The following is a 531,121-nucleotide window of genomic DNA, read 5'->3' on the forward strand; positions in this document are numbered from 1 at the left end:
AACTTGATTTAATAAAGCTATTCAGAGATGCTGATGCTGAAAGGAACATTTTCAGTTCTTGCACCTCATCTACAGAACAGATCTATCGTGAAGAAAATGGAAAAAATTAAAAGTCTTAACAGTATATTCACTTATTTACGTGTCATTCTACATTTTGACTCACTAAACTAACCTATCACAGCTCCAGCAGGATCCCACCAGCACTCACAGTTTCAGGCATCCTTTTCTGAGGAAATTGAGAACATTTCCATATAAATACGGAGAATCCCATGGAATTGTTTGAAGACAAATCTGACTCCTAACCTTCAAATCAAGAAGAGAAGTTCATTTTAGATCAAGGCTAGAGTTTACTATTTCAGTAACAGCACTCTAGACTTTTTAAAGAATGAGGCAGAAAAGAAAGAAGACTAATCCTACTGAATGAAATCAGCATTGGTGGATTTTCTGGTCATATAGGGTTCTTCCTTCCTTACTGAAGTGTAGCTTGTATCCTGACCCCAAAATCTCTGAGAAAAGCATACACAACTCAGCAGGAGCAAGACAGCAATGGTCCCTCATTTTTATTCTAATGTTTCCATTTTTCTAATTGAGTCTTTTGTTATTGTGTTTTGAGAGGGGTGAGAAAAGTGGATTTATTAGACCTTTTTTTTGCCTTCAGACATTTAATAAACAGGTTTTTCAGCTGTATGTTTTTGGCTTCAGCCTATGTAGCCTGTTCAACAGCTTTTCACATATTCAAATAGTTTTAGTTTATGTCTTTTTCTTATGATGATTCTTGGCAACGCCAGTTGATGATTCTGGGACTCTTGGTAGGTGCAGCAGAGAAAATGACAGTCAGTCTCTGTGCCACAAGGATTTCTGGGTAAGTACCATACAGAACACAATCCAGTAGGTAAAACATACCTCACCCACATGAGAATAGGAAGTGAGAATTTAACACATTTTCTTTACAAGAATCTTTTCTTGATGGCTCATACCTCATCCCTCCCCTCTCCTCCCCTCCCTCCTCTCTGTGAAGTACAAGTGTCTTCTCTACAAGTAACCTCAAATATTCACAGCTAGAGATGTAGGAACAGTTTTTCTCAGGCTAGAAGCTTGTATTCTTTAATTTTGGCACATAGTTTTTTTTGTTACATGAATATCAGTATGGGTACTTATTGGAGAGTGGGACTAGAAAAGAATTAGTTTCCATAAAAAACCTTTAATGGGAAAGCTCCGGTCAAGAATTTTCTGAACTACAGTTTTAACCAATTTCTTTCTTCTGGACCAGAAGTCAGGGGATGACTTTGAAAGCTAGAAATGACAGGCTGGCAGGGGACAGAGAATATGTTAATGTATGTTACGCTTCCTGGTTCCTGCCAGCTATAAACTCCTCAGCCAAAACTTTCTGTTGGGAAGCCTTTCTGTTGGCATACACACGGAAAGAGCAAGATGAAATGCTGCTTCTGGAGGGGAATAAGGTATAAAAAGCTTCAGAAAGTGACCTTTGCTCTGAGGTTGCGTTGTCCCTCCGTGGCAAGGGCTGCCAGCGTGTCATAGGGTTGCCCTGCTTGCAATGCTGAAATTCTTAGGAAGGGTAGAGAAAGAAAATTTTGCCTGTTTCTTCTCCTCTCCTCACATCTTCTGCAAAACTTGTCCCTCACCCTGGTGGTACTGCTGTGGTGTCAGCCTACTGGGCAGTCACTGCAGTGGCAACTTCTAAGAAAGCCCTTCTTTTTCTAAGATCATTCAGGTTGAAGCATTGCCGGAACCATTTCAAATATATAATTGGTTGTATATGAAGCTACCAGACCCTTCCTTGCTGGGCCTCTTTTGAAACATGAAGTAGCAGCATTATATAAAGATGCTTTGCTCCATCTAATTGATACAAAAGCAGATACAAATTCCCAAACTGCTGTCCAACGTGAAGAAATCTGAAAACCCTGTGCAAAGCCCCAGCAACTGCACAGAATTGAGCCACAAACAAGGAGACACCCGACTGCCAGCAACCCTGCTGTGCCCCTCTCAACTGAGAGAAGGACACCACAGGTAGCAGTGTTGACCATTGTCTTGCTGAAGGAAACTCCTGTGAGTTTAGGGAACACTTAGAGGTAATAAGGGAAGAGGTGGAAAAGAAGACAAGTTTCTCCTTGCCACAGTGAGGAAGACACAACACTACATAATGGAGGAATGACCCTTCCCCAGAATACAGGGAAAGGGAAAGAAGTATCTGCAGAGTAACCCTCCACTAGATTTGGTTCATCTAGTATATTTAAACAATAAACAGTTTTGCAAATTATTCTAGCTAGTTTGACTAAGGTCTATGGTCCTGGACGTTGATCACCTGAGCACTATCAAAAGTAAGATTTATGGTACCTATAGTCGAAAGGAAGGTGGTTTACAGAGTTTAAAATGAGAAGGGGATATTAGATCACCTGATTTGAATCTCCAGTATTTCACAAACCATTTCACAGACGTATTACCCAGCTCCCCTTTTATTCTGCTATCTTGTGCTTGGCTAAACACATTTTCCAGCAATTAAGTTAGGCTTGAATCCAAGAAGCAGAAAGCTGGAGAATCCACCACTGCTTTATTAGCTTAATCCAGTGGTTAATCAGCTTCACTGTTAAAAATTTATGCCTAATGTCCCATTTGAATCTGCATGACTTTAGTTTTCAGAAACTTTTCTTTTTTCTATAGCTTTCTCTATATAATTAAATTTAATTTGTCTCTTACTATTATTTTATCTTCAAAAAGGTACTTATAATGATGTCATGTCTCAGATCTTCTTTTTGAGTGAACTCACGTCTCACTCTAAAGCCATCCCTGTGCTTTCCTTATTTCTCTTTTGTGAAGTTTTTTTTTTGCATATATTCAATTTTCTATACATTTTTTTAAAAACAGAAAAGATAGAATTGTAAGTAGCATTTCAAAATCAAATTTCACCAGTGTTCTATAGGAAAATTAACTTGTCTTCCTAAATGTGAGTATGAGAAGTGACACTTTGACCTGAACATCACAGTGGCAGTTTTTGGTGAGATGCTTGCACATTGAGACCTTTAAATCATTTGCAGAACTACATTCTTGTAGTAAAAGTTCACCACTCTGTAAGCTTGGCCCGAATTTCATGTTCTATGCTTTGCATTGTGGTAAACTATATTTTTTGAGGGTGCTAGGGACAAAGCCACAGCCTCCCTTCAATTTACCATACCATGTATCTTCATGTGGTCTGCAGATTTCATCAGCTCTTTATATCTGCTTCTACATCATTAATTCTAATGTTTAAAAATATCAGGATTTTAATACAATTCTACATAAAATCCCACTACAGACATTCATATTCAGTTATGACTCTATGTGGACAATTCATTGCTGGCATCTGTTTAAAAAATCACTTCCCAGACTATTTTCTTACAGTTCCTGTACTGTTCATATACATACTGATCTTTATCAGAATGAACTGGTATACTGCCAGATTTCTTACCAAAGTCTAAATAAATTACATTTTGTACTTTTCTCAAACAAACATGTATGTCCTGGTTTCAGCTGGGATAGAGTTAATTTTCTTCCTAGTAGCTGGTACAGTGTTGTGCCTTGGATGTACTGTGAGAATAATGTTGATAACACACTGATATTTTAGTTGTTACTAAGTAGTGCTTACCCTACCTAATTCAATGACTTATCAGTTTCCTGTGCTCTGCCAGTGATGAGATGCACAAAAAGCTGGGAGGGAGCAAAGGCAGGACAGGTGATACAAATTAGCCAAAGGGATATTCCGTACCATGGAAAAACATGCTTAGTATATATGAGTATATAGACTGGGGCCTGGGGGGGGCGGGGCTTGCTTGGGGGGGGGGGGGGGGCGGGCTTGCTTGGGGGGGGGGGCGGGCTTGCTGGGGGGCTGCTGGTCGCTGTTCGGGGGCTAGCTGGGCATCGGTCAGCAGGTGATGAGCAACTGTGTTGTGCATCACTTGATTGTCTTGGGGTTTAACTTTACGTCTCTGTGTCTCCCTTTTCATTACTTCCCCTCCCGCCAATTATAACTATAACTGTTCTTATCTCAACCCATGGGTATACCAATTTTTTTTACCTAGATTTTTTCTGATTGTCCTCCCTATCCCACCGTGGGGGCCAGGAGGAGGGAGGCAAGTGCGGGTCTGTGGAGTGAGCAGCTGCATGTACTTCGCTGTTGGCTGTGGTTAAACTGCAACAATATACTATCCTAAAGATACAATTTAAAACCCCCCCAACAACCAAAAAACCCCAAAACAAAACCAAACCAAATCAGCCTCACTTTAAAACCCTTATTTTCTGTTTTAAAAGATCTTCACTGGCACATATCCTATGTTTGATATCAAATTCTTTAATAGCTGTAATTCATGTCTAGTCTTCTATACTAAAGATTTATATACTTGTGACTTACAGCAGGATAACTATATATATATATACCACTTTGAGTCACCATCCCTGTCTTTGGAACATTGCTGCAGCATTAACAGTCTTCCTATCTCTTGGAACAGCTGTGGTGCTCCAAGATCTATTAAAACTAAATTGCAACAGAAGTCTACCCAGGTCTCTGGGTACAAATTGTATAGGCCTGTAGACTTAAGCAAATTTCTCTTTTGCTGATGTTTATTAGCCTCCTTAGTTGCTATGGAACTGGAAAATCTTCTTCATTTCCCCTCATGATGGAAAAAAAGCATGATACATTTTCCAATGAATTAACAGAAATATTTATTAAATTTCTATTTTTATTTTCCTTAATAACAACTTTATCATGTTTATTTAGTAGCGTGCCTAAGCAGAATTTTTCTAATAATCTTCAGCTTCTAATCTTTTCTATGTGATGCTAACATTCTCTAGCAATTTTTCTACATTTCATGATTGTATATGGTCCTTACCTATTCTTCATTACGTACAATTTTTCATTCACAAATCCTGCCTTGGCATCATTACTGTGCCAAGACTGGCTCTAAGCCAAAGTTGTCCCTTCTGATAGATTGGAACTGTCTTTTTTGACCATCTAATAATTTTTTCTTTTAAACCTACTACTTGCATTCTTCTTTTTTTTTTTTCCCATAGTTTTGCTCACAATTTTTTTCTGTTTTAAAAAATAACTCTTATACACATGCTCTGCATGTTTATGTGTAGTACGCATTTTTATAATTGCTGAATTGCTGTTTAGGGTAACTTTTTTCCACAGTGACTGCAATTAGTCTTGGTTACAGGTCCACCAATCTTCCACTCTGTGATTAATTCTCCTTTACCATAATCTCGCACTAAACAGTGCAGCATCTCTTGTGTAAGAAAATTACCATCTCAAATTTTTAGAAAGTTTAACAATGTCTTTGCACTGGCAGTCTGAGCCCTCCTGCCTTGCCGTTCTATGTTATATATATATACATCCTCTATAATAGGATGACGTATTTGTTATAGAATAAGCTGCTAAAGGATCAAAAGTTTTGCTGATCTGCCTAACTAGGACATGCTTGAAAGACCATTACTTTAAGTACAATCACTTTATTATCTAGGAGTAAAGAAGCAGATAAGACTAACAAGGCTAGACAGGGGTTAAAGAGCAACTCTCATGGATTACATTAATATATTAAGTAGTGCTGGCTGTCTTGCCTGTCAGCAAGCTACCAAGAAATTAAGGATATTATATACAGGCTCACATCTGATGCCGGTGGAAATAGGCCAAACACAGCTGCAATTGGTCACATCGTTGTGAACATCTGACACACCCTTGTATCAAGAGATCTAGGTCATGGGCAAACTGGGAAGCCTAAACACAGTAAAATAAATTATTAGCCTTCAGGGATATCACTGCAGTCAGTAGTGGTGACTGATTTTTGTGTTAATGTTTCTTCTTTTTTTCTACAAGCAAAATGGATCTTCCAGACGCTGTCTGAATAAGTAAAGGCATTGTGACTTCCTTGACAGTAAGGCTTAAGTAATAGAAGAGACTGTCAACAAACATATGGCTTCAGGTCCAAATTCTGCTTTGAGTGGTATTTGCATAGCTATGTAGAAATTGGCAGGGTTCACTTTGTTCTTAAGGATTTTGGTGTGGCTTGCTCAGTCTTTAAATCAGAGCTGAATTTGGCAATTAGCAGTCCTTCATACTAGATAATAAACAAACATATATATGCATAGATTCACTTTATTAATGCTATTTTAAAAACAATCTAACCAACTGTGCCTATTTAAAATATATGAGAGGGTAGGCGGTAACATCTAGATTCTCTGCATCTAAAAATCTTTTGTAATACAGCCGGTTTCAGAGGAGCAAAACTTCCAGCTTCTGTTTATTATCTAATGCACCACATTTGCATTTTTCATCACCACTAATGAAGTCCAAAATCTGCATCTGTACTCCTCAAACTGCAGACTGTCAATTAGCTTTATCCTCAAAGCACTGGCCTGAAGCTACAGGCCCTCCTCATTTCATGGTAAAAAAGCAGAGGAACATCTTGGTGGAGTGGCAGTGCCAAAGAGAAGAGGAACAGATTTACAGTTTTCAGACTTCTACATGTTTCTAAATGTGACGTACAATTCTTTACTGAGAAAAAGCAGCTGAGCAAGAATTACCTGGTCCTTATTCAACTTTCACACATTACTTGGAATAAAATTGTCTTCAGTAAAACCCTTGCGTGAAGAATACTTTATAATAAGAAAATAATACCACAGGAACCACTTTATTTTATAGCATCATACAACAGCTGCAATCTAAGGAGGAACATTTGAAGTAGTGAGAATGTTTTTATACAAACTATCCTGTTGAAGAGAGGATAAGTCATAATTATCCTTATGTTAATATATGGGGAGCTAAACAAAATTCCTCAGTGGTTTGAGATGTTCAAATTGCATTTTAAGCTCCCTGCTCCATTTTCAATATTGAAAATGCCCAACTCTATATAGGATGGACAAAATAGCCTAGACATGTGAGAGTGGAGGGCAGAAAAGTCCAAGCTGCACAGTTTTCTTTTCCCTTCCAAATACAATCCAACGGATGATCAGGAGAGTCTGACTGTGTGGCACATATAATTATTGCTATAAGACTGCTTGCAAAACAGTACAAGGAAAGATGCTGAACACTAACAATTCATTAAGCCTACAAGATGCTCTCTGTTCAGAACACGATACAAACTTCATCATTACATATACAAAGTCCTTAGGAAGGACTTGTCCTTACTTCTCTCAACATTTAAAATGACAAGACCCCTCAGCACTTTTCTTGTGTTTTCCATCTAGTTATCCATGAATGTCTCTACCTTGTAAGGTAGACTTGCAGACTCAACAACTCATTTTCTGCCCTAGGACAGTACCTATGGTCCTTGGGAACTGAGGAATCCTACTTCTCTGCATTTCACTTACTCCGTACCATTCATAAAGTTTATTACCTACTGTCAACTTATAAAAAAAATCACACAACACTCCACCACCACAGTCCAAACAGCTTGACTTTCCTGTGCTAAACAGAGTTACTAAAAATCTGCAGCAGTAGCAGTGGAACTGTTCAAAGGGGAACATGTGCTCTGCTTCTTTAAGGAGGTGGTCTCCTCTGAGTGCTATGACTTGAAGTAACACAGTAGCTCCTTCACAAACCTCCATGAATATCTGGTTCTTCTTGGAAACGTTCTGGATCATTTCCCATGTACAAAGCAGTACCATCTTCACTCATTTTCCTGTACCAGAATATGCGACCAGTAGCATTATTCAGCATAGCCATTAAGTCTGCAGTGACCAAATTAACTTCTGGCCATCATATGCCAATAGCCATTTCTAAAATAATAACCAGGATTTGGACAGGGTCTGAGTGTCTACTGAATAGTACGAGCCATCGATCCCAACCGGGAGAAGTTCAGCCTGTGAATCACAGTATTTATCCTTCTGGCTGCAATGGATAAGAATTATGCAGAAACAGATGTGCCTCAGCCAAATGGGTTGGCAGGCTACAGGCACTTCTGGGTTCACAAAGAAGCTTCTAAAAAATGTACATGGAGCTCCTTTGCCTAGAAATGGCTTTTGATGCTGAAGTACAACAAAGTCTGTGATATGCCTCCATAATATTTGCATCAGGTGTATGTAGCTGCAATGCCAACATGGTAAAAAGACTATAAATCAATACGAATGCTTGAAATGAGGTTGTGTGATGTGACCAATGAACTCAACGTTTGAGAAAAATGTTTCATGTGAAGTAGCAGTCCCAGGATATCCAGTAACTAACCAAGAAGCTGGCCCTAGATCTCTGAAAGAGAAAAGGATAAAGGCAATTGGAATTAAGAGATACAAGCAAATGACTAAGCAGTGCTCTGATGGCCCATTAATGACTCCCTTTTGAGCTCTCTGAGGGCTGGTCTAGGTTCCTGTATCTGGAACCAACTTGATCCAGTTGGTCTAGGCCCTGACTCCTCCAGAATTAAACTGTTTAAACACGCAGCTTTAATAGAATGGCTTTGGAAACAGATGGGTCCTCAAGGACTTTCTAACAGGCTGTTGATCATGATGTTTGTGAGCAGGCATTCAGGTCCAAATTAGACATGTTCTTGGTTGTCAAGATGAAAGGCAGAGAATAGCTGTACACACACAGTACAAACACAGCATACTTGTCTAGAAAATGTTATTCCTGTTCCTAAAGATCGAAGTCTTGTAACATCAGTCTGAGAAAGGACAGAAGAAATGGCTTCATAGGCACAGATTTGTTATTTGCTGAGGATCAAGACATGCCTTAGTCCTGCAGAGCACCAATTCCTTCTTGTCTCTCCTGCAAAAATGAGTCCCTTTCGATCTCCAATAGTCTGAATCTGATCATACTGAAGTCCCTATAATATAAACTCCCTTTGTACCTGTATTTGCCAAGCATTTCAAAGAAAACAGGAATTAGTTATTAGGCAGAATACAACAACAGAGTTAAAAAGCCATGAATTTGCTTTTTCCCTGACTTTCTGTAAAGAAGATGAGCGGACTAGCAAATCATGGGAATGAAGAGCCTACAAATCTTATTTACTGACAGTTCTTAACATGCAATTTCATACCTCAGGGCGTTTTGACTTTCCTGTGTCAGGAACATCCTATGAGTCTGTCCTTACTTTTATCCAAGAATGGGTGCTCTCTCAATCACTGTATTACAAAGACAAAGGGATTGTGATTCCCTTGTTTTTTAAAGAATGGTGGCTTAAACAGAACAAATCAAAACAAAACCCTCCAACTTCATATTGAAAAAAAAACCACAAAAGCCTCTGTGACTGTGTGGAAGAATTGGTAAAGTTGCTATTTCACAGCTTCAGCAAAGTGATAGCAAAGTGTGTAAAAATAGCTCCAGTTCAAAAAAAAAATTCCTGTTAATGGGTTAGAGCCATCCTCATGCACAAAGGAGACTCTCAAGTGTGAAATACACCTTTCAGAAAAATTAGACACCTTTAATAACACCTATATGTGAGAAAGTGTGGCACTAAGACAAAAATAAAATATAAATATTGCTGTCCAGATAACTATGCCAGAAGTAAATCTTCAAACTCTTGCATAAAATGACATGTAAAACCTATTCGTGATAACTATACAGAAATACTTCACTGCTTGATTAAAGTGAGAAAAGACTACTCAGAACACAGCCTGTGTGAGTAACCCTACAGTAGGAGGGACCCCAAGGCATGACTCCCTTAGAACATGAAAGAAAGGTCAAAAAATGTGAGCATTACCACTTGTTTTAAGAAAGGAAGGAAAAGATGCTGCCATTCAGATACAGTTATGCATTGCTTGTATTTGGCAGTCACAGATGTTAGCAATGGGCAGAGCAGCTAATCTGACAATATTTCCCTGCCAACAGATTGCTTCCCTTACCTAGAGCTTTGCTTCCATCTAGTTTTAACTTTCTTAATAAGTGAGGTTCTTGTTATTTCTACTGAAAGAGTACATTTCATAGTCCGAAGCTGAGCTCATTACATTTTTTTTTTAATTTTTGTAAATTTATCCCATTACTTATGTTTACCGCTTCATTAAGCTGAGTGACTATGCTTACTTTTGCTACAGTAAGGAATTTTCTTCTCCATTATTCACGCTTTCTTAGCTATAAGGATAGAGATGTTATTTTAAAGTAGGCCTGAATCAAATTATTGAGACTGAGAGTGAATCAATCTGTGAAACAGTAATAACTAGAATTAGCAGGTACTCACCTTTGCCAAGATGATAACTGTTTCATGCCACAAAGGTGTATATCATGACTCACACGGAATAGGAGACATCTCAGGACACATTCAAGGATGCTGGCTCTACATAGGGGGAGAATATTCAGAATGACACTGGTCCTGCTGAGGTGCTAAAAGGAATGATCTCCCATCCATTCACTGTGAATGGAAATCACATAGACTAACAAAATGGGCTCCAGATACAGTCTACTTCAGCAACTGGAAAGGGCATCAAAGACACACTGTTCTGAGATTTAGAAGTGTTCTAGTAATTAAAGCTGTTGAGAGCACAGGGGTTAATAAATGTCCAATGCGAGGTTCAAGGCATATTCTAACTCCTGTCCTGCACACTTTCATGCAGCTTTATTTTTTTATTGTTTTTATTGCATTCCAGTTGTTATTTTTATTTATATGTCTAATTAAATGTAAATAGATGAAAAGGGAGACTTACTTTCAACAGACTTATTTATCTGTTGTCATGGGACAAAGGTAACCATGCAAAATGAGAAGGGTCTGGGACAAGAAACCCATTACTGATAGCCATTTTATGTCATGCATATACTAAAACCAGAATATATATCCATATGCAAACCAAACTTCTGCTTATTTAAGAGGCTTTAATTTCCATGATTTGCAAAAATAAATTTGTCTGTAATTCATAAAGCCCAATAAATTTCTGACTTCCTAGTATTGTTGGGAAACAGAAATACTTGGATATTATAAAAAGGGGTGTTTATAAGATTTTATAAAATTGTCATCAAACTTCTGTGCACTTATCTGAAAAGCAAGTTTTAATAAACTGACTACAGTAGCTTAAAGTTATTTGCTTTGCTATTCATGGTAAGACTTCAGCACTCACTGTCACCTGGAAATCTGTATCGGTGAGCATACTGATCGTTTTGCACTTCACCTTGCTTTGAGAGATCTGATTTGAGGCTGCTGAACGTTTGAACCTTTCCATGACTGTATCACTCTGCAACTTGTCTGGAACCCCAAGAGCAGGTAGGAGGAATAAAATGGGGAGATTGCTACGCAGTAAGAGGTAGAATAAAGTAGAAAGATCTCTCTTGAGTATATACTTGCATTTTGATTCCTGCATCAAATCTTGTTTCTAACGAGACGTGCTTTAAAAATTAGTTCTCAAGTTCCTCCAGCAGCCTTCATTCCCTTGCATCTTTCAAGTACCTTTCACATCTGTGTTAAAAACTCATGCTCTCCTTGAGTTGACCTTTTCATTTTATAACAGAGCAGTAAGTTTACAAGATAATTTGCATTTAGATTATGCTTTCTTTGCAGGGATACCACAGCACTAGATGTATGAATTCCATAGTCCCACTTCCCACAGAATTTCTTAGTATGGCCTGCGCTCTTCAAAAACATGATAAAGGCAAATGTGCTTCTGTGTAACAGACAGACAGACAGATATTGAGTGAACAGAATTCGTATCATCACTCATAGGAAAATGCTGAAATAGCTTTCACGGTCTGAAAATATTACCACAGCTATAATCATTAGCAATGTCTTAGTCTGTACGTAGGACAGATCAGCCTCTCCAATGATGATTACCTCCCTGAATCTTATCCTGCATCTGTTTTTTAAATACATGTTGTTTCCCAGGTCAGTTAAGAATTGGTTATTAAGAACTTCACAGAAATCTAGAACATTAAAATTAACTACTTCACAAACACAAATGAAAGAGAACAGAAAATTACAGAATCTATTTAAAAAACAAGCTGTCAGCTTAAGGACAAATGAATTTATTAGATTTCAGTAATCATATTTGGCATCTCCTCTTAATTGTACCTGGCAAGGCAAAACATGGTGCAGCTGCTCCTGGATGCATGGCAATGATGTATAGACTAGTGACAAAATTTTCCAAACATGACCTTCCATCCCCAAGAGCTGGATTGCCAGAAGTGCAGCCCAAGGAAACTAATACTTTGCTTGATTTCTTTTCCATCACAATGTCTCTTTTCTGAGCAAACCAGGCAGAAAAAAAAAAATGGTAGCTTTTTTAAGAGGGGCTTTATTTGTTAGTTGTAACCAATTTAATTCCTATTTATGTTTCTACGCCTTCAAGCAAGCAGATGATAAGGTTCTGAGCTAAAAATACTTGGATAATACTTCACATTGCAGTCCAGTGAGGGGCTCATTAAATATCAAATAGATTTGCTAATTAATTAACACCCTCAATATCTTTGTAAGTTATTGTTAGTTTTCTGGATTTTTTTGTTGTTTCCTTAGATGAGGAAAACAAGAACTAAGGTGTTGAAGTCTGCTTCCAGGCACACTCTCTAATGAGACCTCCATGTGTTACCAGGGTGTCTGAGGCTGAATTCAACTGATTCAAAAAGAGAGGGAATTTCCAGCAGAACATTTGCTTGGAAACCTTCACTCCAGAAATAATTTTCACATTTAGCCTTGAACTGTTTCAATCTACTAATCTGACTGGCCTGTGCCAAACCCAGCTGTCTTGGTGCGGCTTCAGAGTAATGATGGAGGAGGGCACAAGCAACAGTTCTTCCTGGGACATAAAGTGCATCAGCTTCCCATTTCTTATTTGCATTTTAATTATTTATGGTGTGGATATCTGCAGGGAGTTTGACTGGAGAAAAATGCTGTTGGTTTTGCTTTGTTATTATTTTGGATTTTATTATAATTAATGTCAGGAGCACTTTGAATTTTAAGTAAGCATTCTTTCAAGATGCATTTTAAGCACAAAAACTATAAAACCCTACCAAAACCACAAACTAAAATTATTTCAATGGAACTACAATGTGAAAAAAACAGAAACATCTGCTGAAAACCTGTGCCTCAAGGAGCTCACATCTGAAGAGGTAAGAGGTAGAACAACAAGGCTACACGTAATTTTTATATGTTTCACTACTGGCACAGATGCAAGGCTGAGTCCAAAAGAGAGGGTCTTGTAAATCATCCCAGCATGGCTGTAGCAAAGATGAAAAGACATCGAGGCAGGTGTGGGGAAAGTAAGTCTCCACTGATGAAATAGTCTGGAACTCCAGTTTAAACAGTAGAACTGGGTGTCATCTCACCTGTGTTAAAAGTGACTGCTGGGTCAAATGCAATGAGGACAGTTACCCGGTTCTCTGGGATCTGCCTAGGACTATCTCATGTCATTAGGTATTTTGACAAATGCTGGAGAACTGTATTACGATGTGATCAAGGGTGAAAACAAATGGCTACAACTGTAAACAGCATAATCATTTACCCTAATGACAGGAAAAGGGAGCTGTGGCAATTGCCAGAGAACAAACGGGAGTCAGGGCTGTTGTTTAATATGGGATGAACCAATGTGTGCAACAAGAATGGCAAGAACCCACCAGGAGTAAGGAGGCAAGAAAAATGGAGGTGGGCAAACAGCAGGTGATCAGGGGGATGGAGGTCAGTGGGACTTCTCTGCAGGAGCGAGGAAAACCCAGTGCCTGCGTGTCATGGTTTAATTCTGGCCAGCAACCAGGTACCACGCAGCTGCCTGCTCACTCCCCCTCACTCAGAGGGATGGGAAGGAGGACCAGAAAGGAATGTAAAACTCCTGAGTTGAGATAAGAACAATTTAATAGGTAAAGCAAAAACCACACACGCAAGCAAAGCAACACAAGGAATTCATTCACCACTACCCATGGGCAGGCAGGTGTTCTGCCATACCCAGGATAGCTCCATCAGGTGTAACGATTACTTGGGAAGACAAACACCATCACTCTGAATGTCCTCCCCTCCTTCCCCCAGCCTATATACTCAGCATGACATCATATGGTATGGAATACCGCTCTGGCTAGTTTGGGTCACCTGTCCTGGCTGTGTCCCCCTGCCTCTGGCTGGCAGGGCCCAAGGAACCCAAAAGTCCTTGATTTAGTATAAACATCACCTAGCAACAACTAAAACCATCAGTGTTTTATCAACCTCACATCATAGTCAAAACACAGCACTGTACTAGCTACTAAGAAGAAAAACATTAACTCTATCCCAGCTGAAACCAGGACAGTGTGGCACAGGAGAAGGAAGTATGAGGAAAACTGAAGGTAGGTAGGACAGTTGCATTACAAAGCAACTTTTTTCTTGGAATAAAATGTAAGAATTTTGCAGAAAAAAAAAAAAAAAAAAAAGGACTGGATTGAGGAGTAAAAAATTGCCAAGATTACATATACAGCATTCATTTACTTTTTCATAGTAGATGTTTACTTAGGAATAATGCATTTGAGGTGACACAAATACGGTGAAGATGGTCTTAGCTGCTCAGATGAACCTTGTAATAGGGAAAAAGTGTCCAAAGAGCCACGAAGAAGTGAGCTGTGGGCAGAATCGATACTCCAGCGAAGGAAAGGAAGGACAACGAGCAGCAAACCGAGAGCTACAGGGCAACAGCAGGCCGGCCACAATAAAAAGGCAAAGTGGGAGAGGAAACCAAACTGCACCCCCAGGTCCCGGTTCCGCAGCTGCAAGGGGCTGGCGAGCAAGGTCACCAGCGCAGCCCAGGGCCAGCGCCCGGTCGGGTTCGACCCGGACAGCCATCAGGGGACAGCAGCAGGCCGGGGCCCGAGCAGGCCGGCAGCGCCAAGCCACGCCGGCTGCCGCGACACGGGCACGGGGCGGTCCCTGCACATGGGAAGCCGCGACGGCTTCACGCGGGCGGCGCTGTCGCAGCCTCACGGCACCGTCCCGCAGCCCCCGCCCCGCCGCTGCCGCCATGTCGGGCGCCGCGCGCGGCCCCTTCCCCTCAGCACCGCCGCGCACGTGACCCCGCCCGCCCGGCGCGCCCCGGCCACGCGCAGCCCGCGCGCTCGCCTCCCCCCGCGACGCGGCGCCGGCACATGCGCGGTGCGCGCGGCGCGGCGGGGCTGGGGGCTGAGGCGCCGGCGGGCGCGGCGGGCTCGGTTACCGGCGCCCTGCGGGCCAGCCCCGCCGCCGCTCCCTCCTCCGCCTCCTCCTCGCCGCCGCCGCCGCAGCAGCAGCAGCTGGCGCTGCTCGTGATGCAGCCGTGCGGCGGCGAGGAGGCGGCGGCCGGGGCCGCGGGGGGGGTGCTGCCGCTCCCGAGCGCCGACCCGCCGCTGCCGCCCTCCGGTAGTGGCGGCCTCATGTTGTTTTACGAGCTGGGGGGGGCCGGCGACGGCGAGGTGGAGGCGGGGGAGGAGGGCGAGGCGGCGGGCGGCGAGAGCACGGCCAGCCCGGAGGAGCTGGAGGAGGAGGAGGCGCCGGCGGCGGCGGCGGCGGGCGGCGGCTGCAAGAGCTGCACCTACCAGGGCTGCAGCGAGACCACCACGCAGGTGGTGAAGCAGCGCAAGCCCTGGATGTGCAAGCGCCACCGCAACAAGATCTACAAGGACAAGTACAAGCGCAAGAAGAGCGACCAGGCCCTGGGGGGCGGCGGGGCGGCCGCCGCGGGGGGCGGCCCGCGGGCCGAGGTGAGGCACCGGCGGGCGGGCGGGGGGACGGGGGCAGCCCGGGCGCCGTGTGTCACCCGGGGGAGGGGGCGTGCCGTGGGAAACCGGCGTCTGCCAGACGGAGTGGGACCTTGCTGTCCAGAGGGAAGGGCAGAAATCCAGGGCAGCCCTGGAGGTCACTCTTCCTCTGGTGTCAAAGCAAACCCCGTTTCTTTTTTCTTCTCTGATATAAATTGTAGCAACTTAACAGCAATACCAGAGCGCTGCAGGTAAAATGTTCTTGCTGATAGGTACCGTGCCGTGCAGCCTGTGCTTATTTCGCAGAAGGAAAGATGAAAGTACAGATCCAAGAGCGATGTCAGTCTGCTTGCCCAGCTGGTACTGAAATGCAGGGTTTTAAAATCACAACAGCTGTTGGGTATCAGATTATATTGTGTATAAAAATCCGTTGCAGGTTCTTCAAATACTTGATTATTTTATATATATATATATATATATATAAAATGGCAGTTAAATATTTAAACCACTGATAGTTCATACTTACTTTCATAAACTTCTGTGTATTTTTTAGATGGGAAAATACAGTCAGCAGGAGAACTGCTGCCGATGTTCAAGTTTTTAGGTGTTTTTTTTCCTACAGTTTGTGACTCAGCCACAGTAACACAGTTTCTGATTGATGGTTGCTTGTACTGAGTTAGATTTAAGATCTTGTATTTGGATGAGCTAGAGAGAGGGGAGTGGGTTTACTTTTGAAGGTGCTGGCTAGTTTGTGCTTGAAAGGAGTATAAAACAGCGGTTGTCAAAAGAAAAAACTCTTTACCTGGCACTGCTGCTAAAAGCAACACATTTTTGTTGGCACAGCTGTCTCTGGAGTTGTGTGACTGCGAACTGATCTAACTGCAAACTAACCATCAAAACCCTTTGCATTTTTCAGTTTTTCTTCATATAAATTTAATAGTAACAGTACGGGGTGTCACACCAAAGAACTTTTTTTTTTTTCTGTCTAGCTGCAAAAGCTGCCATGAAGCAGGTGCATAAGAAAAAGGCAAGTGTATGTGATGATACTAGGGAATATTCTCCCAGCTTTCTTCTCTTTCAGCTCAAAGGACTTGCTGAGATAGGTGTGAGTCTTCTGATGTATTCTGTAACTTAAATGAAGTTTGTTCCGTGTGCTACTTTGGATTTTTGTTGAATCCTTGTAAACTCTCAGAATCAATTACATTCTGATAGCTTCTTCAGGTCTGCAGCCTGGTTCGAATGATCCCCCTCTTGGTTTTGAACCTGATTGCTGCCAACTTAATTTGCTAGTTACATTAGAAGATACAGTGATCAACTAATTCTTCCTGTTCAGTTTGTGACACTTACTTGGTAGGCTTACTCTTAAGTAATTTCATTCTCAGAGTGAAAATGCATAGCATGCTTGTTTCCAAGTAAAAAGTTACCTACTTTCATCATCCTTGTTGCCATTCTATATATCTTCTCTAGTTCTAGTAGCTATGCTTCTTAGGTGAGAGAGCGGAAACTGCTCACAGTATTCAAGATGTAGGTGAATTCTAGATTTATATACCAGGTTGGTTTTCCCTCTTCTCTCTTCCTTTCCTAATAATCTATCATGCTCAGTTCATGATGAATACTTGCACTAGTTCAGAAAAGGGGACAGTGTAGGAGGAGGGTAAAATTGCTGCATTTGATGTAGTGAGGGGTTAAGACTTTTTGATCTGTAACATGAAACAGTGATTATTGCATGTTGAAAGAGAGTAGGTTATTTTCTCCCGGTTTCTGCAAGTGCAGGTTGCTCTGAATCTTATGGAATTAAGGCCTGAACTTGCAGAAGAAGGCAGGATATTTAGTGCTAAATTTAGTGTGCTTTTTTACAGTGGTGCCTATCAAGGCCCCACAAGATACTGTTGTCTTGTGAGGTCAGAGTCAGATTTGAAATAGAAGCTTCATTTTTTACTTCTGTTTACAGGATTGAAGTAAAAGATACTGGGATAACTTTATTGGTGGTGGTGGTTTTGTTGCTTGACACTTACCATCAGGTAAATGGAAGTGTTACCAAGTTGTGAATTTAATACACAGCAATCAACATTGCTTGAAATTTTCCAAACCACGAATCTTTTCTCTACAGTAAATTATAGAGCCAGGTTGTTTAGAAGACAGTCTAATTCGTATGACTGGTGATTGTACGAGGAACAGAATAAACTTACAAAGAAAAAAATGTAGATTTTACTGTCTCTTGTCTGTGGATTTGGTGACTTCATAATAGTATTCTGAAGTATGTGGGGTTTTATTTGGCTATTAAAAGTATTATTGTCATTCCTACCCAACTGCTTACGTTAAGTATCATTCACTTCCACAAGATGGAGATTGAGCTGTTGTGAATTACTTCATTTTTAAAAGATGCAATCAAATAAATTCAAGCCATCAACTAGCTGTAGTAACCTGGTTATTTTTGCAATTTGGAAGGCTAACTCAGCTGCGTTGCTTCACTGTGACTGGTGAAATTGTGAAAATAACATGGAAAGAAGATGCCAGTTCTTGAATAGATACATTTCTATTCTTGTGCTGTTCCTTTCCTCTGCGGATTAATGAGGCAAATGTTTTTTACTCTTGTGACTTTCTGTTGTGAAAAATAAATGTATGATTGTATCAGGGTTTATAGTCTTCTCTATTTATTTTCTTTCATGTGCAGGATAGTGTTGAAGGTTCAGTTTCTGTTACAAAACAGAGAACAGGATCCATTGGAGATCGTCCAGCAAGACCTACTCTTCTAGAACAAGTATTGAATAAAAAGAGGCTGGTAAGTTTTGTTTCTTGCAGGTTTTGAACTCACATAATTAAAGGCAGTGTAACAATGTTTAACTGTCACCCTTGTGAAAGGTGAAAATCAGTTTAATGATCATACACTTACTACGTGTATTTTCAAATTTAAAATATGCTGCAGAGCAGATGTGTGTGTCTGCCTCTGTGAAGAATACTAAGATGACTAAATTTAATGATCAGTGCCACATTAACTAGAGTATTTTGATAGTACTAAATAGATGCGGTTATGTCGTTAGGGTAGATAATGCTTGTAGTATAACTTGAGATGTTTTTAACTTGTTAAACCAACTTTTCTGTAAAGCGTTAAATAGATCAACACATGGACTTTAGGTCTGATGAAAGCTTGTAATTACTGTAGTGTGTTTTAAAAGTTGTAGATGTATCATATCACACTTAAAATTGCATATACGTTGATAAAACAAGCTATGTAAGCAAGCAGTATGACTTGTAATGTTTGTAGGCTGCATGAATGGCATGTGTTGTAAGGGGTTTTTTTAAACACTTGTTGCTCCTTTATTTAAAGAATTAAGCCCAGGGAAGGGAAATAATTCAGTACTTTTCCTTTGGCTTCTTCATTACGACTTTGTATGTTACTGGTTTTGACAGTCTCCTTTCTCCAGAAGCTAATGGGACTGTTTGCCTGTTCTCTGTTATCTATGCAAAACAATTTAATAATCCTCATTAAAGTGCTGTAGTGCTTGTTCAGAAATTTGAAAAGTCTTTAGAGAAACATTAGTCTTAAGTATACGGCTATATAGATTTATTTTCTTGAATTCTTTCACAATCGTATAGCACTTACTTAATGATTATGACCAGAACTCAGAGGAGTATCTGTAGCTCTTCAGTTTTTACAAGAAGAAGATAATGAACTATGGAGTTTATTTTTCACGTTATCTGTTGTTTTTCATGTCTCGCTTACAGAATTGTTGTACCCTTTCCTGTCTGTTTCTATTTAAGTGGCTTTTAATTTAACTTGAAAGGTATTTTATTAATGAAACATCATTTTTTCTAGAAATAGAGTAGCAAGAAGCTCTTTAAATAGATGTTGAGAACTTTTGCACAGAGTTATGTTAAAGCTCTTCAAGAACTGAAGTTTCCTTGCAGTGTTCTGGTGAAGTGAGTTTCAGATTCTCTTTGATCTCATTCTTGCTTCTTTCTCGGCTCTGTCCCGATTTCTGTCATTCAGCATTATTTCTTCTAGAATGTCTTCTTTCTTTTGTGCCTATCTACACAGCACAAGGCCTGAGGGTTTTATGGTGACCCAGAAAGATCTGTCATGGCCTGTTGCATCCAAGTCTGTTCCATACCTCTTGTTCCTGCACGTGAAAGTTACTGCATGTCACTGGTAGCTGCCTGCAGGTTTATCACTTAGAAGTGCCAAGTCCTTTGTGCTCACTCATATGTTTCTTGCACGTGATTAATCTCTGTGAGGAGAGGTTTTGGTGGTGATCCATCTGGATGTGGAGCTTGCACTGGATAAAGATATAGAAACAGAGGCAAGGGGCTGAGAAGCAGCAAGTTGTGGATAGAGAATCTGAAGCACCTTAATGTCATAAACCAGCAGCAGATAAAGAAGTACTTACTGCAGAACTACCTTGTGCAGTGAAGTGACTCGATAAAGCTAATGTACAGTAAGGAAAAGGTGGCTGCCCATCTGTTCGGTGAGCTTGTTTGTTATTAGTAGCTGCTTTCAGTGGCCGATTCACTAATCTTACCTGTTCAGTGCTGCTGTAGGTGTGAGTTATGCGGAATGGTTGTTTTCAATTAAAACATCTGCAGAATTGCCCCTAAAAGCATAAAGTTCTAGACCCTGCCCTGGTAGTTGCTGGTCCTTTTGAATGTAAATCGGGGTTACAGAGTTGCAGTACTTCTTTGGTTGCATCAGTGAAGTAACCATGCATAATGAGCAAGCAGCCTAGGGAATTAATTCAGCTGAAAAATAACCTTTTCCAGCATTAGTTTCTGGAATGATCCATTCCCAACCTGATTTGCCATTTGACCTTTACAAACACTTGTGCTGCCACCCTCCAGGAATGAGAGTGAACAACTGGAGTTGGATCACAGACTGCAACTGTTTAGGCCAGATGCCAGTAGTTTTAGACATTTTGCCTTTTGACTGAAGGTATAGGTTTGGGTTTTAACGCATTCCTTGTGGCTGGGCTGCTGTTTTGAAATATTGGGAAATTACTGAACATTCAATGAACATAGAATCCCAGAGTGTCTCAAGTTAGTAAGGGACACTGAGTCCAACTCCCTGCTCCTCACAGAACAGACTAAAACTACACCATGTGACTAAGAGCATTGTCCAGATGTTTGAGTCTGACAGGCACATGAGTTTTGCTGTAGAATTACAGTATTTTATTTATTACAGTGTTTGAGCTGTCTTTGATGGGAAATGTAGAAAGTGGACCAAAACTGAAGCACAATTGAAAAGAGTTTGTTTTCAGTATGTCAGTAGATCACATCTGTTTGCTCTCTTGATGATTTTTGCAATATTATCTGTTCTTTACATTCTGAATCTGCTTTCAGGATGTGTATGAATGTTGCTTCTGGGTAACCTGCTGGTGTCCTGAAACAGTTTCTAGATATTTTTTGTGAGCATGTTTTGTAATTCTTCAGCATTTAATTGAACTCTTATTTATATGGGTGCACTGGTTTGAGCTAGTATACAGTTAATTTTCTTCACAGTAGCTTGTATGGGGCTATGTTTTGAGTTTGTGATGGAAAACAGTGTCGATAACACAGTGATTGATGTTTTAGTTATTGCTGAGCAGTGCTTGGTCCCACTGAGGGGGGACTGAGCAAGAGGCTGTGTGATGCTTAGTTGCCTATGGAAGTTAGACCACAACAATGGGTAATGGACAAATTGATTTAATGGAAAAATATTATAGTCACTATCATAGCTATTTAATATATGGGAGCTCTTTAAAGTTTGCTTTCTCTTTCTTGCAGTCCCTGCTCAGAAGTCCAGAAGTAGTGCAGTTTCTACAGAAACAACAGCAACTGTTAAGTCAGCAGGCTTTGGAACAAAGGCAGCAACAGTTTCAAGGAGCACCTGGGTAATCAGATCAGTGACCTGCAGATGAGTCTGGTGCTGAAGGACAAACAGAATGTGTATTTTATATAAATACAAAGAATCGCAGTGTTTAAAGAAAAACTAAAGTTGCTGCTGTTGTGTATTTTACCTGTTTCTTGTTTGCACTTTTGAGGCTTTGAGCTGCTTGGGTGTCTGCAAACTTGTGAGGAAATCTGGAGGAGTCTATTTTTTGATTCTTTTTAAAACTTCATTTTAATGTTTGATTTTTTTTAAGTAGAAATTTGTTTATTAGTAATGTTTAGCTGTACACCCTTCTCCTACCAAAGTCTTCCATGAAATTAACATTTTTTCTATGTAAGGATTTACTGTTTAACAAAGTCGCTCTTTGATGACAATCATTGAAGGAAGTCAGTTACTTTCTATGGAAGTTGTGAAATAAAGTCCTGAATTTGAGCCAGTCTGGTGGCATGACCTAACAGCGATTGCTCAGGGATATGAGAAACTTATGTCCAGTAGAATATTGCACTAAAGGCAAAGACAATATGCCATCAAGAAGTTGATCCAGTGGCTCAGAAAAGTGCAAATCAGGTGATCCTCCTGCTATGTATTAATTATCTACATGTTTGAAATACTCATTGTCTGCATTGTAAAGCACGTAAAATAATTTCCCTTTAAAAGTTCCAAAAGAGATAAATGGTAAAAAGCTTTAGAGAAGAATTAGGTGGCACATACACGACAGAGTTGGGACTTGTTTTGTGGAGTTATTTGTAAGGACCAACCTCTGATATGTGAAATATAACTTAATTACAGATAAGAGTATCACTCATTTTAAGTGACTACATTAAATGTTAAAAGTTTTTAACTTTTAATAGCAAATGCATCCAAAACCTAAAATGTAATTGTGCATTATTTTCCTTTATGTAGATTTTGCCCTCTAAAAAAAGAGCATAGTTCAAATTCTTCCATCAAGACAACTGATATATAATCAACAAGTGTTAGACTGCAGGTTTTCAGGCAATTCAGATGGACTTGCAATTGATTGTGTTAAGAATCTAAACACTGTGTTATGTAAGTGTTGAATCCCACATCTTGTTTTTAAAACAAAGTTGTGTATTAAACCACATTTCTGAACAGAGGTTATCTGAATGGTGTGGGGTACTTATTGAAGTATTACTTGGATGTTGCAGCAATTTGATCCACTATATCTCTCTTCAGGAGTATTTGTTAGTCTTACGAATTTTTACAAGCTGTGCTTTGTGTATGTATAGAATTTGTTCAGTAGGGATTTATTGAATTTTGCATTGTCAAAGTTGCTTTTTAAAAAAATCAAAATTTTGTATCAACAGTTCTGGACCAATAAGTGTTTGAGTAAAATCTTTTTTTTTTCTTTAAAAAAACAAAACCAAAGCCTGTTCTTTTCTGTTAGATTTGTATGTTGTTAGGTTGGGTTTTTTTCTATACTCAAATAGCTAGCTGTGACTAGGTGGCATTAAAACTTTTGTGTTCCAAGGCTCTTCTTACAGAAAGTTACTTTAGCTTTAACTAACATCATATTACTTTTTTCAGTGTGTCAGAGACTATATGTGAAAATGTAATGAGCTGATATTGTAGAATAAAGTATTTGCTTTTGGTTTAAATGGTCAGCTTATGAAAGTATTTAGGTGAACAGTTATGATTAAATGTATTTTAAAAACCCAACAAACCCTCAAAGTAGAAAAGGGACACAGGGAGTGCTTGTTAGGACAGCGCTGAATGAGTTTGTTACCTCAAAAGAAATGAAACTTGCTGAAGATGAGCTGCACTGTGCTGAACATCACTGTGCACATCTGTCCTGTATTGTTGCAGCACAATCAAACTAGTAGGCTGCAACAAGGCTTTAGCATTGGTCAGATTCTACTGTCTGCTGTATCTCCTTCCTCCAGAGAGGAAGTCAGACCACCCTGCTCCTCCTCCATCTGATCCCCACACTCCTCAGGGCTATTTAACCACTTAGCAGAATGAGCTACAGCTGCACATCATCCATGTCAATCAACCCACTGCCTCCGAGGCAAGGCCACAGCTGCATGTTATCAGTGCTGATCAACCCACTGCCTTCAGTCCTCTACAGTTCCCCCTTTTCATTTTTAACCAAAAAGAACCATGTCTATCATCTATTGTAGGGCCCTTGGCAGGGTATGTGGGAAGGCTGTTCAGGTTGAGTTGAGGCACAAAGCTACATCTGATTTCAGCCTCTGCATCAGGGTCACGCAGATGTTGTGACTCTCCTCCCAAGGGGTCTGTGGAACAGCCAATATCTGATGTCCTCTTGTCAATTCTAGGGTCTAAAAGAGGCTTAAGCCACCACAGCCCTGCATCTGTGGAGACAAGCATACCCTCATCCACAGGTAATTAAATCCCATGGGCCTTGTTTTATTGTGGTCCATGACTGTTGTGGAGTGCCATGATCCGGAACTTGCAATAAAGCTTGGAGAGCCAATTCTTTTCCCTGCTGCAGGACTAAAGGATGTAAGCGAGCTTGTAACTGAGCAGAGTTAACTGGAGCCTCCCCCATCAATTGTGGAATCCCTGCCACAAAATGTGGATCATCCTGGGGGTATTCTAAATTCATCAGTGATTGCTTGTTTGCCAAGCACCTCCAATTTGACTCAAACATTAATATTTGCATAAGGGTCAATATAATTTGTGCAATTGAACAGCAATCATGAGCAGTAAGCTCTGCTGTGAAAATGCTACATAACAATTGAGCGTAAGGTGAGCCTATTCCATACTGTATACAGGTTGATCTTAGCTTTATCACTCCTCAGTTGAAAGGTTCCCACTTGGGGGGAGCTTTACCATCCTTTCAAAGCACTGGGCAGGCTAACACCCTGCCCCCATGGTGGTTACAGCATGGATATCCCCTTCTGCAAGTGCTTGCTCCCACATTTTTTCCAGAATTTGGCAGGATCTGGTCCCAATGTTGTAATTTGGACTGGTTGTTGAACATGACCCAAGGTCTCCTCTGATAAACCTATCACAGATGGCTTGGGATCACAGACAGGCAATGGGACGATGACCGGATCTCACTGCTGCCCCAAAGGGAACAGACTCTGCCCACTTGACCCGGCACTGCTCTGCTTCTCCTGCCAGCCCCGACTGTGTGAATCAGGTGATGGCAGAGAATCCAGTGGTGCTGAAAGTACCTTATTGGGCATCATCTCTGCAACCAGGGATGTGGCTATTTCAGCCGCAGCCTTTGCCTCCTTGTCTGCTTCTGATCATTCTAGTAAATAGAAGACCAATCTCCATGTTGTCAATGATGTTGTAGCAATTTTGTTCCCTCTCGTGGCAGCCCCAAAAAGTAACAATCTAGCACTTTGCCATATCTGAATGCTGGAGACATTTTTTACTGTAACAGGCAAGTTATTCCTTTTACACCACCCTAGCAGAGTTCTTATTGCCATCTCATCATACTTTATGCCTTTATTTTCAAATATTTCTATTAGCATTGTTAATATAGGCTTTATTTTTCTGTCCACATCTGATTGATCATAGATTTGCTAGAACAATCTCCATGCTGTTAACGAAGCTGTGGCAATTTTGTCTCCCCTCAAAGCAGCCTCAAAAAGTACCTTTCCAACACTTTGCTGTGTCTGAATGCTGAAAACCTTTTTCACTGTAACTGGCAAATCATACATTTTACACTACACTAGCAGAATTCTTATTGCCATTTTGTCATATTCTACACCTCTATTTTCAAATATTTCCAAAAGCATTGAAAATACAGAATTTGTCTCCCTGTCCACATTTAGTTGTTCTAGCAGGTCTAAGACTAATCTCCATGTTGTTAGCAATGTTGTTGCAGTTTCATTGCCCCTTGAGGCAGCCTCAAAAAGAAATTTTCCAGCATTTTGCCATGTCTGAACACTAGAGACATTTTTCAGCATAAACAGCACATCATTTTTTTTGTACCAGCCTAGCAAAGTTCTTATTGCCTTATTATACTTTACACTTCTTTATCTATAAGCATTGTTAAAGTGGAATTTTCTTCTTCTGTACCCATATCAATTAGTCCCCATCTACATTGGGTACCAAAAGTTGCAATTTCAGTCAAGACAGACAACAAATATTGCAATATACCCATACCAATTCGTTGCAACAGCTCACCTCATGGTGTCTGTTATGGGTTGCAGGTTCTTCAGCTTGTCTCAGTTATGTTGGGCACCAGCTGTAGTCAGAGTCCAACTCAGTCAGCCTCACACTGGGCACCAATTGTTGCAGCACAAGCAAACTATCAGGCTGCAACAAGGCTTTACCTTCAGTCAGATTCCCCTGGCCCTGCTGTTTCTCCTTGCTCCAGAGGCCAGACCACCCTCCCCCTCCTCCACCCAACCCCCTCTCCCACAGTCCTTAGGACTATTTAACTGCTTAGCAGAACGAGCTACATCTGCACATCATCCATGTCAATCGCTGAGGCAATGCCACAGCTGCATGTTACCAGTGCTGATCAACCCACTGCCTTCAGTCCTCTACACTGTATTTCTGGTGGTCTGTGCTAGTGGTACCTGACAGGCTGGTGCAGATATCTGGAGATGAGCTGGGTAACAGGCCTGGCCTGTTAGGGCCGAGTGTCAGATGGGATTCCTAAGTCACCAGCAGTGTCCATGCTCCAAAACCATTATGTCTTCTACTCCCTTGCTTCTCTTACTGCAGAACAAAATCTGAATTTTGGGAACGTTAAAACCTGGCTTCTGTAACAGTACATTCTCACTGTATCTCTCTCTTTCCTTGAGCAGCTCCAGACCTGTGCAGCTGCAAGTCTCTTTTCCCACTAATGTCAGTCTGGTCAACAGCTAGGGCTTCTGGATCAGGGCTGTCTCCTTCAAAAGCAAGCTGAACCAGCCTCTTCAGTCTTCAACTCTACCACAGGACAGTGAGGGATGCGTGTTTTATAACATGCAGATTTTATGCTGTATTAATTTTCAATCCATTTTATAGTGTCTAGCATCCCATTCTGCTGGAAGTGTTGCTTCATCCCATTATTCACTTAGTGAAATTGCATATTCCTCTTGCCTAAGACTGACTTGTATGAATAAAGGCTTTCTAAATGCTCTGGTTCACAAAGTCACTGGTGATCAGGCTGGGACCTACAGCTTTCCAGGGCCAGTCTCTTTCAAAGTGAAAAATGGGAGACAACAAGGGAAAGAGCTCTTAAATCAGAAATATCTTTATTAACAGTAAAACACAAGACATGAATAATCCCTTTTACAATAGAATAATTCCAGCCAAAGAAAATGGAGTGTGTTAAAAAGTGTATTGTTCAAACATCAGACTAAATATGTTAGATTTAGAATGCCTCAAGTCAAATGCAGCAGGAGGAATGCTTGTGAAAATGTCCACTTCATTAGCAGTTGAGTTATCTTTCTTGATACGACAGGGCATGGGACAGAGTACTCTGGGGCTGATCAGAGGACTCTGCGCTGCCCTGATCTCTCAGGCTCCTGAAACTAAGCATGTAGGAGTTTTTTTCATTCTCAAGAGGCAAAGAGTCCAGGGAGTGTTCTCTATACAGCGATCTACGCTGGTTTACCGAGTATCACTACCTGTGAATAATACTTCCTTTTGGATAGTGCTGACATTTTGCTTTGATTCTGGTGGAGGAGAGAGGTCAGAATTGTTCACAGACAGAAGCAACACTCTTAAATCTATGTAGATTCATGGTGCTTTTCTGCACCAGACCAATAGCTCATACGTAACGCCACACTTTGCTTGAATCCACCATTTTGGCCCCTTGACTGCATAGAAGTATGCAACCTTATGGCTTCATTGATCCACACAAAAAGGCTTGTTTCTTCACCTTCTTGTCTCACTTCTCAGCCCCATTTATATTGCAAAGGCAATATTGAAATGAGGGTTTAAATTGCTGACACTGACTTATCTGCAGAAAGTATGCTGCGGTACATTTAATGAGTATTATAAATAAAAACTCCAATTGCTTGAGTAAGTGAAGAAAATTTGTCTGAATGTGCATTATCTCTGCTCATTATTATGTTTGTTCCCTTGCTCTCGTTTGCAAAGCATCTCATGGACATAACTGTGAATAAGATTTAACACACACTTTAGCATCAAAAAACCACTTTGAAACATGATGTGCTCACTACTGTGAAAGTGCAAGGGGTCAGACTTTACCAGGTTTTTTTCTAGCTTTTCTTTGCTGATGAGGTCTGTATTTAAAATTATTAACTGGTTGGTCTATTTCTTCCTATGCTATTCATATGCAATATTATTTGAATACTAACACAGAATATAAGATAGCAGCATCCATGGATAATAAAAACACTATGACTGAAGATCTAAAAATTGTTCACAATTAGCTGCAAATGCTCACATTGGCTATAATGGAAGAGTAGCTGACTCCGGAGGGTGTAGTGGTTATGCCTACCTTCCATAAGACATGGCCTGCAAATGAGATTCATCATTTGTACAGGCACCAAGTTTGCAAGCATGGCCCAGGTGCAAGTGGAGGTGTCCCCTTGACAGGACTCCCATATGCCCTACCTCCCTGGCAGGGAAGTATGGCATCAGTATGGCAATATAATGTAAGGCACGCCTGGGCAAGCTGTTTGGAAAGCCCAGGGGTGAAGAGGTGACAGGATTCTGGCTGCTCCTGATCATTCTGGAGCTCCCTATAAATAGATGATCGGTACAAACCAAAGGCTGTGTTTTGTGCTGGTGCACAACATGCAGAAGTGTCTGTCTGCACTGGAGACACAAAGCGGTTCCTCTCTACTGAACAAAGACCAAATGCCCACTCAGGCTTTCGGTACCTTGCAGAAAGGTAGTCCCAGAGCTGTCATTAGGAAGAAGTCCTGTTTCAGTGACTACAATGAATCCTGCAGGTTGAGAAGCTTTTTATTCACAGATCTAAAGTCTCATATAATCTCTCTCCCCACTGCAAGATGGGACCAGCTCTGCCAGGCTCTTTCTTGACAGTGACCTGACCATAGTCGCTCTCAGGGAAGCACACTTGTCCATTCTTAGTTCCTGTTATAAATGTGATTTATAACACAGGGGGTCCCTGTGAAGGCTCCTGCTGATTCCATCTTCCTTTAGGCACTGCAATTTCCCACCTATGCATGAAGTGGGCTGCTTTATTGCAGTTCCCAGGTAGACGCTCTGTATAATCCATGTCTTTCAGTCGTGCAGTTTCTGTTCAGAGTGCAGTTCTCTCTGAGGAGCACACACTGGATGTGCTCAGTGTCCTTGAACAGTTGCCCCAAAGCTGAACTCCTTCTTAGTCCTGCTGCGAGGCACAAGGCGATCCCAACTGCAACCAGAGCCTAATCCCTGCACCATGTGGGCCACCAGTTTGCCCCAACATATCTAATGGCTTAATCAGGAGGCTGGCACACTCAGCCAGGCTGTGTGTGGGAAGCACCAGACTGAGGACTGTGGTACTCCAAGCAGCTCCTAAAACGGGTCTTGATTAGTTTAGATATAAATGTAAAAAGCTCTAGTGAACACAATGGCTGCCCAAGCGTGTACTGCCTTGATACCTCCAGTGATGACCACTGAGCATATCTGGTCATACGCTCCCTTCTCCCCAGTTATTTCATCCTCTCAGCATCTCTGGCTACTGAAACCAACCATGAACTGTAAGTCCTCTATAAAAATCTTCTCAACTTCAGTGGGGTTTGCACTCACCCAGTAGGGCTTGGGTTCAGATGTTCAAGTAACAACCAGCTCGCTGGGCTTCTCCAGAGCAAGCAGCTCTCACCTCTGGCTTGGAGAGCACATGGGACATGTTACATTCAACACATTCCTGATGATATAAATATAAATTCTGGGCAGTACTTCTCAACTTTGAAAAATGGTATTTAATTACTCTACCCTAGACTCATTATAATCTTTCTTTATTGTGTTTGGTTTTGGTTTTACTAAGTTAGGTTATGAAGAGCTGGGGGGAGAGGTGAGTAGTACAGAGGATGTCATGTTTCTTTCCTGTGCTGAGCACTATGTAGTGCTCAGGTATTCCTGAAAGCTATAGCTGCACCAGAGATGTCTCTAATGAGCCAATAAAATTGGCCTTATACTTGAGATCTCTCCAAAGTTACTAAACTTGATCAAGCTTCTTTATAAATCGTTTCCAGCCAGCCAAGAAGCAGTCAGTCCCTGCCTGAGCTGCCTCTGTAAATACAGCTGTTTGTGTAACTCTCAGTCACTGGTGAGACTTTCTAATTCATAAAGCTTACAGCTGAGTATTTTAAGCCAAGAAAAGCAGATCAAGTAGTCACAGTCACAAATGCCTGATTTTCTCCGTTTTAAAAGTTGTGTCGTGGAGATGATGTTTACAGTGAGAAATGTTTGCAGTGTTGATTTTATGCTGAGGGAACGTTAATACCTTGTAACTCTGTCCTGCATTGAATGCATGCAGAAATAGTTGAGGATAAATGTGCTTCAGCCTGGAACTGTCTCTATTAACAGAGAGCTCCTGCCTGTGGCAACCAGTTGTCTGAATCCCAGCACAGACCCACAGAATAATGTATATTGGAAGGGATGTCCATAGGGCATCAATTCTGATGCCCTGCTCAAGGCAGGGACCAGTCACAGAAGGCTGCTCAGGGCGGTGAAAGTCTTGACACGGTACCTGCTGGAGACACAGAAAGAATTTCTTCGACTCCAGCTGTTACCTGAGCCCACAGTTCCCCCTTTGTGTTGCTGATACGTTATCCTTCAGCCTGACCACAGCACACCATGAAATTCTCACAAGGTGTAAAGACGCTTGTGGTGTAGCCTCTGATGGGGAGGCAAAGCCCGCGCTGTGCTTCTGAATGCTACAGCCACTTCTATACCGCACCTGATCAGCTGTTACAGTGCGAGGTCAGGGGACCAAGCTGTCAGAGCAGCAGTGCCACTGAACGGCTCTGTGCAGTCAGGGTGCTAGATTTGCCTCCATCACCTCTGGATGCAAATGGCACATTAATACTGGCGCTGCTGAAGAACTGGCAGCAATTAAGCAGTCCTCTTGATCACTTAGTAGGAAAACAAGGGTCTTACGTACCATGATGAATGTGCTTTATGCCCCTGCCTGACCAAACTCCCACTGCTGCCTACTGATGCATGGTACGTCTCTGCAGAAACTTTCAAGAGGGTTTGAACTGTTCATGGCTCAAAAATAATTGAAAAAAATCTGCCTTCAGCTAGGTAGTCTCCCTCTAAGTAATTTTAAATGTCTCAGGAAGACTATCTCCAATGCTTGAGTATTAATGAGTACATTTAAAGGCTTTAAATTGACTACAGGTTGGTAGGCTCATGAAGACCTTTCAGCAGAAAACAGCTCCTCCCAAAAGGGAGAGATAGTAGAGTAAGATACAGTGTTACATTGCTGTAATTTACGAGAAACCTGGATTTTTAGCCAAATTTAATCCACATGTACTAGAGAAGCCTGCAAGAGAGACTTTGTTCAAAAAGAAAGGGAAATAAATGGTTTGTTAGCCTTACTTTTTATCACTGCATCTGGGCAGGGGTCATCTTCCAATTTACTTGTTTGCCTCATTCGTTGTTACCACTTCTCCCTTGGGATGTGAGCTCTCCCTTCTCTTGGGCTTTGCACAGCACTTCATACAGTGCACTAAGTTCCTGGAGGCCACCAAAATTGGAAGTAAGTTCACACTGTGATACCGACCTTCCCAAAGGCTAACTCTGAGCTGGCGCTTGGCTTTGATTGCCCAGAATCAGGCACTTTGATCCAAATTCCAGCAAATATTTAAATTTGCTGAAATTCATCTCATCCTAATACAGACATTTTAAACAGGTCAGAAGAACCATGCTCCAGAAATGCCTCTTCACTTACTAGTATGGGAATATTAAGGTGACTACCTTTAATGAGATGCGTGGACTGCACTGAAGCTAAATCCTATTTGTATGAGAATTACTGTAAAAGTAGACATACAGGAAAGGAAAAACTGCTCTTTTTTACCAACTTCCATTTAAACAACACAGACACTCACTGACCAAGCATCATTACTAGGCTGAGAAAACCACCACATCTTCCCTGGGGCCCACCTCATCTAATTTTGGATATGTCTGATGCAGCAGTCCACATTTGAGCTGGTGACCCTGAGTTCCCCTTATACTCAATGGGAAGACATAAGCATGCTCAGAGCGCAGCATATTTCACTTGAAATACCTGCCTTATGATGAAACGAACGATGCCCCAGAAGAACCTGCTTCTCTTCACTGGCCATCCAATTTTCCTCTACAGCATTGGTGGGAAACTGGGTTCTGGAGCTGCCCAAGAGCAGATGCACCTCAGAACACCTCCGCTTTGCTCTCTGTGAGGAAGATGACAGTGCTGGGAATGTCTAAAAGTAATCCCTACGCTTCTCTATATATTAGGAGGAAAGAGGTTTCAGCCTAAAAGACAAGGAAGAATATAGGATAAAGTACAGAGCTAGACCCTGGACAGGAGAAGTGATTTTCTCCGTCCTTAGCTGCTGAGAAAGCAAAGGGATGAGTGTCATGAAAAAGCACAGAGAAATTACTGAAGAAAGGATGCAATAAACATGAAGTATATGCTCAGTACAGTGACACTGATGACAGAGGGAGCTGAGGGAAACATCTTTTTCCAAACTGATCTCTCTCAAGTCTGCTGAACAGTAAATGGCACGCCTGGAATTTCTGTGTAACATCATTATTGGATTTCATTGCTGCAGGAGACTGTAAAGCTTTTCCTGTCCTACAGGGACACTGCTGACGTCAGATGGTGACAGAATAGGGTTCTTCACATTTTCAGATTTCCTATACAACTTGCTATTACTGCTCAAACTGGATAGTTTATCCTTCTGTGCCCTACAAATTCTGCAGGCAGCTGAAGACGCATGAATGAAGTAAGCCTGCTAGTTTACTGATTCTTCTGCTCTGTTCATAATTACCACCCTGTAACAGGTATTACCTAGCATCTAAAACACACGAAAGTCTTGAAGTGAATGTAATTTCCTTTGCATATGTGATGTAGCTCAAGATCTCAGGCATCCTCTTCTAATTATGCAGTAAAATGTGTAGCACCAGATACTGTGTGAGAAGAAAAGAGACATTCTGTAAAATTGGTTTGGTTTTTTTTTCTTGTCAGGGTATTTCTGGTGTGTTCTAAGGAGGAATGAGATTGGAGAAGTTACAACTCTCTCTGACCCTTAAAGCAAAACAATTTTCAGTGGACTGTTATGCCTGGAAAGAAATAGTCCTCTACCCTTTCCGCAAGGTAATGGGGATCATCGAAGCGTGATAAGAGTTTCACCTGCCTCCTCAGGAAAGGTTTCCAAGTGAACAGCATTTTGTAAGGCTGGCTCTGTGGATGAGAGTGTGGACAATAGGTTTCCCTGCTTACAGAAGGACCACAGACAAGGAGCTTGTAAAGTATGTTCTGCACGCAGATTCACTCTTTGATTGTTTGTGGCTTACATTGCCTTGCCATCCTCTACAGGCGAGGCAAAAACACTGCAAATGATGAAGCCTGTGTCTAAGGTGAGAAACCGTGCATGGGGATGTCCAAAGTGACTGGCAGGGAAGCCCCCTCTGTCAAACCTGAGCTTTGCAGTGGGATCCTAAGCGCTGCCCCAGCACAGCGGGTGGACGTGGCTGACTCCTACCTCCTTCTCATGGCATCCTGTGAGCATTGGGGCTTCCTGCTCCCAGTACAGAGACTATCCCAACACAAATGATGAAGTCACTATTTGGTTCTTCAATGCACACTTCATTTCCCTTTTCTGGATCACAGTTAAGTCCCTTTTAGACGTACCCTTGATATTAGCACAGTAGTCTAACTACAGACAGTTCTAACTTTAAAACAAACTACATCAATACTGTATATTGGATAGGATTCAGTTTACATGCCGGATACATATGCAAGTATGTATGTATTTTGCAAAAAAGCACTGGAAGTTAATTAGTTTTTAAACTTACAGGTATATATTTCAAATTCTATTTTTTCCCTTTTTCTCAGGAGCTTGTTGCTTTTCAGTGTAGCAGTACCGTACACTACTGTGTTAACAGTATCAGACTATTTGGATGTGTCCAGAATGCTCTGATAAGGCTCCAGTGCTGAACGTATCCCAAGGGGATCTCTCCTCCTACTAAATCCTACGGGAGACAGGGGTGCCTCAGCTCCTCAGAGGACCTGTTGGCCCATCGTGCTTTGCAGTAGGGAGACAGACTGGAATTGCAGTTTAGTCCTTCAGTTCACTGGATAAAAGTCATCTCTATGCATAAGTCCTGTGCACCACCTAAGGTCCTCTTTTAGACCTGAAATTAGGATGTAAAACGGATATAAATGGTGTAGAGATCTGACTTTGGTTGCCTGCAGAGGGGTGAATTTCACCTACTAGGAACAGCTACAGCCAGGTTTCTGAATCTGCATGAAAGTGCTAAGAATTCACACCGTTTACTGGCTCGGCTGGGGAATGAAGATGCTCACAGGACATGTTTGACACTTTTGCAGGAATTTGGCTTATTTTGTACTAGAGAACAGATATGCTATACCTGAATTTCTAAACTTATTGTACTGGCATCAGAGTAACTAGAAACCACAAAATGTAGCATGAAAAAAAAAAAAAAAAAAAAAAGGCGAGTAGACTATGTATAGATATATTTACATCTACATACATCTACATATAGAAGCTTCTGTTCACTGGAAATCCTATAAGCCACTGCCTGCAATAGCATCCATCCTAAGGGAATTCTAGAGATGATTCTTAAGAGACCGAGGAGATGGGGTTATGAGGTGAGCCCATCTGTGTCAGCACCTTATCCAGCCATTGCAATGGTCCATGCAGGTGGATCTCAATCCAGCAGGGTGTGCTTGTAACATCTTGGCGATGATACTCTGCTCCCCAGCCCTATAAAAGCATCAAAGGACCAAAAAGTGAGTGTTTATTTAAAAAAACAACATTAAATCACAACTGCAGTGCTGTCAGTCTAACACAACTACAGGTAACCCATCACACAGGTTCCCAAGATGTAATGCTTTGTCCTAAGGATAAGTTTTCTCTAGAAGCTTTGTTCCTTTTTAAAGTCATTGTTACCATAGCTATCAGGGACTCTGTACTATTAAATTAAAAGTGCTCAGTCACACTTCCAGGTGCCGAGACCAACTGACATGGAAAGGCCTGTTTCCAAGCTTGGCTGCCTGCAAACAGCCCGTGAGGAATGGTCCCTGCTGTTCGCACCCCAGAGACGTGCCCAGGAAACTCTGCCAGACTGCTGTCTGGCACAGACAAAAAGCAGGCCAGGCCCTGTCATAACACTTTAACAGGAACTGGGAACGATCCTGGGCTCTGCTTCGTTTATTGGTAGCAATGCATCCTACGAGTCTGAGACTCTAGCAGTTACAGGTATTTATCTGAACCCCTGCAAACTCCCAGCAAGGTTCCTATGTGCCATACCCAACTTATGTATACACATTTTCTGTAGGTTTTCTATCCTTGAACATGTCCTCTTTTCCCATGGGAGCTCCTGGCTGTCTGCTTTGGGAAGTCCTGCAGTAACTTCTTCAGCTCTTTTGGAGAGATAAGGGATATGGAGCACCTGACAGAAGATGGGGATGTGGTGCTGGCAGGGAGAAAAGCGAACCAGCAGTTCCCGTGCCTCGAGCGGGCACAGTATCTGCTCGTTAAGCAGGCAGCCTGGTTCCACAGCTTTGCAAGGCATCCAAGTCACAGTGCAGTCTCACAGCTCACCGGCTGTCTCACTGCCAGAACGGAACATGGAGTTCTGCAGGGCAACGTGCAAAACGCCATCCCGCTGCAGGATGAGGCTCTTCACTTGTGGGCCACTGCTCAGAGAAGCTGAGCCTTACCTATCGTTATGCTAGTCAGGCAGGTTGACAGTCTTGTCATGAAAAAAGGACACAGAGGCATATTAAGACTGATGCCTGCCTAAAGGTACCTAAACTGTAGAGTGCTGACCAACGCAGACAACCGAGGCTGCTAGAACCCACTCCTCCAGACTATCAGCTGCAAAACTAGGATTAACACCAAAACTAGGTGCCATAATAAGTGGTCTGGATAAAATCCATTTCTGCTTAATGAAGAAAAGGGGGAAGAAAGCACAAGAGCCCCACGGAAGCCCAAAGAGTGCTCTCAAACAGGCAGCATTCTTCTGACCTGCAGAGCACTTTTCAGGCTAGAAAGGGCCTGTGTTCGCAGTCACCTCGGATTAATGTTCTGGAAATACTTGCACAAAATGCCACCCTTCAAATCAGCACTGTCAAACTTCTGAGTTTGTGGAGTCTTAAGGACTCAGCTGCAGTGAAGGAACACGGCCAGAAGGGCAGGTGCTGGTGCACCTCTGCTGACTGGCGGAACAGAAAATCCGGAGGACCAGAAACTCCAGGTTTGCAAGCGCAGCCTGGCGGGTTTGGAGGTTCGGAGGAGCCGGGCAGCCGGCGGTGGGCTGCCATCTCCCTCTGCTGGCAGCCGCCACGCTGCCGCCGCCTCACGCTGCCGGCTGGAGCTCGCCGCAGGGGCGATGCCGCTGCTGCGGAGGGAGACAACGGCCACCCTGCTTCGGTTATCAGCAGCAGTGCTCTGTGGGTGGAAACTGTTTTACTCACATAAAACTGTCTCACAAACAGTTTTATGTGAGTAAAACTGATACTCACATTTGCCTGAGGGCTGAGCTCCTCCCAGCTGCTCCGAGGGCACAGGAAGGGTATCAGAGGGGACAGGACCTTCATCACCCATGGGACCGTGTCCTGCCTCCAAAAGATGATACAGCCCTGGCAAGTTTGTCATGTCTTGGTCCCCACCCCATCCCTTTCTCCCAGCTGGTAGCTCAAGCATTGGTGGGGTAGGAGGCAGTCTTGAGCGCTTGGGTTCTGTCTGCCCTGTGGGCTGTAGGTGACCAGCAGCATCTGGACACAAATCAGGGGAGAAGCCACAAGACTGTCTGTCCTGCACCTGGGAACTCTTGGTGCGTGGCTGTGACAACATGCTCCTCTGTGCAGCACACACCCAATACCCAGGGCATTCCTGTCCCCAGACCGAACACATCAGGGCTCACACCTTTGGAGAGAAATAATTTGAGAAGACTGATTACAGGAAAGAGTTTTTACAGGCCAGGAAGGAAGGAAGAACCTAGATGAGATTTGCATAGCCATTTTCCAAAGGTCATGGGAAAGGGTTCAAAATAACTCCTTGCGCTGGTCTTCTGGTACCTGAGGCACTACAGTGGCTGCTATTGTTTCAACAAAGCAAGGTGATAATACGGCAGCAGCATTATTTAGTGCATTAACACCACCATTTCTGCTGCCACGCTGGGCATGAAGGCAGATAACACATCAAAGAGGCTGCCCCTGAGTTGCTGAGATAATGAAAATTTTGCATAACTGGCTACACTGCCTTTACAAACAACATGCCCATTCATGTCTTCCATTAAAGAAAAAGCTGTTTGTTGGGTTTCTTGCTTTCTTTTTTCCCCCTAATGCTTGTGTGTGAACAAGATGTCAATCCCTTCCCCAGACCAAAGCAACAGCATGGTCGTGGGCAGGGAGATTTTGCCTTGGACTCTTGGGAGAGGTTGCAGGGTACTTTTAATGTTCTCAGAGAGTTAAGGAGACAAGTCCCCAAGGATGGCTGGGAAGAGTCAGACCAGAAAGCTATGTGGGACTCAACACATCTGTTTTGCAGAACATAGGGTTACTGGGCTCGAGCCTCAAGCAGTTTTGCAGTATCTTTGACGTGAATTCAATCAGCTTGATTCAGCCATTTGTATAGAACCAAATCTGCAAGACAAAGAGACATACTCAGCCACTTCTTATGGTACCTAGCAGGACCAACTGGCTTTTAATGGTGCAACTTCTCTAGTTTGCAGGCTGAACGCTGCTGCCAGCTCTCCCCAGCAGCACTATAGGAAGTCGTAGCCCATCTGTAAACAGCCTTGAAATACTCACCATTCTCTGGTGTTTAGGTGCTATGATGGCACCTAAGTAAATCCTAAGTACTAAAAGGAGTCAAGAGATCTCATTCTGGTGAGGTGGCCATTCAGAAGATTTAAGAAACTCCCACAAAGACCAATACACCACACACAGAGCAGTCAGACTGCAAAGTTCAGATATGGAAGACATGGGAACAGTAATGGCTTTGGTGGCCTCCTGTCTCTTCCAGATAAGAGGGGGAAGGTCACATGCGCTTTTGGGTTTTGTATTCTGCTTCCAAGAAGCCCTTCTCGTCGTGTGGCTGGCCAGAGTGGATGTCATTAGAAATTAAGACAATGTCTTGCCAGGGATCAGGCAGGTGACAAACAACAACAATTCCCAGCAAGTTCAGTGGGGGCTGAGGGAGGACTCAGTGTTCCTTGACTGAGACTATACATACCAGACTATACTGTAAATTAGAATAGAGATACAAGGACATTATTTTCAGATCTATGGCTCTACCAAGCTCTATTGCAAACCAGTAACGATAGGAGAGATCACGACTGCCTAAGATATGTGCTACAACATTTACATGTTGCTAAGCCCCTCCAAGTTGACCTTTTTATGCAATCAATAGGGGAACACCGCCACACAATCTCTGCTTATTTTCCACAAAAAGCCTACAGAATGCCTAATTTTTGGAATCTAAGACACTTCCAGGTTGACCACAAAAGCTACCGATTTTAAGCACCTAGAAGTTTAAGGCAATACTGGAAAAAAGGCAGTCTGAATTGCTATTTGCAAACTGGGTGTCTAAATCCCCACTTGGGAAGGATTTGATGGGGTCCAGTTTTGCACCAAAGCTAGCAAGTGATGTGATTTGCCTTTTCAGAAATGCAAGAGAAAACAATGAAAACTTACTTTAACAAAGCTCATTCGAATAGTACACATCTTGGTCAGCTCATACACCACTTCAAAACCGTGATTGACTGACTGAGCAAGCAGCTGGGCAAAGAGCTGGTTGTTGAAGATCTTGAGGCTACAGCCACTGGGGATCTTGCAAACAGTGGCTGGGTGGAAACCATGCTGGTAGTTACAGTTGCGGCTTTGCACAAAAATACTGCTGTCACTGACACATTCGGCGTAAACTTCTCCACCAACATAGTAAAGATGAACACCTTGAAAAAGGAAAAATAACGTGTATTATTTCTCCATTGTTCACAACACACTTTATACCAGTAATTCTTTAACTATTTTACTGGTGCAGGCATACAAGCCCATGATCATTCCAGGCACTCAGTGCTTATATGCTGACTTTCAAAAGACAGTAAACTGTGTGCCTATCCATCTATCTGTGCAACAGACCCACCAACGTCAACAGATAATCTTCTTAACTGGTCTAGGAGAAAAAAGTCTTGGCACATGATGTTTTTCTTTGTCAGTGAAGGCTGGTATACTTCTTTAACCCAGCAGCATAGTACTTTATGACAAGACACAAATATCACAGAATCACAGAACGGTCAGTGTTGGAAGGGACCTCTGGAGATCATCCGGTCCAACCCCCTGCTGAAGCAGGTTCTCCTAGAGCAGCTTGCACAGAGTCATGTCCAGGCGGGTTTTGAATGGCTCCAGAGGAGACTCCAGAGCCTCTCTGGGCAGCCTGCTCCAGTGTTTTGTCACCCTCAAGGTAAAGAAGTTCTTCCTCATATTCAGATGGAACTTCTTGTGTTGCAGTTTGTGCCCATTGCCCCTTGCCCTGTCACTTGGCCCTACTGAAAAGAGCCTGGCCCCATCCTCCTGACACTTGCCCAAAGATATTTGTAGACACTGATAAGGTCCCCTCTCAGTCTTCTCTTCCTCAGGCTACACAGGCCCAGCTCTCTCAGCCCTTCCTCATCAGGGAGATGCTCCAGCCCCCTAGTCACTCGTAGCCCTCCACTGGGCCCCCTCCAGCAGTTAGTTCCCTGTCTCTCTTGAACTGGGGAGCCCAGAACTGGACACAGCACTCCAGGTGCAGCCTCACCAGGGCAGAGTAGAGGTGCAGGATCATCTTCCTCCACCTGCTGGCCACGCTCCCCCTAATGCACCCCAGGATCCCATTGGCCTTCTTGGCCACCAGGGCACACTTAAATAATTATGCACAGATAAATATCAAACATCTGTCAACCATATACAAAACATGGATAAAACTGTCAGAGAACTGACAAATCTGTTATGTATTACACATCTAAACATATTTTCTTTTTTGAGCACATGCACACTGACCAAGATCCACTTCATTGCACGCTATTTTTTTACTACAGGATCCTAACTCATACAGTTCAAACACAGCATGGTGTATACTTAAAATAGCTTTTCTGTATTTTGCTTTATCCACCACATCAGGATCATGAATTTGCATTTACATGATGTGATTTACTCATCAGATCCTGTTCCAAGTGACCTTGGAACCTAAAAGACTGAATTCCTTCAGGACTTTTCCGTGCTCAAGTGACTTACCAATGCTAACTCCCAAATTTTTACCGTGCCTTGGGGAAATGAAGATGGATGAGCTTCTGTCCATTCAAAGACTCTGGTCCCCCCAGGATGTCTGCTTGCATGAAAACATACCTAAATTTATGGGAGAATTTACCCTAGCCCAATTCAGCAACCTTAAAGGTAGGAATCTTGTCTAAGCTAATTGTGTAGATGTCTTCTCTAGTTGACAGACGATGAAAGGCACTGTGACCAGATGATTCACTCCATCCGCTACAGAGTGCAGGCTCACAGCCAGCTTAAACTGATGGAAGTCTGTGCAGGTGCTGAAAAGGCACTCTCATTCCCTGCTCCTGCTGCTTCTTCCCACACCTGCTTTCATGCCAGAAGCAGTGGCTGGGGATTGGGCAGCCATCCAGATTGAGGAACTGAACAAGCTAATAAACTTAAAAACAAACAAAACAAAACAAAAGAAGATTTATTTGCAGTGAGATCTTCATCAGTGCAAGCATGGCAATGGGGACCCAGACTGCTTAAATGTGAGCATGAAACCACACCTCGAAGGGGGCCAAGTCATCCTGTGAAGATGCCTAGACATTCACCCTTCCCATGGCTAGATTAGATGAGATGAACCCCTCCCATGGCCGAGAAAGGTGGAAGAACTCAGTCCTTTGTTCTCATAAAAACCACCACTAAATAAAAATAAAATCCTCCTCTCTATTCCCAGGTATGGCATTCAAGCCCTTACATACAAATGCACATGTTCACAGAGTCTCAGAGGACTGCCTGCAAAGCTAGTGATAACTATGCTTTAATGTTTCAGTTGTAATTAGTTTTAGTCCCGTTGTCTTTCATACAAAAAAGCCTGGTTACATATTCCCAGTCTGTTCATCATTCTGTGGTCATGACAGCAAGGGGCAGCAGCATATCCTTAAGCCAAAAGCAGCCTCTAAACAGAAGTGGGAGAGGCTCAGGCAAAAGCAGGTTGAGTGGGAATGGAATCTGGGAAAAATACGCTCTCCCATAGACTTCCAGGGTGACTCAGACAGGAACCTTGAAGTTTGTCTTCAAGCCATCGCTTGACTTTTACTTCTACGCACCCACGAGATGAGGTGTGAGTGGCAGGGGTGCGGCTCAGAGCACACACTAGCACTGCACCGGGAACATGGGTGAGATGACAGCTCCATTAGAGCAGTCGTCAGCTCCAGTCCAACTGCACCAAGCTTTACAGGGTGTTGCACGTTGTGACAGCTATTACTTGACCCATGTCTGCCTTCCCTTCTGTGGAAGACAGATAAAAGGGAAGGACTGAAAATGCAAAGGTCGTAGCTGACCTTGACGGAATCCATATAACTTTCCAAAATAAACAGATAGAGTAAGAACACAGGGTAGGGAGAGAAGCATAAGGACATAAATGTTCACCACGTTTCAAATCTTCAGGTGTGATTTACGGTGACCACACTTCTGGGTGCTAAGGTGAAAAATTTTAAAGGCTGGATTTTTAGAGTACATTGAGTAACCCAACTTCTGAACAAAAAGAATGCTTTCAAAGGCATTGCCCAAACTGTGTACTATCTATAATAATGAAAACACCAAAGTCACTTCTGAAAGCAGAGGCTACAATTTGCTTTTTCCTTGTGGACTTTTTAAAAGCAATAAATACAGCAGTAATGAAATGTCAGTGTGCATTTCCATTCTTCTGGTATTCATCCACCAGAGACGAGCACCCTCAAGCAAGCCGAGCAGATGAATACATATTTGTAGAAGACCAAATCAAGGGTCCATATGTTTTAGTGGGATTTCATTGCTCTCTGCAGAAACTGGAAACTCAGCAGCCTCCAAGTATCAACATCTTTTTGACACTCTGATCAGAATTCCCCTTTTTGCCCTTGAAGTCTTGACTGCTGAAACAGGTCCAAATGCTAGTAGATGTTGCATTGTGTTCTGGATTGTTTTTAGCTTTGATGTGGTATTTCCAGGAAACCGTTTCACGCTGATACACTAGATGACAATTCAATCACATATCCTTATCCTACTGAGTTAATCTTGTTTACTCACTCTTTTTTCTCCCCTGTTAACATGTGACAATTGTATCCATTTCAGTAGCTTTCATCTGTCCAGCATGCCTTTGAACTACATGCTTTTGGAACTGCTCTGTGCTCTTCTGCAGGCCTGTACTGGTGCCGCTTCTACTCCACTTGAACATGTTCTGTTAAGATTTGCATGAACAGGGAACACCAGTAAAATTAAGGATCTCTGATACACTGAGCTCCTCTCTGGGCAACCCGCTCCCTTCCCTTGGGCAGATTCTAGTGTAAGACTTTAAAGGACTTTTAATCAATGACAGATCTTCAGGTTTGAAAGGATGAGGTCCATTAGCATTTACCTCATTTTCTTTCTGGTCTGCCTCTTCCTCTTTTTGGGCAGAAAGTCACAAGATGCAACATCCTCAAATGACAGCTTTGACTGGAATCTTTTGTCATTCTTCTTTTAGGGCTGGGCTCAGCTTTGATCTACAGCCCTCTGACAGCTTATGCTGATAAAGAAGCTTTGCTTTACTTTCTGAGTAGGTTAGAACTAGATGTACAACTCATTTCCACCCCTCACAACAAACTACTTTGACAGACACTTGTAGTATCACACTGGCTTCACACAGTGCATCTGCAACACAAGTGCTTTCCCTTCTGGAGAAAAGTGCAAGAGCTAAGTACAGCATCTGCTGCACTAGCCTTCAGGTTTACTGTTTGCAAAAACTATGTCACACTTGTCTCAGAGCTTCCTCATACTCCGTCCTTCAACACTAGACTATCAAGAGCCAATTAAAATACTGCTCTAGGCCTGGGAAATGAGGTGAGGTTGACAAGATAATAGGAGTGAAACAATTAGAGTTAATTAGCCCTGTGGGAAATCCATTCCCAGGCAGCTACTGGTGAGAGGCTGGGTTGGCAAGATAATGAGTCTAGACTGGATATACCAGAACAGGCAAAGCTTCACCTGCACAGGGAAGTGGCCGGTACAGGACTCCTGACTCACCGCCACAAACAACAGTAAGTTCTGGGAGAATATCAGGCCCTACACAGCCCCGGAGAGCTGGGACGGAGTGTGTGCAGCCACGTATGTCCAGGTGGGGTGTACAAGCGAGTACTGCTGGAGGGAGAATCCAAGATTTAGTTTTACTGGCAAGAAGCTGACCAGGAGGGAATCAGACTGGTAAGGGGGGGAAAGCTACAAAGGCAGCTCTGGTAGAGTTCTTCAGCTAAGTAACTCAACTACTAAGTGTTTCATCCATCTCCCTTTGTTATTTGGTGGGAGGAGAACCAGCCCTGAGGCACCAGCAATTATCCTTTTAGTGGCATTTCAATGGCAATTTTCCCAGTTGCCAGAAGCTCTAATAAATAAAATGAAAATACATACTGCTAAATTAGAACACACAACTATAAACAACATTTTTCTCTTCGCTGGCCAAGTAAATAGCTTTTGTAAGGAGCTACTCTGGTGATTGTTATTCAGTCAGAAAAGAATTGGCTGCTTTTCTTCTATTTCAGAAGTAATCTCAGAGCTCTGGTTTTAAGACAAGCATACCTGACAAATCAGCGAGGTTTGTTAATGCAATGCATGGTTCTTTCAAGCTCTGAATACTCCTGAGGAGAAGAGGGTTCCTCTTACCTTTTCCTATGTGTCTCCTGGTGTTTTCTATAGTAGAGTTGCGGTTTACATTTGAGAGCAGTCCCAGGCAGAACCTGTTTTTGTTATTTGAGGGATCTGTAAATCCATCTATAAGGATACTTCGAGAGGAAGCCTGGAAAGTCTCCCCTACCCGGTTGTTGAGTTCATAGTAGGCAACTGAGCACCAGTGTTGGGGTTCCTCATAGCAAACAGGCCGAAAGTCTGTAGGAAATAAAATTAATCAGCTGCTCAGGTCTCACTAATATTTTTTAAACAATCATTCTCTGTTTTCTTTTCTCCCTCCCTCCCTCTCCCACCCACCCCCCCCAGCTCTTCATCTAAACAGTCACTTATGTCACGCTTTATCTCAAAGGCAACTTCTGTTTCTTCTTAATTTTATGACTGAAGACCCAAACATGCAAAGGGCTGGTACACCAGCTTAACTCTAAGCCTATGAGGAGTCCCACTTGCTCTTAAAAGTGATAACTCCACTGCATTAAATTAAGCATATGCTGACATTCCTTGCTGATCCGGGGCTCAATCTCTACACTGAAAATAGTAAGGGATACATCTGCTCTGCACACCAGCAGGAGCTAGGGATGACAGATGAGCTCAAAGCAAGTCAAAACTGAGCCAAGCCTTCAGCCTAATACCAAACTCTGAAGTAATCAATCATTCCCCCCAGTTTTTTGCATGCTTTGGGGCTTTCCACTTCCACGTGAGACCACAAGCAGAAATGTCAGCAGGGTCATTTCTTTTGGATCTACCCCTGCCCAGGTTTTCTAACTCAGAGACAGCCTCAAAAATGTAACAGAATCTCTGAGCCTCATTCGTCCACAGGAATTAAAGGGAAACCTTATCCTGCCTGCCCACCACAGGCATGTGAGCCCCCCTGCCCCCAGAGCACCTCTGTGAACTTCCAATGAATATTCACTGGGGCAGTGATCAGGGATGGTAAACTATGCTAAAGAGATCAAATTATTTTGACAATTTATTTAAAAGTACTGGTGTCTGATAGCTACTTACTATCTGGCCATTTTGTGTACCCATCTGCAATTAGCACTATCACCCTCATCTTCCTTCTGCTCCAGTTCTGTGATAGATACATGTTCCTCACCATTTCAGAAGGCTGGCATTATTTTTTTAATGTGTATGTGTGTGCACAGTGTTCAGTCCTCATGCCATAAAGAACGTATGTTTAGGACTACAATATGCCGGACTAAAAGAACAACAGTGATTTTTCCTTTGCTAAGAACGAAGCCAAAGGAAAACTCAGTAGAGGAACTCCATTTCACCTCTGCAGCCATGGGCTTTGAATGGTGGAGGCATCATCTGCCAGCATTAGTCTGGAGGTAGCAGAGACCATGCTGGTGAGGAAGTGGCTTTGAGAGGACTAAGGAGGATCCATACCCTTCTACCCTGACCACCCAGGCCCTCTCCCACTGAAGCATTCTTATATGAGAAGAAAAGAGTCTGGCCTTCTGTAAAAATGTCTTTGCACTGCACTAGAATATGAACTTTTCTTCCCTACCCAGCCAGTAATGTAGCATTAATACAAAGGTGGCAGTAAGAAAGGACCCAAACACAAGGCTTTAAAGTACTTGAAACCCAGAACAGATGGTGATAAAAGAAATCAGTTCTGATATTGGTAGTGCTCGTGTGTTGTATAGCCTTACCATCCCTGATTTGATATCTTTGTCTTTACAACATAGATAATAGTGTTTGCCTTCAGTAACAGCTTTCTAACTGTAATAGTCCATGGATGCAAATAAGGTCTAAACTCTGTAACTTTGCACGTAACTCACTGAATTCTTAAATCAACCTATTCTGCTAGCTAATGGATGGGTCTAGTACACAGCCTTACTGCAAAAATGTCTGAAACCTAACTTTAAAGATCACTGAACCCCCACGTTCAAATAAATTTTTTTTTGCTTAACAGTTTTTCTTTGAAGAATAGTACAAATAGTTATTTACTTTCAGCTTCTCCATCGGCAGATTTACCTCCATTGGGCAAAGACAGCACTAATTGACTTTCAGCTATTGCATCCATTGATCGCCCATTGTGGGTTCCTGGAGGTTCTCTTGCATGGTAAGGCGGGGGTGGAGTTTCCACTATGAGAAAGGAAAGAAAGAAAAGGCAGAAAATACACCTAAGTCAATACATTGGTAAACTCTTCTGGTTTTCCTGGTGCAAACTTAATCTCCTTCAGCTTTGTTTAGTTAGGAAGGGCTAGAAAGCAAGCACAAATCTGAACCTGCCCTTCCTTCAGTCTCCAGATTAAGAGCATTACATGGCCAGGGAGGATGGTAAGGAAGGGCTGTCATGCAGCTGGACATGCTGCACTTGAAAGAGGGAGGGACGGTCACAACAGTGCCTCAGACCCAGACCAGTGCCTAGTCAGGCTCCCTGTTAACACCCATTGTAACCCTAAGAAAGTAGCACAGTTTGATCATTCAGCACCAGACTTCTCTCACAAATTTAAAACTTGAAGAGGATGATTTAAGAGTAGAAGCTAATTTTAACTGATCCTCTGGGAGAAAGTTCTTTTTCTTCACAGGCTGTTGAAAAAAAGCCTATGGGGAGCCTTTAGACTGTAAAGTCAGACTTGGCAACACTCCCTCCAGATTTGTCCTTTTTACCTCTGTCCTACAAGGGAAGGCTGGCCCTCTTCTGGTTTGTTCAGTCTCCCATCAAAGGGCAATGGATGTGAAGAAAAAATAAGGAGAAAAAGTATCAATTCACAACCTGCCCAGCTCCTGTTTGTTTCATTTATGGCACAGTAAGCTAGAAAATAGTGGAGATTCTCAAGAAAGACAGGAGGCTTTAGAAAGCCAAAGCAAAAGGGGATTTATTTTCATATTGGAAAATGTCAACATTCACTGCATAAGCACTAAAAGCATGTAGTTTTATTCATTTGAACAGAAACTCAGTGGGCTTACGTGTAAACGACAGCCATATACAAGCTTACGGGACTAAGGGTCTCTTTAAGAAGACCATGGTTTAACTTGGTTCCAGGCTGAAATTCCCACTTGTGTTTGGGGTCTGTTGGCTGGCCCTCAAAACAGAGCAACCTCATCCACAGTGGGTAAATGTGGACTGTCTCATAAGACAACCATTGATTCTTCCAAGTAACTACTGCACAAAAATGTTATTCTGCTTAAGCATTGTTCAGGATTTAGGAATTTCATACACTGTATGATATTTCTAACATATACATGACACAACTCTCCCACAGAAAATGCAATTAGCTAGAACAGTAAAACAAAACTGAGAAAGAGTGGGAGAGAATACAACTCACAGAAAGGAGTATAATGTGGTTATCCAGGTATTTTCGATGTGTACACCTAAGCTAGTCACCATAAACTCTCCTTATACTCACTAAAGAAAAATAGGCACCTGTGGACACAGTGCGTCTCAGCTACTTTAGACATATAACTTAAGATGCAATGAATCTTGTTCTAGGAGTGTCTGTTTTCCTCCACTGATTACAGACAGAGATGTAGAAATTTGCATTGTTGACATCTATATTTGGTCACACCAATCCCACTCAAGGTTCTTGATGTAACTCCACTTTGCTTTAGATAGTCTTCCATCCCTGATTATTACACAGGCAAATTATGTTTATCAGCATGCCATGTGCTGCGATATACCGAAGCTCAGGTTGAGCCACTTCCAATTTTAAGTAGCTTTGCGAGGTCCCAAGTTCAGTTAAATGCACGAGTCAGAATCATTACATAGTTGGAATGGGCCTGATTTACCTGTCAGGACCAGCTCCACTGAATCTAGCTTGGTTACACAGAGGTGAAAGAAAAAGATGGGGGAAGACAAACAAGTCCTACTACTTGCTGAAATGTTTCTATGTTGCTAAATACGATTTAATCTGAAGTATAGATCTAGAGAAGAAATAAATGAAGGGCCATTCAATGAATGGAGAGGGAACAAAAACATTACACTGTGTTGAAACTGACCAGCTTAAAAGGAGGTTCAAATACTACAAATACCTTGTGTAAATAAACATCTTTCTTGCACTTAAAATCAAAATAGACATATCATTAAGGACATGAATTTAAATGCTTCGTAGTCGAGACATTAAAACATAAAAGCTACAAAATTCCAACCTGAATTCATCTTTGCAAAAAAGCTGAGATCATTGAAACTATTTAAGAGTTACAATAAAGTGCAGAAGTGAACTTGAACCATGTTTTGATATTAAAGCTAGCTCTCAGCTGTGTTGCTTGACATCTTTTTGGTATATTTAAGAGCAAAAGCATTAGTTAAATTGTCAGGTAATTAAAGCAGTACTTTGTAAGGAGTTCACAATGCAAACAATCTAAGTGACATAACCCTGATGCGGATCTGATAAAACATGTTCCAAAGACATATAAATTTGCCTGGTGGCTTCAACCAGGCCAGATTGTTAAACACCTTAATTTCCTGAAGTTTATATAATCAGTAGGATCACCATTCACTAAAAAAATACTTCTGTGTACCAATTTCTCCATTTTATCCTGTCTCTCTTGATGGAGTTTCTAAATGTCCCTACTCTGACCATTGCTATTAGAGGTGCCTAACTTAGGTGTTGCAAGTGCTCTTTTCTGTGGCTTGTATCAGAACCTTGGATGGGCAGCTTCAGGTAGAAGGTGGCCTGGCACACCTGCTCCTCTCCTCAACTTTCCCCTTGGATTTTCATCCAGTAATCATGATTCCTTTAGGAGTGGCACTTCAAGGCACTTCTAGGAGTGGGATGACTACAACTTTTAGTCCCTTGAGCATCCATCAGAAGAACTGGGAGACAATACTATGAGACAGTTGCAAGAAATCACGTTCCAAATCAATTCTGTCCAACAGCTCAATCTGTAGCTACAGCCTGTGGGGAGCACACAAAATTGGCACCTGGCCCCAAGCCCTGGAAAGAACCTTGACTGCCTCAGTCAGGATATCTGAAAGTTCATTCTTACCCGTGAGCTGATAGGGACTTCCTGGTCCAGAAGAACTTCCTGGTGAATTGGGGTAGCTGATGCTGTTAGGTGACTGGGAGAACATGTGGCTGGGTGATGATGGGAAAGGGGTGCATGGAGGATGCTGGAAAGAATCAGGATAGGTGGCATTGTGCGGCATCAGCGGCTCACTGTGCAGAGAAGTGTTTCGAAACTTGGCAAGGAGGCTGAGGTGAGGGTTAAATTCACTGTGTCTTGGAACGAGTACAGGAGGTAGGACTGAAGATAAAAACAAGAACAGAAAAAAATGGTTAAAACTGCACTCTTGAAAGTGTATCTCTTTATAAGTTAAAAAGAGGTATATTCCATTCTCCCCAAGTATTGCTGTCTATATATAAGTCATGGAAGGGCAACAAACGTCCATGAACAAGAAGCAAGAGCTGATTCTTGAGCCTTTTCTCTCCAGATTTACAGCCAGTTGCAGCAATTCCATATGCAAAAGATGGACTCATTCCTGACTTGAGCAAGGTACCATAAAATCCACAGGTACGGCATGCGCACATGGCCCTCACAGAAATGCAAGTGGCACATTTCTCCCTCTCAAAAGTACCTTTTCCTTCCTTCCTGAAAGACTGAACATCAGGAGTTTGCTACATACTGTCACCAGGATTTGCCAAAACCACAGCCAAGTTTATTAAAAATTAATAGTGCTCTGCAATACACTGCATATTTTACTACCAGTGTTTTACTGATGGACAAAAGGAAGCACAGACCTGAAGCCAGACACCGGATTTAAAAGGTTTTCAGGTACCTGAAAATGCTGCCAGCCAGACAGTGGGATCTTTAAAAGGAAATGTAAATGGCAATTCACATATTGCAGTAATATTAATTTAGCCCTTGCAATATAGTTAGAAAAGATCTAGCATGAGGAGGCAAATGTCAATGGTTGGTAGTTAAGACATGAAAAATGCGGGTTAGAAAACTGAAATCCAAACTCATCCATGTAAAAATTGGTCTAATAGAAGATGTCTCCTGTCTTCATGACCTCTCTTCACTTGCATCTCATACTGTCAGTGCTGTTAACAGCATTCCTGCATTGAGAAACAAACCTAAAGTTGACCCAAATTATTTTGGAATTTGACGTATCAGGAGGGAGAGCAGAACTGGAGTCAAAACACTTTAGGAAACCCGATTAGTGAGTTACTTATGAAGATGCAGCCCTAGGCTAGAACACAGAGAGGCTTGCTGGATAGTTCTGCATTTGGGAGTTCAACTTCAGTCTTTAACTGGGTACCCCGTAGTCCCTGGGGAGAGAACAGAGCCTACAGTGGGCAATCCATGTACCCCAAGATTTCCTGATCAGTTATTAGCTCACATAGTGCCTAATGATCTTGGTTAAGGCCTTAAACACAGGTAGGGAGAATGAATCCCCATTTACTGTCGTGCAGATCTAAAAGCCACCAGAGAAGATAAGGAAGCAATTTGAGTTATTGTGACAAAGATGGATTGTCCCAACACTAGGAACAATTCAGCAGGCTTGTATTGATCGACTTAGTGTCCAGAGTTTCTCTGGCCTAAAACCCAGCAGCATGTCATCTTTCAGTCTATCCTTACTAGCTTACGGAAACAAATAGCAATTTGTGCTCTTGGTTATAAATGCTGACAGGAATGCATAGTTTAAACGTGTTTTAGCATATTGTTTGGGCCCAAAAGCTCTGTCTAGGTAAGGTCAATTCTTTTTAGGTAGGTTAGCTAACACCTTCTAATTACGGTGAACTCTCATTTATCCAGCATAATGATAAGAGTGGAATAATTGCTATAAAGCAAATAATGTACAGATAACGCAAAGCACATGCATGAGTAGAGGCTGTAGGAACACCCTCCTTGGAGCGCACCCTCAGCGCACGTTGATGGCTCAGAAAGCTGGGGCAGTTTAAGCAGGAGGAGGAGGACCAGTACCTGGTACCAACAGCAGCTTTACAGCTTCTTGCTTGATGTAGCACTATGCTGGCAGCTGGAGCAGGCTTAAACCACACTCCCGCTCACCCACTGGCATATACCATCTGGGAATTTGCTGGTCACCATGAACTAGAGAACTAAGCCCTAAAAACCTACAAAAGATTGGACTGATGACAGGGGGGTCACTGCAGAAGTTATCTTCCTACCTGCCTGGAAACACAGGCACTGGGATACCTGTTAAGAGACTATACGTAGACCCTTCTCTGGCCAAATGCATTTCTAATTAGCTTGTGGCTGGCACAAGAATGCTGCTCTAGAAGCTGCTTTCTTTCTTTCTGCCTTTGATATGCTCCTACCTGTGGGATGAAGCCAGCCTCTCAAGTCCTTTGGGAGAGAAAAGTTGTTCTGCATCTTTACCACTTCCTTAGCTTTTTGGATTTTCTAGACTGTCCAGGTAGGACTCATACAGGCAATACAGGTATTCACATCTGAGATGCCTTGCCCAGTCCCACATCCCCCCCCCCCCCCCCCCCCCCCCCCGGATCTCTTCATAGCCACAGGAGAGAAACAGACTTTTACTGCTCTCTCTATATATGTTAATCAGCTCTATACCAGGACAAGATCAGCACCACCACTGCAGATGTGGTTTTGGTGAGGTGGCTCCCTCCCATCCCATGCTCCCGTGAGCAATTCCAGGCTGTGAGCTGCTGTTGCTTCTGGAGTTTTCCTCTGCTGCTCCAAGAAACTGGTATGATGCTTGCCAGGTCTGCCGCTGCTCAGCCAACTCTGACCCGCAGCCTTAGAAAGTGGGGAACCGGTGATCCTTTCTCACCCAGCAGAGGTGCTGAGCCAAGGACAGCAGTGCTACAGCTATGCCGTGCAGTGCTGGGAGGCTGGCACCTCGCTGCAGGTACTGCCACTAAAGAAGCGACTTTCTTCAGCCTTGTGAGAACTGAACACAACTCCTTCTCTAAATGAAGGCCAAGAATCTGGATGTGTGAACAGCATTTGCCAGAAAAAGCCTTTGACTCGCCCTGAGTGAGTCAGCAAAAGGAATTTTCAAGCCTTGAACTCCTTCCCAGCTCTGACCAGGGTACTCTTAATTTCTGCTCTGCTGTACAGTTTTTGCCACCTCATTCAATCACATGACTGTGGCTGCCTAGAGGGCTAAAGCCTCTGTGGTGGTGAAAAACTCAGAGATTGTCTTGTTTGTGGCTCAAAACTCCCCAGAGGGCCTTGTTCTCCTTGTTCTTTTGGTTACAGATGTCACTCTCCAGGGCTCAACCACTCTGAAGGAAGTGTGACCAGAGGCACAAAACTGAGTGACTGATTGCATTGGGACCTGTCTGTCCTCCTAATTTACCTGCATTGCTCCACTCAGTGAGGTCCTTTTATTCTACCTGTTATTCTCCACCGAGAGCCAGGGGTGGATCCTTCCTTCTATGTATGCCCAAGTGTTGACGATCTTTGTACAACTGAAGACAAATACAGTCATGTCCTGAGTCCTGCCACTGCTTCTCATGCACTAGGTTTTCTCCTGTTCCCTTTGGCTGCAACAGCTCTTGCTGGAAACCTGGTTGTGCCCAGAGCCTGTGACTAGCCTGTGCTAGCCAGGTGCTAGCAAGAAACCTATCTGCCTCCACAGTTTAATTCTAGGTACAACACCCACATAGTGATTTGTCACACATCAGCCCACCTTTGCAAAGTTTACTACCTTTGAAGAGCTACCCTCCAGTGAGATCCATTTGTTCCCTATGCTCATGACCATTCATAAACACCAAATACATGGCCAACAGTGAGATCATCAGGTGGTCTTCCAGCTGGGAGGCTACCACATCTTAGTTCCACTTGGGCTTAACAACAGCGATAAGCTAGTCTAAGTCAAAAGTTCATACAGGCTCCTGCTGTCTACAGCAATGGTGCATGCTAGAATTTGCTATATCTACACAAGTGTTCTCATAAAATAGGGCACATGTTTAGGCAGCTTCTATATTTTTCTGAAAAGCAGCTTTTCCTGACAACAAACCAGACTTCTGACCAGCTCTTCAAGGCAAAACAGCGAAGGGAGAAGCAGAGTTTAACCCCCATACCTATCTCCTTTAAGCTAGGTGGTCTAGCTCCTCTTCTGCAGTGGGATGTTGCACAAACAGAGGAAATACTTGCTGCTTTTTTTCTAAATGGCACCTGTTGCTCAGCAGACCTGAGAAGAGATCTGCTGAGGACACTGGTAGCAGCAAGAAAAGCTACACATAATCTGTGAAGTATTGGTCAGCATAGACTAGGATGTGGTTGGGCAGCCTGAGGACACAGCAGAAGCAATGAAACCTCTTGAATCTCAGACCAGAGTTTAAAGCTGCTCTCTAGTAACAGAGGTATAGGGATCTGCTAGGCCATTAAAAAAGGGGTGAGGCCCTCCCACCTTTGACGCAACTCATTCACTCTGAATAAAAGTTAAGGATCTGGTCACAGAGTAAGTTGACTTAGCAAGAGACTGCAGTGATGGGAAGTGAGCCCCAAAAGGATGGACACTTGTATGAAAAGAATACTGGCTTGTGGGTTATAAAAAAATGTATTGCTGACTAATTTCATGGGTGGACTCTTTAGCTCCAGAGGTTGAGACTCAGAGAATCTCACAAAAGCCTAAGATCACCAACAGCCAAGACGGAGAAGGTTTCCTGTAGTTAAGAGAGAACTGTTTAAACAGATTGGCACCTAGATCAATTGCTCCCAGCCTTTTCTGTGGTGATCTCACTGCTACCACTTTCTCCTGGTGCTCTTTTCTTCTCTTGCCTCACCACCACCTCCTTGCAGCTTTCTAACTGCCTCTGGCCTGGGGCTGCATTACTGGCACTCGCAGGGGTGTAACTTACCTCTCCTGCTGCTGCCACAGCACACCTGAGTAGGTCATACTCCTTGCTGCACCTCATCTTTACCAGGGAGGTGACTCACTTGTGAGCTTCAGCTTCTAAGCTGTGCCGGTAAAAAGAGCAGTGAGCACAACAGCCCAAGAACAACTCACAGGTCCTGTGGAGAACTGGCACGGCACAGCTTGCATCCTGGCAGCTGCGCCCTCTTTCACCTACAAAACACGGTGGTCACATCCAAAGTGCCCAAAAGTCCCTCCTGGAGGCTAACCCCTGCACCCTGAGGACTGCTAGCCCATGTCAGCCTGCACGGGTCACAGCTGTGCCTGGCAGCACGCTGCCAATTCCACCGTACTCAGACCTGCACCCTGGCCCTGCCTCACTGACCAGTGGAGACGCAGCCGCTCTGCTGTACAGACAAGCGACAGAGGCATGTTCACAGCTGAAACCTTCTGAGTTTCAGGGTCAGAACGACAGGCTTTGGCAGCCGTTTAGCAGCTGCTGGATTATCCCAGTGCTAGCATTTGTCAGCTGGCACTGAACAGATCAGAGGACTGGGGCTGAAAACAGCACTGCGCAGTGCTGTCAGCGACAGCGCGGAGGAGACTCCATTAAATACACTGGAGTTACATGAGAAGAAACGAGAAGACACTAAAGACTGCAGCCTTCAAAGAGAAAGATACACAAAATGGGATATTTTATGAGCATCTTTTCTTGGTTTCTTGAAGAGTTTATTTTAGCAAGGCAGGAGATCAGCTCTTTCCACTGAAAACTGCTGACAACAAACACCACTCACCGCAGCTGTAAAATTTTAGTTGTGACAATGTTTACAGCAGTTCAAATACAACTTCAAAATGACCGCTTCACTGCAGTGGAAGGACTATCAGGAAAGCAGCCCCTGTTGTTTAACAAATGTTAACAAACGTCTTTCCCTTATTTCATCTGTGTGAAAAGAAACATCCCACAGTTCACTTATCTGATCCTAATGTCACCTCAGAGTAAAGTTCATGCCAGACAAAGAGTAATCACAGAATAATAAGTATACACTTACCAACCATATCCATTAGTAAATTAAATTACTGTGATTTTTGGCAGCAAGGGAGAGCTAGGTTAGACATTAGAAATCATTTTGAACTGTAAGGATAGCAAAGCAATAGATTCACTTGCCTGGGGAGGTTGTGGAGCCTCTATCACATGGGATTTTTAGAGCTCATTAGAAAAAGATCTGTCAGGAGTGTACCTGGCAATTTGTTTTGATTTGGGAGTAGGGGCAGAGGAGAACAGGATGACTGTTCAAGATCTCTGCCAGCCCTGCTTTCTAAGATCTCTATAGAAGTCAATACTGAACACTATAATTTTTTTAACAGCTGTTTCATTGACACGAAGCCCAATTAAATGACCCTTCAATGAGGTCGTAAGTTTTCAGTGCTGACGAGGTCCAGCCTAAAGAGGATCATCAGTGGGAAAAATCAAAGTTTTATGGGAACTTGGGGGTTTTATATCACATAACCTATCTATTTAGGTAAGTAAATCCCACTGAAGGCAGGCCACCAGGCATTTTAGAAAGAATCAACTGACCTGGTTTCATACCCACAGCAAAATAAGCCATCTTGCTGCAACTCTAATCTTTGAAAAGAGAGCTTTTTTCCCTGTGGATTAACGAGTCAATTGCTGGTTTTCAGACAATGAGACATAAATCTAGCCAGGGTGGTAAGTCAAGGATGGTGCCTAGTCTTCAAGCAAATGTGCAGCACTTTGTGGGGCGTGGGGAGGGGAGGTTCGGAGGGCAGCCAGCACCCAGGTCCCCGGAAGGGAAGGTCGCTTTCAGCACCCTGGACAGGATCCGGGCACCCTCGGGGGTCCGATGGGACCCAGACCCTGCGCAGACCCCATGGGGTGAAGTGCTCCTCACTCCCTTTCTCACTTCTTGCTGCTGGAGCTGTGATGCCACTGGGCAGGGAAAGACCCCGGAGTCCTTCCGTCAAATGCAGCCTGTCTTTTCAACATTTCAGAGCACAACTTGGTAGGATTCACCAAGACTAGACCTGACAGTGCGAGAGCTAATAACAGAGAGATGCGAATCAATTGTAGATTATATAATTACCTGGGGTTTCCACCCGCCGGTAATGGTAGGGGTTAATGCATACTTCTTTCTGTTTTGAACCAAATGGGAACTCACAACATTCCAGTGGTTTCAACTCATGGTGAGACTGTAAATCAGGCCAGCGCCACACTCTGCAGTATATGACGTGGGGAAGCCCCTTGCGGTGCGACACCTGCAATCGCCCATCCAAGGAGCGTGGGATCGTGACACATTTACTCGGCTGACCTGGGCAGCTCAGAGCCCTTTCCAGTTCTTCCATGGCACCTTTTTTCTTCTTTAACTTCTTCACCAAGGAATCAACAGCTTTTTCTGCCCACTTTTCCTCTTCATCTCCTTGTTTCCAGCCCAGCAGCCTTTTCACTGCAGGGCTGGTGAAGGAGAACAAGGAACTGATAGGGGTGCTGGAGTGCATAAGAAGCAGAGATTACACACAAGTGTCAACGGAAGCACGAATTGCTCTCCTGCCTTGCAAGGCTTGCACCGAGTTGCCACAATATTGAGATGGATGCTTCCTTCAAGGATAGGTTCTTCCACACATACGCTCTTGTAGTCTTAGGCACTGGTTACAAGTAGGCCAGCAGGGTGGGTGGGTCTCAGAACTTTCCAAACATCAAGAAACTGTTGATGAAGCCTGGAATAACAACACAATACATAGTTAGGCTTCACACACTACTTTCATTGTTCCCTCAATAAAATCTTTTGAAAGAGAAATTATTCAAAATGTGTATTTAATTTTCAATGGTTTTCTGTTTGTTTTTTGCTGTTTATTTTGGGTTCCAGCCTCTCCTCCCCACTACCCTCCACACTCATTTTACTCGGAAAGCATTAAGTGTCCAGACACTTCAATTTGTGTTTTGAGTTTAATGCACTAGGCAAATTGTTGCAGGGTTGGGGTTATATTTACTACATAAGAAAATGTACCTTTTTTTTTTTTTTATGCTGGTAGCTGTTGGTACAGCTCAAGCATCTTCTAAAAAATTATATCTGCAATATCAAATTTTATGGAAGTAATGAGCAGAATATTTTTTTCTGATTTCAACTCTCTTTGCCCTTCCAATCCCATTCTACTGTCAAGAGTTGTACAATATTAACTGCAAAATTTATTTAAAATTCAGCTACTCCCAGATTTCATTTAGTGCCTTTGAAAGATCTATCACTCTTCTCTAAGCTTATTTACATTTTCTCACATGCAAGAGAAAAACCTTGTTTGCCTAGCCAGTCTGTTTTGCTCTCTCCGACAATTCACAGTTTTTTGGATGAAAACCACAGACTTTTGGACACGGTTTGTGCTGGATGGATCCTGAGTTAATTCTGCTAGGAGTTGCTACATCTGACAAAGTGCAACAGAAAGAGCTTAGTTCTTGAGGGTTTTTCTTTATTTTTTCTTTATTTTATTTATTTTTATTTTTTTTCATGCAGCTGGAGCCAGTCTAATTTTAGCTGAAAATGACATACTTCCACTGACTGGAACTCTGAAAAAAAAATCCTTGTATGTCAAGCTATTTACTGCTTTAAATATACTTCATGGACCCCCCCCTGTGCATACCAAGTCCTAAGGTCTGAACTACACAGAGGGCACTTAAAGCAGGAGGCAAGGGCAGCTTCCAAATGGATGCCTCCAGAGAAGCAGCCCCATGACTGCCCTACTCCACCCTTGAGGGAGGACTTGGGTCCTTCTTGACCCCACCAGTAAAGGCCTGGGCATAGCTGTCAGCACTGCTCATATGCAGCCACTGAGGAGACAGAGAGATGCTGCCTGTTGTTGGGAGCAGCAGAGCTTACAAACCATACTATTCTGCAGTTTGCTAAAAGACACAGCTTTTGTAAGAGTTCAAAGGGCACCTGGGGACACTGAGTGCAGGCACAGGTCCAACATACTGAGACAGGATGCCAATCCCAAAGACTTGTTCCTTGGCATAGTCTGATACCCTCAGCACCACACACCTCTGGAGCATGCTGCAGGGTAAACACACGTGGCCCAGGGTATCAGAGTCCCTTAGACAACACGCAGTGTTTGCTGAGGATCAATTAATGCCTAGAGCTGTTTTCCTCCTAGCCCTTCTGTTTTGTTCTCTTGCCCATTCTGCTGCACCACTGTGTTACCCTTTAAGATGCCCAGCACCCTGAGAAATGCAGATACATGTAAACGTAAGGAGCTTTTTCTCTTCCTCCATGAGAGCAACAATGATGAGGGCAGGGGCTCAAATTCCCGAAAGCCTTCCACAGAGCTAGGGAGATGGAAGCACTTGGCCCCACAGCCCAAAAGCAACTCTTTGGCATGTCACAAGCCCCAGCAGCATCTGCTATTCCCCCAAGAGATTCATATTCCAAGCACCAGTGAACAGGGGCAAGAAAATATGAGCAGAGGGACTACAAAACTCGGAAGGAAGAGCAGGCATACCTTGCTTCAGGCACCCAACACAGCATCGAACTCTGGCTTATGCAATTTCTACATTATCAATCTATGTGCATGTCCAGTTGTCCTCAGCTGTCGAGGGAGGCTCTTGACAGAACAGGCAGAAATTCCCTCACTCGTGACATTTTCAGCAATCAATGATCGATTCCACAGAACCACCCAAACTTGTCCCACCACACAAAAAGAAACTTCAGATTCCATTTTTTTTACCCCACTCTGTATTATTAAAAATCCAATAACCTGGGGCATTTAACTGGATAATTACTAATGCCTCTTAGTCAAAACTGCAGTCTATTCCAAATGCTTAGAGGGTACATGTGAGAATGACATAAGTTCAGAAGGATTTATCACAGGAAAAAACCCTCGAGCTGCTTGTAAAACATAATGGGGATAAAATTTAGACAGGCAGTCTTCAACCTTTGTGGGAGCAGGCTCAGCCTACAGAGCCCAGCGCCAGCCCCATCTAGGAATCCCGTGCAGTAGAGGTGTCTGTCCCTCGCTGCTCTGGTGAGAACCTGTGGAGGATCCACCACGGCACCGCTGTCATGGATTGGAGCACCAAAACCCATCCTCACACGAGAAAATGAAACAATGCCAGCATCTCTGTGGATCAGCCCTGAAAGCAGCAAGAGGAAGCAAGGAGAGCCTGGGATGAAAGCTTACAGGACCAGTAGTGGTGTAAAAGTCTCTGCTCCAGGCTGAGAGGGAAAATGGCTCACGCTTCTTATCTGAGGGGGTCTCCTGGGCATTAGCGTGTGTAAACAACTGCTCCTGATAAGTTAATGCAACTTTACAATCATCAGATATGAAAACATACATGTTCACGTAAAAGTATTGTCCCAAGATTTTCTTTTCCATTTTGACCAAGGTTTTAAATAAACACATTAATCTCGTTCAGTCAAATTAAATAACTCAACAGTGACATCAGTATGAGTCTGAGCACTATTGTTGCTAGTGGGAGAGTCGCCAAGACTATGTGTATAAAAGCAAGAGCAGTGCTTTGCAGACCATGTGATGTAGTCTCAGATAAGTACATTGCACAACTTCCTACCACGCTCCCCCCAGTTTCTTCTACAATCTTTTTTTCCCAAAATTCAACTGACATACCAAATATAAATGGCATTAAATAAACTAAACAGTTTTCAAATAGTATTATTATCAGAACATCCTAGTTTAATGTTATTAAATTACACAATACTGCATACTATTCAGCAGACCAAGCCTTGTGTTGCTAGGCTTAGATACTCCATTATGAAATACCTAGGCAGCCCTCTGCTCCAGGGCTGTAATGACAGAGATGACAATTCACTATTTAATTTTAACAGTCTTTGAGGACAGCAGTTGCTTAAGCTGTATGCCTTTTGTAACATGCAACTTGCCTACCCAACTGGAAACTTCCAACATTGAAACATTTCAAAACGATGTTTGATGTATTTTCTGTGCTGATGATCCATCATCTTTCTCGACGCTCATCACTTTAGAGTGGCAGGGTGGGAAGGAAAGTGTTACAGTTTTGATCCATATTCCCACCACACGTATCAAGCCCTGGGCTGTACCATGATGGAAGTTCTGGTCTGGTCACCTCTGTCTTCCTCAGCGACAGTGTGATGTGCTGTCATGAGTGTGAGTCAGGCATCATTCGGGGTACATCCCTAATACCATTCCCTCCTCTGGGACGACAAGGAAGACTTTGGCTATCTGTCAGGTAAGTGACTGGTCAACATCAAACACGGTCAATCTTCCATGCTCTGAATCTTTATTCCATCGCCCAATTTAGCCTAAGGTCTGAAGCCTGCTGTAGGGAAGATGCAGAAGACATATGGCACGTGAGCATGGAACCACCCTTTCATTCCTGTGGTCTGCAGGAGAAGATGGGACTGGAAATGCTTCAGCCCAGTTCACTAGCCACATGCTCTTAAACAAAGGGTGCCTACCTTAGCTTGGCTACGCTAGTGCTGGGGAACATTTCTGGGCATGGGAACTTGATCATCTATAGCATAAATTATTACCACAGTATCTGGAATGGCTTTGGTTTGTGCCAGTAGCACTCTCCCAAAAAACTCCTGAGCGTAGTTCAAGAGTTAGCAGGGACCCAGGGTCACTCCTAATGAGAAGTCTGCATACAGCCACCCTGTTTTGGAGGGTGAGACTGCCATTGCATGGAAGTAAGCCTCTCCATCCCAGTTGGCCTCAAGGCCAAGAACAGTGCTAGGCACCTCTGGTTGTACCAGCCCTTGCTACATTTCACTCTAAGCTTTAAGCAGAAGTCAAAAAGGAAAACTGCATGGATGCTCATGAAAACAGATTAAAACACAACCGTGTAAAAGCACAGTGTCCAGCCTCCCTCAAAAGTGTATCTGTGCACATGTGGGTAAGCACAGGCGTGCAGGGATGTACATATGCATCTGGTCTCAGAATAAAGCTCCAAGATGCTGCCTCCACTCGGAGCACCTGCCTCAGGTGTGGCCACCAGCCTCCAAAAGGACCGATACCAACATCCCCGGTGCCACTGCCACAGCCAAGCAGAGCCACAGAGGGAGACTTCTCAGAGGGTCGTCTAGACATAAGCTGTGCAGTTCTTGGAGATGCACACGGCTGGAAAATGGAGTAGTGAAACAATTATAGCTGGAAGTCTGTCGCTTGGTGACTAAATCACAACAGGATTGGAAGGAAGAAAATTATTTTGGTCAAACAACGTAAAGAGGAATGCTATGAGCATGCACTTGGTTAGTTATTTTTACCTAGACTGATGTGGTTACTTCTGCCTACTGTGAAAGAGAGAAGAATGTAAATTTTCTCAGTGTAATCAAGTCTTGATTTGGTTTCAAACATGCCCAGCTGGCATGTTGATTTGGTTTCAAACATGCCCAGCTGGCAGCAGCCAGCGTGCACCCAGGGCTGGCAAAGAACCTCCCAGGTCCCATCATCACTGCCACTTGCTATGGGGATCTTCTACACCTTTAGCAGGAAAAAGGGTTTTAAAATAAACAAACAAAAGTGTGTTTACAAATACACGGGCATCAAAGGAGCAAGGCACCAAGGTTTTGCAGGCACAGCAGATCAGAGGTGGGCAGGAGACGTTTCACACATGCTCACTGTGGAAGAGCAGCCTAGAAGTGCATGCACACCTCAGCTGCACAGCTATCACTGCTGCCGCTCCAGTAACCAGCTCACGGCTGGGCAACGGTGGCCATATGTTACTCCTGATGCATGTAAACCACCTGAAAAGACTCATGTTCCACTTGTGGCACCCATGACATCATCTGGGATCCCCTGGGGCTCCTTGTTGTGCTTGGGACCTGCCAGACAAGGGTGCTGTTACAAACCTATCTGAAACCACTGTCTTTCGAACCCAACAAAATACAGTGAATGAATTATTCATTACAATGTTACCGAGTTCTTCCACAACCACAGAACCTGACACCCAGGGTTTTAATTAAATGCAATGTAAAGAAGGTTGGTGTTGTGTTGTTTTTTTTTTTAATTAAGAAACTAAATTTCTTCCTGGTTTGACCCCGGACTGCTCCAGTTGAAAACTGCTGCAATGATAGGAGGTAAAGGGCTTGAGACTCAAATTTATCCATGTTTCACACAGCCCTGGCAACATCTCATTGTTTATTCCTATAAGCTTAAATGAATAATGCAAACTTCTGACACTCATTTTCTTGGGTTTTTCTTTTCAAGTTTGTTCTGAAAGCCCTTCTACATTGAACTTTATGTGAAGCCATCAATATCAAAGATGAAATCTCACAGCACTTCATGCCTCTCTAGCCACACATCCACACTGTGAACTGAACTCGCTGCATCCTGGATAAAATAAGGATAAAATGTGATGCCAGTGGCTAAAAATCTATGACATCCAAATAATTTCTCTGAGCTTGTGGAATCATTCAAATACTACCTCATCTACTCACCATTGTTCAGCTTCTCTTGACAGGAATAACACATTCTCATTTGATATAAAGAAGATACAAAGAAGATTCAAATATATAAGTTGCACACCTTAACACAGCCACATAAATTTCCATAGGCCAAACACTTGCAGATGTGTTTAAGAAGTGTAAATTCCATCACAAAAATAAATTAAGTACCCAGCTTGCTTTTGGTATGCCCACGATGCTTGACTGGGAAGGGATGTACCAATTGCTGTGGTGGGACAGCTCTGGGTGAGCACATCCACAGATGCTTCAACAAAGCTTCGTTAGTGTGACTTAAGGTGGGGAGAATAGAAGGGCATGGAGGTGGTAACAGTACGGCAATGTGCAAAAGGCTGTTGCAAGCAGGATAGGGGCAATCTGTCCTTCACATCCACTTGAAGAAAAAGGGAGAATGTATGGATTGCACAGCCACATGTTGAGATAGTTACTGCTGCTGGAGGTCTGTGAGTTCAGATTACACAGCTTTCTTGCTTCAGGAAGAACTGTGCTGGCCTTACGGAGGAAGAAAGGACAGGAAAACCCTTTGTGATGAGCCCTTCTGACCCTACGTCCCCTACTGTGACCAAGCAAAAGAGCCCCTCTCTTCAGGTGTGCCACCAGGCTAACATGGCTGCACTGGCTTTGGCCTCTGGGCTACCTGCATCCTGCTGCTCAGGGTAAATCCAGACCAGAAGGCTGGACACTCGTCGATTTTTACCTTTGAAAATCTCTCACAATATTTGAAGGCACCCCACAAAATTACCATGACCAAAGTCTGTGCAAAAATATGAAACCAGACCAATTTATCACCATGATCTCTCTTTGACTGCACTTCCTTCCTCCATATTAATTTTTAAAGGAAACCAGTGACTGTGATGTTTACACAGAGTGGACCGCACTGCGTTCCCCAGCTGGGCCACACCGAAGTTTCGAGATGCAGTCCCACAGGGACACATCCTCTTCTCTGCCCCACGCCCTGCTCCCCGTGGGCAGAAGGAAGACCCAGTCCCTGCCGTATCCCTTCCTGTGGCTGCCTCTCTCAGGCTCAGACTGGGAGCTTTGAGGAAAACCCCCTCTCTCTGCTGCCTTCCTCCCGCAGAGCCAGAGGCTAAGGAGCACACATGCTATGGGGGAGCTCTGAGGAAATATTTGTGGGAGATAGCAGGAGGCAGTGGGACATGATGGGGAGGTGCATCAACCTGCCCTGGGGAGCCAAAATGTCTTCTCATGGCTCTGGTTATCCCCATTTTATAGACAGTCAGTCCTGCATTCCTCACATACCCACCATTCCCAGAGAAACTGTAGCAAAGCCATCGGTGTTTCTAAAAATGGAATGGTTGGAAATACGCAAAAAATAGAATTCCTGCTTTTAAAATAAACGCTGACTCGTCTCTAATACAAAGCATGCAGCCAAGTGCCTCCAGAACAAACACTTCACAAAGGAAGAAGGGGACTAGAAAAGAATTTCAGCTTCGTTGCTGACCCAAAGTTTGTATCTACACTAATCAGATCCTGTAATCCTCATTTATCATTCACTGGCATTCTTGGAGCCGTTCCCAAATACCCATCTTAGGAACAGGATTTGCTTAGAGGTAGACATTAAGAATGTTGTGAATAAGGATACAACTAAAGAACAGTTACTTCACCAAGGATGTGGTGCTCAAGTCTGATGGGAACCTATCCTGAAAGTTTAGCGTTTTAAGTTGTAGGAAAGGAATGCACTTCTGGAGCTCTGGTTGCACATTGCCAGTGCACACAGGGGGAAAAGGATAAAGCAAATGTTCTTCTTGTGTTGTGCAGTAGTGCATCCCATCTACCCAAGAGGAGACCTGAGGACCAGCTGGGTGAGGTTCAGCACAGTGCATAATACCTTCATTCCCTGGGGGAATACACAGAACTGACAGGGAGGCTGGCTCCCACTAGCAGTTCTGCCAGGTCTGATCCTCACAACAGAAACAGGTGCCTGGTTCTCCCCCTGCAAGGACTACATCTCACACCTTTGCGATCTGCTGCCTAGTTGTGCTGGGTATCTGATGCCACAAGGTCAGAGATAACCTGTGACACCAGGAGTTATCTGGGGAATTTGTTGCCTCTAAACATCCCATGTTGCCAGGGCATCCCCAGCCATGCCGCTAGCGGTAGCCTGGCACAGAGGCTCCCTGCCTGACACCCAAGGTCCCTGACAGAGAGAGCGTGAGACATCTGGGAGCTCTGCCTGAAGGGGTTATTCACTTGGTTGCAGTTACAGACACCTTTTGCAGAAGATGTAGCATCACCCAGTTCAGCAAGTGAAATACGGATCGTATAGATCATCAATGAAATACTCAAAAGGAAGAAATTCTGTAAGTGCTTCCTCTCTGACTGACAGCAGGCCTGGAGAGGGAGCAGCAGTACTGCTGGCCACCTCTTCTTCCTCCCAGGTGAGAACGTCTGGCCAAGCGCATACAGGGGGGATACATTTCACACACAAAAGGCTTTCCATATACATCATGTTAGCAGCTTTCCATGGAATCACATTAGCATTTCATTGTGTTCAAACCATATCACATTCAAATCTGTTTTTCCTAAAAGGCTTTCATTGTGCATCACTGTGGGAAATTGCTAATGCAATAAGATTGACATATAGGTTCTCCTGCATGAACATCCGCAGTAATCTGTGCTAATTGAGCCCTCAGTGGCTTGTGAAACCCTGAAGGGGGGAGGATGGGTGGAGCATCCACAGGGTCTACATCTCAGAGAACTGCAAAAAATCAGACTGGAGGACAGGTAAGCACTATTATTAAGTGTGTTTTATCCATGTAAAGATCTGATTCAGTGGCAGGGATTGCCTTGGACAAGAGGCCAATGCTTCCAAGCAATAGCACTGAGGCATTTTCCATGAAAAATATCTGGATATGCTTGGACTCTCATTAAAAGTTATTTCACAACAACAGGACTAAGAACAAAAGGAGCAAGAACTTGTGTATCTAGTTCCCTCCTGTGGGGGGAAAGGAGGAGACATCTGGCCATCCCCAGTGACTTCAGCTGAAGATGTGGGTGCTTGGCTTCTCTATAAACCAAATCACTTACTTATGAAATTAAACAGGCTTCATATGCCTACATTTGAGCCTGTGAGTATAAAAAGAGGGCTGGATTCCCTTTAGCATGTAAGATGACATGCCATGCTAACAACTAGCTTCAGAAAACACTGAGCAAAAGGCAGAAATAGGGTCCTGAGACTTTAAAAGAAACATCTCCCTCTCCTGCAATCCCACTCCAGGACTCTGAGAATGCCCCATGTCTCCAGGGCTGTTTCTCCCTTTCCTCTCTCCTCCTAGCATTCAGCTCTGCCCCACGCAGCCCCTCCAGCCCAAGAGTCCCAAGCAGGTCACCACCAAGAAGCCTCAGTCCCAGCACCAGTCCTGCAGGGCATGTGGCAGGGCAGGTGGGAGCCGTGGGCTGCTGCCTTGCACAGGAATGAATGTCAGTTTTTTCTCTACTCCAGATGTCCCTCTGGAGGCCTCATGCCCTGCGTGAAGTAATTCAAGATCTGTTGATGAGAGATAAATTAGCTACCTCATATGTGCTGCAGGGTAAGAAACTGCACGTTGGCAGCCGGGCCGGTGTAATTTGACAGAGACAAGTAGGTTTGAATAGGCCAGGCCAGCAAGCAACCATAAGGGAATCTTGAAAAGCCACATGAACTGTTTGTGCCTCCGGTCAGTTCCGTGCCTGTTGGGGAACATGTGGGATTGCACCCTGCCACAGGTCTCTGGGTAAATGGTTTTCCCTCAGGTGCCTTGATTTCTGCATCTGTCATACAGGTACCCAGACAAGGACAGCTTTATTAATCACTGTGATCTCTCCTGATAAGGAACACTGCACAGGAATGTTTAAAAGACCAAAAAAAAAAAAATAAAATAAAAGGACTTTTTGTTAAGGAAGGGCATGGCAAGAAAGCACACCCCAAAAAAGAATAAGTATTGTTGAAATGTATTGACCTCAGCAGCAGGGTTATTTGTGCTATAAAGGATTTTTCATTACCAGAGCTTTGCTATTAGCAGACACCACTTTCTGGAAAGGGTACCATCACCGCCAGCTCCCTGCCTGCTGCTCTTCACAGCATGGCTGCACGACCGAGTACACCACCAGACCGAACAAACACAAAATAACTGTTATCAAGAAATGGCCAATCTGGCTCCTATTGTAGCCAGGTAATGAGGGTAAAAGAAAGCCTGAAGCAGAACAAACTGTAATGACCCAAGGGTCTGTTAATTTTCTTTCCTCCTCATTTCTCTCTTTCAGTGGATGGCGAGTCTGAGGCCAATAGTTCTGGGGAACTCTGGAAGTGGGGAATGTTTTCAAAGCCTAAACAAAGACCAGGTGTATAGAGAGACTCCAGAACTGGAGTCTGCATGGAGACGTTTCAGAAAGAAAAGCAAAAGACGCAGGATTTTGGCAGGGGTCATGCTGACTGGGAACAGAACGTAGGTGGGAGAAAAGAGCTTGTTGGGAAACGGAAGGTTGCAGTATCAAGCTGGAAGGTTGCCACAATGTGGACTAATGCTTTGGCAGCTGCAAACAAAAAGGAAGGAGGAATGTAAGAAGTAACATGAAGAAAAAGTGTCAGGAGATATCTTGGAGTACCAAGACCTGTGAGGAAACAGAAGAGGCAAAGATGATGCTAAGTCTGGCAGAGGGGAGGATGGTGATGCTACTGACAAAGAAAAAGAGTAGGAAGGAAACAAGTTCTAGAGAGAAGGATGTGGGAAAGATAAGGCATTTCTCCTCCCAGTCAGAAATCCACGTTGATCTTAATGCTGTCTCAGAAAAACAGAGATCAATTACCAGATTTTTGTCTTCTGCTCTGTGTTTTTATGTAGGGGTGACAGCATAAACTGGGAAATCGACTCCACTCCACGTCCACCTCCATCGTGTCCTTGCTGTGCCCTTGTCCAGAGGGGCTGAAGCTCAAAGCAAACTGCTCAACCTTACATCTAAGATGTTGCAACAGCTCTTGCAGAAACCAGCAAGTGGTCCTGAAGACCAATCTGTCTAAAAATCACAGGTATCTGTGCAAAACTTGAGCAGATAATGTTTCACCTGCTTCGATTTAATACATGCATACATGTATTAGTCAGGATCTCAGCCTGGGCTCTGATCCCGCAGTCTATTAGATACACTCATCTGCAAAAGCACAGCGAGGTTTTCAGTTGCTATAATAAAAACACAGGGCCCTAGACTCTTTTAATTCACCTCTTCATCTGTAAAATTCCCACAGTATTAACCATTCAAACATTACAGACAAAGTATAAGATGGGAAATAATTTGGGATATTTTTAAAAATTAATTTTATTATACTGTATTCAGAGTCTAATGCTTCCTTACAACAAATATTCTCTAAGATAGGAATAGGACAGCAATGATTCTCTCAAATTGTCATTGTTATAACCCTTTTTGTTGTTGACGTACAATAGCACTAATGATTCTTTATACCTGCCTGCAGCAGGAAACCAGGAGATCTACCAGAACAACCTTTCCTATGTATGTTTTTGCTGTGCTGTTCAGTTCAAAAATTTATGATTTTTTTTTCTTTCTTCCCCCATCCCTGTAATTTGTATTTGTAAGGGGTATATTGCACAGCAAATGGAACCTCCGTACACTTTCCCTATATTTTTGGAGCAGACAAATTACCCAGAGCGTAAGTATTTTTTCCCTTCTGGCTCCCCTTATTCTGTTAAATTTCTTTGAAATGGGGTGCTAGTACTGCTGATGCTGGAATTACTGTTAGCCAGTATCAGCACTGGTGATAAACTCTAGCTAGTGTTTTGGTTAGAGGTCACTTGTAATTAGCAGTCATTGTCCTTCGAATTTAACAATGGAAAAATAAAACTTTATAGAGACAGATTAGCCTGGCCATCAAAATTACAGCACTTTAGCATTCAGGGAAGAGGATTACATGACACACTATCTCCCGCGTTGATAGCAGCAGATAGCTAAGGATTCAAATGCGAAATGCAGAAAGTCTGTAAAAGAATAAAAGGAGAGAAAGGAGGATTAACTGTCCAGATGTTATATGATACATTATACCAACACTTCCACACTCCTGTTTTAGTGAGTTAGGCCTCGTCTTGTACCCACCGGAGACAATATGGGGCACTGCTACCTGTGAAAGCTGTGAAAGCAGCTTCCAAACCTGAGGTGCTACTGAGTTCCTCTACACAGGTCCCCACCTTCTGCAGATATTTGGCACGTGTGTGCATGCCTCAGCCTCAGGCAAGTGTGTTAATAAAATATTAATACTCAACTTCTTCACAAAGTTGTGCGGTTGACAGCTCTGCGTGCATTCGTTTCAGTTGCTGTGCGTAAATAAAAGCTTCTATGTCCAACTCGTATCTATTTACAAATCCTGATTATCATAAGGATTCATGATTAAATACACTTGACCATTATTCCAGTCATTTTTGCAGAATTACTGTTTATCAGCTTACGTGCGAGTTAACGAAGTGAAGAAGAAAATGTTTTTAATACCATCACAAAGGACAGACAAGAATGGGAAGTAATGCCAAACTCAGTAAATACAACACAAGATATCCTTCTTGATACAACTCACTTCAAATGTATTTTTGGGCATGTTTATTTTAGCTACTATGTCAAATTAACTCCATATTAAAATAAAAAAAAAAAGAAAAAAAACCAAAAGAAAAAACAATCCAACCACAAACATCCCCAGCCTCTGCTTTAAAATCTAACAGGAAGCAAACATGAACCAGCCAGACACTGGTACTTATCAAATCTGAAAGAAGGGAGTTGTCTGGCTGGATTAAAACAGATGAGGTTTGTTTGAGTGATGACATTTGTCCTACCATTGCTGAGGGGAAGAATTTTGCAGTGCTTTCTTCAGCTTATACTCCTGAAGACGAGAAGGTTACTCCCACCGCACAAATACATGCGGGTATAAAGATGTACATTTCCACACACGGGAGATACAAGTCCTGAAACTTGTGACATCTGCAGTGTCCTTCCCAAACCACGGCAAACTTCAATACGTTCCCGAGCCGTGCACATCATTTCCCACTTCAGCCAAGGGAGAGCTCACTCACTTAAAAGTTGACCATTCTGGGCTCAAAAATTTTTTCAACCAATTTATAAAACGCAAGTAATTAACAGCACGCGCGTGCGTCCACATGCATGTGTCATTTATTTTTACTCCCACCAATGCCTCTTTTAAAGCAAACCTGCCTTTGAATGAAATAAATCAAATAAATTTACCCGTAAAATCAAAGCAGGAAAACACAAAGTTACAGCACAATATCCAAATTGTTACAAATGAGCCGAACTTTGAATTCCCTCCACTTAGAGCTGCCCAGGCATGGAGATAAAATTACAATAATTCATAATTTGCCATATCGAGGGCTATTGGTTTTGGAAATGTTGGCTGCTTGCTAACATGTAACGTTTTAACTTCGGAGCCAAAAAAAGGAGAGCCCCCGTTTGTAGCTGGAATACAAACCTAAATCCCAGCAATTCTGCTCCGTTTGGCTTGGGAGCGTGTCCAGGAGCGGGATTTCTTGAACAGAAAATAACCTCTGAAAGGAAAAGCATTTCCAAACGTGTCATGTGGGGGTTTGGGTTTGTTTTTGTATTTTTTTGCGGTGTTTTCTTTTTTTTTTTTTTTCTCTCCTACTCGAACGAGGAAAGAAATCCTAACAGCGGGAAGACTTGTCAGCGTTTCGCCATCCATAAAATTGTTTTTCCCCCCCCGCTCCTCCTTTCGCTTGCAGTCCTGGCGTCGGCTTGTCTCATCTCGCTGCTGCCCCAGCCCCAGCCCCAGCCCCCCCGCACACCGCCCCGGCGCAGCGGGGCCGCCGGCCGCGGGGACACCGGCCCAGGGCGCCGCCGCGGCTGCCCCGCCGGGCGCACGGGGGGATGCTGCGGCCCGCCGCTGCCCCGGGACACGGCACGGCACGGCACGGCACGGCACGGCACGGCGAAGGATGCGGAGCAGCGCCGGCGGGAAGTTTGGGGCGACGGGACTGTCCCCGTCCCCACGGTCCCCGCCGCCGTCGTATCCCGTACCCCCCCGCCTCGCCCTTCCCGGGACGCGGCCGGGAGCCCCGGCTCTTACCTGCCACCGGGCGCGGGCTGGGGTCTCGGCGCGCCGCGGGCGGGAGCGGGGCTGCAGCTGCGCGGCGGCGGCGGGGCCAGGGCGCAGCGGCAGCGGCAGCAGCAGCCCCGGCCGGCGTCAGTCAGGCGGGAGCCGCCAGGCTGTATTAGTGCGCCGGGCTGGACCGCGGCCAGCAGCGCCGCCGCCGCTGGCCCGCCCCTGCCCCCCCGCCCGCCCCGCGCTCGCACACACGCACACACGCAGGCGGGCAGGGCGCTCACCTCCGGCGCCCCCCGCCCTGCAGCCCCGCCAGCGCGGGGGCGCGGCACCCCCTCCGCAGCGGGCACCCCTCCGCAGCGGGCACCCCTCCGCAGCGGGCACCCCTCCGCAGCGGGCACCCCCCTCCGCAGCGGGCACCCCGCGGCACGGACACGCACCCACACACAGAACCCACCCGCGCACCCCGCCGCCTCACAGCCACCTCGCCCCCCGCCCCGCTCGCCCCCCGCCCGGCGCCCCGCGGGAGGGCCGCCGCCTCGGGCGCCGCCATTTCCCCGCCCCGCGGCTCCCGGTAGAGGGGGCGCCTCGATCGCGCCCTGCCCTGCCCGGCGCGGCCCAGGGCCCGAGGAGAGGCTGGAGGGAGAAGCCGGGCCTGGGGCTGCGGGGGGTCGTCGAGGCTTTTGTATGTGGCCGCCGGGGCCGCCCCGGGGCAGAGGCTCTGCCCGGTGCCACCGCAGCCCGCCCTTCGCCTGTGGCCCCTCACACAAGTGATGGCCACAGTGGCCAAGCGGGGTGTGGGGCCACTTCACCTCCGTCCTGCACCACCCGGGGCGATGCTGACCAGGCTTTTGGGCACAGGGGACAAACTCCGGCTATGGGCAGAGGCTGGGAAGATATCTCTCTGGGGCGGCTGGACAACGGCAGAGAGATGTGGGGTACGGCTGCGCCTTCCTACACCGCGCTGTGCTGCGGCCACCTGCTCTCCCCGGGCGTTACGCTCGGCTTCTCTGCCTGGACCCCACACCAGAGCTGTCACCTGCCTGGGGTGTCTGACAGAAACCCCCTTCGTCTGGTATTTGGGCCATGGCAGCCAGCTGGGCTCCCACTGGCTGCAGAGTCCGCATCTTGAATTTGCTGTCCTTAAGATCTTCCTGGCAATTTCATGAGCTGGGCTCGTAGGACCTCCACTTAGCTTTTAACTGCAATGCAAAACCAAAAAACAAACCAAAACAAATCATTTGTAAACAGGATTAGCAATACTTGCACAGGGTTTTTGAATGGTCCCCTCAGTTCATGGGACTGGTCAGAGAACAGCAAACTGCAGCTGTAACCGGTGAGCAGATGCATTTACGGCTCTAGGTATTACCTATTAAACCCTCATATTACCTATGAGTAACTATTTCTAGCTACGGAGCATATTGCATTAGCTGTAATAAGGAGGGGCTGAAAGAGAAATATCAGGGAAGTCAAGTGGCTTCAAGGGCACAAGAAATAAAAGGTTGGGTGAAACTGGGGCTCTAGACAGCGCTAGGAATAGGTTCTGGCTGAACTTGACCCTGGTTGCATTGAGGGGCTCCAGTTAAATCCCACTGAGCCTTTTGAGGTCAATCAATAAATATGATTAAAGATACCATCCTGCTGACATTTTCACCAAAATTTTTTACATTGTAAAACATGACAGAAAAGCTAACATTGTTTGAGTATACATCAAAAAGCCACAATGGAATTATAGCTACATGGCGCAAATGTATCGGGGCATATGCGTGTGCCAGGGTTGTGGTGGAATAGGGATATACAATGTAATGCCTCAGGTACCTCTGTTCCTCACTTTGGCCCAAAATGTCTTAAAAATATCAGCGGCTTCCCCACTTTACTGTGTCCCTTACCATATAGGAAACTTCTCAACAGACAAGTGGCAGAAGACATGCTGTTATTTATAAATCACTGTAAACACTAATAAAATGCTAATCATACATTCTAACTCAGCATGACTTGAGATTTTATATTCATAATGCTGTTTAGTTTTAACTTACGCACTTAGGATTTTCACTGCAAATGCTATACATGTGGATAGTTAGCGTGGCTAGGCTGTGGCATGGTGTGTAACTTACCGAAGCATGGCTCTTGATTATGAATTTGAGGGATCTTATACCACGTTCTGCTGTGTCCCACTGCAACTCTTTCAGGTGTTGAAACCTCCATTTTCTCGTGCCTCTGCTCACAGTTGCTGCAGCCAACAAAGACGTGGCAGGACAAGGTGGGTGTATAGTCTCACTTTTTCGGTGCACATGTGCTATCTCCAGCCCATCTTCGTTAGCAGGGTGAATTAAAATGTCAGTTCTGCTACCGGAGATACCCTAGCTAGTGGGGGATAGCAACAGAGCCACTGCATAGATTTAATAGGCAGTTCCCAAATCTTTACTTTGATAGTAGCTGCAAGTTAAATAGGCATAGACTCTTTGTGACGTGACTGAATTGCATTCATATTTGTGTGGTGCCAATTTTAACTGCACCGTTTTGAAAAAAGCCTAGCTAAAAGAGATCACATGGCTCTATATATTACTAGAGTTTGTTATACTGCAGACTGTACAGCTGGGAAGAGTTTTTTTGCATACAGTTGTATTTCAGATCATGAGGCACATGCGTGTAGCTGTTTTATTACAATGGTTGACTATCTGCTGATGTTACCTGTGACCTGCTAAACCTATTGAACTATGTATCTTCTCAGGAGTAGGGCTCTCCTTTCCCCTCTCACTAGACACGCTTTCAGACCCACCCCTGAGTCCAAATCCTTGTCCGAGTGGCTTCCAAAGCCTGTGTCCTCCTTGAAAGGCTCCACTGCCCCCTCCTCCTGCTGGAGTGACTCATCACCTGTCACTCCTCTGCACCGCCTGGGCTCTGCTGATTCCATTTCTCATTTGCCGTTATCCCACTCGAGTGCCTCATTTCCCATCCTCCCCCTTATAAGTGCAGACACCCTCCCTTAGCCTGCACATGGTGTAACTTTCCTGCTCAAATCCCATCCTGTAAAACACCAACCAACCTTCTGTACTTAGAAACCAAACCCTGATCTGAGAGTATTCCTTTTTTTTGGCCTGTATTTTGTCTTTTTATGCTGGATAGCTCTGTAAAGAAAATCATCAGTAAAAGGATATGTAGAAAATAGTAAAGACTGGACGTAGCTGTAAAAGGGAAGGAAGGGTTCTAATTTCTTTTAGCGCTGAAACTGTGTGAAACACATAGAATAACATGAATTTTCCACTTGGAGGGAACTGCAAGTTCCTAAGAGCTGTAAATATATCGACTGTATGTACTGCTCCAGGGCTCCAGTGAAATACTGGCACTGTCCACCACTGAACAAGAAATAGCTGTTACAAGAGCAGGGTCGTATGCTGCGTGATGGAGATACCTCGAACGGCTCCAAGTGTGCTGGCACTGGCACTGGAAGACTTCTAGCCACAGTATCATGGATTTGCTGTGTGAGTTACATTTTCCTCATGGGCTTTCTCTAGGCAAAGACGCAGCAGGCACTCGCCTCTGGCAGCAGATTCTTGGGAACAGCAACACAGCTGTGGTTCTGCTGCCCGCTTTGCCTGTGCCAGAGCCCTGGAAAGCAAGGGCTGTTCCTGTGTGGCAGGGTGGAGTCAGACGTGCAGGGCAGCATTGTGGAGAAGGAGAAGCTGACTGTTGAAGCAGCAGCAATCACCATCTGTCGCAGATGGAGTGACACACTTCACTCAGAGAAGTAGCAAGATGTTTATTGGTATATAACAGAGCTTTAACAAAGTTTGATAGCAAATGCAACAGTGGTGTAACAAGATTCGATGGCAAGGTACACTTAATTCTTTATTGCACCAAGGACAGGGTCAGACAAAACTGTCAGGGAGACCCTCCCATTGAGTCATTGAGGTTCAGAAAGGACCCCCTTGTGCTCTAAACTCCTTCTCAGAGGGGAGTTTAGGCGTGGCTAGATCCAGACTTAGTCTTGGACTTGGTCAATGGTTTATTTCTAAAGGATTATATGTGCACAATCAATACTTTATACCAGTTAGCTAAGATTTCAGTTTAGCATGCTATTAATCACTTACCAAGAATCTGTTGCAGCAAGGAATCTCTCAGCCTCAAGGTGTATCCTTGAGAGGCATCCCTACTCAAGGGGAGATCCCGGAGTGCAGCCCGCTGCCGTGCAGGAGCACTCGACTGGCTCTGGGCTGTCCACTATTTACGGAGTAAGATAATCGACTCGGTCATATGGGAGTATCGACTACAGAAGTTAGGTTCTTCCACGCTTGGCTTGAGTGGGACCTTGACCAGCACCTTTAAGTGGGCACATTGTTCACAGCAGTCCCTGGCTGTTGTGTCTTTATCTGTCTCCCCTGAATCCACCTTGAGTCAGATACGGCCATCACGACCCAGATACACCCATCACGACCACCACAGGTGGTTATCACTTGAGCATTGTCACGGAAACAAAAGTTTGGGGGGTGGGGAGCAGGAAGCACACCACCACACCATCTCACTCTCTCAGTGGGTGCATGAACAAGGAGTCCAAACCCTACCGGGATGCCTAGTTCCATGCCTTTTGCTCCCCTTCTCAGGGTAGGACTGGGTGTAGGACCGGGCCAGTCCCAACCCCTCACCCTTGGGTGTGGCTACACCTGACATTGCTTGTGCTGCCTAGAAGCTTGGAGCTTGCTCAGTTTACCCTGCTGCTTATTCACAGGTGGTCTGGGTATCTCCTAACTAAGGTCAGAACAGTTTGGACACATCTGTCTCAGATTTAACAATAAACACTTGAACCATCAGGGAGCCTTCTGTCACACATCTTTTCCAGCACAAGCAGGATAAAACATTTGCTCCATACAAACATGTTTCATGCTACTCACATCAATTTCCTGCGTGTTTGTGACTTAAGATGCTAATTGTCAGAAGAAAAACAGGTGGAAAAAGCAGCTGCAATCTTGTGCAATATGCTGGTAAACGCAGCATTGCAGAGGCTGTGCTGGGCAGCTGGGCTCTCTGTTCTGTCACAGCAAAGGCATTAGAATTGCTCATCTCACTACTCTTCGCTTCAGACTCTAAAAGTGAAGCTATAAATTCAGAAAGGCAGAAGAAGGAGGTAGGCAGGCAGGTTTGGAGATGCATGCCTAAAAGGAGAGAAGGAAAACAGGGAATCAGCAGTAGCATGGACATGTTAACAAGGAGCACCTGAGAAGACCGTAAAGCAATAGTTCAGAAATTATAGGAGACACAGAGGTGAACAGGATGAGTAGCTTCGTGTACTGCCACCTGAATGTGGATTCAATCCCTTTTCAGTCAGACAATGAGTAAGAGCTAAAATTTATCATTTAGCTTCATGGCACTTTTCATCCAGAGTTGAAAGAGGTGTTAAGAAGTGAATGAGCACACTGTGATATGGACAAATGAACTTAAAACATTCTTGGTAACTTTCAATTACCAACCAAAAAGGACTTAGGAAAACATTTGAACTGGCCAGGTTACTACAGTTTTTAGAATTGGAAATTATGATTTTCTACTCGTCACTGTAATTGAGCTAAAGATTTTTGTTATTGTGTGTATGTAAGTACCTGCTGAAGCAGCTGCACAAGAATGAAGTCATATTATTTGTGATTAAAGATTTTGCATGCAAATTCTGCTCTGAGCTACAAGAACATAAATTTTCAGTAATTCCAGTGAAATTTGTCATCATCTTATTATACTCAAACTCCCTTGGTTTTTTCCTTTTCTTTGATCCACATACAAAGACTTGCCTTTAATCCACTGAAGTTTTTAATGCACTGAGATCCAGCTACCTGTCTCATTGTTTGCTCTGAGTTTGCTCTCTGCTACAGATGCTCAGAACAATATGGCTGTTGGGATGTCTTTTTATTTCAAGAGATGTGGATTGATCCAAGACTAGCTGAGATTAGTTTGAAGTACAAGATCTTCCAGCTGACAGTCTATTGCTTCCTCCTCAAAACTGTGGAAGCAGAAGGACAACCTACTTTTGGTTGGAGGAAGAAGGACAGAGACAACCTACTTTTGCATTTCTTGTTCCTTTTGTGTAACAATGTTGATGACTTAGTAAACCTTCAAAGGTAAAGTCTAGAAGGATTCTGTTTCCATTCTTTTTAGGCAGCACTGGCTGAAATGTGTAATAAATCACTTGCCTGCTCTTTGCTTGCCCTGGCTGAAATATTTATGTGCCTCAGTCTCAGCTGGCATTAGTTCAAGAACCGCTGTAATCCCCTGCCTTCACTTCACCTTCTGAACTTCACACCTAATGTTGGGAAGAATCAGATGAACTGTCAGCCATTTTATACAACCCCACTCTTTATTTTACCAACCTGAAAAGTTTTCTTGTTGTTGGGGATTTGCTTGGATGAAGAGAAACAGTATGAAAAGATTCATAAACAGTAAGAATGAACCACTGTCCTCTGACTTCACACATACCCACAGGTCTCAGGATTTCCCTGAACTTTGGCATCAAAGCCAACAGCTATGGTTGAGCTAGAGCAAATCTTCTGGAAAAATAGATTTTGAAATCTTTAGTGATGGAAAATCCATTACAAGCCTTGCTAAGTTGTTCCATGTTCAGGCTTATCCTTGCTGTAAGAAAAATGGCTTTGTCCGCTCTGAATTTTTCTAGCAATTTGATCTTGTATCTTTATACACAAGGCTAAAAGCTCACAGTCTGTACTTATGCTACCTCTTCCTTCATACACTTGAGAATGGCCCTTAAGTATCAGGTGATTAAATCATCTTAAGAGTCACTGGGGTCTCCTTTGAGCACTTTCTAAATTCTCAATGCCTTTTTGAATTGTGGACATCAAGAGCCCAAGGTTCTCCAGCTCGACCAGACATCAGGGGACATACACAGAGCTCAGCCAACTTTGTTAGCCTTGTTTATTATGACTTAAGTTCAACTATAAAGATCACAGTAGCATTTTAATAAAATTTTGGCTCTTGCTGAGATGATGCCCAAGATCTCTTTAGATTCCAGGTTAGACTTCCCATCTCATACTTTGGACTGAAAACGTTTCTTCACTCCTGCATGTCACCTTACTGTGAGCGTGCAGGAACATGCGAGTTTTTCGCATCAGGCTTACAAGCAAGTACTGCAATAGCTTCCTTATGGGTGTGGGGGGAACTCCCCCTGAAGAGCAGATTAGGCAAAAATATGTCAGAACAGCTTTGTTCTTGCAAATAGGGGGAAATGGAGTGACATTGAGGTCCTCACCTGTCCTGTTGACAATCTAACTACATAATTTCCTTGATTTTTTCTCCTCTTTTCAACAATGCCATAATTTGTGAGATTGGCAAAGTTCTCAGTAACACCTCCATCGTTTGTTCTGTGTCATTGTAAAATCATAGTTAAATACTGTACGGTCAAGACATGATCTCTTTGAGCCCTCATTAAAAGCCCATCAAGTTGATAAAATTTTCCCCATTTGTGGTGACATTTTCAGACCTAGGATCTAGTTAGTTTTTAATCAATTTAGAATAATACAAATTCAATACAGCTTACATTAATTTCCTAATTAAAATGTCAGGTAGCGTGAAGCTGAATACCTCTGAAAAGTCTGTAATATCAAACCCATTTCCTTTACCAGCTAAACTTTTAATTCGATTTTAATTTCACCGGATACTTTTGTTCACTGGTGATACTTACATTGTCCTCCTTTAATTCTTTAGCAACTATGACCTGTGTAAACTGTTCCACTGTTTTACCTGCAATTTGTTTAGAGCTCTGAAAGACCTCTAATTACTCCACCTGTTCCATATATGTCTAAAAATGCTGGCGTAATATTAGCTGTCTTCCACCTTAATGTTCCTAGCCTTCCAGAATCTGTTGAAGCAGTGTGCATCAGTCAGAGAGCTCCTCAGTGCTCATATTTACAGTTCTTGAGAGCAAAGTGTCAGGACCTGATGATTTCAAAATCAGTTTTTAACAAAAAAGTTAGGATTTGCTTTTTAACATCATCTTCAGTTATCGTTAAAATAGAAAATATGTTATTACCTTGCCGTACAAGTAATGTATAAATTAACTTGTTATTCCAGATACTTTTTGAAGTCTTTATTATTCACAGTTCTATCATTTTCACCTGGTACTGATACAAATAATTGTTTGAATTACTTTAATTCCTGGGATGCTTAACTCCGTTGTTACTGTTAATTCTGCTAGCCATGGATTTCTGCTCCTTTTGTTTCCATTATTACTTTTTTTCTAAAATGACTATTTCTTTTCCCCCCCCCTGTGTTTTATAGACTGTATTTGCATTCAGATCCCTTCTGAGTCTGTCTGTTCTCTGTTAACCAGAATAGCCCCCGTTCTCAGTTAGGTGTGGTTTCCAAAGCATCTCCTAGAATGTTTTAAGCAGTTCCTGATTATTATTGCCTTTTCTATTTTTTTTTTTTTTTTGCTTTTTCTTGCTTTTCAGCTGATTAAGCTTTTAACTAAAAGCTATTAGAGAGCTTTGTGAGACCAGATTGTTTGGGGTTTTTTTAAATGACCAAGAACATGTCTATCTGTCTGAACTATCTCCTGGTCACACACAAATGCGATCAAGTCATGATACCTTGCACTGAAGCAATCTCTTTAATTTACTGACAGGTTTCTTTACCAGTCGAAACTGAGACTGACACATATTACTTTCATGTTAGATGCTGAAATTTTTCTGAATAAAGTATTTAGGGAACCCATCCTTTGTGAGCAGAACTTTTCACAAGAAATTATTGACCTGACAGGATACCTTTCCTCCTTTTCTGAAAGTACCTTTAAAAGTGGGTCTGTAGAGAGATTTTTTTCGCTTGGCCATTATATATATATATATGTATGAGGAAGATCAGCATGTTTTTGAAATATTAAGAGTGTAGTCATCTTAACATGCTAATTTCAGTTCTTGTGGGACTTCTTCCATTTGAAAGTGATCCTAAACAGTTCCACCCACAGAAGTTTGGGACAAAATAGAAACAAAATACTTTTGTCTTTATAATGTTAAGGGATGGGCATATGGAAGTGTTAAGTTAGTCACCTGTGAACAGCTTAATTGTTCTTACCATGTTTTATCTTCATAAACCAGCCACAGTGCAGCAGTAATCCCTAAAAAGCCCTTGTATGTTGTTTTTATTTAGATGGCATGGTTATTTGTATCCTCATGTACTAAGTGGTTTCTTCATATAATTGCTGTAGAAAGGGAAATTAATGGTCACAACAGGCCAGTAACTCCCTGCCCTGCACCCCTGCCCCCCGCCCCCCCCCCCCCCCCCCGCTTTTTATTTTTCATGGACTTACAAGGTCATTAACAAATGTCTCCAAGAAAGCCCATCTTGGCATGTTTTTTGAAACTCTCTTCACTAAATCGTGTCCTCAGCCTTCCTTCTCCAGATGAAAACATGAAAAGATGTTCACAATTAATGTTGATGGCAAACATCTCCTTAATAATGTTTTATGTTAAAACACTCCCATGATTTAAACAAAGACAGTATATATGCCTTCCAGGGGAGGGGGGAAAGACATCTTCATAAAGTAGACTATTTAAAACTCAAAATATAATGAGGGGGAAAAAAACCCTCAATGATGTCTGATAGACAAGAACATTGTGCTGATAAGCACAGCTTATTTGTTCAGTGTTGGCATTAAAGAAGGATGCAGTGAGTAGAAGGGAAAATGCCATTTGTATTAGAAAACTCAATGTATTTTAATTAAAAACTTGATTTATATGGATCAGATTTATCTGTATTTTCACTATCTGGCAGAAGTAAAAAGAATCTCATAAATGTACAGTTGCTTCAAGCAATAGGGGTCAAGCAATGCATGATTTTACCATGTGTTTGCTTTAAAACAAGTTGGGTACTGACTGAATATTTTGCCTAGGGGTTCCAAGAAGAAAACCATTGCACTCCAATCCAGTCCTTGCAAATACATTAATAGCAGTTGTTTTGGAGATCGTGAAGTTATTACTACTTCATGGGACTAGTAGCAATGGTCTGTTTGGACGTCTGTGCCTTTCAAAGGGAGACGCATTCGATAATTTATGCCCTGATTTAAAGGTGACTGCAGTTCTTGGGAACTACTACCATTTTCAATAAGTTATAGATCAGGCAGTTATTGAGTAAGGACTGCAAGACTAAGCATGTGATAAATTCACTCCCCTGGGAACCACCTGGCACCAAATACTAGGCCCCACATTTAATCAAGTTATCAGAGAAGCTGAGTTACATGAAAATCTGTTTTACTGGTTATCTGTTCAGTGACTATTTGTTAGACATCCAAAATGTACAAACCTTAAAGAATATTTTTATACCTACAAACATTTTTTTAACCCACTCAATGTCTAAAATGAAATACTTTGGGATAGCGCCTTAGTCTTACAGCTTTTAGCCTTACCATAAAGGAAGAACTAGGAGAAGAAGAAGCTGTTTTGCTATGGAGGAAAATAGACCAACATTTCAAGATGTGCCACTAAAATATACCTCTAGGCATATCACTGTATGAGCTTCAGATGAGAAAATATTTATTCCTTAAGTCTTAAAGTACCTACTTATTTTCTAGAATCTCACCACATTTGCATTATAGGGATGTACAGTGGTACACATACTGTTGCCTTTTTATGATGTCTCTTCACCTTGCTCCGCTTTCCAGTCCATATTCCAGAAAAACTTCCTCATTTCTTCCACGGGGACATTTGCCCAACTATAACATGGACTTTTTTTTGTTGTTTTGTGGCTTCTGAAGTTTTGCTTCCCTCCACCACAAGACTTAAAGGCACCATATTCTGCAAACTAACACATTTAGATTCAGTGAAACCCTATGTTACTGCACACTAATGTAATAATGAGAAATGTAATTAAAGTCACTACTATAATAACATCTTATCGGAATGCACAATGAAGATAAACTTGCTTATTCCAGAGACAGAGGGCTTATTGCATAGGAAGCAGTTTGTTCTGATGGACTCTTTGATCTATAACTGCTATCTTTGTTAACTGGAGAGGTGGGGAAAGGCTTGGTATATATTGCCACATTTTCCTTCATCTGCCAAGAGAAGAATAATTAAAAATAAGGGGGGCTTCACGATCAAAGAAATGGAAAAAGTTACGCTGCCTAGTGAACAGGCTGGGGAAAAAGTTTTTAAAAAGATCTTCATTAGTAAATATTTAGAAGGCACAGATGCTGAATAAACACCTCATTTAGCTACAGACTTCAACAGAACAATTACTGTATGAAAAAATCAAAAGAGTCAGAAGAAAAATAAAACTGGGTTGGTGACAAGTATGTAAACTTTGTATAGAAATACCACAACTATGCACAAGGTATCAGGTTTTCTTCAGAAAGGGCAAGAAATTACTCTGACTCATCTCTCCATATTTTGTACACAAATGAGACTGGATGGCAACTGAAAGCCTCAGACGTTTCAGAAGTCAGTCCCTGGGAACTGGTTGAGATAGTTTCAGCATACTGGCCCTTGGCACTGCATATCTCAAATTGGGACATTCAACTAGCTCTGGTCTTCCAAAAAAGGCACTAACAAGCACAGGGAAATAAAGAACAAAGGGAGTGATTTCTTTTTTTCTGCTTAAGGCTTGTGAAACCTAGAGCACCGCATTAATAGTTTATTCCAAATACTTAAAAACTCAGTGCATGGGTCCATGTTTGCAGAGCCCAAGTGGAAATGACTCAGCATGCCAAAAAGAAAAAGAGCAGGCTGTCCTGTTGTAATCCACATAATTAAAATATTCTGCCTAAATGCATTACATCTCCCCACACACATCAAAGGCTTGTGTTTCCTCAAACTCTCCATTTACATTTAGGGAAGCCAGAGTTCTTAAGCTGTTGTGAGAGAGAAAATGTGATGTGGTCTGGGCATCTCTGCCTTGGTGGGGATAACAAATCACAACACTCTATAAAATACCAGGTCCCAGGCAAAGATGCCTTATATATAATGTACACTGCAGCAGTGCCACTGCTTTATGTTGCCACAACAACCCTTTGCTGTGCTAAGGACTGTATGCCTGATTCAGTGTGTATGCTAGCCGGTATTGAAATGCCTGCACTAGTGCATCTAGGTCCTTCAATGATCTAGAAAACCGACAGCCCAGCTGTGTGAGAAAACAAGGTTGCAGGTGTTAAGGAATAGTCACAGGAATTTATGTCCTAGTCAGCAGATTTTAAAGGCTTCCTGGGGGGTGATTTTTGGTTTACTTGGTTTCTGAAGGTTGTGTGAGGAAGTCCTGGGAAATGGAGAGCTGCCTGGAAGGATGGCATCTCTGAGTGAATGGGGCAAGGGCCTGCTGTGACACTACTGGTATTTAGATAGGGCTATCTTCTTCTGCAGGGTTAGATAAAAACAGTTAAGACTTTCTTCACCTGAATGCGTGAGGTATTTACTGTCTTGCCTAGCAGCCTACAGATGGTGAAGAATGCAGGTTGAGAGCTTGCAGTTTAGGGAAATAAAGACTCAGAGATCCTGATTTGGGAAGACCAGCAGCAGCAGATGCGGGGTTTTGGCCCAGTAATAAGAGTGATTGTGATTGCAGAGATCTTCTGAAAAAAAATGAGGATCCAGGAGTAATTCTTGTCTGGGCTGCTTGCACTACACTTAACAGGTAGTGGGGTATGTGTAGCCTCATGGGGCTTTGCTGGGAAGAGAGATGGGTAGGGAAGATGAGGGGCAGGCACTTAGTGCTTGTACTTCTTGTATGAAGACCAGGAGGCCAACTGATGTGAGCAAGGAGAATGATCAAAAGCCTTAGAAGAAAAGGTGGAAAACAAAAACTTCTATAGCCTGGTTAGCTGGGCCTAGATTGATGTGGCACAGGTCAAGGATGCTGAGAACATGAAAAGAGTGAGGATAGGGTCCAGGATGTGGTGGTGGTACCCCTCCCTCTCCAGATGTCAGGTCCGATCTTTGCCTTGGTTTAGGGGGCTGTGTTCCAGCTACCTATGTGACAGTGTCAGGAGTCTGCTAGTGGGGGCAGCCACTCCATGAGATGGAGGCTGTCGTGTGGCCTGTATTCCCCTTGGCTGAAGCAGCTTCTCCCTTTGGGTTTCTTTAATGTTATCTGGCACTTCCAGAGGGCTGGTGCCATTTACTAGGGTATTGTACCGCGTATCTCGTGAAAACAAAACTTATGACCGACTACTATAAACAACTACCACACAGTGGTTCTTTAGGGGACGAAGAAATGAGACCATGGACTGAACACATTTTTGAAAAATTTCCTTGCTCAACTTCTTTTCTTTTCCTGTGATACGCCTAATTTTCTCTAGCAGAAGTAACTGATCATTCTGTTGCTTTTAGTCTTATGCTAATGGTTTCCCAATTAATTAGGCCTTAATGAAGAGCTGGGGAATGATCTTATTTCTACAACATGGCTGTATAATCCCCTTCTGGTAAAGTTTTGATGGCAATTGTAACAGTTCTCCATGCCTGCCTTAGCCCCTCAGTCGAAAGCTCTTGGGCATAAGAGTAGGTGGTTGCTCACAGCGGTGTGATTCTCACAGTGTGAAGTAGGTGGCTGGGCTCTTTGTAATGGACTAGACTAGGTGCTCCCACAGTGGGGTCAGTGAAGTGTGTGTGCAGCTCCATGATGGTCTTCAGCTGATGAAGGTAGGGCTGCTATCAGTAGGGACCATCCCACTTTCCCTGGCTGTGCCTTCTTGTCCCTCTCTCATACAGGCATTTATAATTGGGTCTCCATGGGGAGAGCTTGATGGGTAAAAAGTCCAGCTGAAAATGAAGCATGTCAAATGTGTTAGCATTCAGCTGGACAACATGCTGATGTAGGTGTGGTTGTGCACTAGTGACATGAAGGAAAGATGAGGATGACAGAATCACGGAATGGTCAGGGTTGGAAGGGACCTCTGGAGATCATCTAGTCCAACCCCCTGCTAGAGCAGGTTCATCTACTGCAGGTTGCATAGAATCGTGTCCAGGCAGGTTTTGAATGTCTCCAGGGAAGGAGATTCCACAACCTCTCTGGGCAGCCTCTTCTAGTGCTCTGTCACCCTCAAGGTAAAGTTTTTCCTCATATTCAGACAGAACTTCTTGTTTTAAGAAAATCAAGAGCACACCTTACAGCAGCAGGGGAACATTATGTAGGCTTAGTGACATGGCTGTCTCTCAACGGTATGGGGGCTCTATATGCCTCTGCATGGCACTTAGGGGTTTTGTTTTCATGTGTGTGGGAGCAAAGCCATTTGGAGTCAGCTGCTAGAAAACATGACACGTTTGAAATGTCTACTTCAAAAGGCACTTGGCTCAGGACTTCACAGGGGTCTTGCACCCCTTTGTAGGACAGTAAGCACCAGACCACCTTCTGAGGAAGGTATGAAGTAGGGACTATGTTACCACAGCAGCATAGTGGTTACAGCAAAATGGAGCAGGGAGGTTCTGGGTCCTCCTTGGCTTAAAGGAGTTTAATCTGTGGTACCTCCTTTCTGAAATAGCCACTGAGCTATGGGAAGGTCTAGCATGAGGTCATTGAACTCTTGTTGAAACTGGGCCGCTGTTCAGCAAAGAGTGCAAGACTCTTGAGGGCACAGACTAAGTGGAGAGGTACACAGCCTCCTTTTTTAGAGAAATGTGTCTGAGAATGGGAAGTCTTGATTCTTGTCCATGTACTGGGAACTGCTTCACAACACTTGCCTGACAAGCCATTGACTCTGCAGCATTGGAAACAAGACCGAGGACTCCTTTCCCAAGGGGATATTTAAACTTTTCATTGGAAAAGATTTAAACTTTTCATTGGACATATTTTGTCAGCAATGATTTTATTACTCAGTGGCTATTAATCATGTGCCTTACTGTGGCACTCATATTTCAAGTCATTAGCCTTTTTATTTTCTGGCAAAAATGTAGTAGATCTGTGAGAGTGACTGTTCCCTGCTGTTGAGAAAGCCATGGCATCATAAAACTTGAGAAGCCTTGCACTAATGTAATCAATCTACTAAATGACATCTATATTTGAAATACTGTGTGCACGTATAATGCCTCACAGTAGAAAACAAAATACTGCTAGCACTACCATGTTGTGGCTCTGTTCTGGCATTTGGCGAGTTTCTTGTGTGAAACTTCTGTGCTGCAAACGCTTCTTCTACCTGAAGGTCTGTTCCCTCTGACTTAGTGTTGCTTATCAAACACAAACGGTGTGTTGCCACATAACATCTTGATATCAGGTTTGCATCTTAGCAAAATGGCAAATAAATCTTTTTTATTTAATTACGTTATCTCTCAGATATGAAAGATAATGTTTGCCACTGACTTTACATCCAGTGAATGTTTCCTGTAAGTTTTTTTGCTTTGTTAAGCAAAGCCCTAGGAAATGTGAGCCAATTTATTTTGAAGCTCTTTAGCGTCTTACTGTCTACAAAGGCAACAGCCATCTTAGGTGCATTGCTCACTTTGATCTGTTCTCCTTTCTGCAAACGAAGAATTAATCTATACAGGACACAGTCCTATCTAGAAGTACTGTATGGGATCCAACTGTGAGTGAATAAAAATGCAGATTAAATTAGGGGCAAAATGTTGACAAGTCTGCAAGACAAACATGGAAAGAATGAACCTTTTGCAGACCTATGAATGTGAGTTTCCTTAGAAACTTTTAGGGTCCTTGTAAATTATTATCTAGGCACAGCTGAGAATAGCAGTCTACGTGCTTGCTGACTTTTCCTAGTTCTTAAGTATCTGACTGAGTGCAGCAGTAGCTTTATGAATGACCATTCTGCAAATATTTTCCCCAAACTTCTGGCTTGATGCATGAGTAAAAGCTCTTGCACATTGCTCAAACTTGTGCAACTATATTATACATTAGGTTTGCACTTAGTAGCAAAGATAGCGTTCTCCCCAAAGTAATCACTTTGCATAATAAAACTGCTTTAAAGTAGGGAATGTCAATGCTTGGTGTTGACTGCACACCTACAGAGCTATATGCATAATGCTTACATTAATAGAGAATATTTTAGGAGGAAAGGAGCTAAAAAGCCAGGCTACAGGGTAACTGGGGTCCTAGGTAATCAACAAAATGACTTCATACCCCCTGTGAATGTTTGCTGCTCACAGCAAGGAGCTTCTGTACTAACCTATTAAAATCTTTTGCCCTACCGCTGGAAAATTTAGTAGGGGTTTTTTGAGGGTAAATAAATTATCATGCCCATCTACCAGATTAGGGCTAGACTGATGTACTGTATAATCTTGAGTAAATCAGAAGTAGCCAGGAACAGAAAGAATGCTTCATTATTTTACAACCCAGAGAAATCAGTACATGTAAAATTAGATTCCCTTAAACATGCAGGTCTGTTCAAGCCACTCCTGAAATTCCTTCATGATGGGGGAGGGTGCATGCAGCAAGAATAACCTTCCCTTGCTAGTTTCTCCAAAACTGTTTCAGTATTGGAGACAGAGCATGCACGGTTTCAGGGAATGGGGTGGGCCTTGCACTGAATTTTCCTTCCTTCCTAGTCTTCTCAGTGTAAGATGCGACCACATTCTCTCTCCTTTGAGTGACTGTTCAGGTGTAATTAATTTCTAGGGTATCTGAGCAGTGACACTGTGTTCGGGATTTTACCATGATCCTTTTCTATTGTCTGGAGGAGGCAACATCTGGAATATGAAATTAGCTCTTCCCTGGTTAGCGTGAGGCTTAGGAAGGCACTGGCAAGTATGTGAAAGACAAACATCACACATGCAGACAAAATGGTGAATAATATCCCTACTCTGCAGTATTTCTGTAGGGTGTGGCAAATCACAGCATTCCTTATTCCTTGTTTACCACTTAAAGATGAATGGCTCTAGGAAGTTGTCTAGCTGTACTTATTCATTTTGGCAAATGGTCTTTCCCAGTAATTGATTTGATAAGTGAACTGAAAAGGTCCAGATATTTTTTGCAATGGGATCATTTGCACTATACGCAGATATGGGTGTGGGTATAATAATTTCAGAAGTATCATGGAAGTTGAGGCAATGCATGTAAACATGAATAGTGCGCAAAGAAGTTGCTTAAATGTAATACATTCTTATGCAGTCAATCATTCTTTATTTCTAGCTTTCCTGCAAATACTGGAATGAAATTGCTTGCTGTCCCCTTTTTGAGAATAATTGGTCCTTTTTGTAGTGCCATTGTAGTGCTCCTGCAGAAAACTGGTTATTTTTCTTCTTTTCCTGTTCTTATGAAGCATTTTATTGAGAAAATAAATTGTCAAGGATACTAAAATTAGGCATAACATCAGAAAACATTTTTGTGAGACCAGAATTTTATTGTTCAACTGAAAAAAAGTAAAGATTTTTCTAACCTCATCTGTGCTTAGGCTCTCATTATCACAGAACCTTCTATCAGGCAGAACCTAGCCAGACTTGTAAAACTACCAAAGGAAGAGCTGACACAGTTGATTACCATTTCCAAAACTCATGACTTGGCTTAAAGACTGGAAGATGGCCATGGATATGGTTTTGGGGTTTTTTTGGTTTTTGTCAACAAGATACAAAAGTTATCAGCAGTTCTGTTGTTGAGACCTTAAATGGCATCAGACCTAGTCAGCCAAAAAGAGTTAGAAATTCCTTGTGGTTTTGACCTAGTTCCTAGTTTGACAGCAGATGATTGAGAGTATGCAGCAGGGTAGTTTATGACAGCCTGTGCAACTGAGGTTGTAATGTGGCTACAGGATGAAGCCTGTCCTTGACATAATTAGCTAAACCTTTCTCTACTCTACAAACATAGGAAGATAAAGATTTGTCCCACATGTGGAAGGCTGCTTTCCAGAGACCATGCAAAGTGAATTTGCCAAAACTGTTTGCAGAACTCTATGATTCTTCATCATCCTGTGGTTCAAACAGCTCTTCTGATCTCCAGTCCAAAAGCTGACACTCAATATTTCCCTTTGTTTTGTAACGGGATCTTTGTACAGCTTCAGAATAACCCTAAATGAAACATTAAAACATGGCAAAAACCATGGGAATTCCAGAGTTAATGTCACCTTATTCTTAAAGAATATTGTATAGAACATGCCAGTGACAAAGGCTTGGATTCAGTCTAGATACTGAAGTTCACTCTACTAAAACAACAAATTGCTTAAAGTTCAAAGGAGGAAAGTGATCTTGGCAGCAGAATACCAAGACCCAAGGAAGGCAGAGCCTGACTGATGCAAAGGCATGCACCTGAGAGGGAGTTAAGGTCATGTCGGTAAGAAGGGTCACCTGTGGCTAAGCCACTTGGGGAGGACGTTTATCTGGTCTGCAGCTGTTCCTTGAATACTAAGTGTACATGTAGAAAGAGACTGTGAGTATGAGTAAGTTATTTATATAATTTGCTGCTTGCATGAGAGTGCTGGGAAGTGTGGTAAAGTAAATGTAGACAAAGGATAACAGCCTGTTAAGAGTGCTTACGACAATACTGTTCACTGATGGCAGGCTGTGTCCTTACAAAAGGTATGAGAATTAGGAGGCCTTGATGCAATACCTGGGAGCTGCAGGAAGTCCAAAGGGGAGTGCTCCCTGCTAGTGGGGCTTTCCTCAAGAGAACCTGGAAGCATTTCCCCTGGGCCTGGTGAACTGTTGTAATAAATCTTACTTTGCAGTTGGCCAACACGGCCAGGTGACCCACACCCTGTGCTGCTGCAGCCTGCTTGCTGCTGTTTGCCTCAAGTAAGTCAGATTATTTCCAGTAACTGCAGTCATGAAAGAGCTACTGCTGACCTGGCTGCTGGCCTGAAATGGGCTCGACAGTTTATCGTCTGTCTTTTAAAATGTGTGTTCTACATTTGTCAGGTATGAAGTGCTATTACCAGTGCATTCCATATCCAGCAAGAGTTAATCTCCTGTGGAAAGGGAGACATGGAGAACATTGCTTTAGGAAAAAAAGATCTACCCCTTACACTAACATGCACATACTAAGGCTCTGTGTGTGTATGCGTGTAGTATAAGAATCGGGCAGATAGACCGATTCACTGTTACCTGCCAAAGTGTACTGGTAGTTGGAAGACTGTGCCCAACAACAAGGACTGGAGAAGTTTGGGTTTTTTTCTACACCAGGAAAATATATAACTATGCAGTTAGAGCAGCTAAACAGACTGATGAACAATATAAAGAAAAATGGATTTAAAGATATCCAGAAAAAGGGAGGCTAGTTAGGTCTTTCTTTTCTGATGGATCTATTAAATGAAATAATATTCTAGCACATGCCTCTCGGCTATGATCTCACAACTATTACTTAAGCTTGGTCATATAAAAATACCATCTCTTTTCCCAGTAAGAAACAAAGGTTTGTCTGTAGCTTCTCCCCTGAGCCTAGATGACCCCTTGGGCTAGTGTGCTCAAGACTCCCTTATGTGCTGTTGGCTAACGCAATAGGCACGACATAGTAGCATCCAATTCTTAACCTCTGAATCCCTATCCCAAAGAGGTAGATAACTTACGGTTCAGCTGGCAGGGTGCAGCCTTCAGCAATGCTGCAACACTACTTTAATTTGTGCCCCTTGAGCTCTAACAGACATGCCACTGCATCCCTAAGAAACATACACGGATCGTAAATAAGGTTAGATGTTATTTTAAGTAATAAACACTGAGATACAGAAACTTCATTGCAGCCTTTTGTCCTTGCCTGTCTCTTCATTTCGACTATTTTTAGTTTGCAGTCAGCATTATGACTGTGAACTCAAGGAACACTTGGACAATAGGTGCGTAAATAATTATGTATAGGTCTCCAGAGCCTTAAAACATTAGCAGCGGACTCAAGTTAAATACTGGCTGGGACTATTCAATGGCTTGGGAGATTTGCTGTGCTTATACATATGAAAACAATTTCATTTCCCATGGTGAAAAACTAGCTTGCACTCCTCTTTGGTGTTGGTGGTGGAAGGCTTTGCACAGAAGCTTTGAGAGTTGTAAATTGATGCACTGAACACTATTCTGCAGAATGAACTAGAGCTGTCTTCTGTGTTTGGCTGCTTATACTTCACAGGAGTGATCTCTGAGTACTTTACATAGATCGAAACTGATTAAAGCTGTGTCGTTACTCATTTAAGAGTTACCCTGCTTTGTGATAATGCTGCAGTGTCACTGAAATCAGTTCAGGATATTAACTGCTAGAGTCATCACAGAAAACATACTGCACATCAGTAGGACAGGCCTGAAAGTAAAAAGAGAGAATTTTTAACTGTTTTTTTCCAATCCATATTTAAAATGTGAGTAAAAAAATGGCTTGTAAAGATAAAAGCTAAGTGTGTATCAGGGGATTTTGCTTTGTTATTGCTTTGGGTTGTGATAAAAATGGTAACAATGAAGAAAATTTGTGTAACCTACTGAACCTTTTCCAGTTACTTGGGTTTTTGCATGTGTTTTTCAAAGAAAACTCTTTGATATTAAGTAGCCTATTGAAAAAGTATCTTACGAAGTGTTAGTAAAGTGGTGCAGAAAAGTAATTTTATATGCAGAAATATCTTTTTTTTTTTTTTTTAAATGGAAATCTATATTTATGAAAGCACTAACTACACAGGCATTGATGGTGCTAAGGATGTTGCAGAATTACCGTGTAGATTTTCTCTATTTGTTTTTATTTCCTTTGCAAAGTCTGTGAGATTACTTTGTTTTGATGTGTCTTTGGAGGGCTCGGTCATGGAGGACAGTGAGTAATCTAGAAGACTTACACATCTCCATGGGTCACCTCTGCAATAGTAAAGGTTGAGATTCCACTGAAATACAAATGAGGAGACCTTCTGTAGCTTTGCAAGTGTATAAAGAGAAGAGTCAAGACAAGTTAGGCAGAGCTTTGGTTTGAATGACAGGCTTTGTGATCGGGGAACTTGCCTACATACGCTCAGAGGAAGCTGGTTCTCTACACATGCTCTGCAATTAGTAGGACTGAATCAAATGTGACTCAATCAGCCTTTCTTCTGGTAGGAATGCCCAGGAAATGTTCCATCCAAGCTTTCCATTCTGTCTTGTGGCACTCCATAAAATCAAGCAGGGGCTCTGGAATACATCCAAGAGATGGAGCCAGACTTTCTTGCTGGAGCTCTGTAATTAAAGGCCTCATTTTGGGAGACAAACAAGACCTCAGGTCTTGTCTAGGCTTAAAAAAGGAAGAATTTAAATTCACATTTCCTACCTTACAGAATTGTCTTAGCCTCCAGATGACAAGTCATTCTTTAAGCTTGTGGTGAGTGCACAGCTGTCAAAAGGGGAAGTCCTTTTGCTGCTGCACCCTGTGCCTGCTGAACCACGCAGTGAGTCATTTCACATCATTGAAATGGCAGGAAACTATCTCAGAAGAAAGGAAAAAACCCAAACAAGTGGAAGATGGCATCCTGTCATTCTGGTGAGCTGAACTGGCCTGAGGGAGACCCCAAGCAGCTCCAGAACAGGTGTAGAGGGAGCAGGAACACTCCTTATGGCTTCATGCAATTAAACTGGCACAGCTGCTTCTGAAATGGTACCTAGGAGAATCTTCCACTGATTCTGGGATTGCCGTGCAACAGTTGAGATATGCTGGGCCTGAAGGAACACAGAGGAAAGTAGTGCTCTCAAGAAACCTATCACTGGATATGCTAAGTACAGTAAATAACAGACAGTAAATATCCAGAAGAGAAGGGCTGGAACCCAGGTCTTCCTCACCCTCAGGTAAGTGCCATGATAAATAAGGCAGTTGTCTTTCACTATTGGGCTTTATGCACATCAGTGCACAGTGGAACAGCTTAATAGAAAGCAGTTAGAGAACACCCCATGGCACATACGGGTTTGATCTCCCTCCAGTGTGGGAATCTGCTCTTGGTCCCCCATTCTGGGGAGATTTGAATTGGTAGGCTAGTAAGCACGCTCGTGTTCTGCTAAGGGGAAGCTTAGATCTGTTTTCTGGAAGGCTTCTACTCCTGGTTCTGGGTTGTGCAATGAGCAGACAGAGATCTCCCCGCATGCTGAACAGGCTGACATTAGGCAACTCTGACTAAAGCCAGCAGGTTGGCCTGGGACGTGTAGAATTTCATGCAGGTAAAAGGTGCCTCGTTCAGGATTCTGAAGTCCAATAGCCTTAAACGTAAGCACTTGGGAACCTGATGCTTAACTTCTGAAGTCACATACTGGGTCTGGTCCAAAACCTCTGTCACCTGATGTGATCTTCATGGGAAAATCAAGATACGTGATTCCAAACTTCCCATTAGTTTGGATAGCTATACAGAAAAATAATGGTAATAAATTAAATAAACCTGGAAATAAACTAAACTGAGTAACTAAAAAGTATCTACAAATTTATGTATTTAACAAGAACAGCTAACTCTTCCTTATAAGGTAAAATCTTGGGGAAGATCAGGATGTGAATGACTGTTAGGATATATATTTCATACAAAGACAGGACATCTCTGATCTCTAACAGCTAAAGACTTCTGTTAGTTGTGTTCTTGACTTTTAAAGGATCTGATTTCTGGCAATTCTAAATGAGTTATGTTTCCCATCACTGCCTCTGACATTTCTATAAAACCAACTATAAAAAAACCCAGAGGCTGCTGTTTATGTAATTAATACTATAATTTGGGGTCTTTGCCATGTGGTCATCTCTTATTAAAGTAATTCATAGCCATAGCATAGCTGCTTTTTATCCTTCACATTCACTTAATAGTTTTCAGGGCATTCTTGTCATTGTGCTTCCTTTTCTCTGCATTGAGTAAAAGTTTGGATTAAATAAATGCTGACCTACATACTGATATAGGGCTCAAGACACAAGTGGATTTAAGACCTCTGACCCAAAACTGAAATCTGTTGGTGTTCAAAACCTTCCGTCTTCTGTGACCTGACATGAAGATATGTAAAAGCCACAGCTTTGAAGTTTCTCAGGTGTACTAAATTCCACTAGGGACATGTTCTTATGCACTTTAGCCCTGACAGTGAAAAGCCACTCTTTGCTAATCTTTTATTTCCTCCTTGTTGGGGTCCACAAAGAAGGTGCATGTTTGCTTCAAGTGTGTGATGTTTACATGCACCTGCCCCACACACATTTAGAGGGATGCTGGTAACTCTCTGTGAGCAAAATCCTTAAACCAAGCATGTGTCTAACCTGTTACAGCATGTGCCTGGTGGAGTCCTGGTCTCCTGTGACAGCCTGTGTGTCTTGTATTTCATAACCTGAAAATACTAGGAGTTGAATATGCCACCCAGAAGATTTCTGATCACTACATGAGTGACAGAAAGCAAAGATAAGCATCTTTCTCAGCTACAGTAAGCCTCCTTTGCTGCCTCTGCTTCAAAGAAAGCTTGAAGCAGTGGGTTCAGCAAGTGCAGGTATCTGTTCCAGATCCAAGATCACTCCACACAAAGAAAAACAGTTCCCTGAAAAGCAACCAATAATGCTTCAACCCCAGAACACGCTATGGTAGACTTGGAACTCAATTTTTTTAACTCTGAACTGCTGAAAGATAGGGATAGTGCCATGTCTGCATCACTGAACTGTCCAAATGTCCCTTTAAGTGATTTGCAGAAGTTTGGGAATTCACTGAAAAAGGAGTCCTGGGTTCCAGCCCAGCCTCTGAATATCACTATATCCTCAGTCCCAATTTGTTTTAGATAATTTCTGTCCTAACCTTATTCTTGTGGAGGACTCGGTTTAGCAAGCCCCTTCAGCTTCCCTTTCCTCCATTAGCAATATTCCCTCTTCTCCATCCTTAACTGAACTGTCTCCTTCCCTTGTCCCAGTGTCTGCTGACTCCATTGCTGTTCCACCCCCATTCCTCATGCAGTCTCAGTACTTCCCATCTTCCATTTCACTCTCTGGCTTTCAATCTCAGCTCCAGATCAGTTGTCTTTTCAGTTTCTCCCTTCCCCTTCTGTCCCAGTTTACTCCCTTTTTTTTTTTTTTCATCCCAGTTCAGCTTTTATCCCCACTGCAACGGAACACGTCAGGCTACACCTATACAAGTAAACTACACTATGCCAGGTGACCCGCTGCTGTCTTCCTGCTGTCAAAATATTTTTGGGCACAGTGTGGCAGTCAGTGCAGGTCAAGGACTATCTCCAACAGACAGTTTAGATGTAGTAAGCCTGGCCTGAAAGGCAGCTGAGAAGGGAGATGTAGGCATACAGATGTGACCAGTGCCATGTCTATCAACCTCAGAGCCAGACAGCAGGCTCTGGACTATGAAGACATGTAGTGACCTTTACCCGTGGCTCAAATCCACTGAAAACATGAGAATCCCTGCCAACAAGTTCTAGGATTCAACCCCACAAAGCTCGAAGATGGTAAATGTAGCCTTACTTCTGCATCTCTGAGGTAGAAGATATCAAGTATTTTGTTGGACTGACATATGTACAGCTGCTAAAGGAGACTGCTCAATAAGGAGAGATTAGTGGACAGTTCATCTGCAAAGTTTTGAAAAAACTTTATAGAAAATGCACAGATTAATTAAAACAAAATCATATATTTACCACCACCACCCCTTGCAAGCTCTAGCATCCAATTCAAAAGCAGAAGTTTTTTAAAGATGTCACCGAATGTTCACTTATCATGCAGAAAATAATGCATGACCTAAGCCTCATCATTTGAAAAAGATGAACTATTTTGGTTAAAATTTCAAATAAGCTCAATTTTAAGGTAAGACATGAGGAAAAGTTTAGGAATCTGCTTTTGAAAACTGGTTGGCAACTTTACTTATAGGCAGAGCTATCATTGTCGGTTTAATCAGGGAAATTCACTTTACAAAAACTGAGAAGCTGGTATTTTATGCTAGCAATGGTAATGAGAAGTCATGTGACTGATTCTGCAGAAGTGATAGAGATGTATGTGGACTAGGCAAGAGAATAAAGCCTGCAAAATAAAACTGAAGATACTTTTTGAGAAACTTTTTGAGAATTTATTTCAACACTTCAATTGATAGAAAACTGAGGTAACCCTAACAGGAGAAAAACGCGACTCAATATTGCAGAAGGAATAAGAAAAATTACAGTGAAATCATATGCGAAAGTACAACCATGTACCATTCATTCTTTATATCTGTTCAAATTTGTACATGTTTCCAAAAGAAAGATTGGCTTAGTTTGTTGGCAACCCACAACTGTTTTGAAAGTGCTGTTGAAACTTGTGTACTGTAACAGAGTATGCCATTACTAAGAAAGACTGAAGACTCCTCTCTCTCTCCCTGGTGTCATTTGAAGCATGACAATGTCAGATTGGCATTGCTAATGCACAGGCCCCCAATATACATTGGGTCTCATTTTTATATGCTCTGAATTAGCTTTCCATACCTTTTTCACTACAGATCGGTAATTTCCAGCCTTGAGCATGCAGTATTAATTAGCATGTATGAAGCAAACGTATTTATAAACCACATTTTAAAATGAAATGTTCTTTCTTTTGGACCTTCTACAGTCTGGAGATGATTTGCAGTTTGATCTCAGACAACTATTTCAGCTTCAGACAAAAACATTTGGAATGTCAAGAGACTACTGAAAGTTCTTAGAACACCCTTATGAACATTACTGTTGTAACTCAGCAAAACCCATTACTGTTTCCCATAACACTAAATCTAAACATGCATTAGCGTGAACCACGATGGATAATTCCAAGCTGCAATATGGCCACATATTCCAGACACAGCATACACAAATGGTTGTGATCATTCACAACACAATATTGCACAATGCAGAACAGAGTGCCTCCTTTTAATATGTCTAAGGAAATTCCAAAGGTATGATGAGACAAAAGCAGATAAATTTATTTGAGTGTATTTGTAAGACGTGTTAAAGCTACTATTTAATGAAATAAAAACCTGATCACCAGGTAAGAAAACCTTTTTGGAAATGCTTTCTCTTTTCAAAGCATTGTACAAATACCCTGCTGACAATCTTATAAAACATACATACTGCAAAAATGAAACATACAACAGGAGCAATGAAGAATTACCTCAGCTTTCATCACTTCACTTGATAGAAACTGTTCTCGTGTTCCATTGAGTACAATAATATATTTGGAAAATGTAAATAACCTAATTACATTTTCTTGTTTCAATCTGCCAGGCACCAGTCATATATCGCAGTCGTATAAAAAGAAGATCCCTGCCCATCTGCAGCCAGCTCCAAAAAGGAACTAACTTAGAACCTGTGATTAATGAAGAAGAAAATCAGAAGGACATTGTTAGAAAAAATGAGCATTGGCGAGACACACATTTAAGCAGTCATGAACCTCTGCATTCTCAGCACATTCAGCCCCACAACCTAGAGCTTAACATTAATAAAAATCTATATGGTGAAAGTTACTGCTTTATAGTAATTACATTATAGCATAGGTGTGCAAACAGCACAGTACTTCCACGTATGTCACAAGATGCAGATGAAGATGATGTCTTCTCTGTGACAAGGTTCTGATCAGGTAAATTGGAACCTGAACACCAATACTTAAGCAAATGATTTCTTAAGACTTTGGAGAAGACCACCGCATTCATCTTACAGCACCGATATGGATGTGCCAATCTTCAGACAAGGTAAGGAACTCACACTATGAAACCAAGTCCCCTTCCACCTCTGCTAACATTTGTGTTAGGTACAATGTACGTGTGGAACTGCTTTGAAAAAAACCCCACATTTATTTTCTAGTAAAGCTGGCTTACGATGTTCTCTACTTGCACCCTTCATCACCATTGCAGTTCACTATACTTTCTCTTGTCCAGGGATTGTTTTGAGGAGAAGAGATTCAGATTTAAAAAAAAGAAAAAAACATGAAAGGGAAAAAAAGAAGGAGCTGCATTTGATGCGAGAGGAAGGAAATGAGCAGAAGCAAGCAGTACCACTTAAGCTGGCTTTACCATGAAGAAATATGTAAGGAGCTATACTTCCCAGTAACCCAGTAACAGAGACCTCCCTACAGGTCTGAAGGAACATCACATCTGAAGATGAGAGGCTGTCTTAGAGGAGGCCTTAATAGGTGGGCTGAGAATTTTTGAAGGCGAGACACAGTGAAATGGAGTTGAATCAATAAACAACGGTCAGACTTATTTCACAGTATTTTACAATTGCAAGATTTTTATTAACACGTTACAGCAAGAGGGCATGCCAAAGTAGTGCTTTGCCCTATAACTACCTACTTTTGTTTCCAGTGGGGGTGCAGAGTTTCCCTCGCTTGCTAACCCTTCACTTACTCTTCCTGTACTATGCCATGGCAGAAGGCTGGCAAGGATATGAAATTCAAAATTTGTATGGAAAGAAGGCTGTGTGTTATCAAAATTGGGTAAAATATCCAAGGGTCTTCCCATATTTTATTCTGGATTGACACATAAGGAATCTTGCAAGAATATAAACAATTTCCCCACCTTCAATTTCGGTCCAGTTGACAGCAACTTCTGCTATAGGTATTCTCAAGTGCTGAGCTATATAAAGAAGTTCCACATCAAAGGCCCTGAAGAAGAACAGGAAAGAGCAAATACAGTCACACTTACTTCCAGAAGAAAGATGGTGGCACTGTCAATTAAATCCCTGGCCTGATTTAAGGAGGTCGGTGTTCAGTTACGAAGTTGATACCAATGGTCTACAGGTCAGATGCACATGAAAGGGAAATCAATTTCCCTGACTGACTGGCTTAGGACATAGCCAATAAACAGACGACAATACTTCACTGCGCCTGTTTTTGAAGGTATAGGTCATGCTGTGTTCTGACCACTGCTCACTTTTCATTCTGCCACAATCATGATTTAAATATTTTTATAAACCAAGCAGTCAAACATGCAGTGTCAGTCTACATCTCTAGTAGTTTCACCAAAGGGGACAACTCCCTGCTGTGGCTTTACACTGATCTCATGGTTTCTCCTTGTACTTTCCAAGTCAAGAATAAAGGCAGCAGCACAAAAGTGAGAAATAATTTATGTTACTGTGCATAACAGAACCTGAACAGCAGTCGTACTTTACCCAGTGACCATTTAATGTACAATACAAAAACCCTCTTAAGAGACCTGTCTTTTTTGCTGGCACAATTGTTTGGAGGTTGTGCAGCGAAATGAATCGGGTAAGTGATCCTGCTCTACGTCAGCTGCTCCTCCCTGCCCAGTTTGTCTAAAATACATTTTAATACTCTCGGTTGTCCGCACAGAGAATTGTTTGCGTGTTTCATTCTTGCAAATGCATGCTCAGGTGGTCCTTCTGGATCTGAGATATTGAGGCTTCTGATACTAGAAAAGTGTTTTGGCAACTACAGCTTGTAATGCTCATGTAAAAATTGGTATATGAAACTACCAGTAGCTGCTATTGACAAGGGTGAATGTAAATCACAGTTATGAAGATTCTGGTGATTTTGGTTAGATTTCTTAGATTTATTGATTGTTGGGTCTTCCCTCCCACCTTTGTAGTCTTCAAATGCCAGTAGGGGTGTTCTTGTTCCTTAAACGAGTTCTAGTAATTGGAATTTAAATTAAAGAGCCCTCCCCTCACCCCCCAGTAAAAAGCTTTTTTTAAAATACTAGCCTGTATTGGAGAAAAATGTCAATGGCCATCCACATCTGATTTCTACTAGACTCAATACATATTCAAACACAGATTACTTTTCTTTTCCCCAGGGAACTAAACCTTGACGGTTAAGGAACCAGAAACGTTTTAGCCAAGCTGTTGGTAAGGTTTCCAGTGTGAAGTCACTGGAACAGATGTTCCAAACCTGCTTACATAGGTCTTGAAAATGCAGCTGCAAGGCAGTCAAGTACAATTCAACACTAGTCTGCATTTTCTCTCAATAACTTCCTAAGTTTAAAATCTCCTTAAATTCTCATTGCTAAGTCCAAGACAATTTTCTTTTGAAAATTTTTTAAAAAAATATAATCTTTTGCCACTGCAGAAAATGTATGCAATAAAAAAATAACATTATTCGTTCACCCTTCAAGGGTTGCTTGAATTCAAGTCATTGGTAATCCCATTTAACACTACGGAAAGGGTAGAAAGGGACAGACAGGTGAGCAAGAGCAGGCAAAAAGACACTTTAACAGGTAGCTTGGCAATTTTAGATGTTATTTCCTTCTGGTTCAGGCCACCCACTCCTTTTAAGCAGCGCAGTGCAGTTCTGCAAAACTATTAATGCATGGAACAACAGAAGGCACTTTGAAATGCGCGCTTAGGTATGACATACATGTAGGTTCCCACTGAAGTACAAACAACAGCACACTGGCTCGCTGGCAAAATCGTTACCAAACATGCATCAACCTGAACTCACACTGTACGTGTATGTTACGGGAGAGCTACTGATATCACCCTGGACAGCATTAAAACATGCAAGGGCAGCATAAACAGAGGTTATCTGCAGAGACTACAGTTATTGTGTATAGAGAATTTAGAACCGCTTTGTAAATTTGATTTTGATTAGGACAAAGGCCTTTTAATTGTCACAAAAAAAAGTTACAGGAATAAATGGGTTTCTTTTACCTCAGTGAACTGAATCTGCTCCAAGCAGCCTTGCCATTTCCAGTTTTCTTTAAATGAGAGTTGAATATTATTTTATTAATTATGCCATGGTGTCTTCTCTTGAAGTTGTATTATTAAATTTTTTGCTGACATTTTACATTTGTATGCCAAAACCCCCATGTATTCACCTTTGAATGTTTATGAGTCATGTGTATTAAGATTAAATCTAATTTTGTAATACTTATTCCTTAACTGGCTAAAAATCTTAAGAGACAGATTGATGAATTATACTATATAAACTGCTCTAAAACTATTACTACATAAAGTATTAGCTTAGTGAACTATCATTTGCAACAATTCCTATGGACAACCGATTATTGGAATGTCAGTATATGCATCACGCAGTATAATAATGTTAAATAGTTTGGTGAACTACAGTGCTCTAAGGATTAAAAACACAGGAATTAATCGGGTTGAACACTGTTACATGTGGTTGCCTTTTGGATAACAGTGAAAGAATCCTGAAATTAAAAAAACACTATTTGAAGCTGAAAGGAGAGTGACTTCCTTAGTATACCACTGGGATAGCTTTTTTCTTCCCCAGTTCCCCACCACCTTTCAGTACACCTCGCAGGCATACTAGAGTAGTTAACTGGGGAATACAGACCGCAGTGTGTTCAATACACTGACAGTATTACACTCATTCTGCAGAACACCAGATCCAGATGGTACAGAAGAACCGTACAGAAGTTTCCATAGTCAGGATTTAAACGTGGGTATGTTAGGTGCAGGCTGCCCTAGAGGAGATCAAAGCAACACTGGTGGATGAATTGGTAAGTGCAATACACGTGTTTTGACATGAAGCCATTTGTGACTAGTTAACATGTGACAGAACTGTTCTTAGAAATAGCTGGGTATTATTCACACTGTGTACTTCACCGGATCCTGCTGCAGAGAGTGAAAGTAGATGCTTTCGGGTGGTGAGAAGCAGCTCAGAATACCTATAGTTTGGCTCCAGCCTGAATGAATTCAGGCTCCAATCTAAGTACCCACAGTTAGACACCCAAAAATACATCAGCAACTTCCCCACCTATTTCTAATAGTGGCTCCATTACATATTATATAACACAAACAATGTTATATGAAAGAAAGAAAGAAAAGAACATCGCCATGTGATTGTGTTTACGCTAAAGAGTACTTTTGGTTAAGTTACAATTTAAGATGATGCTGGCTAAAATTCAGTTGAACACCTAGTTGGTAGGTATTTAATTGAATTCAACTGTTTTAAACTGAACTCTTAAAATGCTTCAGCTTGTGAAATACATATCCCGCACAATTATTCTGTATTTTCAAATTGCACTGGGACTCTTTGAGTTTTATTCTCATCCAGTATCATGTTTCAAATCTCAAAATCAGGCCTTCTGTTTTAACTGGAATTTATGACTTTTCTACCCAAGATACATTGTTCCAGCAAACTCTTAATGGGCAGAGAAAACTTTCAATGGTCAAAGAGGTCTAAGAATGATGCCAAGAGGGTTGGACTGCCACTGCTGCTCTAGCTGTACTGTGGCTTTTGAAAGTCCACACACATCTGCCAGGAGTGGGACTTTTCACAAACTAAACCAGACATAGTTATAACAGCAAAATATTTTTGCGTTGATTAGACTTTCATAAACAATTCTACTTGTCATGCACATAACCAGGAAAAACCAATTCATTCCACTGCTTGTGTTGGTCTACAATGCAAAATGAAGTGGAAGAAAATCCCTATAGTAATATGAACGCTTATTTTTCTGTTATTTTTATATAGAGACTCAGATCTACAGTTCAGTGGCAAACTGGAGAAACAACCTTTTTTTTTTATATTAAGCCTTTGAATTTTAAATGTGAAATAGCATGGCTTCTTCAGTGCACAAGGCAATTTTTATAGACAACAGTAACAGCAACAATTTGATCTAATCAGTGATCTGCTGAGTTGCATAGTATCATAAATTGCCACTTTACAAAAGTATGTCAATCAAACCAGGACTACAACTATGTTCTGAATTTTCTCTCATTTTATCACTATTCCAGGTAGGACAGTAACAGCTGCTATGTCTAGTTCTCCTAGGTAAGGAGACTAAGACATTTTCTGGTTGAAGGAAAATTTATGGGGTTTTTTGTAGTCAGAAGAGATCAATGGCCAAATTTAGGATAGGAAAATTCTGCCAGGGAAAGCATTTAATTTTCCAGTTTTCCTCCTATGCATTAAAATTTAACACAAACAGTTACATTTCTCAGGTCAAGACTGTAGATGCAGAACTAGAGCTTCTTTTGGAGCCTGAAAGTGAGTAATTCCAACTGTCTCTATTATGTTTTTAAAATATCCCTTTTAATTTTCTTTCAAGTTTTAATTTAAAAAATGTGCTCCATCCATTTCAGAAAAATAGATTAGTGGTGTAATCAGATTCAGAACCTAAAATGCAAAGCATATGCTCCCTGTTCAAAAGGTTGCTCTCATTTCAAACTAATGTCAAAACTTCAGTATTTAGAAAGTAAATTTCAAGAATGTTTGGTTTGTATTCATATATACGCAGCCAGCTCTCCAAAGGACAGTTAAATAAAAAAGACAATGAGAACACTCACAAAAAAAACCAACCTAGTTTAGGAAGTAAGCATTATTTCTTAATATTAAAAATGTATAAACAGTTTCCAGTATCCATTAATTTTCAAAATGCTTTCTAAACTTTAGGGGTAGTTTAACAAAATATTCTAGGAAATATCTTGGTCTCTCTTTAAAGTGTTACACGATCCTTATCACCACAATGATAAAACACTGTTTTACTTGTATATTCAGTTTGCTTTTAAGATTTCTTAAATATAAGCATGTATAAATCAAACTCAGCACAGCAAGAAGAAAAACTGTTGTCTATTTTCTGGTATTTTTAACATTGAAGAGGTGATACTCAATTCAATGTCCACTGGAATAGAAGAAAGCAGCAAAAAGCGAAGGAGGTCTAAGCGATCAGTTTTTAGTTCTTAATGCAGCTGACGCTGGGTTACTTCCTTACGATTAAACTAATACTGGAACTGTAAAAAACGCACATAAGATTGTATAAAGGAAGATCTTGATGCTCTCCCCTTCTTCTTCCCATGAAAGGTGAATATGGAAACACAAGACTCCCTTTTATTGGTAGTGGTGGTGAAACACTGAAAACACCATATGCATTAATTTTTGGTGTCTCTGACGGCTATTTAAGTACAGAAACTTAAAAATCTTTGAGCCTGTCCAGCCTAGCAGCAGGAGAGCTATGTTGTTTACATTGACATATTGATTACCAGAGTGTAAGCTGTTCAGCTTCCAAGAAAGAGACTCTGTTCCTAGTGCTCCTTTACTGAGGTATGTTATCAGCCTGCTGAGAGACACAGAAATAAAATCTGTATTATTTCTTGAGTGTATACGGCTCTACCTTTTAGAGCAGTATTGATAACATCCAGCACTTCAGGGCAGTCTCCTGCTGCACAGTGCTAACTCAGCACTGGTGTTCTCTTGAATGCAAAGGAACTACTGGATTCCTTTATCCAAAGCGAAGAACTCTCTGGTCTGTTTTGTCTACAGAAACAACTGGCGTTGCCTACACAGCCCAGAAACCCATCTGCCTTTGATGCAAAATTGCTTCAATAGTTTTTATTCTAACTCACCACTTTCAGGATTTACTGCATAGTTTATTCTTTTTACGCAGCTGCGGCACCAGCAACCTAACACATTGTTTTTCCTACAAATTACTATACTATGAGTCAAATTTACCCTGCTGAACTTCAGTCATCTACAGCAGAGATAACACCTTCTGTACAAATCGCCTGGAGTCCCTTTATAGTCAAGGGCAGGAAACAGGCATTTGTTGGCTGCACTTCATCTGGCGTTTTTTAGAGGCTTATATTAGGATGAAGTTAATTATACTCTAAAATCGTCCCTTCTATTGGTCTAAGAAGGGATGCTAGGTGACAAGTAGACGCACTCTATAGAAGCAATGGAGCAAATCCTGTCCATCGTGCATGTGTACTTATATTCTAACCAAGCAGTAAGCTTAATATTTCAGGGCAGGAATTATTAGATAGCCCATTTTGTAGTAGTTTTATATTAGTATCATGAGGAAAGAGCTTGTGTATTAATGTTTAGTCTAAATATTTATTATGCCTTCACCTAAGAATTCACTTAACACAGAAATACCTCAAAAAATCTGAGTCTGACAGAACTTGCGCAGACAGGACAGATGAGGCTCCTGCAAAAACCAAATCACGTTCATTCTCTTCAACAGCTCACCACATGCTCCCAGTTCAGCAGCTGGGGAGCCCTAGAAGGTTCAATGGCTAGGGTGCTGGCTCTCAGACAGCTTTTATCCTAATAAATCCTGCTTGTTTGTTGAATATTCTCCAGCATTCTCCTCCATTATTACCTGAATATCTGAGCACTGACCATACTGAACTGAACGGAATTCTTCTTTCAATACCTAACAGACCTGCACTTCTTCAATGGGATCTTAAGATTCAGAAAATAACAAATAATTTCTTCAGATGTCAAATACCCCCAGTGTAGTGATGCAGAGGTGGTAATAAACCCAGATTTCACAGCCTTTTGTCCAATACCAAGATAGTGGTTTCTCTGCAACCCCTTGCTTATGGTGTCCATATGAATGAGTTCTGTTACCCGATTAGGGACTCCCCATTGTTCCAAGTCAACAGAAATATGATACTGACTACTATTTCCTCCTCTTATTTCTTCATAGTAATGATTTGTACAGAACATCCATGACCAATGTCTTATCAGTTTTTATTTTCCTTTTTACACACATTTACATTATGCAATGGAAAGACATCAGGGGCCAGTTCTGTTTAAAATAAGACGTTTCCATTAGTGGGCTATTTCAGATTCTTAAATTATTACATACAATGGAAGCCAATGTAAGGTTCTATGATGTTTGATATCCCTATATAATTTCCAACTGCAGCTGTCTGTACAAGGCAGATATTTCACTTATAACTACTGTTTCCGTTAATACACCCGCCTTCCCTGCACACTTATACCTCCCCATCTCCCAATTTATTTCCAGATCTTGTAAATATTCACTGGGAAGGGGACAGTACTTTGTTTTGTGCACTGACATGTTATCTTCCAGTTACATATGCTGAATAGCTAGCTGTGAAGTTGATAAGTAACTTTTGAGTCCTTACTGTAGTTTTTTCTTCAGCAGTGACAATAATCTGAGTTTCTCTCCTCTATGGGGGCTTCAGTTCCTACAAAACTTGCCAAAGCTTTCAGTCTTGAAGTCTCTACTCTTCTGTCAAATTTGTTTAAATTAGCCAATAAGTATGAAAATAAAGGCAGGAAAGCACAGAGACTGCTGAAGGACAGATGAGGATAAAAATAGGCCATATATTGCCTGTTTTGGCAGAAAATTAAACCAAACTAAAAAACCCATATTGTTGTGTTAGGCACATCTGTGACTTGGAAGTATCTGAAGAGCTGTTTATTGGAAGAATTTGAAATGAATTTTCTTGGCAAACAAAACAGATGTTCTTCATCACTAACCAGTACATTTCAGATAAATAAGAAAACATTCAGGGGATTAGTTTGTGAATTAATGTAAGTAAAAGAGCAAGAATAGAATTTATATTTTTATATATGCAATTTTATAGCAGCACATACAAACACAATGAATTAACACACCAAGACATGAAGATCTGGTGTGTTCCACACCAGCAATATAATTACTATAAAATAAGTTAGCAATATCCCTTTTTTGCTGCCTCTCTTCCTGGGTAATGGGGTACAGCACAATTATTTTTACTTCTTTGTTGCTAGAGAATCTGAGTGGCAGAAGAAAGCTTGTTAAGACTTTTTTCATAAAAAAATGAACACTTGATATGTCTAACCAGTAAGTACAATTATAACCAAAATCTTCAGTTTAAACCAGAATAAGATTGAACACTGCATTTTTACAGATTAAAGTGATTATCCTCATTAATTTCTTCCAGTATTTCTTAATGAAGTAATTTATAAAGTGAAGTTAAATAAGGTAATTTTGAGGTGCGTACTTCTGGGCCTCACATATGTGTTTAACCATGTATTTAGAAAACCCTTGTATATGAAATTTACAGAATTTTATAGATCAAGTTTGGTTTTGGAGGTAGCAGCACAAATCATACTTCTGGCTCAGCCACAGGTTTTTTTAGGGCAATAAGTAAACCACTCAGCTAGGAAAGTGATTTTCCAAATGCTGACTGCTCATAATTCCAGATTCAGTTCAACAGAAGCTCTATGTTCCTCACCAGTTCTGTGTGCCCAAACACTACTTTTGCCACCCCATTTTGGAGGAGCAAATACAGCTCAACTATCACTGCCAAAGCTCAACCTAAAACTAGATGTATTGGAATTGACTAGGACTGTAGCGTTACACACATTTTTGTACAGGAACATTGTTCAGTAATTCCGTCCCCTGTCAGCAAGCAGTAGCCCATGAGAGATTTTCTTGGATGAAGACAATAGTTAGAAAATATTTTATTATACTTGATTAAGTCATCCTTTTTAGCAGTACTTGTAGTGTAAGAAATTTAAAAAGATCACGGTATGTGTGTGGAAAAAGTGTTTCAGTTCCGTAACTGTAGTCATGACTGTATTACTCTCATAAGGGAACTGTTCTAGCTAAATTACAACAAAAGACAGCTCTAAAGTAATTCAAAAACTATGCATTATTTTCTACTGTCTTAAATTAATGACATATATCAGTAGTCCTCATGAAATATTCTAGCAAGAAAATAAGCAAAGAGTATGCACTTCTTTCCACTTTTAGCCATCAGCAAATACAAACATCTTATCAGATAAGGATTTTAGGTAAAATGTTTTGGCTAAGCAGCACTGAATTGTAATGCATAATTTTTTTTCAATAGGATTAATAACTCTTAACTGTCCTTATCATAATATGAGCTTCTCTTGATTTCTTACTCTGCCTGCATGGCTCGTATCTGTAAAAGGAGAGAGGACCCTCAGAATCAGTTTGCGGATTACAACACAATCAAAAATTGTTTGTTTGGAATTTTTTTTAGAGCAGTAAAGAAAAGAGTTATTGGGATTTTTTTTTTCTCCCCTCTCCTAATCAGTTACCAGTTGCTCTGACAAGGCAAAACCAAAATGTCCCACTTGGTATTACATGGCTCGTTATATACCACACGCCAAAGGAAAATGGACTTGGAAGGAGACCACTGTTGCCACCCAAAATCTCAGCAATATAGTCTTAAAATCCTTCTTGCAGTTTACATTGAATGCTATTTTAAAATCAAAACCTAGTAAGACCATCTGTTCCCCTTCTCCCTGTCACCATGAGAAGAAAGAATAAAATTAAATACCCCACTATTTCCTAAAGCATTAATAAAATAGAATTCCTACCAATTACCAGGATATTTTAGCATAACAAGAAATCTAAATTGCCATGCAAGTAGTACTGTAATTGGTTAAACTGAGCAGCTAGGATTTTTACAGACATCATGTGCTTCATAGTAGCTGCAATACTGAAATTACTTTGTCAAAACCATGTTCAATTAGGAAATAAACAACAACAAAAAATGAAAGAAATTACCAGCGTTCTATATGAAGAGCTGAGAAAGTCTCCGAGGCAGCTTTTCTGGTCAAAAGTTTAAATCCACACTGCGTGTCCCTGATCTCTTTGACACAGAGAAACCATACAAGGAAATGGAACCCATACATAAGAAGAGTTCGAAAGTAAGAGCGCTGTGGACGAAAGGCAAGAAGTTAGATGGTTTTATTTAAGTGATGAGCAAAGTGCTGAAAAAAGCTGGCTTACAGGACAATAAATCCTGCTCCATGACAGCTTTTCTAAGTTTGTAACCTGTTTTTGTTTTGCACTGGAATGAGACCAGAACTTTTCAGTTTTTACACTGAAACAAAATTTCAGCTGAAGAAGAAAGACTTGCCCGTCAGGCACCGGTCTAAGATATGAGAAGTCCAAGTTCTTCCAGATTTCCTTAATTCAGAGCAGCTTTTCATTCCTGATGATACCTTATTAAGTGGAGCAGGAACCTGCACCTGGACTTCAATTAATGAGTGACAGCCGTAGTATCTCTGCATGATTCTCAGGGAATTCTCCCAGGAAGAGTGAACAAAGAAGAAGTGTTGCATTCTACATGCTCTACTCCACCGGGCATTTACAAGATATTTTTTTCCCCTCTGTCTAGTCCTCATTTTCCTAAAACTTGGTTGAACAGGTCCCACAAATTCAATAGCTCCCAGGACAAACAATGGAGAATAAGCCAGCAGGACTGTATAAAGACTGCTACTTCTAAGAATGCACACTAAAAATTAAACCAGTTCCAGCTCTACTCTAACACGATAATAAAAAAAATGAAAATGTTTTATATTACAAAAAAAAAACCCAAATGGCAGCATCTCTTGTCTGCCACCCACTTGTTTCATTCAAGACTGAGTTTGCACACACCATGTTAAGGCACTTAAGGGAATGCAATTAGAGAATGCGCTTTTTTTTTGCAGTAAATGCTGGACCAAAAGAAAAATCAGGACTAAAGTAACATCTGCTGTGCAAGATAATGTTACATTTTGTATTTCCAGCAATGTAACATAGTCTCCTCTTTTGTTCTTTTGCTTTCACAAATATATTTCATTCTCCTGGTAAATGTTCTCCCAGCCTACTCTTTGGTTACACTTATGTTCCTGACATAATAATCATACAGATAAGTTTGTCCATGGAATCCAGAGGCTGGACTCTGGGCTTGCAGAGGTCCCCTCTAGTCTAGTATTCAAGATAGCTCCTAAACAACTAGACCTCTGATCCACATCGCTTCTGAACTCACTGCTGGTCTTAAGCTCAATTTGAGTGATTGTATCCACAATTACAAGCCAAATACCACACAAAATGTTTAGGAGCCAACAATTTAACTGCTAAGCATCTCTGGGTGATAATAGATGCCTTTAAAGCTAATAATTTCAAACTCACTTGAAAAATGAGAAGATGCTCAACTTTATTATGTGTATAGGCTTTGACTTAAGGAAATTCAAATTCATAGCTTGTCCCTCAGCAAAGTGCTCTAGCCCTAGATTAATGGTGGACCTAGTTGTGGGTTCTTTGGCTCTTTTGATGAAGGTGAACCACTGTATGACCAAGAATACAAGGCTACTAGCCCCAAAAGGGAAGTTCTAAGAGGCTGCATGATTGCCAGCCAGTGAAACTGCACTTACTTCCCGAAGAGGAGTTCATGGGTTACACTCATCACTCCCAAGACTAATGAATCTGTAGTATGAGATGCATAAATGAAGTACATTAACAATTCTGGAGGCAGAACAGAATTACTTATGTTGTGAGACTGCATTTAAGGGTGAAATTCTCGTCTTAATAAATCCCACAAGGCTGTTTATCACAGATCCATTCTACTGTTTTAGATGCCACTAAGCCCAGAAAGAAATCCCAACTTCTAAAAGACTGTTCTGAACAATTTTTTATATATACTGCACTATACAAGAGTCTCTTTCCAATGTGGTAAAGGCACTCTTCAGTTTCTAGCTTTGGGACACCTGTAACTTCTTGGTAAAGGAATCACCAGCTGGTTTGGTAGTACTGCTCTATTGGAAATATGGGAAGAAACAGGACACATCCTAAAAAGTGTAGTGTGCATTTAAAGATAAAGTCCTGTTCCAATTCCTCTCCCTCATGTAGCAAGACCTTCAAAGGTGACAAGAAATATGAATACACTGAAGAAAGCTTATCTATATTCAGTACCTGACCACACTACGAAGCACTTCGGCACAGATTTGTCAGCTACATGGTCACCCTGCAGTAGCAACATTTCCAGGCTACACTGGCTGCACAGCTAACAAGTAACTGCAAATGTGATATTCTGTGCCACAAGCATGCAAGTACCATGTCAAAGATGTATCCTAACTTCTGATAATGATGAAGGGTTTGGATTTGTTTTCTTTTTTTATTATTACTTTTCTGAGGATGCTAACATAAGTGCAGCAGTATTTACAAAAACTTTTTCCAGTGAACTATTCCAATACTACCTGATAAACTGGAAGAAAAAAAAATTAAAGATCTACCAGGGGCTGAACATTACCAGTGGAACTTCTTTTGAACTTTTGTAACTATTTGAGTAGTTGTGTGTATGTTTTAGAATCATTTAAAGTATTAAACATCAGTATAAACAAAGCTTACTCTTGAGAACATTCAACATGATGAGCACATCCAATGATGCTGAAAAAATTAGTTCAGCAATGTGTCTGTTGCAATACAAGTTCCACGCCTGTGCTTTGTCAACTACTGTCTGCCAAGACATCAGAAAACCAGATGCAAGATAAGACTGTGTGCCTATGCATCACTGTTTATTCCACAAGAGCCACACACAGAACAGTACTGTGTTCAAGACTCAAGTGTTACCAGTAATACAGAAAAATCACAGTACTTTCCCAACAAATGGAGATACTCTTCGAACAGTTTGCTGCTAATTATTGCTAACTCATTTTAAACAGGTTTCAAGAGCTGCAGGTCAAGCTTTTGCACTGGAATGGAATCAATAAAAGTGAACTCATCAATTGCCTTCCACTCCAGGCCCAGTACTGGATACTAGCTACCAGTTCTGTCAGGGATTAGAAGCTCTGCTTGTAAGATGTTCTCAACTAGGAAAATTAAATCCATAAACTGGAACACTAACTGAAAGCAGTTCAGAGTGCCTGAAATCTGGATCACATCCTTTGTACATGATGGAGCACATGCTACACTTATGACAAGCTTTTCCTATTTTTTAGCTTCCATTCTTTTACAAATATTGATTATTTAATTGTAAAATCTGTAGAGCAGAATCAAATAATGGAAGTATTTGTACACAGCAGGAAATGGAGACAAACCTTTGCTATTGAGTCCTTCTCCAGATGAGCTCTAGAACCACAGGAAATAGCCATCTGGTTCTGCACAGGAATACAATTTAAAGAGTTGTTACTTAAACTAACATTTTCTGAATGAGTGGAATCTTGTGTTGAGAACTGTGTAATAGAAGACTTCAAAGAAGCATATTTTTCTGTTTCCTGTAGCTACACTTTTTCTACTGCTAGATTCTGAGGCCAAAATCAGTCTTTTCTACAATTAAGAGTTCACCTAAAGTTTATTACATTTTGCATGCAAACTGTAGCAATTTATTCAAGTCTGGTTTAGTTTACATTGTTCCTCTGAGGTACACACACAGTAAATGTATTAACCAGCACAGATAAGCATTCAGCATTCCCAGACATTTATTGTTATAAAATATGTTTTCCCTAAATACTGCATTGTGGAAGGGTTGACAGAATAAAGTACTCGTTGCACTCATGTACGTTCAAACAAATAAAATGCCATGGCATCAGCCAAAAATATGACCTCAAATTAAATCAAAAAATGTGATCAAAACAAAAGGTTTAAAATTATTCTCATGCTACTACTTCTCACCTGAAATCTCTCAAATCTACTATATTTCAGAGTGTGTGACTGATGCCAGAGAAGCAGCAGCTGCTGCCACCGCGGTAGCAGACAGCATCAGGGAAACACCACTGCCTGGCTGTTCCTGTGCTTGTGGTCCTGCGCTCTTCACACAGGTGCATCCCTTGCAGCTCCCGCTGAAAGGCTGCACATCACTTCTGGCACTTTGGGAAACTAACTACAAATACCTCACTCATCTGCATTTAAGCAGAAAATAAACTTCAGTTCTTTCAAGTCAACCATCCAAAAGAGAATGACTATGCAGGGAGGAGCTCACTCTTATTCCACAGGTTTTTTGAATTTTTATTTACAATAAAAGTTCTTCCAAATATTGTCATTAAAAGTAACAACTCTGAGAAGAGAGAACATCTACAAAACAGGGTGAAATTAAGATGCATCCTTAAAGGTATATAGGATGACATCAGATAAAAAGAAAATACAAAACATTTAAGAAAGAAAAAAATTGATTTTTTAACTGAGAAGGCAATGCATAGTATTTATACAGAGTAGAACAACTTCAAAGGAAGAATGATAAATAAAACATTACATAGTACTGCACTGAAATAGGCACAATGAATGCAAAGGAAGTAAGAACTCTGTGGAAGCTACCTTCTGACAGCCCATTCTTGCAGCTTCTAAGCATACACCTAGGTCTTCAACCAGATCTCAAAAAACTCAAGCTGAAGAGAATGATAAAAATCAATCTGTATGCATGTGTATTAAACTAAAACCATGATAATTTATACTCACAGGCCAAGGCTGAAGATTTTCTAGACCTTCTTCTACTTTTTCAATATCTGCAAATTTTGTAGCTCCATCTGCATCAGCCATAAGAATTTTTTTCCCCCGAGAAATAAAGACACCCTGCAATCAAAACAGTCAATAAAAATCATTGCCTTTGAAATCTGTATTTGTCTTAAGCTAGCTGCAAAACTCCAAAAACCTAACGTACTAACTAGAACAGTGGAATCTCAAAAGATTCAGCACAAAGGGTGAGTCTTAATATTCTGCTACTACCATCAATTTATCAATTTATATTGTAATAACATCTAGAAACTTCACACACTGAGTAGCATCCCACAGTGACAGACAATGCATGAACATGAAAGGTTAACAGTCCCTCTCCAGAGAAGCTTGCAAATGAAAAGCTTTACAAACCAAAATCCAGAGAGACAGTAAGTTGCTAGTCAGCTATACAGGGGAGCACAAAGAAGCAGTGACTAGCAGCTGCCACTGCACTGGACAGCGTTTCTTTGTCATCTGAGCCATGGAAAGGAGGATGCAGTGCTATTTTTTCCTAAACTGTTTCAAAAGAATTCAAGAGATAATCTTAGTTTTGAGAAACAAGTCTTAAATCACAGTATTACTACAAAACATCTGTGACGCACAGGTCTCACAGCTTGTTTTGCCATATCATTGATCAGACAATTTTTGAAGGGGTCTAGACAGGAAAGCGGTTAGCAGTGGGTCTGCCAAAAGGACTGTCGCAACCAAGCACGTCTGACTTTGGAAAAACCTGTCAAGGAAGTAGTAGTATATACGTCCTCTCTGCACTCTGCAGTACAAAAATATATCAGAGAATTGTTCTCCTTCTCCTGGAATAACTTCAACATTATATCTCTTACAAACGCTCCATACATTCTAATGTAATGTTCTCTCAATTTGCTAGTTACTCATGTTTTATAAAAAAAAATGAAATTGACATACTAAAGACAGAGCTTAAAATACAGATAAAGACAGTCACTGATAACCTGTAAATGGCATCATCCCTTTTTATAAAAGTAAGGTGTTATTCATCTTAGGAAAAAGTGTTCCTTCTAAATGTGTAACAGCTATTTTATTTTTAGAACATGATTTTATGATAATATCTATGTGAAAATTAATACATGAAAGCATAAATTGCGCTGGTTCTACTATCAAGTGTGGGTGATAGCAGTGGGCTTCAGTGAACACAAACTTTGCTGAATAACTGTTTGTTCATTAGCCATTTTTAAAACCACAACTACGACCCGGCAAGCAATGTTTGCAGATTTACCTGTATTTTCTCTACAAAAGCTCTACTTTAATCTGTAAGGGTTTGGTTTGGGGTTTTTTTTTTTGTTGGTTGGTTTTCTTTTTTAAACACAAGCCTATTTCTAAGTGGAACTAACAGGAACATGAAATTCAAGTCTAACTTCTTTTTCCTTTCAAATTCTCACATTAAAAATTTCTTTGTTATTGATCTTCCCGGCAACAAAATGCTGTTTCCAAGATCTAAAATAAGCTTATTTTGAAAAGAGATTTTCTCTTAATTTATAGAACCTGTACTCAGTTTTCTGATAATCATTTTGTTAATGTATCAAATTCAAAACGCCAATCAGCCCAGCTCTATCTTCTGCATATTTGGGCACAATATGGTAGTTCAGACAGAGAAGGAGATGAAAGTATCAATTACCATCCTGACTGCTCCTCCTTTCCCTCGATTTTTTACCAAAGAAAGCACTCGTACTTTGTCGCTTCCATATTTCTCGCAGTACTTCATTGCAACCTGATAGACACACAAAAACCCAGCATAAAACAAAACCAGAAATCAAGGTAGAAGTTTACATTTGCTCACCCTTTAAATAAATAAATAAATTAACAGCACAGAGCTATAAGCACTTCAGATGACACATTGCCAGTGTTTGCTGGAGTCTGTTTGGGAAAATAAAAACCAGTTCATAGTCAACACAAGAAGACTGAAGAAGCTAGTCATGTTCAATAAGAACAGAATATTACCCCAAGCAATTCTAAACAACATTCACCCAAGTCTAAAAACCTCAATACTAATGTAATTTACACAGACTTTTTATACCAACATCAACAGTTAATCAAAGAAAAATAATTTTCTGCTACTGCTACCTATTTCTCACTTGTTGTACTGCTATCTGTGGTTTTAAACAAAAATTTCACAGTGACCTAAAATCCCATTCACACTGCAGGGATGCGCACGTTTTGTTCCACGTTGTGGGGAAGAGAAAGCATGAGTTTTCTCCTCTAATTTTTTCTAAAGGCTGTCTCAAGTCCTTGTAAGTCCAGAGGCCCATGGCCATAGCGTGCTCAGTTAGAAGTATTGCTAAAAAGAATGCAAAGCATTATATACGAGCAATCCCTAATGGACAAGCCTAAAGAAAGTAAATGAAAGAGCAGCCTACATTTTAGTAGCCATGTCAAACACCTTCCAAAGAGTAGTAAAAAAATTCTCAAGTTGGCAAGCCTTTCTTTCCAGTGACATACATTGAAGTCAAAGCAGAAGAATGCAGAACTATTTTGAAAATATTACTATTGGCATGGGGATTTTTAAATGAACAATGCCATGAAGGGTACGGGAAAGAGCTACATGTCAACTGTGCTGTCAATCACAGTATAAATCAGCTATTTTAAAAGGCTTTTTAGCTCCTTCAGGTTCATATTCACATCACTATGCACATGTAGAATACTTCATAAGAAATTCCTTGAAGATAAGATTAGAATTTTTAAAATTTCAGCTGCAGGAAAATGGCTGTCACAGCCACCAATCAAGAATACCAGTATTTGCAGAAGCATTGCATGTGTATGCATGTGTGGGAAAATCACTTGGGGAGGAAAACTGGGACCTAACAGAAGTGCAGTATTACAGAAAGCTTTTTTATGATAAAATATTGTTACTGCTTTCAGGATGGTTGACATACATGAAATCTACTCTACCATGGCTCTTTAAGCAACACAACCCTGCCATCTTAGCACATGCTGATAGGAGTAACGGAGGATGGAGCGGAGTGGAGACACTGTGGCCAGGCTCTGTTGTACTCCCTGCAGGAATGGGACCTTGGCAGTACCACACAGGTAAGATGAGATGTCCGCTCCTGAGCCAGCAATTGTGGCAAAATTGCTTTCCTTAGATGAGATGATCTCATCATAATACTAACACACACCTCCACCCCAAAGTTACCTGCCTCCAAGGTACTACCACACCTCACTGGGCACGCGATACCAATCGGTAACAAAAATGTGTATGACTAGAATCACTCAAGCTCCACCTAGATGTAAAGAAAATCAACTGGCCTTGGACTGAAGTAAGTCCAAAAGGGGAAGAATTGTTGTCTACACTCCCCAATTACTAAACTCTGATTTAGTGTTTAACTATACGTTAAACATTTCTGTGCACAAAGTTTACGTCAAGTTGGACTACCCTCTTAAGTTTTCAAAACTGATGAACGAAAGGACTTCTAACCACGGACGTCAACCTCGGGGACAAACAACAGGTTGAAAGAAGAACAGTTACCTAAATTATGCAGAAAGAAGCCTTCAAGTGAGAAAGTTCTGGCCAAACTGATAAGGTGAAAGTAGGACAAAGGTTAATTGTGGTAGTGGGAGATCACGACCTCCAACTCAAATATTCCCCCAAAAAAGCAAAGCCCTGCTCAGAGAGCATGCATAGTTAGTGAAAAACTTCAGCAGCGCTATGTGAGGATGCATATTAGCATGCATTAGAAGTGAGAAACTTTTAACCAATCCTGTTACGATAATGAATATGCAATGTGCTACAAAGTATAAAAGTAAGCAAAGGAGGAAAAAAGTTAGGGAAGCCTCTGTTGTAACTTCTGGGATCAGTTACTGGGCTTCTCCCCCATAGGGACGCCTGTTGGGTAAGAACCTTATTCTACGAGTAACTCATGCTAGCTGTTACTATGTTATTTTAAACTTGCTTGCAGTCAGTATATTATCACGGGCAATCTTTGAACTTTATTGTCACAAACTTGCATTTTGTATAATAAAAATCTTCAGCTGAAGTGCATTTTATATTAATCTCTGGAGATTTGCATAGTTGTTATAAGGGATTTGACTCAGTGACACTGTCAGTGGGGGTCCCTGAATAGGTGAGTCGAATCACCCTCCAATACAGCGACACCCACAACGCATATGGGACAATTACAGAAAGTATTCAGAAACATGAATTTTAATTGTCAACTACTTCCAAAACATAAATGCAAAACATTGTTATATTCCACAAATGCAGTACAAAACCCATACCTCTGATTACTTGGCAAAATGCTTCTTTTCCTTACCTTTGTAGTTTGATCTTTACTACCATCATTAACAACTATTACTTCATAAGTGAACGACGGATCTTGTTTCTTGAAAACAAAACCAGAAATAATGCATTTCATTCAGTTTCTTAAGCAGGTAGTAAGTCTTTCAAACATCAGCATTCTTTCCTCTCTAGCAGTTTTTAACTCATTCATGGTTGCCAACAGACACCAATATGGTGCAGTACATTTGTTAAGATGGCATAATTAAAGAATTTTACATATTTGATGTGTGTTCCATTACATCGGCTTGTCATAGTTCTCCTCAGCTATCATCTAGAACTGAAAAATCAATTTAGTTGTAAAAGATGAAACCTCAAAACAACATCACTGTTAAGAAAATACAAACAAAACAAAACCCACAAACCTTCACAATGGGCTTCTTACCCAGAAAACAAACCCTAATGAAGAACAGATGCTTAAGAAACTTGTCGGAGCAAACCAGGATTTAGTTTAGAAATCTAAATGTATGGTTAATCCTTAATCTCTGTCTTGGAGAGGGTATCATGCACACAATGATTTTTCATCACATAGTAGTATATTAAATTTTTACTTAAGTTAAAAATACTTTCCAGGCATTCAATCTAAAAACAACTGATAAGAGACAGAAGTGTTACTTCTAAGTGATTAAGTTATACTGTTTTAACATACACCAAAATAACAAAGTTAATAGATCACTGATTTACTATACATAATACGTAGAAAAAGAAGGAATTTTGAACACAAAATGAAAATACCTGTCTTTTTTCTAGATAATCCAAAGCTTCATCCATCATAAGAGGTACTACAGAAAAGGTGGAGGAGGTCAGGTTAGTAGATTATAAAAGGCACAACATCTGTACAAGCAAGCTGAAAACAACCACAAAGCAAAGCTGAGCAAATTGCTTCTTTCATACACCACCTTCAGTAAACAAGCTCAGTACCTGCAGCTCTAAGTCCTGTCCTTTCTGAATGCAAAAAGAACACTGAAGAAAATCACACATGTAAGATTTCTTCTTCTGAAGAAGCAACTTTCCATTTTGAAATACATAATCCTCTACACAGTATCAAAGGGGAAAAAAAAAAAATCCTCCTCCATGACTGACCCTACAAACCAGCACTGACTCTATCTATTTAAGCAAGCTGACATAAAAGGCAACAAGGGAAATCCCTAACACTAGTCCGTAACATGCCTTCTCTTACTAAAACTGCTAGCCGTGATGCTTCAGCCAACAAACTGGCACTACTTTTGCAGCTGATTTATCTGCAGGCTAGAAAGACATTCAACCTGAGGGTGTCTTTGTAGTATACGTTCATTCCTGACCCCATTTCACGTGATTATTTTATCTCCAAAGAGACACATAAACCAATATTACATGAAGCATATCAATGCCTTGTTTACTGGAAAGAGGTGTATGAGTAGCAAGACGGAGGAATGCACTGGACTTCAGCAAGGGCCAGGCCTACCTTGTGTCCAGATACGCTTTATTTGTCAACATCTCTTTTAATGGAATCCCAAACAGCTCAGAACTTTCAGTCACCAAGAAAAAGGAATGACAATGCGTGCTACCATGCCAACCCCAAGAACAACTTTAGAGCTCGATCACTCCTTTTGTACCTGGAAGACCTCACTTTTTAGTATCAGGTGCTCATATATATGGCCAAGCCAAACAGAAACAGATCATTATTTTTTCTACTTGTCTGAAGCTGCTGCTGCTGCTTACAGAGTAGGAAGCGCTGAAATAAATTTTAAAATTATTTTTCTACTTCTTGCCTTATGGCCTTTACAGGGGCAATGAGCAGCCATTCTGCTGGACTTCATGAAAATGAAGTGCCCCATGCTATTTTTAGCAGCAGAAATCAAGTTACACAATGTCTTAATTTTGAAATTCAATGTACTTGGACTGTTTTCTGGAAACTGTGTCCAAAATCAGATATATAATCTGGCCTGCCAGAATCTACTGCTAACATAAACTGACCTCTGCATTACTAGAGTAACAACAGAGAGATTTTCTTCTTTTTCTCGAAACAAGAAAAATCTTACACCGGTCTTCCTCATTGTATGAAGGCACAACAACAGAGAGTTCCTTTGTAGCAGGATCATCTATACTTGGTACAGATTCTTTCCTGCCTTCAGCATTTAGAAAGAATTTCTCCTCTTCATATCGGTGAAAGGCTGGTATTTTTCTGGCAGTTACATGAGCAATCATACAAATCTGTGATGAAAAAGAAATGAGAAAAATTGTTGAGCATCTATTAAAGGTTTGCCTAGCTGTTGAACGTGCTACAAGGGGCAACCAACTGTATTTCACAGTGAGGTGGGTCTGCAGTGCAGTACTTCATCCACTAACCAAATCACACAGGCGCAAAGCCTTCTCGTGCCGTTTGATTACTCCACGCCAGCTACTCCGACCACTGTTGGCATCGTTGGCTTGTTGCTGTTTTCAACTGCAAAGCACGCAGATGCCTCCAAAGCTGTGGTCCAGACCCCAGTGCCCCGTCCCCAGATGATGCCTGCCACACAAGCTGGTGCTGCCCCTGATCCGGCACAGGGCCGCCGGCTGCCACGGCACCACTGGCGGCCGGGCAGCTCCCTGTGCTTGCACGGCTGAGGCTCTGATCTTCCTTACGCACAGCTGGAATAAACGCGCAGAACTTGGGGTTTGGAGCACTTCTACCGGGGAGCACCACACGGGCGGCACTGCCGAGGGACACCGGGGTTTCCCGCCCCAGGTGCCAACCGCTCAGAGGTACACTGCCAGCCGCTCAGAGGTACACGGGGCTCCCGAGCGCTCGCCGGCAAAGCGCCTCACCAGGGCGTTTCCAAGATGCACCGTAAGGGTGAAATGCTCCATTTTTATCTCGTTTACAGGGCGCTTCACCTCACGCTGGGCGCGAACACATCCCCCCGTCAGCCCGCGCCGAGGCCCGGCCCGGCCCCACCAGCCGCTGCGCGGACGGAGCCCGGCGCGGCCCGGGCCAGCCCAGCCGCCCGGCGGCGCCAGGGCCCGCTGCAGGCCGCCCACCCCCCGGCAGGCCCGGGCGGGCAGCGCCCCGGCCCCGCATCGCAGGGGCGGCGGCCCCACGTTCCGCCCCCGCCCTGGAAGCCCCTGGGCCCGCCGTGACCGCGGCGCGGCTCTCACCAGGCCAAAGAGGAGGACGGGCAGTGCCGCCAGCGCGGCGGCGGCTGCGGGCAGGGGCAGCGCCATGGCCCCGCGGCCGGCAGAGGGCAGCGGCCCGGGGCGGCGGGCGGCGCCCTATCGCGCAGCGACAGCGACGCGGAAGCGAGAGCCCCGCCGCCCGCCACCGAGAGGGGCGGTGCCGCGCGGCGAGTGGCGGTGGAAGCCGCCGGCGCCCCCCAGCGGCAGGGTCCCGCCTGCGCCGCCGCCCTATCGCCACCGCTGCAGCGGCCGCTGCCGCCAGCCAAGGCTTCCGGCCGGCCGGGTCACGAGGGGCAGCACATCCGGGCGGGCCGCGGCGCCGCCATGGCGACGGCTTTCAAGTAAGTGACGGGCCTGGCCGCCATTGCCTCCCGCTTGCGCAGCGCTGGGGCGTCCCGCCTGTCTCCGTCCCCTGTGGCGGGCGGGCTCCCGCTGTCCGCTCCTTAGGGCTGAGGCAGCGCTGCCCCGGTGCCGCGGGGGGCCGGTGGGGCCTTTACCCCGTTACCGCCGCGGCCCTGCGCCGCCCCCGGCAGCGTGCGCCTGGCGGGGAGCGGGCCGCGGCGCGTTCTCCTCAGCCGTGCCCGTTTCCTTTGCGGTGCCGTTTCCTGCTCGGCACGGCAGAGCCGCAGCCGGCCCGTTTGCAGTAGGCGCTGACGGCGGTAGCCCCCACCCCCACCCCACCCCCCACGTTACCGGCCGCGGCAGCGCCCTGGCGGCTTTGCGTCGCGGGTGGGTGCTGGGGAGCTCCGTGGAGCTCCCCGCTGGGCATGCCCGCAGGGTGCCGCACGGCCCCGGCGCTGGGGCGGCCGCTCCGCTCTGGGGGTCCCGCTGCGGGAAGGCGTGTGGGGGCGCGGCCGGGGCGCGGAGGCGGCTGGAGGGAGCCCTGCGATGTGCGCGGAGGGGCAGAGTGAGCCCGGTTCGTTCAGCCGTTAAAAGCATGGTAAAGCAGAGAGAGCAGTAGGGCCTTGAGCTGCTTAATAGGGTGGGGTGTGGAGAAGGTAGATACAGGTTGAAACGTGATTCTGAATAGATACCTGTTTGAATTGATGGGGTGGAGGTCGTCGTGAAGGGTGGTTAACCAGGGAGGCTGTGGTATCGCCACCCTTGGGGACAGTCAGCGTGCTTGGGCAAGACCCTGGGTGATACAGCTGCTCTGTGGACCTGGTTTGGGTGAGGGGTTGGACCCAACACTCTCCAGAGGCCCTGCCAGCCTGGGCTGCCCCGTGGTTCCTGGGGCATTGGGAGTGGATGAGGGCAGCCTGTTGTATTGAAGAGAAGAGGTACAGGCAGAACATGTTTAGTAAAGCATTACAAGGAGCTTAAACCAGCATTCAATGGCTTCCCATTTGTAGCTGGTCCTTTTAGAATTGTAGAATGGTTTGGGTTGGAAGGGACCTTCAAAGATCATCATGTTCCAAGCCCCCTGCCATGACCAGGGACACCTTCCACTAGACCAGGCTGCTCAAAGGCCCATCCAGCCTGGCCTTGAGCACTGCCAGGGATGGGGCATCTACAGCTTCTCTGGGCAGCCTGTGCCAGTGTCCTTGCTTCCAGATTTATGGCTGAAATGTGTGGAACAAGGTTTAGCAAATGCTGTTAGATGAATTGGAAGTGAACAGGCCATGTGGTGTTAAAAACCAGTAGGACGATATATGGGGAACCAATGGAGGCTAATTCATGCTTCATCACAACATGAGTTGTGATGCCTCTATATGTTAGTTTGCATTTGAAGAAACTTGCCTTCTCCAGTTACCCTTCCCCCCTGCACCTGCCTCCCCCTCCCATGTTTATTTTAACAAAACTGAGAAGGCTTTGTTCAAACATTAACAACTCTGTTACAAGGTTTTTCTTACTTTCACATTCTCTGTTTAAAATACTAATACACAAATGCTGTTAATATTATATAATTAATAATTAACATTAATCTCAACTGAAGCACTGCATGAAATATATTTCTTAATTTTATATTTTCTTAAAAGATTCTAAGAAAAACTAATATTTCACAACTGTGAAAGGGTTTTAGACCATTTTATACATCTGAATGCAGTCCCTGAATGAAGAGATATTTCAGGCACTGTAATAAAATTACCCTTTATGCATTTCTTCAAAAACATTTTACACTTTTGTCTCAATAAACACGCCTTTGGAATTGACACCAATAGTCAGTATCATTGAGGTGAAGGTAATAGTTTTTCTGTAGGTGTATGTGCAGGTAGGTTCCTTGTAAGGACGAAGTGTTTTGGAAGTGAATGCCGGAAAACGTCTTAGATCAGCGTAGTTTCCTCATCTTTCTGTAATTGTGTTGCTAAGCAGCTTTGCCAGTCATCTTGATTCTCAAATTATTTGTTCTTGTAGGTCAGTGCTTGCTTATCTTTTCTGCTCTCTTACCTACTTGGGAGCTTGCATGTGAACTTCTCTTTCTGTCTGTTTTAGAATGGTGGAACCATTGGAATATTACAGAAGATTTTTGGTGAGTAAAGCATGATATGCACATGTAAATTACTTGTAATCAGTTTTTTCTTGCTTGCTTCTGCTTTTCTAATTCATCTGTATGGAAACCTGAAACTATAAGGGAAAAAGAAAAACTCACTGAGCCGGGGGAAAAATGGTCATTTGCTTCAGAACATGTTTTTTCCATCTGTCAGTGGCATTGATGCTGTAGCAGGTTGTGTCCCTGTTCAACTCGATGGGTAAATGCTTCTGTTGGCCTTGAAAGGGATGGGAGTTAAATTTGACCAAGATGGTGATGCAGCTTTGTGTTTATTACAAAATTATGTCAGACCAGCCTTTCAGATGCTACTAAAAATAAATAATAGAGAATATTGCTGCTAAACACGCTCACCATAACTGTGAAGGAAAACCACTGATTTTTTTTGTATATTAAATTGGTCTATCCATTACTGAGATAGTATTGACTCAGAAATGGGGTTTGTATGTTTGCATTCAGTTTTGGTTCTCATAATTGGACGAAAAGTCTTTGCTTTTGAGAAGGTTGAAATTGTGATTAGTAATTCAGATCTAGTGTGATGGTGAATTGGTGCAATTTCTAACTTAAGGTTCAGATGTTGTTCAGTTTCTGACTGATGGTATTTGACTGTTGGGGTGTTTTTTGGGGGCTGGATTTTGTATTGGTGTTTGGGTTGTTGGGTTTTTTTACCCTTTAGTTCACTCTACTGTTAATTTTAAGAGCTCCACTAGGTGGGGATGGGGGTCGGGAATTGCCTAAAAAATATAGACAGTGCAGGCAGGTAGAAACTCTCATTCCAAGGTAACAGTGAATATTCATTCTTGGATGATATTCTGAATCTAGCCTGTAGTTCTTACTCTTGAGACAGTCAATATATTGTTATATTTAATTTCTAAATAAATTATAATAAACAGGTTTTTTTGCAGGCATACAACTGCAAGCTAACTTATCAGTTGATGAAAAAAATGTCTAGAATATAACTGTTTTCTCTAGCATTTTTGTAGCTGCGTATTTCTGCTTAAAAGGAGAATACTATTTCATGTGAAGTCCTATAGCATAAATATTGGTGTATTATTTAGTAAAATAAGTTTTCTGATTTGAAATTTGTAATTTTTCTTTAGAAAGAGAACTGTCGACCTGATGGAAGGGAGTTAGGCGAATTCCGGGCAACTACTGTCAACATAGGCAAGTGCTTATTTGGAATAATAATAATGGGGGAGGTATTACTCATCTCAGATTTTAATAATGACCTTAATGACTTGTTAATCAGTTTTCTTGGTTCTTGTGTTTTGAAACAAGAAAGAGGAAGGATTTTTATTTATAGTTTTAACAGGCATAAAAGAGAACTCATGGTACAGTAATATATTTGAGCACTGTTATCCAGTCGTGCCCTTGGGCTGGTGTGTGCAGTGTAATTATTTGAATCTGCTCCTGGGCTGGTGATGCACAGCACAGTTTGGGTGGCTGTGGAAGCTTGTCTCTTTCTAAGATCAGCAGTGTATGTTGTAGGTGCTGAAGGCAGTGTCTAGGCATATACTACCCAGTACAAAATTCATGCCCTAGCATCTTGAAATAGGCAGTGACTCCTGGCTTCTGCTTTGTTCTAAGCTTGATGGGCAACTGTCTCAAGCAGAGGCAAGATACCCTTTCTGCAGGGAGCATCAGCACTTTACCTGCCTTTCTTACACCTCATAATTTCTAAAAGTAAAACGCAGGTTAGCATACCAGCATGGAATAGTTGCAGATTATTGCTCAGACTTGACACTGCAGGTCTCTTCCATTGTAAAACACGGTCTTCATTTAGGTCTTGCTGTAAGTTAGGCAGAAGGTGGGCTTACAGTAACCATCTATGATTTCTGGTGTAAAAAAGTACACTGGAGATCAGTTACTGCATCCAGTCTTGTTCAGCATCTTCATTAATGATCTGGATGATGGGACAAAGTGTGCCCACAGCAAGTTTGCAGATGACGCCAAACTGGGATCAGTGGCTGATGTGCCAGGGGGTCAATGCTGCCATCCAGAGGGACCTCCGCAGGCTGGAGAAATGGGCCAACAGGAACCTCATCAAGTTCAACAAAGAGAAATAAAAAGTCCTGCACCAGGGCAGGAACAACCCCAGGCACCAATATGTGCCGGGGGCCACCCAGCTGGAAAGCAGCTTGGCAGAAAAGGGCCAGGGAATTGTGGTGGACGTAGGATTGAACATGAGCCAGCAATGTGCTCTCCTTCGCGAAGGTGGTCAATGTTATCCTGGGCTGCATATTGTCAGCAGGTTGAGGGAGGTGATCCTTCTCCTTTATTCAACACTGGTGAGGCCACACCTGGAGTGCTCTGTCCAGCTGTGGGCTTCCCAGTACAAGAGAGACATGGACATGCTGGAGAGAGTCCAGCGAAGGGCCATAAAGATGATGAAGGGACCAAAACATCTCTCATGTGAAGAGAGGCTGAGAAAGCTGGGACTGTTTAGCCTTGAAAAGAGAAGGCTGAGGGGGTTCTTGCCAATTGTATATGAATACTTCAAGGGAGGGTACAAAGAAGACAGAGCCAGGTTCTATTTGGTCGAGGCCATTGACAGGACATGAGACAGTAAGCAGAAACTTAAACATGGGAGGCTCCCTCTGAACATCAGGAAACACTTCTTTACTGTGGGTGTGACTGAGCACTGGCACGGGTTACCCAGAGAGGTTGTCGAGTCTCCATCCTATTGTCTGAACATGGTCCTGGGCGGTTGGCTCTAGGTGGCCCTGCTTGAGCTGGGGATTGGACCAATGACCTCCAGCAGTCCCTTCCAGCCTCAACCGTTCTGTGTGATTGTTCAATACAGAGATTCTGTTCCCACCCTGGATTCATCAAGACTTTGCTTAGCCTGTGTTTAGTATAAAATGGTAGAAAGTAAACACTTTATGAAGGTGGATGTTAATTAAGGCCCTTTGAGTGAAAAAGTAGATTTTATTGAACAGCACTTTCTTTCTTCAGGTTCAATTACAACTGCGGATGGTTCTGCTCTGGTGAAGTTAGGAAATACTACGGTGGTTTGTGGAGTTAAAGCGGTATGGTTGGTTTTCATTTAATTTAGCTGTTAGTTGAACTTGTGCATTCATGTTTAGAATGAATCTCCTGCAATTACAATAATATGTAAGTCAGACACAATTACAGTCTTTCACCTGACTTACTTTCAGATGACAAAGTTAATATATTAATTGTCTAATCCTACCTGTATAATATTAGAACATGTATTTTTGTGATGTGTTTTGTGTATGGGGAAAAATAGTTACAAAAATAAAGCCTATTATTTCTAGATAAAAGCTATATAGTTGAAGAGTTAAAGAGTTACTGAATATTGATCAGTAACTGCATTGGTAATTAGTTGGCTGGACTATTAAGTGCTGTGTTGGCCTGACGTGAACTGAGACAAATCACTCCACATCCCTGTGTTGGGTTTTCCCATAGGAGAAATACAGACCAGGACTGATGAAAAATGGCTCTTATAAATCTTGTTGGAAGGATAATGGGCAAGAATATGACCATTTGTATATAGAAAAGCTGGAAAACCTTTTTGTACAAAATTCAGCTCTTCATTTTTGTCTTTTTTTTTTTTTTTTTTTTTTTTTTTTTTCCCCTCCAGGAACTTGCTGCACCTGCAGTAGATTCTGCTAATAAGGGATATATTGGTAAGTTTTCCAGTGTGGATCTTACTCAGATCTTGTGTTGCTTCAGTTAAAAAGCTGTAATGATGGGACAGATTTGAGTGTGTTGTGAAGACTTCTGAAAGGAATGAATTTAGGTATAATTGTATTACTTTTCTTAAAATCAGTTTCCAAATGGACATATAGGCAGTGGTACTTCAGAAATTTCAGAATTCCCCCAGCTCTGCTTGGGAGTTTCCCATGTAAAGCTATCTTCTTATTGCTGATTTCAGGCCAGGCTGAAAACAAACCTGCAGCAGGGGGAAGTTGTTCATCTGCAGGGGGAAGGTAATTAATCTGTAAAAGATTGTGGCATGCACGGTTGTGCAAAGGCACGTTAACATTTGTCTTGAAGTTGCAGTATGCAAAAAATCTAACTCTTAAAAACACTGAAATAAACAATGTTTATTTCTTGGAGCACTGCAGAAGTCTCAGGGGTACATCCTCACTCCTGTTTGGAGCTTCTTTTGAAATAAAACAGTTCCGTGGAACTGAGGGCTTAGACTAAATCCCCTTTTTATAAGGCATCTCCAAAGTATGTTGGGCTTTGTGAACTTGGTTATGCCTGGGTTTTTCTCACAAATGTTTATGCATGTTTTTGCTTCAAGTCTAAAGCATCAGGTTTTAATGGTTGATGAAAAGCAGATAGCATACCAGTGAAGTTAGGCAGTGGGATGAAAATGATTTTGTTTCTTGATCTTAAGAATGCATAATGCTTAAAGAAGAGTTTGTGTGAGGTCATGACATTCATAGCAGGGTTACAAATAGAAAATGGTAGTTAGGAGTGTGTGCTGCTCCATGGAATATGTAGTTTCCGAGTACAGAGTACTAAGAGTTCTTTAATACAAACTCACACATAATTTTATTTTTGAGGGGAGTAGGAAAGATTGATAGAAAAATTCTTGGTCTTGCCTTTCATTTGAAGTACATAAAATGGTATTAAGAGTGTGTATTGTCTTATTTCTATTCTTGATGTTCCATTGCCTGCTTTCATTAGCTTATGACTAACGATTCTTGCTACCTAGTTCCAAATGTAGAATTGCCATCCCTCTGTTCAACGAAGTTTCGCTCTGGACCACCTGGTGAAGAGGCTCAAGCAGCAAGCCAGTTCATTGCAGATGTGATCGAAAAGTAAGAACCATCTTAGTGCATTTAAAACACGAACAGCTCTGCAAGATGGTTTTGTGGTTCCTGATTTACTCTCTCATTTTATTTTAGTTCACAGATAATAGCGAAAGAAGATCTATGTATTGCAAACGGCAAGGTAAGTTGTATCTCAAAATGAAGAGGGACATGCTAACAAGATCACGGTGTTGAGACGTTAAAGAAGGTATTTGGGGTTATAGGTTGTTCTGTTGGTTTTGCTTTTTAGTCTTCATAGTTTGGTTTACATCTGAAGTGTAAAAGTCGTATGATAGAAATAAGTGTCTTTGTTCCTGTGGCCTGCGTTTTCTTAGGTATTGCACCGTTCACTTAGCTGCTGTAATATCTCACATGTGCAAACCTTTTTTGATAGCTTGCTTGGGTGTTATACTGTGATATCATATGTCTGGACTACGATGGAAACATTTTGGATGCCAGTGCCTTTGCTTTATTAGCAGCATTAAAAAATGGTAAGTCTTCTCTAGAGCAAGAGACATACTCTGATTAATGTTGCTTGAAGAAATACCTATTCATGATGGTTCAAAACTAATGTAACTGGTTCACAGTTCCTTAAGACTGCTTGTTTCCTGTCATTTAAATGCTAAATTACTGAACTGCAGATACAAAGTGGAAATGATGGTACGGATGGCATAGATGTGTAACACCTGGGGGAGCAGGATCTTTTTGTATGCCTGTTACTGCTCTCTTACAAGACCAATAGCTATTCTGCCACGTGTTCTTCTGTGTCAGAGATCTGAATCTTTCAGGAGTGGCCATAAACAACTTTAATGTCTAGATCGGGGTCTTGCCTTGCTAATGTATGTTCTGTAGGCAGAAGCAGTCATTAGGGCTTTGCTTACACAAATATTCTGTCACAACAGAATATTCCTGGCTTAATGTGTTATAGTTTGAAAACACTGTTTTCATGCGTGCAACACATGGATTGATTATGGATGCACATGAGGCAGTATAAAGGGAAGCTTATAGCAAGGCCTCCTTTTCTAACTGTGGCTTGCTTGCCTTTGAATTCCTTTATCTACTTTGCTCATGATTTCCCCATCTCCAACACTGTATGGGCTGTCAAAGCAAGAGTTATCTGAAAATCACATGGTACTGTTTCTACAAATACACAAAATTAATGAGATTAGACTATATTATTGGTTTTTATATGTCCAGTAGGCTTTTGGCAGGAAAAAAAACCTTTTTGTTAAATATGATTATAAAGTATTGCATTTTCTGGTTACAAAATGGCACACAATTACTTCTGTTAGGAAGAATGTTGTCTTTAGGAGAAAAACTAAATAGTTCCTTGAATGGATAGCTCTAAGCTAAATACTTTCCTCAGATTGAAGAGGTTTTTTTGTGTAGAACACCAGTAATGTAACCAAAATTGTATTGATTGATTTTCAGTGGCTTAAAAGAACAGCTTAAATATTTCAGTAGTCTTGGGCATCTCTAGGCCTACTAAAATCAGCGATGTTTAATATGATACCATTGTCATTGTTTTCACCTCTTCAGTACAGTTGCCATCAGTTACAATCAATGAAGAAACTGGTTTATCAGAAGTTAATTTAAAACAGAAGAATCCTTTGGTCATCAGAAAGCATCCGGTTGCCACGTCATTCGCTATATTCGATGAGTAAGTTTGTAACTGTTTTGTACTTCAGAAAACCACTGTGTATGTAAAAAGTGAAAGAGTGCATGAAGAGCATGCGGTGTAAGGCAGCACTGTTTCACTTCATTGTAAATCTATAGCCTCTTGTTGAAGTGACCTGTAGTTCTGCAATGTGAATGAGTATGCAGAACAAAACGAAGTCTGCAGCTTCTTCCTGTGCCTTAAAGCAGAACTGGTTCCCAACCTAAGATACACTTGAAAGCACGGGAAAGTACTGGCTTATGTTTTTGCAGTATCTTTGAGATAAAAGCGTGTTACCAATGCAATTAATGTTTCAGCAGCCTACGTAAATTGCATATAAAAGATGGTAGTTTTTGAACAGCTTATACTAAGGGTTTAGTCAACAGAGGAAGTAAGAAGTAATGGTCCAGGTAGAACAACAGACCCTCTGGATGACTGGAAACACGATCACCCAAGATAAAGTATGACCAGCACTCTTAAGTCATTGTTCATGTAGGTAAAGAATCTGATAATAAGAATTCAAAATGATCACATCTGGTACCTTGACTTCTCACCTGAAATTGTGTACTGGCTCTTTGTTAGTCCAAGTATGTTAAGTATGTGTTTTGCTGCTGTTCGTAAGAAATGCAGTTATTTATGGTGGTATCCATTTGAAAAGTAGAAAATGAGAAGATGATGTGCACATTGCTATTAAGCTAAGATTTGAGTATATTTAGAGATGTCAGGGGTTTGTGGCACATTAATCTGTATTTGCAGACATCATTAGTGGGTCCTTTCATTCAAACATGAGATGGGGGGGGGGGGCACTGAACTCAAATGCTAAGTGATTACCAAAATGAATCAAAGCAGAAAGTTACCAGTACTTTAGAGTGCTTCTGTTAATTGCTTAAATACAAGTTCTTGTGATGTAGACTGAAAGTGAGAGCTTGGATATCATATAGGCAGACAGTTGTTAGTAGGATACTATTTGCACGCAAGTCGCATACTTACCTGTAGACAAAAAAGGTTGCATTTGGAAGAAGGCTTTCAGTGACAGTCTGATGAGCTTTGCTCCCTTCACTGAAACCAACTGTTGCATCAAAAAAGTTACTGAAGTCTCCCTTTAGCTCCTAAAACTAAATATTGAGGGATGGTGTGCCTGGGTGTTATGTGGTTTGGGTTTTGTGTTTTGTTTTGGTTTTTTTAATTCTGGTTTATTAGTTTTTCTACATCTGTTGACACAGCCCTCTAAATAATACACTTTACATGCTCAGGCTTCCAGAGACACTTTTTTTTCTGCTTAAAAAGCCTGCTTGAATAAATACAACTTCTGGGTTGCTGGGTAGTGTGGCCATGGGCGATGAACGCTGGTGTGGAGCGCTGCACAGCTCCTTGGCTGGCTCCTGTGGGCTCAGCCTCCACAGAAATAAGTCTGATCCATCCACCATGCTGTGTGCCTGGCCCCTGTGTCATGCAAAGGGTGACACCCCACAGTGCATGTGGGTAGAATATAGCAGTATTTTTGAGTAGTGTAGCTAAGGGGTTAAGTTTTCATTACGCTATTTGTTATTAAATGGCAATCTGAAACTACTGGTGAAGCTTTAAATTACCCAGAAAACCTTTAAACATGCCTTGCATATGAGTTCAAATTGAAATACTCTTGCCCTTCCATCTGTTTGTGTAACTGGCTCTATAGCCTTGCTGCTGCCTCCCCTCTGCCACAACTTGTCATACACATCACTTAGCATAGGTGTACTCCAGCTAAATAGTCTTGAGTGCATCAATACTACTAAATACTAGTTTACCAGCATAAACTGAGGCTTCAGGAAAACTTCAGCTAATGTCTTTCCTGTCAACCAACTGTTTGTACTAGGAGTGTTATTGATTATTTTTTAAAGAAACTTCAGGGTGAATGCTGTTTGGCTTTTTTTAAGTTGGAGGGTTTTTTGTTGTACAAAGTTGGCTTATAGTTCAGATCCCTTTTCTTCCCTTTCCATTGGCTTGCTCTATTTTTAACTTATTAAATGGTTCAGAACCAACAATATTCAATCTCTTTTAATGATGTGCACCATGTGATGTACGACAGATTATTTTGGCTGCCTTAAGGAACCTAGTAAATCCACCTTTGAACAATTCTGAGCGGTGTTAAGGGTTCTCTGAAAAGAAACTGAGAACTACTTTGGTGATTTTACCATTGGAAATGAGTTTTGCCTTAAGGTCGGGTAGAGATTAGCATGGTCTACACCTAAAAAACAATGCCATTATCTTTGCATAACTATGAAATAAATGACCGCATACTGCAAATAGCAGTTTAATGGCATTTTCCTGCAATATGTGGCTGTCACAAATCCACAGGACTTAGGCATAGAGCTGTAATTTTAACAGATGTATGCGCTTGAATATGTGGAATTTCCTCACATTTTTTGTTTTTTCTTTTTTAAAATCAGTGCCTTTTGATAAGAAAACAGATAAGCCTGGGCACTAAATCCACCTACAAGTATTTTGTAAGACTACAGTAAAAGTTAATATGTATTTTGCAATAATGTTAGTGGAACAATGTATACCAACACCTCTGTACATGTTTTTCTTTTACAAGCACATTACTCATTGTCGATCCAACCGCTGAAGAAGAAGACTTAGCAAGCGGAACAGTAACTGTTGTAACTGATGAAGAAGGCAGGCTATGTTCTGTCCATAAACCAGGTAGTTCCATGTTTATTACACAAGAACCTATGCAGATGATAACATCTAGGTCAGGAAAAGATTATGTACCACCTTTTCTTAGTAAAATGTGGATGCTTTACGATAAGACTGTCTGCTTGAGTATTAGATGACTTGCGCTTGAAATTAGCTTTTAAAAAGGTGGTGCGCCTGAAGTACAAAAAGAAGTCACAGCTTTACTTACATACAGTACATGACAGCGAATCTCCTGTGACACCTCTAGTTTGTTTTGGTTTTCCTTGCCTGAAACTAGAGCACATGCATGTTCCCCAGGTGAAAGTTGTTGGTCCTAAGAATTACTGCATTACTTTCCTTTGGAAAACAGATTTAGAGATACATAACTGAAGTGTACATAGAAAATTAAATTGGTCTGTTTAATTTTTAGGTGGAAGTCCTCTTACAGGAGACAAGCTTCAGGACTGCATCACTAGAGCAATTACAAGACACAAAGAAGTAAAGAAGCTGATAGACAAAGTAATAAAAAGTATAAAGCCCAAGTGAACAAAAGGAGAGATCTTTTCAAAAATGGATTTGTAAAAACTGTATTTGTTACTGTGTTCACAAACCTTTTATACTAAATAAACAAATACCAATACTACATTTACAAAGTTCAAAGTTCATTTTTTCTAAAATGTTTTTCACCCTTATACTATGTACAATGCTGTTGAGTGGTAAAAAATACAAGATAAAACATTCTGTTAAAAAACTACGTGACTTAAGCCAGACCCTCGCTGCTTTATAGATGAAATCTAAGTTCTGTAGGGTTGGCTTCCAAAACCAGTTCAGTGTAACATCAAAAGTTCATTTTCCCCACCAGTAATATAAAACACTGATTTGATTTTAAACTCTCCTTTTTAATTTGGAAAAAAAAAAAAGTCCCCTCTGAATCAAATTTTTATTGGGGGGGGAGCAAGTCTCAGGATTTTGGAGGGGCTGGTGTGCCTCTCTTACTTTTTGAGTGGCTGCCTGAATGCTGTTGATGATGCAGGTGAGCTGCTTGTGCTGCTGCTGCTGCCATAGCCATTTGATGCTGCAAGAATCGCAACTGCTGCCATGAAGGAGAAGGGGGAGAAAAAGCTTGTTAGTGTTGACTACAAAGCTATGTTTCATGTCAGGAAGAATGAGAGAAAGGTGGGGGAAAAAAAATAAAAGGAAAAAAATGAGGAAGCACCAGGTTGACAAAAGGAATACACAATGTACTGGGGACAATGAGTACAGTCAAGCAGCACCAGTGGCACAGAAGCCTGCTGAGGGCATATCTAACATTTTACACAGGTAGTTGGGACAGCGTTGTTTCTTTGCCCTTTCTCTCCATTGCAGTAACTGCAGTAACTCAGCAACTTCAGTGAATGTTTGGGTTACGTGGTACATATTGAATATAATACCTTCTCAGTGTATGCGCTGCATGTATTTTCTGTCTGTATCACAAAAAGGAGACTGCTAAAAAAAAAATGAAGTTGAAAAAAGCATCTGAATGATGGAATGCTAAAGGAATGCTTTGCCAGAACTGTTGCTTCCATGTACTGACTTGTAGCAGTGCTACATTTGAACTTACAGGTGCTCACATACATTAACACTATTTTGAAATCTATTGGCACCTGGCAGAGCTTATTTAGATACGTGCCACAAGCACTCCTTGAATGTTAGCAAATCAGGGAGGTGGATGGCTTAAATTAAAAATAAATTCAGTGCTCCAAGCTAAGAGAACCACAGTTGTAAAATCTTTCATGATACAGTTTGCCAAATTCATATTTCTTTTTTCATTTTTTAAGACCATAAAATCAGTTTAAAAAAAAAGTCAAAGGGGCAGTTTTTGGTTTTGGAGCTGAGAATTGTATTTTTAAATATTTTTTTTTTTTGTAAACAGTCAGAGTGAAGTTGCTGGATTACTTGTATCTGTTGCTGCTGCTGCTGCAAGGCTTGTTGTTGTTGCTGTTGTAAGGCAGAAGAGAGCTGCAGTCTCTGCTGAGGAAGGCTTTGCCCAGGTCTGTTCACGGCAGAGCCAAGCTGAGACAACACTAAGAAAGGAGAAGGGGAAAGCAAGCAGGTCAGAGAGGTCAGGTGGAGTTTGTCAGGGAAGGAAGACATAGGAACAGAGTGTAACAGAAAAGGGGGATCAAGAGAATTAGTTTCAGAGTCAAATTGGAAACAGTGCAGAATAAAGTACACACAATATACATACTCTGTTAGAAGGCAATTAGATTATGAAGTGCTTGTGAAGACACAAAGAGGTTTCTCGTACTGGACGTTAAATACACAGTTAAAGGAACATTCTTCAATGAAGTCTGGCATGGAAGTTCCCTGTATTTTCTTTTTGTCTCCAGTGTGACTTATTTTTGTGTGGTATCAATTTACTACACTTAACTGCCAAAGCAGAAAAGTGCATGCTTTGAAAGTCCAGTATTTCTTGTGTAATTCACGTGATGATAATAAATAGTAAATTGCTTTAACACAAGAGAGATTTAAGACCAAACTTCATTTCGGTGTGAGTTTATCAACATACACAGTTAAGTACAAAAGGAGGCTCAGCAAGCACATACCTGTGGCTTGAGGTTGCATAAAATTCCCTACTCCAGTCAGGTTAATTACAGCAGCTTGTTGGGCAGATAATGCCTGATCTTGATTGGATGGACCTTGGTCAGACCCCTAGCAAAAATGAAAAGCTTGATCCTTATTACCAAACTTTGGTATCAATAAAAAAGTAAATAAAGCCAGTGTGAAGGAAAACTTCTGAAGTGCCATTTAAAAACATTTAATTCTACATCTTCTGGTGCATGTAGATACAGGCTATAACGTAGTCAGTATTAGAAGTAGAACAAACAGATGTTGAATGCCCCAAAACAGCTGTTTTTGGCAGAAATGGTATCATGCCCTAGACCAAGCAGAAGTCCCATGTGGTTGTCAACCTCTCTGCAGTCAGCAGAGACTACAGTTTATGGTTGTAATCTTCAAACAATTTCCTGTCCCACTCCCAACCCTGAAGTCTTTAGGCGATACCTGAAACAATCCACGTGCAAAGGCCATAATCGAAATGTGAGAAGTCTAAAACTTACATTCACATCTTCATATTGTGTTAATTTCATAAAAAATAAAACTCTGCTTTTAGAATTTTATTTTCAGAACAGAGTAGCTCTCACAGTGATCACTCAAATGGAACTGGTGGAGTCTTATCTACTGCCTCCTGAAGTCAAAGGGTACTGAACTTAAAATTGTGCATTGATTCATAAGGTGGGGAAATAAAGTATTACATATGTAATTCAAGCAAACTGCATGGCTTACCGATCAGGGGAAAAATAAAAAGCACTTGAGCTGGTGCACTTCCAAGAGTCGCAATGCTTCTTTAGAATAACCACATGAAACAATGCCACTAAGATCTAGGTAAACTCGACCAAAAGATTGCACATTAAGACAACATCATCATCTCGATGAAGATGACTAAGAAAGACTTACAGAACCACCATTTGGGAAAAAACCCCAAGTATGAGACGAGAACGTATATATTCTGTTGGCAGCACAGAACATTGTTGGTCTTTTTCCACAAAGCATTTTGATTGCAGCACCGCGAACACATACGTTCTTGTCCTTCATGAAAACTAAGGAATCTAGTATTCATAATAGCTCATTTAGCTAGTGACCCTAGTCTTACTCTATAATGTGTGGTAAGAGAGAAGTTCCTTAGGGCAAGTAAGCCAATGCAGAGAGACTGATTTCCTCCAGAAGAACTTTCTGCCAAAAAAAAGGACTAACCTTTTTGTAAATGCCCTTGACGTTCAATGTCTAGAAAATAAAATATGAACTTGCATGATTATTTTTTTTTAGTAATTCAAGGAGTAACTGACATTTGGATTCTGTGAACAAATCTGAGTTTCCCATTAAACTGTCCCACATTCCAGAACAAGGCCTAAGACACAGGAGACTATACACCATAAAAACACTTGAAAGAGGCACCTTATTTATGAACAGTCAACAGTAGCACAAGCAAAATTTTGATAAACTGAATATCCAGTAGAGACTATTTGGTAAACGGAAGTCTTGCACGTCTGGGAAGACAAAAGACAAAGAACACAAAAGCAGAGCAGCTAGTTTTCCCAAACTGTGGCATTAGTGCTGGTACAGATTTTTAGGCACCAGTAGAACCAACCACTCAAAATTTCATGTGTTGAGAACAAGCAGATTGGTATCTATCAAGACTTCTTCAGTGACTGAAGCCTTTAACACTACTAACAAGCAGCAGTGTCTTAAAATTACAGCTTTAAAGCCAATTGTTACTTTGTCTGGTGCAAAGAGAACAATTCTGTTGAACTACCGCAATGAGAACCACAAAACAGCTCACAGCACTGTGAGTAAGTTTTAGCCACTCTGTAGTAACCCTGACTTTTTTGGCGTTTCACCTGATGTGTCTGCTAGTTACGATAAAGAGGACAACACTAAGCTGATTTTACACTACTCCTACAGCGGGCTGGCTCTCTTCATGTCACAGTTAGACAACGCTTAGCCAGTTGTCTTGCTACAGGTCCTCTATACAGGATGTAAATAAGGGAGCATAACCCAGCTCCAGTCATGGCAACAAAGCCGCTGCAGTCTTTGCAGTTTGAGAAGGTTTCGGAGGAGGACTTTCCTCCCCCGCTGCTTCAGATCTGTTGGGTAAAGGCTCATTTACTTGCAGAGATGGGGTAAAGAGAAACTGTTTCATCCATGCACCCCAGACTGAGGGCTGTTAGCACACACCTGTTCTCCCTGCTGCTGAGGACTACTGGTTGTAGGCTGCTGGGATTGTTGCTGCGGAGAAAACTGTGACAGCTGCTGCTGTGGGTTAAAAATAAGTGAACCACCTGGAAGCTGTAGAAGATTAAAACCAAAAGGCATAGTTCATTCAAACTGCTAGGCTTCCCCACTGTCCTAGGATGAACATGACAATGATGTACTCCGTGGAGGTTTGGTTTAGGCTTTTAAAATCTTTTTAAATGGATCTGTTTACAATTGCTATTTGTGAAAAAGCCTTATCCTCAGAAAACAAACCTGCATTAAATTACAGCAAGTTATTTCCACAGGAACACATATTTTTATATTTCTAATTAAAATTATAGAGACTGTACTGATACTGGAAATTTAAAGGCCTGTCTTCAAAAGCACTGTGTATTATTTTCACTTTCAGAATATTCCACTGAATTTTAATAGATGCTTCCAAATCAACAAGCTGCAAGCTCTGATGCAGAAAATGTGTAAGTGTCTTGATTTCTCTCCCCTACCCCAGCTTTAACTGCATTGATTTCAGCCAAATTATTCTTGGCTTATACAACTGGCAAGGTAGGTTGAAAGGATGGACTTCAATGTGGATTCACAGAAATACAACCATTTAATTTTATAGTAGAGCTCTACTCTGGCATAACTGCCTCCTGTGCCTGTCCTTTTCCATGTTTCTGGAGTGTGTACAGCAGTGGGAAGAGGAAGTAGCAAAGCTGCAGATGATCTTTTACTGGTGTTAACTTTTTGAAGCCAGGTGCAAGATTTGTGGAACACTGAAGCTGGAATTCTGCACCTGTAATTTACAGCCAACTTCAAGATCCAGGATCACGACCTAGTTCCACAAACACTCCCTGTTCTGCTTCTAAATGAAACACTGACATAATAAGCAATTTTTGCTCATGTTTGTATATATCTTAGTGGAAAGAAAACATTTACAGACCTTCTAAACTCCCTGCATTACACAAAATTCTACCTCCACTACTGGAAGCTCTTTAAAGCTATTACTGCACCCACCTGTACATGTTGAGCTCACCTTTTAGGCATTACATGTGTAACCTCTGAGTGATCCTACTGTACTGTTTTGTATTTTTAAAGTAATCATAACTTCAGTTTAAAGAATGATTTGCAATAAAAGCCTAGGCAAATCCTGAAAACAGAAGACTGTATTTTAGGATTCATCTTTTGAATTCAAATGTCAGCATTTTCAGATTGTTACTGAGAACTAGCTGCTTTGTTGTGAGCTAGGAATATCATTTCTACCTGGTATCTTTATGGATATAGCTTCTTCTCTTATTCTAAGCATTTTAAATAAACAATTAAAATTTGCAGTAAATGGTTCATCTTATCAACTGGCTTCAAAGATCTGTGGGGGCAATGCAGTAAGCAGCACTAACATGTCTCTAAAGAAATAAAAATTATCATTATTATTGTGTCCAAGTATATCAATTACCTGTAGAAGATTTAAGGGCCGAAGATTTGATGCATTTTTCAAACCAAAGGGGCTGCCTGTTAAAGAAAACATCTTTTTATTAGTAGGAAGTCTTTACTTAATTATATTTGTGTACTGCAATTAATACACCTTTCCACTGGGATTATTTCTAAACATTTGGAAGTCAGAAAACTGGCAAGTGTAAATTTTAAACTTAATACAATGCTGTATTTTCCATAATGTTGGTAAGTTCATAGTTACCCAGATTCAAAGCTAAAGAGAGTTAACTAAATAGAAATAAATCTGTACCACTACTAAACGCTGTACGCTGTAAACTATAACCTGTTAGTGCATTTACACAAAGGTTAATGTGGAGAATATCATGGCAGTTATTCTTCAGTGATTCGTCTTCTGGCTTTAAAAAAATTTACTGTTTGTACAGTAAATCTAGAAATGTCCAAGGGCTCAATGAAGTAACAGGCTCTCAGCTTCTCAATCGTTAACAGAAAACAACCCCATCCAAAATCTTAGCAACTGCCCACCCACTCAAGGGCTTCTGGCAAGACACATCTGCTTTCTTTGGCATTATTCCACATGGCACTCCTCAGAGCTGTGCTAAAAAACAGATGTACGTGTAGTAGTGAGCTATGAGGTGGGTATAGAGCAGATACAAACACTCCAGTAAAACAGCGGCTATTTCAGCTCACTACTCCCATCTGTTATGTGGGTGACAGCACAGCGTGTAAAAATCTGTGACACCGAACTGGTAAAGGTTGATAGTGCTTGAAAGGACAGAATTAGAATTAAAAGTGATCCTAGTGAATTGAAGACAGGGTCCGAAATTCAGTAACATTGAATTAAAAAAAAAAAAAGACAAATGGACAAGTACAAAAATTGTGAGTAACTAGTTTTGTGTCTATACAGCAAGAAAGGACACGAGAAGTTACAGTAAGGCACAAACATATCCAAATTGTTCGTATCACAAACTACAGAACGCACAAAAGAACCTCTTCACGCAGTTTACATTTATAAAACTCACTGTCACAAGATGCCGTAGATTCCAAAAATATAAATGGGTTCAAAAACCAGTTAGGATAAATCCACAGACTAGAAGTCTAACACAGGATATTAAGCACCAAGATCCATGTGGATAGTCTTCAGCTGAGAAAGTCTCAAAGCTGTAGATTGCCAGAAGAGGTACAGTTGTATACAAGGGATGTTTCACTTCACACTTTTGCCTCATCTTAAACTCTCTCCTAGGTATCCTCTAATGGCAACTGTCAGAGACAGAATATAAATTGGATGGATTTTTGGCCTAAACCAGTAAAGCCATTCTTACGTTAACGTAATGCTGTTGCAAAAAATACAGATAAAAAATAGGCAGACCTCATTTGAGGAAATGTTAACAGGAATGTTGTGAAAGAGATGAGATGCATTTATTCTGCTGTGCTCCACAGTGGTAAATCAGCCAAGCTCAGGCTTGTGTCCAGTTTTGGTTATCACATTTTAAGAAGGATGTAAGCAAATTGGACAGTCTAGAAGAGAGTGACAGGATTATGAAAGGTTTGAAAAATACGACCTATCAGAAAGAGAAGACAAATGTGGGACATGACAGCATGTTTGATACTTAGAAGGTAAAGAGAAAGGGTGAACGACTATTTTTCATGTCTGCAAGGAACAGGAGAAAAAAATAATTTCATTTGCAATTAAGGAGATGCATTATAATTGGAAAGAAACATTTTGTATGGATAACTAACTACTCTAAACAGCTACTGAGGAAGATGGGAATCTTCTTTAGTGAACATATTTAAAGACAGCATAGATAAACATTGGTTCAGTATGGTTTAGACAGATTTGACTGTTTCAGTGTAAGGGATGGAAATCTTGAAGTCTCTTCTATCATTCTGATGCCATAATCATACATTAGGGTTTATTTTTTCTGAACATACAAAGAAAAAACCCTAAGAATTTAAATCCTGCTTTAATTAATATTGATGTATACAGATTTATATACTCATACTTGAAGGCAAAAAGGAACTAATTGATTGTCTTAAAGTAGTACTGCTGACAATAAAACACCCCACACAATTAAAAAGTGAATCTTATTTCCAAGTGCAGTCATGCCTTTTTTCTGGCAGTCATCATTATCAAAGTTGCACTTGAATTTGGAGTTTCTCTCAAACTTCCTACTGAGCATATCAAACAATCTAGGTTTAGAGTATGTTTCCCCAGTCTAGTGCCTCAAAAATACATTTCAAATTATCTCAAACATAGCCTACACTCTGAATGCAAAAACACATACGTTGTTGCTGAGCTCCAGCCATCAAATACACAATTTATTCACGCAGTGGCCACTTTTGTCCATTGTTCTCACAGTACGTTTTTACACTGTCCCTATCTGAAGGGTGGCTTTTCAACTCATTCACACTAACCTGCTTGAGAGGCAGACTGCATTGCAGCAGGCAGCGCACTTGGTACCAGACCTCCTGATGGTAAAATGCCACTCAAATTTATACCTGCAGGGGCTATGGCACCAGTGTTGCATCCCAACATAGGGTTTGAACCACTCATCAGTGTCTGTGCTCCACTGTAGAAGAGGAAAGACAACACATCAAACCCAAGTGGTACAAGTAAATCTGAGTAACTAAATTAGGGATAAAGCATCAAGGCAACTTAGAAATTGTTATACCTAGGGCATAACAAATATGTAAATCTGCATTCTCAGCATATACAGGGTTTTTTCTTTGGTATTATCTATGGAAAACACAAGTGGTTCTTTTATTCTAGAAATACTGAAAGATCAACAGTTTTCAAAATGGTTGTACTATCATAACAAAGTTAAGGAACAGGTTTGTGTTTTCCTTTTGCACTATATAAAAGAAGATCTCCCTAATTAATCAACAGTGATCAACTGCTGAACACCTCGGATGAGCAACTCAAGTGTCTAATACTTGCATTGAAGCAAACTACACGTCTTACACTGACCATCTGACACAGGATTTCATTTAGTCTAAAAAGCAGTTCATGTTATAGCATACAAACTATTCTTAACAGAAGCATTGATTTTATTTTTTAAATCAAAAAATGAGTTTTAATGATCAAAGATGTTTAACCTCCATGTTTGATTAAATAGTTAGAAAACAGATTTGTTGTTTTCTTGTATTTTAGGTACAACCTTTCATTCATAGGCACCTTAATATAAAATCTTTCCATTTTTGAGCTGTCTGCATGATATGCCACCTCCTCTCTGAATAAAAAAAAACAGCTTTCACACTTACAGAACAAAACCTCAGAAACCACTTAAATTGAGGTTAAGGCTTATGGAAACTATATGCATCCAAAAAGCTAAAAGCAATGAAGGTCTGTCTTAACAGACTTTTTTTAATATTCTGATAGTAGGTGTCTTATATTTGAGAGATACAAAGAGTTTCTAGAGGCTCTTCACTTTGTAATTACAAAGTGAATGATCTTTTTGTGCTGCAGATCCTGAAAAGTACCTATCCTAATGGATGCTGGACATTCCTGTACCACTCCCACCCCACTACCCCAACCACCAACCCACCCAGGACAAATTAAGAAACCATCATAAGAAAAAAACTTACCACACAGAGCCCACTACATTGATGAAGTTAAGTCCTGCAGGGTTTGCCATGACCTGGGTGGAGGTTGTTCCTGTAGTAATGGATGTTACCATGGTGGAAAGAGGAATGGTCATTACAGGCAGTGCCTGGCTCAGAGACATTTGCTGCTGAGCAAACGGGGTTAACAAAGTGGGCTGAGGGGTGAAGCCTGAATCTTGGGGAGTAGGGGTGGCAGAAGGGGTAATAGGAGTTGAGCTCTGAGCATCAGAAGGGTGTGGGGTCGATGAAGGGGTGTTGGTTGGAGTAGGAGTAGATGGTTTAGGAGTTCCAGACCCTGCTCATTGAGAAAAATAAAAAGTGCTAGTTTGTTACAAAAGGCCAGTCCTTTTTTGTATAATAAGGTTAATGGAATCTTATTTAGCACTGAAAATTTGTTCCAGTTTTTAGACTGCAAGTGTTAATTTCTACATGACGCGAGTGTTGCAGCACGCACTCATTGTTAAGGATGCAGTATAATCACACAGAAAACCCATTCTCCATGCTTAATTCCTTAAGTCATACGCCAATTTGTATCCTCCACTAAGTCCTTCCATAATTTATCATACGTTAAGTCATAACTCCACTTGGAAATACTTAAAATAAAACCATTTCTTAGTGACCATTTATCCTAATCAATGTTTTTGTCCTAAAATGTTAAATGTACAGTCTATATGCACTACCTGCACAACAGCATCATGTTAAAAACATAATCATGGAAAACAACAGATTCAACAAAGAACATACACTATTTCAATAATCACGGGGTTGATCTAAATTTCATCAGATATCAAAATTTGGCAAATGTGAGTTTAGCTAAAATATTTTTTTTTTAATATTTAAGAACCAGAGGATAATACTGCATCTTTAAAAGTTACTGTGTAATTCCTTCTATTTAGATGTAGCATGTATAGCTATATTTGTTGTGGATGCAGTAAGCACAGTTTATCAATAAAAAACAAAACCCCAAAAAGCTTGAGGTGGATTTTTGTTTTTTAGCTTTCATGTCCTGCAGAAAGAAAGGGAATACATGTGAATGTCCAGCTGTTGTGACCAGAGCCTTAAAATAACAACTGTGTGCATCAGATTTACACAATTCATAGCACTAACATAAAACCAGAGAAAATGTTAGAAGAAAACTTCTCTAAGTTTTCTTTTTTTCTTTGTGCAAAACAAGAAGGCAGAAAAAGTTACACCTTTTGAGCTATCCAGATTTTAAATTATTTAATGCAAAAAGCATATTATAATACTGTGCAGGATACTGGAATGTGCAGTATACAATTATTCATAAAAAACCTGAAAAGCTTCAGCTATCATTTCTCTTTGTACAAATCTGTTCACAAAATGTCTCAAGACGCATACATATTTTAAAAAATGTTTATGATCTATAGCTATGATTACAATGATCCTGTCAGTGTTAATGAAAATACTTGAACTAGGATGTCACTTCTTATTGAAATTTGCATTTTAACACCTGACAATATGGTGCTATTGTCACCACCATCACCACCACACTTGCAATCAGCAATGATTTGTAAAACAGTGTAGGAGTGTTTTTAAAAAATCATCTTATCGTTTATTGTATCACCACCTTGGAACTGATCAGATTATATACATACATAGAGATACAACTGCACCAGCTCCTATAACATTTAAAAAACCAGATGCTTAAATTATGTAAAGGCAAACTGATCTAACATACTGTTTTTACACTAGAGGAAAAAAAAAAATCTACACTTTGGAATTTTATCTCATCACATCATCTACCAGCCTTTCATAAATGAGATCATACTAATTGCATAAAATGTATTAAAACGTATACACAGAGGGTGCATACATATATACAGAAAAAACGAACACAGTTACAATAAACATAAAATACATACAGTGAACAAGAGACCTGCCTACAGCTGCACAACTTATACAATTTAGGGTACACTGTACACTTAAGTTTCATCATTCCACAGGTTAAGAAGTTTATCTCAGGAAGCATTTATGCAAAAGCCTAAGATTTAATGGAGAATTTAGGTCGTGACTCACTTTGTGAAGAGCTCGCAGGAGACATGGCAGCTGGAGAGAGCATGCTAACTTGATTAAGATCCATAGATTGTTTCCGAGAAAGACCAGGAGGCTTAGAAGGAGGAGGAGGAGTTGGGGATTTTAGATGGCCACTTGACTGTTGTGGACTAAAAATACTACCTGAAAAAGCATAATTAAAATATATTACTCTCCTGTGAGTACATGTTAACCTGAATATTTGTTTGGATACTGTTTTGTGAACAATATAATAAAAAAAAAATAAAAATGTTCTTTTCACAGATAAGATACTGTTTTGCCTTTTTTTTTTTTTATTAAATCTTTACTAAAGGGATATCATGTCATTTTACAACAGGCAGAACACATAAAAAGGAGACACCAGAGTCGAACAATTACCTGAAGAGCTACTTCCTGAACTTGAAGGTAATTTGATGGGAGGAGGTCGGTGTTTTACACCTTTCCCCAATACTGAAGACTGAACAGAGCCTGATATACTTTCTGGCTGCTAGGAGGAAAGAGAAATTAACACTACCAGAGCAATAATGCGAGCTTTCACATATTTGACAGAAAATTCAATTAATTTGCATTAGACTTCTCAAACCATGACAACATTCCCCTCAAACATTTCAGATTATTTTTAAAACGTAATTCATAACCAACTCTATTCAGATAAAACGCTTACCATCAAGAAGCAGCTCAATAGTGCTGGTAAAACATAATTTAAGGAGTTTCACTTTTCAGTTCGGACTTCCTTCTTAGTAATTTTCAGAAATGCAAGTGATAGATGCACTTTAAATAAGAGGACAATTTGGTCCTACTTGAACAATCACATCATTTTGTTCATTTACCACCTGTATATATTTGCCATTTCCATTGGATTTAGAAAACAGGATCAGATTTCCTGATTCTGGGAGTAGGAATTTAAAAACATGCAAGAAAACCCTGAATATGCAGAAATCAATACACACTTTCCTATTGACTTCAGTGAGATCAGAACTTCATTAATCTTTTTACAGGAAAGGTGCTTCGGTTTTGCTTGTTCTTTATAACCTACTCATCAGGTTTTTTGAACATAAATTAACCTTAGCTAATCAATTCCATACTTCTGAGTCACTCACAGCAGACTCTACATGCATAATTCCAATACTTGACAGGGTCAAAAGACTCAACGGTGAAACACTTTTACTGTTACAGAATCATTTAGGTTGGAAAAGACCTTTGAGAGCCTGAATTCCAACCATTAACCCAAGACTGCCAAGTCCATCACTAAACCATGTCCCTAAGCACTGCATCTCTGTGTTTATTTTTAAACACCTTCAGGGATGGTGAGTCCACCACCTCCCCAGACAGCCTGTTCCAATGCTTGACAGTCCTTTTCAATGAAGAAATTTTTCCTAATATCCAATCTAAACTTCCCATGGCACAACTCGAGGCCATTTTCTCTTTTCCTGTTGCAGATATCTGGGAGAAGAGACTGACCCCCACCTGCCCACACCCTCCTTCCAGGCAGCTGTAGAGAACAATAAGGTCCCCGCCCTGAGCCTTCTTTTCTCCAGGTTAAACAGCCCCAGTTCCCTCAGCCGCTCCTCACCAGACTTGTGCTCCAGCCCCTTCACCAGCTCCGTTGCCCTTCCCTGGACACGCTCCAGCACCTCAGTGTCTGTCTTGCAGTGAGGGGCCCAAAACTGACACCAGCATTCGAGGTGCAGCCTCACCAGTGCTGAGTACAGGGGGATGATCACCACCCTTTTCCTTCTGGCCACACTGTTCCTGACACAAGCCAGGATGCTACTGGCCTTCTTGGCCACGGGGGCACACTGCTGGCTCATGTCCAGCCGGCTGTCAGCCAGCACACCCAGGTCCTTTTCCTTTGGGCAGCTTTCCAGCCACTCTTCACCAAGCAACACAGACTATGCAGGTAATCCCACAAATGAAAGTTGTATCTAAACACACACAGGGTCCACAAACTGTTAAATCTAGAAAATGAGGCTGTCTGTATAGTGAATGGAATATTTCAGTGCTGGAGTCTAAATTAGATGTGCATGTGCTCACAAATCCGAGCATTCAGTATTGTGCAGAATGAACCTTTTTAGAAAGCTTAGCTTCCATTGATTCTTGGTAATAAGAGACACTCCCTCTACATGTTTCTAATTGCTTTCTTATAAAAAAGAATCTTTTGAGGAAAATTCAGAGGATTTTCTCTTGTACCATTAAAATCTGCTTTCTCCAATCTCAAAATAAATATTTAATGATCTAACCCCCATTCAAAAGGGGGGTTAGATCATTAAATACGGTAACCCGAGTAACCTTGGTCCAGCTTTTGCTGGGGTCTTGGACAGCCAGACAAGATGACTTACAGAAGTACCCTCCCATCCTAAGTTATTCTATGATTTTAATATACATACACACATAGATATATTTACACATACGTGCATGCATATGTCTGTATGCATATACACACACATACCGAAACATCCATATTCCTTTCTGCCTCTTCATGCTCTTCTGGCTGATACCAGGAACTAACTACCTCTTGCAGAGCAACACTGTTGCCGTTTAAAAGCAGGTATTTAGGGAAAGATGTAGTAAAGGAAATAGCCCTATCATAGAAAAATCATTTACTAGTTGGAGCCTAAAATCAGCTCACTGCTAGAGTACTCAATCTGACCAAGGAAGGCAGAAGCAAATAGAACACAAGGCTATGCCAACAGGCATGATAATTTGGGAATGCAGGAATTTCTGCTGGATGTGTGCATGCAAACATATGGATTTTAAAGATTTTGGTGTTGGGTTGGGCTTTTTTTGAAAATTTTGCTCATCAAAGTAAAGAGAAAAAAGCTTTAATAATTTCTAAAGGTAAAGGAAAAAAGTTCAGTACTACCTCTGCTTTCTATGTTTACTGACCTATTAAATAAAACTCAACATAGCTACATTTACTATACTGCTCTGCAAAAGGTTCATCGGGCAAAAGGGAAAAATGCTACAACAAAACCTTGGAGCTAACTATATCATGCACTGAAAAAAAAAGACATGGCTAAAGGACACAGTATTTTAACAGTGAAAACAAAAATGCTTTTTTCTAATTTTCCCAATATATTCACAGTAAATGATTATGACAATCAAGCATTTACAAATTCATTCAGAATGAAATTTTTAGGTTATTTTAAACATGAACAGCAAAAATTGTTCTATTAATTCAATAATCAAGTGCAAATAAAAGAAATCTATGGCTCGATAAACTCACTTCCACTTCCTTCCCTGGTGAAAGATGACTAAGATTGACTGATCCACCTGAATTATGAAACATTTTCACAGGACATTTAGCTTCATTTTGTACTAACTCCTGATACTGGTTCACCACTCTGAAACAAACAATGAGGACAGAAGATGATCAACAACTTGGAACTTTTAAAGTAGATACCTATATGTAAACACACAATTGTATATGCTACATATATATAAAATAGGTATTACACGACTAAGTGTACATTATGTAAAGTGTACATTATATAAAATTTATATAATTTTATTATCTATAATAGAGATGCTAATATATAGAATATACCTATATATCTACATATCATTCTACTTTATGTTCCTGGGCTCTTTTCTTAGATTTACTCCGTTTTAACTTTTCTTCCAATCACTGTCTTTTTTTTTTTCTAATGCAAAATACAGTTTAAGAAACATTCTGTTAGAGGATTATGCAAAACAGTAGACAGAACAAGTTCCCTTCCCAAAAGCAATTGCAGTTCTTTGGGATAACAGTGAATGGGGATCCCATTCCTTTCACAGGCATCCAGATTATTTTATAGTGCCCTGTCTTCCGCTTATGCTCCCTGTGGGACAGTCAACCCCCCTTCAAATTGAGATCTATGTCAGATATGGACTCCGAGAACAAGAGATGAACCAAGAAGTCCACACTGAATGTACATCCAAGAACCAGTTATCATAGCAAAAGTGATCCCTTCTTTGAGCACCAGGACAGCCAGGTCTTATTCTATGAGGCCAATGAGCAGTGATGTATCTAGGAATTTAAAGCATCATAATGTCAGGCAAACAATTTTAAAATACTGTTCTACCAAATCACAGACTACATCTCTACTGATCTGAGAGAACTAAGTTGAGGGAATACAATTTCACAAACCTGAGTTAAATATACAAAGTGACCCTGCAGACTCAAAAATCAAGCTGAAGACCTGTTGTCACTTACACTCTGGCAGACTAAACCTCAAAGAAAAACTGCTGGAATATTCCCATTAGCTTACACCTAAATGCGATGAACTACTCTTTATTTTGGCATAGCACTGTTTCAATATGCTGTTACATGACTAATGCAGATATAAGCAAGAGCCCTGAGATACAGGGCGGAGGAAGAGGTGCAAATATACTTTCTTCAGCAATGAGATTTTAGACTGCCCTAAAATTAGAGTGGAATCTGAGTAATAAAATGCCACGTACTCAAAAAGGTGGTCCTGCCCTCCTTCCTCCTCTACCATTTTTTCTTGTCCTAGTCCCTGAAAACCAACTGCTTATTCTGACAGAAAGATCTGTGCAACCCAGTGACAAACGTGATCAGGATATCAATCCCAGTTAGAACTAGACCCCTGTATTGCTGTGGGTTTTTTTTAGTTTTCAGCCAAGCAACCCCCCAAAATTCAGCTTATACAAACAGCACAAGTCTCTATCATGACAAAGGAGGCAGGAGAGAATACAAGCTAAGAGTTCCCTGACCAAGATTATCTATTAAAGAACATTATTATTGATTTTTAACCAAACCAAGCACTCTCTTTCCTGCCAGGCACGGAAGAAGAATGGTGGTGGGTTAAGAGCTATAGCATTCCCATCACCTCAAGGTGTCCTATGAAGGTGCAAAACCACAAGTGACTTTGACAGATCGCTTTTTAAAGGTTCTGTGCTCACTTGCACAAAGAAACACAGGTATCTAATGTGATGCACACTAACAAATATTTGAAGAAGTACTTATTTTGCTGCCTCAGTTTCCCCAGAATTGCTACTCCTATCATTCTACAACTACAATATACTGGAAAACTGTTTTGCTACTTGCTTCTCTTAGAAAGCTGAATCAAGTAATGCACAACACACCAAAAATAAGTTGTATACATCTTAAGTCCTAAATTACACTTAAAGTTCAAATGGACATTTTCCATAATTGCTAATTTACCATAAAAAATATCAAGATGAAATCACTTCTAAATGCTCTCAGAATTTTATTGTTACCTATGCAATCAAGAATAACTGTACAAATAACTGTAACAATATGCTTGAAATCCAGGTAGTGGGACAAGCTGTATTCACATATTTGCTGTCCTCTGTTCTTCCTTGCTTGTTAAATATAGAAACCGCAGACTGTATCCTCATTTTTGTTATGATTAATGCCTCTTATTTTCTTCCTCTGTTCTGCTTCTGTTTCCATAACCATAACATTAACAGTCATACTAGCTAGAAGGAACAAAATTCATTATCTGGCATCAAGTCAAATGGTTGTACATATTATACTAATTTACCTTTCAGCATCTGTCTTCGAACCAATAAGGAACCTGAAATGTAAAATGTGTAATAGGTTTTCAGTCATGAACTGGACTAAAAGGACATGTTTTTCTAATTACAAAACTTCAAATGAATGTCAGTGCTGCTCTTTCTTCATACCTGCTGAAAATACGAGATAGCCTATCCACTTAATGGACTGGGTATTATTAGCCTATCCTCTTAATGGACTGGGTATTACATAGTACTTGAAACACAAACTTGGCTTCATAACTATACATACAATATACCTACATCATCTAATATGGTCTCCTTTGACAGTAAGTTACCTACAAAGCAAAAGGCAGAATATGGATTTTGTATTTTATACTTTCAAAAAAATTGAAGTAACTGCTACAGAATTGCTACTTTACAAAGTACAAGGGATAAGTTATGTATAAATCAACATACCGATATGCTCACATTGAAATAAACCTAAGAGTCCTGTGGTTATGTCACAAACAGCCCTACCTTTAATATTTTAATAAAAATTTAGTTTTCACTGTTTGATTTCACCTACGCAAATTCTTACTCCTCATGATTTTACAAAATTCCTAAATAAGCATTTCTCTTCTGCATAATACTTATGGCTTGCAAACTTACTACAGTGGGTTGGGGTTTTTTCTATGTAAACACTACAGACCTTTTCTGTTTCTTTAGCTCAAAAAAAGGTCGTTATTTTACAGCAGAACAACAAAAATGTCTTCTGCACCTTTCACTTCATATGACAAATTTTTCTAATGAGGAGGTATCCAAATTTTGGTGAACCTCAACTGGTAATGTCTGAAACATAATGGACTAGAGCAATGATTTCCAAAAAACCCCAGGTATCTAACATGTATAAACCCTTTTCATTCTCAGCCTTAGACAACTGTAAGCTAGCACTGCTGTTCTAGGAAGATCAGATCAGTATGAAGCATGTGTGCTGGTTTTGGCTGGGACAGAGTAAATTTTCTCCATAGTAGCTGGTAGGGGGCTATGTTTTGGATTTAAGCCGGAAACAGTGTTGGTAACACAGGGATGTTTTCCTTACTGCCAAGCAGTGCTTATAGAGTCAAGGTCTTTTCTGCCTCTCACCCCACCCCATCAGCGAGTGGACTGGGGGTGCACAAGAAGCTGGGAGGGGACACAGCCAGGACAGCTGGCCTCAGCTGACCACAGGGATATTCCATACCATATGGCATCATGCTCAGCATATAAAGCTGGGGGAAGAAGGAAGGGTAGGACATTCAGAGTTACAATGTTTGTCTTCCCAAGTAACATGCATGATGGAGCCCTGCTTTCCTGGAGATGGCTGAACACCTGCCAGCCTGCCCACGGGGAGTGGTGAATGAATTCCTTGTTTTGCTTTGCTTGTGTGTGTGGCTTCTGCTTATACTTACTAAACTGTCAACTCATTTGTTTTTAATAACCCATTTATCTCAACCCATGAGTTTTCTCACTTTTATCCTTCTGATTCTCTTCCGCATTCTGACATGGGAGTGAGTAAGCACCTGTGTGGGGCTTAAATGGCAGCTGGGATTAAACCACAACAGTATGGAAACAAACAGTAAATAGCTCAGTCTAGGGATAAAACACCCCGAGTATTAAGAAGATTTTAATAGAAAAGAGGGATTACATACTAGACAAAAATAACTTTTATTAACAGAACTAAAAGGTTTGCTCAGGCTCACTGCTCCTTGCCTTAATGAAATGTACAGGGTCTACTGTGCTGCACAGGTTCCTCCACACAAAGTACACGGCGCACACAACAAAAAGAGCCAAGAATACAGAATCTTTGTAGAACCACAGCCAACAACAGCAGATGCAAACCAATTCAAAGTGAGGAAGATTCTTAGGAGCGCATGTTTTTCTTCATCATTTATTTAACCTAAATTTCTATACCTAAGGGTAAACATAATATAATCGAGTGTTATGTTTTCACTGCATCAGGCAAATTTTGACAATTAAAATTATGAGTAATACTGAAAAAGAGCGCTAAAAATATCTCGCAGTGTCTCCACAATGAGTGGGTTGGAGGTTTTTTGGGTTTGTGGGTTTTTTTGCTTTATAATATAACTTTCATGTAAAAGAAAGTGCAGATTTAACATAAAAGTACATGTATGATATGATGGTTGCCTGAACACATTGTTTTGTGGTTTTTTAAAATTTTTAGGTCCATTAACTTAATTTTTTTTAAAAAAACCTTAAATCAGATTTCTAGCTCTGGAGTATTATTATGACTGAAAATGATAAGTAATGTTTGTTTTCCTTTGCCTATCAGATCACAGCATAGTTTAAAAAAATCATGTCACTTACTGTGATGGAGTTAATAGGTTGTCATTTTCCTCATCACCTTTGAGTGTCTGAATTTTACCATAGTATAAGGGATTGCCAAGAGACTGAAAAATGGTCAGTTTTGTTTTTTGAAGCTGATTACCAACTTCACATTCAAACACATAATCATCTTTTATTTCCTAAGAAGACAGAAGAAATTAAACAAGTCTTAAACAAGTGATAACAGAAACAGCTAGTAAAATATGACAGTTTACACAACGCAGTAAGAAACACTCCTATAAGAAAGGTCAGTAACACTTTGTAAGAAGGGGTGCATTATCTAAAATGAAGGTGATATGAGAAGTTATCTAAAGGGATGAGAGGATATAAAAATTTTATCATGTCTTAAAACCAGAAAAATATTGCGAACCTAAACAATGTTAGATATGGAAAGGCAGACTGGGTAAACATATGTGGAAACAGTTTTTATGAATTATGACAATGCTAACAAACGTTCCGAGTAAAATGTTGGAAATTAAGATTAAATTCTATGAGAAAGTATTACTTCTTGGCAATATGAAACAAAGACATCATAATAATTGCATTGCTGTTAAATAAAGATTGTATCTTGCCTCCAAAATTAAAAAGAATTGATGAATTTATTTACTGCTAATTATATTAAAAGACTACTTATCAAATCACATATTTTGTGCCAGAAATCTTAAGATTCAACTTAAACATTGCAGAAAGAGCTTTTCATAAGAGGTATTAAATATTTCTTAATCCCTTTTCAAATTTAGCATTTTGATTTTAACAGCTCTTCTCCTTCAGTCTTTGAGCATCTGAGTAAAGAAAGCAATTTTCTGGAGTGGAGTACTACTCCCTCTAAATTTTTATGCTTTCTTCACTAAACAGCAACACCACATGTTGCTTGGGAGATTAAAGTTGCTTTTCCTTGTATTTCTGGAAAACCTGAGGAAACTACAGAACTCATCACATGCACGCTGCACTGTATGAAGTCACAAGTATCTGTGGTAATCTCTCTGTGTCTATATAACACATGGAAGATTAATTAAATTGCGGAGGGAAAATCATATTCCCACATCACTTCGATTTTGTTGAAATAAGAGGCATTTAAACTAAACAGAGAAGCTTGGCCAAAGTTCTCAACTACTTACATGGGCTGGCCAGACAGTTGGTTGTGAATCATCAGGCTTGATAGACTTCTCTACTTTGGCATATTTTTCCACCTTAAAGAAAATGAAGATAGAAGAAAGAACAACAGTCATATTGGGCCAGAATCAAAGTCACTCTAGCAGAGCTTCTTGTTTTTAGGAGTGGCTAATATGATAGCCTTTAAAAGTGAGTGCAAGAAACAAATAAGGATAGTTTGATACATTGTACAGCATCCTCTGCATTACGCATTCAGAAAAGGCAAACTGGAGAACCTTCAGAACTTTACATTTATTCTGTTACATTGTATTTGCTATGTTAAACAATGAAAATGTGAAATATGGCTTAAGAGTACAGACTGAAATCCTTGTCTGCAACGTGGAGAAATTTCACAAAACCAGTAACTCCTAAAGACTTAACTACATCAGATAGAACAGTATTGAAGGGCCAAGAGAGAGGAGGTTTGTACAAGCTTACAGCATCACTTCACGTGTAATGTGCACTCCTGCCAGCCCTATAAAGTCCAAAGCTACAATCTTGTCTGGTCTACTGGGTTCCTTCTGTATGCTAGTAGTATGTGTCTTGGCAGTGCCAGAAACCAAGAATGTAAATGTCCCTGAGAGAAGAATGCACAGAATGGTCATAAGAATTCGTAACTAGAATTCTCTGTATTAAAAAAATAATAAAGCTATTGGAAATGTTATTTCCCATCATCTCATAATACCTCAAAAAAGAGCAACCAAGCTGAGAACTGATTTTTAAATAATTTCCTCACCTCATTTCTTTTTCTATTTTTTTGTATTATCTGACAACTTCAAACAGACATGTGCTTATTGAACCCACAGTTGAATACTGAAGGTCTGTTTGCACTGTTTATCTCATCCAAACTAACATGTTACAATTGCAATGTATTCCGATGTGGTTTATTTTAAAGGTCATTCTTTGATACTGGATACTCTTCAGTCACTTCTTCATACAACCCAACATTCAATACAATTGCTAATAAATATTAATGGTAATAATTGGACCTACATCCACTTCAGAAGGTGCAGTCAAGTAGCAAGGGTTCTGTTTCCACATGTCTACGCACTGGAAGATGAAAAAACAGTATTAATATATTAATTTTTTTAAATAAATAGAAGTATTCCCATCTATGTCTCAGAAGACTTACATTTCCAGCTTTAGAAATTTTGAGGTCATACTGCTGGGCTCCTTTCCTCTCCTTTCTTTTCTGTAAGTAGTCAAGTAGTCTAAGCTGAGGTGGAGTTGAATAGTGAGCTACGTCCTGCTGTCTGTTCAGAGATGACCTTGAGTACCTTTTGAAGCACCTATGGTAAAACAACAGAAAAGCTTGTAAAACCATCAAAATGAAATTTCCCACTACCTGTCCACAAACACAAAAATATGCAGGGAAATGCTACTTATATTGAGATTAAGAGACAGGGTTTGCAATATTAATTTAAAATTGCTATTCTGGATTACACAGTACAACTAGAAGTCTTGATTTTGTATTTTTTTAAAAATACTAGTACTCTGTCCATGCATTTCATCACTAAGAACGGGGTTAGTTTTGAAATGCATAACTGTCAAAATGACTAACTGAAAAATTGCCAAGCTTAAAATATTTGTATATTATGATAGATTTCAGTTCTGTCAAAAGATCTGTGTATTGCTTATGTAACTATAAATTTATAAATACAGTAGAAACACATTCCTTGTCTCATGCCAAAACCATTGGTACATTAATGCTGTTCTGGACATTCATTTAATACTTTTGTCTGTTTTTCTAGTAGGATGTTTGTTGACCACCCAGCTCTAATTTTAAGGACAGCTTGATCAATCTCACTATTTATACTTTTTTTTTTTTAGACATTACCACTGGTTGTACATTAGCATAGTATTTCAATGTAAACCTAGTTTTATATACTTCAGTAATTCTGAAAGACTATTAGTACAGAGTGAATGCTACTCTTAGTAGAACAAAAACGAAGCATTTCAAGCTTTTGTTGAAAAAAGTGAATAATCATGCACAAAAGTGAATTTAATGTATTGCATTCCACATCACTTAAGTTTCCTAAGACTCTAATATGCCTACGCTTCTGTTTAGCCTGAACATCAAGCATATAAATAATTCCCTTGATTTCCTCATTCAGGGATAAACTTAAGACACAGCTTTTAACAAATCAGAGACCAATATATAATATATCCATTTATATATTCTACATTACTGAGCTATCACCTGACTCAGCTTACATCTGAATTACGCAAAAAAAGTACAAAATCAAAACCACAATATAACATATTATGTTAAGAAAGTAATATATATGCACATTCTTTTGTTATACAAAACCAAGCACATTACAGCATCTACTGTTAATTGAGATGGTACAATATTGCGTACTTAAACCCTACCGTTTCATGGGGCGAGTATTCATCTTCTGCTTGTTGTATAGGAGTCTGTTTGTAGTACAGGTCACTGCTATTGAAGGATCAAGACACAAAGGCTCTGCTGTAGCCAAAATAAGTTGGCTCTCAAGTAGGAGTTTGTCCTCCTGTAATACACGCAGCTATTAATGAACGTGAAAATATGAAGACTTTTACACTAATTAAGTGGACTATACCTATGCATATGTGCACATCATCTTAAAGAAAACTGAAAAAACTGTGCGGATAGTCAACAACAGAAAATATTCAACAGTTAAGTATGACTAACCATTGTTATGAGTTACAGAGCATTGGGTGGGATTTCCAAAAGGAAAAGAAATCTTTCTGAAAAGAAGGGGGCATGTTCTGTTGGGGGTTTTTTTGTGTGTTTTCTTTCTTTCTTTGTTTTAAACACCATACTAGTGGCAATGAAAACCATTTTGTCAGTGATTTATATTGATGGACTGGGAATCACTGCCATAAAGATGATCTGGGACATTAGATTACAATTTGAAATGGATTTGAGCATGACTGTGGCTCTGAAATACAGATGAACACACTGAGTACACCACACTATTCAGCATTTAATTATAACTGTACAGCCATAGTTACTTAGGATTCTCTTTACTGTAACAGTATCAACAACAAAATAACACTAGAGCAGCAATTGTGTCATTAGACTTGAACTATCATTCTGGGACTGTATTTTGATAATGAATGAAGTAAGGTAAATTAGTTTGAGTAACTACAGTACTGCCATTCTGCATTACCAAAAGTTAAGGTCTGATTCTATAAAACTTTTAGCAAATCCTATTGTCTTCTATGGCATCCTGTGGGAAGATGGTATTAATTTGACAGGTCTCTGGAGTGTGTACAATGCACCAATATGCACATCACTGACAGTTTGAATTAAAAATAAATTAATCATTTTACCAGATTTTATTAAACAAATAATGTAAATGGGTTTTATTTTATTGTGTATTTACTACCTCACGGTAAAGTTTTAAAATAACTGCTAACTCACCTGTGTCCATTTGTGGTTGTCACTCGTTATAGAATGCACATCACAAATTAAAGTCTGAGGAAGAAGACACAATGGTAATTTAGCTTTCAACCAAATAATAAAATTTCTTAACACATGTTCAGGAGTAGTTCATATCCAGTCTAGGAACTACTGTAACACTGAGGAATGACTTGAAACCCTTCTTACCTGCATTGTAGGACGCAAAAGAATGTGCTTGCTTTGGTATGTTGGAGACTTCATGTTACCAGACTGCCTATAGTCACGTATTTCTGCTATGACACATCCACAATGAAAAATATTAACCTAGTTGAAACAAAAAAACCAATTTGTAAACAAATATTTACCAAGCTGCCTCCATCCCTGCCTCCAAAGACATTTGTTATGTATCATATAAAATTCACTGATACTATGAATAAATGACTGATTTTGTCAAACCAGTGGTCTTTACTACATACCTAGACTTGCCTAAAATACAAGATTCAAATGTAGCGGGTTTTAATAAGTCAGCAATGTAGTTTTAAGAAATTCCTAGGCCAAATATTTCATAATGAGAAAGGAACAAAGGACACCTTGCTAGAGCACAGAGTTGAAGATTTTTGGCAGCCTTAACCATAGCAATCTGTCTTCTATCCCTTTCTTCCCAATATATTTTTTTTCCTATATATCGACAGAATATTTATTTGGGGCATTAAATACTACAGTTCCAGATGCACAAGTGTTTTACATCTTGTGGTTGGAATCACTCATGTGAAGTATTAAAAAAAAAAAAATCAAGGTCTATCTGGGTACAAAATATAAATTCTTTTTGAAAACAAAACTTCCAAACCTGAGATTTTTCTAAAAGGTCAACCAAAATAGGTGGTAGTTCCTCTGCATCCAAATATTCAAGCAGCTCTCCTTCCTCATAAGGCAGCCGAATGGTCTCAGAATCTGCATTTAAACAAAACATATCGCTTTTCTTTTGCCCTTCACGTTCAAACTTTTAACAATGTGAAATCAAAAACAAGCTTGCCATAGGAAAAAAACAGGGCCAGTGGAAACCTACTCAAATCAGCAATTTTTTTTCACAGTATTGATTTTTATATCCATTTCTGTTCCCAGAGCTTGAGATTTTGCTCTTACTGTCCCAAAAGGCAACATGCTTTAATAGCTCAATGGGACCAAATGTTTGCTTCCAGCTGATATACTGTATGCTCTTATAGCACATCACCGTACCAGTGGCATAAAGACAAAACCAAACTGAAACACAGATGCCTTTAGTCAGACCTAGATTTAGGAAGCAGTGAAAGAAACAATTTGACAGAACCTGAAACAAGACACAAGCAGATAAGCAACTTGGGAAGCCAAGGGGAAATAAGAGAATGGAAGGCTATTAAAAAGACCTTCTATCTACTCATTTATGCTGCACCAGTAGAGACTGTTTCCAAGCACCTCACAGCTTTATGTAAATTTTTTGTTCAAATATAGTTTTGGGTTTTTCACAAGGAATTGTTAGAAGTGAAACAGTTAAATATAAGCAACATTTTAACATAGAGCGTTCTGAGTATTTTTTAGAAATAAAGAGCAAAAATATTACCTGAACCATTTTTTCCCCTGAGCATAAGCGAATAACCCTCATTTCCCGGATAGAGGTTCACTACCAGACATGACAATGTCTCCTGCATAACCAGCTTCTCAAGTAAATTCACATTTCGCTTCAGCTTCTGCTTTAAAAGTAAACATTGCTCATGAACATAATACTATCAATTAATTAGTAAAAATAAAAACAATTTCTAGAAATCAGTATTATTTAGATTAATGTTGAAGTAGGTATCTGAACAAGCCCAGTTCAATTTAATTGGACTGCATTTCAGCAGATACATACATTATGTATTATTATCCATACTTAGATACAGATTTTTTTTAAAAAACCCCACTCATTTAAATTAAAACAAACCTTGAATTATAAGTCCACAGACACCAGAGTTAATAAGAATGACCCTATGCTACAGCATTAGAAATGAAACTACTGCACTGTAGATTTACATGAACATAATTTATACTATCATTTATACATTGTTTGATAACAACAATAAAAATATTTAGTTCTCTCAAATATTCCTAACAGAAGCAGATATTTCTTTCCAGAATTAAAATATTGAATTACAGCATTTGGAAGGTTTCAGCAAATACAGACAAGGCAATGTAATTAAGAAATCTGATCCAGCAGCTGCACAGACTATTCCCTTAATTGTAAGGATGATCTTCTCCATATATAACAGATTTTTATTACTAATTAGTATGTTTCAAAGACCCCCATATACATCCCACAAATTTAAACATTTTAAAAAAACCCTTAGACCTTAAAACAATGAATTCTAGAGCTCACATAATTTTACAACTTCTGGTTGGAGGCTAGATTTTATAGCTGAATACCAGGTCTGGGTGGAGCCATTCACTGGAAGTTAACCCTAGTGCTCTACTAAACCTGTCCAACTACTCATTTCATATACCTGCAACTAAGTAGTAGTCAGCTATAGCTTTTTGAACAAATGTATCTTTCCATAGATACAAAGACAACAGAACACAGAATCATTACTTACAGGTGAACAAAGTAAGAGAAAAGGACCAAAACCAAAGCCCTAAAATCCCACAGCAATATAATCCAACAGATCATTTTAACAGATACACAGAGAAAAAGGAGAAAATATTCCATCTCCTGCTATCTAGTTTTAGAACCATTGCCTAAAGTTAACTCTTCCTCACACATCATGAATGATGGTGACTACATTTTACTGGCTTTTACAGTTTAGAAATCATGGAAAACAGCACAAAGAAAAGGACAAAGTAGCACATAAATCCTGAAGAACTAATGGGGAAAGAACTGGAGGAGCAGGGGAGAATGGGGGAAAACATGACATGGCAACAACAGAGGTTGAAACTGCTCAGGAAAGCCAGTTCCCCATACAAGACTTGAGATGCAGTCTATTATGAAAAACCTTCTTCAGTTAAAATTCCCATTAACCTCCCTCAACATCTACCCCAAAACCCGAGACTGCATGTGCACTGCTTCAATTTTCAGACACATCGCTGAGTAAGGGATATAGCTATTGGGCTTTCACTTCAACACAGTATGATGCAGCCTGAGGTACAGTAAATGCCATCTGACAGCAAAGCCAACACTCAACTACTACTGAGATACTGTCATCTTTTGATGTAAATATTTTTGTATTTTTTCCCAGTGTTGTATAGATTAGTACTTTCATATTTAAATATGCAATGCATTTAGGACAAAGAAATACGAGAATTCTCTAAGAGTTAATTTAGAAAAAGGATTATCAGGTTATGTAAGAGAGGTTAAGAAGAAATTCATTATACATACTAAAATTATATTTTAAAATAAGAGAAAATAAAAAAGAAAACAATTCTGTTCCTCTATCATTGGGACAGAATCAGCATTGCTTCTAGAAGTTGGTACTAATAATACTGTTAACATTTCTAATTCAACTTTACTATTTTCATGAGCTGAAGAAAAAGGATCATTCAATTAAAGGCATTATTCCATCCAAAGTACAGGCACTGAATAATTTATATTAACTATTAACCACTCATAGAATTTCTAAATAAACAATCTTTTTTCCCCAGAAATTTGTCTATGCATGCAAGAAATAGCCATGAGATTTATTTTGTGAAAGGCCTCTGCTCCTTAAACACCTCAGTGAAATATATAACGGTAATTCAATTTTAAATGTAATTAAATTGAGTTAATCACATCACTCTCCAGTTTAAATTTATTTGGTGAATGACAAATTATTTTTTTAATTTTTAGTTTATGTTCAGTAAAAACTTTGGCCAGTTGGCAAAAGCTTTTTCCCACCTCAGCTCACTTCACATTTTTTGAGGTTAGGATGTTGAGGGGGGAAGACAGGTAAAGGAAAGAGGAAGGGACAGAGATTATTTTTGACACTGCATTGATATGACCTGAACTTCTTAAGACCCGTTCTAAGCACATTTTAAAATATAAAGCCTCTCCAAGACACTGAAGCAAAATTAGCATTTTAAGTACAAACATTTCAATAAGCAAAGTTACATTTCACTAAGCATGAATATTCTTTATGACTACAAAAATCAACTTTCTCCTTTGAGCTGGCTATTAGAGATACTGGCTCAGAGCTGATTTAAGTATTAGCTCAGATCTCGTCTGGAAAGATTTTAAAGATCAAGGAGCAGCCTGAAGTATATCACATTTCTTAACTGTTCACAGTAAACTGCAGGACTTCAGATACCAAGCCAGTTATACTGCCCTGTTACCTCAGATAAAACTCTTAACCCTCCCTGACTTCATCCACAGAAAAGCAGTACACCTCCCTCCTGAACACACACTGCAATGACCGTGTGATGGCTGAGAAGTGGCACGGAGAATGCAGAGCTGATGCCTTTTGCTTCCAGTGACTTCTGATGACTACGACTGAATAAAGAATAGTGAGCACTCTTTCCTAACAAGACTGAAGTAATGATTTTATGCTGGTTTTGACTCCTCCATCCTTGGCTATGAGCAAAATGTTAATTTTAATACCTACTCCTCCAATGATGTACTAGTGTTACACAAAATTGTATTTTATCTTCATCACGACTGCTTTTCTTGTCCCTCACTGCAGCATCTTAAATTGATTTTCCTCCTTATGTTTATGACTGAAAAGTTGATAAAAAACCTTCAAATAAACAGATCACCTCTATAAAAAAAAAGCACTTGTAGCTATTTACTGTATCACTGTAAAACAGAAGTCTAAACCAACCCCTCAGGTTCTTTTCCCTTGGCTTTGGGCATGTTTCATTAATCCCAGCACCACTTCACGAATGCATAGAAGATACACCTTAGAAGGTACAATTTTGTCTCAACTTCAACAGAACTACTGTTTGAAACATAACTTCATGAGCAACGTTAAGCATTGTTCTTTCAGGAAACAGAAAAAGTAAACCAGAATTTTGTATATATTCACGGAAAAATAACCCCCAACTCAACGAAACAACTTCAGGAAGCATCATTTTTGGTTACAAAAATACAAGGAATAAACTGAAGCCTAAAGACACTTGTGACCTAGCTGAACTGAAATCAGATCCTGAGAAGACTGCAACTCAAAGTATACTTTCACTAGGATGTAACTGGCTGTGTCAATCTTTAGGCCACCATTCCAATAGAGACTAGCATTAATGCAGCTCAAAGACAAGGGCCATGCAGCTGCTGTAGTGGAGGCAAGAAAACATTTCAGTTTCATAAGTAACACCTAAGGTAAGTTTTTGCAGATCAAGCTTCAGAAATACAGTAGTCTGAAGGAAGTCTGCTTGTTTCGCCCTTATGAGGGCTTTGCTTTAAAGTGCATTCTTATAGTCAGTTGTTTCCTCCCCTTACACATGCAAGTCATTTTCTCCAAGAACAGAATGACACATGCAATACGTTTTAAACAATTTCCCAAATATATCCAACCCTGCATATCATTCATGACCATTAAAGATTAATCAAGTACTAAAAAACCCCACCAAAGCAAACAAAAAAAACCTCACTGTTATCTGGCACCATTCGGTTTATTCATGTATCATAATTATTAATTCTCCACAGCTGCCAGTGTACCTCTCATCCGCTACTTTGCTGTAAAAGTGCTCCTCTGTGCTTTATTAATGTTGCACTAGTCCAACATGAAACTCAAGTGACTTTTGTTAAGTGTTCTGAAACTTTGATGACTCTGAGATGTTTTCACGCTTGCACACTGACGCTAGCTGCATTCTGCACCTGTCAGAATTCACCAACTAAGAAGAGGCAACTGATCGGTGTTTTTGGTTTTTGTTTGTTTTGTAGTGGAGCTCCTCAGATTTACCTGTCTAGCATAGATCCTTCCAGCCCACACACCAGGTCTATTTCCACATTTGTGTTTAACACTGCATCCAAAATTATTGTTTTGATTTTTATTTCTTTCAACAGGAATGCTGCACACTAGAGCCCAAATGAAACAAAGTGCACTAGATAATCACCTCAACACAGTTCTTCCTGTAGTGTGCATATGCAAAAATACAAGAGACTGAGAATTAATAAAGGTGGGAAGGCTAGATTAAGAGAGGATGAATAATTAATTAGTACTTCATGAATTACTGTGGAAAATCTGGTCTCCCCTGTGAGAACACCAAGAAAAATGATATGAGTGACCAAGTAAACTGCAGGGTAGAAAACAGACAGGAACATACAGTATTACAAGAGCTAAGATGAAGGGTGAAAGTTATGAGTCAAAAATAATATTCAGTGTCAATTTCCAAATTGCTTCTGAATGGATAACAATTACAAACTGTACTATCAAAGCAGTGCAATACTGGAATAGAAACTTTGACAGTTCTATACACTAAAACCTTTAAGCTACATTCAAGCCATTGGCCAAATTCTAGTCAGAATATTATTTCCTTCTTTGGTATTTTTGTGCAAATTAAGAGACAAATAAACAGTCCTACATTCATGGATGAAGTTTCAGAATACTATTATTGTTAACCTTTACACCTCAGTCTTTGAGCTTCTCTTATTTCCAATAATTACAATCCATAACATAAGACCAAAAGATCTACTAACTATCCACATCTTAGTTCAGTGATTAAGGGCTCTTAATCACTCATGATAAGCTCATAATAAGCTTCCAATCCTTCAATAAAGAATAATTTAAACTTTTACTCAAATTTAGATAGCAATAACTCCCTTAATCTACTGTGGTATTGCAACTGTCATTACTAGTTTTATTATAGTTGGGTAAGTTTGCCGAGTGCCTTCTAGTTTAGCAACAATTATCACATTAAAATCCTGTGGTTTTCTAGATTCCAGTCTAGCAAGCCCAGTCTTCTCCCTGCTGCTCAAATATTTTGTTAGCCATGCACTATTGATGTTACACATTTTCAAGCCTGTAATTTACCTAATACCTGTCCTGGTTTCAGCTGGGATAGAGTAAATTTTCTTCTTAGTAGCTGGTACAGTGCTGCGTTTTGCATTTAGTACCAGAATAATGTTGATAACACACTGATGTTTTAGTTGTTGCTAAGTAGTGCTTAAGCTAAATCAACGACCTTTCAGTTTCTCATGCTCTGCCAGGGAGCAGGTGCACAAGTCAGGAGGGAGCAGAGAGAGGACAGCTGACCCAAACTGCCCAAAGGGATATTCCATGCCATAGAACATCATGCTCAGTATATAAACCAGGGAAGGATGGCTGCAGGGTGGGCCCCGATCACTGCTGAAGGATCAGTCTGGCTGGGCATCAGTCAGTGGGGTGGCGAGCAATTATATTGTGCATCACTTGGTTTTCTAGGGTTTTATTCCTCTCTCTTGTTTTTGTCTCCCTTTTCATTACAATTACTGTTACTATATTTTCCTTTTTTTCAATGATTAAACTGTTCTTACCTCAACCCACAGGTCTTACTTTTTTTTTTTTCCAATTCTCCCCATTCCACCGGGAGAGGGAGAAATGAGCAAGTGGCTGCATGATACTTAGTTGCTAGCTGGGGTTAAACCACAACATACCTTACATTTGCGATTTGAATCAGCATCATATGCTAAACAAAACCAACTACAGCAGAATCACAAAAAATAATTACAGGTGCTCAGTAACTACTCTCTCATTCTCATTTGTCTTCTCATTGGTTTTTACTTCCTTGGGAAGCAGCAATACAGCAGATTCCACAGCTTCCTCTTCTCATTCCATTTGATATTCACAGTTTAGCACAGTAGCTCGTGCCTTTTACAACTTAATTTGTGGCCAAGTCTGTCTGAGCTTCTTTGCTAACATTATGAAAAAATGTCAGAAAACGGCTTAGTAGTTCATTAGTTATCCAAGAAAGAAGTCTAAATTTACAATAAAGTACAAATTATAAAAAGTTCTCCACATTTTTTCACATGGCAGTCACACTAAGCAATTGATTCTGAAACAGTAGTACTGACAGCAATGCATGTGGCATGAACACTGGCCCTGAGGTTGACCACAACTGAGTTCAGTGACATAGGCTTAAGTCAAAATGGACATGTCACTCAAGCCAGTCTGGGCTTCACTATTCATATTCTATCACTCGCTATTTTAATAGTAACGATAATCCTGTTAGATACACCTCTCATTCTGTTGAAATTCTCCTTTTCATGCATAGAAAAGCATCTCAAGAGCACAATCTTTAAAACCCTCTGCCAGCATTCTACTTCATTACCTTTAAAAACAGATTTACAGTTACCAGGTAGTCATTGGCCCTCCCATCACCCTGTTTTTATTTCAAGCTGAACTAAATGATGCCATTAAATAACACAATTTAGTTCACAAATGTTATAATAATTACTCCTGTAGTCTTAGCCTTAGGTAACTATTACAGTAACTAGAGTTTATTTTTTTTCCCCCCCACAAAGGAACTAAGTGAAATTGAGAAAAGTATTTTTCATTGCTGTCTAAACAGGCAAGTTCAGAAAGCTTCTTGGCAATTTCCACTTACCTTTATCTCAGGCTCTTTTTCACATTCTTCTATATATAAATCATAGAGTTTTTGAAATACAGATTTTCTGAAATGAAAAAAGCTTAAAATGTAACCAAAATTAAACCAATGAAATGCTATTTAAAAACTACATACTGAAACTCTTACTACCTTCCACCGGATAAATACTTTCTTTTGGGAGGTCTCTGACGGGCACTTTCAATGATATACTAGAAGAGAAAAGTAAACCAAAAAATAACATATATTACAAAGAAATTTAATGCTAGCTACCATGCAACTTTTGATCATTACCAGTGTTCTATGTATACAGAAAATTATTTAAAAAAAGCTTTTCAAAAGTTTACTTAACATGATCTGGTGTATGTTACAGTCATCAACAAGAAGACAGCTCAATTTAGCTGTGAAATACTGCATTTCATGGCTATGATATGAATTTCACACAAAATCTTGATTTTACATTCTTATTTTGTAATTACAGTAGTAGATAACACTACTGTAGTAGCATTATCTAAGTAGTACTACTTAGTTAATGCTGCTGAAGTTAACATGGTAACATACAATCAAATTCGTGTGTACTGGTACAACAACATTTACAAATCAAGTACTCAATAAAACCAGCTTCAGGAAGTTTAATTTTCCCTCTTGGCTCTTGCATTTACACTTGTATTTATAATACACAGTTCTATACAGAAGAAAACTCATGTACATTTAAAGCTACAATTAAAAAAGAAGAAAGATACCATCCTACCTTGAACGTAGCTTATATTCTAACAAGTTTTTTTCAACTCTCTCATGTCTTTTTATTAACAGCTTTTTCAGAATTTCAATGGAGAGGTTCTCCCTCAGAAACACATATTCCCCATAATAGGGTTCAAGGTGACCATTGTTATCAGATGTCAGCATGAAAGAACATGAACAGGAAGGACATTGCCTCTTCGTTCTAACTGGGCTACTCTTAAAAAAAACCCAGGATTTTGCCATATATTTCTGCCAGCTGTCTCTGTACAGCTCTGCTTATTTCACAGCACACAGATTTGCTGGTTTGAAAGGAAAACCAAAGTCCTGCATACTCTATCATCATTGCACCTGATGATGTTCTCAGTACAACAGATAAAAGACAAATACATGACACAGCAATTTTGGTGAGAATTTTGCAAAGTCAGTGCTACATGTATGGGTGATTATTTATATACACGTATATGCATTTACACAACATGCCTCTCCACTGCTTTTCAGAAGAAATAAAAACAGTTATTTTCTTAACTCTGTGAGACGAATATACTATGTGCAAATAAATAACTTAGTTACTCCTTACCTCTGCACGATCCAATGCCAGTTCCAAAGCTTGTTGCTGCAAGAATTACAAAGGTTTTCTTTCAGAAAGTCTATTAACTGTGTAACATTCTCATACATAAAAACCACCACAACTATTACTACTGATATGAATTTATAGTTAGAAGATGGGCTCAAACATTCTTCAGCACATACTAAACTTAATTCATTTAATTGCATCAACAGTAATTAATCCCACTACTGTGTCTACACTTGCAAGGTTTTGCCTAAATTAGGAAGTCTTAGAACAACAAAAGGCAATTAGAAAAGTAGGAATAGAAATCACATGTAATAAAATTAATAATAAATAGTAACCAAAACAATTAGAGATAACAAGTAGAAAATCTGTTCTCATTTCTTAAGCTGGCTACTAATTCAACAGAAAGACTAGCCAAAGTATCCCTGAACGGTTGTCCAGGAAGAAAACATTTGGTTTTCAGACACTGGTGCCTAAGTATCAGTACACTTATTTTTCTACAAAATGGAACTGAACATCTTGTGCTCAGTATGTAACTTCTGTGCACAACCTGAGAAGGTTTTCTTACTGTTTCTACACCTAACACCTTATGCAGCTAAGAAACAAATACAGCCTCCACTCCGGATTTCCTGCGATGCAGGTAAAAAAGTATGCCAAAACCTAGGACAACATACCAAAATCTGCAAAAGCTCATCTATATCCCATAGCACAGTATACTCAGTAACATTTACTTTAACGGATTTTGCTCCTTTGGAATGTCCTTCACTTCAAGAAGACATTTTCATTATTTCAAGAAGAACAACTAACTTCATAGATAACAATGAGTTCTTAGACTAAAACTTGACATGTATTTCAAATCAGAATAAACAAACACCAGTGTCAAAAAAAGACCATGTCTCCCTTGGCCCCTAACGTTCCTTCTCTGGCACTTTAGCTCTGACACCTACTTTATACAGGAATAATGTGCAGCTGCTAAATGAACCAGACAATGAAACTGATTTGGAGCAGGGAGGAGAGACAGGACAATACTAAGAACCAAAGCTCGTAGGAGAATGCTTAGGGCTTGATTCAGCTCCAGGTAAGTCAGGAGATGCAATGCATTTACTTCAGTGGCAGATGGATAAATTCCTTAAGACTGTATTGGTGACAAGCTCTTAACAACAGTAAGAAAAAATTACTTAAAAAACCAATGTACACATAACCCACACAGCTAGACCTTTTAAATGGGCTATGCTATTCAAAAGACACAGAGGAGTGTTATGGAGAATCCTCCACCCTTCTGAAAAGCTTAGAAACATTTGTAATAGGTACTTCTTCCCACTTATATGTTTGTGTGGTTTCCTCAGTTTAACCCGTCCCTATCAGCTGTCTGTGAAAGTAAATACCTTTATTCAAACCTTGAGGAACAGAAGGCATGTGAGCCATGTCCAATACGTGGCAGTACCATTTATTTCATACATTAGAATAGAATTCAGGGATGAAAAACATATTACAGTAACAACAAAGAAATACACACCAAAAACCTCAGGCCTTTTACCATTCAACTACAGTGTCTCCAATACAAAACTTCTTACTTGTTCTCAGGGGGTGGTGGGGGGAAGGAAAGCACTTAATTATGTGCTGTTGCTCATTAGAACCTGCCACCACAGAACATTTACATTTTCAGGTGCCTAGGATTTTATAAGAAAATGTCAAATACTCATGGTTTCTATATAAGTCTAGTGGATAACTGCATGATTTCAGACATTCAATTCACTGAATGCTTGACATGAGGTAAAAGTCCATGACTGTATTATCACCTGTGAATAGAAGAATACTATGTGGAGGCTGGATCTATACATACTCAACTATCTAACACCAGTCCTGACTGAAAACATGCCATTAGTTTTATACGATAATTCCTATGATGCACCAGACAGTGACTAAATGTTTATAAATACTCACAAGCTATGAAGGAAGACATTGCTGAAAAAAGAAGTATCAGAACTGAGGAGCGACAAGCAAAGTAGTTTTTTTTTAAGCAAATGTGAAACATGAATAGCATTCTCCTCATCAGCCAGCCAACTAGCAGACTGGAGCAAAAGGATCTGAAAATGTATTGTCTGAATCAGAACTTACCATTGTAGTTGAAGCCAGGTGATGAAATGGCAAAAGTAGTACTTAAGTTCGGTGCAGCAGGCAAACAATCATATTTTATGGTCACACTTGGGGTACTGAAAAAAATCAGAGAGGAAAAGCGTCACTAAAACTAAATAAGCATTTTATGTAAATACAACATTTTCAGTGGTTAATTTTACTTGAATCTCATTTGCATACTAACCTTTTCTCCCAAAACAGAAACAAAAAAGTTCCATTCAGTTTAAGTGCAGAGGTTCCTATTCTAATGACTACTACTACCATTTTGGACAATCATTTTACATTAGTTATATTAAACAGTAAACTAACAATAAGCATATAAATAACATTATATAGCCAAGTGCTTCTCTCTATTGCAGCAGTCTACCTTGACACCCTAAATATCATGTCCACAGATGCGAAGAAGGCTAAAACATTTAACGGCAAGCAACCAGAATATTTAACATACCCCATTAGGTTTCTCATTTTGCTTTTCTTAAGGTATTATTGCATAGACAACACCTCCACCAGCGGTGCCTTCTAGCACTATTTTGAGATGTTAGTGTAATACTGACTCACAGCAGTCTGTCAATTATGAACTGAATGAAGTTTGTACAGCACTACCACGTTCCTTAGATGTCCTTGCCTTCAGATACTATGTCCCCACGCCATTTCATTCTTAAATTCAGCTACAGTTTTATGAAGAAAAAAACAGCTAAAAAAACCAGTCTTTAAGTCCTGTTGGTCATACCATTCCCAATGAAAAGATGTGAAAATTCAATTTTTTACTTTTACATTTGAATATTACAGTGCCTCACTACGCTTGAAACGTTCAGTTCAGAAATTCCACCGCACATAATTTTCATTTGTAGAAATATTTCTGTTGCAGCTATATTCCACAGCAGCCTTGGCTTTGGCAAACACCTTCGTAGATTTCAGATTACATAGGCCTGCTACCTCACACCCCTAAACCTTACTCAACTATTTCAGCGTGAAATCAATTTCAGTGAGGGGAAAAAAACCCAACAAAACAAAACAACCAACCAACCCGCAGAGAATGGCTCGGAGCTCCCTGCAAGGTGGGCGAAAAGGAGCCTGCACGGACTGCCGGGGGGTGTCCATGCGTGCCGTCCCGCAGCCCAGCTGCTCCCCGAGCAGCCTCTCCGCCCAGCTCCCGCTAGAGCCAGCTCCCAGGAACAAGAGACCGGGAGCCCCCGTGTGCCTGCCAGCGAGGCGGCAGGTGCAAGTCCCGCAGCCCGCTCCGCCCGGGCCCTGCCGTAACCGTCCCGCCGAGCCCCGCCAGGCAGGCGGCCGGGGCAACCGCACCTCCGCGCCCGTCGGGGCTGCCGCCGCCCCCGCGGACACGGGCCTACCTGCGAGGGCGGAGAGCGACTGCACGGAGCCACCGGCCGCAGCAGCCGGCCGGAACGGGCCGGGCCGAGCCGAGCCGCGAGGCCGCGCTGCGGCCGGGCCAAAGAGCGCAGGCCAGGCCCCCGGTTCCCGCGGCCCGCCCCGGCGCAGGGGACCGCCGCCATCCGACCCACAGCCCCCTCCCCGGCGCGGGCGGGGGAGACCCGTGACGCCGAACGCCGTTACCTTGCCGGCCTCCCGCGGGGACCTGCCCCCGCACAGCGGCCCCCGCCGCCCGCTCATCCGCCCCCGCCTCAGCCCACCGCAGCGCCCCCGGCCGCTTCCGCCCCGCCGCTTCCGAGTCGCTCCCGGAAGGGGCGGGGCAGTAGCCATGGCGACAAGGTGGGTTAGGTTGAGGGCGGGAAGCGACTCGCGGCGTCGCCATGGAGACGGGAGAGGCGGGCTCCTAAGCCTCGCCCCTGCGCGGAGGCGCTGAGGGCGGCTGAGGCGGGCGGTCTCTGGGGAGGGAGGTGATCAGAGGCCGACAAGGCCCTAGGGTTTGGAGGTAGTAAGGCGCCTGGATACCTCTGCAGGCCAGAGGTTTAATGCCCTTGTGAGGATCTGAATAGGTTTCCTTGTGTGTCTGGGATGCCGTAAGGGTATATGAAGAATTTTGATGTGTAACTCCCAGGCAGCAGCACGTTTTGGAAACTGGTTTCTCTGAGGGCAGAGAGGAAAGGTTGGGTGGTGGGTCGAGTGACAGCAATTCAAAGATAGAGAAGGATTATTTGGGAAAGGTGTGGTGGTCACATGGCTGGGGAGCTTTGCTTAGTACAAACTCAGCACCTGAATGTAAATTTTAATCATAATGCCCTGTATTTTCATACATACCCGTTTGAGGCACACAGGAATTATTCTAAAGAATGATACTGGGACTATTTAAGCCTCTCTTATCTGTAACAGATTATTGTTGAGTGTTTTAGCAGCTGCTTCTGGGTAATTTACTAGGGCTGCTAGGTAATTCATCAGATCATTATGCAAACAACCATCAGTTTGAAGTGATAAAAGCTAATTTCAAAATTGCATTAAAAGCCTGCTGTTTGTAAAGTGAAAAAATGACTGCCTGTTTTTTGGGGTTTGTTTGGTTTTCTGCAATGTTCAAATTTCTGTAAAATCAGACAAAATAGATAAGGCACAACTGCACAGCAGATTTAGAATATGTGTGTTCATGTACATATCAGAAAGTTATTTGAATTACATAGTAAGCAACAAAGGGATTGGAGGCAGACTGAGAAGAAATTTACTGTCACCTCTACCTCCAGAGAAGTTAAATGATGCCTGCGTTGCTTTTGGCAGATGTCTAACAATGATCAGATCTGTCTGCAAGCAAAGTTAAATAATATGTTGTTACAGATTAACAAACATCAGAGTTATGTGACAAAATGTGATAAAGGATTGAAACATCATCATGTTAGGAGAGGTTTGATTTAGGATTTGTATTCCTAGAAGAATAAGAATTGAGAAAAAAATATTTAAATTCATCATTCCTCAGCGTGGACAGGAAAGTCAAAGAATGTGATTAAAATTAACTATTCCAGGGTTCACATGAGATACCTACAGTGCCTTGTTAGGCGGCTTCTATGGGCATCCTGTGGGGTTGGTTCCTGGTTGGGCTGTACTCCCTGTATCCGTTAACAGGCACATCTACACTATACATGGCACATACTGTCCCTGGGCACAGCACTTACCCGACTTGTTACCTGTTGTTCCCAGACCTTTCTAGCACTTCTGGCTGAGTCACAATTTAGTTGTTTGTAGCAATGAGAAAATGTGGCTACTCCGTGATTCAGCAACCAGTCCTATATGAAAGACCACACCTAACACTGCCCTTCAATGCCTTTGTTAACCTTGCAACACGTCCTGACAAGGGGTGACTTGAAAACTCAAGGAAATTTAGACGTGGGGAGCTCCAGGAAGAGTGGAGTGCTTTCTGTAGGATGGCCCAGGTACTCTTGTTGACGCCGTTTTGACTTCAGCACTGGATTCTTCTTAGCTCTTCTGTGTCTCATGCTCAGAGCATAGCCAGAATGTTGGAAGTCAAAATTGCTGATGATGCCTACAGTCTCTCAGACGTTCTCAGTACATGCAACAAAAACCTCTGATAGGATCAGTGTTCTTCAGCTGTGGGGATAAACAGGATGGGCACTTAATTTCAGCATGTGAAAAGCTACTTTAATGGTTTGTTAGGGGCCACATTGTTCCTGGACACCAGAGAAAAGATGACCAGGACTCCATCCTGGTCCAGGAGCAGGTGACAGTTTTTCCTGGACTTGTCCTGGCACCAAATAGATGCCTGGTGCAGCAGTTCTGCAGCTGCATTTGATCCAACTTTGAAGCTGGCCCACCTTTGAGCAGGCAGTTGGACTACCTTTCAGCCTAATTCTTTGTATAGTTCTGTGCTATGTGCCATCTGCTTCACATTACCCAGTAAGTACAGAAGTTATCAGAAAGCAATTGTCATTATGAAAGACATTTTCGTCACTTTTTTCTGTGAACTGAATTACACTGGGAGTGTGAGAGTGCTAAATTGTTATCTAGGCTTTGTTTTGAAAGGATTAATTATATTTTTTTTTTATTTCTGCTTAAGTCTCTAATTTTCTGTATTTTAATATGATTAGTCAGAATTGAACATGGCAAAATACAGGCATGGATTAAATCTCATTTCATCTCAGTTTAATCTGGTGCCTAGAGCAACGCTGTGGAGCATTGGCAATCTGGGGAAAGTTCTTGTGTTTCTAAACTCCCTTACATTTCACTTGGGATAGGCAGGCAACCTCTTTCTGCCCAGCAACATCATTATCCTCTTTGAGGGACCTACACACTGACATGTTCTTGTTGCCATGGTCTAGCCTGGTGACCATGATGCCAACCCTTAGCTGACTGCACATTCTGTCACTGCTCTGTGCCCATCGGAGCAGGCCTTTGGCTGGCTCGTGCAGTGTTGCATTTGAGAGCAGCTCTGTGCCAATGTGCCAAATACCACAAAGTCCCACAGGGAGACACGGTGACCTGCGTAGCTGCAGGAGAGCTACACATTTCATAAGACGTCCTATCCAAAGGCTTAGTTAATATAGCCAGTATCACATTTTCCCATCTGTTCATCTAAAAATATTATTATTATGTGAAAGAGATTCCTGCTTTGCTCTCAACTATCCACTGTCTTGTTATAAAAAACGAAAGACAGAGCCTTGAGCTATATTCTTAGCCTGTACCACCAGGGCTTACACTTTGAGTGCCATCACGCTGGACTGAGGAGATCTAACCTCTCAAGGGTTGTGTGATGCACAGTCATCACCTGCCTGAGGACTCCCCAGAATACCTTGTATCCAAGGCAGAAAAGCCTTCTCAGACCTAGGCAGTAACCTATGTTATGCTCGGCCTTCTGGAGGGCCTGCAACCTTCCTCCAGAGCTGCCTCCAAGTTATGTCTGGTTTGGAGAATCTGGCCACAGTCCACCTATTTGTGTGGGGGTTCCAGCGTGCCTAACACAACACGGTGGTGGGTGAGAAGCATCTTATTGCTATTACTTCAGTGTGAGCCTGAGTTTACAAAGGCATCTCAGTGCTGGATTTGGAAATGGGCTTTCTTCTCAAAAGAAGAACTAGATGTCTTAGAATCACAGATGGTTTTGCGTATTCTCTAAACATATTGTTTCTTTATGCCCTCTTTGTCCCCTTATCAGAAACAAATTAATTTTGTATTCCTTACTGTATGCGGATGGAATAAATGATGAACATACAGCCAAATTTTACGCAATGATAAAAAGTATTGTAATTATGGCATCTTGAATGCTTGCCATTGTCTGTCCTAAGTCTGTTATGGTCATTCTACCTTCTTCTGCTTTACTTGGCATATATTAGTCATATGTATGTTACTGAAAATTAGTCTTTTCACTGCAGATTGTCACTGGAGCTGACTGGCAAAAAATCACATATATGACAATAATACATCTAAGTTAGTACTAAGGGACATGGTTTAGTGGTGGACTCAGCAGTGCTAGGTTAATGGTTGGTCTCAATGATCTTAAAGGTCTTTTCCAATGTAAACAATTATATGATTCTATGATTCAGCTCTTCATACCCCATGCTTCTACAGGCTAATTTGCTTTATTACATGAAGGGCTCTGCGGTCAGTTAGATGGATCTGCGCTTGACTTTAGGTGAATCTAGAACGATAACCCAGGTTTGTTGGTAACTGCATTTGAGTTCTTACATTTAGACAGACTTCCCTTTAAGGTCCATCCCTTCCTAGTCCCTTTCAATTGTAGTGTGGGGTGGCTCTTCTGCCTCGAGTCTGCAAAGTTGGTTTTGTTCTGTACTACTGGCAGAACAACACTTGAGAATACTTCTTAATTCTCTCAGCATTGTTTCTTCACTGAATTAAGCTTTGAAATTAGTTGATCCTACACTCACAGCCCCACAGAAGGAATAGGGAAGAGCTCTGCTGCTGGAGGGATCTATAAGAGGATAAACTATGATACAAGTATTTGCAATACCTCTTTTTTTCCCTTCTGAGACTGAGAGAAAATTAATCCATTAGCTCGTAAAGGTACTTTCCTGCACATGCAGCCACAGGTACCTTCTTGGGATAAGAGCCAAAGCTCTCTCAGTTTCTTACGTTTCTTAGCTACCTGTTGTCCTGACTAGACAAAACCCTGAGCAACCTGGTCTGCCTGCACAACTGATCTTGCTATGAACAGGAGGTTGGATTCTTCAGGTCCTGCATTATCTGATGAGCCAATGGCTTTTACATAAGAGCAGTCACTGTGAAACCTGCTATGCCTTTTGATGTCCTGGTTTATAAACTGAATACATTACAAAGAACAGTGAGCTCAGTTGCCTATAATAAGATCGGTCAAAGATTGTGAATCTGTGATATCTATTATTATATTTTTAAAAAATGTGGGTGTTTTTTCCCCCAGATTTCTTAGACAGGACCCAACTTTTGCTACACATAAGTTTCACTTTGCTGATTGTATCTAGTGATAAAAATACAAGCCAGAAAGGACAGTGCAAGAATTTTCAGATCCAAGTGTTGTGACGGGATGTGGGTTTTCTAGCTTTATAAATTTCTGTGTAGGTGAGAAGTCAGTCTCATTGTTAATCTATCTAAATTGGATCTAACTCTTTAACAATAACAAACCTTCATTCGTAATGTCTAGCTGTCTATAAACAGATTTACATGATTAGTGTGCTTGATGCAGTCATGGGAACAGAGTTACCAGAGTTCTGTAGCCATGGTGATACACTTGTGCCAATACAAAATTGCAAAGCTGTTTTTCATTTTCCTGTGCTGTTTCAAAATTAAGTGGCATGCAGGCATATGAATCTGAGTCAGATTTATATGCTTAGGCAGAGACAGTGATTCAAGTATGTCCCTCTTGTTTGAGTACAGATGAAAAAAAAATGACAGCATGCTATGAGTAGAAAGCTCTTTGTTCAAGTCAGACAGACTGTGGGCATGTGAATAAAACTTAGGGCAAAGAGCCATGAACTCCTGAATTCTAGCTCAGTTATGTCATTGACTTTCTGGGTGGGCAGCTGTAAATCCCTGTGGCTAACATTTCCTACCTTGGGTATGCACATCTGTATTTGGGACTGAAATGATTTGCACACATGCTGAAGATGCACAGCCTCTACTTATTTTTAAGGTCAGATACACCTTTTCAAGTACAACCATCCATTCTTTTGTAGGCAGATATTTCTAATTTGACTGTTTAAATAGAATTTTACAGTTGGTGAATAGACATGAACAATATTCTTATTCATGTTCAATTTGTTGCCTGAACATTTGTTTTTCCTTCATGAAAGCACACACAGAAAGTTACAGAGAAACCCATTCATTTATTTTCAGGCAGTAGAGGTCAAGAAAACATGAAATACTGTGGAGTAAATGTTTTGAAGTGACGTGGGGTAGGTTTCAGTACATAATTAAGACACATGAAGTAACTAAGTGAGCTAGGAGCATAGGTCTTTGTTATACTCAGTAAAGCCTAGAAATCAATTCAGCTCTCTCTAAAGTAGGTATCTTGGGTAAGCTTCAGTTGCTTGAAGATAAGTATCTAGTTCCTTTTGTGATACCCCTGGGGTTTCTTAGACACTTTTCAAGACTGACAAATATGACACAGCACTTGAGGGAGATCTGTATTCTTCAGCTGGAGAGGTTACCTAATGGAGTCTAAAATGGTACTACACCCCTGTCTTTAGCCAGCCCGTGGCCAGTCAGCTGAGTCACTCTCTTGGACTTCTTGGCTGCATTGATGAGCTCCTCTGACTATGGGAACATTAACACATGTAGACACCTAAAATTATGTGTCTCCATCTCAAACAGTCTTTCTGAAAGAGCTGTCGTGCCTCAATTCTGGGATGCTCACCCAGAGACACCTTAAAAACAGCCTTGATTTTCAGAATGTTCTGACTTACACTCAGTGATTTAGGCATCTTTGTTGGGTTTCTGGTTTGACAGCTAAAGAAATTGATTTATCATTGCAAATTATTTATGGTTTCTATCAGAAAAATACAACAGTTGGAGCTACTCAGTTCCAACCTTATTTTGAATTTTCTCTTCTGAATGCAGTTGCATTGAGGCTACCTAAAGCTGGACCGCCTTGTCGACATTGCAGTACATTATGAAGCATTAGGAGGATGAACAGGGCATTCACATAGTAGATGTATGGGACACCTGGAGACAACCTCTGTTTCGCAGACCATTTCAACTTCTTCAACATCTCCATCTTGCTCTACCCTGAACTTAGTTCCACCTCTAACACTTTACTTCCTAGTCTTACATAAAAGGCTGCCTCACTCCTACCAGCATCTCACAGACACAAAGGAGGAGCAGGATGGGCAACCTGGCCTGGAATACTCAGTTTCCATCTCTTCTTCATTGCTTCCCCCTTGCTTGAACTTGACAGCTCCTACTGGGGCCAGCACAAACTGGTCAATAGGAGATGAAGTGGGTGAAGACTTGCTAGGATTTCTGTACACAGAAATGTGGAGATACGAGACTGAATTTAGGAACCAACATTGTCCTCAGGATAGCAAATAAAGCAAGAAGATTTAGTAGCAGACCAATGGTAACTCTAAAATGTCATGGGCCACAGAGAGCAACCCAGAGGCTGAGGTTACTAGGAGTGATTTTTGGATGCATTTTTTCTGTTTCCTTGAAAAGGGAGGGAGAAGAAAGTGAGAACTGGGGAGATGGACAACAGTCAGAGTAGGTCAGCTCCCTGATGATCTGCCGGCAGGCATTCAGGGGGAGCTAGGGTCAGAGGAGTCTATGCAGTCCAGGTTATACTTTATATAGAAAGGCCATTCTGGCTTGTCTTTTTTCTGCCCTGTGCTTACATACAAACTGTTATGAGAATGCCAAAACATGCTTTTAATAAATAATGTTGCAGGATTCTGGCATGATGTTAGATCAATATGTCACTTATGTTTGGAGTTGGGATAGCTGTAATTCTCTTTCCACAAACCAGGGAACCTGTGGTTAGAGGAGTTTGATGCTGAGGGCACTTTGAGGAGAACTTAGGGCAATATAGATAGAGCTGGAAATGTAAGTGTGAGTCTATGATGCCAAGCTTATGTAATGCACTGTAGTATATGTTAGCATATAAAGAGAGTATCACCTTTAAACAATCTCTTACATTCTGAGTATTTCAAGGGAGAGAATTTGTCTAGTGCCAGTTGGTACAACATGAGAGATCGTAGTAGTCAATTTGCTTTACTAAACAGTGAGGTTACCATGGCAAACCATGCTGGAACAATAAAATGGTGCCCTCTAATTAAGGCAATGATGTCTGAATGCAAGAATCTCAACAAAATTTAGGACAGCCTCAGGAATCACGAGAAATTTTTGTCAAATTTCTCTCTCTTCTTCATTTCTTCATTTGGCAAAATATATATGTACTTCTGTTATGAACAAAGTTGATACAAATATTGAGTTAATTAATCTAGAATAATGATGATAAAAAAAGGATGTTTTCTTCTCCTTCAAAGATTAAAAAATACATCTTCTACTGAGCTGCTTCTGTAATAAATAAGCAAAGAAATGTACCATTTCTACATAATTAATTTTTGGATGACCTGCTTTGGCCGAGTTTTCCAGACTTCACAAACAACAGATTTGTTGGCCTCACTTCACAGTACTCATGGTCTGGAAAACATATCTGCATATTTGCATTTTTAACATACACAGACGATGTGACAGTGCAGCACATTTGTGACTCTTTGGAAGAGATAACTTTGTTTCATTTTTGAATTATTTTTTATTCCAATAATGATGCCCTTGTTATTTCTGTCTGTCCAGTTTGAGCTGATTCCCTTTTGCTTAGTTCATGGTTAATCAGAACAACAATATTTACATTAATGTAGTTACATAATATAAGAGAATCAGCTATATGGGTGCTTTCATTAGCACTTCTGTATTGGAGACTGTAGGATATGTAGGGAGGAGATCAGCAGAGTAACTATGGCTACACTGTTATTAAGACTGTCCGTATATCATTTGCCCTGTGTCAGGAATCTGAAAGACAGCCCTCATTCCCATCACTTTGTGTCCTTCTTTGGCCTTCTGGATGAAGACAGCTAAACTCAATGTTGTGTCTTGCACATTTTCTGCAGTCTTCATATGGAAGCCTCCCATATTTTGTTGGAAAATCATTGCAGCAATCTTTTCAGAGCTCTGGATTTAATTTTCACTGTGGGACCAAAATAACAGGAAACCTAAGATCCTTAATTTTTGAAGCCTGGAGTGCATCATGGAAGTGTTAAGTTTTCACTGAATGTAATAGGGGTTCATAAGTCTTTGCATCAATCAGGTATTCTTAGATTATAAAAACATTGCAATGTACTTTTCCTAACCCGACTTATTTGTTTTTCTGAATCCACTGTTAGATATCTCTTGGGCAAAAGGTATGTTAGCCAAAAAAAGATAAGTGAACCAAACTATGCAGATAGCTAAGAGACTAATAATGGGGTTTACTTAATACAGAGCTCCCAATGGGAATGAGCATTGATCTGCTGAGTGTCATAAACACCTCATCAATCAGATGAATGTTGGCATCAGACAAACAGTACTGCTGTTGGCCTGTAATTAATTTTCATGTGTTTTAAAAAAATGGCTAGTCATTGGCTGATTGTATGGTTCTGCTGGAATTTCTACATTTTCCAGCTTTAAATGAAATTATTTATGAAACCACGTTAACGTGTTATCCTGCCTGCAACAACTGTTTCATTCAACCCACTAGAGGTCAGGGCTGTACTGCTAAGGTAGATGGTTAAAAATCAGCTGGGAAGAAATCTTAAGATGTTGCCAGAAGTGAAAATTTTGTCAGAGGCTTTTCAATTGTAGAGATTTAAAAGATGATTTTTATATATGTTATTCAGTTACTAATAAATAATCCATTGTATTTTATACTGGTGAAGTAGGCCTATTTGGCAGACCCATGGTTATGATAAAATCATATAGCTTGATTTAGCAATGATAAAAAAAATTAACCAAATATTTAAAAATCCATATAACCCTAAATTTCTATGTAATTGCTATTGAAGCTTTATTTCTAGCTTTGCAATTATATTTTATACACTGGTTGTTTAAGTGTCTACTTAAAGAAGATCAGAGACAGGTATATGTTTTGCATTAGTTTTGTAGAACAAGGGTTAATTCTAGTCATGTAACCTTCTTAGCTGCATTTTGAAGGAATAGGTTGCTATATTAATTGTTTGTAATCCAAAGGATAGGCAAGGTCTTTGACAGAATATTTCATAGCTTGACACCCAGTTGGGAACTTTTGCTCTTCACTTGCTGGTTATAAGAACTTATTTTGTCTTGTTATGAATGAATAAAATGATCGGTACTTTGTTAACATTATTTTATTCTGCTCTTTAATTGTGTCCTTTTTGTTGAATGCATGCATGATAAAGGAAAAGAGAGCCACAAAGCTCATGGCAAACCTATACAAAAGGGGTACTTACACTGACTTAATCCGTATATATCAAAGCCAAGTGAAGGCAGACAGGGGAGCTTGGTCTTGCTTCTGATGTATGAAAGGAGACATTCTTTTTCCCATCTTGACTATGAGCCTGAGATCGCTAACTCCACCTTGTGACAAAAAAAGGAAACCGGAACAGATGAGAGTTTAGTGTTCGTCCTGACACTAGTAGTGACACTCAGACCTTTAGCATTGTTTGCTATGAGATAAGCGTCTAAAATACCTAAAACATTTCTCCCAAGTGACCAGACTTCAGACACACAGGATTCATTTGTCAGATTGATGTCTGCTTGTTGGACGGATGTGTGCCTGCAAGTGGGGGTGAACGGCAGCAGCACCAGCCCCTTGCTGTGCAGGAGGGATGCACGCCGGCATTTGGAGTAGGTGTGCTCTATGGTATGTGTGCTTGGGGTGCGCAGGAATGGGCTGGTAATGCAGAGTGGAGCTGTGCTCCTGGCTTTGTTGGGCCATGCAGTGGGATTGTGGTCCTAGCTTTCCTGCCATTCCACCAGTACAGTAGCCATTTTTTGCCCAACCAGTAGTCAACAAATCCTAGATCAGGGTGACATGTAACATGGGACATGTGGGGCTCTGGAGCAGTGAAGCCACAAAAACAGACTGAAGAGACCATGGCAGAGCCAGAAGATTGAGTGTGAGAGGTTTGACAGGTCTGCTAGTATTTTTTTTTAACATTTTTTCATAGAGTGAAATCTCACTCCTTCCCTAATTTTTTAAAAAAGTAAAAAATCTAAAATGTCACATATGCAGTTGTGTATTTATCCAGAAGAACTAAGATTCTTTCCATGATATTTGGCTCAATTATTCTTTTAGAAATATCACACTTGTAGAACTTGATTAAATTTGGACAACGGAAGTTGTTATTTTTCTGAGCATCTCTGATACGAGTATTCGCAGGAGAATGCAATGTAATGGGTTTACACATTTGTCAGTACTCTCTAGCAAAGGAAATCCTTTCGAGTATGTGCTGGGATTTGTCAGCTTTCCATTTTAAACCTGTCTTGGTAAACTGAAGTTGGGAAAAGCATGTGAACTCTTCTAAATTCTTCACAATGCTTGAAGATGGTACAGAACAAACTTATCTATCCCTATCAGCATGACAGGTGATATACATATTGTGACAAGAAAAGGCAGAGACCCTTTTCTGTAACATGTTTGAGAGGAACACTTTAAAATGACCTGTAAATTTCTCATAGCTTGAATTTCACTTTCTTAAATGTATAGTTTAGTGTGCTGTATGTGGAGCTTGTTCACTACCAGTTCCCACAAAGGTGAAACAGCCTCATGATGCAGCATTGTTTCTGGAAGACAGTTTTGCCGTTCCAGTAGACAGGGAAGACAAATAAATCAGTGAGGTGATTTGTAAGAGAGTCACTGAAAAATTGATTATTTTTTATTGTAGACTTTAATCAACTTCTGCTATAACACATTGGCAGTCCAGGGTCATCTCTTTCGGGTTTTTTTTTGCCAGGCCTGGCTGGCCTGCCCTGTATCTCGGTATGACCAAACTGCCATTCTGAAACCACAGTTGTTTTAAGCCTTTTGACTCTCACATTTCACTTTTCCCATGATACTGTCTTTCAGGACATCCAATTTAAGAAGAGCTACCTGTTCAGTGCATCTTTGTCCTACTACTTATGCCAAAATAAATGGCAAAGTAAATGAATACCAAGCATTGCTGCTACATAGTCATGTGTAGATCACGTAGCTGATAGCCTTAGCAATCTCATACACCTTCCTGCATGTCGGAAGCTTCCTGAAACTAATTTTGTTACCCCGTATCTGGCAAGAGTTGGGGTAGTGAGGCTCTAGAGAGGCAGTCCTTTTCTCCATTGGGATGGGCTGACAGATTGTGATGGTCTTAGGCTGGATATCCAGGGCCAGTTCTCCAATGGAGAGTTTCAGAAGTGGCCCTCTGTACGGGGAAGTTCTTCAACCCACTTGTAGCACAATGCAGTCTTGTCGGTTGGTGGTAGTATTTCAGGCCTTAGACCTCCTCTTTCTTGAGAGGTAGTGTGTAGCAGATTTGACCCTCCATGTTGCTATTTGCCTTGGCAGGAAGGTCTGGGCCTCAACAGCGGTTTTCCTTGGTGCGTTGCCGAGTCCCAGAACCAGGTGTGGGATACGTGTATTGTGGAGTCTCTGCTGACTACACAGTTTTGTTGGCCCCAACCAAGAAAGCAAGCCTGAGAAAGCACGAAGGCTGTGTGATATGCATATAAGTAACAAAACCTCAAAGCAATAGGAGCTTTGGAACATGATCATCCAGAGGCAGCTTGTTAAGACACTGTGCTCAGTAACTGCTCGTGTGAGAACATCTGTGGGTCTGGAGGGTGTGTGTGGCCTATATGACATGCTAGACAGGTGTGTAGGTAACTTCAAAGCTCTGAGAGGTACATTTTGTGCCCAGGTCTCTGCTACCTACCTGGCATTTGGCAAAAGGCCACTGTTTTGGAAGGTGTTGAGTTTACTAGCCTGGATACATGCCATGCTATGCCAACTTGCCAGGGGGCCAGAGCAAGTGCTTTGACATGTTCATTTTACTAGTAGAAACATACTGTAATATCCAAATTAGGCAGAGATAAGTACCTATGGATGTTTCATGAATGCCAACGTGCCGACTGCGAAATCATATATGCTACATTGTTGAAACTGTTGAAAACAGCAATGTTGTTAACCATAACTTTTCCCACCTTTCTCTGCAGCAGAATCACTACCCAGCAATTCATTTGAAGGTACAGCCATTGTAACAAAACTGAGGAGACATCAGTCCTCTCTCTCAAAAGATGATTAGAGGTTAGATCCAAATTTTATTGTCCTTTCTCTGGAGTTTTTCCTCACTTTCTTCTATGTTCTTTTCTCATGTCTAGGTTGAGGAACATTTTCTAGTCCATGAAAACTGGTCCAATTTGAATGGAGCTATGAAAAATAGCTCCAACTTTCTCCACCTCCCTCACACTGTGTTGTGCTACAAATGCACATTTTTCTGAACATCCTAAAGCTGTGGGGAGGGAATTCCCCAGGAAAACAAGAACTGTATCTTTAATCACCCAAGCAAGGAGTGGACTTAAATGCCCATCATCTGCATCTTTGGTAACTGCACTAACCATTGTGTAACCACTAATGATGAAAAGAGGGACAGGTCATTCTCCTTTACAGAGAGACTGACCCACTGCACATGCTCTGAACATACCTCATGAAGGTAACAGGCCTGGGACTGGAAGAACACTGAATCTGGTTTATGCATGAAACAGGTGTTGAGCTTCTCAGAGCTGACAGGTGTACATTTCTTCTGAGAATTCCCAGGTGCAGCACTCTAGGCAACAGGTGAACTCTGGTATCAGAAACTTGGCCAGCTGTACAGTTCTGTCCCTCCAGATTGAACAGATACCAATGGTGACTCTGATGGGCTGGACTTTGTATTAACACACCTGAAATGGCAGTTGGGACTCATCTACAGTGAGACTCAGGCACTTATGGGAAATCTGGATTAAGTTTTTTAATACTAATTTCAACGTAGTAAAATTAATAATTGATCAATTACATAGCTGAAAACAAGGCCCTCCATTTTTTCTCAAGCCCAGAAAGAAAGCTATTATGTTATACTTCTCTTTGCATGCCTCAAAATTTAAAATTTTTCAATATGCCTCTGAAGTCAATTTAAAATGCTATTCAACATAGATAGTATTATTTTTATGCAGCAGTAGTTCTGAAAAGAAGTCAGATTAAACATTGCTAAACTGACACAGCATGGAAAAAATCACCTGGTGAGAAGGCCAAGTATCCTTATGATGTAACTTTGTCTTATATATCAGGTTATAATTTTGTTTGAGAATATATGCTTCTTTCCAGCTATTGGCAGCCTCTACTTTGCAGCTTTATGAGCCTCAAGAGTGTCTGTTAAGAAGAACATTGACTCAAAGCCATTTTCTTTTTGTTGCTTTCCAGATAGAATAGTCAATGCATCTTCTTTTTATGTAGAGAATCCAGGAAGCTTTCCTATGGGAATTTGCTTCCTTTTCATTTTGGCTTTTTATTTTCTTTTTTTCATGCATTATTATTGTTGTACAGTATGCTGTAAATGATACATAAATCCAAAACTTTGAACTGATATTGAAAACAAGAGTATTTGGCCCTTTCTTACATGAACAAAGCCGATTTGTTCCATATGGTAATGAAAAATGGGTTTGTAATTTCTGTTTATGTGTTAAAAAAAATGTTTTATCAATACTAACACCTACTCCTCATCATTCTAAGGACTTTTTCCTATGAAGTCCATTTCAGTCCTGAAAGAGTGTGCAGCCCAGTAGGCTAACTGAAGAGACTGGCCAGCCCAAGGCCTGTGACCTTAAAATAAGCATAGTGCAACTTGCACTAAACTGGGCCCTCCACAGTGTGAGGGCTCTTTTGTTTTGTCTTTGTTTTGTTTTGCTAGAAATGTTAACTACTATGTCCAGGACAAACTGCTGCCTGGGGAATAGCACACTTTTTGACTTTGCAGATCATACAAGTTTGTATATTCTCAACTCAATGGTGCTTTAAATTATTGTCTAACTCTTGATATGTCAAGGGCTGTTTTTGGTGCTTCTGGTCTTTTCCATTAATTCTATTAGATTTAGTATTGGAAATGGGAAGTGTGTCATGGCTTCTGCTGTGTGTAAGGGCAAGGAATGGATATTTCTTACTTAGGGCATGTCATTCTATAGCTGTGGAAAAGTGGACTTGATATTTGAGGACATCCCATCTGTTCCTATATTTCTGTGCACTTGTTCTTGGAGTTCCAGATAGGATATGTTACTTCTATTTTAAATTCTTATACATATTTGCATGTATAATTCAAATGTTTGTATTTTCAAGAACCCAAGATAGGAATAATGTCCAGGATATAGACACCTAAGGTTCTGTGTCTCAGCAGAAATTTCTACATCCACACAAGATGCCTTAGATGCTGATACAGCAATGAGAGATGAATACCAGGAACAGGGTGGGATTCAGTTGCCTGAATTCAGCCCAACAATCTTAGAAGACTATTCAGCTGTCTCTTTTCAGATAAACTGGATCACTCTATAAGCTTAATTGATTATATAGGTTGGAAGAAGATTTAGTTTCCTAAGCATTGTGAATTTAATGTCCTTTTCAGTGGTAGTGGTACATTCCTGGACTTTGCTGCTCCACTTTTTCCTGCAAGTCCTGTGACATAGCCGTGCGGGTGTTTTTGATTGTCCATGCTGCTGGAAATTTCTCTTAAGACCACTGAATCCCACCCTAGATCTGGTAAGGGAACATCAAAATGTCATCTTTGAAAACTGAAAATGATTCCAGCCTTTCATTGTCCCGCTAATCACCTCTCTGTTAATCAATCTCAGATTTTTTTTGTCATGACCAAAGTGTTGGGCACTTGTCTTGCACATATGTTTTAAACTTTATGTCCTGTAATCAATACTGTTTTAACTTCACAATACTACTCAGACAGTTAAACATATTGATAAACTTTTTAATTAGAAATTTGAATCAGATTGTGTAACTGTATGTTCTTTACAAAAAGCCCTACGAATAGTGTAACGTAATTTTCCAAGTATAACTCTGTGTTGTATTTCAGTTATGTGAAGTGATTCTTAACTGCAATTTTGGGATTGCAATTGACTTCTGAATTAGTGTCATTTGTGTAGTTGTTTGCTTTAAATAAGAGTTCTACCACCAATGCAATTTATCTAATGATGTGGGTTAATAAATAATGGATGTCCTTTCTCTTGACTTCATAACCTCATCTTTTAAGCCGCTCCAGCATTCTTCCGATGTAGACGGCAACTATCCAGCTCTGCAGATGCTATGAACAGGCTCAATTATAAAACCTCACTTTTCTCCTCAGCAAAGAATATTCTGAATTGCTAGACAAGAAATCAGTTTCTGAAGCTGGTCCAGCTGTAAGCTGGAGAAACCTCTGGCATTGCCTTTTGCTATTTCTGCGTGAAACTAATGTCTTCTACAATAACTGAGTTTTATACAATTTCAGACAGCTCTTTCAAATGCAACGTTTACCACATATCATATAAAAAATGACACATTTCATGACAATAAATGAGTGAGAATGCATTGTAAGGAGTAAGAAGAAATGCTTTGGTTTGAGTTTATCCAGGTATTAAGGTTGCCTTCCTGGACTTCAGAGACTTATAAAGAGTGGTCAGAGTATGTGGGGGCCTAGGTTTGGGTTTCTTTATAAAGAAGAGACACCTTTAGATTCAGGTTTTATATTAATGTTTTGATGAAGATTTAGTTCAGTACTAATTGACCCATATCAGGTAGCGCTCAAACAATGTCTCAGTGCTGTATCATTCACAGTCCAAGATGTTGTAGGAAGAATCTTGATAGTGCAAACAAGAAGACTGAGGAGACAGTGCTCTCATAGCTAAGTCACAAGAAATAAAGGTTTATTCACCAGCTGTGGGACTTTACATCCAGTCCTGCAGTGCTTTCCTGTCTTACTGTGGTGGGTCAACCTTGCCTGGCTGCAAGGTGCCCACCAAGCCACTCTGTCACTCCCTCTCCATCAACAGGACAGGGAGAGAAAGTAAAATAGAAAGCTCATAGGTTGAGCTAAGGACAGGAAGATCACATCAATTACCATCATGGGCAAACCAGACTGGACTTGGTGAAATTAATTTAATTTATTTCCAATTAAACAGAGTATGATAATGATAAATAACAACAAGTCTAAAACCACCTTCCCCCTACCCCTCCTTTCTCCCTGGGCTCAACTTCACTGCCAACTTCTCTACCTTCTCACCCCAAGCAGCACGGGAGGACAGGGAATGGAGATTGTCATCAGTTCATTACACTTTGTCTCTGCTGCTCCTTCCTTCCCATGCTCTTCCCCTATTCCAGTGTGGGGTCTCTACCCATGGGACACAGTCCTTCGTGACCTTCTTTGATGTGAGCCCTTCCCATGGGTTGCAGTTCTTCAAGAACTGCTCCAGCATGGGTCCTTTCCACAGGGTGCAGTCCCTCAAGAATAGACTGCTCCAGCGTGGGTCCTCCATGGTGTCACAGGTCCCACCAGAAAACCTGCTTCAGCATAGGCTCCTCTTCACAGGCTGCAGCTTCTACCAGGAGTTTGCAGTGGTGTGGGCTCTCCGTGAGCTGCAGCTTCCTTCAGGGCACATCCATCTGCTCTGGTGTGGGGTCCTCGACAGGCTTCTGGTTGGATATCTGTTCCACTGTTGTCCTTCATAGGCTTCAGGAGAACAACCTGCATCACCATGGTCTTCATCACAGGCTACCGGGGGATCTCTGCTACAGTGCCTGGAGCATCTCCTGCCCCTCCCTCTTCACTGACCCAGGTGTCTGCAGAGTTGTTTCTCTCACATTTTCCAGCTCCTCTCTCCCAGCTGCTGCTGTGCAGCATTTTTTACCCTTTCTTAAATATGTTATCACAGAGGCACTGCCAACACCCCTGATGGGCTCAGCTTTGGCTGGGGCTGCTTCTGTCTTGGAGCTGGCTAGAAGTGACTGTCTGATGTGGGAGCAGCTTCTAGTGTCTTTTTCAAAGAAGCTGCCCCCGCAGCCCCCTGGTACCAAAACCTTGCCACATTAACCAAATACACTTACTTTGGACACAAATGAGGTTTATTTGCAAGAACCTGCAGGACCTACAACTTGTTACTGAAATAGGAAGGTTTCTCTTAGAAAATATTTGTAAGAAGAAAGTTAGTTTTATTAGTTATATGTATGACTGCAGCCCTGGGGAATCCTGTGTATCTCTCGTGGCTGTGGTACATCACTGGAAAAGTAAATTTCTGGTAGCCAATAAGTCATCAACAAATGGCTGTGCAGTCTGAGATCTTATGGTTACATTTGTAGAAGTGCTAAGGACTCGCAGCTGCATGGAAGTCAATGGGACCTGTTCTCTGAATTATCACGTGACACTCAATACACTCACGAGACAGGTACTATTTCAGTTACCATAAATAACCATGAAAAATTACCCAGAAACATACAGGTTTGTCTTCTGAGCAGTGTTGAATAGCCTACAAAGAATAATGCATGGGAGTGAACACAGAGTAAACAAAACGTTACACAGTTGGTCACTGACACATTAGTGGCGTGTGTGTGGAGTGAGTGACAAAGGATTTGATAGAAAATGAATGGTTGCATGATCTGGTAATCAGGAATTGTGTTGTAACTGAGGTCGTCTTCACGGCCGCACTAATTGTGTTTTTATCTCAGTGTTGCTCCTGCAACATGGCAGTTCTGGCTGCTGCCAGCCTGCTCTCCAGATGTCAGCAAACCAGCATCACACATGCACCAGATTTCTCTTGTGTAACCAATGCACTTTTTTGCACAGATGTTTTCCACAGAAGTTTTTTGAAAAGTTTGTATACTTTTTGTATTGTTTGATGAATATTGCATGTTTTGTTTTCAGATTTCCTCACACTTTCAGTAATTTGGTACTCTATTAATTTTATCAGTATTAATTTTTACAGTCAGGAAGAATTGCCTGTGTGACTGAGAAAAAGTATTTTAACTAACCCTTCTTTGGGGTTTCTCAGGCTAATTTTTCCTTCTGCCCCTTTTTGATCATTGTCACATGCTGTTCCTCACACAGATTGTCCACCTAGTCTTGACATAGCTAGCCCTGTATAACAAAAGTATTGCATAGAGAGGAGCTTTTTTTATTAGCTTGAGGTATTCTATTTTTACAGCTGAGTGGTACTGAAATGACTGTTCTGAAATACAAGGTAAAAGAAATGTGATTATCGCAACTGATTGATGACACATAAAACACATAATTAAATTGAATTGACCAGTAAGCTTTGCCTCTTCATTTCACTGCTTCGGAGTTGTTCTAATTATCCAAAGAAAAAGCTGTTGAAAATATACCCAGCGAGAGAGAATTGTTTCATATTTCCAGTTGTTATTTTTTAAAAAAACAACTACTCTTTCCAATCCGTCCCACTTCAAGAAAAAGAGCAGCCCTTATAAAAGTGAAGCAAGTTAGCCAAGCACTTAAATGGAAAGCTCAAAATTGCATGAAAGAATGGTAGAGGTTTCAGTAAAAAACCAGATTATGTCGCTCTTTTGTTATATGTCGTGATTTGATGCTGATAGATTTTCCTTTCCTGCCTCTGCCTGCTACCCGCTGCCCTCCCCCCCCCCCAAAAAAAAAAAAAAAAAAAAAAAAAGCACAGTGCAAATAGTGTGTGGCTTGCATAGTAGATATAGTGGATATACTTTGGACAGATAAATGATAAAACCACAGAGCTTGGAATGTAGTCTAGCTAGGGTTTCCAGCTGGAATTATCTTGAAAACCCAGCAAGAGGTGGACTAAATGGTTTAGGTTTCTTTTTTCACCACTACTTTTTTCCTTTGTTCCTTTTTGTATTAGAATGAAACAGAGCAACGTGTAAGATTTGTGCTATTTTCTTTGGTTGCTTTTTTTTTCTCTGGTTTTTTTTTCCTTTCTAGTCCTCTGTAAATTTTAGAACCTCTTCATTGGAAAAAATGATTAAATGGTAAAAAAAAGAAAAGGAAGAAAGACAAAATATGTCCATATGTGGCAGAAAACTTTGAACTTTACTAACTCATTTTTATTCAGTGGTAAAAAGAGGAAAGGACATTTCCAGTCATTAATCTTTATGCTTTCTGAGTACATTTTGGTAGAGAAGGTGAGTAAAAAAATGACTTTGCACGATTTCTCATCATAGAAAAAGAGCAAAAATGGGCATTTCTGATTAGTCAAATGGATGAAAGATGGTCTGCGTAACTGTTAGAAATGGTGGTCTAGATACAAACTGGGGAATGAAGAAAACATTATTAAAAGAAGATCCCGCTATACTTCGATTTTCCTGCTCTTTTCCTTACATCAGGTGCTAGTGGCCACTGCTGGAATCAAATGAACCTGTTTTTGAAGCTGGAAGGGCATTTCTTTCATTCTTAGTTTCGCACAGTGTCATCACTTTTAGAGTATTAATAACATTTAATAATAACATTTGAACTAACATTGTGCTTTTCTTTACAAATCCATGCAGACTGCCTTATGAATGAAGCATTGTTCTTCATTTTAGATTTCCAGTTTGAGAGCAGGATGTTTCAGAGCCCATTATTTCACATATCTCCCCTGGAAAGATACATAGCAGTCCACACTGTCAATAAACTCTCTGTCTCTGACTCACATTCATGCGTGTCTTACATGCTTCCTGCTGAGTCACTGTATGGCTTTCTCACTGACTTTTCATGTTTTAGTGTTTTCATGTTTGAGTGGGAAATTATTTTGGGTGCAGGCTATACTTTTCTGTATTTCCATGTATTACATATGCTGAAGAAATTTGATGTGAAAAACTGGGAAAAACAGCCATGGGATGATCACAAGAAAGTCTTTTTTGAATGAAACGAATCTTTTATTTAAAAATTAAGGTAAAACTGTAAACTAGTCTTCCTGCCATTGATGAGGCACATGTTGTAGCAGCTGGACCAGGGAAGTCAATCTGCAGGTTGTCGTTTGAACAGAGGAGATCCCCATGCTCGCCACATTAGGTCTGTACTTGAAACTCTCCTGTATCACCAAGACTACCTGCAACAAATCTGCCAACTGAAAACCTGGATGACAAACTAGGTGTTGAGATGAAGAACTTTATATAACAAATATGGATTGTACTAAAAAAAAATATGTTCCTTTTCATGGTTTTTCTCTGCTTCTACCTTCTTCACAGTTGCATGTCTAAAATGGGCTGCTGGCATAACTCAGCCAAATTAAATGGAGAAATGAAATCAGGCCATATAAACTTACACGGACATATATTTTTATGTTCATGCAGATGATTCAGCATACATTTGCACTGCTAGAATAATGGTACAAAGGCTAATAATTAATAAAGTTAAATAGGTTTAAAACAGGCCTAATTTTTTATTGGTGGAAGCATGCTTGGCCTCTTGTTGGAAGGGAATTGTTACAGACTTACAGAATGATGCATCATTCCCCCTTCCTTTTAGTTCCAGGCTTTCCACTTCAGTGCCTGAGTTCCTCTTCTCTCTTCTTTTTTTCATTCTGAGGGATTTTTTAGCAAATGATAGGGCTTTGTATTTTTAGCAAACCGTCTGAAAATTTGGGCTTGTATTAATATGTGGCAGCTTATTACTGAGAATCCTTTGTCCTGCAGCCTACCTGCAGGCATTTCTCTGCAGTTTCTGCAGATTATCTAGGTAGCTGCTAAACAGTCTGCATCTATCAGGTCCTAGCACTCTAAGGACCTTAAATTAATGTTACTGCTTTGGCTTTGAGGCAGAAGCAAACAGGAAGGTGAAGAAGTTGTCTGCATGGAGGTGGTGTATCAGTGCTTAGTTCTGTCATTAATTAAGCTGACCCCAGCAACTTGGATGGGCTGTTTATGCAGTAGCCGCACATGACTGTAGGTTCAACGATTCAAAGCAGCAAAACATAATGGCAGAGGTTGCAGAATGAGTCACTGTGTCACAGATATTTTTTTTTTTTTAATTCTTTTGATGAGCCACAGAAACAAGACATTCTTTGTCGCTCTATAGGTTGTGTAGTAGTGAAGAATCTGTATGAGTCCTGGATTTTCTGCTGCCTTGCTTATAGGAAATTACAGTCCCTGACTGAGGCTGAGACTGGTGTGGCCACAAGATACTGGGGGTAATTATTTTTATATATCACTGTCAGACATCTTTTTCCTAGTTTATATTCAAGGCAGCTTGTTTCCATCCATTTGTTATTTTCTCCAGGAACTGAGGCACATGGATAATGGATGAACCTTTATAACTTAAGCAAGAGACTTATCATTTAATATTATTTTCATTTTTTGACCTGTTGGAATTTCAGAGACTATCTGATCATACTCAGATTCCTGTGTGAAGGGAAGAGCAAGCACTGAGCCTCCTGGGCCTGCCTGTGGGAACTGTTCAGTTAGCGCTTCTGCTCAGTATGCATTTCTGGGACTGAGTGGTTTTAGAGGAGGAATCTGATAGCACCGGTAGGACTGATAGGCAGAACAGTGGAGTTGATGCTTTCTGAACATTAGTACCATGGATTACTCAATGTTGCATGTGGAATTACAGTCCAATATAGTAAAAAAAAAAAGTCTCACAGAAGAAACCACTCTTCCCAACAGTAAAACTTGGTTCTTCTTTTATTTAATTGCTTATATAAATTAATTAGGTATTCATGTTTATCTTCTCTTTATGTTTAGAGGAAAACCCTTAAAGAGACAGAACTGCTCACCTTTGATATAAATAGTGGGATAATTTGATTTTCATCTGACTTCATATATAATTATGGAAAGATGTTACCACACTAGGCTGCTATGCTCTTAGGAGGAATGATGACGATAAGAAATGATGTGACTTTCCTCCGTGGCTTGCCATTGTTCATAACTTAGGTGTCCATATCAGGGTGGTATTACCCTCTGGAGATTCCTTTCTCTCACCAGTGACTGCTTAGGGGGGCCTTGCTGTTCGGTTCAGGTTTCCAAATTTTCAGGTAGCTGAAAGACAATGAGATAAATCTCTGCTCGATGGTATGAAACAATCAATCCTAAAAGGGTTCAAGTGATTTATCTCATCTTGGAGTGTTCATCAAAGACAGAGCAGATAGACCATGACATGGAAGTATCTGTTTTGTAACCATGACAGTGTTTCTGTATAGTGGTCTAAAGTTATGTGATCTGTATGCGATATGTCTATCTTCTGGTTCTGATGGTCATATTTATTACAAAATCAACATTCAATAAGAAGAACTAGAGTAAGCAGGAGAGACTGAAATCCATGGTGGCTTACATAAGTTGAGAACATGGCCAAATACTGTAATGAATCAGCGATTTCAGTATTCAAAAAGGTATTGCACAGCTTCTGCAGCTTTGTTCACTTACATGAATGCAAATGTTTATATTTCTGGCAGATAAGTATTAATATTTCTGGTAGGATTGTTTTAACCTCACTTTTTGCCTGCTCTTTGAACAGGAATGAACTTTAGATAGAAAGCTGAAGAAACGTGGAGATGCTTAGTTTCCTGTGTCCCCTGCATTAGTCAGACTGTATGTACAACAGATTTGCACATGTGCAGCTGGCTCTTCTCTAGGATTTCTGGACATACAACAGTCAGTAGTAGGTCATTCTTGGAGCAGTAGGATGGCAGGGTATTGCTGTGTAACAGTGAAAGCAAAGACAGAAGTAGCCTGAATATTCACAAACAGTCTGTTTCTGCTTTGAGTTATAGCTCCAGAGGTTCCAACATTAGCTATGTTGCTTTAATCCAGTCTGGGGAACAATGCAGCTGTTTCTCATGACTGATTCCTAGTAATTCTTTTATAGTCTTTGATTTTTTTGTGCCACGGTGATTCAGTTCTGGAAGAAGCTTAGCAATATTCATTGGCACCCTCATCCCTTTTCTGTGTTTACTAGAATGAAGTCATTGACATATGGGAACGTTTATATGACTCTGTCAGACAAGCTAGACTGAAAGCAACAGACAGATGTCCAATGAGTTAAATGTGCAGATCTTTAATGTAAATGTAATTGTAAATGATGAAGCAATTAGATTAATGAACAGATGAAAAATTACTGGAATCTGATCTCATTCCTTCTGGGAGAGTTTTTGTGAATCACATTATTATCAAAAAGACAGTGTGTTTCAGTTTTAGTAGAATTCCTGGTAATTAGCACATTGTTCATTATTATCATGCTATGCATGAAAGTATTTTTCTGTGCCTAACTGGAACTTTTAGGCTGGTACTTTCTGAAGATTTATCATTGACTTTCACTTTTATTTGGATATAACACTAGATAGATGTAGATCCCAGTAACAGGGGTTTTGATTCATACTCTCAGTAAATTTAAGATACCAACAGCTGACCTAAAGGTGTCTGACCAAAGTAACAAAAATAAAATTCTACCTTTCTTTTGTGCATTTATTTCCATCACTGGGAACTGCATGCAGATACACAAGGCTTGATTTTGAACACTGAAGACTGTAGGGTTTTGTCACTGGCTGGGGCACAGCTGAGTTGATCAGATTTAATATGAAATGCATTTAATTACAGCTGAAGAGATTAATTTCTGTCTAGCAGACAGCCTAGTCTGAGCTACTTTTTAAAATTCCTCTACAGCCAATGGAGTGAAGTAGACTGAGGTCATGGTCAGAGAGCCACTTCGAGTTAGCATGCCTCCGGGCTGCTGCTGCAGGAGGTGTCCTCTCATGCTCCATTCATCCCATTGCTCCTTCTGTGTCTTTTAGCAGCTGCTGGAATGTGCAGGGTCAGGGTGCAGCATACTACCTGTCTCCATGGAGGGATGCAGGAGCATGGGGAATGTGGGAACATCCATTCCGGGGGCAGTTCAGGTTGCTGTTGCATGAAAGTACCATTTAACCACAATTGACAAAGCATGGAATGGAGTTTACTGCCTTTAGCAGCAGCCCAGAAAACTAATTTACTTAGTTACCTAGAGAAATAGAGTTAAGTACGATGAATCCTGGTCTTAGTGTACTAAAGACTCACAGTTAACAAAAAGTGAAAGTTTTGAAGTATCTACATGACAGGCTGTATGACAGTGTGGTGTGATAAGTCTCTGCTGCACTTCATCCTTTACAACCACTTTATAAAATATAGAACAAGAAAAGATTAAATAAGTTACAGATGAGCATGCACTTGTAATTATTGATATACTTGCTTATTTTCACTGAAGCATAGAATTGTTGAGGTTGCTCAGGACCATGTCCAGTTGCATTTTGAATATCTTTAAGGATGGGGGCTTCACAACCACCCTGGGCAAACTGTGCCAGTGCTTGGTCAACCTCACAGTAAAAAAAAAGTGTTTCCTGATCAGACGACACCTCCTGTGTTTCAGTTTGTGCCCATTGTCTCCTGTCATGTCACTGGGCACCACTGAAGAGCCTGGCTCCGTCCTCTTTAAACCCTCCCTTCAGGTGTTTATACACATGGATAAGATCCCCCTGAGCTTTTTTTTCTGAAGCCTGAATTGTCCCAGCCCTCTCAGCTTCTCTTCACGTGAGAGATGTTTTGGTCCCTTCATCATCTTTATGGCCCTTCGCTGGACTGTCTCCAGCATGTCCATGTCTCTCTTGTACTGGGAAGCCCACAGCTGGACAAAGCACTCCAGGTGTGGCCTCACCAGTGTTGAATAAAAGAGAAGGATCACCTCCCTCAACCTGCTGGCAATACTTTGCCTAATGCAACCCAGGAAAACATTGACTTTCTTTGCAGCAAGGGCAAGTTGCTGGCTCATGTTCAACTTGGTGTCCACCAGGACACCTGGGTCATTTTCTGCCAAGCTGCTTTCTAGCTGGGTGGCCCCCAGCATATATTGGTGCCTGGTGTTTTTCCTCCCCAGGTGTAGGACTTTGCATTTCATATTGTTGAACAAAAAAATTGATTAAAATATTTTCAACATTTATCGGAAAAAAAAATTTATATTGTTGTAACCACAGTGATACCCCTTCCTGAGACACAGAGATTTCTTTAACCAATTATGTAACCCATTATGTTTTCTCCTACTGCTCTTGTTTAGTTTGTCTGGGGTCTTTGGTAGTTTTCTGAGGAGAAGGCAATATAACATTGAGCTGAGGAGTGTAGTTAACAGTATTTTGTGGTATACACTGATAGGTAGCTCAGTTCCACACAGCTGCTCACTCACTCCTTCCCAGTGGGATGGGGGAGAGAATCGGAAGAGTAGAAGTGAGAAAACTCGTGGATTGAGATAAAGACAGTTTAATAGGTAAAGCAAAAGCCACACACACAAACAAAGCAAAACAAGGAATTCATTCACCACTTCCCATGGGCAGGCAGGTGCTCAGCCATCCCCAGGACAGCCGGGCTCCGTCACACGTAACGGTTAATCGGGAAGACAAACACCACCACTCTGAACATCCCACTCCCCTGCCGCTTTTTCCCCCTGTTTATATACTCAGCACAACGTCATATGGTATGGAATATCCCTTTGGCCAGTTCAGGTCTCCTGTCCCAGCTGTGTCCCCTCCCAACTTCTTGTGCACCCCCAGCCCACTCGCTGGTGGGGTGGTATGAGGAGCAGAAAATGCCTTGATGCTGTGTAAGCGCTGCTTGGTTTTCTGCACAAATCCAAAATGTAACCCCATACCAGGTACATGATGAAAATTAACCCTATTCAGCCAAAGCTGGTACAAGTATACTCAGTAGTTTGAAACAATGCACATCACTTCCTCATATTATTCATAGTTCTAACCAGAGCAGAACTTTTATTTCCATCAATAGATTTATGAGTACACCGTATGCTCTAGGAGGATTCTCTACTACAAAGCTGAGATGTCACTGTAAAAATCTGGGTTCAGAATATTGTCTTTAACCGTTGTGAGTTTGCAGGAAAACCACCTTACTTCCCATTGCTTGTCAGTCTGTTCTGCTTTGAGCCTAAATTAATGAGGAAAGGAGAAAAAAGCAAGATGGCTAATGAGGCTGCCTTCCTTTTCCTTTCACCGTGTCTCATGTGAGGACAGCTGAACCTGCTATATATCAACTGATGAGGCAGTAAAATTGCAGTGTCATGATTTAAACTGTCACTATCACTAGTTTTCATCTGCCTTACATACCACAGTCTTTAATGGAGCAGTTCCGAGGGTGATTTGTAAGTGGTTTAAACACTTTTTTTCCCTCTGCTGGAGACAAGGTGGACTTCTGGGGTGGAAGTTTCATCAGCAATCCTGTTTTGTGATGTCTCCACTCAGGAACCAGAGCATTTCTATCCTAATTTAGCTCTTCAGAGCAGGGATTTTGACTCATAGTTCATTTTAGTGTGTCATCTACCATGAGAAGCCCTTCATGTTGCCTGGAACTTCTAATCACTATGATAATACAAATCATAACAAGCTAGTGAACATCTGCACGCAGTTATGAAAAGGCAATATGTAACTGGGTAGTCGGTAAGAGATTTCATTAGCCTATTTTCAGAATAAGCAGAAGTGCTGGGTTTGGGAGTATCCCTGCTCTGTGAAGCTGACTCACATCTGAGTACTTTCACCATCAAAATTTGAGCTGGGTTTATGCCCTAATGGTGGGATGTCTTCCAAATGCTCAGCTTCCAGCTGTGGACAGAGTGGAATGATGTGGCTTTGGATACAGCCCATTGTAGACAATGTCACCTTGTTTTGGTCATCCCCAGAAGACCCATTGAGGGGGTGTGATGTTTCGCATTTTGGGAAAAGTGGTGTTAAAGCAGCAGACAATACAGCTGCATATTTGTATATCATGCAGTGGGAGCTAGATACCAGGTATAAGGATTGATATGAATAAAAGCTTTAATTTATATGTTTCTTTTTGCAGTTTGTTTTCATCACATGAGCAAAGGCTTATATATGCTGTGATCAGTTTTTTTCTGACAGTCTACCAGTATGTGTGTCTGTTTGAAGGATTTATGTTTATTCTCTCAAGAAGAAAATGTTAGTTTTATATAAATTTAAGGGACATTTGCAGCAAGTAATTTTTCTCCAGTTCTGACTAATTCCAGCTTAAATAAGTTGTAACTAAGAAAGGATTTTGGTTAATAAATACAATATTTTGACCTTAATATGACAGATGAGTGTGAAGTATACTACAAAATATTTATCAGTGGGGAATAGTGAGGTTTGATGACTTCCTAGACCTTTCCAATTTAATGTGAGTCATCCTGATTATGGTGTGGGTTTTTTTGCATGTTTTCTTTTGCATTCTATGGCCTTGAAAATAATCCCAGCATATGTCTGCATTCTTACAATATTCATGTGTCTAAGTAAACTGTAGGGGGGAAAAAAGGGAAACATAATCTGCCCCCATCATTTTAATTGTTCTTTTTTACAGCTTAAAACTTTGCTTACTTGCAGTGGCAAGACATCAATCTGACTGCATGACTAGTTCAGACATCAGAGAAGAGGGTGAGGTGGGGAAGGAAGGTGGGAGTGAACTACTTACATGAGAATTGGTCATTGTTAGTTAGATGTCAGAATCAATCCAGATTCCAGTTCTTATGAACTGAAACCCACATTTTCCAGTAAAACATGAAGCTGTGACTAAGAAGTTTGATTCCTAATTATGAAGTTACTGGCTGTCTCCTTTCGTATTACATAAGCTACTTTGGAGCCGAGCCAGACAACAGCAGTGAATCCAAAAGCAGTTAACCTTCTACTAAGGCATCTGGACTACCACTTTGCTTAAGACATTTAGAACACCACTAAGATAATCTACTATAAAAGCTTAGAAAATATGCAGACAGAATCTGTAATAGTAAAACTTCATATTTTTTATTTAAAATAAAACTGATGTTTTACTGACTCACATAAGTATATTTTTAACAACAATTTATTGTGTGAGTAAATGAAATAAGGAGAAATGCAGAACCTGTTTAGGTGCTGAAATTTAAGTAAGTCTTCAAATGGGTAGCCATGTTTCAGCTTCCTTGAAAATGAAGGCATGTATGCAAGTCCCTGTGTATGAGTTTAAGTATCTTGTCTTGAGGTCAAAGAAAGTCAGAAGGAGAAGCTTTGTTGTCCTGTCCCACACTTCAGGCATAGTCATTAATATGAACAGGAGCTGTAATTTATGCACTTTCCTTTTCTGGTTTGCTTTCATTGTGTGAGCAGAAGATTATATATATATATATATGGTGATCTGCTTTGTCTGACAGTCTCCAAGTATGTGCTTCTGTTTGAAAGATTTAAGTTTATTCTGCTACACAGAAGAAAATACTACTTTCATATAAATTTAAGGGACAATTACAGCAAGTAATTTATTTCCTTTATCCCTGATGTATTTGTGTACTTTTATGTAAAGTTTTAGCTTTATTATAAGGGAACTACTTCCCTATTTTTTTTGCATAACCATGTTTGTTGTGTGTGTTCATGTAATGGAAAGAGCCTTTATTGCAGTATTCACCCCATATCACTATAACAGCTATTTCCAGCTCAGCATACTCTATCTTGTTTACACATAAAATTCCTTCTGGGTAATTTTTTACTAATTTATCTCTTCTGGACCCAGGGAAGCTATAATACATAAATTCTGTCAATGGACAGTTTTCCAACAGAAAATCTCCAAATCCAAATTTAGGCAAGCTTCCTGCTATTTCAGATGTCCAGGAGCTGTACAATCTCCACTAAGTCTAACCTGAAAAGTCTAGTCTGTAGCTTTTTAAATTATACTTAGTTCAGTATTAAGGCAAGAATTCATGGAGAAAGTTCTCAGTTTCCACAAGCACAAAGAATTCCTAAAGGGAAAAGCAGGGTAAAAAAGACAAGCAATAAAAGTAAAATAAAAATGCTAAAGATATTTGCAAACCTGATGTCTATCTTCAGTTATTGGCTTAGAATTATAGTAAGTAGTGCCAGGGACAAATATAAAACAAGTTCAGTGCTTGCATATGAATCTTTAAAGGCCATGTGTTAAGTTAATGTGCTGCTGATAACTTATCACATTTTCTGTCTAGACATCCAAGGTAATGTGAATGGGAACATTGTTATGTGATTTTTCCCTCTAGTTCCCCTCCCCCCCCCCCCCCCCCAACAATGCTCTTTTTCTGCTTCTGTGCTGCTAAGAATAATAATGGAAACTTGCCTTCAGAAGAGACAGACACCCCCCCTCTCCTCTCTCCTTACTTTTCATGGTGTACCAGGGAGTATGGAGCTTTGGTAACAGATATGCTGTATTTCAATTTGAAAGCAGTCCTTTCTTCCTGGCTTAGAACACATGATGCGCTGTATACATTTAGACTGATTCTTGAATGGCTTAGAATATTTAGGTGTTGTTTTGCATCTACTATAGTCCACCTGAATTATAGATGGGTTACCAGAAAAGACAGACAATTTTCCTGGTCTTACACTGTTTTTTTATACTATTGTGGGACTATTCACTAAGGTGAGGTTCCATACCGGGAGGAAGGGTCTTGAATTTGTGATGATTTAGCTATTCTGGCAAGAGGATTTCCTTTAACTTTGTGTAAATACTCCTTCAGAATCTCTTCTATTAGTAAGGTTCCGCTGCTGAAAGATTAAAAAGTTGCAAGACTAGGAATTCTCTAAAAAACGCTGGGGAAACCAATCTTATATAGGTTCTAGCCATGTGACAACCCCTGTAACATCCTTTGTTTTTCAGTAAATTTATAAAGTAGCTGGCTAAATGCCATTTACATGTCCATGTAATTTTTAAGATATTTTTTTCATTATCAATTTATCTCATGGAATTTATTCCATCTTTTTTGTCATTAAATTTAGGATGCAATTTCCTAACAACGACCAGTGGACAGATACCTGTGCTAATCTGTCAGGTCTCTCAGAAGCTTTCCACAGTATTCATGAGGAGGTATCTTGCCTGAAGGAGAAGTAATATCCAGGGTAGTATACTACAGTAATTCCTTGAGGGATATATCTTCTGAGCAGCAAAAGAGGCCTGCAGCTCCAACATTTGATCTTGAACTTGTAGTGTTATCTTTTATCTTTCAACATTTTCAGGCCTGTCAGGGAGCAGTGGTTGTGGGGCTGATCTGCAAGGGAAAGAGAGCCTGGAGTGAAGGGCAGAGACCCTAGACAACAGCCCTGTCCCATGGTACCCAAACAAGAGGAGCAGAGTAGGTCTGGGGGGTAACCAAGGCAGTCAATGGCCCTGGTTGCTAGACAGGGTTGTACTGATGGACTGGATCTGAAGCCAAGCTGGGAAGGCAAGTCAACAGATGAGCATAGCACAAGTCTGGGCACAAGCTTCCCTATGATGCAGCTCAGACTAACCATGGGCCAGGATTGAATCCAAAAGCAGCTCCTGAGCTGGTGATGTGGGCAGGAGGCAACGAGGCTTCTTCTGCCTCTTTTTTCCACAGCTCTTTCCCAGCAGCTGCACCCAAGCTTATAGCCATGCCGTGCCAGAGCTGGTCTTGAGCTCCCACAGCCAAAGCTGGAGGAGGGAAGAAGCTGCAGAACCTGTTGGTGCACCTGACAGGTTGAAGCTGAGGGAAAACAAGTCAGGAATGAATGGGAGGCCAAGACCACTGGAAGAATCACAGTAATTATTTTTATATGTCTGAAGATATATAGCTTCGGTTGGTCAATTTAGTTTGTGGTTTAGACATAGCCATGGTTCTTCTGTCATGTTAAGATAGGTCACCCTATCAACTATAACAGGTAAAAGTACAGAGAAGAATAAAGATGAAAGATATGAAACTGCATCCATGCAAAGATAGAAGACTAGAACTCGCAGTGTTGAAAAATATAACTAGGAGGATTTGATAGCAATCCATAGTCTGACTGTAAAAGAGACGAATAAAGTATGATTATTAACAACTTGCTACAGTTAATTTCATTAATGATTTTTTTTTTAAAAGAGATAGTTGCTGATAAACTGAAGATAAGCTAAACAGAACGAAGTACCTTTTACATAATGAACAGCTAAATCATGAAACCTTTGTGGCAGCAGAAGCCTAAGTCAAAGTAGCAAAAAATACTTCAACTACTTTGTGGAGGATAAATCCACAGATGACAAGTAAACTTCATAATCTAGATGTGACTTTTGGTTCAGGGACTCCCATTGTCTGTCAGGAGCTGGAAAGATATGCCAGGGGAAAAAATCTCTGTGCATCAGACATATTTGTTACATAGTGTAATAATGTTAAGGTACTTGAATGTTAAGGTAGTTAATCATGCCTTCAAAATATTTTGTATTCACTACAGTAATGTAAAGTAGCTGGGCATGAGTCTTTTTGCTTTTAGGATATTTGAAATGATGCAGTTCACTATTGCATGTCTTCTCAGTTACACAGGTGCCAACATCAAACTTACCCTTCAGACAAACTCTGGCTTCCTATGGCACTTTTCATCAGTTTCAAGAGCTCATCAAAATACTCAGTGACTCAGGCCAGGGATATCTAAAAGCTGCCCTAAATCTCTAGGTTGATGATTTTCTTCCCTGCACAAAGCAATACTTACTAAAGACTTTCCTGGCAAAGTCTGAGGATTTGGAAATAAGTCATTGGGGAACTAAGGATCATTATAAATCTCAACATATTTTTTTTCTTTCAGACTGGCTTTTTCTGAGAAGAATACATGTGACTATGTACTTCAAAGAATAACGTAACGTAGTGTGAAAATAAACAACCCCTCAGAAAACTCAAACATCAAACCAAATAACATCTGAATTGTAACAGGACAAAGCTGCCTTGTTTCGGGCTCTTTTTTCTAGTCCTGGAGAGCTGGTGAGGAAAGTACACCACAGTGCATAGTCTTATGCTCTCCTTTCTGTCCAAATGAAAGTAGCTCAGATTATACTGTAATAATTACATAGGAGAGTAAATATAAACCAGGACAGATGTCAGAGTTTACACCAAAACAAATCATATTACACCATGTTCAGTCAGTGAAAGCGACAGCTTTTTTTCCTTCCTCCCTTCCTCCCTTCCTCCCTTCCCCTCTAAGCAAAACTAAACAGAGAGATTTGGAACTCCACTGTAGACCCAAAATGCAAATGCAATACTTCTTTATGCCATTTTACTTTTATTTCTGGCAACTCATGAGCTGTTTTTACATTCTTACAATGTTGTTCATGAGTATATATCTCCAGATTTTGTATTGTGAAATAAATACAGAATCCATTTTACTTTTCCAGTCCTGGTTGTAGAAAGAATGGTCTTCATATTACCTGGCCAGATAGTCGAGTAAAACGACTTAACGTGATGCCAAATGACTCTACTCTGAGGATGTAAGTATACACTTCACTGCTGGAACATGAAAAGAAAAACATTGATCTGCATCATATCAGCTTCCTCTGAGGAGACATTTTCCTTAGATTTGGCTCCTTCTGAACACCTGATATCTCTTGGAGGGAGAACTGGAGCCTGCAGAAGCTCATGAGCTAGCCACAGAATTCTTAAGTTCCTTCTACCCTCATCATTTCTAGCCATGCTACATAAACCTGAATTAACGCAGCCTGGCTAACAGTTGCAAGCTGTCTGCACTTGCGATAGGAAAAAAATACATACATTCAGTATGCAGTCAATGCACTTGGCCCAATAAGCATGAACCATGTGATGTTATTTTACAGTAACTTTCACAGAGGGTAATCACATTTTTTAGAACAGTGAATTGTCAGCTGGAGCTCCTTTAACACCTTATCTCTTACTGCCTCATGGACACTGCTATGGAAAGGGTTTGTGCTGGAGTGCTACGGCAGTATCTCTGTACCTTCACTTCTTCATTGCTATCTCTCAAAGTCCTGTGATCCTTACAGTGGATTACAGTGCTACATATGTTCTATGATGGAGATCTCACCTCAAAACAGTGAACCAAACTGTAAATTCATTAAAAGTACTGGAAACAGATGTGAGTCTACTACAGGTGTAAGATGTCTTTTGCCCCTGTCTGAACCTTCCCCAGCTCTCCTGCTGCTGTGTTGGCAGCTGACACAATCTCCTAACAGCTGTGTGCCATCATAGTGTGTTTCCTGCTCCTCCTACACTAGAAAAAAGGAATAGGTCTGTGGGGTGGATGGAAAATGTTTACTTGTCTCTAGCTTCAGCCTGTGCTCACAGCCATAATGTTAGACCCAGTCTGGGGAAACAAATAGGAACTGAATTCCTATGTGTGGCCTGATGTGGGGATGTGAGATGTGGGCATTGACATCACATCACATCACTGCTGGATGGGACTAACGAAATAATGCAGATGATTTGAAACATATTGTTTACTCTTCAGCTTTGATTTTCTCATCTTTAAGTAATCAATAAAAAATTTAAGGTTGTGTGTCAACGAAATGTAATTTTAAAATGTTGGTTTTACCTGGAGGATTCTACTGTTTATTTCTTTGTATGTATTTCATGTAGAAAACATTTCTAATAAAAAATTGTCATTAATAAGATAAAGAAAACAGTATGTATTTTATTATATTTTGAACTTTTGTTTTATATTGAAAAAAGCTGAGATACAGTTAATTAAAATAAACAACACCCTGCTCTAAATATCTGCAGTGTAACCTCAGGCTGAGATTCAGTCATTTCAAATTTTGCTTAAAAAGCATATATATTTTGCTAAGGCATTACATAGTCCCAAGACATAAATGATCAACAGCAAGGAATGAACTGAAACGCTCATGCTCTGACAATATGAAAGAAGAAGAGTAGATGCCTGGCTCGGGCAGAAGAAGCCTGATGTAAATGTCTGTTACCTCACTGCACACTTTGTGCCGGACTCTGCCATTAGTAACATTTGATTAGTAACTCTGATTAGTAACATTTGATTGATCTGATCTAGTGCAGGTAATTGACAGCTAAGACAGTTTTGGTCTCTTTACTATAGTGGAGTAGCGGAAAGCACCTGGGGTTGATCTGTGAATTTAGCCCTATTTATGCAAACAACTCTGAAAAATGATAAGGCTGTCTTGTTACAGAATTTTAACTTTACTCATCATAGATGCTGTGCTTTACATGTACCTCACCACGTTTAAGCTGGGCATTGATGCTTAGCCATTTTGACTGGAAGTGAGTACATGTGGTGCTGGCTGCTTTGCTCTTTGTGTGCATATAGCTGAGTGTAAAGAACTGGTGTGCCTTTGCTGGTCCACAGAGCCACTGGGACATCAACAGATATGTATAGACTTACTGAATGAAAAAAAAAGTGTATGTGTGGCATATTATGTGCACATTAGTTATGGTAAAGTAAGGGATAAAAATTACTCTGATGAGTTTGAGGTACGTTTGTTGGAGGAACCGAGAACAAGATATGGAAGTGAACTCAAGCTAGAGGGGATCAACTACTTTCAGATATGCCTTCTGCACTCACTGTTTATTTTGCAAACACTTTAGCTAGCCTTCCAAAAAAAAAAAATAAGATGGCATTTCACCTTCCTCCCTTTATGATATGACTCTGAGGGATTTAGCTGGGGTGTCTAGCCGCATGTCAGAGGCCTTAACGTACACTGCCTGGGCTCCAGATGCCTTTCCTTAGGCCCATGGGTCATCCACAACTGTAAAAGTAACTGGAAATGACACTAGATACCGGTGTTCAGACAACTGAATCAGCTTGGCTTGCTTTTTCCCTGCATCTCATGAATCTATCTGATTTGATAACCTTGACTTTGACAACATCATCTGTCCCCTGAGTCCTGGTCTCTGAGTCATGCATCTTCAGCAGCTGGTGGAGGCTGCATGGTGCCTGTCCAGGGCAGGTGCATGGGCTCCTTTTGCAAGATAAACGTGGGAGGATGAGCAGTGTAGACAGGGACACACCCACCCAGATGAGAAGCTGGGACATCTGGGCCTGAGAACTGGGATGTGTACCTGCCTGTGGGGACTGGGCATGGTCTGGCTTATGTCTAGACATGATCTAACAAAAAGTGCTAGGTTTTTGGCTGGGGGAAGCTTGAAATCTACGCACGTGGAGCAGGAAGGATGCTGAAACAATAGCCTTCATCCAGCTGCTTCAGGGTAAATTAATAATGGAAAATTCCCCAGTATGGTGGTTTTCACAGCTCTGCTGGTGGTCTGGCAGTGTTACCACTGCTGGGGGTAGGTGGCTTTGAGCTGGATCTGTAGACATGAAATGGGTTCTTATTATTTGTCATATAATTGCTGAATTTGGTAAGAAAACTGTATTTCTGACAATTCTATAAAAAAATTGTGCTTTATACACCCAGCAAAAGAGTGTGTTCATGCATATATAAGAACTTTTCTCTTTACAAACATATTTTTCAAAATGAAAATAAACTATTCCTCCTCATACTCCTTAACCCACCAATTCCAGGTTATATTCAAGTTTCAGACGACGCAACTGAATTTATTTGTGAACAAAGGTTGTGGCCGAAAAAGAGATAAGTGTCTTTTGTTTCAGTTCATCAAACCACTGCAATAAACCTTGTCATTAAAAAATGAGATGAAGCCTTATGATGTAACAATACATACTTCATACTAGAGAGAGTTCAATTTTCCTTTTGGGAAGCCTAAGAGGAATTTGAGCTAAAAAGAACTACTAAGATAAGGTAGTTTAGAATGGAATGGAGTGGCATGGAATGGCATAGGATGGAATGGAATAGAATAGAATAGAATTTAATAATGGCTGTTCCTCAGTAATGAATATTTATCACTCCTTTCCTTTAACTGCCTAAGGTCCTATGTTTAGGATCTAGCTCCCATTACATTAATCATCATGCAAGCACAAAAGAAGGATAATCGCTGGCACCTGTGTTTTAATTAAACACACACAAAAAATAAAAAGATAATTAAACAATTATCATTTCCAAATCAGATGTACTTGGCTTGGCACCTTGTAGTAGACTGGCACCAATTTCTAAGGTTGCCATGTGTTCAGGAAACACAGAAGCAACAAAAGAAATGCTTTTCAGATCCTGGGACTCCTGCAGAGAGGGAATTGCTCTCTTCATTCAGTTATACTGATACAAATCACAGGGCTGTTGCAGAATGCATTTATAGATGTAACTTTGCTAAGATGTAACTATTCTTCAGTAAACCAGGGGAAAAGTTCCAGTGTGCCTTGCTTTACTGTGGTACCAGAGAAGTTTGCCATGTATATCCTTAAATTTTAGGAATTCTTAGTTGTTTCATTCAAGTGTTGTACTCAATGAAGTCTATGGTGACTCTTAAGTGAGCAGCATTGGTAACGAGGTCTGGGTGTGCTGTGGGAAAATTACTGGAAGGTAAATCTACTGGAAATCAGTCATCCAAAAGTACATGCTCTTTAATTAAACATTCAAGCAGAAAACCTCTTGTTAATACTAAGAATTTCAAAACCTCTGTATCAACAAAGATACTTGATGGCTTCCAAGAGAAAGATGGTGCCATGAGAGATTTTTCCACCAGTATGAAGTAGACAACCTGTTATTTAAAATCTAAAGGAAGTGGGGGAACCTAATCCAAAAGTGTTGTTGCTGATCCTCAGAAGAGTTTTCCATACTTACTACCTCCCAGCTGAGTGTCTTCATTGCTAGCATCTGATCACACTCCCCTTCATCTGCTATCCTTCTGGCCTGATGACTTGTATGCCTGACCACACAGCAACCTGATGTGGCTGGAACAGATCACCTTTCCTGAGTGACCTGCAATCCTCAAGTCCAGGACTGTCTTGTGAAAGGTGTGGCTTTGAGCCTTTTCTGACTGAAGGAAGCCAGTTCATTGCAAGCTCTCTTCCTAGTATGTTACTCTGCAGAAGGTGGGAGATGTGGCCACCAAGTCCTTAGTCCTTCAGGTAGATAGGTAGGCTGGATCCAAAATGGATCTAGGTATCAGTTTCTATGAATACAGAACAGGGAAGCAGGATCCTTCTCCAGAGGTCTTCAGGTAATTTTGCTTCTGTTCCCTGATGTTCCAGCATAACTGGGTGCCAATTTTTCCCACTCCCTATACCCGGCACTGGTGAGGCCACATCTCAAATACTGTGTTCAGTTTTGGGCCACTCACTTCAAGAGGGACGTTGAGGTGCTGGAGCGTGTCCAGGGAAGGGCAACAAAGTTGATGAAGGGTCTGGAGCACAAGTGTGATGAGGAGTGACTGAGGGAACTGGGGCTGTTTGGTCTGGAGAAAAGGAGACTCAGGGGGGCCTTGTTGCTCTCTCCAACTACCCGAAAGGAGGTTGCAGGCAGTTGGGGGTTGGTCTCTTCTCCCAGGTAACAAGTGACAGGACAAGAGGAAATGGCCTTAAGTTGTGCCAGGGAATATTTAGATTTCTTCACGGAAAGGGTGGTCAAGCATTGGAACAGGCTGCCCAAAGAGGTGGTGAAATTACCATCCCTGGAGGTATTTAAAAAACACATAGATGCAGTGCTTAGGGACATAGTTTAGTGATGAACTTGGCAGTCCTGGGTTAATGGCGGGAATTCAGGATCTCAAAGGTCTTTTCCAACCTAAATGATTCTATGATTCTAATTTTGGGAGCCCTGACACATTTCCCAGAGGAGACCACTGAACATCAAGTGAACTGAGTATGTAAAATTGGCAATGAAGATGTGTATTGTGAATTACATCCGAGATTAACAGAGGCCTTTGAAAGAAACTCATCTCAAAAAGTTGTCTTCAAGAGGCCAGAATTAGATTCACACAATTCTTCCAGTTTCATCTGGGCTGAGAAACTCCTCATGTTTCAGCTTCAGTTACCTCCTTGCACTTGCAGTGGCCCATTGAACCCATTTTACAGCCTGGTACCTAATGCAGAGACATTGATTTAAACTAATTATTGGGTAATCTACCTTTCCTTTAACTGTTTCCTTTTATTTTGCTTGGTTATCACTTTGCACAGGCTGTTATCAGATCATTGCACATTTTGCAAGACAGGATTTGATTGGTAGAAATATCAAAGGAAACATTTCCTTTAATAATTTTTGATCACAAAACCGTTGTCTTTGTTGTGGTGTCTAAACTTCTTTAGTTATGCTCTCAGAAGATCGCTTGCTGTCTCACTCCTTCCCTGTGATGTTTATCAGGTACTGTCTTGGTTTAACCCCGGTTGGTGACTAAGCCCCATGCAGCTGCTCGCTCGCTCCCCCCACAGTGGGATGGGGGAGAGAATCGGAAGGATAAAAGTGAGCAAGACTCGTGGATTGAGATAAAGACAGTTCAATAGGTAAAGCAAAAGCCGTGCACGCAAGCAAAGCAAAACAAGGGATTCATTCACCACTTCCCATGGGCAGGCAGGTGCTCAGCCATCCCCAGGACAGCCGGGCTCCGTCTCACGTGTAATGGTTACTCGGGAAAACAAACACCATCACTCTGAATGTTCCCGTCCCCCTCCCCGCACCCCTCCTTCCCCCAGCTTATATACTCAGCATGATGTTCTATGGCATGGGATATTCCTTTGGCCAGTTTGGGTCACTTGTCCTGGCTGTGTCCCCTCCCAGTTTCTTGTGCCCCTCCAGCCCTCTTGCTGGCAAGGCCCGAGAAAATGAAAAGTCCTTGACTTAGTACAAACATTATCCAGCAAGAACCAAAACCATCCATGTGCTATCAACATTGTTCTCACACCAAATCCAAAGCACAGCACTGCACCGGCTGCTAAGAGGAAATTAATTCTATCCCAGCTGAAACCAGGACAGATACAAACTGTCTTGGTAATGTCAGCTATTTAACTGAAGACAACCAAGGTGTGATAATGAGTGATAGACCTGTGTTGCTATTTTTATCAATGAATTGTGATTATAGTTCAGTTTGTGAATTAAGTGATAGTGAACCTTTTCATCTTTCCAGTCCATTCTGGTCTGTTGAATATAACGAAGCTGAATAGTCAGTTTTCCCTTTACAATACTCCAGGGGTATCTGTTACAGTTTCACAAGTATATTTTATCACAGTCAAGGGCTCAGCAGTGTGACAGGTAAAGTGCCATTTGCTCCATCTCTTTTGATTACCATTGCTTTCCAGACTAGATGGTGTTTTGTATCCATGCAGGTTGCAGGGAAACCCACATAAATGCTACTAAATTTGAGTGGGATTTGGTTTGATCATGGTGAAGGTGATTTTTTTTTTCTTTTTCTTTTGTCCACTGTGAAAAGGTGTTGTATTCTTTCATGAGGAGGGCTGCAGTGTGTGCCAGTTGTTTTTAATATCACACAAAATGATTTGCTTTCCTAGGAGACAGGCAGTTATCAGAAGTCTCACACGCTGTCTTCAGCAGTTCTCATTGCAGCACTCATTTTACATATGTACAGGGAAAACGCAGCTTCTATCAGGGGAATATTTAATTACACTTTCCTTCCTTCCCTAAACCTCTGCCAGTCCCAAGAGTGCATTTTCTCTTTGAGGCAGACTGTGGTGTGAAATCCCTGGTCACCTCACCCAGGCAGTAAGCAGAGAAGCTGCAAGCCACCTCAGCTGTCAGCCTTTAATTAGCATTTGTTTAACCTACACTTTGGTTATACACATGTTTATGGAATGGGCCACAGTTTGTCCAGGAAAGCAGCCCTTTGCCCTTCCCAGCTGGGGCTGAGGAGCAGGGACACCGTGGCAGGGCCAACGCAGGGCAAGGCCCCTCTGCGGAGGGATGGCGGGCCGTGGCAAACTTTCTGCAGCAAAACGAGGGAAAAGGCTTCTTTTTGCTGTGGTTCACAAGTACTCACGGTCTTTGGAAAGGTTGGACACTAAAAGTATTAGAAAATCCAAGCTGAGGTGTCGGTTGAGTCTTGGAAATCACCGAGATATTTTCTTTCTGGACTTTTGAGGGGAGAAAAGTGCTTTTGGCAGACTGCAAAATTTTTCTTTATGAAATCTCACCTGTTCTCATAGCATCTAATCCAAGAACCACAGAAAGAAATTGGAAAATGTTACTATGGTTTTGTCAGGCTTCAGGCTGAGCCTTTTACCCTGAGCTGGGAGTATCTAAACACAACATTTGTAAGTGGGTTCAGTACTGACAGCACATGTAGGAGGAGTTGCAGCAAGGAAACCTAACCTCAGGTCTGGGTCCAAAACCCCTGTGCTACAGAACTTTGGGGTAGACAGGGTAAAGCGAAGGACCACCTTTGGGGCAGAGAGAGATGGTAGCACTTCCCTGCTCCAAAGAGGTGCTCTGAGAGCGAACAGATGCATGTGTCTGTCTGTGAGCAGGAGGCCTGTGAGCATCATAATTAACACTCTGGAGGGATGAGGCAGAGGGAGAAGGACAATATGACCCCATGGCCACAGGACATCAGCTGCAGCCCTGATGGATTAACCCTGTGATGCGCAGGCTTCAAAACCAGATTTCTTTCTTACATTTTTCCAAATTAAATTAAATTTAATTTATGAAGTTAACAAATAAACTTAACATTAAGTTAAACATTAATTTAACATTGAGCTAATTTAATTTCAGTCAATTTAAGTAAATTCATATTTTCTACCCAGATAATATTTCTAATTTCACTAGTTGCTTCTTCTAAAGGTTTAGGCTAGAGGCAGCTTTGCAAGACTATCCATACTGTAGTAAATATAGTAATCTGTTTGCTTTTTCAATAGGTAAGAATTAATTATAAACTTCTAAAATTCCCCTTATTCCTGATCGACGTGCACCTAAATGCACTCTTGCCTGTACAGGTTTTGGGGTTTTTTTGTTTGGTTGGTTTAATTTTTAAATGCTATAATAGTAATGAACAGCAATTTCTGCCCTTAATAAATGTACTCTAAAATTCCTGGTGTGAAAAAAACCATCTAACAAACCCAGCCCAAACACCAAAGTGTTTTACCCAGTATCTTATGCATTTGTTTGCCAAGACTGAATGTGTTTCTCTCCCTTGACTGCATTCCTTTGCAACAGACAAGTCAGCACAAGGTGGTGCTAAATAACACACCATTAATCTTTTTCCTGTACACGGCCCTGAAAGGAGCTTTTGGAAAAGACAGTGAAAAAATCTTTTTTAAACTGCCTATGAATTTATTTTTTCTGAAAAATGTCTTCATTTATTTATTTTTGTCTGTCATGAATGGGAGAGTTTCCCCAGTAAACCTGCCCGCTATGGCTGTCAAAGATATCTCTTATGAGAAGTGTGGGCCCCAGCCTTTGGATTAATGCAATAACTTCATGTTAGGCTTTCCTTACAGGAAAGTGTAGCCATTATCTACTTATTTGTGAGTGGATGGTGCTGTTTTTCACCTCTGTTCCACAGCTTTTTAGGGTTTCTGTTTCTGAGAAGATCTGTACAGCACGTGCGCTGTGGGCTTAAATTACAGGGTTCTGTCATTTATTTGGACAAATTGCTAAGGAGAGGTTGAAAATGCAAAATGAGTGGAGAAGACTAATCATAGATGGTGGGAATTGAATGCCTGACCAGGTTTAGGACTAGCAGCTCCTTGTGCCTCTTCACCCAAGACCTGCTCTGTTCTTCATGCTGCTGCTCTGCCCTGAGCGGGGAGAGATGCAGTGTTTGATCAGCTGCGGTTCTCTTTGCTTTGCCTGCCAGCAGGAGTGCTAATTCGTTTTCTTGGCATCAGATTACCTCTCCTGTGAAAATGCTCCTGAAATGCAAACTGGAAGGGATGGGCATCTTTAAAAAAACTATTTTCTTTTTAGGGGAAGGCAAAACTGGTCTCTCCGAAAAAAACAAACCATGTTTTTGCTAGTAAACACAAAGCAGATCAGCTGGAATCAACTAACCAGAGTACCATACTTGCTGACTCTGTCTTCTGAGGAATCTCACTCCACAGATATTTGGCAGCACTTTGACATTGTATATGCACCTCAGAGGCTTTCTTTGGCATCTGCTGCCCTGTGAAGCCATGTTTTATGGATAGAAAAGGTCTCTAGGAAAGCCTGAAGCATTATTTCCTTTTGCAAAGCAATGGAAGGTTGAAATGTGTCCTGTTCCTTTCTCATCATATAAATCCCAGCCTCAGAGAGAGCTTCCTGACAGAGCACTGGAGCAGGCTCCCCAGAGAAGCTCTGGAGCCTCCCCACCTGGACGTGACTGTGAAAGCTGCTCTAGGAGAACCTGCTTTAGCAAGGGGTTGGACTGGATGATCTCCAGAGGTCCCTTCCAACCCCAACCATTCCATGACTCAGTGATTCCTAGGGGATCTGGGGGGAGCAGTTGTTATTCTGCATAGCCAGCTGAGCTGTCTGTTCACTCTTCCTATGTGCATGATTTGATGGGCTCTTCTAGTTATTACAGTACTGATATATAGCACCAAGTTCAATGTGATGTGAAAATTTGTCTTTTGTGATCTGTCTGATTACATATGGCATATCATATTGACTTGACATTGCACTAAGACTGGACATTTCTTTATTGAGAAAGCATTTCTTTATTAAGAGGGTGGTCAAACACTAGAACAGGCTTCCTGTAAAGGTGGTTGATGCCCAAGCCTGTCAGTTTAAGAGACATTTGGACAATGCTCTTAATACCATACTTTAGCTTTTCATCAGCTCTAAAGTGGTCAGGCAGTTGGGCTAGATGATCATTGTAGGTCCCTTGCAACTGAACCATTCCATTTCATTCCGTTCCATTCCTATAATGAACAGCCAACTTTTTCTCATAATTCATTTTGGCAGGAGCTGAACTAATGAGTGAGAGGGGATTGGGTCTATTCTCTTTTACATAGACACATCTTAGTTAATATATACATTAATATATACTAATAAGCTAATATTGACAGCATTGCAGGGTTTGAAATCCAAGCTGAGTATCTCTAGTTCTTATAACCTAATTTTCCATCAGTGACACCAGATCTCTAAAACACGTTCATAATTGTAGTAACCCAGTCTCTGTTGGAAGCACAGCGCAAAACGAGAGTAGTTCTTTCTGTACTCTATTGACACTCAGTTTCACTAAGAAACATTTATTTGATTAAGAGTTAATGCTTTATCTATTGACTCTTTACCAGGCTTACTAATGCTGTTGCCATAAGTTAACATGCTAAATCATGTTTTGGAACTAACTATTTGTAGACTTTTTCATCAGGAGATGAGTCTGGATAACTCATCAAGATCTGAAACATCCAAATTTGTGGTGAAGTTCTTACTTTAGAAGATAGTAGTATGAGCTGTTGGAACAAAATTTGGCAGGCATCAAGAGATTAGACATGTTTATATAGTGGGAACATTGAATTAGTTTTGGATAAGTACCTGGACTTCAGAATACAGTTCAACAACAGTCTGTCTGGAGTGAGCAAGACATTCCTTCTCTGAATAGGTTATCCCACAAGTTTTTGCTGGATAGATGGATCAGTAGTCTGTTCTGATATGGCAACCCCTTTCGTTTGATGTTTTAAGCATCAAGTGCAGAACAGACCTGGAAGCACAAAGTGGCATTTCCAAGAGTGAGCTCTGATATTCCCCATCCGTGTTTTCAATTTCAGCAGTACTCTGAACAGCAGCACACACAGCCAAGAGTGACTTTCACTACCAAAGGAAGTGATTAGATAATAAAGTGGCTTATGTTTTTAACGTGAAAGCATGAATTCATATACCAGTAATCTTCCTTTTTCTTGTAGTCCATCCAGTTTTTCAGATGTGGGTCTGTGGATTCTGCAGCTTCGCAGATCCTGGGGTCGTGAGTTTTTTTCTTTGCCCTCCATACCCGAGCTCAGTTTATCTGTTACCCATTTTGACCACTGGCAATGAATTGCTTCCTTGTTTACCCAAGTCTCAGGTAGGCAAGAAGACCTACTTTGAGTGCATTCAGCCCAAAATAATTAACATGTAGACAGTAGATACATTTCTATTCAGGAAGGCAAGAGGGAACATGTGAGGGAGCAGCACAGTTCCTTGGATAGGGGGAGTGTTTCTAGAAGCTTTTTCATAAGGCATCTTTGCAGGCTTCCTGAATTGTCACTGAAAGCAATTTAAAAAACACCAAAAAACCAACAAAATCTCACAGCATCAACAGCTTTTAAAGATAAGCATCCTCCAGCTATCAGGAGAGGCTCAACAGAGAAAAAGCAGGCAGTGAGATAGAAATCAAAGTATTTTCTGATCTCATTGCTCCTGTCAATACCATTGCACTGCTACTTGCTGTGCCAGTGGAAGAGAGAAATTGTATTGCTGAATACCACAGCAGAGTGGAAAGCTTCAAAAGTGCTTTGTATAGATTGAGAATGAGTTTACTTTGCTCTGTAACCTGATTTTTCAAAATAAGTAGTAAGAGATTTCGCTTGATGTTGTAACTATTTTGGTTCATTATAGCCCAGTTGCTAGTCTCTTTCCTCTGTTTTATGTCTCATAATTATAGGTCTGCTTATAAAGGTGTGAGGTTTTGGCATCTACATTGCACTAAGTGATTGGAGTGCTGAAAGAAGAGACATTTTCCTCATTTTGTAATGACACTGCCTTCGATGAATGCTATAAATCATTTGGTCATTATGCTCATTTTCCTTTGGCTTTTTGATGCTATCCCTCCTGCAGTCTGGAACACTGCTGTGAAGCACAGTTTGTTTCTGAGAAAGTCTTGTTGGCATTTGCAGCTTGAGCTCCTCTGGAGGATACAGACTATGCCTGTACAGAGAGGCCTAGTGCTTCCCTTGCTGGAAAACTGTACTCTCTGGAGTTGTAGTAGCTTAAGTTGCTGCTTCCAGACTCTCATTCAAATATAAAATACAAGAGAAATAAGAAATAAAAACTTAGCATTTTCATTGTTTGCTTAATGAAAGCATTCTCTTGCCTATTGTTTGGTCATTCTGATTTTTCAAAAAGAGGAAGAGAAAAATATGTATTTTGGAAACCAGAGATTTCCATGATGTAGATACATTATTTTCCATCCAACAGTGTGAAGCTGAACAATTAAAAAAACCCAGCTCCTTAAGGTAGTATTAATCTTCAAGCTGTGATACAGTCAGCACACTGTCACTAAATATTAAACATAAATCCAGGCCACAATGTTTGAGTCATATTCCAACTTGAACAGCTTCCATTATTAAAGGGGCTTACAAGCTGAGTCTTGGGTTCAGTCTGGGGTAGAGAGATGGTCATTTGCATGTAAACCTAGTTTTCCACAACTGCTGGCTTGTAAATGGGCTTTGCTTTGGCCCCATTTCCTTAACATGGACCTTGGTTTGTGATTGTATATTCTGGCAGACTACTGCTCTGCAGTGTGCTTTGGTGTCCATCAGATGCCGGGAAGCTCTTCTGAGCAGCTGCACAGCTCAGTTCTGTCCATGCTGAGCAGGGCTGCAGACACTGCTCCACTGAGTGCTTCTCTCTGAGATCTCAGGGGAGAAATGGGCTGAGTTCTTGCAGACTGAGTTTATAACAAGTGGTGCAGCTCTGTGTTGAGGACCCCTCCCTGGATTCTCCATGGTCAGCTGACAGACAGAGAAACCCTTACAAGGATCTCTGTCTGTACAATGTCTTCAGGAACCACAGGGAATGGTGTGATGCAGTGACAAGTAACGGTATGTAATTTATGTGCAAGGGATCTCTGGAAAATACCTGAGAACACCAGAGATACTATATGAAACTCTTTATTTATCTGTGAGCTAAGAAGAATTGCTCATTCAGTTCAGTATCAGGTCCTAGCAGAGCCAGCATCTGAGAATGATATATGCAAGGTCAGACAGATAGTTAAGGGCAAAACCTGCATTTTAGAAGGTTCTGCCTCCTCACGGCTGTTTCATTAGTTTGTGAGCTAAGGTAAGAATAATATATATCTTTAAAATTTACCTTTTCAAAAAGAGCCTTTGATGTTCTTTTTATCTGTATGAATACCTAATTCTACTTTTATTGCTGGCCAATGCTTGAATACATCTCATAGCAATGACCCACACAGCTTAATGATATGTCATGTAAAAGGCACCCCTGTAAAATGTATTGCTTTTCAGTTTCACTACTTGTGCCTTTCCCTTTTGTATAGAAAAGTTCCTTGCATGAGACTTCTTTCAGAATTTGCCTCTTAGACCCCATTTTCACACAAAGGTCCTGGTTATCATTCTACAACTATGCAATTTGGGAGCACTAACCTTACAGAATAAATGACATGTGTTCTGCAAAAACATACAAGATGGATTTCTGTTACAACACAGTGAGAAAACACAGGGACTTGCAATAGGTCCCTTAAGTGCACAGTTGATCTGGAAAGATTTTTGGGTTTGTTTCCATTGTGTTTGCTCTTATATTTGCTTACCTGAACAATTTAGGTTAAGACATGTTTCTATTTTCAGTAGAGACAAAGCTGTTACAAGCTTTGAGCCTGTCAGAATTTTTGAAAATAGTTGGGAAGCTGACATCTCTTTACAGTAACTGCTGGGTGTTGCTCATGTGCTCAGGTGCTCCATGTTATTGGTCCCACCTCTGTCCTCTGGAGGGGTGGGGGAGAGAGGGAGAGTTAACACAACCAGGACAGCTTTCAGGAACTGTCACTAAAGTACCTACTCAATTCAATGGAAGGATAATTTCTATTTCTCATCAGATTAGTGGATTTTCTCTAGTTTTTCATACCAAATGTTTGTCTCATTCTTTGAGGAAGATTTCATTCTTCAAATTTCTCGGGAGTCCCTCAAAGCTACCCTTCTTCTGTCTGGTAGGAGCCATCCTCACAGGAGCTTCAGTAGTCAGCTGGCAAAGAGGCAGTTGCCTGAAGGACATGATAGTGCTAGAAATCTGCAAAACAAGAAAACAAAAAAGGCACACCAATACTGTCAGAACTCAAACGGTTGAACAAGTGTGAAATCAGCTCAATAAGTTTAAGCTAAAGCCCTGGCAGGGTTTTTGCTGACAGATTTGAAGGGCAGACTGGAAATACGGTGCATTTCCATCTTATACTTCACTAATGCAAACCATTATGATTTCATATGAAACCATAATGGAAATCATATGATTTAAAATCATTCTAATACTTACATTTTGTTTTCGTGAAGTATACTATCTATTATTTCTTCTATCACTATTATACTATATAGGAGTAATAACGCTTGCTCTGATACTATGCAAATACAGACAGGTTCTTGTATGTAGTGGGCTATTTATTTCTTCCATCCTCCAACAACCTTCTCTTTGCATGCCTCAGGAGCCCTGCCTCTGCAATTTTCCTTTAGTATACTTCCATCATTTCTAATGAGTATATAGACCCATTACAATACCCTCCCAAATTCTTTCCCTTCATGATACGCTCTTCACTGCTGAATGCCACTGCCGCATCTCAGCTATTCAGCAAGCTACAATGCCAGTGAAGAGGGAGGAGTTGCAAGCAAAAGGATGTTTTTCTGCTGTAATCTGTGTGTAAGCCTGCAACACATGTCACTCAGACAGAGCCAAAGAACATCCTCTCTGTGTGTTACACAAAAAAGCATTTTTTAGTGTCCCATGACAAACTCAAGACTGCAATATAAAAAAGCCAAGAGTCATACAAACGGCTTGAATGGGTCATAGGGACACAGAAGTCAAAGGCATTTCCCATGCAGAAGCAGGTAAGCAAGTAAAATGACAGAATTTATAGGCAATTGAATTTAAGGTGTGAATGAATGAGTTGTCCAAGAACATGCTTTATGTCAATACCAAAAATGTTAAGAGAAACTAAATGGCTCTATTTGTAAATCCTCATTTCTTTCTTTGTTTAAAATAATAATAATAATAATAATAATACTCCTGGTAGCAGTGCAAGGATTCTTTAAATAGTTTAAATTGACTGTATGAAATGAAATACAGTTAGTGATATATTCTTCTGGCTGCCTCCTATAGACAACCTTGGCTAAATTTTGTAAGGATGAAGGCAGAGGATACTGGCATGAGGCCATAGAGCCTTAGTTAATATAGCAAAGCAGAAATGCAAGTTTTATAATAAGTTCTGGAGATCTTGGAAAAAAAGGGAAGAAGCTGAAAGAAAAGCGGCAGTAGCCACTATAATAACTTGATAAGCCAGATGTGAAATAAATGTGTGGATTGGCCTGACTAACAGCGGGAAGGGGAGCTACGTGTGTCCTGTCACATGCACAATTGTGATTATGCCTGTGTAAATGAAGGTATTTTCAGGAAGAGTTAATGAGCTGAAACTGATTGTGTGAGGAGTCCTGGCACAGCTCAACTGATCAGCCATGAAGAGGCCAGGGAAAGACCTCCTATATTTTCCCTAGTTTCACACCTTTTCTTGGTAATTCAAAACCATTTGATAATAGAGGGCCCTCATAATTATTGTCTTTCCCTGGTATTTTCTGGAAAGTCCCTCACTCCTTAGACTTTAGCTCTTGTCAAAACCACTCTTTTCTTCCACCACAAGTTCTGTCACCTTTGTCCCCTGGAATTACTTAAAACCAGGCTGCCTCTGAAAACATCTGGCTGTATCTTAGCATGCTGTTTATCAAACTTGCATACTATTAGGCAAATACGGAATTATGACTAAGCCAAATTGAAAAAAAAAAACAAAAAACAACAAACCAAAGAGAAAAATCGATCTGCACATAGTGGGGAAGAAAAAAAAGTGAAAAAGCATTTCACTGGAAAGTCATTGTGTTTCCTTGAAAGGTCATGAACAAGGTTGGTTCTATATGCATGCCTTTGTTCTCAATATAGGTTGGATCTAATGAAAGAGAGGAAGAGTGTACAATATAGTCTCTCTTTCACCTCTGCTAGTCTGATGATCTCAGTTCTTCAGGTTCTCTTCAGATTCAGTGATTCCTGATTTGTACAGACTCTTTGTACAGAACAGACGTAGGCTCTAGGGTTCTCTGGTTTATCAGTTTCCAAGAACTTGGCTTTAGCAACCTTTTTTTAAAAGTTCAAAGAGCAATGTTTTGCAACTATCTCTGGGATACATTATATCCTAAAGGAAATAATAATTTCAAGGTCCTTGGAGGTTTGGTGCTCAGTTCTGTTTTACTCTGGATGAACTCTGGTGTAGGCAGGTGAAAAAGGTATTTGGTCCTACTCTGATTTAAAGAAGTGATTTCCAAGGGATCAAAATTTCTTTTCATGATCTGTTGCAGACTACTTAAAAAATAAAAAAAAAATCTGCCCGTGATTATGGGCACATTTACTTGTATTAGAAATGCTGCTGTCACTGAAATTGTTCTGCTGTGAATATAGTATGGGCTTATAAGTATTAACATATTTTTAGAACAATACAGGACCTATCCTGCTCCTTGATTATGACAGCTGGTTCTGACTTTTGTGATGTGTTCATTGTTTTCAATGAACAGTATGTAGAGGAATGAAGCTGGGTTAATTATCATTGATTAATATACAGCTGTGGGCTGGCTTCAGGGGCGGTGGGTTGGCTGATGTGGATAAGGTGCAGCTGTGGCTGGTTCCGTTAAGGGGTTGGGCAGCCAAGGAAGGGAGAGCAGCTGAGGAAGAAGAAGGGGGAGGAAGAAGCAAGAGAAGAGAGAGTGGGCCCAGGATGAGGAGAAGGCAGCAGAGGGACTAGCTTGAAGAGCGTGCTGGTATGATATGGTAAAAGGCCTTGTTGCAGCCAGATGGTTTGGAGAGTGCTGCGACAATAGTACATTGTATTAACTAGGTACATCATGTTTTCAGGTTGCTGAGGACCTGCCAAACAGTGTGAGATACATACTGGTCAGACTTTCTATTCTTTTTATCATGAATAGTCATTTTTCCCTAGTTGCTTTGAACTTTCCTGGAGAGTAGATGAAGATACAGCCATAGATGGATTTTTGGATGCTTTTGAGGTAAATTTATTGCACTTCTAATTACCTTTTCCTTTTAACATTGCAGATTTTATTAAATGAAGGCATGCTGAATGCACAGATTATGAAATATTTAGTAGCTAAAGGTCTATCCAGTGTTCATCTCAAGTTGTGGTTTTCTTTTGCTGTAATATATTCACATACAACCATTATGTTAAAGAATATTCCTGCTGTCCATAAAAACATGTCAGACTTGTAAGGCAAGTGTGGTCTCTGTACATTCCCTTCACTGAAAGCAAACCTAGAGCTAGATTCAACTGTTCTCTAGCACCCTTCCAGCTAGAGCATGAACAGCACACATCGTTGCTGGAGACTTTAAGCAGAGAGATACGTGGTTGATGCCCACACTCATCTGTTGGAAGATCTTGCAGCTCTTACTGGGAGAATGTAAGCAGGTTTCTTATCAGGGCAAGGAGTACTCCAGGGAGAACAGGAAGAGAAGTATCTGTTTGTCTCCTATTACAGGATTAGGCATGGCTAGAGAACTTGGGAGTAACACTTCCAAATGTTTAATTTTGATGTATTATAGTTAGTGGACTGTGCATGTCCCATTCTTTTTCTGCTTATGGGAGAAGACAGGTTTGAATAAGTGCTCTGCAATAATCTGGGAAATAGGGCCCAAGTGAAGAGGGGAAAGGTTTATCTAGAAAAGAGAGTTAATTTTCTTCTGAGGACACTTGTTATTCCAACTAGTGTGTCATCAGACTGCTAGCTTTAATATTGCCCTAGTAATATCAAGAATGAAAATTCATCATGTCATCATTTACTGATCACACCCAAAAGCCTGTTAACGTAGGCCTCCTCACCTTTATTGAGACAATATTTCTATCTTTATAGTTTCCTTGAATCCTAGAAGGTTGAAAGTGCAAATATGGACAAATATCCAAAATAATTACATGAGGCATATGCAATAAGAAATCAACCACTGAACTTGAGAACTAAATACCAGGTAATTAATCAATGAAAAAATAAGTCAGGACTGGGACAATATATACTCTAATAAGAAATCAATACTATTTTCTGTTTTCAAAGCATTCATAAAAAGCAATTAACTGCTGTATATATTACCCATAGAAATCCTCAGTAATTAGAATTGCTGCAAAGATTAGCTGTCAGAGGATTATGGCTCCATATATACTTAGATGTTGTTTTTAGATTCATCTGTTTGAGGATTAAGTAAATGACTCTTTAATTATTTTATTACTATTTTATAAACTAGAAAATCCTTAATGGTTCAACAGCGTGGGGTTTCATATGTTGCTCAGCACTGTGATCTGTGGATAACCAGTTGGAGGCAAACTCTAGGCTATTTTAAGGCACATTATTGCACATTAGCTCTTCCACTTTTATTTAAATTTTAAGAATAATAAATGAGCTAACTGAATAAATTAAAATGCTACAGCAGGTTCTGCAAGGTGTTTGTTGGAAAACATTTATATGTATGTGTGGGAGATCAGCATCATTCTCAGATAAGCACATCATAGTCTTGTGAGATGTAGAGCTCAAATATTTGGGGAAAAAAGCTATGAGATGAATAGCAGCCTTTGTATGAGGTGTCAGGCAGCTGCATTGTGTAGGTCTGTTTTTGCTGCTGCTCTAAGCAAGTGATTTTGAACATGACATTACAAAGGGAAGGATGGGATGATTCATGATACTTCGGTTAATTTAGCTTCTGATTTTATAACAATTTTATAATCACAGACACTGATATTTTAACTCCTAATAAGTGAGCAAAGTGTGCATGTCCTCTCTTGCCTGCTTACATAAGCTTTTAACAGCTTTTGCGTTCGCATTTATATTCTTTACAAGGTTTAGGGTCCTGACAAGTTGTTCCCTTTTCAGTCAAGGACTCGGATACAATGATACTATTGATGTTGCTTTATTAAAATCTCAAGACAACATATATTTTATTTTAAATCTGAAGTGTTCCTTATACAACTCTGTATTTTTCTGTGCTTCGTTGTATTCAAGTAGTCTGAGATTGTTTTTTTTTAATGAGACGCAACCTAACTTTTCCCTAAAAGAATTCTGTCTGCTGTCTTGTTTGATACAGTGGCTTTAATTTACAACCAGATAAAAAAATGGGATGTATTTTTAAAGGTGATTTATTAGATGTATTGGTTTCCACTTTGCATTTTTTTTTATGGTGAGAATATGTATGCTTTTGTTGCATTTCTTTCACAGACCAGTCATGTCACACTCATACCTTACACACCACTTCAGATACTCACCTGAGCAACGCTGCTCTCAAGCAATGGTTTCCAGTCCATAAAATGTGGGCAATGAGCCAACATTACTCATTGTACCTTTATTTCTATAGATTTTTATTTCTTTAACATGATGTGAGTTCCAAGTGGCATGTGTTCTCCGAAAGTAGCAGAGACTCTTAGTCATACTTTTATGTACTTGTCCCGTAGCTTACATATAATTTAGTATCTACTCAGGAAGATTGTTCATATTTTCCAGGGAACCTTTTTAATTACTCGGATATGGTTTAAATAAAGAGTATAACTTATCTGTGGGAGGGGGGTTAGAACCAGATAATCTTTAAAGTCCCTTCCAACCCAAACCATACTATGATTCCATGCTCTTAAAGGGTATTCTAACTGCACAAAAAGATCACTGGTTTTTATGGTTACCTACTAGTACCTTCACGATTTATCAAGCATGGAAAAAATCTATCAATAACAATATAAAAATTCAAATATCCAAACATTTATCGCTTCAGTGGAAAACTGTCATTTATATATCTTTTAATCGCTTATGGCCTATACTGTATGATAGGTGTCATATTTATTTCCTACAGTCATCATGGAGGAATGCAAACCCTGTGGGTTTTTTTTTTCTTGGCCATGATTTCTGAAGCAATCAGCTTATTTAACTCTTCTTTTAGTGCTTGCTTTTCCTCTTGTCATTATCTGGGGCTACTGGGTTATCCTATCTTGTATTCTGTTGGGAGCTTCTGTATCTTGAAGAGGTGTCAAGCTCTTGCTTAAATATGTTGGCTCCATCCCTAGTACTGCCTCTAGACAACAACAAAAACAAAACATATTTTTAGTAGTTCAGTAATAGTGTTACACATTGTATATATTCTAATTTGCTATTTGATCCTTCATATAACTTCCATCTTGCCTTGTTAAGGAATATGAATACTTTAAGTCCAGAGTTTTACTTCTATGCCTTCTGCTGCTTTTGCCCTGCCTTTCTCTGCTCATTTTCCTATTTTGCTTGCTTCATTGACTGATATATATATATATTTATGCCCAGGTTAAAATAGTGGTTATATTGGCTCTTACTCATCAGCTGTGGGGTTTTTTGGCACTGAGGAAGTCTTTCCACAATTTTCTTTGCCCATGTTAATCTCATCATGATGGCATTGGCAAATTCTTGCAAGCAGTGTAATCTGTTCTGATTCTTCCTTCTCTTTTTGCAGTGGCTGGTTTGTGCTATTTACCACAACATGTAAAACTGTTGCTTTCTCTGGGCTCTGATTTTGAGCTCTGTGTACTTTTCTCTCTCAAGTCTCTTTCCTTTTGGTAGGCTGGATTATTTGTCATGTACCCAGTAGTCCAACATAAAACACCTTCTATAAGCATTGGGGATGATTGGGTGTCTCCCTTAGCTGTCGTCTCTAATTTGCTGCCTAGTTTGCAGGTGGATGGTTTCCTTTCCCAATTATTGTATGCATAGCTGGCAAGTGTCCAGGCTGGGCAATGAGATATTTGTGCAGAATTAATTTCTATTGACATAACTTATTTTTTCAGTTTCACCTCCAGAGTCTTGGGTCCTTTCCAGATCTCATGGAGCCTGGCAGAGAGGTTGGCTGCACTCCGGTCTGCCTTCGACTGTCTTTTTGACCCTGTGACACAGGAATATCCAAGTGCCACGTCAGTGTGGGTCAGCTGGTTTTAGCAAGAGCCCCTTACAGGTACAGTTTCGCCAGACACAGCAGGGAACCAGCAAACATGACATGTCTCTGGTGGTTGTACCGTTTATGGAGTCTTTCCATTCTCTGATGTAGGGATTTTTGATTATTTCAGGTATTTGCTTGCAGTAGGGTTTGGGAGGTCTTTCTGCAGCTGGCTCTGATGCAGCTTGACTCTTGCTCCCTTCTGACCTCCCTCTGACTTTTTCAGCTATGCTGAATGAGTCAGAATCTGCAGGTGGAGATGCAGGCACAGGCTTTTCTTGCATTGCTGCCAGAGAACATTTGCAAAAGAGAACAAACATACCATCTTCTAGGAGTTTCCTTCTTGTTCTCTTCTTCGTTATTTTATTTATGTTCAAATGCAACAGCATAAAAGACTGCTGTATGTCAGAACTTGCCTGGTTGCTTGCCAGTGTTAAGGCAACAGATTATCATAACTGTAGAGAAATAAGCCTCTTTCTTAGAAAGCTGCATAAATCAGTCCCGTGTTGTCTGTTGCACACATCCTAGTGAGTTCAGGAGATCAGTGCTCTAAAACAGATGTACCCAGAAATGAAATTGTGATTGTATGCTGTTGGCTGTAAAGTGTGACTAGAAAGTCCTCAAAGCTTTCCTTCAGCTGATGGAAACGAACTATTACCAAAGCAGAGAGGAAAAAAAAAATGTTTCTTTAGACCATGTGCTCACCATCAAGAGGGGAAGGGGACAGACACTCCAAAGAAAGCCTTATGGGTTTTGTAATCATCTTCCTGACCCTCCTACTAGAGGGACTTACAAGCTGCTGGGAGGGGTGGCTATAAAACCAACAAGGAACTAATGGCACTCCAAAACAAAAAGATTACCCTAACTTTTTCTGGGGAGGGCTTTCTGCTGTTTTGGAGTGCCCTGTATAGCCACTATTAGGACTTGAAAGTGGGTCAGAGCCAGTGAAATCAGATTTTTGAATGGTAGGGACTGAGCATTCAGTGATTATTTCCTTCTGCACCTGCTACAGCTTCTGGTGTGATGATGAGGTGGACAGAAAGCAACAGCATTGTCCTGAGGAGCCACACACAACCTAAACCTGTTCAGCTGATCTGTTTGAGCCCTGAGGCTCCTCCCTCCCTCTTGCATTCATAGCTCATGAGGTGGGTACATCTGAACTTCAGCATTGTTTCTCCCTGCTCCTCTTTCCCCATCCCACCTTGTAGGACAGAGGGCCAGAGCCAGGAGTGTTGTTGAAGTAGTGTGAGAGCTTTCTATACGCGGATTAGGAGGAATGGCTTAGGAAAAATTTTTATTAGTTAAGGATTGAAGGTAAGAGGTTTTCAAGATGTGGCCATGGGAAAAATAAAGGCAATCCAAGACAATGTGAATTTGGGGATGGTAAGAAAAGGTAGTAGGATATATTCTGCTTAACTTGGATTACAAATTTTTGCTTACACTTTAGCACTAAACAAAGCAGTCGCCCTAAAATAAGAACCTACATTGAGTATTTATTAATGTAGAGAGGTAAGTCATGTTGAGAACCTCCAGAAGGATATCTCATTCAACCTGATGTCTCCCTGAAAGCCTGCAAAAACTTCTATCTCTATGTATCCTAAAGACTCTGCAGGCCTTTACTTTTTTGGCTCCTACGGGGTAGGTGAGCATCAGGTGTCTGCAGTGATACTGGTGGGAAGAGCATTGCACGTTGAGGAGGCAGTGATCCGTCTAGCAGTGGATCTGTGTAGGTGCAGGGCTGTGCTGTGCTGCACACACATTGTCTGCAGGCCTGTGCTGCGCGTCTCCCTTGACACGAGCAAAACTCAGTTGGCTGATGGTGATGGAGGAGCCTGCCAAGCAGCTCCCTCTCAGTACTGAGAGGGCATTGCCTTTACCTAGAAGTGCAGCAAGTTCTCCTGGAGACATCTTCTGTCTGAGAGATAAATGATGAGCACAGTTATATTCTTGTAAGAAAACCCTGTAACAGCTAGAATGACACAAATGGGGCAAGTTCTCTACAGGCAGGGTCTGCGCGGCATGCTTATGTGCAGATCAGAGCCTGTTCGATCCTGCATAACTCGGGGTTCCCAGCATCTAAAGGAACATGAGTTTATCTGTACTAATTCTTTATATTTGCAGAGTCTGAGTGCCTTTCTTATCAGGGTAATAGTGGACCAGCACCTCCTGGTGCAAACCAGTGTCCCTTAGGAATAAATAAATAATAATTAAAAAAAAAAAAAGGCACTTAAAAAAATGGGCTATGTCTGAGGAAGAAAGGTAAATCCAATTCTGTAATAAGCTTCAGGCAGACCCAGGGGACTCTTCAGGCATGTTCAATTACAGAGTCAAGGATCAAGTTAAAAATACTTTTCTTTTGCAACAGCAAAGTACCTCTCTGTTCTTCATTAGAGAAAAGAATAGGCACAGAGCATAGTGCAATAACTTCAGGATAATAATGCTTTGATAATAAGTAGTAGAGGTGGTGATAACCCTTTGTAAAACCCCTAAGGTGACAAAGCAGTGAAAATAAATGTGCTACTTTTTTTTTTTTTTTTTCTTCCTTACAGAGAATAAGCATTCTGTTTGTAGTCTGGGGTCCAAGGAAACCTGTCCAGGAGACATTTGTTAATGCACCAAGAACACTGAACTGTTTCAGTTTTTTTCAAGATTGACTCTTATTAAATGATAAGCATATTTTCATCTTCCCTTATGGTAATCAGGAATGTTTATTCAATGGACTCACTTCTACTATAATGTCCAGACAACATGGATCATCTCCTTCTCAGGAAAAAACAGTCTGGGGATTGTTTGCCTGGCTCTTTTCCTTGCCGCCTTAGCTGCATGACAACATACCTTTAAGTCACAGTTTCTTTCCCAATAGCATCCTTTGCTTACAAAAAGCACTCAGCAGTGTGCTGTTAATCCTGACTTCCAGAACATTTATACTGAAATTACAAAATTACCAGGAGGGTTAGGGGAGGAATTTCAGCAGCTTGTTTCCACAGCTGTGATTCAAAACCTCACAGACATTCATAGCAAATGAAGCTGCAGCAGACCAACTCTCTTTTCGTATCCTGTCTGCTTTCTATCACCTCATCAGTCTTAATTGTTTTTGCAGTCAGAGATCAGCTGTATTCCTCTCCCATTTGTACACCATGGAGGGAAAGACTTGGTGAATTTTCCTGACAGTATGAGATTTCATCTTATGTGAGGCAATGAAGTTGTGTAACTCCTTTGAAAGTCTCATTTAGTTTTATTCTGCTAATTTTATTTCTCCTAGTTCCTCTTTGTCACACTTATTCCTTTGTGGGCAGCTTCTGAGTATTTTTCTTTATAAATCTGATCACATGGAATAGATGTTTCTTTCTTTTATTCCAAGTAACTGGAACTGGAATATTGCTGCTCTATACTGCTGTGTTATGCTGTATTTAAACAAACCTGGGAAATGGACCTGAAAGAGGTGCTTTTATTTGTAAACAGTACTCAGGGATATGTTTATCTTAAGCACGAGATTAATCCCATTGAAGTTGTGAATGTGCTTAAGTGCTTTATTAGATCAAGGTCCTTGTAGCAATAGTACAATTCCTTTGATACAAGGGCAAAAGAGTGCTAGTGAAAATTGTGCTGAATTCTTAGTATCTACTATTCCCTAAAGGATGGGAATAAATTTCTCATTTCTGGCAAAATATTTCCAAGGCAATGCTAGGTAAATTATTAATATTTTTGGAAGCTGGGTGTCAGGTTTAAAGTATGGGTGATAAGTGGGAGTGAAACCTTCAATAGTTCTTCCAGATTTGTCGATCTGTGAGTAATCTCTGCTTTCATGGAGTAAGAAAGGATTTCCTTAGAAGCTACAGTTGCTCAGAGAATGTTTTCCTTTGACCTTATAATTAGCCCTGTGGAAATAGCATATTGTGTCTGTTAACTTGGAAAGTTTTATGACGGGGAGCACTCAGCAGAGGATGTCTTTTTACTGCTGCTTGTTTAGTGTTAGTATGCATAAAACAAAAAATAGAGAATGCATTTACCATGTAAGATGAAGTAAAGGCAGCAGTTGTGAGAAAATGTATTTTAATATTTAGGAATGTCTACAACGTAAGAGAGGATTGATGATGAGGTATCTCTTACCTATCCTGAAGCATGTGAACCCACTTTCTCTTACCACTGCTCTGCATTTTGTCCCATAGCATCTCACAAGAGGGCTGGCAATCATGAATAGGGATTTCTGGGAATGTTGTTTATGCCGCCTTCTTTTCAGGTATGAAATGTAGAAAGCAAGTGATATCTCAGCAGGTTGTGGGAAAACGGCAGGGGGCTGGAGGTGTATGGGGCAGGGTTATCCTCCTGATTAAGACCAGCAGATATTCCAAGGTCAAATTGTGCAACCACAGGGAGCTGCACCAAGGTTTCACAGTGCCAGGGAACAGCCAGGAAAGACCTGTCAGAGCAGAATGTTTTTCTGATCCTGGACTCTGTTCTCCCTGGACTGTGGGATGAGGAGGGGGAAAAGGCGAAGTACTGAAGCTGCCTGGTTGTTGCAGTGATAAGGCAAATGGCTGGGTGCCGCTGGCTGCCAGTGTGAAACAATGTTCAGGAACACCGGTAAGGAACCGAACCTTCAGCTTATGGCTATGTTGAGTCACAGCTGCGTGAGTAAATCGAGCCTTTCTGAGTGTTTCGAGAATATATGGACAACTAGTAATTGTGTTATATAAAGTGTCACCTATTTTTCACACATAACGGATTTGTACCACTTCAGAACAAAATACACTATAAATCAGTTTTCAATAAACTGACTATGGAAACACACTTGAATAAGATCTACTACACTTTTGAGTCAAAAAATTAAGATTTTAAAAGGAAAAAGGACACAGAAAAGGAAAACAAACTAGGGGGAAAAATTAAATTCAATGTTTATTCAAAACTTCTTTGTTAAAGTGGGTTCCAATTTTCAAGATTTTCATTATTTTCAGATACTGAATGTTATAGAAAGTTGTTTTGGTCATTGGTTTGATCATTTCTTCTGAGAAAAAAATTGCGTTCCTTCTCCAACTTAGAAAACCTTCTGTGTGTTTTGGTTTTTTGTTTTTGTGGGTGTGTTTTTTCCCCTCCATTCTTTTATTTAATATTAACACTTATTCTTTCAGCCTTACTTGAAACAGATGCTTCAGAGGACACAGGAAACAATTATCTTGAGGTTTGCTATTTTCCTAAGAACAAGCCACAGGGAGAATTATGTTGTTCTGTCAGTGCCAGAAGAGAAGCAAAAATTCTTGTATTTGAGGAAAGGATTTAGCATTGTTTGTTAGGGACATGAAATGCCAAGTGTTGCTGTGGCTTCAGCACATTTGTTTTTGGTCAAAATGATTTGAGAAATGCTAATTAAAGATATTTTAATCTCTCCCCTGGACTGAAGGGCAATTGTTTGAGTTTCTATTGATAGACATCACTGTCATATTTTAGAGTGTAACAACTACCCAGAACTAGATCCATGTGCAAGACTTTCACTTCCAGGGTATGAATGGAAGACTGGACAGGTTAATCAAAATGAGTTGTTGCAGTTTTTACTTGTTCTTTGATGCTACAGATGAGCTGGCTGAAATAAACAATATGGACCTGTGCTAACACTAATGGGTTTGGTCTATATGAAATGGATGAAAGCAAAGGCAGATCTGTAAATGAAGTGCCTGGTTTCAAAAAAGCAAAGCCCAGGAATGCTAGGCTGAGCTCCTGAAGAGGCTTTTATCCTGATATGAGTTATAAGAACAACAAAAGTGTTTGGTAGGTCATCTTGTTAACTGTCAACAGAATTTTCAGTTTAGGAGGGGTGTTATTTATTTGCACAAGGCAAGGGCTCCTCAGGCAATTACTTATCTTTGATATCTGCATTTCATATATAAAATTATGGCTTCATTGGGGAGACAATTTTATATGACCTTTGTTGAGTTGAAATTATTTAATTGGCAGGGGTTGTCTCCTGGCAATATTTCTGAGGATGACATGGATTCTTGCTTATCGTGGGTTTTGATAGCTTTCTATTGTCACGTGGTGGTCAGGACCAGTGTAAGACAAACAAGTGGTTTTTTCCTTTGGGAAGGATTACTATTCCTTTACAGTGTTAGTATTGATCCACTTCCTAATTTTTGTATTGTGGTGGTTGTGAGTGGAATGTAAACTCCTTTTCCCACATCTTCCCCAAGAAAGAAAATAAGAATGATGGAAAAAAAAAATGTTGGGTGTGTTGCTTGGTGTTTTCATGGTTTTGATTGTCTTGAATTGTGTTAAATTTTGCTTGGCTTGAACTGTGTTAAAATTTTTTGTGCCTACACAGGGGTGTGCCTGGCTGTAAATTGTGAGAAATTGTGAGTAGGATCTTTTGGCTCACAGACTGGTGCTTCATGAAAAGCTTATTCAAAGTTGTGATATGGAGTAGGTCAAATCTTTCCATACAAAGAATGAACTACCCATTACTGTGAGTAGTACATTTTAAAAAGATCTTAGATACCTTAAAAGTGGGTCTTGTGCTGTAGCTGTCTAAAGACCAGCATGTAACAAATGTCACAACCTTTAAAACTTCTCATGGGAGTGAGATCTTAGATTTTTGATGTATAGCCTTCATAATGAAGTGAATAAGTGCTAATTACTTGTCTTGATGATGAGATTATTCTTATTCCTGTGAGGGTTTCCTTTTCTCACAAGTATTAATTCTTTCTGTTGCTGCAGCTGAGCAGGTTGGGCGAGTGTCTTGTCTACGTGAGTGATTTCTTTGTCACCCCTGCTGACCTTTTCCTCAGTTTGCATCCCAGAAAACTCTGGGTCCCTTGCACTGTACTGTGGTCATGCTGACAGCACCGTTTCATGACCAAGGAGTACAGACCAAGAAGGAGCTAGGACCCAAATATGTTTAAGCAATCCCACACATTTTGGAGTAGAGAATGAGAGAGATAAGTGATAATCCGTGAGCTCTAGTGTTGGGTCAAGCATCTCTAATCCCCATAAGGTATAGAAAGGGGTGCACTCACCACGACATCATATTGCAAATCTCATAGTGCACTGAAGAGAACAGATCATGGCTATTCCAGAGAGATCAAAGTGTGTGGTGCTTCTTCCAACACCTACTGAACTCTGAGGCCAAATCATACCTACTTGCCTTGACATGTTCATTTTTATGCTGTAAGAAATTCATGTTGTCCTGTTGACCAACACTACCACCACCCACAGGACTAGGTGGATGAAGACAGTATCTATCCTACCATCTTACTGTACATCCTTATTTCTACTACTACTTTATTTTTTTTTTTACAACAGCTGTTGAAAAATTTAGATCTTGATTGCTTGGGAAAACAAGCTCTCTTGTTATCCATCTCCTGACTCTTTCACTACTGATCTTCTGGTCATGGAAGTCTGGAACTTCTTAATTATTTTCCCTCCTAAATACATTGACTGAGTCTGCTTGTTGAGATGTACAGGCTAGTATTAGGTAGAACAGCTTAGAAATAAAGTATATGGGAGACCTCTGACGTGCAGGGTCAAGAAGCTCCCATATCTGTATGTGGCTGGCAAAGGCTGTTGCCAGCTCTGCTGGAAGCTGTGATAACACAGACGTAACTGGGCTGGAGACATGCAAATTGTCACTGTAAGCAAAGACAAAGCCTGAAAATAAACCAACTTGTTTTTTCAGTATTGTCCAAGGCTCCAATACTTTTGTTTTGCTCTTCACTTTACTAAGACTGAATACTGTCAGATAATAGTTTCCTTCCCAGTTTGCAGGGTGGATGCAAGGACGTACCAAAAAGCTTGGACAAAATGTATGTACCATGTTACTGCTGAATACCAGCTGACGCTGCGAATATTTAAACTTCCTAATCGCCTTGTTCATCACAGGTCTGTTCATCAGGTCCCTGTGGCATTGGAATCAGAGTCCATGCCTAGCTGCTCTTCAGCTTGGCTTCTAAGATGAGCTCAGTGCTGCCTCAGATCTTTCCCTGCTGAGGCCCAATGACAAACCTGACCCATTAGAGATGGTCTATGCATGCCTAACTTTGAGCAAGGTGTCATGCTCATGGCATTGCCTAACATGTCTCACCTGCTCATGCCTGGCATGGTCATGTCTCTGTGCTCATCCCAGTGCCTGAGCATTGCCAGATCAGAGGCTTACAGAAAGCAGAGGCTCACCTGGTCTCATCTTCATGCACTTCAGACCTGTGTTTTCCACCTCCCATAACTGTATTCAGACCAGCGAGCTCTGGAGTCGTCTTGGTGAGCAGAGGTAAATACCAGTGCATGGATTTGTGGGTGAGTTGCTACCATGTCCCAACATGGGAACACTGTTGCAATAAAATTGTGATTCCTTGGAGCAGGAGGGGAATGAGGATGACACAGGGAAGGACTGCAGTATGGTGGCTGGAGAATGGAATTAGGAAGTAATTCAAATTCAAGTTTTGGTCTTCTAAGTTCTCTTATGCTTCATGCAAAATGCATTTTAGAGGGAGGGAGGAAGGGAGTACAGCTCAGGGGTCTTTTCTTCCTTCCCTGCTCAGTAAAGTGGCAGATGACAAAATCTTGCTCCATCTCATGAACAGGTAGGCTTTATAATAAGGTTTTATTTCTATCACTTTACAAGAAAGAAAAAGTAAAAGTCTTTTCTCTATAAAATTTCCAAGCTCATCTGTCAGTGTATCTCCCAAATGAGACTCAGAAGGATGTTGCGTATTAGATCTCTGGAATTGTTTACCCACTTTGTACATAAAAATAATGAATTTCTTTGGAAGGGCTGACAAATGTGAACCTTATGGATAATTAGACAAAATTGAGTTGCAGATGAATTTAGCTTTTAACCACTGTGTGGCAGAGGAAATAACCTAAATACTTGGACTGGATTGAGTTACTGGCTTCTTATGGGAAATAGTTTTTCCTGGGTTCACTAACAGTATTTGACTTGCCAACATTCATCAGCAATAGAATTTCTCATGGCAAACATGAACTCAGTCCTTGTGCTAAAGATGTGACTTTGGGTGCTCTACACCATGCAATAGAGGATTGCACAGAGATGCTGAAGCTCACAGTGCTGGGGCTCGCTCCCAGTCTAGAAGCAGGTCAACTGGGTCAGCACAATGTTGCAGCTAAGATGACAAGTGTTGGTGAAAGCCCTCATCAGCCTGTGTACAAAACTATTAGTGCTGCTGTACTGCTCTGGGATCTGGGATATCATCTCCATTATGTCCTATTAGTGTTTCACAGACATTTTGACTCTTCCAGTGCCAGTTTCAGCATCACTCTTATGCAATGTGTCTCTACAGAGACAAGAGACACTCCAAAGAGAGTACCGACACCACAGGTCTGTCTAAGGTTTTGGGCAGCAAGGGAACAGAGGTGACTCTTCACTGCTACCCACCTGGGTAGTACCATAAGCTGATCCATTAAAGGGAAAAGGACATCTATGTTAAGATATAATGACAAATAAATTCTTACAAACCATTCCTATGTTAGGATGTAGTCTCTGATACAGCGAGTAATTTAATTTTGCAATGTTCCATTTCTCTGTGCCTAATGTGCAAAACTTGTCAGTCTTTGCTCAGAAACTCCATGCTAGAAAATACCATCCACATCTGTTTACTCACTAGTCTCCTTGTGTTCTGACTGCAGAGTTAGCATCCAGCAGGCATTTCTTCATGACCAGACACAGAGACTCCAAAAATCAATTAATTATCTCCATTTAAAGATTAAGCTAGATGTTGGATTCTGATCTCTGTTCTGCTAATGTGAACTTGGAATAACTCGCTGGATTTCAGATACAGACCCAGACTTGCACTTTCAGTGACAGAAAATTTCTTGGGCTGGAGTTCTGGCTGAGACAAACAGGTATACCTTCCTTGGATGTAAGGAGATATGGAGTCTGCACTAGACTAAGGGATGGCCTCATGAAATCATTGACTTACTGACATTATACTGCTTTTACACTAGTGTCCCCCCAAAAAGTGCTGTGTTTTGAATGTCACAGCTCTGGAATGGATCTCCATTGTGGTTACAGCCACTGAGCATCTTTTAATTCATTGTCTGAAATGTGGCTGGCTGAGTGGCTAAGGAAACATGAAGCTCCAGATGGGATGCCAAGATCCACTTGAGAAACTAAAGGAACCTGTTCTGAGATCTGTACTACTTCAAGCGATGTCGGGTATCCTTGGGCTACAGGCGCTGTGCTGCCATCCCAGACTTCAATGAAAGAGAGTGTGGGATGATTCCCCCCCCCCCCCCCCCCCCCCCCCCCCCCCCGGCAACATCTCCTGTTCTCATGAACAAGCAGTACAATGTTTCCCAGTGTACAACATTGTATATCAAGAAAAAAAAAGTCTCCGCTTCACATTGCTGAAGGTATTGCTGTTATCTTTACAGATGCAAAAGGGAAAGTACTGTGCGCGCTTCTCCATCTGTAAGATATACTAGCCCAAGAAAAGAGCTGTTCATTTGGAGGGCTTTTTTCTGACTCTAGGCAAGTCAATTAGAGCTTGATTTTTTTCAAACAGTAAATTGATGCTTCTTGTCGTTGCTAAGATCAACAGGTACAAGTAGTTCAGCGATCCCTGTTATCCATCAAGTACTCTCCATCACTGTGATATGTAAAGAAGAGCTTTCCTGGCTAATGGTGGTAATAAGAGGTGACTCATTTGCATCCATTCACACCTGCTGCCAAAGGCTGTGCAATAGGATTAACAGAGAAGAACAAACTTGGAGTAGCAGACTTGTGAAAGTGAAACCCATCCTAAATTTTTCTATATATGAGATTTTCAATAACAACTTTCAAAACATTTATAAATTGTCTCTGTATCATTCTGGACTTTGCTGTATGTTTGAGAAGCGAAGGTCAGCAAAAGAAATGGCATCCTCAATCTGAGTGGATTAAAGTTTATCCTCAAATCATTAGCAATGCAGTCATTGACCATTTGACTCATTCATCAAGTTTTTTTAGAATCCAGAACCAGTGCTCCGCTGAGGCACACAGGATGTCTGTGGCAATCCTAGAGCTACCAGCCTTCATTTTGACGGCTTACTCTGGTCATATCAGGCATGATTCTGGTTAACTTAATGGAGTTCACTGATATTAAACTCATGAGACCAAACTGTCTTCAAAAGTGGCTATATCTGGTGAGGAACTGGCTGATGGGTTGGGGTCAAAGAGTTGTAGTAAATGGGGTTACATCAGGCTCGCAGCCAGTCACCAGTGGGGTTCCCTAGGGCTCGGTTTTAGGGCCAGTGCTCTTTATTGTTTATATAAATTATCTGGATGCAGGAGTTGAATGTACATTAAGTTTGCTAATGATGCTAAACTAGGAGAAGCTGTGAACTTCTGTGTGGGTAGGGGGTCCTTACAGAGAGATCTGGATAGACTAGAGAGCTGGGCAATTAACAGCTGTATTAAATTTAGCAAGAGTGAGCCCTGGATTCTCCACCTGGGACAGGGTAATCCTGGTTATATGTACAGATTGTGGAATGGGAGGTTGGAGAGCAGCCCTGTGGAAAGAGATGTGGGGGGATGGGTTGATGGCAAGTTGAATATGAGTCCACAGTGTGCCCTGGCAGCAAAAAGGGCCAACCATGTCCCAGGGTGCCTCAAGCACTGCATAGCTGGCTGGTTGAGGGAGGTGACCGTCCCATTCCACACTGCACTTAGGTGGCTCCACCTTGAGTATTGTGTGCAGCTTTGGGTGCTCCAATATAAGAAGAACATAAAACTATTAAAGTATGTCCCAGAGGAGGGCAACCAAGATGGTGAAAGGCCTCAAGGGCAAGACTTATGAGTGGCTGAGGTCACTTGGATTCTTCAGCTTGGAGAAGAGAAGGCTGAGGGGTGATGTCATTGCAGCCTACAACTGCCTCAAGGGGGGCAGTGGAGGGGAAGTACTAATCTCATCTCTGTAGTGACCAGTGATAGGACACAAGGAAATGGGATGAAGCTGCATCAGGGGAAGTTCAGACTGGACTTTAGGGAAAGGTTCTTGACTGAGTGGGTGGTCGGTCACAGGGAAGTGGTCATGGCACCAAGCCTGCCAGAGTTCAAGGAGTGTCTGGATGATGCTCCTAGCCATATAGTTTAGTTTTAGAGTTTTAGGTAGTCCTGTGAGGACCAGGGATTTGGACTGAATGATTCTCACGGGTCCCTTCCAACTCAAAATATTCTATGTTTCTATGATTCTATAACTATGATTATTGGCACAAAAGAGAGGCAGTGGACTGTGATGGAGGGGTAGGAATAAGAGGTGAAAGCTCCTTAAGGCAGTGGTACAATTGTGTAAAATACACAGGGAATCATATCTCCAGTGAGACAGCACATATTTGAAAGGGGTGCTCTGTAGCTCTGAGAGAGAAACATCAGAGGTTAGCACAAAACTCTCCTGGGTTTGGCAGATGACATGCGGCAGAGCACAGACCATCAGAGCTGGCTCAGCATGAGCCATGATGCTGTAAAAATGCCTCCAGAGGCAGCTGCTCAGTGTCTTTGTCTTGTCTTGGGTGAGCGCTGGTAGGTAGTCAAAAACCAAGAGTGTTGATTTGGACCTCTGATATGTTTTGAGCTTTGCCTTAAAGTCTTTCTATACAGCTGCTTTTAGAGGCACTTTTAAATCATGAGAAGAAACTTTTTACCAAGGCTGGATGCAGATGCTCCTTTGGGCAAAGCTGATCTGCAACATGATTGCTCCTGCTGCATGTGGCACTTCACACCAGAATAGAAGAGCTGCCTGCTCCTTCCTCTGTAAATCCTCATCTGGTCACTTTTTCTTTGCACATCCAGAGAGTAATTTTTTTCATGTGATTTCTTTTTATCCACTTTTCTTTCAGACTGTGGCAACCCCCATGCTTATTTAACTACTTTCATCCAGCACTTTTTTACTTTGTGTATGTTCCTCTTGCATACCAGCAAGGAGAGATAGCCTAGTAATCACTGATCATTACTTCCAATTTTCTTCCAGCATCCTAGTTATTAATATTCTCCCCATTCACAACAGCAACGGCTAAAACCCTGCAAATGTACCTTGGATGCTTTTTTTTTGTCTTGTATCAGAAGAAGAACAATCCCAGTTCTCAAACTGTTGAGATTTTTAGTGACCTTCTTGCTCAAATCACTTCAATTTCGTAGCATGTATCAACACAGATATCATAAGTGATGTGGTTAATCATTTTCCTTAGATCTTATTAATTTCAGTAATTTCTCTTGTTTTTCTTGATACAAGAATCCATTTTATTTAGTCATTTTTCAGTGGAAGACTTTGTGGCTAGAAATCAGATTTTTTGATTATTTTTTTTCCAGGGAGGTATTTTTCCCTTTGGTATAAAATTTGAACAGCTCACTATAAATGTAGATTTTACAGTGATGCATTCAGCAGTGGTTTCTGTGGGACATCAGAGAAATTGTGTAACACTGGAAAAGCAAGTTCCTACCTCCCTAAATTAAAAAAAAGGGAAAATCAAGAAAAGAAATAAATTTTGCAATACATTTACTATTCAATACCTGCTTAAGTGGGTATCAACTTGATGGGGAGATATGTGCTGTTTGGGTTTTCATCTGCTTTACTGAAACTGTGACATTTTGCAGGCTTATATGATTTATTTCTTGAAATTCTATTGTTTTGGAATAAGCATTTTAGGAATCCCCTCAGTTAGAAAAAATGTGGTGAAAGAAATGAAATTATTTTGGAAAATGATCTGTTCAGGAGCAAAGGGAGGAGCAGCTCAATGCAAGGCAAAGCTTCTTGCTTTTATGAAAAAACACATTTGTTTTTCAGATACAGTACAAACCCATTAATTTTTTTTAACAACTGCATGTGAAACATGCATTTTTGTGACATTTATAGAACATATTAAATTGTTCTCTAGGGCCATACTCATGATCACCGGAGTAAATTCACTCATAACTGACCCGCATAAATAAAAAAACAAAAAGAGGTGTTTCTGAGCAGTCCAGCAGCACTCTGCAGCTACATACTGCTGAAGTCAGGGGTTCAATTGGCAGGATTCAGTTGTAGGGACTGATATTTCCATCTCATCATCACCACATTAATTTGTTTCACTGTGAGTGCATGGAAGCCAAGCTAGCTAATGAGGATCAGGGGATTAAAAGGAAAACTGAGATTAGGAATGGAGAAATAATTTTGAAATGGTTTAGACTGATTAATACTGGTTCCCTACAACTCAGTCTCAACTGATTATTTAAATAAACCTTAAGGATTTATTACCTCCTTTTCAAGTTATACTGGTTTCTGTTCAGCTGTCCTGAGAGGACAAAGACAGCAAAACAATTTCTCCCCTGTCTCAAAAAGGCAGCATACCAGTAATTTTTTCTTCCTTATTTTTCTATGCAAAATACATCCCATATATGCTAGATGTTTAATAAGTTAATGGGAAACTCTTAAATCTTGCTTTGGTTTCAGATCATAGAATAATTTGGGTTTAAAGGGATCTTTAAAGCTCGTACAGTGCAACCCCCCTGCAATGAGCAGGGACCTCTCCAACTAGATGAGGTTGCTCAGAACCCCATCCAACCTGACCTTGGATGTTTCCAGAAATGCATTTACCACCTCTCTGGGCAGCCTGTTGCAGTGTTTCACCACCCTCTCTTCTCCAAGCTAAGCAACTCCAGCTCTTTCAGCATTTCCTTATAGCAGAGGTGCTCCATCCCTCTCATCACTTTAGTGACCCTCCTTTGGACCCGTTCCAACAGGTCCATGTCTTTCCTGTACCTAGGGCTCCATAGACGGATGCAGTACTCCAGATGAGGTCTCACCAGAGGGAAGTAGAGGTGCAGAATCACCTCCCTCAGCCTGCTGGCCATGCTTTTTTTGATACAGCCCAGGATACGGGTGGCCTTTTGGGCTGCAAGTGCACATTACCAGCTCATGTCCAGTTTTCATCCACCAATACCCCCAAGTCCTTCTCAGCAGGGCTGCTCTCAATCACTTCATGCCCCAGCCTGTACTGATATTGAGGGTTGTCCTGACACAGGTGCAGGGCCTTGCACTTGGACTTGTTGAACCTCATGAGGTTCACATGGACACACTTCTCAAGGTTGTCTGGTCCCACTGGATGGTGTCTAATCCCTCAGGTGTGTCAACCACACCACTCAGGTTGCTGTTTCAACTGCACTCAGCAGATCTGTGGAGGGTAATTGATCTTACTGTCTGTCATTGATGAAGACATTAAACAGTATTGGTCCCAGTATAGGCCCCTGAGGCACACCAGTCTCCAGCTGGACACTGGGCTGTTGGCCACTACCCTCTGGATGCAACCATCCAACCAATTACTCATCCACTGAGCAATCCACCCATCAGATCTCTATCTCTCCTATTTACAGAGAAGGATGTTGTGGGGGACTGTGTCAAAGACCTTACTGAAGTTCAGATAGATGACATCAGTAACTATTCCCTTTCCCACTGAGGTAGTGGGTAGTCAAAATAGAAGGCCACTGGGTTGGTTAGGCAGGACTTGTCCTTGGTGAAGCCATGATGGCTGTCTTGAATCACCTCCCTGTCCTCCATATGCCTCATTATAGCTTCTAGGAGGATCTGTTCCATGATCTTGCCAGGCACAGAGGTGAAATCTGTCAGGTCAGTAGTTCCCAGGGTCCTCCTTTCCAGTCTTTTTACAAATGGGTGCAATTTTCCCCTCTTTTCCAGTTACTGAACACTTCATCTGACTGCCTTGACTTTTCAAATATCATGCAGGGTGGCTTGGCAACTGCATCAGCCAATTCCCTCAGGACTCTGGAATGCACCTTGTCAGGTCCTATAGATTTATGCATGTTCAGGTTCCTCAGGTAGTCCTGAACCTGATCTTCTCTAAGGCTGAGAGGGACTTGGCATCTCCAGTGCCTGTCTAGTCATCCCTCCACTCAAGACATGTGGAAGACAGATTGCTTGACTGAGGCAAAATAGCTGTTGAGTAATAGCCTTCTGCTTGTCCATCATTACCAGTTTGATAGTCATGTTCATCAGCAGGTTACACTTTCTTTGACTTTCCTTTTCTGGCTGACATAGAAGCCTTTCTTATTATTCTTTGCATCTTTTGCCAAGTTCTGTTCCAGCTGCACCTTGGCCTTCCTGACCCCATCCCTACACAACTGGGCAGCATCCCTATAGTCTTCCCAAGATACCTGTCCCTGATTCCACTGCCTGTTCGTTTCCTTCTTGCCCCTTAGTTTGACTAGCAGGTCTTGACTCATCCATGCCAGTTTCTTGCCTTCTGTTTGTGATTTCTTACATCTGGGGGACTGAGAGCTCTTCTGCTCTATGGAAAGCATCCTTAAATATCTGCCAGTTCTATTCTGCTCCCTTGCTACTTAGGGCAGTTTCCCAGGGGGCTCCTATTGACTAACTCTTTGAACAACTGAAAGTTTGCTTTCCTAAAATTCAGGGTCCTGGCTTTACTCTTCGCCTGACCCATATCTTTCAGGACTGTGAACTTTACCAGTGCATGATCACTGCGGCCCTGGCTGCCTCCAGTCTTGATGTCACCCATTAGCTTGCTTGCTTGGTGACCAACAAGTTCAGTATCACATCCCCACTGGTAGGGCTGTCTACTACCTGGCTGAAGAAGTTATTGCCAATGTACTCCAGAGTCTCCTGGATTGCCTACAGCTTGCCATGCTACTTCTTCAGCAGATGTCAGGGTGGCTGAAGGCTCCCAACAGGACAAGAGCCTGCAAGTGCAATGACTCCTCTAGCTGGAGTAAGATGGCTTCATCAATAAGCTGCCCTTGATCAAACAACCTGTTGCAGATACCAACCACAAAGTTCCCTTTGTTCTCAGTCTCTGATTCCTATCCATAAGCTTTCAGCTTGCTCACGGCTGTTCTTCAGAGACAGCTTTTCACTCTTTATTAATTTCTTGATGTAGAGGGCAACGCCTGTGCCCCTCCTTCCTAGTCTGCCCCCTCCAAACAGCCTGTAGCAATGGGTAGTTGCACTCCAGTCATGGGATTTGTCCTACAAGTTTCAGTAATGGCAACAAGGTCAGAGCTTTCTAACAGTATGGTGGCTTCCATCTCCTCCTGTTTGTTGCCCATACTGTGTGCACTGGTGTAAAGGCACATCAGCTGGGCTGTTGGATGTGTCACTCTCCTAGACGAACACACCTTCATTCCAATAAGGTACTTCACTGGTGTTCCCCTGTTGGCTCCTCTCTGTAAGACTTCATGTGTGCTGCAGTGTGCCCAGCACGTCTCAGAGCAACAGTCTGAAGGCCCTTGCTAGCACGGCATCCCTCTAACCTTGATAAGTCATCCCACAGCTTGTCACAGGCAAGCCTGGTATTGTCCCCTTACCCCTTCAAGCCTGGTTTAAAACTGTCAGTCAGTCCCACTAGTTTGTGAGCAAAGACTCTTTTCCCACTTTGAGAAAGGTGAATCTCATCTGATGCCAGCAAACCTGGAGCTATGTAGGCTATCTTGTTATTGAAAAACCCTAAATTGTGGCAGTGACACCAGCCATGGAGCCATGTATTAATAGACTGGGCCTGTCTGTTTCTTCCAGTGTTGCTGTCCACAAATGGAAGGACAGAGGAAAAAATAATCTATTCTCTGGATTCCTTTACTGACCATCCCAAGGCCCTGAAGTCTCTTTTGATTGCCTTTGGACTGTGTTGCATCTTCATCACCACCTGCATGGAAGAGCGGAGATGGGTGATAGTCCGAGGGCTGTACCAGGCTAGGAATTTTGCTGGTGATGTCCTTAACTCAGACTCCAATGAGGCAGCAGATTTCCCTAAGGGGAGGGTCTGTCTGGCATGTTTTGGACCCTCTGTTCCCCTCAAAGGGAGTCTCCTACCAGTATAACCCATCTTTTCTTCCTTGCGGAGGTGATTGTGATACAGGGGATAGACCTTTCTGACCATCAAATCTTCCAAAAATTAACCCCTTCCTACTATAGGAAGACCAGTGTTTTTAGCTTATATGCAAAATCTAGGGTATAGCTGGGAATGGCAGTGAATCATGGCACTGACCACCATGCATACTCCTGCTAGGACAAATGCTGTGAAGAAAGGGCCTCAGTTCAAAGTCCTGGCTGGATGCAAAGGACCATCACAAGGCCTCAGCACATGTTGTACATACCTAGCACCTCGGACAGTTTGAACTCTTTCTGACCTGTCTCCACACCGGAGCTGTGGGAGGACTGATGAGGCTTGGTGACTTAAGCGTCCCCTTGAACCTGTGCTTTGCTATTTTTGCAGGTCTCAGAAGCAGCGTGCATTTAAGATCCCATCATGCTGTCTACAGTTACTTGTGCTTCAATCAAATTTTTTTGTAAATCAGTGATCTATTGCTTGGCACAACAGAGTTCCTAGTTACTTTAAAGGGCTGATGTTACTTTTTCATATCCAGACTGAAATGGTTGGAGCTGCGACTGTACTTCAGCCCAGAATGGATCAAGCATAAGGGAAAGTGATGGTTTTATTTAAAACTGTGTTTTTTTAGGTTAATTTGTGACTGAAACGCATTGACTAATAAATAATATTTAAGACTGTAGAGCTTGCAAAGCATGTTGATACCACACTCTTTTTTCTCATGATATTACCCGCCCCCCTCCCATGTTATAAAGATACCAGTCTGATTTCTTCACTTTTAAAGCATTAGCAGGTGTTAATATTTTGGATCACCAGATACAAAGTTAGTATTTAAAACTTTGTGTCTCATGGGTAAGAGTAACACAGCAGGTGTCGATACCTATGTCCCAGCTGAGGTACAACAGAGGGACCCATAGTCATCGGTATAAGGAGGGAAGCTGACAAACAACTGTTGCTCAGGGGAAAATATATAGTCATCCATCAACATGGTAAAAGCTTATAATCTTCACTAAAAAAGGCACAAGATTTATAAACCATAGCTCCCAGATGAAACTTAGCTACATACGGAAAAATTCAGTGAGCTCAAGGTAGAGAAAGTCTGCAAGCAGACAGTCCAGTGGGAGTATGTATCAATGAACAGACATTTGCAATGACTGGTGAGGTGGAAGAAAAACCCTTTCATCAACCAGGCTGAGGAGAAGTATCTCAGAGATATATCCAGAGGATTTTTTTTTATTTATTTTTAAAAATACTTTGGAAACATCTACTTAAAAGCCAGGCCAATTAAATATTACAGAACTCAGAATTCACTGGAAAATCAAATCGAAGCAGTGATGCAGGGTGTTTGCCAAGTGAAAAATGGAAATCGGTGAGGAAAGGTCTGATGAGGAGCAGAGGCTCTGAAGGGAACCAGAGAGATGTGTCTGGAACCGTTGCACAATGACATGTGACATCAAGGCTGAAACTGCAGCAGGGTGTGCCAACTGTTGCTGGGTGCTGGGAATGAGATATAATGAGACGGCTCATGTCTGGCATGCTCTAACACTGCTGGAGATGTGGTTTGCACATGAACTGTTAAGAGGGGTGACCAAGCTGTTGGAGCTGCAGTCATAACAGCTCAGTGGCTTGGTTCCTTTCTGGGGCTGAATGCAGACACTTGCAAAGCAACAGGATGGGCTGTGAATGAGTGCCCCACTGCTGAGGAAATGAACATTGGAAAGAGATTAAGAAAGATACAGGAGGAAGTTTGTCTCTGACATCTGCAATCTCACTACATTGTGACCGTACTCCTGGAAAATTAACATGAGTTGGTGTCAGCTGATACCTATGTGACCACCAAAAAAGAGCAAAAAGGAGGTAGGAAGATTGAGTTCTATATCTTGATAAGGAAGGATGATTTTGTAGTTGGACTCTATAATCTGTGTCTTGGGAAAGATGGCTTTGATTTGTTGGTCTGCTAGATTTTCTGCGTCAGCTTGGGTAAGAAACGGCAGCCACATTATATATGTAATTCTTTGTCCTGGGTTTCCCCAGGCCCTGTACCATGAGCCTAAGATTTAATGTGTGTTGTGCTTCATTCAGTTCATGGTACCTAAACCAGTACAGGATCTGTGTTGCAGCCTGCCAAATTGTGTTTTCATAACCTGAAATGGAGATTTATGTGTTGAGAGTCTTGGGGATGGAGATCTGGGAAGTCCATAGGATATGTTTCACAGTGCAAAATCTGAGGATGTTGAAGAATAGGAACAAGATCTGCTGTCACATTGTCCATATGGCCTTTTAGAAGGGTCCCTGGAGTGAACCAGGTCCACAGCCATAATCAGACTTTGCCTGAGAGAGAACTAGCTGGAGCACACCAAGACAGAGCCATGGAGCAAGCTAAAAACACAGCAGAGTGGACAGCCGGTGTTGAGTGGCTGATATGGCTCCCCAGCCTCTTCTCATTTAACAGTACAGGTATCTCACTGCCTCCCATTGCCTTCCCCAACTGAGCAGTTACTAACTCCCATGGATGTTGTGTGAGGAATACCCAGCAGAGACAGTGAGGCCATTGGAAACTATAGTAAGTGATGCTGGGTTCCCATTTAAATGGTTTTGAAAACTGCAGCATGAAACGCCACCAAAAACAGTTACACAACAAAAATCTGGAGTGACATAAAAGTTCAGAACAAAGAGGAAATGGGTTAACTAGTGGATGAGGTACAAAGACTCTGAGAAGAAGCAGAATGAGGGAGAACTGGGGAAATAATGGGGTTTAAAAATGCTATATGGTATTTGGACTATCTGTACAGGTATATTTGTTTTTTACTGTTTTAGTGCTGGCAAGGATGAACAAACAGATTTAGAAGTATGTCTGCTACATTTGAATTTAATATCTAAAATTATAGCTTATATTTTCATTATCTGACTGAGAATCTGGAGGTTGTCCTGGGCTTGATGAAGTGTACCTTCTTTGCAAGGAGATTTTTCAAATTTCAGAAATGGTTTTTGCATGAATTCCATAAATCCCCAAATGCGGTTTGCCATTGTCGAAATCCTGCAGGGAAAATCACTGGTATACAGTGGAACAGCTGGTTGCTGCCTTCTCTGGGACTGCAAGCTGTCTGTGCAGGAGTGCAGCAGTCTGCCAAGGGAAAGCAAGCAAGACATACCTGAAAGGTCTTGTTGAAATGGGACTGTTTCCATCAAATTGTGATAAACCAGCAAAGTCCACTACAAAAATGTTCTCTTGGAAACCTCCCAAGGGGAAACACCCATTAGTGACACCATATCAAAAGCATCCAGACCCCACTGAATCATCAGCAATAAGATGAGTTTGCTGAAGCATAGAAAATGTAAAGTTGTTGCTGGGTAATGTTTACACTAAGTCCATGACTTTTCAGTTTCTTGGGCCCTGCAAGCCAGAGGGCTGGAGTGGCATAGGAAATTTGGAGGCGACACAGCCAGGACAGGTGACCTGAATAAGCCAAAGAGATATTCCATTTATTATTTATATTTAAAATTATTTATGACACACTGTCCCTGAAAAATGCTTTGCAAAGAGGAAGCATGTACTTGTAAAAGGCACCAGCTCTCGTAAGATGCTTCTCTTTGCCAAAACATAGCGATGGGTGCATTTATTCATGTATCCCCTCATTTACCTGAAGAATATGGCTATTTTTCTGCTAATTAAATCACTCAGGGCTTTTGTGGGAACTTGCTGATGTAAGTTGTGAGGTCAAGATAATATGAGCATTAGTAGTGGCCAAACTTTAGAACATTTCTTTGACAAAGTGGAGTTATGCTGTGCTGACTTTTGGACATCTAACAAACTAGAGAAATGCCAGTGTTTCCTTGAGAAAGAAATACTTCTTGTTGTACTCTTGGTGACAGGCATAACAAAATGGCTTATAAAAAAGAGGTGACTGCATGTGACAGAGAGCAATGAATATAGGTGATATACACATAAGTAAAAGGAAATGCAAGACAGGTACCATTTTAAAAAAAAGTCAGGATTAAAAGTTAGTTAATGAAATGCATCGGAGAGGAAGATATTATGGCTGGTGTAGGTATCTTAGATCATAGAATCATAGAATGATAGAACCATTTAGGTTGGAGACGGCCTTAAAGATCATGAAGTCCAACTGTTAGCCTAGTGTCGTGGTTTAACCCCAGCTGGCAACCAAGCCCCACACAGCCACTTGCTCACTTCCCCTCACCCAGAGGGATGGGGAGGAGAGTCAGAAAGGAATGTAAAACTCAAGGGTTGAGAAAAGAACAATTTAATAGGTAAAGCAAAAGCCACACACACAAACAAAGCAAAACAAGGAATTCATTCACCCCTTCCCATGGGCAGGCAGGTGCTCAGCCATCCCCAGGACAGCCGGGCTCCGTCACACGTAACGGTTACTCAGGAAGACAAACACCATAATGCCAGATGTCCCCACCTTCCTTCCTTCTTCCCCCAATTTATATACTCAGCATGCTGTCATATGGTATGGAATACCTCTTTGGCTAGCTTGGGTCACCTGTCTTGGCTGTGTCCCTTCCCAGTCTCTTGTGCCCCCCCCAGCATTCTGGCTGACAAGGCACAAGAAACCAATGTCCTTGACTTTGTATAAACATTACCCAGCAACAACTAAAAACATCAGTGCAGTTATCAACATTGTTCTCACATCACATCCAAAACACAGCACTTTACTAGCTACTAAGAAGAAAATTAACTTCATCCCAGCTGAAACCATACCTAGCATTGCCAAGTCCACCACTAAACCATGACCTTGAAATGCCAAATGTACATGATTTTTACATACCTCCAGGGATGGTGACTCAGCCACTTCCCTAGACAGCCGGTTCTAGTGCTTGACAGCCCTTTCAGTGAAGAAATTTTTCCTAATATCCAATCTAAACCTCCCCTGGTACAACTTGAGGGTGTTTCCTCTTGTCCTATTGCTTGTTACCTGGGAGAAGAGATAGATCTCCACCTGCTTATAACCTCCTTTCAGGTAGTTGTAGAGAGCCATAAATGCTCCCCTGAGCCTCCTTTTCTCCAGGCTGAACAGCCCCAGTTCCCTCAGCTGCTCCTCATCAGACTTGTGCTCTAGACTCTTCACCAGCTTCATTGTTCTTCTTTGTCACATTTTCTAACTTCCAGTCAACTTGGATTTCCCCGGTTAGCCAGGACTGCTGATAAATGATTGAAAGTGGTTTGATGAGCACTTCTGCCATCTTCCTCAGCACATTTGGGTGGCTCCCATCTGGCTCCATAGACTTGTGTGTGTCTAAGTGGTGTAGCAGGTCACTAACAATTTCCCCTTGGACTGTGAGGCTTCATTCTGCTCCCTGTCCCTGTCTTCCAGCTCAGGGTGCTGGGTACAGGGAGAGCAACTGGTTTTACTATTAAAGACAGGAGCAAAGAGGCATTAAGGACCTCAGCCTTTTCCTCATCCGTTGTCACTATGTTAACCCCTGCACCCAGTAAAGGAAGGAGATTCTCCTTAGCCCTCTTTTTGTTGCTAATGTATTTATAGAAATATTTTTTATTGCCTTTTATGGGAATAGCCAGGTTAAGTTCTAGTTGGGCTTTGGCCTTTCTGATTTTCTCCCTGCATAACCTCATGACATCCTTGCAGCCCTGCTGACTGGCCTGCCCCTTTTTCCAAAGATCATAAGCTCTTTTTTCCTGAGTTCCAGCCAAAGCTCTCTGTTCAGTCAAGCTGGTCTTTCTCGCCAACTCGTCTTTCAGCACGTGGGGCTGGCCTGCTTCTGTGAGGTTAAGATTTCCCTCTTGAAGAATGCCCAGCCTTCCTGGACTCCTTTGCCCTTCAGGACCACCTCCCAAGGGACTCTGTCAACCAGGCTCCTAAACAGGCTGTTTTGGATCTGGCTGAGCCCCCCTGCAGCCCTCATAGCGCTGTGCTTGTACTGGTGACTAGAAAGGTGGTGATGACACACCAGTGTTTTGACTGCTGCTGAGCAGTGCTCACACAGCATGAAGGCTGCCTGTCCAACCTTCCCCCTTCCTCTCACCAGCAGGCTGGGGGTGGGCAAGATCTTGGGAAGAGACATAGCCAGGACAGCTGACCCCAAGGGATCAGCGGGATATTCCACACCATATGATGTCTTCTCAGTTATAAAATCTAAGAGAAAGGAGGAGGAAGAGGGGCCTTTCATTATTTACAGTGTTTGTCTTCCGGAGTAATCTCTATACATACTGAAGCCTTGCTTCCTGGGAAGTGGTTGAACATTGCCTGCTGATGGGAAGTAGAAAATAACATCTTTTGTTTTCCTTTGCTTCTGCACACATGATTTTTGCTATTGCTTCATTAAACTGTATTTATCTTGACCCACACTTTGGTGTTTTTTTAAATTTTATTTTCTCCCCTTTTGTGCTGCTGAGTAACAGAGCAACTTGGTGGGCACCTGGCATCCAGTCAAGGTCAACTCTCTACGTAGGAGCCAAAGTCAACCCTCCAGAATTTCAAGGTAGCAGTTCTGGTGCACCCCCTCCTTACTTCTCTGAGAATCAAAAACTCTATAATTTCATGATTGCTATGCCCAAGATGGCTTCCAACCATCATATCACCCACAAGCCCTTCTCTGTCTCAACATCAGGTCCAGCAAGGCACCGTGGCTCTCTCACCAGCTGTGTCAGGAAGCTGTCTTCAACACACTCCAGGAACCTCCTAGACTGTTCACTCTCTGCTGTATTGTATTTCTGTCCTGTTTTCAGCTGGGGTAGAGCTAATTTTCTTCTTAGTAGCTGGTACAGTGCTGTGTTTTGGATTTAGTGTGAGAATAATGTTGATAACACACTGATGTTTTAGTTGTTGCTAAGTAGGGCTTACTGTAAATCAAAGACTTTTCAGTTTCCCATGCTCTGCCAGCGAGCAGGTGCACAAAAAGCTGGGAGGGAGCAGAGCCAGGACAGATGACTCAAACTAGCCAAAGGGATATTCCATACCATAGAACATCATGCTTAGTATATAAACTGGGGGTAGTTTGCCAGGAGGTGCCAATCACTGCACAGGGACTGACTGGGCATCGGTCAGCAGGCGGTGAGCAATTGTGTTGTGCACAATTTTTTTGTTTTGGTTTACCCCTGACCTCCCCTTGGCTTTTATTTCTCTCTCTCTCTGTCTTTTTTCATTTATATTATTATTGTTGTTGTTATTATTGTTATATTTTATTTTATTTCAATTTAACTGTTCTTATCTCAAATTATGAGTTTTACGTTTTGGTTTTTTTTTTTTTTTTACAGTTCTCCTCCCCATCTCACCAGTGGGGAGGGGAGTGAGCAAGTGGCTGTGTGGTACTTAGTTGCTGATTGGGGTTAAACAACAATTTTTGGTAGACATCTGGTAAGTTGAAGTCCCCTGCAAGAACAAGGGCTAGCAATCGTGAGACTTCTCCCAGCATGTAGTCTGCCTCTTCACTTTGCTTGGGTGGTCCATAACAGACTCCTACTACAATTTCTGCCTTGCTGGCTTTTCCCCTGATTCTTGCCCATAAACACTCAAGCCTATTATCGCCATCATCAAGCTCAAAACAGCCAAAATGCTCCCTAACAGGCAGGGGTACCCCACTGCCTCTCCTTCCTTGCCTATCCCTTCTGAAGAGTTTATAGCCATCCATTGCAGCACTCCAGGTGTATGAGTGATCCTACCATGCTTCTGTGATGGCAACTGTATCATCGTTTTCCCACTGCACAATGGCTTCCAGCTCCTTCTGTTTGTTGCCCATATTACGTGTATTGGTGTAGATGCACTTCAGTTGGGCTATCGATCCTATCACCTTTTTGGAGCAAGAAGCCCTTATTCCTGTTTGACCATTCTCAGGTGCTTCTGTGGTTTCTAACACATCGATAACCCTTGCATCTTTGCAGTTGCATGGCTCTCCATCCCCTACCTCCACTGAGATGACAGACCACAGGACCTCCCTAGCACACCATCCGTCAAACACTGGTATGCCACACCCAGGCTTATCTCAAGTAAGCCTAGTTTTATCCCTTTCTTCCTTCAAACCTAGTTTAAAGCTCTTTTAGTGAGATCCTTTTTCCCTGCTCCCTGCCAGGATGACTTCCCTCTCTTCTGGATTCTCTTGAGGACATAAACTCCCAACTCTGGTCTTCCAGCTTGCATTTAAGTACTTAAAGTTACCTAAAGTAGTTAGTTAAGACCACTCCCACAGCTTCCATCCTTGTTTTACTTCAGGATAATCCAGGGGTTATGGAAAGTTAGCATTTGAAAGAAACACTTTAAATTTGTAAATCTGCATAAAGACAGAAAAGATTCCTGTAATCAGAGGTAAGTAAATGATTTCAAAGCTCTCAAAGTGTATCAACTACACCATTGCAAAAGCATTGCAAAAATGAAGGGTAAATAGGGATACTGCACTTTTCTGATAATCACAGTCCTTATTGAAACTGGAAAAAAAAGCTTTAGAAGCTTAAACTGAGTCTGGCAAAGCGCAGGGGAGAGATATGAAGCTACGAACTATTAAGGTCATGCTATTATAATCTCAGAATACAACTACTGCTGGCAGTTGTGCTGCTAAGAGCATGCCAGTATGAGTCCTGACTCCTCTATGATGAATGATTTGGAGACCTCTGGCAGCCATGAGTCATTGTGCTAGGAACTGTACAAACAGGACTGACCCGGCACGTGGTGGGTGAGTGGGTCCTGGAGGGAGGGAGGGAGCAAAGCACTCAGTCCTGCATGCAAGCAGGCAGTGCAGGTGGTGCTGAGGGAGGAGGAACCACCTTAATCCTGCCTGGTATGAGCCCTCACGGGTATTACTGAAAGACAGCTGTTACCCCAAAGCACTGAGTGTCTGGATCTGTCTCTAAATTTATCTTTTCATCATACCCTAGTGAACTTCACATGCAAACCTCAGATCCTCAAGAATTCTGTTGGCTAAAGTGTGCATGGTCATACTTTTGAGGTTGTTATAATGGAAGAAGTATTTATCTCATTCTCCGTTTTTTTACAGAAGATGACTCGCCTATCAGACAAGACATAATGCAAAGGGTATGGGGGTGCTATAGTATGTATTACTACGACATTTTCCAGTTTTCTGTGTAATACTCTACTTTTTTATTCTGAGAGTGGCCAGACGTTATTTTCTCCATGGTTTTAAGAAAAAAAACATTAGCTATAATTAAATCACCAAGTATAAGGTCATTTGGCTTCATACATGGTATGAAGATAGCTGTATATTGTAACTTCTTTGCTAGGTATTTATGAATATCTCTTCTTAATGATGTATTATGTAGGAGCTGCATTAGTGTTTCCCTTCAATTTGGTGAATCTCTTAGCACTTAGTGAGCATCTCTACATCGTCTCTGCTTTCCTTCTTCATCTCCACCTGAACCGAAGCATAGCCTCTTCTTGGGGTTTTTCCCCTCTTCTTTTTCTATCTGTCCCTCCTTCAGATTCTACCAGGATTTGACCATTATGTCCATTGCCTCTTTATCCCATTGCTTAGGCCAGCATCACCAGAAAAGCTGATTATTGCCAAATCTGATTTCTAATATTGCTAGGGGATGTTCCACACTGACATGCATGCACACACACTTGCTTTCTCTGTCAGAGGTACATTCTCCATCTCTGGATGCAGTGGTGGAGGTGGGCTTCCACAGCTTGAGGACAGTGGTAGGGCAAGCCCAATTTTTCAGATGTTCTTAGGAAATGAAGTCAAACAATCCTGCTAGCTGACATTGATCCCAGTCCAGAAGAAATGAAATTATATGGTGAAATAAGGTAATGAGAACTTCTTACTGTTCATTGGTTGTAGCCTTTACCTAGTTTCTGCTCCACATGTTTTTGTTTAGCAGCAGTGTGTCACTGGAAGCATGGAGAAAACTACATGCAGAGAAACATGACCTTGCTTTTGAAAGAACCAGCACATGATTAGATTAAACTCAGAAAATGTAACAAATTAAATAAAGCAACCTTTAAGCTGCTTAGACACAGCCTGTGCCTACCTCTGTCTTCATCTGTGTCTTTGCTGCTTCTTGTCCTATAGTGAGAAGCATCATGAAGAGAATCATTACTGGTCACAAACAATTTGGTTTTACTCACTGAAGCAGGAACAGCTTGTGAATTATTTTCAGCTTCTGCTTGCCAAATTCTCAGGTGTCCTGATCTGGTGTTCAATGTTTCTTCCTAGCATTTCACTTTCTTCTGGGGTACCCCAGCATAAATGATTGGATTATTTTTAGCTCAAGGAAGTTTTGACTGACCGGTACCAATCCTCCAAATTCTCAGTGAGTTCTTGTGGTGTAGTGATGGAAGCCACCTTATTTCTTTCCTATTAAAGTTAGACTTTCTAGTCTTTTTCTTGCAATACCACCTATTTAAGGCATCCTTTATTGTGTATCCTGTTCCTTGAACCCCTTCCAGGCATGCTCAGTGTTTCCCTGAGTCTTCAGAGTTGGTGAAGATATCCTTGGAGTTACACGGGCTCCATAGTAGCCATTTGAAACTCATGGGGCCTTCTGGCTTGCTGTGTCTTGTACTTCTGGCATGCCTTAAAATTTTATTAACAAGCATGACTAGTTTCAAAGAAAAGCTGTCATTAGGACCTGAGACTACATGCAAGAATGAGGTAACAACATGTCCTGCTTTTTGCTCATGTTTGCTGGAGAGAACTGTTGTGATCATTGGTTTCATTGTGGTTCCTCACAAAAAACAAGAAGTGACATGCACTCAGGGCACCACCAAGATTCATCTTCCCATGGGTTCAATAATGCACAGGCTCGGGTGTGTCACAGCAGACACAGTTCAGCTTGGGGGTGACGGATGAGGTAAACCTGCCGGGTCTACTTATCTTCATTTTGGGGTTTCAAAACTGTGGCCTCAAAGTCTCAGAACATGGCCTTCATCTCTGTAAGTTTATGCCAAAGTGGTTTACTGATACCTTGTTTTGTCGCAATGATGGAAAGAGTAGTCCATGATAAATCGTAAGGGCTGACAGTGAGTTTGAATTTTGAAACTACTTTCCTTTTGGAAACAGGGAAACAGGACATGTTCAGCAATGACAATCTCATCTATCCCAGACAGCATCCCCAGCCTTTCTGAGTGCCTGTCTTGTTTGCTTTCTATATGCAGGCGAAAGAAATTTTGGAGACACCTAACTCCCTATCCCTCTCACTTCTTTCTTCTCTTTTGCTTAATAATAAAAAAGAATAAAATTGCTACAATCCAAGACGTTAATTACTAAGAACATGGAAAATATGAACAAATTACATTTTTTTTTTGGAAAAATTAGATATCAGGGAAGAGAAGGTTAAAATGATGATTTTTTGCAAGTGTAAGTGTAGTAATATAAATGCCATGGTCAAAATCCAGGAGAAAACCAAACCAAACCAAACCAAAACACTAGTTAAATATTTGCCACTTCTGTAACAAAGGACTAAACAGAAGCATTTGTGAGGAGCAAATCAGCAGCTTGTAGAGTCTGGTTTGCATTAGCGAGCACCAAGTCACTCCAGTCTGCCATGTTGTCTTTGCATGTTGCACAACTGTTTATTTATTTTCTCTGGAACAAAATGCAGTTCTGAGGAAGGGAATCAGACCTCCTTCCATGCCAATGCCCCTAGTTCACCCAGATGTGTCTAAATGAATTTTGATACCATCATATAGGATATATACGAGTGTTATATCAATTAAGAAAAAAAAATTCAGTGACTTCAGGACTTGGCAGTGTCTGCTCTGATCTGCCCAGCACAGTGTTGACCCAAAAGAGGCTTCTCTTGCATAGAAGTTCTATCTTAGGGAGAATTTCACTACGAAGGCAGTTGTGGACAGGTGTGGACCTGATGACCTCTGGCAGGTGAGGCAGTACTGAGTGGCAGACAACTCAAGAAGACCTGTAAGCTCATCCTGAGCCAGCACATCTCCCTAGGTAAACTGCAACCTCACAACAAATGGCAGCATGACATTGTCACCTGGAGTCTATATTGGTGTTCTTGGTGTAGGCACGTTCCCTGTGTCTCTTGCAAGATTATATTTTAGATGAGCCAGATAACTTGCAAGAAGAGGTGTCCCAGAAAAATCTGTCAGGTATATAGTAAACAGGAAAAAATGATACAAACTTCTTTTTACAATAGCATTTGAAATGTAAGTATTTTAAAAAACATTTTAAAAATTGATTGCAATGGGTAGAAGGCATACAACTGTGCTAAGAAGCTTATCAGAAATACGGAAGAGAAACAACTGTCCTCACTTGGTCTTCTGTAATGTGTGTTGTGCTTTGCATATGATACATCTGCGGATAGCTCAAAGGTCCTCAGTGTTGCAAAACTTTTAAGCTCAGGAATCTTCTCATGGATTCTAGATATGCTGGGTCAAGTGGTAACTTCGTATCTTGCCCTGAATTTCATACAGATACAGGCTCTTACTCCCATGCCAAGACACTGACAGGTCTGCATCAGTTTATACAAAGTAAGTTATGCTGTCCAAAACGCTGAACTTCCAAAGGACATGGAAGCAGGAGCTTTCTGGTTCCACAGTTTTGGAATTACTATAATTTTGAGTGATTCTTTTTTTTTTTTTTTACAACCAAAGGAAATTATAAAAGTTGGTTTAAGGAAGAAACAAAAATGCAGAAGACTGCGTTTATTTTTTTCCTTAAAAATAAAAGCATTGTTTATTTAACCTTGAATTCTTCCCTGACTTCTTCCTGTGCATTTTGTAGGTCTGCCCTCAGAACACATGAATAATCTCAGTAATTTGATTCCTTCTTACCACACTATGGATATTCACCATCTCCACCCATTTGGTAACTTATCTTTTTTCTTTAAGAACATCTGCTCCCTTGGGTAACAGAGGAAGCACTGGTTTTGCTCTAAGCTGAAGTGATGAACAGTGTCAAATCCTTGGTTTTAATAATTGCAGCCTATTTTTCCTTCCATGTTCATCCCCCAGGTAATATGTAAATACAAATAGGAACATGAAACTTAAGAACTGGGTTGCTCTGAAATTTGAGCCAATGAAACCAGATTTATTTTGTTGTATCTTTTTCTTCTCCAAGAGAATTTTGCAACTTAGGGGGATTAGAATTTTGTGATTTTAGGGATTTAGCATGGATTTAGCATGTTTAGAGAGGAAACCAGCAGCCTGGTGCAGACGGAGGTGCATTGGAGGGCATCAGACATTAGTGGATAAACCTGCAAGTGATAAGCAGAGGGTTAAGGTACACTTTCTGCCCTGAAGAGCTTACAATCTATGTACAAGACATGAGAAAACATTGGTCTGAAGGAAAGTACACAGAAATGAGCCAGGATGGACAGAAGGCATAAGAGTTTATATGGACAGACCTGCTGTTCCCTCCTTGCTGTGCCCTTTACAGGTGTGGGTCTCACCCCACCCCTCCCACCTTACCCCGGGTCAGTGCCACCACAGCTTTGGAGTAAAAGATTTGTGCATATTGCAGTGGGTATCTCTGCATTGATGCTCAAGTTCTGTGCTGATGGAAATGATCTAATATGTTTCCTTTACTGTTTTACTCACACAGTCTTGCAGGGAAGACTGGGATGGAGCAGGGCACTGCAGATGTTCGGAACATCTCCTGCCAGTGCATGGGAGAGCTCATCAGCAGCATCAAGCTTGAACATCCTCCCTGGCCCAGGAGGACTTTCTGGCAGTGGGCCCTCTCCAGGATGCCCCAGGATGGGGATGGGAGTTGGGTGTCTCTCAGAGCACATCCTGCACAAGGCTGCCAGCAGCAGCAGCCTTGGGGGGGGAAATGTCACTCAGCATCTTGGAGAAGTGCCCTTGACTCACGAAGGAGCTTTCATCTTGGGGGCATAACATTATCATCAAAGCCTATGGTGCAAGGGCTACATCCCAGCTGTGCCAAAGTTCACCTTCCCTCCTTTTCTTTGTAGTGCAGGCTTTTAGGGCTTTATGAGACTATTTTCAAGGCATAGCTCAGTTCAGAAATTGCCCTGGTGTTTCCCTGCTCCTCAGTCCCTTTGCTAGCCTGTGTGTATCTCTTGTCCTCAGCCCTCCAGATTCTTCCCCTGACTCTCTCTTCTCCTGCCCTCACTCATGAAAAAAGAAAACATGTATTCCTCAAATGTAGCTAGAGGTTACCCAGCCAAAGTGAATCAATAAGTTCACATGTAACTTTTGTCTTCCTCTGCTCCACTTACATGTTTTTTCTTTTTTGACTAGATCATGGCAATTTTCTGTAAGAGTCAGTAGGCTCCCACAGGGAAGCAGATGTAGCTATTGGGCACTTCGTAGTCAACAAATGACGGCAAAAAGCAGGATGTGGTGACTTTGGGGGCATTATAGTTATTTGCACAGCATGGAGCCTAATAAGACAGGACCTAATAAGTCCTGTCATGCCAAAATGTTTTGTGCTGAGACAACCCCAAAGTCTCTGCCAGGGTGGCATTTCTGGACTACAAACCAGATAATCTGTCTGCTGACACCATAAAAGTGTTCTTTTTTCTCTCAGAAGCATCTAGGACATTTTTGATGCTAATGTGATACAAAGCTTAAGTTAGATGTCACACTATGCTATCATAACATGCTAGAGCTATGCTATTTTCTGTATTGCTTTAGCAGCTTAGGTGAAGGAAACTCAGTTTATAAAGAAATTGCTAGGCTGATCTCTATGTGTTTCTTCCCACTAGCAGTTCTTGGACAAAAAGCTGTAATTCCTATGTTTTTATCTATTGAGTGGCAGACCCAGATGCAATAGAGAGCTCTGGGGAGTGATTGTTGTCCTACCTCAGAAAGGAAGAGTACACTAGTGAGAAGAAAAGTCATAATTACTTAGTGCTTGGTCTAGTTTAAGAACACAATGGGGAGTTAATGAACTTTCTATACTGATTAAAACCCATCATAGCTTTCTTGAGGTAGTATTAAGTGCAATGAATTACAGAGGTAATTCACACACCATTTTAAAGTAGTTAATGAAAATTCCATAACGCAAATTATTGTTCATGTTTTAATGCAATGAAAATTGTAAAAGGTCATGCAGCATTCAAATTAATACATTTTCCTTGGGAATAAAACTATAAGATTTACCACCTGTTCCACATCCAGTTAGACTTTCTCTGTTTACAGTCCTCTGGGTCTGGGTTCTCCAGTCCTCTGTGGACCATCAGGCTGTGCTCTTTATTTTCTTTTCTTTTCCTTTCCTGCCTCCCTTGACATATTCCCTGGACACAGTTTCTGTGCGTCTTACCCTTGTGAGTCTTTGCAGACCCCTGGACCAACACTGAAATCTCAGCGGTCTCTCTGTGCCCACTTCTCCATGTGGTCCTCTGTGGATTCAGTGTAACTTTCTAAGACAGGTGACAAATTCATACTACAGACAGGCTTTGCACAGGGCTTAAAAATACACACAAAAAAATGTTATGGAAACACCACTGTTAAAGAGATAAATACCTTCAAAATGAAGCATGTAACCTGCTTGCCTTCCATTCCCTGGTTTCCTCTGTCTTCTGAATTTTTTGTCAGGCAGCCAGAGCAAACACTCCTTCTCTAGAAAGTCCCAGTTTGTTTCCGGAGAAGTGACCCCTCTTCAGAGTCACCCCACCTCAGCTTACCTTTCCTGGTCTTGCTAGGTTTCATGGTTACACTGGGTGTCATACAGAAGTCTGTTCATCGTTTTCCCTCCTCTGCCACCTTATGCCTTTTACAACCAACATTAAACTTGTTACATGATGTTGGGGACGATTTGGGGATCCTACATGGTGTCTAGTGTATGTGTGCTCTGTACCTCTTTGACCAGATGTCCCACTTGCTTGCCATTGCAGGGGATTCAAAGGATCTGTCCAGGCCTGTCATCCTTGACCAACACCTTTCTTTTCTGCTTTCTAGGGCAGTTTTCAGTTTACAAAACATGCCAGCAGCATTTCCAGCCAGTCATCATTAGCACACAGATTGTTTGGTCAAAATAAATGCCAGTTTTCCTGGGGCAGAGACCTCCTGAGAAAGGCATGGTATCACGTCCAGAAGCCTGTGCTGTGCTCGTTCCCTTTCCAAACACCCTGTCAGCCTCAGCTCAGCTCCTTTTCTCTCCTAGAATGTCAAATTTAATCCTGTTGCAAAGATGGATTGATTTCTGACCTTTCTCCCTGAGCATCCAGAAGACCTTTCTGCCCTCAAGCCGAGCTAGTTTGCCAGAGTTTGACATTCCAGAAACCCTCCCTTCTGCCGGTGTGCCAAGGAGGCAGAGCTGAGCAGCTCTTTTGATCTTGGTTACTGTGTCTTGCTTTGCTTTCAGCCTCACTCTCTTCCCCTTCTTCAAGACGGCTGCAGCACCTTACAGGGCCCTGTGAGGGATCAGTCAGGTCCCTGCAGAGCAGGGCTCACAGGCTGCCTCCCACTCCTCCTGACAGCATGTCGGAGGCCTCCCTGCACGATAGGCCTGGTCTGAAACGTCCACAGAACAGAAACATTGAAGCCCAGTTACCGTGATTATTTGTTAAAATATATCAAATGAATCATTTCATGTATTTTGTGAGGAAGTCCTGGAAGGTCGCCAGTAACATACATACATCGTATATAAAGCATCACATTATTAAAAGCAGCAAAACAAGATTAACATCAGAGGCCTGTGGGGCTACACTGACTTTAATACTTTATATATTCAAAGGACTGGTGTACAGTTATTCCTACTGTGACACATGATATTGTGCTGAATTTCAACAGAAATTGAAATGACTCTTAACATCACAGCTGTGCTAGGAAGGGAGAGGACCTGATGGGTGGGAGAAAACAATGTGTTTAAAAGGGTAAGGAGTTGACAGACTAATTCCTGCTGCAGACTAAGTGGAAGACTGCCTGTCCTTGTCACCTGACAATTCTGGCCACCGCTTTCTTTTCTGATTTGTAACTAGAGGTTCATTTCACAGAGTGAAATCTTGGTCCCACTGCAGCTGAAGACAAAACGCTCATTGTCTTCCATGGAATACTTTTTCCCTTCATTGACTTACACAGACATTGCAGGCCATGTCCGGCTTCTGCTTTTTCAGCAATGAATGTTTCAGTAGTCTTTGTAAATCATTAAGTACCTTCCAAATTCACACTCTATTACCTGCAAATCCAGCTGTCATAGGCCATCTGAAAACATAGGAGACAAAATCATTAGTGGTTTTAAAAAATCTGACAAAATCTGGCATGCTCTCCTTTTGGCATATTCCATATAGAGAGCAGGAATGCACACAGCTTTCCCTCATGACCACAAGTTACTTAAAAGCACCCTCATCTATTGCTTTATGTAGCCCCATGTGGATAAGCACTTTTTTGTTTATTCTAGTAGTCAGCATAAAATTTGCAGAAATTAATTATCTTTTTTTTCCCTCTGGCAATAAGCAACAGCAATTTCAGCACTAATTTTTTTTATTTATTTATGAAGCCTCAGTTTAGTTTTGGAAATATTTATCCTACAAGTCATATAGTAATTAGTCATTCCATTCCACAATCTTTGCAGAGATGTTGTCTGCAGAAAATGAGCAAAGCTCATCTGGTGAGCATCCACATAAGGTTGTGAGGCACACTGCTGACCCAGATGAAAAGCCTCTCAGACTGAATGGCCTCTTCTACTGTTTGCACCCTGGCGTGAGCTGTGCAACATCAGCCATCTCCAATGGGCTTATATATCTGCAGATAAATAAGAGACAAGAGAAAGCACATCAGGTGACGCAGCTCACAGGTTTTAAAAATGAACTTTTTTTTTTAAGACTGAGGATAAGAAGTGGAAAGAAGGTGAAAGAGGGAAAGGAGTCATTTGTTTTCAGCACCGGAAGACACAGACTGATAGTTTCTTAACTATATTTGTTCAGCCAATTTATTTGGGTATCTTCTAATGTATAGCACAAAAACATTGGACAGATATAGCAGGAAATGGACTTTGTTAAAGAGAAATAAAACATGAAGTTATTTTGGCTCTGCAATTACACAGGCCAGAAATGAAAAATAAGATAAGATTGTTGAATGGAAACTTTATATATGTTTCTGATTACCTTGCATTGCCAGCTCTTCAGATTATCCTGCTTCCCATGCCAATTTGCACTGAATTTGCAGGAGGAAGTTGTGAGGTACTGTCTCATCTCTAGGCTGGGAGGTTTCATACATTTTCATTAGGCACGCTGCATTCTGACAGGAGCATTGTCTCTTGGAGAAACTCACCTCCCTTTCTGAACCTAGTGCCCCTGATGTACAGCTCACACAATTTTTAGATACAGTTATAAATCGACACTATATTGCTTATCATTTAATTATAAAGTAAAAAAGCTGTTAATTTTATTCTCTTCCCTTCACCCATTCTTGTATGTCTTTTTGCTTCTGACACACATTTCCCTATTAGCTGATTCTCCCTGTGACCATCTTCCCCCTTGCCCATGCAGAGTTTTCCTTGGGTCTCCTCACTTGGCTGTGTTGCTATTCCTTCCTCTACCATGCTGTCCAGAGACTCACCTGTTTTACTTCTAGGTATTGCTGTCGTGCTGGTGGATTTCTTCCTTTTCTAAGCTGCCATGCCTAACTAGGACCCCATTTTGTGGGAGAAGGTCACATGCCTCTCTGTAGAGATAAATGAAAAAATCACCAAGAAGTCATGAGTTTGGAAATACTGCCAGAGGGGTTGTTTTTCTTTGTGGAGCTCCATGACGAGGAGGTGCAGCTTGTTGCTATATGGACTGGGGCAATTTTTTGTGTTTTGTCTTGTTTGCGCAGAGTGGTCCTGGCCTGTGACTGTAGCTCCATAGCTACCACAACAGAATGCTTAAATTGTTATTTCATAATAACATGCCTTAGGTTTGATTAGGGTTTTAGTAGAAAGATCTGAGACAGTAACTCAGGAAATCAGAGCCAGTCATAGCTTGCAAGTGACGTCTGAAGTATCTTTCTTAAAGCAAATGTTTTAGTTTGTATGTTGTCAGTGGAGCAAAGTTATGATCTTTGAAACTGCCAGAGGCAGAACCTCCTGCACTTGATAGCTGTGCTTAAACCCACACAAGATTTCTCTGGAACACTTCAACAGCACCTGCCACTTCATCGATTAAAGCATTTAAGGTCATACTTGGAGAACAGCTACATCATGCCCATATAATTAGATTTGCAAGCCAGGGAGCTAAGTCAGAGAGTTTGATCTCAGCTGGGTTTTCAAATGTGTTTCATACTGTGTTGGGTACAAGCAACACTGGAAGATTCTCCACATAGGTTAAGGGTCCCCAGTTTATAAGCAGCTTCTGTTCAACAGTTCTAAATTAATTCTAATCTCTTCTTATTTAATGTGCCTACTATATTTGTTTTCCTGCTTACGAACATATTAATAAATATTAATTAATGTATGTTCAGCTTGGACCCTTTGGCTAGCAGTGACTTCTTCCAGATATTAACTTAATTCTAATCATATTCTTCTCTCTCTCTGTCCTCTCTGGATCTCAGTTCAGAGTTTCACAGTTGGAACGTCTTGTATGTCTGTACATGGATAAAGCAATACTTACGTACTTTATAGTGAAGCTATGAGTTCTAGTAACCAAGGCTTTTCTGAAAGCCTGCAACTTGAACAGGGAAATGTCAGCTTGATTTACATTTTCTATTGAATCAATGTAATCCAAGATAAGGTAAAATCAATTTAGCAAGACTTTCAATACCTGCAGAGCTTAAAATATTTTAACATACAGTTTCTGATTGACTGATGTCAATGGATATTTCAAGTCTGTTTATAATATATAAAAATTATATACATCCCAAATAATGCCTAAAACTGTATGACTTAAATTCAGCTGGTCTTATATATAATGTAATCGAATAAAAAAGCCTGAAAGCTTAAAGGGAGCTATAAAAGCATGGGACTTACTCAGCCTTACAAACGAAAAGTAATAGAGACCAATGTAGAGAGATATACGTAATCCCTTTAAGGTTTATATATCCAGGGAAGTTATCTGCAAAGCCACTGACTAAGTTTCAAGGTATCTGAGTTTAATTTGCTGTATGAAAAATACAGTTTCTTGCACTTTCATAGCAGTTTCCTGTGGAAACTACGTTGTCTTAGGTAGATACACTATTACTGTTAAAGGCAGGTTTCACTGGTTTAGGTGATGGGAAGATTCTCCCTTTGCTCTCACTGTTTTTCCAGTAAAATAGCTATTAATATGCCAATTGAAGTAAAACAGCTCCCTTCTAATATCTGGCTGTGTCATATACAAACTAGGAAAAGGAAAGGAAAACAAAAGGAAAAAGAAAAATCAGCTGTTTTTTTCAGAGAAATCAGCTGAAATTTATTATTAGAAAAATGTAGTTAATAAGGTGCGGCTGAATTATTTATATGAAATCAAAGTTTTGCTTGTATTACATAGACGAGTGTGAAAATCTTTATTGGGTGAGAAAGAATTGCTCCACATCTAAGCTTTTCTGAAAACAGAGTAAATCTGAGAACTGATGTGAAGGTGAAGCGTTTCTTGGAACAACATCCATGAAAGACATGAGCAAGGTGGGAATCCTAACTGTGTGAAATTTTCAGTGACAGAAAAGCCAGACTGATGGGGAGAGCAACAACCTGACTGACAGAGGCCAGAGGGCTTCCTATGAAATTTAAAAGTCCAAGGAGGCTTTGGTCAGTTTGGATCTTATCTGAATCTAATACATGAACTATGAGAGCTCAAGTAGCTGATGTGACAGCAGAACCACCAATGAATTGATTCTGCACCTTATTTCATCAGAATGGGTTATCCAAAGGTTTGAGGTGAAATACTGAATCCAGAGAACTGCAGACTTGTGAAAGTTTGAGGATCCTGACATTTGACTGGCCTCTGTGTCTCCAGAGTCTTGCGGAAACCTTTATTTCAATACTTTGTAGGGCTTGAGCTGCCTGATTTGTACCAATTACATATCAGAGGCCAACCTACTGCAAAAAACGTTGACAGTTTTTTACTGCCAAAATTTGGAAGGAGCAAACATAAGTGCATCTGGGCAGTGCTTGTGGCTGGGTCTCAGGCAGTGACCCATGAAGATTCTTTGTATAGATTTCCAGACCTGGACTATTTGGGCTCAGAACCCTAGTCTTTGAACCCTTGAGATTTGTGATGCATGGTCATAAAGGAACATTATAACAGAAGAGCATTTAATCAGATTTCACGCTTTAGGAGAAGGAAGGAGCTTTGCTGAGGGAAAACTCAGATGCTTTTATCCCATGTATTCTTCTGTTTTATCTTTTCTTCCCTTTCTCTTACTGTTTATTTCCTTTTTTCTGTGTTGGAGTGCAGCTTTTTCCTTAACAGTCAGAATTACACATTACATAAGGATGGTAAATGAGCATCGGGAGGAGTTGCTACTGTGAGATAGCTGTTTTAGTCAGCTATAAAACCACTGTGAAACTGCTTGATATACCAGCAAAGTACGGGTAATGTACTTACAAATGGATAAGTGTTTGCTGACTTCATTTCTGAGGCAGAGGCTAAGGGACAAAGAAAATGCAGAATCGGAGAGCAAAGAATAGCCACACATGTGTGCAGAAACACTGAGAGAAATTTGGTAAGAGGATTTCAGGGTCCACAGGTCAGATGAAAGATGTTTGCAAATGTGAGCAAAAATCTATTTTTGATCCCTGCAGTGCAGAGGAAAGGGGGCTTTTCTTTGCTTTAATTTATTGCAAATAAACATCTCTGCAATAAAGACCCTTGACTCAATTTTCAGTTTTTCTTAGCAAAAAGAATTTGGAAGACCTTGAACCTTGGCTGACCACTTGCAGGAGCTAACATGATTTTAGCGTGTATGTAAACTTCTAATATTGACTTTGTCTGCTGTTAGAAAAGGTGGTGACTGAAGGGATATGGAAGCAAAAGAAAACTGATAAATGTTGGAAGCTGGGTTCACCTGAGTTCTTTATGGTATGTTTGCATTACAAAGCTCAGGGCTGTGATGATGGCCATCTCTGAAGGTGGTGGCTTATGCCATTGTAGCTGGGTGAGTAGATCCAGCTGGTACCAGCAGTGCCGTCACAAGTCAGATATTGAAGGCAAACCTTTAGTGCAGTGTTAAATACAAGACTCAGTACCTACTCAGGCAGTGAGAACTGAGTAAACTTTCTGCTGCCAGAGGGTGGACAGGCAGGTTCTGTTTATCTGTGCTCATGCCCAGATCTCTTGCTTTCTGCTGCCAGAATGGCACAACAACCTGGCCCTTGGGAAGAGATGACACATTGTTGGATTCTTTCTGCTCCAAGTATTTTAAGTGTCTTAGTGTTACATACAATATAACAACTGCAGCTGCAATTATTTGTGGCTGCCTGTTGCATGGATAGCCCTAAAATTATTTTACCCACTCATTTGAATCCAGAAAGTGGAATTTAGCAGTAAACTGTACTAGCAAATGAATTGAGTCTGAAAGGGAAATGAAGGGGTCTCTGCTGTCAAACTTGTCTTTGTGAAAGGAAAAATTATCAAAGAATAGTTACCACACAATAAATTAGATTAAATGATACTGAAGGTAATATTTTGAGGTTAGAATAGTGTAATTGTTTTAAGATGAATGCTGGAGCTGTAATGGTGAAATGCAAATGTTGTGCTTTGGCAGCTGTGTATTTCTGTTCGACTTGCCTAGACTTTTTTTCCATGAACCAGTCATTGTAGATTCATTGTGGGTTTTCTTTCTTGTGAAAAAGGTTCTGAATTCAAATAAAAGATATCGGATAACTTGTTCCAAGACATATCACAGCATCACAGTGCTGAAGAGATCCAGAGAAGAAGCATTAGGAATAGCTTTTAGTAACAAATTAAATCCTTGCCTCTGTGACACTGGTGGAAAACCCCTGTTGAATCCTGTGAAGACAGGCTGTCTCTTTAACAACTAAAATATTATTCCCCTCAAATACCCCCCTCAAAAACATGTTCCTAAAATATTCAATGGCATTTTCTCCTTCTGTACATTGGCATATCTTCTGCATATCTCTTACATTCACTCTACAGTAATAGCACGAGGTTGAACAGAGGCTTTTGGGAGGCCCAAAAGACAAAGGGGAGTTTTGATCACATTGTAACTGGAGTCAGGAGTCTTTCCATCAAATGCCCGCAGTGAGATAAAACTGCCTCCACACTGACAGAAAAATTTCCTTAAACAATAACTGTTAATTACATATGTGACTAATCATCTGTCTTCCTTCACCAGGACTTTTACTGAGGTTTCACAAAATCAGAGTGAAGAAATCTTGTTTCAGTGTTTACTTCAGTGAAGAGGTTCATGTTACTGTATTAAGAAAGCAGTTTTTGGTATTCTGGGTCTCTTAGAGCTTCTTAGAAATTATGCAATTCTTGGAAGTAATTTAATTTTCACCTCAGGTATATTTTTAATGATATTATTATGGAAACTGAAATTAATTTAAGTTTTCATCACTTTTACCCAATGACGTTAAAAGTGTGATGTTTCAAAAGGAATACAGACAGATTTTGGCTCTGAAACTTAGAAAATGTAGCTTACAACATCCCTCAGGTATTATTTCATCTAGCATTTGGCAGATAATAAATCTTTTTAACTGAATTTTTTTTTCCCTGATATTACTAAGAGATCTGAAGAAAAGGGCACTTCCAAACACATTGATTTAACTGCTGGAGAGTGTCTTTACTGCCTGTCATTACTGCCAGGAAGAAGATGCTAATTGTGTTCATTTGGAGTCATGGCAGGAGAACAGAACAAGATAAAATTTAAATTCCGTGTCACACATGTTAGTTGCAAATGTCTTAATCATTTAGGAAGCAGATACTTCTCTTTTTTCACATGCTCTCTTGTCCACCAACTTCTGAATTTATTAGGTGAATGGATTTAAAAATTATTTTGCCTATTACTATGAAAAAAGCACAGAATATGCAATAGTTTAGTTTATTCAAATCAGTAATTAGGTCATCATTCTGTTTTGTTTCAGTGGAAAGGTAACCAAAGCCATAAGTACTTAACCAAAAGCCCAGCATGATTCCCCAAAGAAGCAGCTGCATGCCTAAATTTTAAACATAATGTTTATTAATTTGTAGGCCTAAAAATGTAATTTAAAAGTAAGTTCTTGTCTAGCCGTATAAAGTTTAACTTTTATATCTGAAAGATGTATCTAAAAATACCTTGACATTTTCATGGCAGCAGGAGGTGCACAACAGCTATACTTCTTGTGAAACAGGCTGCTTTTTCAGTATCTCAGACTGGATGTGTGATTCTTGGCCTTACTTGTAAAGCATTATGACCCCAAATCTCTCAGATTTCCACAGAATAATAGATGGAATGAGATGGATTCTTTCCTATTGCAATTGATAAAAATAACTGAGATACTCTTGCTGCATAACATCCATGTGGTTTGCTCTTAGAAGTCCCCATGTGTTAGAGCCCCAAACGTGATTCTGTCAAAGGTGCTTTTCCGCTGCAGCTCACCAGACACAGAAGAGGACTATGGAGTCTGCAGCTCTGAGATGGATGTGGATCTGAAGCAGTAAATTGCGCTGCACAGCTTCTATAACTCCAGTGTTAGACAATTTTGATGGGGCTTCTTTCAATTCATGGCCACATGGTGCAAGGCTCCGCTAGTTACAGGGCAGCGCAACAGAGCCTGTACTGGCAGCCTGCTTACGTGCACTGCCTGCTTGTCTGACTGCAGAAACACGGACCTACCCTGCCAGCTTGTGCCTGCTGCAGCTGAGAGATGTTGTAGGGTCTTTAGGAAGAGCTGGCAGAGGGACTGAGTCCTATGCTGAGTCCACGAGGCTTGACACAAGTCTGATAGCATACGGTGCCTGGCCTGCAAACGCCACCATCAAGCCTATCCTTCTGGTCTTCTTTAAAGCTACAGAAGTTATCATCCAACTTCAGAGTCACACATGAACATGGAATATTTTTGGTCCAGTTCATCATAAAGTTAGGGACCATTTGCAAAAGAAATAGACAGAACCATACTTCAGACTCCTCTGTAAAGCAATGCTTGTTCAGAGTCATTATTTTGCTTCAAAACCATTTCTACTTACTCTGAATAGGGGGAAGACATAAAAGCAGTTTTAATAATGTGATAAAATTTTAAAACAAATATGGTCTTTGAACATTGAGTTCACTTTAATGATTTTTTTTTCTTAAACATAATCATATACATGAAAATATCTTTTCTGTTACTTTCTTAATATTCTTTCTAAAATCCTGGTCAGCAAAAAGTAGCAACACTAGAATTTTCCCACTGTCTTTAACTTTTTGGAAAACAGTTCTAAGATTTAGTTAAAAACAAAACTGGAAGATTTTTAAAAATGGAGAGCAATCTTGAATAGAAAAATTTAAAAGCCTCATTTTGCAATTGTTAAAAGATATACTGAAGAAAAGCTAGTTCTTTAAAGGGAAAACAAACACACACAAAGTTTTCAAGTTGCTGAATCTGGATCTTTTTCTGAAAAAATCATGTTTAAAAGTGTTTGCCTTATTTCTGAAACCTCAGCTGATACATTTCTAGAGCAGCAATACCAAACGCCTTGGCTCTTGTTTTTCCTCTTTCAGGAGAACAATGCACAGCAGCACTTTTAACCCTCAGTCTCTAATACAGTGTCATAAACTGTGAGTTGTAGCCTGGTTTGATTTTTACTAGCTAAATAAAAATCAGTATAATCCACTGAAGAAATTGGACATATGTAGAAAAAGTCTATATTGCCCTGCACAGCTGTTTCTAAATCCTCAGTAAACTGCATCATCCAGGTTTTTCACAGTTAGAAAACAATGCATTGTGGAAAACATAGGGCGTAAGATTATAAGGGATCCCTTGTTCACTGCTCCACATGCTTGGCTGCCACAGGCTACTATATAACTGAAACTATAAAGATATCAAATTTAATCTTTAAATCTGTTGGTTTTGAGTGTATTTGGTTTCCTAATACATCATTTTTAACTTTTCAGTAGCAATTACTTTGTTCATTGTAGGTGTTACTTAAGTAATATAAAGTCACGTACTAATGTACAAGAATGAAAGTATATACAACACATTTGTATCCAGTTCATGCAGATTAAATGTCAATGGAAGGTAATTTTGTAGAAAGTATCATTTCAGGGAAAAGGATACAATTTGTTTTTCTAGCTACAAATATTTTACCAAGGAGATAAAGGAAAAATTTGGCACTTGTGCTAGTAAAGTTGTTTCTACTAACCACTACTCACTTTCTGAGCATTTGCTGGATAGGTTGCTTTTATGAGATGGTGGTAAATCCATTGGAGTAGACAAAAGAAAAAATCCACTATTAGGGTCTATAAGACAATATGCAAGTGGTTTCTGCTTCATTTAGTTTATCTAAGAAAAATTTGGACGAACGATTTTTGGCTCCAAATAAAAGACCTTACTACTTCTAGGAGGTAAATCAAGTGGGGGACTGTTTCGTAGTTCACTGACAAAGCAACTTTCTCAGAAATAAAACCAGTGACTGATTCTGAGATAAATATATTTTTTTTCAAAATTGATTTTGAGCACGATCATCACCTCACTGGGTATGGTAAACACCATGAGGTCAAAGAGAAATTTGCTCAGCAGGGACTGTGCAGGACAGAGTTCTAAAAAAATGTAAAAAGGAGTCATAAAAAGAGATTTCCCAAAGTTTATTATTGAAATTAATTAGACTATCTCACTTAAGTTTAATATGCAAATCATTCACATTGCTTGTTGTCCCAATTGTTTTCCACTTTGTGGTTCTGCTTCACCTCTTGTACCACTTCTACAAGCCTGTAATGCTAAGGTTTATAAATGCACCCTGTACCGTTGGATAAGGGGTAGAAGAAGGTACATTCCTCCCTGTTCTCTTTTCAGACCTGCTGTCAATCAGTTGGATCCGATTTTGAACCTGCCAATATCAGGCTGGGTCTACCCAACCTCCTGCAGCAACAGACTGCAGAACGGATTGCCTTCTGGGCTAAGAAGTATCTCCCGGTGCCTATTTCAAACTCATCTCTTACCAGTTTCAGTGAGTGCACCCCAGCTGTAGAAATGTGGGGTTTGGTGAATGACAACCTCGCATTTGCCCAGCCCACTGCCTGCAGTTCTGCAGCTTTTTATTAGTGTCCCGAAGAGCGTATCAATAAACTTGCTAAGTGGAAAAAAAAAAAAAAAAAAAGACAGTCTATCCCAAACGTGAAACATTAGGTGCAGGATCAGATGACCCCCAGAGGTGGCACAAAGGAGCCCAGGAGTGCACAGGTGGAGTCAGCAGGAAGAGTGAGGCCAGTGCCACCAGCAGTTAGATGGGTTCAGGCATGTCTGGAAAGGTAACTTTTAATGTCAGCTTGCACACTTTTTTTTTTTTTTTTTTTTTTTTTTTTCCCCCCAGCAAATCAGTTGCAAGCATGGGTCTTCTGCATTCAGATCAAGCAAACAGAAAACCCTTATGACATGGTTGCACAGAAGTGTGCTAGATGGTGCTAAACAACAGAGCAGGACTCTTTTCACTACTTCTGACAGTGAAGTCCCTAACTTCATTTAGAGTCAGTGGATGGAAAGTGGCACATCTCTGGCTCAGCTTACTGACTTAGGTTGGAATAAGTAAAGCTGGCCACTAGTGCATGTTTCCCTCTGCTGACTGTAAGAGGCATCCCAGCTCCACAGAGCCATCAGCACTGCAGTGTTGAGACCCATCCCTTGGGTTTACCACATATAACACTGAAGGTACCTCAGTTTACTAGCTGCTGAATGAACTCCAAGGGTTGGTCAACACGTAGCTAGCCCCCAGAAGAATGGCCAAAGAAGATGCTTCATGCTGAGTCAGGAAGGACTAAGGGTGTTGGGGTGGGATCTGTGAACTACTTCTCATAACATTACATAACTCTTCCTCATTAATACTGACTGCTCTCTGCTTGATGTTGCTAAGATTCCATTGCCTTGTGCATAGCTCCAGGTAAGGTGATTTTCAGCTTCCTGCTAATATTAAAAAGCTTAAAATGGCATAGATTTTTTTTTTTTTTTTTTTTTTTTTTTTTTTTGGCTACTTGGGTAACCTGACAATTTAAGGGAAGTGAGAAAGCAGGATGGGAATATGGAGACTGTCATTCCATGCAATTTTTTTTTCTAGCAGTGAAGTGGAGGTTCCTGCCCTTTCCTGCCCACTCTTACCTTTGAGTCGCAGTTTTCTGTTCCCTCCGCTGCACTGGTACAGCAGAGCAGGCTGGGGCTAAGAACAGGCTAGCTCCAGGTTTGGCAAAAGCATGGTCTGTCCCTCCCATGCAGGCCGCACAAAGGTCTCTCCTGACAGGATGGCTGTGAGGGTGTGGAACTGCTCCCTGCTCTCCCTTCCCATATGGCCTGCTTTTGCCTTGTCTGTCTGGAAGCACTGTGGCCTCAGTTGTGCCTTTTCCCGGGACTCAACACCCATAGCAGGTGGGCAGCTACCAGCAAACAGTTGGTCTGCCCCACACTTGTACATGGGCATTCGCGTGATCTGGTGCCTTTTCTAAATACGCTTCCCAAAATCTGTCCACAAAGGACGTCATATTCCTGTCCTCTTTCCTCCTACAACTGTAATGTAGGAATTAATTTTGTCTCTTGGGTCCAAGGTTAGATGATATTGTTCAAAAAAGCATCTATAAGGGAAAAAATTAAAATTATTTTCTTAATAACAGGGTTCTGCTGATTAAGAGAACCAGGCCTTGAAATCTAATACTCCAGTGGGAAAAAACAAAGCTAGCAAAAGTTACAGCAGGGCATGAATCGACTGATTATATAAAAAGTACTCCCCAAAACTTTTTGTACCTCTTAACGAGTCCAGACTGAAATGAGAGTTTCTGAAGCAAATTTATATGCCTTTCTTATTTCTTGATATTTATGTCCAGTTATTGCTATAAGTTAGTCAATGCACATGAAAACACTGGAAAAAAGCCATTCTTGACAGGGTTTCCACTTTCAGAAACACCCTCTGTTTTCTTCCTGGGGTTTAATTTTATTACATAACTAAAAAATGAAGAGAAATTATTATTAATTGAAACCTTTCCCAGAATGGATGCTGCATTCGTTCTATCTCCAAAGATGCTTATATTGAAATTGTTTCAATTTATAAAGCCTTTTGATCCTTTAGAAAGCTTTTCAGTCCTCTATAATGCCTCTTAACCTTCAGATCCAGCTGGGTAACAACTCCCTCACAGCAAGAAGCAAGTAGTGCTTTAAACCTGTTACCACATGACCAGCTTTGCCAGCCTGTTGCTTTTGGATGAATATCTCAACTTAAATGATCCACTGTGTCAAAAAATTGTGCCTGTGCAGAAAATCTTAAAATTCTGACACAACCGCAGCTCAGCTGTGGAAAAAACAGCATCAGTTTTACTCAGCCTCTGGGACTCAAGGATTTGTGTTCATTCCTTGTCTCTGATGGGAAGACTTTCAGGATACCATTCTTCAGACCAGATATAGATATCTACAATACAGATATTTTCATCTAAACTGCTTGTATAGTCAACGGAGAAAAAAGGAGTTTTTTAACAATGAATCATCTCACCCTGAAGTGAGAACCTGCGTGCAGTCAGACAAGTCACATGCTCAAAGTGCTTATTTTCTCTACATTGACTACAAAGGGAGTCAAGGCTGAGCCCCCCAGGGGCTGGGGTACGAATGTTTACACTGCAGCTGTCTAGAGGACAATAAGATGGAGCATTTATTTGGTGTGTCCCATATTACTGCGATGGAAAGCAGGCCACTAATGAACTGAAGAGGCTGAAGAATCATTCTGAACATTCAGTTCCTACACCTGGCCATATGCTTTCTCTGAATTAAGTCCTGTTTGAAATGCAGCATTTTTATTTATTTATTCTTTAAATCTTGACTTAAAAGTGTCATTAAGAGATGTTGGTAAATCATTGCAGTATGTCATTTGACTGCTCCAAAGAGAAACCAGACAGGCTAATTCTTCCTAGAAAGATAATTTTGTCATAACTCTGTGAAGTCCTCCATTATCAAGCTTCTCTTCCCTGTGCAAATAATTACGGCCTGTGAAAAAGAAGTACTGCTGTGTGCCTCTGAGTTACCTGGATTGAAGTAATTTATTGTGTCTTTCAGTCTCAGACAAGTTCTTAAGCCCTGTAATGTAGTGGTTTCTGAATGAATAAGGCTTTGCTGTTCCCACTGGAACTGCAAACTCAGAAGTGGAAATGGATGAGGGATTGAAGTTCTGGGAAGAGGGTCACAGGGGATAAAAGTCCATGACCCACTGCTGTAATCATTTGCAGAGCTCTACTCTGAACCTCTTCCAGCTGAGCAGCCTTTGGCTTGAACCCAGCATCCAGCAGCCCTGTGCCAGCTATGTGACCAAGGACAGTTTTCTTTTCTCCAGCTTCCAGGTCATTGCTGGAGCTCTCAGGTTGGTTATCTACCATGGCCCCCAAGTCATTCTCAGACATGTTTCTTCCAAGGATAGAGTGCTCTGTCATAGATTTGTATCTTCAAGTCTGGTGATATTTGAAAAGCATGTTTTTCTTTATTTTTCTTGAAGTTGGTAACATCAGCTCTTTATTATGAATTGCACTTAATCTTAGTGTTATTTGCAGTCTCTAGCAGTAAGGGCTTATGTTTATAGTTCATTAGTAGGAAAATCATGTGGCATCAAAGACATGCTTGCAGGACCTCACCTGGACAATGTCTGTATAATATGTATTTTCCAAATACCTGCTGACAGCTACATTTTGAAACCTGTCAGTTAGGTACAGGACCAATAATAAATCTAGTTTCTTCTCAGAATTCTCTTTTCTGTACCTTGAAGACTTTAGCATTAACATTTCCTTAAGACATGGAAACCCCTTAAAAATTCCCCACGGTTATTGCCATATTAAAGCTCTTTCTGTATAGACTTATACAGAGAAAGCAATTCTATCTACAGTGGTGTTACTGGAAGATAGCACAAGTGAGATCTAAAGTCAGAACTGCAGTTAGAACTTGTAGGCTTAAAGAACGATGAGCTATGCATAGTGCCAAATAATGAGTTATGTACTGTGCTGAATGCTTTTAGATCTGGAAAAAAGTAAATTAAAATGTCTTTTTAACATTTTTGTTTAAGAAAAAAACAGAACAGAATCTGAAAATGTATTTATAATCCTTACACATTTGACTGGTCAATTAAGTGCATTTTTCAGGGAATTAATAGTTTTACTACTGATTAATGAATGTTATAATTTTTACATTACTTGGCTGTGCTTTGTTTTTCTCAGGAAAGGAAACACAGCTGAATTGCTGCCATGTGAAAATCACATGGGAAATAGGTGAATTGCAACATGTTTTGCTAAAGAATTGCTTTAATCAGTAAGCATTAATGTTTAAATTCATCCGTTCCCCTTGAAAACAGATGTTTAAATGCTTTCATGACTGACTCATCCTTTTGACCTTTAACAGCAGACAAACCATGTATTGTTGTAGATCTTCTAAATAACATCTTAATAAGGTTAAGTTATCAGTGCCTCTGTGAAAACCAAAGGAGAATGGGTTTGTTCTATATCCTTGTTCAAATAGCTTTCTTTCTGTGCCTTGGTTATTTGCCTACTTGTTGCCTTTGAGAAAACTTCATTTAATGCTGCTTCTTAGTAGCTCTGAGAAGCGCTTAAACTGTAGGACTGTTGATAAACATTTCTCATTGGAAAGTGAAGGTTTTATTTTTAAAATATTTTTTTGTTTTCACACAAACCACTTCAAACTTCAAAAATTTGAAAGAAAAAAGAAATATTTTGATCCTCTTGTAGTGCTAGTGCAGTGTTTCATCACACTTGGTGTTGGCTGTAACCTCTTTGCATTTCTATGCCTAGTATTAGACCTGCAAACTTTATTACCAGTCATGCACCATTGCCTATGACAGAACTGATTAACTGTGATAGATTGTGGTGGATGATGGGAAATGTAGTTTAGGAAAGACACGGTCTAGACATGAGGGTGGGATCATGAATTGTCCTGTTAAGTACTTTTGTGAGGCATTCTGGCTAAATTTCAGAAATATTTTGGAACCTGTGTTTCAGTTCTGTAACTTTTCTGAAGTCTGATTATCTTCCATAACAAAAAATCTCAGTTTGTACTTAGTGTTTTGACAGAACTTGAATATATATACTTCATCATTAAGTAAAACTCACCATAGACTTGGTGACTTGTGTCAAAGTTTTGATGGAATCAGGCCTTGATCATTACTTGTAAATACTATTCCAATGATAAGACACAATAAGACAGCTTACAAACTACTTCCTAAGTTGCTTATGTGTAAGTATAGTATTATAATGACAGAAAAAGAAGATATGAAAATTTGGAAAATGCACAGTAAAGTTGGTGGAGTCTTGGGATCAGTACTCTTTAATACCTTCGTCAAGGACCATAGGATTGAGTGTACCCTCAGCAAACTTACAGATGGCACCAACCTGAGTGATGTGGTTGACACACCTGAGGGACAGGATGTCATCCAGTGGGACCTTGATGAGCTCAAGAAGTGGGACCATGTGAACCTCATGAGGTTCAACACAGCCAAGTCCAAGGTCCTGCACCTAGTTGGGGCAACCCCCAGTATCAATACAGGCTGGGGGATGAAGCCATTGAGAACAGCCCTGCTGAGAAGGACTTTGGGTAGTGGGGGATGAAAAGCTGGACATGAGCTTGCAATGTGCTTCTGGGCTCATAGCCTAGAAGGCCAATCATATCATGGGCTGCATCAAAAGAAGTATGACAAGCAGGCCAAGGGAAATAATTCTGCTCCTCTATTCTACTCTGGTGAGACCCCACCTGGAGTACTGCATCCAGCTCTCGAGTCCTCAGTACAGGAAAGGCATGGACCTGTTGGAGTGGGTCCAGAGGAGGCCCACCAAAATGACCAGAGAGGGATAGAACACCTCTCCTTTGGGGAAATACTGAAAGAGTGGGGGCTGCTTAGCTTGGAGAAGAGAAGGCTCTGGGAAGATCTCATTGCAGCCTTTCAGTACTTAAATGGGGCTTATAAGAAAGATGGGGACAAACCTTTTAGCAGGGCCTGTGTGAGAAACTGCATTGATGAGACTCACCATCGCCACAGCAGATGTATTGTCTCGACAGTGCTATGGCAGGGACCTCATGCCATCACCACTGTGAATGACTACTGCCACAGAAGAGATTTAAGGCAGGAAGATAACACCACTGCCACTGCAGAGACTTATCTATACATTGTTAAAGGAGGAAACCGACTGATGCCATGGAGCAATGGGGAAGGCTGACCCTGCAAAACTTGACCAAACCCCTGTGCATGTACCCAGACTTGGAGTCAGGGGAGTCAAGGTGCCTGGAGGCCCCTTGATGTTGGACATGTACACCATTGCCGGGTGGAGGGTGTGGTTGAGCAGAATGGCTTGTAACAACCTTATAAAAAATGGAGCCAACTGGCATCGGGCGGAACATTTCCCCACTGGACTTGAAAATGAATCGGACTGTTGGGATGCCGCAGCCCTGGGGTGGTAGCTATTGCTTTGAACTCTTTCCTTTACTTTCCTTCTTTCTTTCCTTCTTTTCTCTCTCTTTATCTCTCACTCTCTCTCTCCCTTTGCATTCGCAGATTTATTGTTGGGCAAATAAAGTTCCTTGGCTCTTGTCTCCATTTTGAGTCTTAATTCTGTTCCTGAGAATACAAATAGAAGCATGCTTTGGTCTAGACTGGCATGCGACAGCCTGTTGCAATAGGACAATGGGTAATGGTTTTAAACTCAATAAATTTAGATATAAGGAAGAAACGTTTTACAAGAAGGTTGGTGAAACACTGGAATAGGTTGTCCAGAGAGGTGGTAGATGCCTGATCTCTGGAAACATTAAAAGTCAGATTGGATGGGGCTCTGAGCAATCTGATCTAGTTGGAGACGTCCCTGCTCATTGCAACGGGGTTGCGCTGTATGACCTTTAAAGGTCCCTTCTAACCCAAACTATTCTATGGTTCTATGATTTTATGATTTTATGATTCTATGATTCTATGATTGGCATCACTGAAATCAGGCAGAGTTTTGGGTTTGGTTTTAGTTTTAGTAGGGTCAGAATTTAATTCTTTAAATTACTTAATAGAACTCAGCATATGCAAAGAGAGTGGCAGAATCTGACTATTGGAAACTGGCACTTTTACAATAACTTCCTTTTTAAAAGCACATAAATTGAAGCAGTGTGGCACAGGGCTCCTTTGGGAAGTATATGCTTATTTTTCTGCAGCAGCTGGTGATACATTCTGCTTTTTGTGAGCAGGGATTCTGTGCAGAGGTACCACTTCATATCAGGTAAGGGCTGTAGTTGTCTAACTTAGAAGCTAAACTCCTTGCTTAGTCAGGAACAGATATGAAGAGAGATAGTAGGAATACTTTACCACACTTTAGATATCTGGTTTTGGTACCTTGAGTGTGTAGTTGATCTGAATGCAGATGCTTATTTCCTTCCATTGCCAATGAAGAGTCTAGAATACTGAGTGTAGCTCAGCTAACATACATTTATACTGTGGTTATCTAAAATTAGATGACCTGAGTCCTGCTCATCCAAGTGTTAATCAATCCTGTCTTTTCATTTAATATGCAGGGACCCTAAAGTATCTATAATGTTAAGTACCTTACCTAAGTGCCTAAATTTGCCTACAGCTCCTTTTCTGCAGGAACTAGCAATAGAAAATACTTATAACTCAGTGGAAGATGGTTATAGAAATAATGTAACCTGAAAGACATTTTCGGCTAATACTAAATGGGTCCTGAGAAGCTAAAGAAAGGAGGAAACTAAACCAGGGTGACTCAGTTTTGCCACTGACCATACAGCACAAGACCCCACCTCAGTGTGGCTTATTGGGAAGAAATGCGAGAAGAGGGCAAGATAAAAAGGAACTCTTATTCACAAGCTACAGACAAATTCTTGCAGAAAGAGTAGCATGGGTCCGGGGATGGTTAGGACTCTCCAGGCTGTGGTCAAAACTCAGAACGACCATGCATTCAGGTCTTCTTTGAACTAATGCAAGGGGCTGTGATACAGATCTTTGTCTGTAACATCTTTGGGGAAGAGATTGCATTTATTTTTTTTTATTATAGCTTTTGTCCAGTGTTAGGCATAGAGTGGCCCCTAAACCCTGGTAAGTGAAAACGCAAAAGCCACAATAAAACTTTTTTTCCTAAATATATTGCACAGAAATGAACTTGAACTGATTATTTAAATAAAGAAAGCTAGTCAGGCTGGTTTAATTGTGAATTGTAACTAGTTCATGTTGTATTTCCATTACTGTGCTATATCCGTATAATTTTTTATATAAAATTGATGTTTACTATCATATTGTACTGCTATATGGCTTTCCATTTTATATGAGTAAGTTTTATTGGGTTCTTTCTACTGCACAAGCTATTTCCCACAATGTTTTGTAATTCATATAAATGTTTACTTTAGTAAAGATTCTGAGGAATCAGATTCACTCACAGTGTGCAAAGAAAGTTGCCTGAAAACTGTTGTTCTGCTCCCAGGAAATGGTCCCTGTGTCAGGTCTATGGTGGTTCTGTGATGGCAGATGATGCTTGCAGCAAGTTATGGTGATTCTGCCTTGCTAACTTTAGGATATCATTCCCCTCAGTGCAAAAAGCATTTTAAAGCTCCCAAGAGCTTTCTTAAAACTTCTCACAACGTAACTTAAGTTTAACCCTGAAGGTACAGCAGATTTCTAAAATTTTGTACTTCCAGCTTTTTTGGGGCATCTGTTTTCATTTTTTCTTCCACAAAACACAACAGCAGCCACATCCAGACACTTGATCTTGATCTTTGGAATCACAACTGGTAATTACGTATGCTCTTGTGCTGAGAAAAACAGCTCCAGCTTAATTTCAACATTTTGAGGAGACTGGGAGATGAAGTAATGACAGGGAAAGAACTAGAGATCTGCCAAACTACTTGAAATTGCTGACATTTTCAAAATTGCCTCAGGCAAAGTTTCACTTCAGATGACCTAGTGGGAAGCACTTTGGAAGTGCTCTAGTAATCAGAAGGAACCATGTGGCATTTTCAGCAAGAAAAAATTCTCAACTTTAAAATCAATTGATGCAGTCTGATCAAAGTTTCTTGAGGGGCTGCTGCTAGATTGAAAACCATTGGAACTATCCTTGTATTTGTAACAAAATCTTATGTTATGCTAACCAGAAACTAGTTCTTAATATCTAATACTTCTCAGCTTGCTATTCTCCATTCAGAAACTGCACAGTGAATGGACCTATCTGGAGACGATCAATTTCCCTGCACCTTCCAGCAAGCTCTTTTACAAATTCTCTTGAAGTACAGAAGTATTTTAAGTTCCCATTGCTGGTTAGAGTATGGAACTGAGGAGACCGTTCACATGTAAGCAAGCAAAATCTCCCTATTTATCAGTTTTAATAAAATATTTATGCTAATAGTCTTTCATAAACAATGTTTGTTTCATAACGCCTAACTCAAGTGATGGATCCACACAGCAAAGTGCAGAACCCTATGGGAAATATTCTCACGGTTCATGGTTGCATTGGGCACATCATGGAAATACCTGGGTGAAGAGTGCATTCTTGGCAAGATTAATTGGGCATGACATGGTGCTGTGCTGCTGTGCTACTGTGCTGCATTGCTTGTGGTGATATTTAACCTCAAAAACTTGTTGAACTACAGTGCTGTACTGGAAATATTTGCTGTCCTTGGAAGAATTGCATAGGGCTCAGACCTCCCAGAAAAACAACAACGTTTTACATTTTTTTCACTATGGACTTGTTGCTGTTATCTCCTTTTTTATGAGTTTTGGCAAAATCGGAATCATAGTGTAAGAAACAGCTTATCATAATGCATTAAACAAAAAAAATCATACTGCATTAAATTCTTACATTGTACCAGAATCTTTCAGAGGTTATACAACGCATATTAATATTGAGAAAATAAGAACAAAGCAATAACATAACACTATCTGTGTATTTGTTTGTTGTAAGCACAAGTATTCACACATCCTCCAGGTTTGCTTCTTGTCGGAAAAGGGAGAAAGAATGAATAGAGAGGTTCATCCAGTCTTCCCCATGCTTTTAAAAAAGGATTGTATGCACTACCTTTTAACTATTATTTTAGTTAGTCCAATAAAAAGTTATTAGTTATGTTTACATTGTTGTGTTCTTTGTCTTACTGACTAAGAGATAAAATGTCAACACGCCGTTTACTTGCTAATGTAAAATCAGCCAACTGGCATAGTGCCAACAGCATTGGTCATCTCTTTTCGTGATGGTGGGATAGATGTCTGTGAATGTTAATAAGGGGTTTCTTGTTTAAGGCTAGCTCTAGTACTACTGACCTCAAAACCTAAACTGAATCTGGTATATATGAAGTTCAAAATCAAATAGACATGAAAAGAATGACTGGATTTTTCATTTCTAATTAGTTCAGATATCATTTCCTGTAAATTTTATAAACCTTTGTAGAGATTGCTGGGAAAGGGTGAAGTCAAGAACGTGATATTCAGATGTTTTGATGGTCAGTGCTTATCTTAAATCCAGACCACTCAAACTAGTTGCTGAAGTCCGATACAGTGGCATCTAAAATGAGAGTTTTGGACTTAAGTTGTACTGATTTTCTGTGATGCTACAAGTTCCTCTCTGAGTCCCAGTTTGTATTCAGGACATGCAGCCCATAACTTTAAAAAACTTTAAACCATCTGGCTGAACAAGGAGGTGTCTTCTGTTTGAGGTGGTGTTTCTGGGAGCCATGAAATAGATTGAATTCCTGTCTCAGGTTAGGTGCTTCGAATACAGCTGATGGGTGTTATAATTGTAAAGAGTGTTGAGACAGATCAACCCAGATACATGTGCTCATTTGTAAAGCATTACAGAGAGTCATGTCAGCAAGATGATGGTTAAAAAAAAATATAAAAAGAGCCATACAAGTAGTAATGAGAGCAATGTGTAAGCTGTTTGAACAAACTGCTTGGTGAGGAATAAATGAGAAAATGTAGAACCAGTCTGTACAGGAAGAGGTTGGATGGCAGAAGTTATTGTCTAAAGCTGTGGTAAGCTAAAGCATAAGGCAGAGCACAAGAATGAGGGCACATGCCTGGACCCTTCTGCACTTAGACTATAAGGCAGAAAGGAAGGGTGGGCCACATGACTTACATTTTCTTCTTGACAGTCTTGCTACTTGACGTTAATTATCTTGGTATATTTTCTTCTTCTTCAGCTCCTGAAATAATTCAGTTATTTCCTTTCTAACATGGGCAAGCATTAAAGAAAGCCAAATGACACAGCAGTTTCTGACCGCTGGAGGCTAGAATGCAGACAACTTTGCAGACATCCTAATAAGAATAGGAAACTAGGAGTGTTTCCTTTGCGATTTAAAAACAGCTTAAACATAATTGCTCCTGAGGACAAGTTAGCTGGGGGAATTGCTATGTCTATAAGGAACTCTGCTTCATTAGTCTTAAATTTGCCATGACTAAAAATGACCAAGGGCTGGATTGGGAATGCGCTGGTTTGCTCAGTCCATGTTGAAGGATGTATGTCCCTTTATTAAGAGCAGTTTCTGATTTCCACCTTCTGGCACTCTGAGCAAGGAAGAAGTACTTACATCTCTGAAGGATGACACATATCTACGAAGAAAGGGCAGAATGTGAGGAAATTTGCACTTTTGAAATATCAGTTACATTCAAAGCTTGTAAATTTGCCGTTTGAAGTGACAGCTGCTCTGGATCCAAGACTTAAAAACTATCAGAATACTATTTGTCTGGTAACTACAATGAATTTTATTAGGATAATAGAGATATTCCTGCAATGACTCCTCTACTGCAAATGGAATTTCCTTACTGTGGCCAGGACATGCCACAGCTGAGCCAGGACTAAACACTGCTATTGCCCAACAGTACATCAAAAATATCCCAAGACAACCCAACAAAAATGGGAATGAAATGCAGTCTAGGCATTGTAGAGAGAGCCAAAAGGACTTGTTTGTCTGGATTGCAGTGCTGGTAGAGTAAGACTCTGAGCTGGGCAAACTTCCTTGTAGAAGAAAGCACTGAATTACAGGACAGACCTTGACACTGTGATTGCAGAATCTTAAAGTCCTTAGACCATGGCATAAGAAAAGCAGATGAGTTGCATTAACCATTATGTCCGTGGCTTCAAAGCTGGGATCAGCTTGTGCTTCTTTCTAGAAGAAAAGATCTCAATGTCAGAGCAATGTGACTGCTGTTGTGTACATGCATGGCTATCAATATATATGTACAAATATATATCTATATATAGCATTGCTTTTGGAATACACTAGCACATAAATATACAGTTAATAAATCTTAGAAATAGGAATTGGTAAGATCTGGCTGCTTTACTAAATAAGAGGCCAAAATATGTCATATGGTCTAGTGGCTAACATAGAATTAACAGTTACAGGATGAAGGAGTCACATGCCTTTTGCACAGTAATTCAAGCATGCATATTTCAGCTGTATTCAAGGTCTCTAATAAGGTACTTTCTCTTGAAGAAGGATTATGTGCAATATTTAAGGTCCATGAAAGCATATTCTTATTCCTCTATAATTCAAACTGTGGTCATAGGGGAAAATATAACCTTCTTGTATGATAGATAATATAAAATGTTTGCTCAGCTTTTACTGTGCTTTTTTTGCTATCCTGTATGTTGCACTCTGAGTCAGGCAGATCTACTTGAAAGCAGGAGGTTGCACTTTCCACAAGATGATGTTTTGTTTTTTTTTTTTAAACCTAGCTTTAGAGACTGTAAACATTCAATATCTTTGCTTTACTCACTAAAAGAAAGGTGGGGCAACATCATCCCCAGGATCTTGCTGTCTTGGCAGTTTTATCTTGTCTGGAACCAAGTTTGTAAATCACTTCTGTTAGAAATAGCAATAGAGCTGGGAAAATATTTCAGGTGAACAACATATTTCCTTTTGAAATAGGTGTGGGTCGTGTTACAAAAATTTACAACTGGCCTGTGCTGACTGAGGAGAGAGACTAGAACACTAAGTATAGAATTAAAAGGGTAAGGATTTATTCATGCACATGAAGTGTCCCAGACAAATTGCAGCACCCGAAAGGTGGCTTTACATAGGGTTCTTACACCCTTCAAACGGTCAGGTCCAACACAATTTGACTGATCACTAACACACATGCTACTGATTACTAATCGTAGTGAAACTTCACAAAGCAACTTTTTTTCTGCAGCGTTATCATCTGTCAGCATTCTTGCTTCTTGTCTATTGATTCAGATGTCTCTGGATTTGGTCTTTCTGTAGTTACTCTCTATGTTGCCAGACAATGCTGGGAGGGTTTCAAAGATGTATTAGGATGCTAGTGTTAACTTGGTTGCCCAGGGGTATCTTTTATCCTTCATGGACAATTGTAGGATTCTGAGAAGCAAAGTACTTATTTCCAGGGTTGTACTGTCCTTCTGGTCCTTGCAATGAGGTGGTGTCCTTCAGTTTGTTTTACTTAACATGAACAATACCAAAATCACCAGTAAAATTCCCCTACTTCATTACATTGCAGTGTGTAATGTATATTAGCAAAGTTAATACCAGTTCATACTATAAAGACTGACTGATACAATAGTTACGGAAGGAAATTTTCATAACAGTCAACTGGGACCATCATGACGAATTTAGAAGATTCCTTCAGTTAAAAGATAAAAGGTGTTATGGCATAATTCAGTTATCTTAGCAATGCCTGGGGCCATTTAAGATGCCTTAAGGGATCCTGCCTGACCATCAATAGCCATTCCAGAAAGTCAGGTGAGTCTCCTTAGGTCCTCTTTCAGCACCCTGGACAGCCAGGCAAGTTTCTGTTGCCAGTAGGCACCAGTGGTTAGAGAAATGAATCAAGGCCTCAGTCAAGACAGCTAAATGGAGTCTGGAGTCAGTTCAGGTGGCCAAATGTTGCTGCGTTCCAGGCTCCATTGACTGTGTTGTCAAGCTGCTCTGTTTATTTAGTTATCTAACACCAGATATATGCAAATCTGGATTTGAACCCCCACCCTAAATCTAGCAAAGTTTTATGTTGAAAGAAAACAACTCTCTCCTCCCTATGTAGTTATTTGCTTATGCCTATTTATAGGAGCTTATTAAACATCTATTGGCATTATGTAGGTTTATGTATAATTGTTATGTTCCTGTGCCTTAAATGCCAGGAGATAGGTCCAGGTAGATGTAACCCAAGTGTGAAAGCTTCACTCAGAATCATATACCATGACGAGCCTATGATGTAATAAGATGTCCTTCCAGATGGAAAGCTCACCGTTCAATAGCAGATACCTATATGTCTACACATACATATTTCAGTTCCCTTCAGATTTTGCTATATTGTAGAAATCACTTTATATCTCCCCCTGCGACATGATATCTAAGTATTTGGTTCAGATTTGTTTCTGAAGACCCAGCTTTTCCCTCACCTTTAGCTTTCTCAAAAGGAAAAGGAGTCAGAAGACCTGTTCATTGTTGCTTCTTGATGATTGCGGCATGAAAATGAAGTCTTTAAAAATATTTGGTTCAGACTGGGAAAAGTAAGTGATCCATAGGATATATCATAGATCTCCTTGTCATATGAGACTCATGCAGCAGAAAATACTCTTCTGCCTCCTGTGGTCCTCTACAAGACAAGTCTAAAGGTAAAATTTGGGTTTCAGCAGGCAGAACAGTATGAGGAACAGAGCTGTTCCAGGATATCCTCTTTGTCCAAATGGTGGCTCCACTCACAGCTCAGCAACCTGTACAAAAGTTCCCCTCCAAATTTATGAGGTACCAAAATTGCTGGCTTGTATACACATCTTCCTTGTGGCTTCACTCTGAAGCATTGCAGAACTGGAAGAACTCAGTTACAGGCTTAAAGATCTGGAGTTTTAACTTCAGTAATTCTGTATTAGAGAAAGGATGGCATGCAAAATTATGAAGACTTATATTTTTAAAACATTATCAGATACCACCCACATACTGTTCACATCTCAGAAGTCTCAACATTGTGTTCAGTAACACAAAGATTTCATCATCCCTTTTATTTTTCGACTAGTCTTCTGAATGACCCTGTGAGTAAACTTGTGTAAACTGTTTACTTTTGCTCCAATCCAGCTGTGAAATTTCTGCTAGACTATTCCTTCTCTTCCACCAACTTTCTCCCCTTTTCACACTGCCAGTTCTTTCTTTCTGAACAACAACAGGTTTTGTTTTATTTAAAGATATGAGGTCTACCTGAGAAGGCAGTACATTTTTTAATGAAAACACTTTCCCTCCATGTAACAAGGTCAAAACACACACACACACACAGACACACACAGACACACACAGACACACAGACACACACACACACACACACCCCACCCCCCCCCACCCCCACCCCCCCACCCCCCACTTTTTAAAAAAAAATAAAAAATTGGTGATTGTCAAATGCTGGAAGAGATTACCCAGTGAGGCAGAGAAATGTGAGTCTGTGAATTTATTCTAAACCTGAGCAAACTTTAATGGTTCTGGACAATCTGCTCTAGATGACCCTGCTTTGAGCAGGGGAGTTGGACTAAATGATTTCCAGAGGTGCTTTCCAGCCTCAGCAATGCTGTAAGTCTGTGATTCTGTGTATTACATGGCAAGACTGAACTTTTGGTACCTCAAAGGGCCAAAAAATAGATGAGCCAGGACTTCTTCTTTAGGAAATGAAAGTAAATGTTACAGGCTAAGAGAAATACAGTATTTCCCACTGGAACACAGGTGTTGAAAGTTATGTGCTGTTCAAGGAAGACTGAGGCACAAGTAAAGGTAAGTCAGTTAAATGGTTTACAGATTATAAAGACATAAGTGATAAAACAGATTAAAAATTAATCTTTTCTTATCAAAATCAGTCGGAGAAAGTAGAACTTAGTAGTAGTGAACAGGACAATAGATTTAAGTACATTTATAATTCATACCTTGAACTTCAATGAAAAATATAGATAAACAAAAGGAACAGGCTAATGACATTACATGTTGAGCTCTAGGACTGAAATACAAAGGAAACTCTGAATTTCTTCAAGAAATATGTGCAAAAACTATCTGGAATTTATATTCAAATTAATGGAAAAAAGTTGTGAGAAAGATATCCTAACTTAATTGGATGATTAACCACACAGAATTATATCAATGGCAGAAATAAAGTATACTAAGAGTGGAAATTCAAACTGATCAGAAGAAAAGTTTGTTCTGAATGTCAAAATGCATGAGTACAAAGTGTGAAATTATGAAAGGGGAGGACGAGATAACCTTTGCAGTTGTGAGAAAGTAACTGGTGGCTCCTGACAGTTTGATATGTGGTTATTCCTGTCTGGGTAAAGTATAAATGGCAAGGCAGAAGTATGATCCTCGTTGTGGTGTAGGGTATGAAAGTGATACATGCTCAAGAAAGAGGAATTCAAATTGGATGAACTAGGAAGAAGTTGCAAGAGAATGTTGTGGAGGTGGGACCTACAGCTAGACATCTAATCATTGTCTGTCCAAATTAAGAGAGAAGCAGGCTGCCTGGCATGCCGTGGAGGACAGGCAGCTGCAGAGGGCTATCTATTTGCACTTACTGCTGCCTTGGCACTTGGGGTTGGCGGGCGCTAGGTCTGCTGACAGCACTGCGGTGATACACAGTGCCCTGTGTCATCTGGAGGCTTCCCTGCCTGCAGTGGCAGTCGCAAGCTGACTCTACTTGCAGACAGCAAATTCCTAACTCTGTAAAGCCATTTGGGCTTTAAAACAGAAAAATGGGCCATGTCCCTTAGCAATGTGTCTTCACTGTATGAACCTAATCATTTTACAAATTATTTTCTTTTAAGCATGTTGAATCCAAGTGCTCAAGATTTCTGAGGAACATGTAATACAAACAAACAAATTCATTTGTTGTTGAAAATTTCCTTGCAGATTATAATTTGTTTAAAAATATTAACAGATGTCTTTTGAGATAGTATTCTGGTAATGACAAACAGGAACAGTATAGGGAGTGTCTTTATTTGTTTGTACAGCAGTCTCTATATCCAGGATGAGCTAAATTGAAAATAAATTAAATGGACTCATTTTATGGGAATAAGAACCAGAGCTTTAATTTACTCTGCTTAAATAGATTCATTTTTTTACATAAGATTATAATACTATACAACTATATCACATTTATCACTTGATTAAGCACACTAAGCAAAACCACAAAGACAACAGGAGTGCATCAGTGCTGGACAGCTAGGAGCCAAATGTAAAGACTGAAGAACTGTGATTTCCTTCAAATGTTTCTGTCTCTGCCTGTGTGTCTTTTTACCCCTACACAAATCAAGAAATCACCCAAGTCTTCGTTCTGGTTCCACTGCTTCTGAGCTCTGGAACAGGGGTTTCACCTGGAGGCTTTGAATTTGTTCTCAGCACTTATTCCAATGACCAGGAGTTGCATGTAAATTCTGCTTTCAAAAGGTTGGATTACATGAGAACACACTTGACAAAAGAAAGACAGCGGAACAAAGCAGTACATAGGCAGGGACTATTCCACTGAAATCTCCACTTGTAAGGCCTCACCTCACTTGGATAGATATCATTTGAATATCCAACTAGAGAAAAATCCTATCTCCAATCCATAGGTATTAGCCATTAGGCCTTCCTTAGCAAAAATGCTATTTTCAATAAACCTGAGGAGGTTAAATTGATAAGGAATTTTGTTTGAGTAATATGAAATACTATATATATGAAATCACATGTATATATATATATATGAAATAATAAAATATGAATTTTATTTGAGGCTTTCGGTGAGCATGTAGGGGTTTTTTTTCTTATTGGACCATTCAAAAATATACACAACAACATGTATTAATATATATGTGAAGCATGACTTTACTATGAATGAGGGATTTGTAATAGAAAAATTTATATGGTTGTTCTGATTCACTTTGGTTAGCTGAGTGCCCCTAATTTCCTACTGAATGTGTTTTCAGCTGGCTTCACCTTTTTGGTTTTTGTATATGCTACCTCAGAAATAAATCTAAAAATACTCCTCTAGACGTTTCTGCCATACAATGTGTCTGGAAGGACAGATTCACCTATTTGCGTCTCTGAATCAGACTTTCCTGAATCATACTTTCCTGCAGAAAAGCCAGAAGAAACTGCAGAATACAATTAAATATCCAAAAATGAGAAATGCAGAGACACTGGGTTTCACTTGAAATATCTCTTGCAGTCCTGTAAGACTGTGTTACAGCCTCTGGAAAGAGAAAACAAGAAGGGAGTGTAACAGATTTACCATCCAAAGGCCACATGATCTCTCTTGTACCTGCTGCTTTGGGCATCTCTTTACATTATTAACTAATAGTTAGTTGAGCCCAACAGGGATGTTTAAATTGTCATGCTGCTGTATCCACTAACCCAGCTGCTACCTTTAGTGCACCTTGACTTTCATTCCCAAGTGGGAAAATAATATATAGCTACTCACACAAGTGAATTAAAAACCAGTGGGAATAGATGCAGTATGATGTGGATTTACTGGGAAAGCAGGAGAGGCAGGAGTGTTTTGTTTCTCACCATCCCTGTGAGCTGATGTGGCATAAGAATCTGAATCACATGGTGGCAGCTGTGCAGTCTGTGTCTCTCCTGCCCCATCCCTGTTCAGCTCTGCATCTCCCTTTGTATGCATCATACCCTGGGCACAGCATTAAGTTTTCATGCGGTGCCATCTCCTTTCCATGCAGAAGAATACCCAGGGAAGTATTTCATACTCCAGCACTACAGCAAAAGAAATTACTGTCTGAGATAATGTATTTTTTAAAAAATATCTGAGAATGCAGTGTTCAAGACTAACTAATTCAGTGACATGTAGCAGAGTGGGAGAGTTAGAATGGGAGCTCCATAGGAAATGCTAATATTTCAAAATGTAGGTTTGAATTCTAAGAAAATTCTCAAACAATTTGAATTTGCCTGAAAAATGAATTTGTAATAGACTGCTTCCAGTTATTAGAAAAATTGGTGATGCAAAAAATATTTTTTTAAATGAAAGTTTCAGGCTTTCTGTTACAGCAATGTTAAAACATTTATTATAACAAGTTCTAATTTTTTCATTACTGTTGTGTTTGAAACTGACCAGCAGAAAATTTTGTTTTATATGAAACCAACATTTTCTGAGAAAAACCCGTTCTAGTGAAAACTGTTTCAGAACTAATGACAGTTGCGATACCCATAGGCTTAAATCTTACACATGCAGCTCTGGGAGTAAGATTCATAATGTTGAGTAAGACATCACAATCCCAGCAGCTGAAAATAGCATTAGGCCCACCTTCTTTAAGAAAAGAAATTAAAAAAAAATCAGTAGAGGGAAAATAGGATACCTTCTGTGTATATATAGGCTTACATTACTTTGCTGACTCTTCACCACAGCAGGCATCTATCTATTTCTTTCCAAGTAGTTTTCCTTCAAGTGCAATACAATTGACCTAATTCCCCAGTAGGATCTAGTTGCAGTTTATTGCTGGAATGACATGACATTCTTGTAAATGTTTGTGCATCATCCAGTTAAACTGATTTTAATGTAGAAATAAAGCTGTGTAATTCTGTATGTTTCTGTCTCCCCCCCCCCCCCCCCCCCCTTTTTTTTGGCTCAAAATACTCTTGCTAATTTGGCACAAATCAATGAGTAATTGTAGTAAAGCCATATCTTTATCACTGTAGGTAAAGATGTTTGTCTGAGATGTGCTGTTTATTTAGAGTGAATAAAACACATTCAGGAGTCTTAAAAATTATTTTTTTAAAATGGAAAAAATAGTACAGCAGCTATTTATGCAATTATGTAGAAAAGCCAAAGAAACCTGCAGCAGTCAATATATATCAACAGCAGTATTGGGGTCACCATCAGCAAAGAGGCCTAGCAACTTGATCTTTAGTGTCTTTGAAGGTTTTTAGATTTATTGGAAGCCAAAAATCAAAACTGAACTATAGAAATGTAGTTCAGGTTCATAAAATAGAAAACAAGTCTTTCTATCTTTGGTCAAACTAAATTTCGGAGTAGTCTAAAGTACTTTTGAAAAACTGTATAGCTTTTCAGGACCTTTTCCAGCCTGTCTTCAAGCTGTCTTTACCTGTCACCAGCCTACTTAGTCTCCAGGTAGTTCAAGGTTCTGTTAAATCTAATCTCTTCGAATTGTCCTATTTGTCACAAAATGTCAAAATGTATATAGTACCTTTCTTGTTGCCAGATACACTGTTGATCACAAATACGGTAATAATACTTAACACCAGCTTTTGTGCTGGAGACTGTTCTAGATAACAGAACACGGAGTCAAATCTGTCCGCCCAGTCGTCTGTGCCTCTCATCCATATTACAGGCAGAGGATGTGAACAAAGAACTAACCAAAATCTTTACGCTCAAACCTGCTATGACAGTAAGAGTATTTAACAGCTGTTTCTAAGAACATTCCTGTGTAGGAAAAATCATGGTAATATAGAGTTATGTATCAAATAATTTGTTAATAATACAAGTCAGTTCTATGACAGCAGGCAATGAAAAGATTAATGATACCACATCCATGTTTACAAATCTCTTTTACTGCTTATTTTGGCACTGGAAGGTTTTGAAGTAATTCATGTGCATGCAAAGCTATTAATTTATACACAGTACTGCTTAGATTCTCCAGTTGTAACTCATAGCTAATGTACTTTTTGGTAAATAAGCATGACATTTAAACTTTTGTGTTCTGGAATGTTTAAAATCTGTTCTTGTTTTTGCTGACCTTGCCTATTTGACCTCTACGCTGTTAAATAGTCTCTGATTCCATTGCAAGATTGGCCAGTTCATATCATCTGAGTGACTACATGGCTGTTGGGTACTACAGGGAAAGCAGGTTGTTGTATAAAAGAAATTGTAAATTGGTGTGTCATTTTTTTCTTTTGCTAAACAATGTTTGCGGTGCTGGTGACTGTTTGTCCAGAGATAGAATGAGCTGATCAAAGCTCTGCAGTTGCTGTCCTCAACACTGCAGTCCCTGCAGCTCTCCTGGCCACCATGGCAGGAAGAGGAAACTACCTTTCTTATATACTGGAAAGAAGCGAACTTCTCAGATACTGACATGTAATAGAAGTATAGAATATGAAAAGACCTCTCCCAAATATTTTTTACTCATGGTTTGTTTGCTATGCTTCCTTATACATCCCATCTATATCTATATCTATATCTATATCTAGATCTAGATCTATATCTAGATCTAGATCTATATCTATATCTAGATCTAGATCTAGATCTAGATCTAGATCTATATCTCTATCTAGATCTAGATCTAGATCTCGATGTAGATATAGATATAGATATGTCATCTCTAGCAGTCTTTTCCTTCCCCTATATGGTTTCTTCATTCTGTTTCTCATTGATAGCTTTTGTTTCCATTTGAAATTGCCATCCTCAAATAGAATCTTGCTATCACTGCAGCATTCTGGCACTCCAGGGAAAGTACCAGAAACATGTCTTCAATAAAGGAAGAGCAAACAAATGAGTACCTACTACAACTAATGCACATCTGGAAGTAAAATCTAAATTTTGAGAAACTTAGGAGAAGCCCTGGAACTAGATCACATGAAGAACTGAAAGCCATTCACCTCTGGAAACAAAGCTTTCACAACTGATTTATCTGGGGAAAAGTCTTGAGGGATTCTTGCTTAAGACCATTTCCAGAGTCTGGAAGATGCCCAAGATCTGATTTCAGAAGTATACGCACAGAAACTCTTCTATATTTCAAAATGTACAGATGGACTCCCATCTACCAAAAATGGTGTCAGGCCGTAGACTTTCTGTCTCTTGCTAGCTTGACTTTCTAGGACACTTTAGGTTTGGTTTCAAAAGAAAAAGTGGATGGATGTGTGCATGTGTGTGATGTGTATGTATGTATATACAAAAATACAAACACCCAGACATATGCAGACATGCATAAATATGTATGCTGCCAGGAAGCAAAATACAGCTTTAATTAAATGGAAATTCTTTCATTTCCTGAAGGCCAGTCTCTGTCCAAATAGTCTGGAACATATATGAACTACTCTTCCATTTTCTATCTGGGAGACAGACAACATCCAGCATTGTTCCTGTATACTATTTCCTATTAATATATCATCTGGAATATAGCTGCAATATGGAGTGGATAAAGCAGAGACAAGTAAACTAAGATTAACCTTATTGAAACAGTGTGTTTTTCAAGACTTGAACAAAAGCCTTGAATGCATAGGTGCTGCCTAAAGTAGAACTGCACCTGATATTGCTTTGGAGCTTTACAGTAAATCTACACAGTGAGTAAACACATTGCACTAAATCATGTGTGTCTCGGGTTAGGACTGAACTGTAGAAAGCTTCCCAAGGGACCCCAAGGTAGTGCTACCAGGTAGCCAGCCTTACTCAGTTTCTTCTTTCTACCTACTTCTGTTGAAGTTTTTCCATGGCTCTGTGTCTGTGTGTGTGTAGGTAAGTTTACCTCTTCCTTAGTCTGCTGCCACTAAGAACACAAGTGAAGTGGATGTGGGCAAACTTTTACCTGCATAAACAGATCTATAAGCCCAGTATCTTATTCCTCCACTTAGATGCTATCAAGAGCAGACTTTGAGGAGAGAATTGCTGAGGAGCTGGTTGCATAGTCCATGAGAATATTGGTCAGTGTTAGGTCAGATGCTCTCTGATAGATCATATCAGACACCCTGATAGTAAAAGAGTGGGGGTTTTTCCAGGGTGTTGAATACTCAGGTACCTGCTGCCAGTGTTGCTATTCTTCAGAATCATAGACTGCATCCTTTGAGTTTTCATCCTCAATGTATTTTTGCAGCTTCAGAAGTTTGGCTGATCCTGTTGTACTACTCCAGTTAAAACAAACTACTTCCTGGGAAGAGAACTGACAACAGTCTTATGGTCAGAAAAGCACATTTGGAATGTTTTTCACTTCTTTTTAAAGAGACAGTATAAGGAGTTCTTATTATTTCATTGGCATCAGTACATACTAGAAACTCACAGACCCATCTTAATTTATTCCAGACCATAGAAAAATGTTTCTATCTAAAGTAACATACTCTCCATAGGAAAAATGAGTCAAATCCTTTCAACTTCTATGTGGAGTATTTTTAACATGAGGTAATTCAGGATAGTATTATGCTTAGGAAAATCCACTGTGCTGTTGCCCTGAACTTTCTGCCATAGGACTCAACAACTAAATTCAGTGGGTCTGTAAATCTTTAAAGAACCCACAGGTTCAAATAAAAAAAAAAAGAAAAAAAAAAACCCCAACAAATCCCCAACCCTAACAGAGGCTGGTTTTCTGAATGGAGACATTAGAGCAGTACAACATGAAAAACTAGAACATAGTTGTTGACTTACAGTCATTGTCTTAATGTAGAAGTGGAAACCAGTAACAAGCGTTGTCCCTCAAAGGTCCATATTGGGACCAGTACTATTTCATAATTTCAGTAATGCTATAGACAGTGGGACTGAGTGCACCCTCAGCAAGGTTGTAAATGACACCAAGCTGACTGGTACAGTTAGAATCATAGAATCATTTAGGCTGGAAAAGACCTTTAAGATCATAAAGTTCAATTGTTAACTCAGGACTGCCAAGTCCACCCCTAAACCATGTCCCTAATCACAACATCTATGTGGTTTTTAACCACATCCCTGGGCAGCCTGTTCCAATACTTGACCACCCATTCAATGAAATTTTTTTCCTAATATCCAATCTAAACCTCCTCTGTCGTAACTTGAGGCCATTTCCTCTTCTCCTGTCACTTGTTACTTGGGAGAAGAGACTGACCCCACCTGCCTAGAACCTCAGTTCAGGTAGTTGAAGAGAGCCATAAGATCTCCCCTCAGCCTCCTTTTCTCCAGACTAAAAAACCCACGGTTCTTCAGCCACTCCTCATAAGATTTGTTCTCTCAGATAGGTGTCATGTTTGCTAACTTTCAGTCTTCTGGGACCTCCCCAGTTAGCTATGATCATTGACCCATCATGGAGAGTGGCTTGGAGAGCTCTTCCCCTAGCTCCATCAGCATACTCAGGTGAATCTCACCTGGCCCCATGGACTTGTGTGTGTCCAGGTGGATCAACAGGTCACTAATTGTTTTGTCCTAGACTGTGGAGACTTCATTCTGTTCCTTGTTCTTGTCTCCCAGCTCAGTGGGCTGAGTACCTTGCGGGTAACTGATCTTACTATTAAAGTCTGAGGCAGTGAAGGCATTAAGTACCTCAGACTTTTCCTCACCCTTTGTGTCGATGCCTACAAGAAACTAAGTTTTACTCTCCAGATCTAGTTTGTCTGAGGGTTAGAGGCCAAAATATTTTCCTGACTTGTGCCCTTCTTTGTATTGCACAGGGAGGAGCCCAGGGTGATGCTGGGACTGGCTGAGGTGCTTCCACTGCATGGATCCAGGTCAGCTGATCCAGGCCTTGGAGCTATCGTGCACAAAGGCATTCTGGCTTACACTGAAACAGATATTAATGATGTTAAGCATGCCACACCTGTGGCCTGGCAGCATGTTCAGAGCTGGCTATCATTAATACATTGTTTGCAACAGATAATAAATCACTTCTAGTTATTAACATTGGAAGATATAATTAAAGGCTTAAACCTAGCCCTATGTATGCCTCAGGATTTACAGAGTAAACGTGACAAATTCATCCCTTATTCCACTTCCATCAGGAAAGTTACACTTGCAGGAAAGATCTAGGTTTACATGGGGACACAATCTGTTGAGACAGGCAAGATGGGGGTCTGTCCCATTTCCTTCAAAGGGAGAAAAGTATCTTGTCCCAACACCCTACTGAGAAAGACAAAATATGTGCTACTTAAAAAGCACCCTGCTGCTGTCTCGATTCTCCACTGGCACAAGCAGGAATGGTGACAAGGCACAAGGTTATTAGAACAAAGAAAATAGTTAATTTCTTGATTTTAAAATATTACAAATAGAGTTATAGCAAGAGAAAAGTGAAATAACACAAACCAGTTTCAGGAAATACTAAGCTGTTGCTTGAGGCTTATCTTAACTGTGAACAGAGGGAAAATCAGAAATGCTAACACCTCCCTTTTGAGATGCTGTCTCAAACAGTTTAACTCCTCCCTTCTAGGGCTCCCCTAGAAGTGTCCCCTTACCAGACACGTCTTTTGTTGTAGTTACTTTTGCTTTTTTAAAAAAAGGTTTTGGTTTTTTTTTAATGTTAAAAAATATGACTCATGTGTCCAATAGCAGCATTGCTTCTCATTTGATGGAAAAACTTCCGTAGTAATACACACTCTCTTCTGCTCCCTGAAATAGCACAATCCAAAAGCAGCAGTGGTGATGCCTCTGCCTCCCATGAGCTTCTCTAAGCTCATGGTCACAGATATTCCTTAGTAAATACACTTCTGTGAGCTTCAGTGGTCTCTCTATTCAACACAACATTTTCAACATGTCAACGTTTTATGTATTGTATATTATAAAGTGTGTTTGCTGTGCAATCTTGTCAAACACACAGCTCCCAAGTTGCTTCTGGCTCCTCACAGATGCCACACTAGCAATGCAGGTGACTGGTTTGGCATTTGGAATGCCCTCACTGAATAGATTCTCTGCTCTCCCTCTTTTCTCAGTTTTAGGTGCTGCAGTTATTGTGGATAGGAAATGATAAATACTGGTAACAGCTCTTTTCTTAAGTGGAAAGAGTGGTCAGAAGGAACAGCAAAGGCAAAACCAATGCCTACATAGCCACTCAGTCTTATTCCTTCCCAGATTTCTCCTAAAAAAAACCTTGGAACTTTATTATCATTTCTCTACTTGCCAAATTTTGTGACAAGAGGCAGGCTTTCTCTAGCCAGGAATCTGTCACAAATAGAAGATAATAATTTTAATGAACTCTTCTCTGCTTCAAAATTTACATTATAATCTCTCTATTGAACTAATAGAGCACAAAGGTAATAATATAGGGTTTTATTTAATAATTAATTAGTCCTCTAAGAAATTAGAATTTTATTTGAAAAGCAGCTAACAGAGAAGTCAACAATGCCTTGAAACACTTACAAAACAGAATGTGCTGTCCACCATCTGACTTTGATTAAATTACCCAGAGAACCGTCATATCAAAGAAAACCCTCACGTCCCAAATATTTGGAATCACCGATGATAGTAGCCATTATATTCTTAAATTAAAAGCTTCTGTCTCTTTGAGAATACATTAATCTCAGATTGTCTGACAAAGAAAAACAAATAAATACACCATTTAATAAAATTACGCATTTGAAACAAGAAGGCAATGTTAGATCATCTAGTTTCCTCTTATGTGTGAAATAGGTCAAAAAAACCAACTATATTAATTTTTCTTCTACATCCCTAACACGTTTGGCTAGCACTTATCTTCCAAAAACACATTTAATCTTCATTTGAAGACACAAGAGGCTTCTATGACTTTCTTTGGTAAACTGTTCAGATGATTGGTTGTCATCATCACTACAAATCTGTGTCGGATTTGAAGTTGTCTGGCCTCAGCATCCAGCCATGGGTTATTGCTGTGCCTTTATTTCCTTTGTAAAAGAAGTCTTCAGCACCCCATCATTTTTCTGATGAAGAATAATGGAAACAAAAATAAATCTTTCTTCTTATTGAACTGTGAGTGGGCAGGTCACCTAATAAATGTCATCTACAGGTTAGTCACCTAATCTAAACTAGTCATCATCCTGCAGGTGAACACATGTAGTCCATGGGAAGGGGGAAGTGATTCAGCCACAGGTCTTCCACTCCTGCCCTGAGGACAAGAGGAATCACTGCTAAAGGTAATCCTCTGTTTCCATGGACCTTCTGAGAGCCTAGCTGAGATGCCAGCACAATCTTTTAGATGGCTAAAGCTAGGTCAAATGAACACTGCTCTTTATCTACACCTTTTCCCTGGTCCTAGTTCAGAGAGAGGGATTTACTGGGAAAGGAAAAAAGGGAGAGGGAGGGTTAATGCAGCTGTATAGGTGTCCGTCAGATCACTGCTTGGTACAGAGCATGTTTCGTGTAATGTGGGAGAAAGTCTGTGCTTCCCTCCACTTTACCCCTATCCTACCACCATCCCTAGTGTCACCTCTTTTGGGACTTCATCTAAGAACTACAAAAAATATTTAACTGTAAGAAAAGTATAGATCTATTTAATGAGCTTCTCTAAATTAAAAGGCATTTTTTTTGTTAAATAATATAACAGTTAGCAGCCACAGCCATTTGCCTCAAATTACCAGTGCTCAACTCTCTAACACATGAAAATTAATCCCTGTATTTTTGGGTATGTGAACTGAATTTGTTCCTTTTTCAGTAGCTGAAGTTTTGTAGTTAGTGCAGCAATACTGTATTGCTACGTTTGAATTTTTTTTTCCTATGTCTGATTTGGGAGATCTATAAAGAAAGAAAAAGTTTTCAGAGTATGTTTACTTCCTTGGTCTTTAGAACATTATTTCTTACCAATCCCAAGACTACAACACTGATTTTTCACACATTTCCATGGTTAAAACTCACCACCTTTGGTAGCTTTCTTGATAATCAGGCAATCAACAAACAGTTTAAGAGCTGAAAGCCAGCTTGCAGACTGCACTTTGACATGTAGGCAGGTATTTGAAAAGCTTATGGGAACAGACCTTACTGGGACTCAGGTGGAGCAGCCATGACAAAAGAGCATAAGGTTTCTAACCTGGGCTAACTTGTGATTGCCTGTTTCAAATAATGATGTTTTAAGCAGCAGTGATACTCTGTACCACATATCCCAAAAAAGTATTTCCAGGCATTCCTCTCTTCTGAGCTGAATAAAAATAGATACCCCACTGAGGAAATGAGGAATATTTTTTCTGTGATTAACTAATAAGCCATAAAGAACCCACACTTTGTTTCTCAGGTCTCAGGCACATTATGTGATAATTTTTCATGTGCTCAGCAAAACAAAGACATCTGTCCCTGACGGGATGCATACTCATGCAAAGTAATTGTTCAGCAATTAATGAAAAATATAAACATGGGAAGAACAGAGAAAGATGCTTGTGACATCAAAAACATACTTCCATGTCCTCTTTTTTTTTTCATTGAAAAGGGAAAAGCAATGTCACTTCTTTCTACAGCAGTAGAATGTAAATATTGAGCTGAGTATTTTTTTGCAGCATCAAATGAACCCTTTACAGGCTTCATATCAAGCTGATTGCTTTAGAGCTGTTCCCGGATCTTTCATGTACCATGAATCCAGGACTAAGAACTCAGAATATGTGCTGAATTAATTGATGTGTAATAAAAATGTGTGTTAAGGGCCATGTTTATGTGATAAATTTGACTAAGCGCACAAATCACATTAAAGCCACGGAGAGGGATTCTGTTCTGGATCCTAAAAGGTCCTGGGGAATGAAGAACAAATGAAGGAGATTGTTGGAGGAGGGAGCGGGATATTGGATAAATATTTTAGTCAAGAGGGAGTTCAGAAAGCAGTGTGGCGATGTGATGGCAGGAATCAGATCTAGAGAGAAAAGCAAAAAATGAAAAGGAACAAGAAATACTAATCAGAAAGAACACTGGATTAACTGCACCCAGATGATTGCTCCTTGGCTGGATTATTTACTCTGCCTTTTTCTAACTTTTCGTTCTGTTTTCACTACTCATCTACATTTTACACCTTTCCCCCAGGGATCTGTGATGCTTCTGGCAATTTCTGGATTCCTTGGGTGATACAAGAGAACTGTAGAGAAGGAAAAAGTCTTTTATGGCCTTGTACAGTTTTGCAGTGTCTGTGGAAGAGCATTTATACTGAAACATCTTCAGTGTTTACCTCTCCTTGCTGTACCTAAATGCTTAACCTTCAGATGTAATTTGCTTAAATCATTGATTCTAGTCATTGTTCAGCAGTGCAGTAGCTTCACAGTTTCCATAGCTTTGTTCAGTGCTTTTCCTTATGTGATATAGCTTTCAAGGAACCTCATGTTACTACCACCCTGATTTGAACTCAGAGAATATTTAAATATTTGATGAAATCAGAGGTTCACATTAGTCTAAGCATGCTATTTTGCTTTATTTCATGTTTACTGTGCATACAGAACCTTGTTTCTTTTTCTACTTTCACAATTAAATTATACTTTCTATGTTTTTTCTATTGTTGTTATTGGTTCCCATTGGTAAAGGACTTCAATCTTCTTTTTATTTGGTAGTTATGTAGACCTTTACATTCATGTCTGGTTGAGCTTTTAATTAATTCTTTCATGAGTTTGCTCATGCACATATATCTTCAATTACTGTCTGAAAAACTGACACACAGGGTCAGCAAGTAACACTAAAATTCCAGACCAAAGCCTCCCTTGCAACTTGATATATCAGAGCTGCTTCACAGCAGATCTTTTTCTCATTTCTTTAAACTGTAAATTTATTAATTATTCAAAAAGAAGGGTATTTTCTTCTCTCTCACAAGATATACTTACAATCTCAAGGATTAAGATCATATGGTTTGATAAGAAACTACTGTTTTCCTACCAGCCAACCTCAGAAGTCAGATGACTTTGCAGATTTGCATGGTGATTGTTCACCCACCAAAGCTAAGACTGAGTGTTCCTGGAGAGACTTTGAAACTTCTTTATTTTATTGGATCAATTATATAAAGGTTTTAAGAGAAATGGAATTAATCCAGAATTTACCTGACTATTTCCTTAGGTCTTAATCAAACAAAAGACTTTTGATTCTTTTACTGTGTTGAGAGTTAAAGCGCTAAGAAATAGGCTTCTATCCTGTCTTGTCCTATCTTGTCCTTGCCCTCACTCTCACCTTCAATGTCTAAGCTGTGTTAATGATACATGGTGTGACAAAGTATGTGATGCTAGCAAATGTATTGTATTTATATTACTTTTATGGCTGTGAAACACTTATAGTGCTTCTGGCACATCTAAATAGCAGATGCATCAGTGATATAGTTCACTGTACTTGGACATAATTTTAGGCAAAATGTTATTAAGTGTAGGGATGAGGGATTCTTTATGACTCATATGATTTAGGGGCTAATATCTGTCAAAAATATGAAAATACTATTTAACCTAAATTTCAAAAACTACATAAAGATTTATACCTTCAATATTCCTCACTTTTTCCATCAATGAATACTTTGTCTGACTCAAAAAAGTCAAACAAAATTGACAGGAAGAACACTGCAGGCAAGGAAAAGTCTGTGCAGCATGGAAACGTGAAAAATGCCGTTATAAGTGGAAAAGCCTGATGCAAATATTCATGCTTATTTCCAGTCATCCATGGCTTTAGTCTGTTTCCAGCTTCTACATGAAGAGTAAAATGAAATGCATACAATATGCTTCGAGGTATAAGACCCAAGAAAAACGCATACAGTACGCTGTAGGTGTGCACACATTATGCCCTAAGACCTGAGAAAAGCTTACAGTTTGAGTATTTAAATGAACACACCAAATATTTAATGGGATTTTATGTTAGGTGCTTTTTGCTGCCTTTATCCCTAGCCTGGGCAAGAGCCAACCCCAGTTTGGTCTCTTGGAGGTGAGGAATTGTATGCCATGGTCAACTCAAGCACTGAAGTAGGCAGAGCCCAGCTAAGCCTATCTTGAATTTGGGCAATTTGGGATTGATTCTAGGAATCAGGAGTACTAGTGATCTTTAATTATCTCAAGTGTGACTTCTAGGTAAAGCTGTTTAATAAATAAATAATACTTTTTCACAGTTTATCCTCTTGGACTTCATTCCTTTCGGACTCATACCAGCAACTTAACCAGTGTCTTCCCCAACACAGTCAATGCTGCTTGCTCTCTCTACCAGCGAGGTAACAAGTTTCAGTTCTTAGAATTGCACTGCTTTGTAGAGACAAATTTGCATAGGGTTTGGGAATGAGACAAAGATATATCACACACAAGGCAGTGTTAACTGCTAGCCTGTGAGTTTAGTGTCTTGACAATTTCTTAGTTTCTTTTTATGTTTGCTTGGTTTTGTTTAGCTTTTGATTTTTGGTGTGGGTTTTTTTGTGTGTGTGTGTTTTTTGGTGTTTTTTTTTTTTCTTTTTTTCCCTTCTGTGTAAAACTTCAAAAACTGTTATGTTTGTCTAGGAACATTTCTTTAAGCTCATAAAGTCTGGTGAGTTGGGAAAACACTTTCCAGGCAAATCCATTAGGAGCATCTAGGCATTATATAGTACAAATTAGAAGCGCTTTTCAGCAACAGTTCAATTGCAGGTGTTACTAACTGTAATTTTTAGTAACAGACCTAACTTTTTGGGCTAGGAAGTACAAGTGATTTTGGAGGACACTATATTTTGAAGTTGGGATACTTCTGGGAATCCTGGAAGTTAAGAAACATGATTGAAATTCACACTTACAAAAACTGCAAAGCTGTACGTGTGTCCACACTAACTAACCCTGTGCCCTTCTCAGTTAGTATTGTCAGATGTCCCAATAAAGTTGTAGGTCCCAGTTTTAGTTCTCTGTCCTGGTCAACATGCTGAGTTTTACTGCCCATGTCCCAGCAGCACAGCTACAAACTGGCTGCAAACCAGTCTTTACAATTGCTGTCCTCAGTGGGCAAAGTTAGTCACTACAGAGTAAAGGAGGGCATGAGCTGCATAAATCTAGGTATGAAGAGTGCCCTTCCTCATGTAATGAGAGGTGACTTTCATCCCTGATATTGATACCATGTTTGAAAAAATCTTTAGTTGTGGAAAATTACAAGGGACTGAGGGCAGGATTTGGTTCACCCTGAATTAGATACGAATAGCTTGAATCAGTTGACATAACATTCAATCTCTAAAACCAGATGTGGTCAAGTATAATTTTCTTTGGACAGAGACAACACTGAGATGTGATACCAGCACCCTATATTAATGTTAACACATGATGCTAATGCATAATTTGCAGATATACAAATCCTTCCCAAAAGAATAAAAAATTTAAAAGTTCAGCTGGGATGAAGCAAGAGCACAAATAACCACAACTGACATTTGTGGTTGTATCAGTTACTGGGCTACTGGAGCTGCTGGAATTTAGTCATGAGACAAATATGAGAGTCTACAAAAAACAGGCCAAATCATAGAGTCATAGAACGATACACCCATAGAATCATAGAACAGTCTGGGTTGGAAGCGATGTTAAAGATCATCTAGTTCCACCCGCCTGCCATAGGCAGGGACACCTTCCACTAGACCAGGGTGATCAAAGCCACATCCAGCCGGGCCTTGAACACTTCCAGGGAGGGGTCATCCATAACTTCTCTGGGAAACCTGTGCCAGTATCTCATCACCCTTATAGTGAAGGTTGTCTTTCTTATATATATTTTATATCTACCCTCTTTTAGTTTAAAGTCATCTCCCCTTGTCCTATCACTACACGTCTTTGTAAAAAGTCCCTCTCCAGTTCTTGTAGGCCCCTTTTAGGTACTGAAAGGCTGCTATAAGATCTCCCTGGAGCCAGGCTGAACAACCCTAGCCTTCAGCCTGTCTTCACAGGAGATGTACTCCAGCACTCTGATCATTTTTGTGGCCTTCCTCTGGACTCAGGAGAGTGGAAGCCACCCAATTCTGCAAGGTGACTAGTCAAAAGAATACTGCCTTCTAGGACTACACTGTGCAGGGCAGACTCCAGAACAAGAGTAGAGTTAATTGAATTTTGTAAATTAAAGTTTTCTTACTGTCTGTCCCCTTCCTCTGATGAGAGTATTTTCTTCTGTGAAAAGGAAAAAGTCCTTTATCAGTCTTTCTGTAAAAGTGGAAAACATTACTATTGTTCAGTTCCAGCTTCAGTTGGTTTATTGCTATCAAGTTGCATTCAAAATTTCCTTTACCAGGATGTTTCATCTGAATGTGGAAAGGCAGCAACTGACTTTGAATTTATTCAGAAGAGATGAAGTACTACAGAACAAATCAAACCCCAATACACCTTTCTCTTTATTTAGGCCACCCTGGGAAAGTATTATGTATCTCTGTTATTGTACCATATGTAAGTGTCAGATTTTGTGCTATAACCTCATTTAAATTAAACCACTTAATAGACATTCCTCCAATAGCTGTCACTAAAACATTTAGATGTTTGATTTCTTTTTCACATTAGCAGTTCATTATATGGTGCCTGGTATTTAGGGAAACGTTTCTTTTCTTCTGTATTAATGCCATACAGGCTTCCAAATTAGCACACTTTGACTTTGAAAGCAAAATTAATAGCTTCGATCAATGACATTTTTTTTCAAACGACCACCCAGACTTCTTCGGCAACATCTGTGTTGCTAGCAATTAGATTTGCAGATGTCAAAGTAAAGTTTATTGTTGAAAATATTTTCTAAAATCTCAGACTCATTAATGACTTCATTTTTTTATTGCTTGCATGGATATTGAAAACCAGAGGAGTTAGGCCCTTGTCTTGAAATATGTCCCCCTTCTTTTTGACTTGTCTGTTGGTGTACACAAGAAGTGCAAAGCAGTCCTGCCAGCAGCACTCCTCCATGCTGAGGGAATCAGTAAGTGGAAGAAACCTGGAACTGAATAAAGAGATTAGTCCTCTGTTTGCAAATCCTTTTCCTAGCCGTTCTGACTGTGTACCAGAGCCTGCTTATACCAGTGGGATTAATTCTCTTCCTGTTTCATATGTGTCATGAGGATAGAAGAGAACAGAAGATGCCAGATACTATCCCATAGTTTCTTCCCTGGACCTTATTCATGAGTTGTGAGTACAGCTCACCAAGTTCGAGTCCCTGTTTATATAGGTAACAACCTCTGATGTAAGGTTTTGCAAGGTCAGGCCCCGCTGGGTCTTTTGGCTAAACTCAAATGATCTGCTAGTAAACTCTGGGGCATTTGTAGAAGTTATAAGAATTTATTAAACATATATCTATTTTTAAAACACTTAAGCAGAAATGGAAAACACCTTTAGGTCATCTAGTCCCCATCTTTGCCAAAGGGGAATTGTTCCCTCAAGTATAATTTCTAGGATTTGGAATAGATTTCCAGGGTTTCCTCCTGGTATCCTCTTTCAAAAGGTAACCCAGGACTGTAGCCATATATCTCAGGTTGTAAACTAAAGCTGGATGTTTCCAAGCTATTCAGACTGCTGATCATTCTGGAAATTTTGTTCCATTTTGGACTATTTCTGTGGTAGTTGGAAGAGATATGTGTCCTTTATTGTATTTTGAAAATGATCATGTGTCTTAAATAAAAAATGGAAGCCCTCTACTTTAGCAGTATTTGTTAATGTTATGAAATGAATGCTGTCCTGCATTCTGTCACCTTTCAGTTACCTTTGTGATCTGGGCTGGAAAAAGCACATCTGAAGCAGAACAGATGGGTCGAAGAAGTGTTGGTCTTCACTATAAATACCTTTCACTTGCTCACCTTCTCTCTTTTCTGTCAACCCTAAAAAACCTGAAGTAAGATGCAGAGAATCCAGTAGAAATCTAATTGAAAAAAATATTTTTAATTTTTAAAAATCTAATTTATATTTCTTTAGATTTCTTGTCAATTAAACCAGAGTTAAATGTGTTGTTGACTTGCATTGGACTTTTTAAATGGAAAGCGTCAATGGTAGAGTAAAATGTCAATTCAATGTGGTATAAAATATTTCATGTTAAGACATCTCTTTGACCTCTTTGGTTGCTTACAGTAACTCATCTAAAGCAAGTGTTAATGCAAGAAGTGTTCACCCCTGAAGGAATGAAGCTGTAGTTATGAATTTATAGCAAGGATGAAATAAATTCATTAAAACACTGTCATAACCTTTGGATGTGGTGGTGTTATATGATTATTTACAGAAATGTATTGCCTTAAGAAACGGCTGCAGGGAAAACTATACTCTCTCCATGCTAAGAGTGATGTGCAGTTGACAAAAGTCTTAGCTCTGCCCCAGCAAACTTTCTGCTGATGTTAATCATGTTGAACTAATCAATAAAATTGGAATAAAGGCTGCAAGAATGGTCCAGGATGTCAATAACAACAACAACAAAAGTGTTATGAAAAACTGAGTTTACCCAAGTAATTGGGAACATAGGCTTCTCTACTTGCAAAATGGGCAACTTACATTTCTTCTGCTCCTCCCATCTTCTCTTGGGAATATTTTTCTTTCAAACTCAGCTTGCTTTCTTCTTTTCCTCAGATGTTTTGGGTTTTGGGTTTTTTTGGGGTTTTTTTGGTTGTTTTTTTTTTTTTTACATTTGGAAGCTTGGCTGCCTCCACTAATTTATAGAAGATTTATTTAGACATAAAGGAATGCTTAAACTTCTTTGGGAGTATCTATACGTTATTCTGGAGACAACGCTTTCTTTGTACTTTCATTCTTACTATATATTAATATTTTCATCCTTTTTATGTTACCAATTTAAAAATAATATCCTACCTATTAAAGATGAGCTTTTACTTGTTTATTCTGTAGTATGATTTAACAACAGCTATCCTTATTATCCACTTACTCAGTCCGTGTATCACTAATTTGTCTGTAAACATACCCATGGGCTGTATCAAAGGCCATGCTAAAGTCAGGATATACAACATTCACTGCTGTCCTCTTTTCCAAATGGAGCTAGTCATTGAATCATAGAAGGCAATTAGGTTAGTCAGATGTGATTTGCTGCCTGTTCCCAGTCACCTTCTTGTTCTTTATGTGCCTGAAAAAATGGCTTTGAGGAGGATTTGCCCCATAATCTTCCCAGGATCCTGAGTCTGAGAAAGTTCAGATTCTCCTACCTTTCTTGAAGACAAGTGTGATATTTTCCTCTCAGAAAACTCCCCTGGTCACCACGACCTCTCAGAAATATCAGTGAGGCCTTGTCGCCAGCTGCTGCAGCATCCTCAAGTGCCTCCTGTCTGGTCCCACAGACTTCTATGTGTCTGAGTGATGTAAGCACTTCTTAACAGTGTCTTCCTCTCCTGTGAGTACTGCTGCACTCCCATAGGTTCTCTTAGTAGGCTTGGGGAACTGGGATGCCAGAGGGCAAGTCTTACCAGTGAAAATAAGCTTTTTCAATGCCCTCTGTCACTAGGTCCTGTGTTCCAATGACCAGGTTTTCCTTAACCTTCCTTCCACTGCCAGTGTACCTACAGAAACCCTTCTTTGTCCTTCACATACCTCTCTAGTTTGAACTCCTGAGTTTTGACAGTTCTAGTTTGAACAGCTGAGTTTTGACTTCCCTCAGTCCATCCTTTAACACCTGGGAAATGCTTCTATATTTCTCTTGGGTATGACCACCTTCTGTGTATAAGCTCCATTAAGAGTTGCCCATTCATCCAGGTTGGACTTCTGCCACACTTACTCAAGTTACTTCACTTATCGGTAGCTGTCCTCTCCTTCTTGCAGGGAGACAAATATCAACTGGTCTGGCCCATCTTTAATTACATTAGTTTTTTAACTTTGTGTGTTATGCAAACACAGCATTGAGAAGAGGAAAACATTGTTTAAATGACAACTTTGGAGATGTTCAAGGCATCTAAAGACAAAAGCAAAATGGACTTCAGATAACTGAATTAGCAATTATTTTTTTAAAAAAAAACATTTCCCCTTTGAAGCAGAAGATGTAAAGCAAACGATACTCTATGGTTATTGCATTGTCTTTTCTCTAGAAATGATTGAATCACAAAGTTCAGTGTAGCAGGCTGTGAATCCAGTTTCAGCTGTTCTAAAAGTAGAGGTAATTTGCAAATATTAGATTGATGTTTGTACTTGCTGATCTTAAGATGATTGGCATTGATCACTGCATTATAATTCACATTCTGTATGTGATCCCTTTTAAGTGCACAAAATGTAGCCATCACATGTCTGTTTCAGATGATTCTTCAAACCAACAATCCTCAGCTCAGATTGAGGAGTAATAGAAATGAGAGATTCAGAAGACTCAGGATTCAGTCTGTCATATCTATTTCCTTGGCAGTACAAATTTGCCTGCTGGAGTTCTTGCTAGTGTCTGCTTCAATTCCACATGTACAACAAGTTAAATATAACCAATGGTAAGAAATAAAAAGACTTTTTTCTAAATATTATCTGATGACGCTTCATCTGGAACTGTTAAAACCTACAGTCATGAAGAGAAAGAAAATGGAACAGAGATAAATCTAATGAAATAAATATGCACAGAGGGGAAAAAAGAGAAAATAGTCCAACCAAACAGCCCTAAGTGTTGGACTCTTTTCATGACACATATCTGAAACTCACATGATTTGGATGAGTCTGATGTTTCATTATACTGGGTAGCAGTTGATGGAGCCAGATGGTCCCTCAAAGAAAGATAACCACAAAATTAATCCTGCCAAGCTGCTGATGTATTAAACACTCGCTCTGTAAGTAGTATTACAAACAGAGAGGCCCTTGCTCTCACCAGTTACAAAATGGATAATGTTCAAAAGCAAGCTTTGAGAATTTTTTTATTTGTGCTTTTTACAGTGGCAGTGAGGCCCTGGTTCCACAGACTCTCCTCTTAGCAGCAAAACTGGTTTAAGCAGTTCCTGTCCACCTCCCCTGCCTCCATGTGAATTCTTGTCCCTGTATCATTTCCTCATTTGTGCCACCAGAGATGTTTATGGTCTCATGTGGCAAACATGATTTGCTAATTGATCATGCATATATTGGTCAGCTCATTCTGAGCAAAAATATCTTAGAAAAAAAAAAGCGAGGCTGTTTTTACCTCTTAGTTTTTTAATCAGTTCCTTAGTTTGGTTCATCTCACAGTCCCACAAACAGCTGTACCTTACAGCTGAAGGAGATGGCATGGGAGCAAGCAGGAATGCCTCTGGGCGAGGGTGGAGAGAACTGTTTACATCAGAGTAGTTGCCAAGGGAAACATCCGCTGAACGACAGTGTAAACCGTGTGATTTCCATTAAGGCTGAATCCGGCAGGTTGCCATATACGAAGTAAGAAGTAGTCTTTACAGAGGAAAGTTTATAAGGTAAAAAGTCAAGGCAGAGAAAAGGCTCAAGTGTCCCACTTCACCGATGAGGGTTGAGAGATGAATCCCAAATGCTGGTAGCTACTGTAGTGCTAAACATCACAGCCCTTGATTTTGCAGCTTGAGCAAGATTTCTGGGTTAGACCCACTCTCCTGCAGCATGGGGCTTGCTCAACACAGTAAGAAAGAAACTTCCTGAAGCTAACTAAAAAAAAACAAAACAAAAAACCCCAAAAAATTCTCATTCATGGTAAGCGTGAAGTCAAAGAATAGGAAATTTCTCTACACATAGAGTGTGGCAGATAGAACTCAACTAAGAGCAAACTCCCTTTGAAAGCAGGAGGATACATATACTGCTTGCAGCCATAGGAAGAAAGGCACAGAGACTGACTGATTTTCCTTTTATACTTTGTTTATCTTACTGGAAAAGGTTCACATTCCAACACTGATGTTTGTGGGAAGAAGGGAGAAAGAATAAGTGAGGTGTGCTTGCTGGGCTTGGGGCAGAGAGCAGAGCTCAGCCTCTGGGAAGTACGGTTTTGGAAACTTGTATTTCCGATAACTGGTTTGACAGCATTAGTGCAAATGTCCCAGCATGAGGTTTTCTTTGAGCTGCACAGGGTAAGACAGAAGCGTGGTTTAGGTGAGGATACAAATGATGTTGAAGTCACATGTATTCCATATTTGATTGTGCTTGTTCCTGAGGAGTCCCTTATTAAATCACTTGGAAACACTTGCTATAGATCTTCACAAAGTACGGATTCCAGCTCAGAGAAAGTCCTGAGAAAGTTCTTCAAACTGAAGTGAGAGAAACAAGTTACTGATAAATTATTATTATTATTTATACCTCAAATGATGGGCAGTTACTGCTAATATTTTTCACAATTTATCGTGGGTAGGCTACTTTTAATACGTCAGGAATCAAGTAACTCTTTTGCCATGAAAAACACATTCTCACATATTGAAAAGTGTACATTTCTGGAAATGTTGCTTACATCTTTTTCTGCATAGTCTCTTCCTGTACCCAAGTTCAGAGTTTATTGTTAAAAAACATTAACTGATCCACAATTCCTTAGTAATGAAACTTTTCTAATTTATTTTTGAGAATGAAAGACTGTAACAATCTCACTTGAGATTTTGCTGAATGTTGTTAAGAGATATATTCAATGAATTTTAGTCATATGTTCTTGGAAGGATTAACCATACATTCTTATTCTTTTGGTTACTTACTTTATTTAACAAGATATCCAGGAAATTCCACGAGATGTTCTGCTCTTTGTTACCCAAACGCTAGGCAGAAATGTCAGAGTAGATAACACTCCTGATAATAAAACACCCAGACGTGTTTATAATAACCATAAAAGCAGCTTACATAGATACTACCCAGCTTTATGCTTTTCTAGTCTTTTTTTTTTTTTGACGCTCTATCTTGGAAAATACATATAGCAGTTGTTACTGGCAGTCATGCTTTGTAGGAAACATCTCCTAGAAGTATTTGTCACTATAATGCAAAGGGTACTTGTAAAAATTCTGGGTTTCCTTTTCACTTCAGCAACCATTTTTTCCCAACTCTAGACCTTCTTGCAAACAGTACTGGATGAGAGCAATTAGAATATGGGTGGAAGGGAGAATCTCCCCTTTGTCAAAATGAGAAGTTATTTGTTCAAAATATACAGGAGTATCTCCAGAAGCTTATCTTCAATAGTGAACAGCTGTGGCCTAAAGGTACTAATTTGGTTTTCTGCAAGAAAATTAACTTAATAAGAAATTTACATTTTAGAAGAGATTTTGCAGTGGAAAAGGAGAAAGACTGCAATGCAGTTTTGTTTAGCAGCAAGAATGAAGAAATATGTCATCAGAGCCTTAAGTTTTATTTTATAAAGTAAATGTTTTTCTTAATTCTTTTCTATTATTTTTATTTTAAATCTACTCAAATGTTGCAAAATATTTTCTTATAGAAAACATCAAACTTTAGTAGCAAAAGTTTACCTTCTTTAAAAGCAATCTAAATCATTCTCAGTTCAAGAAAAATATTGGTGGCCAGAAACATTCTGTGGGACATACACATTCCTCCAGGAAGTTTTATTTTTCCTTTTAGGGGTGTGAACTTCAATGATTTATGATAAATGATTGAGATAACAAAGCATTAGGTGCCTGGCCAGCAGTATCACAATAACTCCTTTGTACACGTGATACAGTATCAGTGAGATGGTCATGTGTGACAAAGCAAAATTTCTAAATTAAAAAAAAATCAAATCTTTTATACAGTGTATATCAATAGCTTATTATTTGTAACACACAATGTACCTTGCAGATCTTGAAAAATGTTCTGATAGAAGTAAAGAGCTTTCTGAAGTCAAAAGTGATAGAACCTACTTGAGAGATTATTTATTTACATTTTCTTCAGTTTTGAATGATTCTGTAGAAGAAGGTTATACCTACTTTATTTTTTCCTTTATAAATATTTCTATAGAAATTGAAGAGTTCTAGAAATTAGTAGTTAAAATGAGGAAAATAAAAGATATTCTGAGGAAATGTATTATACAGAAAGAATAGTCAAAATTGTTTTATCCTGATAATTCCCAGGAGAAAAAAAAAAAAAAAAAAGCCACTAAAAATATAGTGCATCTGCACTGAAAATCTGCATTTTCCTCTGTGGTAACCTCCTGGGTTAAATAAAGGTATAAAGTATGCCAAGGAATTAGAAAGAAATACAAGACAGAAATGGTTTCTACTATTAAACATTTCATTGTTTTATTCCTGGAGAGGAAATACGGATCAAGTATGGACAAACAAAAGGGAAAGTTGAGATTTTGAAAGTCTGGTTGTTTTCCAGTTTCTCTGTCTCAAAGCATTCATTTGCATGGATTTTAGAGTAACTAACTGAAAGTTTTCTTTTCATGGAAGATTTATTCACACTTCCTCATGATTTACTGCATCCTGTATCTTCAGTGGTTTTTTTAGCTAAAATTACTTGATAGTCAACAATATGTATTACCACTTCATACTTCACGATTGTCTCTGTCTTCATTTTGAACTCATCTGTTACCTAAGACAAAAAAAATTGTAAAAGATCCTTGAAAGCTTCAGGAAGACAATCGTATTAAGGATTAGAGTCTTTCAAGTCCCATCCAAAAGGACTTCTCCCTCTGTTATGGGCAGAGGCTTCTCTGAGGTACCAGAGATTGTGGAATGAACTCTTTCAGGAAGGAAAGACCATTTGAACCTTCCCAAGGCCTGCTTGGACCTGAACTTCTGTAAGATAAACATATAAAGGTATATGTAGCTACAGAAGGAACAGAAATAACCCTCAGACCAACTGTAAGAATAAAAAGTAAGACACAGAAGCTTCCGACAAACAAACATCCAAAATGCTGATATCAAATATGCCATGAAAGATGTTTTGGGGGTTGGGTGTTGAGAGAACATATGGCCAGCATGAGTCACAGTATTCATGGCACAAATGGCAGGAACTTGGGGTGATCAGTGTGATGGGAAAGTTCACAAAAACAGCAGAGTTGAGCTGCTTGTTGCCTGAGAAGTTCTACTTGTCAGAGCTAGAGCCTCTTTCTGCTCTCATGATTCACACATTGTGAACCTGAAAAAGTAAAAAAGGATTCCTCCATACCCTCTAGCTTCTTATGCTCAATATGGTCATATTCTGACTTTACAGATAAGCCATTTTGACTGTTCTCCTCAGCCTAAGTACTGGATATATTCCTCACTGAAAATTGTGTATTTGCTCCTGACAAGCAGAGTGGATGTTAACACTGAGGGGTGTCCAGAAGGATAAATGTAGCAAATGTTTTTACTAACTTTGCTATTGCTACAACAATTTTCACACCTGCAATACTGGAAAATGATATAAGACAATTTGATTTGTGCTTTCAGAAAACAACAGGAATTATTTTAGGTTCTCTAAAGGTTCTGTAAGTTTGCTGGCTGAACCAGAAAAATGGAGGGGGAATCAAATTTATGTTCGGGTCAATGGAAAATGTAACAGCCCACCCCAACATGCAGAAAAAGCATATAAAGAATCCCCCCTTTTTTTCTGACAAAAGAAAAAACAAATGTTTGGGTTAAAAAAATATATTTTGTTTAACCAATGCCAGCTGCCTTAATATGGTCTGATTTGGATTTTCTTCTGCAAAAATGTTGGCAATTCTTATCACAAGGATGGTGTTGTCAATAAAAGCTGAGACGTTTAGAATTTTCCTTTAGTTCTTGTTTTTGACTGACTGTCCTAGCTGAATTTGATCCAGTTTGGCAGATAATTTCTGGTCCCACAAAATATCATCTTGGAAAATAAGCTCTCTCTGGGTCTAGCTGTAAGTAAAATAAAACTTTTTTTGCATCCTTATTTCAAAACAAATGGTTCTTCTAGTTGAAGATGTCCCTGCTTGTTGCAGGGGGCTGGACTTGATGACTGCTAAAGGTCCCTTGCAACCCAAATTATTCCATGATACTATGATTCTTTGAGTTACATAGGATGGCAAAATGTGCAAGCTGCAGTAAGATGTTATAAAGGAGCAGTAAACAGAGGAGTAGCTGTTGCTCTGAAGTAAAGCATGGCAGAGCTGAGGCCCAGAGTCCTGTATTGATGTAATAGCTGTTGACCTGGAGACTCAACTACAGGAGAGTGTAGGGTATCTTTCCAACATGTGGTCAACGCCACCTCCTAACTTCTGTAATTTGACCATAATCTTCTGCACAGGCGGTGTTAATTAATATTTACACCATGTGTTTTTTTGTACTTTCTAGAGACATTTGTTCAGACAAACGTGTTGCTGTTAGGACAGATAAGGGTGCTAAATGTTTCCTCCTCTTTCTCTGCTGTTTGGTAGCTTAACAGAGGTGGAGTAGAGCCAAACTCAATGAGCTGTGCAAAAGAAATACAGGAGCAGAGAGAGTTTGCTGGGCAACATGCTCCACAGCTGTCTACACTGCTGACGTCATGGGATGAAGCTGAACTAGCCAGTTTCCCTTCTGTGTTTCATCTTTCACTCTTATTTCTTCTTTTTTTCTGATGCAAATACTATGAATATGCATGAAGCTCTGGCTTCACAGCCATTAACAGGATGCTCTTATGATCATTGTTAATGTCTTCTGACTAGCCTACATCTTGGTTTGCTCACCAGCTGAGTGATGGAGCTCTCTTAACCAATTAACATCCCATACTAATATCAAGCTGGGACATAGGAAGATCTGGAGTCACTACATGAAGCAGCACTGACTTGTAGCTGCATTTTTTTGTTTGTTGCTTTCTTTTTGATGCCTGCGTATGGGATACGGTATTACTTTCAGTGCTGGCTAATGTCTTGGAGAAACTTCTCCTGTGAACACTCTCTTTTCTGAGAAACTTCTCCAGGGAATACTATCTCTTCTGATGAAAACATAGTAATTTAAGATGTTAGTGAGTCTTTTCCTTACCTAGTTTTCTTGAAAGTGACCTTACCACTATAAAAAAAAATATGTAAAATCATGGAATAGAAGAACTATGCTATACTTTAGCATCTGCTCTGGAAGCGACATCATCCTGCCATCACTAGTTATAAGCTGTTTATTCAAAGGCAAAGATTTGCTTGAGCTGCTAACAGGTTGTTTCCAATATCAGGTCCCATTGGGTGTGCACTATTTGATTTAATGTTAAATTGTTTAGACTCTTATTACAGGACTGGTGTCCTTTTGACTACAGACACCGTATTTATGCAGATTTTATAAGAAAAGCAAAATGAAACCTAGGTGATATGCACTTGAAATAACAACATTGAATCTTGGCAGTAACAGATGGCACATATATCATATTAAGTAGCCTGTCAAATTCAGCAAGTTCCCTGCTGCTATAGAAAACTGGACAAAAAATAAAAATAAACCCCCCCCAAACCCTAACCCTCCTGATTAAGAAGTTTATATTTGTCCTTTTTTATTATAATAGTAAGTATGCATATATATACGTACACATATATGTGTACACACATACGCGTGTGTATGTATACCTTAAGAAATCAACACAAAAATTCTGACTCAGACACTGCAAAATGATTTTCAGATGTAATCCCTTAGACTTGCATTCCCTGAAAACCCTTGTAGCCAGAAAGTCCATATTTATCTTTTCTTCCTTAAGAGTCTATTTGCAGAAGCTTTGCAATGCCAGTGGAGAGTCTATGACGTGCAAAAATAAATCATTCTTTTTAGCGTCTTTTACAGAGGGCTGAAGACTTGGTGTCTCAGAGGAAGACAGGAAAGCTATGGAAGAAACTGATGGGGAAATGAGTAGCACAGTGACAGGCAGGCATAGTTGCTTTATTAGCTATAATAAATATTAATATCCACCCTGAGCTGGTTGCTACCAGCTATTCCTTTGAATTGCTAGTGTTGAAAAACTCAGACACATGAATGCACTCTTCAGTCTCCTCAGGGAAGAGAGGCTGACCTCCTTCATATGGTCACTTTCTGCCCAAAGTCTATCAGCAGCTCATGAGAACTTCCTTGTTTATCTCTGAATTCTGTGGTAGTACTTTATCATAGAACCATAGAAACATAGAATGGTTTGGGTTGGAAAGGACCATTAAAGGTCATCTAGTCCAACCCCCCTGCAATAAGCAGGGGCATCTTCAACTAGATCAGGTTGCTCAGAGCCCCCCCCCAACCTAACCTTGGATGCTTCCAGGGATAGGGCATCTACCACCTCCTCAGGCAACCTATTCCAGTGTTTCACCAAATTTCTTGTAAAAAATTTCTCATTTATAGTCTAGATCTCACCTCTTTTAGTTTAAAACCATTGCCCCTTGTTCTATTACAACAAGGCCTACTAAAAAGTTTGTACCTATCTTTCTTATAAACCCCCTTTAAGTATTGAAAGGCTGCAATAAGGTGTCCCTGGAGCCTTCTCTTCTCCAGGCTGAGCAACCCCAAGTCTCCCATCCTTTCCTCATAGGATCTCTCTTATCATTTTGGTGGCCCTCCTCTGGACCCACTCCAACAGGTCCATGTCTTTCCTGTGGTGAGGACTCAAGAGCTGGACACACTACTCCAGGTGGGTTCTCATCAGAGTGAAGTAGAGGGGCATTATATGAGTGGCTTGCTTAGACTGTCTTCTTCAGAAGCATTCTGATCCTCCCTCCCCCATCCCCCCAGCTCTGGCAATCCACCAAAACATGTGTCATGTTGAATCACATTTCTGCTGGTAGTTTTTCATCCATGTACCATAAAACTGAGGTTAGGTGGAACCATATGAACCTGGGTTTATTCACATGAGCAAACAGCATGAAGCTATTCTTGATCTTAACTCCCAAGAAGTGGAATGTTGATACAGATTATTTTGATGTCTTCCTATAGAAAAATATAAATATTAGCATCTCAAGAAATAGTCTGTATATCTCAGGTTTTATTTTTTAGTAAATCCAAGGTTCTATATGCTCCTTTCATTTGTTCTGTATTTGAATAACGATCCTCAAACTACAAATACTATTGTTTCTGACACAACAAACAGAAAATATTACAGAATTACAGAATCATAGAATGGCTGAGGTTGGAAGGAACCTCTGGAGGTCATCTGGTCCAAGCTCCCTGGTCAAGAGGTTTTTTGAATATCTCTTCAGGGGAGTACTCCACATCCTGTCTGGGCAACCTGTGCCAATGCTTACCCTCACAGTGTTTCAGTTTCTACCCAGTGCCTCATGCTCTGTCACTGGGCACCACCAAATAGAGCCTGGCTCCATCTTTACACCCTCCCTTCAGGTATTTATAGATGTCAACGAGATCCCCCCTCAGCCTTCTCTTCAGAAGCCTGAACAGTCCCAGCTCTCAGCCTTTCCTCACTGGAGAGATGCTCTAGTCACTGCATTGTCTTCATGGCCCTTCATTGGACTCTCTACAGTATATCCATGCTTCTTGGGTACTGGGGAGGCCACAACTGGACACAGTACTCCAAGTATGGTCTCACCAGTGCTGAGCAGAGGGGAAGCGTCACCTCCCTTGACCTGTTGGCAACACTGTCAAACGCAGCTGAGTATAACATTGGCCTTCTTTGCAACAGGGGCACATTGCTGTCTTGTGTTCAACTTGAGGTCCACCAGAACCCCCAGTTCCAGTTTTGTCAAGATGCTTTCCAGCTGGGGAGCCCACAGCATATATTGATGCCTGGGGCTGTTCCTCCCCAGGTGCAAGGCTTTGTACTCCCTGTTGAACTTCATGAGGTTCCTGTTGGCCCATTTCTCCAGCCTGTCAAAGTCCCTCTGAATGGCAACATGACCTTCTGGCACACCAGCTACTGATCCCAGATTGGTGTCATCTGCAAACTTGCTGAGGCTACACTTTGCCCCATCATCCAGATCATTAATGAAGATGCTGAACAGGACTGGGCCCAGTATTGACCCCTGGGGTACACCACTAGTGACTGGCCTCCAGCTAGACTTCTTGTCACTGATCACCATCCTCTGGGCCCAGCCATTTAGCCAGTTTTCAATCCACCTCACTATCTGCTTATTCAGTGCATACATCAAGAGCTTGTCTGTGAGAATCTTAAAGGAGACAGTGTCAAAGGCCTTACTGAAGTCCAGCTAGACAATGTCTGCTGATCTCCCCTTGTCTACTGGACCAGTCATTTCATCATAGAAGTTTATCATGTTAGTCAAGCATGACTTCCCTTCGGTAAAGCCACACTGAGTACTCCTGAAGATTTTCTTGTCCTTCATGTGCCTGGAAATAAATTCCAGGATTAGCTGCTCCATCACCTTCCCAGGGATCAAGGTGAAAGTGACAAGTTTGTAGTTCCCTGGGTCCTCCTTTTTGCCTCTCTTGAAGATAGCGGTGAACATTTGTTTTCCTCCAGTCTGCTGGCATCTCTCCCAGTTGCCATGGTTGGTCAAAGATTATAAAGAGTGGCCTTACAATGACATTGGCCAAATTCCTCAGCACTTAACACCTGATGGGTGCATCCTGTCAAAGATCATGGACTTACATATGTCCAGTCTACTTAAGTATTCCTTGACCTGATCCTCTTCCACCAGGGGTACATCTTCCTTACTCTAACCTTTCCCTCTGTGTCTGGGACCTGGGATTCCTGAAGGATGGTCTTGCTAGTAAAGACTGAGGCAATGAAGTCATTGACTACCTCATCTGTTTCTATGCCCTGTGTCTCCTGGTCCCCCATCTCATTGACCAATAGGGTCACATTTTCCCTAGTCTTCCTTTTGTCTCCTGTGCCCTTCTAGTTGACATTGACATCCCTGGCCAGATTAAATTCTCTTTGGGCTTTAGCTTTCCTAACTTGGCTTTTGGATGCTTGGACATTATTTCTGGTTTCCTCCCAGGTTACCCATACTTTCTTCCACTCTCTTTATGCTTCCTTTTTTGTCTACGTGTTGCCAGGAGCCCTTTGCTCATCCACTCTGTCCTCCTGGAATTTTTGCCTGACTTCATATGCATTGAGATGGAATTATCTCTCAAGGAGATGATCTTTGAATGTTAACCAGATTTCTGCCCCCTCCCAACAACTCCCCCACCTCCCACTCCCCCTTCCCTGCAGGGTCTTATTCTACAAGACTTTCCTAAGGAGATCTTGGAATAAGCCAAAGTCTGCTCTCCCGAAGCTAAGTGCTGTAGGATTGTTTATTACTTACCTTCCCGCCCTCAGAATCTTGAACTCCACATCTCATGATTGCTGCAGCTGTGACTGCCTTTGATCTTCACATTCCTAAATAAGGCCCTTGTGTTGGTGAGCATAAGGTCCAGAAGAGCATGTGTCCTTGTTGGCTCCTCCACTTGGAGGAGGAATTTAACATTAATGCACTCCAGGAACTTCCTGGGTTGTTTATATTCTTCTATTTTCTGTCCAGCAGAAACTGGGGTGGTTAAAGTCCCCCATGAAGACCAGGGCCTGTGAATGTGACGCTGGTTCTACCTGTATGTGGAGGGCCTCATCTGCTTTTCCACGGGTATTCATTCAGAGAACTGACATAAAGGTTAGACATACAGTTGGTCAGAGAGGTTTTGCTGGCACCAATTTTCTATTGGAAACCACAGTTTTTATCAGGTCATAAGTATTTGACCAAATTGATCTGAATGCTTTTCTTGGAAAAATGAACAAGCAAACTGTAACTGTCTGCTTTCATATGCTGCAACAATTTTGATTTTTTTAAAGGCATATTTTTTTAAGAAATAATTATGTATATGAAATGTGTTGACTTGATACAAATGAAATGTTTTTCTGAGTTCAGAACAGTTTTCCCTCTAGAAAATTCTTTTGTAAAAAAATGAGAAATATGTGTGGTTATATTAAATTTTGAAATCTTGTCACCCATAGGGAGTTTCCACCCTTTGCACAGTTCTGTTCACAAATATATGTAGGAATGTATTTTAGTATTAAGCATGAGAAAATGTAAACAAGAATATCCTCAACATAATAATGCTAAGAAAAATGACACCAGTGGTGTTGATTGAAATTAGGCATACTTATAAAATATACTAGCAAAAACTACAGCTCATGATTTCCACTAATAAGTGCGAGTGTGGGTGGATGGATGTATGTTTTCTTCTTAGGAGAGAATAATATGGAAGGAACTGATTGAAATCTGATTAAGTTGAATAATCTGCATAGTGGACAACAAAACGTTTAATAGGACAGATGGCCAAATCTGATTTCTCAGAAGATGGTTTCTTCCATTCTCAGCCTTGCAGATTTCTACTGAAGCAAACGACTGCTGTGTCCTTCCTTCTACTCTTTAGCTGGAATGTTGCACTGAAAAAAAACCTGACAAAAAGTCCCCATAGGCTGACTATTCAAATGGTTACCGGATATTGCTTTAATAAGAAGGTGATTTCCCAGCAAAAGCATTGACCTCATTACAGAATTAACCATGAATTATGTTACAGAATAAGCAATCAGTATTTGGCTAAAGTTCTAGGATTCACACTAAATGTTGTCTATCTTGAATATAATTACAAAATATGAATATTTTGGTAGCCTTGGCTTTCAAAAGAATTTTTGAGTTATAGACTGAGTCATAATTTCAGGGAAGTAATTTCAATTTTTTGTGGTGATATTGGTCCCACTGAATAATATGTTTTTTAGAATAAGTGAAAAAATGGCTAAGTAGTCTATGCCATTTGAATAAAAATAAAATAATAGAAAACCCCATAAATAAATCTTAAATATTGACATAAATATTGCAAATGTTTGTTCTGATAGCTAATGCCATGAAGTTAGAAACTATTTCCACAAACAGTACAACAGATTTCCTATCTTTCATAAAATCAGGAAAAAACAAAAGAAGTGTGCCACATAAGCATTTGCAAAAGTGACAAGTAAAAGGAAGCTCCAGGTGTTTAGTATATCTGTTATTAGTTTAAATGACTGCAAAACAATCCCAAATAGCTGTGGGAGTGCAGTTTAACAGTTTCCTACCATGACACTTTTATTGTGCCTTATTCTTTGCTTATGCAGACACTGCCAGGTATTTCTGTTATCCCAGGAGTGCATGATGGTTATAGTGTTTAAGCAGACTCACAGGGAGAGAATTTGGGTTTGAAAGTCACTATAATTAAATACCCTCTCCCTCAGTATTTTCCTATAGATTGGGTTCCGTTCATATTCAACAGAAGGGGGACTAGGATCAGCAGATGTTATAAGGTCAAATTCAAAGCATGTGTAGAAATTAATTAGTAAGTGAATTAGATAACTGTAGATTTTTAAGCAGTGACGAGACACAAGCCTGAGAAAAAGCCACCTTTTCTACTCAAAACTAGGAAGCAACACTGAAATCTGTGTGTATTTGTGCTGTTTGCCAAAGCACACACTTTCAGAGGCGCTGATAATTAGGTCTAGTAAGGACTGTAAAAGGATGTGTAGCCCACCTCCTAGTCCCAAGAATATAACATCTAAGTCATTCCTCATTGATATTTATCTAACCACTTCTTATGCTAGAATGTCTGTGACCAGCAAATCAAATGTGGTGCTTTGACAACTGCCCCATCACAGAGTTTTTCCCATTATCTAACTTGAATCTTCCTTCCTAAAATTTCAGTTATCTTCTTTTCCTATGTCCTGTAGGCCAGGAAAACAGCCTTCCATTTTGCAGCAACTTTCTATGTACTTGAACTGTTACAAGAATTCTTTTCATCCTCTCTCCTTTAAACTAAACAGGCCCATTTTGTTTGATCTTTTCTTGTCGGTCTTGTTTCCTAGACCATAAGCATCCTCTTGCTCTGCACTCAGAGATACCTTCCCATCTTACTATGCAAATTTTCCATGAACATGGTGGACTCAATTTCAAAATCTGTTTACCTCAGATTTAAAAAGTGGGAAGAAATGAACCAGATACTTGGAGCACTGACAAAACGTGAGTTCAAACTTGAAGTTGCACTAAAGGAATTCTGCTCCCAAATTCATTTTAATCATACAGACTTGTTTGATAAGTCAGTGTTTTCCATAAATCTTGAATCAATGTTTTATTCCTCATCACTAGTTATTTTCAGATTTATCCCTGAAATCTGTATCTTGGAGATGAGTCATGTGTGACATTGTTTCAATATTTAATTCTTAAAATGGCACACATTTAATGAAGATGAACATCTCATGGTTTATTCAAACATTATGAGGCTAAGAACTTAGAAAAATGTTATTTGCAGAAAATGGTCACATATGTTGGATAATGCCCCAAAACGGTTCAGTTTATTATTCAATTTATTATTAGGAAAACCATTAATTTAAACAGAGTAAGGTGACCTCTTTGACTCAAGATGATTTAAGATAAGTACAGACGAATTATTTTGATTTTGTTGATGCCCACTTTTGTCTATTGGTAAATTAAATTTAAAGAAAAAGCTTTGCTGGTTTCATGTCAAGTACTTGTAAGCCAGTACTGTGTAGCCTACAGAAAGGATAAAGCTTCTATTGCATTCTTAGAGATATGCAACCCTAACAGAAGAACATCTGCTTTTCAAATGTAGTGGTTTTCAATGAACAATGATGAGGATGCATGGGGAAATACTTGCTTTTATTTGGCATATATGTTTGAAATCAGCCTGTACAAGAATATTTTTAAATTTTACTGGGGAGAAAACAATATAATACTTTGATTAGTCAGCTCTGGGATATTTTTGTGAAATCTATGTGTTTATTTTATGAACAAGGCAGCCTTTTTCTACTTTGAATGCTGTCTCTATTTCTAGTTTTTTTGAGCAGAGATTTCAGCATTTCAGAGGGATTTGTTAGGAAACCAGGGTTCTTACAGAAAAAGTGAAAAGGAAAGGTTTCAAAGTGGAATTTTAAGCTAGTATTTAGCAGACTATGTATTTAAACAGTTATACAGTTAATTAGAAAATCACTTAGTTGCTTTAAATCCTGTGTATACCTCCTATTTATGTGTTGCCTATATATAGTTACTTCATATTTACGTGTTGCTTATATATAGTTATGTCAAAACTTGAAAATGAGTGCAGGGAAAAGAGTTGCTCTTGAGATGTTGACTTGGTATATTACCTACTCAATTCTTACTTTTGCAAATCTGACTCAAACAGAGTAGCATTTACTTACTGGAGTAATCCTATTAAAGATCTAATCTGAAAAGTTTACACACACACTTAGCTTTACAGCCTCTGAATATTCCCATTGAAATTAGTGGAAATACTGCCAGGCCTTTGGGTTATTCAGCAAAGTATTTCAGTATATGTTCAAGTCCCTTTACCTTTCAAGGGACATAAGACCAGGTTTATAATTTAGGAAAAGATTATGAGATCAGTTTCTCATGCTCCAGGTATGCAGTTCAGCCAACATCTTTGGCTTTTTTTACCTCCTCTACTCAGCTGCAAGCATATTATATAGCAGTCTCTTCAAGCAGAAGAATGGTTTTCTTTACGTGAGTTAAGTATTAAAGGTATAAGCAGTGATATACTAAAATATAATGCCACAGATAGTGTAAATTAACATGTAGGTCCTGATTTAGACACCATTTAGACAGGTATTTAAAGGCAGCTGTGTTCACTTAAATGTTTACATATGCATGACCCTTGTGGCAACACCTGTATGTTCATAGCAAGGGGTTGTTCTCTGGCCCTAAGGCAACCTCCACTGCACACAGAAAGCTAAACTAAGCTGTCTTGCTTCAACCACTTTCCCAAAACCAGGGCTGCTGTATCCAAATTACCCACAGGGAACAGTCCATGGGCTTGTCTGCTTCTGAACAGTGCCCAGGAGCTCCTGGAAAATTGCTAACTGGGCAAAGCCAAAAGCCTTCCAGGGACTGTGCTGAGAAGTCAACGTGAGGGATGACTGCATGCTGGTGTTCAGGCCTATGTCCTGGACCTCGTTAGCTTTCTGGAACAGCCATGTCTATTAGGGGCAGTGATGTGGAGAACAGATGTCTACAACTAAAATTTAAATAGCACATTGAATGTGAATAGACTATCTGAATGCAAAAAAAAGGCTCTGGCTGTTCACATTTCATGTTAATACTAACCATCCAACCACACACAATAAGGGAAAACAAAAGCAATTTTAAACAGACTGTTTTTCTCCTTAGAACATAAAAAACATTTACACTGTATCTACAGAATGAGATTCGTTGCACCTAACTTCAGCCATCTGAAAAAATAAGTATCTCATTTAAACCAATTGTCTAGGTCACCTCTGCAGATTGTGAAGGAAGAAGATCATTCTAAGGAAGTGATACATTGCACCCTGAGCTACGTGGCTCCAACAGAAGGCATGAATTGCGTGTTTCTCTGGAATTCCACTTTTAGTTATGTTCAAGGAAAACTGTAAAATGAAAGAGCTTAGACAAGAAGCCTAACATTTAGACGTCAAAGCGATGTGAGATAAATCTCATCCTGGATGTCCAGTCAGCTCAGGATGACTTTTGACGACCCAAAAGATTACCAAATAATGATAGTAAACATCAAATGAACAGACAATTGCTGACACAGCAGTGACCATTATATGAGTTAATAAAATACAGCAATATTTGTCGTTCAGCTGACAGTCTACCTACCTGCAATTCTAAATTTGAGTTGTGTTTACCAACACAGTAAAATTGCCCTGTCATCTATACATCCAGTAGTTTACTGCCCATAAGGTATCATGTCCTGAATGTGTTTCCCAAATAATTTATAAAACTCCTTGAGATACATGCCTCATTAATATATTACCCTGAATTATTAGTTACAAATATATTTCCCAAAAATTGTATTTTTTTTGGTCCTGAATTAAAAAAAAATCTTTGATTCTTCCCATGGGGTTGCAAATAGTTTTATAAAAGCATTTCTCCCTCTGGATCATTTGCTAAAAGCTTGTTTAAAATACAGTTTTCACTGATTTCTTTTAATTACTTTTGACATTCAAATTCTGGTTAAATCATAACCATATTGTTCTGTCTTAGATTGGAAGAAGGAAGCTTTAGGAGGGGGTCTCTCACTGAAGTCTTTTAAATGGGAGATTTTGTGTAGTTAGTGATTAATATGAGGCACCTTCAGCTGTATCATTACTTTTTTTCCGAACAGTCCACTGACTTTGCTGGAAGAACCTTCATTGAATCATATCATTGGATTTAGATAAATATTTTTGTCCTCTGGCAAAAAAATCTGGAAGTGGTGAATTGCCAGCAATCATTTGTGAAAATTTTCCAGCAACTGCTGTGTGAAATAGTGGTACGGCTTTATGGCAGTGTTAAATTTTTATTGGTTTTAGTTTAGAACTTCTTTTGTGGTGAGAAATTTCTTCAATTAAAATTGACTAGCCTATGCTGTCACAGCACTCTCCAAACTAGCCAGCTACAGCAAGGTCTTTTACCATCTCATACCAACATACTCTTCATACCAGTCCCTCTGCTACTTTCTCCTAGGCTCTCCTCATCCAGAACACTCTCACTCTCACCCCTCTCTCTCTCTCTCTCTCTCTCTCCCTCCCTCCCTCTCTCTCTCTCTCTCTCTCTCTCTCTTCTCTCTGCTTCTTCCTCTCTCCCTTCCTCGGCTGCTCTCCCTTCCTTGGCTGCCCAACCCCTTAACAGAACCAGCGACAGCTGCACCTTATCTACATCGGCCAACCCACCGCCCCTGAAGCCAGCCCACAGCTATGTATTATCAATGTTAATTAACCCAGTTTCATTCCTCTACACTACGTGAGTTATCTTTTGGATACTATGAGGTGTCAATAGTATCCAAAAGCATTATACAGCTCAGACGCAAGACTTGATAGTTATTCACCTCTAATTTCAGTGTGTTCCTTTGTCCTGACAGCAAAAAAATTAGCAGGACTAGTATACGAGCTCATTTTCTTACACAGAATTATCCTTCTAAAAGCTTCAAAATACATACAATACATGGTAGACCAAAGTTCTCTACAAATCCTTTTTTTATTTTCTTTCACTTACACTTGCAAGAAGTGGCCACTGTTGGGCCAAATGAAAAACAACTGGAGGAAAAAGAATAAAGGTGAGAGAACCTGATAGATACCAAAAGAAGCAGAAATTCTAGATATGCTAATCTTTGAATTTTGAAGAGTTATCTTTGTTGTCAGGCGTACATGAGTATTTTTTACATGGAGATTTACAAAAAACCCACAACAAATATGCCTTTTATGACAGCTTGTTTTAATGGAAAATTATTTTCAGCAAAATGAATCAGAGTTGTGATACAGATCAGTCACTTTCGCTTTGAATGTCAACACTTTTGCTAGTATTAAAACGACCTCCACTGTGCATGGTTTAATTTACTTGGGGAGCCAACTAAATATATATAGATGATACTGAGGAATTTTAATGTTGAATGAGAGTAATATGAAAAGGCTTAATGTGTTTTGATTAATCCAATTTAAATTCACACCTCTAACCACTTTAGATTAACTGTCCTGAGTTTCCTGTTAAGTACAGGAAAGCAGCTTTACCATATTCCTTTCTGCTGGTGAGTAGGAAAGGCCTGAAAAAAAGCTTTTGTAGCACAGAATACAACCGAAACACAGTACAGTACTACAGGTCAACTAGTTATTTTACCTCTATCTATTACACCACTTTTAAATGCCTTAGAAGAGATATTTTGCAAAAGTATGTTTAGGTTGCCTGCTGAACTTTGGCTTCCAAATGACTGCTGACTTTCAGGCATTAAACACTATTGGTGCCCTTGAAAATTTTGCATCAGTCCCCCAGAATTCTTTAATTCACTCTAGAGCAATGTCACTCCCTCCCGCCCTCCAAAGCAAGAGGAAAATTGTGTGAAAAATACCCTAACGGCTCATAGTAAACACTCAGAAATCCAGAACAGTGAGTTAGTGAGTCACCCTGGCCTTCTGCTCTTCAGGAATGCCAGTGCTCATGAAACCTACAGTAAACCCCTGTTGAAGGCTGTTCATGTATGTTCTGAAGGCAGCATGCTGGTGGGCCAGAAAGACAGTGTAACTACTCGTTGAGCGTTCATGTGTTATACTGAGCCATTACCCCTCTTATATGTAACCAAGCCAACCATCCTGGATGCCAAAAAGTGTAAAGCTTGGGATGCTGTGGGGTAGTATTAAACTCAATTCAGCAGAGCAAGCACTTAAAGAAGCAAAAGAAACAAATCACGCCTTCAGCTGTGTAGGAACCCCGGAGACCTTGCCAAACCTGTGAGAAACAGACCACCTCCAGAGATTTTCTCACTGGTTGTATGATAGGGTAATTGGAGGATTTCACAACTAACTTCAGGTATCTGTATGGCTCTTCACTTCATGCTTTATGTGACAGAAGTGTAGTATTTCTGTTTTAATTCCAAAATGGTCTGGACCATAGGGTGTAATATAACCAGTGACAAGTGTCTTATTATTTTCCAGTAAAGTTAATGGTATTTCTGTTCTATCAGGATTAGAAAAGCTAATAATACATATTTAATAAATAAATTCAATAAATTAATGCAAACTATAATTTTACATATTTACAGGCACAGTAAAATACATATGATGATGAAATTAGCACCTTCTATCAGGAATCCTTTTATCCAGTCATCTATGACACTAAGTTCTGAACTGACATCAATCAAACTAAATACCCAGCCCCCAAAGCTGGGAACCACTCTTGGACGTTCTCCACACAGTTCTGACTTGAACATATGGGTTTACCCTTTTCTTTCATCTCAGTCAGCTGTTGTAATATCTGGTGACTTTAAATTCCACCTTCACATTTTGTCTATGCTGAAATTCAGTCATTTTTATGAAGTTTAGCATATTTAAAAGGAAAGGCCAGTTAAAAGACACTGTTGTTTAGCCAAATCATTACACAGATATGCAATCTCTTACCTTCCCCACAAAACTCTCCCCCTCTCCCCAACATATTTTTTTCCTGTTTTCTCAAATATAAACAAGGAAATCACTACTTTTTTCCTTTAGAAGGATCAAAAAACTAAGTGATCGATAAACCTGTATTCAGAGTGATCACTTCAGCACTTAAGTTTGGCTGGAAGAAGATCCTGGACCATGACCCCCAGTACACAGATGCAGAACATAGGAATGTAAGGCAACATGGTAGCACTGGAATTTTTCAGATATGCCTGTCTTCTTGACATTTTTTAGTGGGTAACTCAATCTGCTTACTGCAAATCCCTTCTGATGCCTCTAACTACCCCCCTGCATTCAAATAAAAACAGTAGAAATCTAACCTATTTCTAGGATCTGATTCCAAAATCAAGTGTGATTTCCAACACTAATCACTTTGATATTGTTAAGAACTTAATGTTAACAAAATGACACTAAATAAGGTTGTTCACTAGGTAGTGTGTTTTATATAGAGTCACACATAATGTGGATTATTGCACAAAGTACAGACTATTTAGAACCAAGTGCTGAGTTGGACAGATTTGATCTATTATGACAAATTCTCAGATCCTGCCTTTCGTTATCAAATAATCAGGATTCATCCCTCAGTCAATGTAGTGTCATATCTACTATCACCTTAATATATAGAAACCTAACCTAGTCTGTAAAAATCTGCACCCCTGGAATGCTGCTATGTTAATGTGTATGACGTTGTTCTTTGCTAGTGTGGGAGCCAGCCTGCATTTCTGGAAGCAGAGTACTCATTAAAAAAACTTATGCAGAAATAAGCTATCTAGAATATAAACTATTCTAAAAAACCTGCCACTTGAAAGTCTGACACTAAAACTTGTGTAGGACTCAGCTGGATAATTTCCACTAACTCAAAAGCAATCATCCATGCCAAACCCTATGCATCATTTTGAATTATTTTTAGGATTATGTGTTCAGGTATCATGAAAAAACCATACAACTCTTTGAAACACAATTCCTGTAATTACTATTTCAGAACTATTACAGCTCTTCATATTAATCCTTGTGTTTCTGAAGTGTCTATCTAAGTTCTGATTTCTAAATTGCAATAGTTATTGCGGATTGCAAATGGCTCCAATTAGACCATGTGCAGAATTTGATGCTTCACATTAAAAGAACCTTATACGTTCAATTCTTAAATAGTATCTGGAGTCAGACAGATCCACAGGATAGAGGTATTGTATTGAAGCAGTTGGTTTGCACAAACCCCGAGTTGTCAGGGAGCAGCAGGAGCAGTGCTTCTCTGCAAGCAGGTGAGCCCAGAGCGAATGAGACAGGCAGGACAGACCCATGGTATCCAAACAAGAAGAACACAGCAGGTCCGGTGTTGGTAACCAGGGCAGCCAATGGCCCCAACTGCCAGAGAAGTCTGTAGTGATGCGGCAGATCTGAAGATCTTCCAGGCTATGGGTGAGAGATGGAGGGCAAAACAGGACAGAGCCTGGTAAAATGCTAGTCCTTAGTGGGAGCACCTCAGTCCTCAGCTGGGCTGCATGCTGATATGATTTTAAGTAGTAGAACCCCAAACTTAATGGTACCCAAGATGGCTGTTTGCAAAAGCAGATGGATGCTTGTTTCAGCTGACTCCAGAAACAGCTGTTTCAGTATGAAAAAGGTGAGTGTGGGGGTGTGGAGAAGGCCAAATAACAGGGAGCAGAGCTGGGGCACCATGCAGAGAATATCTTCCAGCAAAGGCTTTAGGCTATGCAGACGCAACCCGAGAAATCTAGCGGTAAAACAGAACAGATGGGAATGCATTCATATGTATGCAGTGTGATTTTCAGGCTTTGTCTTTTGCATTGAAATACATGTTGAGAGCTGTAAAGTGAAGGCTAGCAATATATTCACTTATAGATTTTAATACGTATTATTTCAAGTTTATCCTTTTTATAAAAAATATTCCTTACTGGGATTTATGTTATTATAGAGATTTTTGTGTGAATAAAGTGCTTGATTCAAGAAATACTGGGATTCTCCTTTTAGGTAAGTCTGCTGCTTATCAGGGTTTTAGGCAAAGGAGCTCTGTGCCTGAATTCTGAGAAACGTTTCTTCAAGAGCAAGAGGAGTGAGAAATCTGAATTAGGTTGAAGACCAGAATAGCACTGAACACAATAAATTTATACAGACTATGACCTCTAGATCCTTTTTTCCTTTACACATCTATCTGAAGTTTATAAAACGTTTCAGTTTGTTTGAACAACCATGAAGGTCAACTCCAAAGCTCTTGTTTTTATTTTCATGTGCTCTGGAGTTGTTTTTTGTCATTAAAGTTGTATTCCTCATCCTGATCCCTTCCATTTACTGACTGTTTCAGCCCTGTAATGTGCCAGAAGTTTGAAAATTACCATAAGAAATGAAGCGTAATTTACAGTAATCACTAGCATTAAGTACAGCTGTTACAAAAAGTTTTAAGATCCCTAACATCGATAATCAACAGAAAGCTCAAAAAGGCAATTCTACTAATCTGTGTAAAAGTAAGCTGTCCTCCTTAGTGTGACTTTTTTGACTCCATGCAATTATTTGTTACTTAGTCTGATTAGCAATTGAAGCTGTCTAAGATGAAAGTGGAAAATATGTGCTGCGGAAAAGACATACTGCTCCTATTCCTGAAGTAACTGGTATCAGGAAGGGTCTAACACCAGCTTCTTTCTGGAATTGTCACATTTTTCTCTCTCTCAAACAACACTTTGAAGGGTAAATGGCATTTTCTGCTTTGAAAAAAATACAGTAACTCCCATCATTTGGAGGATCAGTGCTAATTAGCTAGATTAAAAACTTAGGAACCAAGTCACTTTTTGAGAGAACACAAAGCCTCCACTGACACTGAAAGCAGAGCACTTAATGTCTTTATGTTGAAGTTATGTATTAAGAAGTAGGAGACAAAGATAAATCTCATTAGAAAGTTAGAATCCCATCAGTGGTACATACTTGTGTCTGGGATTCCCAGTGCATATATTCCTATAGTATATATTGAGAAATGTAACTGACCTTGAAAGACTTGTAGCTTTTTATTGGTATGTCACTACATCATCTAACTGTTCTCAAATCCTCATTTTATCACAGCTGGGAAGGACTACTTGTAAAAAGATGATAATCACTGCAGACTTTTCACAGAACTCACAATAGATCCCCTCCCAATGGTTCGTTCTACACCAAAGCAAATAAAAAAATGAGTGGAGACTTGATGGTCTGGAGATCTGCATTCTCTGGGAAGCTTAGTGGCATAAGGGGAATTTTTTCCCATACAGAATTTACTGTTCCAAAATATGTAAAGGAATAAAATGTTACTAGTACCATACTATGTTATTTTTTTTCTAAAATGAGAACAGCGTGGGTGGGTGATAAACTCAGGGGAGTGAAAATGTCCATTACTAACAGCTGACTATGTTATCTTTTCAGTGAGCAAATAATCTGCATTGGGAGACACTTGTGAAACAGTCTTTTCTTGTTTACTGTTCTTTGACTTGACTATATTTTTATTTAGTTATTTATGTTCCGTCAAATTCTCATTTATTATATCAGATTGCAAAGTGTAATAAGAAAAACAGAAGGTAAATAAGAGGTGCTAATAATAATTCAAAGGACTAGTGATTTTTCTTTAGACATTTCTGTTTGCAAGGCACTGAATCAGATCCTCATCAAGGAATAGATTTTATTAACATGGATAACATAAAAAGATCGGTGTTTCTTCCTATTAACTTCGATCTTTTTGATATATATATTCTGTGTCAGACTAAGCTGGACTTATATGTGGGTACTTAGCTCTGTTTTCTCTTTTGAAAAAAAACTTCTCTTGAGCCCTTTGGTGTTCTGAGGATAACTTTTGGTCATGGGTAATTCCAAAACGCAATAAATGGATGTGGGGGAATCAGCTGACCAGATTGTAGTTTGTTTAGTTTCCCTTCTACATTGGGGAAGAAATAAAGTAGATTACACTAGATCAGTCAAACCTGAGTTCAGTACCTCATTCAGAGTGCTGAAACTCCTTGGCAAAGCTAAGTAACATCTGCAAAGACTTGGGCGGATGTTATGTAGAGCTATGATACGCTCAACACACACTGCAAACTGTTTAAAATTATAATTTTTTAACACTTTCATGTGGACATAGTGCATCTATAAAGAATAAATTTGTATTCTTTATGAAAATTTGCTGGGCTATATACTTGCACATATACACTATATATACATTTGTTTGTATGCCTATTTGTGTGTGCTTAATTTTATTTTCAAAATACCATCTTAGATCTCAACCCCAATCTTACCACACTCAGTAGAAATTATACCAAATGAATAATAGAGACATAGCAAAATAATTACCACCCCCCCCCCCAATCAGGTTTTACTTTTAATACCATGCGATTTTAAAGCTGTTTGTTAAAAAGATTTAGTAGAAACAAAACATATGTGTTGTTAGTGTTGTTAGTTTAGCTTACCATTACAGATTTTCCTTAGAGATATACGTAAAAAACCCAAAGAAACAAAACAGAAAGCTCACCACAGAAATCTTTGATTTACAAAGCTATTTTCCATGGAATATAAAAGTGGATTTCCCTTATCTCCCACAAAACCGTTAATTTAAGCCAACTCTTTCTTATCTGTCTTTTTAAATTTTCTATATTAGATACCAAGTCCTAAACAGTTTTTTTTTATTGAGTGTGTACTTATAACCATCACTTCTAGTATTGCCCTAAAGGGTGCAGTCTTTTGCTGTACAAAAAGATTTTCCTGCCCTAGGAAGCTGCTAACAGCTCTGATCTATAAAGCAATTACGCATGCGCTGTGGTTTTAAATGTTCGATTTCCCTTACTGAGCTTTCAATAGACTTAAGAGTGATGTGCACATTAGCAGATCTAACCCTATGTACTTGATGACACAGGTGCTGGTGAGATGTGGAAGCAACAGTTTTGGGAGGGAAATGGGACATCATAAATCATTTTGTGTACTTCCAAGAAAAAATTCGAACCTGATACTGCTCATCCCTAGAAATTTTTTATATTTCAACATTAGTATTTATAGACAACTAAGGAAAAAAAGAAAACTATCAAAATGAAATAGGAACTTTTCAAAAGCTTTCTGACATTTTACTTCTGAAGTTTTGCTTGAAACAAATAATTTTCTAAGTGGATACGTTTTATTGGAGGCCAGCATGGTGTTGCATGATATCTGTTTGAATTAGTATGTTTTATTAGATTTAAAATTTATGTGTCTTATCTTTTTAGACTCCTCTTTGACAAGCTTTGTGGACAGAAATGTCTTCATAATATGCTGCAGTCGGTTTTTTCAGTCTGTTGTTCAGGTGGGCTGATCACAGTAAGTTATGAAAGATATATTATGAATAGAAATCTTGCCTTGGGGTGGAAGGGTTAGGATCCACCAATATATTTTCCTAAGATTTGTGTCTGGTACAAATAAATGCTAAATTGGTCAAAAAGTAGAGGATAAAAGAAGATAAAAAAGAAAGAATAATAAGAAAAAAGAAAAAAAAATTAGAATTGAGTCAGTACTACTCCTGAAATCTTTGACATTTTATGTCTTTCTCCCCTCACACATCATATGGGTGGAAAATAATTTAGTTTTCTAATCAATCTGGTTGAGTAGTTTTACTCATGAAAATTTTGCACAAAACCTGAGAGTGCTGACTAGCAAACTAAATTGTGAGATTAACGAAGTCGTTTAATTTTTTTATACATATTGCAGCAGAAGCATTCCTTAATGTTGGTTTCAAGTGTGAGTTTATATGCTACCTCAAGAAGGCCCATCACATGCATAGTATGAAGAGAAAGTGAATGAATAGTAATGATGGTGAAATTATTACAGGAATGGAAGGCATGCACTGGGACTCTGAAAGAAATTCATACTGATGTTTACATTTGCAAAGAATGTTCTCCAGGAAAATATTTTTTTAACAAAAATATCCTTATGTAAAGGGATAAAATTTATCAAACTATGTGATGTGTTATCATAATGTTCTTTTCAGCTGGCACTGAATACAACTAAACATGCACAGGTAAACTCCTGACTGTTAGTATGTACTTGACCCAAATCATACAAGCATGAACAACTCCATGAGCTGGTAAAACAGATAATTAAATCATTCATTTATTTTCAAAACCCAAGTATAATGAGCCCAAACTATAACTGGTTGGGACTTATACAATCTCATTTTTTCTTAATAAAAATCACTGAGAACCAATACATGTTGTATGAATATACCAGCTTTGGTGAGACTGTCAACAGAAAAGCTCTTCAGCTGTCCATTGGATTTTCTGCTTAATGTGTTACTCACTGAGAGTGGAATTTTGGGGAGCAAAAAATATCTTCGTGGACAGAAAAAAAAAAGTCTCAATTTGGGCTTGATTAATGTATCTATATGTGACAGAATATATAAAGGCCTGCTTTATGAGGGAAACAGGAGTCATACAGACTCCTTTTTCTCTTTTTCTTGGCCTGTCCTCATCTAACAACTTTTGAGCCCACGGTCAGAGAAGTAGAGCTATCAGAGCTATTAAGTTCTGCCAGGAGAGCCTTTACTAGTTACCCCAATGGCAGAAGTGAGCTCTGTGTGTCCTACACACCTAGGAATGAACAGTCATCTCCAAAACATGGCTTCCTAGGAAACTAGGCCTCACTGTCCCCAGGGCTCTTGGAGGTACTAGCTGTTTGTAAACACATTAACATTTAGCTTGTATGATAGGAATCTACAGGGTAAACTGTTTTGCCCATGGATGTTTCTTTATTGCTTTGGTTTTGTGGTGGGTTTTTTTTTTAAGAAACACATGCACATCACCACAGAAACCTCCGCAGAAGTGTGCTCTAAGGGACCAAACCCTTCCATTAGATGAAGTCAGCCAAAGGAAGCTAGGAGGCCAATAAGTAAGTCTCTTTGCCTGTCTTTGGAGAATAAATATGCTGAGGCCTGGGAACTCTCCAAACACCTGCACCTCTCTGTACAGTGTTAAGAGTGAGAGCATCATCTACAGAAATGGATCCTGAATGTGCACAGATATTGTCTCTAGAACACAAACTGGCCTGGCAAGTGCTCAGCCTAAGCTTTACCCTCCATCTCCATAGGTCTAAATTGCACACTGATGTGAACTAGCAACAACTGAAAGGATCTGGATGTGTCCAGCTTGGCCCCCTTTTGAATCTCAGAACTGTCAGAAGCTGTGGGAATCAGCCATGAGGCTGGTGGACATGAAAGCATGGAAGTTGGGAGTCATCTGGCTCTTCTCTGGTCATGCACTATTAGCCAAAAGCAGCCAACAAAAGAGGGAGGGATGAATTTGGTCAGCTGCTATTTCAGTGCGGAGAAAAGTGCCATATGAAGAAAGGTGTGTGTTCATCCTATGTTCAAAAAATTTAGCTGGCAACAAAAGAAATCGTGCTCTGCTACACCTCCCATGGTACAACCAAGTGGTGACTCACAAATCCCATTACGCAGGTCCACAGGAGATGGAAAACATCCCACACACCATGCATTCCTCTTATACAGACTAAATGAAAACTTATCATAATTACTATCCTGGCCCACTACCAGAGTAAAACAACAACAGAAAAAAATATTTCAATTTGCTTGAAATGTTTTACTCAGTGTTTTCTTTGTAGGTTCCATTAAAATAATTTCAATTAATACTAGGCCTGCATTTGATTTGAATGTTTGTTTAATGGCTGTTTTCAAAATCTATTGGAATGTTTCATATGAAATGTTAATGTGACAAAAATGTAGGTCCATCTCTTATCAATCAGCGTATAGAGTCATCTTATTTCATCCCATTGTCTCCCTCCCTTAGTCCAGAAGATATTTACCTGATCACACACAATGGTCTGCATTCAATGGAAAGGAGTGAGAGGGACTTTTCTCCCTTCTGCCCCATAGCTTTTGGTCTTGGGTACCCTCAAGAAAATGAGTTTTGTTTGTCTGAAAGAATAAGTTTGGGGTTTTTTTGATCCAAGTTTCTCCCTCCTTGGTGCCTTTTGTGACTTGCAAGCTGCAGGCTATGAAGAGGGTTAACGGCTACTATGACCTTTTTGTGAAGTTAGGGCTTGTGTCTAACTCCTTAACTGTAACATTGATTGAAGGGCAGATGTTTAAGGGCTGACATCCACTCATAAGTCCTGGTGGCTTGATGAGCAACTGTGTGTCAGATGGGCTCTGGTAACTCATCTCTTTCATCTGTTACAATTGTGAGGCAAAGTGAGAAAAAAATCACTTTTCATTGAAGTTTTTCAACTCCTGTCTGCCAAGAGGCTACCAGGTAGAGGATAATTGCTCATGTGAAGTTGTGGTAACTTCCTTGACCATCCCACCTTCAGTTTCCTTTGTGTAGTAAGCACAATGTCCTATACTACTTCCTAACAGCCAGCTCAAATTTCTCACCATTTTAAATTCTCAGTTTTAGGATAAAAGCTCCTGGGTCAGTGCTGAAGATACATTTAGGCTGCAATATATGTAAAAATTAGTTGCTGTTGTGGATATATTCCTTGGTTTAAGAGTTTATGCTATCATTTACCTCTCATAATCCAGGAAAATGGCCTGGAAAAAGCTGCAAACTCTATTTCTGACTAATTTATTGAGTCTCCTTCACAATCTTGAGTGTTTGATTACTGTCCCAGTCTATCCAATCCAATGCTAAACTTTTCCTTTGTAAAGGTACTTCTAGTTATTAATCCTACATTCTGGTAGCTAAGGACTTAAAATACTTAATGCCTGCTGAGTACTTCTGCATATGGAGAGGAGAAAGGGAAGAGAAGGGTGAGTCTTCTAGGTTCAAAATAAGTACAAGCTTAAATTTGTAAACCTTGTGCTAAGCAAGGCAGTGATCATATTTTCTGTTTCCTGACATAGAAATGCTCCTGTTTTCCTGATAAAGTCCCCAGTGTGCATAGCTTCTGTCCTGATAGTGCAGATTACTGATGACTGTTGACTTCCACAAAAACTCAAAACTCAGTCCTTAAATAAAAGACTTCCCATAGAGCAATAATTAACACAAATCTTAATTCTGCATCTGTTACTGGCTAAATTTAAGACATGATTAATTGAATATTTTTCAGCTCAGGTAAACAGCATGTCCTGAAGGTGAGAAAATTTGTATAATTTTGGTCTGAAGGAAAAAAATCTCTATATGTCAGGTAGCCTCATGCAAAGCACTCTGCCACATCCTTCCCTTGCTGATCAATCTATCACCACACCAAACACTGTCTCTGATCATACCTGTACAAATATGGTAAAGGGGAGAACAATTCTTTCATCATTTCTGTGGAATTACAGGGCAAAGCTGATGCCTGAAGTAGTATTTTTTAACCTTTAAAGAGCCAGTGCAGCTCAAAGGTTGCTTATGCTGTGCACTATTTGAAAGAGGTGCCATGTAGCAAATGATCTGAATTCCATGCTATCCTTATATCTCAAATATGTGTACGATTTAGCTCTGTCAGAATTGCTGTCCTAGTAGTGGAAGTTAGAGATGACCATGGCATGAATGGCAGAAATTGTAAGATTTACTTCTTAAAAAAAACAAAACAGTTTAACCTTTGCGTTGTTTAAAAAGGGGAGGAAAAAACCCAGATAAGGCCTTAGTCATATTTTCCTTTCAAAATAGCACCTGTGAGTACAGTATAACTGTAAAGACCTGCTCCCAAGCTTCTCTCCAAAATGAACAACCAGTTTTGCCTATCTTTTTTTGTGATTTTTCTTAGCAAATAGCACCTTTTTACTCTTCCAAACTGAGTAACAGCCAGGCAAGTTTTATGTTTAATTTATCCCGTTCCTAACATCCTTGTGTCTACAGAAGAGGGCCAGATCAGATACTGTACAGCAGTGGTTTCCACTTGGTTCTTTTTGTTAGCAGAGCTTACATCTTTTTCCAGTGAAGCTGTAAATGGTAGCATATCAAATTTCTCCTTCTTCAGAATTGTCTTGCTAGCTTTGCATTTCCAGAAAAAAAATCTATGAACTTGTGGTGGATTATGGACCACAGACTGAAATCCACTTGTTTAGAAATATGGCCTTAGCTGCTTGCAAGCCACTGAATGACCCACAGGCAGAGGTCTCACTGGAACTAGGGGCTGTCTCTTCAGTCCCTTTCACAAGTTGCTGATGACCAGAGTTTCTTTTCTCGAAACGATTCATAAAGCTGCTTCCTGTTATCCTTTACACTCCACCTGGAAGAAAAAAATCCCTATGAATTGGATATGAAGCTTTGTTTTTGTCTGCACATTTATTTTCTTAGGTCTTAAACTAATTTTGTTAGATATGTGTAGACAGGAGGGAGTCTGGGATTATGCTGCAATGACTGAAGAGTGTTTTCTACTTGGTGTTTAGCTTGGCCAAAGTCCGGCTGAACGCTGCCAGTCCCACGAGTCCTTTCTTACAATCACTCATCCCTAAATATTCCTACTGCTGTTGTAAGATAATTCCAGATTTTCAGCTGCAGACCTGGCATACTGATCGCTTGGCTCACACTAACTGTAAGTGGCCGGATTTTCCTCTCTGAGGAAGAGTTTAACAGAGGATGGCATTTGGTCTGGCAAAAAACACAGAGCTGTAGTTCTGGAATGTGTAATCTTAATGGTAGTAATAGATGCCTGCGTATTTCAGTTAGTTGGTCAGCCAGTCAGAGAGTGCTTTTGGACTTAGCACAGGAAGTAATCTCAGACAAAACACATCTCAAACATTTGCTGGGTTTTTCGCATTCCCTACTGGAAATAGGTTTAGCTATAATGGAAGGTGAGAAAAGAAGCATCCATGAGCAGGTACATTGCTAATCTCAAGATGCACTGAAGGCATGAATGTGGAGGTCAAAAGTCTGGAGGTTTCGTATACCAAATTTTGGTACAGTTCATCATAAAGAGCCACCCACAGCAAAGTTCAGATTTAGTAAGACTAAACTTTACACTTATCTGTGGTCAAACTTGGAATTTGGGTGACTGATTACGGCTCTAATTTAAAAATCCTCTGCTACATAACTGTAAAGAGTTTAAAATGCACACTGTAGGGAAAGGGAAAAAAAATCTCAGAAAATAATCTACCCCCCAAATCTCTCAGATTTTTAGATTAAAACTACTTCAAACTGATTGTTGCTTTCTGAGTATTATAGAACTAAGTAGATCAACTGATTAAGCTGCATTAACAGTAATGCTTTACAACTTCTCAGCCCCTTTTTACTGTCATTCCATGGTTTTGACTTCATAGTATTGGTTTGAAGACATTATTATAAAATAAGGAGGGGGTATAAGTGATGGGAAATGTGCTTAACATTTATCAATTCTTCTGTTATATGGTGAAGCAGTTTCAGGAAACTTTTCACATCTTTTAATACAAAATACCCCTTCTTACTTCCTAGGTGAAGAATGAGTCATCTTCATACACACTTTAAAGGTGGGGAGAGCAAAAAAATGGCTTAAAGATTTTTTACTACTTACAAAACAAATAAACCCCAAGAGATTCCTGTAGGTTTCAGTTAATTGTGCTGGCCTTTTTCCTTTTTTTGTTTTTCTCTTCACTGTTCTAATTCCCATGACTACAATAGAATTCATTGCAGGTGCTATTTGCATCCTTAATTAAACCTAGATATACACAGAGTACGTAAGGTCCTATATTTTGCATACCCTTAAGTATGTAGGTGTTCTGGTAGCTAAACTTCACTAGAAAACATCAAATTTGTAAAAGCATAACAAAGGAAGGTTAATTTTAGTTGAAACCAATAGTCCATCTTGCTTTGTACTCTGTATGTTCTGGTAGCAAGCAGTGGATGCTCAAAAAAAAAAAAAAAAAAAAGGAGATTAGTGGAAGTACAGGGGGAGCCTTTCTGGTATCTTCATAGCCCCAGAATCTGAACAGAATACAATGGAATGGAATGGAGTAGAATAGAACAGAAAATATTTCAGTTGGGACCTGAAATGATCACCTAGTCCAACAGACCACTTCAGGGCTGACCAAAAGTTAAAGCATATTATTAAGGGCATTGTCCAAACAACTCTTAAACACTGACAGGCCTGGGGCATCAACCACCTCTCCAGGAAGCCTGTTCCAGTGTTTGACCACACTGTTGATAAAGAAATGCTTCCTGATGCCCAGTCTAAACCTCTCCTGGCACAGCTTTGAACTGTTCCCATGCACCCTATCACTGGATACCCGGGAGAAGAGCTCAGCACCTCCCTCTCCACTTCCCCTCCTTAGGAAGCTGTAGGGAGCAATGAGGTCGCCCCTCAGCCTCCTTCTCTCCAAGCAAGACAAGCCCAGAATCCTCAGCCGCTCCTCACAGGACATGGCTTCCAGCCCTTTCACCAGCTTTGTTGCCCTCCTCCGGACACGTTCGAGTGCCTTAACGTTCTTCTTAAATTGTGGTGCCCAGAACTGCACACAGCACTCAAGGTGAGGCTGCACCAGTGCTGAATCCAGCGGGATCATCACCTCTTTTGACCGGCTGGTCACACTGCATCTGATGCACCCCAGGGTGCGGTTTGCCCTCCTGGTGGCCAGGGCACACAGCTGACTCACGCTGAGCCTGCTGCCCACCAGCACCCCCAGATCCCTTTCCGCAGGGCTGTCCCGGCCACTCCTCTCCCATTTTGTACTTGTGCCCGGCATTACTCAGTCCCAGGTATGGAATCCAGCATTTCAACTTCCTAAATTTCATTCCATTAACCATTGCTGCAATCTATCTAGATCCCTCTGCAAGGCATTTTTTTTAGGACCTTCTTGACTAAGAAATATGTGCAGAGTTTTCATTGCCCCTATTATCAGAACTAGCAATTACATGAATCTGTAGAAGCAAACATAATCCATTAGGGCTATGGCACCATTATCATCACAGGTGGAGAACACATTTCATGTCACAAGGAGGTCACAGAGCCATGCCATCTTCACGCTCAAACTTATACCGAGTTTCCCCACATTAAAGACAAAATTAGGCTCTACATTAAAGTTGGCACCTGATTACTAAAACACAGGGTACTGGCTGCTACTGATGCCACTGAATAGATACCGCTGTATATACATTTATGTGTTCTGTTAAGGAAACACATATATACAAAGTGTTCTGTTAAGGAAAGGTTGCTGGCGTTAAACAAAGTTATGCACAAAGTTTGAGTCAAGCTGACCCACCCTCTCAAGTCGTTAAATGACTCACCCTTTGAAGTACCTACCATCTCAAGTCGTCAAAACTGATGACTGGAAGGACTTCTAATCAAGGGAGCCTTGGGAACCAAAGAACAGAATGATAAGAGCACTGTTATGTAAATTATGCAGAAAGAAGTCTCCCAGTGAAAGAGTTCTGGCCCCAAGAGAAGATAAATTGATAAAGTGTTGCAGCCCTCCTAAAATCAGTTGGAAGTAGGACAAAGGTAATGGTGGTAATGGGAGATCGGGACCTCCAACTCAAACAGCCCCTCTGCCCCCCCAAAAGAGGGAAAGGCATAGCTAGTGAAAATCATCAGTAGTGCTACCCGAGGATAGCAAGCGTACTAGTTTGCATTACAGGTGAGTGTACCGTAGTGACCCAGGGTATAGTCACAAACTGGGATATTGAGAAGAGGCATGAGATAAAGTTATTGTACCTTTTGCATTACTTTTAATATTTACTGATTAGCTAAAAATTTTAGTATAGATGTTCAATACAAATCAAACTCAGTAACTACACAACCTCATATCAAAGATGTGTGATCAATGTCTGACATTTGTAGTAAACATTACAGATTTCAAACACAGACTTGATGTCTCCATTTAAAGAACTGTTTCTTCAAACCCATTTGTTTTAAATCATCCCACAATGTAATTTATGATTAATAGCAGAGATTTTTATTTTTTTTTTAATACTAGATTTTATAGGCAATATTGCTTTTATTCTCTGGAGCCTGTGCACAGATTTGTTAAGTACATTATGCAATCCATCATTTGCCAGCTTTCTGTCAAAGGCAGACAATTTGTTAATCTTCAGTTATTTTTTAAATACAATAAATTTCTGCTGATGTGCCAAACTGTAAAAATGTCTAGGTTTTGTTTATCTGAGAATGAAATTTTTAACAACCTATTTGATTTATACACTCGGTGAAATACAGTGTACACTTTAATTGTAATTTTTGCATTATTCTATTTCCAGTACAAAATATTCATTTTCTTCCTAAAATGAGTTCTAACCACACCCTTCCCATCTGAGTAACTGGCAGAACCACAAACTACATGTGAAATGGTGTAAGGGAGAAGGAGTCTCTATATCAGCCCATGAAAATCACCACTGACCAGAAGATGGCTAAAGGAGCTTTGGTGTCTCTTGGTAAAAGTCTGCAGTTAAATTAAATCTGATTGTCGTTTCTAGTGAGGCTTTTAATTATATAAAATATGGGATGAACATACATGTATTTGATCTTTGTGTCACTGAACTGAATGAAAAAGCACCCTCAGGGTCCAGTGTTACAACCTTCACTAATATTTATAAAATATGATCATCAACCACTATTGGAAACCTAGAGTCTGAATACAGTTCAAGCTGGAATCCAAGTTACTCTATCACAAAAGTAATATTTTTGGTATAGTTTTGCAAAACTTAAGGTTCCATTGCAAATGAAAACAGATTTTTTTGTTTTAACTTATTTGTTACCATCAGCTATAAACATTTACTGATGATTAGTAGGAAGTTGTGGAGCAGAAACCTAGATGGGTAGTGAGTGACTGGCATGTGCATCTGAATTCAGACTGGACAGAGTTGAAAATAATCCGTTTTTACAGAAATGCTTCTCCATAGGGACAGGTAGCCTTGAATTATCCCCATATAAATTGAAGCTGATGAACAACTAGTGGCTCTGTATGTCACAGAAGGCACATGTACACTTTCAAGATTTCTTGCTCCCTTTTCCTTCATCATTACATAGGCTGCACTGCAGAGATGTTAGTTTACACTTAGGATTCCCTCTGCAATGAATCAGGTAGTTTCTTTACAAAGCTGCTCATGTACAAACTAAGCATTCATCTCCAGGGAAAGCTAAGACTATCCAGTTCAGATGTGAACTGTTTTACTCAGGGATAATGGGGTGCTGGTGTTATGGCTACAGATAGGAGGGGGGTAAGCAGCAAAGGAAAATTCAGCAATAAAGCTCAGAATTTCACCTCAGCTTTAACAGATGTGTTTAATAATGACCTTTGTCTAGATTTATAGAAATAAGACATGCTGCAAAAACACTTACTGAGGGTCTAACTTTGCTTTTGTTATTTTCTCCTAGTCCTGATATCTTTTTTAACTCCACCCATTGTCTTGTTAAAAACTGCTTTTTTTTTGTTAGGAAAAATTGATTTTATTCATAGAGTGCATTATGGGTGGTTCATCTATGGTTAATATAGGATAACTAGTATTTCATTTGTGTGCTTAGAAACCGTGTAATTATGGAAAGTTAAAATACAAACACAGACAATTATGTCACACAAATATATTTTAACTGCTGGAAAGTATTTTAACAGGACACAGATCCTACATGCTGTTAAAATGAACCCAGCAGCCTTAGAATCAGTAGAAAAGGACATAATTAACAAACACATTTCTGGCAACAATAATTCCCTATGATCTTATGAATGCTTTATGTGTCACAAGCTTTATGTGTCATAAGGAGGAAAAAAATGTTTTCAGACAATGATCATTATTCAACTACTTCTCTCAGCTCTAGTCAGATCATGTGTAGAGATGTCACATATTTACTAAAAGCTTACAAATTGTTGCTAGAAACCTTTATGTGCAAAAGCTTTTGAAACCGTTTAAGAACATATTGCTCCTGAAATGGGTGAACCAGTAGCCAAGGCATGCTTAGCACAGCTGAGGAGGAGCTTCTTACCTTTGTCTTTAACCCACCTTTGTCCAGTGTGTTTCAGACTAGTGAGTTACTGGTGCTAATTATAGAGCAGGCAGAAAGTTGTTAATGCTTGATGCCGAAAGCTGATACAGAGGAGGGAATATTGGTTGTATGCAGGCTACTTCAGTTATCTGATCCATAAAATTAATTTCATTGCATGCTTTTGAAGTATTTCCCCTCTGTAAAGAGAAATTAAACCTCCTTAAATTCCTAGTTCTAAACATTCCTGAAGTATGAAAACTACTGCTTTTACTATAAATGAAAGTTTTTCAGTGGGTATATGGCTCTTTGTACACCAAAATTGTGAGTAATTGTAATAGGTGACTCCCTCTTCAGGGGGACAGAGACACCCACCTGTCTACCTGAACAATTATCTAAAGAGGTTTGCTGTGTGCTCAGGACCAGGGTCCAGGAAATTGTGGAGAGACTGTGGAAACTTGTCTGACCCTCTGACTACTACCCCCCACTGTTATTCCATGTGGGCACAAATGATACTGATAACACAAATTTGGAGGGTATAAAAAGCGACTACAGAGCTCTGAAGGCAGTAGTCAAGGGCACAGGGGACAAAGAAGAGCTCTCTTTAATCCTGCCAGTGAGGAAGAAGGGAATGAGGAGAAAAGCATTAATAGGACAAGTCAATAGTTGGCTAAGGAACTGGTGTTGTTGACAGGGTTTTAGGTTCATGACCCAAAGCATGGCACAAGGCACTAGGCACAAACTGAAGCAGGAGGTTACCTCTGAACACAAGAAAACACTTTTATTGTGAGGGTGCCCAAGCACTGGCACAAGTTTCCCAGAGGCATTGTGAAATCTTCCTCCTTGGGGATACTCAGACGTCATCTAGACATGATCTTGGGCAGCCGGCTCTAGGCGGCCCTGCTTGAGTAGGGTGGGTGGACTGGATCACCTACCTCCAGAGGTCCCTGCCAACCTCAACCACTCTGTACTTTGGTGAAATTAAGCCTCAACTAGATTTTTCTCTCACACAGCTCTCTAGAGTAACCAAATACCAGGCTGAAATCCATATAGATTTCCAGGATAGAAATCCAGTGCTGTAAAAGATATTGTGTCATTCAGTCAGAGATGAAAGTTTGATAAAGAAACTACTGGATTAAAGTTTTCGGTCTTTCTTATGTAAAACATCGGATTCTGTCATTATCACAACCTGGAAAATGATGGTTTCACACATGAAGTGTATTGCTCTAAGTGTAACAACATTCATTCTAGAACAACTGTCATGACCCAACATTATGAATAGATTAATAAATACCGATTTAATGCATTTTTATTAGGCAATAAAATAAACACAGTAACTTTCTTTCTGATGTTAGCCTAGATTAAGGAAAATAATTAAAATCTCTAAATCTTGCTTTAGAGGTCTTTGCCAAATCTTGACTTTTTCATTCTGTTGACCTGAAAACAAGTTACATAATACAGAGAACACAGTACTTAAAGCACTGCTGATTAAAAGACTCTTTGAATTCATCTGTATATACATAAAATTACACTGGAATTTTTCCACAAGCATGCTTAAACATCAGGTTTTGGGGGTATACTCCTACTTAAAACAATAGCTTTGATAATTACAACAATGTAATAGTAGTTTAGGTTTTTTTCAACAGCTGGAGACACGTCCATACTCTGTCTGGTCAGATTCATCTAAGACTATTTTATAAAAGCCAAATATTTTTAATGGAAAGAATGTGAATGCATATGCATCCTGCAGTCGAGCGCATATCCTTGTAGTTGCAAGGATTTTCTCTCTTCAGTGTCAAGATGACTTATCAAAAAGGTCAAGCTATATGATTCTTGAAATGCAATTAAATGATCAAAACCATATAGTGGTTATGTTTGCAGTGTGCATTTAATAAAACTGTTTTCAGTTATTATCAAATTCAGTTTACTGTCTTTGCCTTTATTTTCATGATTTCAATGCTAAACCACTGTCCAAATATCCAGCTATCCAGCTAAAGATTAGGGGCTGCATTTTTACCATTCAGTGATGTAGAAATCATAGAATTATAGCATCATGGTTTGGGATGGAAGGGACTTTTAAAGGTCATATAGTGCAACAACCCCTGCAATGAGCAGGGACATCTCCAACTAGATCCAGTTGGTCAGAGCCCCAACCAACCTGACTTTGAATGTTTCCAGGGATGGGGCATCTACCACCTCTGTGGGCCACCTGTTCCAGTGTTTCATCACTCTCATTGTGAAAAAAATTCTTCCTTATATCTAGTCTGATTCTACCCTCTTTTAATTTAAAACCATGACCCCTTCTCCTATTGCAACAGGCCCTAACAAATCAAGGGAGTTCCTTAAATAGTACTTTAAAATGAGATCTGTGGATTTAATATAGGACTCCTGCACCATTCTTTGTGAGCTTCTAGGTTTGCTGCATGGATTCCATGAGATGAAACTTCATCTGTAAATGAGGGGACCGTCATGGCAGGAAACTTCAGTCATGTCTTGTTTTGTGTATGTCACAATCCAAGCTCATTTTGGAAGCAGGTGAAGCTCTCTCTTAAAAGAGAACAAAGTGACCACTGTGAACATAAATGCAAGTAATGTAAACTAGAAGGTCTAGGAAAGCATGTTAGAAAGGACATGTGGCCTGGCAGAGCCTGATAGCAGAAAATAAACAACTGTGATTTTAGTTGCTCTGCCTTGGACTAGGACTTTTCTGCCTAGGAAAAAGACCTAAAGAGATCTAAAGGGCCAAGGGTGGGGGAAGAATGTGGTAAAATTGACAAAAAAAATAAATGAGGAAGAATTATGTGCTGCCTTGGTGAACAGACACCAACAAAAAGTGTCCATCACCAGGTTTCAAGAAAAAGAAACACATTTCCTTATGGTAGGCAATGAAAATGTGGGACCAACAAATTTGTGGAAGAAATACTTATCATGGATATTGAATGCCTTCTGATGTGGGTAGCAATTCTGTTTCATAAAACTTCTAGACTGTTGATTACTAGGAGTTTGTAGATTTGGATTTGTATCTGCTTACTTTGCTACTGTTAGTTTTTCCCTCAGCACTGTCTCCTGTAGGAGACCAGATGCTAGGCTACATGGATCTCCAGTATGCCTGTTCAGATGTTCCACCTGATGACTAACTGGCCTGCTGTTTTTAGGTTTAATACTGAGAGCATGGGACTACCAGACAAATATCCTGCTTCTGACCCTGAGTGATGCTTTTTGGCTAGTCCTTGTGCTCCAGCCTCTGCTCAGGATGAAAAAGGCGAACAAAAAGGGCTCTGTGATCAGGTTACTGCTGGTTACCAAGACCTCAGCACCTTCTAAAGCCCTAACAGCTACCTGAGAGCACTCACAGCCTGAAGCAAATATGGTGTTCATAGAAATTTAGCTGCTGATGAAAGAGGATTAGCCCAATCCCAACAGTTTGTTTTTGAAACAGGCCAAGAGCTCTTAACTGGACAGACACTAGGGCAGTGATTACACATTAATCGGTGATAACTTTTTGTTTCTTTAGGCCCCATCTAAGAGGCTATTCATGCCTTTTTCATAATCAGGCCAAATCTGTAAACAAGAGGACTGAAATGAAGAGAAAATGCCAAGACTAGAGCAAAAGAATTTACTACAGACAGCTATTATTACAAATGGGGAGCAAGCAAAGAAGTAATATTCGGAGACCGTGTAGCACTTTCCTTGGAAGTGTGAGGTTTTTAACACAAGTTCTGTTAGAGACACAGGAAGCAAAGGCTGTTGGAAGACAGAGGGTTCCAAAATAAATAGCAGATGAATAAAAAAAAAAATAATAAAAGACACTATACTTGCCATTCAAGGGGAAAACACTTTAGAAAAGTCTCTTCTAATAAAGAGAAAGACGTCTCTCAGAGATGCAGTAAACCTAAGTGTACAGCATAAAGACAGCACTCAGCAAGAGAGAGCTTTGCAAGAAGAAAAAAAATAGAGAAGTGAAGTGACTGAAAAAAAATATGAAACACCAAGCCACAGACAGCAATGACATCTATAAGAACAGATGAAACACTGGAGACAACACAAGAAGGACATCTTTCTAGGAACTTTGTCTTCAGCTGAAAGGCTGGACAAGCCATACCTTGTGACACAGGCAGGAGGCTAAATAATCAGAACTTGAGTTGCTGCAGCTGCTGTGAAGGATTATAGACTCTCTGTGCTGGAGATGTGCAAAGAGCAACTAGATTTTAAAAGACTTCAGAAGTTTATCAAGGCAGCCCAAACTCTGCAGGAATCTTCAGTTATTCTACTTGAAGGTAAACTTCACAGAAAGTTAGACATGTGCGTCCCAGATGAGTTTACAGTCCCTATCTGCATAGTTATGGTGCACGATAAAGTGTAACTGTAGCAGCTGTAGAAAACTACTACTCATATAGTTGTTGAGCTTTATTCTCTTAACACCTCTGAAATGGAGGAGAGTATAAGCTGTAGTGCAGATAACGTAGCATTTTAAACTGTTAGTTTTAATTTATTTTTTTTTATTTATTGTATTTTTGACAAATTGTTTTCAGTGAGCTTCCTTAGAATAAGGGTTGGAAATTACATTTTGGCAAAGACAGGGGAATAAAGGAGTAGAGTAACAGCTTCTGTTGATACGATTGTGTGTCATCATGGTCATCCAGTGCTACACCCCAAATTAATGGAATGGACAATAAAATGCAGAAAGTGGTTTGTCTTTGGGCTTGCTACAGAAAAAAACATTCAAGATAACAGAATGGTATAGATGACTTTTTATATTTTCCATGTTTAAAGTGCCAAGCCCCTCTAATGCAATGGGCCTGGCTGTCAATTTTTTCATATATTTTAGGATTTATTGGAGCTGCCTTCCTCAGGTGATCATTATTCCCCCTCTGTAAGGCCATAACAGACAAGGGAATGGACTACATCAACTTCTCCCCAGAGCAACATGTACCTTATATAGTGTTCTTTTATCTTGCACATATTTACTTTCTTCCCTACTACAGCTCCACAAAAAGATATGGACTTGATTGAGGAGCTTCTGGGTATCTGCAGAAAACAAGATCAAATGATTTTCAGTGGAGCTTTTTGCTTTACAGTCTACAAAAATACCCACTTTCTGTGTCAACTTTAAGTGTCTTTGTATCTAATTTTAATGCTAATTTTTGGTCCATTTTGTTCTCTTGTAAGCATCCTTGATCATGACTAGAAAAAACAAACAGTATCAAGAAAATCTGAGAGGTAAGCTTTCATATGAGTAACAGCTGAGGTAAAACTAAAAAATTACTTCAAGATCTAGTCCTCTTAGATGAATGTTTGGATCTCCACTTCCTATAAGCTAAATAGCTGAAGGATATATTTAATTCTGAACATATTTCAGAAAGCATTTTATTTTAAATTCTTCTGCTTGTAAAATAAACAAATGCAGCCCTCCATCTGCATGCAATGCCTAAAAGATTTATTATAGCAGAAGATTTTTAATGGAACGCCATCCTGAGAACATTATAGAGAAAAAAAAATGTGTACGTCAGGCCAGAAATGATTATCAAGAAGCCAAGCAGAGTTTTGCTTAACATTTGCTGTCCCTATTCCCCAAGTGCTTCCTTGCTTGCCTGGGTGTGTATCTTCTCTCACAGACACCCCAGACACCCACGTGTGATTCTGCGAAGTTGTAGCACGTTCCCTGCTGCACAAGAATCATCTAGACACACCCAGTAACTTTCACTTCATATCCCTCTGGACCATATGTGTCATTAACTCTCTTCCCTCCTAAATAAGCTGTTCTCTTCACCAGAGCTTTTATTTTTCTATTCAGGGCTGCTTTTACAGTGAGAAGGATCATAATGGACCTCATTTCCCTCCTTCATTGATCTCTTTTTGGAAGGAGCTCAGACAGAAAAAACACAGATGACAATGTAACTTTTGCTGTACATTCCAAATTTTATTTCAATTTATCTTAAAAAAGCTTAAATTAATAGGCAATGAAATGGCCTAAAATGAGGAAGATTCATCTCCACATAAGACTGCCACTCAAATTATAATTAGGAATTCTGCACTAAGCATGCATCCTGCCTTTGATTTTTGATTCATCTTCAAAATTCAGATCTATGTACAAACTTTTTTGTACTATCTCTAGTTATACTTTCTCTATTACATTTGGAGAGATATTGTACTGTTTCTTGAAGCTGCCATTCAGGTTCTTTAGCCACCTTTGTACTAGTTACCACAGTGAGGAACAAACTTGTAAAGTCACTCAATCCACTCTTCTACCTTCTTTTCGAAAGTATAAGAAAACATCTGGGGGAATGCTGATCTTCTCTCTCTCATGACCAGCAATAGGACATGAGGAAATGGGATGAAGCTGCGTCAGGGGAAATTCAGACTGGACATTAGGAAAAGGTTCTTCACTGAGAGAGTGGTGGGTCACTGGAACAGGCTCCCTAGGGAAGTGATCACGGCACCAAGCTTGTCAGAGTTCAAAGAGCATCTGGACGATGCTCTTAGTCATATGGTTTGGTTTTATGTAGTCTTGTGAGGAGCAGGGAGTTGTACTCAATAATCCTTATGGGTCCTTTCTAACTTGAGATCTTCTATGATTGTATGATTCTATGATCTTGTTGTAACTTTTAGATTTCTACAATTTCTTGTCCAACAGATAGAATATAGAAGTCAGCATGTTTGATGGGGAAGAAAAAGCCAGACCAAATTAGACAGTTCCTTATTCAGCATGATGATTTCATGGATCCTGTTCTTAGACACCTCATTCTTTTTAAGCACTGTGCGAGATTGGGGTCTGAGAGAAGTTTCAGGGATCTACAGTGACAGTTAGCCACAAAGCAAACACCAGCTTCTGAGAAGTGTACAAATACATGTGTGAACTTATAGGTTTGATTTTCATAAAAGTCAGTGGTTACTGGAAAATTACATCCTGAGAAAATTTCCTTGGACAGTCCAGCTAAACTTGCTCCTGGACGTGAAGCAGCTTCAGGCACCCAGAACCAGAGGAATCTCATGTGCCTGCCATGTGGGCAGGAACTTCTGGACATGCCTCCTGAGTTCATGGGCCCAGTTTCTGTCTAAACTGCACTACAGGAATTTAATTCTGGTTTTGTCTACATTACCATCATTGGAAGACAAAGAGACAAGAGATGTCTTTTGGTTCTGGCCTGGGAAGTCATACACCGTAGTTGTGGCAGAGTGGAGAAAGCTACTTTTCCTCATATCTGAAATATTGAATCACCTAACCTGTGTGATTTGCTTCCTTGCTAACACCTAACAAGATCTGTTTGGAGCACAAGCAAGATAAAGCTGTTGTTTTGTCACAGCATGTTGAGTGATCCTATTTCTTCTTGGCAAAATGAGGAAAACATTCTCCTGCAGAGGAGAAAATAGACAAGTTTCATTCTTTGCATGAAAGTCTTTGATGACAATAAGGGGCAGGATTCAAAGCAGTTGGACAGGATGCAACATTCCCTGAACTTGTTATGAGCGAATTAGCTCCAGACCTGAAAAAGTAGCTAAGTTACCATGTTTGTTTGCTGCCATACTGGACCATAAGGATGCTGCTGAAAAGTCCTTGATCTTTTCAAGGGTTTCACTGCTGCATTCTTCATTGTTCTGAGGTAGTATATCCAATATTTTCTTTTCATCAAGTGCTTTTCTTGAAATGCTAGCTTCTTCTCTGTGTTGAAATTATTTTCCTTTTTTGCTATGGATTTTCCTTCTGTAAAACTAACCCAATACGGGAAGTGATCTATCTGCAGTGCTGATTGCCCCAGGTTGAAAACTGATACAGGCACAAAAGAATAAAACTTGAATCTTGTCTCCTCTCCATAAGAATGTCTTTTCTTCACTTTGTCAGGAAGAAACAGGATCGCTCAACAAATATGTATCTCAAAAGAAGGAAATTAAATGGGAGGAAGTATGTATGCGTTATTTTCCCCTCAACAAGGTCTAACGATGAAAGACAAGTTGTTCCATTTTCAAGTTATATAGGCACATTTCTATATAATTCTATTCATAACAAAAGCGGGCTTTTGCTTAGTTAAGCAGAAACTCATGCATACACACATCCACAGAACATATCCTTGGTGGTGATTATACTTTTAAGAAATAATCTCCGATCTCCCTCTTCCCCAAACTGTGGCCTTTCTGTTTTCCCCTTGTGTAAAGCACTTAATTCCTGCCAGAAATAAATCTGACTACATCCAAATTTATATGAGTCAAAGCTTGGAAAATACACCAGTAGGTTTGCTGTGTGTCTTGGACAGTATCCATATGTTACGAAGTGTTTAATAGTGTAGCATAGCTTGTTTCATTTCACTTTTATTCCAATTAAAAAACACAACAATCATTTTATGCTTAGATAGAAGTTCAGTTTTACATCAGCCCAAAGTTAAACATTTTTCTCACAAAAAATCCTTAAAGCATTGGCAAATGGTGGTGGCTTTTCTTAGACAAATATGCCATGGAGCTTTCAAGTGTTTTGTTTAGCATACAAAATAAATGTGCTCAAATATAAAGTCAACTGTTTCTTTTATTTGACTTACTCTATTACAATAAAATGGTGTTGATTTGTGAGCTTAGTCAATTAAATGGACATTACATAAGATTGCCTCTTTCTAGTCTTTTTAACATATACATTGTTGCTCTGGCTTTTTTAGTATGTATTAAAACTTGTCTTTTGATGAAATCATTAAAACTTTACTGAGAGAAAGGTGAACAGTAGATCATTTACTTTAGACTCTTGCCTTTTTTCAGTCAAAATGTTTCATGGCCAGAAGCAACACACAAAGCTTATAAACTCCACATGAAACCTTGGTTTGTGCTTTGATGGACATACTGTACCACTTACAGTGTTGAATTTAATTTCTAATTAAGCTCTCTCTCCTACCACTCTTTGAATTTTGGTTTATATTCATTTATGTTGTAGCTAAAAGACAGCATTTTAAAAAATGAGACTTCTTTCCCATTTTTTTTCAATTAAAAATAAGACAACTCTGTCCCTCCAAAATTAATTATAGTATTCACATTGACTTTGAGCTCTTATTGGCTTGACCACAAAAACTCATATAATGTCATGGCCAAGTGGTTACTTCCTCATGGACCATTATGTTTAAAATGGATTCTGCAGAAGTAGAAACTACCACATCAAGGAGAAGACAATGCTTAGTTTGTTACTTCCATCACAGAATACTGGCAAAACTGGTCCAGGAAATTGTGGAATTGTAACAAGGGCTCCAAATAAAGCCACTAAGTACCATGTCATTGCAAAGAGACACTGATAAATATTCAGTTTAAAAAGGTATGAAAAGAAGGTGAACAAACATAGTTCTGTTTCTCTAATATACAAGATTTAAAAATAATCAAAATCAAGGGAATTACTACAAAGTGAGCTGAATGACTGTAATATTTCCCAAAGGAAAAGTGTGCCTAATAACACTGCCGATTTTCTTTGATAGCTTTACTTTTACTAACGTAGAAATAAAGTAGAAAATCAGGCTGGGAAAAGATTGGGAAAGATCATCAAATCTAAGTATTCTTATAACAGTCAGACAGAGGAAAAAAAAATCCCTTAATATATGTGTTTAATTTTGTCTTGAAACTAGTTAGATTTCTTGTCCCTCATACTAGAAAGATGTTGCTGTACTTGTTCATTAGTAAACTTTCTACTCAGTTCTTCAATGAATGAAGTAGGGGTATTTAAATGCAACATGCAGCTGGCTGATCTCCAGACAAAACATTTGGCCAATTCATGCCCCTGTGATCATGTGTTAAGGTTGCCCATTAGCTCCAACATGGCCTGTCCCTCTTGGTGTTTACTCCACAGTGAGTCTGCAGGCAGTAGCTACATCTTTTCTCCAGTATTGTTTATCTAGGCAAAGTAAGCCAGGATCATTTAATCTTCTTGCATAAAATAGGAACGAAACTAGGTATCAGTGATCACCACAAAGTCCTTCTCCTCTTCTGATTTGAATTCATCCTGCCTGAACAGAGTCTGCTAATGTCACAGATGGGACCTCACTAGCATCAAGGATCATGGTATATTTTCCTTTCTCTGTTGGAAATGATAGGCTATGTGATAACCTTTCTCATAACTACATCATATATGAAATGAGCATGAGAAAAAGGTTTCTAAGTGTTGGAGCAGTGATGTCCTGGAATAGTTTTTCAGTCAGAGCTTGGTGAAAATACAAACCCAAACCTGACTAGTTTGAAGGTGGATCTTGATCTACTTTTAAAAGATGCGAGGGTGCTTCCTTCCTCCATTAGAGGCATAGATTTCATTCAGATCTCACTCATACCCAAAGAATACCAGAAGAAAATCACCAAATGAAATTGAGTTATTCTAACATTAAAAGGGAGATGAGACCATAATATAAATTAAATAACTCTCTCCAGTCTGTTGAAGAGACATTTACTTTTTTCAAACAGCAAACATCAGAAAAAAGTCTTAATTGCCAAACACAGGACTCATGAAAAACATGGCTTCTAAGTTTAGACTGAAATTGGAACTGCTGAGGCTCAGGTTCTGTTTAACTTTGGCAAAACAAAATGTTGGACTGTTACATTTTACGTTTTATCCCTGTAGTCTTCCTGGAAGAATTAGAAATGCTTTCAAGACTTCACAAGACTGTTTTCATAGCCCAAGTTTCTAGTTAGTTAGAAACACATGTCTTGAACGCTGTGTTCTCATAAAAAATATTTTGAAAAATAACAATGATATGCACAAAATGTAAAACTGAAGATAAAAAGCTATTGTTAAAAATAAACACTACAAAATTACATTAAAATGTTCACCAATAAATTAGTATGAGCAAGAAGTCTCATTCATGATCAAATAAATTCTAAATTTCTCTTTCTTATCAAGCATTATTCTGAAGAGTTTAAACATCATTTTCTTCAGAATTCATGAGAGAAGACATGTTCTTCAAGGGAGAGCACAGTAATGACTGTTAAAGCCAGTTTACTTAGGTACTTTTTAAAGCCACTTAGATTCATTCCAATGCCCTGTACAATCTTTGGACTAGGCCATTCATGCTTGTAGCCAGTCACTACATTAAAGTTTCTGCACCACTGTCAGCTGTAACAAGGCAGATTCAATTAAACACAAAGAAATAAGTTTCTTTATAGGAAAAAGGTTCCTGGCAAAAAACCTGTAAATTATATTTGCACAATTACCATAGGCCTGTGAGTAATGTGCCTGGTTTAGATTTAGGTTAAAAAGTATAGAGGCTAGTACAAATGTGCACAACTACCACAAGCCACTATTCTTAGTGCTTTGGTTTGAGACAGGGCAATTTCCTTACACATACATTGCCTTTTTGCATAGTTGAAAGTTGTATGCAATTTCTTCCTATGTAATTTTAAAATATCTCTTCGCAACATATTGCTTTGGTCTCCTCTCCTTCCTGGAGAGAAGAAAATAAATAGAAGGATTAAAAAAAAAAAAACCAACACCCAAAAAACTGTGAAAGGTACTCACTCTGTTGGCATCTACAATTTTCACTTGTCAGTGAAGAGCCAGCCTGGAACTTCCAACACTAAAGATCAAGCCTGCAATACTCAAACCAAAGGATAGACTACAACATGAGAAAAAAAGAGATGGTGAAATTTAGGCAACAAAACAGAGATTTTTCAGGTTCATAGCATTTTTATTTTTCTTCCCCCTACCTGGAAACCAATTAACATAGCAAAAAATTTAATGGGAAAATTTTGATTGAACCCTTTGTGAGAAAAATATCCTAACGTCAACATAACATGGGAAAGTCCTTTGATACAAACCTCCCCTAGAATTTAGGGCAATTAACCAGCATGTGGGAGATACAATAAAAGAGTCACTTGTTATTTTGTAGTATATGTAAGCTCTGGAGGAGAGTTCAAACCCATGAGGGAACAGGCGATAGCCTGTACACTGAGTCTCAGATGAGGAGGACAGTGTTTGATATCTTTTGAGATCCTTGAAGCAGTCACCAGGTGCAGACTAGAAGTGTGCCTGAGATACAATCTCCAAACTACATAAGAAGCAGATATTGTTATCTGTTATACTGAAGGAAATGTGGAGGAAGGATCCTGAGGTCAGTGGAGTGGAATCTAGACCTGGCATAGCTACATTTTCTTGAACCTGTCTAGAGCCACACATAAATGACTGACAAAAGAAAGTGGCTATTTCTGAAGGAACTGGGATGCCCTCCCAGCTTACATAAACTGGTGACACTTTGGTGATCCAGTCCTGAGGTAGTAACCAAGATCTAAATTTGATGATCTATCTTGCATTCCATTTCCAAAGCTGCTCAGAAAAAAAAGGTGACTTCTACAAATTCTTGAAGTGTGATTGGGAGATGAAATGATCCCCAGTGTAACATTAATTTGTTCTTTTGAAGTTTGTTTATAGACCTCACATGACAAAATGTAGAAGATACTTTCCAACATTCATGTCTGATCAAGTCAGAGTTGCTCATCTACTCATCATGAACTATTTATTTTTACTTGATTTACTTTCAGTAGGATGTGCCAAATAGTCTCCACCTAGATAGCAGAAAGCTTGGTGTCTCAAAAAATTGAAATTCAAAGGCATGTGGGGAAGAAATGTTTTGCATACGACTGTCATTTAAAAAAACCACTTAGTGATTATTTGGTCTTCAGTGAAACCACAATCACCTGTCTATGCTTACAATCTGTAGCAGGTACAATGACTAACAAAGTAACCATCTTATTAGAGCAAAATATTGTAGACTGCAAAGTCAAGTAGTGGACAGAGGCAAATACTAACTTCTGATTTCTACTTAGAAATTATATACATTATATTAAATCGTACGACACCCGTGAGCTCCATCATTTCTACAAACAAAATAGTGTCATGAGAATGATAATTTTTATTAATAAATATACTATTTATACTCCAAACAAAAAGTTAACATCTGGCACTACAGAATACTGAGTTTATAAAAACAGGCAATAGGACTCATAGTTTCATGCACTTCTTCCCTCACACCCTGCTTGCTTCATTTACTTATTTCTTATCCTTCCTTGGGGTTTAATAATCACGCAAGGAATTGGTCGACAGGTATGGACTGTGGAGAAGCCAACAACATATGTTGTCTGTTGCTTTCCCATGCATGATGGTTGGTGAAGATGATCCTTGGTGCTTTATCTGTGGTTGATCAAAAGTGATGGCAAACATGGTGGATAATTTTACAACAGGCAGAAGATGTTCTGTTGGTAAAGGGCAACACCAGCAAAGTTGTTTCCATTGATGTCTCCAAAGCTTAAAAATGTGACCAGTGTCACCTTGCCAGCCTCAAGCTAGGATCAAAAACAGTTGTTCGTCACACTGAAAGACTGCAGGTCAGTTATTTATTCTATCCCCCTTCTGTAAAAAAAAAAAATTTAAATTGCCAGACTTTATTATTCTGAACAGTGAATTAATAGTAAAGTTCAGCATTGAGGTCTCATTACTCAGCATCACTTTTAACGATCAGAATGACATAAACCAAGCTAGTGAATTTGTCTTACACAATTTGGTGAAATGTGTGTTTATTTCTGATATTCTGTGTACAGCTATTGGTATAGTTTAGCTCACTTGCATTAACAGTTTCTGCCTTAAGAGAAAAAGGTAGCAACTAAATTTTCTCCTTGCAGACAGCATCAGAGGTCTTGAGTTGGCAAACAATGATGGTAAGTGCCATGTGGTTCCCAGACAGATATTTCCAGTCTTCGGATTTTGGATCATTCTGCTGAAGTTGTTTACTTCAAGGAAAAAGCAGGCAATTAGTAGTATTCTACACCTCATTTTCTGAAGAACGGCTTTTAAGGATTTAAGAAATAGCATCAGAAATTTGTAGAAAGCAAGAGTTGGAGGGGGCTTTCCATGGTTCTCACATCTATTCCCCACTGTGTCACCCATCTCCAGGTGGCTGGATTGGCTCTTCTGTTATTTCTGACAGATGCCTGGAAATGCCACAGTGTCACTTGGGTAATCTGCACTACTGCTTAACTGCTCTAATTGCTAGATCACTTCTACTGACATTTATTTTAAAATCCTTTGCTTCAAAGTTAGTGATTTCTGACCTTTCTTATTTGTAGATATCTTTTATTTATTTAAAGACTCATTCTGTGTCCCCTCTGATTTGTTGGGTTTTTTTTCTGCCAAATTTATCATCACTGCATTTTCAAATCCGTCCTCAAAGGCCACATTTTCTAGGTTGCGTATGATTTGTGTAGACTCATTTAACAATTGTGCCCCAAGCCAGAAAATGTACACCATCTGAGACCTTAACACTGCTAACTAATGTGGAAGGATTATTTCATAAGTTTTATACACAACATTTGCCCCTTCACTGTCCCAGGAGGAGTTTGTATATTATTGTGCAACTGATTATCCCTTTGGTTTTCTTGAATTAAATACTAAGGTTTTTCAAAGAACGTATCTTGCTTGTCAAGGTAATTTTGAATTCTGTCTTCCAGTGTGCATGAAAGTAGTCCACAAATATACTGTGTGTACTATCTAATCCATCATTATTAATGAAAATATTAGTACTATCAAATGCAGAACAGAGAACTTTTGCTGTTTTTCTGAAATTCTATGTTAAAACAGCTGGCCTATTATTCCTCCGTTCCCCTATTTCTCACTTTTTTGAAAAAAAGCATTGTCACCCTCTGTGGGCTCAAAGATAAATGCTAGCAGCTCTGGGTTTGCATGAGCCATTTTTCTGTCTGCTTTGATGAATTTCATTGGGCCCAGCCAACACCTAACTTTCTCAAATATGCCTTAACTTTTCCTCTCCCTAGTTTAGTTATATATTTGTCAGAGCTGCTAAAGGTCTTTGCTGCCTGACAGATCCCCACTGAATGACTTAGTGAAGACTGATGGCTGAAGGCATAAAACACTTGAACAGTCTCAGTATTACCTGACATTCCTATTGAGTTGCAAACTGACTCCTTTCTCTTCTTTCCAGCTATTTTAGCATATAGGGCATTTCTTCTTACCTTTTATGTCCTCTGATGTTTGTATCCCATTTCTTGCCTTGTGTTTATGATCATGTCCAAATTATTATATTACACCAATATTTTGTGGCACCAGCCACCCATCTTGCTAGCACTTTCTACATTTCCCCTTTCCTTCTTACATTGAGATCAGTTATCTGCATGAGGATGGATTTCTACATACCACACAAAGATTACACAGATGTCTCAAATTTACAGTTTTAGAGACAGTGTCCATGTTATAGTAACAGATCTGACTCAGCAATACTGAGCACTTTCAGTCTATAAATTATACAAATCTTTGATCAGCCAAAATTACTGTAGAGAGCTTGTAAGAGAGTACTGGTGTGTTGTATATTAAGACATGCACTTCAAAAGTTTGAATATAGATTTGGCGTAAAAAGGTACCAATTTGACAGGGAGGGGTTTGGATTTTTTTTTTTAATTTTATTGTTGTTGTTTGTTTGTCATTATTTGCCAACATTCTTAATTTAAGCAGAGAAGATTATGCAAATCTGTTAAATCTTCAGTAAATACTTTAAGGCACATGCACACGCTCTGATTTTCTGATTCATCTACATCTGCTTTCAAAGGTTATCAATTTGCAGTCTTTAGGAAGCCCTTCTTTAAAGTACAAAATGTTTGCTAAGTTTTTTGACTAATGAAATTATTTGATTGCTACAAAATGGCTTTTTCCTTTAGAATCGCTTTTCAAAAAACCATTGACATCTACAGAGGATTTATTATCAGTTTTCATTAGTTTAATTTACTTTTATAATTTCTATGACAAGTTATTTTCCATCCTACAGAGCTTGAATAAGGAAAAAAACCCATAATCTTTTGTTGTATTTATTACATGCTATAATGCATATTTTAGACTGTTACTTTTTTTGTTGAGTGATTCAGTAATATGTCTGCTATGGAATCTACCAGTGAAAGTTTGAAAGTACTTGAAACATTTCACAGATGTTAGTTCTTATTACAGTGAAAGAAATCCATTCCACACAATGCTTAGGTACCCAAGGACATTTCATGTAAAACTGTGCTTCTAGCTCTGTAAAAGCAATTCAGAAAGGTCTTAGCTACATTGATCAGATGTCCAAGATGCTGTAACATAAAAAGAAAAAGGAATTTGAACCTCATACTCCAAGAGCACAAAAGCAGCTCAGCCATGAGCTGATGAGAAAATGTGCATGAGGGTTTTCCGAGTCTCTCCATTAGAAACTGGATCACCATATACCAAAGGAAAGGAAAGTTTCTGGAGGTAGGGGACCAGGAAAAGGGGTGCAACTACAGTCTATTGGCAGTGAAAATTGGTCATAAATAAAACTCTGGTATCAGAATCAAACTTTATATTGGATAATTTTTAGACAAAAGGAAGGAATAGCTCAGAAAATCCTCTCACTTCTCTTCTCTGAGGTGAATGTCCCGACTATGCTCGTAAGGAAGAAGCATTTTCAAGCTATTAGTTCCAGTTTCAAAAAGACACCTGTCTCTAGCTCTGATGTAGATGTCTAAACACATGTAGGTTACGAATTTCAGGCATAAACTTCTTTCTTAGATTTGTTTCAGGGTCCAGATGCTGAAAACCTTGAAATGAAGACAAATTTCCTGTGAAAGACCACACTGTCCAAATTGTTGTTATTTCTTATCAAACATCTTAAGTTACTTTCCCACTTTTTAGCCCAAGTTGGTTTCCACCATTTATGTCTTGAGTCTTGAGCCACCATTTATGAAATTTTCTACTTTAACCATTCAACCATGACAGTCATGAAAGCTAGGGCTTAGGCAGAAACTGCTGAAATGCATCATATATTTGATCCTGCTCACTTACTTCTTTGCTCCCAGTCACATGATGTTTCCTTTCCAAGCTTGCACTTTTAGTATGATTTCCTTTTAAGCCAGGAAGGTTGAACAATTTTAGAGCTCAGTGATGGTTCTGACCTGACACTTGAAGTTGTTCTCCAGGCTATGCCTTACCTCCATTATTGACTGTTTGTGGCTAAGAATCCCCTGAAGATGAGATTTTTTTCATGTTTTTATGGTATTAAGAGTTTTCTTTGATGTGTAAGCTTCTCTTCATTTTGCAGTTCATTCTATAGGAGCTACACAGGTCTTTAAGCTTCAGCTGATGAAATCATGAATCCATTCAGTCATACCTGGGCCTTTGTTCTTTATGTAATGTGCCCAACAAGATCTTGGCTCTGATCAACTTGTCATGCCCCCCTCATTCACAGCAGGATGCAAGTGGGGAGCATTGTTAGCTGAGGGAAATAAATTTGGCACACATTCAGCAGTGTGGCAAGAATGGGTAATAAAAGGTCCATTAATCAGAGGATGAAAATCATTATAATATGAGGAAGCACCAAAGAAATTTGACATGTCTTCTGTAGCAGAAAGAAGACTAAGAGGACAGGCATGATGACGGATTTCCAGTAGGTCAAAATTTATAGTTTATATAAACTTATGCTACTGTTAAACAATTGCACTTCAGTCTGAGAGAGAAGGAACTCATGTCCATTTAGTTACACGAGTCTTTATATCTCATTTATTCTACACTGTCATTCATTCAGAGAACATACAGGTTTGTGTTGTGTTTTGACAGCTACTAGAGCAAACATAACCACAAACTATTCAGACACAGGCTTGCTTTGAGTACCAGCTTCCTTTTCTACAAACCCAGCCTTAATGGTAACACTGCTAAACGTAACCATGAAAATGACAGCAGCTAGTAGCAGAATCCATTTCTTGCCTGCTAGCTAAAGCTGGACCTGTTTATCAGATACCTTGAAATGCCTTGCCTTTCCAAAACCTTAATCTTTTTCAGACCTGTCAGCATGTTTAACAGTGGGATATTATAAAATTCTGATCTAGTAATAAGTCACTCTAAGAGATAGGACTGGATCTGAAAGGAGAAGGAGAATCAGATTTGGGAGGGGCTGGTAAAGTACAGCTTTTGTAGCACTGTGAATGCTGTGTGGAGTTGAATCTAGAGAGATAACTGAGGTTGGGTGAATAGAGGGGAGGGAGAAAGGGAAATGTGGGCAGTGAGAAAGGAGCAGAGGAGATAAAGGTACAAATTAATTGATTTCAATTGAATTACATCAGGATTGCATTAGACGTATCTTCTGGTGAACTCATCAAGTAATGGAAATGCTTTGTTAAAGCCAAAGCTCTCCAAAGGTTACTACAGTCATCACTTTTCTGTGCCACAGTTCTGGAGGTTTGTAGTTTCTCATTTCTTCCAGAAACAAAACAAAGAAATAGTATTGATCTCTTAAAGTCAGTTTCCATTACCGTTGCTCCTTGTAAAGTGTCCTTTGCATTGTTTTTTCTCTCTGGGCTCTCATTTGTGTGGAATATTCTTTAGTCCATAGTGTGTGTAAGAATAACAGAAAGATGAGATGCAGATATCTTTGTTTGGATTAATTCTGAGGTCTTTCAACTTATTTTATAGCACTTTTTAGAAAACTTTCACTTAAACAGATACTCTTATTTTTAGGCTAAAATATACAGTAGAGACTTTTTCTGTAACTGAAATTGAAGTGGGGTGCTGAATGCTGCCAACTTTCCAAAACCTAAAGAAAGTTCAGGTACGTTACTTGTTGGCTTCTCCAGCTCACATAGTTCTTCTCAGTACACTTAAAATTAATTTTCCTAGGAAAATGTTCTATAGTACTATAAATCTCTATGGTTATAAAAAGCCATATATTGATCATGGAAGTAAGATCGTGCAGACAGACTATGGAGAACAGATTTGTGTAGGCAGGCCAGAGAACAGAACAGGGTGTTTCTGATTTTCCAGATTTTGCATTTTCTGTATTCTACGAAGACAGTACTGAAGGATGTATTACAATGACCTGTAATGTATACTAGTTTCCAGAGATGTTTTTGTACTCTGAAATTGTGCAGCAGGATATATGACCATTTCTTATCTCTGCCTACATTCTGCTTCCTGAATGTTTCTCTGATTTACTGTGGATTTATTTCATCATTCTGCTGAAATCCTGCATTTCTGGGAAAAGTCTATCTGTTGAGCATTATTAATGCCATGGTTGTACATTTCCCACAAGGGCCATTAAATGTATTAGGAAGACATGTTGGAGACTACAGCCTGGTCTTTGACCTGTGTAATTTTGCTTAGGCAAAGAGATGGCAGCTATGGATTACTTGTAGACTCCAGAAAACCAGATGAAGTCACTTGAAAATACTCTCATCCATTGCTACAGAAAATGATATGACAGCTTCATCAATTATTAATGAAAACTGATAGCGGGTATTGACAGCAGAACTGAACTCAAGGGATTGGGCAAATCAATTTTCACCACAAGACTTGGCCTGTGGCCATTTAAAGCAAAGTTCTTACATGATTAAGTATACCAATGGGCTGCTATGTTGAAACTAAACACCAAAATGTTATTTTTTTAATCCCAAAATAATAATTTACCTTATTAAGTGCAACATCAGTGGGATAAGAACTTCCGATAAAGGAAGCTGAGGGTGGCAAAACCAGACAGCTTCCCATACATGTTCAGACACCTGAAAATTAGTACGACTCTGATCCTGTGACAGAAAAGTTCCTAGCAAAATGTAATGCTTGCAAAGGGAATTAGCTCTTTCAAACAGAATGGTTTGTTGGCTGGTGTCAAAAGAAGTCTCAGCTACAAGAACCCTTGCAATGATGTCTTTGGCTTTACCGGGTGATTTTCAACAAATAAGTTCTGCTCAGTTGTAGGTCATGCTCCTACATGACCACTCCAGGTCATGCATAATTCATTCCTATCAATTAACTAAACTACATAAAAACATCTCCTAAATATCCTAACTACATTTAAAAGACTGTCATGTGCAGGAACATTTTCTATTGTCTTTAAGAATAACTTACCTATGCACTATTTGATCAATTATGGAGCAGGAATTGCCTGAGAATCTCTGTGACACTGCAACCAGGGTGTTTATCAACACATTAAAGCATAATATTTGGACTAACACAGCAGGACCTAGCTGGATAATCTCTAGATGTGCCCCAAGTTCCCACCTAAAGTGCTCCTGTAGCAGTCAGTCAAACATTTGTGAAAGTAGCGCAGAGCTCAATCAGTCACCTAATTTTAGGTTGCTCTACTGTCTCCAGCCAGGCTATTATCTCTTCTATGCAGATGACTAGCTGGGAAGTTTCTGGACCACTGAAGGAATTAGTGGCTTAAGTGGACTGGATATACACACAGATGCAGTCCTAATGCTCAGCTACACCAGGGTTACAACTAAAGAACAAACTTGGATTTCATACTTATCACTGGCAAGTTAAGTTCCATACCTCTTGTGCAAAGTGGGAAATGAATGCTGTGAAGGCTGAACTAAATGTAGTCTTATGGTTGTGCTTCTGAGAAAACTGCAGAGTAGAAGAAACAGCAAGTATGAGAACATTTATAATGGGGAAACGGGATTTTGCAACCCTGAAATAAATCAAAAAGTGCTCACAGGTTTCAAGGCATGGACTAAGATATTTGTAAACCTAGATTTATGGCTTTAACAGTTTGTGGGTCTGTCCTGAAGTTAAATCATTTCATACAGATATCCTCTGTAAAGGGTAAGACTATGCAATCAAATCAGGAAGACCAGATTTTAAACTACTGTCATAACTGAGTTACATGTGTTAGGCAGATATTACAAGCAACCTGAAGTAAGGAGTTTAAAACTGTTGGGTATTTTAGGATTTGATATGGAGCTGAAAGATAATTTCCATTGTATGAAGTACAGCTGAAGCATAGAAAATGTTTCAAAGAAGGTCATAACAACAGTGCTCTCCTAAGACAAGCAGACAGTCTCCTTAGCAGTGTATCCTAGTGGACTGCAGTAGTATGGAGCAATGCTGTGCATGTGCCATCATCTTTACTTGGAAGAAATTTGGTAACAAATTCTTGTGATAGTCACAAATGATTTTATCACTTGATCTGAAGTTTTTCCATTCAGCAGACAAGAAGCTGCACTAAGACCAGAAATCTCTGCCTATCATTCCTCTGATTTGGAATCTGAAATGAGTTCTGCAGGGGTTAAAGGGTAAATCCTGAAAAATACCTCAACAGGTTTACAAGACTTCCGTGTTCCATTAAATTTGTGCATATCCTACAACCTGACTGTCCAGGCTGCAGGCAAAACCAGTTTTAGCTGTCTAGCTTTATAGACCAGGTCCAGAGATAGTAAGACTACATATACTCCACTCCCTGTAGTAGCTTATTGAAGAGCAGAGAATCAGCAGTACAAAACACATCCTAACACATCTCAGGTTTGAGCATGAACTCAGGACTTCTGCTAGTGCTGCATATGAAGTTCCAGTAAGGAGCCAAGGTAACTGAACAATTCCCATTCTTACAGAATACCTGCAATTTAGAACTGAACATGCTTGCTTTGTGACTACATAAAATGTGAGGAAAAAGACGGGCATACTGGGAAAACTCTTCCAGTATGGAGCTGTGTATGGGGACTCTTAAAGCGAATGCAGAACTGATTTCACATTTCTAGGATGAAAATAAGCTCAGGAAACCTTGGGAAGGGTTTTCAATCAACCTGAAACATGATACAGTGGATAGGACATACTTGGTCCCTAGGTTTAAAACCAAAGTTAACTAGAAAACAGGAACCTTGCATCTGAAAATCAAAATACAGTTGTGGAAATGGGGCTGGAAGAGTGAAACTATTAAAGACACTAATGAACTCACTATCCACGCAAAATAAGGAGCTTATTCCTTGTTACCAACTTGCATAAAAATAATAGATTTCATTTGGGGTCCATTTTTGGATATGCATCTTGAAAGCCTGATAATAGATAAAGAAGCAACAGGAAAGATCCATGTTAACATGTTTGGGAGAGAATCAAGTATGTTAATGATCTGAAAACACTTTGTATATTATTACCATAGTTCTTTCTCCAGGGCTGGTCATACAAAACCAGTGCATGTGTATGTGTACATTTTTTTTCCCCCAGTTCTACTCCTCGCATTTTCTGAATCCTGAAAGTTATTAGCAACTGCTGCCAAATATGTTCTGTGCATACTCATAGATAAAATTATATACCACAGTAGCTACCTTCAAAAATGCAAGACACTTTTGAAGTTTAGGCACCTGTTCATCTTGGACTACAGTTGCAGATGGATGATTACTTTAAGGTCCTGTGAAATGACATGTCTATCAAAAGACACCGTCCAGCCTCCTCCTACCATCAGTAGAGCATGCTCTGTCCTTGCACCACTCCATCTGTGGAAAGATGTGAGCATCTGTGCTGCCACACAGAAATTGTCGTTTAGAACAATGAAAATGGATAACTTTTCAGAGTTATTTTTCAGCTGGGAGAGTTCCCTGAACCATCTCATGCGCTAGCTGGAACAAGGGAAGTCTGACACTGAGGCAGGAGTTAAGTGGCAGATATATTTTGTTTCCTTCTGTGGCAGTTCCACAGAATGCCTCAATGTATTTGTCAGAATACTTCTTAAGGTAACCGAATCAGTTTCTTGTCAAAATATATCCTTTCTGAGTATGTGTTAGCAGGCTTACAAAGCAGGGAAAAAAAGACAGTAAAGAATCAACAGAAGTATAGTGTTGGGAGGGAAGTGAAAGCAGGAATGAGAACAGGAAAGAAGCCATCTTTTGGGACACAGATGAAAAGACTGATTAGGAAAGCATGGATAGAAATCATACTAGCAAAGGTTCATCTAGGCTGCATTGTAAACAAGAAAGCCTAAGTCAAAGAAACATAATCTTAATTGCAGACAACTCTGAAATGTCCTGTCATCCAACCCCATATAAAGCAGAGGAGGCCTTTTACCTTCTATTCCATATTAGGAAAAGCTGAAGTTTTATTAGAATGTTATACTGATTGTTTTTGTAATTCATTGTCTATGAATTATTAAATTAACTTCATTTCTAAGAAGTGAATTATAAAAAACAATTTTCCAACGCATTCTTCTGGCCACTCTAGAAATAGAAGTTCCAACTTTATTTCAGACGTCCAATTATCCTGCCTTTATATATTTTGTTTTACCGTTCATTATAGGCTTCCAAGACTGTAGATCTTGCCCATAAGAGTATTAGAAATAACAGAGAGAATAAACAATATTAAGTTTTAAGTTTCTGGTGCATAAATATTAGATTTCCTAAAGCGGTTATGGAATATTCATCATGAAAATTGCCTTTTCATTTGCATTGATGGGAACTGGGTTGTTTTTTCACATGAATCAGTTTTTTATTCAGCTTCGGACCTTTTAGTCATATATGATCTGTGGACATTTTAAGGCTAGGTGCAAAGCAAGTACAGCTTATTAGAAGATAAAGGTATTCCAGATTAAAATTACTTCTCAGTGTTTTTAGTATAAATAGTTCATTATTTGTGAGTGTGACAGTGTAACAGCTATGCATACCAACGTTTAGCAACTAGTGATGTTTTTAATGCAAGCTTTTCAGTTTCTCATCTACAGAGTGACCTTAAGCACTAATTAGGGCAAATAAGATTTTGGCATACCCTATCCTAAAACTGTCTAAGTATAACAAATGAGAACAAAAATAGAAGGAGTTCCTTCGACAAAGAGCAAAGTTGTTTTTCTAGGAAGAATTCCTTCACAGGCCCTTGGAATTTTTCTGGTCTGTTTCTAATATAATTTTGGGGTTGGTACACTAAATACTTAATTGTCTTTCTTCTATCATTAGTTTATCTCAGTAATAGAGTGGGATGGGTAGAAAACTAATATAAGAGACTGTTAATGTAGTATAAATTTGTAAAATAAAATTCAGGTTCTGTTTTAATATAAGAAATTATTAAGGTGAGATCCAGTTGCCTGTCTGGGTTCAAGGCACTTAATGCAAATCTCTGCTCCTGAAATTAGTCTTTTGAGGTTTCCCTCCAATGTGGAAGAAATACAGTCTGCTTTGCCCTGGTGCAAAGGGGCTGAATAGACAAAAGACACGATGTTGCATAAAACAACAGCCCTGATGCGGGGGGCTCCACACAGGGAGCCAGACTCAACCCTGGCGCAGGCTGGTGTGACTGTCTGACCAGTCTGCTGAGATCTCCACAGAAAAGGTCGGGCAAATTAGTTATGTATATATACAGTCAACCGTTTCATTATTTTTCCCTCAAGTGGTTTTGTTCTTAATAGATAGTAGTTTGCTTAAAGAGAGATGTCTGGCTGCTAGATGACAGGTAGTCCAAGATGGTCCAGGAGCATCAGAAACTAGACCTGTTATTGTGACACAGAGTTAATTGCTGACTTTGCAGAAGAGGTAGGCTCTGCTTGGAAGGGTGGGCAGGGGAGAAGGTTTCATGCCACCTCAGCAACCTGAGAACTCTGTGGAGTTCCTACAGAGGAAACCAGTAGGAGCTGGTGACTTAGTGCACCTGATGACTCAGATGGGTCATGTTTAGACCCAGTAATTACCAGGTTTAAGTGAGGTAAGAAACTGAGCAGAACAGAGTTACTTTGCATCAGTGGCAAAACTTGTGATCTCAAGCTGTCTGACTCAAAGCCAAGGGAAAGCTCCCATGGAGTCAGTGACTTTTTAGAAGTTCTTGTTTTATTATATTTATGATGAGAGCCAAAGCATGGTGCCTGGTGCTGAGTCCTCACACACTGCACTAGGGAAAACACTGAGTGAAGTCCAGCACTGGCTGCTTCCATTCCGGTCACATAAATTTACCCTAATGTTCTTGCTCTGTCTTTGTTTCTGTAAAACTCCTGCTGCCTTCAGCTGAAGTGCTGGGAAAGTTATCACTTGATAGTTTGGTCTAGAAGGAATAGCAAGTGAGAAAAGATGTCTTGGTATCTGGCCCACCAGACAAATGGGAAAGGGCTCTCCGTAGCTCATGACTGGGCTCAAAGATACTAAAACAAAACTTGGCCATATTAGAAACTTCTGGTGAGTGCATGACAACATTTTAAATGATACAGTCTTTCAGGAGACTAAATGTGTTGGACATCATAGGTGGGTTTCTGCCAGGCCTCTCTGTATTCCAGACTCAGCAACTTGACAACTAAAAGTAATGCTTACGTGGGGTAGCAGGTCCTCTGAGTCACAGGCATGTGGATGAACCATTTGCTTTTTGTTAAATAGCGAACTTGATTTCTACTATCCAGTTGTACCATTTAGTTCAACAGAAGTTGAGGCCTGAATACTCTGCCTTAGGACACCAAATATCTACGTGTTTTCCAGCTTCTCATAGACCGTAATAGAAATAAAAAATGCAGTGTCAAATCCTATCCAACAGACTCTAGACTTATACGACAGGCCTTCTGGCTTCCAGATTCATATATTATGCTTGCATTGAACTCCTGTTAGCACTGTTTGGCAATGTGCTCGTACAAGCAAGGGGAAGATTTTTGGCCCTTTTTATTACTTCAACAACAGCAATAAGCAGAAAAAAAAGTTCTATCATTCACTGGACTTACGAACACAGCACATTTGGCTAAGTCAGAACTTTAAACTAGAATCATAGTCTATCCACATAGAAGTAGCCATCTCATAGACACTGTCTTCCAGTGAGAGGTTTAGGAGTTCTATACTTAGCAGTTAGCTGTGATGTAATACACCTTGGAGTTGTGATCTAGCACAAGACTGAGGTTCTCACTTGAAGATCCTTGATAAACACTGCACCCAACTGGGGCCGAATTATCTATGTCACCTCAGCACTGAATGTCTGGTCACAGTGATGACTGTGCAAGAGTAACAAATTTCAAAATGAACAAAAATATGAACTAAAAGTGCAGGAAAACTGGAGGAATGTGCTGCCACTGTTAAAAAAAGCAACTACAAATTCTTCTAATTTTTTTTTTTACTTGATCAAAGCAATATTTTAAATCTCAATTTAAAGCACCAAAACAATGTCTCTCTCAATCTCATCTTGATACCTACTCCACAGATCTGTTATTTCTGCAAGCAACTTGTCTGTGATTGAAACACTGAAATAAACTTTCCTTTCAGGAATTCTCACTAGACCTATGAGCTCAGTAATTACATTTAATTATTTCCTTTAGAAAACTCAATTTCTCTCTAGAAATGCCTGGTAGCTTATTCCACCTTTTGAATATATTCAATGCTCCAGAAGGTCTTGACTTAAAAGGAGTGGATGAAATGGACTTAGGAAATTTTATTGACTCATTTCACAAGAACTCTAAGGTGTACTTGCAAACTTTGATTCAGTCTCCTGTTGATTTTTAGCTTTCTTTTTTCACCCATTTCATTTCCTGTTTGGTTTCTAGTATATGACACCCATTTAAGTTCATTCATCATTTCCTTATTATTATTTTATTTTTTTTAAATAATGAAGTCCAGGAGCTCGAAGAAACATGCATGGTTCTTTAGACATGAAAAACTTATGAGGACAACAAGACTTAGTGAGGAACAACTTTATTGACTTTCAGTGCAAGATCCCATGTTAGAAGATGAAGGGACAGGTTGTTTCTATACACATAGACAAAAAGCTCAAATGAAGTAGTTTTTATTCTTTCAAAGAATATCCAGGGAATAAAACTTCTGATGCTTGGGTCCAAGCTATGCCCCTGGACTTCATTGCTTTGGAGATGTTCAGTAGCTACATCTCATTTGAGTCTATTTTGTGCTGTCTTCATCTTAGAGGCTTAATACTTATATGAAACCAGATGCCTTCTAAAACTGTATGCTGAAAGATTGCTTGCCCTCTCAACTGCCTATTTGCAAGTGGGTGTAGAGGTTATATATATACTAATTTACCTGTCTGTATTTTATCCAGTTCCATTTCGGTGTGTCCTTCTTATGCCATGTATGCTGCCCTTGCTATGGAGAATAAGATTCTTTTTACTAAGCTAAGGTTTATTCATCTGGGCTAAACAGAGTCTAAATAGATATAACAGAGTCTAAGTAGACTAAATAGAGTCACCCTAATCTGCAGTGGAGTTCACTTATGAAAAAACCCAACAACTTGCGACTCCCTCTGCCTCACATACTAATGCAAAGGTTAGCAGAGCAGAAAGTGAGGAGAGTGATGTGAGGAGTTTGGTTTGCTTTGAGCTGTTAAGGTGACTGAGTGTAGAAGAGATCAGGGCATTGTAGTGGATGTCAGTACCTATTAGAAGAGGGATTATTGCTGAAAGCCCTGTGAGGTCCTTCGTTTCTTTGTGCTGCATTTATCAGCTCTCCTCCCCAACCTGCAACCAGATGTGCACAATTAATGGGACTGGGAAAAGGAGGCATGTGCAATGTAAATAGTTGCTAAGGCAAAGAGCAGGGTTTTTTTCCTCAGGCTGAAGCATTATAATCTATAAATATGCCCCCTAAAATATGTGAAGTGACTCTCTAGTTGTAACTGCCAGTGGCAAATTGCTGCTGTGCGTACAAAGAGCTCCTGCATGCTGCTGGCATCCATCTCTGGGTAAGCAGAAGTGTTACTTGGAAGTTAAGAGAGGTGTTGTTCTCTTTTGCTTAAATGTTCCCTGATCTATTTTTTTCCAGTGTTTTTACCATGTGTTTCAGTGCAATGAGAGGCAAAGAGGGCTGCATTTTTGGTCTGTGATGTTTCCTAGCTCTAACTGGCTCAGGACTATAACATATGTGAATAGTGGCAAGGATAAATCACAGGAGTCTGTCCTGCACCACTCACTGATATAAGACATAGGAGGGGGCAAAAATAGACAAGAACAGGGAGCCATTGCTTATACATCAAGCGTGAGGTCTTCTAGCTCAACAAATATTGAAACTAAAATGCTGAATGGGTAATTAAATAACTGCAATTTTTATACATGCAAAGTATTAAAAAAATGTAGTGAAAGTTTTAGATTTCCTGAAAATATCATACATTTAAATGCTGAGCCAAAAGCAGAATCAGCGAGAAAAAAGATGTGTGGGCAAACAAGAATCTAGCACTCAAGTTCACTCTGACCTGTATCGTATTAGCAGCATAGATGTAGCTTTACAGCATCAGCCATAGGCCCACTTTTTGTCAACTGTCCTTGCTTATGCCTCTGCCGAGCATCAGCTGATAAGCAGCACACCCTCTTGCTGAGGGATTTTCAAACTACCTGAGTGTCCCTCATGCATAAAAAGCTGAAAATCTGGGAATCTGTGTATCTGTTTTGTGAACTCTGTTCTGTGGAGGTCAGATTCTGAGATAAAGGAGAGTGGTACTTCTCTGAGGTGCTGCACAGACTCCTGTGGTCATGAGTTCGAGTTGTCTTGTTGCTCTTTCCTCCAGGGCCCACCATGGTGGATGACTCAGTGCCCTGAAAGGCACGTGGGCAGCCAGGATATTTCAGCATATGGTTAGGACCTAAGTGTGCCTATTCCATCAAGATACCAGGATATGTTGGGGATTCCTTTTTTTCAGAGGTAGCTAAATAAAAGTCAAGGATCTGAAATTAGGAATTGGATTTAATTTTGTATCTGAATTTGTAAATCATAATTCTCTAAAAGGAGAGAAACTCAGTATATTGGGTTTTAACAAATCAGTCTATGGAAAAGACCAATTCTTAACTCCAATAGTTCAAAATTGCTCTCTACCTATAATACAGTACTATGGAATTTATATTAATGGTTATGGTTTGTGTCTCTTATTTAAACATTTTAAAAATGAACCTTAATTTTTAAACTTCTTTGAATCTGTCTGTCCATATTTCAGTCTTTGTTTTCACGAACACCAACAGGAAAGAGCACACTGCCTTCTCTATTTGTATATGTTGGCTGAGGGGTGTCATTGTCATTTTCTTATCCCGTTGAGGCAGGATGAGTTTAACCAGAACTTCCTCAGAATTTGCTGATATCATTGCTCACACAGGATGGCTGATAATAGAAGTTCCTATCCAGAAAGGCCGAACAGGAAAGGAAATCTCTTTGCAATTATGCAGTGCTCATATGAAAAAACTGAAGCCTCTCTATCTGTGTTGCTTCTCAAAGCAATGATAGATCCATCTGCTGAGGGGAGGTGGAAATCTTGGAAGCCAGCACTAAACTTATTATTGTTGAAATTTGAACGCCCCCCCCCCCCAAAAAAAAAAAAAAAAATTTGCTCAGTAAAAACTAAATAATTTTCAGAGAACTGTACATGCTTTTGCAGAAAAAATATTCTTCTGCCAAAATTAAAACTACAGAAATTATGCCACCTCATGACTATATCTTTTTGTGATACCATCTTCTTAACTGAGAACAAAGCATTATAAAAGCACAACATAAAACTGTTTCTTACAGGTAGCAGTAGACATGGGCAAGGTGAGCAGCTGGATGCTGATGGTAAATCATTGGTAAAAACAAAAAATCTATTTATTCTATACGTTTGACAGGGCCTGGGAAGTTTTGCTGGGTGCTGCTACTGCTGAAGGAGTAGGAGGAATACATAAAAATACACAAATATACTTCATTCACAACTACATCACTTCCATTCCTCACAGGATGCCCTTTCCTTAGTTAGAGCAGCAACTACTTGGCCCATCCTCTTCAGCATGAAATTCCATTTTTTCCCAATTCTTAGGTGCTTAAACTAGTTTTGTCTTTGTAACTTCAATCAGGGTGATGGTGGCACACTAAGCTGCTCCACATATCTTGCCATTTGTATCATGTGGTGCCAGAACAGAACATCAAGTTGAGTTTCTTTGCAGGAGATGCACCAGGAATAGGGTGTCCACACACATTTTCAGATTTTCAGGCTAAATTAGACAATTACTTGGATTTAGATTCAGCCTTAGCAGGGAGTAATACTATGTAGAGGATGGGCTGAGCAAATGTCTGAAATTAAGAAATAAGATAATCCCAAGACTCTCAAGAAGAGGAGCTGCAGGTCCTCATGGGTGAGCTGAGTGGCTGTAGTGGTGGGAAGGCAGAGAGGCTAGAAGGAAAAGGGGAAAGGGAAAAGAACTTGGGACTTCAAACACCTCTGAGGTTGGGAAGGAGGCAGTTTTGAGGACATCTCATGGGAGGTTCTTGGGCTAGATAAATATTTATTTCACTGTGGCTGTGTATGTGAGACATTTTCTCCAGTTACAGAATGGTTTAAAGCTGAGGTGGGACTTGGGACCCATCTAGTGCTGGACATATGCCTCAGGGAAAATTTTGCATGATAGTGGAGCCTGTGAAGCTGAAGCATGAAATATCTTCTGTGTCTGTTGCAGATAGTAACCATGTACTTTGTAAAGTCTCCATTGTTGTGGAGTCAGAAAAGACACAGCTGCGCTCATTTCCTTTGAGGGCTTTCCAGAAGGAAGGAAAAGCCTGTTCAATTCACCATGGTGGTTATACAGTGATATTTTCCCATAGGTTCCAATAGCCACAGTATCTGAAATCTTTCCCACAGTATCTGAAAATGCTCATCTATGCAAAATTGCATTGCAGCACTTGTTGAGAACATCTGTGAAATTAAGATAGTAAGTAAAAATTCTGGAAGGAGACTAAGATGCAACAGCAAAAGGATTAAAAGTAGATACTGCAATTAATTTTTCCTTTCTGCACATTGGAGCTATTGCTTCAATATAGTGAGTTTAAACATTAAGCCCGGCTTTCATTCTTGCAAACATGTGAGGGTACTTATCAAAGACTGTTTTCTGAATGCACTCAAGTATAAATATAGCATTCAGAGCAGTGGGGTGGACATATTAATTAAATTAAATGTGGACATATTAATATGTCATGTGAGAAATGGGGCAACTATATCACTGATAAATATTATTTATCTGCTTTCAGTTTCAAATATATACAAGTGACAAAGAAAGCCTGATCCTTTCTGCTTTTGAAGACTCAGTTATCCACTGAAGTCAACAGGAGTGAAAGGCAAAGTCAAGGTTTGTCTAAAGCAAAATTTTGAAGATGTTTCAAAGCCTGCAGGACTGAACGAGAGGGGTTGTTAGGTATATTTATTTTCCAGGGAAATCAATAGAAATTAAGGCGCTAAATAGTTTAGAAACATTTGTCTGCTAAGGTTTGTGTGGTACTGTCTGCCCCTCTACCTCCACTGAGCTTAGCGGATGAGGTGTCTAACTCAGTATTTCCTGGAGTAATGATGTTTTATTACACCATATTAATATATGTCTTTAAAAACCGTGGGAAAACAGCATTTTCAGCTGCAGCAAAGGAGCAAAATCTCATTGTTATGTAGACTATAGGGGAGTTGATCCTCTGCCCACTGAAGTCAGTGGACAGGGTCCAGCTGAATTAAATGCGTTTTGAGTCAGATCCAGAAAGGCAGTAGGGAACTGCAATCAGACAGTTTAAACTTATCAAGAGTTTGTCTTGGAAATTCTGCTCACAAAAGGCTGTCTCATCTGAACACAGAAAGACTTGGTGCCCCGAACTGCTGTCTAGTAACAGATGCTCTCATTTTTGATAATGTGAGTAGCTTCTGCACTCAGTGTGAGCTAGGACATGTACTAATTCTAAATGTTTAGAATCTGATTAACAACAGCAGTATCTTCCATAGTATAATGTGGTAGGCTTTATATGGCACTTTGCCATGCACTACACATTTGGACTGGTGAGAATTGAAATTAAGTGACAATATAACAGACTTAATTTCATGCATGTTTACCAAAAATTAGAAGACAGCAGGAGCTCTGAGAAGGATAACTACTAAACAGTTTTAAATATTTTCAATCTGTCTTTAGTGATGCTATTGGTTCTTCAAGAATGTTTTTAGGACATTTTCTGGTTTTCCTCATGCTGTGGAAACGTGAAAAAAAAGTCTGGTGTTGTTAAAAAATATTCTTCTATATTTATATTACTGACATCATAACTGGATTAATTTACTGTCATGTTTAACTTAGACAATGTAATATGTTGCAAAACAAACTTGGGGAGAATATTCCCAGTTTTCTTTGTAATTTTATTCTGTTTTTCTGAAAGAGCTGTGCACTAAAGGTAAACATTTCAGTTCTAATTAGAGAATGTCTTTTAAAAATATTAACTACAGCGTAATCTTCCATAGCTGTGAAAAATCAGTTTACTTCATAAAGTAGTAAAGTTTTGGCATAATGAAAAAAAGAAATATTGGCTTAATTAAGTTTTGAATGCATGTAAGCAAAAGGGAAGGAAGTAAGGAAAGTCAATATGCAAAAAAAATGTTATCATAGTTCAAGATACCAGTTGCTTCCCTATTTCATTTCATCAAGAAAGAAACTATATTCTGTCTGGATTTAATATTTACTGTGACTATACAATAATACCTATAAATATATTTATTATTATAATTATTATCAATATGAATATAAAATAACATAATGTTAGATAACTTTTTACTTAGAATGTGTAGTAGTAAAATAAGAATGAGACAAGACTAGGATGGAATAAACACAGTAACATCAAGACACAGGTGTAGTGGTGTAATGTTTATGGACTTAAGAATTTTCAGACACAGAGATGTGACTCTATCTAATAAAATACAAATACATCAGTGATCACAGAATCACAGAATGGTCAGAATGGTTGGAGGGGACCTCTGGAGATCATCTGGTCCAACCCACTGCTAAAACAGGTTCACCTACAGCAGGTTGCACAGTCGCGTCCAGGCAGGTTTTGAATGTCTCCAGAGAAGGAGACTCCACAGTCTCTCTGGGCAGCCTCTTCCAGTGCTCTGTCACCCTCAAAGTAAGATTTTCATACTAATCAGAAAGGACTTTCCTGTGTTGCAGTTTGTGCCTGTTACCCCCTGTCCTGTTTCTGGGCACTCCTAAAAAGAGCCTGGCCCCATCCTCTTGACACCCGCCCTTAAGGTATTTGTAGACATTGATAAGGTCCCCTCTCAGTCTTCTCCAGGCTACACAGGCCCAGCTCTCTCAGCCTTTCCTCACTGGGAAGATGCTCCAGTCCCCTCATCATCTTTGCAGCCCTCCGCTGGGCCCTCTCCAGTAGTTCCCTGTCTCTCTTGAACTGGGGAGCCCAGAACTGGACACAGTGCTCCAGATGTGGCCTCACTAGGACAGACAAGAGGGGAAGGATCACCTCCCTGGACCTGCTGGCCACGCTCCCCCTAATGCGCTCCAGGATCCCACTGGTCCTCGTGGCCACCAGGGCACACTGCTGGCTCATGGGCAACTTGCTGTCCACCAGAACTGCCAGGTCCTTCTCCGCAGAGCTGCCTTCCAGCAGGTCAGCCCCAGCCTGTACTGGTGCATGGAGTTAGTCCTCCCTGAATGGAGTATCTTACGTTTGCCTTTCTTGAATTTCACTAAGTTCCACTCTGCCTTACTCTGCAGCCTATCCAGTTCTTGCTGAATGGCAGGGCAGCCTTCTGGTGTAGCAGCCACTCCCCTGAGTTTTGTATCATCAGCAACTTGCTGAGGGTATGCTCTGTTCCTTCATCCAGGTCATTGATAAATAAATTGAATAAGGACAGACCCAGCACTGACCCCTGGGGAGCACCACTGGCTTTAGGCCTCCTGCTGGACTCTGCACCTCTGATCACAACCCCCGGAGCTCTGCATTCAGCCAGCCCTCAGCCCACCTCACTGTCCGGTCACCTAACCCACACTGCCTGAGCTTACCTGTGAGGATGTTGTGGAAGACAGTGTCAAAAGCCTTGCTGAGGTCAAGGTAGACAACATCCACAGCCCTCTCCTCATCTACCCAGCCAGTCATTCTATCATAGAAGTTTATCAGGTTGGTCAGCCATGATTTCCCCTTGGTGAATCCATGTTGACTGTTCCTGGTGATCTTCTTTTCTTCCACATGATTTGAGATCATCTCTGGGATGAGCTGTTCCATCACCTTTCCAGGGATGGAGATAGGGCTGACTGGCCTGTAATTTTCAGGGTCCTCCTTCTTGCCCTTTTTAAAGTCTGGTGTGACATTGGCTTTGCTCCATTCCTCAGGCACCTCTCTTGTTCTCCATGGCCTTTCAAAGGTGATGGAGGGTGGATTGGCAATAACATCTGCCAGCTCCCTCAGCACTCTGGGGGGATATCCCATCAAGGCCCATGGATTTGTGGGTGTCAAGTTTGCTTAAATGATCTCTAACATGATCTTCCCACACAAGGGAAAGTCTGTCTTTCTCCAGACTTCCTCTCTTGCCTCCAGTGTCTGGGAAACCTGAGGGCTGCCCTTGGCAGTAAAGACCAAGACAAAGAAGGAATTCAGTAATTCTGCCTTCCCTGTGTCCTTTGCCACCAGGGTACCCACCCCATTCAGCAGCAGGCCCACATTTCCCCAGTCATCCTTTCCCTGCTGATATACTTGAAGAAGCCCTTGTTTTCCTTATCCTTTTCCAGATTTAATTCCAAATGGACCTTAGCCTTCCTCATTGCCTCCCTGTACGTTCTGACTACATCCCTATTCCTTCTGAGTGGCCTGTCCCTTTTTCCACAACCCGTAAACTTCCTTCTGTCTGAGTTTTGCCAGAAGCTCCTGGCTCATCCATGCAGGCCTCCTTTGCTTGATTTCTTACTCATAGGAATGCACCTATCTTCAGATGGGAGGAAGTGATGCTTGAGTATCAGCCAGCTCCCTTGGACCGCCCTGCCTTCCAGAGCCCTAACCCATGGGATTCCTCCAAGCAGGCTGTTGAAGAGGCCAGTTAGCTCTCCTGAAGTCCAGGGTTGCAATCCTGCTTACTGCCCTGCTTCCTCCACGCAGGGTCCTGAACTCTACCATCTCATGGTCACTGCAGCTAAGGATGCCCCCAACCTTCACATCCCAAACCGGTCCTTCTTTGTTTTTGAGTATAAGGTCTAGGAGCACATCTCACCTTGTTGGATCCTCCACCACCTGCATCAGAAAGTTATCATCCATGTTCTTGTAGGAGCTTCCTGGACTGTATGTGCCTGGCTGTGTTGTCTTTCCAGCAGGTATGCCTCATACCAGGGTGCCTGAAGTCCTCCATGAGAACCAGGGCCTGTGATCATGAGGCTGCTTCCAGCTGTTTGTAGAAGGCTTCATTGACTTCCTCTTCCTGATCAGGTGGCCTGTAGCAAACACAACAGTGTCACCCATGTTGGCCTGCCGCTTAATTCTTACCCATAAGCTCTCAACTCATTCTGCATCCACCCCTAGGGAGAGCTCCATACATTCCAGTTGCTCCCTCACATAAAGAGCAACTCTACCACATCATCTTGCTGGCTTGTCTTTCCTAAAAAGTACATAGCCATCTGTAGAGGAATGAAGGCAGTGGGTTGATCAGCACTGATAACATGCAGCTGTGGCCTTGCTGCGGAGGCAGTGGGTTGATTGACATGGATGATATGCAGCTGTAGCTCATTCTGCTAAGTGGTTAAATAGCCCTGAGGAGTATGGGAGGGGGAGCTAGATAGAGGAGGAGCAGTGTGGTCTGGCCTCTGGAGGAAGGAGATGCAGACAATAGAATCTGACTGATGGTAAAGCCTTGTTGCAGCCTACTAGTTTGTTTGTGCTGCAACAATTGGTGCCCTGTGTGAGGCTGACTGAGTTGGGCTCCAACTACAACAGCCATCTGTGACAGCATTCCAGTCATGAGAGCTGTCCCACCATGTCTCTGCAATGGCAATGAGATCATGGCCCTGTGTGCACTGGTGTATGGGCACTTCAGAGAGGTAATCAAGCATGTGGTTTTCCCAGAAGGGGTGCAAGAGGATCCGCCATAGCCACACACACCTTTGAGGTGGTTGGCCTTCTGGTACTAATCTTGGGAGGCAGCTAGTGAACATATGCTGCTGCTGTGGTTGGCCTAGTTTATACCTCAGTTGGATGCAATAGCGTGAGGGTTGCCACTTTGGGTTGTACCTCCTCAAGTCTTTTAGTTTAAAAATCTGTCTCCTCAAGCTGGCCAGCCTGCTGCTAAAGGTTCCCTTGCCTCTTCTAGATGGGTGGATTCTATCCCTCTGAAAAGGCTATAGTCATCAAAGAATATCCCATTGTCCTAGAAGCCAAAACCCTCATGACGGCACCAGCCACAGCCAGAAGTTGATGTGCATTTCATGTCTATTTCTGGCTGCAAATTTTCTTCTTACTGGTAAAATGGAAGAATAATAGCCTGGGCACCAAATTATTTCACTTGCCCCCCCAGGCCTTTATACTGTTTCTTGATTGTGCCCAGGTTCTGGCTTGTGGTCTCATTGTGCCCACACAGAAGAGTAGCAGTGGATAGTGGCCTGTGCTTTTGACAAGTTGTTGGCACACTGTCCTGGTTTCAACTGGGATAGTGTTAATTGTCTTAGTAGCTGGTGCAGTGCTGTGCTTTGAATTTGATGTGAGAACAACGTTGACAGCACATTGATGTTTTCAGTTGTTGCTGGGTAATGTTTGTACTAAGTCAAGGATTTTTCAGCTTCTTGGGGCCTGCCAGTGAGAGGGCTGGAGGGGCACAAGAAACTGTGAGGGGACACAGCCAGGACAGCTGACCTGAACTAGCCAAAGGGATATTCCATACCATAGAATGTAATGTTGAGTATATATAATAAGCTGAGGGAAGAAGAAGGAAGGGGAGGATGTTCAGCATTATGGTGTTTGTCTTCCCAAGTAACTGTTACACATGATGGTGCCCGGCTGTCCTGGGCATGGCTGAGCACCTGCCTGCCCATGGGAAGTGGTGAATGAATTCCTTGTTTTGCTTTGCTTTGCTTTGCTTGCATGCACGGCTTTTGCTTTACCTATTAAAATGTCTTTATCTCACCTCACGTGTTTTCTCACTTTTACCCTTTCAGTCCTCTCCTCCATCCCAGTGTGGGGTGTGTGGTGCTTGGTTGCTGGCTAAGGTTGAACCATGACAGCACCCTCTTGGCAGTACCTCAGTTCTTAGCTCCCAGAAGACAGCATACCTCACATGATTCCTTGTCAGGCCAGCAGATGGGCATCTCAGTGCCCCTTAACAGAAAGCCACCCACTAGAAGCACCCTATGTTTATGTTTACATTAACCGCGGTGTGCTGCCCGTATAGTTTCTTTATGCAGACCTTGCTTGTGGCTGTCTATAGCTGTTAAAGCTTAATATCTGTTTCTGGTTGTGATGTAGGAAGGTGGAGACTGAAGTAGAGTCCTGCTTTTGTGGGTCACTAGGGTCCAAGATGCCTCATTCTCTGTGGTGTCCACTACAGAAGCATGGATATGAAACCACCTATCTATCTCCACCTTGGACCCTCTAATACTGCACAGCCTTTAATCAGCCTTTTAACTGTTTCCTGCAACTCCACCACCTGTCATAACAGATCATCAGCCTGCACACACGATGTATTTTGTCCCAGAATATCTTACATTAATGTTTATTATTCATAAGGGTATTGAATACAATTTCACATCAAATAGAATATTTTCAAATAGTTTGCCAGCAGTTTGTATCTGTGTCACACTATAAAGCACACAGATGCTTATGTGCTGTAAATATTTCTTGACAGGTCTGTAAGAGATGTAAGATGTTTTGCATGGCTGCAGAGTCAGGATCTGCAGTGCGGATGGAGCAGGTGGAGCAGATGACCTGTGATGATGGACTTCCCTGTGAAGGCAGGTAACACCTTTTGGTTTCTGTACCTTCCCAGTGTATGCTCTACGGCAGTGATGCTGGGTTTGGGTGTACGGCAAGTTTCAGATGGTTGGGCTGCAGGATATGTTGTAAGATGAAAGAAGATGGGTGAAAATGCAAATAGAATCCTGCTTACATTCAGCAATGCTTGAAAAGGCTTGGTATCTCAATTTTGATGTCACTTGCAGGAGGACAACATTTGGTTCACAGATGCAGTATAGGAGCTTTGGTGTTTAGCTGGTGGGATGCTTTCAGCTGTAGGCACAGATTTCTGCTAAGTCGCCCCTGTGCACCTCTTCACAGTGAAACCAATGAAATCTGGTTGCTTACAGATTTGGGGTTTTTTATGCTGTGTTTAGTTTTTCTGGTGTCCCGTGAGTCTTTCACTGCAGTTAAAGCACACATAACTTCTCCCTCCTCCTTAGACTCTTTGTTGCCTAATAAATGGTGAGTTCACGCTGCAGTCTTTAATTCATTAAAGGCCTTTGTATTCTCCTTAAGGTACATCAGAGGTATACCAGGTTGTCTCTGCTCATGAAATATCCACAGACTTTATACCTTTAAGTTCCCAATCTCTGTCAAATCTGGTTGAACTGGGCCAATGTATTCAGAAATTATCTGTGAAGTTCATACATACAGAAAGATGTGATATAATCCTTTTTTACTTAGGAAAGCAGGTTGAGGAAAGCTGTTTTCTATTCATTTTCAACATGATGAAAAAGCATGTAAGATTTGGAAGAGGTATTAGCAAAATCTGCATTTCTTTCTTCATATAGTTTATAACAGGCACCCATAGATATATACAGGTCACCTTGGAGTTGTTTATGTGAGGTGAAAAAAATTCAAAACATTAAACTCAGGTGTCATTATGGGTATTTTTTATTTCCTTCCTGTTTTTCTTTCCTCCAAAATGTGCATTTCAAAATTAACAAATAAAAGCACTCTGTCCTGAGAGACAATTAACTGTGAGTAGCAGTTTGGGACAGTAAAGCCACTTTTTCTTTGGATACTTTTCCATTCATGACATGGGAACATAAATATATGTGGAGACCATGAAACAAGCTAACAGATTATTAACTTCACTCTTTGCTTCTTTGACCCTGCTTTCTATTAGATAAAAGAGACCAGAAGGCTGCTTTGTACTGTGGATTTCTTTCCCCAAGGTATACTTTGGAGCTGAGAGGTGTTTTATATAATTTCCTTGGGTGTTACCACTCGTGATGATGCCTGCTTTGAAGTGTCATCATCCCTAAACCCATCAGCAGTGTCTTTCCTCTTCCTTCTGAACACAGAAACTGATTTTTCTTCCTAAAGATCTTTCACCTGTTCTTCTCTGTCTGACAAAAGAACAAAAGGTTTCCTGAAATCTCTTCCATTTTGACCACCTATGACATTTACCAGCCTTATGGCCATGTATCAGGGATACCATTTTTCTCTTCTGATGGTTAAAGACACTGTGAGGGCATCTTCCTAAAAGCTGGCTGAGTCTACTGCAGAGGTAAACCTTTACTACTAGTCCTTCAGAGGTGGTAAAACAAAAAGGGAGGCTATGCAGTGCTTTTAACTGCGGACCTTATCACTGGGTTCAAATGAAAGCCAGGTAATGAAAAGGGTTCCTGCTCTAGCAGTCCCAAGGATTTTACCTGTTGGCTGCCTGCTCCCCACTCTCTATATAGCACGATCTTCAGATGTACTGACTCACATCTTTAGCAGAAGGTGCATCAGTCTTTGAGCAGATTAACCCCAAGACGGTTGCATGTGAGATAGAGGTAAAACCAAATTTTGTGAAGTTTGCAGTTATTTCAGGAACTAGAATGTCTCTAGATATAAAACACTGAGCCATGACATTTTTGAATCGTGAGGTCTTGTGCACCTCTCTCAACAGCTGAGATACAAAACCTTGATTCAAGTGGCTGCAGGGTATGCATACATACATCACAGTGAGAGTTTACCTGTGGCTATGGACAGCACATTTTGAAAAGCTACAGTAAAGTATCTTCCACAAATAATTTAGCCTTTAAACCCTTATTCATCTCCTCAAGAGTCCCATGTGGGCTAACAGCACCATAGCTCCTTATTTATTTACAGAATGTGCAGATCACTGTCAGTGCTAATTGCAGGCTTCACAGAAATTATGGAAAGCGTGGAGGAAAGGCCTTTATTCTAGCATGTCTTCTTGTCAATATAGGACTCTTCTGCAGAATTTTCATTTCTGAACAAGCATGCTGAATTATGAGCCTTTTGCCATTTTTCTTTCAGAGTATTTCAGTAGCTCAAAACTCCTGTCAAGAAAGTTCTTCCTGATACTGCAATGAATCTAAATGTTTATCTTGCTTTCATAACAGCACTTCTAATTTAACTGTTCATATTGGCAGCCTCACAGATGACTTTGTATTCGAGGAGGTAGTGATCTTGACCAGGCTATGTCTGCTTTATTGGGCATTGCACTTAGAGCCTGAGTAACCCCCATGTCAGTGTGCTTACCCACTGTACGGAAAACTGCTGGTGTGCACCGTGCACAGATGGGTGTTGTGACAGAGGTAACAGTCTAACCTGCCAGGATAAAATATATGATTCTGCTTGTTACACAAAAAAAAAAAAAAAAAAAAAAAAAGGGCACTGGCATGGGAGGGAGGAGGAACCTCTCCACCAAGGGGTTCTGTGCAGCATGTTGTGTGAAAACCTCCCCAGGGTCTGTCTGATGCTGCACAAATACGGGGCTCCCAGCATATGGAGGACTGTAAGATTTAGTATCTATAGCCCTCTTTTTAGGCTATCTTATTAAAAATGTTGTTTTATTAAGCTATTTGTTGTTGGACCTTTTATTTTGTGATCCAGAAAGCACCCTGCACGATCCCTCTCTCTTCATTCCCCTGCCACATACAGAAAACTCTTTTACCATCTATATATTCGCTGCCTTTCAGTTTCACTGGATGTCCATTATGATGTTATGAAAAAAAATGAGCAGGAAAATTGAAGACTTCTTTGTTTTTTGTATTTTAGCCATTTTCTAGTTCGCAGCCTCTCACTCAAAACTGGTTGGTTTTTCTAGAAACTCTTCTTTGGGTAATTTATGGAGAACAGATTTGATAATTCAACACAAAGTCTGATTTTTTGTTTTCTGTCACCCTGTATTGTGTTTCAGAGGTATCTGTTATCCAGGTTTTCCTTTCATTAGTTGAATTATATGGCTACAGTATACCCAACAAAAACTTCTTGAACAGTTTGATCTTAATCCAGCAATGTGCTCAGTTTTAAGCACACAACTAATCCCAGGAAAATGAATGGAGCTATTAATGAACTTAAACATATTTCCAGGTGAAAGCTGCTATGAATTATCCTGTTACAATTGTCCCAAGCCATTTGGTTGTACAAAGCACCATAATAACCCAGCCCTTCAATGTAAAATGGTATTCACAAATATTCTACGCTTAGGATAAAAAGAGTGCCAAAAAAGGCTTTTAAAAGCAAGATAAATAAAGAGAAAGAATGGCCCAGGAGGAATGCTGGGACACGTTTTGAATATGCATACAACTGGGAAGCTTAAGTTATTAATGAAATTATCTGAAAAGTCATCTGTATCCAATAACGTTTTTTTTACATAATCCCCTAATGTTCCAGTTAAAATATTTCTATTTATCAAGCTATGTAACACATTTTACCATGTACTGTTTTAAGCATGCACACAAAGATTTTCACATCAGTGGATTATCTTTTACAATGACTTGATTTAACACCATGCTTATCTGTCAAAACTTATATTAATAATAGTAATAGAAGAACTAAATGCCATTCAGAATTGAGTTCTCTGTTGCTGGAAGTAACTAAGTTTCATAGATGGAACTGAAAAGGAGCTGTCTATTGTTTCCTCCTGGTCAAGATGCTGTCCAGCTGGTTCCCTCCTTAGGCTTCATTACTCTCCACAATCTCCTAGACCTCATCAAAAATTAAGATAGGTTATCAGGGCTAAAAAACACTGCAGGTCTGCTCTCCTGCCTTGTGTGGTGCAGGAGTTCTGAAATCAAAAAAAACTATAGCAAATTTTCAAAATGCTTTTTTGGCACTGCTATGTAGTTTCCCCTTCTCTGCTGTCTAACAGCAGACTCTTTCCCTAGTCTTCCTGGGGTTACATGAAACGTGGCAGCAGTCTTTGCTCCAGCATGCTCTTTGTCCCCCCCCAGATATTACTGCCTTGTCATAGGGTGAGGTGATCTCCTTGCCTCAGCCACTCCAGTTCACTGCCCTGAACAGGTCATAAACTTCTGCCTAGGGCAGGTATAAATACACCATCACGACAGTGCAGGGCAAGATTTCAAATCAACCCAACAGGACTCAACAGAAGAGATTTGCCAAGGACATTCAAAGACTGTAAAATTTCAAATATTTGACAGAATGTGACCTGCTGTTGTTCTATAAATAATATTATGTGCCTAAATAAATATTATAAATGTCTATAGATGGATAAAAAGAGTGAGGCTGATGATTTTTGTAGTAACTGGCCATTACGGAAGATGATTTTTAGCTACAACTTTCAATAAAGAAAATTTCTAAAACGAAGCTCTAGAAATTGCCTTATAAACAAAGATGGCAATTTAGACCGTGTGCCAGAAGGAGTTATATGTTAAACTGCTCATCTGTCTCTAACTTCTAGGGATCAAACTCTTGTGCAGAATTTTCAGCCTTCACCTCAGCTTTGCAACTCCCTGCAGCACATATGAGGAGGGTTAGACATCTGAGATTGGGATCCACAAAAACCAGCTTGCTAAACAAGCAGCTGGTAGTGAACACGTAACAGGGGTGTGACGGGCATTCCCTGGGGCTTAGGACATGTGTTTACACAGCTGCCAAACCCCTCCTTTCAGTCAGGATTGTTGTCTAAGTATTTTCTTTCAAAAGCTGAATAAACGATGAAAGATAACACTCTTTCTTTCAAAATATAATACCATATGAAAAGCAACATTATTCCCTCTCACTTCAGCTGCTTTGTGTTTGGGTAGTTCAGTGATGGTAAGGAGATGGACAAAGCCTCCGCCTCAGAGGATTTAAGACCACAGTACTATAGCACAGAAGGTAGTTGAAGGCACCAGGTCCTTCTGGACAAGTTGTCCAACTGCGGGATGAGTGGGTCATGGTCGCTGGGTGAAGAACCGTCTGAAGACCCAAGGCAAAGGGTTTTAGGGAATGGGTTACAACTGGCTGGCAACCAGTCACCAGCAGTGTTCCTCTGGGTTCAATTCTAGAGCCAGTTCTGTTCAATTTTTTATAAATTACCTGGATGCAGGAGTTGAATGCACCATTAGCATGTTTTTGAAGATACCAAACTGGGAGTTTCTCTCCTGAAGGACAAGGAACCTTCCAGAGAGGGATCTAGATAGATTGCAGCATTGGACAATGATTAATGGAATGAAATTTAGGAAGTTGAAATGCTGGATTCCATACCTGGGACTGAGTAATGCTGGGCACAAGTACAAAATGGGAGAGGAGTGGCCGGGACAGCCCTGCGGAAAGGGATCTGGGGGTGCTGGTGGGCAGCAGGCTCAGCGTGAGTCAGCTGTGTGCCCTGGCCACCAGGAGGGCAAACCGCACCCTGGGGTGCATCAGACACAGTGTGACCAGCCGGTCAAAAGAGGTGATGATCCCGCTGGATTCAGCACTGGTGCAGCCTCACCTTGAGTGCTGTGTGCAGTTCTGGGCACCACAATTTAAGAAGAACGTTAAGGCACTCAAACGTGTCCAGAGGAGGGCAACAAAGCTGGTGAAAGGGCTGGAAGCCATGTCCTGTGAGGAGCGGCTGAGGATTCTGGGCTTGTCTTGCTTGGAGAGAAGGAGGCTGAGGGGCGACCTCATTGCTCCCTACAGCTTCCTAAGGGGGGGAAGTGGAGAGGGAGGTGCTGAGCTCTTCTCACGGGTATCCAGTGATAGGGTGCATGGGAACAGTTCAAAGCTGTGCCAGGAGAGGTTTAGACTGGGCATCAGGAAGCATTTCTTTATCAACAGTGTGGTCAAACACTGGAACAGGCTTCCTGGAGAGGTGGTTGATGCCCCAGGCCTGTCAGTGTTTAAGAGTTGTTTGGACAATGCCCTTAATAATATGCTTTAACTTTTGGTCAGCCCTGAAGTGGTCTGTTGGACTAGGTGATCATTTCAGGTCCCTTCCAACTGAACTATTGTATTCTATTATATCCCACCTTTTTGTCATTCATTCCTTCTTCTGATGAAGATACACCATTGTGCAAGAGAAATAAAGGAATATAACCTTGGTATAGGGAAAAAAGAGGGGGGCAGCGGGGGAAGCATTAAGTTGAACATACCTAATAGAGAGCTAATTTTCTGGAAGATGGCCTCTGGCCCAATCCCTGCTCCAATGAGAAAACACTGAACAGTCACTGAATTGTTGTAAAGAGAAATTAGGAGAAATACATTTTCCCTGAACAGTTTTCAGACACTGAGTTCTATGCTCACTCCCTTGCTTTTGCTGCAATACTTCCCAAACTGTGGAACGGCTTTAAGAGGGACAGGAAATCTTTGGACCATTCAATTTTTCTCCAGCTGCAATATAACCTGGGCAACTAGACTTTATTCTTGGCTGTAAGAGACACAGAGGAGGGTCTTAAACCCAAGCCTATTTCTTCTTCACTGGCTGTGCTACATGACACACCGTCATAAAAGGTAGGTGATGATACAATTTAGAACAAAAAGGGAATAATTTTCTTTTTTTTTGGAAAAAGGTTGCACATCCTACATGCAGAGGAGACTTTTTACCCCACTGCATGTAAATTACTAATTTTCAGATGGCTAAAGTGTGTAAAATGAGCCACAGATCTAATATGCAAATGAAGACTAATAAATGCATTGTAAATTCATGTTGTCATTGATACACAGCTCCCCTGTGTAGACAAACTCACTGTCATGTATGACCATTTGTGGAACTGGATGCTAACTAGTAGAAGCCGCTATCTGGGGTCCTAACATGAAGAACTAGTGATCTGGAAACCAGTCTTTTGTCCCCTTAACATATCAACTGATTTAACAAGACCAGACCTCTCTTATAAAACCCTTCTACAGGTCTTGTCTTGTGTATATGATCAGTCAATTATGGCTACACAAAAGTGCTTATGATTTTTGTTGAGTAGAGATTTTCTTTATGACTATGACTAATGTGTCTGACCAAAAGGAATAGCAGTATGAAGTGTTACATTAATCACCTTTCAGTCATAATATCTAGAATGAAGAACTTTTTAATAATAGTGAAGAATGAGTAGGTGTTGTCTTCTTTATCTCTTGTATCCATGGATACTTTGCAGGTCTTATAAACAGCCTAAGAAAATTCTTGCTAATATAAAAATTTTTATGCTATGAGGTAGTTTTGTTCTGCAGCATCTTTCTGACTGAAGCTGATTCTAATAAATTTCATAGTTGATTTTTGAGAAACAGACAGTGTCAGGCAGCAATAAAAGTAAATGATGTACTGTTTGATTCAAGTTCTAACTATCTGGACGTGCACTATTTCCAAATTCTTGTCATAAGTAGCACCATCCAAAAGTGCTGACCCCTGCTTCTAGTCACATTCCAAGTGCTTGGGATGGTCCAGCAAATAGTGGTGACTCATTTCAACACAGAGTCATCAGTTGGACTTGCAATTTAGACTTCAGGAAAGCATCGCACAGATGCCAAAGCCACATGTTTATTTGATTTATTTATATTTGAGGGGAGAAGGCTCCTTTGGAACCCCTCTCAGAGCCTGAGGGATTCTCTTTTCTGATTCCTCCCCAGTATCCTTGTGGCCCTTGTGGTCCTTTTGGGCAAGGGAAATGGGACACACCTTCCTGAGCTGCCAAACACTTATCAGCCTGGAGTAGGATTCCCTGCTGTCTACAGCTAAGCATAAGAAATATGGTAATATGACTGGACAGACTTAAGCACCTTTGGGAACTTTCCTTATAAAATGTAACAGAACACCTCTTTCACAAATGGGAGTGACCTTTCTGTTTTTTAGCTTGTGGCCTGCATTTGATGCCTGAACTTAAGAGTGTGCTCCTTTCTGTAGAGTACCGCTGGCAACACTTTAGTCATGAGGGCAATACATGAACGTACACCTGGGAGGGGGTGATAGTGATGTTGGAGATATGGACGTTTTCTGTGTGAGTCTGTATGTATAAGGCTGATATATGATGAAATAAGAATATCCCCCCTCCAGTTTCTTCATAATTTTGTTTATGAATGCTGGTGTAATGGATCTGGAAAGCTGTTTTGCATTCAGACAACCTAACCTAGCCATGAAGGGATGGGATCCCATATCCAGCATTACAAACTATCTGGGTTCTTTCCATTTCCTTTCAAATTGCTGTGAACTACTACACTGTACGCATGGCACCTACTTATTAGCACTCACACACATACAGGTTTATGCACACACATTTATGCGCGCGCGCACACACACACACACAACTTAGCTGTTGTGCTCTGAAAGCAATTTTCAGTAGAAATAATACTTCTAATGAGAAGAGACCTGAGGCCTGTAAGGGACAGCAGATTCATTGCTAACTAAATACATTTTTAGATGAGTTTAGAGTAAGAAGGATACTGGCATAGGCATTGATCTTGACTGCATGTACCATCAGACAGGCACATTTTTCTCTTGCCCACTGAGAACTTGGCTGAGATTTGTCAAAGGACACACTTCTGATTAAGAATACAGGAACTGTAACCTTGGTAAGACAGTGAACTATGTCCCCTGGCTTGAGTTGTGCTCAGTGTAGGGCAAAAAAGTGTAGATACTGCTTTTAGCTGAGGCAGGGCTGATCATGAAGAAGAGGCTGCAGTCTCTCAGTCTATTCATAGTGTAAATTTTGTCTGAATTATTGTTCTTAGTACAGAGCCCAAAACTTACATGATAAATTCTAAAAATGACAAATTGCAAAAAAAAAAAAAAGTACATGACACAATGCTTTTACTCAAAAAGTGTTTCTTAATTAAGACATGCAGTAAAATTAATGTTTAATTAAATTCCAGGTGTCCTAGCAAGCTGTATTTAGAATTGACTTGAATGGAGATGGAAATTTGGAAACATGAAACTTCTTAGAATACTGTTTGGCAGTTCAAATCATTATACAGGTATCATTCTGGGCAGACCTAAATACAGAGTATTAAAGTCTCTAAGGAATAAGATTCTGGCATTTTCTAAGACAGTTAAATCATACCTTCATCAAGCATCTACAATTTACTTCCAATGAGGCTTTCGAATAGGATATTAAATTTTTTTTAAGCACACTTAGAAAATTAATAATTAATGGAAGCATTGCTAGCATCAGGCAAATACAGTTTTAATTCTGTAATTAAGTAATTCTTTGTAATTTCCGTGATCATCAGGTGAAATTAATCTTGGCCAGCTTGCAGTAGCTAAATGTTTGTAGCTTACTTTAAACGAGTCGTATAAACTTCCTGAAACAATAAACACAAAAAGTACCTCTAAAGAGCAATTTAGATAAACTAAGATGAACTCTTGAGGTGAGTGTTTTTCTCAATTTGTTTGTGCAAGAAGCCTCGGAGTATCTCTTGGACTAGACATGTAACCTGTAGACTACTGAAAGCAGGCAAAATAATTTCCACCATGACTGGTTGTAACAGGTCTACATAGTCTAATGGCAAAGCCTGTATGGGTTAGAAGATTATAGGACCTATTTGTTTTCTACAAGGACATACAATAATGCATTTATTAGTATTTTGACTCTTAATTTTGGGAGAATTATAGTTATGATATAGAGAGACTATCTAGAAAATAATTTTAGTCCATTTTTCATTAATAGGAAAAAATGCTTAGCATGCGTTTTTAGGTTGCAAGTCCTATGTGTATACTAAGTATAAAATGGCACAGAATTTCATTTGCACAGTATCTTCAAAAAAACCAAAACATATTACACACTTACTGAAAATGAAAGAATAAGAAATGTGTTTGAATCAGGTTTACCTTTAATTAAGCTGTAGAAAGAATGGTATTTCACAGAGAGTGATGAAACTACCTTCTCGTAGGAGGGATTCCAAAAACCCCTTCAGCTTTGCTTGTTTCAGCAATCTTTTTTTTGACAAAAATAAAGTACAAGTGTGTTCAACTGTGGCTCACACAAAACAAAATACATGATACGCTTTAAAACATTCCCAAGAATATATTAACATTTGCTGAAGGTAAGACCTGAAAATTGCTATAAGGAAAATGTGCTATTTAATTTGAATCAAAACAAGAAGCACATCTTTAGTCTCTTATTGAGAGACTGCAGTGGAAACTGAAAGTCTTCACATGCAATAAGCATTATTTTGCTATTAACACCGGTAAATAACAAGCAATGATTAAAGGCCTGGAAATATAAGGTAATGGAAACATTTTCATTGGCTACATAGGCTCTGGAACAAACCTTAGAGCCATAAATGCTGCAGAACAGTTGTTAGCTAGCAGATACACCCCTTATTACTTAATAGGACCATGAAACATATGACATTACTTTCCTAGTGCCTCATTTTTGTGCTTGGATGGGAGCACGATGGCTGGCCAGGGAAGTACCATCTACTGTTTGGGCTACCAGGTCTTGTCCCTCCACCTTGTCACATTGCAGGAAGAAGCAAATCAGACTGTGCTGATCCCTGTGCACCTCCTTTGACCGTGGGGAAGAAGCAAGCGCTGCTTGTCGAAGGTGAGGGATGTCTTGTTCCCCAAGCCCCAAACATGCTAGCAAGGAAATGTAAGCAAGGCATCTTGTTCCTGTTTTGCTCTGCAGGTGAAATTTGTCTTGCTTAGCATTAGCCCTCTAAGAATTGGCAGCTGATCTAAACCAATTGTTTAGACTAATTTATAACCACAGGGGAAATACAGGCCTATAGGAAGATGTTCATCTATCCAGAGAAAATTATTTAAAGCAGATGGTATGAATAGCATTGGGAAGGTGCCCCTCTCTCTCTGCTGATGACAAGGGGCCCAGACTGCTAGTTTAGAGCAGATATTTAACTTTTAGCTGGTTAATTTAGATAAGACATACCCTGCTATTACTGTGTGTGTATAGAGAAGAGACTGAATGTGGAGGGTTTCACCTTCAAACCTCTGACAAGGGTGAAAGCAACAAAGGGTCTCTCAACCATACAAGGGTTTGTTTTTTTTTGCTTTTATTTTTAAAATTTTTATTTCAGTGAATGAATAGGAGCTTTTAAAAGTGAAATAGCGCTTCACTGTGCCAGCCAGCTGAGAGCTACTTCTGCACAGGAACCTCTGTCAGCCTTCTCTGCAGGTGTCCCTTGCTCTGACGAGCAGATGTCAATTATCCTCTGGTCTGTGGTGCAGCTGCCAATCTTTCTGCTACGAAAGGGGACAAAGACAGGCTTTGCCCCCATCCTGTTTCTTTAGAAGTACATTGCAACTTCTCCTTTTTTATCCAGCTTTTCTTCACATCCTTTGGTCTCAGTGTTTGATTTGACATACAATGAAGGGCTTATGGCATCATAATGCGTGTCAGTTGTTGAACCATCAACTTTCCCCACAGCATTTAAATTAGCTAAATTCAAGAGATTAGAGGGATTGACTCAGTATGTTATTTATCTACATAAATTAGAAAATTTTTGGGAAATAAAATTTACAATTCTTTGTTATTGATGCCATGAATCACATGTTATTAATGCCATGAAACATTTATTGTGTATCACCTGTGACAACACACTTTAATTCCATGCTATTTCTAATACTTAAATAAAGCAAAGCAGCTGGTCCCATTTTTCTTAAGATCTCTTTACTGGGATTCAGAATACGGGATTTAGAATACAGAATGCATTTTCCATCCAAATTCAGGATTTCAGTGTACACAGTTGTTTTGAACACAGAAAACTTGCATGGCTTGTGACATAGAATTTAAATAAATAAAAAAGCAAGTATAAAAAGTTGGGCATACTGTAATAGTTTATACTTCACAAAGTTTTGTGAAAGCAATGTTTCTATTCTGATAATGTGAAGAAAAAACATTGCTCTAGAGCTTGCCAACTTTGTTATTGTTTTCTGTTGCAAATGATACGATAATTAACTTGAATTTCTGTTGAAGTAATGAAAGAAAATTTCCCAGGAATGAGTCCTAAATTTTCTGATAGCTATCACTTTTCTGCAGAGGTATTTTGACTGATGAGCAATCTTTCCCTGTTACAGAAAGTAAAGACAGAATAAAAAAATGCTATCATGTTTCATGGATCTTACTCTTGAACAGGGAGTATTTTGCTATAGCTTTGTAATTAGCAATGCTAGTATTTGTATTCATATTCTGGTTTGTGTTCATATTTGTATTAGAATTTTAGCAGTATTAATATTATCTGGAGTCTGACTAGCAACATACGGGCATACCTTGAGGATCTAACTGTAATCAAGACCATATGAAATAGATCATGCACACACACAAGAGTAGATTCACTTTCCCAACTTTTACCATATAAACCTTAAGTTTTATTTTAAACTGATTATTTACGCTGGCACTGCAGATGAGGCATCTCCATAGGATGGCTGCTTCCACCTAAGTTATGCGTTCTGGAGCTTTTCTCTCTTCTTTCAGTGCTCTTTTTTTCTGTTCATTTTTTTCTCTAGTACTGGAGATATACTGACTTATGGCTACTGAGAATCAGAACTCAATCCTGAAGACTAGTAAAATAGAAAGGTGGCAGAAGATCTAAAAGCATTTCCAGAATCTATTGTCTTGCAAGTTAACCAGAGAGGATGCTTTCCCAAGGAACACTATTTTCTTATCTTCAACTAAGCTAAACTATTCTTCCATTTTGTTTGGAGTTTCTTCTCCTGCTGATGTTAGGAACAATTTAAGATTTTCATACATGTTCTTATCTGATCAACATTACTAAATTCAATTTACATTTTCCTTTGGAGAACAGACATTATCAAATCAATATGTTTCTTACTTATTCCATATGATTAAATGTATGATTACATTCTGTCATGGTTTAACTCTGGCTGGTAATTAAGTGCCACGCAGCCACTCACTCACTCACCCCTCACCCAGAGGGAAACGGGGAGAGGAAGGAAAATCAAAGGAAAGGGAGAAACGAAAACAAGCGATGCCCAAAATAACTTATCACCCCTTGCTGAGCGATGCCCAGCCAGTCCCCGAGCAATGATTGGTCTGCCCTGGCCACCCCCCAGTTTATATACCAAGTACGATGTCCCATGGTATGGAATATCCCTTTGGCTAGTTCAGGTCACCTGTCCTGGCTGTGTCCCCTCCTGATTTCTTGTGCCCCTTCAGCCCTCTGGCTGGCAGGGCCTGAGAAACTGAAAAGTCCTTGACTTTGTATAAGCATTACCTGGCAACAACTAAACTCGTCAGTGTGTCATCAACACTGTTCTCGCACCAAAGCCAAAACACAGCACTAGCTACTAATAAGAAAATTAACTCTATTGCAGCCCAAACCAGGACACACTTTTAGGAACACTGTGTATTTGTCTATACAGGATTCAGTGGTTTAAAATCATTGTCATTATATGAACAAAATACCATGTCTACTTAGATGAATAGATAATATAAATTCCATTTATTTGCCCACATCTTCCACTTGATATTTTTCTGCTCTGGTTTAAATTCTTTCTTTCTTCTTTTCATCCTGGTATTCATTCCTATTGAAGGATGGGGTGTCTTTCAGTAGTAAGAGTTGGATGGAGGTCTTGGTGTCCCTAAGTAATGACAGCTGCTATTGCAAGGAATGGACAAGAACTTAATTTGGGAGTTTCTCCCTCAACTCCTTTGCCTCCTTCTTCCCCCATTCCATTTCCTGCAGAGGCTGCAGGGTACGGTGCTCTTGCTGGGAACCACACACCCCCGTGAATAGTGATTGCAACGTCAGTTGTGCCTTGGATGGACCATTTTCTGTGGTTTTGATCAGTCACTAAAAATTGACTGGGAGCATGTAAGGAGTTTGAGTATATCTGGACAAAATAATGGCTATGTGGGCTGAAGAAAGCAGCAGAAAAAAGGTAGTGTGTGCACAACAAGGTCTGCAGACTCATGGTTGGGTTACAGTTGACTTTTCACACAATTTTGAAAGAAGCTGGCCCTGTAGCAATCTCTTCACCAACTACTGGTTGTAGCCCTGTCTGGAAATATTGCAGGGTTTATTTTTCAGCATGTAACAGTACCGTTTGGGACAGAAATAAAAAACTTTGTATGCGGATGAAGCCACAATGAGGATTCCCATACGCTGATGAGTAAGCTATTTCCATTGTTACCACTCTTGATTACTCTCATGATCTTAAGGAACTATTGTTGTGGTTTTTTACGTTTGCACTCTTACAAACATTTATACACTATACTTTCTTGTAGCTCCCAAACAATTTCTCTTCTGCTTTCCTTATCACAGCTGCTGTGGTTAAGGTATAACATTTAAAACTCAGTATTTCAGTAAAGGAGTTTTTAACAGTTGCTCCATGAATTATTTTAGTTACAGTAAAAAATAAAATGCTGCTTCTTCTTTGGGCTCAACAGAAAATATGAAAGTTTTGTTACTGATAGGGGTTTTGGTTTGGTTTTGGTTTGAGGTTTTTTGAAGATGGCAACAAACAAATCTTCTGTGCCAAATTAATGTAAATTGCCTTCAGTGACAAAAAGAATACAGCAAATAATTTATAATGCTCAAATAATTTGCTTAAGCTAGTTCATGACTGTACTATCAAACTCTGACATTTGCTGGTTGCTTACCTTGCTGCATATACCTCCCTTCTTCCATTCATCACTATTTAGTAAACCTTTCTTTCCATCATTAGTTCAAGTGCTTTTATAGCCACTTCATTAAATGTAACTCTGCAATTAAACGTAACTCTCCAAATTAAGTAACAATCTGTTTCCATTTAAGACTTCCCTTTTTTCACTCTTTTTTTCTTTTTTTTTTGTCTTTTTTTCTTTTTCATTCTCTTTTCCTTCTCTTCTTTTTAAAGCTTCTCCTGTAAGTTTGGCTAGTCTGGAAACATATAGGTTCAAAGTATTTTACTTATATTAAAAGTAAGAAAATACTTGTTTCTTTATAGATTTTCAGATTTGCCTTGCTGAATTTCCTGGAATCCCTCTGCACACACTGTACATGTAAGAAACAGAAATAAGAATAGATATTGTGGATCTAAGTGTAGCAATTGCCATAGAAATAGAAACTGCTTTCCAACAAGTAATTTTATTAAGGTCTGTAAGAGAAAGAAGCTTTGTTTTAGTTATGTGACAAAGATATTCCCTGGGAGTTTGCAGGGTCTTTCTGTGTCACTGTAAGCTTATAAAACTTCCCATGAAACACAGAAACTTACAGACAACGCAGTCTTTTGTATGATATGCTGGATGCACTGGAATAGGCTGAAAGGTCATTATTTTTGTTTGCAATTCAAACAACATCCAAGAATCTGTATTTTTTAAGCCTCAACAAATGAAGCTAGTAAACTCCATCCATGTCTAAATGAGGCCTTTTTATTGAATCTTACAATCCCCTCTGGGAAAGCTGGCAGCATTTCTGAATTTTGGGACACAATAAGCAAGGAAAAATTAAAATATTAGCCATACTGAAAGCTGTTCTCTAAAATTCCAGGAACTGAAAAATAGTAAAAAAATAAAATCCTCATGCATAAAACTTCCTAAATGACTTACTGATAGATGAAATTTCTCTAGAGGTTTTTCTGCTTAAATGAAGCCGTTGTGAGGGATTGTGTACATAACCTTAAGTGAGGCAGGTGAGAGATTGCTTATAGCTCTGTGAGAAGGTGAAATTTAAAAAATTATGTAGCTGAACGATCAAGTACAAAAAGGCAAAACTCAGAGCACAAAAGTCCTCTATTAGCATGTAGATCTGTGGATCACATAATTGTGCCTATTGAAGTACAACTGCAACTGCGTATCAGAAAGAACTCTGGTTCACAGGTTTTACGTCTTCTAGGTCATAGAGTCATACTCTGATATCTAAAAAATCCCTTAAAACATCAGGGAAAATCAAAGCCACATCCTGTGTAGTTCTTCAAGGTTCAGAATAACTTTTCCTTTCTCAGTGTGAATATCTTACGCTTTCTGTAAAATGTTCTTGTTGTCAGCAGTCCCTCTTTCATTTTCATATACTATTTAATTTTTCATTTTTTCTGTGTCCATTTCATGAGGTACCGAGTTCTACACTTAAGAATAATTAAGGGGTTCCTCTCTGACCATTCAGAGTTTTGTAGTGGGGAGGCAGTTTTCTCGTTTGTTCTGTCTAGCAAGTATAAATTTTGTTTTAGTCTTTTTCTAATCATTCAGTCCGTATGTAATTATAGTGGGTTTATTATTACTGACATGGCATAGGCTAACTACTGATACATCTGTATCTATCTATCTCTATTTATCTATACCTATATCTCAGACTAATTACCTAAATATTTCTCAAAGAACCGCATCAGAGAGATCAGATTTCCCAGTCTGGCCCCTTGTGGTCTTTTCTGAGGATGTGCTTGCCAGACGGTTCTTTTTCTACCATTGTAGCCTGCAAAATTCTCCAGAAGAGGCAAATATGATTCTACTTTGGAGGAGATTTTTATTATTGAATATAGTTAAAGTCAGGGCCTTGCTACAGGGAATTAATTTGGCTCCATGTGTAATTATGGCAAATAGCACTTCCCCCACCCCTAAACTCAGTTTACAGATTTGGTCCATTGTGTTTTCACACTCTAGTCTTGAAAATGAAAAAAAGGACAACAAAACGAGACAACAAACAACAATAGTCCCAAATTAAACTTTTGTAAACAACACACAAAAGCTGTATGATATTACAGGAACTACTTGAAGGTTAGCCTTCCAGGGGACATCATGAATGTGAAGTTCCACGCTTTTCACCCATAGCAAGAGACCATTACTCTCTTTTTTTTATCATCCAAAACCTTAATAGGTCAGTGACTTTACTTGATAACTGAAAAGAATATTAATAGAAAAGACGCAGACGGTGTACTTGCAGGAGCAATGACACATGCAAGTACACATTTTCTTCCATATGTAAGGTTGGCTCGCTGGTGTTCTATCCAGCAAATCCCTAGGTAAAGTAAACACCATCTACATCATACTGTGCAACCACTGAAGTGTTTGTCTTCACTTCCTCAGTTCCTAACCTTCAACAAGACCAGACATTTGTGAGAGTAAGATGTTCTTCTCTACTGTGGATTCCCTATGCTTTTAAGACATTATGTTGCCACATATGCCAATTAACAGTTACTGAATTCTATACCAGATGTCAGAAACATATAATTTTCTTCATAATAAGTACATAAGTATTGCTAACGTTGATCAGACTTAACTGTTCAATGACTCTTCTGACTTGCTGGAGGGAGTGGTCAACACAAGGTATTTTAGATGTTGTATGGCTTTAGTCTGCAATTATGGAAAACAATGTATATTTTTTTCTATCATTAGTCAAGGTAGAGGCAACCTTATTCAGCTTTATCCCAAAATCTACTCTAAACATTAAATTCCAATCTGAGTTAAATATTTCAGCTGTTGCATTAGTCAGTAGGAAGAAAGCACATCCAGGAAACTGTTCCTTCCACCTGTTATGGGCACTTAACTTCAGAGTGAGAGGAGTCATATTCTAGATGGCTTACAGAGGGAGCCTAAATTATTAGTTAGGCCTGTACTCATGGTACTCTCCTGGCCGCTGGCGAGCCTCCAGACCACGCTGGCAATAACAGGGCTTACTATATCTACTAAGTTTCGGGAAGGTGACATCCTCACTTTGGCTGCTCCGATGCCTGATCCATACCCTTTATGTGAATGACAATTGGAACCTGAGCTTAGGTGCTGAATGGACAAGGCTGTCCCCAGCATTGGGGGGCTACGCTTTGGCTGGAGGTGACTCGTATTATGGCCTAAGAATATAATGTGTATGGTGACAAAACCTAGTTTGAGAGCAAGAGAGCATCACTGCCTCAAGTGTCCTGACATTCCACGTGGGGCAGCCCAACTTCACACCAATTCTTATTTCAGGTTACAACAAGCTGTTACCTTTACTTAAGGAAAGCAGACAAATGTATTGCTGTTTTCTGAACTTCTGACTTCGCAATGCTTTTGGCTGAGGAAAGTATGGGTATGATTTGCAAGGATGCTTTTAATGAAGATAATGAGCAGATCATCAAATAATGACATAAATCACATTTGGATTGATATTTGTGTATTTCGTTGCATTATTGAGTCACTCTGTTTATCATTTTGAGTATGTCTTTGTACTCTTGAAATTGCATTTGAGTTACTGAAGTCTGTCCAAAGCTCTGGATATTAATTCTGAAGAAGTATTCTCAGACAATCTGATCATTTTGAACTATTATCTACAGTAAAGCTTTGCTTGTTTTAATCTTCTGGTTAACTTATCTTATTAATTTCATTTATACTGTAAAGTTTGAGTTTTGCTCAGATATGTGTGGGTTTCCATGAAGGAAGGAGGAAAGCTTTCTTAGATAAAATATAGACATATTAAGAAGGAACAGAGAAAGCAGGTCAATGGTTAAGTCAAAATTTTAATGTTAAACACCTCCTCAGGTTTAAATAACTAATTGCACAGTGTAAAGCAGGCCACTGTGCTGTTGGAGTTACTCTATGCTACATAAATCACAACTATTCCTCAGGTTTGAGAAATAATTTAGAGGAGCTACAACTTCGAATTAATCTTCCTAGATGTCTGATGACTGGTCTGGTCACTGAGATCCTGTCTGTTTTGAGGTTGTGCTTTAAATGTACAATCAGTGCATTTTGTGGATCTTGTTTTGTGATATGGAACGAAGCTGTTCAACCAAACCCCAAACATTCTTGGCTCACCTGACAAAACCCAAGGCATTTTCTTATTTTAGTACAAGCATTCCTCATTTACTCCCATGTAACTCGGACCAGAATCTAGCCTCAAGAATGGAAATGTCAGAAAACTTGAAGATCTGATTACCCACCTTCCTGTGGGAAACCCCAGTAGTGATCACACAGGCATGCATATGTTGAGCTGGGTCCAAATTCCTGTGCTTTACATTTCATGTAAAAAAGACCTTTGCTGAAACTACGCAATGTGGAAAATATGTATTGTTTAGGTGTACCCTGACATATGTGATTGATTATGGTTATTAGCCTACACACATATTTGCAAGGAAAATGGAGCTTGGCTCAAATGGTAAATGTCTTATGCTTTATCTTGTAGGTGTACTTTGATTTTTTTTCTCAAGTATTTATAAAACCAATGATGAATGAATATCAGTTCAGCAGTTTAAGTGCTAATCCCACCATGACACAGAGCGGTTGATGATTTATTCTTTTAAGAGAATTTTTCATGGGAATTGGATTAGGCTGTGATTCATCCAGCATTTACACACACACATTTATTCACATAGTTAAAGTTTTCACAATCAATATATTCTTTCACGGACAGTCCTATCAGTAATGAATGGAAGCGAGAGAGCGTTTGCCACAAGCTTTTCTATCGGTTTCAGATTTATTATAAAGTTACACTAGAGCTGATACATTTGAAGGTTTATGGCTTAGCTAATCTCTTCAACCTTTTGTCAGGAGTATCTAGCAGTTACTAGCTAATCATTACCTTTACTATCCATCACTTATGACAGATAGTGCAGACCAGACTGACAAAAATAGCAACAGAAATGTCTGTTTAAAAAAATACTTCTACCTCCTCTACTACTGCAGCTATCTCTGTCCAGGGAAATGCTCCAGGTGACTTGTCTGATTTCCCTTCCCCTTTCCAACTGTTAAAAAAGGCTGGTCTAAGCTAATTGCTTTGTCTGTTGGTGAATGGAGGACAGAACCCTTCAAGGGCAATTCATAGCAAATATTTAGACAGCTGAGAAGACATGAATTGCTCTACTGACTGCTGAAAGAGCCTGAAAAACAAGGTTGGACAAGGCATCTCAACATTTGCTAAATAAATGGAGTTGAATTCTGCTTTAGAAAGGAAAGGCAATACCTTTAATTAGCCTAGTATTTTTAAAGCTGTAATCACAGGATGGAATTGCCCAGGTATAAGGCAAAGACTGGATTTACCAAACTCAGAGTTACTGTATGTTAACTTTCTCCAAAATAAATCTCTTGGTAGTGTAACTAAAGGTGATATTTCTAGGTTAAGTGCATTTATTGAAATGGCTGTTTCAGGAGGTGATGTTTCTGCAGTCTTTCCTCCCTACCTTTGCAGCAGAAGGTTTTTTCCCTAACTCCCTTGTGTATTCATGGTTAAGGATAGTGCACAGGTGTATGCCTAGATGTGTGCCACTGAGATTGTGTGGTAGCAAGGTATTTGTTAGTGCCATGGACTTTTACTTACCAGCATTCACTTTTTTTACTTCAGTGTGGCAGTTCCTGAAATCATTAGAGAATGTTTTAATATCTGACTTCTATGGTTTTTTGGTGGTTTTTTTTTTAGGGTACGTGGACCCTAGGTTTAAGCAAACTCTATGTCTATGGCAAAAAGCCCTACCTTTACTTGTCTTACCAAGCCAAACACTTGGAAACACTTCAGCAGGTCCTGAAAAACAGAAGGCAGCTCAGCATGTGTGTACGAGTCCACAGAGGGATAGGAATCAAGACAATGCTCTGTATTTCCCCACAGATGTCTTCGCTTTTTGGTCTCTGTAACTTTTTCATGACAATTTGCTTGCAAAAGACTTACATGCTTTGAGGGGTAGATCTATGGGAAGAAGAGCAAAGAGAGCCTCAACTTTTGTCATTCCATGCCAGCATGAGCAGAGGTGACACAAGTCTTCTTCATCATTGAATCAAAGGCTGATAGAAACAGCATAGTCCTTCACCCACACTGTCCCACCATATGCACACCTCTCCTTGGGATGATTAACTTGATTTCTGTGCTTATGGATGGATGGTCAGAGTGAGGCAATATCTTAGATTTTACACTTTTCCTCTCTTTGATGTTCAAAGTGCACAGTCTTGAGGTATTTTGGCACAACGTTACTCCCAAATCAATCTTTATCTGTTATTGTCTTCTATTTAAAATGTAACTGAAACAACTGCATGTGTGAGAAAAGTGTTTTTCATAGACTTAATCTCACCTTGATAAATAAGGCCAAAACAGATACTTTCCTTAGAACTTGTAAAAATTTTATTTTCAAGCTGTCAGTTATTACATGGTGATAATATTGTTTAACAAGAACTACACCTTGTGCTTAGTTTTGTTTTTCATATTTTTGAAAGATATTAGTAAGGATGGGGGAACGATCCCAAGTCCAGCCAGAACAAACTCTTAGGGTTAAGTTATTATTACCATGATTTATAGCTCCTATACTGGCCGTTGTGTGGGGCAGCGCTAAAAGTACAAGTCTGTGAAAACCAGCAAAAAATCAATCGCTTGTGACCTTGTGTGTTCAGTACACTGAAAGACACACATTTCAGAAGTGTTTCTCTCAGTGCTGGCCCATGCTGTCTGTGTACTGTGTGATGAGACCTGTTGCTCTGCCAGAAGAAAATTCCTAAGTCTGAAGGTAGTGCTGGAAGTGGAGGTCTAGCCCTTAGCCAGCTGCTCATGCAGCAACTTCTTATACAGCTGCCTTGCTGCCCTTCCTCCAGTGTTACGTTAAGTATGACATGTTAAAAGGTAATTTAGAGAACTGCTTTAATTCTGAGTTAATTAAGGCCCTTCCAGTGGCACTGCTGCTGCAGAAACTTGTTTTTGTAGCTGTATCATCTTTACATTGACTGTAAGGAGTACTGCCATTCAGTCCCCTCACTGCCTCGATGAGGTAAGAGCTTGAATATGATTAAACCCAAGGCAAGCCTAAAGGTGTTCCTGATATGAAAGCAAAATAGGTCTAAGTCCAGTCCTCAGTAATAATGCCGTTTTGTGGAAGAACCTGCCTGCCACCTAGTATGTCAACCACTTGGCCCCGTACTGTGGCAAAGGATTGACTTCATAACACTGATTTGGCTGCTACCTTAGACACTGTGGTAAAAAGATATTTCATAAAAAAGCATGGTTTCATGTAAACCAATCACCACCAAAAAACATGGAAAATGCTGCTGTTTTGCTACAATATTTTTGAATTCCATAGGATCATGAATTAAATAACACATAACAAAATTATGAGAAAATCATTAATTATAAATTTTAGCTGCAAAATACATAGTTTGGACCTGTAAAATGAGATATTAAGGAAAATGAAACAAAACTAAAAATGCATTTTTTCCATCCACTGTTGTGACAAATCTAAGCATGCAGGTGGTGAAAGTCACATTGTCAGGCAGCAAAACACAAATGTGTCAGATTTGTTCTTCCTAAAAAGATTTATTTTTCCTCAGAATTTTCTTCTGCCCAAAATTTCAATTTTTATTTATTTATTTCCATGTCTGGGAGTAAAGTTTCTCTCAAATTCCCCCCCTCTCTTCTACTTGAATTTTACTATCAATGCTTTTAATTGTATGCAAATGTGAAATTAACTGTCAGCAGTAATATGAATCAAGTATCATAATAATTCTTTGAAGTAATTTTTCTAGTGTATCATCCCTATCAAATGGAAAATATCTCTACTCGTCAGATTGATGGCTTCCATTTACCAGTAATAATTGTTAATAAAAAATAAGGTAAATGTTCATAAATGTATAAAATTTTTGTGCAGGTTAATAGTTCTTCTGAGTTCAGAGAAAAAATGCTGATACAGAAAGAAAAAGATATACACAAATGGCTACAAATTAGAATCTTGTGGAGAAATTCAGTTCCAGGAAGCCTGTTGATTAAATAAAATCATTTTTTTATTTAGTATGACAACTTTTTCTCCTTTTCTCTGTTATGATGACATATGAACAATATTGCAGCAATTTCTGTCATTGTGGATTCCATTTAGCTGGAATGTAAAAAAAAACCAACCTAAAAGCAACCAAACCCCAAGCATGTTTTAATATAGCCTGGCACTTCTGGCACTTGAATTTGTACAGGTAAGGAGAGATGAAGCTAGATTCACCTATAATGACAGAAGAATCACTCAAGAGAAAATTCCAAACTGCATTTAAGGACAGTTCAGACAACATAGAATTTAACACAAGGATGAAAGCTCAATATATTAAGAAAGTCAGGGCAATTAAAATGCTCTGCATGTCATTACTCCTACAAATATGGCAGATTGTGAACCAGGATTAAGATAATAATAATTACCTTTTTTCTTTCCTTGTTACGATTTTTTTTTATAATACACCAAGTACTAAACAAAGTTTAACTCATGCTGTTTCTAAGGGCAATTAATTAATACACAGCTGAATAAGAAATAAGCCAACCTTCATTAAAGTTAATACATATTTTTTTACTGTTTGAATTAATAGCCTGAGATGCCTTTGTTATGTTGCATACCAGTTTGTCTGTATCACACAGCCCATAAAAATAGTTTTCAGATTCAGTATAATATGTGGTAATATTTCATGTTTCCATAATTTATTTCTCTCCTACTCCCAAAGCACACATATCTAATTATGCCTGCCAATACACATCACAAAATTATAAGATTATCAAAATTCCTGAATGATGCAAAAAATTGTCATGACAACATATTAACAGATATCACAGAACAATGCCACGAGGGAAACAAATGCATTGGCAGAGCCTCCAGCTATGGAGTTTGACATTTTATTTAAAATCAGAGCTGGATTTTATTTTTAACTTGATAAATTAATTATAAGAATGGAAGTTCCATATTCAGAAATAGCTGAATTTCATAAAAGAATTTAAGGGCCTTTGAATTTGTCCCAGAGATAGCAGTAATCTGCAATTAAGTTTATAGGCTAGTTACTGGAGTCAGAGCTAGCCATGGCTAACCACGTTCCCTGCAGTGAATCATGCAGTAGCTTGCCCACGTATCTGGAATTTGTTAGGTCCACATGGGATAAATTGTTTGGTTATAGCCTGAAGCTAGGCAGTAGTGATGGTTTATTACCATAAAGATGGGAAAAATCAGTAGAACGTTGCTATCTACAGTGACCCAAAACGTACAGCATGGCAGAATGATTAAATAGTTGAGGTTGGAAGGCACCTCTGGTGATCTCTACTGTAGCCTCAAGGATAGGACATGGGCAGATGAATGTCCAGGCTGTGATGTGCACTCTCCACATCCCACAAGTACCTGCAGCCTGTCAGCAACACACACATGGGTGGCAGAGCAAAATGGTCAATGTGTTGTACACCCTGGCACTTGGTGTGAGGGTGCACAGAAGTTTCTGAGGGAGAAAAGGCAACCTGAGTAGAACTGAAGGACTGGATAGGGCTGAAGGAACTATGCCCGATGACGCCAAATTCATAATTTTCTTTAAGGACAGACTGCTAAGAGAACTGTCCTCAGACCCACAGTTGGGTTTTATCTGACATAGTGTTTTGCTCCAAAGCAATATTTATGCAGTGTGTATGATGAGAGAAAAAGGAGTAAATTAAAGACCTCTGCAGAGAGTAGTGTTGCCAACACAATCCATGTGTTTGGTGTGATTTCAGCATGATTTGTAAGAAATTTAGGTGTAAGGCTGTCTACTTTCTGTGTCATAAATGAGGTCAAGAGAGAGATTCCTGTGACTGCTCCATATAAAATAGCCAAGTTTCTGGATTCAGCTTTCAGCAAACAAAATACTGCTTGCAAGAAATTTTAGATCCACTTCAGACACCTATAGAGTTCAACAGGGTTTCTTCCTTGCTTTTTCTTTACTTCATATAAGAGGCTATAGCTTGCCTAATTTGCACCTGTTTAAATGCTCATTTGAAGCACAAACTGAAGTGTTTATCTGGACATTATTTGATCTCCCAAAAGGTTTGTCAGAAGGATGGCATTTCTGTTGAAACATACAGGATAACTGAATGCTGGGGACATTTGTGACAGGTATGAACTGTCACAGAAATATTTTGTCTGTGAGCTGGATGGATCATATCTTTTCCTGGTTGGGAATTTGCCTACTAAAATAGAAATGGTTTGCAAAACACAGTATTTAAATCTATTCTCCACCTATCAGCAGAATTTAAAACATTCCTTGTTAAATCCCTAAGTAATGCAATGGCATGTAAAAAGCAGATTTACAGGGCAGTAAAGTGTTTAAAAAGTAAAGTGACGTTAAAATAACCACTTAATTTGGTAAATCACCAATGAAAACAATAGCTAATTTGCAGCTGGTTGTTCTAAGTAATTCTAATTCTGACTTTTAAAACTGTAGAAAGAACAAATAACATGTTAGTACAGGGTTGCTCTTGTTCAGTTACTAAGAAAAATGCATGTCATTAGGATAAAAAATGAGGTAATAATTGTTTTTTACAGTTGTTCTAATTTGCCTTTGTATGAGTTTTTCTATTGTTTTTCCCACCTCCACTGTACTTCTGAGTTATTTATCCATCAGAATTTATATTGTACTATGCCCTTTATTGAAATCTATAATGAGAAAACTATTTGCAGTATTGCCTAATTTTCAGGTATACTTTTGTCTGTTTTTATGCTACCAGCCCAACTCTCAGGTTACGAGCCCCATGTATCTGCAGACTTAGCAGTCAAAGACATGTGTTATGATAATTTTTGCTCATAGGAATACTTGTGGACCTGCTTTTGTGATAAAAAGAGAGTGATCAAACGGCCTCATCTTGAGACCTCAGAAACACTTCCGCATGTACCAACTGTAAGGTGCATGTGCAGCATTGCTTTCATTTCTTATGTAATTTCTTAAATGATTAAACAAAATAAAACTCAGTTTAGAGAAAAAAACAAAACCTGTTCTTTCCTAACACACAGAGATATGACAGTCACATTCTTGTGCTGTATTTCAGGTGTATTAATTTCTTATGGCTTTGTATGCTGCTTTTAGCATCTCCCAGGCCATGCCAAAGAGAGTTATTTTGAAGTGTCTGATATTCTTTAGCTTACCACAGCTTTGGTGGGGCTGAAGTGATTTATACAGTGAGTTAGTATTTTCATATGACAATATTCACATAACACAGGTAGACATCAAATTTGAAGGAATGTCTTAGACTAGCAAAATTAAAACAATTGTGTTATTAAATTGTGTCACGGATAAGGGAAACTCAGAAATCTAAGAAACAACAACAACATAAATCCTGCTCTAGAAAAGACTGTACAGATATTGTACAGATATTTCAGATTAAAAGTATGCACTGCAAAGACAAGTACAAAGAGCAAAAAAATGACTCATGAAAACTATAGGATATAGGTGGGCTGCTAATAAAAAAATAGGAATGTTTAAAATAGATTTCAGTGTGAAGGTTCAACACATAATAAAATTGAGAGAATCAATATGTATGGATTAAAATACCAAGTAATACATGAATTTCACCATCTGAAATTGTAAGAATATACATGATCAAGTGCAGCAGGCCTTTCTGATTACTTGGTGAGGAGAACAGAGCTTGATGCAGACGGGATATCTTTAATGCTTTGTAGTTTTAGTAGAATAATGTATTTAGGGGAAGACAAAATGTTTTATAAAGTTATATCAGTTTCAGTGGAGCCCTCATTTAGATGGTTCCCCTGAGATCCAAAGGAAAAATAAAGAGGCAAGGAAATAATCAAACATCTAAATTTATTTCTATAAAGTTCCTTAAAGCATCAGTCCTGCAATCATTTACTTCCATGCTTAACTTTAATACATTTTACCTGAGATATTGAAGCCACATGTCATTACTCATAACACAAAATTTAACCACCTTGGTATGGTGCTGAAAGGAATAATTTAAAGAAGTGGACAGAACTCCAAGAAATCATTCCTGCTAATTTTCAGAAGGAAGTGTTTTGAAAATAATTATGATTTTATTTTTGGAGGTGTGAAAAGATCCTTAAGCATGAAATGCTTGAAGAGGCATTGCAGTTTTTATAACAATATAGTAAAAATATCCCGGCAATATTCCCCTACCCTTCAAAAAAGATGCTATATAGAAATCAAAGCACCAAGAGAGGGCATTACCTCAAAGCAGGAGAATATTTGCAATTTAATTTACTTCTCTACTTCTACTTACGTGATAGCCTGGAGAAATAGCAATTCCAGTAAGAAAGTTGATTCTCCATTCTGCTTAGCAATTGCTGAAGCTTGTATGAATTCACTAATAATGTTAATAAGAAAAGATCTTTATAAAAAATTCTTCACTGTTTTGTAGAGATTTAAAGTAACGTTTTGACAAAATATATTTTTGGTGAGCTTGCATAAGTTAAAAAAAACCACCAAAACAACCCTTCTTCCAAGTAACCTTTGAAACACAGTTTTCTAAAGAAAAATATATTTTCAGAAAAATAAAACAAGACAAAAAAGAAATAAGAATTAAATTTTCATTTTAAAATATATGGTAGATAATTTTCTTCCTTTTCCAAGTCAAAATTTATTCTATGTATTTTTCAAATCTTGTTTCTGTTTAGAAAAAAAGTTCAACCTGATTTTGTTTCCTGAAAACTAAAGATTTTTAATTATGACATGCTCTAATCACCATAGAAAAGTTTCTAACCATGGGATTGTGGGTAGTTGGTGTTTATTTTTCCCTTAGCTGCCTCATTAGTCAAGGGAGAGAAATAAGCAATGTCCATTTTATGTTTGGTTTCTCACCTATCTCACAGTATAGAGATGGTAACACCCATTTTACAATGCAGTTGCACATTACATATAACTCAGGCAGTCTAACGTTTCAGTAGTGTGCTCTCCTTGCCTGATGCTCCTTGTTGCCTGTTCCCACTGCATCATCCTACGATGATCTACTTCTGGGAGTAAATGTACACACCCACACACTCCTGAATCCTAGTCTTTCAAAGAAGAATGACAAGGGTTTTTTCTGTTCAGCTCTGTAAACTGACTTACTGAGTCAGCTGTTCATTAATGTAAGCCATAGGGAAGGAATGATTGCCTAAGGGCAAAGAGTGAGCACTGGTGCTGCTGGCAACAGATTGCTGTTATGTAGGCTTTGCTGTTACGTTAAACTGTACCTTTAGTCCTTATGTCATGAGAGGATGCTTGCTATGTGAGTTACTTCCAGCAGAGATAGAGTGAACCTGCAATACTAAAACTAGTTGTTTACTGTTTAAAAGCTTTTGGTCATATAACTCACACTGGCCTGTAAGAAAAATTGTGTGTGTTAAAAAAACATCAGCAACACTAAATCCTTAATTTTCATCAGTGTAAAAACCGCAAAATTAAATGACCCTGTTAGACCAGAAGGCTATATGTAAAGTAACATATATAACATAATTTAGCTAGTACATCTTTTCTGATGGCCAAAATGAGGTTTGTTATTTCCTTTGATAAAACAGCTGAAATATACAACTCCAAAAGCCATGGATTCTGTACACTGGAGAGAAGTGAACACATACAGGTCAAAGTTTTCTGAACTTCTAATTCTGATGGGATTCCAGAAGGCAATTAGAATTTCTTAATCTCTATGAAGCCAAATTATACCAGTTACATGACTGCAGTAATAGGAGTACAAGACTATCAAGAGATATATTAGGAAATACTGAAAAATTAACTGTTTGGAAAGAAATTAAAATCGTCTTGCCTAGTTTTTTAGCCAGTTCTTGTTGGAAGTTGAGACTTCCCTGCAGAGAAATTTCTGACAAGGATTTGCTGTCTCTTGCCTACCTTTGAAGTGTGTAGCACCGACCATTCTTGGTCACAAAACTGTGGCCTACATGCTGGCCCAAAACCATTGAAGGTCCATTTCCCTTCAGTATGTCACAAATTACGCCTCTACATTTCATAAAATATGCCTTTACATTTAACTTTGACTCACTCTGAATAACTGGGGAGGGGAAAAAAGCACCACTGTGTTGGCATATTTCTTGCTGAACCAAACCACTGAGTTCAGAACACAGTGTCCTTGTCATCCATAGTGTGCTTTCTGGAAAACAGAGTGGAGTAGAAGTTATCAGAACCAATTGCTCAGGTACAATGGTGGAAGACATGAAAAAAAATCGTGTTTTTAAATCCTCTGGAAATAAACTCTTAAGTCTTTCTGCAGCTTGGAGCCATTTGAAAACACAAATTCATACACACCAACCTTTGATTATCCTGAATTACTGGAAAAGCAAGTTGGCAAAGTTTGCGCAGTCGCCTCGTCTATTTCTTAATGATTTTATTATATTTTATTACTCCAAATCAATGTATGGTATTTATGCAGTCCTAGAGGCGTTACTGAAAAAAAAAAGAAACACCCCCCCAAAAAAAGTATTTTCCTCTCCCCACTTGGACTGAGTGGTGATTTGGTAGTTTTGGAGAATAGCAAGGCTGAGCCAGGACAGATGTTTCTGTCCAAAAGAACTATGGCAAGGCTGGCAAGTACAACTCTGAAGCTATTTTCTTCAGGCTATATGTTATCTTTTTGTCATGATCTATCCTCTGAAAACCTGAGATGCACTGAAACAAAGAGGTATCCTATTCTCTTGAACCGTGGAATACCAAAAGTCAAAGTATTGCACTGTAATGCTCATGTTGTTCCCCAGTTAAGCCCTTCAAGGGGTGTTTATTGCAGATATTTGTATTGGATACTATGGAGAATGTTCTCTTTTCTTCCATCTGAGGATTGCAGATGTTACTTGTTTTGCCATTCAATGTACCATTCTGCTTTTGGGAAACAAGAAAACAGAACATTTCTGGCTTTATGTGAAGGAAAGCTGAGTTTTCCAGCAAATGAACAGCAGACTGGAAAAAAACAGTATTAGTTTTCAATGGATAAGCAGCAAGCTGTTTCCAAAATTATAGCTTAAGTTAATAGAATGTCTTTAAGTTTGCAGAGTGGCTGCTTGCCCATAGCCATGTTGAGGTAATGCCAAATGCCAGAGTAGTTATATGCTTTGAAATAAGGTCCATATTCAACAGACTGCTTTCCTTTCTTTTCCATGTTTACCTCCAGTTTAAGCTAACAGAAAGATGGTCTGAGATCAGTTTGGGACCTGGACAATTTGAACACATCTGAAAAATTGCATTGATCATATGTAATGGTTTTGCTTACTTGTAGTTACAGCTGTAGAAATGTATTTTGGATACCCTGGTTAGGTGGAAAACTTGAGCAGGAATGTTTTATTATGTGAAGAACAAACTATAATTGAAGATATCATTTAATAGCATTGTTAAAAGTCCTTGATCCGTATCTCCTGCCAGACTGGCCTTGAAAACCACCAACAGATTTGCCTGATGAGTGTGGAAATGAGTGGGAATAATCTCATTGATTTCAGTAGGTTTTGCTGGTTGACTTCACCAACATGTTATTCAGTACATGCTCACTTCTGTTTAAGGCACTTCCTTTTCTTGCCACATAATTTAACTTTTTCTCTGTTGCTCCTATGCAGCAGGCAAAGAAGAAATGAGCATTAAAACAGGGTGGTGAGCTAGAAGCAGAAATGAATCATTCAGCGGCCTAGTATTCAGCTGTGGAAATGAGTTGTGATTGAGCAGAGTGGAATATTTTGAGTAAATGACGATGTCTATGGAAAAGCGACACAGTAGGTATTTTTCACCACTTTGGAAATGTTTATAAAACAAACTACTTTAGTTTTTTGGCCGTTCAATAGGATTTTGCCATAAACTTTATTCCCAGTTTCCTTTGTAGTGAATGGAGAGCCTGGAAATAACCTTTCATATTGCCAAAAATGAAATATGTGAATGTTTGCATGTAAATACAATAAAGTAAAACCCCCTGTAAATTAAAGATTAAATTTAATTCTTGGTGAATATCTAGCTACATTTATCTGTGATCACTTGGCCTTTACTCATTGAAGATTGCTAACGATTTCCCTAGTAATCACACTTCCAGTGGCCCTGTGCCATAAATGAGAGGGAATACACAGTACTGCACTATGAACAAGGCTTTAGCAGAAGCTGTGAAAACCAGCTGAGATCTTCTGGTCTTGATCAGAGTTGCAGGAAGGACTTGAGTGTGACTGGGAATGGAAATGCTCTGGCAGAGTTGAAGGGATCTGAAGAAAGGCAGTTACTACAGAAAGTGCCCATGGGAAGCAGTCTGGCATATGAGATTTATAACTCAGAAGACAGTTACTCCATGCTTTATAGTAGTAGATTTGCCAGCGAAGGAAACATGATAGATCACTGTGGTAATAATTATAATTTTATTAACACCATAAAATAATTAAAAAAACCCAAAAGTAATGTTGGCTTGCCTACATTTCAGTTGACAAAAAAGCCTTTTTTATATAGATTCTGGAAGGGGTCCAGCACAGGGGGCATGCACTGGTCCACACAGGGGGACATTCACCAAAGGAAGTCTTACGTTAATTGCCTTCTTCGTTTTAGAAGGGAAATTGCTTATAAATCTCTGGTTATTAATCATGTATGGAGTGTGAATTGTGTAGACCTAAATCCAATTTTTTCCACATTTAAAGCACTTTTCAAAGGACTTCTTGTGTGGAGTTAATCAAAATGTTTGAGATTTTGGTATAGAATATAATGGTCAATTGTATTTTGCATAATTATTCTGCTGGAAAAATAGCTGGTTTTGTTTGGAACCCATTGAAATGAAAACCTCTTTGTCAAAAGTAAAAGGGTCTGAGCCTGCTTCTTAGTCACTTCTTCTACAGACATGAGATTTCTTTTCAAGAGTGATTTATTGGTAGTCATTGACGTTATAATTCATTAAACATCTCATCCAGACCCCCTTGAAGGTAAAACTCAGTGGACACTTAGTTAATCTTAGGATGTTGGTGGAGGAGTTCTATGAAACTTCTGGGATTATAAATTCTCTTTGTGCATAGTCCTTCAGAGAGAATTGCAGTGCTGAGGTTATTAGCTAACTTTTATTTCCTGTACAAATAAACCAATCTGTAGTGTTTCCATACAGATATTGGTGACACAGCACAAAAGTTCAACATTACTTGTCTGAATTCCGTTTTAATCCTTACAAAAAAAAAAATCAAAATTATTTCATATTGAACTAGAAAGAATTATACTTTTTGTGTCTTAATTCCAGGAATAGCCAATTTTATTTTGAAAACTGGGTGTTTTCAGACTTAAAGTGAGAGTCCAGAACTTGAGAGATAGTGCTTTTTGTGTGCCTAAAGACATAAAATAAAAAAATAGCAAGGATAGAAAGTGGCTGCCTTCTGTGTTAAGAGTCAGTTTCACAGGGAAATAACATCTGAAAACAAAAAGGGAAACCTCTGCCCTGAAAGATATATCAGTCAGCTATACCTTTGCCATGTCTTCCCAACATATATGAATAACAGGATGTGACAGTACCTAGAAAGCATCTATTTCCATATTTTCCCTCACTTGTTTTTCAAATCCAAATCTGATGCAGCAACATAATTCAGATTAGGAACACCTGTCTACCAGTAAATAAGACAACACAGAGCCCACAAGAATTCTGTAAACCAGATTACTGTTAGAAGAATTGGAAGCAAAAGCTTTTTACCTTTGCTTTGGGTTTTATTCCAGTGGGTCAGAAAACTGATCTAAAATGCAGACTTGCCTTCATAAAGAAGGAGAATATTTTCTGACAAGGTGGCCTGATCTGAAGAATCCAAAGAGATTTGAAGTAACTTCAAGAATTAAATTTTTAGCTCTTTTCTAGTAAACAAGAGGGGTGGGTTATTAAAATGAGTCTTTTTTCCTCCCTGGGAACTTCACCATCTATAGAGGGACTTGAGGTTCTTTATATAGGTTCCTAATTTAGCCTCCTGTGTTTACAGGAGTATATGAATATGAATATACCCGAAGTGCCATCCCACTAAGCTAAATGCTACACTTTTTGCCAATTTAAAAAAAAAAAAAATGTGCTTACTTCGCTCATCTTGGCTTCAAGTTAAGAAGCTTGTGCCAGTTTTGGCTGGGATGGAGTTAATTTTCTCTACAGTAGCTGGTATGGGGCTGTTTTGGATTTGTGCTAGAAACAGTGTTGATAGCACAGGGATGTTTTAGTTATTGCTGAGTAGCGCTAACACAGCATCAAGGCCTTTTCTGCTCCTCACACAAGAAGGTGGGAGGGGACACAGCTGGGTCAACTGGCCCCAACTGACCAAAGGGATATTCCATACCATATGACCTCATGCTGAGTATATAAACTGGGGGAAGAAGAAAGAGGGGGAGGATGTTCAGAGTGATGACATTTGTCTTCCCAAGTAGCCATTATGCATGATGGAGCCCGGCTTTCCTCGGGATGGCTGAGCACCTGCCTGCCCATGGGAAGTGGTGAATGAATTCCTTGTTTTGCTTTGCTTTGCTTGTATGCACGGCTTTTGCTTTACCTATTGAACTGTCTTTATCTCAGCCCACAAGCTTTCCCACTTTTTCTTTTCTGATTCTCTCCCCCATCCCACCAAGGGGGAGTGAGCGAGCAGCTGCATGGTGCTCGGTTGCTGGCGGGGGTTAAACCATGACAAAGGTCTACTCAGGTCATGGGCACAATGGGTGACTGAAGTTATAACTAACCACAGTTTTGATTTCCTAGTCTTACTGGGAAACTGTTTTCCAAAAACAGATACAGTTTTCCTTCCAACATACTGTATGCATTATAACTCTATGTATGGTTTTCATGTGGCTGAGTGACTTGTTGCCGTTTATATGTTTCTGTATATAATCTTATCTGGGCTCGCACAGGCCTTTAATGAATTTCTCCCTTCCTCCATGACACACAGCCCCAACAGATGTTTGAAGTGGATAAATAATGTTGATATCTTTGTTTAAAAAAACATAAAGTTCTTTTTACTAGATTTGACATGGCCATTGTTTAAAGGGGATGTTATCTGTATTCCTTCCCAGTCTGAATAAATACAGATTTATTTTCTATTTACTGGAATGTAACCTTGGATGCAATAGTACAAATGTGGACATAAACTATAGTAGTACATGGAAAACCTGATGCTTATGGCTTTTCTTAAAAGGATACATAGCTGAATTGTTTTCAGTTAATGCAATACTCTACAAAAACCTTGAAGTCTATACAAATGTGATGTTTCATAATCACAGAAGACTGGATTTTTCTGACCTGCTCAAATATCTGAGGTATACCTTCCACTGAAAATAAAATAAAACACAAAGTCTGTTAATGAAAGTTAAAGAACCATTTTTAGTTCATGTTAATGTTTATTCCATTCATTTTTTTCTCACCTATTTTCTATTATTTTAGGTGAATATTAGCTGTCTTTATCTCAGCAGTTGATAAGGATGACCATGTTGAAGATATATAGAGGCAGGAGCCTTTGCTTTCTTAAAGGCACAAGGTAGACAGACATCAGGTCTGAGAGCAAAGGTGGAAAATTGCTGCTGAGAAAGCCTGTATCAACTGGCAATTGTATACCTCATTGCATATCAAAACCTCTGTGCTTCACTCATGAGTTTCAATAATCAATTTCCTTGTGATATTAAGAGGAAATGAGCCTCTTTACTATATAAATCATTGAGAAATCAGATATGGAAAGGCGGTTTCTGTCATTAGATATACTGATATACTTGCGGAAGGGGGAAAGATACCACCTCTCCAGCAGACAAAACCTTCTTGGTATCAGATGTAGAATAGTAAAATAATTTATGTTGGAAAGATCTGCCACAGAGCAGTGAGTCCAGCCTCTGCTCACAGCAAGGTTAACTCTGAAGTTAGACCAGGCTGCTGGTAGAGTCCTATGACCATAACAGCTAAAGCCCTGACTGCATCGTGTGGCACGCACGGACCCACAGGATGCATCTGTTCCTACCCGGGCCCTCCACCTTGGCAGGTGTACTGGGCGTCTGTGGCCAGGTGCTGGCAGGGGGCTGCAGGGCCTCTGTGAGGAGCGGTGGGGCTACCCCGTGCCAGGCTCAGCCAGCTCCAGCCCACCCGCCGCAGGGCACGGCTGAGCCCCTCGGCCAGGGTGGTGGCACCTCTGGGAAAGCCTGTTCAAGAAAGGGCAAAATGCTCTCCTGCATTTTGTGTGTGTGTGTGTGGGTGGGTGGGTGTGGGGGTGTGTGGATGTGTGTGTGTGGGGGGGGTGGGTGTGTGGGTGTGGGGGTGTGTGGATGTGTGTGGGGGGTGTGTGTGTGGGGGGGTGGGGTATGTGTGTGGGGGGTGGGGGGTGTGTGTGGGGGTGTGTGGGGGTGGGGTGTGGTGTGTGTGTGTGTCTGTGTCTGTGTGTGTCTGTGTGTCTATGTGTGTGTGGGTGTGTCGTGAGGGGAAAAAAATGTGAGAAACAACCTTGCAAGACATTTGCCTGCAGCCCCTGGGGAAGACCATGGCGAAGCATGTTGTCACACTGTAGCCCGTGGAGAGGACCATGTCAGGGCAGGTATCACGATGCAGTGTGTGGAGGATCCCACACTGGAGCAGGTGGACATGCCCTGAAGGAAGATGCAACCATTAGAGAGCCCAAGCAGAGACAGGCTCCTGGCCGGAGCTGTGGCCTGTGGAGAGGAGCCCACGCTGGAGCAGGTTTTCTCCTGTGGAGGACCCACGTTGGAGCAGGAGAAAAGCATGAGGAGAAAGGAGAGGCAGAGAGGAGCCATTATGGACTGACCACAACCTCCCATTACCCCTTTGCCACTGTGAAAGAGGAGGTGGAGGAGTCAGGAATGAAGAACTGAAATTGGGCCTGGAAAGAAAGGGGTGTGTCAGGGGAAAATGTTGTTAGTTTTATCTTTGTTCCTCCTCATCCGACTATTGTCAAAAATCGATTTTCCCCATGCAGAGTCTGTTTTGCTCAGGATGGTAATTGGTAAGCAAGTGATGTCCCCGTCTTTATCTTGACCCACAAGCTTTTTTGTGTTAAGGTGGAGTGAGAGAGCGGCTCAGTGGGTGTTTGGCAGCCAGCCAAAGCCAACCCACCACAGCTGGCAGGACCAAAAGGAACTTCAGCTCAGCTCCAGCCCTTAGAGCCTTGTCGCCATGCCTGATATCAAACTCATTCCAGCAGGATCACTAGAACCCATACCAATGATCAGAAAAGGATAACCACCCAAAGGACTCTGCACTCTTTCTGTAACACCCCACATCTGGGATGCTGGCAAGCAACACATCTCCAGGACAACAGGTCTGGCCCGGTGCCTCTGTTCCCTGTAGCAGGGAGTTCACAGCCACACTAAATAAAACATTCTGGTGTAGCTAGAAGAGATTTATTTCTTAAGAAAAGCTCCAGCTCATAACATGATTTAATCTAAAATAAGATTTTATCCAGTACTTCTTAGTTTTCTACCCTGTTTCCTGTGTGAACAATATATGGAATGCTGCAAAATAGATGTTACAAAATATGCCCTTTCCATCAGTGTAATGTGTCCTTTCCAAGTTAGTGGATATTCATCAGTCTTTGAAGATGCATGCTGGGTAGACCTGCTTACTATGTGTAGAAAAGTCTTTGTCTATATGACCTAGTCTGCTAATGTTGTGAAAGCTATCAGATTTACAAGGGAAAAACTGAGATATGCACACATGGCAAATGAGACATTTCTATGGAAAAAAATAGTCTGCAGATTTAACTTATTTTCAACATACCAATAACTTTGATACCTTCATGCAAAATAACAAGAAAGAAGTAAAAATTAAATTAGAGAAGAAGAACCCGCATATTTGTTTGCTCTTCTTTTGGCCCAGAAGCTGGTTTAAGTCATCTTTTCCCCTCCTTTTTCCATTATAATAGTCCTACATGTATCCACTCCTCCAAATTTGTTATTGACATTCATGCTACTCACATATGGTAATCATTAACTACTGCAGAAATGTACCACAGTTGATTTAATTATTTTCCTAGAACGTTATTCAAGGAATTCAGGTACAAACACATGTTCTTAAAGATACACTCTATACTTAGTATCATCTTCTAATGAGGAACATACATACTTAATTTTGGAAATCACTTTATATACTTGTCACGACTATATAAAAGACGTGATTTTTCTCAATGGAAAATGTAAGGGCATACTCAATATTTTGCAAGCAGACGGTTAAAGCTGTAGTCTTGCAAAGAAACATAGTGAAATATCTCAAGCCCAGAAACCTTCAAGGTTCAGACCTGGAAGAATCTTTGTACTCTAGTCCTGATTTAGAACCCATTTCAGAGGGTAAGCTACATCATCAAGAAAAATTCTTCCTTTGTGTCTTTTTGACATCAGCCACTACCTAACACAGGTTAACATACAGGTTTACAGATCATTGCTCTTGCTTGTGACCCACGAGGTTCTAGTGTGCTTTTTTGAACCAGGCCAGTTTTCATGACTTGTACTTTTCTTCCTTTCCAACAACATCACCCTCAGGATTGTTCATGCCTGTCCTAGCTGCCTACTTGCCCATACCTCCTTTTCTCCCTGCACCCAATCTGATGCTGCAGCTGAGGGACGTCCTTCATCTGATATCACAAGACTCTTGGCTAGATTGTAATTCCTCTCTAAAAAATAACTTATTCCATGGAAATCACAACTATGTAAACAGAAATTAACACTGTAAATAATTTTCCAAGGCCAACGGGAACTGTCAGCATAATCAGCCCTTGCCTGAATGATAGCATGGTTTTCTGGGTAGAGGTTAAATGAGACAGAGCAGCAGAATCCAGCCTTCTATTTTTGGCAGCTGGGATTTGGACAAATATGAAGCCAAATGATGCCTCTACATAGATGGTGTGTCCTTATCAAGAATTCCCTTGAACAACGTTTTGCAAGAGTTGGAAGTAAGGATCATGTTACTAAAGTGAGGTAAGCAGACCTCTAAACTGAAATTTAATTCACCTGCATCTGTTGATCTGAAAATTAGCTGGCTAGTGTAGCCTTGCTGTTTGCGCTCTCTGTGCAGTTATCAGAGAGCAAGAGGTACCTCCAGGATCACATCACCCATTTCATCAGAGCTGTCACAATTTTCTTTTGTCTTTCCTTGCCACAAAGGAAGTGTCCATATTGACTTGAAGAGAATTGAGCTCCTCTCATAGTGAAGTTTATTGAAAAAACATTTCTGGATTTTCAGCTCCACTGAATGTCGTTGTCATTCTCTCACAAGTGCAATTTAAGCATGACCATTGGATACATTTATTTATTAATGTTAGATTTAAAAAAAGGTACCTTTCACTACTTTTTTCCAAAGAAAACAGTTTTTTTGCTCTTTTCCAATTAGTTTCAATAACGTAAAAAATTTTAGAAAAGAAATCATTTGACCTTTCAGTTACCATCGTTAGTATGCCTGAAACGCTGCATAAAGCTATGTATACATGTATCCTTGATAATGTAACAATATTAGGGTTTTTTAGGATAACCTAAGTGAAAACAAATGTTAATAATGTCATTGAAAATTCCTGGAAAGTTGAAGAATTGTTTTATTCCCTTCAGGGCTAGTGATATAGTTCTAGGGGTTTATAAAATGCTTTGTTAGACTAGTTTACATTTTGAAACTCCCACTTTGTTGCCAAAAGTTATAAAAATAGTTCCCAGTGTAATGTCAATGATTTCATTCATAGCGCCAGTGTAAGAGAACACCCACCACTTAGGAGGGCACTGCATGCAAAATGAAGTCTTCGAAGAAAGCATACAGACTGACAAAGGAGTTGTGTGCTTAGAGAAATGTGTGCTGTATTGAGGAAAAACTGCTCCACCCTGGATGTCAGCTGTGGTGAATATTTTATTCACAGCTGCTTTTGCCAGAAAAGCAGTCAACTAGCCTGTTGTGCCTGTGGTCCTTGCACATAGAATCTGGGCTCCTATACAGCTGCAAAAGCAGCGTGCATATGACATATTCTTCCATTCACTGGCAGTTGGTAGGACACGAGGTAGTGTAGAATATATATATTTACCTTGCAGTGTGTTAATTAGCAGATTGTGCCATATATTAGAAAAGATATAACCATAGAAACCTGAATGACCTATACAGGAACTTCTCCAAGCTTGTAAAAGTCCCTGGAGTTTAGACAATAAACAGGAAATGCTGAATTTGCCCCACGTTAGGTCCAGATAGTAGTTTCACCAGTATATCACAGTAGATTGTGTCCTGAAGCATTTATGCAGAGAAAGCATGACTTACTTATCTGTCTCTTCAGTTGCTTTGTCTATTTACTTGGAGTATTGCAAATGTTATGACATGAGATATACTTAAAGTAGAAGAAATACCAAATCAGCAACTTTCTAGCTTCCTTTCACAAGCTGTTGCATGTCACCTTACTCTTTCACTGAATATGTCTGCTTTGAGTTAACTTGAACAAAGATCATTACTGCTCCTCTGGGTCAGCCAGGAAGCTGAAGCCTGTGTCCAGCCTTCCTGAGGGTACTGCTATTTATCTTAGAGTTTCATAAATGTGTCCAAAAATCCCTTCCTCTACAGCACTCCCTAAAATGTGCTTGTCCAAACTTTGATTTAGATTTCAATGTCAGTCTAAAAGCAACCTTAATGCTGCCAGAAAAGTGCAACCACAGGTTTTCCACTGTTTGTGAAAAAGAGAGTTTATTTTCCTTAAAAAGTTACACATGGAAAAGTGTTCAGGACCCTCTGTAGTAATTCACAGGCAACAGGAACACAACCAAGACTACAAAAAAGGCCGACGGTGTGTGTCCTTGAAAGTGATTTGCTCTTTTCCTTTAGTGTCACAGCCTTTTCTGGAGTGGGGCTGCATGTTGCTTTCGAGGTCTCAACATCCACCCTTGCAGTGAACACAGACACAGTCATAGTATCCCATGGAGCAGTACGGCATTCTAGAACAGAATTTTTGGAGCAGCTCACCTTATATTTTATCGTCGTTACTTCCCAGTATATCCAAACTTTAATTTCTTCTTCTACAAACAGGCATAGATTTGTCAGTCATATGCAGGACTGTAAATCTTTGGCTTTTTAATGCCATGTCCTGCCCTTGCCTCCACACCTGTCTCCTCTGAGGCCTCAGTGGGCCCGTGAAGAGACTTAATTACATATGCTGGAGGTTTTGTCATCATAGATTATAAACACATACTCTATAGAAATACATAGTAGGGGAAATATTTACTAAATAAGCAGGGCCTTTCCTGACGTGATACTCTCTGCCTTAGACAATGGGAATGATGCAGGCTAACTCACATGCTTTAGCGTGAAGCATTTTGATGCTTGTCCCAAGGAAGAGTAGGAACAGCATGAAGGAAACAGAGGTATTAGCTGTAATACTCTTTCTCACAGTATGTGCTCATGGAGTAGTGCAGCTGAAACAGAAGACAGATAAATATCCAAAAATAGGATGTGGTTGACATTAGTCATATTCAGCAGTTCTCTCATACTGTGCAAGTTATTTTGCAGATTGCTGCAGCCACAGTCTCAAATGCTGATGATAGGAGTAAAGAGAGAAAGAAGGGGAGACATCACTAAAGTAGCAAATCCACAGATGAAGGCTTGATAGGTGAACACAAGCCAAACAGATTTTTTGTACCCTTCTGATTATGAAGAATAGATATTTGTCTCAACAGTAACAGGAAAGCAACAGATTATTAATTCATAGACTGGGAATTTGAAGTCCCCTTCCTCCGCTTGCTTGTTTGCTTAATGGCTTTGAAGTACATCAAAAATCCCTGAGACATTGCCACATCTCTGTGTGGGTGGCATAGCCTGTATATACTGGATGCTGATTAATGTCTAAGAAATCATTTCTGAAGATAAACTTTAGACCTGTGCATGTTAAAGTATAGAAGAATAACCCTCTTCTTCTCATTTATTAGCAAAACACCTACAAAAGTCAGAGTCAAAAGAGGCAGCTGTGAGGATCCCTAGTAGATTCACACTGTGCGAAGACTTACTAAAAAGTCACTCATGGTATTTCATAAGGTATTTGCAGACCTTTGTGTGCTCTAGATTATTTTCTATGTGTAGTGGTTTCTTTTGTTTTTTGGGGGGGAGGGGTTAGTAGGGTTTTTTTGTTGTTGTTTTTTGTTTTGTTGATTTGGGTTTTGTTTTAATTTATTTTACAGATGTTGAGTTTCCATATGAATTCCTTCAGTGACCATGCCTGATTAAGCAATTTCTTCCCTCTCCCATGCCCTTCTCCTTCCCCCATGCCCAGAACAACCTCAGAATAAGTGTTTGCAGAGCCATTTTCTAAAGTGGATTGGGAAGCTGATCCAGCCAAAGACAAAACAATTTTTCTTCCCAGCTAGATACAGTCTTCATTCCAATTCAAATTATGGTTCCTTAACCAGCTCTGCTTATATAGCACTGAGAGATGGGCAAAGGCAGAAATGTGCTATGCAGGCAAAAATATCTCAAGCCATCCTTCTGATCAGTCTAAGGCCATAAATGCATAGCATAATCATAGGATGGATAAGGGTGGTGTGACTGCAAGCTGTTGCTTCATGTCTCTTTCCCCTGCCCATAGCAGTTTATTCCCTCCTCTTCCCATGTACTGTCACTGCACTGAGCGATGTGGCCTCAGGGAGCTGGAGACCAGCTGAAAAAGAAATGGGACTTTTTTCAGCTGGATTAGCTTCCTGATTCAGTTACACTGAGGGGTTATGTACATGTCAGTGTAGTTTCACGGCAGGACAGACTAGATTTAGAACTTAGGGTTAGACTTTATCTCCTGTGGGATTTCATGCTCAAAACCTATGGGCCCATGGCATCTTTCTATCTTTCTCGTCTGAATAAAGCTATAAAATATTAACCCCCAAGTTGCAGGATTTATGCAGTGTTGAACCTGGCCTTAATTCTGTGTACTATGTTCTGAAAGTCCCTAGGGACAAGGAACTTTGCCTTATTTGGCAGATGAAGTAGTCTTGCTTTCAGGCAAAAATAAGAGGATGTTACAGATAATAGTTAAGACAATGTTGCCCTATGCAAGCCTTTTCCACAGGAATAAAAGAAATGCATAGAAAGGCAGAAATACAAACAGAAAGACTTTGCAATGAAGGCTACTCTTTAAACCCAGTTTCTACCAGGTAGAAGACATGACTAGTTTCAGCTACCCTTCCTGCCTCATTTTGTATTTTTACATTTTAAGCAGCTGCCCTCACAAAGGTGGTTTTATATTCCAAAGTTTGGGGGTTTTCTTTCCTTTTCATACTGAAATAATACAAAATGTCTGGACTTGCACATACTCTTTAGTCAAGGACCCAGGGAGTTACTGTCTGTTATGATGTCAGAAATAGGATATTGTTGGTGAAGAACCAAAAATAACCCACCTCATAGACATGAATATTGGTAGTCAAGAAAAAAATGCAGCCTGTGGAAAATCAGTTCCCTGCCCTTCTAGCTGCTGCAGGATGAAGTCACATACATAACAGAGATGCTGCCATTGTGGATTTAGTTTTATTGGTTTCATATCTGGCTGTCATATCTAGCTAGTCACTCAGCTAATAAGAAGACAGGAGAGGAGAACAAAAGGGAGTCTCTGGGAAAGCATAAAACTACCTCCTGAATTTATCCTATAGTGCTGCTTTAAAATAAAAACCCAACAAGCAAACAAAAAAGGAGTGACTAAGTTGTATTTGTGTACTGGGAGTAATTTCTACTACCATTTATGTTTTGCAAAAGACACCTTTAAATAGCTAAACTCTTCTAAAATATTGCTTAGTTTGGAGGTACATGAAGTGGGTAAAAGTAAGACTAAATCTCATAGGTTTATTTAAACTGTCAGTGTGGTGAAATTCATGTGTTGAATATAAATGAAAGCTAAGGGTTCTTTCCTTTCTTTGCCTCTGTTTTCCTGACCATATTTTTATCTTTTTAGGCTTCACCTTACCTATGTTTTAAATGGAGAAACCTTAGTAAAACCTCCTCTGACCTTCTTCTCTATGTATTGAACTCTATCAATAAAAAGCCATATGTAAGAAAACAAATGTACCATGATTATTAACAGTAGTATGTGGATCTATGCTCATATGTAGTGAATCCTTTTGAAAAACAAAAATGCTATATAACTATTCTATTTTTTTTGCTTCTTCTATTTTGCCCAAAAGTTGGCTCAACATTTTGCTGACTTTCTTGCATGTCCTTTGAGAGATCTTCTGGAGGCTTTTGTGCACTCTTCAGTCTAGTGCTTTTCTTTTTCTGCTTGAAAGGTATGCCTTTTGTACGTTGGCCTGTTAGATTCAGAATGAGAAAAAAAGATTCAGGGTTTGGGCTTCTTTCACATTCTCACACATAGATTTGTGTATATTTTCCGTGTGCTAATTGTGTATGGAGTTCTCCAGCTCATATTTGACACACCGTTCAGTAGCAAATGGACCGTGACTGTGAGCTTGTATAGGTGCAGATAACTCCATGTATGTAGTGGTACCTACATCATTTACACTCATGGGAACACATATCAGATTTAGCAGCTTTTATGGTCCTCCAGTTGCCAATAAATTGTGCACAGACATCATTGGGACCAGCATCTACTACTTAACTCACTGGTAGACATCACTAGCTATGACTTACCCTGCCATGCTATAGAACCGAAGCAAACTCTCTCACTACTTGAAGAATATGCTTTCAATAATGACTGCATCTTTGAGTGCAGTGGACTGAAACAAGTGTCATCACAAGCAGAAATCCAGAATAATATACAAGCATTTCTTACCAACCACAGTGTTTACTGGCTTGCATAGCTCTTATGTGCTCACTACAAGCACGTATAGTAGGAAGAAAAACATTTGCTAACAAATATATACTTGGTTTGTTCCTCATTTTTCAATTTCTGAAGTCAATCCAAACCAGATTATTTATTTTTTCCATATGTCACCATGTTGTAATCAACCTGCAAAATGTTATCTAAGTGCTATTCCATAAATATAATTTTAGAGATACACTCAAAATAAATTTATCATTCAATAAAACAGAATTACCACAGGTATTGTGGTAACACATTACATGTGCTCATGTGCATGAGGACCCTCGTGAAATTCAAATAAAATTCAATGGGAATATACATTTCCAAAAGGTAACTATGGGAATTGGAAGGCCAAGCTCCACATGCCTTCTTTCTTCCTTTCCTCCTCTCCTCCCTTTCTCCCTCTCTCCCTTCCTTCCCACCGCTTTGCTATAGATGCCAAATGAATCTGAGAAATGTGTACTTTGTAAAATTTGAACCAATTTTGAAACTGATTCCAGTATTGGTTATCACTATTCACTCAGAGATATGATGAAAGGATTTTTAACAATGCAAAGGTAAATCCTTGTGTAAAGGTCTTCTTATGTTTCTTGTGATGAATATGAACAATTGAAACTCATATGACCCTTTCATGCACCTAAAGGCATTTTTTTTATAAAAAGTGTTTATTCTTACTGGATTTGAAAGGAAAAGCTGATTTCTATCAGAATTTTATAGAAAGATTAGTTGTAAATAAACTGTCATTAAAAAGAAATTACCATTGCATTTTCTATAGTTTTAGAATCTAATTTCAGATAGGTTTCTTTCTCTCTTTTAGGAATCTTCTTGTCTAACTATGTCCAGGGATCTAAACAAAATAGAAATTATTTGAATGACAAGCTGAGAATAACCTCTGATTGATAAATAACTTCAATGTCTTGCATCTGGAAAGAGTCACGGAGCAAATATGTAGCTCTTGTTCCTTTTCTGTTAATATATTTGATTTTACAGTCTCCCAGGCAAGTCATAACAGAAATAAAGTAATTTCTTATTTATAAAATTATTTATTTATCAAATAAGTAATCTCTCCTTTGGGGACAAGAAACATATGTAGTCTGACAATGCAGTAAACAAAAATAAAACAGAAATGGTCAGAAAGAGTGCTCTGTGATCCTCTTTCTCAGTGATCTCAGCCCTATGACAATGTCTCGTTTCCAGAGAGAAATTCAGATTGGACGTACTAACAGAAAATCAAGACCAGTCTGAGAGAAGGGTCCTTGAGGATGTTCTTTTGTCCATGCTGTAGCTCAAGGTCAATTCTTGAGTATCATTCATGACAAATGTTTTCCTAACTATTTTTCGGAAAGATCTCCAGTGATGGAAAGCTTCTACCACAGCCTATTTCAGTACCTATTATTACATACTATTACTCGTATTGGTAAGTTTTTCCTAGTGTTCAGTCTCAGTCTCATGACATAAACGCATTAACTGTTGTATTTGTCACAGTAATGTAAAAACATTTTATTTTTTCTTTCTTTGAATCAACTACACATGTATTGCAGCAGTATTTTGCTTTCTCCTCGCACTTTCCTCCAGTTTAAAAAATCATAGTTCTTCAGTCTTTCCTCACAAGCCTTTTTTTTTTAGGTCAGTGTCTCTGCTCTTGTCTGAACTTTCTGCAATTACTTTCTCCAATTAATGTACATGTTTGATCCAGTCTGCTACTCCCAACTGTGCTTTATCTCAAGCTTGACATCCTTTCTGCCTTGAATAGGAAGATTACTCAACACATCTTTTTCAGTTTTTACCTCTTTATATAAGACATGATGGCTTCTTGTAACAATATGGGTGCTGACTCATTTTCAGCTTGGATAGTAGAATCATCTCTTTCCTTATCCTTTTGGGAAGAATTCATATGAACAAGTTGTTTCCCAATATATAATTCATGTGTTTGAGACTTCTTTCCCAAAGTGGATTTGTCCCTATTGTATTCAGTTTATTTTTTCTGACCACGTTGCCAATTTGCAAACATGATTTCAAATTCTGACCTTGTTCTCTGTAATATTGGTAGTATTGCCTGTGGTTAATTAATTTTATGTTTATGAATTCAGTAAGCTCTTTTCCCATTTTACGATTCTTTGTCAATAACGAAAAATATCAATGATGCCATATGCAAAGCAGAATGGGGGTCTGCATTTAATGAGTCACTGCCTAGACAGCGTTGAGTCATTCATTCACTCAGTGGCTGCTGTGAACCCAGAAAAATGACCCCAGTGCACAGTTCTGCAGCCAGCAAGCCAGTGACAAGGGAATGTCTCTACAATACAGTTCTTGAGATCCCATAGATTTCCCTCACCCCATTTCTAACGTAATGCAAGTCTAATTCTTATGTTGTCTTAGGTCCTGATCCTGTCTCATTTTTGCATTCAGTTTGGTTCATAGTCCCAAAAACTTCTGGTACCCTCCTGCCCCATATTCAAGTCCCTTTCCTGCTGTGCTGTTTCTTTGGCCTCCTTATTTTCACCTTGCTTTCTGTCCATGCTTTTGTCTCAGGCTATGAAGTTGTGCAAAATGACTCCATTTATTGACCATGCCTCTTACTCTCAAAATGCCTTTTTGGGTAGAAGAATGTTTTCACATCTTCATTTCTGGGTCACAACAAAGCACTATTGTAGAGCATGCCTCTTGATCAGAGCATATCTTCTGATATAACATCTTGGATCACTGTCCAAGGTCTCACCATCAGGCTGACTGCTCACCCTCACATTGCAATACACATAAATTAGAAACCTAACTATGCTTGTGAGATTAAAGCAATGTGATACATACCGTTTTCTTAAATGTTTTACCAGCTTGCTTTCAGATTGATGTTTCAAAATATATTAGGTTCAGGAAAGCAGCAGATAATTAATTAGCATATTGCAGCACACAGAACTCTCATTTTTTGGACTTATATATGGCTATACACATAGAGACAAATAGACATGCTTGCACATATAGAGAGCTATAAAAAAAACATTGTTCCACTTATAAAAAACTGATTGATTAATCTGAAGACTTCTGTCTCTATGACGACTGATACATAAATGGAAAACATAAGCACATACTTCCCATGTAGTATCTAAATGTTGGCTTGAAAGAGCTCTCTCTAGAGCCCATGGGACTACACATTAGTCTTCTGGTCCACAGCATGCCCAGTGACTTGTCAGCAGTGATCTCCCACATACAGTAGGAGTAGGTTTTAGCCATGGATTTTATTTGTTTGCTTTAATGATTAAAAATACTATCTGCACATCAAAGACGCTCTATCACTATTTGAATTGTTCAGACTGTGGTGTGTGGGTAGATATTTAGAGCCAAACCAGCAGTGCTCCTGCTTTTAAAGACTTTATAATACAAAGTCTATTCCAGTAAATTATTCTTTGGAATAATGCATTTTTAAGTTGTGCTTGGTTTTGAGAATCTGATCTGCAGGAATGTGGTCTCGTGTACCTCATGACAGTTCAACTTTAACACATGATAGGATGTTAATCTCTGTCAAAGTATAGGTCCAAAGCTTTTAATCAGTCAAGACAGTGACAGAAAGTGCGTACCATGGTTTTACAAGCGCAGCAGCAAGTGCAAACAAAAGTACTTTCTTCTTGTCAGGAGAAAACACAGTCACTGGGGTAAAAACCAGTGTAAATCATAAAGATTGACAACTTGAATGAAAGAAGCTGCTTCCCTGCATGAGTTCCGAGTTGTTCCATGATGCCACAGAAACGGGTGCCTGGATGTGCCTGGATTCTCCATGATTTCTCCACGAGAAGGTGAATCTGAACCTCCAGTAGGGGTCTGCTCTCCCTGTTCGGTTCTTTTCCTTATTTCACTGATATTTTTCAGAAGCAGCTAAGAAACATGCATGGTTTCCAGTGGGATTTCAAATGGCCGTTAGTAAGCTTCCCATTACAGGGACCTTTCTTACAGTTAAAATACGAGCTATTGTAGGCAGTGGGGCCTGGTCTCCCTCTTGCTTGGCTGTATCTGCTGCAGGATGTGCCCAACAGCTTCTTACTGCTACCCTGCGAGCACAGACAGGCATCAGCCCTCACAGACTTCATGAAGTCTGATCCGATCCATATTTCTGCAGACTTTTGGTCCCAAGCCTTACTCTCATAAATCCAGGAAATTAATATAAATAAATTTAAACATATTATTTTCCTGTTATTAAATGAAAAAAAAAAAAAACCACCAAAAAACATTAAAACCCCACCCCCCCCCCAAGCTGATTTTAGAGAAAATAACTGAAGTGGAGAAAAGGAAAACTTCTTTTTCAGAATGTTCCCATACATTTTCTTCTCATCTGCATGAAAAAAAAATCACATACAGAAAGTCAAATATCACTTTGCTTACAGAAAAAGACATGGGAATGTTCTTTCCTTTTTGGAAATGGGATTTAAAAATAAACAGAAGTGCATAAAAAAAACACAATTAAAAGCTTGCCTTAGTTAGACCAATAAAACTACTGTCTGTGGTAAAATTCTCTAAATATGACATTATTACAAAAGCTTTAATGTCTATTCAATTCATTGCTACAAAACAACTGTAATTCTTAACGTTTTGCATATCTTTTTCCTGAACATGGAGACAGAATATTATTGCTCATTTCAGGTGTATTGCTCAAGCAACAGTGCAGAAAGCCATCACATGGGGAAAAGTTATGGTAGTCATGTCTCTTGATGTTTTTTAAATGTCAAAATTCCCCTTGAAGGAAATACAGGCATAGATGTCAGTGGGCATCCTATAAGAATCAAATGCTGTTGCCAAAAATAAGTCATTGTCTTAAAATAAAAAGTTAATGGCTACATTTTTCTCTCTTTCATTTGGAGCCAATTTTTACCACAACCTTATTATTTATCCAAAGTAGAAAGAAAGGTCTGCACCATGTCTGAAATGTGCTTAAAGTTTCTTATGGGTCTGAACAGCTTTTTTTCTCAAGCAGCTGTAAACACATATTTTTGAAATAAAGAAAAGGAAATCCATTAATAGAAGACACATTACATTAATATTGTATTTAATATGAAATCCAGCTCATAAATGAATGAAGGAAATACTTTTTCCTCTACTGTTCAAACTTTACCCTGAAGCTATAGCCAGTGTATTTGCTCTCATTCAGGAGTAAGGATTGTCAGTTCAGCTGAACCCTGTGGCTTTTTCAGCTATATGCTGATGACTTAGGTCAAATGTAGAGTAGCAGTCCCATCGCAGCTGAGAACAAGGAATCTAACCTCATCAGTGAATTCTTACCCACACCTTCTGACAACAAGGATTCAGGTTATAGCTGACCACAGAAAATCTCCAGTGGTTTAGGAATTATCAAATGGCAGATGGCTGAACTTGGAAAGCTCCAGATTTCAAAGTCTGCATGTATCTGTCATTAGCTTTTACTAATGCCATCCGTCCTTGACAAACCAGGTTAGAGCAGAACTAAGATATGTAACTACGACACCGATTTGATTTGGTTCTGGCAATTATACAAGATGCTTGAAAGAAAAAAAAGAGTTGAAACAGGTAGGGAGTTTACCCAACTTCAACTAAATGGAAGGGTTAATTCAGCTAAGGCCTGAGACTAAGGCTCTGGATTTCAAAACAGCAGACCAGGAAGAATGAGTTAATGGTGCTGCCTGAACTGATAAAGCTAATGTGCTTTATTTCAGAGGAGGACTGACAAAGGAGGAAATCTGGTAAGAAAATTGAACTGGACAACTAAACTTGACAAGAAACGTATCAGGAAAAAAGGGAGCATGTAACAAGAAATGAGGGTATGAGTATTACAGCTTTGAGGTCAGGATGTGAGAGCACAAATTGGGAAGTGCAAAAAGAGAATTGCTAATAAAACTTTACAAAACTCCTAAAACACAGTTCACAAAGTCACCTTATCATAAAAACAATCACCCACTTCACCTCACACAATGAAGATGAAAGGTAGCGAAATTACTTTGTCATGATCCCCAGATTTAGCTCAATATTTGACTCAATTTTCAGTAAGGATAAATGACTGGGAGAGGATAACATTGGAGAGAGAGGAAGGAAAGTGTGACATGCACAATAACTGTTGGCAATAAGGACACAGAAGCAGACAGCACTGAAACCTACCACGTTAATGTCCCTGGGGGGTGTCAGCTCCAGCATTCTTAGTGAAGGTGCATGTCAAATTTTAGTTTGGCTGCAGGTACATACAGTAGTTCCATGGAGAGAATATACCATACTAGATTTAAAAGTAGTAGCAATACTTTTACATGAAAAAGGTAAGGAAGTGGTCCAGGCAGTAGCATTTGCTCTCAGAAGTTATTTCTTCTGAGCAGCATGGAAAGAGTTAGGAAACATTTTGAAAGGGAGAATAATTAAAACATGATCTTGAAGGAAACTGTTGTAAAGAGCAACGCAGATTTGCCAGAGTTGTATGTGCCAGACTAATCTGACAACTTTCTCTGATTTAAAAGCTTGGTTTCTAGGAAAAGAAATAATAATCTTATCTGTAAGGATTTCTTCAACACATTATACAGTGTGTTACTTGAAAGATTGCTAATTAGGTGGAGAAGATGAGGATAAGCACAAGAATTTTAGGTAGGTGAAGAGCTGGCTGAAGAGAAGATAACAACACATCATTTTGAGTGGGAGGAGATTCAAGTCTGCTTTCTTATGTGTAGCCTTTGAAACCATTTCAGTATTTCCATTGGCAAACAAATGTTAGAACACACTGATACGCAGGATGCATATCCCTGATACAAGAATTCATTGGGAGGATGTTGAAAGGGCATCATCTGGAAACAAGCCACAACTAAAATGAAAGTACACACGCATAGGAACTAAACCCAAGAATTTCTCCTGTGGGAGCTTGACAGTTATCAGAGTACAGTAAAGGGCTCAAGTGTACTATGATCCACCAGTACCTTGCGACTTAGTCATGTATCACCCAAGATGCGTAGAGCAGAATATTGTCATGCACTGTGAAGCGCTGAGAAGGTCATGTTTCCTGTCCTGTTCTCAGTTCTGATTAATGACTTCCCGTGCAAATGAAGTCAAATTCTAATGGTTTAGCAAAGGGCTACTAGTGTCACTGGAGGCATGGGCAGCCTGTGCGGGGAACCGACAGAAAAAAACAGTCTACAGTCTGGGAGAATGAAGGCGGGAATGGGACAGGATTGCTCTTGATACAAACTAAGATGGGAAAGGGCTATACGAGTTAAATAAACCATGTCTTCGTAAAAACCGCTGGGGGTGGTCTGACTGAATAAAGACAGGCTGGAGAACAGAATAAGATTTTTGCCTCCAGACGCAGGTTCTGTGACAGCTTCCTAACACAAAGAGAAGGGAGCAAGAACTGCTAAGCAGCACGGTGACACTTTACAGTTTACTGGAAGGCACTGGATACCACTGCTGTGTCAATGACCACAAGGCTGACTTCAGCCTCGCTTTAGCATGTTTCCCCAAACCCATCAGTTACAGCCCTGTTGTGTTCCACACTCCCCTCAGCAGATAAACCTTTAAACAGAAATAATTAATAGCTTTCTGAATCCAAAACTTCCTGAGATTTAAGGGCAGGTTTGCATTGCTCTGCTGTATCCAAATTCAAACAGTTTCTTTAAACTGGAGTCATTCACTAGTAAGAAAATGAATCTTCTAGAAACCTTTCCAGCCATTGTAAGCCTTTTGCTAAATATTTTCCTGAATAATTGCTTTCATTTTTCTTTACTAAAGGTCTTACAAAAGCCAGGTGCTGGAACATGCCTAATAACAATTAGGGAATTACCATAGCTTGGTCTGAAGAGCTGCAAGCTTGCATAAAGCAATGAAAACATCTATAGCAATAATGTTGGTTTTGGGGAGACATTTTTTTTTTAATTTTGAAAGGAAATAAACTAAAAAAGAATGAAACACCTTGCTGAAATAAATTGAGATTTGACTTATGAATGCTCCTTTGTACTCTTATGAGGAATGCGACATTTCAAGTCACTGTGAGAAAGCTGGTTCTATTTTGAATCCTTAGAAGACTCAACTTCTGAATGGAAAAGGGTGTTAAAAATAATCACAGGTATTAGAGTGAGCTTTAGCTACTATATTCTATGAAGTATATATATATATATATAATATTTTTTTATAGAACAGTTTTTAAATAATCTCTGAAGTAACAATATAAGGCATCAATCTATTTTAATTCTTTGTAGGGAAGATGGAAACATAATACTGCTGTTGAAATCTCACATGATGGTCCTGAAAATGTTGAATGTTAATTCATGTTCACTTTCTGTCTTCAAAATTCTGTTCTTCTTCCACATTAGAATGAAATTATGATTTTTTTAAACTTTTTTCCCAACCTATATAGATCCAAGACCTCAGTATGGACTTGTCCTGTGCAACATACGTCTCTGAACTTTCAATCTATAAGGTGCTATGAGTATTGTTTTCCTTAGTGCTAAAAACATTATGAAAGTGAGTAAAGTTTAACTGCAGTCTATGGAAAAATGTTTAGTTTTGACATGTCACCAATACCCAGAAAAAAACCCAAACAAACCCAAAACCATTTATTTTAAATGCTCCACAATTTTCCTTAAAATCTGTTGAATAAGCATTGGAGATCTGTAAACTGCCAAATAGACACTACTGGAGCATGGGGGACAAACACGCTTGTCACACTCTGCTATTACAATACTTCCTGGAGGGCCTTTGCTCTGGGTGACCTCACAGTCTGCCAGGTAAACCAAAACTTGTGGTTTGGGAAACAGCATGGGCCCAGGGATTTTTGCTGTTTTGGGGAACCTTAACAATCTGGGTAGTGTAATCGCACACCATTGGAATAGTATCAGTGCCAGGGATTGCTGACTATGCTCCATTTACTGCTGTGGAAGTAGCAATTTGATTTTTTTACTGCTGTATCAGCTGCAAGATCTTTACGCTTGCAATATGATAAAGTTCGGTTTCCTATTTTCTGTAAGCAGGCAGAGTATCTTTTCCTCTGAATTCTGAGAAAACAAAGAATAAAATAAATAATGTAAATTAACACCCAAGTATATAACTAGAAGCCCAGACATCTTAGCTGTGTAAAGCCGCTGTAAATTAGAGGATGCACACTAAGTAAGTGTAAATGACACTGTCCTGCTGATTGTGATTGAGGTATTCTATCTAATATTAGCCCTGGATATGGATCATTCAAAACATATCATACTTACATATAAGAGTACCTTTATGAACTTACAGAGATATTAAGTGTTTAATCCTAAATTCAAAAAAAGTATTGTTTTGTTTTGTTTTGTTTTGTTGTGAATGAGGTGTAGATACAAGCACTGAGTGATGGGTGCCTGTAGGATGAATGCATTATGCCGCTGGAAAACTGATGTGAACAATTCTTTTTTTAAAAAATTATATTCACTGAAGGTTACCCTTTTCTAGTTTTACTTATTCTCTTTTTGGGTATACTTTTTTGATTGATTGAGGTGTGAGTGCACATGTAGGTATGGACTAAACCAAATTAGTTTTCTCTTTAAAAAGCGTTTGTTCTCATATCAAGAATGAAGTAGCTGAATTTACTCTCTTTTGCTGGAAATGTTATAAAATTACCCTCTGATAGCTTAGATGTGGTATGGGAACTCCTCAGGGTCTAAAGGTAGAAATTGTTAAACACTTAACAAATGTATCTTTTCCCCTATGTTTGACACATCACTATCAGGTTGGTTGGTTGGGGTTTTTTTTGTTTGGTTTTTTTTTTTTTTTTTAAAGATAGGAAAGGGAAGGAATTTAATTATTTCTCTTTATTCCTTTATTTTGGGTCAGAATTTTACATTTATCTTTTTAAAGCAATATTTATAAAGAAGGTTTTGGGACGTTTCCCAGTGGGAAAATCTATTTGAGCTTCCTTGGGAGCTATGACAATCTTGTCTCAACTGTTTAACTGTTTTCCAGGGGCTTTGTGCTAAAGTTTCTGTCATCTGGTGTTTTGCCATTTGCTTCTGTGGGCCCAGAATGAACTATTACCTTCCAGTTCACAGAACAGAGATCTGAAGTCCTAATACGGCAAGGAAACTGATAGAGGGAATAATCTGAAATAACAACGTCTTTCAATTCCTTTAGCATCCATAAAAAAATCCTTTTTTTTGTGTTTTTTTTTTTTTAATTATGTTTTGCATTTGCATTTGATTTGTAAAATTCTTTTTTTGCCCATGTCTTGATATTCTTTTCAGTTTAGTTCTAAGCTAGGTGTAAATTTACCATGTGTTTTTCAGTCCAGTAAGTTCACAATCTGGGTACTGTGTTCACTTTCTGTTCCTTCTTTCAGGAAATTGTCTCAGATGCTTTGAGACTGTATGAGGCAATTACTGCTCAGGCTAATGAACATTTGCGAGAAGTTAGTCAAGAGATGCATGTGACAGGAAAAAACACTGACAGTCACGGTGCTGTCTGTGAGAAGAAAGGGAATAAACCCATATAGTTTCAAGATGACATCTGCTGCGGCAGTTTACTAAGAGAGCAACATCTTGCGTAAAATAAAAACTATTAGGGGCTGTATCCGTGGCGTGGGATTGGAGTCCAGTTCTCACTGTCTGTACAATCCAAGGGGCTGGATTAAAAGTAATCTGAAAAGAAAATGTTATTTTTAACCTGAGTTAGTTTCCTGGTCTAATCCCTGAGCAGCTGCATTGGCAGTTGCAGCAATACTGGAGCAGCTGCGGGGCAGACACGAGGGAGGTGGGGAGCAAAGGGAGAAGCTGGGGCAGCAAAGCAGACACTGCTGCTGAGTGGGGTTGTTTCTCAGGCTTTGGCCCTTAGGAGGGGAAAGGAATGGCTGTCTGAAGGTATTTGGTGGGATATGCTGCCATAAGACATGTCCTGGGCACTTATATTTCAACAATTGAGTCGGTAGCGTCCATTGACTACACTGGGAGCTTGCACACCTTCTCACAGGTAGGCACCCTCATCAAAACGACTATGTTTAAGTGCAGGCTGAACCTCATACCTAATGTCAGGGGTGCTCAAACTACAGCCCACAGGCCGGATATGACCCCCCAGGATCCTCAATCCGGCCCCCGGTACTTACAGACACCCCCCCGCCCCCCCCCCCCCCCCCCCCCCCCCCCGGGTTTGGGGGGGGGAAACCAAGCAGCCGCAGATGACTGCCTGCCACTTCATCTGCAAGCTGGCCCCCTGGTTAAAAAGTTTGAGGACCCCTGCCTAATGTTTAGAAACTCACACTTACTTCTATAACCTGAATCTAAAGGTGAAACATCCTTTGCCTTGCAGCCGTTCAGTCTTGTTAGTATTAGTGGTCTGGAGTTTTATCCTTTTTAAATATGGTATGACAGGGATTAGTATAGGGGTAGAGGAGGACTGCTGGATATACAGAACTGCTACTCCTGGCCCCAGTTTCTTGATGTATTGTGTGCGCACTGGAAGGCTGTCCATTGTATGTACTTTGCTGTTATAACAAAGCAAAAGCTCAAACCCTCTAATAGGAAGCAGATGGACATTCCCAGGCAGAGCCATCTCTATACAGAATATTTTACGTTAGAAGGGACCCATAAGGATCACTGAGTCCAGTGTTCCATCTTTCAACTTCAGCTCTCATCTTTAGAGGTTTTGAGCAGCTCCAGTGAGACACTGAGTATCCTTCAGCAGAAACCAAATTTCAAGAAAACATGATGCTTTGCCATATTGCAGTCAGCACTCAGTGAAGGAAGTTTGCTCCATAAGCAGATAGGAGGTTGTGAAGCTTAACTTGTGGTAATGACAATGACTTCATTTAATATCTTGAAAAAGGGACAATGGTGAGAAGTGGCAATACATGAAGTTCAGATTAGACATAAAGAAAACCCTTTCATTCCAGGAGGGATATAGCATCTCTATTCTTGGAAATTTTCAAGAATTTGTACAAAACGCTGACTGGCCTAGTCTGCTGTTAGCTATAATCCCACTTTAAGCAGGATATTGAATTGTGTCATTTCTGTAGATCTCTTCCAGGCAACATTTCAAGGGTCCTGTGTTATGCTACTTCTTGGTAATTGTCTGGTGTCTCTGGCAATATCTAAGCATCTTTTTCAGTGCCTGCCATAATGAGGTCTTCATCATTTTGAAGATCTTGATGTTACTGTAGACCATATGAATAAATATGAGATTTTTTTTTAAGTCTGTCTGTAAATTCTAGTACATTGAACAGTTCACTGGCTGTTTTTAATCTACCCATGAGCTTTTGAAATACTATTTGCACATTAAAATTTCTGTCCCGCTTTATTATTAATGTACTGTGTATTTGGAATCTATGAGGTCTTAATCATGTTGAAGATCTTGGTATTATTGTACTCCATAAAAACACATAAGAGAATTAAAAAAAAAAAAAAGTCTGTAAATTCTAGCACACCAAGCATTTCACTGGGTGTTTTTCTTTACCCATGAGCTTTTCAAATACTCTTTGCACATTAAAATATTTGTCCTGCTTTATTACTGATGTACTTTGAAATCTACTATGCAAATAGTTCCTTTCATTAAATCAAGAAAATAGAATGTTAAATATGCACAGGAATAGTTTCCAGATGGCCAGAGCAGTAGTCTGGAGCTACTAAATGGAAAACATTCTTCTTTGTTAGTTCAAGGCAAATACGTACCTGTCAGGCAGAGCTCTGAGTCAGGTATTTAGCCCTAAAACATCTCCAAGCTCCCCAAGAGACAGGCAGGAAAGAACCTATTTAACCTTATGAGCTGATACCATTCTCTCTTTCCTATTTCTGTAATCTAAGGTACAGCACAGTTGCAGAAAGCAGGGAAGTAATATCTCTGCAAATTTGGTCTCAAATTCTCTGGCTTCCTCTTCTAATTTATGACACCCTTACATAAGGAAAAGTTAGTAAGATATTTCATTTATCCCCTTTTCCTCCTTCTGTCTTGATTATTTACAGGGCTTGGTTATTTTGTCCTAAACTTTCAGTTGGTTACCTTGGAGCTGTATCAGCAATTTTTGCAAAAGCAATGCTGTAGAAATGATCGCTTCATGACATTATTGACTCAGTGTACATTTTATTTACATTAATGTACATTTGATTTACCTTAACAACTTAACGTAAATTGAACAATGCCAAGTCCTTATTGAAACATTCAAACCAGATCATGTGCCTTGGTAAAGACTGGAATATTCAGAATCCTTTTTCAATACCCCTAGAAAATATTTTTCAATACCACAAGTGTTTTATTGTGCTCCATCTATTAACAGAGGTTTCTTTTAGCACGAATCACTAAACAAAAATAATCAGTCTGCCCTGTCCCACTTGTGAACTGCTGTTCACCCACTGTGTAATGCTTCATTGCAGAGAATGTCATGAGTAACTGAGGCAGCATAACCGAGGGTTATGCCAGTTTAATGATGTAACTCATTATTTATATATAGCTACTTTTCAGTGAGATGGTACAGTAAAAATATTACTGCATACATTAATTTTAAGTTTTAATACTCCTTTGAGCAAATCTATATCACAGATAATTCAGTTGTCTTTTGAAATCAGCAATTCAAAAACCCCCAACAACCTGTCTATTTAGAAATGTAGATTAGCTTGCCTTCTCTGAAGGTTCACGTAATTTCTTTTTCTCTCTTGAGAAAGAGACATTATTTTTTACCCTTCTCTTCTTCAGAGCTGCTTCCCAGCAATCTGAACACGGCACTGTTGGCTGATGTTATTCTGTTCCAAAGTCAGATTCTGCCTTTGCTAAACTTCAGGAGGTTTTATCATCTGTAAAGTCAACACCAAACATATAATTACTTTACAGCGGGTATCTATTAGACCATACAGATCTGCTTGGAAGGCCATGTCTACACAGCAAGTGAAGTGGTTGCAGTTTGTGCTAGCTTTAATCAAATAAGGCCGTACAAAATAGGACAGCACAGGTTTCAGCATATTATAGCATCCTAATGAGCTTGGACTGACTGCAAAAATCCTAGCAACAGGCTGTATTTATGCATGCCACATCATCAGCTTCATGCACAGTGCAAGGACATCCTTAACCTTAGAGTAATACTGCTTGTGTAAACTAAAAGTACTGCTTGTGAGGAGATGATGAAATTGGTATACACATATCATTTCTGCCAGATCCTTTCCACAGACGTTTCTCAGTCTCACAGTACTGGATGAGCCCAGTGATTGAAGCATGTGTTAAAGAGAAAAGAAAAACAGTTCTACAAATCTCTTTATCAAAACTCATCACTACTTAGTGACAGAGCACTTAAGTAAACTGATGAATATGATTTGGTACGTGAAAATTTGTTTATTTGTTATTGATATGTGCTTTACCTGCTTACTGACATTTTATATGGTTATTTTGATGATTCACCTTCCTCCTTTTGTGCTTCCAATCATTTTCCCCTTTTTCACACACCTCAGGTGAAGGTTTCTACCTCAACACTTAGAAGACAGAGACATAAACAGTTCACTTACAGGCATGGTCTGGGAGAGGGTGAGCAGGAATGGAAGTAACTGTAAGCCTCCTTCAGGCACCTCTAAAAAGAGAATTTTCTTCAGCAGGGAAGGAAATCTCTCTTCCTTCTTGGCTGTTCATTTCCAGTCTCCTCTCCAGATGTTCATGTCCCTTGGGCTGAATATTCAATCTACAGTTTTTGAGACTGCACTCAGGCTGAGAAGAAGAAAAAACCAAAACCCCCAAAGTATGTGGAGAGAAAGGAAAATTAATCTTTGGTTGGTCTTACAACACAAAATAAATAGCCTTACTGTAAAAATATGGGGACTGAATATTCTTTCCTGTGGTTCTTCTCCAGAGTTTAATACTTTTGCACCTTTGTGTAATTACAGTACTGAACCCCGCCAATTTCTAGTAGATGAAATGCATCTTTTGATTACCAGCTTGGAACTCAAAGGAGATTTGCATCTTCCAATGTTGACTATACTATGGCAGTAGTAGTGGTAGAAAAAAAATCACATCTGCATTTAACATTCAGTTAAATTTATGCCTTATTAATTATTTTTTGTATAAAGCTAATAAGTAAAAAGCACTAGGGGCATGCATTTAGAGCACATATATATAATTAATGTCATATACATGATTTTCACAATACAAAATAGAAATAAGTAATATAATATTTTCCTCACTGGGATTGATAATTCATTAGGCTGCAAATAGAAAATTGTCATAAAGTTTCTACACAGACAGTGGTCAACACTGACACTGAAAAAGATTTCCTGTTGGCTGTGTTTAAAGATTCAAACAAGAGGAAAAGCCATTGAGGATGATTAAATGGAATGAGATAAATTAGAAAACTGGCATCATGATGAAGGTCTTTAGCCACGCGCAGTATGGGAAGGTGAACAGAGCTGGTGTATAATTGCAACATCACTTTTGTATAAACTGAGTCCTGATGCTAAATGACCATCTTTGTGGCTACACTCAAAAAGAACAGAAAATCAGAAGGTAGTTTCACAACTGAGCTTAAACAACATTCCCTGACACTGACTTCATCTCGTATGACAAGCTCCTGTGGTTCCTGTGGCATAACTCTAACCCTTGGCTGCTTTGTCATTTCTTTGATGCTTTTACCTTCAGAAAGTCTTGCACATTAAGATGCATCAAGCAAAAGAGCATCAAAGAGGAATAGTGAGGGGAAGATTATAAGAAGCAGAAACTGGTATGTTACTGGTATAGCTGAGACATTAGCATAATCCCCAGTATTTGACAGGTGGGCCTGGATAGAAAGTCTGATGTTGTGATAACTATATATGTTCCAGGGGGTTTAGAACAATGACAGATTCTAATACATTAAAGAATCCTCTTGGCATATCCAAAGTATATGTTTTTTAAAGTTTGTTAGCGTATTTATCTTTTGCTTTTAGGGCACAAGGCTCAAAAATAAAGGAGAAAACTATCAGTGAATAGATTTGTCTCAGGTCTGCCTGTCATGTGCTAAGGAAGGGCCAGGTAGGTCTTTGCTACCTCCTGGAACGAAATGGGTTCGGTAATCTCTGTAGATAGCCTGTTACTGGGCTTTATCTCCCTCAGGATTATGAATAGCTTCCTAAATCCAACCTATGACCCAAATTGTCAATATAACTGGTTGTCATCTTCTTTACAATACCATTATTGAGTCTTCCCTTTCTCTTTTCCCTTCCAGCTGCCCCCTAGCTTGTCCTCTTTTCTACAGAGAACAAACCTAACTCCTTCTCAATTTACTCATACATTGTATTTTTTTTTCTTGTCATTTTTTCAGTTTTCCCTTAGATTTTCCGGTATGCCTATACATCTCCTAAAAACCGCCTGCCAGAAACAGGGCACAGTATTTCAGCTGAGGCCTTTTCCATGTCAATTGAAAAAGAATAATTATACCTCGTGTCTTACTACAAGACAGAAATACATCTGCTTGGTGTTGTGGGTTTTTTATATATATATCAGAATCGTATTTGTTACACATTTGTTTTTTAAACCTCTTCTGCATTCTAATCTGCCACTCTTCTGCCTGGCCATGTATCTAATTCCTTCAGTGTGTTTGCTACCCACCCAGCTTGGTGTAACCCACCAATTTTATAGATATATATTCTGTTCTGTTCCTAGTATTTCAGAAAGGTATTAACCAAGCCCAGCACAGGTATTTATAGGTTCCTGAGTACTTCAGGAACAAATCATTGCTAACAGCTTTTAGAATATTTTTTCAAATACATGTGCACCTTGTGATGATTTCCTCTGTCCCACATTTCCTTGGCTTGTGTATCGTAATTTCACCACAACAGTGTCAAAAGCCTTAAAGCCAAACAATACCATATGTGTTTGCTTTCCTTTACCATCAGCCATGAGAGAAATAATTATCCCAGAGTAGCTGAAAATCATAATGGCAAATATGGTAGCAGAATGTAATAATTTACATGGTGCTCTTCATGTTCTGTTTTGCCCTGTCATTAGAGGTCTGGGGAGGGAGGTCATCTGGATTTCTTAGGCATATGGTTTTATTTAACTATGGTAAACCAGCAATTGCAACTGGAGGAAATATCTTTACAGAGGAATATATTTACAGATATCACCCAGCATGGAGCAGTCTAATGCTATTGCCTAGCATGCAGGAGAGGCCTTTATTCAGCTAATTCTTGTTGTGAGTGGGGGGACTTCACATGGTACTATCTAATTTTATCTAAAAAACCTTCTGCAAACAAAATCAGAAAAGGGCTTCTATTGCCATGGCTGCAGAGCTAAGCAAAACTTCACCATGCAGATTTTTGTAAGAAAAAATGAGTAATGACTGAGGGCTGTATGAGCTGGTGGGAAGACAGTATAGTTTCATGGTTACAGATGACAGCTAAGAAAAAGCGAGCCTCTGAAGTTTTTGAAGCTGCAGTCATTTGTTTACCTAAAAGTAAATGAAAACAAACTCATTTCAAGCTTCTATGATAAGTAGCTTTTGTTCCCAGGTACTAGCAATCTGGTAACGCTTCTCTTCTGTTTTCTGTGTCTATATTTCAACAGTAACCTCTCTAGACAGTAACCAGGATTTGCTGAAGATGCTCACCACTCAATATGGGGATCTCTGGACTGCAATTTTTACTACCTTTTACATAAAACTATCACTGAAATAAGTGCTGTGCAAATTTCTATTTTTGCATTGTTAATGAGTCTAACATTTTTCATTTTAAGAAGTTTGTTCTCACTTGCTCATTTCTCTCCCAAACTGTTCCACCATCAGCTGTACTTTTGTGTTCAGATATTTGCCTAAAAATTTCTTAAGTTTTTTAAGGTAAGGGAAAACGTTTGTGTTAATACTAAATTTGTCATTTTGTAATATGGCACTGCTCTCTTATTTAATCTGTAATTCATATGAGCACACACCAAGCATTCAGACTTCTTCATCTTTGCATTTGGAAGCGAGGTTGCTCTTGCAACAAAGATTTGAAGTCAAGGTCCATAGTCCATAGTTCTGGTAAAACCTTAAGTAGGTTAGACAGGCCAGAATTAGTTTCTCCTGCTATCTTGAAGTTATGCATCTCGTTCAAGCAAACCAAGTTGGGTATTGATGCAGTTTCTGAAAAGAAGTAGACTAGTTTTTGACGGCAATGTACCTTACAACTCTTAAATTGTTGTTCTGGGTTTTGATGTGTTGTATTATGAGAGTGACTGGTGATTGAGGGAGATAACATGGCAATCTTAGCTCAGACAGCAAACTTTCAGGTACTTAAAATTAATTGAGTCCTTCCCAACATTATTTAGTTCCAAAACACATTCAGTGTAGGGAGTTTATTTTCATTGACATAAGTAAAAAAATAAGTTGGTTGGGTTTTGTGGGGTTTTTTTGCTTGTTCTGCTTTGTTTTGTGGATTTTTTTTAAGTGTTTGTGCATCTTTATCTGCTTTTCAGCAGGAACATAAAGTCCTACAGATAAGATCTTAAATCCAAGTCTGTAACTGATAAGCACAAATGATAGATGATATATTGCTATCTATACTGGATGTAACTGTGTCCTGCATCTAATGTTAATGTTCTCTGATCCTTACTGCCTCCCCCCCAGGAACACATTAAAGCAAAGCACAGATTAGTTGAAAAGACAGTTGGCTTGTCAGGTGTGCAGGCTAAGACTCTCAAACGGAGAGAGGAATTTTTACCAACAAAATCCCTTTACTAAGAATTTTTCTTTCACATACCCCTTCTGTAACCTACTACACAACAGAACAATACAGGTGAAGTTTGCAAATATGAAACTTTGTGCAAGGGCTGCAGGCAAGCGGTGGGACTGCTGGTTAAGTCCTGGCCTGAGGCTAAGTGATCTGAGCAGGCTGGGGAGAAGTACTGGGCATGACATGAGAAATTGCTTAATACAACAAATAACTGCAAGAAGCAAACAAAAGCTACAGATAGCACCATGAGGGCTAGATAGATCTCAGAGGTGGTTAAACGGATATTACATGAGAAACAGCCAAACTTCACCAATAACTGGAGGCGAATACTGGGGACCTTCTGGGGAATGCAGTCTTGCAAAGCTAGCAACATCTAGGTAGTACTTTGCACGGTAACATACAAGACCAAAATCACACAAGTGATAGCATCAGAAATACCAGATTTGGGTACAGATGTAGAAAGACTGCAACCAATATAGAAAAAAGTCATTATAGGTAGTTTTTTCATTTGGGAAAAACCTGGGATGGACAAAGGGAGGTAGAGGGATGGCAAAAAGGAGGATCACAAAGTAAGAAAAAGGGATTATAGGGTGTGCAAATTGAGTGGCCCAGGCTGTTGGAGATACCCGCTGGGAAGCCCCATGCTTGGTTGCTGTCCCTGGGGAGGACCTCAAGCAAAACCCACTGTTCTGCCCATAGTGTACAGGTAGGAAGAAATCATGGGTATATAAAGTTTGTGTATAGGAAGAAATTAAGCATTCAATATTTGTGCATTCTTGATTCGGCATGTGAAATGTCATTCTGTCAGTGTTTCCAAACCAGACAGATTTTTCTTAGTATATTAGTGTTAATATAAACTTATTTCTTTTATTCTTTCAATCAGTTTCAAGGCTTGTCAGTACAGGTTTACATCCAAAACTGACTAAAAAAACCCCATTTCATTAAAAGAAAAATTTGCTTGCTTCAATAGCAGTTGCTACTCTTGGTGTCTCCAAATATCCTTCAATTCATTTTTCCTTTCAAATGTCCATTCAGTTTGCACATTTTCGTAGCTGTAATCTCACTGTCTTAAACTGACAAGCATGAAAAATAGCAAATGTAACTGCTTCAGCAACCATAAGTTGAGGACCACCATCTGGTTAAATATTTCACAGTTTAGTATTTGCTAGTTTACCCACCAAGTAAAAATCTCTTCCCTTTTGATTCAAAATTAATTAAGATCTGCTAAAAATTCTGTTCATTGCAATTTTTATGTGCACAGACAGTGCAGTGGTGTATTACTTTTAAAACTACATTTTGGAGAAGAAAGTAAGTAATATAAATTATTTTGACTTGTCCCGTGACACACATGACCTATTAAACGGAACCTGCATCCTTCCTCTCAGAAAGACCATCTTAAATTTTACAGAACAATGTTCTTGCATTTATGGTGGCTTTTATCTGCTGAGGATTTCTGTAATGTATTTTTCATAGGTGTTGTCTGTAAATTGCTACTAATTATGGGAAATATGCATTTTTCCCCTATACTGTGAAGGAAAATTTTTCTGCTGTCAAATATACATGGTGTATGTTTGCGTTAAATTTGCTTGTTCTTGCTCTCTTGGAATGTGCACTTTGCTGTCTGTTTTCCAAGGCTTTCCTGATTGTATATTCTCAGGGTATAGCTCTTAAGGAAAAAAAAAAAAAATGCCCATTGCTGACAGGGCCATTGTTGGATATGTTTTATATTAAAGGGCTGTTGTTTTTTTTCCATTCAATTATTTGTTCATACAAAACAGGAAAGAAGAATTCCAAGGCTATCAGTAACATCTTTGAACATAAGTTCATGCTTTCCCATAGGGCTGAAATTAAATCAAGACATTATCCATCTTCCTGGAAAAAAAACCCAAACTAGCAAATGAAAGATGTCTACAGATGTGTTTTTATTTTTGTTGTGATATGAGGAGGTGTATCAGCACAAAAACTTGTATCATTGACTTAGAGTTAATTAATCATGTGTAAAGCTGTATTGTTTATAACTCTTATAAAAACTTTATTAGGCGTGGCTATCTTGTTTGTATGTTGACCTCAGTGATATTCCTAGACTAAAAGAGGTCTACTTGTGTGATGAAGGGTTAACAGGACCCTAGCTGACAAGCCAAACCCTATGACTTCACTGTTTTTCTTAGGCTTGGCAAATATTTCTATTGTTACAGGCCAATTTTAACTTTGCATAACCACAAATGAGCTACTTTATCCTTTAACTTCCTGACTGTAAATGGCACTGAACCTCTACATCCGTTGCTAAAGGCTTCACAGGGTAAGGTTCTAGCAAAAAGGTGAAAATTAAGAATTTTTCAAGATATAGAAAACAGGCCTGGAAAACTCTTACTCCAAAAGTCCAAGTGTATCCTGTAAAGTCGAATCCAGCAGATAGAAAGGCAGAACGTTATTTATGCTGCTTTAGAGAAATGAAGCATGCTGGTAATTGGAAACAACATAAAAATCAAGTATAAGGTTACTGGCTAACACATGGCCACCCTTAAAAATAGCAGGACACTCCCCTTTCTGAAAATTTTCTCAGATTCGCAGTGTACTGTGTAAGCAACTCAAGAAGGAAATGTTCTCAAATATGAGTTCTGAATGATCAACCACAGAAGCTCCTAAACTATCCTCAGCAAAAGGCAAGACAGGTATTAGCCCAAAGCCAGTACAAAGGAGGTCAGGAACTAAAAAATATTTTAAAATAAAACTGAATACCCATGTGTGAATATCTGCTACTAGTTCCAGAAGTATACTCACACACAATGGTGTATGACAGGATGCAAATTTTCAGGGAAATCTTAACCTATAGATCATAGTAATTCAGGGAAGCAATGATATTTGGTTACTGTGACTCCAAAGGCAGTGCAAATAGAACAACAGATATCTTCATCATTATGGAAAGTAGCATCATGCTTTACAGGAGTTTGGAATGGAACATGAAATGGAAACCAGGTCCAAAGCAAGTGCTTCAAGGCATTTGATCCTCTTCTGCTATACCCCTTGCCTGAAAGCAGGGAGACAGGGTCCCCACAAGGGTGCCTTGGAGTGACAGTCTCTCTTACCCGTTCACCATCACTTTCTGAAAGGCAACAAGTCAACCCCTCTGAATACAAAGACCCAGACTGCTAGACACTTGAACTCGCAGGTATGCATGCAGCGGCATTTTCCAGAGTGCCTTTCACCTAACTTCTATCAACCAGCAGCAGGGTGTCTTGGCACTCTCCAAATCCCTCTGCATGCTTGGCTGCATCTCTGGGTGCTTCGGGCATGCCTGCAGATGCAAGCAAAGGCAGGATACTCTGCACTGGCAAAATGAAAACCAGCCCTGCTCTGAAACCTGTGGCATGCAGGGCTGTGGCTGAGCAAACTTACCCTGCCTCAGATCGGAGAAGTGCCTCAGCCTGGCGTGTCAGCTGGGGTGCAGCAAGACACGGGTGCGGTTCAGCTTAATCCACACTGAACCTGCCTTGTATCCAAATAGCCACAACTGTGGATCCCACAGGCCATTTCTCAGTCCAACCAGACATAGTCTGAAATATTTCTATAAACAGGATTTAGGGAGCAAACACACTGCTGTTAGATATAAGACCAACCAAAACATACACTTGAATATGATTCAGTATCCAAGGCCATGACCCATTCCATGATTCTGATTAATACAAACCGTCTCTTTTGATAGTCCTGCTGGTTCTACCCACTTGCTGTAGTCACAGTGAAATAATTAATCATGATTTCTTCATTTACTCTTAGTAATCTTATGAAGAATATTCTGAAATGTAATCCTTCCCAGAAACATGCACAGTATAAGTCTTCTGTAAGTTCTCTCTCTCATAAGGTGCTTTGCTTTTGATTTTAAAAATTCTACTGCTATAAGGCTACTAGGAATGCTCTTCTAGTAAAAATTAAGTTGAACATTTTTTTGCCTGCCTTTATTTTGTATTAAATCCCAGACTCCCTCTGATTTCCCACTAGTACTCTGTCCCCAAAGCGATGCAAGTCTTCCAATAGAAAGCAAAAAAATCTGCAGCTTAACCCAAGTATATCCTGCAATCAGGTTTTGCTTTGCACAGCAAATATCGTGTTTCATTGCATTTTTCTGTCTTTGATATATTCCAGTAGTTTATTTGCCTTTAACTGTAACCACACATTAGACTGATGTTTCATATATATATTTTTAAGTAACTATCAGCAAACACACCATTAAATCTCCAGGGCTGCTTTTCTTTTTTTCTGCAACTGTTTTTCACTTTCTGGAATGAACTTCCACAACACTCATTACAAATGTTCCATAGTATTTATTTACCCTACCTTTTCCTAAGTCCTACACTGTTACCACTTCACTGCTTTGTGGTGGTGGTGTTTTTACTAGGCACTGTTTCAGATGTACTCAACTTTCTTCTCCAGATAGCCAGTAACATTGATCTTTCTAAATATGAGTCTAAAACCGACTGTATGCAAAGATGTACCCTTTTTATATGCACTTGTACAAGTAAAAATTTCAAACCTCTAAGTGTGCAATTACTGCATCAACAGATCAAGCTGCTGGCAGAAGGGAACAGAATGCTGTATCATGTCCAGCACAAGCTGAATGTCGCATTGGGCTCCTGCTTATCTCCCATTCTGCTGTGGTGTTGCTGCAGTCACGCAATGGCAGCACAGTCTTTTATTGTTTGTGACACCTAATTATCTAATTTTATTATTGAGTAAGTATTGTTAAGGATATTCATAGACCAGATTAGCCTATGAATTGTGACATACATCTAAAGTGCAACATATTTCATTTTCTGAAAATCAACAAAGCTTCCATAGATCTGTAAACCCAATAGATCTGGAATGTTGTGAGGTGACCTGACATCTCCTAGAGGCTGGATACCATAGAGAAAGAAGCAAGATGACAAAATTTTGTCAGGTAAACTGAGGATGCTTGCCCCTGGCATCTTTGCTTTACAAAGTACCGAACATCTGCAATCGTAATGTTGTGGGAAATTACCTACACTGAGTACAGCAACTGCTTTTGGGAAATGGGACTAGGCGGGAAGACAACATACCTCTCTGTTTTAATATATGTGGAATAGGTGTTGCTTAGCTTCTCAGCAATCTAGGCATGTCTATTGCAGTGGAGCCAGTTCTGCTGCTGAAGAATGGGAAAGCAGCAAGAGCACGTTCCTACCACTGAATTCAACGCCAGTTAAAAAGAAATATCCCCGTAGCTGGGCATGAGAAAACCACATGGAATTAATGAAATTATCGTGCTATCTGAATATTGTGTATGAAAGAAACTGGTTTTCATGTACTTAATTTTTAAAGTTTGTTGTGTGTGTAACTTTCGCATATGCATATTCTACTACTAGCTTGGGATTTATGCAGCGGATTCCCAGACCCTTTTCAGTTCATAAATTAACACACTGGACTGAGTCCCAGCAAGGATTTTTTCTGAGTTCAAGCCCAATGCCTTAGAGAGCACTCGTTAGCTTCCTGGCAGGCATACGTCTGGCCTTGCACTACAGTGCTTCCAGGCATCACTGCTGCAGGGCAGATCACACAAATACACAAACCCATGCTTACTTTTCTAAACAGAGGTCTTAAGCACCAGGGTACAGATTATTCTGTGTAATGACTCATGATTCAACACCCCCCCACACACACACTTTTTAAAACTTAATATTTGGCAGCAAAGGCTTGAGGATCTGCTGTGCTAGATGATGACTTTGAGGAGGAGCAAAGCTGTGTAGATCAGCACAGCATTCAGCTGGGAAGGGAAGGCTTTCTAGAATCACTCCTTTATTTTGTCTAAGCTTTGAGGAATATCTATGAGATATGTATAAAATGGTCTTGATGGCAGGGACCTGTGCGCAGGACCTCCCTCTCCCAGTGGGGTGTTTCCCCCATTGACTGACCTAGAGCTTGCTCTCTTTCCAGTACCCTGTGTGCTTTACTCTGCAGTGGTAAAGCTTCAAAAGGAGAGGTGCCGAGTACTTCACTCTAGCATAGCAAGTCTCATAGTAGATAGATACTGATATAAAGTTCTTCAGACTGAGGTAAAATCCAGGTCTTTCCTTGATGAGAGCAGGTTGGTAGCTAAGAGACAAGTGCCACTTAGGTGTCCTTTCCTCGTTCTGCAGGTTTTAAAAGAAAAAATGTCACTATTCCACCTCAACATGTTCTTGAAAAAACACGTTCATACTTATCAGACCTAACAGATCAGATCTGTCAGACAGCTTATGAATTTCACAAAAATTATAAGGTAGTTGTCGGTTTACACAGCTCTGAAGTGTACCTGGAGAACTGCAAAGGAAAAGAGTAAATTACCTGCAGAACTTGCATGCTTTTAGCTTTAGGTGATCTGACCATTGGAACCGGGTTTTCTCGATCACAGCTTAGGATTTATGAAGCTAAATTCCATTTAAGTGTCATGTGAGATGAATAAGCCTTTTCCTGGATTTCAGCCAGCCTCCAGGCTAGGAAGCTATTTGGCCTAGTTGTTTAATGGGTATCTTACTGTGTGAAAGTTATCAGCACCCTGTAAAGCAGAATAAGTAAGCCAAGTTCCCTCAGTTCCACAGAAAAACTCCCTTAACCTCCTGAAGCCCTTTTACATTTACACTGGTGTAGTTGCCCTCACGCCCTACCCCCACCCCCCACCCCCCACCTTAAGTAATTTCCTTTGACAAGTTTATGTATAACATTTCTTTGGTAAATGGCAAAATAAAAACTAAATGCTATATGTTAACGATGTATATTAATGTTTAAATGAAATGTTAATATTTACGTCTTGAGACTATAAGAAAGATATAACGGGGAGGTTATGTCAATATGTGAATACCTAAAGCCAGGCCCCGCGTGCTGTGTTTGCATGGCTCTGATGCATGTATACGTCAGTGATCCGCCAGGTACAAACTGTCACCTCTCTGAGTATGCTTTCAGTGATGCACTCCACGAAATGGTAGCTGTGTGCACAGCTTTGTAAAGAAACTATTTCAGTTATTTGATTTCTGAGAAAGCACAGAGTTCCCTTCTATGCAATGGGTTGTCTGGACATTGTTCTAGAAAGAATGTCAGCAGAAAAAGCTTCTGACCTCATTCTTATATGGAGTTACAATTAGAGAGTCTGAAGCTTACTATAATGTAGGTGAAAGAGACCAAAAGTGAATAGAATATTCCCAGCTAGTGATTTTGTCAAATAGCGACAGAGAATTATGGGTGATAGTCAGGAAAAAAGGTAAAAAGTTTGCTGTTTGATTAAGCCTGCTGCTTTGCTAGACTTGTTGAAAATTAGCAGTGCCTTTGTCTGATGGAAAGACTAAATGAATACTTTTATCATCCATAAAGTTATGCAGCAGTTTGCAGTGGGCAAAGCACTGAGTCATCTTTTGACCTACTCAGAATTTCACATGTTGGGAGAACTGTCAATTTGTAAAGTAAAAAAAAAAAAAAAAAAAAAAAGTGTGCAGTTTAGCAGCCTTCAATACTTAGCAGGAAATTAGAATGGATGTAGGAATTACAACTCTGGGCGTAGGGGACTAAGTTCTGCTCAAGTACCATTTTCCATAAGTGAACACTTACATAAAAACCCGGTTGTTGACCAGGAGTTCAGTGATATTGATGAACTGTCAGCTAGCATAGAGATTTCTGAGTTATACTGCTAATCATAGAATCATGGAATGGTTTGGGTTGGAAGGGACCTTAAAGATTGTCAGTTCCAACCCCCCCTGCCGTGGGCAGGGACACCTTCCACTAGACCAGGTTGCTCAAAGCCCCATCCAGCCTGGCCTTGAGCACCGCCAGGGATGGGGCAGCCACAGCTTCTCTGGGCAGCCTGTGCCAGTGCCTCACCGCCCTCATAGTGAAGAATTTCTTCCTTGTATCTTGTCTAAATCTACCCCTTTTCAGTTTAATGTCTTAGAAAAGGCTGGCAGACAAGGCCAGTAATGCAAATGCTGTTCATTACAGTGTCATTAGTTCATTCTCTTTTACTGGTGTTTGGGAAAGGGTATATGCTATTTTTACCTCTCTACATGGATTTAAAAGGAATTGATTTCCTTTCTACTAATACATGGGGAATGTGATACTGTTTGTAAAAATATTATCTTATGAAAGGTTACAAAATCTATCTACCCTTGTAACGTTGAATTTTTCAATCTAGCCATACATTTTGAATTACAAATCTTGATTTATTAAGGCTTTTGGAGAATTCAACCACATGATTTTATTAATCATCAGTAAACATTTTTTGCAGATATTTTCAAAGGAAAAAGGATTGTGTCCTTTAGTGAAATGACAATGTAGTATTGTTATCTTTGCCAATATATAAACTTTGCAAGAATTTGAAAGGACATCTGAAACCTCTGGTGCTGAGCTGAGGCCAATGTACTTAAAATGTGTTTGCACAGCTCTGTGTCTAGAAATTTGCTCATTCTGTAGGTGAAGTGTCTAATCAGACTATGATGGGACCACCAATGAATTCTTGGTGTGTCAGTGACTAAAACATATAAAACTGTACTTGCAGTCATATTGTAGTGTAAACTGATTTCCCCCAATAACTATTGGATAAAGAATCATTATATTATTATAGCAGTAAGATCCTCTATCAGTTTGTGTAACTGGGTGTCTTTTCACATGGTACTTTGAAAATGCAGTTGAAGCTGTTATGATATATATGATTTATGTTAAGTTAGTGATTAACTGCTGGCTAATAAGTTGTGATGAAAAATTATTGAGGAATGAATCAGTATAAAATGGAGCACTTTTTGTTTTCTTTGTCAAATAAAAAATGAAAAATTGCAAGTCCCATTTAATAAAAAAAATATTTGATCCAAAACCCCTTTCTTATTTTCAGCTGTTATTTAATCAAGTTGTCACTTTTTGATCTGAAATGTCATTTTAAAACTCAAACTGAAAGATCTGAAAATGCTGAAATAAACATTTCCTGCATTTTTAATCAAAATTATTGTGTGAGTTTGATATTGATTTATACATAGGATTAATCAAAATGAAATAACAGGTTTTGGTTTACTGTATTTGTTATTAATCCAATTTTTTCAATGAATTTCCCCCCTTCCATTAAACACCATTTTAGCTTCATTAATTTTGGTCCTTTGAAGTTTTAAGATCAAATCAGTAATGTACATATCAGCTGATGCAACTACAAATACATCAAGACAAGTGGTCACAAGGTTCATGAGGAATCTGCAGCAGTGGGACAAATGACTCATGAAGCTTTTTATATCTCAACACACTCTTGCATGGGATTAATGAGACAGAGCTATTGGTCTGACCATTAAAATGGATCACCTGAGGTTTCTTGTTCTTTTATTAGAAGGCAACCAGCTCTGTATCAATGTATTTTTTTACATCCTTACTGCACTCTATGGTCTCTTTATAATCGTTACGGTTTCAGTTAAGAAAGTTTAACTTGATGGGCCCCATATGAAATAGAAAGTGTCCAGTAGCAAAGAAATTGAAGTTACATATTTATATTTTAGTTTTCCTGATTTGATTTTCCTCAACAGCATAAGCTGAGAATGTATCACTGAAATTTTATTCTATAAGCCGTACACATTGCTTTTTAAAATGTTTCCTTCCTCTTTATCCAATGAACTGTCAAGTGATTTGAGAAATACGTTGGTAGCCAAAACTGGTCAAATTACTGTTGTACTCAATGCTGCAATGCCTAAAAGTCTGGTTCCTGGCTCTGGGATGAGAAGTTATGATGCTGGCTCCTGTGGTGGAGGGAGGACCCCATCTGGACCAGGAACACTCAACTGGTTCCCTGCTTACCCCATGAGAGACCTAACATGTAACCTGTGTTTCAAGCTGGACACGGGGTTGCTGAGTTCTGGGCCAGCAAGCTGCACACTTGAAGACATTGCTAGTCCAGCCGTTGGGTTGGTACCTCCGAAATTATACGTCCCAGTGGGAAAAAGCGGCTGACCACTGGAGGCTGGAGGGAGGACTCTACTGAAGCACTCACCTGTCGCCTCATTCACCAGGTCTACTCTGGTTCTGCAAGTGCCAGAGCCAAAATCTCTTCCTTGTAGTTGAGAAGCTCCAGGCTCTTTGAATGATTTATGGGATTATGTGAAGCTATAAATCTTCTGCTACAGCTAAATGCAACAATGATACTGTTTATATAATAATTTGCATCAGCTTTGCTTGACCACATCTATGCCAATGCTGAATTGCTGAACGACTGAGTAATGGCTGTATGGAGAGCGTGACTGAAATAACATCAGGCTCCATGGCCACAGAAGGGGGCTGTCCCAGCTTCAGCCGGTTCCCGAGGAATTACCAGTTTTCATATAAACAGAACCACCAGAGCTTCAGTTAAGCTCAAACAAAGTGATCTTTCAAAAAGATAAAATCAAAACCCCCAAGGCTTGCCTGGCAGAAATGTCCACCAGCAATGTCCATTTGTCCTCTCCATATGGAAGAACATCCCCCTTCACAGTGCGCATGTTTCCCTCCTGCCCACTGCCATCAGTGCCTGGGCCAGAATGCCAGAAAAACATCAAGAGCTTATTATCCTTTTTCACGTGGCAAACTGAACCCAAAACTTCTTCAGTGCTTTTGAGGCTCAAATTTTTCTTCTTCACCTCTGAATTTTGGATTGGTGCCAAAAGAGAAAATACTTGACTACCATGAGGTGTTCTGTTTAGCGTTTTCCCAGCTGAGAATAGAAGTAAAAGTGCCAGAAAATGTGTAAGAAATATTGTACTTGGGGAAATTTACAACCTACTTCTGTAAACGAATAGACACTTGGATAAATAGAACATTTGGATGAGCTTTTGTTTTAGAATAAACAAAACAATGGCCCGTACTAGGGATGTGTGTAACCTAATGGGTGCGTGCTAAGACTGACAAAATTAATGTATTTTCACATGGTATAGCTGCCCATATAATACCTAATTGTGGAAGCAGAACAGTAAGTCTGAGGCTGCATCATTTCAAAGGCATGTCAATAAAAACTTCTCCTATATAACACACCATCTTACACTTTTTTTGTTCACTAAATATGTAACATAGGCAAATTGTTTTAGAAATATTTAGAGAGCTTACAAGAGACTAGTGGCAATGCTATTTTTACTGTGCCTTCTCCTTCTATGCAGAAAGTCTGTTACCTAGAAGAAAACTACATCTTTTTTAATGGGAGTTGTAATTGAACATGCTCTCAGTTATCGTTCTCTCTGTTATTTACTATGTGCTAAAAGATTGCTTTCTCCAGAACTTTTCCAGGGTTCTATTCCTTTTCCAGAATTGGGTTATACTCTATCCAATCTATAGGACTGAATATTTGAATATTTGTATTTTCTGTTTTCTGCCTTTTTAGAAAAATTTCTCCAAGTGTTCGGGTACTTCACCCTTCTCCAAAAATTCTTCAAGGTCATCTCTTTTTCTTCTGAGTTTATGTCATTTTCTTTTATCTCTTAGAATGAAATTCATGAAGTCCAGCCAGTTTGAAGACATTCAATTCTCAAAGTATTTTTTTTTCATTCTACTCTAGAGAAAGATGTTTGCTCTTTGTGACTGGAGTTAATTTTGATAGCAACAAGTCTGACTTACCCAGGGAGCACTATTTCAAAGCATTAAAAAAAGCATCAGGTTGGCTGGCAGTTTTTCCTTTCAGTGTGACTGTAGACCAACATTTCCATCACTCTGCTGCTTAGGAGCCCAGAAATTACATCCTGGTACTCTCACAGTGTTACTCTCATTTATTTTTTTGCCTTGCCTTTTCTGTTATTCACTCTGCATGGCTGGATTGTTTTTTAGTACTTTGTACCAATTTCATCGTTTCCACTGTCTGTGTGTTTTCTTCTTGTGCTGAAGGGGAATGAAGAACTTGTATGCAAGTCAATTTCCTGTCTTACTGCATTTTTCTATTTTTTTTAAGCTTAAGCATAATTTGTACTTGTGTTCCCTTTATTTTTTTTTCTATGGAAGTGCCAGCTCCTTTAGCTTATTTTCACACTTTTATATTTTTTGTACCAGTACTGTAACTTGTCACTATACAAATGATGAGAACAAAGACAGTGCTCTCCAGTTATTAAAGTTAGACCTGAAGCTCATATGGTCTGTGGAAATAAAGTGGGTTTTGTCATTGCTTAATATGAGAAAAGAATAGAAACCCAAGAGATAAAAAAAATATAAAATAATTGATAAGCACTTTAAAAGTAAAAATTAATTTCCTAATCAAGGAAGGATTTTATTGGTATGAAATAACACATAGCAGCAAACAAGAAAAATGAGATTAAATGCAAAAAAATGGATATGGAAAAAAAATAACATTTCTCAGTAAGCAATTGTTATCACTTAGTGAACCATACTACCCAAAACAGGCAGAAGAACAAATAAAACAAAGCATTAAATTGCACTGTTGTTATATACAACAACATATTCATGCTGTATCTTTAAGCCAGAAAACTGTAAACCCAAAACCTGCTGAAAACTGCAAGATTTGGCTATTCAGGAAGTAGAAGATGATGGTGAAGGTATATGAAATAATGAAAAAAATGTAAAGGATGGATGGTGTTTTAACAGCAGCTGAAGGTACCCATCACATTGCACAGCAGAAGAGTGTACTTCTGACAAAGATGTGTGCAGATGTGGTATATCACTTATATACACAACCAGTACTGTGAATGTATGACTTATGAATCCTAATGCCTGTGGCATTCCCCCATGTTCTTTCTATCTGTATAATGAAATATTTGAATTCATAACAGAGGAATCACACTGGTTTAGACCTGCCTGAAGAAGTAAACTAGATATTTTTAATCATACACTTTTATGGTTAAAATAGTTAAGACATGTTCTCCATCTCCTTGAGCTCCTGTGATGAGAACTATAACTGAGGAAGACTTAATGATTGATTTTGGAAAAAGTACTAGATAAGAAGTTATCACGGAAAAGTTTAAAGCACTAAGCATCTTTCAGGGCACTGACAGATTTTTGTGCATTTCTGTGAACTGCATAATTTAATTTCAGGCAGTAAAATCCATATAAATTAATGCTAAAAATTTGAGGAGGAGGGGGGGAATCACATCAAAACAAATAAACAGCTCATAATGACTTGATTAATCCCAGGTTTTGAGCAGCAAAATATTTAATCAGATACTTTTTAGTCCTGACATGTTCTTTGTCAATATATAAATAATTCCAAAAAATCTTCAGTGCAGTTCTATGCAGCGTTTAGAAGGTATATTACTGATTTCAAGTATGAAACCATTAACTACAAATCATTGCTTTGAAATTATTTTTGTGGCCTGTAAAATCAGAAAACGAGGTTATTGGTTTCCCAAAAGTCCCTAAAGATGGAAAAGAAATCGTTATATAAAGTTCTACCTAAGTGGAAGAGTAAAATTGCAACATGTGGTGACAATCTGTCTAAAATACAGGGCAAAAATAAAGCTGTGCAAATACATTTTCTCATCGCAAGTTTCAGTTTCTTTGAGAGGAGAAATGGAATAATTCTGCACAAGCACAAAATTTGTTGGCTGAGAAATGGGCATCTCTCTTGGAAACTGAGTAAGGTACCTCACACAACTGTCGTCCTGAGCCAAAGTCAGGAACATAGACCCATACTACCCACAAAATATTACAACAAAACCCTTTTCCACCAGCAGATTTTGACCACTGCTTGTTGACTCTTACTGTGCAATTCTCCCCTATGGGAGGTCTGTGTATAGTCATCTATAATTAATGATTCTGTCTGCTGCAGACTTTACTGTCTTCTGCACTGACAAGAACAAACAGCCCTGGAAGACGTGTATTTTTTGCACATCTTAGTGACAAGATAATGGACAGTTGTGGGAAAGTATAAAAACAGGACACTAAGCTACACAATGGCCCCATGAAGCTCCTGGGATCCCAGGTGTCTGGCATCTTTTCTGAGTTTTTTTAATTATTATTATTCAGTTTTATCTTGTGGTTTTTGTAAGAAATATTAATTTTCTTGCTAAATAGTTATAGTTCATGACAGGAAAAGATGTAATTCAAAAGAACTGATCTCTTAACCATAAAAATACTTGTTTAAAGATTATGAACTCGTGATAGAGGAAAAAAATAGCTTGTTTTTATACAGACATGATAAGAACTTTCTTGGATGAGAGTAAATACAAATCCTTTTCCATTATTAAACACTATTCAGACATTGCAAAATATCAGCGAGGTCAATTAAGTTTAAAGAGGTGTTGTCTTAGGTCAGACAGGATGGGTGACTATAAATGAGAACTACAAAAGTTAAATGCACGATAGAGGCTAAAGAGAAAGCTATTAATATTAAAAAATAGATAGATCATTTGTTCAGCACAATTGTCCTGTGTCTTGGAGAAATGGCTTCAATGTCATGCAGGAAATAAAATTAGTTTGCAGCAAATAGTGCACTTAAAAAAAAAAAAAAAAGGAGAATACCTGGCTGAAGGTGAAAGTGTAAGAAATCGTCACCAGTTGTTTAAATGAATAAAAGAGTAGAGTTTAAAATTACAGAATTTATACTGAAACAGAAAATTTCAGACTTATACTATGAACATACCAGCTCTGATATCTTTATTCCCAATCCCAGACCAAACAAGTCATTGTGACTTATTTTAAACCTTCCTGTTATTACTGCCTAGCCTAAGAGCTTGAACAACTTGTAAAATATGCAAATCAAAATTAAAAAAAAATGTGAAATAAATTGCATCTTTTGTAGCAGTTTTTCTTTACAGAAAGATTGATAGTAATGGAAACTATTATGACCAAAACACTTTGGGTGCCTGTGCTTTTGTTGAAGTCTCTGTATTGAGTATTGCACAATAAATTAGCACCATGTCTAAAATGCTCCCCACTAGAAGAATCCTTGACTATTGAAGTATACTCCCTCCACTGACTATCACTGCAGCTGTTTTGATATGAATTATCAGAGTGCTCAAGAAAAAAATTACCTTTATCTTCTCTCACAGAGAACCTGGGCACTCAGGCTTCACTGGCATTCGTTGCCACTTGATCTGAAGACCAAAGGACTGGAGGAGCTGAGAGAGGGGAGAGATGTTCTGGTGAATAGTCAGACATATCTACAGCACATAAGTGACCAGTTGTAAAAGATGACAAAGAAATCCCATCAGAGAGCCTTATGCTTTTTCTGTCTGCAGATAGCAGCACTTAGGACTTCTACCTGAATAAAATCTAATACCAATATTTTTATCTTAACTAAATTTAAGCTTGTGCTGTATAGTTATTTTCTTCCTTTATTTATCCTTAAAGGCACAGACACTTCTCGGAGCTTAACTGTCACGCGAAAGTCAGTGAGAGCTGAGTGCCTAAGTCTTCTGCACTCCTTCAGAATTTATAGCGTGAAATGTCAAATGTGAGAATCTTCCTTTTATATTGACAGCAATCCTGTGTTCATGAGGAAAAAATAAGAATTCTGTTATGAATAGATTTCCTTTCTTCAGAAAATGCTGATATCCATAAATAATATTGTGAAAAGTACTGGTGTTGCACATTTCCTGAACAAGTTCATTACGGTATCTGCTTTAGACTAAAGTTTCTACATACGGTCTTGGGAGTTTTTTTCACATCTTTGTGGAAACTAATATTCTTTATGGCACAGCTGTCAACTAAAAAAATATAATAGAAACTTGCTGTCCTCTCTCCCCAGAGCAGCAAAGAGATTTCTTTTCTTTCCCCTCTTACTCTTTGCATGTGGCACATACTTTCTTATTCAATATGAAGAATATGTTTTATGAATGGTTCGGCATTTCCTTTAAATAAGAAGGAAAGCAGTATCTTTTATAGTTTTCTTCTTTAACAAGATAGGACCTCTAAGTATTTTTGAGGCCATGAGGATTTATTATTTTTATTACACAGAAAATAATACTCTACCAGAAACCACAGAAACGGTGCTTTTTATTAATAGTATGTATATAGGATTTATTGGCTACCTTCCTTCATATGATTTCAAATTATAAACACTCCCTCAAACATTTTTACATTTTTACAGCTAGTTAAAAACTGAGACTGCCTAAATGTTTTGGCAATGAAGTCTAAATACTAAAGATTAATTCTCTGGATACCTTAAAAGACTTTAATGAAGATAAATAGCTGAATACTGCACACTCTGTGCATCAGGCTTACGTTCAATACAATGTTTCTTCCTTTTTTGGGTGAAGAACACTCACTCAGGCCAAGTGAGACAAAGCAAATTCTCAATTTAGAAACATGAAATATCCCCTGAATAACTCAAGTGTTTTTGTTACTTACTGAAAAGGACATTGAATTCACTATAGAGAGCTCCACTCTTGTACAGATTTATGCATGGCAGAAAGCCTTATTACCAAAAGTTAGTGTGCCAAAGGCTTTCTTGTGGTCCAGGCTGTCAGTATCTGCAGGCAGTGTACACAGCAGCAGCTGCACTTCCACTGGCTTATGGAAATAGAAAGTGCTGGAGAATGCTTATATGAATACATTCATGCCAGCCTGCAAATCACTCAAAACTGCCATTTCAGCTAACACCATGTATGGTGCATTTTTCAGCTGAGATCAATTTGTGCATGCAGTCTAACCTAACTACAAACAAAAAATATAATGATACGTGCAATCTAACAATATTGAGATTGACCTGGATTATTGGGAACAGAAATCTTTCCCAAGCAAAGCCTGGGGAAAGATATACAACTTTACCGATGGGGACATATATCACACAATATAATCTGCCATGAGGGATGCAATCAAGGCCATGGTTTCTGCCACCTTCTCTTTTGCTGCAATATTAAAAATTTATCCAGGAAAAAAAATCAACAACAACTAAGGCAAAGTATGAACCCACAGTTTTCCATCAGTGTGTTGGAACTATTTCTGCATGTGAAGATTGTATTGGATGGTCTGGGATGTTTGGTCTCTTTACTGCATGTCTGGCTGACTACATTACGCTGTGCATGACTATCTCTGTAATCAAGAGAACATGTCTTCATCCCTTATGATGCAAACTGGTAGGATTTACTTATCCTTAGATCAGGCTCTGGTCACCTATCCTCCTCAGCTGTGTTTCACCCCTGAGACTCTTCCTTTCCTGCTTTTGTGTCTATTTTAACTGTGTGGGTGGGATCTGTGTTCTTAAAGTCTTGGTTCTCTGCTTGTCCACACCAGTTTACCTGATACAGCACATCACTCTTCTTGTGCACATGTCCTTGTGTTTCCTTCTACTGGAAAAAATTGGGCTTGTGAGACAATGGCATCTATTCAGGCTTTGACCCAGTTTCAGTAACAGTGTCACAAATGTGCCCTCAGGTGTGGAAAGAGAAAGCTCTCCCATGTTCTCCTCTTCAGGTATAGGTATGATGTTCTCCAAATCAAAGCAGCAGGTTTGTTTTTTTTTTTAACAGCATAAAGGAGGTCTAGTGTAAGAGAAAAGTGTTAAAAATATCTGGACAAATGTCAATTGTGTTGAAAACTGTAGTAGATAGTAACTTTTAACCAGGCAGGTCTTCAGAGGAAGCTCTGTGTGGCTGTGTGATTGCCTGAACAGCCTCGTGCCGCTTGCTTATCAGCCCTGAGCACCTGTGTTTTCTTGGCTCATAGGCCTTCTGACTGTGCTGTTAGCTAGCAGCTATATACAAGTGAATGGTTCTGCTTCAGGGATGCCATGCCATGTGAGGACAGTGGTTGTATCCATGTTGTTCAGGGACAGCTTCCTTTCCAGTGGATTGGCTCACCCACACAGTGCATGAATCCAAGGTTTCTCTCAACCTTCCAATTCTTTGGTCTGTGCCATTCAGCCCAGTGTCAAAACTGATGTGAAGTTTGTGTTGCTACTCACTAGAACAAGGTGTCATGAGACTGAAGGCAGGTGCTGAATACCATGGGGTATGGTATGTAATCATGTAAGAGGGAGGAAGGATGGAAAGCCCACTGGACATCTGTACATAGGGCAGAGGGAGCACACTCTGCACGCCAAGCTCCGTGGTGCCTATGGACTGAGGACCCAGAGTGAACTATCAGATGGTGACAGCTAATTTTCATCTTAGAGGGAGTGCCAAAAGAAACTGTAAGAGTAGACTAACACTTCTATGCAATGAACAATCAGGGAACTCAGAGACATCTGCGGAGATAAGTTTTTGATTGCATAGAAATACAAAACAGTCTGCCCATAGTCTACTTACCAGTGATCCTCCAGTTGTCCTGTAATGATTCCTATATGTTTGCCTTCCTCTGAAGTATTTTTTTGCTTGCTTCTGTTTTTTTCCCAGTAACACCATTCATTCAACCTACATAACCCCACCGTAACAATCCCTATAGCAAGGTTGCATCCAGCATTCGTAAATTGTTACAGTTCCATGTCTGTCACCTGATTAAAATCCAATATGTTCACCTTAACCTCTTACAAGTAGTTTTGAAAACATGAAAGTGACTTACTGCCAAGCTGCTAAGATCTGACGTGATGAAGCAGATGATTGTGTCAGGAGGGAAAAAAAATCCTAAGAATAAATTTTTGGGGTCTATTCCAGGGGAATCTGGAGGGCTATTATCTAAAAAAGACACTCTTTCTTTGTTAGAAGCAACATCAGCAAGTCAAATTCCCCTGTTACACTGCCCTTTCAGGAACTCATTCCCTTGAAAAAAAACCCCAAACATGAGTAATTTACACCAAGCTGTGCTGTAACTAACCAGATCTTAGACAATAACCCAAATGTTCCATTTCTCATGCTGGCATTTGAAGGCCAGTCACTTCTGCAGCTCTGTATAGGTGACAGTCATAACTGCAGACCTTACTTTTTCCTGGATACTGTAAAGACCAAGAACCATAAACTGTTTACTGCAGAGCAGATGACATACATAGACATCTAACCCAGCTTCTAAGTCCAGAACGATATTGACCCAAACCACTCACCCTCCAGGACCTCCCACCCACAGCTTCCTTTGTTGGAGTTAGCAAGTGCTGCAAGCAAGACTATCTCATGTATCAACCCACTGACACCATGTGTTCAAAAGTTTTATTCAGATTTGGAGTCATAGGTCCTCCTTTTTAGGTAATATAGTAAATTAAGATTTGAAAGGCAGTACAAAAAGAAAAGAAAAAGACGATGTAATCCTGCCTCCACTAAAATTAGTGACAAGACTCCCACTGGTGTCTGCAGGGGTAGGATGTCTCCTCCCAGATAATATCAACCTACTGTCTCTAATCTACAGCTGGTAAGTTCTTTGTCCAAGCCACACTTTTTGCATCTCCCAAATCAAGCTTATGAAGTGACCTATCCTTCTGGTACTGTGTGGGTCAGGTAATGAATCATTCCCTTTCAGTCCTGACGAAAGGCTTGTGTACCTGACAGCTTGTCTGTTACTTGCAGCTATAGTTATTGCCCAAGGAAAGTTCTCTTGATTTCCTGTAGATCGTTGAAAGTGACAAAGAGTATAAAAAAGCATTTATGGTATCGTAGTGGGAAACCTAAATGACTAAATCACAGAAATAAATGTTTGCCTCACTGAATAGTGCAGAGATACAAGCATGGGGGGATCTCTGCTGTGTACTAGGGAGCAGGTCAGTTAACCTGATCATGATGTTCTGTGACCAGAGACTGCTTCTAAGGTGCTGGGTTTGTGCATGTCCTGTCATCACCCTCCTGTTCAGGTGAGCCTGGGTCATGCAGGCATTTCCTCCCCACACCATGGTTTCCCTGATGGGGATGTTGTGACCAAGGGGGAGAGCAGAGCCAGGTCAGCTTCTGATAGTGCTTCTTCACCCACAAATAAATAAAAGAGCATCCAGGAATAGAAGACATACAAAAAGTCTGGTTTGTATCTTCAACATTTGTTACTTCTTATGTGATAATTTTCCACTGCAGAAATATTTTTAATAGCATTCATACTGAAACCACAAAGACTTAGATCATAGCCTCATAATCTGATTAGGCGGCAGTGTAGAATTTTTGATGAGAGAAAACAAAAGATCCAAAATAACTGTTTAGCACTGGTCCTAGGATCTTAGTGTGGAAGGTGTCATTGTTGTCAGTGTAGTGTTTTTTAACAATTAAATCAGAATCTACCACTGAACTATCCTTGAGTAGAAAGGGGAGAGACCATAATAAATGGCTTGGTTGGGTTCTTTAGCATTTCTAAGCCACAGGCACATAGGTAGCATCTGACTCTGGTTGCTTACATAAAATGCAGAGGTTTTTTTCACTTAGCACTTCAGAGTGTCTCGTTGCTGTCCTAAGCTCATTTAAATCATACTGTAGAACTAGGCTGCAAATTTTGACTTTTGCACTTGCGTACACAGTTAGAAAATGCACAAAATGATCCACATGGTAAATTTGTGGTGACTGGGTACGCAGTCTGTATGCATAGATGAGGCAGACACAATCTTCCCAGTGAACAAACTGCAGATGCATATACGTATGACTTACTTCTCTTTAGGATCAGCTAATACAGCCTGATCTTCTCTTGTTATTTCAGTCAGCTGTGCTCCTACTCACAGGCAATTCTGGCTGCAAAACCCAAAGCCTGGGGCCTTTCTTAACTTTAAACCTCAGGATCCAGATGCCAAGAGCCAAATGACTTGAAATGGTTTTCTTCTGCCTGACTTTTGGGGCAGCCCTGGTCCTCTGGCTGCCTGTGGGTGAAGACTTTCAGACCAGTAAGATTTTCAATGATGAAACTGAACAGAATGCTGAATTTTATAGTCATTCACTGCCACACTTCTACTGACATAACTCTACTTGATTCACGAGGAGTGCTAACAATTACATTAAATAGTTTACCATTGAACTTGTGTTTGAAAAATGCATTTGATTTTGGCACAAGAGAGGAAATACATAGGGGCATTTCCAGCTCATAAGAAATATCTCACAAATGCAATTGAGTCTTTAATTATTTTTTAGAACTCTAGCTGACCCTGCTGGAGTAGGGGGTTTGGCCCAGAGGACCTCCAGAGGTCCCTTCCAACCTTAAACATTCTGTGACTGTGATTTGCTGAACCACATATCCTGAACAAATAAGCCATCATTAAGAAGGAAAAAAAAAAAAAAGAAAAAAAAAAGTGGCAGACCTACCTATGAGGCCATCCACAAACTAAATCAAAGTCAGTAATTTGTTCAACAGCAAAACAGATCTCCAATTGTACGGATTTTTCAGGAAAGTATGAGCAAGTTCATAACTGTGAGATTAACAGGGATGTTCATCCTTGTTATAGCTAAAACAGTTCTATTTTCTACTGAAGGAGTACTTCATGGAATATATCTGCCTAGTCTAATGGCAGCTAAGCCAGGAAGGGGAGCAGAATATGGGAAAGTGGCTTTGAGGAGGGTGTGAGAGAATGACTGTGGGAAGGTACCATTCGCCTGGGCAAAGCATTACAGACTGTAAAAGTGGGGAACAATCCAGCTTTGGCAAGGAGATCGATAACATGATCTAATAAGACTTTTCCATTTGTAATGTCTCTGATCTGCAGCTGGAGAAATAATAAATACACATTTGATGTACAGCTGTTTTGTTCCAGACTTGCTTCTGTTTGGATTGTGGTATGACATCTCCCTGGCTCATGTTTTCAGAGCCCTTTCTGAGGACTAGAGATGGAGGAGAGTACACATTCAGGTATTGTCCATCAGAGTCTGGGCATATGTGGGACACACGTGAAGATCCACTGTCTTGGAAATGTTCCTGTGGATTCTGCAGACTTGTACAGGAGTTTTGCAGTGCCTTGCAGTGGTCACATAGAATTTTGCTAAGGTCTTGGCACTACAGAATAAGCCTTTCAAAAGACAACCTCATCCATACCCAATTTCATATGAAAATGCAAAAGAAAAAAAAAAAACCAACATATATTTTATTTTAAAAAGCTCTTTAACAGAATTCCTCTTTTAAAATTGTACTTACTCTGTTTTCTGTCTCTGACCAGCTGGGATCCAGAAATGAACCTCCATGGAAAGAACAGTCTTTCCCAATTAAATCATAGCTGCTTTTTTCTAGAGATGGAACAAGGGAGCTCAGCAGTCTCACTCACCACTTTATCTGTATCTTCTAACTCCATATGGGCACTTTGTAATCAAGGTCTTTGTAAAAGACAGAAGCAAGTCCTGCTAAGTCCTCCAGACAAATGGATCTAGGTGTCTGTAGACAGATAGATCTGTACTTGCCAGAACTGTGGGGTCTGGATTTGCTGTTCATCATGGTGACAGACTGATAGTGACAGGCAGACACCTGAGCTCTGGGGGATTGTGGGGACACTGATGACCTTAAGAGGTTTCTTAGACGTCATTTACAGTACAGTCAACAGCCTGAAGACCCTGGGGTAAACTGCAAATCATACCTCAGGTCACTCCTGTCTATGTCCCTGAAATTTTCCCTGTCTCTTGCCAGTAGTTTTTGCACTAATGTATTTTTTTTTTCAATTAATAAACACACTGATTTAATTCTGTTTAGCATCACATTCACATCACATGGCTTCAATGTGGCCCTGACTCAGGCCACATGTTCCATTGTGGGAAATACAGCTGTTGAAAAAACTGTTAAATATTTTGCTGAGGAAAAAAAAAAAAAGGTAATTGGACTAGCAATTAGAGGGATAAATGCCTGTGATTCAACACAGACATGACTAAAACAACTCTAAAAAGCCCAGCAGAAGTTACAATGAAATGAATGATTTTAAAGCAGGCATGCAGCAAGCAGCACTCTTCACAGATTAAACATCCAACACACCGTGACCAGCAGCATCTTTCATTTCATAGTGGTGTTTTCCAGGGGTCAGTACTGGGCCCAAAACTGTTTAACATCTACATCAGTGACCTGGGCAGTGGGACAAAGCGTAGCCGCAGCAAGTTTGCAGAGACTACAAAATGAGGCGATTGTTCATCATTCCGAAGGCAGGCTGGAGAAATTGGCTGACAGGGATCTCCCCAAGTTCAACAAAGGCAAAAGCCAAGTCATGCCCCTAGGGAAGAGTAATCCCAGGCACCAGTACAGGCTGTGGGCTAACTGGCTGGAAGGCAGCTCTGCAGAGGAAGGCATTGGGTCCTGTCGGACAACACATGGACCATGGGTCAGCAATGTGCCCTCATGGAAAAGAGGGTCAGTGGCCTCCTAGCTGCACTAGGAAACACACTGTCAGCATGTTAAGGGAGATGATCCTTCACCCCTACTCAGCATCAGTTAGACCACACCTGGAGTGTTGTGATCAGCTTTGGGTTTCCCAGTACAAGAAAGAAATGGAGCTACTGGAGTGAGTACAGGAAATGGTCACTAAGATGATGAAGGGGCTGGAGCACCTGGCATAAGAGGAGAGGATGAGGGAGCTGGAACTGTTCAGCCTGGAGAAGAGAAGCCTCAGAGGGGTTACAGCATTGTTCACAAACACCTGTAGTAAAAGTGTAACAAAGATGGAGCCAGGCTCTTCCCAGAGGTTAGCAATGGAAGGACAAGGGGCAATGGGCAAAAACTGAAACATAAGAAATCCCATTTAAACATAAGAAAAAACTTTTTTATTCTGAAGGTGGTCAATTACTGCCAGAGGTTGTCCAGGGACATTGTGGAGTCTCCATCCCTGAAGATACTCAGCACCTAACTGGACACAAGCCCAAGCAACTTGCTCTAGCTACACTTGCTTAGGCAGGGGAGTCGAACTAGATGATCTCCAGAGGTGCCTCCCAGCTTCAACCATTCTGTAATGCTGTGATGTCCAGGCGAAGCATAAAGTTTGCATTTTTTCCTACAAATAACCTAAAGTATGTGGTTTGTAGGTAAAAGTGATAACCTCTCACACAGATGAATCCCACAGATTTGTTACCAGACATGAATTAATTATTGCAAATTAAAAAGGAAGACAGCAGGGCAGTTGATAAAAGGATGATTGAAAATATTATTTTTTTCTTTTTTGTCTTCTGCCTCCACCCACCCCCCCGCCTCCACATTTCTGTATGCCAGAAATATTACAGCACCTAATTTACACCATCTCAGATGAATTGAAACATGAGGTACAGTACATAAAAAGAGGGAATTACAACTATCCTAGTCCATAGCTACATCTATAATATAAATAGTATATGGGAATGAGATAAAGCACCAGACAGAGTACTCTGCTGATATAGCACTCCATAGCATGGTTTTGGCTCACACCAGCTTGCACTTTTTGAGCAAATCCCATGCATTAATCTGTGAATAACAGATTCCAGGAAACATTCCAAGAGATAGCATAGACAAAGCTGCACAGATTTTGCTTGCTTTCTTCCTCCAACCCTGCCTCAGCAGGCTTTGCACTCAATGTTAGCTCATGTATGCTTTATCACATTGCATACAATGGAAAACTTCTGTGACATCCTAAAACAGCATCCTCGAAAATACCATGTTATTTCATGCACTCTAAAGTGGGGAGAGAAAAAGAAAGTTAATGCTTTAATGACAGTCAAAGGCCCTGGGGAAAGGTGACAGCTTCAGTTCTCCCCCTAGGCAGTCCTAAGAGCTCTCATTCTCAGCTAAAAGCTACCTAGCTCTTACCCGGGTTAAAAGCTGTCCTTCCACCCAAGCACTAGGATAGTAGATACTGTGGTCACCTTTTTGAGAGATTCTGACAGCCCAGTAAAGCTACACAACATATCAATGCGATTTTTAGATAGCTTTACAATTCAAGGAGTAGCCTCATGGTATGTAACTATGAAATTAGGGAAGGTTTTTAATTGTGTTTGAGTGGTGCAGTTTAAGTGCATTAGCATGTGTTAAGTAAGAAAGGGAAGCATCAGTTTGTTTCTGTGAAAATATTTTTTTAAATTAAAAACTACACTAAAAGCTTAAGAATATTTAGAGTTTGCTTTACTGCCCAAAAAAGTATTTACAAATGAAAGAAGCACAGTTCAGCCAAATTCTTTATTGAGTATTTGTTTCAAAACAGAAGTATAAAAGCACATTAGATAACTCCTCTGAAACTTTGGTCTGCAGAATAAAGGCACTTTGAACATGTTTTCTCTACTCCATGAGTAATTGTTTTACAACTTTTCTTGAGAAAGGCAAACAACTTTTATGAGTAAAAAACTAGAGTTATAAAATTGACATAATTTACAGACAACTCCCCATTAGTACCAGACATTAGCAAAGCATGTTTGATATAAAAGCTTTCAGACCTAGCCTCAGTTTTGTAAAACCTTTTTCCATGCTGAATTAACTGTTTGCATGCATTTTATTTATCCCTTTTATAATTCACTTTTATAATCAAAAGACACATTTAGGGAAAAGTGGAAAAACACTTAGGAATCTCGGTATATGTATTACTACAGGATTCCTTTAATGGGAATTATTTTTTCTTATAAATAAAGAAGTCAACATGATCTCAAATACATTTCAAGAAGCTCATAATGTTTGCTTTTTTTCTTTTTAAGAGCTTCCATTAGCCATGATACTAGAAGGCATTTGGATATGCAACGTAGAACAACAAGAAAAGATACATTTACTATAAGGCATATTTGCTTGTTTAGAAAAGGTAACTTTACTGGTGTCATTATGATATTAAACAAATGATGAATTTTGTCTTATAAAAAGTATACAATACTACTGAACCAAAAGTGCTATGTTAACATCTCATATTTCCTTAGATTACTCTAAAAGTCACATGAAGTGATTTTTTTTTTCTAGAAATTATCTAATTTCATTTATATTTCTTATTTAGTGGAAATAATAATAATAAAAAAATACACTCTGTATTGTTCCCTGCTCTTTTTAAATCCAATCCTGCAAACACTTACTAGCCAGCATAAGAAGGAATCCTGGTTCTACAGAAGCTGATGACCTTCAGTTGTTCCAGGACTCCATCCTGCATAGTGATTACTATAAAGAGTAGTTAAAGCACCCCAGTGGACTACTCCTAGTGAGCACTGTGCTATCAGTATCTGCAGCTTCACATCCTTTTGTGCATTTGTGGTTCAGTTTACATTATGTTATCAAAACAACATCGTTTTCTCATGTTCTCATTTTTTTAAAGAAGTTTCTCTTCCTCTTAAACACCATGCTGTTAATTTGTAATTCTGTGGATTTTCTCTTAGAAAGTTTTTAGTGATAAGCTAGTCTTGTCCTCCTTCTTGCTGTTCCCCCTGGGAAAAATGGAAAAAGAACCATAATTATTACCTATAGCTATATATAATATAGTTACACTATATACTGTATTTACTTGTGAAACAGACATGTGAAGAGGAAAGGTGAAGACTGATGCTGAATCTTTTACTCTTGTGCTGGCAGCTAGGAACTGGCAATGATCTCTCAGCTTCTGAATTGATCAAAATATGTAGAAGCAGTGAGTTAGAAATCCCATGGTGGGGAATTCCAAAGTGCCATTTTCAGTGTTAGACTTCAGAGTCAGAACTCACTTTGATGGCTTTAATTCAGTCTGAAACACTGTTTGACCAAAGTGCATAATTAAGTTTTTTTTCAGATAGAAATATATGTAAGAAAACAATCTAGAAACCCAGTAATTAACAATATCAAGCTTTGTTAAAATTTATTTTTGTAAAAGCATAAATTCAACCCTTTCAATGTCTGTTAAGAATTCTTAAAGGTATTTTTTTTCCCTCCTGACTTTTACCATAACTGAGAGTGACACTTGATTCATGTTAAAATGTTTAAATATATGTTTTGCATCTACCTTGTGTCCTCCTGGTTGGTTGTACTTTCCGTACAGGTGCTTCTAGAAAACAGAAATGTTACAGTCAGAAGTTATTTGTAAAAGCCTTTGAATTAAAACTCATTAGAAAAGTTGGAAACCCACTGCTGATTTATGAAGTTTGTTCTTTATGGTTTTCAGCAGATTAAGATTTTTTTCCCATTAGCATGTTGACTTGATCACCTGAAACATGAATGCTTATAATACAATTAACGCATTTCTGTCATGTGCAGTCATTCATAAAAAATTAGCAACATTTCAAAAGTACTTTTACATTTTAACAGTATGAATTCATTATTCACACTGATCTCCTAACAGATGGTTACATGGTGTAGGCAGGTTCCGGGATGTTTTGCCCGTGGTCTTCATTCAGCAAATACCATCTGACACTGTCAGTGACATACAAGCTCAAGTTAATGTACAGGCCAGGACTTGGCCTCAGCTTTTGGCAGAAGGTGGCCAGGCCTGCCATATAGACATTACTTCAGGAATTATAAGTGATATGCTTGAAACTCAATCATTGCAAGATGTTGGCCACGTTTCCATCTGAATTTGAGGCTTGATGTGTAATTGCATTGTGAGTCCACAGTATGATTTCCACATTTAGAGTTCAGTTAATTTCTCAGAGATTTCCGTTTTGAAGGGTAGAATAGAGCAAGGGCTATTGAATAGGTATCACCCTCATTAGCAGATACATCTGTTTTCCAAACTATTGACTGAGTGAAACTACAGACACTTTTTCCACTTTCTCATCAAAACCTGAGAAATTTTTTAAACCAGATGTCTCCTCATTGGAAGGAAAAACATTTCACAAGCATAAGAGATAACTCTTCTGTTACTATCACAGAAATGTTACCGAGGTATTTTTCCTTCTTTACAACCACGAAGTGCTTGCATCTTCACTTAACCAGCTGCCATCAGTTGTCTTTTCATCCTAAGGTACAGCTTATATAAATGCATAGCCCTGAGACACAGGCTTTATGTCATTACAGCTGATACTAAACACTGAGTATCTGCAGCAGTGTGATAGAAAATTTCAAGCTCTGCACTGCTCTGACAAGGACAGAACACGGTCCATCCAAAGTATGTTTTCTCTACTTACATGCTCTCTGACAATTATGCTTTCAGGTAAACCTCATGGTCAAAGATCACACCTGTCTGTCATTTTCAGGCAATAGTTGACTTCTCCAAACACTATGGTATACCTTCAGTATTTAGCACAGACTTCAAAATTGAAGAAGCAGAAACATATTTTTTTAACTTTTTTCTTTACAAGCCATAATATTTTTTCCTATGAATTCAGTTCAAAGGCTGACAGAACAACTTATTCTGCATTATTAGAATTAGAATTGGAAAAGGACATACGTACAAATAAACAAAAGAAATGTGAATAACAAATTTCTGGTAGAAAGCCAGGCTGAATTGTATTTGGGTCCTTTAAGGCATTAATTTTGGATCTCGACATCTTTCAGTTTTTTTCAGACTCAAGAGCTTTCCTCATTTAAGCACAGGGTAAAGGTAAAGAAATTTTAAGATCCTGTGAGATATTTACTCAACCCCAGAGTTATACTTCCTCCACCCCACCTCCCCTTCACCAAATTGAGAACCCCTCACATCAACAGATTGCATTAACACTGACAAGAAATAATTCAAGTTAAAAACAACTCACGTGGTCTTCTTCTGGATATGCTGCTTAGAGAAAAGGCAATTCTTATGGCGCGTGTTCCTTCAAATGTTTTACCTAAACTTTGTGGTTAGACATTTCCTCTTGTCCATTATGCTTGCCAAATCTTTTAGTTACTTTTAGCCACAAAATAAGCCTCAACATTTTTGTCTGCAATGTCAGGGAAAGAATTCTTTTTCCAAAACAATTATGAAACTCTTCTTGCTAAAATACTGGCTTCAGATCCAAGTAATTTTTGTGAATAGATAGTATAAAACCACACCTGGAAAGATCACTTCAGACAAAGCAGGTCTTAGTGATACTGGATTTTTAGACAAACTAACCTTCCAGATGGACCTTCTTGATTTCTCTCTCGATAATCTGTGGCTCTCCCTCAATTACTTTAGTAACCTTGGTGTACTCAGTTCCAGCTATGATAAGCATCAAAAACAGATGAGTTAAATCTAGCAGAGCATTTCTCCATATGCGAAGAGCCTTCAGTGGAAGCAATGTCATTTTGCAGGTGTAGGTTTATGCAGGCCACCATGTTATTCATGACGTAAGGTCCTGCTGATTTCCTCAGCCCTGCCACAGGCGATTCCTTCTCTAGGGCTGGGACTCGTTCATTGCAATCTTGGCTTGAAGTTTTGTTTCAGCAAAGACTGCCAGTGGTAATAAGCAGTGCTGGATATTGTATGAGTAGAATTACAGCCCATATGAAATCATTCCTTTTACTTCAGACAGTGGTAATACATTTGCCTGTGACTGGACTCAGATTTAAACGCTTAGGAAATTTCAGTAAAAGAGAAGTAATTTGATGTATACAAGAAGGCCATAAAGCATAATCGCCATTAACACCAACAGCCATAAAGCAGCATGTGTATCTGCTTTTATTGGCTAAACATATGGTAAGGTATTATCAAGGCAGCCAGGGGTAGCTGACTGCATAAATCATGGAAAAGATAAAGAAAAATCAAATTAAAACAAGAGACAAATCTGCCTATTTGGTCCGTTCTGTAAAGTAGGATGCTTATGCAAACTAACATATAATAGCAAGGAAAAATAGCAAGAATTCAAGAGACAGTATTCTTTTCCAAATTTACTACAAGGAAACTATTCATCATCTTTCCATACACCTATAGGGTCACTGTAAAATGCATCTTTACAGATTGTATCTGTTGTATATATCTGAGGTATTGTATACCTCTCTAACTGAAGTTGGTTACAATTACAATTGCAATCGTTAGATTCTGGCATCAGACCTGTCACCAGAATTTTGAACAATTCTAAAGATGAAGTTTGATCCTGCTCTTTATTGCCTGGTTGACACCAATAGAACACAATCCAGTACATGGAAGGATTTACTTGCTATAATTTCTTTCATTTTCAACTTTCCTTTTAAATATTCAAAACTGAAATAGGCATCACCAGAGAGCAAGTCTATTCACATAGTTGGGACACTTAAGATAGGAAAACATGAAAACCCTCTGGAAGTTCCTATTTCTCTCCAATTATTATAGGTGAATCCTGACTTAGATCGGTAAAACTAAGACTTAAAGCAGAAGAAAGAAATATAGTCAACAGTATTCATAATGATATCTTGGCATTCCTCTAAGACTAGCTATATTATCAACTAGCGTGGTTTTGTTTGGTGGAAAGCCATCCTCCATCACTATATTTTTTACTTAACCAAAGTAAAGGTTGGTATCAGTCATATCCACAGAATAGTGCTGTTAAAGGACTACAAGATAGCTCAGTGAACACACAGCTGGCTGTGAAGTACTTCACAGGTATTCAAGTCTGTAAATTACTAAAAAGTGAACATAAAATGAAGTGGATTCACTTAATTTATGCCACGAGAAACATCTATACATATTTTTGAGCTTCTGACTCAGGTTTACACTAACATGTACTAAAACCACACCACTTGAATTCTCTTTTTTTATTCCCCATTGCTATTACAGATAGTTTTTCTAATCTACATGAAGCAAAGGACATTCAAAATTCATAGATAAAGATTAATTTCATAAGCAGAAGTTCTTTTGCCAATTTTCTACAGCTACGGGTTATTTATTGCCAAAACTGTTAGATATAAGAGAGCAAGAAGGAAAGAAAACCATTCCTTGGAATGCTATATTTGAAGAGAATTAAAGTTAATGCCTTGATATCCATCACCTGTAAGCATTGAAAGAAGGATGCTAAACATGCCTTTGATTATTAACTTGAGGGCAATGAATATTCATTTCTGAAGAACTAATCAGATGAATTTGGCCTACTACAATACTTTCCACTTCATTAGTGTTTTTCACAAATTTAAATTTGCTGAAAAAATGTTCACAGCTAGTGGAATAAATCTTCATTGCTCCCCTGAGTTTTAATTAGATAACTTTTTAAAGACTGAAAAAAATGATTTTTTTTTCAGGATCAATATCATAAAAATTGATTAATCAAACTTTGGTACTTATTTCCATTTCGCAGGCATCTGGCACTTCATATACAGCATTTTATTTTTTCTGCCATTAAAATTACACTTCTGCTAGGTCAGTCTTTAAAATGTGATCAACGTATCTGAGAGGGGTTTCAGGTATCATAGCCTACTGCAAAAAGGTTAGTTGTTATACACTGTATTACCTCCCTGCAGAAGTCTTTTGATTTCTTCATCTTCAAGTAAATGACCATCACCTTCAATAAATTTGGTCACCTTGGTAACCTCTGATAGGATACAGGTTATGGCAAAATTGATTTACAGAAAACATTTGACAATCCTGTAACAGCATACTACTGAATTAATCCTGTCACAGCATTTTGCTGAATTAAAAAGTTCATCTGTTATGATATTAAATTCCATGTAATCACTAAACCCACCATATTTTTTATGACAAACATAGCATAGTATGTATTAGACCAGGGGTCCTCAAACTTTTTAACCAGGGGGCCGGCGCGCGGATGCAGTGGCAGGCAGTCATCTGCGGCTGCTTGGTTTCCCCCCCCAATCCCCGGCGAGGGGTGGGGTGGGGTGAGGTGCGGGGGGGTCTGTAAATACCAGGAGCTGGATTGAGAACCCTGGGGGGCCGTATCCAGCCCGCAGGCCGTAGTTTGAGGACCCCTATATAATTAGACTCAGGCAGCCTCAACTCTTGCTGACTGAAATGTGAAGATCAGACTCTCAAAAACAGAATGTTAGTTTTGGACATTTGTCAGGTTCTGAGGTTTAATCTCTAGGTATGATTGTGCAGTATGAGCACCTTTGCTGAAGACATCGACTATCTATTCAGTCATTACTTAAGTAATATATATGTTATTTTTTATTAAAGGAAGGAAAGAAAATAAGGATACTAACCTTCTTCAAGTAATTTCTTTAACTTTTCTTCATTGTCTGGACTACCTGCAGTAATTCTGGTATATTTTATTTCAGGACCTGTAAAAAAGATATGTAAGACAGCGACTTTAATTAGATAGGATTGCCTTCTAAGTTATTTTTTCCTATATAACACTTAGGATGGTTTCATGGTTAATATGCTTTAATCTGTTTTTATGGTCGTTTCATCTCTCACTGTGTCCCAAACTAAACTGAAAGAGGGTTACAAATAGTATTTAAAGCTATTCAGGAAAGTACTCAGACAAATTTAACATATTTATAGTAAATATCTGCTCACATTCTTGAAGTAAGACACAGTTTTCAACACTTTGTTGTATTAGGTCATAGATCAGATACTTCCTAGGTGCAAAAAGAGTTTGGATCCACTGTTGTAAGTATACATTGTTGCTTTTACTACTGCTATGAGTAATTTCAGAGCTTAACATTTGAGATTTTTTATCAGTTTCTACTACAGAGGGATGATAAGGAAATATCAGGTCTCAAACTCTGGCATTTTACATTATATTGAGCATTTTACATGGGATAATAGTGAAACTGGAAATTGAGAAATGAGAATATGGTTGGGTTTTTTCCTCACCAAGAAATTTTGAATTGAAAAATAGTCCTAGGTTTATTCAGAAACCACCACTGTTTTGCATTCAATTATTTCCATTGTAGTAAATAGCTGAGTGAGAATAACTTAAGTCTGGTTCGTTACTTCTCTCTTCCTTGAATGCCTACTTAAACTGAATTTTAAGATTTTCTAAATAAACTTAATATTAAGACTTTCTACTAAGTCAGAATGTTCCTGTAACACTGTCTTTTCTTTACAACTTCTCTGGCAATCAAAATTTTAATGGCAGCATTCCAAATGATATTTTAAGCAAGGGGATCAAAACATGTTAGCAGAGAATTTGTGACTGCTTAAATATGCCTCACTGCACTTTCCAATTTCTGTGAAGTTTCTAGGTTTCTTAAAGAAATGTCTCTGTAGTAGGTCAAATGAAATTGGACAAAGAGTTTTAAAGTTACTGTGGGAGAAGATCCAGGGACACAGATTCATGTAAATTTTATCTTATATTAGCTGAATACAAATCTCTAACTTGTGGATGTCAGACCAGTCAAGGCCCCTCCTTACAGAGAAACAGAGAAGTTTGGGTGTTTTTTTTTCTGAAATGATTGTCAAGGGACCCAGGCCTGGGATTACATACAAAAGTAGGTATTTACACACTAAAGGTCTACCTTTGGTCAAATGACACCTATCTTGAGATATAAACCCCAAAAGTTCACACACACGGAGTGGGTGGGGGTGGGGGTGGGGAAGCCATCTTTCTAAAGTAAGCCAGACTAAAAGAATTCAGTAAAATCAGTCTCATCCTGAAATGGTAGCAAGAAGCTTTCAGAAGCAGACATTTCACAAATATATTAAAAAAAAAAGGGCAAGTTTTCATTGTTTTGCATGCTGTTAAAATATTGTTGCAGTTTCCATATATGTGTATGTAGCACCCACAGCCAGAATTTTAGCCATACATAGGCAGCTCTCTAAGAAATGTAATTTAGGCATTTCCCTCCAGGCAATGCAATTCAGGCATTAGGACAGAATTTAAGATGCATTACTTTTGTACGTAATAATGAACTTTACTAAGTGTGAATAGCTCAGTGTAATTTACCTTGAATAATTCTTTCTTCTGTTACTTTTTTCTCTGTCACTTCCACAGGTCGCCCATCAATGATTTTGGTGTATGTTTTAATAATTGGTTCTACAAGGATTTTTAAATCGAAGACATTAATCAAGCAGTGAATAGTGTTACAAGTGCTGTTTTTGAGATGGAAACTTAATCAAGCTTACACAAGGAAATACTATTGCATATTTTATGAAAAATAAAAATGGTCAGAGGAGACCAGAAACTAAGTTTCCTCAAAACTTAGGATGGCTACATGCTGGTTTTCCCTTAAAAGCATCCTAGATGTGAACTTCTCAATGTCCCTAGCAAAGCAGAAGGCAAAGTTTATCTCTCTGTCTGATAAAATTGCCTGTCACAGAATTATCTACTGCATTTTTGATGCAGGACAACACCAGCAAATAATTCTTAACAGAGAGAGATCTTATGTCAGCATGCAGAGCATTTCTAAAGCTGTCTTGGCTGTAGCTATGGGACACAACTAGACAAAAACCCTAAATTTTTAAATTCATGAGAAGTAAGAATGAATTGATGCAATACAATTACAACACTTCCAGGTCTTGTTAAAAACAGAACAGTTGTTTAACATAACACACATGAATCACCTACATAAAGTAGAAACAGACTGGGAATAATGAATGTTTCAAATTTTAACTAATACAAATTGAGTTGCTAAAAGTATACCAACCTCCATGAATCACTTTAGTTATTGTCTCCCCTTCCCTGACTATTTTGAACTCAGGTTCCCCTTCAATTAATTTAGTGATCTGTGTGATAGATGGGTCTGTGACACAGGAAAAAAACAACACATTACAAATAGTCATAAAAATATTTATGGTGTTCCATGGGGCTGAGATGAAGCCAGAATTATGCCCCCTTATCCTAAAGAAACCCAATGACTGTAATGGAGGATTTTTTAAATCTGCAAACCCATTTGCAGCAATGATATACAATCTTGTACTTCCTCTCATGCCATCTTAAATTTAGATCCTATTGCACACTTACTATTTACCTTTTTTTTTAAAAAAAACACTTTTGTGTATCTGATATTTTTAACATCTGTTGACAAGTCTCAGGCAAAAAACAGATCCTCAGCAGCTGAAAGAAAGTGTTCCTCTATATATGTAAGAAGGATACTCTGAGGCACTGTTGGAATATTATTGCTATTGTTCCACTAGTGATCAGCATGCAAACTATTGTATGAAAGCTTAAAAAAGGACTAGAGAGAGGAATATTTGTCATGTTGTTTGCTACTAACTGTATAGATATCCAAGAGGAAACTAGGACTTTTAATCAGAATTCCCTTATGTTGTTTTGGGTTATTTTTATTTGTTGTTTGGGGTTTTTTTATTTGGTGCTTTTTTTTTAGGCTACCGAGACTTGGCCAGTTGTCATCAAGCTTAAAGAAAAAAAAAAAAACACGCTTCACATATCAACTGGAATTGCTGTAAGGATATTTGTCAGCATTATTCATTTGAGTTGCATGGGATTGGTCATCTTGATTGCAATGCAAACACAAACCTCTTAATATTGTGCAATCCCTATAGACCACACTGATCCAAATGTATCTCTGTCTGACAGGCTGGAGCAGCAGATAACAAGCAAATTAGGAACACACTATTGATGCAGTCTATTAACAGGAATAATACAGTTCTTCTGTAACAAGTGTTCAGCAACACCTGCTTAAGAAGTTGCTGTAACGCACGCTTCCCTTATTCCCTATTCAGAGTTAGAAACTTAAGACAGTTCATCTCTCCCACTTTCCTTAAAAATCCCTTAAAAATCTTTCTTCATATAAATTTATGTAGGATTAGATACTGTATATTTTTATTTTTATTTTTCCAATTACTGATCAGGATTTAACAATAGCTTTTTAATATGTGTGCCTGGTGTTGATTGTTGAAAACAGTACAATTTAGGCTAACTAGTGTCCTTCACTAATAACAAATCCAAGCATACATTTTTGTTTGTTTTTGCAGCAGACTATTGCATAGGTTAGCTAGAGCTGAATAACTCATTTATTTGCTGCAGTTGAGATGATATGATAGGATCAGAATGATGCCCAGTTATTATAGAGCTCTATTCATCTACTCTTAGTTTTAAATAGCTGAATAACCCATTGCTTTTCCTTTTATTTTCTAACAATTCTGGCTGAAAAAAACATTCATCAATATTTCAAAGAAGCATTCTTACAAGATTCATTCACTTGCTTGTGTTTTAAATTTAGAGGCATTTTTGTGTGTTGAGAATACATACATTGATGCAAGTGATGAATATTACTGAAAATGTCAAAGGTATATTTATGAATATTTATCAATCGTTTTACATTTTTTAATATTTCTAAATTACTTTACCTTCCTATGTGGTTGATACAGCAAATGTATGCAAAACAAAAGGCAAAGCCATAGTTTGCTATACTGCCTAGTCTAGGATCAATCTTTTGAACATGTAATCCATTAAGATCTGGGTTTCAATCAGATTTAACTATTTAGATCCCTTTAACTTGCCTATGCATGGACAATGGAAGCACAACTAAAGTACAAAACATTGAGACAGGCATCACCCTCTAAACGTGGGGGTGCTGATGATTCTGGTTTTTTACTGAAATCTCCTTTCCATCATGATCTGCTAGAACTTCCTGACATATGCCGCAGAAATTAACGTGCAGCGTTGCCAGCTTTTTTCTACAGATAATTGTGGGCTTATATGGTTTTGATGCAAGCTACTGCTTACTACCGTTACTACTAGCAAGCTCAGAAGGACCAGAAATTACTTTATTTGGTCTATTTCTGAATCATCAGCAGAAAGGCTGTATTGGCCAGGAATCATTCCCTGGAGTACATCCCAAAGCAGAAGTACTGTACTGGCAATGGAAAGGAGTAACTCTTCAATACTCACTAACATATTTTTTCTGTCTGTGGTGAATAAAACTTAGCTGTATATATAACTGTAGAAGTGCTCAGACATTTCATTTTTTCCTCAAAAGAGGGGCTTTTTTTCGGTTAACTATCAATTTCTGAACAACATGTAAATCACCTAAATTATATGCCCTGTTTCTGGATTTAACATAGAAGAACAGGTACTTTCAGAGTGATTCACCTTCATCACAGGAAAATTTCCAAAATATCTTGGGTAAATTACCGTGTGGAATAACCTATCCATTTATATTGCTCTGTGGATCTGTTTTAATGATGGAGACTAGGCAACAAAGATCAATATATATGTTGGATGATGTCTAATCCTAAATGAGATTGAAGCACAGGCAACCTGCAGAAAACACAAGCTCATGTCACTTCTGTTGGGAGGAAGTCCTCCCAGAAACAATGATTAAAAAGGCTGGATAAAATTGTTGTTGTGAAACATTTTTAACTGCTTTCCTCCTCAGTTGAACTCAACCCTTTGAGCATTTTTGTTTCAATGAGAAACTGGAGCTCATTAGTAGTGATCTAGTGAAATCAATGGATGTTTTAATTGTTATGAATCATATGAGGTTTTGACAGTCCCAGCCCCACTTTTTGATCTCTTCAGTCCCACCACTAATCTTCAAGTCATGCTTTTGCCTCGAGAAATTAAATAAGTTTGGCTAACTGCCCTTTCCAGGCATCTGACAGATATTGGTATTTAGAACTGATTGAACACTATAGAAAAATTAACTGATTGGTTTTTCCTTCAAATTATAAGAAACAAATCTACTTAATTTTTTAAAATAACAATTTTAATTTAAAAAACGAAATTATTTTATTAAAGATATAGTAATATTTCAGGCACATAAAAGAAATGGTTTTAAAAAAGATTATTTAAAACGTATTTTTAAATGCCCATAGAAAAAGGAGAAAATCCACTTGGGGAGAAAAACTGTAGGAAATCTTTTTATGTAAAATATTTCAGCCAGTTCTAATTGCAATATTTGTATCTTTGCTTTTTCAGCAAAGTCTTGAATGTCCTGGAGTTATTTGGTACAATTTGCTATTAAGGAAATAGATACAATATATATTCTGTATATGTACATGAACATATACAGAAATATATATACTAATTGCCTCATTTACCTTCCTTTCTGATGATGGGCTGGACGTTGCTTTCAATTATATTAATTTCTGAAAGTATAGAAAATGGAATATAAAGTACATTCCATTTGTAGTTTCCTTATAGTAATGATCAGTTAGATTTGGTCTGGCCATTGATGTGGATAAAATCACAGATATTAATGGATGGAAAAGTAACTCAAAAGGTTTTAGAATACAGATCTTTGTTCTAGTTACTAAATGGTGGTGTATACAAGTCATCTGCAGGCAAAGTCTGTTGGCGTGCTCTTTGCCTTTCTGCCTTATGAAACCCACTGGTCATGAAACCCATGATTATGAAAGCTACGTAATAATAATGGCTCATACAATTCCCTGCATAAAGAATTGCACAATTCCCTGACACAAATTAAAATCTTGCCCTTTTCTTTTGATTAGGGAACCAACCTGGTAAACAGAGGAAACCCTCTGACATTCAGAACTACTCTTACACTTGATAGAACATCATGAAGAGGACAAGTGTGGTGCCCTTGGAAGATGGAGTTGTTCCTCTATACCTAAGACAGACTCTAGTATTCATTGAACATCTCTGATAGATTGTTATTTGACTCATATCCATTCACTGGTAGAGAAGTCTTTACTGGTAGAGGTCCCAGCTTTCCTGTTCCTGCATTCAACTAAATGAACAGTTACAACTTTCCTCATGTCTGACATTGACCTTCTTTGCTTCAGTTTACAGACATCGCTTCTTGCACTACTCTCGCTGGCCATTGGAGATAGAATCATAGAATAACTCAAGTTGGAAGGAACCCATAAGGATCATCAAGTTTAACTTCCTTCTCCTCATGGGACTACCTAAAACTAAATGATATGACTAAGACTGTCCAGATGGTCCTTGAACTGTGGCAGGTTTGGTGCCATGACCACTTCCCTGGGGACCCTGTTCCAGTGATGAACCACCCTCTCGGTGAAGCATCTTTTCCTAAGGTTCAGTCTGAACTTCCACTGACACAGTTTCATCCCATTTCCTCCTGTCCTATCACTGGTCACCAGAGGGAGATCAGCACCTCCCCCTCCGTGGTTCCTGTTGAAGTTGTAGACTGCGATGAGGTTACCCCTCAGCCTTCTCTTCTTTAAGCTGGACAAACCAAGTGGCCTCAGATGCTCCTTATAAATCTTGCCCTTGAGACCTTTCACCACCTTGGATGTCCTCTTCTGGACAGACTCAAATAGTTTGATGTCCTTCTTGTATTGAGGTGCCCAAAACTGCACACTATACCCAAGGTGGGGCCACACCAGTGCAGAGTGGGACAATCACCTATCTTGACTGGCCAGCTAAACTGTGTTTGATGCACCCCAGGAAACACTTGGCCCTTTTGGCTGCCAGGGCACACTGTTGACTCATATTCAACTTGCCATCAGAATAGATAATTGCATTTTTTGTTCCAAGCGTCTTTTAACTTTAGTGCATCCATTTTCTGTTTTCAAAGGTCTAATGTGATGGTTTCCATTTCTACAGAGAAATGTGAGTAGATCCTATAGAAATTTTATCATGTACCTAAATTCAAAACTCAAAAACCAAAGCTTCAGGAGGACCTTTGTCTTCTAACAGTTGTTTTAACAGTTCTACTTTTTATTCAGAAACTAAATGCAAACCCTGAAAAAGGCTGCAAAAGAACAAGTTATTCCTTTTTTACATTTACTTCTTAAAAGGAAAATGGTCAGAACAACTGCCTCTCATGCAAGCCTCATATTTGCACATATGGGAAACAAGTGGAACAGGTGCACTCTGTCCCTCTAGAAACATCAATGAAAAAGAAAGCATCTCATTGCAGAGTTTGGTCAATGCTACATCTTGAAGAGTCAGCACAGTACAATGTTACATCTTGGAGAGAGAGACAGTACAAGTCTGTTACGCACCAAACACTGAACCTTGGCTAAAAACTGGAAAACAATATTTTCCATATGTATCTTGCCTACCCCAAAGAGTTTGAACAGCTTACTTCAGGGTTACTTTCCTGTCAAACATCTGGAAAGGAAAGAAAATGCATACAGTAGCATAACTGCCAGAAACATTCTAATTTGAGTCTTTCTCTTCCTGTGATTCATGGGCACATCTTACTTTCCCAGAATTCTCTTTCTTTTTAATTGAAAAAAAAAAAAAAAAGATCTACAATTCAAGATTGAAATTGGCAAGATTTAAAAAGCAATCTCAAACCCATCTGGATGTATTTAGAATGAACTTACTGTAAAACGTCAGTGGAATCTCTTTGAAGGTACTGTCACGAACAAACTATAAATACAGAAAAGTAATTTTAAAATTTAAAAGAAAGTATACTTGGCTTCTAGTTTCCTAATGAATGGGGGTAGGATTCTCTGCTTCATTGATGTAAAAGTTAAGCTATGCTATTTTTCAAGGTCTTTTCATTCGTTGTTGAGGGAGAATATAATCTCAAGAGGTTAGCTGAGTTAGATAAGAGTGCCTGTTTTTCTCCACAGGCTATTGAGGCTGGTGGTTTTAATGCCATAGCATTAATTTTTTTTTTACTCAATATTTCCTTCAAAGACAAATTGCCTCAAGGATTTAGAAGTGATTTATTTTGCTGGAGTGATAAAGTGTACTTGAAACAAAGAGCAGATTTGGGCCAGTTCACATTGGAGTTATCCAAATACAAATATTCTACAGATATGTGGTGTTAAAAACATACATTCTAACTATTGAGTGCAGTGTATCATTCATTTTTATATTTGGGTAACTGGGAGCTATTGAATATGTTGTCTGCTGAAGAAACATAGGGACGAGAGAATCACTTACGAATTATAATGTACATGATTTCACAGATCCTGCCAAAAAGATGAAGGGATAATTATTTAAAGAGTACCTTAATTTGAATGTACTTAATCAACTTCTTCAGGATTGTAAGCAACTGATCATTTCCAACAGGCAGATCTGGCAAAATAAATAGGCATATAAGAGTAAACATACATCTGTGTTCGTTTTAATTCCATTTACAGTGATCAGGAGATGTATGTGTGCACTTATACCACTGGAAAAGATAGCCTACAGCATCTTGTCTTCCACATATTTAACTTTCACAGAATTTCAGAGTTGCCATGGTTTCAAGCAAGGCTCTTACACAAAACAGTAGTGAGGTAAATTTGCTGTTTCTTTTTCCACATACGAATTGTCTTTTTACAGGAATTAACATTTTTAAGTTATTGCACCTGCATAACTTGTAAATAGATTCAGAAGAGTGTGTATAAATTACATGAACTAATACTCACCTGCTGGATATAGGAGTTTATCAATAACATGAATGACACCATTGGTTGCCATGAGATCAGATTCTCTTGACTTCAGTTCATTAACCAGAAGAGTATCATTTACCTGGGATAGGATGAAAAGAGACCACAAGTTATTAGCGACATTAAAAAATATCCCCAAACCTTAATATAGCATTCATAGAAGTGCAGCCCACTCTGCAACATGGATAGACGTGAAATGTCAAATCCCTGTTACAAGGCTGTATCAAAAAGACTTTTTTTTTTTTTCAACACGTAACTGTTTTCAAGTAGAGTTTCCCTCCTTGGATGGTTTTAAGAATGTTTGTCACCTCAGGCTCAAAGCCACTTCCAATGAATACTCCTTGTGTCAAGTGGTAAAGAAGAATATTCCTGAGAGCATTTTTGTCTCCTATTTAAAAAGAAAAGTAGAATTAAAAATTAAATGGTAATGTATAATTCTTTCTGGAAATTTTAAGGATTCACACAGACTTGAGCCAGAACTAGGCACAGTATGAACGAAACTATCATGAGCACATACAATTTAGTCTGTTAAGATGATGATAAAGGGGAAAAAACAATCACATGACAAAAAGGTTCTTAGAACATAAACATAGACATTATGAGAACTTTCAAGCAAAAGAACAGAAAAGGAGTCAGCATTTTCTTATTTTTCTATATTATTTTCTCTTATTTGCTTGCACATCTAATCAGATTTTTTGCCCTTTTCTTAACTATGCTTCACAAAGCATTCACAAACACAATGATTTCAGGACCACTAAGCAGTGAGCAATATGAAATTTCACCAAGCTACTAGACAAACTCCAGCCTTAACATAGCTGCAATTAAAGGTAACCATAGCTAACAATTAATATAATTTTTCTCTTGTCGTAACATGCTTTTGAGATGACTGGGGATAACTCACAACTCTTTATATACACACATCTTTTCCCATCTGGGGAAGGAGGGAGTTGATATTTACTTCAGGCAGAAAAGAAGTCTTTTAGAGTGCTGTTTTTCTCTGTTCTTACAGAGACCAGATGCAGCTTGGAGAAGCTGGGAAAAGGGAAAAACCTCTATTCTAGGGATGTTTCTCATATTTCAAAGTTTGACATTTTTATTTAGGAAGAAAAGAAAAAACTCAACATTTCCAAAATTGTCTTAAATGGAAATGGATTCTGGAGCCCAAGCTGGTGTCCTGACAAGGCTGTCTGGTGCTCTGGGTCCATGGAGATTCAGTCATAGGATAGGCTGTAGGAATACCCATAATCTCCCCAGGAGGCAGGGTACCAAGCAGAGCAGTTTTGAAATACATGTGCCATTACGTGGAATATTGACTGTTCTGTTACAAGTTTCATGTTAACATTACATGCTGATGTTGATTGTTAATAGGACTTTCAGCCTTGATGAAACTGCAGTGGAAATACTGTCTGGTTATAAGTTTTTCCTGGTATGTCTTTCAGTGAACATTTTCCTTTTTCTGCTTTTTGCTTTGATGACTTATTTTACTGGAATTCACTTTACTACTGAAATGAAATTAAATGCTCTTTTTCTTCCTACTAAAATCAGCACTCAGATTTTGTGACTGGACCATTCATAAACAGCATCAAGTTATACACAAAGCCTAAGCATGACCATTCAAAAGCTGTTTTCACAAACTGCTTACCTTTGTTTTCTGCCACAATGGTTACTGGCTACAATAATCTTTGTTTTCTGCCTGTCTTACAAATAAAGTATTTCTTTATAGTCCTTCAAAATTTACATATTCTAAGGTTTAATTTTTATGGTGAAATCAACATAATGCCTTTAAAGAAAGCCGAGACAGAATTCCAGAAAGTAATCTCTGCTTACAAGAATCTCACTTACAAGACAAGAAATGGACTTTCTGCTGCAAAAGGATAGGGAGGTAGACTAAAATCTCATCTACCAAGGAAAGTAAGTAGAAACTGAGTCAGAATCATAGGAAAAAGTAGAACATAAAGCCCCTTGAAAAGCAGAATGGCATATAAGTGTATTTTTAATTATAGAAATATTCCAAAATACCATGGCACTTGGCTACAAAGTCAAGTTGTGAACCAAAGATAAAAATAATAGATTTGATAAACTCAGTCTTAGTTAGTAACTATATAGTCCAATAAAAACAGAATAATAGCATTTATCAAGTTACTTCACAGCCTTGAGACAAGCTTAAATTCATTATGTAGCTATCTAACATTAGTCATTTAGGCTATCTGCTAATTCACTGTTAGTCACTAGAGACACACTACACTGGAAGGTAATTTATATGACTATTGTAATTTTAAATGGCTGAAGAGATAATTCAAAATCATAGTGACTCATTAGTGGGTTAAAGGCTGTATAGAGCTGGGATTTCTGCTTATCGGTGCTTTGAGCTGGACTCTTTGAAGTCATTAAGGTTTCATGTGATTCGACTTCATCTCTTCAAACTTTGATCTGAAAAGTTCAGGAACAGAAAATGCGACTGACCTTCTGGATGTGGGATTCAAGGCAACCACTCCTGCACTTGTGAATCTGGCATGGGTCTATTACTCTCAAATATACTAAAAATATCTATAGTGCTGTGGCCACAGTCTACCCCTCTAGTGGGAAATTCTATAGGAAATTTAAAATATTCACTGTGCATTTCTTAACTTATGGAAATAAAGCATGACATTAAAGAAATTACTTTTAAATCTTGTGAAAAATCTACATAATTCCAGAGTTGAAAAGTGTAAGATGGAAAGAAATTACATAAACTGGCATTTAGCAAAATATATTCAATATTTAACTTGTAGTGCACAGGTAATATCAGAGATCACTGGGTGGAGGCAGAAAGCAGAAAGTAAAGGAAAGAAAGGAAAGTCAATACTACATAGCTTTTAATGCAATGGTCACAACCAGAAAAGAAATCTGATAGGAAAGACTTTTCAATTTAAAAATGTCTATAGCAAGGTTTAGTGATGAAAAGTTGAAGCTAATTAAATGAATGAAGATTTTTAACTTTGACGATAATTACACCTTGGAATAATACCTTAAGGATTGAAATTTAATTTTAAATTCAGGTTGGATGCATATTTCCAAAAAGATATTTCCTCTAGCCCCCAAGAAAGAATTAATTTAGGGAGGTCCTATGACCTGCTCTATGCAAAAGGTAAACTGTTTTATCAGATAGCTTTTGTGTACAAAGTGCACTAGCCACTTTTCCTATAGATCATACATTTGCTCTAGTTTTCTTATGGTACTTACTTATCAATATATCCTTATCGTCATCAGTCAAACCTTTAAAGGCATCGTTAGTTGGAACAAAGAGAGTCCATTCTCCAGGCCGTGACAGAACATCATCTAAATCTGCAGCTTTCACCAGACTGAGGAAAGTGCTGTTTACAATAGACAGACAAACCACAAATATATTCTGTTGAAATGTGGTAACTATACTCGGATCCAGGTGCTTTTTTCCCTCATGTTTTCTGATAGTGCATCAATCTTCAAGCACTGTCATTATTTCCCAGAAATAGACAGTGGGGGAGGGGAATGAGAAAAAAGAGTAGCAAACTGAGGAAAATGGATTTGAGAAAAATATTAGAAGCCTGGATGAGAGCAGAATTCATCAAATAACCCCCCCCCCACGCACACACATCAAAGAGATGAAGCAGGGGGGTGCCAAGGGTTGTTGCTGTCTCTAGGAGTATCGAGATACTTGCAGGAAGGGAACAGAACTATGTACTGGAAGGGTATGCAATCATGTTGCACCCATATGGAATTGTACTGATTAATTAAACCTCCAGGCTCTGCGGCATTTATAGTTCTGAATGTATCATGCAATCCAGCTAGTCCTCATACTCCTCTCATTCTGGCGTTTTACTGACTCCTATGTGCTGCAAACAACCATTCTAGCATAAAGTCTAGGAACTCTTTCAGCACACAGCTGGAGGAGAACCATTTTATTTTTTCTTTCCTACCCCCTCTTCTTTTTTCTTTTTTTTTTTTAAGAGGAGGAAGTAATAATCCCTTCCCTGACCTCCCTGCCCCCCAAAATCCAACAACGCACAGTCCACAAGTCCATTTCTCAGACTTGCTGTGTCGTACACATAATTACACCTTGTAGGAAAGTCTCAGTGCTGTCAAAACTGCTACTCACCTAAAACGTTTATCATTTCTCAGCATTTCATGCAATGTCTTTTCTGCTGGATTGATGATCTGTCTGAAGATGTGAATAAAACCATTCCTTCCTTCTTTACTTCCTCTGACCATGCATGAATTTTCAATACATACAGCCTGATTAAAAGAGAAACAAGTGGAGCTATTCACACAATGATAATCACTTATATATATTTGATAATATTAGATGGATGCACACTTCCCAACAGGCTCCTAAATTTAAAAATTATATTCATATGTACTTCCTACAGTGAAATTGTGTATTCTTGACAGGCAATAGCTTGAGAAAGCAAAAGCAGCAAAATTTGGACTAAGTTTATATGGTGTAAACATTTCCAAACAAATTTCCCTTGAGAATGTTCTTAATTAGTTCTAAAAAATAGCTTTAAAAATTTGTTGCTATTGGAGTGTCAAATCTGGAATCCTGTTTCCTTTTCCTGAAAAGTCTTCCATGCAACCAAAGTTTCCATCAATAAAGATATTTATTTTTATTTTTTTCCTAGCTTAATGGCTTGAAAATTGTTGCTAGATAGTCATAGCAGTAAATGTTGGAGGTTTCATTCAACTTCACCATCTATTCTGTCACGATTTTCCATTCTCATGGTTGGGATATGTGTTGTTAGAAAGCCCCATTCACTTACTGTGCGATACACAAAGACTCTAAGCACTTTTCCTCCAATTGTCTCCAGCTCTTGTCCATTGTACAGTTCATTGAGCCCAACTTTCACTTTTACAATGTGATTCTGCAGGATCGTTTTAAGAAGGCGTTGATCCATCCTTAAGGTGTCATCTACAAAGCCATTTAAACATTAATATATAATGATTTATATAGTGAATTGTCATTTAAGTAAGGTTAACTGTGAATGCTATATTAAAAGACCATGGAAATACTGACTCTTTCTTTGAAATGCTTGAGTTAAGGTTTGTACTTTCTTCTGTGTACACAGAAAATGAATTGTTAAGGGGTTTCTGCAAACTGTCATTCCTTAAATTCAGTCATTAACTCTTGACATAGCTCTGATTAATTAATATAAATAATATGGCTAGTGATTTATATGCGGGCCTGCTCCATCTTCTGTATTACTGCTGAAGTTCTTATTACAACTTTTCCTTTATGTATGTGCACCTTAAAACCTTTCCAAATGCACTTCTGTGGTGATGAGTCAACACTCACATTCTTGGGGGAAGGGCAGGATGCCCTTGTGGTCACTTATTCAAATATGCAAACACCTTTTTTTTTTATAGTATATTTGTATGAGTTTTTCTCTGCTTTAATGTACTGGAAAATACCAAACTTCTTGTATAAATTTTTTACAAATATATAAATTGTGAATTTAATGATTAAGGGAACTGGCAGTTCATTAATATATTTCCTTTCCCACAATCTGTCTGTGCATGCATATTTTCTACCTTATTTTAGTGATACTATTTCCATTAACAAACGGTATCACTAAAAATAAGCTGTGCGCCCTGGTAGTTAGGCTTGTTTTGTCTTTCTGCATGGTATGTATTTTGGAAGCATGAAGTATCTCTGTTTCTCTAGGGCTCTTTCCTTGAGACTTAGAACAAGTACTGGGGCTTATTTGGAAAACTATCAGGGTAGCAAATATTCTTGTTTATTTTGACATTCAAAGCATAATCTTTTAAGGCTACTAACCTGAGAAAGCACCATTCAGAGGTGCCAGGAGAGTGTATTGGCCTTCTGGTCTTAGAGAAGATGCCAGTCCTAGCTGTGCTACCAGGTCTGTAAAAGTAGTCTGCTGGGCACCCCCAAGCTCAATGACTTGCTTGGCTGCAAATAAAAGAATAGGAAAAGGTATTTTAAAACACAGTTTATTCCTTTTCCTGATTTGGATTCTCATGCTTATCCATACCAATATAACAAGTAATTTAGGTAAGATCATAGAAAACATCTTCAGTGTAAGATTTTCATACACATCACTGACCAGAATCAGGAATTAGCACTTCATCAATGAGATGGATAACACCATTGCTTGTCACAATATCTTTGCGTTTCACCATCTTCACTCCATTCACAGTCAGACTTTCACCATCACAACCAACTTCAACTGTGTTTCCTTCCAAGGTTTCATAGACAGCTCCACCTGTGATGGCTTCAGAGCACTGGAGAGTATTTAAGATATGGAACTTCACGAGAGCTGTGAGAAAAGAGCAGGAAATTCATATATAGGTGTTTGGACACATATATTCATATATATACATGTATAATATTCATATATAGGTGTGGAATAAATTATTACATTATTACATTTACACTATTTTCAATAGCTTACTAGCTTATCCATCATATTTGCTTATTTACATTCATAGATATTTTGTTGGAAGTTATTTATATGAGAATTGATACTGTAGGCCTTTAAACAATATCTATGGTAAAAAATCTTTGGCATCCCTTGCATTATGAGAATATACCGGTTATGCTGCGATCTCTGTGTAACAGAGTATATAACTGGGTGACCGAGCATGATATGCTCCAAATGGGCCTGTGAGTACAAAACTTTATAGGCTATGCAATGTCGACTCCAGATTTATTTTTTGTTATGACTTACTATACAAGTAAGATTCAGTGTACTCTGTGGGTACCAAAATAATCAGCCAAAACCTCCTGAAGATAAAGTGGGAAAAAAATAACCAAACCAAAAAACACACCACAACAAAAATGTCATGTTTTTTCAGGATTCTATTTTTAGTTATTGTCTCACATTAAAATTAGTCCAGACCCCCCTCTTCATCATTCTCCATTGAGATACTGCACAGTGACTTAACCAGGCTACAATGAAATGACGGAGAACTCGTTTAGTGCAGTGGAACTCATAAATGAGCCTTCCATTTCTAAGTGGTCCATTGCCTTACTGTCCACATAACAGACTGATTCAGCTATTAGTTTTATTGTAGTTCTCAGAAGAATAAGTGTGCTGACTGTTACAGTTTGTCAGAATACATAGTATAAATTCAGTTCAACTTGCAGGGCAGAGCTTGCCTTTTAGAAGAACATGTCTTTTTTGTATGAAAAAACTGTTCATAAGAAAGCTATGGAAGAATTCCACATTCAGATATCCCTGCATTGCTAGAGACAGGAATCTCTATCAGAGCTATGCAGCTGAACTCTTAAAAACATCGATGTACCTATATTTTCAGTTTCTTTTCAACTGTTTTGGAAATTAAGTTTTCAGTGACTTTGAATCTTTAGTAAGTGGAAAAATCAGACAGAAGAAATAATTCTTCCTTTATATATGAGAGTACAGGTGCTCAACTTCAGTCACTAGGATAATGTAGTTTTTATCTTCTGATCCACTCACCTGTATTTCTCATTTGCAAAAAATGTTACATACCTTCAGAAGCCACCTTGTCACCCATGATCCTTTCTAAAACCCCCCTTGGAAGTCGTTCAAAAGCTTCATTAGTAGGAGCAAAGAGTGTGTAATGACCAGGCTTTCCAAGAATATCCAAGACATCTGATGTGATGGCAGCAGCCTAGAAAATAAATTTATTTTAATATTGGTTGTTTAAAATATTACCAGAATACATTGTCTAGTTTCACCTAATGACCACAGGTACTAGACTGAGATCAGTGTTACAGAAAGATGAAAAAATGAATTGACAAAAAGTAATAGAAAGTTAATTTAGTGGGGGAAATGCATCTTGATACACTGAGTTAGCACCTTAATTTAGCACTTAAATTAAATAGCAATCAATACATTTGCATAGGGGTGACAGCAGAGTATAAATTTTTATTATGGACTAAATTTTTAAATGAAAAGTTTGAACATAGAGGTTTTAGCAAATTAGATGAAAGCAATAGTCTAGCAAAGCTAATGATTTGCCCCATAAATAATAAAAATTTATTACAGGTGTATGACTAATTTGTTTAAATACTAGGAGGAGTTTTTGAATCACAACAGGAGGCTGAGGGGTGGTCTCATTGCTCTGTGCAGCTTCCTGAGGAGGGGAAGTGGAGAGCAAGGTGCTGAGCTCTTCTCCCTGGTATCTAGTGCAGGGTGCATAGGAATGGTTCAAAGCTGCATCAGGGGAGGTTCAGCCTGGACATTAGGAAAGCATGGCAAAACACTAGAACAGGCTTCCTAGAGAGGTGGTCAATGCCCCAAGCCTGTCAGTTTAAAAGACATTTGGACAATGTTCTAATACCATGCTTTATCTTCTGGTCAGCCTTGAATTGGTCAGGCAATCATACTAGATGACAATCATAGGTCCCTTCCCACTGAACTATTCTATTCTATCTTAAGATTTGAGGTCAGGAAAATTTTTCTCCAGGTTTTTAATCCCTAATGTGGTACACAGGCCTGGACATTAAAAAAGAAAAGTTAAACACAATTGATGAAAAATTTTCTACCTTCTTGTGATGAAGAGGTAAGCAGTCAGAACTAAATAAAACCCAATTCAATGTTTTTCTAAAAATGTAATTTCTCTCTTATTCCTTAAATAAATTTTCTTAAGTTGCTTATAAATCTCATCTGTACAACCTCACAATTTGGGTGTTTCCATTATCAGATCAATCTTAAAAGAAAATACTATAACAATATGTATTTCTTTGGCAGCTACATCCTGTGCTCATTAGAATCGAATTCTGAAGAAAAAGAACTATGCAGGAAAAGTAATCAAAGATATTGTGAGAATATATGATGCTTTAAAGGGTTATATGATAGAGTATGCCAATATAAATTATGAACAGATTTGCCAGAAGAACATATGTAAAACTGAACACATGTGGAATTGACTAAAAAATTTGCTGAGTTAAATTTGAAATACTATTAGCTCAATGTAAGACAGAAAGATAAAGTACATGTGAGAAATCCGCAATCTGGAAGATGCGAATAACCATCCTCAAAGTAATGTCATATTAGTCTTAGGACTGATTTTGCTTAATGGTTTCATTAGCACATTATCTTTTGGGGCCAAAGTCATCAAAGCAGTATGAAGTGCAAAAGCATACACACAGGAATTAGCAGGTATATGTGTTATAAACAGGGGCTTACATCCTTTGAAAAGTCAGAAAGTTAAGTGCAATGTGATGCAACTGAAAAAAAACCCAAGCATGATGATAGCATGTATCCTGGAAACCAGTAAGATTTTTTTCAAGCAGAGTTAGGGAGGTATGCAAATTAATATAATAGGAATAGGTAAAACCTTATCTAGGATTAAGTGATAATGTCTGCTTAAAGTTCACAGAAGTTAAATCCAAATAGAAGAGATACAACAAAGATTACACAGGAAAAAATGAAATAGATAGGGCTTCTTTTTCAGCTGGAGACTAGAAATGCTTGGTTTTTATATTAATTTTTTTAAGGGGTTTAAATGATGAGGTTGCCTATGACTGTCATGGGCTTGATTTAAAGGATTCAGAGGATCTTTTCCACCTTCATGCTGTTGCATTCAATTTTTTTTATTATTATTTTTTGAGGACATGGAAGAGGGAAAAGAATAAAAGCTATCTGCAAAACTGTGGCTTTTTTTTTTTTTAATATGTGCAGCATGAAATCCCATTACACTAAGCAGATACATTCTCCAGAAAGAGAAATTAGAAAATTGGACAGAAAAATATCTACTTCCTCTCTGCAAGAAAAATCCTTCCTACACATTATCTACTGGTGTTCTGAAAGTTGTTGTTAGTTAGGTTCTGGAATTTGTTTGGTTTTTTTAAATTTTTCTGTTGTTCATTGAAATTATTCATATTTATCTAGCACCAGACACTGTAACTTACGTTCACACATTTCATTACCTTTGTATTTGAAGGGAAGACACTTTTCCATGTAGAGGGACACATCCTGTCCTATTGACATAATCTTCTCTGATCCACAAAAGATCAGAAGCAGACTCCCTATGTAAAATATCGTTTGCTTTTTTATATAGCTAGTCTTGCAATATTAACTGGAGTTCTTAACTTTATTTCTGTCTCTTACTGAACTAATCCTTCTTACTTCCAGGTATCATACACATATGGGGGGAGGGGTGGGAAACAAACACAAAAAAAATAAAGGAAGCAAAAACCTAAAAGACCAGAGAAGCATTTTTATTCTTGTCTTACTCTAAGAGATGAAAGATCATCCTCAACTTCAATGAAATCTTGAACGGTATTTCCAACAGCCGTCAGGACACGATCAATGACATGAACAACACCATTGGTAGCAATCTGGTTGCCATGGATGATCCTGGCACAGTTAACGGTAACAACCTAGATTTGAAGAATCAAGTAGTAGAAGATTAAGCATTAATTTTATTATATACTTGGAATTTGATTCTTACAGATTGGCAATTCATGTACTGTATATTATATATTCACTATTGTTCTTTCAGTTTTTGGATTTTTTAAGTAAAACCTAAGATTTGAAAGGCAAACTAAGCTTCTGGAAAGCTAGTAGCAGATTTATTCAGGCTACTCTGATTTCATATTCATGTTTTATTTCTTATTGCAATTATTCAGATTTGTTTTCCCTATCTGGTTAATATGGTGATTGTATCAGTTTTTACTGATGTAAACTGTATCCAACATAAACATTTAGATGCACTTAAGGCAAGAAAGATGAGTGACTTAACAGGGACACTTATAACATTTATAAAAATGAAGGTTTTTTTCCAACCAAACACTGAATGTGTGTTCCCTACAATCTTAAATGCTTCTACTGTGCATCCAATTCAAATAAGAGATCTGATTTAATATTATTTTGTAAACACATGAAGATTAATAGTAGATTTTGCTCTCAGAATTGTTATGATCCTTTTTGGCCACAGAAGGCTTAGTCTTTTAGGAAGAGTTTGAACTTTGATTTCTAAACAGCAAACAGCACATGTTCATTAATTCTTTCTCAGTGATTAGTCTACACAGCAGACAAAATTTCTTCAGGAGAAAATGTATTATCAGTGGCAACTGACTTGCTAGATGTTGAACTTTGTATAATGGATTTTCTTAGCTGTACAAGGAAATAGAGGAAAAAATTCAGCTATAACTGTAAAATTATATTAGGAAAAAAGAAAAAGAGACCAGACTTACCCCATTAGGATAATGGTTAATAAGCAATTTCTGGTCATTATACATAGACACCAGAGTCATGCCATTCTTAAGATCTTTTGTTAACATACGCTTGTTTACCATGTGGTGGTGGAGAGCGTTATACAGTTCAATATTTACATTGTCAATCAAATTCCTGTGAATTTCCTGAAGAATAAAAGAATTTAATGAATTAGAAGCTTCAAAACATTCTTCCAGTAAGGAAAATGTATCGATTGCTTTACCTTAACGTATGCTTTCAATATTCAACAATGGATATCTCCTGTTAGGAGACACAACTTTGATACCTAGCAATCTGGCTCTACTTAAACGATGGTTTAGTCTGATTTACTCACAAATAGAAGATAAGGTCTCATCACAAAGTCATTGGAGGAGCTTTGATTCAGTATTTTTTTAAATAAAAACATCACTAAAGGTAGGACACCTGAATTGCTGGCAAAGTACAATTATACTCTACATCATGCAGTTGCTGGAATTCCAGTCTCTTTCCTCAAAACACAGCAACACTAACAATATTAATATTTGTCATGCAATAATAATGTCATGCAATAAATAAGAAAAAACTTATAGTTGCTTAGTACTCCTGAAAAAAATTTCAGACTCTAGCTTCAGCAATGAGTTAAACATGCAAATTATTTTATTATATGGTAATGTCCTTTTATATCTAAAATATCAATATTGTTTGTAGTCTACCTTATCATAGGCTAGCTGTTACAGCTAAAACATTAGGTGAAAGACACTTTAACACATGCACATGCACACGCACGTGCACACACACACTTACTGTACTTAATTGCTCCCAGGCTTCATTGCTTGGTGCAAAGAAAGTGAATGATCCTCGTCCCTCAATCTCTTCTCTCAGCTTTGATATGTCTGAATACTGCTGCGTGGAGGTAGCTCCCACAATACCAAGGGTACCGTAAACATGATCAATAGGAGCAACTAAAATAAACGTGAGATAGGAATACTGTAAACTCTTCAGTCACTCAGTTTCTCACAATCAAATCTACTTTGTTTCTTTTGGTTGGACAATAATATTGCCTTTTAGAAAATGTTTAATACAATATTACAACAATGTGCTTGGATTAAAATTCCATTGTCAACATACTCAAAAACCATCCAAACATATTTGCTTGGGTTTTTATTTGTTTTATTGTTGTTGGTTGTTGGCTTTTTTTTTTTTTTTTTCTTAATGAAAAATTAGATCAGATGAAACCAAATGCTGTAATGTTTTCTTTAGAAGAGTTGTCTTGGTTTGTGCCAACCCAACCTGAAATGGAAGGCTACCTATTGAGGACAGGAGTAACTTCCATCTAAATCACAAAAATTGCAATGAAATAAGTGTTATTTGGTCATGGTGGACCAGAATTCTTGTGAGACCTCTTGCTCTTCTGCCAGTGTGTTTGTTTTGTGCATGTATCGTTTCATCCAGAGAATAAGAATGGCCATAGTCTCACAGTTGAAGCACTGCTACATGGAGACAGGCATCTAGAAGTGAGGAATCTGCAAGTGAACTAGTTTTTCTTGGCTTTTCTTATGGTCATGGAGAGAAACAGGCAATTCTAGAGTGTGACTGACCTCACCCTAATGTAAACATCTACAGTGAGATTAATTCACCTGAACAAACTGAACTCTGCCTTAGGTTTGACTAACTATCATTGAATTTAAAATGATTATTTCAGATGTAAGGATCTAAAGTTATAAACTATATTCTTTCTCAGGGTACTCTTCCCTGCTGCAATTAATTTTATTTATGCAAAACAGAATAGCACAAATAGAAGAAATCAAGAATTCCTGTCTTTATTTTCACTCTTTAATTTAAAGGAATAAAAAATTATTTTAATATTTATTTAAAACCTATAACACTTTCGGTAAATAATATTCAAGTCTTCTCAAGAAAAGGAATAAACAGAATTTAAATATGCCACACCTCATGCCCTGGGTTTCTGACCTCACTGGTATGCTTTAGGTTATTCTTGAGTGTGATGGGAATAGGAATAAAACTTCAGCAGCTTTGGGAACTGCAGACACTATAATTTCTCTCCAGTCCAACAACTGGAAGGAGCTGGGAAACTTCAACTGCATGATGAAATTCAGTGCTGGCTGATTTTTAACGGTGTGCAATTTAACTGTATGCAAATGAAGCTGTGTATTCTTAGGCAGTAAATCTTTAAAAAAGGCAATTATTTCTCAAGATGACCTTTGAAAGTCTCCTATATTGTAATGGTTCTCATATACTAACTCATCCATATGAAAATAAACTTGTACCTGCAGGACATCCTCTCATACCATCCATCTTCATATAGCCAGGACAGCACTCATACAAGACAGTTCTGTGGGATATAGATAAAAGCACAATTAAATCATATACAGGACAAGTGTATACTTTTTTTAGCTAATTCTAATTTTTAACTTTTTATTATTAATTTTTCATTGCTATGTACACACTCTCCAGACCTTCATCCCTTTTTTATCATTCAGCCTTTTCTTTATAGACCAAAAATTGGTTATATTTTACAAATTGTAAGGCTTTTGAATTTATGGAGTGACTGTCATCATTAAGTTTAAGTCCTAGGAAGGAACATGGGAGGGGATGTGGAACTCAATTAGAGTTATTAAAAGATTATGTGACTAGAACAGCAGCTGAAGAAAAGTAAATGAACTGTCTATCTTGAAAAGATTCGATGGGATTGAAGAAAGGTAAAAATAAAGAAAGTGAGGACATTGATAAAACCTAGTGGCAGCAGGGCTGTAAAGGAAAAAGAAAAAAAAATAAATTACCCAAACAGAAATTAAAATGACAAAAGTACATATTGGATCTAGGGACTAAACAGGTATTTAGGACAAGGTCCTGTGGATTGTATGGTGATAGAAAGTAGAATGTTAGAGCCTCAGTTTTTCAAGGAAGTCTTTGAAAAAGCTCAGGAGTGAGGGAGAGATCTAGTAACGGACAGACATAAAGCAGGTTATAGAGAAGAAGACAGGGTGGATGGACACAAGGGGAAGTTCACTGTAGATGTAGTGAGGGTGAAAACCAGAATACAAGTCAAAAACAGAGTTAAAAAAAGTATGTCATCACAGCATACATAGTATTTAGCAATACCAGGGACCAGGAGCTGTTATATAATGATGCAAATAAAGTATTCTTCTTTAATAGGTATAAGCTATACATAACAGTGAACCAGGGCTAACTGATAATTCTATATTGTAACATTCAATTTAGCATTGATAGTCTTATAAGTTATAATGTCTTCTTGATTAATATGACAGAAATAAAAGCTCTACCATAGAACTGCTTGACAAATTCTCCTTTCTTACATGAAAGTGCAAATTCATTAAAGTTATCACAGAGCTGATTTTGGCTCCTTGAGAGAGGGAATGCCAGCAAATTATACATTACCAAAGTTTAAAACAGAAACCTTAAGAAATTAGATTTCTGATATTTTCAAATTATGCTACACTGTGGATGACAAATTAAAACATCATGGTTTTACAGAAGTTATTTTTATAGGTATGGCCAATGTTGGCAGTGCTAGAATTCTGAACACTAATTCCTTGACAGTTTTTGCTACCACAACATTCCAGTTTTTAATCTGTAGGCTCTTTCGTGGCAGATGAGTACACTTCTTTCATTTTTCCTACACTAACAAAACATTAACCACAAACACATTAAAATGAACAGCTTATTCAAATGAAAAGTTGGACTTAAGACCTTCAACATCCAAACTACTTGAAGACATTGAAAAATGAAAGTAGACTGGAAGAACAATAGCATTACAAAGCATTCTTTTAAAAGTGAGGATTGTAATTCTGTATTTGACAGCAATCTGATAGAGCTGGTGAAGATTAAAGAGTTTTTTTTAAAAAAAAACAACTTAGTCTTTCATTTCTCTGTGCTATGAAAATATTTTGTCTCCATTCCCTCATATACGTATACACAGATGAGATATTCATCCTTCTGCCATGTGCATCTTTTCAACTGAGGAGCCATATACTGAAAGCATTTGTATAGTACTTTTCAATAGATCTCTTTCTTTAAAGCAATTCACTGAATGGCTGTTGCCTGGCGATGGAAGAATAGCATACAGTTTAGGCTAAGATTTTCTAACTAATAAGGGAATTAACCTTATACTCTTCCTTCTTGTTGCATCCCTGCCAGAAGCTAATAAAAAAAAAAAAGGTCTGATTAAAGAAAACTGTGTAGTAAAATAGGAGTCAAAATGTTCTCCCAGCTGTGTAAAATGCTTTGTCATGAGAAAATATTTCTTCCTTCCATGGGATAGAAAATCTCTCCCACTCACCCCGTGAGCAGCTATGAAATATTGCAGTATTACTTAGCTTTTGGAAAAAATAAAAGAGGAAGCTGAATTATAAGCATAGAATAAGACATGGCAAGTTTAGTCTTCTTACCATGTCCAAAAATGACACAATTAATGAAAGGCAGAAAATTGGCTGAACAACACAGTTAAGAATGAAAATGCTTCTTCAGCCAAGCATTACAAGATCAGTGATTTTTTTCTGCTATCTAAATTGTTATGTACAACTCAGGGTTTTGTTGATTTTTTTTTTTAAGTCAGCAAGGGTTACTGTAAGTTCCCACTTACAGTATTCATATTCCCTTACAACTGACTGCAATTAGAAGGTCCATGTATCAGCTGTATTCAAAATGTAGTGAGAAGCATGGAATGGGAGAAAAAAGATCTGTATGGAGGATCCCACAATAAGATTAGAACCAGCTAAAACTCAGTGCAAGATGCAGTTCCTCAGCACCACCTGTCTATAGACACAGTACACAGGGGAAGTACCATCTCACCCCATGTTATCCTCATCTGTATCTCTCTGCTAGTTCAATATAAGATGGTGCCCAAGTGAAGAAAGCAGTAATTCAGATAACAAGCAATGCTTGATTTTTGGTGTTTTGGTTTTTTGGGGTTTTTTGTGTTTGGTTGGTGGTTGGTTTTTTTTGTTTGGTGGGGTTTTTTTTAAAGATGTTTGCAAAAAAGCATTCTTGAATTTTTAGAGTTTTTGGAATTTTTTTTTTGGTGGGTGTGTGTGTTTGGTGGGGGTTTTTTTGGTTGGTTTGGTTTTTTTTTTGAGTGGTGTTTTTTTGTTTGGTTGGGCTTTTGTAGCACAAAATTGTTCTGACCTGATCCAAAGAAGTATATTCCAAAGGAAAAAGGGGGCATGGCAACACTACCTTAAATCCTTGTTATTCTTGGCTAACAGAGCCAGTTTTCAGTTTATTCAGATCAGCTCTGTGACTCATCTGTTTCTACTCCTTGCTGGCATGGAGATAAAATACTACAGTGAAACAGTGGAAAGACTTCTGGTCCCATAGACTGATTTTAGCAAATCTTTAAGTTGCATCCCAATTGGAAATTTACAGTAGAGGATAGAAAGTGTACAAATTAACATTTTATTGACTATATATTACAAGTTAGGGAGGACTTGTTAACATGGACATACTAACATGAGAAGAACCATTGTCCTTTGGATTAGCATTCGTGTTACAGTAACCTCTTGAGTCACGTCTGCATTTCTGTTTTGCATACAGAGTATAAAACTCCCATTAACAGTTAAGACTAAGTTATAACAGATGTTCCAGTACATCCACACAAAAAAAGCCCCTTAGGAGTTTTATGACTTAACTCACTCTCTCACACACGCTGTTTTCCACCTCCAGCCTTGCTCTGTGAGTGCTTGTACAACAGTAGGAGTGTTAAAAGAGGAAGAAGAAGGTAGGTGGTGTGATGCGTAGATTCTCATGCTCAAATCCCCCCAGCCTCACTGCTCAATATTTTCCTGCAGTTGGCTGTAACAGGCTTCTTGCTTACAGCCTTACACAGACTCTGTAAAATGTTTTACAGCTTACATTCCTCTAAATTCTAGTCAGTGAAGAGAACAAAGTCACCACCTGACTTTAGTTCAATAAGTCCAATCTGCCTGTTGCTTCAGGCTACTTTTCCTGACACATGAAGGTATCTACCACTGCATAACTCATTTTAGTTCTGGAGCTCACCAAAATAATGAATTCCCTGTCAGATTTGTGCTGAGAGCAGACTCTCTCTCATGGGAAGACGTGACAGCTATCTAGGAATAAAACCACAGGAGTAGGTTGTATTCCAAAACTGACTTTGAGAATACGCAAGTTTCAGTCTAAATAATCCTCAGGAAATACCCTTCTTTCCAATATGTCTGCAGCAGAATAAAATGTAGTGCCAAAGAAGTCAGTGGTATGGCAGACTTTGCTCAAAAGGTGAAGTATTTTGAATGACTAGTAGCATGTCCACTGAAGTAAAAGGGAAGTCAGTATTATAATGCCATCTGGAGGAGAAGGAATGCCATCTGGAGGAGAAGGAAAGATTCTGATAAAAACTATAAACCTATGGGTCCTGAAAAAAACTGAAGGTAGAGGTGGGGCAAATAACCACACACGGTCTAGTTTGACTGGAAATCGATCATTATTACCATCATCAAATGCATAAAACCCTGCAGTCAGTATGAAAAATTACTTCTAATCTGCCTGGATTTGCTTATAAAAAAAAAAAATCAAAAATCAGGAGAGGAGAGACTGGTTAGGATTCCAGACAGTCAATTACATTCCAAAGAAACTTCTAGGCATTTAGAATAATCAGATTGCTTGTGTGGGTAGGATGTTCATCATGATTTATGCTATGTCTACTCTAATTTACTGCTGTTACTTTCTTCTACCTCCTTAAACACTATTTAGTAACCAATAAAGTTTACAGTAACAGAAAACTAAATGTGACAGCTTGGCCCATGAAAATCAGGTCTTTCCCTCAGCTCTGGTGGGGCCATGGTATCATTCTTCATGTCCAGACTGACTTTAGAGTTGAGACTTCAAAGCCATAGCAGCACTTGAAAGACAAGACCATGTGCTGGAATCAGTGTCTCGCTGTATCAGAAGTATAACTCAGCTCTATTTATTTATGGAATGCTGTCAGAGCACTGAAAACATTTTCTTAGCAAGAAAATGGAAAAAAAACCCACCTTCCTACTACTACATCTTCCCTTGGTCTTTTTCCTAAGGATCCTTTGCAACACTGTGTTATGACATGTAGCATCTTTCAGAAACCTCAAAAAATGAAAAGCCTAAGACACCCAAGAGGAGCTGTAGAAACCACAATCCAAACCCATTTCAGGTCCTTGTCTGACTACTGTCTGATTTACATGTTTGATTTTAAAAGTGATAAAATCATTATTAGAGCCATTTTTCTCACAAAAGTAATAATTTTGGAATCTTAATCGCTTTTACATTAGTAAGTATAGGGATCATGCTCAAAAAGGACCATGAACATAATTGTCAGCCAGAACAGCTGAAAAATGAAACAAAACGTAAAGCTGGCTTTAAAAAAAATGAAAATAATAAATAGGAGAAGGAGACTTTTTTAGTTATGAAAGTGTCATATATGCAGACACACTGAAGAGAGCAGGAGAGACTGTAGCCATATTAGCACTGCTAGTGATGCATACATACTCTGCATCATTTTTTGTGCTCCCCCCCATTTCCCAGCACAAACTTAGGTTGTGTCTGGACTTAATTCTTTGTCAACATAGAATTCTGCAACTTGCTGTAAAGAACTGTTCAATGAATTTCATACATTTAACAAATTCTTGTAGTTGCAGTTTTAACTTGAAAGTATTCTGTTTGGAAAAGCTCAGTTTGACTCAATGTGAGCTATGTGTAATTGTTTAAAGTCAAATATATGTAGAGATACATTTCCCAGAATTTATTATTGCTTCTATGTTTAGAAACACTTTTTTTAACCTAAAGAATGAACTGGAAAATGTGGATCTTATTTACTCATTACTCTGACAATCAGGAGAATAAAATTGTGACTAACATTGAAAATTATCAGTCGCTTCTTGTTCCAGTTTTTCTGTCTAGTTTATTTAATGAATTATTGTTGATCAGAAAAACGTTTTCAAGAGAATTTAAGAGCTTGTTTACAAAGCGAATCACCTTCAACTGGCTTACGTTGCTAACACTGTGGGTATTTTTCTTCTATTAAGCTCTGTTAAGGAAGCCTTTGGCACAAACCCCAAAAAATCTCTATTCCACATTACATTAACATCTAAACCAGTGGTTCATGTTCATTGGGAAAGTTTTAAGAGTACATCTTACTTTTCAGTGGAGTTAAGCTCTTCATACTTATAATATGCAACATGTATCAACATATGTTTATGTCTTAGGGCACACAATCTCTCAGTGACTATTCAAATTCTGTACTGAAATATTACTTGGGTGTTTGGAAGAGTTTTATAGGCTTTGACTAAGAGACTCCTAATATCCAAAGACAAGAGCTGGAATTGAAGCTTGGACTCCCTGTTCACTCAAGCCTTTCTGAAAATGTCACCCCAGACCTATTTGGACCCTGTAAGAGGATAGTGGAGGAGAAAAATAATGATTTCCTGTGACAATTGCTGAGAAAATTATCCAAGTAATTGCATAACAGCAAGAGAAATTGTGGTACATGAGAAAAACATCAGTTTATTATATTGGGTAAACAATGTCAGTTCCCATTAAATTACTTCATTCTAAGTGGCAAGTGGAGTAGATAAGTTCAGGACTTGGGATTTTGCATATGTTTACATTCTGAAGCTGCTCTATAGCTGACAAAGCAGCAGTGACTTCGACATTTTATCACAGAGAAGGCAATGACGTGTGTTCTGAAAACTGACAATTGAAATACACACACAATTTCAAATGAATGCCAAACTCACCCAGATTTAATCTGTATCCACAGCCACATTCTGATTTCTTTTTCCCTTGTGGATACATGGTCTGAGCACACAGCTCTGTTGGGTAGTGCTGAGTTCTTTTCACAATTGGCCTATTAGATACCTCTGTGGTTTTGGATATGTCACGTAAACTCAGATCTCTTCATGTTTAAAATAGAGCTATAAATACTTGAATCAGAGAAGTACTGCCAAAGCTAATACTTTGAACTCCTGAAACCTAAAAAAGGCTATATACTATGCTGTCACTTTCAATCTTTCTACTCCTTTTGTGATTATTTTTGGCGATAATTATTGGATCAGTTATCCAGGTGGTTTTAGAAGTAGCTAAAGAGAAGCTGTAACCCTGTAAAATTATGAACTGAATTCTTCCTGTGTCTGCATTTGAAAGAAACAGTTTGACTCTGAAAAAATGAGAGTTTTCTAATTGTACATTATATTATCTCAATGAATGGGGAATAGTTTTGAAACAAAGCATACTTACGCTTTCTTTCCACAGATGGCTCCCTGGTACCAGTTTCTACAGGTGCTGAAGTATTTCCTTTTTGTTCCCATAACTTGCTGAAGGGCACAGACATGTGGGCTATGGGTGTGAGTGAGAAACATTTTAAAAAGAAGTTTCTGTACATCTTTGGAAACGTTCTATATAAAATCACAGCAAATACTATTTCTGTTAAGCAACGGTAAGAAGTTAACATCTGGCTTCAGTTCCCAGGGCAGGTGTGTTTTCAACCAACCACAGTGCAAGGTCCCAGTACTGCCCAGTTGGGTTCCTTGGCAAGCCCACCCTCCCAGCAGGGACAGAAGATTTCCTTCCATTTTGGTTTGACCCTCTGTCTCTGATGGGCAGTGACCACCAGCTGTGCCTAGTCAAGTCTCAATATGCCTTACATTTCTCCCTTCCCCCTGTAAAGTGAATTAATTACCAGCCACCAGGGGCTGAGCTGTGAATACCATCAGGCTCTTTCCATTACAGTTTTTGTCTTGTACACATCTGTGCAGCTGAAGGTCATGGGGAAATAGGAGGAAAAAAAGTGCTTTGTTCTTCATGTTGAGGAAAACCCTGTCTTCTGTAAATCTATCAGCTATTTTGATTACCAACCATTTGGAGTACCACAGGCACCTAAGTAAACATTCTGGGAATTACTGGGGACCAAAGGGTAAATTGGCATGTAAATAAAAGGAGTCACAGTTTTCAAATAAGGAATACTTGCTCCTTAGCATGATGGTGTACAGAAGAGGAATTTCTTAAGGTCACATTCCATAGAGCAAAGGCATTTGTCACTAGTTTCTATACTTCTACAATTAAAACCATTCATTAGTTCAAAACTTAGAACATATATTTTACATCAGCAGGAAGCCAGTAAACTTTTTCTATTTGAAAAGCTCAGTGTGTGAACAGCAGGCAAGAGGGAATTCAACAATGGACGACAGGATGGTAAGCAATTGTTATTCACAGAACGTTTTTTTATTTAAGAAGACCAAAGGAAAATATGTTTAGGCACATGTGTCTCCCTGACACCAGCTGTTCAAACTATTTGCATGTCTCTGAGCAGCCTGGCTTGTAAGCATTGTCTTTTGGGTACCCTGCCGAGCAGCTTGCTGCATTGCCTTAGTGGGAACTAAGTTTTACAAGGAGCTCCCAGTATACATTGCCGTGGTAGAAAGCATTTAAATAGAGTTCATTATTTCCTTTAGGTTGGAATAAAGAGAGAAAATACTGTGGGATAAGTGTCAACTTTATTCAAACATTTGAAACCATATATTAAACATTTCTGACATTCCATCAACTGTGAACTGTAATTAACTTCACCGATTCTAAAATGCATGTATTTTATTCATTGAGAAGTAGTGATTTTAGATTTTTTCACATTTTATGACATTTTAACAGTATTTTGTCTCCTTTTGAAACTCCTCAGAAAGCTTTTTCTTTAGGAACAATTCTTGTAAATTTAATTGTGAAAGAAAGTTCTACTTGAATAATAGTAAAAATTCATAATGAAAAATCACATTTAATATAATGCAAGAAGAAAGGAGATAATAAAGATTAACAAGCTCCTTTTAAAAATAGAAATAAAACCCAGTTACTTACCCTTGATCACGCGCCCTTATTCGACTATGAGCTAAAATCTTGTCATAGTGAGCAGAAGCAGCTGCTTGTTCAAAAGCAGACAACAAAAAAGTGGAAAAGGTGAATAAGAAAAAGATCGTCATCTTTAGTCCTCTGTTGCTTCTGGCAAGTCTAGAAGAGAGAACTGGCAAAGGGTCTGGAGAACTGACAATTTATATACATGTTGGAAGGTGGTGGGAGGGAACCACAGGATCAACCTGAAACTTTGTACCACCCTCCTTAGAACAACAGCTTTTGCTGCCAGCTTCAGTAACCTAAATTAGTACCATATATTAACCACATAAACCAGTCTTTTTAATCCCCTATTGACTGATTTCGTCCTTATTACAGAAGGCTTAGCATTTTATTCTGCTGACACAACAGCAGAGAAAGTTTGAGAAGTTTAGATTTTTGACTTATGATTTAGTATTTATAGCACTGAAGCATCCAGAGGTTGTGATCATTGCGTGTGGTTTTGTTCAAACCCGGAGGAAGATGTGGCTGTTCCCATAAGAACTGCACTGCTTTCCTTTGTTTTCCATATCCTCGCAGTTATCAACTATGAGCTATTTAACTAGTGAAGCTGATGAAAGTTCCAAACAACACTGTTGCCAATAACCTGGAATAGTATTTTTTGTCTTGAGAAAAAAAAGCTGTATTAACACATTCTGATTGTGAAGTAATCACACAGGCAAATGCGGTATTTGCTTAAATATTTGGTTTAACTCTAATAATAACAGTTGCTATTACATAATGCTTTTATTCAGAGCTTTATGCAATCATTTAAATATCATGGAGTATCTGAAAATTGGAATATATACTTTTCTATACTTACTAGTTGGTCCTTGAGAGCCTCTTGTGAATTAAGTGGAAAACGTAATTCTGAGCAGTAAATGAGGAATGAGGCAGAAGGGTGAAGTGACAGGCTCAGATCTCCAGTGAAGTGACAGTCTTAAGGCTCCAGGGACAGCTGGTGCTTGCACTGCAATCCAGGAGTTTGCAATTTTCATGTCAAGGAAAAAAAAAAAAAAAAAAAAAAGCCAGTTAACTATAGAAGTGTTTGCATATGAATACATTTCACGGTATAGTCTATAGATCATTTTAGATTTTTATGAAAAGTGAGTTCTAATGGCAATAATGTGCTGCAGTTTCTTTCTCCAAACCAGAGCAACTAGTGAGGTGCATAACTGCAAATGGCTGCAGCATTGCACTGACATACCTGGGACCGACCTCTTATTACAGAACAGCCACAGGCGGGGCAAACTGCAGAAAGCAGAGACAATGATTATTTCCTATATACCATCATCGGTAAAGGTTATAATTAGGCATAGGTATATAAACATTTTTATATATATTAAAAAAAAAATATGATTAAGGTCACATCTTACATAACCATAGCATTTCATGGTTTCTAAGGTTAAGAGCAGAGACATTTGGTCAAATGGTAGGTGGACTTCTTCTGTACTGTGACCAGTACACATTCTACCTGCAAATGACTCGAGACAGCTCATGGAAGTATTGGCATCTCTAGACTCACTGTCTGTGAACTCAGTAAAACTCCGTGCCTGAAACCATCAATGTTAGATCAACTGATGGAGATGACAGGTCAACTCTGTGATATAATATTACAAATTTTAGAAGAAATCACTGCTGCACTCCTTCTATTCCTCTCAGAGCTTTTTATCTCATTCTGGTCTTTGCAGCAAGAAATATAGTGGGAAATACCACCTCTTAGAAGTCTACCTGTGACATTTCAAGCTGTTAATTGTCCTCAGTTGATTACCCTTTGCATTTCTCAACCTACAGATGAAAAAATTTAGAAGATATTTTGTTAAAGTAAATTAAGAAACTTCAGAAAGTCCCCGAACTGTCCCAGTAACTTGTCTTCTCAGGAGTGCCTTCCTTTTGAGTCTCTGAACTCTCAGCATATCTCATGCTTTCTTCTACGCTTACCATGTAGCATCAAAAAATTAGTAGAAACGAATACTGCTGCAGGCATTGAGCTCCTGTTGCTTACACAGGTATCTACCGCAGTTAAAGAAGGGGCAATCTGAGCAAGGCAAGTATTTTTATTTCCAGATTTTTCTAGCTTTCTGATTAGTGACCTAATCTCAAATTACAGAGAACCCCATTTGTTTTCTGTGTAGAGTACAGTAGGCTATAATTCTTAAACTTGTAGTTCTTATTAACGACCTTACTCTGTTTCCACTTGTCTTTGTGATAGGAGCTGGACATAATGTGAACAAATAGTGATCCTAAGATGATTCAGCTTCCCATTTCCATACATTACTGTTACAAAGCTCCCTGTTCCACTTCAGTGGTATAGAAGAAAAGATCTGAAGGATTATTATATGTTAAACATTATATCAACCATGGTGGCAGGGGTAATAAGGCAGCACAGAAACTGGTGAAGAAATACGCAAACATTAAGTCATACTAACTAACCAAAGGATAATCCACATTAAACCTTATAGCAACCCTGGTGGCATCATTACAATTAATGAGACAAATGTTAGTAAAAAGGAGTCAACGCAGACATAAAGTTTGTTGAAATAAAGTAGTATGAGGAAGAAAACTAAATCATAAGCTTGATTTTCTGAGAAAGCTCTAAACCACTGAATGAGTTGTTATGGTGAGTAGTGTAAAAATACACAAATCCTGAAATGGATAAAGCTCATCTTTAAGTGGAAATTACTTTTTTGAAAATCCCCAACCCAACTGAAGTTGTACAAATTTATAATTTAAAAACTTTCAGTGAAACAAGTAAAAAAAAAAGCCAAAAAACCAAAACCCAAACAAACCACCAGCAAAAAGCATCAAGAAAGAAAAAAAAAACCCAAACCAGTCCAACTATATGAATTGTATTCCTCATTTATGTTTATGTTATCCTGGATATAAAAACAAATAATGAAGCCATGCTCTGATTTGCCTGTAATATAATGGTGTGCACCAGAGTAATAATTTTCTAATTTGCCAGCTAAAATACTGTTCTGGTTAACTAACACTTTATTCAGTTGTGGTAATTGCTACTTTGTTTATTTTAATTTGATCTTTATTTAGCAAGCTGCCTACCCCACCAAGTAGCCACCTTAGGTTTTTTTCTTCCTTTGGCTAAATTCTTTGTGCAATATTATACTTCCTAAGGGATATGATGTTGAAATTCTAATTATTAAATGTTGGAAATCTAATTATAAAATACATTAAAACACCTCATGGATCTGAATAATTATTCTAGTAATAAGATTTTTTTATTATCCACAGCATAAGAAGCATATCTAAAGAAATACCTGGAACAAGAATAGAACAAGTGCTGATTTTCACCTCACCTCGAAATGTAAATAGTTTCAAGATGAAAAGGCCAAGGGGTCCGCTATTCTGAATTGTTTCTTGCATTTCTCTAGAGACCTCTAGTGGAGACAACCCTGTAAAAGTAATTTTCTCAAGGCTGCGTTAAGTGTTTACTTTAGAATTTATTGTATGATATAGAATTTATTTTATTATTCCTAAAGAGGATTAGTTTAATTATATGATGCAATAATCCTTGCATTCAAATATTTAAAAGTTTGAATAAGTGTCTTTACATCAAATTAAAGAGGAAAAAATAAGCATCTATTAGTCACTTGTGGCTAATTGTACTCACAGTCTACAGAAACTTATCAAATAAGAATAGAAGGAAATTAAAGTTTTTTTCAAATACTTTCTTCCTAGTTAAAACGTGCAGATGTTTTAAATCATTTCAATGTGTGTCGTGTGCTGTACATATTCTGATTCTTTATTTTATAACTACGTGTTTATTTTTTCTTGTGTGAGTGGATGCTCAGTGTGCTTTGTATGTACCTCTCCTTTAACAGCAGAGCAGAGGAGCTGACTAGTTTGAACTCAACTGATGTTTAGACAGCCCAATGTCACATGAGACGAATCCCACCCTTTGCATCCTTTGTCGGGTGGTTTGTGTTTCAGGGAATAGACACTTAGAAATACACTACGTTGAATAAGATTACAGTACCATATGTTTTCTGGTAATCAGCTGGATTATTACCCTTTTCCTCTGTTATTTCTCAACCTAATGGCTAGCCCCACAGGGCCTTTTACTGGTATTCTGTCTAAATTTTCACTTTTATTAAGGTCATCTTATTAAACATAGCTACACCACACCTGCAGAAGCTGATTAATTTTCATCCTACTTTGGTTTATTTATTCAAGACTTTAGAGTCTTCTCATAAATCTCATTGGGATTCTCATTGCCAAGCTATACAATTTTAATGTTCTAATGTTTCCCCATTACTCAATTCTTCTGATCATTACATTGCTTTTGTCTGAACTTCACCTCCCTTGTCAAAGATCTTTCAGCCAACAAGATACACAAAAGTGAAAACAAATCTCAACATTGTTCTATTATGGTTCCAAAGAACCCAATACTAATTCTGGATTAATTTCTCTCTGGTCATTTACTGCAGGACTTAGACAAAGGACGCTGCTTCTAAATATAACTTATTTCTGTTTTATATTTTAAATTTCGTATGACACGCTTCTGCAAATGTTTTTTCTTGCTATATTTCCACTGTTTTTCACTAAGCTTATTCTATACTTTAGTGTGTCTTCAAAAGCTTAACCAATATATTAAGGTGTTTAACAAAGTAATTTTGTATTTATTCTTTCCCATTACATCCCCCAATGAATGTATGGCATAGCATGTGTATGTATATGGGGATTAAATCACAGAAAGCACTGATAGATGGAAAAGCAGAGAGACAACTGTAAGCCATGTGAATTTTGGACCAGAAGGGAAGGAGAAAGGAATATTTAGAGTTGTTATTGTGACTCAGAGTTGGAGTTACCAATCAGTACTTTGGCTCCTGCATTATATAAGGAAACACCCACCCATCCTTGGATATCCTTGGAAGCTATAGGTGTCTAATTATTAGACAAATCAACAGAAGTCGCAAAATTAATCTCAGCCCTTGGAAAATGTTATCTTACATTCTCATGGAAGTAGAGATATTGCTAAATTTTAAAATATCATGGTACATACTACAGGTTTTGGTTATTACAAAACTATTCTATGATGTTTACACATAATTATTAAAATTTAAATGTAATGTTCCTAGAAATGATCCTACACTAAGACTTGCAGTATCTAATATCACAGAATCACAGAATGGTTGGGGTTGGAAGAGACCTCTGGAGATCATCTGGTCCAACCCACTGCTAAAACAGGTTCACCTACAGCAGGTTGCACAGTCGCGTCCAGGCAGGTTTTGAATGTCTCCAGAGAAGGAGACTCCACAGTCTCTCTGGGAAGCCTCTTCCAGTGCTCTGTCACCCTCAAAGTAAGATTTTCATACTAATCAGAAAGGACTTTCCTGTGTTGCAGTTTGTGCCTGTTACCCCCTGTCCTGTTTCTGGGCACTCCTAAAAAGAGCCTGGCCCCATCCTCTTGACACCCGCCCTTAAGGTATTTGTAGACATTGATAAGGTCCCCTCTCAGTCTTCTCCAGGCTACACAGGCCCAGCTCTCTCAGCCTTTCCTCACTGGGAAGATGCTCCAGTCCCCTCATCATCTTTGCAGCCCTCCGCTGGGCCCTCTCCAGTAGTTCCCTGTCTCTCTTGAACTGGGGAGCCCAGAACTGGACACAGTGCTCCAGATGTGGCCTCACTAGGACAGACAAGAGGGGAAGGATCACCTCCCTGGACCTGCTGGCCACGCTCCCCCTAATGCGCTCCAGGATCCCACTGGTCCTCGTGGCCACCAGGGCACACTGCTGGCTCATGGGCAACTTGCTGTCCACCAGAACTGCCAGGTCCTTATCCGCAGAGCTGCCTTCCAGCAGGTCAACCCGTAGCCTGTGCTGGTGTATGGGGTTAGTCCTTCCTGGGTGCAGGACCCTACACTTGCCTTTATTGAACATCATAAGGTTCCTCTCTGCCCAGCTTTTTAGCCTGTCCAGTTCTTGCTGAATGGCAGCGCAGCCTCTGGTGCATCAGCCACTCCTCCCAGTTTTGTATCATCAGCAACTTGCTGAGGGGACACTGTCCCTTCATTCGGGTCATTGACAAATAAGTTGAACAGGACCGGACCCAATACTGACCCCGGGGGGTCCTGATCCCTAATACACCAATTTTAATTTTGTTTTTCCTTTAGGGTATCATTTTAAATGTTGATTTACAAACTTAGGGAAGGATTATTTCTAATAAGTCCCTCATAAGCTTTTTGTCATATGGACTGCACCTTCTTACACATTTTGGGGAAAATCTACAGCCCCAAGCATCAATATATTCTGCTTTCTCTGTGTCAAAGTGACTCTAGAGATCCCAACATAAGAATTGTTATTTACTGACAAAGTTATGTGTGTATGGCAATATTTTATAAAAAATTACAATTCAGCATAAGTTACATGGTCTTATTCCTCAATCCTGATCCCCATATTCAGCTCAGTCACCCTGGAAAGTAAAATAAGCATTAGGCAAACTCCTCACAAAATGGGAATATTGATTCCTCATCCAACAGCAGGTGATGCTGTTGCCATAGGCAAATAGTTCTCCTCTTAGAGAACAAGCACATCGTCTGATAAGGCTGAGATAAGATCCACAATGGTACCGAGTTCTGCTTACACCTTACGCAGCACATGGTAAGCGTCCCTGCAATACTGAGATGAGTGAACCAATCGATAGGAGTTAATAAGTGATTCAGGCAGCAGTGGCATGTAGTATGTGGTCCCCGGGGAGGAAACAAAAGCCCACGTCAGGGGTGCTTGTGCACTAATGTTTCAAGGTTCCCTGGTATTAAACGGTATGACAGTGAACTACACTGTGTGCCTACAATCTCTATTCTTTCCTGCTTAAAAACAAAAACCAGACAAACAAACAAACATAAAATCCTACAAGTCAGCCAGTATCATCCAGTTTATTTAGTTAGGTAAGAAGTCTCCTTACAGATATTATTTTTTTTTGGTTGAGGTTGAAATAAGAGCAAATTATCAGTAATATGCAGCTAAATGGCCCAATTAAATGCTTATTTACTCTGCTGGAAAGCTTTTACAGATTTCAAAAGTCACTTAACCTACTCCAGTGCAGGTAAAAGTTACCACACTTTTAGTTAATCAAAAGACCATTTATTGCAGTCTCTGCATTGTTAGAAACACTAAGGAGGGGTCCCCATGATATATATCACAAAAAAATGGTAGTTGTTTCATCTGTTTTGAATTTTGTGATGGTGACGGCCAACCTAAGGTAAAATTCTAAGCTTCTTGTTATTTATAGACTGTACAGTCCTGACTGCCATGAGTCCTTACTGTTACAGCCTGGCTTTGTGACCTAGAATATACAGCTTCTAAGCATGAGAAATCGCTGGTGAGATCTTATAGCAGCCTTCCAGTGCCTAAAGGGGGCCTACAGGAAAGCTGGAGAGGGGCTTTTTACAAGGGCATGTAGGGACACGACAAGGGGGAATGGCTTTAAACTGGAAAAGGTGGATTTAGATTAGATGTTAGGAAGAAAGTCTTTCCTGTGAGGGTGGTGAGGCACTGGCACAGGCTGCCCAGAGAAGCTGTGGCTGCCCCATCCCTGGCAGTGCTCAAGGCCAGGCTGGATGGGGCTTTGAGCAGCCTGGTCTAGTGGAAGGTGTCCCTGCCCATGGCAGGGGGCTGGAACTAGATGATCTTTAAGGTCCCTTCCAACCCAAACCATTCTATGTTATGATTCTATGAAACCGCCTTGAAGGAAATCAAACTTCTGCCTTTAACTGCATGCCATATAGATTCAGGAAAACACATTTATAGAAAAATAAGTGTTGCTGTGGTAGTTTAATGTGAATTTCAGGTTTAGATTTCAATTCAGCAAGTCATATGAGCATATTTATTGCATTTTAGATTTTGAAAACATGCACACTCAGACTTGATCTATACTATGTGTTTCTGGATGCTGTTCAACATTTGCACATCAGTCTTATTTTCAGTACTTTCTAGAATATGTGACTTTTTATAGGAGGTGACATCTACTGTAGCTTTTATTATTAAACTGAAACTTTGTTCATTTTGAAGATCATGACTTCTCAGGCAAAATTACACAAACAAAATCAGGCAGAATATAATCTATCTTGACAAATCAGTAGATTCAGTGCTGCAAGGTCAGAGAAAACTGATTTTCTCCTTAAATGGGGAAAGGGTTGGGGAAAAGATTAAGTACACTAGTGTTGTATTTTGGAGGGAAAACGAAATCTTTGTATCTAATGTCAGGCACAGAATTATCATTTCAGTGGTTCAGTGGGTTACCATAGCAATACAACCCAATGGCTTTTGAAATACTTTATTTAGCTTAATCACTGGGGGGAGGGGTTATTGTATTCAGAATCAAGTTTAATCAAACTGACATAATATGGTTTGGCTTTTTTTTTTTCCATAACTACAGTGAACAACCCATAGCTTCACAAAATATGCTTATTGCTTACTTAGAGATCTGTCTTTTGAAATTATCCTTGCTTGTACTACTAAATACATTAATATATTGTGAAGAACCCAAAGTAAATCACTCAAGTAGTCATGTTATCAGGACCTTATCTGTGGTTTTGTGTACACATTCCTACCTATGTTGTGGTGCTTGTGGAATACTTAAACTGATAGTTCTATGACACAGGTCATTGCTGTGGGTTGGCATTGGCACTGGTTTTAAACAGCATCCTCATGAGAGGCAGGTGCAATAGGTAAAGTCAGAGTCTGCCTCATGGACCTTTAAGTGACACAACTTGTTTAGCAGACAGTATTCATTGCAAACAAGCATTTCAGTATCAGATAATCTCTTGTTGCAGAAAAGCTGAATTAATAGGAATTGGACTGTAATATTGGCTTTTAGGAGTAAAAGCCATGGAACAAAACAGGCATCTACATCCACAGAAGATCCGATGTGATTTGAAAATCAGGTTCTTGAAAGTTCTTGGAAGGATCATAGAATCATAGAATGGCTTGGGGAAAGGACCTTAAAGATCATCTTGTTCTACATCTGGGTTTATGTATAAAATGACTGGATTGTTACGCTGATGAACAGAATTTCTTTTTGATTATTCTGGCTCAAAAAGAAAGTTTTATATTTTCTCATATCACTTAAAATAATGAAGTATAAGCCCAAACACTGTATTATATATATCAGATGCTAGAAATATCTTCCTTGGGGATAACTATTGCAAAATGAGATGCATTTTCTGTGTGAGGGATACCTTTTCCTTTTCAGTCATGCATAAAAGTTTTTACCAGATTGTTTGAGTGACTGGGTAAATTTATACATTTTGCAGTACATTTGATGCCATTATAGTGCTAAAGAATATACTACAGATGGCACAAATCTGGCTAATTATTAAATGAATTTTAACTCCACTGAATATGCTGAATTTTAATGAAGTGGTAGCTGATAAACTATTAGACACATGGCAACCACCTCTTTAAATAACTACATTGAGACTTTCTCACTTCAGTACTTCTGACTGCTGTAGAGTATCAATATCAGAAAATGTATATATTATGTGACTGACTGAGGCTATCCAAGCAAATAACTAGTACCTATAGTTCTAAAACTCAGGTTTTTGATTGATTCATGTTAGCGATGTGCAAAGGATTAGCTTCTTAGATGCTACCAATACAAATAGAAATAAGTTTATTAATCTAGTTATAGCTGATAAGGGACAAAGTAAAAAATGAACATATTCTATTGACTTCCAATGGACACCAGATTTATAAATCACCTAATAAAAAATATCTAAAAGTTATTTAGCAACTTAGAATATTCATTCTCACACATGGAAAGAATTCCACCTGCAATTCCATGCAATTTTAAATTCCTTTAAAATCTAGAGCCAGGATACCTTTAACAAGGTCACATGTTTCAAAGTCAGCACTACAGCACCTGATGGTATGTACAGCCAAAGTTTCACTTTCAGGGACTGGAAGAGGACTTTTGGAAGGTAGGATGCCACAATACAGGGTCATACATTTGTCATAGTAATATGGGAAGCCAAGTATTCAGTGCAGAAACAGCACTTCAGAAAAAAGTCTGCTTTAGGGAGAGGTTATCTTATACTCAATTTCTGCCTTTTTTCTTTTTTTTTTTTTTTTTCCCCCCAGTTTAAGGGAAAATTCTCTACTGAGCTATATAATCTTGATGAGGCCTGAGAAATGAGGCCTTGATCCAAGAGAAGACATTATGGGTACCATGTGCCCCCCTGCCCACGGGAATCAGGACTGGTGGTGGTGAGGTAACCATAGCTCCTGGGTGAGAACCTCTCACCACACCAACAGGAGAGAGTAGGGAGGCACTCTGACCAGCCATAGCCTTCCCCAGCCTCTCTCATGACTTCTGCCCAACACATGCTAGGATGTTGCTACAATGCCCCCTTCTTCTCCAGACTCACAAAACCCCCTTTCCAGCAGCTCTAGCCCAGTCAAAGTAAAAGCTGTCCTACCACATGACGGTGCTCCCCATCTGTAGGCATATGTCGTGCCATCAGGCTGCATCCATATATAAGCCCTTTCCTGAGGCGTCCCGTGGACATGGCAGGTGCCCAGCAGCACAGCCACACTGACACTAGTCATGTCTCTCTAGCAGTGACAAGGAGTCCACGTGAGGTTGATCTGCTCCTGACACTTGAAACATGAAGGTGGGGAGAAATTCCTGCCACAGATGCTTTCCATGAGGATTCCAGTCCACAGCACCATGATTCTCTTCTGCCCTCCCACTGTCCCCACATGCACAGGAGAAGTGCTAGACCAGCCCCTGAATGGGGAGCTCTGACCTTGTGCTCTTGAAAACCTGCTAGGAAAAGGTGGCTTGACTCTTCAGAAAGGCTTTATTTACGTCTGTGGATATTGTACATATATTTGCAAGTCATGCACAAACTATTGTGTAAAAATAATTTGACTGTAAATAAATTAAATTTGCACATTGTCATGACCTACGGAAACAGATGCTCATTGGAAGCAAGGGAGGTAGGAGGTAATAGGTAGAGACTAAAAGGGGCTCAGCCATCACGACATATCAGCTCACTTGCTGAAAAAATCAATTAACTTTAGCTAGGCAGAGAGGCCACCTTACTTAAACCAGAAAAGATAAATTATGGTAGTTATGCATTCAATAAATAACAAATACCTTGTCATCTAATTAGTGATGTGCATGACTGAATGAACAAGATTCCAACTGTCTCTACCCACTAACCAGTGAAAACATAGCCAAGGGAACAGGTTTGCTGGAATCAGCAGGGAAAGAAGACCCTGTTGAGCATGACTCTAGTTCGGTGCTGTGAAGAGACATAAGAGGTGTAGAATAAGTAGAAGACACTACAGTCTTCCTTGTGGCTCTCTCCCCAGGCTCTGTCTCCATCAGAAGGGGCTTCCAGGAGGAGAAGATAGGAGCCACCATGCAGGAATACTCCAGGCCCCAGGAACTCAACTGACTGAGCAAGAAGTGGGGTGATGGAAGCTACCAGCTCTGACATCTCTCATCTGCAGCTCTGATGTTTTTTGGGTGTAGATGTAACTGGAAGAGGAGGGGACTTTGGGGAAAAGAGGGACATGTGGCTGCTAGTGGATGCAGGGCTTCCATGGTGGTTGGGGAATGGCATCTGTCCCTTGTTTTGGATCAACATTGTCCCTTTTCCTGTCCAGCCAGCCTGACCTGAAGGGCATCTCCTGGGCTCCCATGAGAATCTGACCCAGACACACAATGAGTTGTTTCACCCAACCGGAACTAAGCTACATACCTCACGTCCATTTGAAAGAGCTGGTGAAAGAACTGCCCTCATTCCATCCCAAACCTATCCTATCAGAAGCAGCTGGAAAACTGCTACTGGATCACATGTTTCCTACCAAGCATTCCCTGAGAATGGGCAGCAAGTACGGTAAATGATTACATTTTCAAAGCACTGTTTTCCACTCCTCCTCTCTGGATGAAATAGGGGTGTCTTTAGGAGCTGTATATAACACAGAATGTAAGTTTTCTGCCTTTCTGCAGCTGATATTTTTCAGTTGATAATAATTTGCTGGCTTGGGCAATTACAATGTCTGAGACACATTTTGTGTTTTTCAACTCATTGAGCTTCTTCATTTCTTTCATTTACTCAGCTCATAACTTAAGATCATAGCTGCTTTATATGCATAGACGGTGAAGGAAAATGGTCATTGACCGATTAATAATACAGATAGCAATTTCACAGCTTTGATTGCAAAGATAAATGTTTCCCACTACTAATTGATTTTGGATTCTCTCTGTGTGTCTGCATGTTTTGTTCTACTGATGGATTTTGACTGTATTTATGTGTTTTGGTTTTTAGCATGGTGGGTGTATCAGCATTAGGGAAAGATGCTTGGTTTTGAAGAAGTGCAAATTTTCTCTGAAGAGATACAAATACCCCTTCAGCAGTAATGATACAAACAGTATGCATTCCTTACTGAGCAAGTTAGATAGTTAAATAATTATTTTATAATTAAAATAGCCTTGGGGTTTTGTTCTTCAAACACAAATAGGAAAATCCAAGGATTCTGAGGTCTATTATACCTGAAACAGCATGCAAAAGGTCCTAATATAAGCATGCTGATTTTACCTGCAATAAATATATTAGAATTTCAAATGGAAAAACACATTATGGGTAAAGAGGTGGTAATGATGAGTAGATATGACAAGGACATAAAATAATTACTACTTAGAGCTGCATTGATGGACTGTTGTGACAAGTTTGATAAAGAGTACATACAGCATACAAAAATACATTTTTTTGAAAGTATGAACATTTTTACAATTTTGTTGACTTTAGTATCTGATGTGGAAAAAGGATAATGATGATTTTTAGAGAAAAGTAGCATTAATCTCATCTAGCTTTAAACATTTAAAAATAGATACCTAAATCCCCTGGGTTTTTTACATTTAATGACGTAAACTGAGCCTCTCCAGAGGTCCTAATTTATCTTGGGAAGGATCATGCTCTAATACGTCTCTTCTTGTAGCTAGGTGTGTGTCAGTCTCTTTTCCCAAGCTACAAGTGATAAGACAACAGGAAACAGACTCAAGCTGTGCCAGGGGAGGTTTAGATTGAATATTAGGAAATATTTATACACCAAAAGGGTTATCACACAATAAAATAGGTTGCCCAGGGAAGTGGTTGAGTCACCATCCTTAGAGGTTTTTAAAAGAGGTGTAGATGTGGCACTTAGGGACATGGTTTAGTGGTGGACTTGGCAGTGTTTGCTTTACAGTGTTGGGTTTACAGTTGGACTTGATGACTTTTCCAACCTAAATGATCCTATTATTCTATGATTCTTTCCACTGAGTACAAAAGAAGCCTAAGGTGGCATTTAACTTTTAATCAATTAAGTTACAGTGAATGAACACATGCTTTGAATATTCTACAGTAAAATAAATGATGGTGAGAACACTGAATGGGAAACGGATATTATAAAGCATGAGAAAGTGTGCTAACAGGAAATTCAAAACAGATTTTGTAATTAAGAAAAAAAGTCTATGGGAAGAAAACTTTATTATCATCTTGGACTCTTCTGAAGTAAGAAAGAATAAATGGTACCATGCCCCTCTTTGCACCCAATTAACAGGTAAATTATATTCCCTGATAAAATATCAGATTGTTTTAACTATCAGGCAATGAATGTTATAGTGATATAGTACAAAATGTATCCTGTCAATTACTTCATGTAACCTGTAAAACTGCAGGAACAAACCCTCAACATCCACTCCCCACACCCCATCCCCTGCAAAATTGGCAGAAAATAGCACTTGCACATTTAACGCCTGCTCCAGTTCTCATACAAAATAATGGGGATGCATTATCTTTCTGGAAGTCCAGGACTGTTCCCTTAAACATTAAGTTAACAATACCGTTTGCTTAAATTATAAGGCTACAGCACTCTTCCCTTGGACTGAGAGAAGGAAAAAGAAGTCATGAATGAGTCCTGGTTACTCTTTGATGGTCTTCCATCTGCAACTGGTTTTTACTGTTGTCGGTTTTCAGAAGTCAGATGTATTTGTCACATCCATCTGTTTGTCACAAGAAATGGATATATAAATATTTATCAAATTCTGCTGTAATGACTCTTGCCACTTACATGAATCAGGCAGCCCATGCAAGAAATTACCATAATGATAGATGGGAGAAATAAGCAAGAAAGAAGTGGCAATAAGCCACTAAGCTCAGTTTAAGCGACTTCTGCAGTGCACTGCAAGTTACAAAGTACATACTTCTATTTATCCAAGGTATAATATGATTCTCTGTGATATGCATCACACACAAAGCATATTGTAGTTGGTAGACATGTATCAGATGGTTCTTTCTGTAGAGTTTATATTGCAGAAAGTTGACTAGAGAATAATAACATTGTGTACTAATGCTTCCATAAAAAGTATTTCTGAGCTGAGCACCGAGAGCTCCTGGGAGTGAGTCTGGATGCTTTTTTTCAGACTTCTGTATTTGACCAGTGTGACACAGACCACTCTTGATATGAATATGTCATCAAAGTTGTATGGATCAATACTTGGTCAATATTATGCCTTAAGTTACTTCTAGCTGAATAATAATCTCCAGTTCTAACTGGAGTAATACTAGATAATTCAAGCATGAGTAATCAACAGTTCCAAGGTTTCGTTTTTTAATATAAGGTTGTGTCTAAATTAATTTAGAGTTTCTTCCTGTGTTCTGCTCACACAGGCCTTAATTTCAATATGATAATCCTCCATCTGTAATTAACACCTGGAGTTAAAGAGGATGATGAAGAGCAAAAGATGGGAGAACAGCAGCCCTGGGGATATTAAGATTGATCTTAATTTCTAACAGATGGTGTAGGCATAGAGGTTAACAGTGAAAAAAGTAATGCTTTTCTCTGTCATTTTTAGCAGTGCTTCGAAATGCTTTGCCCTTTGTCACACCATTGCTTAAAAACACTTAAGGCCTCCTACTTCACACAGCTCCCTCTGGCAGGATAAGGATGGCTGAATTGGAAAGGAAATAAACCTGCACACATTTTAAGGAAGGCCTTAAGACTTCCAGAGTAAAGTAAAATAGAGGACACATAAATGAGAATGAAGCTGTCATAATAAATTATAATCAGTCTGAACTGTATATGAAGTTCACATCAGACTTTTAAACATACTGCTAACATTTAATGAGAGCTGTGGCTGTGTGTGGGCTTTGTGTCATTACAGAGAAACTGCACATTTATGCAGATGCTTTGCCTAGACTTCCCTTAAAGCTCTGGCTGTTAACATCAAAGCTGAAGAAAGAAAAACCTTTGAAGCCTTGGACTTTTGAAGTGGGTATTGACACAAGATATGCAACAGAGGACACAACCCAGTCTCTAAAGCCCCCTGTATTGGGTAGCCACATGCATATAGAGTCTAGGAAACTCCTCTTTGCTGAAGGTGCCATCAGAAATGGCACCCAGCTTTGGTCTGGTTCTCAGGTTCTCAGTTCAAACACAAAAGCTCTTGAAACATCTAATTTCTGTCTGCAGAACCCCGGTTTGACAGCTAAGAGTTCAGACAAAGATTTAAGACAAAGGAACATTGAATAACTGAGATCTTATATAGTACATAGCTGCTCTTCATTGTCAGGAGGAATGTTTGGGAGCATCTTGAACAGTTGTCGTTAAATAACAAGAACATCTGACCGTGGGGCTGCAGGGTGGGCTGTGCTGAGGGAGGCTGGGGCTGCCCTGTTCCAGTCACAGACAGTTCCAGCTGGTTCCAAACAGCTCAGCAAATGCAACAGACAAATCAACCCGCCACCAACACCCCCCACCAAAACTTCATACCTTTCTTGGTTTTTTGTTCTATAGCCCATCCAGCAAGGACTGGGGCTGCAGTTAGTCATGAAGATACGTTCAAACCCTCACCACCTTCCTGGGTTTGTGTTTTAGGGATGTGAGGGGTGGCTTTTTGATGAGAGTGTGTGTGTGTCCTTGCAGTGTAGGTCCCCACAGCCTGGGAGGAAGGGTAGAGTTGGATGGTTGTTCAGACGGTTCTTAAATAGCTGTTTAGCATGGTGAAGGGTGGGATGTGTTGTGCATCCTTTTGTTTTCCTGAGTATTCATGGTGAACTGTTAACTTCTCCCTCCCAAGAATTGTATAGTATTACCTGTCTCAAGAAGCTGTGTTTTCCACCATAAGAAAGATCTGATTTTCCTGATAAAATTTTGAGGTATTTCTTTTTAATTATTTGTGTTTGAAGACAAGACTGGATTTGTTTCGATTTAAATCACAAGATGTCTTGAGGGTTTTTCTTCTTCATAAGGCTTTGATTAATTTGACTTCTCAGTACAGAGGTTCTCACTAGGTATCTTTTCAGCAGCTACCTTGGAGCTGTATGATTTATGAAATGAAAAATTAAACATGTGCATTTATTTCAGCAAATAAATCAATCAAGTTATGGAGCATACTTGGTTGCCACAGACGGTTTTATTTATTTTCCTATCCAGTTGAGGGCTAATACTTGCCTATCTTTATAGGCCCCGAATATCTAAAGACATAAGATTTGTGTTCCATACGTGATTATTTCTGTAGGCAAGGTTCCTTTGCACAAACAGCTTCTGGAAACAGCAATATTAATTTGATGGATTTCAGGGAATGATTTCCTAAAGTAAATTTGGTAGAACACATCTTGTAAAAACAACTGAGCGAAGGAACTTTGCACTGGTCCTGGGTTGCAATGATATCACTGGCATCTATTGCAGAGGCAGGATGTGTGGGTTAGTGTGTGTTTTGTGTGTTCATGTTGATGTGCAGACTATAGAGAAGCTTGCTCCCACTGCTGTGTTCCAGTACAGAACTATATGTCATGCTTGAAAATCCTTAAGAGGCTGCAGAAATCTTAAGATTAGAAAGCTTATTGAAGGAGTAAATAACCCAACCCCTATGATAGACCCCAGAAATGTAAAGATGTTTGTCAGCAAAATAAAGTAAATAGAAAATAGAAGATTCTTACTATTCAAGAGTAACCAGTCTGACCAGCATCAAAAGAAAACACAAACTAAAACTGAGCTTTTCTATTCAATAAGAAGTGTTGATGTGGTTGCAGCATGTTCACCTTGTGTGACTGAAACATTTTTGTCTTTTGTCTTACACTAGACATAGAATCAGAGGTGCTAAATAGAGCTCACCATCTAAGTTCAAAATCAGTTCTTCCAAGGAAGGCAAAACATTCCTGTTCTAGGAAGCATCAAGGCACTGCAAGAGGAGCAACCAGACACATCTACTACTGCCATTACTTCCCCTCCCCTCAGAGTAAAAGCTGAGGAGCTATGTCCATGGAGGGCTGTATTCAGATTACTTTGCTTACTCTTTTGGGACTAATGAGAACTGATAAAGCTGTCCTTCCTTGAGTCTGGGCCAGTGCTATGGCTTGGGACCAGGAAATTATAAATGGAAAGAATGCAACAGTTCACTTAAATCATGTCTTGCATTTACCTTTTACCTAACTGTTGTAGTTCTTAAGTGTCATGGAAAGGAGGATGCAAATCTGAAGATGAACCTAATACAGAAACCAACAGAAGTGAGAGGAGTTTCTTCTGTCATTACCAAAAAATTGAGTCTAGTGGCAGCTTCATATGAGTTGAATGGAAAAAAAAAAGAAGCCTCATGGTTAAATATTTTATACTTGAGTATTTTAAAATTATTTTCAGATAAACACCCCACAATTTAGCAAAAAGTTTTTTTTAAAAAATAAACTGGCTTATTTTGCTCTTCAGTTTTATAGCTGAGTTGTAGTTGGCTCAGATTAAAAATAAGTGACCGCACATAAACATGAAAAAGGAATTTCAAAGGCACCTACTCTACTAAAGAAGGTTATGTTCCAAAACAGAGTGTTTTCCTTCATTTGTTTTATACATTATAGCCATATCAAGTTACTGATTGCTGAAGTAAACATTTCTCTAAGGACTGCAGATGCTGGAATGAGAGTAATGACTCAAAGAAAATCTATAGTTAACTGTGGCAGGGGTCCTCTAGGAAGTCAATAAGTATCCTCTCACATACTAAATAGTGAGAGTTTTAAATAAATCATTGCAGTTTATAAAGTAAATAATATTTTAACAAACATGTTACTATGTAATTGACTGTAGCATGATTACAGACTATCTGGACAATATAGGCTGCTGCAATAGAAATACTATGGAATTGAAAACCTTTGTATGCATCTTAACCTCCTCAGATGCACAAAATTCCCTCTGTGCCCATCTTCCTTATAAGAAAAAGCACGTGTCAATCTAAAAAAGGTTCCCACGGGCTGGAAGAAGGTGCTTTGCTATCACCCCTCTCACCTCCTGTATTGAGGGCTTGCTCTCAAGGAGGGAGAGCTGATCATATTGGACACACACCTCTCAAGGATGGATGGGTTTCAGTGTGTACAGAAGCTTAGGACTGGTCATCTGGCTTCCCTGACCTCAGAGGTACATTCTGTGTACCCTACCCAGTGGTACCCCCTGGTGCCCTTTACCACACAGTAGCCTGCATCGCCAGGCTCTATACAGTTCTCATTTTAAGTGAACAGATAAGGTGAGGACTTGACTCCTGGGTTGTCTACTGGCAAACTCTTCAATTCTTCAAGTTTTTCTTCTTGGAGGCTTCAAGGAACTCACTGCATTGCAAATCTAAAAAAAAAACAGTAAAGAAATTGTCAGTGGGGAGGATATGTTTGTATGGCAGTTTTTCCACCTGTACTGATGGAATTTCAAGCTCTTCAGATTTAAAAGGATAAAGCTAGAAAAGAATGAGGCAGAAAGGCACTTCTGGAGATCGCCTTGTCCAGTCCTCTACTCAGACCACAGTCAGATGCAGCAGGTTGCTCAGAGCTGTCTCCGGTCAGATTTTGAATATCCCCAGGGGTGGAGACTCCACAACCTTTCTGGAAAACCTATTCCAGTGTTTGAATACCCTCACAGCAAAATATTTTTTCTTATGTTTAAATGGAATTTCCTGTATTTCAGGTTTTGCTCATTGCCTTTTGTCCATTCACTAGATATCATTTGGTATCTGTTGTTTTTACACCCTCACATTATATATCTACAGCTTTTTAAAAAACAGTTATTCAAGTTCTTTTCAAAAGTATCTGCTGAAACTCAGCTGACTTCTGTAGAGCAGAATGTGATTTTTCTTGTTTCTGTGAACTGATGAACCAGGGATGTAAAAGTTCAGTGATCATTTTATTATAAACAAATGGCAACAGAACCCAGGAGATTTGAACATGAAAACTTACCTGCATGAAAGCATTTCAACTGTAATTCTTGGTGCTTGGCAGATTTAAGCACAGTGCCATATTGCTATAAGGCCTGTAATGGACTTTTTATTCCCCCTTACAGATGTAGCAAAGGGTACTTCATATTACATTCCCTTTGAACTCTGGATATAAACCCATAAACCTTTAGCTAAGGATAATTGCCTCTATAACAGTTCAATTTCAAGTCTTTTAAATTAGCCTTTCATTATTGCAGACTCCAGCTTCTTACATACAAAGTCGATCAAAACAAAAGTGTGCTTAAAGCAAGTTTAATTTGCTGTGGCTTATTTTTGTGTTACTTCCACATAATCTTTTTCTAAACCCAAAGAGCAGGCACGGATCTTAAAGCTAAGCCAAAACACATTACAATAAATAAGTACCAGAATGATCTGAACACTTGTACTCGTTTTGGCAGGGGTTAATTTTCTTCATAGTGGCTACTATGGGCTATGTTTTGGATTTGTGCTGGAATCAGTGTTGTAATTCATGGATGTTTTAGTTCACAGCACCAAGGCCTTTTCTGCCTCTCAGCCCACCCCACCAGCAAGCGTGCTGGGGGTGCACAAGAAGCTGGGAGCAGGCACAGCTGGGACAGGTGGCCTCAGCTGACCACAGGGATATTCCATACCATATGGCATCATGCTGAGTATATAAAGCTGGGGGAAGGAAGGAGGGGACATTCAGAGTGATGGTGTTTGTCTTCCCAAGTAACTGTTAGGCATGATGGAGCCCGGCTTTCCTGGAGATGGGTAAACACCTGCCTGCCCAGGGGAGTGGTGAATGAATTCCTTGTTTGCTTTGCTTGTGTGTGTGTCTTTTGCTTTACTTATTAAACTGTCTTTATCTCAGCCCATGAGTTTTCTCACTTTTACCCTCCAATTCTCTACCCTGTCCCATGGGGGAATGAGCGAGCAGCTGCGTGGTGCTTAGCTGCTGTCTGAGGTTAAACCGTGGCAATACTTTTTTAAAAAACAAAAAAATACTTGTTTCCAATGAACTATTTAAAACAGACTCACTAAAATACTTTGTAGATGTGAATGAACTTTTAAAGCTTCTTGTAACACTTTGACTGCTTTGCCTTAGATAGGTGAAGGCTTAACAAGGATCAGCCGCTATGAAACTCATGTGACTCATCAGAGCTCATCAAGAACAGACAGTTCAGGTTGGGGTATTGAGTACACAGAAGAAACTGCTTATATACAAGGTATAGCCCAAATTGTGCTCCCCAGAATTCATAACCTGGTTAGTTTAAAATAATTTAAATAAGTTAAATAAGTTAGCAGGAATTGTATGGCCTGAGCAATAAGGGAAATAGTCATGTAAGTATGTGTTATGAATTATGATTACAAGGTAAATTAATACACCCATGTTAAAAAAGCTACATGTAAACTGGTAAAAGCTCTATTCAAAGTTCATGTTAAGTTGTTTTAAAAAAATAATCCTATGGAGTCATCTAAATCCATCTTCCTTCTCAGCTCAATACTTTTACAGGGTATATATTTAAACTAGGATCTCACCTGCTGTGGTTTTCTAGGGCATGGTTGTCTCCAAAACCTCAGAAACGCTATAGATTCTTTTTTTTTTCCTTACCACTGTTATACAGGGGAACTGATAGTCTAATAGATTTCTATAAAAAATCCTTGAAATCCTTTTCCCAGTTATCATGATATTTTCCACACCTATGACATGTAATGACTGTCATGGGGACATTATTGTAATAATGTCTTGTTCGACTCCCCATTTTAACAGTAGGATCAGTCTGTGGTAAGCCCTGTATTTCCCAGTTACAGGGTTGTACTCATGTCTTTACTCCCAATAGGAACTAGATATAATGAAAATATGCAAAGGTGATTGTTTGGTGTGCATAGGATAGTGGTAGTTTCTCCTGCAATCTGTTATACAAAATTAAATCAGTGATCAGAAGAAAACAAAAAACCGAGTAAACAAAAAAGAACTTGACTGGGAAATTTCACCAGTTTGCTTTTCTTATATGTAAAAAAAGCTTTAAATATTTTCATAACATCTGACAATTAATCAGAAATACTTATTCCAGAAGAAGTAGATGCTGAGCTCAAATCTATAGTCATCTTTACTATTGTCTCACCACTGGTGTCTCAGATAATCTGTTTGTAAGCTGAAAGTAAAGTATAAACAGAGAAGAAGGAAATGGGCAAAAAAATTAGTGTTTCTAAAAGCTGAAATATTGGTTCTGTGCATTTGCAGAATAGAGCAGTACAGGGCATTCACACTGTTGATATTATTTTTGATGCACAGCATATTGGATCTAAAGATGAAATCCAAGCAGGGTCTGTGCATGTATCTTGGTTTACTTTAATAGCTACCTAAAAGTAGGCCCTGAGGAAGGAGCAGAATTCTGTGCAATGCAACATAAACTAAAAACAGCCCCAATCACCGTCATTACAGACTCCTATATGTCCTTAGGGATGTGAGATGTAATACATTGCAAAGAATTTCATTATAAAGGTAGAATTAAGTCCTGTTAGTCAGAAAGTACAAATAGAACAATATTTAGAAATTTCTAGAGCCTTTTCTGTAAAGACAGACTATATTTCACATTTCTGGCTTTCCCCAGAGGCCTAGGGAGCTCTTTGTGCTAAAGGAAAAAAAACACAGAAACATCACAACAAACTATTTAGCACAAGTCCATGAGAGCCTCTGAGTGTCAGAGCTGAAGCCTGCAGCTTTCTACCAAAACTGGACAATTTTTGAGTTTCATAACGAAAATTATTTTTGAGATTTAAATTGTACTGTGATGATTACAGGAGGCTAAATTATGTTGGTCGTTTGACATGAAGAGAAAGTAACAATAATGTACTGCTCTTTCCCTGAAGTTTCTAGTATTTTTCAACCCCATCAGCTGTGCAGTTGATAGCACCTTGCATTACAGTGCAGAGAGACTGCTGTGGCTTTGTTGACTGATTAGTGTCAACATAGCAATACAAAACTGAAAGGCAGTCATTTTGCCAGGGGAAGCTGCATGTGTACGTTCAATCCAGCTGCAGTTGCAGCGGGAGTAGTTGTATGTGCAAACCTAAGCAAATGGTGTTGTAGATTAAGGACTGTTTGCTCTTGGTAAAAGTAAGTTCCTTTCAAGAGGTGAAAAATATTTTTTTTCCAATAGTTTTCTGAAACAACAGAGTTCTCCAAAATAAATACAAGTCAGTAAGAGTAGAATTTACAAATCATAATTATTATTTTTTTAAAAAAGGGATAAAACATGTTTTCCAGGTTAACTTATTTCACGTATGGAAAGTCAAGCTCACTCATCTGTTTGTGTCCTAAAACCATTTTGGAAATAGGTCTTCCAGGTGTTTTGGCCTCAAACCTATAAAGCTACTCCAATGTTTCAGTTTTTGGTTTTTTTGGTTGTTTTTTTCCCCTGGAATCTGCCACTGTAGTCTTGTATAAAAAGTCTATTTTATTTTACAATCTTTTTGTCCTATCTAATTTTGAAAAAAATATTATATTGTGGACATATTCAGGATTGTTAGACGTTCTGAAAGGTTTCCTTAATATCATAATGTTACCTGGGATCTGTACATTCTCTGTAAAGGTCTGAAAATTCAGTTTCAGTTTTTACAACACAGAAGTGATAAAAATAGGTAAGAAGTAGTTCTAGATAAGCATCAAGGCTAAGCCATCAAAAACTAATGGACAATTTGAAAATGAATGCAGCAATAGGTAGTCACCAAAATCTCTTCCTAGATTCGTTTTTTTCAAAGGCAAGGTCAAACCAATAATACAATGCTGCAAACACCAGCTCCTTGTATCTCACTGAATATTAGACATCAATCTCCTGGATTTGTTCAAGACAGAAACAAGGACAAGGGAGAAATTATTTTAAGCCACCTCTCAGCTTTTTTTGTTGTTATGGGATTCAAATGAATGTGTAACATTCGATGTATTTGTGTTCCCAGGGATTTAGTGGGTGGGGTGGGATGCTTCCAGAAATACTTGTGGGCTCAAGTTTATGGTGGAGGTCCTGCTGACAGTCACAGCAGCTGCTTGGTGGGCTGCTTTTCTTTGCAAATGAAGTACCCTCTGCAGCCTGGGCTAAGGTGCAGCTTCTAGTTCATTGTGGCAGAGGGATACAAACTCTTGGCAAGCCAAGCATTTTCCAGCTAAGATTGAGTTGTGCTTAGCTTTTCATACCAGAATAGGCTAATGCTGAGAAAATTCCAGTAGTCATGGGGGAAGACCTAGCTACTTGCTGATGATGATACCATGATAAAGTCCCATCAGAGACAGTGCGCTGTAGCCAGGATGAATGCCAAATCCACCAGATTATTCTATATTAATAAGTATCTTAGTTTTTCCTGTTAGATTTGCTCTATTATTTTTTTTTTTTTTTTAATATAAGAAATGCAGAAGCTGTTCAGGGTGCTTAGCTGGGGTTTGGAACTTCTAGGCTTCCTTGACAGTATATGTTTCACATAAGAGTGGGAAGCTTCCTCCAGGCTACCCAAGATCCTTGAGCTATGGACAAACTTTTTGGAGATATGCACCTCAGAGAGAGAAAGAATTGGAACCTGTTCTTCTGAGCCAAGTGTACTTCACAACAGGTCTAACAATATTCTGGAAAGAGGACCAGTCCTCACCTGGGAGTCTAAGCCAGAGGGAAACATCTCCTTTCCCTTTGCCTCTTCAGGTTTTTCCCAGAGTAACTGAAATAACTTGATAGTCAGGGTGTTTGTTTTTTCTAATCCTCAAAAGCTCTGAAGGAAGCTTAGGTGCTAAACAAAGAGATAGCAAAGGACCTTTTTTTTGACAAGGTACACATTATTCTTTAATAGCTTAGGTTTTTAATAGAAATGCCTAAGTCTGCTTCTGGGTAGATCAGTGAAGTATTTCATTTTCAATGTTTAGTTAAAAAAGTCATACTGCAATAAAGCAAACATCAGCTTCTCTCCTGTTGTTATCATTTAAACATATCATGTGAAAAGAGATGATCTAGGCATTAGAAAGCATGCCTGGATATTAAAAAATATATGCTTGTTCACTGCCTTGATGCCAAATCAAAAGAGCATCCTAAAAGTGTCCAAGTCATTTACTGGAAAAATACAAAGATTGCAAGGTTGCTATTAGCAAACAAAATATGATTAAGAGCAGAAAATACACTATTAAAATACAAGATATTCCCAAGGAGTAGAAGGATAGAACATTTCTGGGAAAGAACTGAAAAGCAAAAGCGTTGTTTCATAGCCAATAAACAAAGTATGAAACTAAAAATAAATAAAAGAATAATAGGTTATTTCAATTAATTTAAAAAAAATCATTTATATTTAAAAAGGTTGAAAAAGGAACAAAGATCAGTTAGTAAATTTTCCTGCAAATGGTAGGAATGCTTTAGTCGTCTTCATGTTCACTTCCCTCTTCCATTAACTGAAATGGTTCTGTCTGAAAGCATCAGTATGAACCTCAGATGGGAAGGTGTAAAACACAAAATAGGCCAAGCTGGAAATTAGAATGAGGAAATATAATCTTAAATCCTCACTGCTTGTCACCATTAAAAGCCAGATGTCCCTATTACGCGAGTAGGTGTATTAGGCTAAATGTCTTCACCAAACTGTATTTGAGCTAAATTCCAACTGTAATTTCAGCTGGATATAATTTTTTTCACTCTCAGTGTAAGCTTTTAGAGTACTCTTCAGTATTTGTAGTGTCTGTTTATTGCATCATGACCCAAAGTCAGGTGAAGAAAGGTCATGTAGTATGATGACTCCCTGACACAGAAAGTGTTCTTTGGTGTTCTGCCTTTTGCTTAGTATTGACAAATGTTTAAAAATATTTTTTTGGAGTCACACAACACATAAGATGAAGAAAAGATTGATCAGACTGAAAGACTGATTGCATTCTTTTGTAATATATGAAGAGTGAATATACTAGTGCAGAAGTTGTCTTTGAGTGAATGACATAACTGAGTGAACATTGAGGGCAGAGATGGGAAAGGAAGTATGCAAAAAGACAAGGAGATGTGAGAACAGGGAAAAGAATGGTGGAAGAAGAAGAGATGAATTTAGAAGTCAATAGTAAAAACAGATAGAAACAGAAGGGAGAAGAATTTGGAATACCAGGGCGAAGCCTGGAAAAGAAAGAACCGAAGTGAACGCAGAGGTGTGTATGTTTTTCATCTATGTCACTTACTAATTGAATTGATTTCAAAGAACCATTGATTGAATGATTTGGTGTGGTTCCTGAAGCAGGTGCTGAGGGCATGACTTGGCATGCTGTGTTTTCCTAACAGACTCTGTTCGCTATGGCTATTCCCACTCAGTTGGCATGGGAAAGGAGGCATAGCCCTCCTGTTCATACCATGCAGCTCAGCCTTGAGTCAACCTGCAGCAGCTGCAGGTATAAATATTTCCAATAGGCAGCAGTCTTGGCCTGGAGATGCAGCAATTATACACTGTAATATTGTTATAATTTACTTCTAAAGTTCTAGCACATCTATTACCTTACACCTATATCTACCAGATGTAGAATGAGGAGTTATTCCATCTTGCTCTGCAATGCACCTATGCCTGGGATGAATCGTTATGTCTGTTTAATAGGATAGTTATTCTCGTCTGAAGTATAAGGGTATCAACTAAATAAAGCCTGTCTTCCAGTTCTATTCCTTCTCTGGTTTTCAAACTGAGAAATAAACAGGCGAGGAAAATAAGTCAAAATAAAGCCTGGAATGTTGCTCCTAGTTCGAAGAATCACTTTGACACAGTCAGAAGATAACGTAAGTCAATGTCATCATGCTTCCTTTAACACTGATGACAGTGTCATAGATAAGTAAGCAAATCTCAGGTGATTTCAGAAGTTAATGTGAATCCTTCAAATGAGATTTTCATATGTCTTTATGTGGAAAATTTAATTCCCAGGGAAATCATGTTTTTCCTAGTTTCTTATAAAAACTTTTGTATTTTGCAGTACTAACAGCCAGTTTCAGGTTTATAATTGCTTTCACTTGGTCTTTCATCACTTGTTTATCCTGACCATGCTGGATAAATCTTGGCTCAGTATCATACATCTGGTTCTCTCTTCATCAGCTCCAGGGTGTGAGTCTGTGGGAATATTTCAGGTTTCAGAGGTTATTTGTGTTCAGCAAATAGAAAACAAACCAACAAACAAAGAAGTAGCTCCCAAAATGAAGTGCTCTTTCCCCACCATACATGGTCCTTAGTGAATAAACTTTTTCAGTATTCATTTCTCTGGGGAACTTTGGGCCAGATTTGGGGTTGAGTGTGACCTTCTAAAGGTCTGGATGTTTGGACTTATGTTTTGGGTTGGCATGTTTTAGATAGAAGTCTGTTACTTAAATACTGAAATATGGATTATCCTCTCTGTTTTTCCAACATACAATGTGCATTTCTGTTTTTTGTATTATTAATATTATTATTATTCTTTAGACATGACTGGTAAATGACTATAAATCATACCCATACCCCCTCTCCTAAGAGAAAATTGTTGTAGACTCTTAAAATGAGCAGAGCACATTTCTCCGAGGCTGAAATCCTGATGTTTCTTCCATATGGATCTGATTTCAGATCAGAGCCACATAATTCAAGGACTGTAAATTAATCTTGGAAATGGTCAGGGAGTTTTATTTCTTGGGAAATTACAATCCTGCAAAAAAAAAAAAAAAAAAAAAAAGAAAAAGAGAACCAGTTCTCAGATGAGGTCTCCCTTAATGGTCTCCTGGTTTACAATCTCTCAGTTAATGACATTCTTATTAATTATTGAATACAAAGTCTGGGTGTCTTGCAAAGCAAACCAAAGAAGCAACTCTGTCATTTTAAAAATTAATGTTGAAAAAGCAAACCCTTTAATTTTACTTAATAAAAGTGAAGGGAACTAAGGATAGTAATAAACACTAAACTAAGTTTAATTTCATAAAAAAGTATCTCTTTCAATTTTCTTTTTTTTGCTTACTTCTTTTTCTTGGCATAGAACTGGATTCAGTTAAATTAGTCACAGAGAAAGAATAATTCCATGCTTTGGTAGCTGGATATCGGTACTCATGTTTGTAATATGGCTGAATGATATCCCTCAATACCACATGTAATTAATCCAAACAAAACAATTGCCTAGTAAACAATCCTGTGATCCTATGGACACAAGGTCTCAGGTTATACTCCAGGTGATGCAACATAAAATATTGCATTATTAGGTCTTACTGTCTACTTTTAGAAACATGTAGTGGGAAAGTGTAAGATATCTATCTTTTTTAGGGAAGCAACACATTCTCTGTAAAAAAAAATAATCATCAGGCAAGTAAGATGAGAGGAAGAAAAAGGAATAAAAATGATTGCAGAAATGAGCATTTGTGTAGAACTTACTGAATTTCTCTGTTTGTGTATGAATACTTACTGCATTTATTTTAAAACATACTTGACACTTTCAGAAAATGGTGATGTATGCATCTCCCATCTTGTTAATTGCATTTTGCATACTAAAAACATTAGTCATTAACTAGAATGGGTTAATTTGCAGTTACTGTCCTCACTTGGCCACATTTAAGGAGCATTCTATGCTGTCCATTAAATTTATGAAAGGTTAGCTCAATGTTTTAAGATGTTCTTACTAAGGAAACCCATGAATCTCTGAAGTCTGAGAAATCTGTGTATTTTTGTTTGGGGTTTGGGGTTTGGGATTTTTTTTTTTTGTTTGTTTGTTTGTTTTTAATGGGCACTGGAGTTTTGGGATACAGTATTTCAATCTGTAAAGATTTTCTATTACAGGAAAAAAGTCTTTTCATTAACCTGCTAAATTGAAACACATGGATTTCTAGAAGGTTATTTTATTTTAACTTATTATTACTAACCATGGACTTATTGCCTGTTTAAACATTCATGGAATAATTTTATTGTGAAAGCCTTGGGTTTTTTTAAAGTTGAGCATACAAAACAAATATAGACTGGGTTATTCTTGCTTTTGCAGTTCCATTGAATAAAAAGTATGCAAGCTCTTATGAATTAACTCTTGATTCTATGCAGTGGAAGAATTTCCCATGAGTTCTGCATGTGTGAGCTTCCATTATTAATTTCCAGACTAGGAAGCATTAGTAATGGTAATTAGCAATTAGAATGCATTAGCGTTTTTTAGAGGCTCAGTCTTTCTGGAAGCTCCTATTTTACATCTTGGATACTTCCTTTGTCCCTATTCCAGCACAGCTGTGATACTTTTAAAATGCAATAATGAGTATGTTGCCTTAAAGAGACTGCATTATCAACAAGGTCATCATCAATTGCACTGTCAAAGAAGAGAGGTAAGAGAAAAGATACTGAAGAACCATGTGGAACTGGTATTCATTTCACTTATCAGCTATTGGAAAGCTATGTTACTAGACATAGATAGCTATCTAAATTCCTTCTAAATGGTACAAATAAGGCAAAGATCTCTGTCAAAGACAATTAATCTGTTGCTAAGGACAGTGTTTGAAACGGAAAGGTGTCTTTGCCTGTGAATGTACTAATTTAGTTCCACAGTAGATGTGTATTGGATTATGAAGAACTAAAGGCCAGGCTGAAAAGGCCACAGCAGTACTTACTAAGGATGAGTAGCACTTGACTGTAATTCTGACAGTCAACTAAAGAGAGCAGGAAGTTTTAGTTAAAATGAAAATAGCATAACTGATTTAGACTACACTCAAGGAAACCCAAGACTGAAAGGTAAAGAGTACAGCGAGAACATACATTAGTCAGAGAAAAGCTATAGAGTTAAAAGATAGTGATCGGCCAAAGGGTACAAATATAAACATTGAAATGATTCATGTGTATAAACATTTCACAACTATATTTAACAACAGCAGAGGATTTGACTGATTTAGGAAGAGAATTACATGATGGACAGACCTGTAATAAAATCAACTGAGTTCTCTCACAGTCTTATGTTTATGAAAGTTGAAGGCTGCAACTTTTTTTTGGTTGTTTTAATCATAACAAGGAGCCATCACTGCTCCATTCTTTTACACTTAAACAAATAAAGCAACTTCTCAAGTACTACATCGGTGGTTAGTGAACTTTATTTGATCTAGTTCAATGGATTCAATTCTTCTTCATATCTGGAGGGTTCAAACTCATCATTAACCACAGCAGTTTATTTTGGAGCATGTCCAGCTACTTAACCATAAACTTTCTCAAAGGCTTGCTAATCTGTTCCTGCTGTAGTGAATGTAGGGTCCATAACTAAAGCTTCAACTAGGTAAAGAGATGAAACACAGATAAGTAAGATTATTAGTTTTGGGATTAGAGTACTTATGTTGGAGGACATCTGTCCTCAAGGACAGCTTACTGGTGTTACCAAATGGTTGCTTGACAAGGAAAACAGGCAAACCTTAGAGCAGGAATTAGAACTGAGGAGTTCTATTTCCCAGGCGTGATTGCATAGGTTTGCTATTATTACACTGATATGTACTACTACTATTATCATTACTACTATTACTACTGCAATCACTAACACTACCATTACTATTTCCAGTACTTTTTTTTTTTTTTGAGGCTGTGCTACTCACTAAAGCTGTTAGTATCTTTTAAGAGACTTCAAATTGAAGATGGATTGTGCTGTCGTCCAACTTGTACCTCTACATTTCCAGGAGAAAACATGATAGCAAATGTTTTGAACTGTATTCAAAGTTCATTGCCTCATCACAATCTTTAAGCATGATCTGCTTCTTCTCTTGTTCATGCTGTTTCCCAGAATATGATTAAATATCCATCTGAAGTTTAGAGAGGAAATGGGATGTTATAGCCTGCAATACATATATAGTAAAATTTAAGATTGTCGTATAATAATTTATGTCTTTTGTCTATGGTGTATTCTGGTGCAAAATTCTAAAAAAAATAAATAAAAATAAAAATAATAATAATAATAATAAAAAAAGCTATGCAAAAATTCTCCTGAAAGACTGGTCCAAGGATGTTGTTAAGGAACACATTCTTCTTTCAAACATGCTGTTGAAGAACTTTTGGGTCCAAAAATACCAGAAATGTCCTCACATTTTATAGCTCTCAACAGTTACAGCTATGATAAACATTCTCCTGGAACTAGATACTACTTATTCACAGGAAAAACTCAGATTAGGAAAGTTG

General features: G+C 39.5%; 6 protein-coding genes across 32 annotated transcripts; 2 read left to right on the forward strand and 4 right to left on the reverse strand.

The window, feature by feature from the left end:
* Positions 1-14,569: 14,569 nt before the first annotated feature.
* On the forward strand, positions 14,570-263,824 carry RFXAP (regulatory factor X associated protein). 2 transcript variants are annotated; one of them, XR_008820113.1, is made up of 4 exons: positions 14,969-15,586; positions 18,258-18,365; positions 21,341-22,279; positions 263,813-263,824. XR_008820113.1 is itself a non-coding variant. In XM_056328016.1 (3 exons), the coding sequence occupies exons 1-3, from the start codon at positions 14,996-14,998 to the stop codon at positions 21,449-21,451; spliced, it is 810 nt and encodes a 269-aa protein (XP_056183991.1). In that variant the 5' UTR covers positions 14,570-14,995; the 3' UTR covers positions 21,452-23,053. The 2 variants fall into 2 exon arrangements, 1 of the variants encoding a protein (XP_056183991.1); XM_056328016.1 differs by lacking the exon at positions 263,813-263,824 and having other exon boundaries at positions 14,570-15,586; positions 21,341-23,053.
* SMAD9 (SMAD family member 9) lies at positions 26,616-69,978 on the reverse strand. Of its 2 annotated transcripts, none has more exons than XM_056328010.1 (7): positions 69,761-69,978; positions 55,321-55,951; positions 48,415-48,672; positions 45,457-45,567; positions 43,456-43,677; positions 38,236-38,492; positions 26,616-34,297 (listed from the first exon to the last, which is right to left on the reverse strand). In XM_056328010.1, the coding sequence occupies exons 2-7, from the start codon at positions 55,730-55,732 to the stop codon at positions 34,154-34,156; spliced, it is 1,404 nt and encodes a 467-aa protein (XP_056183985.1). In that variant the 5' UTR covers positions 55,733-55,951; positions 69,761-69,978; the 3' UTR covers positions 26,616-34,153. The 2 variants fall into 2 exon arrangements, with proteins under 2 accessions (XP_056183985.1, XP_056183984.1); XM_056328009.1 differs by having other exon boundaries at positions 45,430-45,567; positions 69,761-69,976.
* ALG5 (ALG5 dolichyl-phosphate beta-glucosyltransferase) lies at positions 95,406-118,986 on the reverse strand. Of its 6 annotated transcripts, none has more exons than XR_008820112.1 (11): positions 118,810-118,986; positions 117,711-117,882; positions 116,425-116,471; positions 115,667-115,735; positions 113,035-113,127; positions 111,351-111,464; positions 109,997-110,056; positions 106,701-106,852; positions 102,406-102,479; positions 97,020-97,105; positions 95,749-95,812 (listed from the first exon to the last, which is right to left on the reverse strand). XR_008820112.1 is itself a non-coding variant. In XM_056328011.1 (10 exons), exons 1-10 carry the CDS (start codon positions 118,873-118,875, stop codon positions 95,700-95,702), a joined length of 972 nt encoding a protein of 323 aa, XP_056183986.1. In that variant the 5' UTR covers positions 118,876-118,981; the 3' UTR covers positions 95,406-95,699. The 6 variants fall into 6 exon arrangements, 4 of the variants coding, with proteins under 4 accessions (XP_056183986.1, XP_056183989.1, XP_056183988.1 ...); XR_008820111.1 differs by having other exon boundaries at positions 102,406-102,482; positions 118,810-118,985; XM_056328011.1 differs by lacking the exon at positions 102,406-102,479 and having other exon boundaries at positions 95,406-95,812; positions 118,810-118,981.
* Positions 119,060-131,059, forward strand: EXOSC8 (exosome component 8). Its single transcript, XM_056328015.1, has 11 exons — positions 119,060-119,168; positions 121,261-121,297; positions 122,416-122,479; positions 124,271-124,344; positions 124,920-124,965; positions 126,006-126,111; positions 126,199-126,244; positions 126,497-126,593; positions 127,642-127,762; positions 130,335-130,441; positions 130,845-131,059. Exons 1-11 carry the CDS (start codon positions 119,152-119,154, stop codon positions 130,958-130,960), a joined length of 831 nt encoding a protein of 276 aa, XP_056183990.1. The 5' UTR covers positions 119,060-119,151; the 3' UTR covers positions 130,961-131,059.
* SUPT20H (SPT20 homolog, SAGA complex component) lies at positions 130,807-168,333 on the reverse strand. 12 transcript variants are annotated; one of them, XM_056328001.1, is made up of 24 exons: positions 168,208-168,333; positions 166,615-166,709; positions 164,503-164,538; positions 163,338-163,396; positions 163,188-163,254; positions 156,289-156,415; positions 155,539-155,642; positions 154,899-155,015; positions 154,713-154,766; positions 153,677-153,816; positions 152,436-152,592; positions 152,297-152,353; positions 151,270-151,341; positions 150,134-150,291; positions 147,817-147,849; positions 145,533-145,650; positions 142,685-142,790; positions 142,292-142,450; positions 140,237-140,549; positions 139,067-139,221; positions 136,656-136,711; positions 134,207-134,236; positions 133,000-133,105; positions 130,807-131,507 (listed from the first exon to the last, which is right to left on the reverse strand). In XM_056328001.1, exons 2-24 carry the CDS (start codon positions 166,615-166,617, stop codon positions 131,407-131,409), a joined length of 2,328 nt encoding a protein of 775 aa, XP_056183976.1. In that variant the 5' UTR covers positions 166,618-166,709; positions 168,208-168,333; the 3' UTR covers positions 130,807-131,406. The 12 variants fall into 12 exon arrangements, with proteins under 12 accessions (XP_056183976.1, XP_056183973.1, XP_056183980.1 ...); XM_056327998.1 differs by having other exon boundaries at positions 142,685-142,793; XM_056328005.1 differs by having other exon boundaries at positions 140,237-140,306; positions 156,289-156,418.
* A 199,069-nt stretch (positions 263,825-462,893) lies between the features above and the next one.
* Positions 462,894-500,977, reverse strand: POSTN (periostin). Of its 9 annotated transcripts, XM_056328830.1 has the most exons (24): positions 500,753-500,977; positions 499,145-499,243; positions 492,169-492,233; positions 490,685-490,842; positions 489,883-490,047; positions 488,920-489,066; positions 486,209-486,350; positions 484,802-485,014; positions 484,513-484,647; positions 483,497-483,645; positions 482,836-482,972; positions 481,944-482,074; positions 478,979-479,109; positions 478,701-478,803; positions 478,298-478,365; positions 477,663-477,708; positions 475,443-475,490; positions 472,082-472,177; positions 471,382-471,471; positions 469,694-469,771; positions 468,985-469,065; positions 466,698-466,784; positions 464,673-464,714; positions 462,894-464,124 (listed from the first exon to the last, which is right to left on the reverse strand). In XM_056328830.1, the coding sequence occupies exons 1-24, from the start codon at positions 500,872-500,874 to the stop codon at positions 464,084-464,086; spliced, it is 2,574 nt and encodes an 857-aa protein (XP_056184805.1). In that variant the 5' UTR covers positions 500,875-500,977; the 3' UTR covers positions 462,894-464,083. The 9 variants fall into 9 exon arrangements, with proteins under 9 accessions (XP_056184805.1, XP_056184807.1, XP_056184806.1 ...); XM_056328832.1 differs by lacking the exon at positions 466,698-466,784 and having other exon boundaries at positions 500,753-500,973; XM_056328831.1 differs by lacking the exon at positions 475,443-475,490 and having other exon boundaries at positions 500,753-500,969.
* Positions 500,978-531,121: the final 30,144 nt, after the last annotated feature.

The sequence above is a fragment of the Falco biarmicus genome, chromosome 2, assembly GCF_023638135.1.
Source record: "Falco biarmicus isolate bFalBia1 chromosome 2, bFalBia1.pri, whole genome shotgun sequence".
Classification (NCBI taxonomy): domain Eukaryota; kingdom Metazoa; phylum Chordata; class Aves; order Falconiformes; family Falconidae; genus Falco; species Falco biarmicus.

Coding starts and splice junctions, on each gene's coding strand:
- POSTN (XM_056328830.1), bottom strand. CDS start 500,874: ATGACGATCTTTTTCTTATTCACCTTTTCCACTTTTTTGTTGTCTGCT. Junction 499,244..500,752: donor ATAAGGGCGCGTGATCAAGG/GTAAGTAACTGG, acceptor TCACACCCATAG/CCCACATGTCTGTGCCCTTC. Junction 483,646..484,512: donor TCTGAATGGTGCTTTCTCAG/GTTAGTAGCCTT, acceptor ATGGCTTTGTAG/ATGACACCTTAAGGATGGAT.
- SMAD9 (XM_056328009.1), bottom strand. CDS start 55,732: ATGCACTCCAGCACCCCTATCAGTTCCTTGTTCTCCTTCACCAGCCCT. Junction 48,673..55,320: donor CCGGCGGGTGGAAACCCCAG/GTAATTATATAA, acceptor TTTTATCTTCAG/TCCTACCTCCTGTACTCGTT. Junction 43,678..45,429: donor TGCCGATGGAGAAGCTGAAA/GTAAATAACTAT, acceptor TATTTCCTACAG/ACTTTCGGCCTGTTTGCTAT.
- EXOSC8 (XM_056328015.1), top strand. Junction 124,966..126,005: donor TGCTAATAAGGGATATATTG/GTAAGTTTTCCA, acceptor CTTGCTACCTAG/TTCCAAATGTAGAATTGCCA. Junction 126,112..126,198: donor ATTGCAGATGTGATCGAAAA/GTAAGAACCATC, acceptor ATTTTATTTTAG/TTCACAGATAATAGCGAAAG.
- RFXAP (XM_056328016.1), top strand. CDS start 14,996: ATGCGCGGTGCGCGCGGCGCGGCGGGGCTGGGGGCTGAGGCGCCGGCG. Junction 15,587..18,257: donor GGGGCGGCCCGCGGGCCGAG/GTGAGGCACCGG, acceptor TTTCATGTGCAG/GATAGTGTTGAAGGTTCAGT. Junction 18,366..21,340: donor TATTGAATAAAAAGAGGCTG/GTAAGTTTTGTT, acceptor TCTTTCTTGCAG/TCCCTGCTCAGAAGTCCAGA.
- ALG5 (XM_056328011.1), bottom strand. CDS start 118,875: ATGGCGCTGCCCCTGCCCGCAGCCGCCGCCGCGCTGGCGGCACTGCCC. Junction 115,736..116,424: donor ATTATCTAGAAAAAAGACAG/GTATTTTCATTT, acceptor TTTGTTTTCAAG/AAACAAGATCCGTCGTTCAC. Junction 110,057..111,350: donor AAAATCTTCAGCCTTGGCCT/GTGAGTATAAAT, acceptor ATTCCTGTGCAG/AACCAGATGGCTATTTCCTG.
- SUPT20H (XM_056327996.1), bottom strand. Junction 145,651..147,816: donor TCGAAGACAGATGCTGAAAG/GTAAATTAGTAT, acceptor TGTTTGTTTCAG/AGTGGTGAACCAGTATCAGG. Junction 134,237..136,655: donor GGCCCTTAAATCTTCTACAG/GTAATTGATATA, acceptor TTTATTTTCTAG/ACATTGAACGTCAAGGGCAT.